This window comes from Bos javanicus, chromosome 15, assembly GCF_032452875.1.
Source record: "Bos javanicus breed banteng chromosome 15, ARS-OSU_banteng_1.0, whole genome shotgun sequence".
NCBI classification, from domain to species: Eukaryota; Metazoa; Chordata; class Mammalia; order Artiodactyla; family Bovidae; genus Bos; species Bos javanicus.
The window spans coordinates 25,783,842-26,360,557 of NC_083882.1; the positions used below are offsets into that span (position 1 = coordinate 25,783,842).

The window sequence follows — 576,716 nt, forward strand, 5'->3', positions numbered from 1 at the left end:
CGTCTTCCTCCAAGGAGGTGCAACTGGACATCACATTCCCGAGCTGCACTAGCAGAGCTGGGCTGAATCTCTGTCCACACATACCTGCTCAGTCTGACACTCTGGTCAAGGGAATGATCTATGCCACTGTGTCTGGGAGCCTGAGCATGCGCACACACATGTGGACCTGACACCCTCTCCCTGCCCAGGGAATTCACTTCCCAGAGTGGGGACTGGAAACCTCTGTAACTTTAACCTGCTTCATCCCTCCTTCCCCACAGGCTTTCTAACTGAATCTCTTCTAAGAGGGCTGGGTGTCTGTGCTGGGAGCTGCGGGGAGAATACAATCCGCAAGGTCAGGGAGAAGCAGAGCCGGAAGCAGCGATGCTGTGTGTGACTTTAAGGATGGATAACAAAGGAGATAGTGCAGAGAGGCGCAGTCAAGGGCAGACAAGGCTTTCTAGGGGCCCCCTCCCCCATCAAACTGTTAACACGAAATACAAAGCTCAAGTCTTTATTACAAAAAAAAAAAAAAAGAAAAGCAAAAGGTAGCAGCAGCTGAAGAGTGCAAGCCAGAGAGAGGGGAGAGCCACAGTGAAATCAATACTGGCCAGGACAAGCATTATCCCATGTGGAACACCTCAAGCCTCTGCCTAGAAAATTTGATTGGATCTTCAGAAAAACCTATTAGTGTGTTGTCAGGACCTTCTGGTGATAACTGACCAGCTCTCTCCAATCGATGCTCTTCACTTGTGAAGCTCCTGATTTTTTAACAGCATAATTGTTTTTTTAATAACCGGCTGGCTCACCCACTCCAGCAAGCGGGGAGTCGAAGTCAGACTCCCAACTTAAAATATAGAGAAACGTGATGCCCCAGCCACTTCTTCCTAATTGCACAATTACTTTATGGAGCACGGGGGACCGAAGGCGGGAGGGTGAGGCTTTTTTTTTTCGGCTAAGCCAAGTTGTTAAGAAAAGTCACAGAAGTAATTACACAAGTCAAAATTATTTACTAAATGAAATCCATTCTTCGCAAAGGAACCTTTATTTATTTTTAAAGACAAACGGCCAAAAGGGGGATGGTTTCAGCATGGCAAGAATACCATAAAGCAACAGTAGAATCAGTCATCAATTATTACAGCATTTTCATTTTCAACTCAAGAACCGATAACACATTTTACTGGGGATTTTAAATGCACTGTAACGACAGCAGTATTTTTTTTTTTTTTTTTTTTGCCGTGCTTTGGATCTGAGATGTCAAAGTACTTCACAAACAAATAACTGGAAACAGTTTGGGGTGAAGGCTCTTTATAACTGAGAGCAGGGCCCACAGAGGAAGCGATTTGCCCAAGGTCATGGGCTGAATCGGAGGGACAGCTGGAAAGAGCAGGCATGAATACTGGCTCCCACAGTCAGAGCTCATCACCACTAGTCTGCGCCTTCCCACACATGCCAAAACAAGCCCCCAAAGTCGGGAGACAGCAGCAGACCAGAGAAGTCACGTGCCCTCCAATGCCTAAGTTGTCCATGCTGACAATTTGCTGTACAGAATGGAAGCTGGGTGTGCAGGTCAGAGGTCTTTACAGACTGCTGTTGGGCTAAAACCAGGAAAAGCAGTTGCTAGTGAAAATGTAGAGGGTTCTATGCTTGTTTGGGGCAGCCTGGCTTTCCACCTGAGCTCCTGAGTGTATTCATCAGATTCTTCAAGGTGTCAGCCTTCCAGGAGGGCCTGATGGCTCACACAACAGTTGTTCTCAGCCCACCTGGCAGGTCTCACCTTTCTCTGGTCGGTTCCCTCCAGAGCCTGGTCTGTGTACCCAGGGTTGGCAGGGGAGATTCAGAGGAGGAGGGGAGACAGAGCATGGGAGAGGGTGAAAGAGAGAGAGGAAAAGAAGAAAGTGGAAAAGAAAAAATAAAAATAGAGAGGTGGGCCCGTTTTAAAACATTTGCAGGCCCTAGGACCTCTTTGTAAGGAGGCTTTGTCCCACAAATATATTACAATCCAAATATATTACAATCCCACACTGAATACAATTTATTCATGATTATTTACCAGTTGAGTTTGGTTGAAGTTTGCTGGCTGATAATGTTATGGCTTTGTAGATATTTAATTAAACACTTAATAATTTTGATTTTACACTTTGCTTCTCTGCCTTTTAGAGCTCATATTTTTTTCTTTCCAGGCCCTTGAAATGTTTATAAGACATAGGCACTATATGTATTGACCTTAAAACAGCCCAGAGGGCTAGAAGAAGGGAGAGATGGGGGGGGGGTGGGGAAACAAAGTTGATTAAGACAGCAAGAAACAGACTCGAAACCACATGGGGACAAATTTCACAAAGCAGACAGAGGGAGCCCTCAAAACTACAGAATTGTTGGTTAGAAAAAAGAAAGAAAGCAGGCTTTACCAGGATAGTTCCAGGAAGAAAAAGAAGAATAGATGAAAGACCAATCCAACCACGGATGAGAAAAAAAAAAATCTCTCTCTGATTATTCAATAATTTATTGAACACAGGGCCAGATACTGTGCTTGGCTTCTGAGATACCCAGTCAGATCAGATACAGCCTCTACTCTCAAGGAATTTACTGTTTTATTGAGGGAGACAGAAAGGTAAACAGTTCAGATATGTGATAAGGACACAAATTGAAGTAAGCATGAGAGGTTGGGGAAGCACAGAGAAGTCACCTAAGGCAGGCAGATGCTCCTGGAAGGTTCAAAGGCACCGAGGTGTGAGCAGGAACGAGATGGAACTGGATGGGAAGTCAGGTGTGGTGTGGGGGGTAGGGGGGCCAGGAGGAAAGTGGGTATGAGAGGAGATGGAGGGTCACGGGTCGGACTGAAAAGGGTCACGCTAAACCGAAAGCAGATCATGAGCACTTTGACTTACTCTGCCGTCTAAGGTCAGCCAAGAATGGTTTCCAAGCAGCGGAGGGACCACATGCACTCTAGTTAGGGCTGATTTGGGCTGAGGCACTGGAGATCCAGGGAAGAGGCCATTGCATTCCTGCCATTGAAGGAAAGGGCCTGGAGCCAGCCAGTGCCGTGGAGATGGTGAGGTGGGTCACTCGGAGACGTATTTAGGGGACAGTGGGCGGGGTTGGTAACCAGTTGGAAGTGGGAGATGAGTGCAAGAGAGGACTCAAGGATGACTCCCAGGTTTCTGGTTATTCGTTGAGAAAGGGGATGTAAGAGAAGGAACAGGTTTGGAGGAGAGACTTTTCATTTGCTCCAAACCTGATGATCCTCAGGCTGGTGCCGTGCCCCAGTAGGGCCCTTGGAAAGTGGTCAGGAAAACCCAGCAAAACTCTTTAAGAGGTGTGGCAAGTAGGGATGCAGAGTCACTAGTAGATTATGAGTTTGTCTATGGGGATTCTTGGCCAAGACAGAAACATGGCCCAGAGACCAAATACTAGAGATCTTTCCATTTGGCCTCAGAAGAAATGTGCAGGGATGAAGAAGGAACTTGATGGGCACCTCTAAGACTGCTGAACGCTGGACTGGGGCTCCAGCTGTGATTCATAATTGCAAAGGGAGTTTATTGGATGTTAGCTCATGAAAGCTCCAAACTATATCTAGAAGTCTGTATTCTCCCAGACTAGCAACGGAACCTACGTAACAGCATGTTGAATTGAGACACAGACATCTATCAATCGCACCAAAATTCATTGGCTTAAACTCCATCACCCAGAGCTGACCCTTTGCTACCGCAGGAAGTAATGGGCTAGAAATAAGTGCCATCAGAAGCTGAGTCTAAGTAGATCTGTGATCATGGACATTTTGAGACACGGATTCGGTGTGGGCTTTCAAACAGATGGATCTGCTAGCATGAAATTGCCAAGAGTAAAAAGAGAACGCTAGTTTAATACACGCGGCTGGGGAAGAGGCCGGGACCGGATTCCCCAGTCCTGGCCCAGGACTTGCTCAGCATTCACAGCAAGTATGCAGCCCCAGAGCAAAGCAACCACGTTTCTTTCCCTGGTTTTTGATGTTGGCAAAGGGAAGACAAATGAGGGTTCTCTGGTTTGGGGATGGCGTGAATGAACCACACGTGTCCATAAATAAACCAAGAGCCCTCCAAACACACTGCTCATTTGTTCGCACAAAAGCCAGGCTGGCAGCCCTCTCACCGAGCCATGTTCACAGTTGGATCCTTAATGCATTGCGAGCGTTCAATCAAACTTTTAGTGGTGAAACTCTGGGAGCAGAAAGCCAGCTAAGCCCAAATGGTCCCTTGGCTTTTCCATCTTTTGTGGCTGCCTGGCTGTGCTCTTATGGGTTTTGTTGTCAACAAACTCCTGGCTTGCCTTTGAGCACTCCAAATTATTGAAAATGACTACAGCTTAAGACTGGCAGGATGATTGTTAAAAAACAGCCCTGGCATTAATCATAGCTTAAGAGCTTTTGGAAAATGATTCTAATTCAGAAGGGGTGGCTTACAAAGAGGCTTGTCGAAAGCGAAGCAGGCATCAAATTCTGAAAGGCAAAAAAAAAAACCTCCTTGGTACCCACACCTGGCTTCTTCCCGAAACCCAGCTGGCAGGAGCGTGGGGGGCGCAGTTCACCCCATCAGCTCATCCTATCTGAGGCCACCTTGGGCCTGCCACAAGACCCACAGCATGCCACCCCCCGGATCCAGGGCTGTTGAGATCGGAAAGACTTCTGGGAGCGCCCACAGTCACAAATTTACTAGTGGTCCTCAGAATAAGGAAGAAGTGGCTGGGCGCCTCATATTCTGTCAACAGTTGGATGCCTTAGAACCAGCGCTAAAATAAGCTGTGTGCACAGAGGCAGCTGCGTGGGCAAACACACGGTCAGCATTTGCAAGGAGCCAGGCAGGGCAACGAGCTAATCCTTCTGCCTCTTGCCTGCTTGGCACAACAAAGGAGAATGATTTTTGCCATCAGCATTCTCCCTATCACGGAATCATTGCACAATTTAGTATGATTAATGGTTTCCATTTAGGAGAAGCTGAGAATGAAAACAGTGGGAGAGAGGCGGCAACCCGGCTGGGGGTGTTTGTGGCTGCACCTCGGGCGGAAGGGTGGGGGAGATCTGGCCAATGGCCTCTACCTTTCCTGCAGGCACGACTGGGGAGGCACTCTGGGGCGAAGAGACACATGGCTTTGGACATGCATTTGCAGGAACAGTCTGAAAGCTGCAAGCTTGTGATGCAGTGTTTGCTGTTTCCTCCTTGCAGCCTTCCAAATGTTTGCGTAGGAGAAGCTACTCCCTCTTGACCAGCCCAAGGAAGGGCTTTTCCTCCCAGAGGTTCCTAACTAAGGACTGGCTCTGGGAGGCAGCGTGGTGACGGGGCTGGATGGCTGAAATTCGCAGAACTACCTATGCCACTTCTTGGCATTCCTGATGGCCACGTGGGGGTGCCATGCAGGGAAGGACCCCCACCTTTGCACTAGGACGGTAGCCGTGACCTTCAACATGGCCACCTCAGTCTCTGGAGCTCTGCGGGTGCACCTAGACTCAGCTCTGAGCGGCTGGCTCCCCCGGGAGTTCTTCTCTGCTCTGCAGCGTCCTTCCCTTTCCGCGTCTGCAGGCTCTGCTTCTGGTCAGATTTCACGGCTGCTGGAGGTGAGTGGTGAGACAGAGGCCACTGTAGCCAGAGACTTGTGGGTGCTGATAGAAACCAACCAGGAAAACAGAGGATTCGAGAGGGCCTGATTTTTTTTTTTTTTTTTTTAAGCAATAGCCACTGTTACTGAAGCCAGAGAGGGAGAAAATTGGTGATCTTGGCTGGGTCTAGCGTGACTCAGAACCCTTCTTGATGCATTGGTGTCTCTGCAAGGAAATCTATTATTTTCCATAAACTGTCTTAAGCATCTCCCGGGCTACATTTCTGGCTGTGTTAAGAATCAAGCCATCAAGAACAGCTGTGAATGTTACACACTTTCAGCAGCAGCAATGGGCTTTGGCAGGGAAGTAGGAGCAAAAAAACCCAAGTAGGACATTTCAGTTGACAGTAATGGCATTTTCCCTTCCTTGTCCAAACGATAAAAGATTCATGCTCCTAATTGCAACACTATAGCTGCCCCCATCACTTTATTCTGGGAGAGGAGGTTAGAGAAAACAGGCCTAGAGAGAGGGAGAGAAAGAGAGAGAGAGAGAGAGATGGATAGTAATTTCATCACTAGCTAACAGAGACTGATTAGTGCAGAAGGCTTCCTTCCATAGCAATACTTTTTAATCAGGGCTGCTGTGTCTGGGCAAACAGCTTTTGTGGATTAGCTAGACTGGAGCCTGCCAGCATCCGTTGCAAGTTTAAACGATGAAATACACAACTACAGAGAAAACAAACCAAAAAGAGTAATAAAGTCACACATTTCAATATTCAGTAACCATTAAGGGATTTAAATATTTGCTTGCTATTAAAGGCTTGCATTAGGCTCTTCCAACACCAGCTCTGGAAGACTGAAATATCAATTACGGATCAATTTTCCCCCTAAGTAAACACTAATGCAGGATAAACAGTATTAGAAGATGCAATCGTAACATTGCTGACTTCAGGATGGACTTCCTGCTGGTAACAGCAAGTTTAAGCCTGGTGATTAATTAACCTGAGAAGATAGCACTTAAGGAAGATTTAAGACGATCATGTCTGAAATATGATTGTGAGCAGTGCGCGTCTAGAGGGCAGCTGAAGTCCTGCGTTGATTTCACCCTCAGTGACAGTCTTCATTTTCCCCGGAATCACCACCCACAGCTCAACACCTCCAAGGATTAGGAGGGAGTAAAATGGGAATTGAGGGTGGGTGTGTACGTGCGTGAAGAGAAAAATCAGTAGATTTTAAGTTCCTTGCTGGAATTAATTCCGTATTTCAATACGCAAGGTTCCAGTTGCATTTCCTGCACTGACCACCAGGGGCAGTAGACATTCTACGTCCACTTTGGAAAGAAAAATAAAAACACACAAAAAACAGATTTTGCCTGGAAACTGAGGGTTGAAAGACTTTAAAATGATTCTTGATTTCAAGTCTCAGTTTTGGGGTGCTCACATTATTCTTGTGCCTATTACCCTCTTGCCAGCCCGTGGTGTGTGTTGGGGGGTTTGGTGCAGAGGTAGGTGGAGGGGTTGGGGGGTTGGCATGGGGATATTGAATACTGTGGCTCTTACCGGAGGCATATGTCGCAGTTTTGAGATGAGCTCAAGGCAGAGATTATGGTGTGTATTTTTCCAACATGGCATACCTCATTCTAAAGGCTCCTTACAATATATGTGGGCAAGGGTGAGGGTTTGCTTAGCTGTTCCCAAAAATGTCATCCCTCACTGGGAAGGACGGATGTGCTGTTCCAGTAGGTCCTTGAGAATGATGGGTTGAATAGGGCCAGCTGGCTCATTACTGCAAGTCCAATCTGAAAGCTGCTATATGGAGGATGGACTTATGAATGTCATGATCGAAATGCAGAATTGGTGACCTGTTCAGACTAAGTGGAAAGTGAGATTCGGGCAGTCGGATGCCTGGCTGTCTCCCTGTCATGATCTACTGCTTGCTGAGTGCCCACTACGTGCCTACGACTGACTTCAATTTATCGGCCCACAGGTTCTTTCGGACCACGGCCGAGTCGCTTTCCCTTCTCTTGTACGGTGTGTCAGGACGTCTAAGTGCTTCATTCTCGAAATATTTCCCAACTATGTATGTGCGGCTGTGGCCACAAATTTCACCCCGAATTTGGCTGCCAGTTCTTCATGACTAAGGGTCATGTACTTAGTATCCTGAGAAAAGGATGTGAGTGTAAAAAAGGTTTTAGGTAGGCATGATTTTATAATAAAACCAAAATGCCTTTGCTTTAGCAGGGTCCTTCCACCTGTAGCATGGTGACTGCCTGGTTGTTTAAAGGCTCTGGATGGCAGAATCAAAGGAACATTTTCCCATGGAGTTAAGTCCACAGCAGTGCAAGAATTACATTGCATGTAGACAGAGGACAGTGAAAGATTGCAATTAACACCCACATAGCACCTTGGGGTTCCAGTTGATGTATTTGGAGAACGCAAGCTGGCCAAAACATTTGTGAAAACTCTGGAGGAACTGAGGACCGTTTCACTCCTACACCAAAGGAAGGACCAGGCCGCCTATCAAGCTCCTGCTGACATGGGTTGCTTCGGGCACCTTCTTTGCATACCCTGTGGAACTCAATCACCACCTCACATTTGCCTCAGTTCAGTTAAGGTCTTTCTTGGGTCCCCCTTCTCTGCAGGTCACAGCTGCATCTGGAGTCTCATGTGACAGACAAGGGGAGTGGGTGTGGGACTCTAAACATCCCATATGCCATGTGGCCTGGAATAACTACGCTAGTGAGTGGTGAGGACAAGGGATCCTTGGACGTTCTAAGACCAGCTTCACAAGGGCACGGGGTATCCAGATGCATAGGAGCCCAGATAGCTCCCTCCACTTGAGTCTTAACTGCATCTTGGTAGCCTTGGGTAACCTTCTATCTTTAACCACCATTTGCGTCTATCCTGTATTATGACTAACATGTAATGGGTGCTTAGTCCACATCTGGCATATTATTTGCTAAGCACTTCCAGCCAATCTGACTTCTCTCTCTTAACATGGTGACCCCTCCCTTACAGAGCAGGAAAACAAGGCCAGGTAGGTGGGGGGAACTCGCCCAAGGCTTCACAGCTAACAAATGATGGGGTGGGGATAGGGACCAAGGCAGTCTCTTAGATCTCTCCAGTCTCCCTTCATCTCTAGGCTTCCTCACTACAGGTCTTTTTACAGAATCTGATGATAGTACTCCCCACTGCTCCCTACCCTGGGGCAGAGGTTGGGAGAGGCCTCTGGAATCTTAACTCCTGTCTGGACTTTGAGAACACCCACAAGACTGATCCCACCCTCCATGCCTTCCTTGATTTTGCTTTATTCTTCCCATGCACATCAGCATGGCTGGGCTTAATGCTGTCTGTACTTTGGACACACTTCTCTTTCCACTAAACTTTCCTTAAAGGTTCAGCTGGAGTCCCAGCTCCTCCAGGATGCTGTCTTGAGTCTCCAGCCTCCTCTGAGTTCCCTTCTCCAAGAAATTCCCCTGGCACTCTCTGGGCTCCTTATATTTGGGATACCTCCCCCATGGCTGGGGACCGTTTCATGTTTTCCTGTGGGTGTCACTGATGCCCCGGTTAGTCTCCAGGGACGACCTTACAGTTCCCCGTGTTTCTCACAAGGCTGAACATGCAGCAGGAGCTCCATAACCACGTGTCTGATTTGCTGATTTTTACAGAGACAGGTGAGAGGCCAGGCCGGGATGGGAGAGACTGAAATGAGGCCCACAGCCTCATTTGGATTTTCTGGAGCTTACCTTTTCTCCCACTGCCGAGCTCTCCCCGTCACCTGCCTGAAGAGAGAAAAAGGGGACGGACTCAGCCACAGCTGGGTGAGCGGTGGGAAAGGGCCGTCTGGGGCCGCTCACGTGTGATCTGAGCATTTGCGAGATCGGTCACTGTACAGTGCGGTCACTGCTCGCCCGGGCCTGCAAGGCAAGGGGGAAGGTGACAGACCGAATCAGGCGGTCCACCCGGCCAGGAAGCCCCGGCAGCCTAGACAGTAACTGAGAACGATCTCCCGCAGGCAGCCAGGCTCGTCCTCTGCAGATCTTGTCTTTTTGTTAAAGGAGAGAGTACTTGAAATGAAGAAGGAAGGATGATTGTGAAGACACGAAATCCCAAAGGAAGAGACAGGTGGAGCAGCCAACACAGGGGAGTGGGTGGGGTGGTGGGTGGAAACAGGGGAGTGGGGGCAGGAGACGGATCCACCGGAGGGGCCGTTTCCCGCTGGCCTGCCACTGCAGCCGGCGCGCCTGCACAAATCACTGGGTCCCCGCGTGATGCCAGACACCTGGCCCACCTGGCCGCTAAGAGGGGAGGAGAGAACAAGAACAGGAAGGATGAGCAGAGGAAGAGAAGGCGCTTCCAAGAAGCCCGGCCACCAGCACCTCCGAGCATCTGCTGCCCGTGTTTCCGGCCCTGCGCACAGTCCTAAGGTGGACGTTGGACCAGGGGCCCAACTTCTCCCAGGCTGAGGCGTCCGTAAGAAGTCCATAATGAGATGAAAGGATCACTTTGTAACATTAATTTTTTTTTTATTAAGAAGACAGATATTTTATAGTACTTCTTTTTTTTTTCTTTTTTTTTTGTAAAAATGGTATACATGAACCAATACAAAATGCGAATGGAACATATGGATATGGAATTTCTTACACCGTCACATCGTTCATGTACACCTTAAAAACAGAACTGGCCTAAAGGGAAAAGTCAGACGTCGGTGTGACTAAAGAACAAGCTTATTTGGCATCAATTATACATCCTTCATTATTTTATATTCCTTTAAAAAACACAAAAAAACAAGTTTGTTCTTTCTTCACTCTAAAAAAAGTGATCAACCTGTACAAAGTAATACTCAACAATACATTTCAAACAGTGCACTGTATACTTAAGAAAAAAATACATAAACCAATATACAACTAAAATCCATAATTTCCTGTTTTTGCTTTGTTTTATTATTATTATTATTTTTCCAATGCGTGGGGCCTACACTTTGCAATCTACCTGAGACGGAAAACACCAATCAAAACACGTGAACCTGAGACATGTCGACACTGTAAGCCATAGAGTCACGTCGGGGCACTGCACTACTGTACACGCGTCGGAACAGAAAGACGGGCGGTCCCCAGAGGTGAGATGCCAATTCGATGAGCAATGGTGGGGTTTTTTTTTTTTCCTTTTTTTTTTGTTGTTGTTTTTGTTTTTTTTTTCCTAAAAAGAACAGCTGAAAAAAACCTTTCAACGACATGCTAAATGGTTCTCACCCTTTGATACGATTATACTATGGTCGGAATGGGCGCTAAGGGCTCGGAATAGAGCTGCACATTATAAAATTCGTTGAAAAAGGGATGTTCATTGTGGCTTTTTGTCTTGGTTAAGTGCCTAGGGATAGGAGAGGGGGAAAACAAAATGCTGCTCGATATGGATTTTCTTTTACATACCAGTCCGTTCCCAAAAGGCCCCCATATTGCAATGGTTCTATCAAAGGTTAAAATAAAGACAAGAAAAATAAACACGCTTTCAAATAACAAAGAGTTGACACTTTTTCCCCTTAAATAAATCAGCGTTAAGTTTTCCACATAATGTAACAATAGTAAAAATGCACCTTGCAAAATCCAAAATTACTCACTGAAAATGTTATATAATATATATTTATATATATATAGATCTATCTTTTTTTTTTTTTTTTTTTTTGATGCCATCTTTCCATAGGGACTGTAGTCTGGAGTCTGGAGCCTTACCAAAGCACATGGTAAGAGTTTAGTTTTCATCTGTTAGGACTACTTCTAGATTTCCTAGACGTTTCAATGAAAATCCCATTTCTTTAAAAAAATGTCAATGGTAACTGGACTCCTCTTCCTTTTCCCAAGGCTCCCCATCTAAGATATGTTCAAGGTAACTTATTTTAGTAGCTATGCACTATGGCTGCCATCATGCGAGGATCAGTAATTTTTTGGCAGATGGTTCTTAAGGCTGAGGAAAGAGGCCAAGGCTAGTGTATGAAAGGTAAAAAGATAAAAACACTCACATCTGAGTTTTGATTAAGTAACTGAAAAACCCCTACATGCTGTTTTTCCACCTCTGCTCTGACCTTTCGAGAACTGAGATGGACGGCGGGCCGGCCTGAGAACAATACCGACCCTTCTTTTGTGCCTCCTGCCTTTGTCAAGCCAAATCGTAAGGAATGAAAGTTTCACACGGATTCGAGTTGGAAATCCCAGCATGACAAATATCTGTAATATACAGTACATGCAGGCCACATCCCACTGCCTTCCTAACTAAGCACAAAGAAAAAAAAAAAAAGAAAGAAAAAAAAAACCTGTCCCATTCAGTCATTCAGACACCACATGGACTTGCTTTTTCCTACAAATTAGTGAGAAGTAAGGCCGATTGGGAAAGGTGGATGGAATCATTTGGAACAGAAATAACCGGAGCAGAACTATCTTTCCCCCCTCCCTACTTCCCCTCCTGTGGCAACTCAAATTCGTCCACTTATATAAAAGGAACAGACCTCACCTGTCAGGTCTGTTTAGGGCACTGAAAAAGGAGGAGCCCTTTCTGCCCCAAACCTTTCTGGACAGCGTGGGGTATTATCTATACTGAGCCGTCTACAGATACAGAATTAAAGACAGTTTCAATCTCATTGTGACACACCTCACTTGCAGATAACCCTGTACAGTAATGTGGTTCCACAGCAAACAGAACAGTTTCTGAATCACAGTCTAAGTTTCTAGTCTTCACTGCTCTAAAGTATTTGAAACATGGGCAGCAGCAAAGAGTTCTCATGGTTTGTTCACCCAAATCTTTACGACAACAGAGAAGAATGCATTATGGATACACTAAATTCTGAACTATGAAATCTAAACTGTGCTGGTTCTCCTTTTATGAAACTGAATTTTGAACAGAAAGCTTCAAAAATAAACAAAGGAAAGGAACAACAATAATAAAATAAGGAGGGTCAAAAGGTTCTAAGGAATCCCAGCAGGCAAATTCCAAAACGGGAGATTTTTTTGGGGGAAAAAAAAAATCCAAAACTTTTTTGGGAAAAATAAATTCACACAAAGGAGGGAGGGAAAAGAAAAAAAGGAACGCAACCAACAAACGAAAAACAAGGCACAGAATTTTCTGCAATCTATCCAAACTAAATCCAAGCGTCCAAGTTTGACTTGGTAGGAAGAAATAAAAATTGAAAAACCAAACAATCAGAAAAAGAGGTGTCAAACAGCAGAGTGTACTTTTCAAAGAACATTTCTTTTCGTTTTTTTTTTTTTTAACACAGCAAATCCCAAGCCTTCCCAGTCTCACACCTTTCCACCCATTCATAAAAAAACACACGAATTTCTCGCAAGTTCCAATATCACTGTCTCTTTATCATCTAAATAGGGCCAGTTGGACACCTCATTGAAACAAAAGGGCTGATCTAGATGAAGTACTCTTTCTTTTCTTCAGAGTTGTTCTGTCCTCCTTCTGCATTGATTATAGCTGTGTCTGCGTCTGCTGCGTCATCGGCTCCTTTGGCTTCATGAGTGAAGTATGTACCTGAAAGATGAAGGGGTAAAGCACCGTGACTGTCTGATGGCCGCTGTGTAAAGTGGTACACAGATGGCAACTTGCTTTATGGCCATCATCAGCCGAAGTGGTGTGCAGGCAGCAGAGGGGAAAAAACAATCGGAAGAAGAGAGCGAGGTGGGTGAGACAAATGGGGATCCGGGGGTTCCAAAGGCACCACTCCAACTGAACCGCTGCGATATAATTCAGCAAATGAGACATTAGAGCCGTGATTATGACCAGAGGATGTCAGCAGAAGAAGACGTGAGTGGGAGCTAAAAATGCAGGAAGCTGGAGAGCTGCTGACAGTAAACGCCCAGGACCAATGGCCAGATATGTGCACGTACATGGTTAAAGACCAAAGCAAGGAAGAGCAATTAGCCAATAAATGAATTAGGGCCCTGCTGATTTCCTACCGTCATCTCACATGGTTTATTTGAACCCTTGCCTCCTGTCTTCAGGAAGCACTGCGCCTGTCCATTAGTGAGCATGTGCTTGAACCTGCACAAGTAGGTTTGATTTTTCTTCTGCCTCCCATTGCAGAGTGGGGTTCCAGATCGAGAAACAATTTGATGTTGTAGTAGCTGGAAGCAAGGCATGGGATCTGCCTTAAGAAACAAGTGATTCTTGTTTCTGATGTCACTCTAGCTGGGACCCAGATTCATGGATTTGCTAATTGGCACAGCCACTTTATAATGACAATAGACAGAACATTAACGGAGTTGGTGATACTCTTTATCAGCAAGTCCCAACGGTTTACATGGAGAAAGACAAGGGTTGCACCTCTGTATGAAATACAGGTAGAGCTGGCACTGCCCATCATAATCAAATCCCCCTCCTCCCGTTAGGTATTGTACTCGCAAAGATTCTTAAGTAAGAAAAGGCTGTTGAACTTTCACGTTTTCAGAGTGACAGATCCGAGAAGGCAGGCGTTCGGATGGCCCTCCCACGTCCCTCTTTCCTCTGTAGAGTACACCCTCCTCCCAGCAACTCGCAGTATTGTGCAGACTTCAGCCCTGCTTTCTCGCCTGACCTTCCTGGCTCTATCAAGCTTAACACCAAGAGGCTGGGAGTTCTCTGCCAAACAGACTGCCTCTTGGGAGTGGGCAGAGTGTATACAGAGCCCTGGGTGTGGGCAGAAGGACCCCCAGTACGGAGGGCCCCGAACTGTTTTACATTCGAGATGGGCACTTTGGATTCTAAAGGTGATTGTCAAGCACCTTGGACCTCCACTGCTGTGCTCAGGGGACCCACCCTGAACCCAAGGTCTACCATCCGGCAGTCTGCCAGCACCTCGAGTTTATACTACAGGAAAGGCCCGGAAGCCCACTGCACAGTGCTTGAGAAAAATACCCGAGAAAGACCAGGGCCAAAAAAGAAAAGGAAGAATAAATTACCGAGAGGGAGAAGAGGCTCAGAGCAGCGTGGGGTAGAGAGGAGCGCTCGCAAAGATGATTGCCCATCCAGACTGCACGGTTGATAAGTGTGATGATTAATGGCAATTTAAATCAATTGCACTGATAATTTTAAAAATACATATTTATGTGGCTTTTAAGGCACATCAAACCAAGGAAGTATTCCAGCCGCTGTGACCAGCTTACCCAGCGTTGGGGGCCGGGGCACAGGGCTAGCCCACATGTTTCCCGCAAAGCAGAAGGTCACGGGGGTGCTTTTTCCCTGTTTATCATTTTGGGGTTCATGCCACACCTCACACATCAGCCCCTTCGACTTTTTACTCTATCCCTGATGATGGATTGTAGAATAATAAACCTATAAAGCTTTTTATTTAAAAAAAAATCCAAATCAAGGAGTGCTACTCATCAACTCTCAGAGTCCTTCCTAATCAGTGGCTGCTAAGATTTTTGTTTTTTTCTTTCCCAGTTCCAAGAATCAAAGAGGCTGTGTGGCCCCAGAAACCAAACTGCCTATTCAAGGACAAGCTTGCCAAGTCCCACAAAGGCAGCGGCCATGGTGACACGAGGCCTCCTGGCTGCCCAAGCTTACAGGAGGCCCCCTGGCTTACCTTTATGTCTGGCAAAATAGCGCCCCAGAATGATGAGCAAACACAGCATGGCAAACACCACCACAGCCACGACGCCGCCAATCACGGCGTGATCCACCGCCCTGATCGCGCCTTCTTCACCTGCTCGAGAATCTGTTGAGATCAGAAGAGGAATAGGGATGTAGAGTCTATTAGGAGACACCAGAAACCCTGGAGACACTGCCTCCAGGATCAGAGGTCACCTTCTTTCTTAATGGAGGAGTCAGGATAGTCGAGATGGATCGAGTGCCACCGAGGGGACCTGTCCAGTGCTGAATTGACCTGTTCTCCCCTCCAGGCAATTTCATTCTAAGCGGCATCGGATGCTAACACGTGTGAACACGCTTAGGGAGCAGAGAGAGAAGAAATAGAGTCTGTCCAATCCTGGCCTGGTCTTGGCGTTCACCCTCTCTGCAACCAGCTGCAGATCCTATGCAGGAGGCTGACCTAACTATTTAAGGGAGTTCGGAAAGGTACCTTCAGGCAGTAACAGGAGCTGTGGAAGGGTGGCTGGAGCATCTTTCTAGAGATGCCCTGCAACTTACTCCCCACTAGGCATTTGCATGGGAAAAGCAAGGAGCTCAAAAGCCCCAGCTGCCTAGAGATAAAACAAGGATTAGGGGACTAGAGACAAGTGACATGCCTGCTACATTTAGGATGTATGAGGGAGTAAGCCTCTGTTTAAAAACCTAAAAACCTATTTCAAAAAAAGACAGCAAGGAATAATTGTCCATTGCCACAGACGGTTTTTCTTTTATTTATTTAACACTCCACGATGCAATTAATTTTCCTTTATAAGCATCACTCCCTTAGGGATGTCTTCTTTCGACTGAGGAACGACATGTTTGGCTGGGGAACAACTCCAAAATGAACCCCGAATGAGCTATGGCCATGCAGAATGGATGTATGGCAGTGTAAACAATTTTAATTTAGGAATGTGGCTACATCACCCCTTGCTGAAATTCTAATGGCACCCGAGATTTATAATGTAGTAAAAAACAATTATTCTCCCGTTGATTAATACATTAACATTTTCGAGTGGAAGCTAAACCATTGTCTTTTTTTTTATTGAGTCAAGTACGACACCTCCATTAAAATGATTTACTAGCTGTACCTTACAATTTAAGCACAGCAGCAACAGAAACGGTAAAAATCTTTTAACTTTACATGATTTGTGAAGTCATATGTGAAGGATTTACCATTTAAATCTTTCAGTACAAGAAGCACATGGCCTATAAATCTGTCCCCGTAGCAGTTGCTGGACGCCTAAGAGAAATGCATTTCACCAGGAAGACGGAGAGTGCAAATTCGAGTCAATTTTTAAGAAAGATTTATCTCTGTCTCTCTCCAAAGAACAGAGCAAATCTCTGAAGCCTCCACCTCTAATAATATTTGAAGTTTATCGATCAAGTGTACAGATCCGTGACAGCTAAAGGTAATGGTGCTCTTTTGAGCCGAAACCTGATACAACGCTTTCAGCAGGAGGGCATGATTTACACTTTCTATCGATATTTCCAATTCTGCTCTGAGATTAAGTACTGAAGGATGTGGGGAAATAACTCGTGACTGAGGGTTCCATGAAAAGTGTTTTAATTAAAAGAGTTTAAATTAAAAAATGGAGTATTTAAAGTGTTTCATTAAGTTACCATTGGAAGGACGACCAAAAAAAAAGAAAAAAAATATCCCCACTCCAAACCCAAACAGAAATGTGGATGGAATCGGAGGCAGCAGCGGGTCGCCCAGGACAACAGGATGATGGGAATTTAATTGGAGAATGGAGATGGGTTGGAGGCAGAGTGCACTGCAGCCAATTAGCCAGATCTGTGACGCACGGGCCCCTCCAGCCACACGTCTAATAAGCTCGCCTTGAAATGTGGCAGAGAGGAGTCTCCCCTTGTATCCCAAAGTGCTGCCTACTGCAGAGGCGGCAGCCTCCGTGTCTTGAAAGTCATTTCAACAAGGCAGAACTCAGCTACGGAAACTTTTTTTCTTTTCTTCTTTTAAGACAACAGGGCTTGTTGAAGGGGCGCGCTCCCAGGAGGACATACCACGACACACGGTACCTGCTGGAGGGTAATGCTTTACACACCAGAGACTCTCACCCCAACTGCACAGGTTCAAAATTGCTCACAGGGAGACCAAAGTCATGGATAAGCCAGAAAGCTGTGCTTCCCTTAGGGAGCTGTCAAAACAGGGGCTCTTGTGGGAATGAGAATTAACTCCTCTCCAATGGCCACAAGCTTCAGACCTATTGAAATATGAGGCTCTTTCAACTAACTGCCTGTGTCTTAGAATGGGGTAAGAAAAACAAAGTGATTCCAGCTACTGAGCAGCGGGGAAAGCTGGGTTCGAGAGGTGAGAGGTGAAGAGAGGTCTGGTCCCAGGAAGATGGAGCAGAGAGAAGCTGCCCCTTCTAGACTTAACCCACTGAGGGAAGCACTCTTGTGCTTTCTGTTCCAAGACTGCCTCCTCCATGCCGAGGCGCAGGACCATCCTAGAAGCCTAGGGAAAGAAAGCCAGAGAGAGAGAAGTGGGGAGGGAGGGAAGAGAGATGAAGAAGGAGGGGGAAGCTCTGATAAGAGAAACCAACCAACCAACATCATAGGGTACACAGCTATGGGATTAATTTATCTAGCCCAAAATCATTCATTTGACCTTTGCTTTCCAGGAACTCAGAGCTGAAGAGGCTCATTTCTCCTTGTCCTGTGCCCACATTAAATACCTGGGTTCTAGTTATCTTTCCCATCCTCAGGGACATACATATTTTATAGATACTTATTTATATGGGTAATCTCTCCAGCTATCTTCCAAAACTCACTTTGATCAGAAAGTTTACTACCACCACTTAATCACTGAGACATCTCCCCTGCCTTCAATTATTGTGGACGGACACAGAAGGTAAGTGGTGTTGAATGTACAGGGAACAGAGTGGGCTGCAGCTCTGCCCCACCTCTTTCCATCCCCGGCCTGCCCCGGAGTTTACTGCGGGAGGCCCTGATACAGTCCTGGCCGTCCTCCAGCGTCTGGTGTGGCCTGGCATCCTCTATGAAGAGTGGCGCTGTCTCCAGACTTGTCTCATTCCTTTCTGTGTGTCCACCTGTGGGCTGAGTGGGGAGTTTTTCTAGTGTCGTTGATTGGTCCAAGGTTAGGTAACTCAGTTAGTAAAGAATCTGCCTGCAATACAGGAGACCCTGCTTCCATTCCTGGGTCAGGAGGATTCACTGGAGAAGGGACAGGCTACCCACTCCAGTATTCTGGCCTAGAGAATTCCATGGACACAGGAGCCTAGCAGGTTATAATTCATGGGATCTCAAACAGTCAAACGTGACTGAGCGACTTTCACTTTTTGGGTAGGGGGCCCAGGTGAAGGCTGGTTCCCTACCCCTGGATGCAGTGGGCTGGTGCCTCACTCACAGCCCTAAGCAGTTACACAGGATGCCATACAGACAGGAGCCAGGCTACAGGAGTAGAGTGCAAACTGGAGCCCAGAACAGTGTTGCCAACCAATACAGCATAGGTTCCCACAAGGTCCACTGGCCAAGTGACCTTCCTTGTCCTGCTCACAACTGTTCATTGAGCAATTACCTCACAGAGAAAACTGTGGAAATGCCCCTGCCTTTCACCATTGCCCACACATCCTTCTCCTTGCGGGGTTCAGAGCCTTTCCCTAGAGTCCCATCAGCTTCCCTGGGGAACATCCTCTCCAGATTTTAGGCTCGCTTTTTGAATCAGGCAGAGAAGGAAACTGACAGATTCTACAGCCACCCTCACTTCTACACTGTTGTTGTTCAGTCGCTAAGTCGTATCTGACTCTTTGTGACCCCACAGACTGTAGCCTGTCAGGCTCCTCTGTCCATGGGATTTCCCAGGCAAGAACACTGGAGGGGGTTGCTATTTCCTTCTCCAGGGGATCTTCCTGACCCAGGGATTGAACGCATGTCCCATGCATTGGCAGGGGGATTCTTTATCGCTGAGCCACCAAGGAAGCCCTAGCTTCTACATTACCTAATGTATAATCTAGCTAGCTGCTGGGAAATTGCTGTATAGCACAGGGAGCTCAACCCAGTGCTGTGATGATCTAGAGGGGTGGGGAGTGGGTGAGAGGAAGGCTCAAGAGGGAGGGAAATATATGTATATTTACGGCTGATCCACATTGTTGTACTGCAGAAACCAACACAACATTGTAAAGCAATTATCCTCCAATTAAAAATTTAAAAATTACTTATTAAAAAAAGTATGTGGGCATTAAAGCAGTAGTAAAGCATTAAAGTGCATTAAAGCACTGATCCTCAGGCAGTGGGCAGCTCTTGGTTTAGAAGGGGGTGTTTTCCTATCTTTAAGAGACATGATTGTCCCTCTCAGTACAGGTGTAAGTGTTCACTTCTGCTGAGAGTTCCTCATCCATCACTTCTCACGGGACTTCAGGTAACTCAGGCCCCATCCTTCCATGAGCCGGATTTTCAGGGGCACTATGTAGCTGCTGGGAAGTGTCAACTCAGAGATGGGGCACAATGCTTCCCGCATCGTCCCGTGCTGCAGGCCCTGCAGGTGCTCAGCGTGACATGAGACTCTTTAAGGACAGATCAATCATGGACTGTTTAGTATTCGTGAGTTAGCTTTTCTTTGGGCCAAAAGCTGGGACAACTTGACTCCAGGTGAGGGTTTATGAGCAGCTTACAGAATACTAAGTTGGCTACCACTGCTTGTTTCAACTACCCGGTCACAGTTTCAACTACCAGGGGTTCCCATCAGCATCTTAGAAACTGCAAGGACAAAAAATTTCAAAGACTGTCCCAAAAATGATGCCAGGACCTGCTCAGTTTTCTTTACTTTGGGCCGGGTGACCTGGCTTGATCCTTTTCTCATGGGCAGTGTGCAGGGGGTAAATTCTAAAGGCACTTGTTCCCTAGGGCCCGACAAGAAAGTGACTGCTAGGGAACTTCGGTCTCCTTCTTCTCTCTCTGGGGGCCTCCACTTTCTCTACTTGCTCTTATTCCCCAAATGTCTTGCCAGGGTCTCCTAAGCGCCGGGCTCTGGCAGTCACACTGCCTGTGTTAAAACGGGGTACTTTAACAGATCCCGGTTTCTATGGCTACTTTACCACCTGGCACGGGACGCCTGACATCAACTGCTGTGTGAATGCCTTAATCATGGATCTGTGAAAAGCCTAGAAGCCTCCTCTGCCAGAGGCAGAGATCCATGGATAGCCACGAAATGGCCAGGATGTCCTAGACAAGCTCCTGGCAGACAGGGACCTTGGCAGGGGGGTCGCTGAGCCAAGTGCCCACTGCAGCTGTAGCCGGGCTACCTTTGGCCCAGGCCACACGGACAGGACACTAAGATTGTCACCTTGGAGGAGCCCAAGTGTGATATAGTCATACAGTTCAAACACACGGACGACCACCCTACCTTGGCTTCCTTCACATTTCTCCCCTCCCTTGGCCTTGGCTAGAAGGCATACTCAAAAACTTGGGGAGAGCTAATACTCCCCTTAAATGCACATACTATTTTTTAACAAAGGTTATAAACTACCCGAGGTCTCATCTTTAAAATTAATACCGAAGACATGGGGGAGGTTCTAAGGAGATGGGTCTTCCTGCCTGTGCTTATTGGACTATCCTGTATTTAACCTTCTGCCATTTCTCTATGAATGACCGTTGCCTGTTGACCTTCGGGAAAAGGGAAACTGTTGACTTTTCACAACAGTTCTGTCTGTCACTCGCTTTCGTTCTATTCTTTTTTCCTGGGCTGAGGTCTGATTGGACAAGTGAGTTTAATTAGAAACTTCGAGAAGCAGTATTCATAGCGGAAATGCTGCCCCCTGGGCTACAGGGATTACTCGATCTCAGAAGTTGCTTAATGACTATGACGTCATTTGCTGCTTTTTACCAGAAAGAAAGAAAAAGCTTGACAGTGGATTTTTCATATCCGGGATGAAACCAGAATCTGACCTCAAAGATAAAACCAGTCCCCAAACCTGGCACCATCTGAGAACTGCAGCTTCTCATTCTCATCACCTACTGTAGCTCCCATCACGACAACAAAAATAAGTGTGCATTTTAAAAAGCACAACTTTATTACTGAAGGGGAACAAACTGAATGGCATGCGCTGACAAAATGCCACATTATTTGCTAATCCTAATATGTTATTCTTCTTTAAGATTTGCTTTTCTCAGCACCAATTCAATTATAGATGCTACAAATCCTTCTGACATTTAATTCCCTCTTGTCAGAGAGTAGTAAATGTACACAGTACATGCACAGCTTTCCCATTAAGATGTTAATACATATTGGAGCACACCGGCCTCCATGCAGCATAACCTTTCTTTTCTGTCTTCTGAGAGAGTGGAAGGGAAGGAATAAATGTAAGGCAAGAAAATCATGAAGGTTCTCAAACAGCATCCCAGGCATCTAAGACTATCCCTCGGCTGCATCTCATTCTAGCAATGTAGCTCCAGCTATGCTAACATTTCAAAAGAAGTATGTTAAGCTACTTAAAGAAAAACTGCAGTCATCATCATCACCATCATCCTGCCGCCCAGAGCTCCGTAGGCATTCACTGACATCAGAAGCACTGCTCACGGGCTCTGGTTGTATAATGATCAGGACCGTGCTCTTAGGCAGTTACTACTTTTTCCTCCAGAAAGAGGCCCGAACAGCAGATGCCAGAAGAGGTAGGAGCTCACCTTCTGTGTGGCCTGCTGGAAAGTGCACTGGACTTGCCCACAGCCTTCTAGACCAGGCTAGAAGCTGGGCTTCGCTGCTTTTCTGTGTGACTTCAGGCAGGTCAGTGAGCCACTCTCAGCCACTGAGCAGAGACATACAATTCAGAGGACTGTTTTGAGGAACCAGTGTGTTGCTGAATATGAAGGGGCCTCTCTGGGCTGGGGCTTGGCATGTCACAGCCACTCAACAGGTGTCTGTCAAATTGAAATCCACTGTCATAAAGCCCAAGGCAGGCTTTATTCCAGTTCTAATCACTGATTCCAGGCAAATACTACAGCACTTTGGAGTAAGGGCTGTACTGCACACAGTGCTGTTCTCAGAGGCTAAGATGCCCCAGAGACATTAGCTGAGGTGAAATCACCAAGCCCCTTCTTTTCGTTTATGCAGAACGGCACACAGTGTGACTGGTGGTCCGGGGTGGTGGTCAAGGCTGTGGGCCTGCCGAAGGCCACCCCGTCCAAGTCCCAACTCAGGTGTACCATTTAAGCATCAGGATATTAAGCTCTTGTTGTCAGCTAAGTATGAGAACAAGATTTTTTTTTCCCCAAATGCTGATTTCTCTCCCTTCTCAAGTGACTTGATTTTGTTAATTTAACCAACAGTGGAAATGACTTGATGCAACAGGATGCAGATGCTCCCAAGGCATTAAGCATCACCAGAGAGACTACAAGGCACACTCCTGAGTCCTCTCTACTCATCTCATGATGAGGGCTTAGAAGTGTGCTCGCCCTTTCCATTTTAAGCAACAGGAAGGCACTGACGATGAGACTGGAGTTTCCCTTAAAGGAGCAGACATCTGATAAAGAGGGCAAACTTGTGAAGTATTTCCAAACATACATTTCCCACTCGAATCTCTCTCTGGAGAAAGATGCGTCAGTGGACCTCAGGCATTTGGGGGTGTGAGGATGGATTAATGAATATGGTGAAGTCACCCCAAAGCAGTGTCCAACCTGTAGAACTGGAATTCACATTTTGTGTTGGAGCCCGCCAACTTATCAATTTGGAAGGAAAAGTTCCTATTTGATGGTCTCCTTCCTCCCCATGGGGGACACAGTAGCATGTTGGATTATGGGAAGATCAGCAACATCACGAAATTCAAACTCACGTTGTGGTAAAGTCATGGGCGAGCTGGCACGGACCCAGTATGATTTGCCAGTCTACTGCCTTATATTAAATGGGATTTTGAAATAAGGGAATCTACATGTTTTAATCCTCTGCAACCCAACACCTTCCCATGGCATTTAGGACCGGCTCAGGGGGCAATCCATCCCACAATTTAGGAGATCAATGGGATAATGGTACTGAAAGCAACTTAGCAGTTTAAGGTCGCCACTGGATGGGAAAGAGCTTGATTCAATGCTGGAAGACATCTTTCCTGGTTGTCAGCAATATGCCTGATGGGCTCTGGAGAAACCAACTTCCCCTGCCTCTTTCTTTCCAAGCACAGACTGAATCAAAAAGGGCCCAAGAGGAAAGGATTCTCAAGATCCCAGAACAAAGGGAAGTGTGGATTTCACAGGGGAAGGATAGTCACTTTTTAAACCAAAGTCTCTGTATCCTAAAAAGGCAGGAAATTCTATGTTTAAATTCTGATTCTGTCTCTTGAGTAAATCATTTAATCTCAGGAGCCCCAGCATCTTCATTTGTAAACAGCCCTTCCTCAGTGATCTCACAGGATTTTCGGGACAAGCCTCCCACACTGGCTCACGCTCGTCTCTTGGTCTTCCTGTCCCACTGGCCTCCCCTGGTGCGCACTGGTGCCCTCCACCTCTTCCCAGGAAAGTTATTTGCTTTCATTTTACCCAGCTGTATTTTTCTGACATTTCACTGTGCTTTGAGCCTGTCTCCTGGACAAGAGCGTAACTGTGTAAGGGCAGGGTCCTGGCGTGTGAAATCTGGGGCAGCTCCAGCCCCTGGTTGGTTTTGTTCACTGCTGCATCCCTGGTGCCCAGAGCAGGGCCTAGCACATAGGAGCTCAAACAACTGCTGAACGGATGCAGATCACTGGGACTACATGTGTGCATGAGCTAAGTGCTCAAGCACTATACAAATACAAGCTAAAGAAAACCTCACTTGAAATTTAGGGGCCATATCTTAAATTTGTCTACATAGTCCAGCTGGGTTTTGATGTTTTTCTTTATCATCATTATTATTACTAGTCTAACAACAACAACAAAAAATGCAATTGCCTGTTTGCAAATCTAGGCCATACTTTATGTGGGAGCCAGTAAGGAAAGAGTCCCCCCAAATACTAGGTCTACTGACAGTTCCTTACACATATTTTAAGCAAGTTAAGTCAGACTTTGAGGACACCCACCAGACAGATGGCCGTATATTCCACCCCAGAACTGACAATCTGGATCTGAAGGCCTTTCAGGGCTTCCATTAAAGGAAGTGTTAGTTGCTCAGTTGTGTCCAACTCCTTGCGACCCCAAGGACTGTAGCCTGCCAGGCTCTTCTGTCCATGGAGTTCTCCGGGCAAGAATACTGGAGTGGGTTGCCATTTCCTTCTCCAGGGAATCTTCCCGACCCAGGGATCAAACCCAGGTTTCCTGCACTGCAGGTGGATTCTTTCCGTCTGAGTCACCAGGGAAGCTCCATTAACTAAACCATGACCATAGTTTAAGCCTGTGTTTTCTCTGTAATCCATTTAAGGGACTAGAGCTAGCTCACCTAGATCCTTCCTTAACAACTAACATGAATTATCAGGGCCACTTAGAATGTGCCTTCCATCCACACTTTCCTATGGATTGTGAGGGAGAAGTTTTTTCTTCCAGATCACTTTCTTGTATTAGGGCCGGAACTGAAAACATGTCTTTGGGAAGCATGAGAGCTCTGAAAGTTCTTGTTGGTGCCTTTGCTTCAAAAGCAGAACCCTGATGGATTGCTCTGATTGTGCTGGAGGGCTATTCTCTGGCACGCTGTATATTTACCACCGTACTCCACTAAACAGTCCCCAAAGGCCCTTCCATCGCTGAAGGGAGCAAGGCAGTTGGAGACATTTTTTAAAAAGTTTTAAAATAAAATAGAAGGATAAATAGGCTTGAAGCCATTCTATTCCACATGGGTGGCAATAACCACCAGCTGTCACAGGGAAACAGCAGATGTAATTGATAAAACAATTGAAAACTCTTGTGGATCCATCATCAATAAAGTTAACACCCAAAAAGTCAATGAAAGGGTTCAAAGTAGAACTGGAGAAGCTCCCCAGGCCCACCAATAATTAAATCACTGAACTACACACAAGCATAATTTTTTAATGCAGATTAAAGAGGAGGATCAGCTGGGCAACGTGCTTTGCTGGGTGAGGCTGGGGCACCATATGGTGCTTATGAAACTGTCATTAGCCGAGGTGGCAGTGGTGAATGGGGGAGGAGAGGGGCAGGGGCGAGCAGAACACAGACCAGCGTTATTCTGAAGGAAAAAGCAGGATGTACCATTTATCCATAACAAGGAAAGAATGAAATTTCTACCCAGATGGAGCAGGGAATGGATGGTAATATTATTCATTACCACAGTTTAGCATTAAATGTGCAACACCTCCTCTAATTTATTGATGGACTGTTTAAGACGGGTGTTAACCTGTTTGTCTTGTCTTATAATTGAATTCAGTCTCCAGGCTACAGAAATTTGAGAAGTTCATCCTTTCTCAATCAATATGCTCCCCTTCAGTGACCCATTTCAAGACAGCTTCATAAAAAATAATGTATTTTGTTTTAATAAATTTAAACACTATGACAGCTGCTCAATTTTTATTGGGTGTTTTTTTTTTTTTCCCTTCAGACGTCTCTTTGCTGCCGAGTGAAGCCATGCTCACAATCAATAGTAATTGATTAATCAGCATCCCCTTTGAACAAAGGTGCTAATCAGTTTTTGATTAGTTCATCAAACCAGATGCAAAGGCAGCCCAGCCCCTGCCTGATGGATCATCAGGGTTCTACTTGACTTATGGCTTCCGTGCAATGTGTGACTGCAGTGTTCCTGGATAGGGAGGGGGGAACAACGTAATTATTAATTTAACCGAATTATTATGAACACAAACAGTTGTTGGTTTATTGCTCCCGACTCAGGGGTGATTGATAGAGCTGCAGCAAGGCTGCATCTGACTTGGTGCAGAGCTGAGAGACCCAGAGTAGTCTTTAATTGATGATGCTGGAGGAAGGGGTAATGGCTGCTTTAGTCCCATTTTCCTAAGGAGGAGAAAAATGACTTCTGCGTATCTGAGTGATCCTTGTCTGGCTGATATGCCAAGAGGGATCAGGGCCAAGGAGAACTCAGTCCCTTCTTAGGATCCTTGAGACGATCCAATTGCCACTGTGTCACAGGGCTGTTTTATTTAGGGTCAGGGTCAGAAATGAGTGGACTACTTACACTCAGCATGATATTCTAAGCAGGGAGAGGACTCATCTACTCTCACTTCAAAAAAAAAAGATCAGGCTAACGTTTTTGCAACTTCTCTAAATCCATCACAAATGGGAGGCAAAAATAAAACACTGCTTTGATGGCCAGCTATCTTTCTAATCTTCTATTTATTTATCTATCTAAATTCCTTGGGATTTGGAATTTATTTATTCACCCAACAAGCATCAGTTGAGAGCTTACATAGTCTACACCCTGACAACAGGTGTACAGCAGTGAACGAAACTGATATGGCCTCCTAGAGCTTCCACTCTGTGGGAAAATCCAACAGTTCAAGTTCAAACTGGGACACGCTACATAGCAGAAAAATAAAGGCATCCTTGAGGCTTCACAGCACAGAGGAGGCAATATATCCATTGACTGTGAAAGACCGTGGTACTATCTCATTCTCTCACTGGATAAGTAAGACCTGTAGTTAAAGCCACATCTCAACAACCAACTATTCCAGGGAGCTGCAGTGAAATCTCTCCAAGAAGGGCAACATGGAACCCTTGTTTCCAAATGGCTAGAGTCAGCATCTACGGTCCTATGCCTTGGTTTCTCCTAATGAGGAAGGGCCCTTCCTTACAGACTTATTAAGAAGCAACTGATCAAAATGTTTCAGAAGCTGTAGCTGGTTGGCAGTGAAGTACCAGGACATCATGGGAGATCATATAATTGTTTAGCTCTGACCATTTTAAATCTCCTTCCCCTCCTTTTTAGGATATGCTTCTTCTTCTGGATTAGTAACACCTAAATCCTAGAATCAAGCATGAAACCTACTTTTGCAAGAGCTCAGTGTGCTGTGAAAAAGGTCTGAGGTGGATAATTAGTTTACATCATGGTGTGTGACAAAACAATTACCCCCCTCCCTTCCTTTCTTCCCCTCCCTGCCCCCTCCTAAGATTAACTATGACCTGGCTTTTCTAGTATATTCCACAGAAGGGGATGATCAATATGAGCTTTTTTTTTTTTTTAAATAAAGATCTTGTCTCATAATCCAACATCCTTAAAAAGCTTTGAAATGCAACAAATTTTCATGAACCATTATATACTTAGAACATAAAAACTATTTTAAGCCACTGAACACAGTGGCTTTAGCGCAATCCCAAAGATGATTTGACCTCTACTGCTTTACAGAGTCAGCCCCCAATCTGAAATATACATGCAATATACAATCAGAGAAATACACAGGGAAGAGAGGTGGGTGGGGAGGAAGAAAGTGTTAATAAAAATCTGTTCTTTCTTTAGTCTCAAAACCCACAGTTTTGAATTAACTGCTCAGTGATCCAAATGGCCATGTTGTGGAAATGGACGGAGGGCCCACAGGTTGGACACTGCAGAGCCTTTTACCTAATAACTAGCCCTTACCTGAGAGGTCCTCACTGTCCAGTTCTTCTGCGGAATTGGGCAACTGAGTAAGGCCTTACAAGTAAAAACAAATCGTTTTTCTTTTCATTCCTCAAGGGACATAAACAAAACACTTAAAAACTGAGGATGAATTTCTTAAAAAATTAAAAAAAAAAAAAAACATGAGCCAAATCTCTTGCCATCTCTCTCTCTTTTGGAGAGCTTAAATGTATTAATCCATAAGTACATTTCTCCAATCATTTCATTTTGTTATGGATACGCAATCGAGGCAGAAAGATTCCTCAGTCTCCACTTTCAAAGCACATGAAACATGAAGGTGAATGTTTCAAATCACTCATTCATAACAGCATGCAGAAAGAAAAAAAATAAAGCCTGATTGTTCGCTGTCGATGCTCTGATAGAGCTCTTAAATACAAATATATTTAGATGTTACATACTGATGTATGTAAGTTTTAGTTCACATTTTACTATAAATTGAAATTCCTGGCCAAGACTGACAAACACAGTTCATTATCAGTTGATGATGATCTTGGATCATTTATTTCAAAATGGTGCGGCATCTGCTAACTGCAGATTGCAGGTTATGCTTTCATCAGAAAATCTGATTTGCAAAATATTTTTCAAAAAGAGATTTAAAAAACCAGTGGTATTCCTGGAACAAAAAAAAAGTAACCCTCAAAGCTGAAAAAGCAGTTAGGTCAGGAGATAATCAACTGGAGCCTGAAATGCCTGTATCTGAGTTAGCACCAATGCTGGCCAGCTGGGACAGCTCTCAGCTAGCTGTGTTTGGAAGGGAAAGAGGTGAAGGTAGAAACAGATAAACCATAGGGGGCTTAGCGAGTAGATGGCCTCCCTTTCCTCTTGCTGTATTTGCCGGCTACTCCCTTTAATGAAGTTAAAAGCACCACAAAATATTAGGCAATCAAGGGGGCCTTTACTTGTTTCTCCCTGTTTAGCTCAAAGTCATGTCTGGTTTGAGCAGACCTGCTCCAGGTCCCCTTGTCTGCACAATAATTGGCTAATATTTCTCCAATGAGATTTGTCACTTTTGAAGATACCTGTGGACCTGTTAAACTGGAATGAGGGGCGTGCTTTTTTTTTTTTTCCCCCATCTTTCTCTTTTCTTATGGTCAAGCACAAAATATACTCAGTAAGTATTTGCTGAATTAATGATTTGGGAGTAATGCTCAGTGAACTGCCAGCAAGAGCATAATAGCAACTAAAACAAATGCTCTAGAAATAAGCAATGTCAAACTGATCACATGATTCAAAAGGTCCCAAATCAACAGAAACACTTATGTAGAAATGGACAGTAAAAGCTTGGATTTTGTAAGTTGTTTTATAAAGAAACCAAATGAATATTGATAGCTCAGTCATGTCTGACTCCTTGCGACCCCATGGACTATATAGTCCATGCAATTCTCCAGGCCAGAATACTGGAGTGGGTTGCTGTAGATCCAGGGGATCTTCCCAATCCAGGGATTGAACCAGGGTCTACTGCATGCAGGCAGATTCTTTACCAACTGAGCTATCAGGGAAGCCCCTTTATAAAGAAGCCAAATGAAAATTGATAGTTAGGTTGGTGCTGTGAAAGAGTCACATGAGCTCCTGAAGAATTTCTATCATGACCCTTGGGTGCCAATATTCAAGGACATGTGCCAATTAAACATGGGAGGATTCAAAATTCATGGATGTTCCCAAACTATGCATTTAGGCAACCATGGGAAAGCAATGAGTAATGCAATAAATTACAGAGGCAACTGAGTAGGGATGTTATGCACTGGTTCTGAAATCTGATTGGTTGAAAGTGTTCCCATTTCTAATTGGCTTTATTCATTGTATAAAGACGGATGAACACAATTATTTGAATAATTGTTATAAATGGGCAACATAAAGAACTTCTTTGTAGTTAATTATGAATTTGCAGTTCTCAGGAGGCTAATCCCTCACTTTTACGTGGCCCAATGAATATCAAAGCATTCTACATACGTGCCTGGCACCCACTGAACCATATTAAACGAGGATGTTTCAAGTAGGCAGCTCGACTGCTGAAGGCTTGTTTCCCTGGGGAGGGCATTAGAAAGCTAATTTTACAAAATAAAGACAAATATGTTTATGAAATATCATTGATATGCAAAGTTTCCCATTAAAAAGTGACAGACAGTTTATACACACCTCATTAAAGATGAAACTGTCATTTTTAATGGCATAAACTTTAAAATATACCAAATCATCTGGAATCTACTGCTCATATTACATCTGAAAGTGGGAAGCCATTTAGGTTACTGGTGTTAAATTTATTTTTGCACGACTATTGTTCATTTTATGAAACTATAGTGCTCCTCCATAGCTGGCTAATTTCAGAATAAATATAATTAGGAAGAGTTTACTGAAGCACTGAGTGTACACGTAAAGACAAGCAAAATTTACCTCCTAAAATTGCTTTGGCTTAGGTAGTTTTCTTTCATGATAAAAATTATACAGCTCTCATTTTCTCAAAGAAAAAGACAAAGATGCATTTTATGAGGCAGAGAATAGTCTTCAAAAGGAAACTCCGCCATTTAACAATAAGTGGGAAATTACTTCTGAGTTTTGCTCTTATCACTTGTTGAAACCTTTCCTCGTCACTTCAATTAAAATGTATTCAACACATTTCTCTAAACTTCGTTAAACAAATGAAAGTTTACTTTTGGTCCACATGGAATTTTCTTTTGAGCAATTAATAAAATCCTGAGGTGCAAACATGATGATTTAATGCATGAGACTCATCTCCTCCACAGACAGGAATCTCACTTCTTTGTGATGCGATTATGGGCTGCCTGTCCCATGCTTTTCTGCAGACACTGCTTCTGCTATTGGGATAGCTCCTCCTCCTTTCTAGCAGAAATCACTGGCTTCTAAAACTGGTATGAATGGCATGGCAATTTTAAACCAGGTTAAGGAAAACTTCAAAAATTAGAAACAGCAAGAAATCCTAGAGATATTTAAATAAATTCAAGGTCAAGTGAAATCTGAATCTTTGGGGTTGAGCTCATCAGGGTTTCCCCCCTTTTTTTTCCTGAAACTTCCAAAACAGAATGATCAAATAAAACCTCTAGGAAACAAACAACTTCCCACTGGCCCTAGTATTATTCCCATTATGAAAAAGTAGGCGATGGTCTCTCTCTTACCTAAGCAGCACACATCTGATCACTTGGCCATATTATGGAATCTGTTACTTCCATCACCAGCCATTAAGAGTTCAGACGCCCCCGGTTGTTTTATTCTAAAAGCTCAGTCAGTCATCCTGTTCTTCCTGCTTTGTCAGCTTTTCTGGAGAGTTTTCCCCTTCATCCCATTAGCAGAAATTTGGTTCACGCCGTTAAACAGTAGCATATTGTTTGCAAACTGCATAGCAAGGCTGAAACACAATCTTCAGGTCCTGCAGCCATTCGTAAATCGTTAGCTTGGTTCTTGAGTAGAACACACATGTCTGCAGAGTCCCTTGACTGAATGACAGCCTTCGAATGCCATTGTTGTGCACTCAAACAGAGAGATGTGCAGAGGGGTGCATACACAGGTGGCGGACATAGAGGTTGTAATAATGCGCACTGCTGGCTATTGCTCCTTAAAAACGGGCTTCAGAATTTCCCCACAATTGAACAGAAAGATAAGAAATTTCATGTGATTTTAGACTTCCATCACGGCTTGCGCTACTTATAAAATAAGTCAGAGAAAGAGAGATTTGTGGGGTAGTTACCTAAGGGCAGTGGTCTAGGAGAAGAGCATGGATCTGGCACAGGGCAAACATTTTGGAACCAAAACTGAAAATGAAAAATTATGTCAGAGGGGTTCCCGGTGTGAGTCTCGCTACACTTGCAAACTGAATTAAAAAACTAGTTACCTCCTTTGGGGTTATAAATCATGAGACCATCAGCCTCTCATGTATTAAGAGGTGGAAAGCAAAAGGACAGGTAGCCTTGAAAAAAAAAAAAAACAGCAGGGGGGTAGAGAGAGAAAGAGAAAGACAGAGAGAGAACCCCACACCCAGAGGAAGCCAGCTGACCGCAGTGCAGCAAGAGCACAAGCGCTATTCCAGACCGTGGGCATGCTGTCACCCGGAGCCTCACAAGAGGGAGGCGGGTGGGGAGAGGGGCACACAGGGCGCACACAACAAGGCACAAGACACTTAGGGAGCAGCGCCCACGGGGGACACACAGACAGAGACCATCACACACCCCCGCACGGCAAGGGCCAGAGGAACGACGACACCGTCCGTGCTCACATCACTCATGCATTTCTGCCATCAATTTCAGACCATACGCTACCAGGATTTGGCAGAGTGTTTTTTTTTTTTTTTTGGCATTGCTCAACATGCACACATGACACAGGATTCTTCCTGTCCAGGCCTTAAGGATGAGCTCCAAAAACACAAATGCTCAAGATCCTTCTTCAAAGAAGATCCCTTCAGTCACCCTAGGCTAGGAATCCCATTCTTACACTCACATTTATCTTTACTATCAATTAGATCCTTAAAGAAACACTGTGGCCGATTGTTGTTTGGTTTCTTTTTGGAGAAAATCCATTTGCTTTTGAATCATGCCCATGCACTTCTAACCTTCCAATACATGCTTATTTCAATCAGATATTGGTAAGAACAAAAGGTCAACATACATCAACAACTGATATACTTCATACGTACTCTAGCAACACAAGCTTGAATAAAACATTTTAATGAGTCTTCAAAGGGAAAGTATTTTGTAAAAAAAATTTTTTTTTCCTTTTTAGAAAGGAGAAATATGGAAGGAAATCCACTATGAAAACTTTAGGACCAGTACAATGGTCACAACTGGCTGATCTAATATGTCTTGTCATTTAAGTTGCCAAGTTATCAAACCACATTTTTCTAGGCCCAGATTCCCAACACAAACACCTCAAGATAAGTCTCGAGTGAATCTTAGTCACATGGGCTTACCGATAAATCACTTCAATAAAACCAGTTCTATATCCTCATCTCCTTGGAAATCTGGTCCCTTGCTTTGTAACTTCATCACATTCTATTACCTTTTCTATCCTGGCAACTGACCTGGAAGACTTTTTTCCCCTCTGTCAAGTCAAATTCTAGATACTACTTTGGCTTTCATTTAAGCTTTCTGCTGTGGGCTGGAGAGTATGCTGTGTAAAAGTGGTAGGATCCCTTTGTGAGGATGCTATGAGGGTTTTAGATAAGTTGGGGCATGTATTTATAAATGCGTTTTATAGGAATCAACCTGGATTTTCACGTCTCTCCTCTTGCTGTTAAGGAATCATATATGTACATATATATAGATATATATACACACATATTCTTCTTATTTCCTTTTTTTCTCCCCGAATTTCTTGGCTCAAGGTATGCTTCTCATGCACTGCTGGTCAACAGCATACTGCCTGAGATATTGCTGGCTTGAACACTATCCCTGAACTAGTAAGAAAGTGCTTGCTTCTCACGGTACACAGGCATCTCTTGTTTCCTGTCACAGGAATGTGAGTTCTATTCCAAGTGTCTCTTTATTATACCCTCAAAAGAGATCACCTTCACTTTCTCTTTCTCCATAGAGAAATATATGATCATATGGAGAAAGAAAAAGTGAAGGTGATCTTTTTTTGATCCTATTAGTATCCTAAAATCAGGACTGGCCTCAAAGTTAATTTCTCATTTTTCAGGTCAAGGGACATATTTTTTACCTTGATTATCCCACCCAACTCCAGGACCTAAAACTATTTGAGTCATATAAGTACACAAATTTTATTAAAGGGACCTAGAAAACAGAACTCTGGAGTCTTAGGAGATAAATGATCAATATTTCTTCAAAAGAACTCACAGACTTCAGGAATCTTATGGTTACATTTGACCCTGGAGTTAATTATTGAAAGCTCAGAACTTAAAGCATCCTAAAAAGAATAGAATAAAATCTCTTGAACTACATTAAAATAGCCTTAAAGCTCTGAGAATAATCGATACAAGTCAGGAAGTGCTCAATTAATGATGAAACCTACAAATAACCAAGCTTAATGGAGTGCGATGCCTAAGATGTAGCAGGCACTATGGGGCATTACCTTGGAAAGTGGAAGTTTTATACCTAATTGATTTCTCATGATTGTTGGTGTTTCTGGCCCTTTAACTAATTTTATGAACTTTTGCCTATATGCCAATAACAGAAAAGGGTGGGGAGAGGTGGATTAGGGCCTGAAAGGGTATTACCCCATACCCACCTTTGTTCTGCTTTCTTAGAATTTCTAATCAGAAGGTCCAGGTATGGAGGTGGTCTGCCAAGTGCCAAGCCCTGACCTTCAAGGCCCGCTTACACAGGTTTTGCCGTGTAAGGTCTAACCGGTAAGGTCTAAATGTAGGTCTATTTAAGAAGGTCAGTCGTGCTTGGAAGAGCTGTTTCTCTAAAAGTTGAATGAACAACATAGGCTTGGCTGATCACTTTTTGTCATTTAAATGATAGATTTCAACTCTGCCACAGTATGCAAAGTGATTTAAGTAGGCCCTTTACCAAATAATTCCCTTGGATTCAGTTATTAAAATTCAGCCTACTTTTGACTAACATATCTTTCTCCAAAGCACAATATCAGCAGGGTGAGATTTGAGCTAAGTAATAAAGCAATATACAGATGAAACACGATTCTCATTTTTGAAAAGGAGAGACATAGAAAAGTGAATAGACCGCTTTCAACCTAGGAAGTCAGAGGAGAAATTGGGGAAAGGATTCCCTGATACCTGCTCCTGAGCTTCACTTACTCGATTTTAATCCACTTTTGGCTGAAATCATAATGAGTTTGTTCTTTTAGTATTCTGTCTACAAGATACCTCCCCACAAATATCTTTTTCAAGTCTCAGTTAATGCTGTTGAAATGTATGTATGGTATCTTTCTTAGTCTGGAGATGTTTTCTGCCAAATGTATAAACTTATATGCACACATGGAGATTAAGCGCAAGTGGTCATGGAGGTAAATACAATTGGGAGTATAATTAAAGAACAAAGTTCTTCCTCATTCCTATGTCATGCATTGAAACAGTAATCTTTTGCCCTGATCTGTCCTACAAATGACTCCTCTTCAAGATGTACCTGGGACTCTCTAGCCTATAAATGAAGAAAGCAACTGGGCCTTTAATTCAGATGCTGTGATTTTAAGGCAAATATTAGTTCTTTTTCTGGAGTCCCTTATGTTTCAGGGTCTGGTGGCATTGTAGAAATAAGGGCTGCATGCAGCTAAAACTTCCTCTAACCCAGCTAGCCAGCGTGGAGGTGGCCTCATCTCAGACTGTAACCATTGGCCGCTGAACTTTCAACAGAAATGACAAGACTTGACATCCTTTCAAGCCTCACAAATTAGAGTACATTTATGAGATCAGTCTACTCGGAACACAGTTTCCCTTGAAGACTACATTGCTCTTTTTCCCAGGCTTGCCTTGCCGCTCAGCAGTGCTGAGAAAGTAGATAAACAGTAATGTGGTACCAACCGTGAACTGCTGGTTCTGTCGTCGCCGTGGTGTCTACAGACGGGAACAGAGGATTGGAGGAAGGGAAGAAACAGGAGGAACGGCATGCAAAAAAAGGGAAAATGGAAAAAAATGGAACAGATAATATATGAGCAAGCTTTCAAAGAACATCGCGTGACAAGCAATAATAAATGAAAAGCCAAAAGCATTTGAAGTGAGTTGCACTGTTTTAAGACATGCCTTCAGCTCAAAGCTGCGAGCCAGTGAGGATAACAGTAAATTCTTTGGTTTTGGGGGCTTGCCAGGACACATCTATTTGCTAGTCAAGAGTCAGGGGAACATGCAAAGTGATGAGAAACACCAGTGCAAACTCAGTGACTGGTGGATGGCTCTGAACGTATCAAGGCTCAGGACTGCGACACAAATGCTCAGTTGAGAGGCTGGCTAAACAACAGATTCATACATTCAAACATTGCCTTTGTTTTAACCCAACCCACCCGGGCACTTGGGCTTTACAACTCCCAATCAGGCGTCACTGAGTCGATTCCATGTTTACGATCCTTTTACAACTCATAGGCAGATGCCTGCAGATGAATACAGGGGTTCAAGTTTTTCATCCAGTGTGTTACTTCAGCAGAGTTCAGCTGGAAAGTTCAGTTAACTTGGAGGCCATGGGGATGAACATGTTAGAGGTTTTCGGACTGGTGTTTATACACACACACACACACACACACATACACACACAGAGACACTCACCACTCACCCAGCCTTCACTCTGCAGATCTTACTGTGTTACACTCTTAAGAGCAGAAGTCTGGTATGGAAACAACCAGGTCCACATAACTTGTGAAACGCCACTTCTCATCATGTGACATTCCCAAAGTGAAAGCATCCAGTCGTCCAGACCCATGATCCAGAACCACTTTCACTGCTGTGAGCTGCCAGGAGTCCTGCCTCCAGGGTGAATTAGGAGATGGCACGTGATGCTTTTTCACTGCCAGACGCACTTGCTGTGGGAGAGACCGTGGTCTGTCTCTTTCTTCTTCTATTTCTAATGCTGTTCAAGCTTTCTCCTTCAAAACCTTTCAGGCTTCCAAATCAGGCCTGCTGTATTGGCTCCTCTTCATGGAAAATTCCCCAAGGGGCTCCAGAAATTTCCTTTCTCATTTTGGCTACAGGGGAAGTGGGATAAATATCTAACAAAATGCATGGTGACATTCTTTTTCCAAAGTCATGTTAACACCACTCTTCTAGCCAACTTCATTCCACCGTCAACCCGTCTGCCTGGGTTTTAACGTTCAGTTCCACCTCTCAAGGGGTCTCCCTCCATGGTTCCCTTCTGGCCAGACCAGTGGTGACACCCACACACAGGCTGGTCATGTTGAGGGGAAGTGGGATTTGGGGTTAACACTGTTGAGTAGTTATCTGTACTTTTTTTTTTTTTTAAATCATGCAGCTGGTAATTATTTTCATGAGTTTAAGAGACTCCAAAAGACTCTTTCGGACTTGACACAGGCAATGTTTAAATGCACCATAATGCCAAATATGACTTTGTTTTTGGTCCAAGGAGCCTGGTGCTTCTGATTTATAAATATGACACATGAATTCACACTGGTGTTCCCCTTCATTGGCATGCCCTCCTCAGAATCCTAAACCATCAAAAAATTAGAGCCCTTCTAAGGAGTCAGAATTAACTACACGTCTGAGAGGCCATTGCAGCTTAATATAACTTATAGCTGAGTTTCTGAAGATCAGATGAAGGAAAGAAAAACATAAACCACATCAGAACGCAATACTTACTGACAAGTCTGTATGCATAAAATAGCAGTTAAAAAACAATCCTGAAAATTGTACAGTTGAAACATCTCTACATCAGATGCTCACGACACATCTCCTTACTTGAAACATCCAAATCAACGTTAGTTTGCGGTGCTTTTAAAGGAGGGGCAAAATCAAATGCACATTTGCATAGAAACTCTTAAATGCAAGTTTACACATTTTATGGCTAGACACTGGTTCTCTTCCAAAATTTTTTTTAAAAAAGCAATAAACATTTTGGTTCACTATTTTTGTAGCAGCATTCTAATATGCTTTATTTTCACCAGTTAAATCATCACTATAAAATGAAAGAAAGGGATTGGGGTAAAACCTAAGGGTCCTCAAAAATGACGTTTTAGCATTAACAGATGACTTGTAGGAAGACAAGTGACTGTCTTCCTACATCACAACATCATGTTGGCTTTATGACAAGATCAAATGAACAGAAGCTGGTTGTACACTACTCTGTGGGTACCAGAGGATAAACAAAAGAAGTTCACAGTGCCGCTTGCCTCCCTGGTCTGGGGATGCAAAATCCATCAATTGCACCCAACAGGGAAGAGAAAGGGAAGTTGAGAAGGAAAACACACAGTTCTAATACAGTTAAAAGCAAGCACGTGTTCAAGTAAACAACACAGTTACTGCAGCTGGGAGTGGCAGAAACCAGGGATCAGCAACGGAGCAGAGACCGCAGCAGACACACAGGCTGGCTACAAAGTTGAGACCGAGATGGAGGGTATACTGCGGGAGTTGCTGATTCCATTTCTCTAAGAGCATCTGGTGTGGTATCTGAACAGAGGCTATTTCAAGTAAAGAACGAAAAAAAAAAAAAACCCTTTAGAAGTGACTTTGTGCTCTCCACAGGACAGCACTGTGACAGAATCTAATTCTCCTTCATAATTGCATTACGACTTCACGCAGAAACCACAGACACCCTGGCTCTGAAGTGAGTGTGGCTCTGTGCAGTAGGATTTATTAAGGTATTGTAATCAGAAGGCTGGAGAGATGTGCTAGCCCACCCCTGTGAATCAACTTGTGGGGTCACTATATTGTTTTACAACATTCTAAGCATACAGGCAAGACGCAAACAGTAACTTTCCAGTAGAAGATAACATAGGCTGTAATTAACTTGAAAAATGAGAGTGCCTAATTGCCCTAACGGAGGCTTTCTTCAAACTTCATTCTGTGGCTGTCTTTAAAAAATAATCTTTGCACTAAGCCTAGGAGAAAAATAGGTCACAGAAAGTTGAGGTGGACTTAATGGTGGTACAGGGCTATGAAATTAAAAAGGCCTTGTTGAGCTATTGTCTCTATTTTAATTTTAATTACAATGAGGGAGAAATTTATTGTACATTTATTTTATATGGTCAAGAAAAGACAATCCCACATTCTTGCAAAGCCAGTAAGTGTGTATGGTCTTAATAGTCACTCCCTAGCTGTTTTATGAGTATAATTAAACAAGGTAACCAAGGGCAGGGCCTGGATTGCTGTTTGAAAGATGAACATTTCGCTAAATATCGACTTTCAGTCTCCCAGCCATACAAACAGTTTATGGAACTCTACCTTGAATAAATTAAACATCACCTATATTTCACGTGACAGTATATTTTCAAAAATCAAAAGGCTCGGACGATATGTCAGATTAGAGACTCTAGCTGTTTAACCAAGAAGCAAAAAAAAAAAAAAAAAAAATCCCCAAAACAAAACCCACCAAAAAATGTGTGTGAGGCAGCTGGACACTATTTAGTTGAAACAGTCATGTGTAAGCTCCACTGTGGCACATTCTAATCCTTTCATATGGATTCTCTCCAACTTAGAATTGTTCATTGAGTGTGACAGACTGGGGGTTTAAAACTAATCCATAAATTAGTCTGTGGTCTCAAACACAACGGGTGCCATAAATGAAAATGAAAATCCAAGAACAAAATTAAATTTACAACCTTAAATACTTTTTCTTCTCCAATTGCTCTGTGGTGCTCCTGCTTTACAATACCCAGATTCACTGCAAGGCTGACTTTTGGGGGGGGGCAGGGAGGGGTGGGTGCAGGGTATGCATTAAAAAATGCACAGGGTAATAACCCAGAGAACCCAATCTGCTCGAAAGCAGAGCTTAATTGTAAAGAATTTAAATTCTGCCATTTTGATTGTCATAAGCTTAGATGAAAGCATGCTAAGCAGTCCAGACATATTTTAATACACTTTCCCTTGGTTTATTTTCTTAACTAAAGTCAATAAGGAGCCAGTGGGTTTTCTTAATTGAATTCCCCTTCGGTTTGTGTTATGGAACTGCTTTAAATCTAGATGCCGGGGCAGGCGAGGAATTCCCCTGACAATTTTATTCTCACAGTTGTGCCGCACTAGCCAATATATATTATACTTTTTTTCCCCCTTTTCTTTCTTTTTGACATACTTGAAATCTATTGAAAGCAAACATATATGCTGAAAAATTAAACTTTGAAATTTATTTTCTACCCATTTCTCAGTTAATTTTCTTCCCATCTATGTTAAGTTTTAATTAAACTCCCATTTCTCAGGGATGGGCGAAGCAGATAGGAATGAAGCTAACAGTCCCGAGTATGAGACTCATGAGAAGCTCCCTTCCATCTTCACGTTGCCTCTCCTCTGAGGGGAGAGACTGACCCACAAGAAGCTCCCTTCCGTCTTCACGTCGCCTCTCCTCTGAGGGGAGAGACTGTGCACCAAGGATCTGAAAGAAGGGGACTAGGTTTGGTTTTTCCTTTGGTTAATTTCAAGTTTTGTGAAAACCTTCTTCAGAATTGTTCACACGTGCTGCTATGCCCCTGAGATCTTTGCACTGGCAAACCAGATGTTCTGAAAACAATAGGAATCTGTACCGTGGTTTCACTTAACAAGGAGAACAATTCCTCTCCCACGGTGTATGTCAGTGCTGGGTGGGAGGAGTGGCAGACAGGGGTGAGGCACGGTGACAGGAGAAGAGAGGGACATAGGAGGCTGAGGGTGGACAGTGGGGAGCAGCTCCAGAAGTAGCAGCTGATACTCCTCTCCGGGTAGATACTCCCAGGGCTGGGTCCTTCCTGCCAAGTCCTACATTTCCCAACACTGAGATAACTCCAACTTTCTAATTCTAAGTAACCTGTATTTAAAGTGAGATGATTTTTTTTTTGCACTGTTGTGCATCAGTCTGCAGTATGAAAACATGTCACCTCCTTCTCTCTTGGATTCTTTTTCAACAAGGAACATAAGAGTATGGATGATGACAGAAATGATGATTAGAAGCATTAGAAAAATTCTCACTTCCTATCCCTCATCCCCTTTAAAAAAAAAAAAATGCAGAATCCGGTGCCCTTCACCACTAATCTCTTCCATTCTCTCGTAAGTCAATATGGGTCAAAACCAGTTGGCTATTGACGGTATCTGTAATAAGCTTATCAGCAGCAGTAAAATAAAAATGGGCACACTTGAGACAGTATGGAAAAACAATGGTCAATGCACTTAGGGGGCAAAAACCTAAAAAGGGAGCTCATTGCAACAAAGATGGCTCCTGAGTGTCGGCTAGTGCCCTAGTAATAGTCTTGTCACCAGACATACTGGCACATATATCAATAACATTTGATAAGTATTCAGTAAATGATGAATGAAAAACAGTCTTAATGGAGTAGATACAAACTCAAGAAAAAAGGCAATTTAGTAAACATTCTAGGATGAGAGATGAGTATCTCCTAGCAACAATGGTTTAGTATATACCCAGGATATAAACACACACGAGACATGCACACATGCTGAAGATAGATGCTTGACGTAAAGTTAGGTCTTCATGCTTAATTTCCAAAATGCCATCCTTTCGTATCCACTTTCTATCCATTCCCTGATGGCACAGACCGAATTCTACTTCTGTGATGATCTTGTCAATCTTCTGCATCAGCCCTAAGCGCACAGTATCTCTTGCTATTGAGTTCCAGTGGGTATAATCTATTCCCTCAGCTATATATATTTCAAGGGGTTCCAGGAATTTACTGTCTCCATGGGTGTTAGCACACCGCTATACATATTATGGGTCCTTGATATTTGGTGACTGAATGCCTTATGAGCATTACCCTTGACATCACGCAAATGTCAACAGCAGAGTGTAGGGATCATGAAGGTAGGATCCTGGAGAACACACAGCTCAATGTGGAGCAAAGCTCTGTAGTCAGTCTTAAGACAGGTGTACTTCTTTCCTTTGCATTTAGGAAGCTAAAAACATGTGCCAGGGTGTTGAGTTTCCCCAATTTGGCATCTTCTACAAATATCCCCAAAGGATAAAGGCTGCTCTCACCTCCTTTATTTATGTGATCTGACCCACAATACACACAGAAAAGCTTACGAACAGGAGACTATGAAAGCCAAAATAATAGTGCGAGCCTGGGGGACATACTTTCTCCAAGGTATATTGAATACTGGGTGCTCAGATGCCAATAAGAAAATCCGTGCTGTTTTCTTTTCCAAGAAATACAAAATATTTAATTGGATATGTACTTTCAAAAAGAGAAAAACTCATTTAGAAATGACCTACTTCATTCTTATGAAGGATTTTTAAATGTGTTTCAGATTTTGGCCCTATAGCTATTCATTTCTTATTCTAAGGTGATTTTAATTTTTTAATTTATGACAGTTGCATGTAGAAGTGTGACCTACAGGTTGAACTCCTCCCAGCCTGAATTTTATATTTAGGCTGCTAAGGGTGTTTAAAACTGAGTGCTGACTATTTTCTATGGTACTTTTCTCATCAAGCATCTAACCCAGGGCACAACCAAGCAGATCCAATACAATATCCACATTAACTATGGAAGGAAACACAGAATATTTCCCTAAGGTGACTGACCCAACTGGCAGACAGGGGCAGAACTATACCCAAACACAAAACAGGTATTTTTATGTACGTTTGATATACAAAATCAGCCAATTTCAAAGAAAGCTCAAAACAAAACAAAACAATGCTCCCGCCTCTATGGTGATAGATTTTTCTTTGACTCTGGTTTCTGAAAGGAATCTCCATGGAGGACTGTTAGCATGGGTAATGGTTGGCTGTCTCTGTATTTTAGAAGAGGATGCCAGGGACAATTTAAATTATGCAGTTTGCACTTTTATATTATAGCGTGTATCTTCCATGAATGAAACCACACAGACTTGATGTAAAAAGAAAAAAAAAAAAAAAAAATAAGTGGGGGCCTGCCAGTAGCAATAGTCAAAACAGAAATATGTGGTTAGAAGATCAATATACACGAAAGAGAACAGAGACACCAGAGAATCTTATGGGACATCACAGGAGGCTCTGTGTGGCTCCCATCCCAACTCCATCCCTCAAATGGCTTCTTATTTAGAAAAAGATTCTAACGGTGGGTGAATAGTTACAAAGCCACAACAATGCTCATATGGCTAACTGACATCAAGTCATCCTTTCAGGACTCTAGAGCCTTCAAAGATCTTCCAAAGATGAGGCTACCTTTAGATGTGGCCTTTGCATGTAAGTCGGGAGAGCTTCCCCACGCAGAATGCATGTGAGGCAGGGATGCCCTGCTCCTCCACCCACCTATGATTCTGGGTGGGGAGCAGCAAGTTAGGCTGTCGTTGCTGAATAGCTAAGTCATATCTGTCTCTTTCGCGATCCCATGGACTGTAGCTTACCAGGCTCCTCTGTCCATGGGATTGCCCATGGCAAGAATACTGGGGTGGGTTGCCATTTCCTTCTCTAGGGGATCTTCCTGACCCAAGGATCGAACTTGTTTCTCTTGTATTGGCAGGTGGGTTCTTTACCACCAAGCCATATGGGAAGCCCCAGGTTGGGCTCACAATTCCTCTTTTACCAGGACCTCCAGAATGAAGTGCTAACATGTTTTGAGGGAGTCAGGTGACTGAGAACTCATGAAGGCCTGCCTCCCTAACAAGGGGAACAATTCGATTATTCCGGTTGTGGAAGATAAAAGACAATGCTGGAACACTTCCTTTCAGAGACATCAGAAATCATCTATGACCTTTCGAGTTTAAAAACATTTTTTCGACTGCATTTGTACAATTTGGTTGTAATGAAACTCTGACCTAGGGAATGTGTTTCAGTCATTGCATTTGCCTGGGAGAAAAGAAATAAGATGCCTGTTGGCTTCCTCTTCCTTTTTTTTTTTTTTAAGCCAACGCTTTATGTTACTGTCACTAGATTTAGCTGTTGAAGCTTTTAAGGCTAATGGTTAGCTGTAATGTACCAAATAGTACAAGAAAGAAGAGGAGTAGAAATTAATTTAGCTCTCCATTTGTCAAGATTCAGTCTGGAAGATTTTTTAGGAACCAATCTAAATCTAGGGGATGGCCTGGACCTTTAAAATGGGACATGGAATCATTCGGCTCTGTAACCTTTAATCTGTTTGAAGAAAGGAGCAAATGTTAAATTCCACAAGTACACTTTCTGGGTAAGATAAATATATATAACACTGCTTGTTAAGACATAGCAAGCCTGTGAGATCACATCCATTAAGGCAACGGATTCTCCAGTGTTGTTTTAGAGGCAATTTTACTTTAACGACTCTTGGGTGTGCCACTGAGAAATCAGGGCATTCATCACCACAAGTGCATTTTGTGTGTAGAGAGGGTTCAGCTAGGAACATCAAGAGGCCAAAAGTGCATCTATATCATCTTTCGTGACCTTGAGCTGAGAGGCCAGGAGACGAGAAGGAGGAGCAGAGAAGTCCCTATAAAGGTACCTGTGATGTGGCCAGAAACATAGCATTGCTTGTTTTTAAAATTTCCTCTTAAATGGAGTCTCTGTGGTTGGAACTGTGATAACAGCGAGTTGTAGCTGTTTCAGGACCGGCGATGAGCTTCAGTCTGGACTGAAGGATTAGGAGTGTGATTGAAGCGCCTCTGCCGAGTTGCTGAAATTGACGGTGAGAGGGGAGGAGGTGAGGGGCTGTTAAGAAGGGTCTTTAAAACAAATAAAAATAGGCTAAGCTAGTGAGAGGCCACCCACAAATGAAAAGTACTGGCTCCACACTAAGGAGAAATGTGGCGCTTATGCTGTAAACTTGACTGGTTACCTAGATGGAACCTTCTACAAGGAGAGGTAATCAAGGTGGGCTCATACCTGGGCAACTTCTGTAAAGAAAAAAGACCATCGATGGGTTTTCCCAGTGGATTCACACAGGCAGGGCAGTGGCGAGTGGGCTGATGTAATTTACAATGACATTCAAAGGATCATTCATAGGAAAATTCATGAAAACCTGGGAACAGGAGCTAAAGCTTGATTGGCTCACTACTGGGATGAGAGGTAAGAAATCATGAAAGGCAAACACCTGGTCCATCGCATGGAGAGACGTTAGCATGGTTGCTCTAGAAATCAGAGTCAGGAAGGAGTGTCTTTGCTGTCCTTATTAACGATACAGAAAGTGGGAGGAATCTATTTGCTCTACTGATAAACAGAGTTTACTTAAGAAGCAGAAGAAACTAACAGAAAGCTAAAAAGGGAAATACACACAGATAAGAATTTAGGAAGCAGCCTGGCTGGAGCTGAGTTTAGAGCGAGACACAAACACCAATTGATGGATTTTCAGAAGCTTTTCAATTAAGGGCACACACTGATGTTTTCACAGACACCATTCGGAACCATCCTCACTAGCGGCTTATTTCAAAGTTCTCTGTTCCACTGTAATACTTAAGAAAGGTGAAGAAAACTGAAATTAGACCATCTACTGTTATATTTCATAAACTGATGAGGCCTCCTCTTTCACTGACCACTTAGAATTTTCATTTTGTCTATCTCACCGAGTCCTCTGAAAACTGAAAACATCTCCAGAAAGTTAATGTGAAGGATGTTTGTCATATCTAGGGTGGTAAGGAGGCTAAAGATGAGTATACTATTCAGCGATTTTAAAGAAGTCCAGTGATAGGATTGTACACCAGAGCACATGGTTCAAAGATGGAGTGCAAAAGTTAATTTTTAAAGAGATTTTTTTTTTTTTTTGGGTCTCATAGAATAATTACTTTTCCGTGTTTCTGGGGCAGGTACCTGTCGACAGCAGGTAGGTGCAGCCTTATGTAAGGAAATCTTGCAAAACTAGCTGACATGGTAAGGCTATAACCTTTCCCACTCTGGTTGGCAGAGAAAACTCCAAGCCTCCCAGACAAGCAACATCAAGCATTGAGAGCAGCTAAGGACCAGGAAAAAGGGACTGGAAGGCACACCTCCCCTCTCAGTGATGGTCAGAAATAGGAGACAGTGTAACTTTTTGAATAAGTTTCAGAGAGTCCAAAGAGCTAAACCACAGAGTGATAACTGCTGTGGCTGCCTCTCGCACTCCTCCAGTGTTTAACAGAGGGCAGTGAAGGGTACAGGAGTGCCCAGCGGGGAAAGGACGGTGGGTCCCCAGGCGACACAGTCTCAGCAGGTATTCTCTGGGACAAAAAGGATGATGCATTTAGGAACATGGCCCACACGGGCATGGTAAAGGGTGGGTATTTTCTTTCACGTGGATTAAGATGAAATTAAGACGAGGAGAGGATCCAAAGCCAGGATACTTACCATTTTGCCAACCGTGGCTAAACACAAGCTATCCAGCCTCTAAGAGCTAGGCTGCCATTTTCCCTAGCATTTTGCTTTGCATGGTGATGCTTAAAAGAGAATTCTGCAAAATAGCTGATCCTACTGTTAAATTGCTTGGATGTTAAAGATTTTTCTGAGGTCCTTAAGATTCAACTTGAGAACATAGTATGTAATGTCTTTCAAATTACCAAATGAAGGAATACTTCAATTCCAAGGATCCAAAGAGACCTTTTAAGGCTTCTTTTTTTTATACATACCAGAAAGACAATATACATTCAGGACATTTTCAATGGCAATGAAGGTACCGTACCTGTGATGATGGTGAGGATGGTGGTGGTGGTGGTGGTGGTGGTGGAGGTTGTTGTGGGAGGAGGGATAGTTGTGGGGGGATCTGGATAAAAAAAAAAGGAAAATCAAACCCACAATGCTGAACACAACAATGACCAGTAACGACAAAACAAAGGCATGAAGACACTGAGGTGTTTGTTTGATGACTTTCCTCTTTAAAACTCAAAATCCCCATCCCCCCACAAAGATTTATGTCTTCTACTCATATCCCAAAGCCTTATCCGGAAGAGCTAAGAAAAGAAGAAAAGAAAATTTGTACTAATGAAGTGAACTAGGGATGAGAAGACGAGGAGTAGGAAAGGGAGGAAAAAATAAAAACATACGACACCCTCCCATCCGACTTCAAAGGGTGGGGTTAGACCGACTCAGGCCCCGAGAGGGTACAGTGTTTGCAATTTCTTTTATACTTTTACCGGTGGGAGAAAGGAGGAGATGGCGCTGCTCTATCTAAAGGGCTCCTATCGGCCAAGGAACAGTGCTCGCCTGCCTCTTGCTCTCTGACTGTTAACTTCATTATTCTCCATCAACACATCCCAGCAGGAAGTAAAACTACTTCTATACTTGTAATAAATACAAAGAAGAGAGAATGTCACCACTAAATATCAAGTTCCAGGCATGTGAGATTTTACTGAGATTTTATTTCTTAAAAGTCAATAAATTTTACAACTTATAAATATTAATGAGTTCGTCGCCTTTGCTTAAGCCTGACCTACGTGGGCGACAGTGATAAACACTGAAGAACATTTCCATCTTGTAAACAAGAGAGCTAAATATAAACAAGACTTGACCCTCAAAACCAGGAAATCTGATAGGGAATTCTCTGTCAGGTGTTTGATATACTGTATATTCTTCTATAATCTCAAAAATTATTTGGAGGGGAAAAAAGGGAAGGCAAATATGAAAGAGAAAAAAATTTTCGACCCAAATGATCAAACTGAATGTGTTAAATTGTCAGCAAGACTTTGAACTAAAGCAATCATTCTGCTATAATAGAGCATTAGATGACTTGAAGGCTTTTGATTTTAAATTTTATCTAAAGCCCATCAACTTTTTCTCCTTGACACATCTGGTGTCCTTTCATCTCCAAGGGAGCTCCCCGACTGTCTAATTAATACATCTGAACTTTAATTATATAATGTACCTTTATTGTTGGCACAACTTCCTGGAAGTTTACAAAAACATTATCTTGGTGTTTGGTTAGATGGTCTGCTTAAAAGATTCTACCATTGATCAATAATCCGAGGTTTTCATTTTTCTCACAAACTTCTCTCACACATACACAAATGCACAAATTTGACAGGGAAGAACCAACAGCAGACGGGTCTGTTCTAGGAGAGACTCTGTTGATTTAAGCTGAGGGTGCCAGCAAACTACTAGTGAAAGCAGCCTCACACAAGCGCCAAAAGGAACCCGTTAAAAAAAAAATTCATTCTCCTCCAAGAAGCAGAAATGATTAAATTAATCATTTCAAACGGCCTTTTTAGAAGAACAGACAGTACGTGCAGTCGAGCTTTGTGGATACTTGCTTATGGAGGCCACAGGCGGGGAAGCATTTTGTGACCCGGCGGACCACAGGATGCACGCACGCCCTGTGGCAGATGCAGGTGAGGTGGGGACGCAAGGTGAACGAGGGCACGGGTCCCTCAAGACATCCTGCTCTGCCCACGCCCCAGCTCAGCTGCACCCAGAGACGTGTCTTCTTTGTTCTGATTCAGTGACGATATTTATCACTCAAAAGGAACATCTGTAGCTGGGAGACCTCCCCTGATATACTATAAAGCTATTTCTGTTCCTATTTCTAAATGCATTGGCACAAAATGTGTGATGTCCACCACACAATCAAAGTGCACCTGGAGGTGATTTGAAACTACGATTACGGACACGGAGAGGTACAGAGACTAACGAGGGCAGAGATTTCAGAAAAAAAGGTCACCAGTCCCTTTCAGTTTGTGAAAATCACACACTTTCAATTATTTTTACCACTACTGGGGTAATTTGTCCTTCACATGTGGCTCAAGTGACCTAAATGAATTAGATTCTGTTACCAGGTATAATGCTTAGATCACTTCTAGTGTTAAGAGCAATGTGAGGTCACTATTTAAGAAAATACAGAGTGGAGCTAATAAGCTATTTGACACATAGAGGCTAAAAGAACAAAACCAATTGGGGCTGAGGCACTAACTAGATAGATTCTCCAAGTAAAGAAGTTATTTCCAGAGAATTAAACATTTTAAAGGCATGTTAACTCTGAGTTTGTAAAGAACTTTGAAAGTTACTGTAGTAGTGCAATCAATTGGCTTTGAAAAGAAAACCTACTTACCATCTTCTCAAATTGCTAGAATATTTTATCACTAGAGCAGCAACAAGTGGAGTGCGCATTCTAGCCTGCATCCAAGTGTTACTGCCAGCACAGGTTACAGAGGGAGGTAGCACACTGAGGACCTAGCAAATTGCCTAGACCAGGCAAAGCGCCCCATGCTGGGCTGGGGAGACAGGTGGGTACAGATGCCCTTGCCTAAATGGATGCGTCTGTGTTTCTTGTCTTTTAAATAATGCACTCTGGCCCAGATAGTTCATTCCCAGAGAGCAATCTTGTCCTACCAGGAAGCAGAGAGAAAAAGAGGAACTACAAAGAAAGACACACATTTCACTACAGACTTTGGAGTCCAAGTATAGTGACTCTAAAACACACTTAGTAAGCTTGTGCTGGGGCAACTTATGTGACCCTTCGTAGCTTCATTTTATCATCTGTAAAACGGGAGGATGATGCCATTACCTGGTCATCCTGTTACTATGGAGATTAGAGGTGATCATGCACGTCAGACTGTCATCTTAGCACATGGAAGGAAGTGAGAGAGCCCTCAATAAACGCTAAGCCAGAAGCTGGGATCCAAAATTATTCAAAACTACCTGTCCATCAAATCCACAAAATGTTTCTCATCTTGAGATGTTGGAATGGTGGGTACAATAAATCAAAGTTGTTTTTCCACATAACTTAAGTCTTCTGAATCAAGGAAGCATATAATAGACTGGTGAAAATTTGTATCTGCTTTTTTAACATCTGCTGTTTTTAAAGAGTTGAAAGAGAGTCTGTAAACCTGTATAACAGCAAGGTTGGGGCCTTGCATGAGGCTCAAACCCTGATGTTAAGGGGCGGGGGTGGGGGGGCGGTTCATAGAAGTAAAAAGGGGGGTGGCTGAAAATGGGGGCACACAGAACCTCTTTGCACCTACATGGAGAGCCATTCCTTCCACTCTGATCTCCTTAACTACTGGGGAGAATTAATGCTATAATGTGTGGACAACAGGCCACATGGGTTGTGTGTAAAGAAAACACACCTCAAAAGTCTACATATAAAGTGATTAGATGTGAGCTTTTAATTCTGCTTTATGCTAAGGGAAAAAAAACCTCCGGTATAGTTAAGGATAATATTTTAATATCCATGTAAACATGGGGTAAATCATTTCATTAAATGATTTTTCTAGTTCATCAGAAAGATTGTTCTATTTTCTTCACAGGGAAAGTGGTCAGGTTCTAAGATGTTACGGAGTAGATTTCCCATATGTAGATTTGTGTGTGTATATATCACATACACTTATTCTTGGATTATTTACATGGCTCACTTGAGAGAAATGCACATTCCTGTTCATATATTCATACGACACTGAAATTGTCATGTGTATGGCTATTCATTCTGTGTCAAGTCAGCTCATGACTATTCTTCCTGGTGTAAAACTAACTGAGAGATTCAATTGGACAGGAGAGACTCAATTTGTCATCATAAGACTAGACAAGCAGTGCACTCCTCAGCTAAATAGAGAATATTCACTAGACACAAAATTGACCGTAAGCTGTAAATGGGAAATAAGTTTAAAATGGCTGGTACAAGTAGATGCACAATACATATTTGTTGACTAGAGAGTGAAATTCCTGATCACGTGCTTTAATAATCCTGCAAAAAGATATTAAGAAAACAGACAAAGAAGAAAAAAAAAAAAACATTTGTGTCTAAGGCAGTGGCTATAGTGGTTAACGGAGCTACCAGGGACCTTCTATTTTTTTTCCAAGTATTTACTGGCTTGCGACATCTGGGATGTAATAGCTTCATGCTGAAAATAGGATAGTTCTGCTCATCAAAGCAGGAGAAAGGCTAGCCCAGGTATCATCAGAAAATACCACTGGGAATAGACTTTCTGAGCTGAAGAGCCATTAATTGGTAAGGCTGAATTTCGCAGTCATTATTTCTAACATAATCTCCATAGCTTGTGCCTGAGGACACAGCTTTCCTACTCAGCATGACCAGAGTCTGTGATCAAGTGGGAAACCCCACGGTTAGAGAAGGAAAAGAAAAGGCGCTGTCCTCCCAGTGGAGGCACCGGGGTCCACCTCGGGCCAGGCTTCTTTAGTTCTTGAAGGAAACAAGCTGGCGTTTTGGCTTGCAACTTGACCAAAAGCTTTAGGAGTGAATTACAAGCAGCAGCTACACAGTAAATGAGTCAAATGGAAGAGGGCTTCATCTTCTCACGTACCGTATACATACAGCATATAATCCGAATGAGCTTTCCCCACTATGTTGGAAGCCTCACAGCGGTATGTACCATTATCTGTTTTGTTTAGGTTATTGATGAACAGGTTGGGCCCCGACAGCACGGCGTGTTGAGGCATTTCATCATCGACTCTCACCCAAGTCACCATCACAGGCCTGCAGAAGGAAGGGAGAGAGACAGGTTGCATTATGACTTCCCACCAAGATGTCTGCATCAAACTTCTCAGCCACGCAGTAAATGAATCCCATGCAGGGTGACACAATTAAAGAGGACCTACTGGAGATAATTTTAAGTTCACAGAATTACAGCTGTGAAGTCTCCACAAATCTGTTTGGAATATAATTCTCTTAAAAATATTATCAGATGTTGAAAAACTTTCAACAGGCCGCAAGCAGGAGTCTCATTATTTCCAATCCATCTTCAACAAACCAGCAAATAAACCATGTGCCCTATTTTTATGCCCTGCTGTGTGGTTTCACACCAATTCAGATAGGACAGAGCTCACCCATTGCTAATCATCTCATTAATTAGGGGGAAAAAATCAAATCCTGGGCTAGTGATACATGCATTAATCTCATGGTTACTAACACACAGAGATACTTGGCTTAGGAAGTTGTGATACGTAAGTGGATTTCTTGTTTCGCAGAAAGGAATGGACTTTTACCTCTGAATAGTGCTTTCTTTGGCCTCTGCTCTTTGAAAAAGAAAAAAAAATCACCTCTTCTCATTCTGGAAAGATGCAGTCACTTCCTGTCCCCTTATTCCCTACCCTTAACCTACCCTCCACCAACCCAAGATGCCACCACACCCTCCTGGGCCAAATTCCACCGATCTACATGTTCCTTGGCAAAGTGCGTGCCCTCCGTGGCCCTCCAAGGCCCCCAGTGCTGCTCCCCTTGCCCAGCGTGTTCACCTGCAGGGACCGGGGACAGGCTCCCAGATCAATGGCTGTGGAGTGATGACACCTCCATGTGGACCCCTGGGGGCCTCCAGTACTGGCTCATCACAGGCAAGTTTGTTTTCATGATTAGAGACCACATTTGTATCCATCAGGAAAAGCAAATTTCACAAGGTACTCCGGAGCCCCAGTTGCACACACACACAGAGTCTCTTTCAAACTCACTGAATTTATGATCCTTCAAGGCAACCCCTATGAAATCGAGGCCACATCTAGGACCGGGTCTGAAAGCTGCCACTTTCCAGGCAGGGTCACAGGGATCCGAGCATGGAAGCAGCTTCCTTTCATTTCACGCACCACCTCCAGGAGCAGCATCAGGACCAAAGACCCGTGCTTTGTAATGAACGGACACTCAAGTGGGCCCTGCCAAGCAGCATTCCGGTTTTCCAGGGGGATGCAAAGTCATGATTTTTCTTTAATTACATGTGGGTTTGTCATCGCCACCCAGTAAATTATTTAAAAATGAGCCTTGCATATGTCTTCCTCGCAGGCAATGGCGAATGGGTCTGCCTGGCAATCAGACCTACTGCCCGCTGCTTGACAGCTGAAACCATCAGTAGGGGTAAGCGCCGAGAACATTCACAACATTTAATGGCAAGTTAAATTACCATTTTTATTGTATGCAATTTCTTGAGAAAATAAATAGGTAATATGCTAGGAGGGCCAGCAGCGAGTAACGCGTGCTTGCTCAGAAAACCGTGCACCCAGGCCGATTGGAGAGGAACAAACAAATACCCTCTCTGGCATCAATGTCCCGAAGGAAACATGTAATTTACTGTCCCCGTGGCACATTCAATTGAACACAGTACCTTCTTCAGAGGAAAAAAAAAATACAGAAACAAAATATAGGTTAGCAAGCCATAGTCTGTAAATGTGGTTAATGTGGCTGGTACTATGTGCGGCAAGAGGCAGAGGAGAATTTATTTTTTTCCGCCACTGGATGGTTTTGGAGGGGAGGTAAGCTGCTAACGGGGACCTAATTCAAACAGTTTACACAAAGAAACAGCTGAAGCTTTTGCAGTGCTCAAAGGAGAAGAAGACTGCTCTGGTAAAGCTGGAAGCACTTAAAATCAAATAACTTCGAAACACCTGAGGAAAAGGAAAGCAAAAGGAAGACCACCTCCTTCCTAAAGGTCATTTTTACAGCTCCAAACGGTGAGTACAGAGAGAAGCAAATTCTCGGCCCTGGAGAGGTACGCATTAAATAGGCAGGGTTGACGTGGGAAGAGGGCCCACAGGCCCCCTCTGGCTCTCTGTTCTCTCAGAGTTCATCGCTCAGCTGTCACGGGAAGAATTCTTTCCAAAGACTTGGGGGAAGCTTTGTGAAGATGTGAAGATGCGCGGAGGTCCTTGTATGAAAACTGTGATAAAGATGCTGGTTAGCAAAACTCTGAGAGGGGGAGATAACCACAGCGTGGGGACAGCAGAGGGAGCTCAATGCTGTTTTTTGTTGGGGATGAAAAAAAAACCTGAGTACTCTGGATCCCCTCACTGACCTGTGGCTCCACACGGTGAGTCCACACAGCGTCTTTGCCCTCAGTTTGTTTATTCCCAGGTAAAAACCATCTTTTTCTGTCTTAGAAAGATGAAAAGACACCTCTTCCTCCCCAAATGAAACCAAGAGCTAAAGTGGTACCACCACATGGCTTTTGCTGTATCAGTGGTAATATATGTGGTTTCTCTAATTCACTTTCACTCATTTATTTAGCAGGGGCAAATGAAGTAGCTTTTTATTCTTTTATACTTTTCAATAAAATAAAAGAGTAAAAGTCAGTTCTTCTCCCTTCTGCAATTATATATATATATATATATATATACACATTCCTTGAGAAAAATTCCCAAACCACTCCTTACTAACAAAAATATTTCTAGGAGTCACTTTTCCTTGAGGGAAAAAGCAAAATGAAAAGTAAGGCACATTTGCCTACAGCTGGCCCTAAACACAGCAGCTTAATTTAAGTCTGAAAACCATCTTTCCAGCAGCTTAAGACATTAGCACAGAAGGTAGCAGATATATCATTAGATTGTGGGCACACTAAAAATTTATTAGGATTATTTTATGTGGGTAAGAGAAAATAGTTCTGACAATCATGCTGATGATAATAAAATAGAATTAGCTGAGATTTCAATCTTAGCTGGCATTTCATTTTTCTCCCCATCCTCACCCTTAAGAACCACAGATATTTATTCCACTATTCACTGAATATTCTTTTATTTCCTGAGAAAGATCTTGCATCCTTTACAGCAGGAGACAGGTGACAGGCCGAGGAGTTGTGAAGGCACATGTCCGTGTTATGACATTTACTGCTCATGACCCTCTGCCAACCTTGGCCTTCAGAACTTACTGGGGCTTCCCGATGGCTTCACATGTTAACTCAAGCGCGTCCCCTTCCCGGGTTAGGCCTTGTAGAGGGTAAGTCATCTGAATATGCACTTGAGGCTTATCTGTATGACAACAACACAAAGTATAATGTTTAGCAAATGATATCATCAGGCAGAACCAGACTTGCATGCTGTCACAGACCCCATTCTACCAGCACTCACACACTCCCCATCCTCATGCTTTCAGTAACATCCTTCTAATTAGTGAGTAATCCTGGCATTTGCTCAAATTAAATTGCCTAATAACTCTAAGGAGTGAACCACAAATAGATAAGAGATTCATAAGCCAACTGTGCCACATCAAACATTTCCTGTGAAACACATTTTGTTACATTGAAGTTTATCTCCAGACTCACTCAAGCTAAAGGAAACTCATTTGCCTTCATGCTGAGGTGAAGCCACAGATATTTGTGGTGCTCAGAATTGATACATTTTATCATAGATCATATATTACTATGTGACAATATGTTGTGACACTGCATATTAATAAGTTTGCCTCTTGTTTTCAAATAGGAAAGGCAAAACTTCTGAATTCCATTCGAGTGGCTCCAAGAATAAAGAACTGGGAGGTTTTGCTGGCCCCTAAAGAAACTCTATGACATCTCAAGGTAAACACATCAGACGTAAGATGACTGACAGTTACTGAGGGTCTACTAAGGGAGGACCCACCCCTGGTGATGGAAAATGCCCTTTTAGGGATGAGAACACTGGTAGGTACCTAGAGAATGATGTAGGTCGTCCAAGGTCATAGAGATAACATAATGAGACAGTCCCAAGAAATGTATGTTTATAGGAATTCAAACCACATTTCCCAATGGCAATCCATAATTAAAGCCAAGTGTATCGAGTAGAGCTTCCTAATGCAGTCAAGTACTTAGGTATTCTGAAGTGACACTCTCCTAAGGGAGAGAACTTTCACGATGTCAAAGTTTCACGATGAATAGGTATTCTTACTTCCACTACCTATTTAGAAACTGTGAGTTTGTGGGGGTGTGGGAATGAGCGAGGAATGCTAGGAGGTACAGGTACTAGGGAAGGAAGGGGAGGGGTCAGAATTAATTTGGATACACACACAAATGTATTTACAAATAAAACCTGAATGGGTTTGGGAGGGTTTTTGTCCCCCTATACTGAACTAACAAGCTAGTGATCCCTAAATCAGTTTTCTCATTTAATTCTGTGGCTCCATAAATGTATATTTTTGGAAATGTACCGAAGAGGTAATACATGTGAGAGGGCAAGACATCAGTTGGCTGAAAGGTCAAGCCAATTTCCATAACTTTACTTTCTTGGACAATCACATCATTCAAACAACAGCCCCTTGGCCTTTTATAAGCAGTGGTTCGCTCATTATCATTCGCCCTGTGGAATGAGGGCGCAATGAGAAATACGGTGGGGTTCAACCGTCTCAACCTGCACACAGCCAAACAAGCCACATGAGGTCTTCTCTAGGGATGGCGGCGTTGCAGATGCATTTTTACAGTCGTGTTCCTAGCACTGGATCTTTCTGACTCTTGAAAACCATGTGGCATTGAAAAACCTTTTGAGAGTGGCTTCCTGTGCATCGGTGTGCACTGTGTGCTGAACTGGTAACGCTTTCCGAGGAGCTAAGTCACTTGCCAGAGAACATAAGTTAACAGGACTGAAAGCTCCAGCTGACTCCTGCAAGCAACACGATTCTATTCTTGGACTTGTTGGCAAAGGAAAATGGCATAGAGGTCTCCAGATACTGATAACTGGGTGGGGATGCTAGTCATTAAGGAAAGGCAGAAATCCTCATAAACAGGATGGCCCTGAATGAACACTGACTGCTGGTCAAGAGCTCCTGGACACCCTCCTTTGAAAGTTACAAATAATACTGTAGGCTATATGCAACCGGTGGGTGACATATGGGGGTCTGTTATTTTGGGTGGTATAATACATGTGCACACAGAACTGGGTGGTAAAATTTATTTTAAAAAACCCCACAAGATATCAAAGAAAAAAGGGGAAGAAGGTTATACCATTGAAAACACAGACAATAAAATCCTGGCTCCCTTACAATTCATACTCAGAAACAGCAGCACTTCTGGAGTTTCTGGTTAGGAAACCTCTGTCATCCTTACCCAGGAACTGTTCTGAGGAAAGCTAAATTCAAAGCCTCAAATTTGGGCTGAAATGTAATACTTGCTTATAGGTTAATCTCTGATCCAAGCAAGGTCTACATTTTCCATGCACCGATGACTTCGGTCCATTAATTAAGGAGAAGCAGAGTGCTTGCTGGCCGATGTGGAAGGCTTTTTTTTGGTCCTTTTTCTTCTTTGTGTAATTTACAAGCAAACAGAGAGAGCATATTTCTCAGCACAGTGCACTAAGGGTTTTACATGCTCAACTTCCATTAATAATAAAGACAGTGTTGAAAATCTATCCACCCTGCCTTTTCAGTACTACTGAGTTTGTTTTAGTTAAATGCCTTTTATGCTCCTAATGGCTATTTACCAGTTGTCAATGGCTCACATAAATTAGGAAGAACATGCTAAGGTCTTGCTATACCTGGGATTTACATTAAAAAAAATCATATACTAAGCCTTAGAAAATACACTTTCAATTTTGATAACTGATTTTCCCAATTTACTCTTTAGGTTTCTGGAGAAACATCTACCATCTTCTTATAGGTACAGCTGCCACAGTTACCTTAATAGCTGGCTAGAAAGGTGAACATTAATCTCACTTGTATTATACAGAAAAATGTCCTCCTCTGCTGACACACGTAGTATTTACAGGCATATTATTCGACCGTGGGCAGCTGAGCTATATTTACGCCCAACCTAGAAACCAAACAGAGGGTTTATGTGCCAAGATCCATCTCCGGGTGAAAGAAACTTAGAAAACAAATTTGATCTCCACTCCTTTGTCCTGAAAGAGGAACCTGAGTCTTCTCAACAGGTGGAATAGAAACCCTGGGGCTCTGCTGGCACCTCTAGAACCCAGGGCTGTTAGATTTCCCCAGGAAGATCCTGACTACAATCTGAGTGTGTCAAAATACTGAACAATCCAGATGGCTGATGGAATAGTCCAGAGCTCATCATTTATGCTTTAATTATGTTCATAAATCAAATGTTATAACCCACCAAATCTTTTTTGAAACAGAACCAGACTCCAAGATTTATTTTTAAGTAATGAGCTAAGTAAGGCCTGGTACATTTTCTGGGTGATCATTTTCTGCCTCAGTTGGTGTTGGAAGGCACAAGGCTAAAAGCCAGATGACACTTTCTGCCCAAGTGCAATAACTGTCCAGAAATGTATCGCTCAGAATGGCTTAATGTCATTATAAAATGGAACTGCTGTATAAAAATAAGAAAAATAGTTAGGTCTATGCACTCGTGGAACATTACAGTTACAGAGATGGCATCACCAACAGACAATCAATTAGGTCGAGGGATCTGAGGTTTTCATAATACACTGTAATTTTTAAAAACCCCTATAAAAGACACATTTAGCAAGACTGCTATAGCAGACAAAATTTGGCCATTAGTCAAAGTCGCACAGAGGGTTAAATACCAGGAGACTTTAGGTCACACTACAGTAGCAGCCAATTAAAAAAACAATATTAGAAAGACATTCTGATTTGATGAGACTTTCCTTAAATGGACTTTGCTCTCTATAAAGGGGGGGATATATATATATAAAAGGAAACTCTTAAAGAGGTTAGAATGGCTTGCTGGCAGATTACAATTGATTTCATGCCAGTTTGACCTTGCACTGTATTCTATGATCTTTTCAGAAGATGAAACTCAAGACTCTGGAACCTGTATTTCACTTTCCCATGTAAATGAAAAGTCACAGTCTCCTTCTCTCTAGATTACTGCGCTAATGTATCAGGTCTTTACAATTTCTTATTTTTAAAAAGAGAACACTGTGGTTTCCTTTTGCCTGGGATATTATCCTTCCCAGGTACCAGAGAGGAGCATTGCTGAAATAAGACAGCACGGTGGGAGAAGACCTGTTAGCCCAGGGGCTCCTGACACTTTCTCTGCCTGAGAATTTAAGTCAGAGGACGTGGACCTCACATATTTGCTGATGCGCTGACTGCAAAGCAGATCTAGAAACACGAGCCCCAGTGTGCTTCTCCAGGCTCTTCGTGTGACTGAGATTTCCTCCAACATTCTGAAACACCTGTTAGAGTGAGACTGGAGGCCTCTGGACCAAGTGTTCATTTTTTGGGCAAAGAAAAGGGCAGGGTGGGGGCCCAGATGAATCAGACTGGCGGGTGGCAGTGTGGGTCTGTGCCTGTGCATTCAGGTGGGGAAGCTTTACCTGAGGGTCTTTGTCAATCATGGAGGATTACTGCAGTTCAGAGGAGCATGGGGATGCCAAGATGAACCTGAGATTTGGTGAGGGCTTAGAGGTAAGAACTGACCCCTATAACACGGCTGCCTAAACTGTTGGGCAAGGCCGGTTTTGCTCTGAAGGAGGGCGATGTCTAGTGACACAAGGAGGTTGGGACTAGTCAGAGAACAGAGTCACAGCAAGCTCTCCGAGGAGTTAAAGAGAACATCTTGCAAAAGGCTTGCTTTCCATTGTCATCATACATTTATGAATAATTTTCACTGCCGTTTATTTTGTTTGTTTGCAAGGTGAAGGCCCTCCTGCTGTTACATCTGCTGTATGAATCGGAGCACTTAAACGGCACTTCTTCGAAGAGGGCTGAGCTATGATGAGTGGGATGAGTCAGGCCTTGGAGGACGGATGTGGGACCGAAGAGCATGTGCCACATCACACAGTAAAATACAATTTCCTCTTGTTGCAACTTGTAAGTAGCTTTGTGGATACTGAAATGACTGTTTACTCAACAAAATCAAATTTTATTCTGTGATGTTGTGGCAGAGAGTTGCTCCCAGTGCCTTTGAAGTGGGGTGCACACTCACCCACACAGCACTCTTCCAGATCTATGAGAAATCTTCAAAATTTGAAAGTGAACACTGGGTGAGAAAACCCTCACAGTAAGAGTGTCCGCACAAGAATGTAAGCTCTGTGACAAGAAAGGTTTTCGTTTTTTGTATCCCTGGTGCCTAGAATAATGTCAGTGACTGGAACATGGTAGGCATTTAGTATGTATTCACCAAGCAGATGAATGAATGAAAAAGTTGGGAGATGTTGGGGAATGGAAGTCTAGCTCTGCTACTGGTTAAAGGAAAACTAGGAGACCATGAATTCATCTTAGCCCTGTTCTAAGACAGACAAGTCACATTAAAATTTTCAAGTGTTTCTTTGAGCAGACATCCAGTTCAACAGGGCAGTCCAACTGAAAATAATTCAAAAGGAGCTGGGGGAAAGGTTTCTATAAAGATGACATGGAAGAAAAGCAAGGGAATTATTTGATTGGCTAGAGCTAAGCAGTTGCCTTCAGAGAAGGCAATGGCACCCCACTCCAGTACTTTTGCCTGGAGAATCCCAGGGACGGGGGAGCCTGGTAGGCTGCAGTCCATGGGGTCTCGAAGAGTCGGACACAAGTGAGCATTTTAACTTTCACTTTTCACTTTCATGCATTGGAGAAGGAGATGGCAACCCACTCCAGTGTTCTTGCCTGGAGAATCCCAGGGACAGGGGCGCCTGGTGGGCTGCCGTCTATGGGGTCGCACAGAGTCGGACACGACTGAAGCGACTTAGCAGCAGCAGCAGCAGCAAGCAGTTGCCTTATTTGGGAAGCCTGGTTAGCTACCTGTGACTGGCTGGGTTTTATAGTCCTGGAGTACATTGAGTTTGGTTTAGGTTTTGATTTGCTTATGTAAGTTACCAAGGTATTAGAATCACCTAATTAGATTGGTCTAATGGCCTCCTTTTTAGTCACTTTTAACAGCTCTTATTGCAAAACAATCTAGCTCCCCAAATTTGAGGTTCAACCCATGTGTTCTGATTTACATACTTTCATTTTCTTACACATTTCTTTAGCATTTTGGGTATTATTCCAAGGTGGTATCTTAGGGGAAATCATAAACAATGGTGTTGAGCCATTCTTTTTATTTACTTTTTTGTTAATCACCTTAAGTATAGGAAGTTTTCTTTGGTTGTTCAATATTTTTTAAAACTTTTTTTTTTAATTGAAGTATAGTTAATTTACAATGTTGTGTTAGTTTCAAGTGTACACCAAAGTGGTTCAGTTTTATATATACACACACATTTATATATATATATATATATATATATATATATATATATTCTTTTTCAGATTCTTTTCCATTATAGATTATTACAAAATACTGAATATAGTTCCTTGTGCTACACAGTAGGTCCTTGTTGTTTACCTAGACCATATATACTAGCATGCATATATTAATCCCAATGTCTTAATTTATCTCTCCCACCCCTTATCCCCTATGATCCCCTTTGGAGCATTCTTTTTAGATTTTGAGATGTTAACTCTACAACCATTTAAACTTCCACAGACTCAAAATCTGACCTTGAGTTAAAACCATTGAGAGTGCACATTAGAAGATGAGTTTCACTACATGGTATTCAACGTTCACAGCCTCAGAGACTCATCTTTCCTAAATACATCAGGTCAGACATTGGGTGAGATGTGGGGAGACAAGCCTCTTTCTACAGGGTGTGCCTGCAGGAGGCAGGGGTGACGGCAAAGGCTTTCTTCCCTGGGAGTCATGTCATTCAAGTCTTGCTCACAATGGATTTGGCCCAATGTTTTCTCTTTGATTTTTCAGTATCGGTGACTCAAGCCTCTCGCCCCTTTGGGCACTGCAAAACGCCTTGCTAACACGCCAAAGAGTTAATAGCATCGGAAAACTGGACCTGCCTCTACTCTGTGTTAACACAAAAAACAACAGTTTAAAACATTAGTTTCAATCAGGGGGTCCCCCATGCCTTCATTAATTTTCAGAAGGAATAGTAAATACTGAAATAACTTCCCTGAAACTCAATTCATCACTTTAAAAAAAAATAAAAGAAGGGGACAGTGGGAGGAAGAATATATATTCTATTAAAAAAGAGAGAGAGAGAAAGATCAGAGGAACAGGCCAAATCTGAAAACGCCAGCTATTATGCTTTGAAGAATACAACCGGGGAATAGAATTGATGGGGGAGAGGATGGGACACGGGAGCTGCCGTGGCAAACAGTGTCTTATCCTCCACTCCAAAGAGGAAAGATTTTCCTATTTCCAGGCTTTTCTCCCTCCTTCACTGGAGGGCTCATCAATACAGGAGAAACATTTATTTTGGCCCAGATAAAGAACAGGTTTTGATCATCTCCTCAATGCCTAATTTTCCCCTAATTGAGGGAGGGAAAGAAAAAAAAAATCTAGCCTTTGGTGGACCCTGGATGAACAAGAATATGGATTTACAAAATACCTGGCTATATCAAGTCAATAAAACTCATTTTGAAAATGATGCCCATGAACACGATTAACTGGCAGATGATAATCAGAGCAGGGAAGGCGTTCAAAACACCCATTTTTAGAGGCTTTGTCTTCACTCGCCCTTTCAAAACTCATCTCTTAAATTTTTTTTTCAGATACGTGCACACACAAACCCCTCACTTAGATGAGGGTTTCTGCAAAACATTTTAAAGAGCAAGGCTACGATGGGAGAAAGCAAAAGACACACAACAGTGATTCCAGAGCTTCGGATTCACCTCGGTCCAGAGTAAGGCTCCCCCCCTTGCACAGCAATGTGAATTCCACACTGAGGGTCACAGCTTCTCTTTGAATTCCCAGCTTATGTCTCTTTGTGTTGCCACCTTGATGCTATTTAGACAGTTTTCTTTTAATGCTCAGACAGTGAACTGTTCTCCTTTAAACAGGCTTTTATTTGACAAGAGTGTTGGCTCAGATCTGAGGCTCCACTAACCGCGCTACAATTCTACCACGTTCTGCTATAATCAACCCTGTTGTAAATTTCAGCAACGCTATACACACAGACACGGGAGAGAAAGAAAAAAAAACACCGCACAGAAAGAGTTTAGGGTCATACATTTCAGAACATTAAAGAGCAAAACTGTTCTCTGCCTGACATCTAAGGCAAGAGAGCTTTGAATTCCAGCTCGCGAGCATAATTATTTTCTGTTTTAAACATTTAACTGCGTGCTGCTGCCGTATCCTTGCTGAGTCTCAGAATGAAAGCTGGAAAACTAAGAGCCCTACTGTACGTTCTTCCTTCCCGGCAACGGTCCTATGAGAAAACCTTATTAATGAGCTTGCAAACGAGCACCCAACAGGGAAATGTCACAAACAAGAGCGGCTAATGCCCCAGAAAATCAAATAACTGAACACTTGGCTGATTGTGGTGCTTTTCATATTTATAATAAAAAAAGGGAGGGGGGACTTTAATTCACTAATTCTGAGAGGTCAACACCTTGCTGAACAAAACAACTCATTTATTTATGTTCAGAAATCTCCAGATGATAAATTACATCTATGTTAATCACTTCAATGCATACTACACAATTAATAGCTGTGCTCACCAAAAACGTAAGGATTATTAAAAGTATGACAGCATACACATCTGGCTGATTTTTCACGTAATTGGGCACAACAAAATTCTCCTGGTACCACAAATAAGTGTCCTAACAAACAAACACTGCAAAATTCTGTGTTCAATTAATTAGGTCTTAAATCCACAAGAGCAAAGGATTTCCAAGTTGGAGCTCAAGCCTTGTCTTCCAGGCAACATGGTGGCACTCTGTGTCCAGGGGGTGGGCAACCCTTCCCTTCATTTTATCCCTCCTCCTTGCCCCTGTTATTTAAAAAGTAAGACATTCAATGGCATACAGTGTAGGTTTTCATTATTTCATTTCCTTTTTAGAAATAGTATTTTCTAAAAGGACATAATTTATACAGTATTCAAAGCCATTATGTGTCATTTTACACTGTTCTTATCCTGATTAATATCTATCCATCTTAGAAGAGGCACAGAGAGGCTTCCATAAAATTTCTTGCAGCAAAAAGGCCACGGTTGAACTCAGTATCTTTAATACCAATCCTATCAGGTCATATTTGCCTTGAAGGTAGTCTCATTTACCCAGGGTAGAGTAATTCTTAGTCTGAGGTCCATGGACCAGCTCAGGATGTCCTGGTGATAAACTAATGTTTATCACCGATGGTATAAGAAATCTTTTTATGTGGCAAAGGGAAGGAAATTCAAAAATAATAGTTGTATGCTTATTTTACTGTTTACTAGATAGAATACACCTAGCAAGTAAAACTCATAATTTTATAGGTGTTTTTGCACAGGTCTTGGTTAGGTTAAAGTAATAAAATGAAAAATTCTACATGAGATAAGGACACAGATGACCTGTGGATTTGCTAAAGCTTGTGATGAAATTGGCCCTCGAATAACTAAACTTAGTAAAATTGTATAGGATAAATAGATTCCTTATACTGGAAGCAAAACGTGGTGAATGTTCATCATTTCCAGCTCTATAGCTGGAAAAGGATTTAATTTTTAAAGGGGTCAATGATCCACAAAAGGTTAAGAACTGCTGATGCCAGGGTTTGGGCCAATTAAAAAAATAATGGTCTATTGTAAATAGTGCTGCAGTGAAATAGAGAACTAATAAAGACCTAATATATTGCACAGGAACTCTACTCAATACTCTGTAATGGCCTATATGGGAAAAGAACCTAAAACAGAGTAGAGAGAGATATGTATGTACGTATGTATGACTGATTCACTTTGGTATACGCCTGAAACTAATACAACCTTGTAAATGAACAACTGCTGTTGTTGTTTTCGTTCAGTTGTGTCTGACTCTTTTGCTACCCCCTGGACTATATCCTGCCAGGCTCCTCTGTCCATGGGATTTCCCAGGCAAGAATACCAGGGTTGCCATTTCCTTCTCCAGAGGACCTTCCTGACCCAGGGATCAAATCAGAGTCTCCTGCTTGATAGGCAGATTCTTTACCACTGAGCCATCTGGGAAATCCATGAACTCCAATTAAAAAAAATAACGGTCTAATGTTACTCCTCACAGAGTATTTGGACTAATTCACCACCCAAGAAGACTGGCTACTGAATCTTATGCATTCAAGTATCTCTTCTTTTCTCAAGCCATCCAGATATGGTGTGGCTTGTCTGTAGAGTGGGGGCGACCATGAGAGGAATGGAGTTGAACCCCCAACACTACTGGCCAAGGTATGAGAAAGTTCTAGCACACAGTGACTGAATGCTTTAGGTATCTGAACCATGAGGCTTCGTGTTATCCATAGCTGCTGGTGTTCAAGCAGAGTAAAGCTGGTAGGTAATGAAGTACAGAATTCTGATCATGTCTGAAGATGCTACTTAAGGAATTTCTGGCTGACTGGGCAGATTTTTCAGTAGTGCTCTAGGAAGGCAGGTAAAGAACGGCCAGGTGACCTTCTTGAGAACAGAGCATCTTATTTAAGGTGCCAAACCAGACTATGAATTCCATTCAGATTAACGTAACACTTTGTAATTCTTAACCCTCTTTTACACAAAAAGACATGACATTTTCCCTCACATACATTCCAAGAAGCAGAATATCAAGGATAAGATGTGTACATGGCTTATGCCGAGTAAAAGAATGCAGGCTCCCATAAAAAGGTGCCATGTTAGAGCTAAAAAGGATCCAAAGACGTGTCTTCGATTTGAGGAAGGCATTACAGTCACTTTCCTGCAGTTAAGGGCTAGCAAGACTTTGTAAGATTGAAGTCAAATGGATTCAGATATGCAGCTTTATTCCTTTTCTTAGAAGGACCAATCTCACTTGAATCTTCAAAAGAAAAGGCTTTATAAAGATCATTAGCAAGTCTTCCAAGGGGTAGGAGGTGTAGTGCTTGAAATATTTTGCATTCGGGAGAGAGTATAACTTTTTAGGTGGGTGGGGCTATATTCTATTTAGAAGACGCCCTGGGAAAGTAAGAGTTTAGGGGTGGGAACTGGGTGAATAGCTACTCAAGTCTCACAAAAGAGCTAATGCATTATTAAAGCTAATGGGCCCCTACAAGGAAAGTTAATGGATGTTAAGTTTGCTTAAATGAATTACATATTAACCAAGTCACAAGAAATCTACTATCTGCCAATTTAGGTAATATCTGATCGTTTCTGTTTTCCCATTATAGGGACATTACACCACAATAGTTTTAGTGATATAAAAATTATAAGCATGATGCCCATAATGAAGGTACATAATGAAGTAGATGAAATGAGTTAACAAGAAAAACCTGCATTATGTAATGTTAAATTGAGCCAGGCTCATAGGGTAGCTTGCAGTGGGATAGCCTGGTAGAAGCAACTTTTTATAATTTTCCCCATTCCCTGTTTTGCAACTTAAATAAATGATAAAAATTGTAGGGGGTGTGAATGATGGCCCCTCAAATATAGGCCCACTTCCTAATGTCTGGAACCTGTGGCTGTGACCTTATTTGGAAGTGCGATCTTTGCAGATGTAATTAAACTAAGGATATTGAATTGAGACTATTCTGGGTTATCTGGGTGGGCCCTAAGTCCAATAATTGTCCTTATAAGAGACACATAGAGAAGAGAAGACGGCTAGATCAATATGCAGACAGAGACTAGAGTGATGTGGCCACAAGCCAAGGAACACCTGGAGTCACCAGAAGCTACAGAAGGAAAGGAAAGATCCTTTCCTAGAGCCTTTGGAGGGAGTCTGCCCTGCCAACACCTTTATTTCAGACTTCTGTCCTCTGGAACGGTGAGGGAATAAATGTCTGTCGTTTATTAAGCCACTGAATTTGAGGTAATCTGTTATGGCAGGCCTAGAAGATTAATAAAATAATCATAGAGAGTAAGGCTTTTCCTTTATTCAATGCTCTGTCACTGTCATCCAATCAAACTCTTGTAACATTTCACTAAGCACACTCAAAGAGCACCTGGATCTGCAGAGGTCAAGTTACAGAAGCGTTTTGATAAAAAGTTGAGAAGTTGACTACTTAGCCACAACCTCAGTGCAAGAAGAACTGTGTGCAGAAAACACCTTATTCTTATCCACAAGTAGGAGAGTCCAGAGGAGAAGATGAGGAGACAGGGCTCAGAGAGGAGAGACCTCACTTATCATGATCCAGCTTTTATTGATGAAGCCATCAAAACTGTGGCACCCATCCCAAAGAGTTCCAGTTTTAAACTCGTCAGTATAATTTAAGCTAAAATGGAAGAGAATGTGCAATTTAAAACAAGATGCTGATGTTCATTGGGAATAAAATCCCTTCTATAAAAAAATCCAGCACTTATGATAGGGTTAATAAAGCCAGGGGGTGGAAATTACCCTAGATTTTGAAGTTGGCATAGAAATGATTACAGTCAATATTCACAAAATTTAATTAATTAAGTCATGCGCTAGAGCAGATTGGAAATATTTTCAAGTTTTACATTTGGGTTAAATGTAGCATTTTCAAAATCCTCATTGGCATTCTGTAATATGGCAGTGTTTCAGTAAAATAATCCTTTGATTATTTTTCTACGAAGACAACAAGATAAAAATTCTATCTAAACTATATAAAAACATATGTATTTAATAAGTGGCTTCTGAAGTGTGTTTTTTTTTTTTTTAAACTGCTACTCTATATCCTCAGAATAAAATACTTGGGTAATGCTATGGTTTTAGTATTTGTGTCCCACCAAATCTTGTATGTTGAAATCCTGATCCCCAGTGTGATGGTAGAGCCTTGGGGAGGTGATTAGGTCAGGAGGGTGGGACCCTCACGAGTGGGACTAGTGCCCTTATGAAGGTGGTTCCAGGGAGATCTCTAGCCCTGCCACCATGCAAGGACACAGCCAGAAGGCACAAGCCAGGAACCAGGAAGAGGGATCTCACTGGGACGAGATCATGGTGTTAACTTGACCTTAGACTCCCCAGCCTCCAGAACTGGGAGCAATACATTTCTGTTGTTTATGAGCCACCAGCCTGTGGCTGCTTGTCACCGCAGCTAGAGGACTGGGACAGCTACTCACACTGTACTTCCAGGTACCGCTGGGTCTGCAGGTTTCCGGTGACAGCAGGGTGCTCCACCTGACAGATGACTGGAACCCCGTCATCCTCCTTGTGCACCTTCAGCATCAGCTGACTTGTCACAGTGTACATGTCTGACCACTCCTCCACCTCTGACTTGCCTGGGGGGCGGGGGTAGACAGGAAACATACCAGGAAACCAGAGCTGAGTCAATTTCACTCTTTTCTTAAATATCCCCCCCTCCCTCCGTGGGCCCACTATTTTAACAAACACACATAATGGGAGTCACTTGGGATAAGGGTAATCTGGGGGTACATAACTGATAAAAAGATAATTTCCTACTTTTCAGCCTCATGGGAAAGTATTTAAGATAAAATCACCTCCACATACTATTGACTATTATTTCTATTTTTGGCTGTGCTGCATCTTCATTTACGTGCCCCCGCTTTCTCCAGTTGTGGTGAGCAGGGGCTGCTTTCTCGATGTGATGTGTGGGCTTCTCGTCGTGGAGCACAGGCTTTAGAGTGCTGACTCAGTAGTTGTGGTGCGTGGGCTCAGCTGCCCCACAGCATGTGGGATCTTTCCAGGGCTTGACCAGGGATTGAACCAGTGTCCCTTGCATTGCAAGGTGGATTCTTATCTCCTGGGCCACCAGGGAAGCCTACTATTTACTGTTTTTATTTAAATACATGCTGCTTCTATCTTAAAAATCTCCCACGAAAAGGCAGCTGCAAGTTGACCCATTTTGACATCTGACTGCTCAAGGCATTTGGGAGGAGGGAAAGAGAAGCACTTCTTTTCCCTGACAACCATCTGAACTTAGCATAGCTACTAGGCTGTCGTGCAGTTTAAAAATTCCAGGACATCATCCACATCCTTAAATAATTCAATTGGAGTAGAGATATAAACAACCCCCTTCACCCACCCCCATCAGCAACAATTAAGAGGGAAAGTAGCTAGATGGATTGGCATAATTGAAACTGTAATTGAAATGTTTAAACTCGGAGACTTTTGGAAGAACACAAGTGCAGTGGCAGTGGGCAGAGCAAAGTGAGATACAGGCTTCAGGCCAGAAGGGGGCCACGTCCAAGAACACCCGAAAAAGGAGGGAGGAGGCTTCCGGATCGGATGAATAGGCCAAGGAGGCCCTTTTCCTGAACTCAGCACTCCCTGGGACATGGCGCACCATTAACTTTCTTTTAATGTTTTGTACTTATCGGTACACATTTAATGGCTCAGTTCACTTAGACAGAAAAGCAGAGGGGAAATGAGAAACGCCTTCCTTCCAAAAACCATACCTAGGAAACAGGAGATTAAAACAGAGCAAGCTTTTTGAAACTTAAGCCGTTATATATAGATTTTTCTGTTTCTAGATATAGATTTTTATATCCCCTTTCTAAAAGGACTTCTTTTCTTCCTGGTACTCTTTATTTATTTAACAAGCACATAGAGAGCACTTTACCTCAGCTTAGACATCAGCTCTGTGTTTTACAAATATTCACTCATTTCATCTTTATAAGAATAACACAAGGTATGTAAACATTAATATCTCCACTGTAGAGGAAACTGAGGCACACAGCAAGCATTCCTGTCAAATGACCAGGCAGGGGTGTTCAGCCCCTGAGTCCTCTGTTCTGGGTACTACTTGCAAGACAATCTTTTGCAAAGAAAGGAATCAGACTGCAGACATGCATGAGAAACTTAGGATAACTGACCAAAAAAAAGGATCAAGAGGGGACTAGCTGTATCCTTCAGCCAATGCAGTGCCTAAGAGGGCAGGTATCCAAGGATCCAGGAAGCAGATCTGGATGGCCCAGTGCCGAGGGAGAGACAACGGAAGCAGGGTTAATGGAGCCGCCTCTGTTGCCAGCACAAAATCAGAACCTTGCAAAAGAACCGGATGCTGACATGGGCAAGTGAATTACAGATTTCATAAGAACGGTGGTGCCTCCAAGTTTACAGTTAAGATAAATTCTTCATCCACTTAGCACAACCACCGTTGCAGGAAAGGAGGTTGTCAAAACAGCCAACAGATACTACAATGACTTGGTATTCGCTATGGCCAAAAGTGCTATGCATTGTTTTTTCCCCAATGTACAACACAAGTTTGGGGTCCTGATCTACTCTGGGTCATAGGGTAAAAGCAAGGAGAACTAAGGGTACAGTCAGGGCCAGTCTGATTTCAGAGGGTAACTCAGTGATTCTAACTGGTCTAGAGAGTGCTGTTGGGTTGGCCAGAAAGTTTGTTCGGATTTTCCCATAACATCTCATTCACGGAAAACCTCAAATGAACTTCATGGCCAACCCAATAGTTTATGGGTCTGGTTCTCTCTAAGCCTTTCAGTAAGCATCTAGCAACGTAGATGCTTATTATCACCAAGCATCATATCACCATGAACCCTCAAAACAACAGAATAAGGATATGAATAGAACAATAAAATGCCGTTACACTCTGGCCTCAGACACACTTAGTAACTGATGACCAACCGTACATAGATTTTTGTTTTGGGATGTGTTTTGTGTTTGCTTTTAAGTCCACAAAGATGTACTCCTTCTGGGACCAAGCGGGGACTGGCTTCCTCGGTCCTGGGCAATCCACGTCTTACCTTTGAGCTCCTTGCTCCCTTTGAACCACCGGATGGTCGTGGCTGGCTTGCTGGCCATGGCGGTGCAGTTGACTTCAATCTCCTCACCTTCCACCGCAGTGTCTTTCTGGATGTCGATCATCAGATTACGTGGTGGGACTACAAATTAAACATATCCTTTTTAAACACAGAATCTATTTCTGGGCATATTCTTCTATTCATTAGAAATTAGGACCATTGCTCTTAAGAAAAAGAGATAAATAATAGACATTCTTGCTGGGAATTTAAAACGAACTGCCACTGCAGGGAACAGAAGAAAGACAAAGTCATCATCAAATAAAGTTATGTAAAATCGCTTAAGTTAGCATTTGTGTCTAAAGTTATCTGATAAAACGACGAGTCTTCCACTCCTAAGTTATGCGTGACCAAGCTATAACAATATAGGCACTAGTGAAAGTGTTAGTCACTCAGTCGTGTCTGACTCTTTGCGACCCCATGGACTGTATAGCCCCCCAGGCTCCCCTGTCCATGGAATTCTCCAGGCAAGAACAATGGAGTGAGTAGCCATTCCCTTCTCCAGGGCATCTTCCTGACCCAGGAATCAAACCCAGGTCTCCAAACCATCTAAGCTACCAGGGAAGCCTCTATAGACACTTGTTTAGTTATCAATCAGTCATTAGAAAATTGACCAGGGGAAGTAGATTAAAAAAATAAGAGGAAATCACACTACTGACATCCTCTTTATCTAGAAGTCTCTGAAAAGAATATTTCTCCTTGAATTCAACCCTTAGATTTCACTCTTCATATGAAAGATTCTGCAGTCAACCAGCAAAGATCTAAAACAAGGAGTCCCTTAAAAGAATCATTCACCATAGACATCCATAGAAAAACTGTGCTTCATAACCAGTTACATTCAATTAAAATTATTCGTAAAATCCAGAATATGATCATGACCTCTGATGGGTGGTGTAGTAATAAAATCTGTTAGCTATGAAGATGCAGTAATATAGGAAATGCCAGTTAATTTGCAATGATTTTCCATATGCTGAAAGCCAAAGCTCCAGATTTTAGGAAACCAAAGGTGAAAAGGATTATTGAGTTTGTAAGTAAATTTCATCTTCAGAATGAAAACCACCCTTCTCTAAGCCTATTAAACATATATGTAATAAAATGATTAGAACAAAATATTGGGGCTTAAAAGGCTGAATGAAGTATGCAGGATGATGGTAATGATGAAGAAAGCATGTTTTCTTTTCTGAAAGTGAGGTGACAGGGAAGCTTCACATACGGTGCAACCTTACCTTACAACTGAGCTTCTAGAAATAAAAATCAGTGAGAATACTGTATTCAGCGGATTGAATCTAAGAATCTGTGCCCTGACCACCACGAATAAGCTAAGATGGTTCTAAGACTTATGATTAATAAGTTTCTCAACTCTGAAGAGAAACAAGAAATTAAATATGTATAAACATGCCATCCTGATGATCAAGTTGAATAATAAATCTCTGATACAGCTTCAATAAATTATGGGATTAAACCATGTATTTGGGATTTCCAACTGTTCTAGTCCAATGTGAAAATTCTACCCACAGGAAGAATTTTACACTGAATTGAAGCAGTTGAAAATTCCTATAGCGAATGATGGAAAAGGAAAAGGAAAATGATTTGTTGTATATGTTTCCCAGCAAGATAGATGCGGGGCAGGGGGGAGTATAACCATCGGAGCAAAAGCAAGCCTCTCCTTTGTTTCCTTTGTAACAGGAAACTAACACAGTTGCTCAACTGGATGTGTTGCTAAAGTGACATTGCCCCAGTGAGTAGTTAAACATGGCAAAGAACTACCCTAGTTTACATTTTAAGAAAAAATAAGCATAAAGAGACACAGTCAAAGATCCAATTTGGAGCTGCATGTCTGCCAGTATTCTAAGAGACAGAAGGTGAATGGGGTGGCCTCAGCTAGTTATTTCCTCAATGCACTTTACTCTTCCTAGATGACAATCAGGTAGGTTATAGATTTTCATTACACATACCTAGATGGTTGATGTGGAGTACACAAGAGATGTATCGAGAGACTAGATGTGTAGGGCCAACAAATACTACTAAATTCTGAGTGAAGTATAATGGGAATATTGAAAAAAATGTTATTGTTAGAGCAAATGTCAGACAAAAAGATTGTCTGAGATTAAAGAAAATAAGGTCTCAGTGAGCTGTGAGGAAGAGAATAAGAGGCTTAGACAAAAAGGGACTAAGTAAGGAGTAAAAGAGTTAGGAATGTCTTCTCAACAAATGTAGGGATGAAAGTCAAACAGTATTAGTTCTTTTCAAGGTCCAGGCAGAAATAAAATAGAGGGATGAAAACAATTCCAGTGTGCATGGATAACTTTGGGGGAAATACCTAGATAGTCATTCTGGTAATCTTCCCGAGGGGAACAGATCCAGGAGTTGTTGAAAGGTTCCAGCAAGTATCAACCATCGGGTCTTGATGGCATTAACGTTCAAACACAGTCTTGGTCAGCTATCTGTCTTCTCTGTGTTCCTGGGTATCTTCCCGTCATCTTCTTTTTTGTGATCCTGAAGGCTCCTCCTCACAGGCTCCTTCTAACCGCCACTGACAATTCATCTTCAGCAGTGTTTCTTAGTGAAAGCAGGACTTAATTCTCTCCATCAGCTGGAGATCGGCACAAGGATGAGTGTGTGTTCTTTCCCATTACCAGTAACGTCCAGGGACTCAAAGCAAGGACGTGGTGACGGGCAGGTATAAATCAGGGCTTCCCTGGTGGCTCAGTGGTAGAGAATCTGCCTGCCAGTGCAGGAGACATGGGTTCAGTCCCTGAGTCAGGAGGATCCCCTGGAGGAGGAAATGACAACCCACTCCAGTATTCTTGCCTGAGAAATCCCATGGACAAGAGGAGCCCGGCAGGCTGCAGTTCATGGGGTCACACAAGGAATCAGACATGACTTAGTGACTAAAGTACAACAAAAACATATAAATTAGGCCAGAGGAAAATTTACCAATGTCTCTTAGATTTTGTTTAGGGGCTGAGAATGTGACTGGCAGCATCCTTATCTGGATCACCCATTGTTTGGTATTACTTCCTCTACCGCAGCAGGTACAATCTACAGTTCCCTAACCCTTCCTGGTAATTCCTGTACCAATGCTAGCTGCTTCTGCAAAGTTGACATCACCTTTTCCTTGACAGGTGAGGTAAACATATGGAAAACTTCAAAAGTATTGGAAAATATGACCAGTGTAGAAAAATAAAGGACTTGTTTATTGTTGAGAAGAGCGTCCTGAGAAACGGCTGAATGAGTGTTTCCAAGTCCATAAACAGTTTTCTCAAGATTGTGAGCAGTATTTCTGATTTTTACTTAGTTTAGAAGAATAAACAGTTAAGTATAGTAGGGGTTGTTTGGTATACAAATACAAAATAAAATCCAATAATGTGAGTCAGAATGGTTCATTGACATCAGTTATGAAGTTGACTTCTTTCAGATTTTTTTAAAGCAAGAAAGCGTTAGAAAATATGAGGTGATTTAAGTGTATCTTTTGAGGGAAAAAGGGGGTTTGGACAAGAAAATCTTAAAGTTTATTTTGGTCTATTCATTCTCCCGTTTTCCCTTTAACTTCATAATGTCTATTCAAATATGAAAGAGGTTAGTAAAGTATAAAAATCCATTTATAAGGAAAAAGGAATTAAAACTGCTACTAACCAGAGAATACACTTATACATGGTACACTAAACAGACACATTTAGTAAAAACTGCAGCCATTAATGAAAATAACCAAAGATATATGTAAGGAGATGCATAGAGATGGAAATACAAATAAAAGTCACAGAGAGGGAAATACTAGAAAATAGCAGAGAAATGCCGAGGTTCTTCTTAGCTAACCTCAAATCTGAGTGCTAATTATAAACATTACACCTACAACATAAAAAAAAAATCAGCAATATCAAGATGAGCCACATTAATTACAACAAAGAGGAGCCTTAAAGCTGATCAGTATGTGGAATCTCACTCTAAGACCCTTTAAAATAATTAGATTCTCCTGTTCCTGGAATCTTAAGAGTGAACACTAATCTTAGAAGGACAGGACTGTAATAATATTAGTGATTATTATCAGTAACTATATTAATCATAAAGCAGTATATTCTCTCTCTTGTTCATCTCCTCTTATGAATAGTAGTATGAAGAGAGTCCTACACAACGATGCCTTTGGATTCTCAGGTGGCTCAGCAGTAAAGAATCCGCCTGCCAAACAGGAGACATGGGTTCAATCCCTGAGTCAGGAGGACACCCTGGAGAAGGAATTGGTGGCTCCAGTATTCTTGCCTGGGAAATCCCACTGACAGAGGAGCCTGGTGGGTTACAGTCCATGGAATTCCAAGAGTCAGACATGACTAAGCAACAACACTATGATCTGGAGACAGGAACAAACTCATCACAAGTGGAGGGAGTGGATGAATATCCTAAAAGGCACCAAAATGCATGTAAAATATCATAGAAGAGTTTTAAGTTTTTACAGGGATAAGATAATAAACATAATAGTAACTAACAAATCCCCATCTCTATGTCTTATAATTATGCTGAAAGCTTTAAGCGACTAATAAAGATGCGTGTACTAAAATGAGCATCTTCAACCGATCAAGAAGTTTGACAGCTGTGTAAGTACAAATGGGGTCCTTTTCAGAGAACCACAGATAGAAATGAAGATGATGCTAATAGATCATTCTTCATTCATTATAATATCTGAAAATGCTAAACCTTAGAAGGAAGCTTTGAATACATGAGTATCAGTGGAAATTGTCAGATTTTGGAATATGAAAGACTCAAGCACTGATGATAACAATTTGACTCCATCAAGGAATCCTAGAATAAATTCAGTGGAAGGAATATTAAACGAACACATTATGTGTGCAAAAGGAACATCTACCAGTATTGCCTTCAAGTACCTTTAAGTTAATGCTTCTAAACAATACAAGCAAGAAATGTATTACTTCTAGGATAAGCAGACCTCCAAAAGCATTACAGACATGAAGTGAAGTCGCTCAGTCGTGTCCGACTCTTTGCGACTCCATGGACTGTAGCCTACCAGGCTTCTCAGTCAATGGGATTTTCCAGGCAATAGTAATGGAGTGGTAATAGTAATTACAGACATAATGCCTCTCAAAAGTCTAGTGCTGGGTGTATTCAGTCCAACTGGACCGATCCAGTGGGTCTGGGAACAAATGTACCAAGTACTGAAAACTGACAGGCAGGAACTGCTTGCCAAGACCAGATACACTCCTGCAAACAAAATATGTTACCTTCAGAGGGAAAATCTTGAAACAGCAACATTCAGGATTTTATTGAAAACAACCTAGACGAGAAGACCCAGAGCTATGAGCCAGAAGAGTAAGGTCTGTTTCAAACTCTAAAATTCTTGATTCTCATCATGTGCTTTGTCCTAGGCAAGATGGCTAATATCTATTGTTATCTCTTTCTTTGAAATAAAGACATTCATACTTAAAGGTATATGAAACAAAACATTCTGAAAATTCAAAATGCCTTAAGTATATTTCATCTAGCTTTCTTCTGTGGGCATGCCATAGACAATGGTGGGTCAAAGGGAATATAGTCAATTTGAAGGTTAGGCAGCTAATGACCTACTCCAAAATCACTGCAGATGGTGACTGCAGCCATGAAATTAAAAGATGCTTACTCCTTGGAAGAAAAGTTATGATCAACCTAGATAGCATATTCAAAAGCAGAGACATTACTTTGCCAACAAAGGTCCGTCTAGTCAAGGCTATGGTTTTTCCAGTGGTCATGTATGGATGTGAGAGTTGGACTGTGAAGAAAGCGGAGTGCTGAAGAATTGATGCTTTTGAACTGTGGTGTTGGAAAAGACTCTTGAGAATCCCTTGGACTGCATGGAGATCCAACCAGTCCATTCTAAAGGAGATCAGCCCTGGGTGTTCTTTGGAAGGACTGATGCTAAAGCTGAAACTCCAATACTTTGGCCACCTCATGTGAAGAGTTGACTCATTGGAAAAGACTCTGATGCTGGGAGGGATTGGGGGCAGGAGGAGAAGGGGACGACAGAGGATGAGATGGCTGGATGGCATCACTGACTCGATGGACGTGAGTCTGAGTGAACTCCGGGAGTTGGTGATGGACAGGGAGGCCTGGCGTGCTGCGATTCATGGGGTCGCAAAGAGTTGGACACGACTGAGCTACTGAACTGAACTGAACTGACTTACTCTAATAAGCAAACAAAGACATCTACTGAAAACTTTTGGTGCATCTGCCAAATACCAAAATAGTCATCCCAGCCAAACCTTCCACACTTACTATTTCTGTCTGTCTAAAAGGGATCAAAGGTGCAATTAGAGATAAATATATATATACCATCAAACACAGACCACGGAGGAAGCAGAATGGCTGGACATAAAACATGACTTTCTAAAATCAGTGTTCCTCTTATCAATAACATATATGTAAGCATTAGGGATACGTTTTAGTTCAATGAATTAAAAAAATGTTCCCTATTACAGCTGTGTTTAAATAAAGCAATGAGGCAGCAGCTTAATACGTACATCCATAAATACATACATGTTCACACACACTAAGCAAAAACGTCCTTCATATTTATCTTTCCCCTTTAATCTTCATATCATTACACTGAAAAGCTGCAGTCTGCTGCCTCAAATAGACTTTGATTCATCATCTTCCCAAAGGTGTAAATCAGAGATCTTGCCTCTTGTTATATGTACGTCCTTGAAAACTCAGTTTCAAAAACAGCTGGTGTTATGTACTGGAGCATATATTTGTCTAAAAGGTGACTAATTCAGACCACCTTTACCACAGGAATATCTGCTCATTCTGTCAAAACACACACATGGAAACCTGGCTACCGGGATTCTGCTGAAAGTCACAACCTAGTGATCATACATGAAGATGGGGTCCCCAGTCTCAGGGCCGTGGACTGGTACGTCCTGTCAGATCAGTGGCAGCATTAGATCAGAAATAAAGTGCACGATAAATGCGATGTGCTTGAATCATCCCCAAACCATCCCCCTCCACCCTCAGTTCATGGAAAAATTGTCTTCTCCGAAATCAGTCCCTGGTGCCAAAAAGGTTGGGGGCCATTGAATGAAGACACTCAACTTGTTAGAGGAAGAAGTGTACCCGACAGCCAGTCCACAGTCCTTGCTTAGTATCAGCCTTCTCTCCCTAGAAGCTCTTCATTCTTTTCTGTCCAATGGTTGCAATTTGTGGCAAAGTATGTGTTCATGGGGTATGATTTTTACAGCATCATCTTGAGTATGAGCAATAAACAAGGCAATAAGTCAAGCCGAAGAAAAGGAGATCAACAATATTAAACGAGATGTAACTCAGAAGGAAAAATCATTAAGCGGATTTCATCACAGAGCTCTGCCACAGGGTGCAGATGTAGGAGCCCATCACCCCCTCTTCTGCACAGAAGGAAAAAAAATCCTGGAAGTTAGAAGCAATGACATTGCATGTGGTGAGTGATTCATTTGAGGGCTCTAAATTCTCTTGATCTTTGCTTCTGAAGCTTGAGGGTTGAAACCCAAGAGCAGGTGGAATCTATAAAGCCTGCTGATTGCCATTCCTTAGAGTGTTTGGTAAAATAGGCTATTTTTAAAATTCAGCAAGATGGGCGGTGAGTCTTCCTAAAACAGTAAAATTTACCATTAACCTTTTCCTAGCTGCTGGAAGCCACCTGGCAGTAAGTGCTACCCCTCTCATCTCCGAGGACAAGCCCTGATGCATTCCTTACCCAGGACTGTGATTGTGGTGTAACTTTCCTGCGGGGGGTCAGTGTAGAGCTGGCAGAAGTATCTTCCTTCATCAGAAATGGAGACATTTGTCAGCGACACTTTCAGTTCACTGCTCGAAAAATTCAGCAGCTGGAACCTGCTGTCCTTCAGAGCTGGGAAACAAAACACAGAGTTAGTGAATATGAGAAAGACGATCGTCTATTTGCCTTCTGGAGGGGAGGAAAAAGCCAGGGGACTAGAAAGCCAGCTACAGAGTAGACACACGGATTAAGTCGTTCTGCACCTGGTGGGTACTACTTTGTCCTTCTTGAGTTCTTATTTAGGGCTTCTGCATTATCTGCATGTAGACAAATGTCCCTGCTGGAAAAGGAAACTCACATACGTGGCTGTGTGTTTCTGTACACACACACACACTCTCGCACACACACCTCTTGCTGTCAGTTTTGAGCACTGATTCATAAATTGTTTCAAATCTTCTATCAGAGATAGGCAGAATGAAAACAGGAAGAAAGGGCAGGCCAGGAGGCCCCTTTGGGCACTGAAATTTCAGGGAGTAGAACCCACGGGCTTTTAAATTGTCTCTAAAAATCTAAGGCTTTAAAAGAAATAGAGGTTCTAATGTTATGAGAAAAAAATTTTTTTAAATCATTAGTAATTTCAAAAGCAAAATAAAAATCATTAAAAAAAAAAAAAACAAAAAAAACTTTATAGCAAAACAATCCGATTTAACCGGGATGCATCTTTGCGTTTGATGTGATTTGAGGTGGAGCTGCCAAACGTCTGTGACCTGGGGCTCAGGGGGCCCTGAGCTCTGACCCTGTTTCTATCTGTATTCAGCTTCATGGTATGAAACCGATTAGGCATAAAGTAGGAATTCAGAGTCATCACAAAAATAACATATGTGGGCTTTTTACTGATTTCTAATATCCATTTAAAATCCTTTTATTAATTTGATAAAGGTTAGATCAGTATATACTAATGATAAAAATTCATTCTCAGAATGAGAAGCTGGCTTCTCTCCTCTTACCCTCCTTCATCCCCTTAATGTTCCTTAGGTTTGTCGACTCTTTCCACAGGCCATGAATGTTCTGAGGTGTCGGGGATAATGGAGAAAAGCAGGTAGGAAGCGACATGTCTGAACCCGCTTTGTAGGCAGCAGTGCTCTCAACAGCAATCTTTCGAAAGACCTAACTCTTGCTCTTGCCAAGCCCTGGCACCCATATGACCACTGCTATAGTATACAATTAAGTTTCCATTATTGGCTTTTGTGGTCTTACATTTGGAAGGATTTCAGCACATGGGCACCTCCATCTTCCACAGGCTAAGATGACAGGAGATTTGGTTTTGTCTTTATGGGCACAGATTGCCTTGAAAACTTCAATCTTCAGACCAAACAGATTACCTTTGAGAATGCTATATTTTCCTTGCCTAACCCTATTTGAGTTGTTTGTATCAGCTAAGTATTTGGGACTCAATTGCAATTCACCTTGAATTACTACAATCAATTCCTATTGCAAAGGAAGACTGCCTTACTTTTAAAAAGGACCATTCAAGCTTTCTATTAAGTAGGAAGATTATGATTGCATGTCTCTTCTTCCCTCTGAAGAATTGATTAAACTTTAAGCATCTAACATTAAATTAAAAGAAAAAAAAAAAAGGCCTTGGCAATCTCTTTATCAAGACAACATGTAGGGAAAAAAAATTGTCATCTAATGCTATAGAGATGGAAACTTACGCCGGAAGTCCCTGAAATAAATGGTCTGTCTGTTGGGATTCAGTAGTTGAATAACAGAGTCGTCACTCTTATTGACTTGGCAGCTGATGGTGGCAACTTCTCCTTCAATCACTGTCACGTCTTTCGTAAACAAATTCTGTCCATCACCTTTGAAAAAAGGAGAAAAAAAAATTCCATCAATTAAAACTTAGTTAATAGGATCAGTTAAAATTAGAAACAAGAAGCAAATTAGAAAATAGACACAATGGGAATTTCCTGGTGGTCCAGTGGTTAGGACTTCATGCTTTCATTGTCAAGGGCTAGGGTTCAATCCCTGGTCAGGGAACCAAGATCCCGCAAGCCACATGACCAAAAAAGAAGATAGACATAAGCAGCAACATTTGCCAAGGCTTGTACACCTTTCTCCATAGTCCACAAAAAGAGTGCATTAAGCTGAGCTAGATCTAGGGGCAAAAGGCAACGAAGCCTGGAATCAGTGTGCTCCCAGAAGCTATGATGCCCTTACTCCAGCCTCTGGTGTCTTTACTTGAGGTGTGTATGCTGGAAAGGTAAGGAAAGCAGAGTATTCGCTGTCATGAGGGACGGCACCTCTCAAAAAGGGAGTAAGGGAAATACACAGATACCAGCCTTCCTTATCTGAGAGTTGGGCATCTGTAAATCAACCAAGCACAGATAGAAAATACTAAAGAAAACAAAAAATTCCAGAAAGTTCTCCAAAGCTTGATTTTGAAACACGCCAGCAACTATTTATATAGTACTTACATGTATTTACCATTATTTACAAAGGTCAGTTTTCATTCCAATCCCAAAGAAAGGCAATGCCAAAGAATGCTCAAACTACTGCACAATTGCACTCATCTCACACGCTAGTAAAGTAGTACTCAAAATTCTCCAAGCCAGGCTTCAGCAATACATGAACCGTGAACTTCCAGTTGTTCAAGCTGGTTTTAGAAAAGGCAGAGGAACCAGAGATCAAATTGCCAACATTCACTGGATCGTGGAACAAGCAAGAGAGTTCCAGAAAAACATCTATTTCTGCTTTATTGACTATGCCAAAGCCTTTGACTGTGTGGATCACAATAAACTGTGGAAAATTCTGAAAGAGATGGGAATACCAGACCACCTGATCTGCCTCTTGAGAAACCTGTATGCAGGTCAGGAAGCAACAGTTAGAACTGGACATGGAACAACAGACTGGTTCCAAATAGGAAGAGGAGTACGTCAAGGCTGTATATTGTCACCCTGCTTATTTAACTTCTATGCAGAGTACATCTTGAGAAACGCTGGACTGGATGAAACACAAGTTGGAATCAAGATTGCTGGGAGAAATATCAATCACCTCAGATATGCAGATGACACCACCCTTGTGGCAGAAAGTGAAGAGGAACTAAAAAGCCTCTTGATGAAAGTGAAAGAGGAGAGTGAAAAAGTTGGCTTAACACTCAACATTCAGAAAATGAAGATCATGGCGTCCGGTCCCATCACTTCCTGGCAAATAGATGGGGAAACAGTGTCAGACTTTATTTTTGGGGGCTCCAAAATCACTGCAGATGGTGATTGCAGCCATGAAATTAAAAGACACTTACTCCTTGGAAGGAAAGTTATGATCAACCTAGATAGCATATTCAAAAGCAGAGACATTACTTTGCCAACAAAGGTCCGTCTAGTCAAGGCTATGGTTTTTTCTGTGGTCATGTATGGATGTGAGAGTTGGACTGTGAAGAAGGCTGAGCGCCGAAGAATTGATGCTTTTGAACTGTGGTGTTGGAGAAGACTCTTGAGAGTCCCTTGGACTGCATGGAGATCCAACCAGTCCATCCTAAAGGAGATCAGCCCTGGGTGTTCTTTGGAAGGACTGATGCTAAAGCTGAAACTCCAATAGTTGGCCACCTCATGTGAAGAGTTGACTCATTGGAAAAGACTCTGATGCTGGGAGGGACTGGGGGCAGGAGGAGAAGGGGACGACAGAGGATGAGATGGCTGGATGGCATCACTGACTCAATGGACGTGAGTCTGAGTGAACTCCAGGACTTGGTGATGGACAGGGAGGCCTGGTGTGCTGCGATTCATGGGATCGCACAGAGTTGGACACGACTGAGCGACTGAACTGAATTGAAGTGACATAACATTTACATTGCACTGGGTATTGTAAGTCACCAAGAGATGACTTAAAGTAAACATTTCAAAGGACTTGAGCATCTTGAGATTTTGGTGTCTATGGGGAACCTGGAACCAATTCCCCGTGGATATGAAGGAATGACTGTACTCAACCTCCTCACATCCTTTAGCTATTTGGTCACCTCACAGAAAACTCAAGGGGCCACTTAATAAAAGTAGGAGGGAGGGTTCAGTAAACAATCTCACCTTGTTAGTGGATGTCAAGATTCTTGGAATATAGGCAGCTCTGTTATTCATTGTGTAGGGGTGGAGAACTGACTATGACTGGAATCTCAATAAAATCCTAGGAAGGCTTACACTTCAGTTTGTTATCCTGTTCTTCATGACTCACCCAAAGCCCCAGGCAACCCTGAAACACGCCCTCTCTAAAGACTACCTTCTTCTAGCCAGTTAGAAAATCTCTTTGTTGTTGTTTAGTGGCTAAGTCCTGTGCAACTCTTTGCAACCCCATGGTCTCTGGCCTGCAAGGTTCCTCTGTCATGGTGTTTTCCAGGCAACAGTACTGGAGTGGGTTGCCATTTCCTACTCCAGGAGATCTTCCCAACTCACAGATCGAACCCGTGCCTTTTGGGTAACCTGCATTGGCAGGTGGCTTCTTTACCACCTGGGAAACCCCAGAAAATCTGCAAAAGTCTAGGCTTTCAGTCCACTGATACCTGGATTATCTCCAGATCTGTTCTAGTTTGTTGCTTCTAAGACAAGTGAAGCAGCCAGGGCCCCTCAGAAATGTCCTAAATGATCCACAGCACAGGTAGGAGGAGAGGAGACTTCAAAAGCAAAAGATGAAATAATGTTGAATGTCCAACTCTACACCTGGCATAGCAGGGGATACAGAAGTACATGACATCGTCCTAGCCTGTAAGAAGCTGCAGTATTGGTGAAAACTGACCTCTAATCCCCACTTACAGAACAAAAGGTAGAGTACAGGCAATACATATGATGGCCAATCAGGAAGGGGATGGGAGAGATTGCTTTTCAGCTGTAAGATCTTAGGTAAACCATTTCAAGTCCCTGAGACAGTGTCTCATCTGCAAAATGGGGACAGTAATGAAAAGCTATCTCACAGGGCTGCTGGGAGGATTAAGAAAGATAATAAATGTAAAGCATTTGGCCCTGTGTCTGGTGTCTCATAAAACTGAATAAATGGGAGCTGTTATCATCACCATCATCACTTCTCTAGATGTCAGATCCCAACTAAGCAACTATACGTGTTGGGAGTAGTGTGAATACAAGAATGAAATCATGATCCCTGCACTCAAGGAACTCTCTAGGTAATTACATATCAACTCAGGGTGGCTTATTCACTCTCTAAAAAAAACTTTGTCACATTAAGAAACAAAGGTCAAAGATAAATACTATTCTAAAAAAGAAGTGAGACCGCATAAATAGAGGTGCAATTAGAGTAAATGGAGGATTTCCACCTGCTATCATATTTCTGCTGAAGGATCCTTTTTTGGCAGGACACAGTGGGGAAGTATGAGAAAGGGTGTCTCAGATGGCTTTAAGCCAAATCCAACTAGAAACAGACCAGCCTCTGGGAGAGGATTAGAAAAGAGGAAACTAGAGGGATAAGGGAAAAAAAATTATTAGAGCCACAGATAAACAAAAATTCCTGATGCTTGAGGAGCAAACCAAAATGAAACCCAACCTTGAGGCCTCTGATCCAGGGAATTAACCTGAGTGTGAGAACGAGGCCCACAGGGCTTGTAACGAGTAAAAAGGTAAATTTTCCCCAGCTTGATTCAGCAGTGAAAGCTTAGTGGGCTGAAGAGTGTGAGAGAATAACAACAAAGAGGAAGAGTGATCAGAGGAAAAGGAGAGACGTTTATTTTTCCCTCGGTGGATTACTGTGACAAACACAGAATTTAGAACCCAGCTGGAGGGAGCAGCTTATTCCCAGATCTGAGAACAGAACAAGGGACAGGGAATTCCTGCCAATCAAGCGTGCTTTTCATGGTGGTTTCGCTGGCCCTTGAGAAGGTCTGTACAGAAAGGACCATACCCTATTTCCTCTGGTAACCCAATTTAGTACAAAAATTAAGGAAACATTAAACTGCATGATTCCAATGCTATACAGTAGCAAGTCATGGGACTTGCCTTGAGGAGATCAGAATACCAAACTGGTCCGCTGGATTGTGGAGATTTCTTCTACTTCAAGGAAGTTTATTAGCACCAAATAAGAATCTTCAGCTTATAAAAGGAACACATGGAAAGGCTATCCAGCAAAAGGCCTTAATCCCTTTGGCCTTATAGATCCTGACTACATCCTGCAGGAGGCTTTTCCAGGTGGCTCAGTGGTAAAGAATCCACCTGCCAATGCAGGAGATGCCTTCGATCCCTGGGTTGGGAAGATCCTCTGGAGTAGGAAATGGCCCACTCCAGTATTCTTGCCTGGAAAATTCCATGGACAGAGGAGCCTGGTGGGCTACCGTCCATGGGGTTGCAAAGAGTCAGATACGACCGAGCACCCACACACACACCATTGCAGATACTAGGACTTGAAGCCAACTGCAATTCAATTATGCTCTAATGGGATGGTTTCTGTGGAAATAACTATCCACTCTTAATTTTAGTCTTTACTCAGAACCCTAGTATATTTGGTCTGTATTCATAGTAAGGTTATGAAACATCTGCAAAGGAGATGGGAGCAGAGGAGTTGACCGTGATTTTGTATTTTAAGCAAGATAAGTATTACAACAGAACCAGAGAAGTTTACGTTTCTTTGTTCATTTCTTAAAAAGTCTCAGCATTCTTATTTATTACTTACAATTAAGTAATATAAGATCAGATCCCTTTAATATGTCATTACTGCATAAATCATTGAGGTAAAATGTTTGCCATCTGCAAATGTTTGCCCTGGCTGTGCTCTGGCACATAATATGCTCTGCAAATCCATGGTGGTATCATCGTCATTACTGTATTTTTTTTATGAAATTGCTAAGGCCAACCTAAAGTCCACTGTCTCAGGAAATGACAGTTCCTAGCTATGTCAACATGGTTTCAATACTAATGCTAAAAAGTTAGAAGTGCTGGAAGATATCAAAGTGCCTTGATGGATGGTGGTGGCCCAAGGGTATCGGTCTGTAAAAATCACCAATAAATTATACGGGTCAGTTGGACAGTAGTTCTATGAAACAGAGCTCCATATTTGGAGCATCAGAAGATGGCTGCAATGGAATAATAATGACCTATTTATTGGAGGCAAAGGAAGTGAATGACAGTGATGAAAATACGATATGTATGTCAGGCCTCTTAACCGCCTGAAGCCTTTATGTAAAAATAATTTCTGCTCACATCCTCAAATATTTCTTCCAAACAGAAGGGTGTACTGTGACTCGATAAATTTCCCCTTGACATAGATATCATGACAATTAGGTTGTTACAAAACACAATTTGATGTGTAGCAGAAGGATACAAACAGGCAACTCCAGTGCCTTTCTTAAATAATCCATTTAAAAAACCTTTCTGATTTTCTAAAACTCAATTAGCAGATATACTGTCAAGGTAGAAAATAGCACATGTTCTGGGCAAAAGAAATCAAGGAGGCTTCAAGCAGGTACGATATAACCGTAGCCATTAAATAAGGCTGTTAGCAGCAAGGTAATTTATTTTAAGTGTGGAACAATGTCTGACACATACAGACATTTTTGACTGCTAACTGGTATATGTGGGTGAGGTTTAAGAGACAGAACCAAACTAGGTTTTAATTTATACCAGCAACTGAATTCCCTATAACATGCCTACTTGCCCCACAAATTCTAAAAACAAAACTTCAGCATTAGAGAGGCCCATTCACTCACAAGCAAGTCTCCCATAGTACTCTAGAAGTTGCCAAGATATTCATGACAAGAATGAAAAAGCATCTTATCTAAAGCAGAAAAAAAGCTAAAATTTATTCTGATGATCACTAAAGACCGTTTCAGCTGAGGTGGTTCGGGCTGGAGTGGATGCGGTGGACACATAAATCCCCTATTAATTCAATCATCAATTCCTGGATTCCTTCCTGAAACCTCATTTAGTTACAAACACCATGTAAATGGCATCTCAGAGAACGCTAGCCTGGGCTGGAATCTATCTGACCAACAAGGGAACTGCCTGGACTGGGGGATGACGCAAATCCTCAAACAAGGAGCTGAAAGAGGAAGCGGCATTCTCAGGCACAGGGGCGTGGGGGAAGGAAACGTGTGTTGATCTGATGCTAGGCGCTTTCTTAGTGGCTTTGAATGTTTTTTCTTCTCAAACTCTTGGAGTTTTCAACATCCGCACTTTAAGGACCTGAGACACGAAGAAGCTGAAATAAGCTGTCTAATGTAACCCAGCAAAGTGGCCGAGCTGGTGTTAGAATCCAGTTCTGTCGGTTCCTCCCGCCCAAACAGCTTGTACTTTTCAACCAGCCAACCCCAGGGTCTGTTGCCAAGGTTCTACTGTCTCTGCCTTGGAAAATTTACTTGTTTTTAAAGAGGGTGATTTCCCTATGAGCAACTTCTGATTTTTTTTTTTATTTCCATAATTTATCCAGAACACAATTACACACTTCAAGATGAGAGAGAATCTGTCCTGAATGTAAAACACCTTGTTTACTACTGCTTCCTGCTTTTAGCACTCGGCACACTTTGCCCCTGGAGAATGCTTTTATTACCACGGCATGGCCGGCATTTGCCAGCACCGAGTGCTCTGGCCTCCGCCGCCTGGCTGTTAATAAATAAAGCACTTCATTTACACCGGGGGAGTCTCTCCAGTCAAGTCTATAATAAAAGGGCAAGTCACAGTTAGAATAGGATTCAGCTTATACTATGGCAGCTATGTAAACTCTTACTGACTTCAAGAAGCACCAATGACTCTTCACTGCGAACAGTTTGCCCACAGAAAGAGCAAATAAAGTCCCTTGACCTATTCCTTTAGTAGCAAAATCATATTAGGGAAACCTTTTTTTTTTTACCCTCTGCTGTATGGAAGACTGAACCTAACATTAAATCAGCACAGTCAGGTTGTCTGAATAGACAAAAGTGAACCATCAGTACAGGCTGCCCCCAAAAAACCAACCAAACAAAAAAACCATCTTACTAATGATCATGGTAGTTACCAATTTTAAAAAGCCACCAAAGTTCTTGAAATTTCACACCAATTCAAGGTTTGGGATTATCAATTCTTTCCCTTTAAGAGGCATCTGAGTTCAGATTCTCCGGAGTCAAAAAAACGTGCATGATTTTGGAGCCCTTCTTTCCTGTGGTATGTGAGCTCTGTGTCTTGAAACTTCACATGTTTTCTCCCCCATTCTCATTTCTGTTGGATCCCATTTTTACAACCATGTCAGTTACGTACTCAACTTGAAAGACAAATGCCTTTACCCCAACCCAAATACAACCATCACCCGTACAGGCACTGCGATTCCTGCTAACTTTTCTGAGAGCTTGCACTCGAACTGAGTACGTTTCAGGAAGAGAGAGAGAAAAAAAGAGAAGATTCTGCTGAAATCCAGAGGGAAAAATCTTTCTAACTGCTTATGTTCCCCCAAGTCAACGTAAACACAGTGTTCACTACAAATCATTAACAAAGCCATTAAGATGTGATTTCTATCTAAGCAATTATTGTCAGCATGTTTTGTACATTTCCTTTAAAAGACTCAACCCTATCTTTCATTTCATTAAACTGTTCCTTGAATTTACAGAGTTTTATATCAAATCAGAAACCTATTTGAATTAATAAGAATTACAGTAAAAGTAATTTGAAAATAAATTATATGAAGTTCAAGCCATGAAAGCTTTTGATGAAAGAATTTAGTCCCCTTTCAATATTACAGTAACATTTTCGGTCACCCAGCGTGCAAATAAAAGGCAGTGAGAACCAGTGTCGAAAAAGATGGGCCCATCAACCATGGATTAAGGTGAAGGGTGCGCACACTTCAACATAAATACAACTCTTTATTTCAAAGAGAGGCAATACTTCAACATTTGTGAATACGTGAATATTTATTTAAAATCAAAAGCATTCAATCTGTCTGCTGTTTACAAAGCTACTTTTAACCTTTTTGATCCTCACCCATGTTTTGCCATCCCAAACAGTAAAGTAGAATCTGTTGGTTGTCTGCTCCAAGGACTGTCTACTCAATGGTCAAAATAATTATGAATGCGAACCATACAGTTCATAAACTTAAAAGTTAAACTAAACCAATTCAATAAATAACTGAGTGGGCAATAGTATGTGGCATGGACCAAAACATTTCCTTTATGTCATCTTCTTTCTCATGGAACCCTTGTGGAATCAAAGCAAGCCAACTAAAAGGAATCTGCCGATCAATTCTCTCATTTACAGATGAAGACACTGAGACCCAGGGAGGAGATCATGTGGCAAGTGTGAGGCCACAGTTCCTAATGGCTCATCAAGGTATTTGTATTCTTGGCTATTTCTAAATAACATTTATTGATTTGTTTCTAATTACAAAAGTAATACATGTTCAAGGTTTGTTTATATGTTTATTAAAGGCTTGTTTCAAGTGTAGTATTCATAACACTTTATCCTATGGCATGGAGATAGTCAGGATCGCCTAAGAATCTCATGTAATGTAGTAACTGTTATATCACTGGCGCTTATGGAGGGAAAAAAACATTGAATTTAATCTAATCTCCTCTTATAATCAGTAAAAGGTGAGGCAAATTTTTGAACAGCAAGTTAAAGAGTAATCTTCCTTCAGTGCTGGTTTTTTCTTCAATTAAAATTGTTGATTTCCCCTGAATACAAAACAAAAAATATCATCTGACACAACATTAAGCTATTCATGAATATTCTGTATACACATTCTTGTTTAGTTGACTAATGGCAAATTAACGCTCTCTATTTTAGCTTAAACACATACTATAGGTATGTTTGATTAGCATTGAATTCCAAAAGCTGATTACTATGCATGCTTTGATTATGTAATTACATAATAGAGTATAATGGCTCCTTTGGAGTCATTATGATCTATATGGCAAATATGTTTCAGTTTTGCTATAGTTTAAATACACGTTGAGATGACAGCTCATAACAAGGCTCCACTTTTAAGTCTTATCAGCTAAATGGGCATTTCCTCATTCATCCCAACATCTCCTTGACACCAATTAAGGCCTATTGTGTCAAGCTGCATATACTTCTGAGAAATTCCCTTTGTTTTCTTGGCATTCAAGAAAGGACATTAATTTTAAAAGCTGTATGATGCAAAAGCCCTGTGGTTTTTTGTTTTGTTTTGTTTTTTTCAAAAAAGAGGCTGAAATTCCATCCTTCATCCACCCCTTGAAAAGTCTGCAAGGAATCATATCGAGTTCATTAATCACTGTTCAGGCAACCACAAGGGGGTTAAAGATGGAATTTCACCTTTAACTCCAAAATGCACACGAAGGAGGGACAGCTAAGAATATTAACGCTCATAGTGGTGACTTCCCACAGCACATTCGGCCACATCAACTACACAAAGGTCTGGTTCTGCAAATCTCATGTCTTGTCATAATATCCTTTTTAGAAGGGGTAGCTCTGAGACAGCAAGGCCAGATTTTGCCTTCAAATTTCCAAACCCAAGATTTTGATGGTTCCAAGGCCAAAAAGTCTACCTAACGAATACATTTTTATAATTCCACCATCAACTTACAAACTGGAAAGTGGCTGGGATTGAAAACAGGACAAATGTTATTGTACAGGATGATGTCAAGATTCTCTTGTCCCCATGAAATCCTTTAATCTTGCGCTATTTCATTTGTAAGAAGAGCTGTTTCTGCTTTTCTCTGCCAAGAGAATGAGCCCTTATACCATGCCAAACCCAAGGTGACCCGAATCTTAACTTTAAAGGCTAATAAGCATCAAGCTGTTTTTTACCTTTGGGTCTATTGGTTTTCAGCATTAAAGCTGAAGAACTGCGGTCAAGCACTGTCCAACTGATATTTACATATAGGATGAGAATCTCTTTGGTGAAAGGAAACATTGATTAGATGTGCGAAAACTCTTTTCCAGGAAGACTGTGACAAAAGAAAGTAGTTACAGCATCTTCGCCTATGCTATTTCAATTTTAACCATCACATTAGCTGCCTTCCTCTTAAAAGACTCTGAGCTCAATAGGACTTTTTAATCAGAGCCCACAGCACTAAGGGGGCCAAGCAATTACGATGCTTATGATCTGAGCTGCCTGATTCCATAAAGTGGAGAGGTGCAATGCCCTCTATACAATGTTTGTGGGGAGTGATACCCATCCACAAAACGTGAAGATCTGAATTAGCTTTTCCATTAAAATCCACTTATCCAAGAAGTGAAAGGCAATCAAAGAAAGAGAATAAAGAATAAACCATGCAAGATAATAATAATCACTGAATCCTTTTGCTCCTCACACAGAAATGTTTTTTCTCCTCTTACTCCTTTTCATGGCTGGATGGGTTTCATGGTCTTTTTGTTCATCAAAAAGATAGCATCTTTTTTGGAGAGAAGATATCCTCACCCTGAAGAAAAAAACTCCCTCCAGTGGACAGGATTTTGGAGAATTAAAAGAGAGGGGGAAAAATTGAGCCAATAAAGTAGGAAAGTCACTGTTTTCTTTGCTTGTAAGATGGCATTGAAATCACCTTGTGGAAGAGTCATTTTAAGCCTGCTAAATCTGCTTAGAGGCTCTTGGGAGAAAAGGGGCTCTTAAAAAAATATTAATTAAAAAATAACCACAGCCATCCAACTTGGATTTTGGAGGAGAACAATCTGAAGACAGAGGCTTCTTAGAAAACTAATTGTGTTGGCAAAGCAAGGAATTTCTTCTCAATGGATTTGATTCTGTGATGCTCGTTTATGGCAAAAGAAGAATAAAAGAGCAGTTTTATATTGGGCTGCTTCAGTAGCAATTCAAAGCTGGGGAGTGTTCCAGCATTTCAAAATACGTTGTCTCTTTCAGATGAAACAGTGCTGAAGCCCAACTGTTGATCTTCTGCAAAAACCACTTTGCTAATGAACCGATAATACAATACTCTATTCCCTGGGGTGTATTAAATGGTTACTTTGAGAGTGAAAACTAGTTGTACAATCCTGCTGTCCATGAGCATGGACTACTGGGAAAGAAAATCACATTCTAAAAGGGATGATCTCTGTAGGAAGAAGAAGCTGGTAACTAACGGAGCACAGACCTTCACAGCATCCAGTGAGGTGGTCACTGATCCCAAAGTTAGTTGACAGCTGAGGTAATGGGAATGGATGATTTTAATTCACATATAGAACTATCTGCATTTCTCAAATCACAAGCTATTCATAACTAAAACAAAAGGTTTACATGATGAAAATGCAAAATACATATTAAAATATTTGAAAACCACAAACAACAATACACATATTAGGCTCTATTATTCCTCTAAAGATTTAAGGGAACTGGGACTTCTTCCATACCCCAGAAGAGATATTGGTAGCCAAGCCAATATACACGCTGAAGCAGTCTCTGATGAACTATACACTATACTATACACGCTGAAGCAGTCTCTGATGAACCCTCACTCTGTAAGAAAGTATAATGTTGCCTTTTTTCTAACCATATGAAAAGAAATTTAGGATTTCAAAGCTACGGACACAGCCAACTCTACTATGCTCACTTCTTAACTGCTACTTCTCAATTTCCTTGTGTTCTAAGCATATTAGAGATGGAGATTGTTTGCAATACTTGCTGTTAAGTAACTGTCCCTCTAGAAAGTGCTTTATACTGAATTTCCTTAGAACCTCAATGGAGACGGCACCTGTAGCTCCCTTAATTTTTTATATCCGGCTTTTAAGCAGCTAATTTAATATCACCTTTCCCATTGATAAGAGATACCATTATTGAACCAGATCACTTGCTTCAACTTAATAAAAGCTATTTTTTTTTTCTTTACATTTGCCTTCAGGGTATTAAAAGACTAACAATTAGTGTAAGATACTTAAAATCACAACACAATCACGTATAACAATAAGTACTACACAGAAAGGAAAAGGGAAATGACTACTTTTCTCCATGTGTGGAGGCAAGAGAGACAAATTATTTCTTTTCTATAGGGTTCATTATTATTTTAATTTTTTTAATATCATGAAAACACCCATTATTTCTGCAGGGGGCATTATTTTAATTGTGTGCATGACAACAATAGCTAATATACTTTTAAAATGTTTTCTATGTCCCAGGCATTGTTTTTTCATATTATCTTATATTACCATTTTATGTTATCTTATTTAATTCTCACAACAGTCCTATGTGGTTCAATATCTTATCATTATCCCCATTATACAGATGAGGAAACTGAGATTTAGAGAGATCAAGTAAGTGGTTGGAACCAATATCTAAACCTCCCTCTACTTAACTCTGGTATTATTCACAATTACAGTATGTTAATGAGGCTTTAATTTATGATGCTAAAAGAGTGGTGGGGAACTAATGAAAGAATCTACTGTATCTCATTTATATGATTTAGGAATAAAACTAAAATAATATTTTCAGCATAGAAGGAATTTGAAGCCTATCAGCAATCAGCATGTTACAATATGCTCCAGCGATTGAATTAGCCCTATAACCGGAGTCTAACTACTGGGCCGTTGGTATTTAGAGAGAGGGAGTCTGTTCTGCCGAATGATTCTGACTCATAAGGCAGTTCAGCTCCAACTTCAGGCATTTACAGTATCCGCTTCAAGGGCATTCATTAGTCTTGACAATCCATGTGACTGAAATTTGGCTGTAACAGCAGTCTCTCTCTGCATCTCCTGGTTCATTTTTTCCTTCCAACAAGAGCCATTGAAAACCTTCCAAATTTAAAGCTCAGCGCCAACAGGACAAGCAAGTAAGGATATCAGTTGGAACACATCAGATATGGACTCAGAGTGAATGTCAGCTTCAACTGACATGACTACAGAAACAGAAAATGGGGAAATGGGAGGGGACGGACGTTTCACATTCTTATTCTAGAGAGTATGCCGAGTGAGTGTAATATGGTTTGTTCAAGAAACACCTGTAAAGCCGTGATAATCATCATGCTGGATAGTGTGGCAACATTCAACTCACTCACATCTCCTATCAGGAATTCAAGCAGCTTTGGACTACTTTATGAAATGACAATTTCTTAGCTGGAAAGTTGGGTTCTGTGACTAAGGCCCTTATTATTACTAAGGCGAGTGGCTTTTTATTTATTTATTTTTTAAACCTCTGGGCTCTTGAGTTGCTGGTCCCAGTGAGTCTGGGAAGAAACATACAGGTTAGAAGGTGATTCTTTAGCCAGGGTTTGATGAAGAGATTGCATATGGACAGCGGTCAAAGGAGATTCCAGATTCTACTTTCCTGACTTGTACCAAGTCCCCAGTGCAAAGCCAATGTCAGTCAGACGTGCACTGCAGCTATCCGAAGTGGTGTTATTATGAAAATAACTTGATTAGTATCATCTGAATGTGGGCTGCTGATTAATCATCATTGAAATTAGAGCTATGTGATAAGGACATCACTTGTGCCTTATTTTTACTTGTTAAGAGGGTGTCTAAGGAAAATGAGACCATATGACTTGAAAAACAGGAATAAGTGCTGTAGTTCTGAGCTTACTGGTGATGAAACTGGGAAAAACTCCGAATTTGTTTTCACATTTTACAAAGGGTAAATGGTGTCTCTCCTCCCAGAGGATTATGAGAATCGAGTCAGAATATGTGTGTAAAATTATTTTTCAAGCTCTATGAATGCTAACTAAAGGATACAATCTTCCCCTTCTCCAACTTCTTCATTAGCATCATCACTATCTCCATGCAGTCTCTGTCTATATGGCTTCTTAGGAGCTTCCATAATGTGCTGGAATTATTTTTTCAATTTCAGAGCTTTAGCTATTATTCTTTTCATTCTAAGGCTAACTTTAAGAAGCACAGAGTAAATTAAAACATCTCTATCACTGATGTTAAATTGCAAACTAAAACCATTCTCAGTAAGAAAAGTATAAGGTAAATAGCAGATGTTGGCAGAGGACTGGACATTTGAAATTAGGTTCAATCTATGATTTATCTTCTGGTTTCTCTCCTTTAATTATATGGCCATAGTGAGTTCAATGAACACTCTCCCTGCTCTAAGGTTGCATTAAGTTAGTCATGTAATACAGGACATCCTTGCTGGAAAACTTCAACCATCAACACCTCAGATACCTAGCTACCAAATATGCTGTTCCACAAATGTGAGCTTTCCATATCATTGAATCTTTCTCTGAAGGCCAAAATTAAAACGAAATGAAACGAAACAAAAACAATTTTCACAAAGCTTGCTGACTTGCCACTTTCTTTGTCCTATGCTTCTATCTAGAGAAGATGCCATGAGTTAATGACATATGTAGGACTATGTGGCCCTTCTGGACACAATCGCATCCTGTTAGGCTTGTGTATGTCCTTGCTGCTCCCTTCCAATGCTGCCTGTCACTTCTGGAAGATAATTCCGTCCTTGATTACTAGTGCAAGAGTTTTGAGAAAGCTACTGGTGCTAAGACATTTCCTGCTTACTAATCTGGGATGTCTGAGGTCTCTAGAAACCTAATCTTCGTACTGTGGCATGAAGTGGGGTGTCGCTTTCCCCCTTCATTTAACACTGGAAGAAAGAAAAGTGTGAAGACAAAATTTAATTAACAATAATAGTTGGCTTAGTTTGATAATTATACTTTGACACTAATAGACATTCTTAGGGGAAAATATAGTTTGAATGCAGGAGGCAAAGCAATAAAAATTGGTAACTGACACTACTTTGTTCCTGACAGTATTTTCTAATATTCGTGCTATTTGATCCAATCCATCTAAGCTGCGTCTAAAGGCAGGTAAACTGACCACGGAGGATGCTGCACGATTCCACTGGAAGTCATTCGCTTTCCCTGTGAAGCTCTGATACCTCCCCAAGTTCCTAGACTTCTGGCTCACAGTGCATTGTAATTGTCAGCCTTGGTGCTTATGACCCTGAACAGTTCTTTGATCATTCTTTACAGGCTGGTTTCCTTTTCTTAAAAATCCTGATCTAGATGCAACTGCTAGCACTGCCAGTTATTAGCTAAGTCTTGAAAAAGTTACTTAAGCTCTCGCAGCCTCAGGTTTTACACATATAAAATGGGTCTAAAAATTATTATTTTAGCTCCTTGAGAATAGTTATACTATCTATATCTTTGTATTCTCAAAGCATAATACAGGGTCAGTTTATAGAGCAAGTATTCAATCAATGCTTGTTGAATGGAGTTACTAATGAAGGGCTTTTAAGACCTTTATGCTGAGGCACTCTCATTTGTGGAGACAAATCTCTTAACATCAAACAATAAGTTGCACCTGTGTGTGTGTGTGTGTGTGTGTGTGTGTGTGCGTTCGCACGTGTGCGTGCATGTGTTCAGTTAAGTTTAGTTCAGTCGCTCAGTCATGTCCGACTCTTTGTGACCCCATAAGCTGCAGCACGCCAGGCCTCCCTGTCCAACACCATCTCCCGAAGCCTACCCAAACTCATGTCCATTGAATCAGTGATGCCACCCAACCATCTCATCCTTTGTCGTCCCCTTCTCCTCCTGCCCTCAATCTTTCCCAGCATCAGGGTCTTCTCAAATGAGTCAGCTCTTCGCATCAGGTGGCCAAAGTATTGGAGTTTCAGCTTCAACATCAGACCTTCCAATGCACACCCAGGACTGATCTCCTTTAGAATGGTCTGGTTGGATCTCCTTGCAGTCCAAGGGACTCTCAAAAGTCTTCTCCAACACCACAGTTCAAAACGATCAATTCTTTGGTGCTCAGCTTTCTTTAGAGTCCAACTCTCAAATCCATACATGACCACTGGAAAAACCATAGCCTTGACTAGACGGACCTTTGTTGGCAAAGTAACATCTCTGCTTTTGAATATGCTATCTAGGTTGGTCATAACTTTCCTTCCAAGGAGTAAGCATCTTTTAATTTCATGGCTGCAATCACTGTCTGCAGTGATTTTGGAGCCCATAAAAATAAAGTCTTTCACTGTTTCCACTGTTTCCCCATCTATTTCCCATGAAGTGATGGGACCGGATGCCATGATTTTTGTTTTCTGAATGCTGAACTTTAAGCCAACTTTTTCACTCTCCTCTTTCACTTTCATCAAGAGGCTTTTTAGTTCCTCTTCACTTACTGCCATAAGGGTGGCATCATCTGCATATCTGAGGTGATTGATATTTCTCCCAGCAATCTTGATTCCAGCTTGTGTTTCATCCAGTCCAGCATTTCTAATGATGTACTCTGCATAGAAGTTAAATAAGCAGGGTGACAATATACAGCCTTGATGTACTCCGTTTCCTATTTGGAACCAGTCTGTTGTTCCATGTCCAGTTCTAACTGTTGCTTCCTGACCTGCATACAGATTTCTCAAGAGGCAGATCAGGTGGCCTGGTATTCCCATCTCTTTCAGAATTTTCCACAGTTTATTGTGATCCACACAGTCAAAGGCTTTGGCATAGTCAATAAAGCAGAAATAGGTGTTTTTCTGGAACTCTCTTGCTTGTTCCATGATCCAGTGAATGTTGGCAATTTGATCTCTGGTTCCTCTGCCTTTTCTAAAACCAGCTTGAACATCTGGAAGTTCATGGTTCACATACTGTTGAAGCCTGGCTTGGAGAATTTTGATCATTATTTTGCTAGCGTGAGAGATGAGTGCAATTGTGCAGTAGTTTGAGCATTCTTTGGCATTGCCTTTCTTTGGGATTGGAATGAAAACTGACCTTTTCCAGTCCTATGGCCACTGCTGAGTTTTCCAAATTTGCTGGCATATGGAGTGCAGCACTTTCACAGCATCATCTTTTAGGATTTGAAATAGCTCAACTGGAATTCCATCACCTCCACTAGCTTTGTTTGTAGTGATGCTTCCTAAAGCCCACTTGACTTCACATTCCAGGTGTCTGGCTCTAGGTGAGTGATCACATCATCGTAATTAAATGTGCTCAGTGGTATCCAACTCTTTGTGACCGCATTGATTGTAGCCTGCCAGGCTCCTCTCTTTATGGACTTTTCCAAGCAAGAATAATGGAGCAGGTTACCATTTCCTACTCCAGGTGATCTTCCCGATCCAGGGATCGAACCTGAGTCTCTTGCATCTCCTATATTGACAGATGGGTTCTTTGCTACTGAGCCACCTGGGAAGCCCTGTACCCATATCTCACATTAAATAAAATTGTGAGTAAGAATTAAAAATATCAAGAATTTTCATAATTTTGCTTTTGAAATGATTAATTCCAATCATCTGTTGTATTCTGAAGCTAATCATTTTCTTTTCCATGGCTTGACCATGTTCATAAGGCTCTTGAAAAGAAAAAGGCCTTAATAATGTGCCTCCAGTGGTCAACAAAGCAACCAGCCCTGCTTCCAGAAGTTCCTGACATTCTGAGAAAGACATAGGTATGTACAAGGACAGCACAGTGTGGTGAAAACTGTGAATCACAGGATGCTAATGAACTATGGGAACTTGAAGGAGGCGGTAATGACCCTATTGGGACGGGGGTGCATATTCCAGAGAGGATGAAGAGGAGACCTTGGAAAGAAGGATCGTGGCATGTTTAGAACAAAGGGAAGAGTGTGATATGCTCTGAAGAGGCACAGGAAGGGGCTCTTTCTAGAAAGGTCATTAGGTCCAGATATTGAAGGACACTGTATGCCAGGCTAAGGAATTTGCACTTTATCTTGTAATTAATAGGGAGCCATTAAGTGATTTTAATCCAGGGAGTGATATGATCACACCTGTGTTTTGAAAGATAACGTCTGTGCAGAGAGGGAGGGAAGACAGGAGGTGGGAAAAGGCTGGAGCCAAGAAGATCAGTTAAGAGACTTCAGTCACTGAGTACTTGCAGCTGATAAGAGCCAAGTAAGGGAATCCGGAGGGGGATGGCAGAGCTCAGGGTGGGAGGAGGGAGAGATTAGGAGGGATGGGAAGCCCTTCCAGGTGAGGCACTTCAGTGGGCTTTCAGCTTCTTCAAGGGGGCCCTAAATACTCCTCAGTCATCTCTGCTTAACGCCAGCTAGTGTTTAGTGACCTTCTAAGAAAAGATCAGGAGTTGGAAGGCAGATTACACACCCGTTCTCATCACTGATCACCAATGTTCACCACTGAGAGGGGTTTTTGTAGCCTCACTTGTACCAGAAAGAGAATCAAGAAACCTGGTTGTCCCACCCCCACCCCAACCCTCATCTCCAACGTGTGTATGCGTGTGTGCTGAGTTGTGTCAGTCATGTCCGACTCTGTGTGCCTCTATGGACTGTAGCCCTTGGGGGTTCCTCTGTCCACAGGATTCTCCAAGCAAGAATCCTGGAGTTGGTTACCATGCCCTCCTTCAGGGGCTCTTCCCGACCCAGGGATCAAACCCATATCTCATTATGTCTCTTGTGGTAGCAGGTGGGTTCTTTATCACTGGTGCCACCTGGGAAGCCCTCATCCCCAATAGAGCCTTGCTATTCAGTGTGGTCGACCAGCAGTTCTGAAAATCCCTGTGAGATGACTGAAAATACAGACTCTTAAATCATATCAGACCGACTGAGTCAGACTTTGTAATTTAACTAGAGACCTGGATCATTCCTACGGACATTACAATTGGAGGAGCTCTGGCCTAGAGTACAGTATTCTGTCATGATCATAAACATTGAGACTGATGGCTTAAACAAGGAAGATCACAGAAAGAAGTGTGTTGTTCCTGGACAATAGTTTTCAAGGAAACTAGTAATCAGTGAGTCATGGGATGAAGAAGAACGTGAATCTCCATGGCCAAGTGAGGCCCACCTCCAGGGATAAACACAGCTTCAGCGACTTCTCTGTATATAAACACTGACTTAAAAATTCAAGTTTGCATCACGGTAATAAATTGACATGGGTGCTCATAAAGTCAACAGGAACTGGAACCTCGGGTTCTTCTCAAGTGTCACAGAACAACCACCACATAAATGAAACATCCTCTCTCAAAGCAGCTGGCTGACTGCAACCAAAGCAAATAGATTATTCTGCATTCAGTTGCAAAAAACCCCTGACTTTTCCCAGTCGGTGCTCTCACACTCAGTGGGTTTGTCACGTTGCAAGCTGCACCCTGGTTAATTTTTGCTTCTTCAGTTTTATTGTTACTGTGTTTTGTGCTCGTGTGCGTTGAGCCAGTGAAGACAAAACAACAAACAGGAAAATAAAACAAGCAGTCCAAAATGGAAACTGAAAAGAGGCTGCCTAGGTTTGTTACGAAAGTGATGAGATTCAATTATATGATCTGAAGGGAGGGGGGAAAACAGCTACACTATCCCATTAGAGCAGGCCTTTTCACTCTCTGTCCAGGAGATAAAATTTGCTGCAAAAATACAGGTAATGACATAAACAGACATTTAAGGGAAATAATAAGGGTCTTAAGCTGCAGGCAGAAAAAAGCGGGCACAGAAAGAGCCTCGTAGAATGCTCAGGGGAAGAAAAGGTAAACAGGAGATTCACTTTTCCACAGCCTCTTAATGAACATCCATGGATCAACCTGGACCGGCTGCTGGAGCGAATGTGCCTTGCTTTCCGGATGCAGGCTAACAGCATCCTTAGCAGCTGCTCACTGGAAGAAATGACACTTACCTTGAAAGCAAAGAACAAAGCCTTCACCTAAAGCCTAAGAACCTCAGCTTGGAAAGGTTCTCTCCTATCACTCTGAAACTTTATATACTTAGAATTTTTACCATATCCATCCCAAACTCCCCAACTACACCTTTCCCCACCCCAGCAACCACAAGTTTATTCACTGCTATGTTTAAAATGGATAGCCGATAAAGACCTACTGTATAGCACATGGAACTCTGCTCAATGTTATACGGCAGCCTGGATGGGAAAGGAGTTTGGGGGAGAATGGATACATATATACGTATGGCTGGGTCTTTTTGCGGTTCACCTTAAACTGTCACAACATTGTTAACGAGTTATGCCACAATACAAAATAAAAAGTTAAAATGCCTAAAACATAAAAATAAGAATTTTGACCACTATGTAAGTTTCTTAGCAAACTTTTATAATTTTTTTTAATGGGAGGGAAGAGAGGATGGGCCAGCACAATAGTCATTGCCACCACTGAGTTTCTGTTCTTCTGGTCGCTTAATACAGGGTGATTGCAATCGGTTCTCACTTTATCCCCCTAACTTGTGTGCTACATGAAAGCGTTCAGGATTCTGACTGCTGGCACACCCAGATGCCTTTCTTGCAGTGGGAGCAGATCTCTGAAGGGTTTTCTGTGGGGTTACCAAAGTGCAGTTTCAGAGAGAATGCTGTTCTGAATTTCAGTCTCTTAAAAAAAGTCGTTAGGTTTACGGCCAGTCACGCTTGTCACATTTAGTGTGTGAATTACGGACTTTGGTGGAAAACAGTTAAAACTCCACAGTTGTGCACAGCCATAATTTCTGCAGAGAAAAGACCAACAATTGTGGAAGTTTATTACTACTACTTTTCATGTATAAGATGCAAAAATCAACTCTTCCGACATTATAAGGTATTCCTTTTAAAAAAAAATACAGAAAAAGAAAAAAGAAAACCTCTAATGGGCTACTTGCTGTTCTATTCACTTTTTAGATTTGTCAATTTTTGAGTGACTGCCAGCACCAGGGACTCTTTGTAACACCTTGTACTTGGGGTATAATAAAAACATGAAATGATTAAAAATACTGTGAGTGTAGCCACAGAAGGGACTATATATTCTGGGCCCTAAGGAAGGACGTTTCTTTGCAGAATCAGACAGACTCCATTTATGTTATTAAATTGTTGCACCATTCACTATCCAGGCTGGAAGCTTCCTGACATGTCAAAAGCACTAATATGTCCAAAGCACACACTAGAACATTAACCTTTAGGATGCCGGTGTCCTTTAGCCTTGTAATTCAGACTGCTGGGATTAGACATCCAGTTCTATGGCACTGCTTACATGTCCCCAATGTCGATATGTCAGAAAATATTTCATTTTCCTAATTCATCTGTGAGTCAACAAAAGTATGATGACTGTAGAGTTTGTAAGCAGAATACATTATTAATATAAATGGTAAGGCTAAATAATAACAATAAACGTCAACTAAACGCTGCTTCTCTGAACCATAGCTCCGTGCCAGGCACTATGTTGATCCTTCTGCCACACCTAATGGTTCTGAACATGTTCTGGCATGCATGAGAATCGTGGGCCCCACTCTGGGGTTTTAAATTTGGCAGGTCGGGGCCCAAGGATTGGCATTCCTGGTAAATGCCCAGGCGATGTGATGCTGCTACCCTAGGGACCATAGTTTGAGAACTGGCATGCATCATCTTACTGAATCCTTCACTGCGTCCATTTTACAGATGAGGAAACTGAGGCTCTGAGAAGAGCTCTGATACTTCATAGCTGTCTACATCAAGATACTTAACTTCTCCAGGTGTCCGTGAGGGTGACCATTCCCATTAGGAGTTTACTCATGGCCAAGTCTTGTCCTTTCTCTCTAAACGTCCCCCTGACTTTATCCGAATGTTAATCCGTGTCCCTTTTCTACCACCCATTACTATAATACCATATCAGTGCAGATTTATGATCTGCCAGCAGTGTTGTGATTAGATGTCATCCCTGTCTTTCTATTACTCCGATATTGATAGATAAAATTCTGTGGTGATGCATCGCCTGCCCTTTCAAAGGTTACTGCCAGCAGATGCTAGGAATCAATACAGTTCTTATCTGTCACAAACCACAAGAAAACCATGGTAAACAAGGCTCAATGAAAGGCCTGTGAATAGGTCAAAGGGAGAATTCCAGAGGCACGGTGTCACCATGGTGTCCCTACCTAACCGAGAACCTGCTTTGGAGCTCAACTATCTGTTGAGGATTTGGGCCATATAATATAGTGGGGCTCGGAACTAGGCCCTGGGTCCAACACGACCTCTGGGGACCCTTTGTCATGGGAGCTAAGGTCAAAAGAGGTTAAAAATCTACTTTTATTATAACATGCGGCCAAGATCGATAAGATCATTTGAGCTCTTTGAAGGCAAAGGCTAAATAAATCTAAGGAGATACGGTAGGTTTACATACCTGCTGTTTTCTCCATCCATCTTTCAATAGGAAGAGTCTTAGTTTAGGCAAAAATGAAGATAAAAAGCACAATATTTTCATTTTTTAAATGCTTGTAACTCAATTTACATTAAGAAAACCAAATGGTAGTTATAGATACCCTAGAAAAACTTTTGTTTGTTTGTTTTAATGAGGGCAAGTCAACTTTCTAACTTGATTTTTTTTTCCAAAGGGAAAAGTTGCTTCATCTACAGAAAAAAGCACGCCTAGGGTCCCGCTGAGCCTTCCTCGGCGATCAATGCAAAGAAATAGAGGAAAACAATAGAATGGGAAAGACTAGAGATCTCTTTAAGAAAATTAGAGATACCAAGGGAACATTTCATGCAAAGATGGGCTTAATAAAGGACAGAAATGGTATGGACCTAACAGAAGCAGAAGATATTAGGAAGAGATGACAAGAATACACAGAAGAATTATACAAAAAAGATCTTCATAACCCAGATAATCACGACGGTGTGATCACTCACCTAGAGCCAGAAATCCTGGAACGTGAAGTCAAGTGGGCTTTAGGAAGCATCACTACGAACAAAGCTAGTGTAGGTGATGAAATTACAGTAGAGCTATTTCAAATCTTAAAAGATGATGCTGTGAAAGTACTGCACTCAATATGTCAGCAAATTTGGAAAATTCAGCAGTGGCCACAGGACTGGAAAAGGTCAGTTTTCACTCCAATCCCAAAGAAAAGCAATGCCAAAGAATGCTCAAAGTACCGCACAAAGGCACTCATCTCATACGCTAGTAAAGTGATGTTTAAAATTCTCCAAGCCAGGCTTCAGCAATACATGGACCATGAACTTCCAAATGTTCAAGCTGGTTTTAGAAAAGGCAGAGGAACCAGAGATCAAATTGCCAACATCCGCTGGATCATTGAAAAAGCAAGAGAGTTCCAGAAAAACATCTATTTCTGCTTTATTGACTATGCCAAAGCCTTTGACCATATGGATCACAACAAACTGTGGAAAATTCCTAAAGAGACGGGAATACCAGGCCACCTGACCTGCCTCTTGAGAAACCTGTATGCAGGTCAGGAAGCAACAGTTAGAACTGGACATGGAACAGACTGGTTCCAAATAGGAAGAGGAGTACATCAAGGCTATATATTGTCACTCTGCTTATTTAACTTCTATGCAGAGTACATCATGAGAAATGCTGGGCTGGATGAAACACAAGCTGGAATCAAGATTGCCGGGAGAAATATCAATAACCTCAGATATGCAGATGACACCATCCTTATGGCAGATAGTGAAGAGGAACTAAAAAGCCTCTTGATGAAAGTGAAAGAGGAGAGTGAAAAAGTTGGCTTAAAGCTCAACATTCAGAAAACGAAGATCATGGCATCTGGTCCCATCATTTCATGGCAAATAGATGGGGAAACAGTGGCTGACTTTATTTTCCTGGGCTCCAAAATCACTGCAGATGGTGATTGCAGCCACGAAATTAAAAGATGCTTACTCTTTGGAAGGAAAGTTATAACTAACCTAGACAGCATATTCAAAAGCAGAGACATTACTTTGCCAACAAAGGTCTGTCTAGTCAAGGCTATGGTTTTTCCAGTGGTCATGTATAGATGTGAGAGTTGGACTATAAAGAAAGCTGAGTGCCAAAGAACTGATGCTTTTGAACTGTGGTGTTGGAGAAGACTCTTGAGAGTCCCTTGGACTGCAAGGAGATCCAACCAGTCCATCCTAAAGAAGATCAGTCCTGGGTGTTCATTGGAAGGACTGATGTTGAAGCTGAAACTCCAATACTTTGGCCACCTGATGTGAAGAGCATTTGAAAAGACCCTGATGCTGGGAAAGATTCAGGGCAGGAGGAGAAGGGGACGGCAGAGGATGAGATGGTTGGATGGCATCACTGACTCAATGGACATGGGTTTGGGTGGACTCCGGGAGATGGTGATGGACAGGGAGGCCTGGCGTGCTGTGGTTCATGGGGTCACAAAGACTTGGACACGACTGAGCGACTCAACTGAACTGAACTGAAGCGTCCCCATGTGCCTCTTAAAAGTCTACACCTTCAAGTCTGAGTACAGCCCAAATGGAGGTAAAGTAAAGTTTCCTCAAAAGACTACGATCGTGTCAGAAATCATGTCATCCAAAGAGCTCTTGGACTCTTCTGCATCCTTGCCTGTCTGCACACCTCTCCTCCACTTTTCACCTTGGTGTCTCAAGACCTGGTGCCTTTATCAACTGACTTGCTTCTCCATCATCTACTCCATTTTCAAGATGGCAGCTCTTCTACAACCTCTTGTTTGCATGTGCTTGGTAAGGCCTGTCTGGCTTGGTCTTAAAACAGCCTCTAATGATCTAGGGACATAGAATAAGTCCGGGCAAGCAGGGCTCAGCATTTTAAGAACTGGTCCCTTCCTTGGTTTGAAACCTAAGCATATTGTTATCAGGAAGGTCCCAGTGTGGCCAGTGGACCTCTGTCTTTGTGCCTGATGGCCTGAGTGGCCTAGGTCAGACCTAGGCTTTTGGAATAATGATGGCCACAGTTGCTGACAACAGGTGAAATGGCCACATGAGAATGACTGACACCGAAAGATGAGGCATCATGCTTATTTACCAGGTTATAATCGATTTTCAGAAAAGATTTCCAAATGCTTTTAATGATACTATCAGTCCATTCTGAAGGAGATCAGCCCTGGGATTTCTTTGGAAGGAATGATGCTAAAGCTGAAACTGCAGTACTTTGACCACCTCATGCGAAGAATTGACTCACTGGAAAAGACTCTGATGCTGGGAGGGATTGGGGGCAGGAGGAGAAGGGGACGACAGAGGATGAGATGGCTGGATGGCATCACTGACTCGATGGATGTGAATCTGAGTGAACTCCGCGAGTTGGTGATGGACAGGGAGGCCTGGCATGCTGCGATTCATGGGGTCGCAAAGACTCGGACATGACTGAGCGACTGAACTGAACTGAACTGATCGGCACCTTTTAGGAATTTGCAATGTAAAATTCACTCACTTGTTGCACAGGCCAAATACTTTTCAATGCTTGAGACTTACAAGCCATGAGACAGGACCCATGAGGTGGGCTAAGCATCCTGAGAGTGTACCTCAGGACTGAAGCAATTACCGAAGTACTGCCGAAGCAATGTTTTTTTTCCCTGCATGAAACTATCAAAGACGTTATTTAAAAACATACTGAGAAAAGGTACACAAAAATGAAGCTAATATGAGCTTATTATTCATGCCACACAAGACAACTGAGGCTAACTTTCCTAAGAATTTTCTGGGAAGGATTCTCCTCTTGTGTGGTTAGTTGATCAGTCGTGTACAACTCTTTGCGACTCCATGGACTATAGCCCATCAGGCTCCACTATCCATGGAATTCTCCAGGCAAAAATACTGGAGTGGGTAGCCATTCCCTTCTCCTGGAGATCTTCCTGACCCAGGGGCCAAACCCAGGTCTCCCACACTGCAGGCAGATTCTTTACCATCTGAGCCACCAGGGAAGCCCCATCTTACTGAAGGCATTTGTTATTAAACCCCTGCATTAGGAGTCCTGAGACCCCTACATGACCACTTTTAAGAACTAATATTCTTCTCAAAAATTTATTCTAATTATAAAAATCATGCATATTCTGAGTAAAATAAAGTATAAACAAAAAATCCCACAGTTCTGAAGTAATCATTATTAATATTTTAGTGTAGTTCTTTACATAAATGGGGTGTACATGTGAATCTGTGTATGTGCCTGCCTGTGTGTGTATAAAATTCTTAATTACTAAATTATGATATATCATAAAAGTATACCAGAAAAGTAATTTTGATATCCTGCTCTTGTTATAAATTTAGATTGCTTCTAAATTTTATGATTCTAACAACTGCTACAAAGAAAATCCTTTTGCAAATATATTTGTTCTGATTTCAGTGTATATCAAGAACATCTTTTTAACATCAAAAATTTCATGGACTCCAATGTAGTTTTACTACTCAATTTTTTAAAAATCACAGCAGCGTCTATATAGCTTATATTACATATTTTTACATATAGCTTATTATTGCATATTTTGAGTTGTAATAATAATAATGATTCTAACCCACAGGGATTTGAAGATGCTTCAGTCTCATACAAAGACTATGTAGTGGGACTTCTCTGGTGGTTAAGAACCCACCCTGAAAATGGGTTCAATGGCTGGTTGCGGAACTAAGATCTCACATGCTGCAGAGCAGCTCAGCCCAGGCAGTCACAACTACTGAGATCACGCATCACAGAGAGCTCGTGCACCGCAATGAAAGATGCCGCATAACGCAACACAGGTCCCACACGCCGCCTCTAAGACTCGAAGCAGACAAGTAAATTAACTAAAAAACAAACAAACAAAAAACCATGTCGCATTCCTCTGGATCTGAGGAACACAAAAACAATTATGATACTACTCTTATTTTAAAGGCATTCAGAAATTAAAAGGATGAAATCAACTTCTAAATTTAGGTCATAAGTATGTTGTTCCTATAGAAAACACTGAAAACCCTTTAACTGAAAGACTAAACAATGAATTTACTCATATTGCAAGGGGTGACCAGGGAACCCTTCTAGTCTTTCACAGCTGGGTTAAGTGCCACTCTTACGTGCTCCCATAAGCACACCACTTGTCCTATTTCAGCACCTGTTTAAAGCCCTACATGCCCCACGGAACTGTGATACTAACAGAAACAAGGGATGACCAAATATTTCCTCTGACCCAAGCACTGTTCATTTAGTCAAGGCTATGGTTTTTCCAGTGGTCATGTATGGATGTGAGAGTTGGACTATAAGGAAAGCTGAGCACTGAAGAATTGATGCTTTTGAATTGTGGTGTTGGAGAAGACCCTTGAGAGTAACTTGGACTGCAAGAAGATCCAACCTGTCAATCCCAAAGGAAATCAGTCCTGAATATTCATTGGAAGGACTGATGCTGAAGCTGACACTCCCATACTTTGGCCACCTGATGCCAAGAACTGACTCACTGGAAAAGACCCTGATGCTGGAAAAGACTGAGGGCAGGAGAAGGGGATGACAGAGGGTGAGATGGTTGGATGGCATCACTGACTCAAGGGACATGAGTTTGAGTAAACTCCGGGAGTTGGTGATGGACAGGGAAGCCTGGCGTGCTGCAGTCCATGGGGTCGCAAAGAGTAGGACACAACTGAGCAACTGAGCTGAACTGAAGCACTGTCCCAAGCTCTGCAAAGGAAGAGCACGTGTGTATCTTCTATACCACCACCATATCCTCAGGATTCCATACAGTGTCTGGCAGCAAATATTTGCTGAATGAATGAAAAAATAAATGAGTGAATAAAAGAGAATTCAACTGACCTTTTTTTTTTCAACCTTAAATTTTCTATGCCCTTGAGGTGTCATATTCTTAATATTTTCTTTGGAAATGCTTTAAGGCTTATAGAAAAGTTGTAAAAATAGTAGAGTTCTTATAACCTCCTTTCTCCTAATGTGAACATCTTATTTAAACAGGGCACAATGATCAAAACTGTGAAATTAACATTGTAAATGCCACTGCATATCACCTGGACAGTTTAAAGAGTACTGGTCAGCTATTTTGTAACACGTCCCTCCACTTAGGTTTCATTGATGTTTTCACATAAATTGATTGAGGTCATGGATCTGGGGCAAGAATACCACAGAGGTCATGTGCCCTTCTCACAACATTTTGCATGCGTGCATGCTCAGTCATGTCCGACTCTTTGTGATCCCACAGACTGTGGCCCACCAGGCTCCTCTGTCTGTGGGATTTTCCAGGCAAGAATACTGGAACAGGTTGCCATTCCCTCCTCCAGGGGATCTTCCCAACCCAGGAATCAAGCCCACATCTCTTGCATCTCCTGCACTGGCAGACAGGTCTTTACCACTTGCCACAGGGGAAGCCCTCCTCACATCATGTCAGCCTAGACACGATACCAGTTCCTACTGGTGATTTAACCTTGGCCACTTGGTTATGCTGATGTATGCCAGGTTTCACCTTGGAAAATAACTATTTGTCCCTCTCTGGTAGAATTAGAGTCACTAAATTTCTGTCCATGAGAGGACAGAACCTCTGGGTCCACCTCCTAGAGGCAGAAATCTAAAGAATTTGTGGATATATATATACATGTTGAAATCACTAGAATAATTAATAAATATTTGGGGGAGATACTTTGAGGCCATGCAACTCTCCTGTTTCTCCATCAACTTTTACTCATTAATTTTAGCATTCATGGATGGATCTCCCCTGTAGCAATCACTACTATGGTGTTCAAGTGGTAATTTTCTGTTTCTCCCACTCCTTTAATTGAATTTTTCTTCCATATTAGACTTTTCCCTTTCTTCCTAACCATTTATTTATTCAGATATTTATTTATATTAGTATGGACTCAAATGGATGTTTATTCTTTGATTTTAATCCAATACTATCATGATTAATATTATTGAGCAAATTGTTCCATCTTGGCCAGGGGGTGCTCTTTCTATTACAGCTGGCCCAACAAAATTAGGGAGAGCTTAAAACTAAGTTAGCAGGAACCAGTGAAAACAGGCAAACAGTGGGGGAAAAAAAAAAAGCCAATCGAACATCATTTTTGAAACAGATTTTAGAAAAAGATAAAGAGAGGAAAAGTGCATCATTGCTTCAAAATAAGAACAATAATAACAAAAGATTTGGGAATCTGGCTTAATACTATATTTACAGAAACCTTTTCTAATTCCAATGAAAAGGACCGTTTACATTCTTATAAGGCAGCTGGGAGGTAAGAACACACTAATAAGAGGAGGAAGATGAGATAGAGAGTCAAATTCTGAGAGACTCAGATGCTCCCTGCAGACTGCAGCCTCCACTCTGTATGTTTAAATATTACTCAATTAGAATCAACATTCATTTTTTATTAATGTTCTTCTGAGACAATGGTTCTTTTATCTGTGTTTTATCTTCCAGCTACATTAAGACCAAGGACACTTTTGCAGAAGATCTAAAGGAGGAGACCCTGATGAATTGGGAGTTTAAAATACAAATGGAACTTCCTTTGTCTGTCTTGACTTGTTTTATTAACATCTGAAGGTTGATTTATAGCAGATTAGCAGGCAGGAGAGGACTGTTTGTCCAATCACTTTACTTAACACACACAATTAGAAAAAACAAACATTAAAAAACCGGCTCCCTTCTATGGGCTAATAGGTGGCACATTCAGTTCTAAAATAGTCACTTCCATCCCCAGTACCTACTGCAGTGACCAAGGACAGGTGCACCCTATCTCAAAACCACAGAAAAGCACTGTGTACAAAACACTGGTTTAAGAGACCTAGTTTTTCCATAAACACAATGAAAGCTCCTGTCCAAGGATGTCTGTGGTGGAAACGGTGAAGTCAGATGGATCCAGGATCAAATCCTGTTTCCACATGAAGCTCTGTGACCTTGAGGAAGTAATTTCACCTAAGCCTCAATTTTGTCACCTACAGAAATGGAACTTTTGAAAGAAATATTGTAATGATATCGCTATATGTGGAATTTAAAAAAAAATAAATAACAGAAATGAATTTACATAGAAAACAGTAGTAGACCCAAAGATATAGATAACAAACTTGTGTTAAATGAAGGGATGACTGTGCCCAGGGCCTGACAATACAAGGGTTCAATAAACACTGGGACTGTACGATAATAATGATGATTTCTCTTAAGATCCTCATTTCCTAAAACACGAGGATAAGCTGTAAGTGGGGTGACTTCAGTTACCAAATAGGAATGCCATGAAGTAAGCAGATGGTTGCACTTCTCTATCTCTTAGGAAGGAAATGGATATATGCAAAACCATTACATCCATTAGTAATGAAAAGCTGGTCAGAATGAAGAAAACTTATGGCATGAAGTAGACTTGTATTTGCACTTGAAATGAAGTAGGTTAGACTGCCTCGGGTTTATCTGCAGCACAATGGTCTGATAATTTTTAAAATCAAGGAATGCTAACATCCGTCCACTTGTTTTTAGGAATCCAATAAAAGTGAGTCTAACCTCTGTGAGGGGAGGAACTTGTATGGTTTGTCCTTGGTTCCTTCTCCAGCACCTAGAAGGATGCCTGGCTCTTTTTAAAAAAAATTTATTTTCTGAAAGTATAGTTGATTTACAATGTTGTGTTAATTTCTGCTGTATAGCAAAGTGATTCAGTTATACGGATTTATGCATTTTTTAAAGATTCTTTTCCATGATGGTTTATCACAGGATATTAAATATAGTTCCCTGTGCTACACAGTAGGACCTTGTTGTTTATCCTTCTTATATGTAACAGTTTGCCTCCACTAATCCCAAACTCCCAATTCATCCCTCCCGCACCCCACTCCCCCTTGGCAATAGCAAGTCTTTTCTCTATGTCTGCGGGTCTGTTTCTGTTTTCTAGATAACTCATTTGTGTCATATTGTATCTTAAGATTGCACATAGAAATGATGCCGTAGGATATCCGTCTTCTCTTTCTGACTTGCTTCACTTAGTATGATCCTCTCTGGGTCCAGCCATGTTGCTGCAAATGAGAAGAATGCCTGGTTTTAATCGTCCCCGGCCTCTGTGTCTTATGCCAAAATCTGGGCCCTGCGGCTGCTGCATGCCTACTGTTGTTGTGTTTTTAAGTTCCTGCAGTTTTATCCCTCCTAAAAGCAGCCACTGCCCTGTTTCCCTCCAAAAAGAAAATGCTTTTCTGCATATATGTCTTATGTTCTTAAAGGCCCCAGCTCACTGATCCCTCATAATATTGTGGCAAAGACTTCCTCCTCTCCGCCACTGACAATCCCTTCCTGTGGCTAAACACAGATGCTCCTCCTACAGTACAGAACATTTTATCAGATGTTTTGGGGGCCATCAGTCCATTGGTCAAAAACATGGCATCATGAGAAAGCACAGAAAATAATACACGTTGTAAATATTTTAATTTAAAAGTAATTAGCCTCCAATTAAAATAAATAAATTAAAAATAACCATAGAGCTGTACTTTTACTGACCAACCTCTTATGTAAAACCCAAGCCTTTTCTTTCAAGTGCTTTGAGAATCAGTGAGGTTGCTTCTTAGTGAGCATATAACTCAACTAGCAGGAGACCATCCTTAAACTATGGTTCCTGGACCACAGTCTCACAGTATAAGGAAAACCTGTTAAAAATCAAATTCTCAGGCTCCCATCAAGATCTACTGAGTCAGTAACTCTCAGTGTGAGGCCCGGCCATCTGTTTCAATAAACTTCCAGGTGAGTCTGATGACTCCTGAAGTTTGAGCAGCACTGTGGTGACAGATGAGATGTACAAGTGTAGATGGGTGGCCTCTACCTGCCAACATCCGGTGCACCGTGGGCATCAACCAAGGATGTGCAGAGTGTCTGGGTGCACCAGTCACTCCAGTGAAACAGGTACTTACATTAAGATAAACAGCATTATCAGCCGTGCCTTAATATCAGGCAACTGTCCTTTAGAGTGTCTTTGACAGATGCTGTTCATAACCACAAGATGCATCTTTTCTGAGCCATACCTAACATTCACAACTCCTAGTTATTCTGGTTCTCAGCTGGGATCTCTGAACAAGGCTTACTGTGCTACCCTACTCTGCCCGTGGCCTCCTGTTAGGAGAGATGAGAGAAGCATCCATCAGCCAGTGGGGGTGGTGGGCTCATACCTCCAGCCACGCACAACTGGACCACAGAGGAGGTTGGGTACCTCGTCATGAAGCGAACCACGACATACATGGTGTGTTATTTTCCATATTTACCAACTTAATACCTGCTCTGTGCAAACCAAAGAACAGCACTCTTTTCTTCTACTACTCGCTAATTTATAGCCACATGAGTATAAACATTTTCCTGGGTTCTTTCATCATTCATAACTTTGTTCTGTCAGTAATATCTGTCATCCTTTGTAGTTCACTAAGCTCTTTCAAACCTGAAATAACTTTATTTCTAAATGGAATCTGAGATGAATTTTGATAAACATGCATTTTGTAGCTTAATAAAAAAGGGATTTTCCCCCTTAACTACCTGAATACATAAATGTTTAAAAAGTTTCTGAAACCTGCCTTTGCATCAGACATTGAAAATTCAATGTCAAAATAATATTAAAAATACACAAAACTGCAGGAAATTGTTTTAACCATGATGTGATAAATAATAAATCAGAATACAAGTCACTCTGCGATTATAGGTTTTCTCCATTCTTGAAGCTTCTCACCTGTTCCACATCAGTGGATCGACAACCCTTTAGTTTAACAATTATGCACAGAGGCGATCTTGTTAGGACTTGATAAAACACCGTCACTGTCTTTGTTCCTGCCATGCAAAGATGCTACAGCAAAAGCTAGAATGGATCGAGCTGCCTCCACTAAGGCGATGTGCCCAAACAAGAAAGTTAAAGCAGAGCTCCAATGGACTGAACGTAAGTTGAAGGACTTGAGGGCACATTAGGTGACATCACTCAAGTATGATTTTGTTTGTAGGTGACTCTCTAATTACAGCTCAGACTAACCGTTAGCTGGTTGGGCTGGCTGGTCCACCTTGCCCCCTTTTGGAAGCTAACACGTTTCAGGTGTGCAGCCTTTTCCCAAGAGCTGAGAGCTGCATTTTGAGCAGTGTGTTCTCAGGCGAGGCCAGACAGTCTGCTATCTCCTTGAAGGATATTTACCTACATATTCAGTTCAAATTTACAGTGCCTGGCTTGCGAATGAAATGCCACTTAAGAAGAGAATGCCATACCATTGTGGGAGATAAATCAAACAAGCACTTCTTATTTTAGCCCACGCTGGAAATCACACATTGCTAAAGCTGTATGTAGGTTATCGGCCCAACAGAAACACGTGCCACCCCTTTCAGCGCATTTCCCCAGCTACTACACAAACGAACCTAAAATTGCTTTCTTCCGCAGAAGTCTCCTCCCTGAAGAAACCAATTAACCCCTTTGATTCCTTTAAAGAATATGGTGACTGAAAGGCAATCGAATTGGGTGGAAAGTGTAACCTTTGAGAAGAACACTTTCAAAAGAAGGAAGATTTAAGAACAGCACCCCCCTCCACCCCGCCCCCTGGAGGTCAGAACTGTGTTTATGATACAGTCACGGGGCTGAATTTAAACCTCAGGGGAACAAGACTCAGTAACTAAGGTTGGTCTTCTGAGCAGAAGGGTTATTTACTTTTAGACTATATCGTTAACACATATCAAACTCGGAGGAGTGGTGATGTCACATAGCAGCTCCCTTCTGCCGAGGGTTTCACGGAATCATCTTGCAGTGAGTCTTTACTAAGAATTGTTTTGCCGGTGGTGTTGATGGCTTTGCTCTGAATCGCTCACACCGCTGGCCTTGCAGGCGACAGCCCACACATTTAGGGGGCAGCTAGCTGAGGGTAGGAGGCTGGTGCCTAGGATTCTCAGCTGTGGATATCTACTCACAATATAGAGATGCTCCGTGTCCTTTCTTTCTTTCTTTTTTGCTTTCTAAAACTTTATTGCAACATAACTATGCTTACAGAAATATACTCATATGGGTTAATAGAATGCAACTTAATTTATCCTATACCGTTTGGACCAAAAACCTGGTACATCAGTTCAGTTCAGTTCAGTTCAGTCGCTCAGTCGTGTCCAACTCTTTGCAACCCCGTGAATCGCAGCACGCCAGGCCTCCCTGTCCATCATCAACTCCCGGAGTTCACCCAGACCCACGTCCATCGAGTCAGTGATGCCATCCAGCCATCTCATCCTCTGTTGTCCCCTTCTCCTCCTGCCCCCAATCCCTCCCAGCATCAGAGTCTTTTCCAATGAGTCAACTCTTTGCATGAGGTGGCCAAAGTACTGGAGTTTCAGCTTCAGCATCACTCCCTCCAAAGAAATCCCAGGGCTGATCTCCTTCAGAATGCACTGGTTGGATCTCCTTGCAGTCCAAGGGACTCTCAAGAGTCTTCTCCAACACCACAGTTCAAAAGCATCAATTCTTGGGCACTCAGCCTTCTTCACAGTCCAACTCTCACATCCATACATGACCACAGGAAAAACCATAGCCTTGACTAGACGGACCTTTGTTGGCAAAGTAATGTCTCTGCTTTTGAACATGCTATCTAGGTTGGTCATAACTTTTCTTCCAAGGAGTAAGCGTCTTTTAATTTCATGGCTGCAGTCACCATCTGCAGTGATTTTGGAGCCCAAAAAAATAAAGTCTGACACTGTTTCCACTGTTTCCCCATCTATTTGCCATGAAATGATGGGACCGGATGCCATGATCTTCGTTTTCTGAATGTGTTAACCTGGTACATGGTTTGCTTCAAAAAACACAAAGCGTTTACAATCTGGTTTTTCATCTATTACAAATGTATATAAAAGAGTCTTCATCAAATGCTGCTAAAGCAAACAGCTAGAACCTTGAGGAATTAACCTTTGGTTTGCCTCTGGAAACTAACATGTATTGCACTGTAAAAGTTTATAAAACTGGTGCAATAAAACACTGCTGTCATGCTTCAAAGCCAGTTTACAAAGTTCAATAACTAATGGATATTGGTTGAAAAGGGTGGGAAGAGCCTATGTATACTTGTGGAAACATAAAAGGTATCCAGTCTAGTTAACATTACATGTAGATTCCAAATTACTTGAACCAAGATTCAGATAAATTTTAAAATCTGAATGAACACTACCAGTCCATTGCATCTGCTGAAGTCAACAAGCAAACTCTGCATAGTAGGTGTTTTTCTGATTTATGCAAAAAGGAAAACTTTCTTCCCCATAAAGACAATCTTGATTTTTACATTTGAGCTTTGGGTCCATTTGATTTGGCCACTGTCCTAAAATATTCGCAGACCTGAGGATATGTAGTTCAGCTTGGGAGGTGGAAAAGATGCTGAAAAAATGATGGAGGAGCCTGGTAGGCTGCAGTCCATGGGGTCGCGAAGAGTCGGACACGACTGAGAGACTTCACTTTCACTTTCATTCTGAGACCATCCTTTTCATGCAAAGAAAAAAGAAAAAACCTCTCACCATCACAACAAAACCAGTTTCCCTTCCTCTCCCCAGTCACTCTTAGAGTACCTATTGGTGCCAGGGAAGTGTTAGTCACTCAGTTGTGTCTGGCTCTTTGCAACCCTCATGGACTGCAGCCTGCTAGGCTCCTCAGTCCAAGGGATTTCCCAGGCAAAAACAGTGGAGTGGGTTGCCATTCCCTTCTCCAGGGGATCTTCCCGATGCAGGGATCGAACCCGGGTCTCCTGCATTGCAAGTAGATTCTTTATCATCTGAGGCACCAGGGAAGGCCAGGAAAGGGGCCACCAAAAACCTCTGGCTCTGTGCTCAGTAAAAAAGCCCCAGATGTGGGAGGAACAAAGGATCGCTGGCCCCCCGGCTCAGGGCCCTGCAAGCAGTAATGAGAGGACCCAGAGCCAGGCCCAGAACTGCGTCTGTTTATTGTCTGCACGTTTTCTTCTTTGCTTTCTTGATGAAACTGTCAATCTTCATAATGGTGTTAGCAATCACAGGGATGTGCTGTGAAGCGGTTTTAAAGGCATCCGATAAAGAGAAAACCTGTGCTCTCCCGGTCCTGAGCCCCTCTTTAGAGTCAGTTACCGGTGATAAGGTTGGGCATTCTGACTTGTTCGGAGGACGAGAAATTTGACTTGGCAAGTCAAACTGCCAAGGTGGCCCCTGAGCTGGCCTCCTTTTAGTCCCTCACACAGGTGAAGCTGACATCACATCACTGCCCTGTTCTGGTTAGCTGCACTGACCAGAAGGGGGTGAAAATCCTTGGGCATCACATGGGGACCGGTATGTTTGGATGCCCTGATCTGAAGTCTCTCTCTTGGCTCCTAGACTGGTGTTCCAAGAATAACTTGTTCCTTGTGGGAATTCCATGGTGGTCCAATGGTTAGAACTCTGTGTTTTCACTGCCATGGCCTGGGTTCAATCCCTGGTCGGGGAACTAAGATTCTGCAAGCTATGAGGCATGAACACACACACACACACACACACAAGAGAGAGAGAGAGAAGGCAAACAGAATATCCCCACACATGACTGAGCATCATGGTGTGACGTCAGCAGGCCGACTAAGCACCTTCAACATGCTGGCACGCAAGCAAATCCAAACTAACCTGGTGCCCACGCTGTGCTCCTGGATGGCAGGACAGGGACCCCGAGTGGTCAATGAGAACGGCCCAGCTCCCTAAATTCCCCCTAGCCACTGTCAGAAACAACCCGCAGACCTGAGCGCCTGGCGCTCCTTCCCAGAGCAACTCTGTACCAGCAGCCTCCTCCGGCCAAGTGGGCAAGCCATCAGACTGCAGCCCGCTTCAATGCCTCCTTTGTCGACCCTCCATTTCCGTTACTCAGGTCTCCTAAACTGCAAACCATTCAAGGGCACAGTGAGGTTGGTGCTCCCAATTAGTTATTCTTGAAAACCAGGAGCAGTATTGCACATTCAAAAAGGAAAACTGCTTAGTACATACTCTGTGGGGGCCTCCGAACGGCAGGTGATTCCACACACCATATGCGATGCAACATCTACAGGCGCTGGGGGGAGCAGGGAGCAGAGCTAGAGCCTCCACTCTGCCTCCCAACCACAGAAGCCAAGAAATGCAGGTTCAGAATTGCAAAGTAGTGTGAATTTCACACACAATAATACCCATCGAGTCACGTGACTGAAAGCATCTGTCACCTGCCCGGCCCGCTTGCCCTCTGCGCGGTGGAAGTGCGCACACTCGCTGACACAGCTGGATAGGGGCCCCCGGAAGGGAAGCTGGGTCCCTCTGGATTTTATGAGGCTTTTAAGGAATAACTTCTCTGCTCGAGTATCTTAGAAAGAGTTGACTGCACCAAAATAGGCCATTTGTCAGGCAGTTATGTGCTGTATTTTTCCTGCTGGAAATTATGCCTTCTGCGAGGAAGGTTTAGGTGACGAAGGATTTGTGTAAAACTGTGCAATAGTCAGCTCCCACAATTTCCTTCTCAAATACATCCCAAAAGGGACATGCATTTAAGCAGCACAGCAGGCCAGTGTGACCAAAATGACAGTGCTCTTTCCAATTTATACTTCTAGAAGAGAATAAGCAGACACACAATAACAAAAGCCTTTAGTCTAGATTTCATATCAGACACTTTGATGAATAGTAGCCTAAAGGGCAACATATTTATAAGTTTTAAGTCTCTCTTGCAACACAAACTGTCCTGATTTATCCCTATGATAAAGGCAGTTCTGAGAGCTACTTTACTGTATTTATTATTTTACAGAGGGGGGGAAATGTTGATTCAGCCCTCAATCTGCCACTGTTGGTGTTATAAATGTTGGTAAGAGACCAGCGCTGATGTCTATAAATATTAATCTCTTCTCCATAAGTTCTCGGCAGCCCCCTCCCCTTTTCTTCCAGAACGTTTCCCCTTATTCTCGCTGCATCTACAGGATTTGCTTTATTGGCTTAAACCTTAAAAGGACTGGAAAGGGTAGCCTCTTTAAAGCCCATTACTGACTGGGTAGGTGATGGCCCCGTACAGCTCCAATTCAATGTTTATTTAAAAGAAAGCTCTGTGGACAAATATCGATAACTCTTTTATGAACTGATAAACAGGCACTCTTATCTGTCTGTATATCCTTCCGACTCTCACCTCTACTCCCAATAAAAACTTCAATATGGAGTACAATCTAAGATGATTAAGTTCCTTTATTTAAGATAGAATCCTCCTTACTCTGATCCTAGAACTGAAAACACACACACACACACACACAAAACACTCCCACTCTCTCTAAAATCCATTTTCTTGGTTTAAGGCAGTTAATAAATCATTTTGGGGACACACCTCAAGTCGTGGCTTCCTTCAGCTACCTGTGAACCATGGGGAGTTTATTCATTAGCAGGTACAAAAAACATCTGAATACGACTGACAGCCTGTGTTTTTCTACAGTGTCAAAGTGAACTGTCCATTAGCATTTGTGAGAAACGACCAAGTCACCAAAGGGTATTAAGCCAACCGAGATGAGGGACAGAGGCTTAGGGACTGATGTGTTAATTCCCTGTCCTGGATTACACACCAGAGACAGGTCCTTAACACAGCTTCATCTTTACTGGGCTAAGCACCAGGTTAGAAATGGATGCCTTCCCAGGAAGTAAAGGGCCAAGATATATAATTATAGCTATTGCCAAATTATTAAATTGAAGCTCTTCTACATATAAGATCTAGGGCTAGCTACAGTCAACTACTTACTCTACACTGCTGTATATTTGTACCCATTATAGGTGAACACGAGTTATAAATTATTTCTATTCAAAGAAGTACTTCTTGGAGATGGAGACTCTTAAAAGAGAAGACTCTACAATACAAAGACTAAGGATTTTCAAGGCAGTTTTCAGAAGTTTCACTAATACCATTCTTGGCTAAATTAGAAAAATGCTTGGCATAAACACTCTATGTGCTGGTTGAATTGGCTGCCAAAGATCCACTGAGATGTGGTATTCCATGTGGATATGCATCTTTAATTAGTCTCAATAGATTTTATATGTATTCAACATTAATCTATACCACCTGTCCCAGACTAAAGGCATGAAAATGGTTCTTCCTAACCACTCTTCCACAAAAAATTATTCTGTTCCTTTTTCCAATAACTTCTGAAGCCTCTCTGGAAGGTCTTAAATGTTGGTTTAACATTACATCTTCTATTATAGTTTTTTTTTTGGAAATTGCAAAGACTATTGCCCTATGATTTTGTTAAAGGCAAAGGAAAGCAGTTCAGAGATGTGTTATTAAAATCCTGACCTGAGACAATAGTCTCACACCTGCATTTTAATTGTAGTCAGTGCATTTCTCATTTCTATTAAGCCTCCTAGCCAAGGGATTATAGTCAGCTGCAACATGTCTTCAACTGTTCTATCTCAGCTCAGAAATCAGTTTATTTGAGCTCAAGCGCTATAAACAGAATTTTTGTCTCCTGTCAAACAGTTCACTAGGGTTTCAGGTTTAGTCAGGTGTACATAAATAGCTGGTGCTCCTATTTTAACATGCAAAAAACAAAAACAAGCAATTAATTTAAAAGTCACTAAGAACTACTGGATTGTCCAAAAAAGTTCCTTTGGGTTTTCCCTGTAAGCCATGGAAAAACAAAAATGAATTTTTTGGCCAACTCAATAAATGAAATTTATTAACTAGATTGTGATGAACGTAACCTCAAAAGAAGAAAATCTTAACCCCTTCAGAATTCCACGGAGTTTAAGCTTTCAACAGGATCCGACATGAACTGTTTCAGGGGGACAGATTCCACAATATTCAGGAATCATTCAGTAACTGTTTTTCAGAAGAGACTCAAAACAAGAATATTCCTATGACCAAACACTTTAGAAGCCACCTACTCTGACTGAGCTTTACTTCTGGGAGAAAGAAAAAACCATCACAAAGTTTATACAATGGAAAAGCATACAGAGAAGACAACTTTAACTTCTGCTCATTGCTAAGCAGGTCAGAGGCCTTCATTTCAGGGCAGTAGGGTCACGACAGCACTGGAAAGATAAACCACTACTATACTAGCCTGTTTCCTTGAAAAGTGCTCAGCTGTCCCCTTGTGAACACACAGTAGATATCCTGGCCAGATACTGGAAGCTGTATTTCCGGTTTGACATGAAGGCCAGAGAAGGAAACTGTTTTGTTGTAGTAAGTCACCTCCTTTATGACCATAAGTGGTCCCCAGACTTTTGGGCACCAGGGGCTGGTTTTGTGGAAGACAACTTTTCCACACACCACGGGTGGGGGGATGGTTTCAGGATAATTTACGCACATTACACTTACCGTGCATTTTATTTCCGGTATTATTACGTTATGATATATAATGAAATAATTTATACAGTTCACCATAATGCAGAATCAGATCATCAGACATTAGATTCTCCTAAGGAGCCCACAGCCTAGATCCTTCACATGCACAGTTGACAGTAGGGCTCAGGCTGCTATGAGAATCTAATGCTGCTGCTGATCTGACAGGTAATGGGAGCGATGGGGAGTGGCTGTAAATACAGACGGAGCTTTGCTCACTCCTCTGCCACTCACCTCCTCCTGTGTGGCCCTGTTCCTAATAGCCACAGATCTGTAGCGGTCTGTGGCCCAGGGGTTGGAGACCTCTGCTCTAAAAGGTCCAAACGGCTCTCTCCAGGCTAGATGTCAGCACATGTGCATGTGTGCTCAGCTGCTCAGCTGCATCCGGCTCTTTGCGACCCCACGGACTGTAGCCCTCCAGGCGCCTATGTCCACGGGACTTCCCAGGCAAGAATACTGGAGTGGGTTGCCATTTCCTCCTCCAGGGGATCTTCCTGACCCAGGGATGGAACCCATGTCACCTACATTTCAGGCCGATTCTTTACTGCTTTACTAGCCACCAGGGAAGGCCTAGATGTCAGAATACAGAAAATATCAAATCAAAAAGTAAAAGCCCACAAACCTTGGCCTGACCACAACCAGCAGGCTTGAAACATCATCGCTGTCTGTCTATACCTCCACGCTGGTTTATCATTTTGCTATCACATTAATTTTAGAAACTCCTCTTAAATGTTCCTCATTAACTGAACACATTATTCAATTCTGTGCTAAATTTCAAAATAGCTCTTTTAACTAGAAATGAGAAACAAGAAGTCATAGCAGATATCAGCTTGATAATTAAATGAGTTCACCCATGTTTCAAAGAGAGAGGAGAAAAACACAAAACCCACTGATCTTTGTTACTAGAAGCATCCTGATTATCACAGATTTAACCAAAGAACTAGGTACCTTAAATGCCAGATACAAAAATAAATTGTGTTGGGTTTTTAATTAAGTCTTTATCTTTGTGTTAAAAAAAAAAAAAATTCAGGCCTGAGGCTTTAGATTGTCATTTTACACAGAAGTAAATGGTAAATGCCTTTCTACATGTGAAGCCATTAGATGTAATTATGCAATGGGTAAAGCATGTATCACGCTATAAATGTCATTTGGTTTTACAGTTATAAACTCATCAACATTTATCAAAACATCGCCTGGAGAAAGAAGGAGATGGCTAGAGCTAGTGACAAATTTAATGCCATCTTTGAAAGTATATGACAAAGAAGTGTCACTGAAAAACATACAGCTGACGTACTGAAGTGGTGATCTTCATACCCATTTAATAGAAATTCTGCTCTCTCCAGAACAGTCTCCTGATCACAGTACATTTCAGTGGGGTTTCAAGGTCTATTTTCCTCCCTGGAAGATCATTCCCCCTGCCCCACGCTCCTAAACATTGCCATCGGATGTATGCAACCCCGGCCAACTTCTGCAGGTAGAGGAACGTGTGAGTTCATCTCAGTGAGCTTGCGGGTTTGATTTCAATCGGTTATTCAACCACGAACCTTAGTGCTTCTTAGTTAGTAATCTCTTAATGGAGTTGTGTTCAGACAGAAACCCAGGGACTATTCCTGCCAAGTTCTCTGTAGACGGCGGGGGCTCGTTTCCTATTTCTTGCTCTGAATCACGCAACAGCCCAGGTGCTTAAGCACGGGCACCAGCTCGGCTCGCACACTGGGTTAACAGTTCTCCTTTCTGAGTGCCATTTCACTCTCCCCATCAATCTGGTAGTTATCACCCAGGGAGATTTGTCCCTTGAAAAACAAAATGGCTGGGCTTAAAAGAGTCTCCTTCTCCCCTTGTCCCCATTTCCATTTCACACAAACTTGTTAATATGAAATCTTGACAATGGGCCAGGGTAATAATGCTACTGGCAATGTTTCTGTCCTTTATAGCTCAGTGCCTGAAAACTGGGGGGTGGCTGGGTGGTGGATGACAACAGAGCAACAAAAGCTGGGGGAACAATAACTAGCTCTGGGAGTGGTACAGAAAGGAAGTGAGCAGATCCCTCTGAAGAGATGTTGATGTGTACAGTCCTCACGCTGTTAATAACTTCATTTTATCTTTCCTCACCAGCTGACGGCTTCAGGGATTCCCAGGGTGGGGTGGCAGTCCACTTCCCAGGGGCCCAGCAGCTGCGGCGGGAGTGCAGACCCCGTGTCCTCTCCCCAGCCTGGACTTGCGGCACCACGAGCGCTTCTCCTTCTGTCCCTGTCCTGACTCCTCTCGCAGGGACTGGTTCCTCTTCAAACCCCCTTCCCAGGAGCTTGATTCAGGACCCCTTCCATCCCCACCACAGCCCCTTTCAGCAGAGGCATGTGAGGTCTTTCTTCCCCATCAATCAAGATTACCCATTTGGGGACTCGCCCTGGTGGTCCAGTGGCTGAGATTCTGTACTCTCAATGTAGGGGGCCTGGGTTTGGTCCCTCATCAGGGAACTAGATCCCACATGTGCAAGAGTTCACATGCTTCATCTAAGACCCAGCAAAGCCATATATATATTATATATATATATTAAAAAAATAATATATATATATATAAGGTTACTCATTTCAACCACTCTAAAGGGTCCATTCTCTCAGCCACCTGGAGATGGAGAATCATCAAAAAACACTTGAGAAAACCCAGCTCCTTTCACTCCACAAGTAAGCCTTTCCTGTGCTGCCTCATTGCTCAGAATCAGGTCCTCTTACAGCATCACAATGCCCCTTCAGCTTCGCCATGGTTGCAGGGACTCGGCTATTTCTGTGTGTTCCAAAAGCAACGTGCTCTCTCCCTACTTCCTTCTCAGCCTTTTGCTCATTTTGCAGACTTTGGCTCAGACACCATTCTCTTCATGAGACATGACCAGACTCCATCCTCCCCAGACAGGCTCAGGGTCCCTAGAGGGCAGGCCCCACGGCACCCTGTGTTTCCCTGTCCTGGGACTTACAAGCTGTTTAATCACTTCATAACATGACCTTAGGAGACAGATGCTTTAGTGCTTCCCATCTACAAGATAGAGAGAAAAATCTGTCAATTAAATTTGCGTGGCAAATAAGATTGAAGATAAAAGGTATCTACAGTTCTTTGATAGCAAAGAAACATAAAAATTCAAAATATTATTATTATTTGCTCCTCTTGTATTTTGTAAGTCCCTTATTAAATAATAAGTGAAGCATAACTAAAAATAAAGGTATTTTTAAAGGGATTTTAGCGGGGGTTGGAGGGGAAGGAATAGAAATGTATTATAGTTAAAGATTCATTTTAACTATTGTAAGAGGACTCAGTAAGCCTTAATAAGGAGACAAATAAGAATTCATTAGAGGATAATGGTGCATTTGCTAGTTAAGGTTCTACATTTCTTGTTTTCCATGAAGAGAAATGTATTTTTTCTTCAAATTCAAGCTGATCCCATTAGCAGCAATTTTCAATTTTCTAGTCTTTTCAAATAGCCACAGACCATCTAGAAAACACAGGAAAGTGTCTATTCCATGACTAAGGTTAGCAGAAGCTTAGTTATTACCATTACTTGTATTTAATTTCAAGCTTGCCAACTCATAGCTTTGGAAAGAGGGAAGGAGAAAACAGGTTATTTAAAATTGATGTGTTTTATCATGACCCATCATTAAAAAATGATGCTGTTGTACCATTTCAGAAGTAGTAGGCAGTGAATATTTAATGCTTATGCTAGTATTTATTAATTTCACATTTCTACAGTTCTTTATAGAAGGACTATTTTAAATGACTATGATTTTTATTTCTTAGAGATTTTCTGGCATTTAACTTCTATTCGCAAAGCATTTGTATCTGTGCTTAAGAAGCTACCCAGTCACACCTATAAATCGAGGAACTGTTTGAAACAACAGGCACCATCAGGATTAGGAGGGAAGAAAGTCACATGTGTGGACATTTGTTAAAGAGGCAGCATATGGGAGAAGAAAGAGGAGGTGCAGCACGCCACTCACAACTCTCTCTGTAGAATACATTAGACCAACATAACAGAGCCAAGGCAGCAGACAAAACTAGGTGGAGACCAATCGGGACGTGCATCTGAGAGTAGGCGGATACATCCTCACAATGAAAAACAGAACATTATATATGAAGATGTGTATGTGTCCGCCGTATCACTTGGAGGGTTATCAACACACACATTAGTTTTGTGTTCTCATTATATATATATATCTAGAGGGCAAAAGCTGTCACTCACATGTACGGTAAATTTACTGTTCAGGTATCTAGAAACTAAGTTACTCCAGTTTTATTGACAAGTACATTTCCTTGTGATTAGTCATTGATCAGAATGCCCCCAAAAGCCCCGTGGGTGCCAACGAGCCGCCTCTACACGGTGTGCTCAGGCCGTCTCTGTGTGAAGCTGGGAGTCCGGTTCCGAGCACCGGAAAACTCCCGTTCTCCTGTGCCCTTACTGTCACCTGTCCTGTCTCCTCCCCACACTGAAGCATCTTACCAGTCCTGCGGAAGCGGGCACAGAAAAGTCGATCTGTGCCGAACACTAATAAAGACCACATTTTCTCAACAAGATTGCATCCAGTAAATTGCGAGCCTGAGGGCAGAGTACAGAGTCGGGGAGGCTTGTCAGCACGGGAGCATCTCACAGCTGGCAGCCAATAGTCAGCCTGAGTAGACAAGAACATATTGCTGACCGGCAATACCATGCCTACCACAAAGTCGGCCCCAGAACTCTCTTGTGCTGTGACGAGTTTTTGCTTTGTTTTCTCTTACCTATTAGTACCATTATGCGGCATGGGTACCCTGAAAGCAGGCGTTCAGTCACCCGCTCTAATGGTGCTACAGAGACTTGATGAAAGCACAGCCTCACGAAATACACAGGGCGCACAGCTCTCTGAAATGCGGGCTAGAAGAGTAAGGTACGCTTTCTTCTTCAATTTAGTAGCACAGAATTGCAGGACACCATCATTAATATCAACGACAAAACAGTCCGCTGAAATCATGGTGACCATTCCACTGGATGTCAAGATGAAACCAGAACTTAACTAGCAGGAGTGCTAGTTATAATCACCCCAATCCATCCCTTCTGATAACAGAGGTTACAGCACTACGAGTGCAGTCAAACTGGTGAAAAGGGAAAACTGAGAAGCCCTTCTGCACTCTGTAAAGTCCCTCCTCCAAACAGGGTTTCCACACTCTTCTGCCTGCTTCACAGGAAGGAGGCTTCTATTAACAAAGGGAAGGCTGCCTGTTATGATAGTTTAATTTTTTGCACCACGGACATCATTAGACGACACTGATTGTGCATGTACTACAGAATGAATGAATGCTAAAACTACAAAAATGAATCAGCTATGTTTCCCTTCCTGCAGGACCTCAGGGCTAGGGGTAGAGACAGGATACACAAGCAAAAAGGAGCAGAAGAATACAAAACCCGTTGTGCTAAGTCCTGAGTGAGTGCTGTGGGCACAGAGCTCTGTGGGATTCCTTTCCCAGCTGTTTGCCAAGGTGCGGTATTTTCCATCGGCACCTTCTTCCACCCCTGACACCATACTTACAGTCCCATGTATTTCTCCACCTACTCTGCAACTCTTGCCTCCTCTCTGATCATGTTATCAGGCCCCTGTTTCATGGCTGCCCATCTGCACAATAAACTTCCCTACCGTACCCTATGGATTATCACGAAGCCTTGCCTGACTATGTTGCAGAGAAGTGATCTTGTCTGCCTCTTTGAATTCCATGTGCACTGTTATAAAAGGAAATAACAATAATAATACCTTTTCATGAACTAAAATAAGAAAAAAAAGTACGTAAAGCACTTTGAATAGTACTGTAATCAGCACATAGTTAATGCTCAGTGAATGTCAGCTGTATTTATTATTGACCTGTTGATTACATGGTAGCTATGACACGTGATAGATATAAGTAAACTAAAGAAAAAGAATTTGCTCTCCAGGCACTCAAGATTTAGTAGGATAGACAAGATGGGTCTTCAGAGAATTAGGATAAAAGATAGGGTGTGATAAAGATCCTGTGAATATTTTAGAGGAGAGAAGGCCTTAAGATGGGCGAAGCAAGGCCTTACTTGGAGATTACTATGGAGGCGTCTGAACATTTGGGACAAAATAGAGACTGTAACCTTTGGATGCTGCAGAGGGAGAGGAGGTAGTTAAGCTTACGAGTGTGGATGGAATGGAGTAAGAGGTATAATAACCACACCATACTCAAGAAGAGGGATTCTACAGAGGTAAGATGGACAGAACGTTGTATGTGTGTGATAAACATAGTAAGCAGGGGACCACGGACACGAGAGACTTTGCTGAGAAGTTACTAGAGCACCACCAGGCAGGCCGAGGCTGGCCTGAACAAGGGTGGGAGGAGCAGCAGTCGTAAATAGGAAAGATCAGATCCTAGAATCACAAAGGAGAAGCTGTACAACCTGGTCCATCTCTGAACCATAGTGTGGGAGAAGCATGGTGACGGTGGAGGTAAATGCCAAGAGTGAGTCTGAAGGGCAAGGACTCCTCCGTGAAGACGGGAGGCCTGGGGGGACACGGGCAGTGGGGAACAGATGAGTGATGTGCAGCTCTACATTTTCACAGGACGAAGAAAGATGCAGACTTGGGCATCAGGTATATCAACTTCACAGTTGAATCAGGCCCTCAGAGGTCACCGGAGAGCAGGCAAACAGGATCAGACAAGACAGTCACTAAAAATGTCACCCCTTCCAAGCTCGCCTCCCACTGCGCCCTTCGGCAACAGACCTTATAACAACCCACAAATCAGAAAATTAGATGCACTAGCACTTATTTCTAATTACAGTATCATCAGAGAGATGTTTCAAGGTTACAAGAATGGCATTTGGGTGCGATCAATGCCTATCAATGGGCTCTCAAGTGAAATTGGCCAAACTTAACATTTTTGACCCCTTAAGTCAAAATATTTCACAAAGGACATTTAACAGAAAAGTGTCAGGCTAAGAAGACGAAAATCCTGTGTTCAGCTTTGACCTTCTCTTGAATATTCAAGATCTACTTCATCCTAAAGTTGCTTTTCTTTTCTAAATGAAAACATGTTAGAGCCCACAGATCTGTACATGGGATTCTGTATCAGATAATGCATAAAAAAATAATGCTCTTTTGTTTTCCACCTTAGAGGAGAAGCCTGAACTCATATTCCCTATTCATTCAAAGAAGAGAAACATTTCGGAGCTAGGGTAACTGTCACGAGTTTCTAGATTTTATTATGCTGTCTGGTAACAATAATGAAATAATTCTTCTATGGCAATTCTCCAGGCCAGAATACCGGAGTGGGTAGCCTTTCCCTTCTCCAAGGGATCTTCCCAACCCAGGGATCAAACTCAGCTCTCCCTCATTGCAGGCAGATTCTTTACCAGCTGAGCCACAAGGGAAGCCCAAGAATACTGGAGTGGGTAGCCTATCCCTTCACCAGGGGATCTTCCCTGACCCAGGTATCAAACAGGGATCTCCTGCATTATAGGCAGATTCTTTACCAACTGAGCTATCGGGGAAGCCCTCTGCATTAGATAATGGAGAAAAAATAACTCTTTTGTTTTCCACCTTATAGAAGAAGTCTAAACTCATATTCCCTATTCATCCAAAGAAGAGAAACATTTCAGGGCCAGGGTAACTGTTACGACTTTCCAGATTTTATTATGCTGTCCCGTGTCAGTAACGAAATAATTCTTCTGTGCAAACAATATTCAAAACAAAAGCCCTTCAGCAAGGATGAGAGAGGGGAAAAAAACCAGTTTATGAAAATACATGTAATTTTTCACACATACCCCAATATATTAAGCACATACTTTGCCACAGGCACTAGATTCAGTTTAATTAGAACAATATTCCTTCCTCCATCTGAAATATTTAGTTCCTACCCAGCTTGCCATGCTGCAATGTTCCCTGGTCCCCAAATGAAATTACAGCAAAACCAGCATCCTAGGACGATATGAGACTTGCATACTGCAGGGTGGTACAAAGCTGAGCCCTTCCCATCAAAGTACAATGGACTTCACCACACTGTATGCTAACATCAAACCACTGCATTTAACCCAGTTAAATACAAGCCTCAATTAGTAAGACATCTGCTATGCAGTTAAGAATGTGAATCTCAAGTTAATACCTTCTACAGACTATCTTATTTCTGTTTTAAAAACTATAAACAAGGGAAGGAGAACAGACAGTCGGGTATGTGCAGAAAATGCACTGGTAGTAGAAATATCTCAAACAGATTCACCATCTCTTCTGGGTCACTCTCAGAAGACCAGACACTTGTTCCAGTCGCAGCTGGCTGTCCTATGTGTCCAGCACGTGGTCTGAGCAGTACATATAAATGCGGCCACATAATGGAATGCCTTTTTTCACTAAAATGGAATCTGTGCAGTTTTCTTTCTAGAGGGGTTATAAAAATAAGGTTTTTATTGCTTGCATCTCCCAAATTGCTTTATTTGGCATAGTGATGAAAAATGCTAGAATTTATATATAATGTAGCCACCAGACAAGAAAGCAGAAAAGAGAAAAAGAACAGGGGATTAATTATCAGTCCGACAGAATGAACTTTACCCTGATATGGTAATATAGTTCCTGTAGGCGGAGAAGATGAAAAAATTACGGCATGCCTAATACACAGACAGTTATTCATATTGTATACAAATCAAAGCGGGCCTCGCCCAGCAGCGATGACTCAGATCTTCACAGATCCACAGTGCATCACCATCATCAGGACGGAATGAGGCAGCCGGCTCAGGGTGTGCGGCAGCACTGCAGACCAGGCCGGCAGACAGGAGGGTGTCAAAAAGGTACATTTTCTATCAAGATGTGGCTTTATCAACAAGGTTACCGATTTACCTAGGAATGTGGTCCCCCTGTGATTAATGATGAGCAATTCCACCATGACAAGTGACTCATCCTTAATGCGTCCTGCTCAGAAACAGGCAGCAAAGAGCCAGGCAGCTCTGCAGATACTTTGTCAATTTCAGCTTCTCAACGGAACAGAAGTAAGAACTCACTAATGACAACTGCGGGGACCATGGCCCTCTGGCCATGACCTAATGCTGGCTATTAATGGATTGGACTCCCAGTAGACCGGGAAACCCACCCAAGTACCGAGCAGAATCTACTTCCCTCATGGAAAAGGACTGAAAAAGAACAGGGCTGTGTCTTTCTGCCTGAGCCCTCCTAAAGCCACGGCTCATGGAAGACCCTTGACCACAGTTATGTCAAGCCATTCTGAGCTACCAAACTTCTCTACAGCATAGAAGGTGGGCTCTTTTGAAATACAGGGAAGGCCACAGAACCCTCAATGAAAATAAATAATAAACAATGGGAGTATTAATTTCATCAAATCAAGAGATTGGCTCTGGGAAAGTTGTCCCCCTCAAGACTCGAGCTTAAAGAGAATATCAAGATAAATGTTAATTTTACCTTTGGCAGGGGGAATGGGCTTTTTAAAAAGGGGGACATTTTCAAAACAATTCTTCAATATTTTTTAGACACTATCCTATTATTACTAATGCATAAAATTATTTCAAAGTTGCTGAGGTTTAAAAATTCATTGCTCTCCACCTTATGATTCTGAATAGCCACTGCCAGTCTCATGGACCAAATAGTAAAACTTGTTCTTCAAGGAAATCACTTAGTTCTATGAGAGTCTGAAATGAGTCTGCTAAAAAAAGATGGATCTTCAGATTCAGGGCAAATATGCAGTACAAAGTACACCTTAAGTGGAAATACATGAGCTGTCTATAACTACAATGAAAGAAAAGCTTAGTTCCTAGGACAAAAAAAAAGTTTCCTTTTCAGCTAAACAACTGATGTGCAAGGAGTAAAAGTCATATTACTTCATTTAATGGCTAACTGAAGAAAGACACAAAACACCATGCCGTCGACATTTAATCATGGAGTTAAATAACGAGTTCATTTTTCAGGTGGACTTCTATCTACACCATGTTCTGAACTGGCTTCATCAAGAACAGCATGGATCAAAGACATACAAGTCATCCCTCTTGGAGTTTCACTGAAACTCCCGAGTTTATCTGAATTTGGTAAGTCCCTTCTGAGTTCCTCTCCTTCTAATAGCTATGCCTAAAATAAGTGCCAATAAACAAGTATTGGTGATTATTGTATGCCAAGCACTACTGTGATTTTTATGTGGATTATGTCATGCTTTCTGCACAGAAATCTCATGGGACAGGTTCAGCGATTAACCTCATTTTGCACGTGAGAAACAGCGAGGTTAAGTAACCTGTCGAAGGTACACAGCCAAATAAATGTGTACACCAGGATTCCAGCCCAGGTTCATCTACTTTGTGGCCTAAACCCTTAACTTCCAGAATATTATCACATACGTACTTTCTTAAGTGTGATGACCTAGATAACGTGATCATGAAGAAACATAAAAGGTCAGACACAGGATCTATCCTCGGGGTTCAGATACGAATCACAATACAAGAGGTATCTTAAGTTTTACTGAGGACACTAGGGTTAGCAACCTGGGTTAACAGTCAACACTGAGGTTCTACTATGGACAGCGTTCTTTCATTCATTTCCAGGAAAATGTTGGAGAAGTGTGAGGGGAGGACCACAGGTTCTCCCAGGGATTGTCAGAGCTGATAAATGACCCAAGTGATTCTCCATGAGGCTGCACTCTGGGTTTCTAGCCAATGCATCGTCACATACCAACCTCAACAGCTGAAGACAGCAGATATTAGAAGGGCCATGGATGAGGGCACAGTCAGGGTCCTGGCAATAATTTATAGGGGAAAGAGGAGGTCTATAAATGAGGACACATTGATATTAAAATGGAAAGGGAAACTCAGTGGGATTAAGAAAGAGCTCAGAGTTTACAGCAAAATAGGGTCTTCCACAGAGCTTAGAAATTACTGGCCTTTGCTGTAGACCAAGGCAAATGGCCCCATGAATCCATCTTTTGCCTTCTCTGTGGGCTGAATTATACTCCACGTGATATACTAAAGACAACCATGAACAGTTTTTATAGCTTTGAGGAATGGCTTTTTAGTTTAGGTTGCATTATGAGAACAAAACAAGTGGTCGTGAATCATAACATTTTATGGGTGTACTGCTTCATATAGTTTTCTAAAATTAAGCCCTTAAATTATACTCTACCCTCATTAGGAAAACAGTCCCAGAAAGAGGACACCATTTTAGAGGCTATGCAAAAGAGGGCATGGTAGATCTGTGCCTGGAGAGCCTGAAGTATAATTAAATTGATGGGCCCCAGTACAGAGTCTGCCTGCAAAGCAGGAGACGTGGGTTCGATCCCTGGGTTGGAAAGATTCCATGGAGAAGGGAATGGCTACTACTCCAGTATTCTTGCCTGGGGAATTCCATGGACAGAGACACCTGGAGGGCTGCAGTCCATGGGGTTGCAAGAGTTGGACATGGCTGAGCGTCTAACACTTTTACTTTTTCTCTTTCATGAGGACAGATGGATGTAGTAGCAGAAAAAATTCACATGTCTGCCTGGGAACCAACCTGCTGGAGCTCACTGGCCAGAAGCAAACAAGGGTCAGAAAACAACCATTTTCAAAATATGGGCTCATGCAGGAATGCAGCCAAGGGAAGCATTCCTGGGCAAGTCAGAAGAGAAGGAGGCAAGCGAAGAGGTGCTAAGTAAATCTGTGTTTACTGTGTATTTTCCATCCACTAGTGTTAAAAATCTTCATAAAAATTAAAATAAGGCCATTACCCTCAAAGGAGTTACCATTCAGCTGGGGAGATAGCACACAAGAAAGAGAGCAATGCAAGACAGCATCAAATTAAATGCCAGTTCCCCGGAAGTTCTAGAGCTACTCTAGATGTTCAGCGCAAGGTGAGATCTGTGGGAAGACTGGGCAAGGTCTGGACAAGGCGCCCCGTCTGAGTTCCCCCAGCACCCTGTACCCCGTGTCTCAGCACCTGCCATGCTGGTGCAAAGCCTGACCTCACCCACCTCTCCCCTGCCCTGAGGTCTCTGAGAGCAGAGGCTAGGCCCACTTTGCTCAGTGTGGGAACTCCAGGGCCTCTCACACTCAAGAAATACATCTAGAATTGGACTGAACACAATCTAGGGAGGAAGAATACGGAGAAGCTCTTAAGGGGATTTGGCCTTGGACTAGCTCCTAGAGATGACAGAATTACTGAGGCTGAAGGAGGCATTCAGGGCAGGGGGACATTCAGGAACCAGGGCAGAGGCTCTTGAGCACAGGCTCTGTGTGTGCGCGTGCGTGAGCGCACGTGTGCCTGGGGAAGAAAAGGCAAGGCATATAGACTAGGGCTAGACAGAGAAGTACTTTCAGTGTGAAGACTTTCTGCTCCTAAAATGGGTCACTCATCTCAAGGCCTAGAGATGATGTATCATTGTATTATTATTAACAGAAATAGATTGCAATATTTTAATACTACTACTGCCGATGTTGCCTGTTGCCAGAAGAAATCATTCCCACTCAGAAGGAAATGGGGGATAACAGGCTGGCCGGCCCTTTACTAGAATAAAGCTCCCTCCTTCTAGTCTGTTCATTAGATTTTAATGTCAGTTTCAGTGCTTCAGTTTACCAATTATTTAAAGGTTATAGTCAGTCAGACAAGGTTGTGGTTTTTTTTTTTTTTTTTTTTAAGGAAAAACACAGGGGAAGATAGTCATCAAGAAAGAATAAAGCACATTCCCGTAAGTTTGGAATCTGTCACCAGTCACAATGCCAATGGCTCAGTTTCTTCTTTCCCATTTTCTCCTCACCACCACTCTACCCCAGCATCCAATAAACAGTCACTTTGATGAATTACAAAAGAAAGACAAGGAACAAATTTTTTCTAATGCCTTAAAGGTACAATTTAGGTTGTATGTTAAAGTCAAAGGTTACATATTCCTTCATGCCTTAGTATTCTCCTAAGCTCAGTAACATTCTCCTATTTCCAACATGCCCAAATGGTTAACACAGGGTTTTCTGACTTCTTTCCTATTAAATGAACTGACCAAAGTCTTTACTTCCTAGTTAAATGGACTCTATCCAAGAATGCCATGGAAGACAAAGAATCCAACTGGTTCAGTGACTCAATCCAATGAAGCGTTCACCCTCGGCCTCTGACAGCTCAATATCAATGCTTCCTGACAGTATGAAGGATTGCTAATTTCTTACGCTCTCACTGGTGGTTCTTAAATGCTCACCAATGAACCAAATGTTGATCAGTCAATGCCAAGGAATCAGAAACCAAATTGCCAACCCTGTGATTTATACAGTCCAAAGACTCAGGCTTAAAATAAGCTCAGACACATCAGAACTGACTAAAATGTTTTAATAGATGCACAGTAAAAATATTTCTGAATTCAATTTATAAAGGAGAAAAATATTATCGCTCATCTTATTCAGTAACGTCTTGAGCACGTACTCTGATAGGAGCTATTCAAAGTACGTCAGTTGCATTAACTTGTATATCCTCAGCAAAAACCCAATGAAGTAGTGCTCTTATCCCCATTGTACAGATAAGGACACTGAGGCACAACTTGTTCAAGGTCACCAGCTCGTAAGTGTTGAAGCCTGGAAACTTAGAAGGAGGTTTATACGTGTGGTATCTGTGATGCAAAGTGGGGTTACCAGGGGAAACATTAGACTTGGGATAGAAATATAAGAAAAAAATGAACTTTTGCTTAATGATTATTAAATGTTTTCACTTACTTCATTTAATCCTAGAACAAAGACAAAGTGGGTATCAGTAGCCTCATTCTGATAGATGAAGAAACAGAGGAATTAAGTCATTTGTATGAGAGCCCACAGGTGATGATGGCTGGGACCAGAACTCATGGCCTCTGATGAAGCCACCGCAGGTCCCATCCTGCAGGACAGAACTTGGCTCTTGGAGACCATGAGTCCTCTGAGCCCAGCCAAAAAGGTTTCAAAAACTGAAACCTTGACACTCAGTATTTGCTTTTACCTGGTGATGTTAACTCTTCTGAGCCTCAGCATTTTTCATCTATAAAATTATCATAGACGTGGCTGTTGTGAGAGGAAATAATTTTTCCACCCAGCTTTTGTTGTTGAGTCACTAAGTGGTGTCTGACTCTTTGTGACTCCATGGACTATGGTACTCCATGGACTGGACTGTGGCATGTCAGGCTTCCCTGTCCTCCACTATTTCCCAGAGCTTGCTCAAACTCATGTCCATTGACTTGGTGATGCCATCCAACCATCTCATCCTCTGTTGCCTGCTTCTCCTCCTGCTCTCAATCTTTCCCAGCATCAGGGTCTTTTCCAAAGAGTCAGATCTTCGCATCAGGTGGCTTGGAAGTATTGGAGCTTCAGCTTCAGCATCAGTCCTTCCAGTGAAAATTCAGGTTTGATTTCCTTTATTGGAGCATAACTGATGGATATATATTGCATATATTTAGGCTGTATGTATGCTTGGTCACTTGGTCATGTCCAACTCTTTGGGACCCTATGGACTGTAGCCTGCCAGGCTCCTCTGTCCATGGGATTTTCCAGGTAATAATACTAGAGTGGGTTGACATTTCTTCCAACAGGATCTTCCCAGGCCAGGGATCAAACCTGCGACTCTTGTATCTCCTGCATTGCAGGTGGATTCTTTATGGCTGAGCCATCGGGGAACCCCCATATATTTAGGTTATACAACATAATTTTCTTTAAAGGTGTACAACACGATAGTTTAATGCAGTATACATTGCCACTGTAGACGTATAAATTAGCATTATATCCATATAAATTAGCCATTGTCATTGTATACATATAAATGAGCAATCCTCAAGAAGCACTGAGACACATGTACACATACTACAATCAAAGTGAGTAACACATCCATCACCTCTCTTAGATCCTGCAGTAATTTCTCAGAAAGCATCATGGACCCTCTAAAGTCAAAGACATGGGTAAACTGTAAAAGTATAAAGAATAATAAGCATAATGAGTTTTTAGCTTTTCTGTTTTTCTTCTGAAGGGAGTGATATTTTAGAGGTGTATAACTAATTCTTTTTATTCTAAAAATCAGAGAACTTAAAATTGTTACTAGGCCTATGCCCATTGAGGTTCATTTTGTATGCTGAGCAAACAACGCATCACTCACTGAAATATTCAGCGAGGGGTAATATAATACTACATTATAATATCTTTTTCCATACACATAGACACACAAACAAATAAACAAAAAAGGACATCAAAGGGGGTTTTCTTTTTCTCAGGCCATGGAAACACCTATTAGTCATTTTGTTAAGGTTCAGGGCATTCAGCTTATATACAAAACTCATTACTGTCTGCATTTTAAGGGAAATTTAAATGCAGTGACCTGACCATGGACACAATAATGAAACAAGATTCTCATTACCGTGCTCTAAATAATAATCTAAAAAAATTAAACCTCGGTAATATTTTAACGTTCAGATAAATGCCTGCTTTAAACCCAGTCCATGGATGCTCGTGATTTCTAGTTGAAACAAAACCTGACTCGGGTAAAACATACACTCTGGTAGTTCGATTTGTTATGCTCTGGATAGCGCCTGTCTTTAAAGAACTACCTTTCCCTCCAATTAAGGAACAATTTTGCCAATCAGTTTTCCTGGCAACTCAGCCTCACAAAAGAGAGAGGGAAGGGGAGAAGCAGGGGGTGTCAGGAAGGTGGCTGCACCTCCTGACACACTGCGACTGATTAAAGAGGCTCTGAAAGAACAGAAGGAAAGTGCATCTCAAGAACAACAGAACTTTCAGTGAAAGTACATTCACCTAATTGAAAAGCGGCTCGAAGCTGTTATTTTTGTACCCCAAAATGCGGAATTATTCTTCAAACAATTTCACAAAATCAATAAAAGAGAAGTAGTGCTCTCCCGACTCCTCATCCTAACAGTTGCCGGTCTGAGATATCGCCTCTCCTTTTCTCTATTTAGATTTAGGCCCAAGTATCTAAAGAGAGGCAAGAGCAAACTGTGGTCTCTCACTTAAGGAAGACACCATGAAAGAAAACAGCCATGTATGTCTTGCACCAAAGTTTTTCTTCTAATGTTTCTACATCGATAATCTACAACACCAATAACAAGGTTCTCCGGGATGTGACTTGAACACGAGACTTGATAGGGATTGTTTTACTATTAGCGTCATTATTCTGTTGAAAAGTATGATGGGAGGAAGAAAGGGGGGGAGGGGAAAGAGGCAAGCCCGGACCGTCTGGCTTAAAATCAGAGCCACAGGGTGGTCCTGTGACAGTTCCATGATCTGGCCACACATTGCCAGCACTCCAGTCACGTGCCATTGTTCAAACGCAGCAAACTGTACTTGAAGGCGCCATCCTAGAGTCCACCTTGGTGTCTGACGGGGCAGTACAGGCCATCAGCTTTGCCAAATGGTTACTTGGTGCAGTGAAAATGGGAGCAGACTCTGATCTGGTTATAGGGAATCACTGAATCATAAAAGGGAAATATCAGCTATCTTTTCAGAAGCTATAAACAACAATCAAAAGGATAGTTTAAGAAAGTTGGAATTGATAATAAATATCAAGATAGAATTTATTCACTCACCATGTATTTATTGAGACCTACTCTATGCCAGGTGCTCTAGTGAGTGCTGAGCATATGATACTGAACAAATCTGAGCGCTGTCTTCGTGATGCTCATGTTCTCAAGATGGGAGTCAGACCACGAAGAGATAGTAACACATAATACTCCAGGTGACGATCAGTGCTTTGTAAATACAGCAGGTTAAGGGGCGGTGGGCAGTACCACGGGTGGGAGGCCAATATTTACGTAGGCCTCATATCCCTCCTCGTATATTATTAATAGAGAGGCCGTTATATAGGCAAGGCCTGTGAGATGAAGGAACATTTGCGCAGAATCTGGAGGACAGGTGGGAGACAGTAAAATGGATATCTGAGAGGAAGCATGTTTTAGTTCCAGGCAAACGGAGCAATAAAGCAAGGGCCCTACGGGGAGAGTGGCCTTCGTGTGTTCCAGAAACAGCAAGGAGGCCAGCACGGCCAAGAGTAAGAGATGGCAACAGAGAGGAAAACGGCTCATCTGCTAGGAACTCACACCTAGAACAAAATAAAATAATACTCCCTGTCCAGAACACCAGCAGCAGTTACATTTTACAGCAAATATTTCAAATGAACTACTGAACTTTGCTACTTGAAGAATTTTATGATGGCTTATTTTATTATAATTGACAATCACCAAGCCCTGTCTCTACAGAGCCTAGAGTTTTAAACTAGCTTATGCTGAAGAAGGGCACACTGAACACAAACCCCAGGGACGCACAGACCAACACCCTCCCCGAGGGGCCTCCCCCGGCTTCTTGCCCTCTTCCCACGTGCCCGGAAGGCGGGGTCAAGGCCCTAAGAGACTTTCATGCGCTCCTGCACCATGGCAGCCACCACTGTGTCCTGTCACTGTTTAACACCTGCCTCCTTCCACTAGATACAAGGGTTTTACTTCCTTCACTGCAATGGCCTCTCAATGCTTAAGAAAAGTTTGTGGAAGAGATGGATGAAAAGTTGCATAGGGCTCAGCCTTCCCATCTTAACCTTGCTCACTCCACCAGGAGAGGGTGATTCAGACAGCTCACAGGCAGCTTCGGCTCTCTTGGGCCTCCTCCCCTCCTGGTCCCGGGCCAGTCCACCTCACCCTGCCCCCAGATTACGACGAGCCCCATGTTGATTTTGCTTACAAATGGTGTTTCAGGATGACTCTTCAAGAAGAATTGAGAAACCCAAAGAAGCTTAAACATTTCTGGAGGTCAAAGATTACGAGTGTTATTTATTTACATATTTGCCTCTTTGATCATCATGTGTCTATAAGAAATGGGGATGTTCCAGAGCAGCCCAGATGGTAGAACTTCCTGTGATAACTGGAAGTTATCCTGTTCTCCACCTGTACCATCCAACAGTGTAGCCCCCGGACGCCTGAGGTACTTGGAGTGTGGCTAGAGTGCACTACGAACTGAATTTTAATTGTATTCGTTTTGCTCGACTTAAATTCAAATACCCATATGGGACTGAGTGGCTTCTGTGAGGCACAGCACAGTTCTAGAACTTTCTATCATGATGTCCTCTCCTTCAGACAGGTCCAGATTGATTGGGATGCAAGTTCCACGAGGACCAGAGCCTTGTTTTTCGTGCTCACAGCCCATGTCGGGGAGGTTCTCAGCGGGTGTCTAAGGAATCACGTGTGCACCCGTGCACCGTGAAGAGCGGGAGGATAAAGGCGAGGACTGCGTCTGCAGAGGCCCTGCTGCGCTGACTGCGGACACAGTGACGTTTTCTACTCCAATGGGGCCATTTTTCTACACGGACTCTACAACACACAACTGTGTTTGTCTTTTTAAACAATATCTTTAAATGAAAGAAAATTTTCTTATATGAAAGCTGACTCTAACTGCTGACCAACCTCGCTATTATTGGCTGCTGCAAGGAGGCTGGCAGGACACAAGTCACTAGGTTCCCTGCTCTCTAAACATTTCAAAAGTTGGATACACAGAGCAGGAGAGCATGCATTTTTTTAACCTCATTTGTGATTTTGAGTAGGAAATTAAAACCTGTACACAGGAAAAGAAAGAAGATCCAATGTATCTGATCAGGGGTGCTTTATGAAGAATTTATTATCAGGGAGGAATATCAAACGAGGAGCAGAAACAGCACAGAAGCCCAATAAAACACCAGCATTTGACAAAATAAAACAGATGCTGATGGGCTGGAACTGTTGATGGCTGAGGGGATAAGGGAAGGAAAAAGAGGAAATTAGAACAAATAAGATGAATGATGTAATTAAGAACTGAAAACAAGTAGAGAGGATGAGAAATTTGAGCTGGTTGGCCATAGGAAGTAAGCTATTTCAACCTTTTTAAATACAAAGGGGGGCAGGTTTAGAGTCTACCTACATCATAAAAAAATCTGCTTTAAATATCCAAACATCAAATTGGGCCCAGGGTGGGTTGAAGGTTTGTACTGACCACCATCTGGTCTTCAGCAAACCAAAACATCTCCAGATATAATACTGCAGCTCCCCTCCGGCCGCCTGACATTAACTCTGCATTGCTCCCTACTCCTTGTTCTCCTCTGATTGCCTTCAAGATAGTGCAGGGCCCAACATGAAAGGATTACTATAGCAACCCGGGAAGCTCTTTTATCGGCCTGGAGGAGGTTGTGCAGAGTGGAGCCGGATGGAAGATCTGGAGGGGAGAGCCCTGACGACTGCCCACTGTCAAACCTTCCTGGAGATGCTTAGCATGAGGATGTGTGTTCCAGAAAATGATTAATGCTTTGAGGGGGAAAAAATGTTCTAATTGAACATACAGTAATTCTGAATTTTCTTTTTGTGTGACAGATAAGATATAATCATTGAATTTCTTTCTCCAGAGGCTTTGGAGGGAAAAAAAAGGAAAAGGAAAAAAAAAAAAAAACCCTTTGTGGAAGCAGTATCTTCAGTGTCTGAAAGATAGTCTTTTTATATGAAACAAATTCTGCATTGGGTTACTAAAAGCATCCACCTGCTTATCAATCTAAAAGCTGCATCTTTAAAGGTCACAAGTGAAGGAAAATCAGATAGACTCATTCTAATTCCTAGCAAACGGGAGCTCATTTCTCACCAATCCACCCTGCAGCGCTCAGTAGCATGACCTTTCACTTACAAAGAGAACAGCAGATTTCTGTCTCTCATGTGCTACCCTTCCTTCCTCTTCACGAATTAAATGCGGTTTTGATATTATCATTACACCCTTCCAGAATATTCCACTGAAAGGACCTACGAATTAGCATTACTTTGCCAAAATGGCCAGCCAAATCTCACAATCATTTGACCCTGAAAAGCAACATTAATGAACAGTAATAATAATAAACAGAGTTGACTGCTACAGAGTCAGAGAAGTCTTATAAAATCTGTGATCTGGAGCAGTTAAGTGAATTTAAAAAAATAAATAAAAATGGGTATCTAACTACATGTTGCTCTTTTAAATTTGGCCCAACAAATTCAGCCAGGAAAATAATTCTGAGAGATTACAGAAGGCACTTCTGAGAATATGGGTGTCTGAGTGACATTAGCAAGTAATCTGTATGTTGGGAACCTATGGAAAACACACTGGGAGAATTTCAAGCCTGAGAGTCATGATGACTGGGGGCTTGTCTTGGTTTCTTACCGCCCACTGAAACGACAGCTGGAGGGGTCAGTGACCTAGCGTGATGGCAAAAACACTCATTTCTGAACAGTCACTGCCAACCTTGTTCAAGTCTGAAGTTCAGGGACTCCAAATACATCTATGCACAGCCAGATGGGAGAGCTGAGCAGAATGCAAGCCGTCCTGCTTACGTTAAAATGGCAGGCATTTGTAAGACTATCGTTTAACTTTCAGAAGAAATTCTTTGTTGTAGCTTCATGCAGCAATTTCAGGCAAGCTGAATTTGATTTCTACTAAGTGTATTAAGTTCATTAACAATAGGCAAAAGAAAACGATTCAAACGAAACAGAAAAAAGCAGTCGATTTTATTTCTATGTGCCTCAGTTTCTCTAACATGAGAGAGTGGAAATCCATCACAGCCTTATCCAAGGCCAATGTAAATTCTTTGTGGAAGCCAGAACAAATCAGACACTTTATACATTTTAAATGAGTGATAATTAAGAATTCATAGATGACAAAGTTTCTTCTGAAAAGTAACAATCTACACTTGTCTGGTATATTACGGAGTACTAGGAATGTCATCACATTTGATCCTTCCAGGAACCTGTATTGGGCAGGACAGACAGCAAACAACTGTTCCGTGGATGAGGAAAATGACACGAGAGGTGGCAGCTCGGCTAATACTTCCCAGACGATCACTCGCTGGGGCAGTTAGAACTCAAACCCTGATCAAATCTGGACATCCAGATTTCACTATCCTGAGACGGGATTAACATTTGGTCAAAAATATTGTTTTCTTTTTGCACATGTTGAATCAATATTGATATTCTAATTTAGGAGACAAGGACGCCCCTTGCTATTTGCATATTGTAATAGCCTTCAGGATAATTACCGGACAGATCTTCTGAAAAAGGAAGCCACATGTTTACACTACTTCACTGCTTTTAGAAAAGTAGGGTACATGACATTTACCAAATGCTGCAGCACGGTTAGCTGTCATTTAAACTACTGTGAAGAAAACACATGAAAAAAGGGAAATAAGCAGAAAAATCAAAATTTTCAATGCTTTTTTTTAATAGCTAAAAGATTAAGTATAACTCTTCTGTTCTACAGAGATCCCACAAAACCCATTAAAGATCTCAGGGGTTCTTATCCTTTATTCTACTACATGAACAACAAAAGCTAACTTGTACCTAAAGTTTCTACATGACAGTCTCTTCTAACTCAAAAGCATTACTTTGAAGCAAACAAATAAATGCTATACTGTACTGCTCTGCAGTTAATATTGCTGATGAAATAAACAGTACTTTTTGTCTGATCATCATTTAATACTATTTATTATTATCGGCTATAATTAGTTCTGATATTATTATGCTGCTTAAGTTTAAAAACAGCCCTGAATTTTTTTCTAATTTCGATTAGTAATCAACATTATCTAATTTAAATCCTCATTTCAGGCCTACGAACAGAACAGAAAGCAAATCTTTTTTCTTCTAAACCATTAGGCTGGTTATACCCCATAAACAACCTTTTGGATCGGGCTCTATAATTAAGAGAAGTAAATAAGAAAATCAAGACAACACATCTTAAGTTATTTCACAAGCACAAAGAAGAGAGCCAAGTTCTGAGATATGGCTTCCCACAGGCTGCCGTGGTACAGTTTAGAGCACCAGGTGGAGAGATGCATCTTGGCAGAACAGGTACCAACCAGGACAGGGCTCGTATGGTTACTGGCAAGGAAACGTAATCAGAGCCAGTCTGCCTCTTCAGATGCTGCCTCTAGCAGGCCCTACCATGGGCCCCTGAAGACTCCTCATGGAGAATCTCGAGTCATAGACATCCGCAAGGAGAGGAGGCTGAGGCTTGTACCCCACAAAAATCTAGCCTGCTCTCCATTTGTGTCTATACTCATGGCTTCTACTTCCTCACCAAACACTCCTTCCTCAGTTTCTACATTTTTCTTTAAAATTGATGTACAGTTGATTTACGACATTGCCTTAGTTTCAGGGAATACAGCAAAGTGACTCAGTTTTTTACACACACACACACACACACACACACAAAATACACATTTATATGTATATGGGCTTCCCAGGTGGCCTAATGGGTAAAGAACCCGCCTGCAATGCAGGAGATGCAGGAGATATGGGTTTGATTCCTGGGTTGGGAAGATCCCGTGGAGGAGGGCATGGCAACCCACTCCAGTGTTCTTCCCTGGAGAATCCCATGGACAGAGGAGCCTGGCAGGCAACAGTTCATAGGTCATAAAGAATTGGACACAACTGAAGTCACTGAGCACACATGCATATATGTGCATACAAATATACACACACACATATATATGTATATACTTGAATATATATATAGATAGATACACATGTATTCTTTTTCATATTCCTTTCCATTTTAGGTTATTATAAGGTACCGAGTATAGTTTCCCATGCTATACAGTAAGTCCTTGTTATCTATTTTATATACAGCAGTGTGTATATGTTAATCCCAAACTGCGAATTTATCCCTCCTCCCTTCCCTCTTTGGTAACTGTATGTTTGCTTTCTATGTCTGTGAGTCTGTTTATGGTTCATAAACAAGTTCATTTGTCTCATTTTTTAGATTCCACATGTAAGTGATATCATATGATTATTTCTTTCTCTAACTTACTTCACTTAGTATGATAATCTCTGCGTTCATCCATGGTGCTGCAAATGACATTATTTCATCCTTTTTCATGGTTAAGTAGTATTCCATCATACATATGTACCACATCTTTATCCCTTCATCTGTTGGTGGACACCTAGGTTGCTTTCATGTCTTGGCGATAGTAAATAGTGTTGATATGAACACTGGAGTACACGTATCTTTTCAAATGAAGGGTTTTCACCTTTTCCTGATATATGGCCAGGAGTGGGATTGCTGGATCATATAGTAACTCTATTTTGAGTTTTTGAAGGAACCTCCATTCTGTTCTCCATAGTTGCTGCCAGTTCTTACAACTGCAAACAAAACACAGAACCTACCCTCTTGAAACAACATCCTTCCAGAACACTACATCCAACAGACTGTTCTCATCCACCTTAATATCGTCCAGTATTTAACCCTGCACTGACCCACTCCCATCTCAAGACTCCCCCTCCCCTCAAATTCGGTAGTCCCCTTCCTGCCAACTTTTCTGGTTTTTGTTCCTTCCTCCTCAACTCACCTCCTCTTCCTGTCTACTAAATGTATCAACATTTATTCCCAAGGATCCTGATAAGCAATATAAAAAGAGGAATCTCAGATAATTGTCCAATTTTCAAAACGTATTTGTGATAAAGCTCCTAACTCTTGCATAGCATTTATCAGCTCAATGAGACACAATGTTTATTACTTAATAAATATAGTTTCCATAGGCAAATTTTATCAAAAATTTCCTATCAATTCAATTATTAATTGCATATAGAAGACTCTCAAATCCCTCCCCATCAGCCTAACGAACTTCATCCACTCCCATGTCCATAATGACAACAGGGTCTGGGACATTTCCACCTGGGTCAATGAGTGCTCAGTAATTCAACAACAAAGACCATCACATCCATCCATAGAGCTGGCCCTCTTCCTGGCCCCCGTTAAGGGCATCCTCTCAAGTCAACTGACCCCTCACATTGCCCTGAATTTGCGCATTCTACACCCTGGAGGTCATATCTGTCCTTCACTGCGTTGGCCCTGGTTAAAGCTCTCACTACTCCCTGGCTGGACCACCATGATCCTTCAGCCTTCAGTTGGTCCCTTCTGCAAGTCACAGGTACTTCCACTATTTCCCCTTCTTAAACGTCTTCAACAACTTCTTGGTTTCTACTGAGGAAAATCCAGAGTTGCTAACATAATACTGAACTCTTTAAAGGATCCTCTGTAATCCCCCTTTCCTGCATTATTTCCCCTGATTAGTTACCCCAGGTTTCAGATAAACTAGCCTATAACACACCATCCTCCCAACATGAGCTGGGATTTTCTGCTTCCATGCTTTATCTCATGCTGGTCCCTCTACTTAGAGTATCTTCAACTAATTGTAATCTTACATGTTACAATCTTCCCCATTTGTCAATGTCAAACTTCAGGGTTTCTTCTTTTATGAAGCTGTTTTTGACCCACTCAACTAGAAGTGAGTTCTTTCTCCACTGAATTTCAGACCACTTTATGAGTACTTTTCTATCAAAATCAACATATAACATTTCTCTTATAATTAATCTATACATAGCTCATCTCTTTTTAGAATGGGTGCAGTATCTCACTTATGAATGAGGCACACAGTCCTACACATAATGGGCTTGTCTTAATAAGTGTTTAACAAATGAACAAATCGAGTGAATTAAATTCCTGCCTTTCTACTGTCATTATTTTAAACGAATCAGTATCTAGTAGGTTGCTGCATCTGAGAATGAGCTCCTTTTGTATCCAATAAACATAATGCTTCAAGTACTCCTAAACCACACTCCCCTCCTTGCTATACACTATTTGGCTTTGAAGGATAAATTAGCACAAGGGCCTCACTGGATCTGCAATAGAAAATTAACTTCTCCTAAGATGGTTTGGTTCATGTTTATTAGAAAGTTTTCGGTTTTACTGGTTTGCTTTGCAGAAAATTTTGTGTTAACTATGATCAGAAATGGTAGAAAGCTGAGCTGCATTGACAGAGCCGTTGAGGATCAGAGAGACGGGGATGATGCAATTAAAAGGTGGACAGACAGGTAGACAGATGCTCAGCTGCATGATCAGGAACAAGACAGTGTAAAAAGGCTTCTTTGATCATTAGAGATACTGCGGTAATGAAGCCCTGGATACCTACTCGGTGTTTCTGCCGGCTCTCATCTCCACCAGGCGTCTTATAGAGAAAATAAGGCAAACACAAACAGATCCACCGCCAGCTAGTCAAAGCCGCTTGGCATTTTTTCCTGTTGATTAAGCCACAAATAAAATCATACATGTTGTGCTTCTGACACAGGCAGAGTATGCAGTTCGTGAATCTTTACAAAATACATCTTTCTGAAATATTTCAGCATCCATTACTCTGCTGAGATCAAGAAACTAATATATATTCAATAGTGTATCCTATGTGATCTGAAACATTCCCAGGGGCCAAGAACACGACACAAACTGTAAGTGCCAAAGTGGATTTAAAAGCCAAGCAAACTACAGGATGGCAAATTTGGAAAATGAAGGTAAACTGTGAGCCAGTAGGCAGGATATGGAGGCTTAAGAAGGACTACCTCTTGATTATTTAGAAGAAAGGAGAGCTGCGCTAATGGGGGCCAGTCAAAATGGCAGCGCTTAATATCATTCCTATTTGGCTCTGGTATGCACGTCCCTTGTGGCTCAGACGGTAAAGCGTCTGTGTACAATGCGGGAGACCTGGGTTCGATCCCTGGGTCAGGGAAGATTCCCTGGGGAAGGAAATAGCAACCCACTCCAGTACTCTTGCCTAGAAAATCCCATGGACAGAGGAGCCTGGTGCAAGCTACTGTTCACGGGGTCGCAAAGAGTCAAATACGACTGAGCAATTTCACTTTCACTTTTCATGCACTGCATGGTCCCTTAGAAGTAATGCTGGCTTCTCATTTCATTTCTGCATAGTTTAAAATGAGAGCAGACTCCCTGATCACACACCAACTGACAGGGATGTAGGTGGTAATTAGGGATTCTTTGGGGAATCATAGTGGCTGTGAGTAATCCACACGGAAGAGACTTGAGCATGACTCTCAGCACTTCAGCGCTGTTACCGACACCCTTCTGTGTTAGGCGTCCCAATTCATCTCCTTGTCTTGGGCTCCTCCTCTGACACACAGAGACAACTGTAACACTTGCTATCTCTCTGGGAGGGATTTTAGGGATGTAAGTAAGGTGCCGGTATATTGCATCCCACTCTTTAGAAGAAGCTATATGACTCACGACAGCATCATTTCTCACAGAATCTGTTGACTTCTGGCTGTAAGGTTAGGTTGAGGAGGGCAAGGAGAAAGGGAAGAAGGCAGAGACAGAGAGAGAGATCCAGTCACTAGGACTATTTTTATGGCTTGGGGCAGAGGTGAATGCCCCAGTAAATCATACTTTCAAAGACAGATGGCCTCTTTAACAACAATCTCTCCTTCTAGAGTCATCACTTTATCTTGTAAAAGACTTTAGCTCCATATGTTCATGAATCACTGATCCTGTGACAACTGTAAGGGCACGGCTCTGAGAGGTCTGATTTCATTACACCAGCGCGGGGTGGGGTGGGAGTGGGGCTCTTTGATGAGAAAATGGAGAGAAACAACATCTTCATGTACAGGATGGAAAATCAGCTAAGGCACCTCGATGTTTTCCCCTTTCCTTCTCTCCACTTTACGGCTTCCAAGCCCATTCCCAACACACTTTAATCAGCCACTCAATATCACACAGCTTTTGCTAAATATAAAAGTATGTCACAGAGCACGAGCCAAGAGAAAAGCATGGCTCTCTTCTTTAGTCACTGTACTGAGGAGATTTCCACGAGCAGCCCTTTGCACCACCACTTGAAATCTCAATATGATGGCCCAATCTGTGATGTTACCTGAACGCCGTCAGGTCAGACTCTCTCGGAATACTAATGCTAAGAAGATCACCATGACATCTGCCTACTGTAGGCAACAATGACCAACCACAAAGGTAATCTTAAATTAGGTTCTCTTTCAAGATATCAGTAACTCAAATTGCTTTTGTCATAGTTCTTTTCAAAAAAGAATATTTTCAATTTAGAACTGGAGGGAAACATGAAAGAGTAGGCCTGAATGCCCATGAAGTTCACTGCTATTGCAGTGCTAAGTGGGCACAGGCTGGGAAGACAAATGAAATAAGACAAATGCACTCTCGCTTATGCTCAAGTACGGTATTTAATACAGTTGAACACTGCATTTATTTTTATCTTTGACAGGTCCAGAAATGGCCACTTACTTTATCTGCAGCTGGGATAGTCTCAAAAATATGTTTTCTTGCCCTACAGGAGAATAATTTATTTTTTCCAGAGTTCATTAGCAGCAAAAATTGGCGAACACTGAATATGGACTTTTTCCCCCCTTCAACCATCATTAAAGATTAAACATCAGTAACTTTTTAGAAACAAGAGCTAAAAATGAGTGAGACGGCAGCCTAGACACCAATATGTATCATCGTGCAAAAGCCGTTTAACAGGTATTTCCTCTCAGTTAAGAGATATTTATACAGCATATAGAATCTCAAAGTTGGACTGCTTTATTATTTTGAAATTCATTCTTCCATTCCTGCAGAGTTTTGCAGTCTGACCTATTTGTCTTAAGGTTGGATGGCATTATACATTCTTAAGAAGCAGGAGCAAGTTGGAGATGGCCTTGAAAATCACCATCAACATTGTAATCAGTCTCTTTGATAGAGGTGATATAGAGCACTGACACTTTAGCAGCCATTTTCCCTTAAAATGGTATTCTCATTCATTTGAAGACAGAAGCAGAGGCCCCTATCCTGAATTTGCAATGTTTAAAAATGGGAGAAACATACTGTTGGATTCAATGTTCAAACATTAGCTAAGAGCACTCAAGGAATCTAAATCAGAAAAAAAGGAAAGCAAACTTAGTTTGTAGTAATCTTTCCATAAAGACATTCAATATTCCTTTCTGATTGAAAAGTGTGATTTCAGATTAGCTAGTCTAAATGCATTATAAAAAGCAAATGCAACAGACTTTTCAGCTGATCCAGCCTAAATGAGGCTACAAATAGGGAAGTAAAATAGTAAAATAATGAAAAATAACCCATACTTGCCTAAATAGACCCATAAAACGCACAGTACTATTAGCTGCTCAATGATAATCGTGAATAACATTACTAGGGACAAGTTAGTGCAAGATAAGAATTTTCAGGGGGCTCCTTCAGCTAAATTATGGCAATAATTCCTACCCTCTTCATCATGAATAGTTTTACAAACAGAAGAAACTCTTTTTCTGGTTTTAGACTTTTAATACTCACATCCTCACTTTAAAAACAGACCTTGTCATCTGTCTATTCCAACAGGAGGGAAGGTCTACGATGCTGCTTTGAGAAGGATCACATTAAGGGATCAAAGAATCTAAAAAAAAGATTTCATGTTAATATCAGGCATCTTTCCTTTTTTTCTTACTAATATGAGGTGGATCTTATTTCTTAATCACATATATGTATATCACACAAAGGAAGTACTAACCAAGTTCTGTCCTGAAGAAGAACTCGAAACAAAATTTCGGGAGGAATATTCCTGAACTTGTAAAGGGGATGCTCATATTTTTTATTTGCAATGTATCTTAGCCTAGATCTATTATGATTGTATTAAAACTAAAACTAGAAGGAAACAAGAAAATGAGAATATGTGGTTTCTCCATGATTACCAGCAATTGCGGCCACCCTAAAGAGGTAAATACTGTTTAGTGTGCACGTACGCTCTGGTCATAATCACGTTTATCCTCCTCAAGCTCAATTTAAGATGGCACTCTACACTAGGAAAGTTTTGAGAAGGGAGCTTCTCTGACCATCTACGAAGCACTCGCCTATCCCTGAACAAAGCATTTTGCCCCCTAATTTTTCTCCAAATACAACTTTACTACTTCCTTTATTGCTCATAGTTTCTTTTGCACTTCAGGGGATTTATACTGAATGATGACAGAAGAATCCCTAGTCTGAAGCAAAATTCTGTATTGATATTTAGGATGATTCGGGCATCAGCACATCAGAGTGAAAGCGTGGATGAAAGATTCTAGTTATTATTCCTAAAGCTGACTCACCCTCACAGAAGAGCCCACAGCTACGGAAAAAGGTTTTATTTTTGAAAAGAGAGATAGGACAGTGTGAGCTGACCGTGGCTAATGGAAAAGCCCAGCTCTGGTTTCTGTGTAGCTTGGGTGACGCAGCCTTGGGCAGAAGGGCAGCATGACAGGAATGAGACACAGGTGTTGGGCAGTTTGGTCTGGTCTAGAAAGCATTCATGGTTTCTAGGTGAACCAAGAAGATGTTCAATTCAGTCCTCTTACGCGACCCCGTGGATTGTGGCCTACCAGGCTCCTCCATCCATGGGATTCTCCAGGCAAGAACACTGGAGTGGGTTGCCATTTCCTTCTCCAGGGGATCTTCCCAAGGGATCGAACCTGGATCTCCCACGTTGGAGGCAGACACTTTAACCTCTGAGCCACCAGGGAAGCCTCTTACCAGTCTTACCTGAAGTCAAAACAAAGGAAGGAGGTCCCAGAGGGAGGGGATATATGTACACATGTGGCTGATTCACTTAGTTGTATAGCAGCAACTAGCACAACATTGTAAAGCAATTATACGCCAATAAAAAAATAAAGATAAAAAATAAACACATGAAGCCCTAGTCTACTAGGGTCTTTGGAGAGTGCGTCACATAAAAATATCCATGATCCTTTACAAGATGCAACATCATTTAAAACTCATATGAAGACCTTAGAATATGACCCCAAGCTGCTTTTTGTAATTGGTAATAGGAAACAGTGCCTGAGAGCTGCAGTTCTAGACTTTAGACAACCTGGGTCTCAAGTTCCAGGTTTGGGTTCCAATCCTGGCTTTATTCTTTATTAGGTGTACAACCTTGACTCAGTTGCTTCATTTCTCTGATGCTTGTTTTCCTCATAAAAAAAAAATTAAGAAGAGATATAATGGTACTACCCCATAACATCATGAGGATAAAACACATTCAAAATGTTTATCATGTAACATGATAAACTTTGGGGTGACAGAAATGTTCTGAAGCTTGAATGCATGAACATTTATTAAAACTTACAGAACTGGACACAAAAAAGGAAAAAAATGGAAATCTTATCGTATGATAATTTAAAATGAAAATTTAAACATATGTGTGTGTGTCTGTGTGTATGTATATACACACACATACACAACCTTGGGTAAAGCATTCAATAAACACAAATAAACAGCACAGAACTGATCACAGTTCCTGGCATACACTTGGCACTTAAAAGTGCCCATTACCAATGGGGCCTTTGCTGCTGAGGGTGTTGCTGTGATTGTTATTAGCAAGTCAGAAGAATATGAGTAACAAGGGGGAGAAAAATAAAGGAGGCAACTGGTAGACCCAGGTAAAGCTCACCGATGAAAGGGGATGGAATGGAAAGGGAAACGGAGCTGAACCAACTGCCACTGGGCTCCAGCTGGAAGCCGGGCTGTGTGTGAGTGGGAGAGTGCAGTTGTCTCTGTGCTGCTCCCAGGTTAGGAAGAAGACACATTACCAGTCGCAATTACAAGATGCCAGGAGAAAAGGGAAAAAAAGGGAAGAAAAAGAGCAGCTATTTCTGCTGCTAGACATGAAAACAAACCAGCTGAGAAAAGTGCTTTGATGAGCAGAGTATATGCTGCTGGGTGTGTGGGCTGGGTTCTCCCTCATCCTCCAAAAGGGAGGGGACGAATCATCCTGCAGGTTCAGACTCAGATGGGTGCGGTACAGAAAAGCCAGCCAAGTATACACTCTGTTCTTAATAACATTAAATTCTGCTCTTTTTGGTGTAAAGGTTCAGCATACAAAGTTGGAAAGAGGAACCTTTTTTTTTTAAGGAGGCAAAGGATATGGGAAAAAATTTCAACACCAGATTCCAGTATACATGTAATCACTGAGATTTTCTAATGCCTGCATTTAAAAAAAAAAAAATATGATGTTTCTTGCTCAAGAGCCAGTAAGCCATTGGCTGCCACAGACCATATAATGTGTTGACGCTCCCCGAAGGGCAAGCAGACGACAGGAAAGCACTTATCTGGTTGTAAAAATATGTTCCCTCTCAATATGCAAGTCTATTTTTCTTCCTGCAATAAACTACATTTGTTTGATGCTGTATCTGATAGTTTTATAGTATTTGTTCACATACTCACTAATTTGCAAGACTGGGTAATTTGCAATGGGTCTCATAGGTCATTAGTACAAATTAACAGCATTCTGTAAAAGATAAAGAAAGAAAAGCAGATACTTTGTCATACTACATGGTTAAGCATCATATTTCAATTTAGAGATCTGATGCCTTGTAGTCATTCTTCCATAGTAGAAAAAAATGCATTTCACCACCACCATGTCCTGGAAGGGAGCAGGGAAGCATTAATGAAAGAGATTGTAACCCACCTCTTAACTCTCCAGGTTGTGATATATTTTGAAAATATACAACTGTATTAACATCCCTTCCTGGCATTGGTCCACCCTAAACAGTTTATTTATATTTGAACCTGAAAAGAAGGCACAAAGGCCTTCTTTCCACACAATCCCCTAGGCCTTCTTTTTGGCATGGAACACACACACATTTCTGCAAAATTACTCAATGTATACAGCTGCCTTCTACAGTCTTCATTAAGAATTCAAGAGACGAAAACTGTTGGCTTCCATAGGAAGGTGACCAAATCTACAGGGATATTAAGTACAAATAGTCTGGTTAGAATAGTAAAATGCTGCATGTGCTTTATAATGTTAGACATGTGCAACATGGATTCCTTTGTGATCTGAGTCTCAGATTTTTAAAAACGGATCCTTACTTGCCTTGAGATAAACTTAAGTAAATAATGTTTGCCATCAACTCTAAATGAAGAATGACAGTTAAATTTTATAATCATCTTCACAGCTTCAGGACTTACTTTATATTTTCTCAGGCTCATGACCCAAAGGTTGCCATAGCAACTAGGAAATCCTACCTTATCAAGCGCTTACATTTACATTCCTTGCAGCAGCTTCCCTTTATGAATTAAATCCATCATGGTTTTCTATTCTCAAAATAAAAAGTTCTTAGGATTATCTTGCAGAAACAAGGATCAAATGCTTTGATAGAAATACACTATGCAAAAGTTAATTCAATGGTGGTTTTCTTTAGGAAGAGATACAACTATGGCATAATAAACAGCTTATGCCCAAACTTCCTAGCTTCAAAGGAAACTTAAATAGAGACATTGTGCTAAAAATGACACATCCACTGCCTATGCATTTCATCTTGGAATTATCAAAGAAATAATCTTATTGGATAGCATACTTCAAACAGGTATACAGACATACAAAGAATTAAAAACTGCCTACAATAAAGCCCTATTACACACACACATAAATATTGATAAAATGGGTAACAAATATATTTCAATTCACAACTCACATAAGGAAAACAAAACAAATGACAAGCTTCACTTTATTAAGTCCTCATGTATATAGAGCCAATTTTTGTCCTTGTTTTTGGACTAGTTAAGTTACCTGGTAATATGCAATTACTGCCTTGTGTCCAAAGTTTTGCACAATAATTATGCAGACAGGGGGAAAACCTATCAACCTGCCATCTCTGATGATAGATGGAGAGTGAAGGAATGACTACTCTTGATCATGGGTACAGCAGTCCAAGATGGCGAAGATCGTCTCACCAGGGAAGAAACGGAACCTTAGGGGGCAGGCGCAGAAGCTCAGACAGTGAAATGAAGACTCACTCAACCAAGTGTGAAACCAACTTCTGAGGGTTACGCTAGAATCCAAGTCACTTGGAGCCCTCAAGTCACTGCGTGACAGGTGCTTAATGGAGATGATGTCAAAGACAGAAAAAAATTAGATTCTCGCCTCACCTGCCATCCAACTCCCAGAAGGCCGCAAGATTTATCTAGTCTCCCATTCATGGGCTTCTTCCAGCTCAGACAAGTCGCTGATTGTGTACACAGAGCTCAACCCAGTTTGCATTATCCGAAAGAACTTTCTTCTCTTTCTGGTTTCAACATGCGTCCACCCAATCCTGTCTTTGAAATGCCCCTCCCTTTCTGTGTTGGCAGTCCTCGGCTTCCTCTAGTCAGTTTTTGCTTTTTTGTCCTTTTGGTCTCTGCTTCTTATCCACACTTTGATTCACAAGCTTTTCTCTCCCCTCTAGCTTGGAGAGTCACAGCACAATGAGATAAAGGATAAATAGAGCATTGGCTGGCCACAGTGAAAGAGGGATTCTTTAAAGTTCTATTAAAACCTAGTTCCTTCCACCATCACTATCTCCCTCACTGCTGTATTTTTGGAGCCAATAGGTAACTGGCATCTTGATTTCAAATTTGGGGGGATGGGCTAAAGCATTCAAAGGGGTGAAGCGCCAAGAGTGCACTCAATGTTTTATCTGTGACTCGTGTTAAAGAGAGAAACACTATTCATTATTCATTTTAGGATGTTTAGTTCTGAAACAATTCTGTTTCAAATGAAACTGAAGAATATGCAATGCAAACTTTCAGGTGGTGTAATATCCTATTTCTAGTATATTCAGTTTCAACACATTTTTCTAAGCATCAAATCACTTTAAATAATAAGTATTATGTAACTTCAAAATTTTATTTAAGGTATACTTGTGGGAGAAATACACAGATATGCACACACAGCACACACACAGACACACACACGTCACCTACTAAGACTACTAGTCATCCATTCACTTTAGCAATGCACCGTTTAAAAGATTCCCACATATAGACCATCAATATAGACCAAAATCTGAGGAAACGTTTATTTGTGTACCGAATACAGCTCAAGAGAAAATGCCTGTAACTTTTTTTTTTTAGAATTCCAAGTCACTGATACTTAGAACTGTCTTACATAAATTGGTGAGCAAGATGAACTGTCACAGAATTAGCGCCCCCTAACCAATTTCGAAGTAAACCAGAACTTTAATACAAGGGAAAGTTCTGGGAAGCTCTTTGATGAACATGATTCCACTCTACAGTAATGAAATTCACAGTCACATCAATAGCCAATATATAGACAGGCAAGAGTTTTAATTTGGCTAATGCACTTTTTATTCATTATTGGGCTTCAGTAAAAACCTGATTTCCAACTTATGGATGCATCATTTAATTACTCATGCTTCACTTTTCAAAATGAGAAAGATTTAACTTGCCCATGAATAATCGATCGGGTGAGCAAGCAAGGGGTGCAGAGTCAGAATGTCAGAGCTAGCATCATGCTGTTGCAGTAAAACAAAGAAAGTATTTCAGACCCGTCACTTGCTTGTTACAAGATATATATAACATATATTTTACATGTTTTCATATCTGTTGATCTGGATTTCCATACTTAAGGGCAGATTTAATTTCCCACATTGTAGAGATATTTGTTATGGATTCTCCCCCAACCCATTGAAAGTATTTGTTGGTCTTGCTTTCTTGATAAAAACTTCAAGCAGATGTAAGCATGTATGATCACAAGAGCCTAAATAATTTTTTGACGACATAGTTTTCCTTTGCAAGAAGCAACTTGGAAAGGTAAAATGCCCTTGGTGGCCATATTCTGCAAATGTGAAATTCAGAAATATGTTCTGAAAAAAGCCTTACCTTCCATCAGTAGGAAGAGGACCAAAGAGCACTTACTGTTTCCAATGAGATGAGAAGGCAAAAAATATAAACACCAAAAACAAGGTCAGAAGGAGATTTTTAAATGGATTTTCAACTACTTAAGCCAGAAAAACAATATATGCTGTGGCCCAATTACTAGTGTCATCTAATGCCAAGGCTGATATTGAACCTTACGTTCACCTTCACGTCTTTCAGACCAACCAGGTCCTAAGTGGGCTTCCCAGGTGGTTCGGTGGTAAAGAATCTGCCTGCCAATGCAGGAGACATGGGTCTGATCCCCGGGCCGGGAGATCCCCTGGAGAAAGAAATGGGAACCCACTGCAACATTCTTGCCTGGAAAATCCCATGGACAGAGGAACCTAGCAGGCTATAGTCCATGGGGTCACAAACAGTCAGACATGACTGAGCAATGAAACGACAGGTCCTAAGGACCTAGGTTCTTCTCGCCCTAGTGCTGCACACCACTGTTCAAGGCTTTATAGGGTGAGGCTTTAATTAATGAGGTTAAAACATTCAAGAAAAATCACTGGACTTTATAGATTTAAAAATTTAAATGCATATTGTCCTTAAAATTGTATTACTATTATTGGCTTTATTTTATGCCTGGAAAGGCCATCTGCGTACCCAGTTTATGCTGCCATGACCCCCACAAAGCTGAACTACTCTTTTATCTTCTCGTCCACGAGAGTCAACATGACACACTTGTATCCTAGCGTCTCAGGGCTACCCCTGGCCATTTATTCTGAAAAAAGCCACAGCTACAATGCCCACCTCAAGGCATGATTTCAAGTGACTTTGGGCTGCTTCCAAATATATTAATTTTCCCCAAAGGATAAAGATCTGCTACTGCTGAGACTATTCGAATAATCTAAAATAAAAAGCATAAAGGGAAGTAAAAAAAAAAGGTTTTGCTCAATGACAGCCTCAATGAAATATCACTATGTGACTTTCTAAAATGACAACTGTAAAAAAGACAAAGTATATTATGTATTTTTTTTTAACCTACAACAAGATTTTTGTCCTTAACTGGAGAAAGTTTTAAACATCACAACAGAAAACTTCCACACTCTGGAGCAAAACATTCTACCATCAGCTAAATAAATAAATCCAACTCTGTTTTGTAGAAGTAATTTTGGGGCAACCCATGGTTGAAGTTCAGACTTAAGAAGAGTAAGTCATAGACAGCAGTAAATGTATTTAGATATATAGAACCTGTAACCATTATTTATTCTAAATCTGAGTTTTCAATCACTAAATATATTAGAAAGCGTTTAAAAGTCCAGGAGAGAGAACTTCCACTTAGTACAAAGCTGACCTTTGAGGTCTCTTTGGAAAATATTAGAATCTTAAGAGTGAATTCTTTAACAAAGCAACATATTTTTTTTAAAAAAGCAACATATTCCATTTTTCGTACTTGGGTTTTCTTGTAGCAAGGTATAGGTATCAATGACACAAAAGACTTTTTTCTAGTTTTTATCACTAACTTTTGTAAATTATAACTGTTACACATAGCCTAAATGCTAATATATCAATTTTTACTTTTTGAATGAAATTTGTTCATTCATTCTTCTATTGATTGAGGCACTGTGCTGAATATATTTATGGATGGTGATTTACCTCTTTTCACTTTAAATTATCTATATAGACAATGAGCACTGAATTATGCTACATTTTACACAAAAGGTAGGGATTTGCTTCCACAACCTGGCAGGAAACCTTTAAGCAGGGCATAAACGGTATTCACAGTTTTGAATTAAATCAGAAATGCTCTGCTGAAACCAATAATTTGGGGTTTCATTTTTCTTTTTATCTTCTTTATTCTTATTCCAGCTATAAATCATATCACTACCCATTCATTCTTCTAAGACATGGGAACATTTAAGTGAAGGTTCTGTTTATTCTTTCCCCAAACCAGTGACTAAATTTAAATAAAATGTTCTTGAGGTTGAAGGAACATGCCATTTCTTTTAAAGTTGTCAACCCTCTAAAAAAAAGTTTCAAAAAGGAAAGCCAAAAGGAGTGTCAATGTATAATTTTAAACACACAGATTAGCTGTAACTCATGGGCTTTTCAGTGTATAACCCAAGAATTCTGCCAAAGTAAAGAAAAGAAAAGAAAAGAGTAGTTGAGTGGGGCAGGGGGTGGGGGGGTTGGTTTAAGCATGAAATCTCAGAGGTCTCAAAATAGTTCATTTTCTGAGCTAGGCAGCTATGCCAATTCAATCAACCAGAGAAGTTTAATAATGGATTTCAATCAGTCTTTTTTTTTTTCTTTTTGTCAATTAAGAAACAGGAACTCAGTTCTTCTAAGTTATGAAGAATTGAAATGGCAAGTCCAGGAACACTAAGCTTCTCTTGAAGTTGAGCAGTGAGCATAGCAGCTAATATAATACAGCCTTGGCAACAGGGACTACTGCCCATGCTTGCTGTGGCTGTACCCTCTGGCTGTGTGACGCGAGGCAAACCACTCTGTCTCTCTGAACTTCCAAATCTTCATCTGTAAATGGGGATAAAAACAGTTTCTATCTCAAACAATTGTTGCTGCAAGGATTACTGAGCACTGTCTCTGTGTGGCATGGTGCTAGATTCTGGTGATGCTCTGTAGAATAATCCCTTGCCTCAAGTTTCTAATTGTAGTTACGGAGGGGAAGTAGACATTAACACAGTGCTTTTTTGTGGGTTTTGGTTATTGTTCTGTATTTGGGGTGAGAGTGTTAATGCAGGATGGGATGCTTAACACTAAAAAAATCAAACTTTGACAAATTCAAATATTCGAGACACCTTAAGTTTCTCTATAGCTATCTTACCTGTTTTAAAAATACCTGTTTTAAATCCTTTAAGGGGAAAACTAAGGTTGAGGAGAATCATATATGAACAATGGGGAAAAGCAAAAGAGGAAACTTACTCGAAAATAAAAAACCAAGATTTATGCCTCAGGAATGCCATGCTATTAATAGCAGAAAATGCCACAGAGAAAGGAGAATTCTTGATTCATCTGGAATCGTCATGAAGTGTTCCATAAAATCAGTTTCTTTCTTATTTAAACTATATTGAGGACAATGTTCTACAAGTTTATATAATACCTATCATTTTAAATGAGCAAAATAAAAAGAATTTCACTCTCGCAGCTGGTTTAGGTCACATAGGCATCTGGCCCAGCATTATCAGTGAACTTCTCCTACTTGAGGCTACTAGAATCTAGCAACATCCCCCTATCCTGTACCTCTCAAATCTCCCATCTTCTGACTCCAATGTATGGACACTGGAGGAAAAAAAAATAACAAGATAGATAAGATTTTGTACAAGTTCTATAGGATTGTAAAATTCAGAAATAATTTGGTCTTGGTGAAACCCTGGGGTTCTTTCTTTGAGTGATTTGCATACATTTTAATACAAAAGACTTTGTGACATTTTTTCTGGCAGGCAGTTCAAGAGGCTTTTCTGGTTTACTCAGGGCCCAGCCGCTGTGTTCCAGATAGCCGAGGTCATCTGATATCAAGACCTCCAGATAAGCGAGGAGGCACTGCACCGCATCACTAGAGCCTAAACAGAATAGAAAATTCCTTAACACAACTGTCGACCTAGAAATCTGTTCTTTAAAACGAAGGAAAAAAAGAGTAATATTTGTCGGTAACACAAAAGTCTGTGGCATCTTATCTTTTCACTGGGCTTTGAGCAAGCTTACAGAACCATCTGACAGGAAGAGATTCTATTCCTTACAGGCAGTATATGTTGAAAAAACAAACAACTGCCACTTTACATAGTTCATCCGACGCATGATCTGACACCTCTATAAAGCGGGGAGAAAGGTGATCTTATTACATCCTGCTTTTCGTGAACGAAGAGAACCAGCTTCACCTAACTTTCCCTAAGCCCTGCTCCTAGGTATGCAGGATGCCACTTGATTTCTAGGGAAACAGTTCTGTTTAAGAGCATAATAAAGGAAAACAACCACAAATAAGTCATAGACCTTGTAAATATTTAAACAAGGAAGACTTCTGAGGAAAAGAACAAATCATAATTATCCTCGTTATCTTTATAACTAATGCATGCTGGAAGCTTAGTACCTGTGAGCCCCTGGACTAAAGTGTCTCCTTCGGTTCACACAGAGCCTGGTGAGGTTGTCAGTTTCACAGGGGAGTAAATAGGCTCAGGGTGGGCATCAAGCTTGCAGGGCAGGGGGTGGGTCAGACACTTGTCACAGGAGAAAATCCCCCCTCCCCAAAAGCTTCTGCTTTTACAACGAGGAGACTAAAAACATCAGATTCATCATTTTAGACCAATCTACCTGGTGTGTATTTTTTCTTAATTTTTAAAGAAAAGATTAAGTAATCAGATGGGCAGATGAGCAGAGATGGACAACGAAAGATTCTCAGTGTCCAGAAAACGTATATAACATTTTTTTCCCCAGACTCTGAGGGTCTTTAGATTAGTTTCCAACAACTGACATAAGGACAAGATTTTCCTGCTTGAAGATACTTATCCCTCCTTTAGTTCATTCGTCACCCATTTATTGAGTAGATGTGCCATGCAAACTTGAAATGAACATGTCGCCTCCTTCCAAGAAGCTCACAGTCTGGTACGGAAGACGGAAATATAAACACAGAGTTACAGAATGATGTGACAGAGGAGTGACAGTCACACGAGATGCTGCAATAAGTGAGCAAGGCAAGGTGGCAACTGGTTAAATATCAGGGGGGGAAAATGATCTGTTTTTTGCTCCAATGCTACTTTATTTACATTTCAAGAACTTTATTTTTGGATAAGTCCTATTTTAATAATGTCCATATCCTAGACATTAAGCCCATTCACAAGACACCGAAGATAGATTAATATCACCACTGGAAGAGTGTACTTTCTGCCCATCACCTTCAGCAAGCTCTTCTACACTGAAGCATCTCATGGTTTGATCACTGGAGGGTAGGAAGCTATATGAATACACTGCAGATATGTACTCATTCATTAATAGTAGCTTCAATATAGCTGAAATCACAGAACTGTGACCTTATAATGAATCATACTCAGAAAGCACTTCACAAAACAGCAACTCCTACTTTATGCACTATCTACAGTGGAACAACAAGATGTATCAAAATATTGTGTATTTAAAATGAAACTATCCCCTACATCAAATAAAGAACATCTACTGACCATGGCTTAGAATATACCTAACTTATTTCTTGGTCCTCTCTCACCAAAAATAAAACAAAACTCAAGGTGATTTGTGTCTGCATAAAACCAAAACTGTCTAGTTGAGCTAAGACTTAAAAAGTCAGATGACTATCATTTAAATCCTCTCTTTAAAAATAACATTTCTTGCACAGCAAGAACTGACAACCCCTCGTTTGTGGTAAAGTAGCAAAGGATACTAAGCCAATCTCAACACAGGTTTAAATGCCTTAAAGATCTTGACATATTCCATCCTAAAGCATCAGGAGATGACTTGGAGTATAATTTCTCTGAACGGTGTGAGCAGAGAATCAGACATTGTCTCTAAAATCTAATCAAAGTAGGCGAAAGTCTGTTGTCGATCCTTGGAGAAAATATACTAGAAAAGTCAAAACTGATAATACTGGCAACAATTTCTCATGTCAACTCAAGAACTGTTTCTGAACAAAGATCCTGAATAGAAACCTAATTTTACATTAGGCAGTGACCATCTGTATGTACTAGACAATAATATTTGCAGACAACAGTATTGATGCTGTCCAAGTTTTCCTGAATAACGATGAACATACCGACGGTATGTACAATATCTTCCCAGATGAAGAAAAACGGATTACAAATCTACCAAAACGTCTCTATACTACCATGCTTCCCAAAGACAAAAAAGTGGAGGGAAATTACACAAGCATTCCAATGTGATACAAGGGGCAGACAAGCTGGTCAGAGGATTGACGTTGCTTTCAAAGTGTTAAAAAAAATACATACGTGCACTGATATTAACCAGAAGGACATAAGATAGCTGCTCGACCAGGATGTACATCATCATCTTCATAAACAGCTTGACCCCAAGAAACGAAAGGGGGGAGTAATCAGACAATGTAAAGTCTATGGTAAACGATGGAATTTTGCAAGACCAAGCAAGCCTGTGGCCCAGAGCCTGCTGTCTGTTACTCACCCACTCTCACCTTCATCCAGGCAGCCCGGCACAAGAGTGGCTGTTACTCTGCATTTCCCAGCCATCCCCGCAGCTAGGCTGGTCGGGTGACTATGTCCTGCCGGAGTGAGCAGAAAGGATGTGTGTCCAAAGAACAGACTGCTCCCCTCCCGTTTCCCTTTCTCTCTTACAAGAGGCTAAAAGGGTGTGACTGGAATGACTCCAGAATCTCCTTGTAGAAGGCGGCAGAGCCACTGTTAGCCTTGGTCACTGAATGGCTGGGTAGAGCTAGACTATCCATAGAACCAGAGCATCCACCTCAAACTATTAAGCAAAGGAAACTTAATTTCTAAATATCCAACTCACTGCAAAATTTGCAGCTTTCTAACTTCACTAATAGGTTCTCAGAGAATTGCTATTGGAGATGCAAGAGTATCCATGACAAAATGATGAATAATGCTCTCAACCGACTTGTCAGGAGCAACCTGCTAATCATCAAGGTCAACAGAGTGAGTCCATGCAGCACTAGCGCCTCAGGACACCCCTGTACAAACAGCACTGTGAGCCTCAGTTGGGTGTGGACCCGCGAGCACAGGGAAGGGCAGGGGTGGAAGCCACTCTGCTCGGCATTCTCTAATCCAAGTCCACGGGTAAATACTGCATAAGGGTAAGAGGGTGATCACAGGGGAGAAAAGCATTGTCAGGGACCACTAAGTAATTAAGTTAACGAGCTCCGGTCCCTGTTATGCATCAAGAGTCACTTTTCCTTCTCATTCCCAGTAAATTATTTCTTCTGTGAATGTAAAAAGTTCACATACACACAATAATTGCCCCTGTCCTTCAACTTCAAAGGACATACCTCACTATAATTGATACAAGTGAGCCTTCCTAATTCCTAAGAAACACAAGGGTAGACAAGCGGGCCCTCGGAGTCAAGAGTCTAAGACGACCATGTGATCATGTAGAAAACGCTCATTCTTCATTCATTTAGTGCCTCCCAGATATTACGCTGGGTGCCCTGGATACAGCTGCCAACAGAGTACATGCAATTCCTGTGCTCAGGAACTATCACCAACCAGCAGAATTCCTGGTGCCAGATTGCATGATAGACACAGCACCAGGGGGAAGATGAATAGTAACAAAAACACCCACCAAACCATCATCCACCAACCCTGCCAGGAGAAATACAGACTGCAGACAGCATTTCGTTTCATAGGCAAAGTGACTGTACGAAAACAAATAACTCTAAAGCTCAATCGATTCTGACCATGACATATTGGCATCTAGAACAAATGGTCACTTTGAGTGAGAACTCGTTTCGTAAATTAGGGGAGGAAGTTCATGAAATGCTAGAAATTCCAACCAAGCCACTGGATGTAAATTGTGATCCGATTCAGAGCTGACACGTTCAACAGTTTAATTTAGGTACAGCTCTCAGCTGCGCTGGGCACATGCAAGAGAAACAGATGCTTTGAATCATTTCAACGTACATTCCTGTCAGAAATGTCCTCTGTGACACTAAAATCAATTTCCTACGCCTTTAACTAACTGTTCTACCAAAAGAAAAAGGGGGGAGGAGGAGAGGAAAAAAAGATTCTTTTAATCGAAAGCCTTCCCACTGAAGCAAAATTAAACCCAAACCTATTAAACAGTACAAATTTATGTTCAATTTTTATAATTAGTGTTGCTTTCATAGAAAGGATGGTGATAGGACAGAATGGGACACGATCCGTTATCACCGTGGTGACCAATGGAAATTTTTGACTTGTCCTGCAGAAATGAGGTAAATTTGACAGAGCTGTTATGTGAAAAAGGCAGACTCCGATTCTTGTCCAAACTAGCCCAGAAAACTGCAGGAGAACAGACTTGGTTTTGCTTGGGAATTTCAACTACTGATCCAAACTCAGAACCTGTCCTCCTGCCCCCTACAGATTCTTAAATTCGCATGGCTGCCTCTCTTAAAACTCTGTAAAGCATCTTTAAATATACTTTATGAGGGCGCCTGCAGAGTTGGCTTGGAAATTCAATTAAACTCATGTCTCATATGTTTAGCCAGAAAAAAAAAATCAAAACGTCATCAAACCAAACAAAAATGGGAACACACACTGAGTATCTAAACACTGCAGCGTGTCACATCTCTCCTGGAGGAGGAGGACGTTCCCCAGTACCCCCACCTCAAGCCACACCAATTAAAGACACAATCGTTTTTTCCTTTTCTATTGCAGTTATCTTGTCCTATATGGATGTGAGAGTTGGACTATAAAGAAAGCTGAGTGCTGAAGATTCATGCTTTTGAACTGTGGTGCTGGAGAAGATTCTTGAGAGTCCCTTGGACTGCAAGGAGATCCAACCAGTCCATCCTAAAGGAGATCAGTCCTGGGTGTTCACTGGAAGGACTGATACTGAAGCTGAAACACCAATACTTTGGCCACCTGATGCGAAGAACTGACTTACTAGAAAAGACCCTGATGCTGGGAAAGATTGAGGGCAGGAGGAGAAGGGGACAACAGAGGATGAGATGGTTAGATGGCATCACCGACTCAATGGACATGAGTTTTGAGTAAGCTCCGGGAGTTGGTGATGGACAGGGAAGCCTGGCATGCTGCAGTCAAGGGGGTTGCAAAGAGTCAGACAGGACTGAGCTACTGAAGTGAACTGAACTGAACTGACCTACCACAAAAGCCCATACTCTAGCTAAAAGCAGAAGCGCAGTTTTCCTGAGGCCTGGAAGGTGTTTTCTAGCACATGTCCTCTCTGCCTGCTTTCCGCTGTTCATTTAAGGCAAAGCCTGCTGCCAGCTCCCCCTGCACTGTGAAGATAGTGCCTGCAAAGTCACATTCCACCAGAACCCAAATCACTTTGCCAGCTGTGACCATGCCTCAGAATACCCTTCAGGAGTTGTCATTTATTGGACTGAGATATACATGTGTGTGTGTGTGTGCATGCACACACACATATATGTATATATGTGTATATATATATATATAAACACACAAATCTGTTTTTAAATGTTCAAAATGCGAGGTTTTTCAAGTTATTTGACTTTTAGGCACTCACCATTTGGGACCAGCAAGCTAACCTGTATCTGAGAATATCTGATCACAATGAAGTTGGCTACAAGAATCTCTAGAGTCACTTATCGACAAATGATGAGAAAAGGAGTAAGGAGTTCATCTGAAGTAGAGAGTCAGATGACTCAGTAGCCAGCATTTCAACATCAGAACAGGGCTCTGTTCATACCTGAACTTGCTGACATTTTTCATTCTCTGTGACAGCCAATGAAGGCAAAATGAAGAGGCAGAGGTTTGAGCCACAGTATGTGTGTGTGTGTGTGTGTGAGAGAGAGAGAGAGAGAGAATTCTCATCCCTTCCATCCAACACCTCTTGCTAAAGCCAAGAGGAGACCCAGGCATCAAAGAGAGCATTCGGCAAGTGCAAGAAACCCCCCAACACAAGGAGCAAGAAACCCATCCTTCTTACGCACAGTGTCACCATGAACAGTCATTGTGAACTCAAACCCAGAAACCTGTTGACGTCCCCTGTTTAAGGGTAGGTGATTGACTCGGATGTAATGACACAAACTCCAGGGATCCCTCCTTAGGGCCCCAAAAAGAAGATTTAGTACCCTGGGCATCAAGAGAAGTTGTGCTTAAGTTACTTGGAAGTGTTCAATGAACATCTCTTACAAGGAATAAAACTGACTAGATAGCAAGATAAAGCAAGAGAAAATGCACAGCGTAATACTGACTTTCCAGTCAGCAAAAGTTAATGAGTTGCAGATCACGAGCATCTCAATGTAAAACCACCGTGTGTGCATGTTATGAAATTACTCTACAAAAGATTGCTTAAGCAAATTTACAATGAAAAACAACATCAAAACACCAAGGAAGTGGAATGAATATAAATAGGAAGCACACTTAGACACCTAGGGTGTCTTATTTTAAGGAGGGAAAAAAAAAAAAAGGATCCTCAACCTTCAACAAGGACTTTTTAAACTACAAAGCAAGATCAGACAAGCATCCAGGTCATCTTCATAACAACATAAATTTTACACAAGCAAATAAACCCAACTACAGAAAATTGATCTTTCATTGGCCCTGCAGCCACACAAGCAACGTGCAAAAATCCATCCACGGGCACTCTTCAAAGGGCCGAACTGAATCTACAACACCTGGAGATGAACAAGAAAAATTTAAATGGGGCCTGTGGGTCTCTAAAGAGCAGTTTTTAACTGGCCCATAAGCTAATAAGAGCGGTTATAAACTGTGAACAACCAATGCCCTACCAGGAGGAACATTTATCACACTAACATGCCTGGAAAAGTGGAGAGGGTTCATCTACACTCTCTCTGCAGCTTCTATTAGAATGTTAATTGTTCAAACTGAAGAAAAGGAGACAGAAGGAATGGCTTTTACCATCATGTGTTAAGTTTATTTTTGTTCATCTGACCAGTTCCCAAGGGGCAGGAGGCTAATGACGGTTCTTCATCATCAACTGCAAAGGATATTTACATCCATCCCGTAACCATGACAGCTGTGTCACTAATTCCCTAACTGCCTCCACCACATGAACCAATCATCTGGCATGAAGCTGCAAGATGGAGTGCCCTGCAGTCATTATTCACCAAGCACTTTCATTAACAAACTGCCCTTAATTACAGCGGTAATTGCAAAATTATTTCATAGCAGCAATTATTTTTCTCAGCCAATCCAGGCTATTTAAGTAGGACATTGCCTACGAGAATGGCAAAAGGCCAAGTAATCTATGACCAAAGATATGTTTTAATTGTACTACAAACTTAGTTTTCCAAATATTGCATCAGAGGGCTTTGAAATTACATTATACATCCCGTTAGGCACTCCACACACAGAGACACACACAACCTCAATAGAGCTAACCTTCTCTACTTCATTTCAATTTGAAAGCAAAATGCATCCATAGCATTCACATTAAGTACCTAAACTAATGCTATTGTCTAGCAAAGTAAAAATAATGAGTTTCAAGATCTAAACCAATACTTTGAAAATTGCTGAACATGCTCACCTATCCATTTGAGAGACATCAACTCCCCTCCCCCCAAACGCACTCCTTTCACTCAAGAGCCCTTTGTTCTTTTATCCTTACACACTTAGGTACCTTGTTATGATAAGGAGTGCCATGCCGGTGTACCTATCTATCCGCTGGCCTCATAAACAAAATCCCAAAGTAGTTGCCAGAAAGCAAATCTAGATATTCAAAATTACTGACTGAAATGCATCTGTGCTTAGTTTCTTCATGTTTCAACTTGAGAATTCTTCAACAGCTATCCTGGAGATGAAATGAGAGTCACAATGCCCCATCTGGATAAGAGGGAGTTTTCAGTGGAGCCAGAGAACAAGAAAGGTGTGATCTGGAAAAACTCGGAGGGAGCAGTTGAATCAAGGCAATGCCAGTATTGCAGTCAGATTACACGGATTATACGAAGACTTCGACTACTGTCCTCAGGAGTTTGGATGTTACCTGGTAGATAGTGAAGACCTGTGGAAAGCGAGGGATGAAGACAGCTTGAATTCCGATAGTGGTAATGGACACGGAGGGACAGGGTGGAGAAATCCATGAACAATTTTGCAGGCAGAATTATACTTGGTGACTGCTGAGTACAAATGGGAACAGAGAGCTATTCAGAGACTGTTCTGTGGTTTCTAGCTTGTAAGACTAGATAGATGGTGAGCAAGGGAAGGCAATAAGCATCTGTAATACATTTGAACATTTCAAGTTTGCAATATCTATGTGATATTAACCTAGAGATATTAAGGAAATAGCTAGAAAGAATAATAACACTTATGGCTTATTTATTATATGTCAGGCATTGTGTTAAAGGCATTAGATGTATGAACTCACTTGATACTTGAAATATTAGGGTCTATGAATTAGATTCTATTTTCACAACCATTTTTAAGGACAAGGAAGCTGGGGCTCAATTACTCAAGGTCACTATGGCAGAGGATGTTAGTTGCTTAGCAAATATCTATTCTTCCCTGCTGCCGCTGCTGCTGCTGCTGCTAAGTCGGTTCAGTAGTGTCCGACTCTCTGCGACCCCATAGACGGCAGCCCACCAGGCTCCCCCGTCCCCGGGATTCTCCAGGCAAGAACACTGGAATGGGTTGCCATTTCCTTCTCCAATGAATGAAAATGAAAAGCGAAAGTGAAGTCGCTCAGTCGTGTCCGACTCTTAGCGACCCCATGGACTGCAGCCTACCAGGCTCCTCTGTCCATGGGATTTTCCAGGCAAGAGTACTGCAGTGGGGTGCCATTGCCTTCTCCGATTCTTCCCTTAAGTGCTCGGTTAACAGAAGCCTTCTTCTTTGGCTGGCTGCGGTGAAGATAGCATTTCCTACCTCCCTCACGGGTCGGTCAGGGACTGTCAGTGCAAGGGTTGTGTGGGATGGGAAAAGAAGTCGGTTCTGCCTGGAGTATTCTTCATTGTCTTTCCTTCTGCCTAAGGGGCAGCAGCTCTACCTGCAGCCCCCGCAGTCATCCTGGACTAGAAGGTACCACCTGGGGACTATGAAGTAGAAAGGAGGAGGCTGAGTTCCTGCAGACTGAGTGGGGGCCCTGAACTGCCCCCCTTCCAGACTATCGTTAGGTGACAAAATAACCTAGTATTTAAGCCATCATTTGGGGGGGTCTACTGCAGAGCCAAAAGGAATTCCTAAACGATATAGTAGCACAGCCAGGATCTGAAGGCAAGTCTAATTCTAAGTCCAATGCTCTCAACAAAACGGTCAGACCACTCAGGAGAGAATCAAGCGATATGTGCAGATTGTCAATTACTGGTATATGCACATCTTGATAGACTTCATTACTTCCTCTAATACAAAAATAATGCAAACTATTCAGCATCATCATAAAAGGGAAGTATTATCGTTAGATAAACAATCTGGATGCTAGAGAATTAACATATTACTGATTTTAGAGAATGAAAATAAATAATTCTAACGTTCCTAAAATTATCAGGCATGATTTTATCTTCCTGGTAAGGTCTTCTTTTGGAGTCCTGTAGAATATTACCAAAAAAAAAAAAAAAATGAAAGGATTTCCTTTGCGTTTTAAGGGTGTTGTCACCACAAAAGCCAAAAAACTATATCCTTCCAGATAATCTTCGAGGAAACCTTTTAAAATTAATTAAATGAAGCATTTCTTGAGAGTCCCTTGGGTAGCAAGGAGATCAAACCAGTCAATCCTATAGAAAATCAACCCTGAATATTCATTGGAAGGACTGATGTTAAAGCTGAAGCTCCAATATTTTGGCCACTTGATGCAAAGAGTTGACTCACTGGAAAAGACCCTGATGCTGGGAAGAGGAGTCAAGAGGAGAAGAAGACAACAGAGGATGAGATGGTTGGATGGCATCACTGATTCAATGGATATGAGTTTGGGCAAACTCCAGGAGATAGTGAAGAACAGGGAAGCCTGGCATGCTGTAGTCCTTTGGGTTGCAAAGAGTTGGACACGACTGAGCAACTGAACAACAAGAATATATATACTAAGCAGAACTACAAAAGAACTGGCAAGATACTTATATACCAAGTAAACGGGAAATGATCTAGTCTCTTCTTTTCTAAATTTTAGTTGGATAAATAAAAATCCAGTTCTGTAAAGAAATGAAATACTACTGATTTTGCAATGAAGTATGTTTCCATAACAAAATAATTTGTAATTTCTCATATCAAAATCATTAATAATTTACAGGCTAAAATAAGTTATTACATTGGATTTCCTATGCAGTTAGGTGTTTATAGATATTTCCCTGTACTACACACTGGTGAATTTTAACTAAAAGGTTAAAAATCTTGTATTCCTACAAGAAAAATTGCAAGATTAGTGTGTACACCTTCAATTTCGTAACTTCAATGCCAGAATATGCTGGAGTTGGTGGGAATCCAGAAAAGAAATGCTTCATTTTATTAATTTTAAAAGGGCTTCTAGAAGATTATCTGGAAGGATGATGTAGTTTTGGCTTTTGTGGTGACAACAACCTTAAAAAGCAAAAGAAATCCTTTCTTTATAATTAAAAAGAAAAATCAGTATAAAACATGGGTTTTCCCAAAGAGAAATTATATCCTCTTTGTTAAAATATTACTTTTGAAGTTCATGATTTAACTAGAATCCCAGTCTTTGTAGCTAAGAAACAAGACAAATGCTTTCTTCTACCTAAAGCAATGATAGCTATATTTTAGAATATCCACATATTCATACTTTTAACAACATTATAGCCAGTAAGTGATTGTATTTCATTTTGATGATTTCATATATTTTATTAATGAGGAAAATCGAGGTATATTATCTTAGGATCTAAAACATTGTGTAATTACAAGTTTTATACCAGCTTTCAAGTAATTCCATTTTTCAAAGACAGTAAAGGGAAATGAATCTGAACCAGACAGATATTCTCTCTTAACAATAAAGAGAAAGTAATTCAACTTAACATTTCAGTTTTCTCCCCAAAGAGCCGCATGATCAGTGAGAAGAACTGGATTAATCCCATATTCTCCCTGCTTATGTATGTTTTTAAACATCCTCTGGAGTGAATATGCTAGCAGTAAGCACACAGTATTTGGGGAGAAAAAAATGCATATTGTGGGACACTCTCTGGGCTCTCCTAGTGACTAAAAGCAAACATAATAAAACAACCTGCCATAAATTCAACGCTTCCCCATTTACCTATTCTTCTCTGAGCACTTTAAAACATGTAAATCGTATTCCAATGCATTCTTAATGTTTGACCCAGATTACATAAAAGAATAGCAGGGTAATAAAAGTCTTCCAATGCTCTACTTGCAAATATTGGAGAATAAAGATAGGCAGTAAACTACTACAACCATGTCACGAGACGGATTCCTCTTTGGAACACTCTAGTTCCAGTCGCTGCTAACTAGCAGAACTTTCTGCGGTGGTCAGATCTTGTTGCAAAATGTTCCCTAAGATTTTCTAACTATGTTAATGCCACTTGTTTGTCTTCCAAGTCATTTTGCATCAGTGGTGTGACACTCTAGGCAATGCATCCCATGGGGTTAGAGCCCTGCTTGAGGGAACCAGAGGAATGCAGTCATCACCCACAAACACACCATCTGCTCCGTCTTACTGCTTAATTAAACTAAAACTGGTAGGTTCTTAATTCTCACAGCTCATAAAAATAAAGGTCACAACAGAGTCTGAGCATCGTGCATCATCTGCATAACATACAGTTGCTACAGTATATTTTGTCAAGCTATCACTCAAAGGAAAAAAGGAAGACACCAACTAGCTGACATCAAGGTATCACATGATTCTATCAGTCCTGGTCGCAGATCAATGACAGGACAGCTGAACTGTCAGCCTGAGTGACCAGAAGGTTCCATTCTTGGCCGTTGTCTTTACCTCTTTCCTGTAGTACTTGCCAAAAAAATTCTTCCACATATTATAAGTTGTTGTTGCTGTTCAGTCACTCAGTCATGTCCGGCTCTCTGCAATCCTATTGACTGCAGCATGCCAGGCTCCTCTGTCCTTCACTGTCTCCTGGAGTTTGCTAGTGCACATTATAAGACTACTCATAATTTTGTTATTTCATTAACTCATTCATTCATTCATTTTTCAACCATTTATCTAAGGCTTCCTTTTGCAAGGCATTGTTTAGTACTTTAGAAGATACAAGGATGAATCAGATGCAGACTCTAAGCATGCACAGCTATTAATGAGATATATGTGTGTATACATATATGCTCATAAGTATGTACACACGTCTTTATGTGTGTATTATATGAGCTTTAATTAAATACAATTCATAAGCATACAATTTATTCAAAGTATACAATTCAATTGTTGTTCGTATATTCACAGAATTGTGCAACTATCCCTCTTAATTTCAGAAGATTATCTTCATTTCAAAACTAATTTTACTCTCAGTAGCAGTGACTTCTGTTCTCTTCCTCCAGCCCCTAGCAGACCACTGATCTATGTTCTGTCTCTATAGACTTTTTATTCTATATATTTTATATAAATGGAATCACTTAATAAGTGACCTTTGGGCTTTTTTCACTCTGCATGATGTTTCCAAGGTTCAGCCATGTTATAGCATGTGTCAGAACCGTGTTCCTTCTTGCTGCTCAATAATATTCCAGTGTGTTTGTGTGTGCATACATTCTGTTTATTCATTCATTGGCTGCTGGACATTTGGGTGCTTCCCACCTTTTTGGTTATTATAAATAATACTGCTATAAACATTCATGTACTTGTTTTTGTGTGGACATATGTTTTAGTTCTCTAGGGTATGCAGTTAGGAGTGTAATTGCTGGGTCATATGGTAACTCTATGTTTAACTTTTTGAGGAACTGCCAAGCTGTTTCCCAAATTAGCTATTTTACATTATCACTAGCAAAGCATGAAAATTCCAATTTCCCCACATCCTTGCCAACACTTATTATTGGCTGTCTTTTTTTAGTTTAGTCATCCTTGTGGATGTGAAATAGTATCTCATTTTGGTTTTGATTTGCATTTCTCTAGTGACTAATAATGTTGAGCTTCTGTGTTTATTGGCCAACTATATATCTTCTTTCGAGAGATGTGTTATATATTTTGTGCAACTTTTAATCAACCATTCGGTAGAAATATATGAAGCATTATATTTGTGATATTCCAGCACCAATGTGTGACATTTTCCATCAAACCACGAATATATCTTCTTACCCTAAAGTTCCTTTTGATGTTTAAATGAAAACACTAACATATACATCCAAATTAAAAAAAAATGTCTTAAAATTCTGTAGCATAATTTAATGTGGGTTGGGGAGTAAGAATGGGTGAGTGAAATTTCACTTGACTAGTATGTTCTTTCTAGCCAATGGCTCATTTTCCAAATCTAGTAAAAGTCAACTAATAAGAATTTCTAAAGAAGATAAGTGCCTTGGAAGTGGCTGAATTAAAATTCAGTAAGAGGAAATGAGAAGAAGGAAATGGCAGCCCACTCTAGTATTCTTGCCTGGAGAATCCCATGGACTGAGGAGCCTCGCAGGCTGCAGTCTATGGGGTTGTAAACAGTCGGACACAACTGAGTGACTAGGCAAGAGGAAATGATGGTGAAGAAAATGAAGGACAAATTCAGCTTCAGAACAAAGAAATCCAAGAAATGTTAGAGAGGTAAAACAACAGCTCTGGACAGTAGTGTGGAGAGATTTTGTAGATAACTAAGAGTTATATCCTGGGGTTTCCCAGGTGGCTCAGGGGTAAAGAATCTGCCTGTCAATGCAGGAGACCTGGGCTCGATCCCTGGGTCAGGATGATCCCCTGGAGAAGGAAATCACAACCCACTCCATTATTCTTGCCTTGAAGATCCCATGGACAGAAGAGCCTGAAGGGTTACAGTCTATGGGGTCACAAAAGAGTCAGACATGACTTAATGACTAAACAAGGATGACAGCAACAACAGAGAGTCATTTCCTAGGAAAGTGGATGAATTATGGTGTCACTAGCCCAGAAGAGGAAGGATCAGGAGCGGGAGGAGAGGAGCAAACCAAAAAGCAGATCCACTCAAGAAGGACCAGTTATATGGTAATGGATTTTGTTGCTCTTTTAAAGAAAGGGATATGAAAAAGGAAAATAAATGGGATTAATCCAATTTGGGCCACAGTGGATTTGGTCTGTTATTTGTGAAGTGCTGTTCCAGGGTAGGAGAGGGGAGAGCCATGTAAAAAGCCCTGCAAGACAGTGCTCAGGAGAAGGTGTGGGAAAAGAAAGAACCGCAGTCTCTTCACACAACAGAGAAAAGCCCAACATTGTTCTTAACTCCTTTCAAACCAAATCATTCTCGTTGAAAACAATGGAGTAGTTGATTCAGTGATATAGTTATGAGATACTGATGAATGAAACTATGCTCCGCATTGTGCCTGTAAAAGTGATCACGTGTCTCCCTTTAGACATCTCTGAACTGACTCATGCACCTTCAACTTCTTCTCTGTGTAGGTTTTTTAAGCTTCGTAACATTTCTCTCCAAATAAGACAAATTAAAAAAAAACAAACAAACAAATGAACGGCATCAACAATAAGCATGATGATTTGGATGCCACGTTCTCTATAAGAAATGGGGGGGGAAAAAAAGCAAAATTGTAAAGGAGTCAGCAGTCAGACGATATACTCCAGGCTCCTAATCCATCTCTGTTCTCTCCCGTTGGAGTGTCAGTGGATATGGTGCATGACAGCAGAAACAGAGACCTTAAAAAGCAATTAAGGGTGAGCAATCTCCTGCTAAACTGCTAGCACAGATGTAACCTTTTTTTCCACTGAGCTTAGCTTCATTCCATGGTCAAGAAGCAGCTTGATAAATACTATATGATGAGCAAGTGATCAAATTTATAAAAACTAAAAATGAGGAATGACCAATGGGAGAACCCCAGGTGCTACGTAGAGTGGCTGCACTGATTTCTGTGCTTCCTGCTGCCGGTAGGTGGCGCCAAACTCCTTGAAGAGGAAACGCAGAGAGCCAAGTTAAAGGGCGGGTGTGTGTCTAGAGGGAAGCGCTGAAGGATTTGCTTGTTAGTTGACAATTTCTCTTTCAGGGCAGCTTTTCTTCACTTGTATCGGCAAGCTTTAAATTTCAGAAGTGATTCACCCACATCACGTTATTTATGCACTTCTTTTTTCCCCTCTAATGTGAAGTGCCTAGCTTCACATTAACAGTGTGACCATATTCACTGCACACAGCTCAGCTGTGTCCATCAGATAAATGGAAGGTTCCTTACAGCATCTATTAAAAGGGTTTTCAAAGGGAAAATAGCATTTTAAAGCAATTTGGATCCCGGAAGTTAAAATCTACAGGAAGAAATGTTACAAAACTGCTACTTACAACCACCAACGGGAAAGAAGAACAACAAAAAACTGTTTCTGGTCCCCACCATAGCCGCAGGTAATCAACAATAAGGTAAATCAACCCTCTGGATTACCTTCTCCGAGGGTTCTCATGCCCTTAGAAGCTCCAAGTCTTTCATGCCTTGAGGTGAAAGAGCGTCAACTTCCAAAAATACACTTCAGACATGCATCTCCTGGTGGCCCTATTCTGGGAGGCAGCCACGGGTCAGATCTCAATGGCACCTCAAACAAGCAGTAGTGATGAGCTGGGGGTTGAGTGGGGATGGGATAGGAGGTTTGGTCAAGTTGGGATAAAAGGAGGATGAAGAGAAGGGCGTGTCTCTGAGGACCGAAGCTAGCAAGTTCTTGCTGCTAGAGTTAGATATTTTGTCCCAGGTTTTCACTACCCTTCCTCTAGATCCAATTTTTATAACAAACAAACATTTCCTGCCAACCTCCTAAAAATTTTAAACAGCAGCCAAGGCTGACTTCTATTCGGTACAATTACATAAGACCAAGCAGTGCACTGCTCTCATTTTTGGAGCTTTGTTTTAAGCTCCCTCATTAATCTTTCAGTCTTTTGCCATCTCTGCTTGACTATAACTGCCCTGAATTTATCCAAGCCTGCAGCATGCCAGGCTCACTGGTGTCTAAATCACCGGGAGCCGAATACACATGCTACTCATGGGACTCTACACTTCCATCAGAAAGAACCAATCACAGCTCAGGAGAGGTAAACCTCTTTTTAATTGTATTCTATGATACTAACAGGCATTCATTACACATGGACCTTAAAACAAGATTTGCTCTTGGCTGCTCATAATTGTATTTCTACAGCAGTTTAAACCGTTGGCACCTGCAGTTGCTAGCAGGCCTAAGCTAAGAATTTCTATTATCCCGGTTTCAAGGGTTACATTTAAAATAAAACTCAGAGGGGCAAAACATTACATACACACATATTTACACAAATTAAATACTATGCACAAGTCAATACCTTCTGCACACAAAACTACATTAAACTCAATTAGCCCTAAGCAAAACTACAGGAAGCAGGTTTTCTGTGAACCAACGTAGGAGCTGTTCTGTATAATGAAGAATATAAAAGCAGCGAGATTACAGACTTCTGCAGAATTGTCAATAAATGCTTTTAAAAAATCATTACCAAGACTGATTTCTAAATTAATTAACGTAAATGAAATTAACATAAAACAGTCCAAGCCAAGGAATTTATACACAAATAACCTCCGACTTCTGGATTCTAAGAAAGAAGGGCTTTTGAAGTGTGTTTCTGTTGTCCGAGGTTTTTCAGGCTATTCCAAATACTGAGGCACAAAATAGTCCCCAGACTTGTCCTGGTTACTGTTTCCTACTTGATTATGACCAAAATTAAATTATACAAATATTTCACTAAATATCTTCTCAACCTTATAAATATTAATATGAACTCAATCTCCTATGTGCCCAGCATTTAAAAATCCATTTAAAAATCTTGGAAACTAATTTAAGATTTCCATCTAGAATACAAATCAGTACGTCCTCTTCCTCGCTCTGTTTTGCTCGGCACCCATATCTGCACATTTAGTGCTGAATGTCAGTTGGTAGCACTTAAAGATGATGAATATTAAAAGCATGCTTCTGCCTGCTAGCATATTAGAGCCTAGCAACCAGTGAATTTGTCATAAGCTACGTTTTCGGTGAACAAACTACTGCCTTGAAAGCACCACAGTGTTCTGTTAATTGCCAAATTGTGAAGAAGCTACACCGAGGGTGAAATTTTACATCAGGTGAGAGCATTGCAGGAAACCAAAATCTTTTTAATTTTTAATCTTTGAAAACTTACCACCTTACAGCACCGCTTGGCTGTATTTTCTAAAGTATTTCCCTGAGGACTACATTTGAACAATGCACACTAACACCACCAACTGCTAAGAACTGAACAGCTGTTATGTGCTGGACACTGAGCATTTTACCTACATGTATATGTGCATGGTTTTGAGGTATACATGGTACCTTATCTACATGCCGTCTTCACATGTAAACTACCCTGTGCTGGGCTGTGTTCAGTCGCGCCCAACTCTTTGCAACCCTATGGACTGTAGCCCGCCAGACTCCTCTGTCCATAGGATTCTCTAGGCAAGAATACTGGAGTGGGTTGCCACACCCTCCTCCAGGGGATCTTCCTGACCCAGGGATGGAACTCTGCATCTCCTGCATTGCTGGTGGATTCTTTACCACTAAGCCACCACAGAAGCCCTATAAATTACCTTATTTGCATATAGTCATTGGAGAAGGCAATGGCACCCCACTCCAGTACTTTTGCCTAGAAAATCCCATGGACGGAGGAGCCTGGTAGGCTGTAGTCCATGGGGTCACTACAGTCGGACACGACTGAGCGACTTCACTCTCACTTTACACTTTCATGCATTGGAGAAGGAAATGGCAGCCCACTCCAGTGTTCCTGCCTGGAGAATCCCAGGGACGGGAAGCCTGGTGGGCTGCCGTCTATGGGGTCGCACAGAGTCGGACACGACTGAAGCAACTTAGCAGCAGCAGCATATATTCATGCTATCTTTACATATACATCACAATATGAAATTTCCTATGCCATAAGCTAAGCTACTGCTTTCCTTGGAGAGGTCAGATGACTTATTTGAGGTCATGAGCAAATGAAAGGTAGAGCAGAATTCTGCTCTAGCAGAGCAGGGTCTAGCTCTCCAATCCCCTATATGTTACTATGCAGCCAATTTTCTGTCATATAAAACCTCCTGAAGGGCTGACACTTGCTGGATACGCTTACTCTGTTGAGTCCTAAAGTTTAATGTCTATTTCTTTTACATTTGCATTAAGTAAGTCTTCTAGTATACAGATCTTTTTTTTCTGTAAGGATTCATTCATCCAGAAGACTGAACAAAAATGCAACTTTGATGGGACCACAGAAGAGATTATTATTACTATTATTTTTTACTCAATTATAAGTGGATTGCTGAGATCACCTATTTAGCATATGGAAGAGCAGCTGGTTTACTCTCTCAAATCTCTGCACAATATACCTCTTCCATATACCCAACTCTGTGCCATATGATCCAGCACTCCCACTGCTGAGCATATACTCAGATAAAACTATAATTTGAAAAGATACATACTGACAGCAGCACCGTTTACAATAGCCAAGACCTGCAAACAACCTAAATGCCCATCGACAGATGAACGGATAAAGAAGATGTTCCAAGTATCTGGGGGAATACCACTCAGTCATCAAAAAGAATGAAATAATGCCATTTGTGGCAACGTGGGTGGACCCAGAGATTATCACACTGGGTTGGCCAAAAAGTTCATTTGAGTTTTCCTAGAAGTTCCAAAAAGCTCCAAATGAACTTTTTGGTCAACCCAATACTAAGAGAAGTAAGTCAGACAGAAAAAGACAAGTATCATATGATATCACTGATACACGAATCTAAAGTATGGCACAAATGAACATATTTATGAAACAGACAGACTCACAGACATAGTGAACAGACCTGCAGCTGCCAAGGGGGAGGGCAAGATCAGGAGTCTGGGATTAGCAGAGGCAAAGTATTACATACAGGATGGATACACAGCGAGGCCCTACGCTATAGCACAGGGAACTAGAGTCAACACCCCGTGATAAACCGTAACGGAAAAGAATATGAAAAAGAATATATATATGTATATAACTTAGTCATTTTGCAGTCAGCATAAATACAACATTGTAAATCAGCTATACTTCAATCCATTTTTTAAAATATACCCAACTCTGTCAAGTTTCTGCAAATTGTATCTGTTCCATATATCAACAATATACCCAACTGCCTAGCTTGGAAGGAAGAAGTGTATGGTAATTGGGATTTGGCTATGTGACAGGAGCTGAAAAATAGGTGCTATTTCCTACCAGCCATGTGACCAAGCCCCAACATGAACATTTAACAAAGGAGGCAATTAATATCTAGTTTATAGATTACTGAGGAGGTTAAATGAAGTCATGCATATAGGATACCAGACACACAGCAAGTGCTCAATAAATGTTAGCTGTTGTCTTCCTTTGGGGTACCAGATTTTATCAAATCATCTTTACTACTTTCCTTGGATGCTATATGGTTCTTTAATTTGTCTATTAAGAACTGTCTTACACTCAATAAGTATTTTTTCTAAATCAATTTTATGCTATCAGCTCTACAGCTCTCCAAATCATTCTAAATTATCCTTCTGTTTCTCTAGGCTTAGAGAGATTCAAATTCTTTTTCCAAATTACAGACTAAGATCTTCTTTTTGAGCCTGATTTTTCTAGTTGCTTAATCATTTCTGTTGACCTCTGATTTCCTACCAGATTGGCCAAATCTTTCTGATATGATGACATCCAGAACAATCTCAATTAACCTTTTGAGAGCCTGAAAATTAAGACTTATTTAAATTCTGATTTCTGCCTTCCCCAGCACTTACCAACATGTTCATCACTGCATGCTAATCTCCATATCTCCTCCATGTCTTACCTCAGGACAGATGTTTCGTCCAGATTTCAGAGTAAAAAAAAATTTTTATCTCTCTTATAATGCAAGAGTAACAGAGCAATTACTTATAAAGTTGTTGTTTGTAGATGAAATTACATTTTCCAAGAATATAGTTAGTTAGTTTATATATGTCTTTGTGCATTTCTTTAACTAATACCATAGTAGTTGGATCACATACTTTTGAAATGAAAAGATGAAGGTTTAGGCACTAAATTCTGTTGTCTGCCTTGATCACACAAGTTGTATGAAAAGAATATTTAAAACTTTTAAGTGTCAAATTAATTATTCATGTATTATCTAAAAGTATATATGCATATTATATTTATATTTCAAAATTCGATCTCTCTTTGAAAATGAGATATAAAAGTGAGTCTGCTAATAAATAAAAGAAAGAAATATAAAACTATTCTGGTTTTCTATAACTATTCTGTTTTTCTATCCCTAGATGGGATTATCGTGTTCATTTGATTCTATTTTCTGTACTGAGTTTTATAGGCATCCTGTTTTTTTACTTAATTATAAAAACTTTTAATAAGTCTTAAAACATTATGTGGTCTTCACATTCAAAAAACTAAGATCATGGCATACGGTCCCATCACTTCATGGCAAATAGATGGGGAAACAATGGAAACAGTGAGACTTGATTTTCTTGGGCTCCAAAATCACTCCAGATGGTGACTGAAGCCATGAAATTAAAAGATGCTTGCTCCCTGGAAGAAAAGTTATGACCAACCTAGACAGCATATTAAAAAGCAGAGACATTACTTTGCCGACAAACTTCCGTCTAGTCAAAGCTATGGTTTTTCCAGTGGTCATGTATGGATGTCAGAGTTGGGCCATAAAGAAAGTTGAGCACCGAAGAATTGATGCTTTTGAACTGTGGTGTTGGAGAAGACTCTTGAGAGTTCCTTGGACTACAAGAAGATCAAACCAGTTAATCCTAAAGGAAATCAGTCCTGAATATTCATTGGAAGGACTGATGTTGAATCTGAAACTCCAATACTTTGGCCACCTGATGCGAAGAACTGACTCATTTGAAAAGATCCTAATGCTGGGAAAGACTGAAGGCAGGAGGAGAAAGGGACAACAGAGGATGAGATGGTTGGATGGCATCACCGACTCAATGGACATGAGTTTGAGCAAGCTCTGGGAGCTGGTGATGGACAGGGAGGCCTGCCATGCTGCGGTCCATGAGATCGCAAAGAGTCGGACACGACTTAGCGACTGAACTGAACTGAAAACATTGTCTCTACTCTCAACATAACCTCAAAAGATCACACTAATCTTTTAATGGAAGACTCATAATTTAGCACTGTTATTTCCCTTACTCTGTCTACTAGCTTTCCACTTAAAAAAGAAAAAGTCATCAGAATATTCTTGTGTTGATCTGAAATTAGAAACTCCACCTGGAATGTAGGATCAATACCTAAGATCAAGGTAGATCTGAAAAATGTCCCTCCAATAATTATCACAGTTGATACATTGGCATTGCACTGTCTTTCTCAATACCCCTGCCATTTCTAGGATGGAGCTGTATCTTTCTGGCTTCTCTGTTGCATTCTGGGTGGTTTCATGAACTTTATTCTCCATCACTGACTGTGTTTTTCTTTTTTTAATTGGAGGATAGTGCTTTACAATGTTGTGTTAGTTTCTGCTGTACAACAACAAGAATCGGCTGTAAGTATACACATATCCCCTCCCTCTTAAGCATTCCTCCCCCCTCTCCAACCCACCCCTCCAGATCATCGCAGAGCACCAAGCTGAGCTCCCTGTGCTGGCTGCATTTTCCAAATGAAGTCTCCTTCTAATATTTAAAACGAAGATTTATTCTACCTATTACAGTTTTCGTTTCATTATACCCTTTCTAAAAATTCTAATTTACTAGATGCAACCTCTTTATGAATCTCATTGAATTTACACAGAAGAGCTTTTCTGACAGATTCTTGTTTCATAAAGCAAATCTGTTTCTGAAAGATTTTGCTGCAGATTCCTACAACCTCTTTGCTTTAGAGCTTTATTGCTTTTTGTTTTAATTAGTCATCTATAATATGTGCACTGCTTCTGTTTTTACATCATTAAGCTTGGTTTGTTGACCTTGGTCTTCAATGCTTACCCTATGTGAGGACTGTTTTAAAGCCCTTACCAATGACTGAGTTTCGTTAACGAATCTGACAATCTCTTCAATGATCACCTCGTACTAAGAGCTGAGCAAGCTGCAGGGGGTTCAACAAGAAAGGATCCACCGCCTCTCCAGCTTCCCTCCCAGCCCTTATGGAGCTTACCAACCCGGGAGATGAACAAAATGCACACTCCACGAAGGGAGACAAAGGATGACGGGTGGAAGGTGTGGCGGGTGCAAACGCTGGAGGACCGAAGGTCACAGACAAGCCAGAAACTGGATGGGCCCAGAGGCCATCTGCAGTGAAGTCAATCTGCATTCCCTTCCCTAAACCCCACGGAAAAGCTAAGTAGAAGGAGCAGGTAGCTGATGTTCACCAGCTCAGCTAAAGCAATGAGCGGCGCTGGAGATGAGCAAAAGGGAAAACAGGCCGGTACAGGTAGAGAGGCAGAAAAGGACGGGAGTGGGGGTTGCGGGGGCGGTGGGGGTCAGGCCAGGATGGGGGTCACTGAAGAAGGGGCATCTCTTCCTCTGTTTTCAACCACAAGGAAGAAGCAAAATTCCTCCCGGAAACTAGAATGGGCTCCATGCTTGATTCTCACTGTGGTCACTTTGGGGGACCTTTTTTTGTTTCGTTTTCAGACAATTTCATGGGAATTTGAAAGGAAATAAGGAAGACGTTATTCACAGCACTTCCACTCACTCTGCCATATTCTTGGAAGTCAGTGGTTAAATCTCAAAAGAAACTTACTCACTAACAACATGGTCCTTATTTCTGCACTGAAACAATGAGTGCTGTGGAGCAAAGATTTCCCGGCCCACCCAACCAAACAGAAGAGTGTGCCCCACACTCAGACACACAATTCCAGCCTGCAGCCCTGCGGGCGTATCTGTGAAGCTCGCCATCATAAGACTCACTTAATTTTAAATTAAATTAAGGGCCCAGTAGGTAAGCACATAGTTCGGGTTATTCCAACTAATGTCCTAAACTTACAATTTCAATGATTCTCCATCCAATTGATGACTCCTGCTATAATAAAGAATTCATGAACCATGGAGTCGACTGACAAAAATAAAATAAATAAGTATCGCTCAGACTTTAGAAATAAGAAAAAGCATCTGCAAAGTCCCATTCCTAACTGGAAAAGGGTAAGTATCTGGGGGAAATTTTCACCTAGATTTTTATCCCATCTATACCTGTTGAGGAAAAAACATGAGAGTACAAAGGCTGATTTTCTAACAAAAACAAAGACCCTAAATTTTTGAGATATCAGTTGACACATACAATATATTTACGCACACACACACAATGATCAAATGAACTAAAATGAAATACAGATCTATTTTCTTCAGCACAGCTCTATCGTTCCCTTCTCCCTGAGTGTGTGTGTGTGTGTTGCAAGCAAGGGGGGGATGTTGATAGATTCCTTTATTCACCATACATTTATTGATCCAATTGCCCCAGTTTTTGTGAGGTTTTCTAACAATACCCCATTGCCAGAGAGTAGGAGGGGAAAAACAAACCAAAAAAAAGCAGGTGATAGGAAGGAATCTGAGCTGGAAATTCTCAAAGCACACTGTGTGAGGGGATACACAGCACAATCGTGCCAACCATCTGATTATTTCTGAGCTGGACACAGCTGAAGGGAGTAACCCGCCTCCTCTTGCCCCACGTCCACCCCACCATCCAAAAACAAAGAAGAAAGGATGAGGGCAGGGACAGGGAGGAGGAGAGAAAACTGCAAACTCAGGAGCAAAAGTGGGGGCGGGGTGTGGGCAGATGGAAGTAAGGAGGCTTTTTCCAAGAGGAGCCTAATGGAGTTTGAAATATTGAAAGTGGAGCTGGTCTATTAGGTGTGGCGTGTGTGTGCACAGCTGAAGTGGACTGCAGATGAAGGTCACTTCAGCGGAGGCAGGAGAACTATGAGATCTGGGTATCAGCAGAGTCATCAAAAGGAATGCTATACACACTTAGTGAGGAGCCTGCCTTAAAAATCACTGAAGAAACTGAGACTCTCTCGAAGCGATTGTGGTTCTGGAACTGCTACTGGGAAGGTGAGGGGCCGATGGGGAGTGGGGAGGTGTTTAAAATTGGATTGGTATGATATTACATATGGTCGATGCAGTGTCAATATCCACATCTAAGAATATGCACGTGTGCTCAGTCGCTTCCGTCGTGTCCGACTCTTTGAGACCTATGGACTGTAGCCCACCAGGCTCCTCTGTCCATAGGGTTCTCCAGGCAAGAATACTGGAGTGGGCTGCCATTTCCTCCTCCAGAGGATCTTCCCAACCCACGGATCAAACCCGTATCTTTGGCATCTCCTGCATTGCAGGCAGGTACTTTACCCACTGAGCCACCTGGGAGTCCTGTCAACACAGCCTTGGCTTGATGTCTCCACTGACGTGAAGACAGATTACAGGGATATCAGATTTATGGAAATTTTACTAACGCGTATATACGGAATTAATAAAGATGGTAACGATGACCCTATATGCAAGATAGCAAAAGAGACACAGATGTAAAGAACACTCTTTTGGACTCTGTGGGAGAAGGCGAGGGTGGGATGATTTGAGAGGGTATCGTTGAAACGTGTATATTACTATATGTGAAGCAGATCACTGGTCCAGGTTCGATGCATAAGACAGGGTGCTCAGGGCTGGTGCACTGGGATGACCCAGAGGGATGGGATGGGGAGGGAGGTGGGAGGGGGGTTCAGGAAGGGGAACATGTGTACACCCATGGCTGATTCAAGTTGATGTATGGCAAAAACCACTACAATATTGTAAAGTAATTAGCCTCCAATTAAAATAAATTAATTAATTTTTTAAAAAGTAATCTGGTAGTAAATAAAGAGAGTCAAGAAGAATCTTTAATTCCTACGTCTCTACTCGGGACTAGAGGGAAAAAATGAAATTATGGTCCTCTTGGATTTCCCGGGGGCTTCCCTGGAATATCACTGGTCGGTATCTTCTCACAGTTCTGTCCCTGGCACCTTTCCCTGCTTCGCCTACACACTCAAAGCAGTGTCAACCTCACCTCACCAGTCCCAGCCCAGCACTCGAAATTGATCGCTCATCTTTCTCTCTGGCTGTCCATCAGTTCTTCAAATCAGCATGATTAAAACTAAGTTTATAACCCTCCTGCTCTCCCCTTATCAACCCTGCTTGTGTTTACTTCATCAAGACAGAAAGTCATCCTCAAAAACTTTTGCCTCCCCCTTACACTCCCCATCCCTACAAAACCAGTAAGCGAAAGTCACTCAGTCATGTTTGGATTCTCCAGGCCAGAATACTGACATGTAGCCATTTCCTTCTCCAGGGGATCTTCCCAATTCAGGGATCGAACTCAGGTCTCCCTACAAAACCAATGGGTAAATAAATCCCAAGGATTTCAATGATTTTGAAAATTCATCATGTTTTCAAATCTGACTACCACAAACTTAGGGTCAATCATCTTTTCTCACCTGATCCTCTAAATGACCTTCTAGCCAGCTTTTTACTCTTCAGAAACATCCTCTACACCCTCAACAGGGCATTCTCTCTAAACAATGATCTGATCAGATCATTTTCACACTTAAAACTTCCAATGGCTCCCCACGCCTACAGGAGGAAACTCAAATCTACCAAAGCTCCCAGTCATGTTCTCCTTTAAGGGGAGAGAGAGAAAAAGAGAGAGAATTCCTGCCACGTCTCCCTCAGAACCGTTGGGAGAATCAAATAAAAATGTATGTAGAAGCACTTTCAAGGCTATAAAACATTATCCAGTGGTTCTTAGCCTTCTATGGGGTCACAATCCCTTGGACGAGTCTGATAAAAGCTCTGGGGTTTTCTCCAAAACATAAATATCACCATCTACCTGCATGTACAACTTGGCATCCAGTTTCAGGGCATCTGTGGATGTTCAAAGACAATCCCGATTAAGAATTTACTTAGGTATTTATTATCTTCACGTTGGTACCCAGAATTAGAGTCAGCAGCATCTCGATGGCATTTCCAGCCTCATAAACAAGCAAGTGGCTCTCCTGTGGGCAGTCTGATTATTCATGCAGATGTCTAAAATATTCATCAGCAGGGTCAGTGCGTACATAGTGAATATAGGCAGAAAATTAGTACAGTAGTTAGAGGGTAGGGCTCACAGTCATTTCATCGGAGTGCAGCTGTCCCTAAACACACAACTGTTTGAAAAGAACAGGTTATTTTGAAAACAATCAGCTGAATTGAGTCAAAAAAAAAAGTGGCCAGTGGGCCTTCCTCTAACTGAATGAAAATGAAGCGAGGTTCCTTCCATTTCACATAGCTCATCGATGCAAAAACAGGCACACTGAAGCTATTCCATAGCATAAATGTTCATTATTCATGAGCCGGTTTCTTGCAGCTGCATCTTCCGCAATGTGGTTTTGACTCTATCTGTCTGTATGTCCTGCAACATGTCTGTGCATACTTCCACGGTATATTTTAGTCCTCAGAAACCAGAGGCAAGGAACAATGCCTACACTGCATGTCTGTCCAGGACTCATCACCTGGAGCTGCCAGGACGTATCCAACGGCAGCAAATCCAAATTTCACGACAAGTGCGGGCCTAAATTCCTCATCACAAAAAATTGGTCACATCCTCCTTCAGAAGACTGTGGTCATCAAAGTTGTGTTATTGACCAAGGACTTAATCTTAAATCAATCACAGATGACGATGCCACCAAAATGAAATACCGCCCAATCAGTAAATTTCAAACAGTAGATAACATGTTTCATAGCCTATAACACCATATATGAGGCAGCTCCTATACACTATGAAATATACCTATTGAATACAGAAACTAAGTATGTTCTTATTTAAGACTGGCCTAAAACCAATGTTGCTGCTGCTGCTGCTGCTAAGTCACTTCAGTCGTGTCCGACTCTGTGTGACCCCATGGACGGCAGCCCACCAGGCTCCCCTGTCCCTGGGATTCTCCAGGCAAGAACACTGGATAACCATTTAATTACCTGTTCTTTGCTTGACTTCTGAAAATTAATATTTTGGGCACATATATCTCAAGACATGTCCCAGCGAAATATGAACTCTTGTTTTTTTTTTTATTTTTCTCTTGATTAATTTCCAAGAAGCAGTCATTCAAAAACGTTAAAAGAGCCTTACTGCTGAGTGCTTTTAAAAGCCTGCATTTCCCTATTTTGTCACGAGATGGCGATATCATGCATTAGTAAATGGTAAAAATCATTAAGTCTTAATTTCTCTTTAGAAATGGGGTTCTCAAACTTCAGGATGTCAGGGCCCTTCAAAACTCTTCAAAATCATTGAGGACCCCAAAGAGTCCTGTTTATGTGGGTGTGTGCTCAGCTGTTTCAGTCGTGGCTGACTTGGTGCGACCCTATGGACTGCAGCCTGCCAGGCTCCTCTGTCCATGGAATTCTCCAAGGCAAGAATACTGGAGTGGGCTGCCATGCCCTTCTCCAGGGGATCTTCTCAACCCAGGGATCGAACCCATGATGTCTCCTGCGTCTTCTGCATCGCAGGAGAATTACTGCTGAGCCACCTGGGAAGCCCTTATGTGGGTTATATCTATCAATTTTACCACATTATTTAAAACCAAAAGTTTACATATTTCTATCAATGAAATTACTGCTACTGCTACTGCTAAGTCACTTCAGTCATGTCCGACTCTGTGCGACCCCATAGACGGCAGCCCACCAGGCTCCCCTGTCCCTGGGATTCTCCAGGCAAGAACACTGGAGTGGGTTGCCATTGCCTTCTCCAATGCATGAGAGTGAAAAGTGAAAGTGAAGTCACTCAGTCGTGTCTGACTCTTCGCGACCCCATGGACTGCAGCCTACCAGGCTCCTCCGTCCATGGGATTTTCCAGGCAAGAGTACTGGAGGGGGTAGCCATTGCCTTAAATACCAATAAATCCATTACATGCTAACATAAATAATATATTTTTTGTGTGTGAAAATAACTATATTGTCCAAAGCAAAAAGAATATGGAGAGATTTTTGCAAATCTCTTTAATGTATGCCTAGCATAAGAGACCTGGATTCTTACATCTGCCTCTTTATTCAATCTGTTGTGATATATTGTTTTGATTGAAGTAAATGAAGAAAACTCAACCTCATGCAGATATGTAGATGAAAAGGGAAAATATTTTAATAGTCTTTTCAGATAATTCTGAATATTCTTCTTTGATACTATGCCAAAACTCAACAAGGGGTAGTTGCTTAATGCTCATTTAGAATGTAGAATCAGAAACCCTATCGTAAGAACTTTCCTGTGCTGCTACATTAAAATCCATTGGTCTATCTTGCATTTTGAATGGATCTTCTACCCATGCTTAGGTTTTCTTGGCATCATGCATTGGCCCTTTGAGAAATACTAGTTCACTAAGTTACATGGATCTTCCAAACGTTGACATATTTCATTATTATTTTAAAAAATTACATACATTTATCACCACCAAGCTTATCAGAAAAGTCTTTAAGTACTGGAAAGCTGTCAAATTCACAGTCAGATTCAAGTTTTCTAAAATTCTTGTTTTCATTCGAAAGCTTGAATTTTACTACAGACAACAAACACTGGCCGTTGTTTCCCTTAAAATGACAGGTTCACTTGACTTTCAAGGAAATACCATGTGTGACACCCAATTTTGAATACCCGTGGTTTGTTAATTGTTCCTTTGAGTAAAACGGCGCTCCATGAAACATTCAGCTAGTTCAGCTTGTAACTCAATCTCAGGAATATTCTTCCTTAGACGAGCATCATACTGACAGAGGCAGAAGTACTTCATCTGTACCTGCCCTTTCATCACATGGACTATTAAAAAGATGTATACTCAAGGTCAGGATTTGATAAGAAGTTCTACTGCTTCACCAGGACATTCTTTTTTACTGAGAGTGGAATGTGTAGAGGTGAAGAATATAATTACTTCTAGGGTACTTTGGTTGCCACTGACTTCATTCTGGTTAAGGTGCCAGTAATTTTACCCACCACAGCTTTTGTGCCATCAGTGTAAATATCAACAAGTCAAAAAAGACAAATGATATCTTTGTACTGTAAGAATAGTTTCTATCTTATGGATCCCCAAAAGGATCTCAGAGATTCCCAGGTATCCATGGGTCACATTTTGAAAACCACACTTGAGTTTATAAAAGATATAAAACATAGATTCAATATGTGCTATGTCATGTGCTAAGTCCATTTAGTCGTGTCTGACTCTGTGTGACCCCGTGGACTGTAGCCCGCCATGCTCCTCTGTCCATGGGATTCTCCAGGCAAGAATACTGGAGTGGGTTGCCATGCCCTCCTCCAGGGGATGTTCCAAACCCAGGGATCGAATCTGCATCTCCTGCATTGGCAGGTGCGTTCTTTACCTTTAGTGCCACCTGGGAAGCCTCCTATTACGTATATAATATATATATATATATTCAAATATATTATTCTAGTCCATCCTAAATACTTTGTGAAATACGTAGGTTAAGTATCTTGACCATCCTCATTTTATAGAAGGTGAGACTCAAGTTTATGAAATCTTTAAAAAAGCTTAAAAACGGCTCAGAGGAAATTTAACTTAGGGTTTTGTTCAGTCTGTATTCTTTTCACTTTATTACACTGCATAGAAAATTAAAGTGGACTTATGATGATATTTAAAAACAAACTGAGTGACAAATCTAGGGAGAAATAAGAAGGAAGAATTCACAGTACAGAAAAATCTCTCTATTACAAAAACACTGGGTAAAGGGAAACTCGTATTTAATTTTATCCTTAACTCTTTCATCACACCTGCTCTTTTGATGCCTACTCTTCTTAAAAAGTTAAAATATTTTAATTGGGACCAAAACATGAACTCAGTAAAATATCAAATTTAAGTCCTTTCCTGAAGTGTTTGTTCACAACTTAGTTCTTTTAAAAGCATTACTGTATCTCATAGCCATAACTGGAAGCATTTATCATTTCACAGCAGTAAGGCTAAAAAGTAAGTGTATACCAGGAGTGTCGTTCCAACTTTTTCTTAAGAAGTGGAACACTAAATAGTTAACACTTTACATGGCATCTCAATATGGGGGGGAAAAAATGAATCACAGTTATTCTCTCTGGTGGAAACATACTGTGTTGCTGTTATTAGAAGGTACCCTTAATTAAGTACTCACCATATATGTTTGAATTTGTAAGAGGTTTACATATATTATCCACCTCATTTAATCTTTAGATTTCAGAGTTGCCACTTTCCTTTAATATTACCACCATTTTACAGATGAGGCAATTGAGGTTCAGAGAATTAACTGTTTAGTAATGCAAGTGGCTAGTAGCCAGGCTGAATTTAAAACCAGTCTAAGAACATGGAAGCAACCTAGATATCTTCTGACAGATGAACAGATGAAGCAGCTGTGGTTTATATACACAATGGAATATTACTCAGCCATAAAAAGGAACACATTTGTGTCAACTCTAATGAGGTGGATGAACCTAGAGCTATTATACAGAGTGAAATAAGTCAGAAAGAGAAAAACAAGTATTGCATATCAACGCATATATATGGAATCTATAAAGACGGTGCCCATGAGCCTATCTGCAGGGTAGCAGTGGAGACGCAGACATAGAGAAGAGACTTGTGGAGGGTGGGCGGAGGAGCCGGGGAGGGTGGGAGCAGTAGATACAGGAGCATTGAAACATGTACATCATGCAAAAACAGATAGCTAGCGGAAGTCTGCTGTATGATGCCGGGAGCTCAAATCCGATGCTCTGTGATGCTCGCTGACAACCTAGAGGGGTGGGGTGGGGTAGGAGGCGGGAAGGAGGTTCAAGAGGGAGGGGACATATGTATAGCTATGGCTGATTCATGTTGATATATGGCAGAAGCCAGCACGATACTGTAAAGCAATTATCTTCCAATTAAAAATAAATAATTAACAAAAATAAATAAATAAAGCCAGCCTATCTAAGCTTGACTGACTCCAAAGATGAACCTATTAGTTCCTGCCTCTGTTCAGGGGTTCCTGGGCTAGCAGCTCTCATGGGTACCTGTGACTAGATCCCTGATGCTCTCCAGTGAGCTAGCTTCCTATGGAGATGTAGTTGGTGGAGTCAGTGCTAAATACATGTGTTAATTTGATGTTCTATACACATTGTCTCATAATCAACACAAATTTCATTCTTTCCACATACTGTATATTTTCACAGCTTACCAACTTGCTATTCAATTATTCCTCAATATAAACTCTCTTTTCCAGTTAAAACTAGGTGGCTCGTGATTTCTTCAGTCACACCACAGTCTTCCTCTACCATTCAGTCTGCACCCCTTGATTTTGCCTGTTGAAATCCTGCCTTTTATACCTCTGTGAAGTCTTACCCAAGACAGAACGTAGGTATTCTGTCTCCTTACTATCTACCCCCTCACTCTTTATCTTTCTTTTCTTTTTTTAATTTATTTGGCTGCATCGGGTCTTAGTCTTGGCATGTAGGATCCTCGTTGCATCGTGCAGAAACTTTTGTTGAGGCGCACAGACTCTCTAGCTGTGGCACACAGGCTTAGTAGCAACTTCATGGCATGTGGGATCTTAGTTGCCGGACCAGGGATCAAACTCACATCCCCTGCCTTGCAAGGTGGATTCCTAACCGCCAGACCACCAGGGAAGTCTGTCTTTATCTTTCTTAATGCTACTTAACCTTCCATATGCACTTGCTGTATCTCTGCAGTGAAGCTGTAATTGTTTTTGCCCTCTTTATATTTCCTACAACTTCTATCACAACAGTATATATAAACTAGAGGCCTGCAAATGTTGTTGAATTAATACTCTATGGAGTTGTGATAAAGATTTATTAAAAATCCATTTCTTAAGGAACTTGTATTAGATAAACATGTTTTAAGAGGGTCACACTGGTGCTTCTAGTAATAAATCACTTCCAAGATAACCAGAGAAAAGCAACTACCATTACTGAACTAAGACTGAATTTGTAAGACTTGCCTCCAAGAGATTAGTTGGGAATAAGCACAAAGCTGGTGACATACTGACTGGTCCTAAGTGGACTATAATTATTTTGGGATATAAAATACTAGTCTGGAAGCTTGGTTCTCCTAAAGCAGGGAATGACTGAATTAGGAGAAAGCTCACAGTTCTATGAGTTTCCCTGGTGGCTCAGATGGTAAAGAATCTGTCTGCAAGGCAGGAGACCTGGGTTTGATCCCTGGGTCAGGAAGATCCCCTGGAGAAGAGAATGGCTACCCACTCCAGTATTCTTGCCTGGTGAATTCCATGGACAGAGGAGCCTGGGGGGCTACAGTCCATGGGGTCACAAAGAGTTGGATATGACTGAGCAACTAACACTTTCACACTTCTATATATACTAGAGGAAGAAGGAGGAAGAGGAGAATACCATCACCCTCATTCTCATCGTCACCACCATCACGGCTAACATATTCTAGTGCTACTCTTAGCCGGACACTATTCTAAGCACCTGACATGTTCACTCACTTAATACTCACAAAACTCTGAGAATTTGTAATTGGATTTTATAGATGAGAAAACTAAGTCACACTCAAAAAAATATACAAGTGCCTAAGGTTACACAGCTATTAAGTAGTAGAGCTGGGATGCAATAAATTCTCTTAAATGGTCAAAATATTTGTCCAGTACTAAATTACCTAGGGTTTTTGTCTCAAATTTTAGAGAAATTATCATTTGGAGAAAGATTTAAAGGACTACTAATATCTAGAGCACACACCAGTGCACTCTCCCCATAACCTTGACGTTGCTGTCTTTTGAAGAATATTAGAAATCCGTGAACCCAACATGGCTTTCAAGTATGATAATCACTTAAGCCCTCTGAAGGCTCCTGGTGACCCATGGCAGATGCCCACACACAGAAGCCACACTGTGCAGGAAGCACTGTCTCTGCCTGCTGCCATAATTGGTCACAGCATCCCTACTCTGGTCTCTGCCACGGCTCAACTCTCCTTAAATACTGGGCAATTACATCTCACTCTGTGTTCTCTCCAAATATCCAGATTCCTCAGTCCTTCCTGGCATAGAGCTGTTAAGGAAAGGGAAGAAGACTGCAAGTCCTCTACATTTTATGAGATCCGATACCTTGGTATTAAAGAGGTTTGTTCCATCTTTTTTACCATTTAATGATGTAATTTAAAAAGCAAACACATCTAAGTTTCATGGAGCTTTGGTCACATCTGCTGTATAGAAGCTGCCCTTATCTTTTGCCTCTTCACTCATTTTACTTAGTTCAGAATTTAGTTTTCATTTTTAAGTTCTCCATTCAATGATTAATGACCATACAAATAGATACCTAATATCAGAATATAGGGAATGCAGAAGAGAGTATTAGCTCCAAAATTAATTACCAGTTGGGGAACTTAAGTTTTGCCAAATCTCTTAACCATCAAATAAGAGAACAAATTTCCTTTCAATCTACAACATAGAATAAGAGCATCAAAGCTTTTACCAGAGAGTTTAGGCATGAACCCTCTTCAATCTCCATTTCATAAGCCCAGCTGAGATTCATAATGTTTTAGCTGAAAAGAGGTAGAGGAAAAACGTATTGATCTCTCTAGGTATTCTAAATTTTGTCTGTTTTGCCAATAAGATCACCAAATTACCTGGGATCAAATTTAAAGTAAGTTTATTTTACAAAATAAATTTATTTGACATGTGAGCTTCACTACCCTAATGACAGCATCTGAATTATAAGGATAGGATTCCAAATTGCCCAGCGTGCATACTGAACCCTGGCTGACTTCATACATGGTTATTTCCGAGTCCACTCTGATCATGTCTTTCTCCCTCAATGACTGAAAGGTTGTTTTGAGAATGCTGCTAAGTCGCTTCAGTCTGACTCTGTGGGACCCCAGAGATGGCAGCCCACCACGCTCCCCTGTCCCTGGGATTCTCCAGGCAAGAACACTGGAGTGGGTTGCCATTTCTTTCTCCAATGCATGAAAGTGAAAGGTGAAAGTGAAGTCTCTCAGTCGTGTCCGACTCTTCGCGACCCCATGGACTGCAGCCTACCAGCCTCCTCCGTCCATGGGATTTTCTAGGCAAGTTTTGAGAATAGTGACTACTTAAAGAGATTCCTATCTAACATACCTAAGTGGTTTATTAAATAAAAAGAAAGCGAAAGTAACATGTAGCTTTATGGCTGCATTTTTGCTTTTATGGCATTTGGGTCACAACTACAATTATCTTAGTTGTATCTTTGGCTGCAAATGCAAGCTCTATTGTTCCTGTGAGGAGATACAAAACCCTTTAGGACAATTTCTTTTATGATGTGTCTTTCTAGGAACTCTCTGACAAACAGCTAGAATTGGCTATACTGAAAAGAGTTTTAAATAATGAGGCTTATGCAGTAGCCAAAATGTACTAGAATTTTAGGGTGGAGCTGCAGAAAGAAAAAAAAAAGTCAGAGCATAATCCATGTGAGATAATGAGATGTATTTAAAATCAGATTTCCCATAGTCTAAGAGTTACAAAACAAAATAAACTTTCAATCCATGCAGATGGAAGAAAATACTGGTATGAAGTCCTAAAAGGAAATATATTTCAAAAATAACATGAAGAGGAGCTCCCGTACGTAGTTAAGAACTGGTGACATATCCTACCTGAAAAAAAATTAAATTCATACTCACTCAAATAGAAAAAGGAAATGCCCAAAGTTACTAGCTCTCAGACTGATGGACAGGTCTGCATATTCTAAACTACTTTTCTAGGTTTACATCCTCCTAAGTCAGAAATGTAATCTGTTTACTCATTCAACATTTCTTGAGTATTTTCTGTGGCCAGGCACTGGGTATATTTTAGTGAGCTGAACGGGCTTATATTCTGATCAATTTAAATAGCCTCCTGCTGGGCTATAACAAAGCAAAAATAAATAAAAGTGAGTAAACAATCAGTAATGACTACTAACTAGTTCAATTAACAAGATTTGAAACCCTTAAATAGGATATTTATTCCACCTGCTGAAAATTTAGACTTAAGTAGAACAGAAAATAAGCCACTAGATAACCTCTGTATAAACAAAGCTCTCCATGGAGGAATGTGAGAACTAGAAAATTCTTTGTTTTGCAGTTTCAGTTTAAGTAAGATAAGAAAGTTTACAAAGAAGCAGTGTGTTTTGCTCAGTAGATAAAACATTAATCTAACTGTTGGCCTAGAAATAACATATAAAACTATAAATTTGTCACATGAAAGCTTTAAGGAAACAAGCAGCTCACAACATTGGTTATTGGTGGATTCGGTTAGACTGTGGATTTACCAGTATGTGGCAGAGAATTTTATAAGGATCCTTTTTTCACTGTTTTGAACAGAAATTAAGTAGCAGAACTTCTCCTTTACCTTCTGGAATTTAAGTCTAACGCATGCTGAAATGACTGTCAGCTCTTATACATGTAGCTCAAGTCTCACAGCAATGCAAAATTACCCATACAAATATGGTGCAATGGGCTGCACATGATTATACACACTGGATCAGAAAACAATTTACTTCTTGCTTGTCAACACAAAAGCTTTAGCATCTAATCTGAAATTTTATGAATTCATAAAAAAACGCACACCTGATATAGAAGATCCCCAGTTAGACCCATCTACAAAGCAAAAATAAATTATGCCAGCCATTTTTCACAACTGTCACTGAAAAAAATAACAACTGCAAAGCTTTAACTTAAGAATTTTGACTACATTAAAATACTTCCATTTGCAAAGTCTCAGCATAACACTATAACAAGAGATTCACTTTTCTTCAGAGAAATCAGAGGCAAAAATCATAGAGAACCTAGAAATGAATTTCAGTTTGAGGAACTCAAGAGTCACATGTGTAGTCCAGCCTGAATAAGACTTGAGTGACACATGGCGTGGGCTTCCCAGATGATGCTGGTGGGGAAGAACCTGCCTGTCAAAGCAGGAGACATAAGAGACATGGGTTCAATCCCTAGATTGGGAAGATCGCCTGCAGGAGGGCATGGCAACCCACTCCAGTATTCTTGCCTGGAGAATCCCATGGACAGAGCAGCCTGGTGGGCTACAGTCCATAGGGTCGCCAAGAGCCAGACAGGGCTGAAGTGACTTAGCACACTTGCAACATATGATGTAGTATCACGTTTCTAAGAGAAACTAGGAAACCCAATAACTGCCTGTGTTCTGAAGGAGATGCAGAGAAGATAAAGAGAATCTAAGTGGAGGAACAGTGAGTGAGTGGAGAAGATATGCTTCTTACCAGTTTTCAAGTCTCCAAGGCAATGGCTAGTATATGTGTTTAAACCCCAGGGCCTCAATGACAGAAACAGCCATATGGCAAGTCTTGCTCTGTCAAGAGTAACCTTTCTGCTCTCCATCTATCAAAAGACTAAGTGCCACCAATATTCAATTCTGTCATCTCTTTCATGAAGCCTTTCTTAATTTTCTCCAGGCAAAAAGTAGTCTCTCCAATTGATGTTCCTCCATAGAAACTTCTTCCTGTTCAATGACAAGTGTTATGTTGCACATTTTATCACAGCTAGTTTAATCTCTTAACTGTCACGAGTGTGTGTACGAGTGTGTGCGCGCGTGTGTGTGTGTGCGCGTGTGCATGCTCAGTCGTGTCCAACTCTTTGCAACCCTATGGACTGTAGCCCACCAGGCTCCTCTGTCTGTGCTATTTTGCCAGGGAAGAATACTGGAGTGAGTTGCCATGCCCTCATCCAGGGGATCGTCCCAACCCAGGGATCAAATCCATGTCTCTTGCATCTCCTGCATTGGCAGGCAGATTCTTTATCCCGAGCACCATCTGCGAAGCCCACGTTAGATTATAAGGTCATTATAATAAGTAAATGTTTATTCTTTAATAACTTACTATGCCTAGATCAGTAAATTGCACACACTACATGCTCAATAGAAATTTACCATTTGTGAAAACATATGAAGGTTTGTTAAGGACATTTTAAAAAGTCAAGAGGAGCACAGCAATTCTACTTCTAAGAATTTACCCTAAGGAAACATTCACAAAGACATACAAAGGCTTATGTGTGCAGAGGTTCATTACAACATTATTCATAACTATAATGATTATGATGGCAATAATAAAAACAATTACCATGTATTGTGTCCTTATTTTAAGTCAAGCACTGTGAAAGCACTTTATCTATATTACCTCACTTAATTCTCATAGCTGCCCTATAAGAAAAATATTATTATATAAGCTCAGAGAAGTTTAAGGTAACTGTCCAAGGTCAAACAACTGGTATAAGATGGAGCTAGAATTTGAACCCAAAAGGTCTGACTCCAAAGTCTATATTCTTACTACATGTGTGGGTGCATGTCAAGTAGTTTCAGTCATGTCCAACTCTTTGTGACCCCAAGCACTGTAGCCCCAGGCTTCTCTGTCCACGGGATTCTCCAGGCAAGATTACTACAGTGGGTTGCCATGCTCTCTCCCAGGGGATCTGCCCGACCCAGGAACAGAACCATGTCTCCCGTATCTCCTGCACTGGCAGAAGGGTTCTATACCACTACCACCACCTGGGAATTATATAGAGCTTGCCAAGCACCAAAGATTGTCCTAAATACTTCACACATCCATCCTCATTTAACGCTCATAAGAACCCTCTAAGGTCAGCAGCATTACTGTCCCCATCCTACAGATAAGGGAACTGGGACACGAAGGTTAAGAAACGGATCAGAGATCACGTAGACAAGAAACGGTGAGCCCTGTGTTTAATCCCAGACAGTCTAGCTCTCTTTTCCTATTTAAAAGAGCAAATGACCAGAACCTACCTACTCAAAGACTGGCTTAAATATAAATATTTATGAATGTATGAATGAAGAAGCAAAATGTAAAGGGCAAAAAGGCAGGGACTGCCAGTATCTCCATTTCTCCAAATTATTCCATCAGAATATACACATCATTTATCCTTTATTTTCACACATAAGGTTTATTTCTGTATCATATACATTCTAGAAAAGCTAGCATGGAATAAGAGAAAAAGCACATGGAAGGAGAATCAGAAGACCCGGGTTTCAGATCCAAGCTACCGCCTATTATCTTGGTGACATTAGTCAAAATCTTAACCTCTCTGAGCCCTTGTTTTTTCTTCTATAGTAAGAGTTCAGATAGAGTTTCTTCTTGGCATCAATATTCTATATAATCTCATGATAGTAGAGAAGATAACTTTTGTTCAAGTCAACACTTAAATTGCCCAATTAATATACAGTTAGGTAACAGCTTAAAAAAAAAAAAAACTTCAATGGAGTTTTAACAAAATTTATATGTTGTCCAGATAAAGTACCCTAAACATCTACTTCCAAATGTTTACTACACCAGCATTAATTATAAGATTATTCTTGATATGCTTGCAATATGACTGGAGATGTAAAAGTATCCACATGCAGAGTTCAGCACCAATATGGACATAACAACTTGAGTTGTCTCTACTAATTTATCCCTAGCCTTCTGCTCCCCACCCCCAATCAAACTGTAAGAGCAAAATAAATTTCACATCTCTACAAACTATCTCCAGTCTAAGTCTCTGGCACTGATTTCTGTCCCAAACTTTAATATTGTAGCTCTATTTACTGGATTTTTCTCCTTTAATTGGCATTTTTCTAAGTCAGGTCCAGGCACAGTTTATTACTCCAACATCCTGATTCTCTACTTCAGGCTGTCACTAATTCCTAATCTTTCTTCTATTGGATTGTGGGTTATATTTAGCAGGGGCAACATATGCACACAATACGTGTACCATCCCCTAATCTTTCACCCATGACAGACATCACTAACAGATCACAGAACTCCCTCGACTGAGCCCAGACACGGCTCTACGATCCATACTATCGTAGCACTCCAAGGAGCCATAGCCATTGGCTGGAGCTGGGATATAAGATGAAACCCAGTTCTCATCCCTGGTCTCCATACTGTTAACCATGACGAGTCCTGTCTCTTTTCTACGAGCCTTTTATCATGGCACGACTGCACTACCGCAATAGTCCTCTAACCAGACTCTCCAGTTTATCCTTGCATCATCTCTCTCCAGCCCAGTCGTCCTCAGTGGCTCCCCATTATCTGTCTGCAGGGAAAATAAAAACGTGTTCACCTCTGTCAGATGTTCAGGAGCCTCTACAATTTGGCCCAATCTTCCTTTCTAGGCCTGTCTCTCATAAGTCCCCAATATCAGGCCTTTTCAAATATTTCTCAGTTTCTAAACTCTTCCATCAAATGAAATCTTGGGCAAAAAAACCAGTAAGTTCAAATGACAAAAACATCACTGCCTGGGCCGAAACAGACGTAATGGTCCAGCAGCAGCATGCTACTCGGGGGGCCCTCTGGCTGCTCAGAAGGGGCTGAGGCTCTTCTGTAACCCACCACAAAGAACCAACCGCAGCCATGCTGGCCAGAGAACACGAGAATCCAAATTAAACTCCTAACCAGCACTTATTTATAACCTCTTCTCAGATGACAAAACAAACCCAGGACGGAACTAATCAAAAGAGCCCAAACACTTAAGACCAGAGTCTAGCAAAACACACAGACACCCCCCCTCCCCATATATAAATTTAACATGATTTTCTTCTGCTCTGAAAATGTCAGTGCTCAGCAAGGGACAGGACAAGGTTAAGAGAATCTGACAGGAAGGATTGGATGGAGTTGAAAGCTGAAGTCCTGCAAGTTTATCTACACAAGCAGCACCAGTTCCCCTGGCATATTCCCAACTCAGCCCAACGCCCCGCAGCAACATAAGAGCAATAATTTTTTTAAACACCCTCATTCTGTCCTACCACATCTCGTAATGTGTAAAGCCCAGCTGGATGGTGTGTAGGATTTTGTCAAGCTGTCTTCAATCTTTAGCTTTACCTCCATTCCTAACAACCGAGCTGGCGAGCACTGAAGTTGCTGATGTTTATTTACATCCTGTTTTTTTAATATTCTTTCCAAGAAGCGCTTCTTGTTGACAGGGCCAGGGGCAGGGATGCCATTTGTCAGAGTTTCTTTCACCACGGTGCTCCTCACCCTACCAGAAGCTAAGAACAAGGGACCCTCTTGCTTTATCTCCCAGATGCTCAAGTATTTCTTTACTCAGTTATTTTTGGTTGCACTTCCATTTTATTTATTTATATTTGGAATTCTAAATTTACAAAGAAAATGTATATGCGTCTAACTGATTTCTCTGAAAATATAATCTGAAATTTTCTTCATTAGATTTTGTGGATGTCCTTTCTTTTTATCCCACATTCAGTACAGTATCTGTTGGTTATCACCACTGAAAGCAGACATCACCTCTGATGAATCCTTTTGCTCATATGAATCGTATTATTCTAAAAAGTTCCTCTTCCTAGAAATCCTCAGTTTGCAAGCTAGACAGGGACACAGAAAACACAGTCCCCTCTCCAGTATCCACGTGCAGTTTAGCATTATCCCAGATAGCCTTATTAGCCCCACACTGATGCACTGGGTTTCCCAGGTGGTAAAGAGTCCTTCTGCAATGCAGGTGACTTGGGAGACTCAGGTTTGACCCCCGAGTCAGGAAGATCCCTCGCAGAAGGAGACAGCAACTTACTCCAGTATTCTTGCCGGGGAAATCCCATGGACAGAGAAACCTGGTGGGCTACAGTCCACGGGGTTGCAAAGAGTCAGACACAACTGAGCATGAGCGTGCATGTGGCAGGACTTGTCTTCAGAAGTTTGGGGTTTGGGGACTGTACATGAATGCCAATGTGAGAATAAGCAAGATGGGTAAATTTTACAATACATCACAAAAATCAACTCTAAATAATTTTAGGAACCCACTGTCAAAAGACATTCCACAAAGATTCATTTCTGTTGGGGTGAATAATGAGCTGACCAGCATTCTTTTCGGAACTCCACTTTTCCCTGGCTTCTTTGGGATGAATAGAAGCTGCCAGGGAGAGGCCTAGATTGGGCCAGATGGGGAGATGGACTCCCCTCTGGAGTCCTCCAGAATCCATCATGTTTCATGAGGACTTTTATATTTTGTTTGTCATTAAATTGCTCTGGTTTGGGGTGTTCCTGGCGTCTAGTGGTTAAGAGTTTGCCTTCCAATGCAGGGAATGTGGGTGTGATCCCTGGTCGGGGAACTAAGATCCTTCTTGTCTTGCAGCTAAAAAACCAAAACATAAAATAGAAGCAATATTGTAACGAATTCTAAAAAAATTGTTCAGGTTTGGGTTAATGACCATTACTAGAAACAACTGCTAGCAAACTCTTCAAAGTAATTCCTTCTATCTGATTAGATTATGTACAGCCCTATATATCCCCTACCTCGTCAGGGGAAAATACCTATGCTATGCTATGCTATGCTATGCTAAGTCACTTCAGTCATGTCTGACTCTGTGCGACCCCACAGACAGCAGCCCACCAGGCTCCCCGTCCCTGGGATTCTCCAGGCAAGAACACTGGAGTGGGTTGCCATTTCCTTCTCCAATGCACGAAAGTGAAAAGTGAAAGTGAAGTCGCTCAGTCGTGTCTGACTCTTAGAGACCCCATGGACTGTAGCCTACCTCGCTCCTCTGTCCATGGGATTTTCCAGGCAAGAGTACTGGAGTGGGTTGCCATTTCCTTCTCCAGAGGATCTTCCCGACCCACGGATCGAACCTGGGTTTCCCGCATTGTAGGCAGATACTTTATCGTCTGAGCCACCAGGGAAGTCATAGAAGTATACATTTTCAATGCAACACCAACCTGAGCCAGGGGTATGAATAAGTAAAACTATACTCACTGCCAATACATCTATCCATGATAGACTGCTATTAACAATCCAAACTTCTAAGCAAAAGACACCTAGCTTACTCGTAATGTTGCAGCGCATCAGCCCCTCTCAGAGCTTCTTCCCAGCATATGTCTCACTCCCCTCCTTCACCATTACACTCACCCATTCAATAACCTAACGAGACTGACATAAAGCAGAGAGCAGGTGTGTGCAATATGTTGTTTGCGTCTCCCTACTTGGAGTTATTAGCACCTCCCATCACTCAATTTGGCAGGTCCATTTTAATATTAGCATCACACACAAGCTGCATCCTTGAGAAAGGAGGCCGTTTCAGACTTTTCTGGTGAACTATTACTCAGATAATAGAACAGTTATTTCATGTCATTATAAAATTAAACTTTACCTTTGGGTCTTGAAAAGGCTAACAGTTCAACTTCCCTTTTTGACATGCAGGACGATAAGATTCTTCTGACATGAAAATAGGAAAGGGCATTTGTAAGCACACTGACAGTTTTACTAGGCCGCTCAGGGCAGTGTATTATTTTCTTCAACTGTAACAGCATATGTACACTAATATACTTTTAGACACTGTACCGTATTACCCTCGTGAAGCAAGCTGAACTCCCTTTCTTTGCCATGCTACAATAGTTTCACATCTCAGTTATGTACCTCCAAAGTAGGTTTCAGAATCATTCACAATGTCAACTGCATATTATGGCTGAGCTTTCAACAACAGTTTTGTCCATCACACACAACTACAACCCGTTTTAAAAGAAAGACATCCGACAAAGTGGGGCATGAAAAATAAAATTAATATAATGCTCTGCTTCCTTTTATACAACATTATGTATTTTGAGGGAGTTCTTCAGAAACGTATTCAAAAGAAGGGAGCATTCATTTCTGGAAGTTAATTACATTTTATTAAGTTTCAAGTTTCACGGGAATTCAGTTTGAGTGGTTAGGCTGTGCTTGAGGACTGAAAAGAGAAATCACACCCAGAATTATTTGTTAAAGGTGAGGTGGGTTCATAACACCTCTGATATTTCTAGATAAACTTTACCAGAACAAAGTTGCTGTGAGTAAAAAGATCACTATTAGAAGTTTTCTAAGTTTGCTAATAAAGATGGCAAATTACCAGGCTGAAATCTGTCATTTGTTAATCAAATTGAATAGTAATTCCTTCCTGCAGACACACGGAGAAGACAAATTATCAATTTCTGTAAATCATAATTAGTTCAGAGGCAGATTCCAATTCTCTAAAAGATTAGCTCAGTGTAGTTTAAATGAAAGGCACTCAGTTACCATACACATTGTAGAAAACCTGAGCCTTCAACTGAGGTACTTGAATCTTGGATTATGACCACTTGAAGGTTTGCAGTAATAATTCAAAACGCTTTTACTTTGTTCTCTTCGCTGAGGCCAATTTTCACTAAGTGTGCAGGCAAGGGACTAGGGAGACAAGTGTTCACCGCAGTTCTCCTCTGTGCTGTTTGTGCCCCAGCCTGGATGGATGGCTTGGCTGCCACTGAGGCTCCGGGCCCTTTCCAACCTTTAATTTTCTTTAAGAGTGGATAAGCGTCCTGAGCAAAACGGCTCACCACTGCACTTGAGGTGCTTACTTAAAAAGAAATAAAACATGATTAATTTCAAGGGCTTTACAATTAAAAATATATGACAGGAGGGTTGTCTGGGCAATTTAACTACATCGGGAAGGGTCACAGGGCTACGAAGTTTGAGAAACTCTCAGCGAGCCTCAGCGCGTGGATTCGCTATCACTGGTAGCATCTTAGATTATTAAAAGGGACATGCTAATGTGACATTTTACTATTACAAAGGAAACTCAGTACTAAAATTAGAGCATAAATCAGGCAGATATGCTTCCAGACATGCAATCAACTCTGTCTTCCACTCATTTTCTTCTATGCATCAAGAAGTTATATTAAATTTCATTTTGTATTTATTTATTAACTATGTGTGGCACTCCTTCCTAAGTTCAATGTGAGGAACAAAAATTTAGCTACATTCTCGTAAAACATCCCAGGAAAGATGAAGTTTAATGCAGACAAAGGTGGACGATTATGGTGTCACTAAAATATACTTTCCAAATCAAGACTAAAATATAAACCTATTAGTTTTGAATATTTATCCAGATTGCATTTCATATGCAAGAAAGCTCTCCTTTTTATGGCAAGAAAGTATCTACACCCATAAAACAGTAAGATTTGTCTTGGAAAAAGAGCCTGACAGCCCAACCAATTCTGTTCTCAAAACAATGGCTAGTTTGCGGGTATAAATGGCAGACAACATAAAGTAAATCACTGTCATGAAATAATAATTAGCATTGTAAAAATAACCTCCACTGCCTCAGCTGACTAATGCACAATCCCTGCTCAAGCCCATATTTCAAGTCTGAAAGTCACCAAATGAAATTAGCACTTTGGTTCCAAAGGCGGATTCTGTTGGTATTTTTGCCTGGAAGGAAAGGGAAACCATTTCAGACCTTCTCACTAATCCAAAATAGCAAAAACTTGTCATCTTTGTGGCTTAAAGGGAAAGCTGTTCCAGGGCTTGGCAGAGAAGATCATAGTTCAGTCCAACAACATTCTCCTCCCTCTCGTCCCCATCCCACTGGTCTAGGTCCTCCCATCAGCAGAGGGATTAATGATGCATTTCTCACTCAGACGGTACATGTCCACAGAACTGTGAGGTTGGGCAGTTCGGTGACAGAGTCCTTAATTACAAGGTCAAAATCATGGGCGTGACACCCACGTGGACCAATTTGTTTTCATCTGTTTCACTGCCTTACCATCTTTAGTGCTAGCCATCCAATCACAGTCGCATGCTGTTGGTCAAAAGGTGATTCAGGAAGTGCATGAAAATGCACTTCAGTGGATCCCAGTCACCAAAGGGAGGGAAGAAGGAAGATGGAAGGGAGGAACGGAAGAACCACAGAGAGAAGGACCCTGCAAAATCTTAAAAGCACTCTGCCTTCCTGTCTCAGAGCCTATGACCACTATCTTTCTATTTAAAAGGACAACATATTCAGGCCATATGTATTTAAACATCAAACAGGGATACACAGTGATAACAAAAATGGCTAGCTAGCTAATTTATTCTGAGTTTGCCCTATACTAACTTTCAAAAAATTAACTAAATCTATACAAAATTAAACAATGCTTATGAATTAAACACTATACTTCATGCCTTAAAAGAACTCAGCACATTAGCAATTAGCATTTTCTTTGTTTTGAATTCATTGAATTTATATCACCCTTCCACACTGTTTAGCTAAAGCAAACAAAAACAAGAAAATCACATTATTCTTTCTAAGCCATATAAAAGTGATCTGGAAAGTCACGTTTAAAATCGCTATCATGGATTAGCTTAAGGCAATTATTTCACTTGCTGCATTCTTTTACGAGAAGTTTAAAAAAAAAAAAATCAAGCTTCTTGCCTAACAAGAAAAATGAAATCCCATTAGTTGTGTCTCCAGTGTATATTAACATTCCTTTTGTTTAGAAAGGTTAATATCCCCCAAATAAAGGAGCATACAGTGCCTGTTAAAATAATTACATCATGACATTTTAGAAAGGTTGGCAGACGTGGTTCCAAGCAAAGAAACAAACAAAAGTAAAAGCGAGTACTTTTTAAAATATCCATGACTTCAAAAAATGGAAAGCACTGGAAATTCCACCATGTTTACAATTTCCTGCCAGCTTGTCTGAGGTCTGGTATTTGGCTTTTCTCCCTCATCCTCAATATCTTTCTGTCATAGGAAGGTGTATCTTCATGCTCTAAATCAGATGCTCTATTATCTGAAAAGGAAACTACAAATCTGACAACAAAAGAATTTCACAACAGATAGGTGGCTGAAGCATGAGGTACCAACATAAGCCCAAGTATTTCATGGCCACTTGGGAGTCCCGAAGGACAGTATTTAATGTCCTTAAAGGAAAAATAGCTTTTCTATTCTAGGCAAGTTGATCTGAAGGCCCAGCATCAGTAAGACTGAAGCCAGTGAACAATTTAAGTCTCCAAACTCACTCCTCTAAGACCTAAAAGAAAGTACTTTAAATTGTATGCAAATAGAATGTAGTACTCTGATTCTGATGCCTGAGGCAGAAAGACACAAGTCTCCACATAAGTAAAACAAATTATTAATCTCTCAAACCTCTGGATTTAGCAAACATTTTTTAAATCAAAAATAGGCACAACAGTAATATAAAACCTAACTGGCTCTCCCTCTCTAGGGCATGAAAGCCCCTCTGGAGCTCTAGAATAGGGTGCCCTCTTCTTCCACTGCTCCCAGGGAGACAGTCAGTAAAACAGGCAAGACAAAGGTGAGGAGAAAAACAATGGTTTTCCCCACCAGCACTTAAACCATAGAAAGCTGCCTCAGTTAATGATGCCTCAGCCTCTGGACAGCAGGTCAGTGAATCTAATTGAACAAGTGCTTTAAGAGGCTTATTAATATTCCCAAAAGTCACAGAATGTTTAACAACGGAAATTCCCAATAACACCCGTAACAAATTGTACATGTGCAGTGGTGAAAAGGATTCTGCCTAAAGAATCCAGGGGGGGAAAAAAAAAACTCATAAAAAAAAAAAAAATTACAGGGCCCCAAGTTACCATAACAAAAATTCCCAAATAGTATAAGTCTACAGAAGGGAATTCAGTGCAGCATCTCAGCCGAGAGTCTCACAACAGACCTTAAAGGAAAGTCTATCTCAGCTTCGTACAAAGGGTAGATATCCCTTCGGCAGAGGGCTTTTCAGCATTGAATGATGCCACTGCATCCAAGCTCATGCAAATGCAGCGCCCTGCGTGCAAGAAGCAATCCTTGCACACTTGTTGAATGAACGAATGCACGAACAATTTATACGGAATAGTCTTCCAAAACAGCCTCTAGCACCTCTAAATTGACACAGGCTATGTAGAGTGCTGGCTGAAATAGATGGATTACTTTTTTTTCCCCCAGAAGCCAGATAAGAGCACATCTCCAGGAGAGAAAAAGAAAAAAAAACAAAAAACAAAAAACTAGACAGTGAGCAAAGTAAACTCATTTCTCTTCCATATTCAAGGAGCATGTTTTTCTTAATAAGAAGAGAGAAAATGATGATGATGATGGTGGTGGTGGTGGTGGTGGTGGTGGTGGTGGTGGTGACGGGAAACACATAGCATTTGTTTGGTGCTGGGCACTGTTTGAAGTATCTTATACGAATTAACTAGTTTCACCCACTCAGTTGCCTGTGGACAGCAAGGAGATCAAACCACTCAATCAACTCTGAATATTCATTGGAAGGAAAGATTGAAAGCAGGAGGAAAAGGGGGCAACAGAGGATGAGATGGTAGGATGGCGTCACTGACTCAATGGACATGACTTTGAGCAAACTGAGATAGACGTTGAAGGACAGGGAAGCCTGGTGTGCTGCAGTCCACGGGGTCGCATTGAGTAGGACACGACTTAGCGACTGACCAACAACAACTGCCTGTGAAATTGGAATTAGTATGCCCATCTTTCAGCTGAGTTGAGACAGAACTAAGTTTCGTTCAACTAGTGCCTGGCACAGCCAGACTGCAAGGCCAGACGGTTAGCGCCAGAGCGTGTTACACTATTTGTAACAGCACTGGTTCAATAGAACTTTCTGTGATGATGGGAATGTCGACATCTGCACTGTCCAATACAAAAACCACTAGCCATGTGTAGCTACTGAGCCTTTGGGTGTCACAAGAGCAACTGGGGAACTGAAGTTTTCATTTTTACTTAAGTCTAAGTGTAAATAGCCACATGCTGCTACTTACACTTCAGTTTCATTCTATGACATAGACAATGTTCAGCTAATGAAATATAAGATGCTGTAGATGTCACCCTTTGTGAAATCATCTCTTAGCAATTTTCTGCCTCTGAGTTCACAAGTCAAAGTTCAATAACTACTCATTTTGCCATAGAAGTGATAAAAGTATTCTGACATACATAGATAATTGATAATTTGTGTCATATTATCTATATTTCCTACAAGCATATCTGTTTGTTGGTGGGGGGTGATGGAGTCAACAGAAATTATTTTCATTCTAAGTAGTATTTCTCAAACAATCTTCCAGGAATCTTTCATCTAATTCATTCAAAAATATTACCGGGCAACTACTATAGGCTATGACAAGGATAAACACAAAATATTACAAAAGCACATTGTTATTACTGTTCAGTCACCAAGTCGTGTCCAACTCTTTGTGACCCTATGGACTGTAGCATACCAGGCTTCCTTCATTATCTCCCAGGGTTTGCTCAGATTCATGTCCATTGGGTCGGTGATACCATCCAAACATCTCATCCTCTGCCGCCCTCTTCACCTTTTGCCTTCAATCTTTCCCAGTGTCAGGGTCTTTTTCAATGAGTTGGCTCTTCTTATCAGAAGCAAAGATGTACAGAAGCTATACTCACATACTACATACACATTTTCTTTTTGGTCCAAAATTTGACACATAGTATATATCCAGTAAATGCCTCATTTCATTTGGATCTTTGTGATGGTCTCTGTCCTGGGCTTCCTTCCTCTAGTATTGCCCCTTTAAAATCCATCTTTCACAAAACTCTTAGAATGAATTTCCTAAAATGTAGATCTGACCTGGGTACACTTCCGGTTAAAATCCTTCAGTGAGTTCTCACTCTTATAAAATCCAAGCTCCTTAGTATGGTACCTCCTGGACACAGTAACTTAGCCAGGGATGATCTTTCTAGCCTCATCACTCACTTCAATCTTTTGGGGAATTAATAAACATCTTGCAAAATTCTGTTTATATGTTTGTAGACCTTAATTTTTTCAAGGAACCCTACATTGTATATCTCCAGAATTGAGCACAATAGTTCTCAGGCAGTAGGCATGAAGAGACACTTATTGAACTAAATAAAATATAAGAAAAATGATAAGGACAGATGGAAGTTATATTTGCCATAATGGATACAAAGAACTTGTAGACTGCTCTGGGCTGACAGGAAAAGGAATAAAGAATAAATCGGAAAGACATTCTAAGGGGCACGTGAGCTACAGTAAATTTTAAGCAAAGGGAATATCACAAACATTATCAATTATCAGCTCATGTCATATAACAGGAGTCAAGAGAATAAAACATGTATCCCATTTTTTTCCATACCATCCACTTTTACCCACTGCCTTTCTAGATACCATCCAGCTCATCTCCAAGAAAGCAGGATTTTTTCCACCTATAATGAGAGCACAGAGTCTACAGCACTGAGGTTCCAAGTGGATAGGCACTGGGTGTTAAAGGTTCGGCACCTGTTTTGAATACTCCCTTTAACCTCTTGCTTCGTGGCTTCATGTAGTAAGCAGAGGTAGAAAAGGCTCCATCTCTTGAGGCAGACTGGCTGTCCTATTTGTACTCACTTTGACTTCAGAGCTCTAGCTGTTCCTTCTCTCTTCTCAGTCTCAGTTTGTCTTTAGTGTGGTTGCCAAAAAGCAGTAAGATTCCAAGATTAAGACTTGGAACAGACAGAGGGGTTGAAGGCATCCCTTGCGTTCAAGCCTAAACCACCGATCCTATCTAGCTTCTATCAGAGCTCTGTACTGCAGTCTCGGATACTAGTACTTAAGATTCCCATCCTGTACCTTCTTGCTCTGGAAAGAGAGGGTAGTAAGTGGATGAGCTGATTGACAGGACAGGGTCTGAACCTACCTGGGTCCCTGGATATCTCATCCCAATCCCTAACAACTAGAAAGAACTGAGGGTTCAATTTGTAAGGATTGTAGAGTGAAGGCAAATAGAAGATGAGGCTGGATAACTAGATTTGGTTCAGACTGACTACCAACCTAAGTAAATTTTAGTCTCTAGGTCAAAGCAGTGAAGCTTTGTTTATTTAGAATCATGAACTGGACAGAAAAAGCCTAGTGCATATCATATAGTCAATAATTAATAAATATTTAATCTGGCAGCTACACCTAACCTGACCTGAAAGCAGAAGAGACTGAAAACATCAAGGAAAACACTTACAAGGCTATTATACTCTGGTGTGAAGAAAGATTTTTTAAATTATTGAAGAGGGTTAACTGTTATATAAAATGAAACTATCATTTACTGAGGACCCACTATGTGCAACCATTATGCTGATCATTATTTTTCTTAGCCTTCACAAGTCTACAAACTAAGCATGATGATTCATGCTTTCAAATTAAAAAAATGAAGGCCCTGACAATGTGTAACTTACCCAAGGTCTCACAGCTGATAGGAGATAAGCAAGCTTAGATCTGTCTGCAGTCTCGAACCAAGGACTCTTAAGTACCTACGCAATCCTGATTCTCAAGTCTTGGGAATCAACTGCTCAAAGCAGGACAAGGGGGAGGAACAAGAAATACTACTGAGGTTTCTGAGCATTTTCTGATGGACCTTTCAGTTAAGTGAGCCAACAGTTTCTAAAGCTGACTGTATAAAGGGCCTTGATCAAAGTCCTGGAGACACAAACTTTAATGTGACATAATCTCGGCCTTTAAGGGATTTGCAAGTGGCCAGATAATTACAATTTAAGATAAACTAAACCCTAAATAGCAACAGGGAGGTCATGAGAAAAAGCAAGTTTATGTGCATAAAAAATTTCCCTGGAAACTATAGCACTATGGTAACTAGAATTTTTCAAAAATACTGAAATTAAGGATAAACACCTCAGAGTCTCCAGAGTGTTTCTCGATATCATTAAAACGAAGGACTCTCTACAAATTAGTGATCATTAACTTAATTATAACATATTATGCATTCATTTTACTCACCGCCGATACACTGCAGAAAGGATTTCCCTAAACATCTCTAATGTATCCACCTATGTCAGTTAAAAGGAATCGTGTCCCAATTTCCCTTCTACTTGAACAAAAACACTTCTATGCATCTTGGAGAAGTATAATTTGGAGAAATGACACTAATTGAAATTATCAAACCCCCAAACTTTCAGCATTTTCCATCCAGAACAGAAAGATAAGGAAATAATTAATTCAAAGGTCATCTCAAGAGAAACCAAGAGAAACCATTTCTAGGCAAACTACCTAGAAATCAAAAACTAAACCGACTTAATTCAGCTTCAGATCTCATGCTTGCACACACACACACACACACATACAGTCACATGCACAAACTCAGAAATTGGGTTAATCACTAAATTATTCTCTTATACCTTGTGAATTTTTACAACTCTTTTCCTGAAGTACGTTATTCGTTATATAACTCACATGGGAGAAGCAGTTACTATGCCCATTTTATAAAATAAGAAATGAGGGCAGTAAGGCCAAGCAACTTGACCTAAATAACCTGTGATTTTGGCAGAGCTGACAAGTCAATATAAAAGGATTAACAATTCTGATGCTTCTAATATCTCCAAAAGCAAAACTACAGGCAGAAAGGACAAATTCCCTCCATGAAAGCAGAAGGCATTTATGAATGTACCATATATTAGCCATACTTAACACCGACCCTGGCAAGGAATGTGGCCTTGATAAATAATTTCTGAATGAATAGATGGACAAATAAGAAAATGTCAATGAATGATGCATCTAATGAATGGTACATTATACTTTTTTTAAAAAATGGAGCTATAAAGCATAGTTTTGTTTTTTTTTTTTAAGTAGCACTTAAAGAAAAAATAGCAGTCCACATAAAATCCCAAAGTGACCACCTACCTAGTAGTATATAAGAAATGACACCACTGTTCAGGAACTACTCCTTTCAAACTCAAAAAATGTTGGCAGCTTTTGTAACTTTAATGTACTACCATTAAAGACACATACACACAAACCGGAGATAAATGGATGTTATAACAGGCTTAAAAAAAAAAAAACATAATTACCTAAAAAAGAAAAAAAAGTATGTATTTTCAGCAATGTATCCATTCTTTGTATTCTACAATTCAAACAGGATGGGTATTATAACCAAAAGGGGAAAAGAATGTATTCCAACCATGTTATAATAGTACAATGCAAACATTTTTGTAATCCCTTTTTGGAATTCTAATGTTAGCTTACAAAAATCCACTGGCTTTTAGAAGACCCTTACAAATAACACAACTGTGAAGGAAATTTAATGTACGCTTTCTTCTCCCCTCCTGGCACAAACTCACAACACAACAAGGGAGAGGACCTGCTCAGGAGCCCCCCACTGGAGGTGTGGGCAAAAGCCCACCTGGAAGGATTTCCTCTGCTTGCCTGGCCCCGCACCTCATTCAGGTTTCACGTAGTACAAACAGAGCGACATGTAACATGTCAACTTTGCTCTATTAATACTGGGAAAATAAACAAAAGGAAAAGGGTTTTCCTGGAAGAAGACCTTTCAGCACCAGGTTCATTCATTCATTTTTAAATGTTTACTGAGTGCCTATTGTGTGGAAGGTGAAGTGCCAGGAACTGAGTCTTACATTCTTGCAAATTTCCCTGTCATAGCTTCATAAAAATCCACATAAGCCATAAAGAAATGCCACAGAGTTCAAGGGCAAAGGTTATCACAGACTAACTCAGACAGCTTGCCCTTAGCTGCCCCTCCACCCTCAAGCCAGTGATGTCCATCCAGCATGTTACCTAACTATTCCGAGCACTGTTATCCTTTCTGTTAAATGGGGCCCAAAAGATTGTCTATCTCAAAAAGTACGTTGAGAAGCTTAATAAAATATCTTAGCAAAGTACCTGGCACATAGCCAGTGATCTGTGCATGAGGGCTGGCTGTGTGTCACGGGACATGAGTGCCATGTCCCTTCAGGCACTCACCACACTGAGATGAGTCCTTAGTAGGTTCCACTCACAGGAAACACTGAGGACACAGAAACAAAATAGCAAAAGCCTACCTTCCTGGAGCTTACAGTCTGGTATAAGAGAAAGATACTGAAGAAATTAGTGGATTATAAGTAATAGCCATAAGAATGCATTTTCCCTAGCAACTTTATTAAGGTGTAACTGACACACAGTCGACTCCATATATGTAATGTACATGGAGTAACATACACAGCACAGCTGTGAAACCATCACCACTATCCAGATAATGAATTGACGCGCCGGCCCCTGAATGTCCTTGTACACACTCGGAATCCCTCCTTCTGGGACCGCCACCTCCCCATCACCTCTCAGTCATTAAACCATTTTTTTTTTCCTCACTGTAGTTTCTTTTGCATTTTTCTAGAATTCTACATAACAAGAATCATAGAATACGTACTCTTTTTACCTGGCTTATTTCACTCAGAGCAATTACACTGAGATTCATTCATGACGTTGTTTATTCGCTAAGCCGTGTCTCTTTCGCTACCCCATGGACTGTAGCCCACCAGGCTCTTCTGTCCATGGGATTTCCTAGGCAAGAATACTGGAGTGGGTTGCATTTCCTTCTGCAGGGGATCTTCCCCTCCCAGAGATCAAACCCACATCTTCTGCTTGGATTCCTTACCCACTGAGCCACCTGGGAAATTCTCATTCATATTTCATCAGTAATTTTAAAACACACTAGACAAGAGGGTCATTTCATCTACTCCACCACACACAAAACTGTACCTTTTGCTTCAAATTTCATCTCTCCCACTAAATTCACCCCTTTAAACCCCGAAGAGTACAAATCAATCTAGAATTAACCACTTTTCAAAAGGGTTGCCTCCCAAATACAACATGCTGAATACTTTCTCCCCATTATTCAGTGTTTCACATCCCCTTTGAGAATTTCACACGGACCACTCTTTTTACTGTCAGAGCAGAAGGAGAAATGTTTTTTGTTTCTCACATCAAGTAGGCAAAACTAAGATGAGTAATCTTGAATCAATCATCAAAGCAGACTCTCAGAATAGCTCTGTATACATATATGCATTACCATTTAAAAAAATATTACAAAATAAGAGACAATCTGTATGGTTTATCATAAAATGGTGGGGATTTTTGAGAAACTATTCCATCAGTGTTCTAGGATCTAAAATGTTATTCCTATGAAGACTGACTATTTTCTAGCTGAGTGCTCAAGTACACTGCTCAAAGGCATGGGCTTCCAATAGACAACTAGGTAATGTCAGGATATAAAATCTGGATTAAAAATTATCTTTCAACATGAAATTTCTTATAGTTCTAACTAGTGTCATATACCAAGGTGAGACGATACATTTCAAGAACTAAGTACAATGGTTGGTACATGATAAGTACCTCCATAGAAGATCAGCCCAAAGTAAAGGTAAGACATAGTCACACTGCAAGCCTCCTTAGAGATATGGGTCCTTTTCTTGATTACAATGAATCCTACATTTTCATTGACTGTCTTTTTTCTGCCCCCACTGTGGTGGGATGCAGACCTTTCCCAACCAGGGATTGAATCTATGTCCTACAGCTGAAGCGTGGAGTCTTAACCACTGGACCACCAGGGAAGTCTGTGGATCCTACATTGCAGTCATTCTAAAAAATTGCACGTCCCCCATGTATTCAGTCCTGAGCTAGATGGCCAATAAATAATTTACTGAGGGCTTCCTGTGCCTAGCACTGAATAAGGCTCTTTTACACACTGCTGCTGCTGCCAAGTCACTTCAGTCGTGTCCGACTCTGTGCGACCCCATAGACGGCAGCCCACCAGGCTCCCCCGTCCCTGGGATTCTCCAGGCAAGAACACTGGAGTGGTTGCCATTTCCTTCTCCAATGCATGAAAGTGGAAAGTGAAAGTGAAGTCGCTCAGTCTTGTCCGACTCCTAGTGACCCCATGGACTCCAGGTGGTGAAGTGGTAAAGAATCCACATGCTGTGCAAGAGATGGAAGAGATTTGGGTTCAATCCCTGGGTGAGAAAATCCCCCAGAGAAGGAAATGGCTCCAGTATTCTCACCAGGAAAATTCCAAGGACAGAGGAGTCTGATGGGGTTGCAAAGAGTTGAACACATCTGAGCACACATACACACAAGACAAAATGATCCTGACTCAAACTTTGTTGAATGCTCCAAATTTCTTTAGTTTAAATACACACACACACACACACACACACACACACAGGCTTTGTACTGTTCCAAACACAATTCTTCTAGTAGGGTTAAGTTTGAAACTCTCGAAAATAAGTCATACACTAAAAAGTGTACCGGGATCTTTCAGTTCCTTGGTCTCTTTCACTCAAACTTATTTTGAGAGGCTTGAATTACAATCACATTAACGGCTGGATCTACTGTTGTTCGTTGGGTACCTACTACATGCCCAGCACTGCTATGTCAGCTGGCTAAGAAGATTAATCACACAGAGAAGGGCATACATAAGCCTTTCTTTGGCAACAAAATAATACACCTGTTATTTTGACTTTTTGCTTAAAGCCCATAGAAAAAGCTGACAGTGATGTTGCACTTGAAATTGAAGACTCACAAAGCAGCCAAACTGTATAAACACAACTACAATACAAATGAGCTACTTGAAAACAACGAGCTTTTTGCTGACTTTGTGGCTGCATCCTAACCAAAAATATACGGTGAAATTAAATTATCTTGCTGATCAAACTTTTCCATTCTTAGGCATAGATGAAATTCAGGAGCATTTGCCAAAACCTGCTAACACTGCTTACGTGATTATGAATGGTAACGGGGACTGCACATGAACTCCATCCAATGAGTAACTGGAGAGAGAAAACCACACACACACACACACACACATTCCAGATGAAATCCTAGAATGAAATGCTGACACCCAAAAGCCGTGCAGGTTCAGTGACTGCAGCAGACGAAAATATTTCAAAGCTAGATACATTTCCTGTTGCAAATTCCTTACATTCCATGACAGAATCCTAAAGGCCTAGAGCAGCCTGGCAGTCTCGGGTTGTGCTGATGCACAGAAAGGGAACTCTAAGTGTGTGGTCGAGCTGTCAGCAGAGCCCCTAGACCAAACACCGCTGAAAGCAAAAACAAGTGTCTGGGAGGCACTTCACAGGTTTTCAAAGAAAGACTGATGACTGTGACCTTGAGCCCCTTCTAAAAGATATTCTTTCTTTAAAGTCTTACTGGGCCCCTGCAGCCTACTCGTAAGATTCAACAAGAATTTATTTTTTTGAGATTTTCATTTGACAGTAAGATGAAGCTGCCTGGGTACATTTGTGGTCCTCCTGGCGATCACTAATATTTACCAAGTAGAAATGGACTTGGCCTTCAAAGTACTCAAGCTATATTTTAACCTATAATTTACATTTTGACTAAGAATCTCTAAAAGACTGTGTCCAAATGTAATTGGGAATGCTCTGCTTCTTGGATTTCAAATTCTGCTAAAATGACAAAAGGCTGAGGGGCATGGGGTGGGGTTGGGGGGACTTCACTAAAAAATGAAAAATAAAACAGCACCCAAGCAAGTAAAACACCATTCATATAGCATAAGACACTGAATCCCCCTCCATATCTACTATTTGTCTCTGAAATATCATTAAACTGGTGCTACGACAGTCTTCCACACATGCAAAGCTGGGTATGCTGGTAATTCTCTTACCAGAGAGAAATCAGTAGGATTATAATGAAGTAGCAGTCAGTGATGTAGTTAACCTCCAGCTCATAAAGGAAATCAGACTGTATAACTCAGATTCTACCTATGACTAGCCAGGACTCATTGGAAACATTTTAAGAGTCCCAGAGTAGATTCAGCACTGGAGTCTCTGAATGTCTTGAGTGACCTGTGTCTTGTTGAAGGTGACCCTGAATCGTGTATACAGCCATTATTTATGACTGCTTATAGTTCACCATATTTTGCATCTGAGTGAGAAGGAAGCAATTCTAAGAACTGAATTTATGCCAAGAAAAATCCATACCGTATCTTCAGATTGTGCATGCCTTGGGGCACATGTGCACCCATGCCCACACGCACCTGCACACACACACACACACACACACACACACACAAGCAAGCAACACTGTCCCAAATCACATACTCAAACCTGATCCTTCCACGTCCAAAACAGGCTTAAACTCTGTTGGTTCAGTATGGGTATAGCGTGGTGCAGTATGTCTCATTTACATGACGGAGTAATATTATTCAAAAACAAGTTCTAACAATAGCTTGTAATAAACTCTTCACTGAGGTTAATGATGCCTACCCCTATGGAATACTGATGAGGCAGAAATGCCTAAGAAGCACTTGGTATAAAATAAAATGAAATCAGATGCCAAAACATGGTCAGCCCCCTTTGCCCCCATCTTGTACCACTGAGAATTAACTAGATTAGCCATTTGGAATGTTGATTCTCAAAATAATATACCTCAATACCAGAAAACTGACAGTTTTGTGTTTTACCTTTTAAACCTGACAAGGTTTTCTTACTATCTTAACTTCAAGAGAAAAAAGAGCAAAAGGCAATTCCCACAGGCCTCAAGAGTACTGAGACCTAGTCAACAAAAATAGTTTTAATTACAGATAAATTTGTGGTTTAGCTGGTAGGAAATTTACTGAAAATTGTTCTAGGGAAATGCTTGGAGAATAACAGTATAAACCGATTATTAGAGTTTGTCTTTTTTTTTTATTTTTAAAGTATCTCTATAATACAGTCTTCCATATCTAGGCAGATCTTGTCAGAGACAGATGGCCTAAGCCTGTATTTAACAATGAATGATTAAAAGCAAAGTAAAAGAGGCTAGATACTATTTAATCCTTCTTCACAAATAAGCATCAATAAAGCTATGAGGTCATTGAGTATTTTTATGCTTATAACCTCAAAAGAAGTACACCTTATTGCTTATCCATAGTTCCATCATCACTCTTGCAAATCCCATACAGGAATTCATTTTATTAGACATCGACACAAGGGGTCTTATCCAGAAAGTGCAGTGCCACTGATCTTTCATTCAATAATCAAGCACCTACTACGTGCCAGGGGAAAGGAACACAGAGAAAGCTGCCATTATCTGCTAAAGGATCTGAATTTAATGTTTATCTCATTCAATCATCTCTTCAAGTCTCTGCCAACAGAGAAATCATACAGACATGCCCAATCCAGATAAATCTTCCCATAAGGATCAATGGTACAAGCTGAGAGCTCAGCTTCCTTTGCCTCTTGTCGCTACAAAGTTCCTTTGGCCGCAACACTACACCTGGCACCAGTTTCACAATCAGCGGGACATGGCATAACTGGTGCCAAAGTACCGCATGCATTCAAGCACCAGTGACCTTAAATGGAGGTCATTATTACCATCTCCTACCGCTTTTTGACAGTTGGCCGCTGTTCTCTGAATGTCAGAACCCTCTAAATTCTACCGAATCACTGAACTTGTGGACCAAGGTTGATGAGGGGTGTTCCAGGTAATGGCTTTTCAGTATTAAAGAAAACAGTTCCTTCTCTTCTTATAAGAAATATGTTAAAAAAGATTCAGAAACCCCAGACAGTGATAGATCTGTTTATTTGCCAAGTCCATTTTAAGGTAATTTCCCTTTTTAAACAGCAATCTGGATGACTAAGTTAAGAATAATGGAAAGAATAAGATGAATGCATGCAAAAACACAATAGGGGAGGTTTAAGATAAACAGAAATTTGTTTCCTTAGATTCAAGGTCCACTGATCAGTTCATCAGTTCAACTAGGAAAAGCTGAAGAATGTACTTTGCTCTTTAATAGGAAAGGCTAAGATTCTTGGATTATTGCAGGGCTTTCACTGGGGCCTGAATCAAATGATCTTGGGACTGTTTCTTCTGGTAATTTTCAATACACGTGTGATCCCTCTCAGTGAAATCTAAGCTATGTTCATTCTTATTCTGGCATCAAGTGTCTCTCATTTTCAAAACCTATTTCAGTTCCTGAAATACGTGCTTCTATAAACTCTAAGGCCAAGTTTTCCTTTCCAAAGTGTTCCTAACATTTACATTTAGACCCACCATTAAGTCTCTTTTATACATGAAACCCTCCCAATCAACACTCTCTTATATCTTTCTTTCATTCCTCCTTTTTAAGGAGGTATTTGTTTAAATCAATTCCTTCCTTCCATTTCTAATGAAAACACCTGGACTTGGCCTGGTAGAAGCACACATGTATTATGACCAGAAATACCACCATTTTAAAAGTGCCCCATGCATTTTCTCTAGCAGAGTAAGTTATAAGGCAAGAGGAGAAGAAGAAGGAGGAAACGAGGACGGGGAGGAGGAGGTTATTTATTTAACTTGTTTGGTAAGGATCAGATACACTCTGGCAACATCATATTTCTGACAGAGTATATAAATATCCATGACACTTCCAGAATGTCACAATCAGTCCTATACTTAAGTCATTGGCTATTTCACCTCTCATACTCTATTATGCATTTGGCAAGCTATCACTCTGTACTCTTAAATTTTTTAAAATAGCATCACAAATCTGGTAATTAATATACTATATATAATAAATGCTCAAAGTAGTAAAATTACCAATTCAGAACTTATAATATCAATGTTGACATGTATCTCATTTAATAATGGTTTCCTTAATATCTACATCACTATATCTGGCTTTTAATTTGAAAAACAGAAAGGAAAACAATGGTAAAAATTAAATTTTTTTATCGGTTTTCAGCTGTAGCTCTTTGTAGGTGTTTATAGAAAACCTTAATAATTGATTAAACAATGCTCCCTATCTCCCTGTAGAACATCCTAACCGAAGCCAGGGTATTCTGCAGAGTCATACGTGTGGGATTCTCTACCAGCTGAGTTGCACAGTTACCATGCATTCACTGGGTCTGCTCCCAAACCTTTTTATTCTAGTTCTCTTTGTTAATGTAATTTCAAAGTCTAATTAAATCGTATGTGAACAGATGATACCATATAAATCAATGAAATATGAGTGTAAAAAGAGAGTGATTTGCTGTTTCTACCAAAATTAAGCAGAATATTTGAAAGAATTTCATACAGATGAGTCATTTAACAATTATCACTGACTACATGGAGGTTAGATAAAAGTTTCAGGGGAAATTTAATAAAAGTCTAGAAGGATTCTGCATGTAGGTATTTCACAGCATTTTTAAGCAACGTGCTTGATTCAGATAAATATGGATTGGAAATCAGAGGGACTGCACTGTGGGTGTGGTTTACACAAGAAAGACATAGGGAAGTCCACCCAGCAAAGAAAGTGCTTTGTTTAGTTGATGTAGATGTTTAGTGGCTGAGTTGTGTCTGACTCTTGACTTAACATCAAATACTGGCAAATACAAAATGAAAATATTTATGTGCATCATAAATATAACTATGAATGTTAAAAAGCTGAAAGTTATGTATTTATAATTTTTAGATTGGTCAGAATCTAAAAAATATGTTAGAATTTTTTTGATTGGTCAACTACTGGAATCAACCAAACTGGACAAGAAAACTTCTACTGTAACTTCTTAATGACTTCATACAATAGATAGCTCAGGTGTCCCTAATGCAGCAAAAAAAATTGGAGGGGGGACACAAATTTGTATTTTCAAAGTATCAAACTCAAAATGCTAAAATGATCACTCTGCTAATCTTGATTAAACCAGGAAGCAATTTTCAGGATCAGAACATTTAGAAATTCAATCTTGATAATATGGGAGGATTTTATCCAAGTGCCTCTGCCCTCCACCCCTCCCCCACCCCCCCCAACCATCACAGTTAACATGGTTTAGCCATCTAGTGACCTGGCAACTTGTGTGAGCATGGAGTAGGTTTTCTGCATAAGGGCTGCAGCCATGAAAGGGCCAGGATTAATCGACACCTGTGTGGTAATATTTTCATCTAGATTAATGGCTCCTTTTTTGCCAGCGCCCAGTGATTTCTGTCACTAGGGTCACATGTTATCATACAGCCTTCCACAGATAGCGCTGGCATGCTCTAGACTCTGCTCTGATCATATAATGCATGCGCATTTGGAATCATCAGAAGCAAACATCACACTTCTCTGCGGCACAAAAACAGGCGAACAAAAAGACTTGCTAAGCAAATTGCCTGTCTCCGTGCCTCCTTGATAGGAAAAGTCAGGAACCTACTTAAATATTTATTTTTAATTCCTCTGGCTAAGATTCTGACATGCAAAAAATCCAAAATGCATAGCTTTTTAGTGTCAAGTGATGTCCAAAGCAACAGGCAGCATATTTTACATGCAGGTCATCTGTACTGCATTCTTGTAAGGCTGTAAAGAGAGTTAGTCTTGTAGGACCTTGAGTCCACATCCCCTGGGATACCTTAAAAAAGTCTCCTTCGAAATGAGGCAAGTTTCTAATCTTTTTCTTTTACTCCTCACAACATGCAGAGCAGTAAGTCTTTTTGTTACTGAGTTTGTGTGATGTAACAAGTGGCACTACAGAAGAAAAGAAGAGAAATTGCATACCAAGAAGAGATGTGTTCAAATTTCTTAGAACATGCATTTCTTCCAAGTAGGTCAAATTATTTTACCAAAAAAGAAAAAAAAGCTTCCTTAAGAAATCAAATGAAGAATATAATACAGAGGAAAAGAGAAATATATAATTTGACTTACTCAAGGTCATAGTGTAAGTCCATGCCAAAAAAAAAGTAGTAGTTCTAAATTACCTTCACCTCAGAAGTAATCTTTCTACATTATTTCACCAGGAATTAATGTGAAATGGTCTGAAAAGAGCTGAACACTTTGAAACTACATGCAGTCAGTCCTTCCCCCTAGTATCCTAGCATCATGGCAGTGGGAATGTAGAATATTTTGGACCTTGGATGGGTCATGCCCTCATATATATTGAGGAAACCAAAAGTCTCAATGATTTACATAAAAATTGTCAAGAATTACTTTTCACATGACATTCTGAGTACTGTTAAAGATGAAAACAAACAATAGGAACTGGCTGGACAGTATGTTTTCTTTTAGAAAAGTGTGCAGTGCCCACTTGGAACCAGTCTTTATTCAAAGAAGCTCCTTCCCACTTACTTGAACTAACGTACAAAGTATGGACTCATAAATCAATAGCTCACTTTAATATGTTCTTTTTTAAGTGATAATTTAAGTTTTCTTTTTATTATAAGATGAATTCATATTCATCATAGAAAATGAGACGAAAAAATAAAGGAGCAAAGCGAGATCACAGGAATCTCACCACTCAGAGTCAACCTCTGTTAGCATTTTGTTTTACTCTAGGTTTTTAACATTTTGTGCATTTTTAGCACATTAATATATGCATCAATTTTATAAATTTTAACAGCATTTTAAGAGGATTATTCAGTTGTCTTCTGATTTTATTTTCATTGGTTTAATAAATTTGAGACGATTCTCCTCTGTGAACAAAAGAGTTTCTTAGAAAAAAAATTCAGTGAGATCTCTAGAAGTAGACATTAAATAGGTCCAAATTTAAGTGAATCTTAAAGGTAAGAAAATTTCCCTTTTTTTTCATATGAGATGATCCCCTCAAAACATGAAGTTTTGTTTCATTTTGTTTTTAACTTGACTATAGCATACCTTTTAGGTCTGAGATTGAGATGGCTAAATGTCTAGGTATATTTCCTCCTATAGTTTTATGTACATGTTCAAAATCACATGGAATATTGCAGACTATATTTAGGAAAGTGCTTTGCTGTTTTATCCTTTCACATTTCATGAAGAACTCCTCAGGAACAAAATTGTCTTACCATCCCTAGAGCTACTTTTTTTTAGGGACACCATCCTGAGCAAATCATTTCTCCTTAGAGGGTGTTTTAGACACAGCACTTGTAAAACGCACGTATGACACAGCTGCCACAAGCACCAAGTCACTCAACAGTGGCACAGTTGCTCACACATCTTTCAGGCACACAATTGAGATCTTCCTGCAAAGACATTTGCAATACTTTTATCTGTTCTTTAAACGACTTGGTTAATAGAGTTGCCATATGATCTCATCATCCCACTCCTGGTCATATATCTGGACAAAACTATAATTCAAAAAGATACATATACTCCTATGTTCATAGCAGCACTGCTCACAACAGCCAAGACATGGAAACAACCTATATATCCATTGACAGATGAGTGGATAAAGAGGACGTGGTGACACACAGTGAAAGTGTCAGTTACTCGGTCACGTCTGACTCAGTGCAACCGCACAGCCCGGCAGGCTCCTCTGTCTATGGAATTCTCTAGGCAAGAATACTGGAGTGGGTAGCCATTCCCTTCTCCAGGCGATCTTTCTGACCCAGGGACTGAACCTGGGTCTCCTGCATTGCAGGCAGATTCTTTACTATCGGAGTCACCAGGGAAGCCCGGTGGAATACTACTCAGCCATAAAAAGAATGAAATAATGCCATTTTGCAGCAACATGGATAGACATATAGTTTATCATGCTAAGGAAGTAAGTCAAAAAGACAAATACCATGTCATGTCACTTATATGTGAAATCTAAACTGTGATACAAATGAACTTAACTATGAAACAGACTCACAGAGAGAGAGAATAGACTTGTGGTTGCCAAGGGGGAGGAGGAGTGGAGATGGAGCTTGACTAGCAAATGCAAACTAGTGCATACAGAACGGATAAACAACAAGGACCTACTGTATAGCACAGCAAATGATATTCAGTATCCTGTGATAAACCATAATGGAAAAGAACGTAAAAAAGAATGTATATGTGTATAACTGAGTCACTGTGCTGTACAGCAGAAATCAACACAACATTGTAAATCAAGTTTTCTTCAATAAAAAAATTTTAAGGGATTGAAAAAGGCTTGTTTACAATAATATCCAATATGTCATCTAGAGGTCATACCTAAATCATTAAGCTTGTGCTAAATTTCTATCTCTCTTTTTGAATCTGACTCTGCATATTCAGCAAGCATTCATGAAGGCTGATTTGATGTTCAAAGTAATTGAGAGACTGATCTACAATATGAGAGACTTTTAATAAACTTGAATATATATAATGACTTCTCTCTTGGAGGAATAATATTTGGGGGGAAGAATCCTAATGTTAGCAGCACGTATAGTGACAAGAACACATCAATAGCCCATGGTAATTTTCCTTGTAGCATGTTTTTGGGTTTTGTTTTCCTGTCTCTCTTCTGGTTACTGTGATTCTAAGACTGAAAACAGCACTACAACAACCACATTTGGGGATAAATGAATTAGTATAATAACCTCTTGTGCAGTGCTATCCAAGAGGACTTTCTGCCACGAGAGAAAGGTTCTTATCTACACTGTCCAACATGGTGGCCAATAACCACATGTAGCTATCAAGCACTTGTCAAGGAGCTAATGCGACTGAGGAAATGAACTTTAGTTTTAAATTTCAATAGCCACAGGTGGCTACTGGCTATCCAGCTTGATAGTGCAGCTCTAGGGCAAAGAAATGTGTCAGTCCTTCCGACAGCTTCCTCCCCTCACTGTTCAGCAGAGCGAGAGGGATCTTGTTCTTGCTTTATCTTGCAATAATAATTTTTTAGATGAATCCTAAGAAGAAAGGCCTCTTTTTCTTAATAAGGGCATGTGGAATCACTGAAAGGAGCAGAACAACCCAGTCTCATTGCAGAGCAGCCCCTGAAACAAAAACAAATTCCACAATCCAAAATTATTTCTTATGGTACCTTCTTTGCAACCCGTCGGCAAACCTTCAAAACATTGGAGAGACAGTTATTTTTAAACTATCTAGGATTCTATGGGCATGGTTAATCATTTGTTCAGAGAAAGAAATATAAACTGGACATGCAAGATTTTATAATCCCATTTGCTAGAAGAAGCTGGCAGAAGATGCATTAGCTAACAAAACATAGTCATCATTTTATTTTTCAATTAATTGTTAGAACTGCAAAGAAAACTCTCAGACTTCTCAGACTTGCAAAGGAAAGACAGCTAACAAGCTAAAGAGTAAATTAAAATATAAAATTCTGATGCCACAAAAAATTCCAAACAAAGCTAAGCGCATACTGGCTTCCCAGAATCTCTGTAACAAAACAAGTATATTTGCATTCACAACATTAACAACTGAAATAAAATTCAGCCACCTCACTCACAGATGATTTTTTATTTTATTAATATCCTCACAGATTTCACCTGTCCACAAGCATTGATTAGAAAGAAAAAAACAGCACCATGTCTGATCAGGCTTCTGACTCTAATATTAACTGAAGGGAGAAGCACAAGCAAAAATCGAGCTACAATACATTATTCTGAAATGCTGCCACAGGAAAAAAGACACAGCACTGATTCCATCCACTTCCATTTTCTTTGCAACAAATCTGTCACTTAAGACTAAGATGTTAAGATATGACTTATCCTTGCAGAAGCCATCTTCTTATAAATGCAGATCTCCCAACAGGCTTCATAGCCCTGATCTCTTCCCACAAGTTGCTCCTGATTCAAGCAGATAATTTTGCTCTCTTTAATCCAGTGGAAGTGAGTTCTTGGCACTTTAAAGAGAATTATGAGAACAAAAAAATCTCTTGCCAGAAAAGCACAGGTAAGGCTCTAGTCCCTTGATGGGTAAGTGTTCTTTATTTTGCCACAGAGCCTGCTAGAGCAGTAAGAGAGATCAGAACAGATGTGTGGTTCAGGGGGCCTTAATGATATTCAAGTTACACAGAGAAAGATTCAGGTTCATAGGACAACACTACACTTCCCTTGGATTCCCTTGTGGATCAGCTGGGAAAGAATCCACCTGCAATGTGGGAGACCTGGGTTCGATCCTGGGTTGGGAAGATCCCCTGGAGAAGGGAAAGGCTACCCACTCCAGTATTCTGGCCTGGAGAATTCCACGGACTCGATAGTCCATGGGGTTGCAAAGAGTCAGACCATGACTGAGCAACTTTCACACTCATACTTCCCTTATGGCTGCTGTTGTGAACTGAATGCTTGTATCCCCATAAAATTCATATGCTGAAGTCCTAACCACAACCCCCAAATGATGATGTTTAGAGATGGGATCTGTAGGAGGTAACAAGGGTTTGATGGGGGTCATCAGTGTGGAGTTCCCACATGGAATTCCTGCCTTTATAAGAAGAGACACCAAAGGGCTTCCTCTCCCTCTTTGTGCACAAAGAGGTCATGTGAGCACACAGCAAGAAAGCATCTAGCCACAGCACTGGTTGTGCATGTGCCTATTCCCACCAGGCAGCCAAAGGAAAGGGTCTCAGAATTCAAGCTGACTATCACACATGTGTAACGAACTATCTGGGGCTACAGGGAAGCTACCTGAAATGTTAGAGGGAACGGTGAGCAACAGGCTGGAAGTAGTGCCTATTCCCACCAGACAGCCAAAGGAAAAGGTCTCAGAATTCAAGCTGACTATCGCAGCTGCACCCTTAATTTGGATTTAAAGTTGGTCTCCCTGATTCCTACGTACCCACCTCTGAAGGAAGAGTTAGAAGAATCCCATGGTGAATACCCAGTACCATCACAACTCCGCTATTAAAGAAGTCAGCATTAAGTATTGGCTACTTAACCTACATTTAAAACTAACTAAGACTTCTGCTTCCTGCCAATACGGAGTCACAGGAACCAGGCTGACCCTCCTACCTGAAACAACAACAAAGTGAGTGAAAAAACAATGGTTTTCAAGACACTGGACACGAGAAAACAAAGGACACTGGTTCCTGAGAGACAGGAATCAAATGATGTGAGCCTTACTGCTGTCCCAATCTTACTTCCTAGAAGAGTTTCCTGGACACAGCCTAGGGAAGGCAAACTGAGGTGAAGTTCAGAGAGACAAAGGCAGCTAGACTGTGCAGGACCAAGTACTGAGGAGGAAAGAACAGCCTAGCGAGGGAACCCCAGAGCTCTGTAGAGGGTCCCTCTCAAGTACTCAGCAGAACACTAATCAGGGCATAAGTGTGATTAACTACCTGGAGCTGGAGAAAAAAAACTATCTGAGATGTTAGAGGGAATGGTGAGCAACACACAGCAAGCTGGGAATAGTGCTCTTTCCCATCTGACAGAATAAAAACCCTAGAAAGGTATTGCCTCAGTAGTGGTAATAATTGGTCATAGATTAAACACTGCTCCAGTTCCACCTAACAAACCTTAAAAGCAGAACCAAAAGGATCAAACTATTTCCAAGTAACATAACTCCATACCAAAACCAAGCTCAAGAGTACACACAAAAATATCCAGCACCAAACAGGAATATCACAATGTCTAGCAACTAATCAAAGATTAGCAGGCATGCAAAGAAGCAGGAAAATAAACCCATGTAGAGAAAAAAAAAAATCAACCAAAACTGACACAGATTGACACAAACAATAGAATTAGCAAAGATATCAAAAGACACAATATAACTGCACTAGGTGAGTTCAAAATAGAGACAAAGATTAAAAAAAAAAAAAAAAACAAAACCTCAAATAGGGAATTTCCTGGCTGTCCAGTGGTTAGGACTCTACACTTCCAATGCTGGGGCCCAGGTTCAATCCCTGGTCAGGAAAATAAGATCCTGCAAGGCACACAGTGTAGCCACAATAAATAAATAAAATACAAGCTCAAATAAAACATCTAGAAATAGACTTCAAGAGGTGAAATGAAAAATACACTGGAATTAACAGCTCATTAGACATTCAGAAGAAAAAAAAAGTTTTGAAAATAAAGCAATAGAAACTTTCCAAAATGAAATAGAGACAAATAAAGAAAAAACAAAGGAAGAAATCAGAACAAAATAAAACAAAACAAAAATAATCATTAAGCTGTGGGACAACCACAGACATAATAAGTTCAATGAGCTTCAAGCACAGAAACAAGATGAAAATTACACCCAATCATGTCACTCTAAAATTGCTCAAAATCAGTGATAAAGAAAACGACATGCTATTTATATAAAAAGGAAGATAAAGATAACATCAAATTTATCATTAGGATCATGTAATCAAAAAGACAGTAGAACAATATCCTTAAAGCATATAAAGAAAGGAAATCTGTCAACCTAGAATTAAATATCCAGTCAATTGCTCTTCTGAAAACAAAACAAGAGGTTTTTAGAAATACAAAAGTTGAAACAAGTAATCATCAGTAGATCTGAATTACAAGAAATGTAAAGGAAAGTTGATAAGGCAAAAGGAAGATTATTATCACCTGGATATAACTCTACAAAGAGGAATAAAGTATACCAAAAATAATAAATGGATAAATGAATAGGAATGTTCTATTACTATTTAAAAGATACTTTAAAATATTTATTTTAAAGCAAACTAGTAGACTATTTACACAAAATAATAATGTGCTGTGAAGTTTCTAGCATATGTTATAAAAGTAAAATGTATGGTCAAAATAGCATATAAGCTGGGAAAGAAAATTAGAAGTCTAGGATTTAAGGTCCTTGTACATGAAGGATTTAAGGTTCTTGTACATGAAGGGTTATTATATCACTTGCAGATGGATTTAATAAGTTAAAGATGTATACTATAAACCCTGAAATAACCACAAATATTTCTAAAAGCAATTATAGCTATAAGCCAACAGAGGAGATAACTGGCATCATAATAAGTACTCACTTAACATAAAAGGCAGAAAAAGAAGAAAAGGAGAAGAAAGTACAGATGAGACAAATAAAAACAAATAGCAAAATGAATTAATCTAACTATATCAATAATCACATTAACAGTAAATGATCTAAATACTTCAATTAAAAGGCAGAGATTGAAAAATAAAAAATAAAAGGCAGAGATTGTCAGACTGCATGCTTCTCAAAAAGCAAGCCTCAGCTATATACTTACTACATGAAAAATACTTTACATATAAAGACACAAATAGGTTAAAAATAAAAAAGATGGAAAAAGGCTTCTCATGTCAACACTAAAAGCTAGCATAAATGCTTTCCATAAGCACTGTATTTCTAGTGTGTAATATACCTCACACATAAAACTCTATCAAAGAATTCACATAATAGTGGTTAAGAGAAGTATGAAAGTAGCTCTTTTGAATTTATTTTTATATCATTTACAAAATCATCTGGGGAGGTATAATTCACTGTAACAAACAAAATATATATAGAGAAACATATATTCAATTTATATTCTCCTTACATAATTCAGTGCCTGAAAAATGTCTGGATTCCATGTGAATTCATCTGCTTTCTTTAATCGTAAGTACTATAGGAGCCAAAGTCTTCCTTTTATGTCTTGGCTAACAATCAGACAGCCAAAGCTCAATTTAGTGCCAAAGCCTAAAATTAAATTCACTCCCCCGCACTTAGGCTTATTTTCACTCTCTCCTTCTAATTGGTTGTTGAAGTCTCCTAAAATCATCTTGCTTGCACTATAACACTGGAAACTACTTTGGATTCTTTACAAGTCACATTTTACAATAGAAAGAATATCAGGATATAAGATATGAGTAAATTTGTTCCACCCAAAGCTCTGAAGTTTCATTCTGCACCATAAAGTGAGAGTAACAGTGGCCACTTTGTCTCTCCCTCAAGAACATTAATAAAATGTGAATGTTTACAAATGCAAAACAAAGCTAAACTAATATTAAATGAAGCTAAAGGATGATCAACATTGCAGTTAGATTTTTAAACTGAAATCTGATCTTAAGAAGCAGTCATTTCCAGATTAACTCTTTTTCCCCCGTTTTTAATATTAATTCAAAACTGGAGGGACCCCTGGAAAACTAGAGCATGTTCTAAGACAGGAGTAATAAAATGACCAGACAGTCAGTTTCAGAACTCTGAATGCAGAAAAAAGAACAAGGAAAACACCAGCACTCTCGGGTGAGCATGGATGAAAGAAAGCTTAACCCAAACTAGGACTGGATCTGCAGAAGTATTAAAGATAGGCCCCCAAAGACTTGTGAATTCAGGTATGCACTTGTTACTCCTTTGATTGTCAATTAACATTTCTGCATAAGAGGAAAGGAAGGGAACAAGGGTACAAGGACATAAATTGCTCTGATATTTTATCAAATGAAGAACTGCCCTTAAGCAAATCTACTCCAGTACCAGGCACTCTGCTCTAAGCAGTGAGAATTCTCCCTCTGGCCTCAGGCACAGTCTTAGTTGTGAGGTTCACCTGTATTTTAGCATTCCGAGTGGTCAAATATAACAGCAGCCTAGCTTTTATGGGAGTGCAATACTAATAACTGTAGTCTTTTCTAGTAGATGTATAGAGCAATGAGTTAAACAAGAAAAGAGACTTCAGATGGTACACAGGTGACTCATCAAAAATACAGCCAATCAAAAAAGAAAAAGGGCGGGGCAAGAAAAGGGAACGTCTCAGAAGATAATTGGAGGCATAATTAAATATCTATACCGTAAAAGGATTTTATAAAATAGTTCTGCAGTTCTTACATGTTGGTATTAGAATCACCTATGGAAATTTAAAATGCAGATGCCAAACTTTATCCACCAGAGGTTACATCAGTGTGTGTCTGATACTGAGAACCCCTAATGTTAATCTCATTAGGAACCAGGATTTGAGGTATAAACAAATAAATAAAAACACAAATGCACGCTTTACAGGGCAGCATGCATAAGCCACTTCCAGCCTTGCAGCACTGTTCAAGGAGAAATCAGAAATGGCCACAGAGCTGGTAGATGGGGGAAAAATATGTGATTTAAGTAAATGTGTGATTTTTAAGTAAAATCTGTGTAGTCCTGAACTAGAAGAGACAAGATGAAGTCATCATGCATTTTATCCTTACGACAATAACAACAATGCCTCCCCCAGCTCTGTACACTAAAAAGATCTAAACACAATGATCTACTTGGAAGCAATAAGCATCCCCTAGTGACCAGATTATAGTTTCTAAATAATATTTCCCACCAAAAGGAACAAGTCCCTAGAAGAAATAACTGATTCCAGGTGTGAGGGGGAAACAAAAACAAAAATAAACCTTATAAAACAAACCTGGAGTATATCATCATATCAGGAAAAGTGACATTAACAAAGAATCTAGAGTCGTGTTAAAAGGTCTCAGGAACCAACATGAAGAGGCAAAAACAGGATAATGTGAGCATCAACAGAATAATAATTGCAATAGATGAAAGTATGTTTCAAGCTATGAGTTCAAAATACTAAAACAAAACAAACTCCCCATGATTATCTTTAAAGGACACCAGAGAACCAACTAATTATTTGGAAAATTAAATGATCAATGATTTATTTGTCCTTCCCATACGCAGCACCTTAGGGTAATAAAAGGAAGTTTCTCCTTATGAAGTAGGGATAACAAAGTAAGATTACCACTATCTTGTAGGTTCTATTGAAAGAATCTAAACACTGATCTTCAAATAGTTACCAACATCATACACTCCACAAAAGGTACATTTATGATGTGCCTATTTATGGAGTATTCTTGCCCTTCATATACCCCACCCACCACCAAAAGAGAAAGAAAGCCAAACCCAAATCAGATATACTTCAACAATGATTTATGGGAAATTAAGAAAGAACAAATATGCTGAAGTTGAAACTCTAATACTTTGGCCATTTGATGTGAAGAGCCAACTCACTGGAAAAGACCCTGATGCTAGGAAAGACTGAGGGCGGGAGGAGAAGTGGGCAACAGAGGAAGAGGTGGTTGGATGGCACCACTGACTGAATGGACATGAGCTTGAGCAAACTCTGGCAGACGCTGAAGGACAGGGAAGGCTGCTGTGCTGCAGTGCTGTAGTTCATGGGGTTGCAAAGAGTCAGACACAACTCAGCAACCAAACAACAAGAGACAGATACACTAAACAACATCATGAGGACATAAAAACCAAAATCTGATTGTAGGAAATGCTATAGATCAAACAGTCTAGTTTCTTCAACAAATACACTTCAAGGGGGAAAAAAGGATGAGGGAGAAGCTATAGGTTAAAAGAGACAACATTAAAATGATTCGGCAGTGTGAAAGCATAGAAATGGGTGAGATTATTAATGAAATAATGTTGGCCTTGAGTTAATAACTGATGAAGTTAAGTGATGGGAACATAAGGGGGTTCAATACACTATTACCTCTACTTCTGTATGTTTGACATTTTTCAATAGTAAGAAGTTTAAAAATGTCAAAATCAAAAACTAAGAAAACTATGAACTATGGCATTAAAGTTATCTTTGAGGAGAAGAAAAGAGTAGTAATTTTGAGAGGGCATGAAGGGAGACTTCTGGAGTATAGGCTAAAGTCTAATTCTTGAGCTGAGTAACAGTTACTCAGTGCTTATTTTGTGGTATTACTGAGCATTTATACTTTGTGCAACTTTCTGTTGTTGTACATCAACCAAAATTAGTTAAGACTAGCATGCAGAATGTAGGTTACTATCCATCAATATAATTAATCAATAAGATGGGGATACTTAGTATTCCATAATGCATAATATTTCCATGGTGTTTAAGAAATTTATGGATGTTCATCAAAAGGAAAAAAGACAGTGTGTTGTGAATGCTATATTGCAGCCTTTAATCTCATAGGAACTAACCATAAGATAGAATCAGGACATATTAAATACAAGGAATACACTAAAAATAATAGGAAATACCTATCATGAATTGAGTTAAAAGACGGTTATATATTTTTTAACTATTCTTGTAGATAAAGTATAAATACTCAACTTTGACTTATAATTTTTTTTTGCTGGTATACTAACCAGTCTACAATTATTTACTGTATATTATACAAAGGTAAAACTAATAAAACTATTGTACTGCACAAAGATGAAAGCACAACAAACACATAACCTATTTTGAAAAAGCCAAAGTGAGTTGAAAGTCATGTTGCTAAATGGCTACAAGCAAGATTCTTGGTGTTACTCAGTCTTAGACAGGAATCCTCACTCATCTACAAGTTCTGAGACATCAACCAAGTACTTAATCTATTTGTGCCTTTGTTTCCACATTTGTAAATGGAGTGATATCGTCCTGTCTAGTTACTATGAGAATTAAATGAGACAGAAGTCTTAGCTCAGTGCCTGGCATACAGCACCTGCTCATTAAATGCTAATTACCCTGTATTTATTACTGTTGCAATTATAAAAGGATACCCCTCTGCAATATCTCCCTTGGTAGTTTCAAAATATTCCTCTCAAAGAAATATGATGAAGAAAATTACAAATATGTTTATACATCATGGGCTCTGCAAAAAGGAGAGAATCCTTTACTTCAAATCAGAGGGGGGAAAAACATAGACAAAAATAAGGGGGGCTAGGACACAGCACAAGTAGATGGCCAAAAATGTAAAAGCAAGATATCAGAAAAGCTAGGATCAAAACATAATCACTGGTTTTAGGCTGAAAAAACAAAACTGCAAGGCAGATTTAGAAGAAATTATTCCATAGTCATAAACCACTAGTCAACAGAATCAGGTTATGCGGTACAAAACCCTTGGGAAACCCCCCTGAACCAGAGAGCCATGAAAAGTATATTAGCTCTTGACTGAAGCAGGTACCACTTACCTGAGTATGAAGACATAATGCCAGTCACTGGGAATCCGTCAGGTAATTCCGGAGGACAGTGGTGGCCCTGGTCTCTCTCTGAGGCTCCACAGCCTCTCAGAGCCCACAGGACTTTTAAGGTACTTTTAAATATGTGGTATATTTTGACAACAGCATGTTTTATAAGTCATTTGTCATCAGCAAACTTTAGACAAGGTTAATGAAAGTTCTGTCACTTTAATGTCTAGCCGGCTTTAAATTACAAATGTCATGCACCATGACTAAAGAAAGGGCACTGCAATAATACCATAAACCATCATCTCCAGGGACATACAGGTAATTGCATAGCTCATTAAAAAACTGTTTTAATTATTAATTGACCGTGTCAGAGTTGTCCTTTGAAGTCAATTTTAATTTTTTTTTTCCTTGCAAGCATTATGATTTCAAGCTGACCTAGAGAACTTTGTGTACCACCTAAAAACTACCAGCACTGGTTACCAAGAACGCTCTCCAATACTTGGGAGTTACTTTCAAGTCATTTGCAAATAATTTGCTTATGGATGGGGGAAGGAAATGGTAGAACTTTTCTGAAGAAGTCAGCTATGTTTAATCACCTTACAGAGACCACAGAAAAAGAAAAGTGAACCAAAATAAAATGCCAGGAGTTAGAGCAAGCACTCATCTTTTTGTTGATTTTTCTTCCATGATGATGTAAAACAAGGAATAAAAGTTTTTGCAGGAAAAATACAAGTTTTGCAGTCCTTCTGATCAGGAAGGACTTAGCTAAACTTACAAAAGAGAGAGCTAGATAAATGTTTTAATAAACAATTCTAGAAATAGGCTAGTTGCAATTACCAAAGTTGAATAGTCATCATTCAAAAATGTCAGTAGTAATAATTCATACACTTAAAGACAACAGAGGATGAGATGGTTGGATAGCATCACTGATTCGATGGACATGAGTTTGAGCAAGTTCTGGGAGTTGGTGATGGACAGGGAAGCCTGGCATGCTGTGGTCCACAGAGTCACAAAGAGTCAGACACAACTGAGCGACTGAACTGGAATGAAAGGTATATTTAAGTTCCACCAACCAAGAGAAAAACTAGTAGACTTGCTTTTTTTTTGAGTAAATCTAGAAGGTATCTTCGGAGAAGGCAATGGCACCCCACTCCAGTACTCTTGCCTGGAAAATTCCATGGACGGAGGAGCCTGGTAGGGTGCAGTCCATAGGGTCGCAAAGAGTCGGACACGACTGAGCGACTTCACTTTCACTTTTCACTTTCATGCATTGGAGAAGGAAATGGCAACCCACTCCAGTGTTCTTGCCTGGAGAATCCCAGGGACGGGGGAGCCTGGTGGGCTGCCGTCTATGGGGTCGCAGAGAGTCGGACACGACTGAAGCGACTTAGCAGCAGCAGCAGCAGAAGGTATCTTGGAGTTTCCATGGTGGCTCAGATGGTAAAGAATTCACCTGCAAATGCAGGAGATGAGTTCAATCCCTGTGTCAGGAAGATCCCCTGAGAAGGGAATAGCAACCCACTCCAGTATTCTTGCCTGGAGAATTCCATGAACAGAGGAGCCTAGCGGTCAATAGTTCATGGGGTTGCAAAGAGTCAGACATAACTGAGAGACTAACACTTCCATTTTTTTTTCAGAGGTATCTTTTAGAAAGACAAGAGCATGTCCACTCTTGCAAAAGATGCCAGTGGCAAGCTTAAATGACTAATTCTATATTTATAAAGAGACAAGCATCCATAATGTCAAACGACAGAGTTTTCACTGATTTACTGGCAAATTGAACTTTCACTATAAGAGAAAATAATTTCTCAAAATCTGGATCTTATAAATTAATCCAGTCCTTCTTGAAAACCATTTTAAAAAGACAATGCCAACCTTAAGTTTCAATGATTCATTGCCTCGTAAAAATTTGAGGTGAATATGTCTGATAGCAAATTTCCGGAACAAGAACCCTATTACAACACAACCTAAAAATCCACTGTCGTGGGCACTAAACAGTTAGGCTGCTGTCGGGAAGCCGCGCTCAGAGTATCCATCAACACAAATACTGACAGCAGAGTCTGCCCACCAAGCTTACAGGGCCAACAACTTACAACTCAAATCTGGGACCAATTTATGGTCTCCGCTGTTGTTAATGACCACACAGGGTGAGGAACCCTGGAAAAATGACGGCATTCTCAGGACTAACATATCATCTCTCAGAATGTGAAAATGAGATAAGTCAATTCTGCTGCATTGTCTGCAGCTTGAGAATTAAACAGCAACTACCAACTGATAACAGAAATTACTCTGATGGCTCAACACCGGATTCTCCTTTCCCCCATCAAGAGGAGACTGGCAGATAATGGGATGACAGGAAAAAGTCAGTCGGCCCCCATTTCCTGCATTGTGGAAAGTGTACGAGCAGAGATACAGAGCAAATCACCGAAATCAGTCAGTAAATATACAAATACATAAAATAAAAATAATGCCTGGGTCGGAAAGATCCCCTGGAGAAGGGAATGGCAACCCACTCCAGTACTCTTGCCTGGAGAATCCCATGGACAGAGGAGCCTGGCGGGCTACATGTCCATGGGGTCGCAAAGAGTCAGATTTGACTGAGCAACTAACACGCTAATGTTATCTGCAGCTACAAGGACGGACCTGGAGATTATCATACTAAATGAAGTCAGACAGAGAAAGACAAACGTTATCACTTATATTCAGAATCTAAAAAAAAAGTTGATACAACAGAAACAGACTTTATAGGCTTAGTGAATGAACCAGAGAGGAGGAGTGGTAGGAAGGATAGCTTGGGAGTTTGGGATTGATATGTACACACTCCTATATTTAAAATAGAACCTATTGTATAATACAAGTATTGTAAACAAGAACCTATTGTATAGTACAAGGGACTCTGCTCAATACTCTATAATAACCTAAATGGGAAAATAATCTTAAAAAGGATGGATATATCTGCATGTTTAATAAATAGCTAGATAGGTAGGTAGATAGATAGAATAAGAAACAGGACCCGACAGCTCAGGCGTCAATAACTAAGGCTCAGGAACCAAATCCGGCCTGCTGGCTTGTTTTTGTAGAGCCCGTGCATTAAGAATAGTTGTTACAGTTTTAATTGTTAAAAAAATTTTTTTAGGAATAAAGCTAAAATCACAACAAGAAAATTACATGAAGTCCACATTTCAGTGTCCATAAATAAAGTTTTGCAGGGACATATCCATGCTCATTGGCTCCAGGAGTGTAACACATTTACTGGCTTGCCCTTGACAGAAAAAGTTTGCCAACCTCGGCTATAATGTCGTGGTACCTGAACTCCGTGCCTTGGACGGCATATCAAGTGAGACAGTCTCATCTTCATACCTTCAAGCAATCTTGATTATTTAATAATTTAAAGACTCCCCCAACCTTAAAGAGGAGAGTTTACAATAAATGATAAAATTCTCTAGCTGCAGGGTACAGCATGAATGTTTCCAAATTGATGATCAAATTCTGTCTCTGGTATACACATATAAGTACAATACAATGTACAATATTCTAATTAAATTGAAAAATGGCTGCACAAGCCCTGTTTCTATTAACCAGGTCTTATTTGATTTAGCAGTAGTAATGAATGCTGAATCAGGTCAGGGTTGTTAAGCTTATCTGGCTTTGCCAATCTACTGAAATTAGGATAATAAAACTGAAGATATATAATATGGAAGACATTTAAAAAGAAAACTCGTTTATCTTCAATTAAAATATCCACAATACTGACAATAAACTTATTATTCCTCCCTATAGAAAGGTTAGGTTGAGGAAAACAGCACATTAAAAAGAATTCAGTCCAGCATGGGGACCATGGAATCACATTTTAGAAGACCAAAAATAGCTTGGTTTTCTTGTGATACCAACATTTCACACATTTGTAGGGGGGGAAAAAAACAACAGGCAAAACACGGAAGCTCAAAATATTCCTCTGACAAAAAGCTGCACTAGATTTTTGGCTTCAATAAAGCTAAAATTCTCTACGTGGAATAGGGAAGGAGCCGTGAACCAGTTTCTTGAAATGAGCAGTGTTCTAGGTGGGCATGTTGAATCATCTGCTTGTTTGAGTCATTGGGGGAACTAGGTAGTCACCACCTCTGATTCACTTTACCTTTTCAGACTAAAAACGAAATTCTGGCTCGTTTCATTTTCTAGATTTTATGTATTTATTGACATAAACACACAGAACATAAAACTCCATACTGAAACTGTATCAGTCATCTTGGTATGTTATAAAATAAAGTATCTTTAATAATATTTGTTTTAGGAACCAATTAATTTTATGAGGGAATAATAAAACAGCAGCTTCTTCCTCCCTCTACAGTATAAACTATATAATAATATCAACAGATGTAGGCCAAATCAATGGCGTGAAAACAACCTATTTGACATTGGCTATGAAGATGCACTAATTCCAACTGTCATGAGACACTGACTCCTAGGACCCAGTACCTCCATCCCACTCAAAACCAGAGCAGCTAAAATCTATAATCAAAAAGCAAGATATGCAGTTCCTCTATTTCCCCATTTCCCATAATTTAGAAAATATAAAATGAATACAGTAAGGAAGCCACGCAGGAAAATCAAGAAGGATACAATCTGGGAAAAAAAATAAAGAAATATAAAGTCCTCTGGGTCAGAAGCTGAAGAGAAGTTCCACAAAAGTGCACTTACACGAGCTGAGATGTCCAACTCAAGCAATTCACATCCCTCACATACCAGTCCTGATCATTCTCTTAGAAATGCTATTGTGTGCTATATTCAAAATACTAAACCATCATCAATGTAAGTGATCCCATTAAACAATCTCTGGATATGCCATCCAGCTGAATGTAAAGGAAACTCTAATAATGATTTGAAATGGGAACCAAATAATTTAAAGGGAAATAGAAAGTGGTTTTTTTTTAATTTATCAAAAGACAAATAGTAATTTTAAAACCTTTTTCTATTTTCTACCACCAAAATAAATAAGTTGAGTAAGCAAGCATTAGGCTAACAACTCTTAAATATTAGGAAATTTGTCTTGAAGTACTAAGTTTCAGTTCAGTTCAGTCGCTCAGTTGTGTCCGACTCTCTGCGACCCCATGAATCACAGCATGCCAGGCCTCCCTGTCCATCACCAACTCGCAGAGTTCACTCAGACTCACATCCATCGAGTCGGTGATGCCATCCAGCCATCTCATCCTCTGTCGTCCCCTTCTCCTCCTGCCCCCAATCCCTCCCAGCATCAGAGTCTTTTCCAATGAGTCAACTCTTCGCATAAGGTGGCCAAAGTACTGGGTTTAGGGTCACCTAAACCCTCTATCAGTTTTCACTAACAGAGTAGACAGTGAGACTCCATAACTGGAGGTAATCAAGCAAAGGATCATGCATGTGTGCTGAAAAGGGATTCAACACTCATTTTAAATATGGCTGGTGAATTGGATCAGATCATCTCCAAGCTTCATCTCCAAAGTATAACATGATTGAAGCCACATAAAATGAAAACTACAGAGATGACATTCACTTAAATAAGGAGCTTAATATTTGTTTTCAAGTCTTAATTAGTGATACTTTTAAAAAATAAAAAATGAGCAGATTTCCTCAGAAGTGCTGAGAGGCTCCCTTTCACACAAGACCTAAAAGGAAGGTGATAACAACAACTTTCAAGATCATGTAAAATGCAATTCCAGAGGAAAATCACAAACTATAAATACCACTCAGAGGAAACTATTTCAATCACAAAGGAGTAACAATGGGTAAAACCAACCATTATATTAATGCATGCATAAGGTTAACTCATTAATCTTATTAGCCAACAGGGAGTCAGCAACATGTAGCAAAAATAGCATAGAATTTGGAATCCAGTGGCCTTGGGTTCATATCTCAGTTCTAATTTGTATTCAGCTACTTAACCTTAGGAATGTCACTTAAACTTTCGGAGCCTCGGGTTTCTTATTTGTAAAATGGTAATATCTTCTTTATTGGGATTATTAAAAGGATTAAATGAGAAAACATCAAACTATTGAAAACAGTATTTGACACAGTAAGTACACCATAAATCAATTCCCCGCCTCAGTTCAGTTCAGTCGCTCAGTCATGTCCAACTCTTTGCGACCCCATGGCCTGCAGCACGACAGGCTTTCCTGTCCATCACCAACTCCTGGAGCTTACTCAAACTGAAGTCAATCACATCGGTGATGCCATCGAACCATCTCATCCTCTGTCATCCCCTTCTCCTCCCGCCTTCAATCTTTCCCAGCATCTGGGTCTTTTCCAATGAGTCAGTTCTTTGTATCAGGTGACCAAAGTATTGGAGCTTCAGCTTCAGCATCAGTCCTTCCAATGAATATTCAGGACTGACTTCCTTTAGGATTGACTGGTTGGATTCCCCACCTACACTAAAAAAATATTTGCTCAATGTGTAAGGCTAGGACACAGTTTCTCAAATGGGAATCATGAAATAATTTTAAATGGAATCTAAAACTTCTAAAGTTTTAGTATTTGAGATTTTAATTTAAACATGTATGAAAATACAGCTCCCCCCAAAACCCTGTAATTTCATGGCAAATATTTATTTGGATAAGGGTGAGTAAAAAGATAAATCAACTTAAAGGGAAATAGTACATAAATAATAATATTGGCAATATAAAGTTAAGGCAAAAAATACAGGAAAGGAATACTACGTTAAATATATAAATATATACATAATACACACACATATATATACATATATATGAATACACACACACAAGAGGGTTTCTGTCATTGAAAAGTTTAGTCTAAGGACTGTGCGGATGACAAATGAGCAAACAAATGAAATGCGCCATATATTTCAAGTTCAGAGTCATATTCAGAAGAATGGTGTTAAAGTCCCCCTCTTCTTGGCTCTTTTAACATGTATCACATATAAAAGCTCTTTTAAAATAAATGAGTTTAACAATTGTCATGCTGAGTTGTAACATAAGCTGATTTGGAAGTTCCTGTATAGTATAGCATGTTAGGGATTTGTATGTTAAATCTTCTCTTTGAATTATCCAGGAAATCATTCCTTTCTCACCTTTATTTTCTTTATGGGAAACCAAAAAAACAAAGTTTCTGCTGGTTTAACACCCAAATCACTCAAGACACTTGGAACAAAACAAGGAGCAATCTACTTAAAACTGTAAGATCCAAGAATGTGAAATGGTTTTAGATTTCAGCAAGTCTCATCCTTAGAGACTCTACATGCCATAAGAATAAGCTGAATTTGCATTTGAAAATCTAGTAAAACAAACTAAGTGTCCTTTTTCAAGGGAAATGAATAGCAAAATAAGAGAAAAGCACTTCATATGTATTCCCAAGGAAAGTCACAGACTCCTTAAAAGCACTCAAAACAGACAGCACCTTCTTGAAACTTGTACCTATCTTAAAAACAAAACAAATGTCCTCTTATCATATAATTCATGCAATATATTAACTTTTGCTCTTTAATCTCTCTTGAAGTTGTCTTCCTGCATGGTTCCTCTACAACATTTTCATAGTAACCCTCCATCACGTCAAAATTCATCTATACACAGTATTAGTTTAAAATATTCTTTGATAAAAAAATAAATAAAAAGCTATATACAGACAACTGAAACCATGCTGAAAGAGATTTAATGCCCAGGGAGCACAGAGTTCTATAGCCAAAACATACAAAAGGGGAACATTCTGTGCAAAAGGTAATATATAAAACAGAATCAGTAAAAAGATAGCTAGCAGTGACATTCTCTGAAACACAAGCTATGCCTCTATAGTTTGGACCATACAAGGTGAAAGCAAGTTAATGGCTAATTAGAATCCTGTATTAGCTAATAGGAAAGAAGAATAAAGCTTCAGCATACCACAAAATCACTGTCATATTGACATTCATTCCAAATGTCGCTAGCACATTGATTTTCTTAGAAGCTTCATGATTCAGCTGCCTCTGAGCCACAGTCAGAGCAGTGCCCACCTGCATCGCTGGCTAAATACAGCTTTAGAAGAGAAATGGATGGAGGTGGCAGAATTAATAAATTATCATTTTTCTTCACAACTTGCTAGGAAATACGCACAGTGAGAAAAATCTGTAAAAATAGGCTTTGGATTGAACAGAGTTTCTAAAAGAATTTCTTAGACAGGAATTTTTGAAATATATTTTTAAAAATCCAGTTTTCTTTAAAAGCAATATTTTAGTCCAAACAGCTGATCTTTATTTTGGTTCCTCTGTTTTCTGGCTTTCTTCATCAATCATTTTTAATTATCTTTTGTATCAAGAACCAACAGAAAGGAACTGGGGAAAAAAAAAAGATGTCAACTCAGGAGACCACAAAAATTCCCTATGAGTGCCTAAAAAAAAAAAAAATAGCCACTGATTTTCAACTGTGTAGAGAAATACAAACCCCAGGGTCATTGCCACTAAATCGGCAGACCAACATGATGAGTGCTGCTGTCAACGTGGCCAGTCTACCTTGACTTTTGAATGTCAAAAATAATATGGACGGAATTGACTAAGCAGTCTCCGAGGTACTGCCTTTAAAATTTTTAACTTTATGGCCATTAAATATTGAACAGATAATTGGATTTATCCCCTTCAGTGCTTTACGGATGTACAAAGTACCTACCTTCTCCTGTTTTATTCAAATTAATGGTGCTCTTTTAAAGTGTCTGCCCTGAGCACACACTATAGCCGACTCATTAAAAGGATGCTTCCTCTTCTGCTTACCAACTCTTTTCTCCATTTGTAATAAGAGGCCAAAAACCACACTAAAAACCCACAAGTACAGTTAAGGGCAAATCTATTGTGAGTCACCCTGAAAACGAGAATTTTCCCTCCCTCAACTCACATACATGGTGTGAATTTGGCAGTTGATTAGCTGTTATCTTGGAAAACCACAATAGTGAATCCATTTTTTGTTTTTAATTAAAATATTTATAAATGCTTCTTTGCAACTGGATGGCTTACTGCTACATTCTGAAATCAAGTCTGGAGAACATAAGGATGCCAGTATCTCTCTAGAGGATTAGCCAAATGAAACCTTGGATTGTGAATTGGCCAGGGGAAAAAAATATACCCATGGACAGGCTGTGCAATTCACACTAGCGATAAGGTATTTCTATCAAGTATGACTAACACCTACAAAAGTACCATCTGAAAATAACTCCGGTGGAGATGTGAGTGGAAAGGGGTTAATGGAAATAATGTTTTCATTTTAAACAATATAAATCCACAACTGGCATCCCACTGGCCCGTGACCTCCCCATACCCAATCCTTGTTCAAGTCATTTGCTAGTGTAATTGAAACCTTCTTTGAGAGTCTTTAGATTTCATTTCATGTTTGGGGGACAATACAGCTAAAAGACATTTACCATCCATCTTTCTTAACATTCCTAATCTAAATAGAAGACCCAAATCCAAGACTGTGCTTTTGATGGATCGCTCGCCTTCCTATACAGTAGAGCTTAAAGAGATCCCATTATTGCTTTCAGAAAACCTTTACAGAAAACATATATTCATATTCATTTTAGTTTTTACCATACAGCTTAACAATATATATTTATTTTTAATGGATTTTTTAAAGAAACAGATAAGTCTGCAATTAAAATATTCAAAAGAACAAGATAAAAACAAACACATTAAATGTAGGTGAAAAAAAAAAAGGCTCAGCAACATGACATGTTAAAAAAATATAGAAATGTAGAAACAAGATTTGCTGCTCCTGAGTAAAATGCTAAAGAAACGTCAACACTTTTCCTATATGTGAGTACTTTTCAGTCCAGGTTTCCATCTACTCATTTCTCATAGTTGAAACAGGCTATAAAGAAATGCTTCCTTCTGGTTGCCCAGTGTTATTAACACACCATTACCAGGGGACAGACTTTTGATGATCACTTCAGTTATTTTCTTAGACATGCATTCAAAATAATGGGTTTTATTTTAAATTTGTCTTGGAATATATATGAGGGCTATCAATATGAAGACAAATTTTTAACTGCTATAGCTAGGAAAATTTGAAAGATTGCAGGAAAAAAAAAAAAAAAACAAGCCACCCACCTCAGTTAGGTACATTTTAGTCTGGTGGCTAACTTAAGAAAATTTCACAATCTGTCAGAAAACCCTCACATATAAAGCCATAACTTCAACATTCAAATAGGCTCCTCAGAATAGCTAATGGGCTGCACAAACACAGCCTCCTTTCATATCCATTTCTAATTATTTGACTTACAAGCATCACAACTGTATCAAAAATACAAATAAAGCTGGCTGACAGCCCCTCAGACACTAATTCTGAAGTGTCTTTGCTGTACAAGCTGCTTTATTGCTTTCTGTGCACTGGGATTTTTCCTATATAAGAAAAGGACAAAATTGGACACATTCTAATATTAAGATTACATAGGTTACCTCTAACAAAATTACCTGCCGGACCTAAAGGAGCAACTGTGAAGTTCATTTCTACAAATCAAGCCTGTCCTGGAACACTACTTCACCTGAAGCTATCTGGCAGTTCATTTAGGCATTTAGGATTAACTGTTGTGAGTCTATCAATCCACAAACCCCAATTGTAATTTTGAACAAAAAGAAGATAAAAGAATATCTTGTGGCTAAGTTCACAAACTCCAAATATTTAATAAAGAAAAACTATACTTTTCACCTTGACCCAAAATGGGAGAACATATTCATATTCCATGTGGAACTAGAGTATATGTCAGTCTTTTCACATTAAACATACTCTAAACTTTGCTGTTGGAAAAAAAAAAAGATATTTAAATAAGGAGCTTAACGCCTGAAAAATGCACACATTTGATATGCCCACCTCTAAAAGTTGTATTTTTTGAAACTAGAAGGGTGGAAATTAGTAAAATGCATCATTGGTAAGCTTATAAAGGAGTCAGACAAAGAAAAAAGTCAAACAGGTAACAATAGTATATAGAATCAGGGAACTTGGTCCCCAAGACACACAGACAAATGGGCTAAGAAAGGGCATGTCACAAATGCCCAGGTACTGGCCCCACTGTTAACCAAATGCTTCTGATTATCTTCTCTACCAAAAACTTAAGAGTGGTGCAAGAATCGATAGGTTCTTGTTCCCTTTAATTCCCAAGAAATAGCCTTGATTATGAAAAAAAAATTAGAATAATAAAATAAGAGGACGATTTTAAACTTCAAGAGAATGAGCCGCACTTCCTTAAAATAAATGACCAACTTCATACAGTGACATATGTCTCAGTATGCTGCTGCTGCTGCTGCTGCTGCTAAGTCGCTTCAGTCGTGTCCAACTCTGTGGACCCCACAGACGGCAGCCCACCAGGCTCCCCCGTCCCCGGGATTCTCCAGGCAAGAACACTGGAGTGACTTGCCATTTCCTTCTCCAATGCATGAAAGTGAAAAGTGAAAGTGAAGTCACTCAGTCATGTCCGACTCTTAGCGACCCCATGGACTGCAGCCACCAGGCTCCTCCGTCCATGGGATTTTCCAGGCAAGAGTACTGGAGTAGGTTGCCATTAGAGTGTGGAATTTGGGAAACATGTTAATAATATTTTACATATTGCAGCACTATTTACAACAGCCAGGACGTGGAAGCAATCTAGATGTCTAGATGTCCGTTAACAGATGAATAGATAAAGAAGTTGTGGTACATATACACAAAAGGATATTACTCAGCCACAAAAAGGAATGAATGAGTCAGTTCTAGTGAGGTGGATAAACCTATGGCCTGTTATACAGAGTGAAGTAAATCAGAAGGAGAAAAATAACATGCATTAATGCATATATTTAGAATCTAGAAAAATGCTACTGATGAACCTATTTGCAAGGCAGGAACAAAGATGCAGACATAGAGAACAGACTTACGGACAGAGCAGGGGCAGAAGAGGGTGGGACAAATTGAGAAAGTAGCATTGAAATACATAATTACCGTATGTGGAACAGATAACTAATGGGCAATTGCTGCATAACATAGAGAGCTCAACCTGGCACTCTGTGATAACCGAGGGGGTGGGAAGGGGTGGGAGGTGGGATGGAGGCTCAGGAGGGCAGGAACATATGTATACCTGTGGCTGATTCAGATTGATATATGGCAGAAACCAACACAACATTGTAAAGCAATTATCCTCCAATTAAAAATAAATACATTTAAAAATAAATGGAATCTTGAATTGATGTTAAAATAAACAAAAAATAAATTTAAAAAAACCTAAAACTGAAAGCACAGTGAACCAAACGACACAAATGTCCCTCAAATTAATGACATAACCACTAGGAAGGGAGAGGAGAAAAGATACAAGTATGACCTCAGTATTTTACTATATTCTCCATGCTGAGGAGGCATGGAGGGAAAACAGCAGACACGTCCTGAATGCTTGTCTTTAGTAGTTTTCTGTAGTGGCAAGAGTGAAGCAGTTTTGAAAATATTTTTAGACATACTATAAAACTGAGTAAATGAGTATCTGTGTTAGGAGCCAGGATTTTCATTGTGGAAGAAGGAGAATCAAATATATTGATAGAATGGAGGTAGGCATCCTCCTTGGAAACGGTCTGGACTTAGAAGTACTGTAAAGCGTGGGGCAGGCAAGAGCTATAGCAGCCCTGCTCAGCCTTTGGTTGGCACTCAGTGGGCCTCTCCCCCAAGCAAGAGACTGTGAGGGAGCAACTGTCAACCAGTGACCGTTAGTGGTCCTGCTCAGTGATTGGTTGGTGCCACAGTGGGCCCCTCCCCCTTTTCTGTATAAAAGAAGCCTGAATTGGGACTATGGGGAGATGGTTTTTGAGATGATACTCTGCCATCTCTCTATCCACTAGCTTTCCAATTAAAATTGTTATTCCTTGTTATAACAACTCGTCTCCCAATTTATTGGCCTGTTGTGGGGCAAGCAGGATAAGCTTGGGCTCAGTAACAATACTAGTTCAAACGCATGATTTCTAAACTATGTACATGTGTGCAAGCATGCATGTACGTATTTCTCCTCACTGACTCCTAAAGATGGCCTAGAAAAAATGGCTCCATTAGTAAGGAGCACACCCAGCACTGAAACATCAGTTTCTAAGACCACTTTCCTCAAAACGGACCCAGAAACCTGCACAGACATGGCTGACTATAGGGCTATGGTAGAGAAGGTACAAGATGAGCCTACAGCATCTTATATCAGAAAGTTAGTGCTCAAAAAAAAAAAAAAAAAAAAAGGAGGCATGTCAAAGGAACACAGAACACAGGTGATGCAATCTGATTACTCTCATTGATTAAATCTAGAATTCGAGCATAAATATATTTAAGAAAAGTAATAAGTAATAAACCATTAAAATAGAGAGTCTAAGAGTCAACAGCAATAACAGAAGAGAGAATGGATGGATGGATGATGGATGGGTAGGTGGGTGGGTGGAAGGATTTCTCTTTGAAAGAGAATTCAGACTGCTAACTGGTAAATGCTGATGCTCTAATTCCAAATCATCATAGGAAAGACTAGTTCATGCAAGACTCATCAAGAGAAGTTACATCTAAAGGGAAATTTTGGAAGAGGAATAAGATATTTGCATGTTGCCACAGATTGCTTATTAGTATCAAGGGAAAGTATAGTATCTATACAGTGGAAAAAACATATAATCCTTTGAGCAGATAATCAAATTTAATATCAATGAAGGGAAGAACACTGGGTTCCTCTTGATGTAATGCTCCAATAAGGACATGTCACTTAATTATTTCAGCTGGGAATGTATGGTCTTAATTTTACCATGAGGAAACATTAGACAAACCCAAATGAGCACATTTTTATTAAAAAAAGAGTCCTATATATTTTTTCATGTCAATGTCATAACAAAGAAAGCCCCATTAAATGAGATATAACAACTAAATGCAATGTGTGATCCTGGAATGGACCTAGTACTATAGGAGGAAAAATGCCAGAAAGGATATCATTAGCTCAATTGACCAATCTGAAATATGAACACAAGATTATAGTGTATCAATATTAAGTTTCCTGGAGTTAGTAAGTATACTGCAGCTAGACCAAAAATATTCTCCTTCTTTGGAAATACACTCCTAAGTATTTGGAAGCCAAGGGACATGATTATGCAGCATACTCTCAAAAGGTTTAGGAAAAAACTGAATAGAGAAAGATGGGGAAAGAAAACAGAGAAAAGTGTTTAAACACACAATCCATAAAGTATACAGAGTTCAAGGACAGCAAGAGACAAATATGTGTAAAGGGAATATGGGTGTCTTTTGGTACTATTCCTGCAACTTTTCAGTAAGTTTCAAACTATTTCCCCAAAAAGTTAAAAAAAAACCAACTCCTCCCCCAAATGACCCAGAGAATTTAAAATGACTAATGTAGTGTTCCTAATCTCATACTTTATTTCTGTTAAGGTCACTTAAATGTGAAGAAAGTGTTACACACAAAGATGCTGGTCACAGTATTTATAACTGCAAAAAACTGACATAATGTATTTACAAAAAATGGGATAATAAAATTATGCTACATAAACTCAACACAATGCAGCCTTTAAATCTGCATACAAAAGTATATAACAATTGGAAATATATAATGAAAAACAGGAGGATTAAGGATGATATATAGTATAATCTCATGTAGGTAAAGCAAAGAGAAAAAAAAAATTAGAGAAAAGATTAAAAAAAAAAAGAACATGCCAACACTGGTTCTCTCTCCCAGAGATGGTTTATGGATGACTTTTTTCCCTTCTGCTTTCTTTATATTTCAAATATGTAATGCTTGTGTCATAATGCTATGATAAAAATAAGGTTTATTCTTAGAATAAATAACACAGTAGAAGTAAACAGAAATAAGTTTAAGTTCCTCATATACCTACTGTATACTTAAGGTGGATGTTCAACCATCCAAATTTAATTTGACCTACTTCTGGTCTCAAAGATGGGAAATAGAATAGAGTCATGCTAGGAGACAGTCTCTAGTAGAATTTATTTAAGGTGGTGAATCTGTACATTCATGAGCCACAGATGCCTCCTTTCTCCTTATTCTGAGCCATGGGAAGATGGTGAGATCACTTTACACCACTGCAACCCCCACACACACGCCTGCCCGTAAAGAAGGGGAAAAGAGAAGCAGAGCACCAACAGGGGCTGGCACGTGATGGGGGCCTCCATCCACTACACTGTACCTGGCTAAGCTCAACAGTACACTTCTCATCACTCCTGCTCAGATGCTGGAGAGCATACACTGTGGCTGAAATCCTTCAATTCAGTCGTAGTCAACAGCTTTGGTGCTCCGCGGGGAAATGGTCCAGCCCAATGATTCTGTGCAGAGAACTTGCCTCTGCATATAGGGTTCTCTGAGGTAGTCATCGGGGGTGGCGGAAGGTAGAGAAAGGAGGGATGTGTCCATGTGTGTATGTTGCGGGGGGAAGGGAGGGAAAAGGGGTGGATAGTAAGGGAAGAAGGAACAGGAGTGGGTAGAAAACATCAGAGCTTTTCAGAAGCAGGTGGGACTTCCTGGAGGTCCAGTCATTAAGATTCTGGGCTTCCACTTCAGAGGGTATGGGTTAGATCCCTGGTCAGGGATCTAATATCCCACAAGCCACACAGCATGGCCAAAAAGTGAAAAAAGTAGATGAAGATGATGAGATGTAAATGTTTGGTTAACTGAAAGGCTGAAAGGAAAACTGAAACACATCACCATTCATTTTCTAACAGCCCAAGAGTCTCCCACAGTCATTGCCAAAAAGTCAGGTTATTAAAAGGGTTGCTTTTTTTTTTTTTTAAGAGAATTACAGTAAACAAAAGAGGAAGCTTCTAGATTAAACAATTATTAGAGCTCAGTTCCTGTTTAAGATACACATATTTGGAAGCATTTAATTATATGTATTTCTTAATATACTCTGGTGTGAGCAATCTTGAACTTTGAATCTCATAACTCAGCCAATGAAATAATTAACATTCTTTTGCCAACCTGATTTGGATGAAAAAGTCAAACACTTCATTTAAAATTTATGTGAGGTACATTCATAAGAATACACTAATTTCTCATTCAGATTTCAATTGAATCAATTTAATGACTGCCGATAGCAAAGCAATAGGAATGCAAAGAAGAAAAATAGTCAGACAATTGACAATTACCCAAAGTTCCTGTCATGTTTTATGAATCAACAATTGTCTCCAAACTTGTGAAAGAAATCAATGTGCATTAATTTCTAGAATCTTATAACCTATCTGCACTTAACTATAAAAAATGAAGACAATTAGACATACAATTTAAAGAACTCATCGATTTGAATGAACAGAAATAAAGAGCGCCTCTACAATCCCATGTTCCCTTTCAAGGCAGCACAACTTACAGGGCTGTCTGGTTTACCACTGTTTCTTCTTCGCATTTCCTGTTCTTTATCAGCAGAATGGTTACAATGGCCTTTCAGACTTGAGTGATGCATGACAGAACAACACAGTTCCATTCTCAAATATGAATAGCCTGGGAACACAGCTCCAAGAGGCAACCGCAATGGTTAAGCCAGAGAATAAATAACACGGAGCAACATTATCACATTCTAAAATTAAGCACAAAAGGGGGGTAGAAATAAAAGGAGGAAGAAAAGGCCAAAAAAAAAAAAAAAAGAGGGGGGAACCCCTGCAATTTCAACACATGAAGGGAAAACTCACTGCCATCACTGTTCTTCCTGTTTTCCTCTGAAACAGAACATTAACACTAGGACTTACTGTGGGATAGATTAGATTTTTTTCTTTCCAAGTGGTGAATAAATCTCTAGTTTTACCACTTCCACTTGCTTCCCCACGCTCCACATTTATGAAACTTCTTTGAAGCCATACATAGAGAGGCCACAAAGCCATCACTCTGATGCTGCAGCTAGTAGGGCCCCAAAAGCATAGTGTCCAAGGATGAAGGCATTCAGACAAAAAGACCTACTTCAAAAACCCTCCAGCAATGTGTAAGGTTCTAGACCAAGGTGATGGATTTCTGTCAGCCATCCTAAAAAAGAGATAACCTGCATAGCCGAGACTTAAACCCAATTAAACCTGGATTGTTCCTGGCCTACAGGTACAATCACACCAGGAAGGATACAGTTCTATAGAAGTAAAAACAATAAATTCACATCTTGCTCAGCTGTCATATATTCTCATTATGCCCAATGCAGATCAACCCATCTAAAACTGTAACCACTCCCCTCCCATTCCGTGCTCTCTTTTTTCCATAGTTGTTCCCACACTCAAAACACTGTAAGATTTGTTCATTTATTACATTAATTGCTTATTTCTCACTCCCCCCATCCTCTGCCCTCCTGGATTGTGAGTTCTAGAGGGTGGAATATTTGTTCAGTCCACTAATCTATCTCAGCACATAACAGACACTCAGTAAATATCATACAAATGAATGAATCATTCATCAAATTAAATGATTTCTTAAAGCTCTTCCTATTCAAGTAGAAAAGGCAAGAATTAGGCAAGGAACCTTATAGAGTTATAATAGGACAGATAAAGGGTTCAATCCCTGGGTTGGGAAGATCCCTTGGAGAAGAGAATGGCAACCCACTCCAGTATTCTTGCCTGGAGAACCCCAGAGGACAGAGGAGCCTGGCAGGCTAAAATCCATTGGGTTGCAAAGAGTCAGACATGACTGAAGCAACTTAGCAGCAGGAAAGGGTTATTATCTTTACTACAAAAAGCCTATTTACATTGATTAAAGACCTCTCTCTAAAACACTGATCCAGAAATGAGTAAAGACCCTAAACAACAGCTGTTTAAAAAAAAATGGTTTAACCATTTTTAACCAAGTGGTTAAAAATATTTGAAGAAAAATAAACTCACTAATATCAAACACTAAAACAAAACATTTTTTTTTCTCCTCTGAGTAATTAGCAAAGATTTTTAAAACTAAACATTCCTATCACAATGACAGTGAAGTAAGATGATCCTTCTTAGACAGTGGACATTAAAACAACCATTCTAGAGAATAATTTGGAAATAAGAATTTAGAGCTAAATAGGTCCATATCTCTAACCCAGGAATTTCATTTTGTGAACACTTATTGTAAAGAAATACTTTGAAATATAGACAAAGATCAAATACAAAGATGCTCATCAACGTATTATTTACAATAGCAAAATTCTGTAAACAATCTAGGTAATTAACAATAGAGAAATGGCTCAGTCAATTATGGTCTAGCCACTAAATTCAATATTATATAGTCTTTAAAAAGGGCTTCCCTGGTAGCTCAGCTGGTAAAGAATCTGCCTGCAATGCAGGAGACCCCAGTTCAATCCCTGCTTAAAGAACTTTCAAAAGGACAAGAATGTGAATAATACAATGTCAAATACAGTAAGTTTCCTACATATGAACAAGTTCTGTTCCAAGAGCATATTTGTAAGTCCAACAAAGTTAGACTAAGTTACGTACCCAACTAACACAATCAGCTATGCACTACTGCACTGTAATAGGTTTCTAATACTTAACACACAAATAATGCATAAAAAAACAAACACAAAAATAAAACGTTTTTAATCTTACAGTACAATACCTTGGAAAGTACAGTAGTACAGTGTAACAGCTGATGTACAGGGTCTAGCATCAAGTGAACAGAGCTCCTGACTGGAGGAGGGAGAGGAGGTGGGAGATAGAGATGGATAGTCAGCAACGGAGATGGAGGGGAAGCCGCAATTTCACTCACACCTGACACTGATGGCCCAGGTTCTGGTTCTCTGCTGTATTCAACTCTATCTACCCTCTTGAAAAAACGATCCAGTGATGTCTGGGTAGTAGCTCTTTTTCTCTCGTCATAAATGACACGGGAGCATTGGACTGCATTCTGAGCAGCCGCTATAACCTTCAGGTACCATTCTACACGCAGGTCCTGTGCCTCGAAAGCTAACAGTGCCTCCTCAAATAACAAAAATCCCCCTGCCAGCTTCCTGAGTCATGAATCTCTTCAGTTCTTCAGTTACTTCTTCCTCCTGTAGTTCCACTGAATTATTTTCACCTTTGTTTCTATCATTACTGCTTGGTGCATCTTAGCAGTACCAGTTGCATCACAGGGGCTTTTACGCTTGCTTCTGGATATCCTTGGCTTGAAATAAAGACACTGTACTTTGTGTGTACAGCACACAAAGGCACAACCTGTGGAGGATGCACGCACGTGACGGTGTATACCAGGCACGTGAACTAACTTACACGACTGCACATACAAACACACGTTCACACCTTTGAAAGTTCACAACTTGGAAGATTCATACGTAAGGGACTTACTGTAAATGAAAGCAAGTCAATCTGTTCTGAACCATGTAGGGTGATATGCAAGGAAGGCAGAAATATCTAGAGTATTTATCTGAGTGGTAGGCCTATAGATGAATTTTATTCTCTATATGCTCATGGGTTTTCTTATTTATTTTAAACATGTTCTACCTTTATAATAGAAAGAAAATTTAAATGAAAGAAAGATTTCATAGAAGAGTTGAGACAAAATATGCTTTTATGAGTTGTCCATATTAGCAAGGAGAATAAAATCTTGAAAAGTCTTGGAAAAAAAAAAAAGTAAATGTTAGAAGAGCATCTGCAAAAACACAGGAGTAGCATTCTTAAGAAAGAGAACACCCTTAATCTCCTTTAAATAAAAAGCAGCAATTAAGAAACCACAGCCCTGAATAACCTCTATAAGTCCTTTCATTCCAAGAGCATATTCTTAGAATTTTTCTTTTAAAGTTCAATATGAAATTTGACAGGGAATCGTTTTATTTCCTAACTCACGTAGCTATGAAAGAGGAACAAATCTTTAAAAAATAAAAAAAAAAGGAGAAAAAATACAAAACGTTTATGGCATGTGTCCTTTGCCATAAACAAATTATTGACAATAAATGGACTTTTCGATACATCAGCCAAATATAGAGTCACTGATCACAGCTATAAATCATCTGCTAGAAAAAGGCTGAATTTATAAAAACAAAACAAAAAAAGCTCTATATCAGATGGTCAGAAGAAAAACTATCTAAACTCTTAAGAAAGCCTTTTTTCCCCCTAAATATCTGTACAGGCAGAATAATCATTTAAACAATTCTAAAACAAATTTAAACATTCAACACAAAACGTTTGTGCCTACAGATAGAGACCTACCAACGTAATATCTGCACATGCTCTTTGGAAAGGAAATCTACAGAACTGTGTCAATAAATATAAACATGCTTTGCCGTCATCTGACAGCACTGCTTCATGAAATTACATCAGATCTCTATCTAAACCAAGTTTTAGGGCTATCCATAGAGGCAGTAAAAGCGAATGTGAAGAAAGGTAAGAAAATTCAAGCAAACGTATTACTTTTCTTTTAAGCTCAAATCTATTTCTTAAGGCTAAACATCAGAAGCAAGATGCTCAAATACCAAGACTTTCCTTCATAACCTTTGCTTTGAATCTAGCTCCACAGGGAGAAAAGCATGTTTACAAGAACCATGAGACGTGTGAAAAGCAATAACCAAGGTAAATGAAAAAAGTACCAGGTTAAGTTTTAGTTAGAACTTTATTGCAAAAATACTTTGTTTTATGAAATGAAGAAATCTACTTTTCCTCTTCTCCTCTAGCGTTACATATTGAAAAACGAAAACATGATTAAACTATTCTTTTAATGTCATCTCATCATTTATAAAGAGCTTAAAGAAAACAATTTGCATGCAGGCTGAGCACGATGGTGCATCGTGTGGAACCCAATGTCAAAAACTCAAGTTCAATTTCCAGTGCTAATCAAGTTTCTAAAACAGGAACTCTGTTCTTTTCCCTTCTAGCTGCGTGCTTTGATTTTCTTTTGCAGTCTTAATTCAAAATGTTCTAAAATTTTGGAGTCAATTTTTTTAACAGACAAATGTAGCATGTCAAAGAAAACATCAGAGGTAATTACTTCTCACCCACTGTTCTCATTCCAGAAGAAAAGACAAAAATAGAAGGGTCAGAACTTTTGGATTATTTTAATGGTGTGTGTTTATGAAAGAGAAAGTGAGAGAGTATCAGGGAAATTCATTCAGCTAAAGTAAGGAGTGACAAAGCAGATTTATAGAAATCGTAATACATCTGTGATACTTCAAAACTTGTCCTTGATATTTCAATTTCTGGCCATTACTACATATAAAACTGAGGATTGCCAAATTTGTCTGGATGTTAGAATCATCTAGAGAGCTCTTAAAAATTCCAAAGCCCAGGTCTGACTTCCAAATAAACTACAATCCTTTTTAAAAAAAACATGCATCAACACATCCAGAATTAATTGTAACATTTTGTTCCTCTTACTTTTAGCTCTTTTCTCCCCTCTTTTTTTTTAATTGAAGTATAGTTTATTTACAAATGATGTTGTATTAGTTTCAGGTGTACAACACAGTGATACCGTTTCACTTGTTCACAAGAATAGAGATATACTTTTTCAGATTATTTTCCTTTTTATATGATTACAAGATATTGAGTATAGTTGCTTGTGCAACTACCATAGGTCCCTGGTGGTTATCTGGGTCCTTGGTAGTTGTCTATTACATATAGATACATATTTGTCTCTATGTATATATATATACTTGTCTACATGATTGTCTACATTACTATATATATAGTAAGGTAGACCACAGTCTTTGAAGAATGAAATTAGGCATCAGAGTTTCTGAAGCTCCCCAGGTTTAGGAACCACTGACACAGAGTACAGAAACCAAATAAATTATCTCTCCTCTGAGATTTACCATAGCTGTTATTCCAGGGAATTTAAAAAGAAAAGAAAGAAAAATCACTCAACCAATGCATTAATCTATACCTGTTTTTAAAGAAAATCATTTACACATACACTCACTGCTGTTACTGAAGCTGGCTCAACAAAATGCTGGAAAAAATCATTATCAGAGCACACGGCATATTATGCTGACATGAGTTTATACTGCACAGCATCATTCCTTTGAGAAGGATGCTGATTTGGGTGAAGGAGCAGAAGGGAGAGTGTCCTATTATAAACTCAAAATGAGGTGATGTAGATTCCAAGGTGACTATCACAGCTTTCCAGAGACAAACTGGCAGCAATTAGAGATGTTTGAAGCACATCAACTTGCTTAGCCTCCTACCTTAGTTTTTATTCTAACAAGGGAAAGGACATTAAAACCTTCTGTTAAGTATAAATATGCAGAAGGAGAGAGGGAAGAAAATCCCAAAGCCTTAATTCCATTTAAAAAAAGGATTCATTGCAGCTAATTTTCTGAATGTTCATAATACTTAAAGATGTCCAGAAAGATCTTATTCATTAAATATCATTGTCTTTACCTCTTGTTCCTTCTATCCCCTGCGTCTCTATAAAAAAAATGAGTAAGGTACATGTGTTCTGTTTGTACTGCTGGTTCATGACATTCAAAGAGTTCATCATGTACAGAGCACCACCTGTGTACTGAGCTTCAATCTGCAGAAATCTTTCATCCCTAGGAAAGAGTATAGATTATTTTTATGCTATCCAAATGGGAGAATGTCCCAGATACCAGATGATGAAGGGGCCCCAGAGGGACCATAATGCTAACATGCTTATGAGTACTATAAAATTTGGCTTCAAAGACACTCTGAGTTTGGCAGTGCTTCCACAGATCTCCGTGAATAGTAAAGACATAGTTGTTATTGGTGGTGGAAGCAAAGGGCAGGAGGCAAGAAGCATGCCCTTGTGCGTGCAATCACACTCCATTTAAGACACAAGGAATTCTCTTAGAGAAAACCAGGAGAATCGCTGCATCAATTTATGTGCTACAAACATGGTTTGCTTCATTACTGTAGCATAGAATTAAACACATAAATCTGGACCACTCTTCAAAGACCTAAGGTCAAGCTGCAAAACATTTTCCTCCGTGCTGGCTTTTGGCATTCTGGTGATTTCAACGCCATTTATGCCAGACCAACCTTCGACAAAGCACCGTTTAACTTTCTTTTTTTTTAATAGCAGATGAAGGTGAAGGGAATACTTCTTGGCAGAACAGGTATGCTAGAAATTTAGAGTTGTTCTCTTTTGTCCTAAATTTTCTTCTGCCTCAATCCTGCAGTGAAGTCACGATACATCTGTGACAGAATAAGTCCCATGGCAGCAGACTGACATCATAAACACCAGATTAAGACTTGGCTGCAAAGCCAAAGGAGATGATGGGCTGGGAAGGAAGAGGCTATAATTCAAACAAATCTCTTCCATAATAGCTGTGGGAATACTAAACATTACTGGCCGAGTAAATTGCTTTTTGTATAAGTGTTCTCTTTTTTGAAGTTTGCCCCAGAGTGAAAGTTTCTCTGTTAAGTCAGAACCTTAGCATTATTTTAATGTACTGTTCTGTATTTAATAATTGTATGCTTTAGACATTAGTCTGTTACCATGGGAATGACAGCAGCACAAATACAGGATTACGGCTATCAAGCAAGAGAAAAGAAATTATGAATAAGTCTCGTTATGTTCAATAATTAGCAACTACATGGAAAAAAACAAAACCATGAATTTAGGTTGATGCATTTATCTCAGTGTTTGAATACAACTCTGAGTATGTTATTGCTTTAAAATGAGACTCTAGCAAACTGCCAAAAAAAAAAAAAAAACTTGACTAGCAGTTGCTACTCAGTGCTATGATCTGAAAACTCATCCTGTCCAGCTCTTTCCTCCTGTTTTAATTCTTCCCTTGCAAAAGGGAACTAAAGGATACAACATTCAAGATGGATTCTGATCATTCAAACCAACACTTTGGGGTTAAAAGTAAGGAAATATTGAATAGAACTGGCTCCTCTACCTTCATCACAAAATGAACAGCTTCCAGAAAAATGATGCTGCCTTCTCCCCACAATGAAAACTCTATTATTAAATATGGGATGGTAGGTACAGAAATGGACTGCTAGGCATGAGACATAAAAGTCCAACTAGGATAATGTAAAATCCATATACGCCTCTGTTGCTTCTGAAGTTACAATAAAGAAAATTGTACTCCAGGACATTCACCTTGATGACTAAGGAAGAGTTCCATGCATTTAGTGCAAGGCCTGCAGTTGCACTAATTGCAGCAAAGATAACCAAAACGGTGGACAAACATTTTGAGATGACCAAAGACTGCTAAAGAAGTAAGTACTTCTCTAAACCAAAGTCCACCCCCAAGTATGAAAGGGCAAAGTCATAGTACCCAGTCTTTCCCAAGTACGTGGGGAAGCAGGCACATTGCCAGATCTCTGGCATCCTGTGGATTCATTGCCTTACTCTACAAAAGCAGCAATGTTAACATGATCCATTCTAAAACAGGGCAAGAATCAAATTTTAATCTCTCAAACAGGTAAACAGTTAATGAAGATTGACAGCTCCTTAGGACTTTCGAACGTTCCTACTTCCTCTTCCATGAGGTTTTCTGCATTCTAAGGCAACGGCACAACACATCATTGGAGGAAAGTAATTTTAGAAAGTGCCATCCAAATTATCTGGTCGTGAATAGGCTCTGATTAAAATATAAAGAGCTTTTAAAATAATTTAAAATGATTCACTGGAACTAATTTGGAGATATTTTAATCTCTGAATGTGCAATGAACTGTAGTCTCCCTTGGCCCCAGCCTCTCCTTAGAGAGGGACGTTTCTAGTTAGGCCTTTTGCCATTGGTAAGAGGCATCAGTCATATCAACTCAGATGTACTTCACCTGTGCAGTTCCCTCCACCTTTTATGATTTGTGTCTTTCCAACTGGCACAGTTCCCTTCTACTTTCCAAACTTAGAGATACTTCCCCTTCTCGATGAATATCAGTCTTCTGTTTACTAAAGGCAGATAGCTAGATAATTCTGAACACAACAATGTGACAATTTAAAGAATCACATGAGATCAAAAGACCTCAGCTTACATTCTGTAGTCATTTGTTTGAATTCCATCTTGGATTAAACAAAGGAATGTTTTCCCAACATAATGTTCCAGCATATTCTCAGAGACTCCACTAAGGCCCACTGTGAATCAACACCTAAGCCGCTCTTAACTAGGCTTTTCTAGTGTGACACAAAGTTCAAGGAGATGTTTGCTGCTTTGCAACTCCTTCACAAAATCCTTTGGTGCTCGGTGTGCAAGATTCCCTAACTCTCAGCCAAAGACACTTCAGATAAGAGGAAGACAGCTGATCTCTATTTTCTTGCATTCTAGACCTTTCAGTTTCTTTCTGAGACTCTGGATAAAGAGCTAAAGTTGAGAAGAAGAAATGAGGGACAAGTCTACATATTGGAATAGTGTGATAAACACAACTATCCCCTGATCTAATCTTCCCAGCAGTCTAAGGAAGCAGGTATTTTTATATGTTATTCATAAATGAAGATCTTGAGGAAGAAGATACCCAATAATTAGTAATGGAAGAGTGAAATTCAAACTGAACACAATTCCAAAACTCAAATTCTTTTGGCTATATCCTTACTGAAATCCAGGCTTCTTGAAAGCAGGAACCCTGGCTTTTAATTTTTCTATGTCATCTTGAGAGACTACATGTACAAACAGTTCTTAACAAACATGTACAACAAGTAAGAGGCAAAAGGATTTAAAGGAAACTGTGTAGTTTCTTTTGTCAAGGCAACCCCATTGCCCACAGCAGATCGGAGCATGTCAACCAAAACTTACTACCACGGCATCGAGACAGCAGACGGAGCCCTCAAACCTCCACCCACTCTGAAGTTGATGCATCCGAGCAGAAGACAGCCACTTACCTAAAAGAAAGATGAGAGAAAACACCATTATTGTTAATAGGGAACACTGACCTCCTAGAACCTAGATCAACAGAAATGTAAAAATTTACTTTCATTTTACAGTTAATGGATCCTGAGCACAGTAAGCATAAAGAAGAGCTAGTTCTTCATATCTCTCAGTTCTTCAAAAGCCAGCTCTCATTCTTCATTACTGTGTATTTAAATTCATTCACCTTAACTTTGAATAGTTTTGAAGTAGAGTTGATTTATAATGCTGTGTTAGTTTCAGATGTATATAACAAAATGATTCAGTTTTATGTATTTTTTTTCCTTTTTCAGATTTTCCCCCCTTATAGGTTATTACAAAATATACAGCATGGTTCTCTGTGTTATACAGGAGGCCTTTGTTAGATATTTTATATTTAATACAGTGTATTTGTTAATGTCAGACTCATTTTGGAAGTCCCAGCCATAGCAATCAGAGAAAAAATAGAATCCAAACTGGAAGAGAAGTAAAACTGTCATTACAGTGATATGATACTATCCATACAGTATGCTACCATATGCTAAAGATGCTACCGGAAAGGTACTAGAGCTCATCAGTGAGTTTGGGAAAGTTGCAGGATACAAAATTAATACACACACAGAAATCTGTTGCATTTCTATACACCATCAACAAAAGATAAGAGAAATTAAAGAAATAATCCCATTTACCGTCACAGTCTTAATTTTTTGAGATGTCAGAAGACTGATGAATCCTCTCTCCATAAAATTACACAGAGACATCTCCTTCATATAGCTTCAGTGGATTCACAGCCCTCCTGCACCCACTGACCCTATTATTAATATCTGATGTGAGACTGGGATGCAGGATACCTCTGAAGCTTAAACATGCTTTCAATTGCTTCAGAACCCACATAAATTTTAAATTCTTAAAAATGTTAGCAATATATGTGCAAAAGCTTGTACCCAGCAAATAGATAAACGACATTTGAAAAATTGGTCAGTACTAAGATGGCAAAGAAAGTCTCTGGTAATAGCAAAAAAACTACTTGGATATCAACTAGAGCTGTTGGCAATTAAGTCCAAAATTTAAATAAGTTAAAAGCAAACAAACCCAACAAAGAAGTATCAAGAAAATCTGAGAAAGAAAAGCTGTGTGTGTGTGTGTGTGTGTGTCCTGTATGTTGAGGTGGAGAAGGAACAACATATGAGAAAGCTTCTATAAGTAAAATAGTGTGGTTTTGTTCCATAAGAAAATAGACCAATAGAACAAAACAAAAAGCTCAGAAACTGACTCAAGTATACACGGAAAATTAGTATATGATAAGATACCAACTCAAATCAATGGAGGAAAAAATGGACTTTTTAATAGTGTTTGGACAACTGCATAGTCACTGGAATAAAATTAATTACATCTGTATCTCACATCATATATCAGAGAACATTCCAAATGAATCACATATCTAAACTTAAAAGTAAAATCACACAATTATTGAAAGAAAACTTGAATGAACTCCATTATAAACTGAGTGAGAAAAGGAAGCTCCATAGATAACAAAAGATTATAAAAAGTATTGACTCACTATGTTGTACACCTGCACTAATACTATAAATCAACTATACCTCAATGAAATATAACTAAAAATAAAACAAATATAATAAAAGATATCATTAGAAAAGACCCTGATGCTAGGAAAGACTGAAGGCAGGAGAAGGGGACAGCAGAGGATGTGATGGTTAGATGGCATCACCAACTGGACAGACATGAGTTTGAGCTCTGGGAGTTGGTGATGGACAGGGAAACCTGGTGTGCTGCAGTCTATGGGGTCACAAAGAGTAGGACATGACTGAGCAACTGAATTGAATATATAAATATGTCTACATAAAAATGTATTTAAAATTAAAATATTTTGCATAGCAAAAAAATGCCACTAGCCACAAGAGAAATCATATACTTGAAAAGAATATTGGCAACTTACAAAGGGATAATATCTGTCACATACAAGACTCCTTAAAAAATCTAAAAGAAAAATACCAACATCCTCCCTGCCCCCAAAATAAATAAGCAATATAAACAGGGAGTATACAGAAGAGTAAGTGAAAATGGCCCAAAACGTATGAACAGATGCTCAATGTTACTCATAATAAGAGACATGTATTCATTTTTCACTGTTAGATTGGCAAAAATCCAAAAGTTTGACAACATACTTTGTGAGACAAAGGGGAAACAGCACCTTTGTATACTGCTGGTGAGAAGGCAAAATGGAACAAACTCCTGAAGTACGGGACTTGGCAGATTACAGCAGAAATGTAGATTTCTAAGTCGGTTTGGAGGTAAAAGGAAAGACAGTGAAGAAAAAACAGACTCTTCAATAAATGGTGCCAATATAATTCCAATAAACAAATGAAGAATTATGGAAATAAAGAAACATTTGGCAACCACTGCAAGCAAGAATAGATACTAAAATGGCAATGATAAAAACTATAACTTGTGGGAAAGTGTGGCTGATGCCCCTAAGCCCACTTTGGTTATATAAGATGTTAATAACTGGGGAAGCTGGATGAAGGTCTATGGTATTTGTTGCATGATTTTTGAAACTTTTTGCAAGTCTGAAGTTGTTTTTATGTTAATGTTTTTACTTAAAAAATAAAAACAGCTTCTTAAAAAAAAAAAGTAACTCAAAAAAAGGCACTGAGACAATCAGACATTCACATGGAAAAATTAAAATTAGATCCTTACTTCATGCCATACACAAAAATTTCTCATCAGTAAACTGAAAGTAGAAAACAACGCTGAAATTCTTAGAAAAAAGAGAGAGGATATTCTCATGACCTTGAGTTTGCCTACATTAAAATTAAACTTTGTACAATAAAAAATAGCATGAAGAAAGTAAAAAGGCAAGCCACACTTGAAATGCATATAACCGACAATGGATTAGTATTCAGAACATAAAGAATTTCTACATATCAAACAGAAAGACAAAACAATCCAATAGAAAAACAGAAAAGATCTGATCAGGCAACTGACAGGAGAGAAAACCCAAACGACCAATAAATATGAAATGATACTCAACCTCACGAGGCAGAAAAATGCAAATTAAACCGAGAAGATATCTTTTCACTGCCATCAAATTGTCAAAAAAAATGTTATCTGGCACTACCGGGATGGAGAAGAAGGGGAGCAACAGCAGCTCTCACACAGTGCCTGTGAGAGGACCAGTGAGCACAATTACATTGGAAAGATATCGATTGATTTATCTAGAAAAGTGAGGGGTGTCCCAAGAAACTCCACTCTGGGTAGTAGCCTAGAGAAATTCCCACACATGTTCAAAAGTAGAAGACTTGTACAGGGTGCTCCATATAAGAACATTCATCCTATTTCTGGGGATAAGAGTCAAAAACTGGAAACAAGCAAGAAGGTCATCAAAAGGTAAATAAATAGTGGTATATTCACAAAATGACGTATCATACAGCAGTGAGAATGAATAAACTAGGCCACATGCATCAGAAGGCTTCCCTGGTGATTCAGGCGGTAAAGAATTCGCCTGCAATGCAGGAGACCCAGGTTTGATCCCTGGGTCAGGAAGATCCCCTGGAGAAGGAAGTGGCACCCACTCCAGTATTCCTGCCTGCAGAAGTACATGGACAGAGGAGCCTGGGGACTACAGTCCATGGGGCTGTAAAGAGTCAGACACAACTGCTGCTGCTGCTGCTGCTGCTAAGTCGCTTTAGTCGTGTCTGACTTGACTCTGCAACCCCATAGACGGCAGCCCACCAGGCTCCGCTGTCCCTGGGATTCTCCAGGCAAGAACACTGAGGGACTAACAATTTCACTTTCGCATGCATCAAAATGAATAAATTTTACATATAAAGGGTAAAGGTAACAAACAATTTTCAGAATCTGACAGCATGATGTTTATATTATTTTTAACACTTTATTAAAAACATGCAAAAATTACTGCATACTATATATGGACACCGGAGAAGGCAATGGCATCTCACTCCAGTACTCTTGCCTGGAAAACCCCTTGGACGGAGGAGCCTGGTGGGCTGCAGTCCATGGGGTGGTAAAGAGTCAGACACGACTGAGCGACTTCACTTTCACTTTTCACTTTCATGCGTTGGAGAAGGAAATGGCAACTCACTCCAGTATTCTTGCCTGGAGAATCCCAGGGACGGTGGAGTCCGGTGGGCTGCCGTCTATGGGGTCGCACAGAGTCGGACACAACTGAAGCGACTTAGCAGCAGCAGCAGCATACATGGACACATGTTTTCAGGAAAATGACTTAAAAAGATATCGGAGTAAAAAACACTAAATTCAGCATTATAGTTTAACCCTTGGAAAGAGGTGAGGGAAAGGCAAATGCAAAAGAGATTTTTTTTGCACACGTGGGAAAGTGTTAAGAGGTGACAAAGCTAGATGTACATCTGTGAGTATATTACTATAAGTACTGTAAGTATTAATATAAGTACTATAAGTATTTCCTATATTACTTTCCACAAGCTTTTTAAATAAATGCAAAATATATCATTTCAAAAAGAATATGCATAATAACGTATCAGTTAGTTCAGTCACTCAGTCGTGTCTGATTCTTTGTGACCCCATGAATTGCAGCACGCCAGGCCTCCCTGTACATCACCAACTCCTGGAGTTCACTCAAACTCACATCCATCAAGTCAGTGATGCCATCCAGCCATCTCATCCTCTGTTGTCCCCTTTTCCTCCTGCCCCCAGTCCCTCCCAGCATCAGAGTCTTTTCCAATGAGTCAACTCTTCACATGAGGTGGCCAAAGTACTGGAGTTTCAGCTTTAGCATCATTCCTTCCAAAGAGCACCCAGGGCTGATCTCTTTTAGAATGGACTGGTTGGATCTCCTTGCAGTCCAAGGGACTCTCAAGAGTCTATGGGCCTTTATTATTCAATGACTCTTCAATTGGATTTTGCTTACCTATGATGGGGTTTTGCAATTTTTTAAGGTTATTTCCTTTTTCTTGATTTTTATATTGGTTATATTGGAATAAAAACATACAGGGCATCTTTAGACTCCATATTCTAAAAATAAAGCTGCTTTTTGTTTCCTTAAAAGTACTCAAATACTTCCTCCCTCATTATTCATATTATTCAGTTGCTTCAGAAAAAAATTTAACCAAATCCCTCTGGAGTATGTTAGACCCCAGAATATAATCAGAATGTTAAGATGTTTTAAAGAAATTTGATTTTAAAAAAATCAGCTCATTTACAATGCCTTTAGTAGAGATTAAATAACCAAATAAAATTGCATTTTCCATAATGAATGTCAGGTTATACACTACTGTACAATTTGAATGTTGAAAAGTAATATACAATTGTGAAATACCCAATGGTTGAGGAAGCATGATAAAAATTTAATAATCTAGCATAGAGTATATATACAAAAGAAGTAGTTTTCCATATCACACTGTTATACACTATTGTTGCTGACTTTCACTATACTGATTCAACACCTAGAAGGTCAACACATTCTAGCCTTAGAAGTGCTACAAAGTTTTAGGTGAAGGCTAATAAGATCCCCTTTAGCTTTTCACTACACTTTTCTAATACTATGAGCTCTATGGGTTAATAACGTTAACTAAATTTGAGACAGGGAACCTAGGTCCATTTCTCCCACATATTAATTTCACACAGGAAAAAAAAATTCAGGGCTATGGTTTCCTACCCCTGGCTTACTGTCTTTCAAGTTGAACCACTAGACAGTTCACTGCAAGTCCACCACCACCATAACGGAAAAGAAGCGAAGCACTGGTATGGAGGCTGGACCAGCGGCATCTCAGTGGAGAAAGGATAGAGCTGCTCAAACAGCTAGATATGCACCAAAAATCTGATAGTCGATGTCAAGAATGTTTCCAAAACCCACGCCAAGAGGACGGCTTTTATTTCAACATTCACTTTGAAATAACAAGCTGTTTTCTAAAGCTGGAGTTTGTTCTTGTATATTGAATAAGGATAAGCAATTTTAAATAGCAAATAAGCCCCTTAGCTACCAAATTTCTAAAAAGTGTTCTCCTTGCTCTAAAGGTAGGAGGGGGAATAATTTGCCCATGGGCCCAGAAACTGAATGACAAGTTTTGGTCCTAAGCAAATTTTCAGTCAACAGAGTCCTTTAAAAAACTAGAAGGAGGAGGTGGTAAATGTTGGTATTGGCAACAGCTTAAACAAAAGCCACACTTTTTTTTTTTTTTCATGTGAACACTGGGAATAAGAAGGAAGCAATGATGTTCTCCTTAAAAAAAAATAGCAATCCAATGTATTAACTTCCCTCTGCCTAAAGAAAATGTGTCAATCTTAGTTTCTCAAACAACATATTTTCCCCAACACAATAGGTCATTTCTTTATACTACAGCTAGTTGGCCATCCCCGATCAGCTGAAATCACTGCACAGCTCAAGATCTGGGACTGAAACCAAAAGGAATAAATCAGTGAAGGCCTGAATTTCTATCCCACCAAGCAGGCCAGACTCTCCTAAGATGAGGAGCAGCCAAAAGCAGCAGGGGAGTTCACAACTGTGCTGGTCAGTGATCTAAAATTACATGACATGGGAAAGGTACGTGCCCATCAAAATCCCGGGAAATCTCCTTTAATCTTCCCTTTACTACGCTATATTGCATCGCAAAGGTTCTATGTAGCTCCTCCTCCTAGCACTTTTGCAGAACCAAATCTACTCTAAGAAAATTAGCGAAGACATCACTCTTATGTGGAAGGGCTTTCTAAGTAATCAAAGTCCTGCAATAAAGGAAGTCAGCATTATTTCACTGCACAGAAGCTGGGGGCAGGGGGAGATGTTGGCCAGAAAATACTTCACTCCAAACAGAAAAGTTAAGTTTTGAAATTGTTCCAAGAAGAGGATATTGGCAGGAACTTCAAGATTTTGTGCTTTTTGCTGCTACTAAAATGAAATAGATTTGAATTCTAATCCAGTAATATGAGACAAACCAAAAGCAGACAGACTGGCAAATACTAACTCTAGCTGCCCAATGTCACACATCAGTTCAAAGAGGTCAGAAAAGAAGCCCAGGCAGTTATAAAGAAATATATGAAGAAATGAACAGTGCACTTTTTTTTTAATCCTGATCTAGTGAGAAGGTATAAAGGAGTCCACCTGAGCAGAAGACTTCAAAAGCTGGATAAGGGAGGACAAAGAAAGAGGCTTAAATGGAAAACTCATCAACAAGCCAAGAATATAATAAAGCAAAACTAAACTTCAATTTTTGCAAGAATACAGGCGTTTCAGCACTCAAACGAGACGCTGTCGCTACACCTCTCCGTATACAAAGGAAATGTGAAATCCTGAAATCCCTGTAGCATGTAGTCACTGAAGCAACTGCCAGGTAGAGCTAATCCCCAAACAAGATTTCTTAAGAAATCGCACTCTCTACTTTATCCCTTTTTTGTTTTTTGGCTTTTCATTTTGTTTTGTTTTCTCTTTCTCTTCTTTCATTGTTAAATATTAGCATATTAAAGAAAGGAATCTTGAAAAAAGAATCTTCACTCACTCAAGGGGCTAAATAAAGTCCTCTTCAACCCATGGGGCCCACCAAGATAAAGGGCACTGGAATGATAAGTTTTTAATGAAGCAAGAACTGAGTAAGTAATAGGGAGGGGGTTGGTGCTGAAATCTGACCTAGTGGCCAAGAGGTAAAGTCAACATAAGCCCATGGAGAAAGCGTGCAGTTTAAGGAATCTGGGCTCTTTACCCTCAATACAGTCTTATTCAGGGAATGCTTCCACATGCTTAAAAAAAATCCACTTTGCCTGCTCCCAGATATATAGCATTAGGGCAGGGATAAATTTCAAGCTGGCAATAGTCCAAATCCAACAGTTGCAGCTGTAGTAGCTGCCTTGTTTACAAAGCAATTGAGGAAGCTTTTAGAGGGCAGAGTGCACCAGACAGAAGGGGGTCTGTAAGCAAAACACGGATGGATCCCGATGCATTCAGAGCAGACAACACATCTGTTCCCAGGTCCCCCTTGGAGACATGCCGACTACAGATCCAAGTCAACCTTTAATGCTCATGTTTTTTCAGGAGAGCATATCTACATAAGCACTGAAATCAAAATTATATGCTGGTAGTTATTGGGCCCTTGGGTCATCTCCCACATTCTAACCAAAACTGAGAACATTCCACACGAGGTTTTGAGCAGACTGCAATCAACTATGACCTGAACTGCTTTGCTCAGTAAGAACACCAACTGTAAGGATGCCTTCAATTGCTATTTTCTGCCTCTTATCAACTACATTGCTAGCTTCCAGCTGACCATGCCTCTGGCCAGCATAATTACATATGATGAACCAGAAACAACTCCGGCTCCCCTTGCTACTTTCTCACATCCAGTAGATTTCAATAATCTCACTAGATTCTATTCCCTGTTAGTCCTTTCTAATCCTGTCTCTGCCATTCTTCTACTCTTGGCATAGTTTAAGTCAGAATTCCTCTCTTAAAAACAAATGAAATACACAGTCAAGGGAGGGAAGGGGACGGATGGGGAAAGAGCAATAGAATAAATGCTGAAAAGGAAACAGAGTACCTTCTGCCTGTTTACAGAGCTTCAAAAAAATGTGCAATGATGCTGACATGAGTGAGAGTATGATGGGCACAGATGGGTATAATTAAAACAGAAAGGCGCTCTCAAGATGCTTAAAAAGGGGGTAGTTCAGCTCCCTTACTCAAAGTAACCAAACATATTTAAAAGACAGTTACGTGTACTTGGATGACAATGAATATTTGAATTCACAGGGTTTAAAATTCATGCTATCTGTCTATCCATCCGATCTCCCAGACAGTGGGCCATAGTTTCTACCCACTGCAACTTGATATTTTTATTCCTGTGAGGCAAAACATCATAAATCAGGCCTACTTACTATACGGACTCTGCCAGATTCTTATCCTTCTTTAAGAAAGCCCTCTGTAATCCTGATCTATAAAAGTTTCTGTTCCTCAGTGATTTAGTAAATAACTGATGAAAAGATTTTCTGCTAACACATCTGATTGCAAAAAAAAAAAAAAGAAATTTAATATGGAGTTAAAATTTTTCATCAATTAATTAAAATTAAAGATTATAGAGTAGGTATGGAGAAAAAGGAACCCTCTTATACTTCTGATGGGAATGTAAATTGGTGCAGCCACTACAGAAAACAGCACAGAGGTTCCTCAAAAAACTAAAAAATAGACTTGACATATGATCCAACAATCCCACTCCTGGAGGACAAACTAATATGGAAACCATAACGCCCCCCTCTGTTCACAGGAGCACTATTACAATAGCCAAGAGATGGAAACGACCCAAATGTCCACCGACAGAGGAATGGACGAAGAAGACGTGGCACACACATACAGTGGAATATTATTCAGATATAAAAAATGAGCAAAATAATGCCACTCGTAGAAGCATGGATGGATGGACCTAGAGATAAACATACTAAGTAAAGTAAGTCACAAAAAGACAAATACCATATGATATCACTTACATGTGAAACCTAAAATATGATGCAAGTGAAGTTCATCTATGCAACAGAAACAGACTCAGAGACAGAGAGAACTGGGGCTGCCAAGTGCGATGGTGGGTGGACGGGGATGGACTGGGAGTTTGGGGTTAGCAGATGCAAACGATTATATACAGAATGGGTGAACAACAAGATCTTACTGTACAGCACAGGGAACTGTATAAACATCCTGTGATAAACCATAATGGAAAAGAATATGAAAAGGAATGTGTTTATATATATGTATACATATATATATAAATATGTATATAAGACTGAATCATGTTGCTCCACAGCAGGAATTAACACAACACTGCAAATCAACTATACTTGAGTAAAATAAAATTTGCGAAAATAAAAAATCTGTATATTCTCAAGTTGGGCTAAGCCTAGCACAGGGTTCACACACTCAGGAAGGACCATAACATCATGCCAAACCTTTCTTCCGTGGGCTCCCTGGGTAGAATATTTGACAGAGCCACAGTAAAAGACAATCATGACCCAGTCACTCCCAAGCCCATAAAAGTGCTTCTCCTGCATTCAAATGAAAGAGCATGTGCCCCAACGACAAACCACTGCTGATTTACTGTGGGAGTAAACACTGAGCATAACGTTCTAACCATGTCTTTGTGCATGCAGCATTTATACAGTAAATCAGCATAGAGCCCAGCACAGTATACCTCTCACTATGTAATTACACATATTAATTACAAGTTTAATCACATATATTAATAACACCTAGCCCACAACTGCAATGTATTCATGTAAACCTAATCAAGGAAAACTAGAATTATTTGCATAAAATTTACAATGAAAACTATAACGACTATACTAACAAGATAGGGATAGGAACGCATATCTGTGACAAACTGTTTGTGTCAAGAAGAATAGAAAGTGATTCTCTTTCCTGAACATTATTTCAGGCCCATTTAACACAATCTGTATCACTCAATGAATGTGCAGTGTCCTACACACATCAAATCAGATTTGGATAATGTTCCTGACTTCAGATAAAATTTCATTACTATAGTTATGGAATGATAGGAAGTGCTTACATTTTTAAGCTTTAATAAAAAGTGAGATAGGCTAAGAATTAGGAGAGCCTGACTCCAATCTGCCATTGATATTTAAACAACAAAACAAGTCTACCCACTGGTGACCTCTTACAGCCTCTGACTTAATTCCACCCTTAAACAGTTTAAAAAGTGTGGTCAAAGGAAGTGGAAGACAATGGAAATCCTGTTTAGAAGACTTTCACAAAACCAAAGGCAATCATCAGTCATTTGTTGCATGTCAATGCATTTTAAAAAAAAAACTTATTTTGTATTAGGTTATATCCAATTAACAACGCTGTGATAGTTTCAGGTGAACAACGAAGGGACTCAGCCATCATATGTACGTGCACCCATGGCGTTTCATACACCCTCTTGGGCAAGTTGGCATTTCTGGGAGACAGTGAAGGACAGGGAAGCCTGATGTGCTGCAGTCCATGGGGTCGCAAAGAGTCAGACACGACCGAGCGACTGAACAACAACACTGGCAAAGTGGTACTTCTTGTGTTTCTGAAGTTTCATTTCTCCAAACAAAACCAGAATTTAATAACAGAACAAACAGTCAATTAAAACACTACAAATGCTTTGAAAGCAAATAATAACTTAAGACTATAATTAAGTCTCTTCATTCTAATTGTTGTCTGATTTTTATGAAGCACTTCCTTACCAGACTAAAAACAAAAATGTTTACAAAACCCAACATGATAGACTTCAAGATTTTTTTCTTCATGTAACGTCTGGAAATATTCTAGTTTCACTTTTAGTAATATATGCCTTTTGTTTGTTTGTTTATGACTAATCAAGTTGAGGTGACAAAGTATAAAACAGGCATATGAAACAGAAGCGATTTACAAAATGAATTCTAAATCTGCTCTTATAAACAGCCTTATGAAGCAAAGTTCAGTATTTTTAAAAGATCTATTGAATCTGCGTTTCAAAAATGATTCACAATTTCATGTCTATATGAGGGAGAAAGATAGAGTCTCCCAATTGACACTAAAGTAGGGGACCAGGGAGGCAGCGAGCACTTCAGTAACACAGCCCTCCTGTGAGTCATTATCCTTCCGGCAAAAAGAGAAGCAAAGTCTTGTTGCTGAAATTTGTTTTGCACTCAGTCTGTCCTTTAGGACCACCAGCATCTACTTCCACAACATCACTTACCATTAACATATTCCAAGCCAGTTCAAAACTACAGATGTTTTACAAGCAGCAAGAGCTCTTACCCGTTAAAAATAGCTAATAAATGGCCACACACCCTGATGGAAGAATGTAATATTTTCCACAAGAAATGATATCATTTATCTTTTCCAAAATTTTATTCACACCTCAATTACTATTCATCTGTCATCATCACTCCTAAAACCCAAAGTAATCAACTGAAAGATAAATTCTCACTGAACTCCCACCGTGTTTACACACAAATTTTAAAACTACTATTTCCTTCAGCCATTAAGTTAGTCACCTTAAGGTTTCTTGGTAAAAACTTAAAGAAATGCCTGGTTTTATTTACCCATGGAGGGGAATTGAGAGAAGGTACATTTATACATTTAAATATTTAGAAGATCTCAAAATATGTGCTCAAAAGTGCGATGAGCTCTCATATGTCATTCAATATATAGCAAATCAATAATGATTTATAAATTATACTTTTTTCTTTCAACAATATTATTTTGTGGACAACAAAAACAAAAGGTAGGCCAATATTCTCAGGCCAATTTAAACCAGTTTTCTTCAGGGATCCTCTTTGGGCAAAACCTCGAAATTATTCATAATAATCTAAAACAATGAATCACAACTGCTAATATTTATCGAGTGCTTACTACACGTCAGGCCCCATTCTAGATGCTTGGCAGATATTACTTAGTTCTCAAAACAGGTCTGGGAGGATGACTGTTTAAGTATTTCCACAGTCAGCAGGGAGACTGGCACAACGAGACCGCACGACTTGAACGCGAGCACACAGTTAATAAACGGCAGAGGCAGGACTGGCTCCAGGATTCAGCGCCCAGGAGCTACAATTATGTTCCCTGGTTCGGGAAGATCCACAGAAAACTGTAGCTCTTATCAAAGACCCAGAATTTCATGAAATCAATGAAAATGATAATAAAGACTGTTTGGATCACAAGCAAGATTCTAACCAGTCAAAGAGCATCTGGCAAAGTTAAACCAAATAAAACCAGGAGGTTTTGGAAAGTTGGAAAGGATAAAAACAGGCTAAACACTTGGAGATAGGAAGGATATTCAGTCGTCCAATCTATCAGGAAAATTGCAAGGCAAAAACAGTTAACACTTGATCCTTTGCTCATTCTAAGAATTACAGACTTGCAATTATATTTTAAATGTTGTTAAACATAAGATAAAATAACATTCCTCACTTTACCTTCACTGTCCACGATAAAGTTCAATCAAATCTCTTTAACTCTGTTTACTATGAAATTCTGGTACCTGCTTTAAGTGACTTCACTTCAGTGACCTTTTCCAGGCATCAATTATCCTCAAGTAAGGAGGATCTCCTGTACCCAACCTGCATTTTAAAAGGGATTCACAACTTCAGAGTGGTTTGACAGAGAACTAGGATACCTCCTAGCAAAGCAGTCTAATATGGGAAGAGTCTGGAGTCTGAAAAACTGGTTTCTAATCCCTGCTGAACTGCACAATAACCACCGTGAGTTTGGGACAATCTCTTAACCTGTCTCAGTTTGCATACTTAGAAATGGAATATTCCCTACTTCACGGTGCTCATTTGGGGAGACAATGAGATAGCACACATATCTGTGAATGGCTAGTGAAATGCTGGTTATTCTGAAACACTCAACTGCCATCTCCATGAGTTGACAGTCAATTTCACCAAGCATTCATCATTCATATATTACATATTGATTGGCTTTTAGTTGTATACCTTAGAGGCTGAGGGAAGTAACCAAAAACTAAAACAAAATATCTGTTCTTAAAAGTCTGCTTGAGTTGTGAGTTTTCAAAGTGCATAAAAAAAGGTTTTGCTTTAAAAATTTAGCACATGAGGCAAATAAGTAATATGATATTAAAGCTGTAAAAACAGGAAATAGTGGAACACCTAAGAAATAGTTTGATTCCAACTAGGATAATCAAGGTAGACTTCCTGAAAGAAGCTGCACGAAAGAAAGATTAAATCAGAGTGGTTTAAATCGAAAGACCTTACATCCACTTCACTATATGCTTGTTCATCCTGCCCCCTTTCTGGCCCTGTAAAAGGAGTCCCCAAAACGCAAATGGTGACAAAGCAATAAGGGGCTTGTGAAGACATCCAATTCATTATTATCTACCATGCCACCTGCCATATCTGGCACGCAGTGTAAATACTGTAGTGGCATAGCTCATCTACTGATAATGCCAAGTCAAGTCATTAATATACAACTCCACTGAAGACAGTGACAGAAAATTTTAGCTTCACATCATGCATTTATGAAGAGATAATCAAAGGCATATTTCTGTGAAAAGCAGGAATCATATTCAAAAGCTGTGCATCTTTGGCCAATCGTTCCCTGCTTTCCTGTATTATCTCTGCAGAGTGGAAAAAATACAAAACAATATATTTCTATTTTGGCCCATCAGAATCACTAAACCCTGATATGAAGCGAACTGCTCAGATTGTAAACATGGAAAGAAGGAATAAATCTGCTGGGTAACAGTAAACTCAAGTAGCACAAATCACATCAAGTATTCTTGTAGACCTCCTTATCAGTATTTAAGCAGCAGAGACAGTTAGAACCAACAACCACAGATAAAGCACACCACACTATTTAAATTCATCTACTGTTCTGGTGTCCTAGTCGTCTGTCCTGTACAAACCGAGATGGCTTATTCTCGGATTCAACACACAATCACCATGCTAAGTTGCTGGGTCTACTATCTGAGACTGTAGCCACTGACCCCCTTCATGCTGGTTAATTGCAAGGATTACAGACGCACAAGCACAAACTGGCTGATTTTGTACTCAGTCTAAAAACTCAGGCAAGCAACAAGATGTGATCAGCTAGTCAAGAAATAAAATTAGAAAATGTTCTATACGCTCTTCTGGCTCTTTTAAACTATTCAAATAATTACTGTTTGGACTCAATCTTACCAGCCACAGGGCATTCGATTTAACATAGAGATGAGAAAGGGGGAAAAATCTGTAAAACAATATAGCAAAAGCAGTTTCAATGAATTGAGTGTTGTCTGAGATGGACATTTATTAACTATAAACAGACGTTTAAGTAATTTTAATATATAAGTGTAGGTGCGGTTACAGAAACACATTAGAGGGGAAATGTTTAGGTGAAAATGTGGTCCAATACATGTCTTTCTTTCACCATTCAGGGAAAAATAGATTTCAACTCACTTGAAAACTGGCTGGCTGGAGACTACACAATTTCCCCCTGTAGCTCATTAAACTGTTATATCACCTTGACAGTCAATTCCTGCAAAGTTAAATGTAAATCGAAACATTTTTAATTGAATCATGCAATACATGACTAAGGCAGCTCACTGTTTAGAGGAAATTTGTGAAGTAATTCATTACTGCACTAAGGTAACTATATCACCCCAGACAGAAATAACTCAGATTTTAACATATCAACTAAAAGCCAAGGATACCTGCAGTGAAAAGATGCTGTGTTTCTACTTATCTACCTCAAGGTCTATAGTGCTGACTCTCTGACACCTTATTCAGCAGTGGATAAGAAGCAGTACCAGTGGGACTTCCCTGGTGGTCCAGCGGTTAAGACTTTGCCTTCCAATGCAGGGGCTGGTCAGGGGGTCCTACATGACTTGCATCCAAAAAACACAAAACAGAAAACAGAAACTATACTGCATCAAATTCAGTACAGACCTCAAACAAGTTTTAAACACAATAAAAACAAAAGAAGCAATATTGGTGAGTAGGAAAGGGCTTTAACTTGACAAGAAAAAAACCTGCTCCCCCACCCCTCTCTCAGTCTTCACACATAAAAACAAGTCTTTCTTCAACAAAGATTTAACAAAGACACTAAGAGAGAAACCTTTGCCTGACTCATTCTGGAACACAAAGGTTACCTGTGGCTCTATGGTGATGCTCTGTATATTTTGAAAATGCACACACAAAAAGGAAAATTCTTTAATAACACAGCCCAAGGGTGTAAGGAAGTGGACCACTCAAGCGGTTTATACGATTAGCTTAACCAAGAAGGGACATCCACTCTTCTACTGCTTCATGTGATCTATTTACAGTCAAGATGGCTATATTTAGAAAATTCCTAGAGTACATGAGAACTGAGAGATAAATATCAAACTACTACCCTTCCAGGCTGCCCTAAAATTTCTATTAGCCTCAGGAAAGCATGAGCCATTGGGGGTTTGCTTCAGCAGAATCTGAACCAGAACTATTACTCTATATTATACTTTAAAAAAAAAAGCGCTGCTGCAAACTGTATTCAGCGCAACACTTTAAATCGCTCCATATTTGAGATCAGAGTTTATACATATTAATGTGAAAGAGCCTATAGCCCAAACTCTACTGTTTATCACTACCTGAAAAATTAAATTAAACATACCACATTAAGCAACCAACCAAATTTGATCTCCATTAAACCCAAGCCAAGAGTGAGGCCTTGACAATAGGATTGAAGAGATTTGGGCTTAATTTAAACAGAGTGACTGCAATAAAACAATTCAAATGTGTGAGATTTTATAGGAGCAAGTACTTAAAGCACCTGAAGACAAATATTTACATAAACTATCAGATCAGATCAGATCAGTCGCTCAGTCATGTCCGACTCTTCGCGATCCCATGAATCACAGCACGCCAGGCCTCCCTGTCCATCACCAACTCCCGGAGTTCACTCAGACTCACGTTCATCGAGTCTGTGATGCCATCCAGCCATCTCATCCTCTGTCGTCCCCTTCTCCTCCTGCCCCCAATCCCTCCCAGCATCAGAGTCTTTTCCAATGAGTCAACTCTTCACATGAGGTGGCCAAAGTACTGGAGTTTCAGCTTTAGCATCATTCCTTCCAAAGAGCACCCAGGGCTGATCTCCTTCACAATGGACTGGTTGGATCTCCTTGCAGTCCAAGGGACTCTCAAGAGTCTTCTCCAACACCACAGTTTAAAAGCATCAATTCTTCGGCGCTCAGCCTTCCTCACAGTCCAACTCTCACATCCATACATGACCACTGGAAAAACCATAGCCTTGACTAGACAGACCTTTGTTGGCAAAGTAATGTCTCTGCTTTTGAATATGCTATCTAGGTTGGTCGTAACTTTCCTTCCAAGGAGTAAGCGTCTTTTAATTTCATGGCTGCAGTCACCATCTGCAGTGATTTTGGAGCCCAGAAAAATAAAGTCTGACACTGTTTCCACTGTTTCCCCATCTATTTCCCATGAAGTGATAGGACCGGATGCCATGATCTTAGTTTTCTGAATGTTGAGCGTTAAGCCAATTTTTTCACTCTCCACTTTCACTTTCATCAAGAGACTTTTTAGTTCCTCTTCACTTTCTATAAACTATACACTTTCACATAAACCATATAACATCATAATCTACTAAAGATAAAAAATTCAGAAACCTATTAAATCATAATTTAGAATACAAATATTACCAGAAGGAAGAAAAGGAGACCGCACCACTAACTGGGTCCTATAAATGAATGTGCAGTGAAGGTTCTTTTGAAGGCAAGAGACAAGATTAATCAGGGGTGAAAATATAAATGTATTAACACAAAGCAAAATGCGATTCTTATTTTGCTATGGTCTGCTACTGACAGCGTATTGTACTTTCTAGACAGACACCTTTGAAGTTTTTTATCCTTAAGAATCCCCTTCCCATTTCATTCCACCCTTATATGTCATGATCACATACCTTTATCTTTTCTCCAGTTCAAGAATTTCCCATCATTTGCCTCTTCCAACATAGGCTACCCCTTTGCTCTGATCTCCTAACCACTCTTTTCTCACAATCCCCTAGAAACACTCTTAAACACTCCAGAAATTTGAAACATTTCTACCCTTTGCCCTCTTTTCCCAATCCCAAGGTTAAAAAAAAAAAAAAAAGGCTGGTTGCTCCCTCTGACGCCCATCCCCTGCCTTTAAGAAACACACCATAGGGACTTCTCTGGTGGTCTAGTGGTTAAAAAAAAGTCGCTCAGTTGTGTCCGACTCTTTGTGACCCCATGGACTACATAGTCCATGGAATTCTCCAGGCCAGAATACTGGAGTGGGTAGCCCTTCCCTTCTCCAGAGGGATCTTCCCAACTCAAGGATCGAACCCAGGTCTCCTGCATTGCAGGCGGATTCTTTACCAGCTGAGCCACAAGGGAAGCTCCCAGTGGTAAAGACTTTACCTTCCAATGCAGGGGGTGTGGCTTCCATCCCAGGTTGGGGATCCCACATGCCTTGTGGCCAAAAAAACAAAAAATAAACCAGAAGCAATACTGTAACAAATTCAATAGAGACTTCAAAAATGGTCCACATTAACAAAAAAAAAAAAAAAAAAAAACTTAGAAAAAAAACCCTATAAATAGATACATACATTACTTTAAAAATTTTCTGTAACTCCCAACTACTCCTAATAATCATTAAAAATTACTATCACCAGGGATTCCCAGTTTGCAAAAATCTCCCAGTTAATGAAAGCTATGTTTTCAGGTTCATAAAGCCAATACCCCATCTGGTCTTTTAAAGTAGGAAATTAACTGAATCCTCTAGAGAACTAAGAAATCTCTGACCATGAACCTGAAAATGAGCCCCTGAGAGTCAGTAATCTGATTAGTTAAACTGGGTGAACACAACAACAGAATGGACCTTACATGGGGGAGATCCAGAGCTGGGAACAGATGCTAGAATCAGGAAGTGGCTTCCATCCAAGCCCAAAGTCAGTCCCGTGGCTCTTCTACAGAGATGAGTCACGGGAACACATTTCTGTCCTTAGCTTCTTTCATATCAATTGTGCCCAAGACCCAGATGATATTTCTCTGCATAATGAGTTGATTTCTTGATCAATGGATTCAGTGTGAGGCTTCCCAAGACCTGGTCCAAAGCCTCTTATACTCTCCATGCTTCCTTGGAGACACTCAGGAGAATATTTCTCAACTGGTGCAAATGTCAGAATTACCTAGGGGTCTCTTAAAGAAGAAATGCACACGCCCAGGGTCCCCTACCAGAACTACTGAATCAGATGCTCCAGGAAGAAGCCCCGAGATGGGTATATATAGTTTTTAAGCTCCTTAAACATCTCTGAAACACAGCACTGCTTGAGCACCACTAACTTAGGATGGAGACAATGGGTACAGTGTAGCAAGCAAAGGCCCACAGGATCACCCCATAGGAAGGAGACAGTCAGGAGCAGAGAATTTCAGGCTGACCTCCTCCTGATGGTGAGCATCCTCTCCTCCTCTGCTGGTTGAAGTGTCAGCCAGGCTCTGCCCCCTGGGCAAAGGAAGCATCCAGTAGCCTTGGCACTCGTCTGAAATATCCAACAGGTTGCTCCAGGGGGTATGGACTTTGAAAGTCGCCATTATACCACTAGAGCTGGCATCCTGGAGTGTCACAGGTGTATTGATAATTGACTCAGTCTGTTTTGTTTACAATTTCCTGCCCAACAAATTGCATGTTTCTGCAGATGTCTAACAAATTCAGGACATTTAATTCCTCAGCTGCCACCATCCTGCTGTTTCCGCCCTCCTCATCCATTGGTTATGATGGTGTCCAAAGACACATTCACCGGCATTAGCAAAGGTCATTAAAAAGCTCTTACAGCCATCTGTACCCAGATGGACAGGTCTCCAGCCAAAATAAGAGAGGTTCCCCCTCAAAGGAGGCCCAGAGGACCTGACTCTAAGCAGCACCACAGTTGGTTTTTTTAATTATTGTTTGTGGGCCCTGAATTATTTACATTTCAGCTGTAAATCTTAATGACCCATGCCATGTTCTTCTTGGCTTACTGATGGTAAGCAAAGCCAAACAGTTTCATTTACCTGATTCAACGCTGCTGTAGGATGGGGGCCAAAGAAAAGTGTATCTTCCTAAATTGTCTTACACAGGTCCTTGGAGCAAATCATTCTTGCTTGAATCCTTGGCTGGGTCATTCGCCACACACTTACCAGGTAATTCCCTGACCCAGTCACCCTCCTTAACATCCAGTGGTACATCTCTATGCAAATGACTCATTTGCGTAGGGTTCTGAATTTTCAAATTTCTTGTTCTTTGAATTCTGCATCCCACACACAAAAAAATCTGACTTTATGTGAAATCAAACCACAACATTTTTTTTTAGTGTTCCTATAACGTGTTACAGATACTTAATATGTTGGCACCAGTTTCCAGAACAAAAGTTTAAAAATCATAATGCACCCTGTCAAAGTTTGATAAGATCTTCATAACAAAAACCAAATGCCTAGAAAGACGGGGTCAAAGGCTTTCCTAGAACACCCTGCACCCTGCCCAGAGAAATCAAATAAATCTGGAGTTTCAGCTAACCTTGATCAAATGAATGAGGGAAGAAAGGATTCTACTGCTCACATCTACCTGATAAAACCAGAGATCTCTTTTCTAAGTACTGACCTCCAAAGCACTAGGAAAAGTGAATCCTGAATTCCTGGCCTCCAGCCTCTGAGAGGAGGCTCTCAGCCACCGTCAGCCATACCTTTTTCCCATAGCTACACTGCTTTTCCACGCTCTTTCTGCCTGCCCTTCAGAACTCAAAGCAGACGTGCTCATCAACGGAGCCAAATTGTTAGACTCATCAAGTTTATGAACACTGCATACAAAATGCAAACATTTCCTTCCATTTGGGCAAACATTGGCACGGGAAACTTTCTTTCCAATGTTAACAGCAGGGAGCTTAAATAAAAGTTCAGTTTCTAGAAGGGTGGGGGAAGAGAAAAAGCTAATTCTAAAAATATGTCATCAGCAGCATGCCATTGCCAGAGAAAATGGTACATGTTTCCCTCAAGCACAGTTCACTCAAATGAACTTGACAGCTTCAGAGATCACTTAAAAGAAAGAAAATTTGTTGCACAAGTCCTGCCAGATACTAAAGAGATCACGTCTCAACAGATAAGACTTGATAGATCCTCATCTTAAATATTTCTGTACGAAGATTATGTGAACTCAGAACTAGCACTTTGTCACATATCTGCACACAGACGTATGCCCTAAGGGTATTCTTCCAGTCCATTCATGGGAATCCTTACTGGAACCTGGCAATTAACTTTAACATCTTGCTACTGTTATCAATTCCCCTGAAAATAAATTAAAGGCCATCTGGGCATACAAGTAAAAATTACACAGCTAAACTTTAAATAAGCAGCTCTCCCCTTGTCCACAAGTGTGTCCAGACAAGCTAAACAATTTTAACTGGGTTACAAATTATAGGTGTCGGTGCCTTCTCTCAAATCCACCAAATGCTGGAAAATGCTGCTCTCCCGGCAGACCATTTCCTAAAAGGGGACTATCCAGAATAGTTTCCCATTTAAACATAATACTCAAGTTACTGAAAATTCTGTAAAAATCAGGTGTGATATGCTCGTTTGACCTGAAGCTGCAGCTCTCAAACATCTGATTAAAAGGAAAAGCAGGCAGGCATTACAACTCCCCAGAAAGCCACAAAAATAAAAGCCTCCATCTTCGAGAAGATGATCTCCAATTACAGCACAGTGCTGGTCCGAAGAAACGCCCAGTGTACTGCTGGGTGGAAACGTACCAGGCAAAAGGCTTCCCCATCTCAACAGGGGCAGCATGGTGGCTGAGCGGTCAAGCCCCTAGTGCAGAGCCTGAAGAGCTCTTATTTGTTTTCTCACCCTCCTAACCATAAACCTAGACTTCTGGATCCCGGTTGAAACTGGATAGGCACTTTCACAAGTGCAGCTCCCTAGAAGGGCATCGATGGTTAACTTTGCCCTTGGAGAAGATGAGAGAAGAACTATAAGCTGATCTCTAATATTAAATATTTAATGTGTTTTTAACACATCAGCCCTTTAGATTTAATTCCAGGCTTAATGCACCTGTCATGATACTGACTGTGATGGTATTATTGCAACCATATATTTTTCTGGCATTCAGAAAAAGATTTTCAAAAGATTGGCATCCCAGAAAATTCCAAGTAAAGTTCAATTTAACTGTTTTTAAAACACACTTGGAAAAAAGAAACATTTTCTCTACAGAAAACATTTTTTCTCCACCCTTAAAAAAAAAAAAAGATAGCATGTTACTAAGTACAGTAAAATATAGACCTAGAAAATGCTGCAGGCATTGCTTTTTCTAAACACTGCATTTTTAAGATGGCAAAGACAAAAGCTGAGCCTTAGTGACAACAAGGTAAAGCTTAAATATGTTCTAATTTATGTAGCAACCCACCTCCAACATCCAAGGGACCCCTATGTAGGACAACTGTTAACATTAGTTTGATGCTGGAAGTTCTATAAATTCCATTAGGTGATGAAATGGCAGAATATGCATAAATGATGTGACCATACTTAGAAATATCAGTGGTTGGTTTTTTTTTTTTCCTCAAAAGAAAATCTTCAATGGTATGCTTTTTCACTCATCTGTATGGATTGTACTAGCACCAGGATAAACTTAAAATACCCATCACTATGAGGCAGGGGACATGGGGCAGAGAAGACACAAAATTTAGATTAATACATTATGAGCATTTCCAGGAGGGACAACAAAGTTTTACACACATAGCAATTGATCCCTTCTTTTTAATTAGAAAGAGAATGTGGTATGTTCTCTAGCCTTGCACCATGGCCCCTCTCCTCTCCAAGAGTATGACGACAAGCTCACTTTGAACATTATTAACTAATATTGATTTAAGTGGAGAGGGAACTCTTGAAGTTTTTCACTCATCTGAAATGCAGAACACATACATATTTTACCAAAAGGTTTACTATGCATATTAATCTTTTACGCATTTTACTCCTCTAAGCGTGAAAAGAAACAAGTTGAAGTAATAGAGGTTGCCAGGTGTTGGTGGCACCCATTCCACTGTAATGACAGCCATGACTTAAGGTTTTGCCTCGCTCTACACTTCCTATGAATTGCAAATCTTCAGGTTGCCACAGCAACTCTATACACTGACAGGTATGCTTCCAGGAAGCATCCTGGTCACCCTTCCTATCTTGTTTGCTGGGCCTCAGAGCACTGCAAAACATCAGGGGATGGATCCCCTTACAGAGTTACTCCAGCGCACTGTCCGGTCACCGCGATTCATCATTCCTATTTCTTGAGCTGACAAGCTGAGGTGGGGAAATGACTTCCTAAATGAGCGGAGCTGATTACCTGGGAAAGCAATTCTTCAAGATAGCACAGCTAACTAATAGCTCCATCTGCTACACATAAACACCTTCCAGAGCCCCCAGAAGTCATGTCAGAATACGACTAACAGAGCTGAGTCCTGGATGCCAGATTTCTTGTGTCATCACAGGTGTCTGACGAGCACAGAAAGCACTTGAACTTTTCTTCCTCTGTGGGGTAACTGGTGCTATATCATCTTCGGATCACAGGCTCCCCACAGAAGAAGATATTTCAGTAGGTGTTCCCAGTTCGATTTTTTTTTTTTTTAAATAAACGTGAGACGTGCTCGCTTCGGCAGCACATACACTAAAAAATAAATGTGAGATAAAACTTCAGTACGAAGCCATCTGAAGTATACACAAAAAAGCGGTCGGACAGGCCTGGGGCAAAACACACTTCTCTGAAACCCAAATGACAGCAAAGCTCCAGGATAACCCAAAGACGAGAAGCTTTTCCATTGCCCGAAATAGATACTGGTATATACTGTGAAAGATTTGCAGCTTGTTTTAAAATGATCAAATAAAAATAGAAGCTTTAAAAATGGTGACAGTGCATCCTGGTTTTGTAACTTAAACTTAGGAAGGCTGTGTGGTTAGGATGCATCGATAAGCTCAGCAGACAGTTAAATACAATTTGGCGAGGAGAAGCGGAGCTGTACCAAGCTATTATTACAGATACAGACGAAACTATAAATGGCTCTCAGGATTTTTTTTTTTCTTTAGAAATCTAAACAACCAGCCACTTCCTCAGTACCCTAAGGGTTCTGTCTGCTTTTATTATTAATAAACCTTTGATAATATAAATCAAATCCTAACATCTCAATATTGGGTGTTTAAGGAGGCTGCACATGTCTACTCTCCTGACCAAAGTCTTGGCATTTTACAGTAGCTGCATTTAACACTGCTTCTGTATCAAATGGGAACAGGCTCCAGCTCTTTCCACATTAGCTATGATTTTAATAATACGCCAAGCAAAACAGGCTAGCGTAATAAGTTTCATTGCACCCACTCCAACAACAGATAAGCAGCGCATTTTCATACAGTTTCCACTTGTTGCTAGGTAACCACACCGTAACGAGACATCTCCCAGCATTATGCATCCTCTTCGCCCAAATTTGATGTGCTTTGGGCATTAAATACTGTTATTTTAACCATATCTATCTCTCAAAACAGTTTAAAGCTTTGGTTTTGATTGCGACATAGGTTTTGAGGATGGTTGCTTCTGAGGGGATTTTTTTATGTGCAGAGATTCTAAAAGATACACTACAATAACATCTTTCTCTCTTCCCCAGAGCAAACCCACTGCGTCATCCAATGAATTGATAGCCTGACACTTCACAGAGAAAGTAAACCCTCTCGAAAGATGTCCACACTCTGCCCTCTTAACAGTAGACAATGTCAATTAAAAACTTCCTTACTGCTTTACGTGACCATGAAGGGAACTGTGTAAGCAGGGGTCTGTGTGGAGTTGGGCTTCACCTGCGGGCTTCAAACAGAAACCCTTTAACTAGGAGCATCCAGGCCAAAGCGGGAACCCCATCTGTCAGCCAAACAAACCAGCTTTCTGCTGGAGAAAGGAAAAGCTCTGCGGGAACAGATGCAGCCCGACCTGAGATACTGAAGGACTCGGGCAACGGGGAGGCAGGAGGGGTACCTGCAGGAAAGGCAACAGACACTGACATTTTAAAAAGAAAATAAATCTTAGCAAGAGGCACGAGGCATCTCCCAAACATGAATTTTCTTTTGAGCTTCAGGAATATTTTATCCTACATGATTAGGGGATGCCAAAAAATGTTTTATCACCTCAGATTGTCAATGGGACTAAATGTCTCTCTCACAGATGATATAGAATTGAAGGGAACTAATCAATGGGGCTGAATGATCTCTCTCACATAGGATATGAAATTGAAGGATATTAATCACACTCCAGAGTAGGATGCAGACAGGGCACCAGATTCCGAGCCTCAGCCTCTTGTGAACCCAGAGCCTGTTTCCTGTCCTTCCAGTGCCCCTGAAGGTACAGCTGCCTGCTCTCTTCAGAGGCAGAGAGGAGTGGGAGTCCCAGGCCAGCTTCAGTCCCTACCTGACGTCTTGGCTTGCTGAGCAATCCTTCCCCCTCTTAGGTGCACCCCTGTGGTCAGAGAAGCAGTTCAAAGGGTTTTGCCTCCAGGCGCCCCTGGATACACCTGGAGTAGGGGCACCAGGCTGGAGAAGCGCCTCCACTCCCTCGGGGGGAAGGTCTCTGGGGGTCTGCTGCAGCGCACTGGGTGTCACCCAGGAAGCTCTTCTTCCATTCACCATCCCTTCCTTTGCTTCCTCTGGGTCTTTCCACAGCTTAGACGGTTTGACCTATTTTAGTTCTTTTTAAAACCTGGATAATTTTAGGTGGAAAGGCAGGGCTGGATCTCTACCATTCACGAGGACAGACTAAGATGAAACAGAGAGAGTGGACGGATAAGGCAAGAGCCAGGAAAACACTGCCATGTCTCCCAAGGCATGTATATTAACGAACTCCACTTAATTTTTCAAAATTCGAAGAATGCTACAGATCCAAAGGGTGGGGGAACTCGGGAGGGATTAATAAATTCATCTTTCTTTCTGCTCCATATGAGAACATCACTTGGTCTATTCTGTTAACTCAAACCCACCTAGTTACTGACAGAAAGCTTAAAATGACCAACAGTCAGACGAAGAAGATGAATGAAGTTCTCCATGGGCAGACTCTGCGGTCCAGCAACGCTCTCTGTTGGCGGGTATCCTCGGCGCACGTGCACAAGGAGACACGTACACGAACCTTCACTGACGTAAGAAAAGTCTGCAGACAGCCCATGTGCCTATCAACAGGGGGACGGCTGAATAACAGGTATATGTGTGCTTTGGGGTACAAGGTAGCGGCTAAGTGGAACAAGCAAAACCTGCATGCAACAACACGGACGGGCTTCTGGGCACCGCCGCGGAAGGGACTAAGCTGCAGAATGATGTGTGCGGTATGCTAGCACATACGCCATCCCACAGCATTCCCACGAACTATATGTTTACATCTCTATCTGGACGGACAGACACAGATACACACAGACAGACAGGTAGGTAGACAGAGACATGAGCAAATACAGAGGAAAACAAGTTAGCGGACCCCACTAGGCATCCATCAATGAGGACTTCAGCCTTTTCTAAAATACTTTTAAAGGGAAATATATTCATATATTTCTTGACTAATTAGAAGTTAAAGAAAAAATATATTTATAATAAACTGGGAGGTAACTGAAGGGGACAACATCAAGAACTAAAGGAAATACATCTGAGTCTTTCAAGTTCTATCAAATGACTAGCAGATGAACTGATTCTACCTCCTCTAAAAGTGTTACTTTTGAAAAGCATTTCAAGACAAGGATACAAATATCTAGAATATTTGTATCTAGTTTTGGTGGATTGTGAATTTATGTAAGTTTAAAATATCTAGACATTTATTTTAAACATCTAAATATTTATGGGCTCCTTTAGAAAAGAGCCAACTTTATCAATATAACTACCTTACTACAGCATGGCAATACATCCATTAAATGGAAAAAAATAATAAAATATTAATTCTTATAACACCTTCAGGATAACTGGCCATGGAAGAAAATATATAAATGGGACTCATTTATATAAAAGTGAATCCATTAAGAATGGCAAGAGTCCTTGCATGTGGTGAATTTCTTGTGTTTGGAAATGTGCCTAGAAGTCATCAGATTTGTTGTTAGTGAACCCCCATCTGTCATAGCTCGTATCTGAACTATGGATAGCTCTTAGTCCCCAAATCAATATGCTGTGCATTCGTGTCATCTAGCATCCAGTCTAGAAGCTCTGCAATTGTCTATGAGCTCCTCGATTCTTATTTTCACAACCCTGTGCTTTGTTATAATTCTTGGCATCCAACTGACAAAATATAGAAATATCATTTTAAAGACTTCACTCAAGAAAGCTTGGCTGTGGAGAAAAGGCTACTTCTGTGTGTGTGTGTCTGTCTGTCTGTCTCCACCCACACATGGAAACTCAAGAGAGGATAAAATTATAAAACATTATACTTCATTATGGTTAAGAGGTTATCACCTCAAAGGACTGGAACGTGTCTCAGGCAAGATACTTTTAGCAGTGTCTCATCTATGAGGCCAGGTATCCAGCAAGTCCAGCTTCCCAGAGCATCAGAGGGGAGTGTCAGAGCTCCATGGCGGGCACTAAGTCACACCAACGCCACAGGCCTACTTAAGCCCTAAGCAAGTCATGGACAAGATTTTACTCAATGGAAGATGATGGGCCTTCACCATTTACTCTATTAACATACTTTTCATATACATCTGGTAGTCTTAGTTATCCAGTTTTCCAACTTATAACAAAATAAAAACAAATTTAAAAAAAAAGAAAAAGCTGAGGGCAAAAGAAGAGGTAAGAAAAACCATTTTTAAAAATTACTGAGAACTAAGAAAAGCCTAGCCATCTCTCTGAGTGCAGAATGGACAAAACAACCAATCCATATGAATGGACTCGAATAAGTTGATTAGCATTCTACAAGATCCTGGGTTATTCACACAAAACAAAATTCAATCTCCTATGTTTTTTAAAAGGCATAGAATTGTGTATGCCATTTTGGGACAATTTTCATCAAACAGCAGGCATTAAGTTTCTCTGGTGAGCTCTACTGAGTTGTCAATGCCATGACATTACCAAAGAAAAAAGAAAAAAATGGATAAGGTGATTTTCAGTTCAGTTCAGTCGCTCAGTCATGTCCGAGGTGATTTTAGGTGGTACGAATAATGTGTGTGTGTGTGCTAAGTTGCTTCGGTCATGTCCAACTCTTTGTGACCCTAAGGACTGTAACCCATCAGGCTCCTCTGCCCATGGGATTCTCCAGCAAGAATACTGGAGTGGGTTGCCATGCCCTCCTCCAGGGGATCTTCCTGACCCAGGGATTGAAAGTGAGTCTCTATGTCTCCTGCATTGGCAGGCGGGGTCTAATAACAATAGTGTCCAAAAGAAAGATGTCCATGAGGGCAAAGACTTAGTGTAGCTTGTTACCTGCTTAGTTTCCATGCGTAGAGCAGTGACTGGAACTCAACGCTTCTAGAGGGCATGAATGTATAAATGAAATAAATGAGAGGCTGAAGAAATGTATGAATCAGCAGATTGAAAACAAATGGACTCAGGATCCCTCCAAACTCTACAAACCTAGAGTTTGAATGAAATATTAAAAACTTTAATATTTCAGGTTCACCTTTGGAAAAACAACTTGTAAGTAATACCATAAATGAAAAGGTATGAGGAAGAGAAGGCAACGTGAAACACATTTACAAAGAGGAGAGGAAGGAAAAAGTTGATGTCTTTAATTGCCTACCTTGTTTCTAAGACTCAAGAGCTCTTGCATTTTCTCCTTTCACCACCTCATCCCCTCCAGCTGAAGGGTGGACATGCATGGCACAGGTCCACAGTTCTATAGAGATCTCTAAAATTGGGTGTGGAGAGAACCTGACAGCCTTTGTTTACTTAAGATTTACCTCAAAAGTTCATTTTTTACTTTGAAAGGCTTTCGTCCTATAATGTGTTTCAAAAATAAATTCCATCAACATTAAATCACATCTTCATGAATTATAAACCTATCAAGCGGAAGGAATTAGCCTTAAGCTGCCAACATCAAAGCAAAGGAGTCCGGCCTTCGGTGAGAACCGCCTACCTGATTGATGGCTCTGTCCCTGCATTCAGAGTCATGCTAAGTAGAAAACAAAGAGGTTATCAAATTTCAGTAATTAATATGAGTAAACATGAGTTGAGCTAACAAAAGCAATTACTTGGAATTTTAGTGCCATTATCTCAACATTTCATGTTTTGCCTATTTCAATGGAAAGCGGAGATTAAAATGAATGCCTCAAGACTGGAGATTTGGTCATTTCAATTCCAAAGTTACCATCCACCTGTGTAGCACAGTTGACAGCTAATTTAATACTCTCCTCCAGATAAAATAAATTACTCTGACTTCAGTTTATAAAGAATAAAAAGACTCCCTAGTATTTTCACTCATTTTTGATATGAGAAAAATCATTTCAATTTTCTGAATTAAAATCGGCAGGACAGGTGGGAGGGAGCACATGTTTGTTTCTGATGATATTTTTACATTTTGCTGACATTAGTGGAAATATTTCACTTTGATATTATCTTCTGGCTTGGGTCTGCATCTTTTTGCACTTCTTTCTGGAGTCACAACTGAGCACTTCTACAGCCTTAATTATACTAAAAGGAAGAGGAGGGGTAAGGATTGTGATTTCCTTTCTTAAAGATACAAAAAAAGTCCCAGAAAACTGGAAAACAGATTGACAACTTCTATTAGAAATACTCCCAGTATAATCTCGGAGCAGTAAAATATGAATTATTCCGGATTATTTAAGTGTCAGAATAAAGTGTCACTAAACGACCCTGACTCTATCATCCTGGGACCGTCCACCTCCCTCATAAGACCATATTCAGTCCATCACCAAGCTTGCAGATATGGCCCCTAAATACTGCTCAGCTTCACCCACTTCTCTCCTTGCCCCTACACCACCACCCTAACACAAGCCACTGCCACCTCTTGTCCAGACAGTAGCCTCCTAAGCTATGGGGCCCCATCAGCATCCACTCATACCCCTTCACACTGGAGCCCGAGTGCTCTTTCTCAGGAAACGACTAGGATCATGTTACCCCTTCCTAATTTCTTAAACCCTCTCAAAGCCTTTCCATGTTTCTTAGAATAAAGCCCCCAATTTTTCCCAGAGCCTACAGGGCCCTGAGCGGCCTGACCACTGCCCACCTCTCCACTTGCCCTCTGACTCCAGCCACAATGGCCTTCTTTCAATCCCTTTAACGCACTTGGTTCCTTCTGGAAAGCACTTCCGACAATTTATGGCCTGGTTAACTCACACAGGCCCTTCAGTCACAGGTCAGTCATCACTTTTCTGTGGTTCCCACTCTGGCCATCCAGACCACACCAAGTTCTCTTAGTTTATGATTTCATTGAGCTATAGGTTTCTCCTCCATGACACTTGGACCACTTAATAACTGTACATTTGTGCGACGTTCGCTTAATAAATAATTATATTAAGTATATTTAATAATTGCTCCTTGACTGCAAGGCGCATGAGGGCAGAGGCCAAATCTGCTTTTGCTTACCACTGGCTTCTTCCACTCAGCACCTAGCACATACTCATTAAATAAAAACATCCTAAATTAATTGTTGCATGCGTTGCAATTATCCATCTGGGATCTGCCTTCCTTGATGAGCTATGAGGTCAGAGATTATGCCTTTCTCCCCCTTGGCCTCCTCATCATCCAGCCTAGAGCCTGGCCCATGGTAGACTGTTGATCAATAAGTGCTTAATGAATGCCTGAGCAGAGTAAACAAATGTTTTTTTAAAAATATAAAAGCAGTAGCTCTGACCATCTCTTGGAATGATTAAGCATCCCAATATTTGTATTGCTCAGGAGAATCAATTATCCAAACTTCCTGCAATGTTGTTATATGAGAAGAGATTTGTGGAAATAAGGTGGCTCTGATAGCCGGAGGGTCTGACACATCCACCCACTTAAAACTGCTCCCTTTAGACCAACATGCCCAGTTCACACATGACAAACAAAAATCTGTCCACACACATTTTCATTTGAACAGGAGTCTATCTGTGCAGAAGGAGAAAGAAATTAATTTCTGTGCACTTCTGAGAGTTTGACATCCTACCTAGATTCGTACAGCACACTCAGATGATCAAAGCCTAGCTTCCTGGTTAAAATCAGGTGAACAACAACAAAAACACTAATGTTTAAACAACATTCCAAATTATGGCATGTTCAAGGTTCAACTTGTCAAGTTCAAGGTCCCTTTAAGGGCTTTTGTATGTCTAATGAGGGAATCCAAACGATGAAGCCATATATCTGCACCGGCGTTTGGCGGGGAGAGATGCACAGCCCCCAAAGCATTACAACATCATGAGACTTAATGTGTTGACTGTTGTACGGGGCCTTTTCTTCTTCTGCAGAGCCATGTAGATAATATTTCAACAATAACCACACATTTCTCCCTGCGGTATAGACACATACAAAATGCATTAGGAAAGATGCCAATAACTGAAATGCTTTTCTCCATAGCTCTATTCAACTGAGTGTCTCCCAGGTGCCACAGAAGTGCACAGCTTTCTGAATCTGGTTCCAAAGGGAGCTCAGAGTCAATAAGCCTCCTCAGCTATCATCCAGCATGACTAAATCACTCCAAGGGCAAACCTTTCTGAGTTATGTGACCATTTCTTTTGCAGAGTTTTACCGAAAATGGCATGCCATAAACCAATTTATCTCAAGGTAACCCACACTGCTGGATGAAAAGGAGCCCCAGAAACGAACAGAAGGAAGACAATGCTAACGTTTCAAGTTCCACAGGATCTTCGATCACACAGAGAAATGAGCATAAATGAAGAAACCAAGAAGGTTTCCAGAACCTACAAGGGATCATTCCAAATAGCAATAGAATCCCCCTATCCCAGGATTAGAATAAACCTGTCACTACGGTGGGGCTTTGCCTTTTAAAGGGGTGCAGCAAGGAAATTCTCTGCTGATGAGAAGCAAGCTGTGCAAACACATCAGTGGGTTCAATGATGTTCAAAGGACATTCTGGGATGCCTTTTATGTTGTTCTCTTGCGAGCCTTGGACAGGAAGACGAGGGAATTCTCCACTCAAAAAATACTCCATTATTTTAATAGGATTACATTTTAGATTGACAATGTTTAAAATAGCCCCCTGAATTTATCAGCCTGCCAGCACTTCAAGTAAGTAATTTTAATGCAAAGATCTTTTAAGTTTAAGTAAATGACTGGCAATGAGTCAAAAAATTCCCTCTAGCTTTCTAAAACACGACACTCCAGCCATCAAATGGGAGTTCATGAACTCAGGAGTAAGGACCTTCACACTGGGTTCTCTGCATCTATGATTTGCCACATTTTTAAATACATGAGTTTCTCTGAACTTTTATTTTTTATGACTCCTCTTTGGTTTCCAAAAGCATATTTTGGCTTGACAAGATACAGGCTGACTGCAAGGTTCAACTGAATCTCTGACAAAGGTATCGTATTCTTTAGTCTCTAAAGCCTCATTATTCCTTCCTTCATCACCCGTCCCTTCTCCTTTGCAACAGACAAATCAATAATATTAATACATACCCAGGACCGACCATATGCCAGGCCCCAGCTAAGTGCTCTAAATCAGCCAAGTGATTTTTGTTTCCTGCTCCAACTACCCCCCTTGCGTCAGAGATCCTGGGTTAGAAACCAGGCTCTGCCATTTACTATCTTCAAGTTTCCTAGCTCTATATGCCTTGTTTCCTTATCTGTACAATGGGTTGAAAATAGTTCTCCCCTCAGGCAAATCTCATGAGGATTAAATGAGGTCATCTGAGCACAGCAAAAGCACAGTGTGGGCGGGAGGCAAGGACCCTGTCACTGGCTGGCTTTCACCTCTCCTCCCTACTCTTCAAGCCACTGGCCTGAAATCAAATGGAACAAACAACACTCTTTGCATGAGATTTTCTGAAAAGCTGAGTTCCGATTAGAGGATCAGTTCTCTGAGGACTGTGATGACTGTTTCGCTTTCTCGCATAGTTGCTACCACATTCCATTATAAAATGATAAAGCTTCAGATTACCTAATAGCATGGGTTGGGAAAAATAAACAGTAGACGGTCTGGGGTAGGCGTTGGCAAACTACCATTTGCGGGCCAAACCCACACAAAGCTAAGAGTGATTTTTATGCTGTTTAACGGTTGACAAGATCAAAAGAGGAATAACATCTCATGACACATGAAAATTGCATGAAATCCAGATTGCCAGTATCCATAATAAAGTTTTATTGGCACACAGCCACACTCATATGCATTTCCTATGGCTGTTTTCATATTACAACAGCAGAGTGAACTCAGTGACAGAAATCTGTGGTCCAAAAGGCCTCATATATTTACAGAAAGCATTTTCCAATTCCTGGTATAGACCAGTATTTTCTGGTTTAGAAAAAGCTTAGTAAACGATGGTGAACATTTAAGAAATCTACAAACCCCTCTGAGAAACCACAAATGGTACTGCTTCAGTATTTCTTGGTCGCAAAGAGTCGGACACGACTAAGCGACTTCACTTTCACTTTCAGTGTCTCTACAAAGACACTAGGCAACAGGGTTTGGGCTAAAAATAGATATCACGGTGATGGGGGCTCTGAATATGAAAAAGTTAACTATCTTCTGCTCTTCGTTTTATGCACTAACCCACTTCACTCAATAAAATAAATTAGGAAAAAAGTACCATATACACACACATACATCTCATACAAAACCAACAAACAAGGAGCTACTGTAGAGTACAGGGAACGATACCTGTTCTGTATTACAAGGTATCTTGTAATACCTTATAATGGAAAAGAATTTGAAAAAGTATATATACGTATATGTATATATACATTATCTATAGATTATGTGTATAGACAGATAGATTCAGGCTTCCCAGGTGGCGTTAGTGGTAAAGAATCCACTTCTCAATGCAGGAGACATGAAAGACATGGGTTCGATCCCTGGGTAGGGAATATCCCCTGGAGGAGGGCATGGCAACGCACTCCAGTATTCTTGCCTAGAGAATCCCATGGACAGAGGAGCCTGGTGGGCTACATCCATGGGGTTGCAAGGAGACGGACACGGCTGAAGTGACTTAGCATGCATATAAGTGAATCACTTTGCCATACACTTGGAACTAACACAATACTGTAAATCAACTAGACTTCAATTTTTTAAAAAATTCTTATTTTATGTCTATCATATGACACAAAGGGTCAAGATGGTCACATATCTTCTTTTTTTTCCAATTCTGAAATCTTTTATATTCTTTAATGTGAATAAATATTGTTACAGCTTTTTCCAAATGTATTCCTGGAAACATGAGTCACCTACTGAGTGTCTTTGCTGCTTTGCTCTCAGTTAATAAGTGTGCTTCTCAAATTCAACTCCCACCTATTTACTGAATTTTGTTGGGGTGGGGAGCCCACCTGGCATTCTCTTCTCGACTCTTCTATGTCTCAAGTTCCTTTGTCATGCACTTTGACTCCTTTGGATTTATATACATCTGAGGTCATAACAATGACAATAAGTGTAATTGGTAAGCTCTGGCCCATGAGTCCAAGTCTTGAACTTAATTCTCAGTGGATCATTTAGCTGCTCTGTCCTGTAATTCAGTAATTCATGCACTTAGTTTTCAGGAGAAACAACTAAGAGAATGAGGATAAATGAAAGCAAACCCACTGTCCCCAACACCCCAGCAGGACAGCAGTGTCCCAAGTATGACGTGCTTGTTTCTGAAACGAGAGGGACTGACTTACTGATCATGCCATCCCCTCTACTTCTAACAGAGTCTGGAATGCAGCAACAGCACACTTAATTTTTGCTTTAAAAAGGTCCTCTTTCAGTGGTCAGTCAATAAACCAAAGAGCTTATAAAAGGTGCCTGAGTCTGAATTGAACTTTGTTCTCCTAACTCCTAGCAGCTTCAGAGCTCTAGATAGCACTGGCAATAAATATGAAAGAACAATAGAATCCAAGTAATCCTTCTTGTGAGTAAAATGTCTGCTGGAGAAGTCTGTGGGGCAGCACCAAGAATTACATGTACTCACAGACAACAATGGACATGAGTTTGAGCAAACTCCGGGAGATAGTGAAGGACAAGGAAGCCTGGTGTGCTGCAGTCCATGGGGTCCCAAAGAGTTGGACACGACTGTGACTGAACAACAACAGACAACAAAATCTGGTGGAGTATTCAGCTCTCAGAGTACTTACATCCTTGGATGGAATATTTCTTCCCACTTAGAGATATTTCTACTCCCAGAAAATTCAATAATGGTAAGAAATGCAAGAATAGCCCAAAGGTAGAATGGAAAGTTCTATCACTTTATTTGTTTGCCTCATCATGCAGCATGTGGGATCCAGTTCCCCAGCCAGGGATCAAACCCACACCCTCCACATCAGAAGCACAGAGAATAATCTCAAACACTGGACCACCAGGGAAGTCCCTCCATCACATTATTGAACAAATAATTCTCAGCTTGTTCAGTTCTTTCATGATCTGAAAAAGAAAGCCTTTCCCTTTTTCTTTTCCTGATTTGAGGGAAAGGGAAGAAAAAAGCTAGGCCCAGATTTATAAGACATAAGGACAAGACCAAACGGACTTAAGAAACTAACACCATTTTAAATTACATTGACAAAACATGTACCCAAATTTGCCAGTTGTTGCCACCTGATTCATCTTGAGTATAATAACAAATAAGCACAAGAAGAAGTGTTCATGACTACAGAATGCTGTCCTAATCCTACCCAAAAGCTGGTGGATAGTCAGCAACTTCACTAAAGAGAGGAGAGGAAAAAAGAGGAATGCCCCCAAAGCAAGAGGCTAGTAATATCCCTGAAGTTCCTCTCATCCCAAAATGTTGAACTCCCCAGTCCAAATCAGACTGAAATGACAACTTCAAAATCGGATGAGAGAGGAACTACACAGAGTACATGCTTCTTGCTGGCTGGCTTTCCTTCGGAACCACTTTCCTACTGCAGATTTTTTTATTTATTGCCATGAAAATGATACCTGTCACCAGAAGTTACAGTATAGACAGCACCTAACTCATTATCAGGGTGGATAAAAAGGGAGAGTTTGAGGAGGTTTCTCTCCTCTCAATCAAAAGAAGTGTGTACTAGAGAAAGGAAAACAAATACAGGAGAATCTTTGCTAACAACGCCTAGCTTTAAGGCTCCACATGAATAAAAAAAATTTAACAAAAAACAAAGCAGAACTAGGGGAGTATTGTGAAATGCCTGATTGCTGAGCGAGCGTATTTTAGCATACTAGTTGTCAGAGCAAGTCAGTGGGATTTGAGAGCACATTTCTGTTTTGACATCTGGCCCATAACAAAATTACTATTGATCTGTTGTGAGCTTCCAGCAAAAACAGTATCACCTAGTCTTAGAACAAAGAATCATACACTAAATAACAGGCAATAATCATCCTGTATTTGTGCCTTCGGCCCCAAAATCACATCTCTGCTGGTGTTCTGCTTGGTCCATTTTGGGATGAACGTCCTATTCCTGAATCGAGGTGTCCAGATGGTTTTTAAAAGTGATTTTTACCACAATAGGATCAAGCCCATCCTTCCGGTAGCCTGGTGGCAGCGGTAGTGCAATGCTGGCACCCACCTTGAACACACACTTTGGTTTGCTACTGATTCTGGAAACTGACAGGACAAGCATTATTTTCCAACAGATGTTCTAGAGGCAGTGGAAGGAAACAATGAAACAAATCCGACAGTCAAAACTGTTCATGAAGGTTTGGAAGAGGCAAAAATAAATAAAAGAAGAAAGTAGAACCATCAGCCTTGTTTCTAATTTGTTTTCACAGCTCTAAAAATAAGTATAGGCAAGTACCACTCACAAATGATGCAACTTTCATTAAAATGATCATTTATGATTTTTAGTGAGCTATATATTTGTCAATGACAGTAATAATGTATTAGAGAACTCTGACATAACATTGTGTGTGCCAAAGAACCAGGTTCCTCCTGTAGCATTGTTTAGCTGGATATTGCCTATTTATTGTCCAGACTAGTAAATATCTTCTTTGTTTCAGGCCTTGGCATATGCACCCCCAAATACATCACAGCCTGCTTTTCAGACCAAAGCTGTATTAACCAAGAAGCTATCAAGTTTTTTTTTTTTTTTTTTGGTCTGCATCAGTCAAAAGAAGACAAACAATATAGATCAAGTGCATCTGCGCTCCACTCCATTGATTTGTTGCATGTGTGGTTAAATCCTGTCAAGCAGTATTAAAGGTGACACATTATCATCAGAGCACCCACTCCGAGAGAGGCTCAGTGAGTCATCAGAGAGGCTTCTTCCTGCCATGCAAAGCAGTTACAAAACTTACTCCAACTCAAAGGACTTTTCAAACATGCAACCTATAACCCTCCAGCAGTACTTCAGCAAGGAGCTCTGAGTGCAACGATTTTATAATGAAAGGTTAACCACTACCACCTTGGAGTGGAGGGAGAGATGATATGAGGGGCACAAGGAAGACCATATACTCAAAAATTTGGTGCCATGGCATCTTAAAAGGAGCCTAGTGTGTGCTAAGTTGCTTCAATCATGTCTGACTCTTTGTGACCCTATGGATTGTAGCCTGCCAGGCTCCCCTGTCCATGGGATTCTCCAGGCAAGAATACTGTAGTGGGTTACCATGCCTTCCTCCAGAGGATCTTCTCAACCTAAGGATCAAACCTGTATCTCCTATGTCTCCTGCATTGGCAGGTGGGTTCTTTACCTCCAGCACCACCCAGCAAGTCCATCCATCTTAGATGATTTAGGTGTAACCTTGACTGCAGGGGCTTCCCTTGGTGGCTCAGAAGTTAAAGCGTCTGCCTAGAATGTGGGAGACCTGGGTTCAATCCCTGGATCGGGAAGATCCCCTAGAGAAGGAAATGGCAACCCACTCCAGTACTCTTGCCTGCAGAATCCCATGGAGGAAGGAGCCTGGTAGGCTACAGTCCATGGGGTCGCAGAGAGTCGAACACGACTGAAAGACTTCACTTTAACTTTCACTTGACTGCAGGTAAGAGTAGACCAGATAGATGCTATTGTCTAGAACCCATTCATGACTTTAAACATGTTTCCCTTCTAGTTCTTTCACCAGAGACTAGAGACAAGAGACCACTCCTGGTGGTCTGTGGTTCACTGATTGCTGTGGATTAATACACTGAGTCCCTTGAACTGCAAGGAGATCAAACCAGCCAATCCTAAAGGAGATCAATCCTGAATATTCACTAGAAGGAGTGATGCTGAAGCTGAAGCGCCAATACTTTGGCCACCTGATGTGAAGAGTCGATTCATTAGAAAAGACCCTGATGCTGGGAAAGATTGAGAGCAGAAGGAGGAGGGGACAACAGAGGATGAGATGGTTGGATGGCATCACCGACTCAATGGACATGAGTTTGAGCAAGATCCAGGAGATGGAGAAGGACAGGAAAGCCTGGCATGCTGCAGTCCATGGAGTCACAGTCAGACACAACTGAGCAACTGAATAACAACAACAAACACTGAAGCACTGCACGTTTCTCTTCATGGCCTCAAAGGATGTGTTCTGCTGACAGACTGCAGCTTAGGAGAACCAATTCTTTAATTAACGTTTTGCAGAGATGTCCACATGCTGACCTCAGCAATATTAAAGGCATACAATTCTTATGCAAAGTCACGAATGCAAACTCATTTCAAAGTTATCTATGAGAAATTGTCAGATCAACTCTAATGACAAAGCACAGCCAAGTGGTGCTCTGAGAGAGGGAATCCATTACACTGCAGTAGCACAGAAGGTCTTTTCATAATATCTGCACGAAGAACATGAACAATTGCTCGCTTTTTTCTAGTTTATTTTTTCCCATCAAAACATTGGAATACGGTTCAGAATTTCTAAAGTAAATCATATTTTTAATAAACTCTGTTATGTTTTTATTATACACTTGTAAATTTTTTTTTAAATCTGTTCCCTGTATTAACAGCTCTACAAGTGGCAGAAATCAGAACAGCAAACATTTATCCTGAATTTGCCAAGGCAGCACTGATTTCAAATATTCTACCCCCTTAGTACTTGTTTGTGTGTTAGTTGCTCAGTCATGTTTGACTCTTTGCAGCCCAGTGAACTGTAGCCCGCCAGACTCGTCTGTCCATGGAATTCTCCAGGCAAGAATACCAGAGTGGGTAGCCATTCCCTTCTCCAGGGGATCTTACTGACCCAGGGATAGAACCCAGGTCTCCTGCATTGCAGGCAGATTTTTTACCGTCTGAGCCCACCAGGGTGATTGAAATGTCCCAGAAATGCATTTAATTCAATGTCCAAACTATATTTTCAGTATCTCCATCCACATGTGATTTTGGCAGGAAAAAAAAATTATTTGGCATAATCTTCTTCATTTCTCATAATCTTTTGTGGGGTTTTGGTTCAGAATATATCATCACTGCATCAATATTGCAAACAGCACACATTTCATCCCCTGACAGAGATTTTCCCTATACTTATCACACATAATATGCGGTAACTATTTCAGCGCCTTATTCTTACTAGACTCTGAGCTCTTGGAGGAAAGGCATCCTATCTGCTTGTTAACCAGTATCCCAATATCCAGCATGGTGCCTGGCACACGATGGGTGCTCAGCAAATACGTGCTGAATTCTGGAGTGAAACATAAAGCAAATACAAAGACAGAAATGACACACTCCACCCAGGAAAATCCCTAAGGAATCAACTAAATGCAAGAGGGTGCTTTACTACTTCAGAGAGACGTGAACTGTTCCTCCTCATAGTTCATGTGTGTATGAACTCCATAAAGGCAGCAAAGGTGAATCTGGGGCAAAGACCACTACTCCATGGAGTGAGCTGCTAGGTCAAATGGGACCATAAGACCACCGTTTGAATAATGAGCCAATGAACTCTGCTTACTGAAGTTTTCCTTCGGAGCTTCTGAGAAAACTGGATACTCAGTGGCCCTTTGGCTTTCATTTTTCAAGGACAATAATCTAAGTTTGGGCTTCCCTGGTGGCTCAGTTGGTAAAGAATCCACCTGCAATGCAGGAAATCCCAGTTTGATTTCTGGGTCAAGAAGATCCCCTGAAGAAGGTATAGGCTACCCACTCCAACATTCATGGGTTTCCCTTGTGGCTCAGCTGGTAAAGAACCCACCTGCAATGCAGGAGACCTGGGTTCGATCCCTGGGTTGGGAAGATTCCCTGAAGAAGGTAACGGCTACCCACTCCAGTATGCTGGCTAGTCCATGGGGTCACAGCAAGTCAGACACAACTGAGCCATTTCACTTTCAATCTAAGTTTAGTTCAAAATTTTAGCAATCACGACTCTTAGAAATAGGGAATAGAAATGTGTCTTTTTCCTGGGGGGGAAAAAAAAAATACCGTAAAACAGTGAAGTCCCTGCCTTCTCAGGCCTGCCCCTGGAGGTGTTGGTTGAGGGTCTCTCCCCTTACGTGAATAGACGGCGATATGCACCAGGAAGGGTGGAACTCAACAATGAAGAGAACGCCTTGAAGGTCTGAGCATTCGAATAAAAAATGGAACTTACAGAGAGACTTAGTATGCTATGCTAAGTCACTTCAGTCGTGTCCGACTCTGTGCGACCCCATAGACGGCAGCCCACCAGGCTCCCCCGTCCCTGGGATTCTCCAGGCAAGAACACTGGAGTGGGTTGCCATTTCCTTCTCCAATGCATGAACCTGAAAAGTGAAAGTGAAGTTGCTCAGTTGTATCTGACTCTTAGCGACCCCATGGACTGCAGCCTACCAGGTTCCTCCATCCATGGGATTTTCCAGGCAGGAGTACTGGAGTGGGGTGCCATTGCCTTCTCCGAAATCAGAAACGGACAAAACATTGTAAATCAACTATTCTTCAATTTAAAAACAATAAAATCTAAAAAATAATCTGATATATAAGGGAATTTAAGACTGTGCACAGTCAAGGATGTCACACTAAATGGACAATTGACAAGAAAGGATTAGACTCTAGGAAAGGGAAAGGGACAGAGGAGTGGATGTTACAGGGGATAAAATGGCAACCCACTCCAGTACTCTTGCCTGGAAAATCCCATGGACAGAGGAGTATGGTAGGCTACAGTCCATGGGGTCGCAAAGAGTCGGACACGACTGAACGACTTCACTTTCACTTTCATAATATATGTAAGACCATTCTAATATGGCTATCCAAACATGAAAAGGCCTACTTTAAAAAAAAAAAAAAAACTGTATTGGCGTATAGTTGATTCGCAATGTTGTGTTAGTTTCTGCTGTACAACAACAAGGGAATCAGTTGTACATATACATGTCCATTCTCTTTTAGATTCTTTTCCCAGATAGGCCATTACAGCGTATGCATTGAGTAGACCTCCCTATGCTATACAGTAAGTAGGTCCTTGTTAGTTATTTTATATATAGTGTGTATATGTCAATCCCAATCTCCCAATTTATCCCTCACCTCCTTCCCCCCAGGTAACCATAGCTTGTTTTCTACATCTGTGACTCTATGAAAAGGCCACTTCTAAGCTTTATGCTGAGTACAGTCTCTAAGGTCTTCTCCAGCTCTGCAAGAAAAGTTCTCATTTGTAACACAAGAGAACAGACAGGATATTACGTTCTCTCCATCAGTGCAGGTACATTAGCCAAATCCAAAAGTTCTTCCTCCCATCAGAAGACCTAATGTAGCCTTAAAAATAGATACCTAACACAAGCAATGATTTATGACAGATCAGCAATCATGCACATTTATTTCCCAAACTGCTAAGTTTTTTGCTCTTTGCCAAGCTAATATCAGGCTGTTAATATTCCCAATAAACAGCTTGTCTAAAAGAAACTTTGTACTATAGCAACTCTTACAACAGGCCATTTGCATCTTCAGAAGCAGAAGTCTGCAGGCATTAATAAGGATAAGTGCAGCTATTTAGCCCAGAACCCCTGAGGACAAGATACATGATCTAACACCTTTTACTTAACAAGTTTCCAAGCCATGAGTCCTCTCATCAGCATGTTTATAAGCTTACTCGCATATTCTAATGGTAAGAGTACCAGATGACAGATCTGTACGTAGGTACAAGAGGGTATCATTTCTCCTCCAAGCATATGCCAAGGCACAGAGCTGAAGAAAATGCTGCGTATTGTTCACAATACATTCCAGGACCTCTTCTATTGAAAACTAAATTTAACTGTTTTGATGCTAACATCAAGCAGACAAACATTCTCCAGCTCTGAGCCAAAGATTAGTAAATCCCAGGATTTACTAATTAGGTGAATGAAGGGAAAAAGATTTGAACCAAGAAAAAAAAAAAAATCCACATGTAGATAAACATAGTTAATAGGCCCCATCCATTAACCAGCTTCTATAAAAGCCAAACAACCTGGTTTTCAAACCATCACTGTGACCACCACTTTATACATTAATTATGCATCAAAATACATCACTGGTATTTTTGATAATACAAGTAATGGTAGAGTGTACAATCTGAGCACAAAGTCCCAAAGCAGTGTAACTTGGAGTTTTTTCCAAAATTCTTTTGTTATGGAAGCCAGAAGTCAATGGTTCTAATCCCAGCGATGCCTCTCTCCAGAGTTTTAAGTATAGTTGGAATTACAATGTCATGTTAATTACTGATACATAAGAAAATGACTCAGTTATACGTATATATGCATTCTTCTTCATATTCTTTTCCATTATGGTTTATCACAGGATATTGAACATCGTTCCCCATGCTATACAATACGATCTTTTTCTTTTAACCATTTATACCAGTATGCATCTGCTAATCCCAAACTTCCAATCCTTCCCTCACCCATCCCTCAACCAGTCTAATTTCTATGTCCATGTTTCTGTCTCATAGATAGGTTCCTTTGTGTCATATTTTAGATTTCACACATAGTGCTATCGCTGGAGTTTTTAATAGCTGGCTAATCATTAGTAACCTGTAATCTCAATTTCTTTCACCTTTAAAATTCAAAGACTACTTGTAATGTGCAAAATTTTTCTAGATGGAATAAAAATGATTAAATACATGGTTATAAAGGATTTTAATGTCCTCAGAAGATGCTGGATCTCAATATTGTTGAAGAACTTTTAATTATAAATATCTCCCAAAGAAGAAATAGAAAGCATTGAATCAGGCTTCCAGGAAAATATTTTTTGTCTGTCTAACATGTACCTGGCATTCTGCTGTGTTTGTGGATGCAAGGATAAAACAGCCAAATTGTAAGGCTGCCCATAGCCCTGAAATTTCAGAATACTTGGGAACAGAATATCAGATATAATAGTATAACATGACATGTGAAGTGCTACAATAGAAGAAAAGACAAAATGCTACAGGAGCACAGAAGGGAGTACCCACGTTTTTTCAAGTCAAAGTAAAAGATGAGAGGTGAGTGGGTGAGTTTTATATATGTACTATATTTCTAATCAGTTCTGAAATCCAGATGAACACAGTCTGTAGCCAGCATTAGGACAATTAGCCTAACTCTAGCTGAAATTAAGAAAAACACTGCTCCATGCAATTCTAGCAATCGAAGAACATAAAAGATGAAAATAGCTGCCAGTCAAAATCAAAAGTAAATCCCAACCAACACTCAGTGATAAAGAGAAAATTCATTTGGAAAAACACATTCCAGAAGAAATCAGTAAAGAGTTAATAAAGCTTTCTACAAACTTAAGAGAAAAATATCTCTATAAAAACGTACATGTAATAAGGCTACAGATCATTGGTTAGCTGCCAGAAAAATGATGGAATATGGCATAGTTTACTTATTTCTTTTTAATGGCTCCAACATTCCACCTGAAAAATTGGTCCCGGAGCTGTATAATTGGGGATAAAAATTAAATGACAGTTTCCATTTGTCATGATGAAAGCTGATCACTTGTGTTTTTTCATTTATCCACACTGACTAAAGTGGTTCCTGAAGTCTACCAAGCCAATCTTTTCCCTAACAGTGCAAATCATGCTGGTACTAAAATAAAGGGAGAAACAGAATAAGCTTGTTGGCATCGGAACACATACTTCATTCAGGTTCCTGAGTTCCTGGGTCTCTATCTCCAAATTGTCTAGAGGCGGGAGCCAGAAGACAACTTTTGGGGCTTCATTAATGTAATATGAGAATAAGCCACTGGTCCCTTTTTTTTTTTTAATTCATCAATATTGTGAAACTAAATTACTAATATTTCACATTATCAGTAGGAAATCAAATCCTCTTTATCATCGTCATATTTAAAAGACTACTCACACAGCAAAGAGAATGTCAGTAAACAGATTTAGGACACTACAGGGAGAAACTAACCTAGACCCCACACAGGGAAGACGGAAGTGCACAGAGCTTGAGGCTGTTACTGCTGTTCTGTTTTCAGGGACGGGGATGTGGAGAGGAGAGGGGCGGCTAAGTGTGAGGGATGCAAAAAAACCAAAAACTACTGCAAGAGACCCTGGCGTCAGACAGTTCTAATATTAAAACATAACAGGTACACGTGGGCTTTTGCTCATCCTGATCCCAGAAGGTATTTGGAAAGAGGAAGGCAATCCCCCAGAAATATATTTAAAGGCTTAAAAACAGATTTTGTCAAGCTGCTTTGAAGTATACACCTTCCCTTTCTAGACTGGGCTGATTTGAATTTGATTGGATTTTCATCAGTGACCTCTGATGAAGTGTTTCAAAACTCAAGCTGAACTAGGTAATTCAATATCAGAGTGAAGAACAGAGACTCAGAAGTCAGATGGCTGCTCCCCCTGATGCTAGCTGCATGATCTGAGGCAAGCTGTTCAACCTGTGGGTACCTCAGTTTCCTGTTTAGAAGGTGAAGATTAAAAGAAGGGTGTAAGTATTAAAGGATTAGTGCATGTAAATTGCCTGGACTAATGACTAAAATATAGTGAATCCTTAATAATGTTATTATTGTTACTATTATGCCATATAAGAGTGGTTTTTTAAAAAAATCATGTCATCAGACTGAAAACTACTGACAAGAAATTTAATAAAATTATACAGATGTACTGTTTAAAGATACAATAATATGTACAATCAAGCTTATAAAACAGATATAATATATATATTATATATAATAATAATAATCCAAGGCGATTATTCCTACAAAAAGTGTTTACCTGACAAAGATACTCAGCTTGGAAAGGACTCTCCTAGTGGATCTAAGCATCTTAGTTCAAAGTAAGGATGGTACTGAGTGCACATAAGCAATTCAAGGATGACCAGGAGTCCCTTGGACTGCAAGGAGATCTAACCAGTCAATTCTAAAGGAAATCAACCCTGAACACTCAACGGGAAGGGCTAATGCTGACTGAAGTTGAAGCTCCAATACTTTGGCCGCCTGATGCAAAGAGCTGACTCACTGGAAAAGACCCTGATGCTGGGAAAGATTGAGGACAGAAGGAGCAGGGGATGACAGAGGATGAGATGGTTGGATAACATCATTGATTCAATGGACATGAGTGTGAGCAAACTCCGGGAGATGGTGAACGACAGGGAAGCCTGGCAGCGTGCTGCAGTTTGGGGGTTGCAAAGAGTTGGCCACGACTGGGCGACTGAACTGTAATAACAAGATGGGACCCTGGCCTTAAGGAACTTATACCTCCCATGTGCCAGTAGCTATATGAAGAGCTTTAATTATATCATTTCTCTTTCTTCACATGAATAAAATGAGCAAGGCATTGCTGTGGCTATGAAACAAAGTAACAGTCTAGGATACAGAAAAATAAAGTACTGGCCAAGGCCTTGTAACAGTGAAGTTTTAGTACTAAGATTTCTACCCCGGTGGATCTGACTTCAAAGCCACGTTCTCACCAGTACATCACACTGTTTTCTATTTATTTGTAATTCATTAACTACTTGCCAGGGACAGGATCAGGCAACCAAAAGCTCACGTGTTTGGAACTGCTGCCAAAAGATGTTAAACTAGAAACAGCCACTGAGTGTTTTTAAGATGAGAGGAGCGTTAGAAAGGCCACCCTCTTTACAGACTTAAGAATGGATGAAAGAAAAGAACTAAGCCCCAGAGAGGTTAAGTAATTCACCTAAAGTCAAAAGATAAAGCAGCTGTAAAAATTACAGTGTAACAGTATGAAAATAACACTTCTTTTACAAAAATCTTAGGTATAAATCTGTTATCCCAAATGAGATGAAAGAAAGAAGCTTAACAGGACCAGAGAGGTTCCAGAAGAACAGGGTTACAAATTCAACCTCAACCAGCAAACAAACAAGAGCAGAGTATCCTGGAAAGGCAGTCTTGGGGAGAGAGGCTGGGGTGATAAAAAGTAACATTTTAAATAAAAAACCAAGATTTGCCACCATCTTCCCCTACCCTCCAGAGAGCCCAGGTTGAGACCCTGGGAGCTATCAACTGGCCAAACAGGTATGGAGCCTGAACTCGACTACAATACGCTTAATAAGAGGCTTCCAGACGCCACTGAAATATGTACAACCTATCACTTTAAAACCTAAAATATGATCTGCTGCTACTGCCACTGCTACTGCTAAGTCACTTCAGTCGTGTCCGACTCTGTGCGACCCCATAGACGGCAGCCCACCAGGCTCCCCCGTCCCTGGGATTCTCCAGGCAAGAACACCGGAGTGGGTTGCCATTTCCTTCTAATGATTCTCCACATCATCCGTCTTGTCCGTAGGTCCAGTGGGACCTGAACTATATGATGAACTAAGTATATAATCTCTGATATATTACCTAGATAAGGGTATTTGGTACAATTATCAGCTTCCACTGTAAACATCTGCACTTCAAAGAGGCCAGTAGAAAGAACATAGGCCTTAAAAGTTATAAATCTGAGTTTGAAGTTGTGGCTCTGCCATTTATTAGCTATATGGCCCTAAATACATCATTTAATCTCTTTGAGCTTAAATCAATTTCTTCTCCTGTTGAAGAGGAATAAACAATAGCTAGTTCTAGTCTCTTTAGGATTAAATGAGAAGAAGCATAGATGTCCTTGCTGGTTATTGGCTTGTGGTTGTTCAGTTGCTAAGTTGTGTTTGACTCTTTGTAACCCCATGGACTGCAGCATACCAGGCTTCCCTGTCCTTCACTAGCTCCTGGATTTGCTTAAATTCAAGTCCATTGAGTCAGTGATTCTACCTAAGCATCTCATCCTCTGTTGCCCCCTTCTCTTGCCCTCAATCTTTCGCAGCATCAGGGTCCCTTCCAATGAGTTGGCTCTCCACCTTAGGTGGCCAAAGTATTGCAGCTTCAGCATCAGTCCTTCCAATGAATATTCATAGTTTATTTCCTTAGGATTGACTGGTTAGATCACCCTGTGGTCCAAAGGACTCTCAAGAGTCTTTATTGGTTTATTGCCTCTCAACTTCAAATTCACCCTTTTTTGCCTGCTCTGAGAAGACGGATCTGAGCCTTTTAAATGTTCTTCCTTTACCCACTGACACACTGTTAGGTTTGTCAGTAGAGGACGCTGGAGGGACACTGTGGAAGGAACTAGGTTTCGGTATCCAGCTCGTGAGGTGCTCACGGATTCCTCAGGTCCAACAGAGCTAACTGACCAAGCATATCCAGAGCCTTGCAGCTTCCCCAGCAGGCTCTTTAGGAGAGGCTTGCAGCTTCCCCAGCATGCTCTTTAGGTGAGGCTTGCAGCTTCCCCAGCATGCTCTTTAGGCAAATCCTGTATCAAAGTGCCTCCTAAGAGACACGGTCTACTGAACAGTTTCCCCCAGCATCCTAGAGAACAAATTTCCAGCAAGTTCCATAGCAGCACAGCAACCTCCCTGCCACAGCGTGCCACAGCTGTGCCCACTGCAGTACCACCTGTAGGAGGCTGGAGCTCTTCCTAGGGTTCTCTATCCCAACCTCAGCACAGTGGCTGCTCTCTTATCTGCTATTCCTATACTCTAGAATTCTCTTTAAATCGTACTAGCAAATCCCTCATTATACAATGCCCTGTTCAAGTGAACGAGTCTTTACCTCTTGAAATAACTGTGTGCTTTCTCTCTCTTAATTGGACCCAGATTAATACAGTTTCACAGACTAGTGCCTGATGTTTACAGTTTATGTTCAATAAACAGCACATCCCTGGTGGCTCAAGTTGGTAAAGAGTCTGCATGCAATGCAGGAGACCCAGGTTTGATCCCTGGGTCAGGAAGATCCCCTGGAGAAGGGAACGGCAAACCACTCCGGTATTTTTGCCTTGGAGAATCCAATGAACAGAGGAGCCTAGCAGTAGAGTCCATGGGGCTGCAAGAGTTGGACATGACTCAGTGACTAGACCTGTAACAACCATATATGTTGGAGTTTCTCTCATCCCTATTCCTAAAACGCACACACTCCTTTCCCTTTTTCATTCTACTGACCAGAACATGAATTTATTTCTACTACAAAAATCCCTACATGGTGTCAGTGGAGTAATGAATAAGTAGAAAAAGAATGCCCCATAAGTTTCTGTCCAATATATGAACAGAATAAAAAAGAACACTGCCTTCCAACTAACTGACCCTTATTCAGCATGCAGCTTAGAAAATGCTTTTTGCAACTACCTTGGTTGACCTAAGACAATGTGACAAAGTGTGAAAATGCCTTGTTTTTCATGCCAAGGATATTTCCAAAATGACCTAAAGAACCAAATTCATTAGTATGTTAAAAAATTTAAACAGGAATCATTTTATTTCCTCTTGCCTCAATTCATGGTAATAATAAACTACAATATTTTGAAAAACCATAGAAAATATAGAACATTACCTGTCCTAGAATAACTGATGAATTTGTGTTAGAGGATGGGGTTGAGAGCACCACGTCCAGGGCAAGAAACAGTGGGTTTAGCAGCAATATTACAAAGCCAACATGTATTTCCTCATCTTGCAAATGTACCAGCTTAATTCTTGGGTAAAGGAGTGTAAAAATACATTATTCAAGGTGTCATATATTGTTGGCACATATTTTGAAATGAAATTACTATAAAAATAGAAAATCTCAAATGTATTAAGTTTCTGTCTTCAAATTCTTTATTTCTAATCCTCAGAATTATTCTTCCTCTGAAAGAAAAGCTATCTCGCCTTTGACACAATCCCATGTCATCTGTATTTTTACTTGTGTCTAAAAGTCTCAATTATCTATTTAACAGGAGCAGAGACTGGATGGGGGTGGGGGGAACCTCATCATCTTTTAGGCAGGCACCTTGTCCGATTTCAAGAGCTAACCCCCACATTAAAACACCCCAAAATAGATATTGTGAGCCACCGCAGGACCCCAACATAAAGCAAGGCTCCTCATTAAAAGTTGGAATGGACCCTGCCAGCGATGCCTGCAGGGATGCTCAACAATAGCAATTCCACCCCATGCCTTTTCCGACCTAGATTAAATTACTGACAAAACGGACAGACTACCCAAAACTGTGAGCAACACATTTTGCCAATGAAAATAATGATCACGCTGGTATAGCGCACATGCTTTCTGTTCAGCTTGTCAGTGTTTCCAGTTAAGGGGCTCAACAGTCTTACCAGCCAACCCTTCCCCTGCCAAAACCAATAAGCTACCTTCATTTCTTAAGCCCCCTCAGGGCTTTGAATTACTGTCCATTCTGCACTGAGGTCAGTCCTGTAAAACTGTGTTATCCCCCGAGAAGAGCCAGAAGCAGAAGCAGCCCCTACTGAAAACTCAGATGGAGAAAATGTGAGAGTATGTGAGCTTCCTGTAATTTTCGACTGTCAGTGCTGCACGTCTGCATTCTTAAAAGTTGCATCTACTGCTTGAGATGCAAGGTGAGCTTCCCAGCAGCGGCATCCCTTAACGCTCACGGTGTTTTATATGAACACATGTATTTCTCTACACCAGTGTGTAACAGGGTAAGATTTCAAAACGGCCTAACTTTATAGTTCCAAGCATTCTAGTGAGTTCAACAGTCTCTTATACAATATAGTGAAACAAACACATACAAACACAAACACACCCCTTAAAAGTATGCATTCTTGTTGGATTTTTCATTTTATACCAGAGAAAACAAGATCATGCCAGATCTCTTGACAGCAAACAAAACCTGTTTAGGAAAAAACAAACCTTGCCATTTATTTTTTTTTTATTTGTTCATTCAGTCATTCAATTCATTTATCTATGGAATAACTTCTCACTAAAAATCTGTTAGAATTTTTTTGGATAGAAAGAAAGCTCCTTTCATCCACCCTATGCTTTTCCATACTACGTGAGAATCGGATACAGTCACTCTGTTTGACCTGGCAAGCTAAACTGCTGAAAACAAGATCCTTTCCCCTAAGGAGGGGTCTAACCGATGCCAGTTTCAAAATATGACTTCAAGGCTTCAATAGAAGATGTGACAAGAGCACCATTCTTATAAAATACTAGTCCCCAAAGGCCCATCTTTCGGTCCATTTCTTTCCACCTGCATCCAAGTTTGGCTTTCCAGGCACAGTCACTGCTACTTACTTTTTACCTCCAGGCGTCCCACGATTCTCAACTTCATTCACAGCTTTTATTCTTGGTCCTAAATTATGCCTCTACTCTGGTAATAAGGGAGGAGGAAACCTGCTAAATGCATCCTTGATGCTGATGTGATCTTTCCAGTTATTGAATGTTTCATTGAATTTTACACTATACAACTTCAAATGTAGAAAGCCGCCGATTCATTTTGTTAACTGTTGTTCAGTATAGATAGCCAGCTCCATAACTATACACTTTGATTTGGTACATGAGAAAACGTATTTTTCATTACAGCCCTTATCCTCCTAATGACATTTCCAAACAGGATTTTAAGAACTGTGAAGCAGAAATAAAATTATGCTCAAGTTCCAAATTGATCTCATGGAATGGAAAATGGATATCATTGCCAGTGAGTATTAACAGGACTCTAAGCAGGCAAGTTAAAAGTTCAGAAACATTTCTCAAAGAAGGATCATCTTTCAAATGCCCCTTACATTAGCAATCACAACAGAGATTCTTTGAAAGAACTGAAGAGTCTCTGATGAGATCCAAGCCCCAACCCCTAGGTCCTTTATACTGTACTTGGACTTCACCATCTGCTTTGGTGTTCCTCCTTCCTTTTCAATAATGAATCAGGGCTAACATTTCAGTTATCTGGATTTGCACAAAAACCTAAAGGAGCCATGAAATTGCTTCTGTAAACCACATTCTGTGGTGACTTTTAAATAGCTTTAAGAATAATTTGGAAATAAAAATACCACTGTAGCAAGTTTTATGTCTTCTACACACATATGCTAGAGCAATTTCTTTCTCCCGGAGAGAGAAGGGAGGGATATGTCTAAACTTCGTAACACGCAGCCAATTATGGCCCACTGTCATCGTGACTGCATTAATTATCTGCCTTCCCTAAGTTATCAAGACCTGAGAGAAGCCCACTTATTTCACGTGGCCGTGGTTCCACTATGGAAAGTGCTGTAATTTATCTCAAGGTCTTTCTGCGTTTACACCCGTATGTGTACACTCAGCACAATATCAGAGTTTTACTTGCAGCCTTTGGAGGATGTCAGTTACCCCCAGCCACGAGGCGCGTGCCACCTCCCCTCCCCATTACCCTGTACTGGCTGAGGGCTCTCAGGAGATGCAACACAAAAAGGGATTAGATGGTGATCTGCAGCCCAGCCCTACACTTCAATGAGTTATATGAAACAAAAACAGGATTATTCACAAAACAGCAGCAACTATTATTATTTATGCAAATGTCCTTCATAGACCACTTCAAGTTATAGACTATTCATAGACTTCGGCATAAGGCCCGCATCATCCCAACAAAGAGGCTTCTCTTGAAGTGGAGATACCATGACCTTGGAAGTGTGGGAAACACTTGTCCTTGATAATGTAGGCATTAGATGGAGTTCCTAATTGAGTTGGGCCTCTTTCCTAACTACAGGGAAACTATCAGAGGGGTAAATGTGGATAAAAGACCAGTACACAAATTAGGATTATGCTCTGGAAAACACTAAAAGCCACTCTCCTAAGAGGGTCCTGGGTAGAGACAGCAGTGTATCCAGTGCCAGGAGAGACCAGAAAGGTTGTCAGAATAGTTTTAAGGCAAGTGTGAACGGCTTGAAGCTGACTGTGAAGGATAAGCAATGGAGGGAGAATAAGGAGGGAAATGTGTTAACTTTCTTCACTATGTTAATTTCTTATTTAACTTGCTTAACATCAGAGATTTGGGGAGGATCACCTGCAGAGACAAACTGATTTACGCACAGAATAAAGCCAAAATCTCTGTTTTGGATGCTCTCTCTCGTCCAAATGACCCAAGGTTTACTCTGATTATGTGAACTAGATTTCGGTATCAATCCCTTTGGCCAAAAGCTATGAAATCCATCTGAACTACAGCTCACCAACTGCACTTTCACCTGGAAACTAGAGGTGAAAGTCAAGTGCTTTATCTGCTCAGACAAGCGGCTCCTTTCCAGATCAGGAGTATTTTAATGAAATGAGACTTAAGTGAATTGTTGACACTGGCATTAAATGTTGTCATTTAATATCAACAGTGTGTTTGATTTGTAAACAGTTATGAAATGTCATTCGGACCAGAGAGTTATATTGAGGTTTACCACATTATAGGAATGGATTTCCAGAGGGAAGTGAACTGATCTGTCTCAAAATAAAATGTATTTACATTAACACTTGGGGGAAGCAGACAGCCCTGCAAACATAGATGGAGAGATAAAAATAAGACCAGAACAAAACTCAACTTGGAAGAATAATAGAGTAAAATACAATTTTGGGGTTCCGTGTATATGTAATATTTCACTGTATATTTGTTCTTTGTCTTTTAAAAAAGAAAAAATATAAGTATGAAATACATGGGAAAGAAATATCACTACTGGGAATTACCTATTATAATTTAGTCTCCAAAATAATTTTTAAGGGGGGAAGTTGGGAGTGATTAACATTTAGATGAAAGAAATGATTCAGAGGTAGACTCACTTCCTTAGAGGGGAAAAACCAAAACTGTAAACACCTAACATTTGCAAGGAAAATTATATTAGTTTAGTTAGATTAATTTTATCTAATCTAATTTCCTAGAAAAAATTACGTTAGTTGTCTAGTTAGTCTAGTTGTCACGTAAATACACTGGTCACATGAAATGAAAGACACTCATCACAGGGCAAGTGTCTTTAACTTTCATCCCAGAGGTGGTTGCAAAGTATTATTACACCGAAAACATACATTCTGATCACAATTCCAAATCAAAGAGGCAAGGCTTCATGAATGTTTTCCCCCAACACACAGCAGCCTAAAAAAGTTGAAACACTATTAATTCCTTAGTCCCAAGATTAGCCTTGAGCTAAAAAAATACTGGTGAATTCCAAAATCAATCAACATATAAGAAATAGCCACTTAGATCTGGAAGGCACTTTCACTCACTTTTTTTTTTTTAATGTCTGTGTATAATCTATCGTTAGGTGGCTCAGATGGGAAAGAATCCACCTGCAATTCAAAAGACCCAAGTTTGATCCCTGTGTCGGGAAGATCCTTTGGAGAAGGGAATGGCAACCCACTCCAGTATTCTTGCCTGGAGAATCCCATGAATAGAGGAGCCTGGCGGGCTACAGTTGATGGGGTCACAAAGAGCTGGAAACGATTGAGCGACTAAGCACACGTAACATGAGAACAGGGATGGAACAGTAGCAGTCACTGCTGCTAGAATATTCTTTAAAAAAAAAAAAAAAAGCCCTTACTTCTCCAAGGATTTGGAAGCAAAATTGACAAAGGCCTCTCTTCTAGAAAGTCTAACTCCTCTAGGTTCTAGGCAATTAAAGTTGACTCAAAGGAAAACCTGAAGGAAGCTCTAACAGCAGAAAAACAATACTGTGATGAGCCTTTGTTTATAAGAGATCTTAATTCTTTATCCTTCACTTGAGAGAGCTGTAAGGTCTTTGGCACCCGGCTAAAAATAGCAGAAGTAAAGCAGGTGACAAAGATGAATGGCTCCCAGAGACACAATTCAAAGTACAGGAATTTAAGAAAAACTTCAGTAGAGCCTGCAAAAGATACTCTCCTGCCAGGTAAATCAAGGAGGAAGTAAACTGCTCCTCTTGGAGCAGAATCACCATCTGCCAGGCAGACATTTCTCTTTCAGGGTTTCATATTCACTTTTGTGCTATGTTTTAAAAATATCTTCAAACCCTAAGAAGCTGGTTTTGCCAGGGGGTCAAGGAAAAGAGTTTCAATGTAACCTCATAAAATGCAATGACACTGGATCATATCACGTTTCAAATTCCTTGAAAGCTCCTGGCAAAATGACAAATCAAAAAGCCCATTAAATTCCAGCAGGAGATGGGACGTAAGGTACATGCCTGCCCTTCCAATGGAGGCCAGGATCCACCCACCTGCTGTCAAGGTCCCACCTCCTCTCTGTGAAACCAAGACTCTGAGTCTTTTCAAGAGCTCATTTCAGGATACCATGAGAGAGGATCACAGACCATTTCTTTGGGCAAATTTCATCCTAAAGGGTGTGTCGTTTACTGTTGCTTTTCTGTCTATCTTCTATCTTAAGGGACAAGTCTTGCACCCCATCTTCTGATATTTTAGAAAGAAACCATTTCCTTGCCCCTTTCCCAGTTTTCTTGTCAGTATATACAATCAGAAGGCTTATAAAATAAAAACTCTTGATCTCTTGGAAGGACTGGAGAAGAAGTTTCAGACCTTCCTTCCATCCAGAGATGGCAGAGGGACTTCCCTAACAAGAGAAACAGGAAAAGGCCTCAAAGGAGTGGCAGTCATTCTTTCTGGGCTCTCTTTTCCAGGTTCTTTTTATCAATATGGCAACTCCTTCTTGGATTGCACCAGCTCCTAGCTTTAGGCCCTTCCATTTTTTCATAATTGTAAAGTCAAAATAAACTCAAAAAGCCTCATACATGAAACCCAAAAAAACTCATGAGAAACCCCCACTGAAAAGTTCAATAATCATTTCTTTGCAAATCCTCAATGCATTTAGAGGGGGAAAAAAAGGCCTATATGGCAAGGGAGCAGGAGTACCTCTAAGAACAGAAGTACATTAAAGGAAAAAAAAAAAAAAAGGTAAAAAATACAGATAAAAGACACTGAGGACGTGTCTGGTGAAAAATCGCCAGATGTACTCTAAATAAAAATGTGCTAAGAGTTCCAAATGTGTCAGGAACTACATTCAATATCTTATAATAATCCACAGTGGGAAATAACCTGAATAAATACATATGTAAATACATATATGTTAACTGACTCACTTTGATGTACATCTGAAACAAATACAATATTGTAAATCAACTATACTTCAATTTAAAAAACTAAATAAATTTCAGAAGTAGACAACTAACCCATGGTCTTAGAATTCCTGGTTTCACTAGAATCTAGGTTCACTAGAAGCAAGATTGCCAGGAGAAATATCAACTACCTTAAATATACAGATGAAAACCACTTAAATGGCAGAAAGTGAAGAGGAACTAAAGAACCTCTTGATGAAGGTGAAAGAGGCGAGTGAAAAAGCTAGTTTAAAACAACAGTCAAAAAACTAAGATCGTGACATCCGATCCCATCACTTCATGGCAAATAGATGGGGAAAATGTGGAAACAGTGTCAGATTTCATTTAGGGGGGCTCCAAAATCAATGTGGATGGTGACTGTAGCCACGAAATTAAAAGACACTTGCTCCTTGGAAGAATAGCTATGCTAAACCTAGACAGTGTTTTAAAAAGCAGAGACATCACTTTGCTGACAAAGGTCCATATAGTCAAAGCTATGGTTTTCCCAGGAGCCATGTATGGATGTGAGAGTTGGACCATAAAGAAGGCCGAGCACTGAAGAACTGACGCTTTCAAACTGTGGTGCTGGAGAAGACTCTTGAGACAAGGAGATCAAACAAGTCAATCCTAAAGGAAATCAGTCCTGAAAATTCATTGGAAGGACTGATGCTGAAGCTGAAGCTCCAATACTTTGGCCACCTCATGCAAAGAGCCGACTCACTGGAAAAGACCCTGATGCTGAGAAAGATTGAGGGCAAGAGGAGAAGGAGGCGACAGAGGATGAGATGGCTGGATGGCATCACTGACTCAGTGGACACGAATATGGGCAAACTCAGGGAGATAGTGATGGACAGAGAAGCCTGGCATGCTGCAGTTCGTGGGGTTGCAAAGAGTCAGACAGAACTTAGTGACTGAACTACAAGTTTCACTAGTAATTCACTTTGTAATACTTTGAGACATGCATGAATAATATGTACCTTTTCTATATAGTTCAATAAAATTTTTAACTCTCACTTTTATCATTTAATAGTTATGCAACTTTAAGTTATAAATTTTCTAAGTTATACTTTACTTATCTATAAAATGGGAATCATATTACGATGATCAAATCTAACGAAGTACTAAGACAAGTGTTTAATACCCGTGAATGTTAAATATTTCCCTCTTCTAAAAAAAAAAAAAATTCAAAATGTGAACAAAGCCTCTGGAATATTCAATGACTCTCTCAACTGTGGAAAAGGTTCCAACAAAGTCAAGTCCCTGAAGAAATCTTTCAGTATTCCAAGAAGGCCACACAAGTTCTGTGACCAGCACAGCCAACCCACATACCTGAGCCACCTCTTTGCTAACTGAAAGGAACAACTGTAAATTATCTTCCCTGCAAACCCTGAAGCAGCCAGTTCTTGCAAACTCTTTTCCTCAGCAAAGGAAAGAACCTGTTAATTTGCTGTGTGCGCAACAAGGTAAAGTATTTCACAGATTGCTGGCACATTAGCATTGCCATCCATTCACAGCAACTTCGTATTCAAAGATCAAGTTGACAGCACTGGCATGTTCTGCATTCTCATTGGGGAATGCCAATAACTGGCAGGATCCAAAAGCAACCCCAGGTTCAAGTAAGTACTCTCTAAGAAGTGGGGCCATACTTCTCCCTTGCGTACTGAGCATCCTATAATTGGCGCGGTGGCACAGTTCCTGGAGAGCAAAGAGAATGCAAGTGGTTGGGGGTGGGATGGGTTGTGGAGGTGGTTAGTTTCTTGTCCATGCATTTACTTTTAAAAATCAATGATGGTACAAGAGCTATAATCTTAAAAATTTCAACAAAAATCCAATGGGTTTGCATCAAGTATAGTGAAACAAAAGTGGGCCTTTAAAGGGAGTATCTCCCCTAAAATATGTACTCTTGTCGTTAATGGAGAAGAACAGTCAGAACAGGCTATTAATTGTATACTCAGCAAATCTGAATGTCTAACTAGTGATATGTCCATTCAGTAAGAAAACATAAAACATATTAATACAAAAAGGAACCTACACTCTAAGTAAAATTTAAGGGTGAGATTTTGACTCTGCATTACTCTGGTGAGAGGGAAAGTGAAAGGGAAGTCGCTCAGTCATTGTCTGACTCTTTGTGACCCCATGGACTGTAGCCTACCAGGCTCCTCCTCCATGGGATTTTCCAGGCAAGAGTACTGGAAAGGGTTACCACTTCTTCTCCAGGGGATCTTCCTGACTCAGGGATCGAACCCAGGTCTCCGGAACTGTAGGCAGACGCTTTACCATCTGAGCCACCAGGGAAGTCCAAACTAAACTTTATTTATTTATTTTCTTTTTAATTACAAGGTCGCAAGTGACCTACATACAGAGACTAACGTAAAACCTCAATTTGATTTTGTATAATTTTATCTTAAGTCAGATGAACTTGAGTAAAAACAAATTTGAGTTTAGAAAAAAAAAAAAAAAGAACATCCTTAAAATCTCATTAAATTATCATTAAAGGCTTAGCATCTGTGTATATAGATGATCTACACCACTAGTCGAATGATACAGTGGAAAGAGCACTGGACAGGAAATGCAAAAACCCAGACTTTGATCCTGGCTCTTCCATTACCTATATGAATGTGGGTAAATCACTCAAATCCCTTATAAAATAGAGATGGTAATCCCTTTCTCCGGGAGTTGGTGATGGACAGGGAGGCCTGGCGTGCTGCGATTCATGGGGTCGCAAAGAGTCGGACACAACTGAGCTGAACTGAATCCCTTTCTGCCAAACAGAGGTTTTGCAAGGATCAAATGAAATAATATATGTCATGTGTATTATACACCTCAAAAACACCACATCAATTTAATATTTCCAATTATATTGATGTTAAGATTAAACACACTGCAACATTAACAGTTCACCAAATAACTAACTTTCATGGTTCCAAACCTACCTCTGCTCAGACTAGTCCTGCTTGAAATTTCCTCTGCTTCGCCACTGCCAGACTACCACCAGCTCAGTAAAGATAGGAATCTCTCTGTCTTAACCACCTCAGAATTCCTAAAAGTTGGCAGAGTGCCTGGCATAGAATTCATAGGTACTGCATATTGAGTGTCTACTAAACACTAGATACCATCAGACTTTGCTATACGGTTCCTTAACCCCCACGCCTCAACCCTATTAGATGGGTAACAGAAGAGGAAGCTGACGCTCAGACAGTTTAAATAACTCTGCAAAGGTGATAAAGCTCCACTAGCGCCAAGGTTAGGCCCCAAACCCAGGTCTTTCACACTCCAAAACTGTATCCTTCCCACTCTGCTACTCCCCCTTTCACACTGCAGATGCCCTAGGAGTTGTATTTGATTCAAGTTGTATTTGATTCGTTTTAACCATGTTACATAATAAGACATAACTTAAAAGCAAGCATTTTGACAATAAACTAAAATTGCAAACTGAAATTTTAAAATCCATGGGCTTAAGCCTGGGTAAGATTTCCCCCAAATGCACCTAGATTCACAGATAAAGCAAAAGCAAAACACGAGTGAAAACTTCATTCTTCGTTGGCCAACACAAAATGGGACGGCAAATACTGAGTGAGGGGTAGGAGAGAAAGGGGTCTTCTGTCTTGCCAGAAAACCCTTAAATAATTCAGCTCCCGTTTATTTAAATAATTGAGCAATTGCAACTTTATTTAAAGAGCACTTACATGAATCTAAATGCTTAGGCTGCCAAGAAAAGTAGAACAGACTTTAACACCTCCCCCCAAACCTCTTTGCTGAGAGGAAAACCAGCCTAAGGAGTTTCAGTCTGATAGGTAATTGTTTTGTAAAATTAAAAGCCACAGAAAATTGGAGTTTCGAATGGAAAATGTCATCTCAACCGTAACACTAATAAAAACAGCTAATGAATAAGTGCATTCTGGCAAGAATATATAAAAACTGCAAAGCCTGATGTGGACAGTACAGAATACAGAAGGAACTCATGTGAGTAAACATCAAATGAAAGATTATCCTTATTTGTGAAGAATCCATTCCAGCAAGAAATTGAACTAGAGGCCTTTTGCATCCAGAGCAGCGGGACTACCTGTGGCACCCACAGAAAACAGTTCTGGGTGAAGCAACGACCTCATGTTCCAGGGGTGCTAAGATGCCTCCCAAATCTCCACAGAGACGCTTCAACCACATCAAGCTCTGATTCGCTCTCAGATGTAGAAATACTTAAAAGTAGTGAGGAACAACATGACCAAAACAATAAAGGCTTTAAAACAATGAGCTATGCTTTGCCAGCCTGTGCTATAGCAGAGCAAGTGGAATCAAGAACCCCTCTCTTCGTTAACTCTGTGATCTTCAGACAGGAAAATGAAATAATCTATCCAAGGCTCAGTTTCCTCATCAGTAAAATGGGGACAACAGTAGACACCAGAATAGCTGTGATAATTCAGTGAAACAATGAAGGTAGAATGCTTTAGGACGGTGCTTTGCAGGCAGCAGGGCTCCCAGGTGTCACAATGATAAAGAATCCACCTGCCAAAGCAGTAAACACAAGAGAGGTGGGTTCAATCCCTGAGTAGGGAAGATCCTCTGGAGTAGGAACAGGCAACCCAGTACTCCGATATTCATGACTGGAAAACTCCATGGACAGAGGAGCCTGGTGGGATACAGTGTGTGCTTGTAAATATTAGTTGTAATAACTCTAACAATAACAATTATGTTACGCCCTGCCCCAGTCTGTACCTTCATTTCATCTCGCAAGTTAGGGGGAAAAGTCTCCAGTCTTTACCAACAAGTCCTATATAAGGTCCCTTTTCTCTCCATTCACATTTAGCACCATCTCATTTATAGGGGTTCAGTCACCACACATCTCTTGAAGGATTCTTGAATTTACACATTACTTCTGCAACTTGAAATCCCACTGCACACACCAATAACAAGTTAGCAGGCAGAATTTCCTTGAACAGGGCCTCTGGAATCAGATAAAAGACTAGAAAGTGTTAGTCACTCTGTCATGTCTGACTCTTTGTGACCCCATGGACTGTAGCCTGTCAGGCTCCTCTGTCTATGGAATTCTCCAGGCAAGATTACTGGAGTGGGTAGCCATTACTTTCTCCAGGGACCTTCCCAACCCAGGAATCGAACCCAGGTCTCCTTCACTGCAGGCAGATTCTTTACCATCTTAGCCACATGGAAAGCCCCATAAAAGTCTAGTCCCGATATCAAACTCAACCAATACTTCCATTTACATATTTCTAAGTTAAGGCGTACATACTTACAAAGATCTAATAGACTTTTTTTTTAATTAATCAAATCAAATTAATCAGCAAAGTTAGAGCATGGCAGATACCCCCTTTTCTCTTCATTTTCGTGGATGATGCCTAGCAAGGCTCCACAATTCAGTTAATCACACATCATGGAAACAAAGAAACCTCTCCAGAGCAGACGAGCAGCATGTGCACGGATCGCTGATGCAGAAGCGTTTTTTCAACAGGAACAATGCAATCTATTCAGTAGAGAAGAGTACACCGTGCCAATTAAATATGTTGGGTTCCATAATTATAACTGCAATAATGAATGGAAAGAAGTGTTATTGCCACACAATGCCCTTCTGTATCCCGCTCAGTGATTCGTCTCCCGGGTCTGCATCCTCTAGATTCTTCCTCTGATTAGATCTTCCTGCAGACTCCACTCTATCACAAATATACTAACTGCACCTACTTCCCGCATCCAACCAAAGGCCTAACTCTAAAACTTGACCAAAACCATGTCTAGTCTCTTGACAGTGTTTTATGTTTTTAAAACATAAAATTTCTAAATCCAATGTCACAATTTTCCTCCGAGAGACCAAAAGCTTTGAATAAAATTTCATTCAGACCTGCCTTGCTCTCCAGAAAAGAAATGCAGAGATCTCCTCCCCCATGCCACCCCATTTCCATTCCTAAAAGAGAGAGCAGAGCAGCCCAGAGTCATGACGAGAAGGGTCCCATTTCCCTCCTGCAAGTCCCCCTAACCAGATCAATGCCTCATTACTTGTCTCTCCACCACTAGAGAACCTGAAGAGGCCAAATCAGAAGGACTTTCACACACCAAGTTCATTCAAAATGGCTTAGTCATTGATTGCAACCATCTTAGAAATCTGAAAATTTTTATTCTGGGCCATATGTGCATATGGCTTCTCTTATCCTCAACACTTATGCTTCAGTGGGTTTAATAAATTTTAAAAATAAATTACCTCCTAGTACTTCACCAGAACATTTGGACTTCCCGGCCTCTCCACACTTAGGCCAGACTATTTCTGTGTGTATATGTATAATTTGTTTAAACTTCTATTAAACCCTCTACTGATTTCCCACAAATAGGATTTAAATTTTGGAGCTGGACATGTACTGAGGGGCTTTGGTAGCTGCAAAGCAGCCCCTGAACACCTGGCACCTTTTCTCTCCAGTTGGCAGGTAGGCTCACGAGAGATTTCTGTTTCTAGAGGAGCTCTCATCAATGCTGAGGCTCTCCTAGGCTTCCCAATCTTATCTTCTGGCCACAAATGCAGCAGTACAGCAGTCCACAGGGGGTTAAGGAAGCCACACACCCTCCCTTGTCATTTAAGTTGACTCCCAGTGCAAACCTTTCCCTTTGGCCTTGGGTACTGGCTTGCCACAGTTGTAAACAGCTCTTCGGATCAGTCCCAAAGGTCAGGCTTTTCCAGGTGCTGGAAGTGTGTCACACAAAATATTATTTACAAATAGCCCGAAACAATACACCTTAGTTACACATAGTGTTACTGGTAAATCTGACAAAAATTCTCCCTCACCAGTAACAAAATGTTGTAGAAAAATGTCTAAGGGCCTAAGAAGCATGCATTAACCTTTTATGACTCGGTTTTCATTATTCCCTCTGAAGATCTTTAAATGCACTGTACGCAGTATTTTTTTTAAATGACAATACATGGTGAAATACAGTGGCAACAATAGTAATAATAATGAAGTTATTTGTTGAGTGATTAACATGGTCAGGGCCTCTGTATTTTCCTTCTTACATGGATCTCATTCTCCCATGTCTCAGCTCTTTTAACCATATGTGGTTCTGGTCTGGGTCACTGGATGTAAAAGCCACCTTATTCTACCCATGCGCCAGAAAACAGAAAAAGATCATATCACTTATATCAACTACTGGTCACTGGTTCTCTGTTCCCCATTTTTCTTTTACTAAAATCCTTTTGCAGTCATAGCCTGGTTTCTTTCAAGTATAGATTAATTTACTTCAGTTTCTGAGTCTATGAACCCATGCTAATTTGTATGGCCAAGTAGAAAGACTCCAAAAACAATTAGTCAAGAAATCTTTAGTAGGAAGAGGTCTTCAGTAACTTTGGGTTAGACTGCCAACATAAAGCAGAATTTCAGTGTGGGAGTTCATTAACTCTTTCAATAAATATTTATTGGACTCCCTAACATGTAGACAGTACTGTATTAGGCAGCATGTGTGTGTGTGTGTGTGTGTGTGTATAAAATAGATAAATCTCCTAGTCTGTCAGAATTTATAGAAAAGAACCTGCCCGCCAGTGCAGGAGCTGTAACAGATCAGGGTTTAATCCCTGGGTCAAGAAGATTCCCCTAGAGGAGGGCATGTCAACCCACTTCAGTATTCTTGCCTGGTGGGCTACGGTCCATAGAATCGCACAAGAGTCTGACACGACTGAAGCGACTTAGCACAGAAGAGGATGATAAAATGAAAACACATATAACTCTAAACAAACTTGAATAGTACAGATCTCATAAAAGAGTGAGGATAGTAGTTCTGATAAAGCCAAGGCAATCAGGGAAGGCTCCATCTTCATACAGAAATATAAAATGAAAAAAGATGAATAGTATCTCAATGCAAGCACATGAAAGAAGATAAAAAAAATTTTGTAAGGTGAGAAGTTACAAACTATGGATGATGGCAAGTTGGGTCAACATGATAACCACCAGTTCTTGGGTTTCTCCAATCAACAGAAACTGACTGGAGGCCAGACAAGAAATTCAGGCAATGCTTTACTGGGGACCCTGCTTTAGCAGGAAGCAGAACAAACAACAGGTTCCCTTGCTCATTCCCCAAGGCGGGGTGAGCTCGTTCCCCAAAATATGGGTGAGGGCAGGGGTGAGCCCAGGGGTGGAGCTGGAGGGGTGGCTTAGGTGGTTTGTCCGTCCCTTTGTGGTGCTAAGTGCAGAAGGGCATATACAGTACCCTGCTTTGGGGTCACACACCCAGTATTTTTGCTCCAGGCTCTTCAGAAATGGCAGTTGGCTGGGGTTTTTTTTTTCCTTTGTATTTTTTGGTCCAGAATTTGCCCCAACTGCACGTGCACACAGTTATTTCTAGTCCCATATAATTTCTTTGTATCTTGTAGCTCGAGGAGAGGTGTGTCCCAGTGCAGCACAGGGTCCCAGGTCCCAGCTCCCAGCCTGTCTCAAACGGACTGGCACAGGGAAGAATCTGGTGAGTCCAGCAGGTTAAAGAATTCTGCTTTTAAAACAAGGAAGCTTTGGAACCAGGGAGTGATCAGAAGAGGATTTCAGGTAAATGAACCCATCCACAGTCCACGGGATGGACGGGGTCTGTAAGGACAAAAGCCACAAGGGAATAAATAGCTGACAGTGAGCCATCGCAATGCGAAGTGAGAGGTGAGAAAGGTTTTATTAGAAAGGTCCAGAGAACCTGGTTCCTGAACATACACTAAGTGCAGAAGGAAGACAAAGATGTCTGCAGACTTAGGCCTGGGGCTGCCTGGACAAAGGGTGGTGAGTGATGAAAGGAAAAGGGAAACACACAATGACCTGGGTAGCAGGTGCCTGCTTCTGGAGGGAGTTGCAGGGACAGTCTTTCCAACTGGGGGTTTTGTCTTTGGTGGATGTATTTGTATATTTTTGTGTGATCCAAGACAAGGAACAGGTGTGGATAAACTGTTAGAAATCAGAGTTTGAGGGGCAATGGGACTCCCAGGGTTCCAGGGTGACAAGAACAGCAGGAAGTTGACAATGCAGTGCATTGTCAGTGCAGGGATTAAATGCAGTACAGGGATTAAAATAACAAAATCAGGCTGGGGAGAAAAGCCACACTTGAATGTATGGGAGTGAATGAATATAGAATGAGATCCAAAACACCAAAGAGGGCCTCTGGAAAACAAAACCACTGAGGACAAAACACTGGGTAAAAAAACGCAGCTGGGAGAAGAAAAGGGATCCACACAAGTGTCACCAAAAGCGCCAACCTAAAAGGCGGTGCTGCAGCAGAGACGGTGGCATTTTTCAAAGGAAATGGAAGTTAACACTGCCAAGTACTTCAGGCAGGCAAAGAAGATGAGGCCTAACTAAGGACCTCTGGTGCTTGCTGACCTTCTAAAGTATCATTTCAGGACCATGGAGGGGGCAGAAGTTAAACTCCGAGACCCAGCTCAGAAGGCTGAGTGCTTCGGCTGGACACAAGGATGGCGGGAGAAGAGCAGAGAAGGCAACAGTTAAATTGGAAAGAGGGAGTCTGGCATCTCACCTGCAGAACAGCCCGAGGCACCTCAGGTTACCAGAAGTCCTCCCACTCCGCAGCATGAAGCTCCTCTGCGGATCCACCCAATTTAGGTCTGCTGGCCACGGTGACCTGTGCTCCATTAGGGGGTCCGACATCATCAGTGGCCCCTGCTGACAAGTGCCTCATCTCATCTCATACAGAATGAAAACAGCTAACGCTGGTGCAGAGCCCCATGAACCCATTAAATATGCTACACGTAATTTCTTTTTGATGTGGAGGAGTTGGACGGAGGAGAGAAAGGGAAGTCAGAAAACCATCATTACACTGGAAAGTATCTGAGTAGCCGTGAGCTAAGGGGTGTAATCAAACAAGTCAATTTCCTTGATTTGAAGGCAAGGATAGTTTAAGAAAGACCCCTGAAGTTTGTGTGTCAGTCAATCTGGCAAGCACCCAGATCATCCTTTTTTAAAAGTGTGCACAAATAAGGGAAACAGCGGTGTAAAGGATAAAGGAGGAGAAAGAAGGGAAGGGGATAGCAGGGGGCGGGGGCGGACATAGGTGTGCTCAGCCGGAGGACAGTGACTGGTAAGGGAAAGAACGCAACACACAAACCTCATGTCAACCTGTAAAATAGGCACTTAAGACAGCTGGCAGGAGTGGCTTAACCTCAGTATATTTATTTATTGAAACATAGATCCTTTCAGAAAAACACACACCAAACATGGCGTGTAATTTAGGCAACTCAAGAGACCTGCTGAAGGCCATGCATGTATCTCCTGAGGGATTTCATGGACCCCACACGGGAGCCCAATGCTTGATGCCACCAAACTGATTCTTTCCAGCACCTACACTTCTGACCACAACCACAGAAACAAGTGTATCCCTGCCTCAGTTTCTAACATCACTCATCCAGAAAAATAGAAGAGTTCGGACTAACTCCTAAGACCAACATTTGCGTCAACATTTATATTTCCTGGTTCTAAGTAATTTCTTACCGTGCCATTAGACTTCTTGGATTTAAAAAAAAAAAAAATCAATTCAAAGCCAAAACTGATATCACTGTCACAACTGCTTACCACCTATACACAGCAACCAACAAAACACCTTCAAGAAAGAATGAAGCCTATATGTGCATTCATATTTCAGAATCACATTATAGGAAACTTAATGCAGGCCTACCTCCCTAGCCTTTGTAAAATCCCGGTACCTGACATTTCACTGCCATCGGGTACTCTCTGAAAGGTTATGTTTTTATAATGGAAAAATTCTCTCTGACCCACTGGGGTTTCTGCTTCCTCACTCATCAATTAAAATCATCAGCAAATTTCAGCTTGCTTTAGTGAAGTAGAGGTAAGTGTTTTAATGCTCCCAACATGCAAAAAAGATGACACTGCTGGAAGTCTACATCACCTGCCATCTCCCAATCTATATCTGAAGCCTGAAAACAAAAGGCTCTGAGGGAGGAAAAAAAAAAAGCGGAATTAGAGTCAAATTCTCTGTAGAAAACAGTTACTTGGTTTTCCAGCTCCCAGGTGGAAGTTAATCTTTTCCCCATTTCAGCCCCATCACCACCTGCACGAAATGCTATATTATCCAGAGGCCGACAGCCTAGGAGATGAATCATCTTCAGTTCAGACTTTCCGCAGCCTTGTTTGCTCAAGTCCGCTGACAGGGACGTGGGGCATTCTGCCTCTCTTCCCTTTCCCTTTACATTGAATCAATTAGCAATGTTAAATATTTAACACATTAGTCTTATTTCACTGAACAAAACAATTCACAAGCAGCCTGGGGAGTGGCCGTGGGAGATAGGGAATGGACCAGACGTGGAGAAAATTGAATGAAGGGAAAAGCAGGTTTTAGGTGAATGTGTATTTTTATAAAAACCTATTCACAATTCACTGAAGATGGATCGCTTGTTTCTTTCCTTCTCCTGACAGGTCCTGAATCTTTATAGAGAACGTTAAATTAAAGCACATAATGGGTTTATGTAGCAGAGTGCACAAGGCAGACATTAGTCACGTCCCTTAAGCATTTTTCTCATTTTCTAAGCCTGACTTAGGCCCCATTTCCCCATTGATGAGGGAAGTCTGTACTAACCCACAAACCACATCTACAGTCTGGTGGGCCATTTTTCACACTTGGTGTTGTCAACAGGGGCTGTGTCCTGCACTCAAAAGCAGGATTATTACATTTCCAGCATAGTTTATAGGAAATAGTGAAAAGCTGAGAGGTCATTCAAGGGAGAATTTTTGTTTTGTTTTTCCCTCTCTCCGCTTTAAAACTTACAGTGGCATCAAGGAGGAGGGAAAAACCATCTCCCCACCCTGCAGAACCCTGGATGGATGAGCTGAACAATTTTTACTCAAGCACACAACCCAAATTCACATGTAACACAGTCAGAAGCTCAGAATCAACAACCATAGCCCACTTAGGGATATTGTTTGCATGGTCCAGAACAGGCTCAATGGTAAAGCACCCACCTGCTAATGCAGGAGACCTAGGTTCAATCCCTGGGTCAAGAAGATTCTCTGGAAAAGGAAATGGCCACCCACTCCAGTGTTCTTGCCTGGGAAATCCAATGGATAGAGGAGCCTGGTGAGCTACAGTCCAAGGGATCTCAACAGAGTGGGACACAACTGAGCGAGAGTGACTAAACAACAACAAATCAGCAAACTTTATCAATCTCCTAATCTGGTCTGATACTGTAAAGAGATTACGAGGAGGCTCTCCTGACTGCCGAGCACAGAGCTTCCCAAGTTGCAACTAGGCTGACCCCCACGACTGCTCTTCAGAAGATACCCCAACTGTACAGCTGTTTAGCAGTGCAAATCTGATGTTAATGAAGAAACTGAAAAGAACAAGGTGCTTGCCACATAGCTAGATTTCATTAGCATCAGGCAAATTCCTGCGTCATACTATTTTTACTGGGAAATAATTAGAGCCCTTGATCTCCGCCTGGGAGCACTACTCCCTCAGCACACTGTGTCAGTGACGGAAGGAAAAGAGGCATTTCGATGGGATTCAAAAAGAAAAATAAGATGACTGCAGCAAGCTTCCCCCACAACCTGCTCCATGAATCTGGGGATAGTCTCATCACAGCCAATACCGTATCCTCATCAGGAACTTCTCAGTTGTTTTAGACAGCTGCGTTCCAAATGACAGAAGAGGTTTTCATAAAACTTAGTCAATAAAAATAAGATGACTGGTTAATGCCTTGGCATTTGAAGCCCAGTGCCTTTCCATAGGTATCTGAAAGAGGAAATAAATTTACTTTGGTTACAGTAACTGACATTGATGGAGCCCTTACCAAGTGCCTTGTACTTTGATAAGCATTTTATAGACAGAAATATAAATACTGACACAGATACACAGATATTCCCATAACCTCACAAAGGAGATATTATCCCCATTCTACAGATCAGAAAACTAGGTCACAGACAGTTTAAGTTACTTGCACAAATATACACAACTGGAATGGGGAAAGTGAGATCTGAATTCTGAAAAGTCTTATTCCCGAGTCTGCCTTCTTCATTGATATACTTACTCCTTGTATTTGATATCCTTCGATTCTTTTCTCCCCAAATGGTCAGTTTTGATCAAAAAGCCTCTGCTGCTCTTTCTAAGAATGACAAGTAGAACCACTGCTGTAAGTTTTAACCTGGGAATTTAGAATGCATTTGCCTAGGTTTTTCTTGATGTTTTGATGAGCACATTAGCATTAATTCTAGAATACATTTCTGCTGGAATGGGTACCAAGTAATTTACTGCCTTGCAGGTCAGAGTGGGCAACAAATATGATTTCCATGTATCCAATCCATAATGCATTATGGGATCCAGCAGTAAAACCATGATTTTCAAAGAATGTTCATTTAACCATACAGGTAATTAATAATTGATATGTTATTTACTTTAAGAGTCAAAATGCTATGAGAAAGCCTCTATCACTTCTCTCAACCTGGATCACCCTAAAACCAGGACCGTGAGGGCGTGTAGCACCTTGAGTTTACAAGGGTCCTGGCCCACCAGAGTGAACGAAGGCAGAACTGGTTTGACATTTCCTGCTGACTGTGATTAGAACATCTTTTAATGAAGCTCACTTCAAATCATTTTAAATCCATTTGCTCATGTCAACATCAATGTACTCAGCATTATCTACCAATTAGTAAACCGGAAAATATTCTTTAGATAATCTGAAATCTCAGTAAAATATTCAGCATGCCATTCATTTACTATAAACTGCCCTGTAAAAACAAATTAGCAAAACCAGCTGTCACAGGACAACATAAACATCCATTAATACAGCCCAACTACTTCAGTCTCTGGCGAGATGTTTCAGGAAGGAGAAAATGCAGTAGAAATACAAATCAACAAGAACTTCAATGTGCTGCACAACATTAAAGCATCCATTTACCTTCCCCGTGTGTGAGCCCAAACTGGGACTGGGACGACAGGGGTTAAATGAGACCCTCTTGACAATTCTTTCAGTGATGGATCTCCAGTCTTTGTGCTGCAGTGAGTCTAGAAGACCAAGAGAGTTCTAACACATGTCATACTTTGGAAAGATCAGAAATGTCAAGGAGCATGAAAGCTGGCCAAATAGGAATCTGATTATAAATATGCAAGGGAGCAATCAATTCAATTGCAAGACCCAGATTTTGCACGACTCTCTTATACACTGCAGAAAGCACCTTCCAAACTTACAGGAAGCCAGTGAGTACATCACTTACCAGCCAACATTGACTCGTCCTTTCCACAAATCAGCCTGACAAAATTCTATAATTTAAATACGGCAATATTTCAATAGCCGCCTTCCACTTAGGACCCTTTCACTATTTTTCATTTTAATGCATTGGTTATAAATAAACTGCAGCAGCACCTGTTAAGAGGGATTAAAAAATGCTTTTATATTATGAGAGACCGGGTGAGAGCTTGTTCTCTGATGAACACACTCATGATATGCAGAAGACGTCTGTAGTGGAGGAGCAGTATTCTTCAACAATGATTTCGATTTAAGAATCTAAATTAGGCTTCAGTCACTGATGACTACTTCGACCTTCTAAACGATATGGAACACTTCAGAGTGGGTGCCTAACACAAAGGCTGCCAGTCACAAGATGGAATATGCTCCAATATGCACACCCAACCGATTGAAGGTAGAAAGTCTTGAGCGGGTGGGGCAAGCTCACTCTTTCCTTAGAAGACCCATGATCCCCCCAGTGATGGACAGAAGCACCAGAACCAGCACCAAAGGTGCCCACAAACAGCTTCACATAGGGTTTCCGAAATGCTGGTGGGGCCACCCAAGCAGCTTGATTTCTAGGACATTTCCATTTTGAGTTTTGCTAGGTATTTCAAGACATTAAGAAATATACATGCTGAGCTGAGCATGGAAAAGAGAGGACCCATACAGAGCAGGGACCACAGACCAACACCATTGCAAGCATACAATTTCTTTAAAGAAGGAAAGAAATCTAAAGCATTCTCATCCTTTAGGTGAACGAGTTTATAGGCACACTGGGGTTGGCTCCTAATTCTACAGCAAGTCAATGCTGAAGCGTAAGGACCTCCAAACCAAAGGGGAAAAAAAAATCAAATGAACTGAAAAAAAAAAATTGTTTTAATCAACTCAGTCAACTCAGTCACATCCTCTGGAGAGAAGTCATAAACTTGCCTTAAGTTTACACTTGTCTTCTTGACATTAATTATTAAGAAAAGCTTTTCATCTTGATTATAGCCATTAATAAATCAAAAGTGAATACATTTCTGTAAGTATTTCATTTCATAACCAGGTGCGACACTCAGCCTGTGACTTTTATATACAAAGAGACTTAATTTAATGCAAAAGCATCCTGTATATAATATCTATAAGAAAGGTAAGTATAAACTTTAAGAATAATTTGCAATTTTGCAAATGTTAATTCTCTACTTTCAACATTTACCAGAATTTTCACATTTAAATGAGTTTTCCACCTTGTATAAAACAAATACATGTTCACTGAAAAAAGATTCCAGCCACATAGAAAATTGCCAAAAAGAAAGGCTGTAAGTACTGTAATGTCAGTCTTGTACTCCTTGGCACTACATTATACGAGATGAGACAGGAGGACTGGGAAGAAAAAAGCTTGAAGACAGCCAGATCTGGAGCGTCTCTACAATAATGAAGGCTCTCCTGGAACAAGTGATTTGCCAAATCCAGGAGAAAAGAACAGACAAAACTTCATGAATAGGATATTTGTTTCACTTGCAAAAATCCTAAAAGAAAGACTACAATTTCTAAAGAAACCAATTAACAACTTAGTTATCATGGAAATGGCTAATGTACCTTATTTCTATCTTATGCTGTGTGTGTGTGTGTGTGTGTGTGTGTGTGTGTGTATACGGCATCCATGTGGGTGGTGTGAGTGTGTTTCTTTCAGAAGGTAAAAGAGTCTGCTGGTATGGGGGCAGGGGTGCACCTTATTGTATTTCTTATATGGGTTGAGTTTTTAGAAACAAAAATCAGGTACTCCAAATTTTCATTTATCCCACAGCAGTAAATGAACTAATTCTATATGAAAATTCAGATGGGAAATGACACCTGCCTAAAATGTATATATTCTACAATAACAGAGGCTGGCTTACAAATTACACAATTCTGTCAAAATAAACTCTTACAGAAGGAAGTCTTGATTTCCACTTCTATAATTTTAGTTATGTCTAAGGACAATCACTTACCTTTCAAGCAAGGCACTTCAGCCTCTCCACTATAATATTAAAAATAATAGTTAACACTCATATAGTATGTACTATGTCCCAGGGATAGTTCTAATAGTTTTATACTTATTAATTTTAACACAACAGTTCTATGCAGTAGATACAAGTATCCTCCCTATTTGACAAATGAGGAAACTGAGGTGCAGGGAGGTTCAATGACTTGCCTAAGGTCACACAGAAAGGAGGCAGCAGCACCAGGATTTGAACCCCATGTGGTCTGACTCCTGTGTCACATAAATAAATTGTGAGGGACAGTGCTTTTTGGATGGCATGAAACTGTACTTCATCTCTATGTCTAACCCCATGAGGAAGTGGTACTGCTAATCATAACCATATGACTTTTAATTTCTGGTTCTGAGATCTTAGATGAGTCATTAATCTGAACATCATCTCTGTAACCAGCAAAATAAGAAAACAACCATGCCCACTTCAAATGATGGTGAGATATGACACAATGAATGTTAAAGTACTTTGTAAACTACAACATTTGTCTGAAATGTTAGTTGTCATTTTATTTGTTGTTTTTCAGTCGCTAAGTCGTGTCCAACTCTTTGCAACCCCATGGACTACAGCACGCCAGGCTTCCCTGTCCTTCACTATCCTACCGAGTTTGCTCAAATTCATGTCCACTGAGTCAGTGATGCCAGCCAAACTTCTTATAATGCCACCTTCTCTTCTTCTTCATGTTAGACCACTGGACAGTTCCATTAATTAGATATGGTAGGAAAAAGAATTAGAACTAAATAAAGAACCAAGTACCCAGCGTAGTTTGAAACTGTCTTCAAATAACACTGATTAAACTAGCCATTGACTATGAAACAACATTCGTGGTAGGGCACTGTGTCAAAAAAAAAAAAAAACATTTAGCTAGCTTAATTTATTCTACTAGAAAAAAACATAAAAGCCTTTCAGATACTATTAGAAAGTAAGCTATCATTCATTAAAACTAAAGTTGAATGGAAAATTTTTAAGAAATGCAATAGATTTGTCAAGAAGTAATATTTCTTACTATTCATTAACAATTATAAAGCACTAAAAATTCAAAGCTCTGTGCACTCAGGATTCCTGCGTACAGCAGGACCACAAAGTGCCATATATACCAGCCAATACATTTACTAAGTGCCTACTATGCAGAGAACAGAACTGCTTCTGTGGATTGACGTTTTCTTTAAAAATACCCTGTTCTAGTGGAGTTAGTAATAAAAGGTACCATTTATAAACCCCCTAATGTAGGACAGGGATTGTACGGGACATTACCTATGAAATCGCACTTAATCCCCACAATACAACAATCACATTTAGTGGGCTGCATTATCCTGATCTTTCAAATGAGGAAACTAAAGCCAAACATGTACGTCAATTACCGTAAGTAGTGAAGGACCCAGAAGCCACGACTAGGCCCACTGTCTGCAGGTGCCTTTCCCCTTACCTCACGTCATCCAAAGTGCCCTGGCCTTTTTATCCAGGATACCTCAAGCATCATAGGAGAGGGAATTAATGACTCCAAGCAGCTTAAGACATAGCCAAATGTTACCTGAATACAGATATCACTTACCTTGAAAAATCACCTTATGTTTTGCATTCTATATGGTAATACACAGGGCTTCCCTGGGGGCTACGACGGTTAAGAATCCACCTATAATGCAGAAGACCCAGTTTCGATCCCTGGGTCAGGAAGATCCCCTGGAGAAGGAAATGGCAACCCACTCCAGTATTCTTGCCTGGAGAATTCCACGAACAGAGAAGCCTGACGGACCACAGTCCATGGGGTCACAAACATTCAGACACAACTGAGCAACACACTTTTCACCTTCATTTTTTTATGATAATATGTATTCACTGATTTTATATTTAACATATTATTTTCTCAAATATTCCAGAGAAATTGATGTATCACAAATATGTGCCAAATATATTCTATGCCAGTTTAAGGAAACATCTCACATCATCCTCCCTGTTGAAAAAATGGAGCACACCTATAGCAATCAACCAAAGCCATTGCAAAAGAGCAGGCTCAAGGAGAAATGAGAACAGCACAACCGAACACCTATTACTCAGAGGGTAAGCCGAGCCTTCCTCATGGAAGAGAATTTTCAGCCTGATATTTTACATGAGGAACTACAAGTGGTTGCAAAAGAGAGAAGAGGGTATTCAAAATGAAAGAGCTGACAGATGCTAAGAAATGGACGTGACCTAACAAGTACAGTGATACGATGCAGCATTTTGGACTGAGCATAGAGAGGGCTGTAGTTATCAACTGAGTGAGCATCAAGGAGTGGCTTTTTAAATGGAGATTGCTAGCCGAGGCCCTTCCCATCCCGGCATCAAGTTCCTCTCAGGCTGGAGTTTTGCATTTCTTACAAGTTTTCAGGCAGTGCTGCCACTGCTGCTGCTGCTGCTAGCTGAAGCACCTCGCTGACAGAGCTTCCAGGATCAGAGGAGGAAGGGAGCATGCCCACTGGAGAGGACCGGAGGGTTTCAAAGATGAATGGGTAGCTGAGTTATGCCCTCGTTTTCAATCTGCAGAAGGGAAGTGTTCTGGGTGGAATGAGTAGCATGAAAATTGGCTAAAAAAGAGAGAGAGAGAGAGACATCTGGCTTGGAACGCATGGGGTGCTTGCATGGGGTGCTAGTAAAGCACTGAAGTAAGCTGACGGCCATGAATCAAGGGAGGAGAAAGAGGCAAGGGGCCCCAGAAGGAACGGTTAGAAGTAAGAGGAGCCGGGTCCAAACCAACCTGTGCAGAAACAATGAACAGGAAATGGCTACAGACTTAACCATACCAGGGCTGGAAAGAGAGAGGTCCAACTGATTCTGAGGTTTCAAAGAGTAAGACCATCTTACAAAAAATAAAGGGAAAACTGAGAATGGTTGCTAATTTGTGCCCGGGGGGAGGGGGGGAATAAAACTCAGTTTTGTGTGTAAGTTTCCAGTGTCAAAAGGTCATCCGAACAGTTGTATCCTCTCCTCAATTAGCTATCAGAGGCTGGAGAGCAAAAGCAAGATTAAAAAAGGGATGTAGATACCGGTTTTGGAGTCATTAGTCTTAGGAAGCAAGTGAATAAATGGGTTCTCACAAGGAGGAGCATATTTAAGAACAGTGAAGTGAAAGTGTCAGTAGCTCAGTCGTGTCCAATCCTCTGTGATTTCATGGACTGTAGCCCGCGGGGCTCCTCTGTCCATGGGCTTTCCCAGGCAAGAATATTGGAGTGAGTTGCCATTGCTTTCTTCAGGGAATCTTCCTGACCCAGGAATCTAACTCAGGTCTCCTACAATGCACGCGGATTCTTTACCAGCTCAGCTACAAGGGAAGCCATTTAAGAACAGAGTGCCATGTTATAAAAGTACTGAACACAAGAAAAAAAAGAGAAAAACTGCTCTAACTATGTTGGTGATGGATATTAACTAGACTTACTATGGTGACCATTTTGCAATGTGTATGAATATCAAATCATGTTGTACACCTGAAATTAATATATTATGTAACAATTACATCTCAGTTTTTAAAAACAAGAAAAATCACAGAGTGCCTAGACTGAAGTCATTAAAGATAATTCTCAAAAACTACACATTTATAGGTGTGTGTGTGTATGTGCACGCATGCACATGCACGTATGCACACACTCCCAGGTATTAACCTATCAATGTACAGCTTGGTTTTTAAAAATCAGAAGTTAACTAAATATGACATTCTTCAAAATTCCCCAGTTTGCCAATATTGAAATGCCAATTTATTATTCACTGCCACATTAGCATCACTCTCACCTCTTACTAAGTTCCTTGCATAAACCATCTGGATTAAGTCACTCTCACCCATCTGTGTTCTCACATTCACAAATCCTAAACATTCTTTTCTTGCCATACAAGAAACATGTATTTCTATTGCTCTCTTTAAAATAAAGGAAAATGACATACTGTTACCCTGGATTTAGGAAAGAAGGTTATACCTTGTCAAAGGTATTGATAACTAATTATAGTCTGGTAATTAATAGCCTCGTAAGCAGAAAAAAACTTTTGATTTCACATTTTAGATAATTCAGTGTAATCTACTTCTCACATTGAGCCTTTCAGAAGCATACTGCACAAACAGTTCCTTAGAAGCAAAAATTTAAACCAGGAGCAAAATAACTAAGATGGCAAAACAACTTCTCAATATAACATGGGTTTTGATGCCAGACAAACCAATCTGAGCACTGGTTCAACCATTGGCAAGGCATTTAATTTTACTGAAATTCAGTTTCCTCATTAGTAATCTGAAGTTTAAAAAGTATTTACCACAACTGGCAAAAAGATACTCATATTACTCAATTAAACCAAAAGAAGGTCCAAAAATAGAACCACACAAATATGGCCAAGTGATTTTTGACAAACGTACAAAGACAATTCAAAGGAAAGGATTCTCTTTTCAACAAATGGTTCAGAAACAAGTGAACATTCATATGCAAAAAGATAAATTTCAATCCATACTTACTATATTATACAAAAAAAACTTAAAATGAATCACAGACCTAAACATAAAATGTAAAACTATAAAACTTTTACAAGTAAACTGGACAGAATCCTCATGACCTTGGATTAAGCAGTAAGTTCTTAGTTACTTCATCAAAGGCACAATCCATAAAAGACAAAACTGATAAACTAGACTTCATAAAAACTAAAAACTCAGTAAAAAGACACTATTAAGAGAATAAAAAGACAAGCTACAAACTGTGACAAAATAAATGCAAATCGCACATCTGACAAAGGGCTTATATCCAGTACTCTCAATATTCAACAGTAAAAAAAAAAAAAACAAAAAACAATTTTTTAAAAATGGACAAAATATCTGAATAGACAACATTTCACCAAAGAAGAAATACAGATGGCAAATAAGCACATGAAAAGATGCTCAACAACAGCAGTCATTAGAGAAAGATAAAATAAAACCATAATGGGATGCCACTGTATATCTATCACAGTGACTAAAATTAACACACACACACACACACGCATGCACACACACACACACGCACACACACACTGATATTGTTAAGTGCTGATGAGGATGCACAGCAAATGAAATCTTTATGCACTCTGGTAGGAATGAAAAATGGTACAGCCACTCTGGAAATCAGTTTGGGCAGTTCTTATTAAAGTTAAATCTATTAGAAGTTATACTTACTATACGGCCTGGTCATCTCTCCTGTAGGCATATAACCAAGAGAAATGAAAACTTATATCCACAAAAAAAGCTGTACACAAATATTTATAGTTGCATTACTGAGATTGCCAAAACTGGAAACAGCCTAAATGTCTGTTGATAGATGAATGGATAACCCACAGTACATCCATACAATGGAATATAACAGCAATATAAAGGAATGAACTGCTGATTGATAACAAACAGCACTGATGACTTTCAGATGCAAAAGGTTAAGTGAAAGAAGACTGAATCAAATGGTTGCATCCAGTATGATTCCACTTAGATGCTGTTGCTGCTGCTGCTGTTTAATTACTAAGTTGCGTCCAACTCTGCGACCCCAAGGACTATAGCCCACCAGGCTCCTCTTGTCCATGAGATTCTCCAGGCAAGAATACTGGAGTGGGTTGCCATTTCCTTCTGCAGGGGATCTTCCTGACCCAGAGATAGAACAGGCGTCACCTGCTTGGCAGGTGGTTCTTTACCACAGAGCCCCTTTGGAAGCCCTCCACTTGGATGGCATGCTAGAAAACACACAAAACTATAGGAATGGAGAACAGGTCGGTGGCTACTTATTTCAGAGCTTAATGAATTAAAGTTAGGTGGACTAAAGTGCATTCTTTAAATGTATACTAAAGGGCTGAGATTAGTAACTTTAACATTAAAGGAAGCAGACTTTCTACCCTCTTGAGAAGAGATGCAGATATGCATACATCATGATTAATCACAGTACTCCAAGTATCAATTCAAAAGATGTCAAAGAATGGGGTTTTTTTTAATTTTTTTCTTCATGGTAGTCTTGGCAAATTTAGTAAACCCTCTGCATAAAGAACAAAATAAAGGTAAAGTATATGAATATTTTTTAATGTCTTTTCGGATATGTCTTCTGAATTTAAAAATGTGAATTTTTACTGATTCCTTTATATTTTCACTTTGCACCACTGCAAAATTTTATTGACTTACATTCAAAATGAAAGGTTTATTTTACAAATTATTTCATTAAAATACTATACATGTCTTTTTAAAATCAAATTAAACCACAAATTCTTTTAAAAGGGTGGGGGAAAGGCTTGACTGCCAAGGGACAGCACAAGGGGGTGTGGGTAAGTGAGGGAGCAGAGTCCTGACTGTGGTAGTCATAGTGAAACGATTCTGTGCATTTGCCAACATTTACAGAACAGCAGGCTTCCCTGGTGGCTCAGCTGGTAAAGAATCCACCTGCAATGTGGGAGACCTGGGTTCGATCCCTGGGTTAGGAAGATCCTCTGGAGAAGGGAACAGCTACCCACTCCAGTATTCCGGCCTGGCACTCTCAAAAAAAAAAAAAAAGAAAAAAAATTAGTTTATGTAAATATTTTTTAAATTCCCACAAGTATCAATTAAACAAAGTTATCACTAGAAAAAGAACCTCCTTGAGCAGTTGTGAGAACACAACAAGATGAATATGTACTAAGAGTAAGCACTCCATAAACTTTAAAATTCTTATAGTATTAGCAAGTCTCAGGATTTAATATGCAATCACATTCAAATCAAATCAATACACTATCAAGGATCGATTATGTTCTGACACAGAGCTGGCTTCTACAGTAAATAAAAGATATACAGAGTGTCTGTACTCTATCCAGTGTCTCAAGAATATACGTTCTGATTCTATAACCTAAAAACTAAAAATTCAGCTATAGACTTGTTCAGGAGCAAAGTCAACACTAAATTATCACTAATAAAAGAAGACTGAGGCCAGATAATCCAAGGTCATCTCCATGTGGCTTTCAAGTATACTGGGGGGGGACTGGGGATTTGCTTGTTTGCTTTTTTTTTCCCCCCTCAGAAGCATATTTACCTCACTTTTGAGGCTTAGGCCCAGAGGCTTAGTCCAACATGACAATGGATTTCTATTCTCTATGCAGATTAGTAGATGGCAGCAAGAGGAGACCAGAAACATGCTGGGTGGTAGGGGAAACCGATCCTAGAGTTAAACACTCTGTAGTGCATCACCCACACTGAGAAAATGCAGACTTTATTAGCATCATTACCTACTTGGACTGCTCAACATTTACATGATAAGAGCCTCCGGATGATAAAGATGTCCTGGTTAAAAACTTTCCCAGAAGAAAGATGGCTTAGAGCAACAATTACATATCTCAAAATGAGGTGGCTTAATGTTTGCATCCCACTACACTCTCAATCAAGCCAAGGGAGCAAACCATAACTGACTTCCACAGGAAATGGCAGACAACACTCAAGAAATAAATACAACATCCAAGCCCTTTGGCAATTTCATTTACTGCAATTTATCATCCTTCCCATCAATGATTTTCAAATGGTGGGCCTTAAATTGAATGGGTCCCACCCAGCATTTGTTTAAATGAAATAGACTAGAAATGGATGGGGAGAAGAGAGAAGGGTACAGCAGGGTAAGACAGGATACAAAAAATGAATGGGGAGATTACAGTGGACAAGATACAGAGATAGGTTAGGACTGACAGAAAAGGGAAAAGAAAAACACGAAAGTACACTTAAAAAGCAAGACACACTAAACATAGTAATTTATTGTGCATGTGACTGCATGGGTTGTGGTCTAAATTTTTTTTAAAAAAGCACTGCCTTAAATCTTAACCCTTGGTAAAATAATCGCTTGTTTTAAAACTTTTTCAAAAGCATGTTTTCACACTCTTCCCAAGGACAAGAATCCAATGGATTTTTTTTTTTTTTAAAGGAATTACCTATCTAGCTTTATGTACCCAAGGCAGAAGGGGAGAAAATAAAAAATGTAAAGCTGAATTTGTATTATGTCACCGGATCCATAAAACATACCCACGGTGTCAGCAATGTGACCTAAGATCTTCCTCAGAGTGCAGCTTTATCCTCACAGACATCATCACTGTACTGCAACAGCCTCACTCACAGCAAGGGTCTTTTCTGCTCCACTCTGTGTGCTAACACACTGAACTTATGTGTTGAAAATGGCAATAAAGGGCTGGCCCATGCATAGTTTCTTCCTAATCCTATTTGCATTGATGACTCCTCTCCAAAAAACACAAACTGATTGTACTACACAACCTCTTCTCCAGACTGCTGATGCAGTTGGGGTCCAGGCAGAGACTAGGATCAAACAAACAGACACACACAGACACACACACACACACACAAAGAAACCTAGACATTTGGTGCAGCAGAGTCAGGAGCTAGCAAATCACAAGCAGATGAAATCCTGAAGACCACAAATTCTATTCCTGAATTCCATGGTTTACAGAGTTTATATAACTTTAAAATAAAAGAATGCCAGTATTTGGGCCATGAAAAAAATTCTTTTAACAAAAAAAGCAAGACATCAAAGCATAAATGATAGCAACGAAATAATAGAAATAAAAAAGGCTGCCTTGTAAAGTGATAATCTACGGAGAAAGGTACACTGGAATGTAAATGAAACATGAGAAAATAAAACAGCTGGTAGATATCTAGGAAGGAGTTAAATATCAGTCAGTATAAAGGGTTGTTGTTCAGTTGCCCAGTCATGTCCAACTTTTTGCAACCCCTGGACTGCAGCATGCCAGGCCTCTCTTTCCCTCACCATCTCCCAAAGTTTGCCAACTTCATGTCCAAGCGTAAAGGGTAGAGAGACATAAACATAATGCTTCTTCAAAGTCCAAGGTATCTAGACAAAAACAAACCATAAATATAAAGCCTACTATATTTACATGCAGTGTCCATTTCAACAGATTTTTTTTAGACCTTTTAAACAGCAGGCTTTGCATCTTTTAATTACAAAGGTATGCCATATTCATTATAGAAATTTCAAACAACATGCAAATATAACTTAGAAAGTAAAAGTCCTTCATAATCCCACTCTCCAGACATACCTTTTTTTAACAGCTTTATGTTTGTTCTTCAAATTTTAAATGAATATACTAATTAGCTAGTATGCATTATAGATTATACACAAAATGTAAGTTTTTAAGAAAAATAGGATCATTCTACATATGTAGTGTTCTGCAAGGTGCTTTTTTGCAACCTACTGATATACATCTTGAAAATCTTTTCTTATCAGTAGACATAGATCAACATCACTCCTTTTAGTGGCTGTACAGTATTCTATTATATGGACAGACCATAATTTACTTAACCAGTCTCTTACTGATGGACATTTGGGGTTTTATTTCCAATTTTTTTGCCATTAAAAACAACGTAGCAGTTACATCCTACTGTGTTTGTATTTAAACTATTTCTGTAAGCTGAATTCCTTGAAGTAGGTTTTTGTTTGGGGTCACAGAATATGCTAAAGTTTTTTTTTTTTTAATTATCCACTTAACTTTAATTCATACTACCAAAAATCTTCAAGGTAGCAATTGCTTTAATTGCTTAATGATTTTGATTTTCATCTTTAATACTTTTTTAAGAATAATTTATTCTACTCAAAATTAATTGCATAGGAATTAAATCAAAGGTATGTTTTAACACATTCCTGATCATTTATTAGAAAATACACTTTGTATAATTTTACAGAAAAATATTCCAGTTTTAAGAAATTTCATGTACCCTCCCCAAATTATTCAAGTCCTCCTAAGTCCCACATAGACTTGGTAGTTCTTTTTGACTCAAGTAGATTCACTGTAATCAGTTTCCTGTTCGTTTACCAAAAAAAGAAAAATATACATACACAAGGATCCCAGCACACACACAGCTTTAAAATCCAACCCCCAAAAAATCCTACAAAACTGTCACTCCTAAATGAGCGCGTAAGAAACTCAAATGCAAAAAGTCATGACATTCAGAGTCTGATTTCCAGTAAATCACCCAGGACATATTTCACGGCAAACAAAATACTTGCTGAGAAATACAGTTACCAGGGCAACCATAGCTGACCTTTTTATGTTTTATTTATCAATCATATTGCTGAATAATTCTTATTCTTGGAAACAAAGGAAGAAAATGTATTATAAACAATGGTAATTAATTAAAGGTCCCCTGCTCCACACTAAATAACTCCTGCCAAATCTGTGTTTAACTAAAAGACATGCTACTTATCTGCTTCTTAGTTCTTGCCTAGGCCAAGGCTGGAGGTGGCAGATCCCAAGGAGGCATTCACAAGTTACTGATATTAAACTTGATATCCTAGATGGAGAGGGTATAATAGGAGAGCGAACTCTCAACAGACATTCGGACAGATATGGGAACTCACGCTACTACATCCTCACAATGCCTGGCATCTAGCAGGCACTTACTCTGGAAATATGGAATAATTGAAACTTAGAATGAATATATGCATGAATGAATAAATCCATCTATCTTTCAAATTAGATAGTTTCTAAGACTAGAACTTTCAAACATTTCACCATTTAAGCTCTACCTTTTTACAAGTCCCAAATAATATTCTCATCTAATCAAACATCAGCTCCACTTAGGAAAAAATAGATAAGCCTACTTATTTTCAGCAGCTGAGAGTATGGTTATAACTGCTTGAACCTGGCAGAGAGGAGGGGGAAAAAAGTTGGAAGAAAAAGAAAATGGATTCAGTGTTCATAATAGGATGTGTGTGTGATGTGTGCTCAGTCGCTCAGTTGTGTCCGACTCTTTGCGATCCCATGGACTGCAGCCCACCAGACTCCTCTGTCCATGGGATCCTCCAGGCAAGAATACTGGAGTGGGTTGCCACACCCTCCTCCAGGGGGTCTTTCTGACCCAAGGATCGAACCCAGGTCTCCCGCATTGCAGGCGGATTCTTTACCAACTGAGCCACCAGGGAAGCCCAAGAATACTCAAGTGGGTAACCTATCCCTTCTCCAGAAGATCTTCCCAATCCAGGAATCAAACTAGGGGCTCCTGCATTGCAGGTGGATTCTTTACCAACTGAGCTACCAAGGAAGCCCTCATAACACGATATTAAGGGCATTTACAATGCATGGAATTTATTCATAATCCTTATCAAGGAGGCAGCAAGGGTACAGAAAAGAGCCCCATGCTGCAGGTCAGAGCCTGGGGCTCAGTCCTGGCCTTAGACTTGAGCAAATCACTTCATTTTTCTGAGCCTTAATTTCCTGACTTATAAGATGGGAAGGCTAGTCTGTATGGCCTCTGAAGTCCCTTTGGCTCTAAATGATCATGATATAATGATTCACCACCCCTCTAAAGAGAAGTAGGATCAAGGACTCCTTGGGAGCAAAGTATCCATCTGGGAAAGAGGAGTGTTCAGTCTGCTGCCTAGGAGAGGCCAGGTGGACTGTGGCCAGGTCACTGCAATGTGAGGTTGCCACCCACAGTTGGGTGTTCCCCATAAGCTTCTGAGCAGCCCCCACCTCACCCCGGGAGGGGCTTTCAAACCTTCCCATGTCTCCCTCCAGCTCCATCTGAGGCAGGCTAGAACCTAGGACCTGGAACCCTTTGCTGCTGTGCTTGCACCTGGACAAACATCTCCTTGAGCAACAGAATACAATGAAACTGTCAGGGTCTAAAAATGACTGCACACCTGTGCAGGTAGGGCAAATTCTGGGCAAAGAGATACAAAAAGGCCAAAAACCCAACCACTCCTACTGAAGAACTGGAGCAAAAACAGGATACTACACATGCCACCCGCATCCACATCACCAAAGGAGTGGGCCCCTCTGGCCTAACCACTGGACATACCCCTACCAGCACCCCATATTAGGAACGAGCTCACCCCACTTTGAGGAGCAACAAAGGGAACCCATTTTGCTCCCTCCTGCAGCCTCAGGAGCCCCAGTAAAGCCTTGCCTGAATTTCTTGCCCGGCCTCTAGCCCAATTTCTATTGTTTCGGGGAAGGCCAAGAACCCTGGTCAGTGTCACATCCAACGTCAGCAGGCTTACACAACATGGACTCCAACTTTCCCAAAGAGAACAACCTCCGACTCTTGGGTCCTCAGCTCCTTCACATACAATCCAGCCTATACCCACACTTCTTCTCAAGGCTTTCTCATTACCTCCATCCCAAGACAAATGCTCTCTCTCCATCCTCCTCTCCAAATCAAGCCCCACCCCCATCCCATCCTGGCCTTCATCATGGCCCTCCTTCCTTCAGTAATCACTACCACTTCATCTTCTCTAACCCTCTGGTTTTTATATAAACCTTCTCAAGTCTTCCCAATTAAAAAAAAATATATATATATATACATATAATATACATATACTTAAGTTTCCCTCAACCCCACATCTCCTTATTTCCCCTTCCTCCTCTCTCACCCTAGCCTCACCAGCTGCATCTCTTGAAACACATATCTATTCTCCTATTCTGTACTCCTGTTCCGCACTCCTCATTTGCCTCACCTACTGCCACCTGGTTTCCACACTCACTCAGCGCTGAAATTGTTAGACTGAGCTTCCCTGTACAAACTTACGTGCTGTGTCCATGAACAGCCTCCTTTACGCAATCTGACCCCCTTGTAGCATTTGAGAGTGCTTCTCTTTCTTTCTTAGAACTCCCTTCCCCCTTGGATCCTCAAAGTCTTAGCTGGTTTTCCTCAAAACTTGACAGTTCCTTCTTCCTTCCTGCCCCTGGTACATCATCTTCTGTCACCTTTAACTGTTGATGTTCCCTCAGGTTCTGGCCTCGTCTCTCCTTATCCAATCTTAGGAGAGCTCATCACAGCCACGGCTCCAAACAAGCACAGGAGAAGTCTCCACCTGGACACGCCATGGCTGCCTCCAAAGCTAAGCACAGCATCTTCAACTCCCAACCCTGTCCACCTTCTAAACTTCCTATCTTGGGTAGTGTATCTATCACCCATCTAAGTGGCCACCCCAGCACTTGATCATTCGTCTAGACTCCCCCTCTTCTCACTCCTCGTTCAGTCGTGAAATTGTACGCTCTTCAAAATATCCTCAAACCAATTCCTCCCAAACTACCCAGCAGACACCTTAGCTAAAGCCCTCATAATCCCAGCTGCCCTCTTCCCTACCTGCTCTACCACCTCTGGTTTCTAATCCCCAATCCATTCCATGCGTAGCCAATCAGATTCTCTGCACCCCCACTGACACCCTCCCTGGGATGAAGCCTTGACTCCTCATTATCACCAAGTTGACCCTTTAGGATCTGATTCCCCTGTGCCTTCTCCAGCTTCACTTTTTGCTGTACCCTCGAAGGCTTTTTACCCAGACCACGCCAAACCATCTGCAGTTCCCAGAATACCCCGTATCTTTATGCCACCACATCTGTCCACATGTCATCTCTCTACCTGGAAAAATTCCTAATACCACCCACATGGCTCTCTCTTACTGTTCCTTCAAGATCCAACTCAAGGACCTCTCAAACTCCTTCCTGACTCCAAGTCTCCAAACTGAGTTTAAGAATTCCTCTTTCATACTTACGCAGTACTCCCAAACTATGTCTGTTACGGTTCTAAGCACACAGCATTGTTAGTTTTACTATCTCCTGTGCGAGAATCTGAAATATAAGTCTCTGAAAGAAAGAAGCCCTATATAATTTATCCTTCTAAATCTAGTAGTTATATCAGAGTCCAGCACATAGTAGGGGATACACATACCCACACCCATACCCACAACCCACACAGATATGCATGCAGTATTTACTTAAAAGGCTAAGGACAAAATTTAAAGTCACATTAATTTTAACTCTTAGAAAAACATCACACCCTGAAGCTTCTCTATACTCACTATAGCACACAGCCTTCTTGAGTTGAGTCGTGGAGTAGGTTCCATTTGTCATGGGAAGTAAAGGTGGGAAACTTATGATTCTGTTTCTCCTATAAAATGGTCAATTTCACTTGAGAAATATAGCTGTGCACTAGACATCACAGATTCTCCTAAAGAGTTCACTCCTTTCAGGAGTTTAGAGTCTCAGAATCTGTAGAATATATTTCAAGAAAAAATTTGTGGTGAGTTTTTGGTATATATGCATTTCTGTGCATCAGTATTCTTTAAAATGTCATAAAATGAATGGGACCACATGTGAAAATTCTGTTTCCAAATGGAATATTCATTTTTAATGTTAAGTTTTGAAAGTTAACTCCAATGTCCTTCTGCTAATCTCTCAGTTTGGTTCGTTATTAGACTTCAAATCACTGTCACTGGGCAAGCAGTGAACATGGAATAATTATTTCATATTTTTCTTTCTCCCTCTCTATCATCTTTAAATCCACAATATCTCAATCCAACTGATGTCCGTAAATCCAGGCTGTCGCAACTTTTCTCTAAAACTCTTAAAACTATTTGAATGAGGTGTTGAGCAGCTGTCAGTTATGGATTTGAAAATAAAAAGAGCCTGAAAATTGTACGTTCAGTATAAAAAGATTAGGTGAAGCAATTCAGAATGTTTAAGAACTTTAAATCAAGTTAAAAGCAGTTACTATGGCCAGATCTCATGAAGCTCTGCTTAAGAGCCACATTAACCTGGCAGTCAAAACTATTTAAAATGAATAATGTTTTTTTCACATTTCACTCACTTTTGGCATCATCCAAAAAAAAGAAGAAAAGATAACAATGTGAATTGGCATATGGCAGTACAGTCGTGTAACAGTAACCTTCAAGATTTTGCTTTCTAAGGACAAAAAGCTAGAGCTATTAATCTGGGAACCAGATAAGCTATACCTCTCTAAGGCCAAAAGGGATAATTCTTCAGATGAAAAAAGGACAATTGAGATATTCCAGAAGCTCTTAGGTATGAAAAGCAAGAGAAGAGTAGAGGAAATGCACAATTTGGAGACCCACAGCAGCCGAATCCATGATTCAATATGAATCTACTCAATTTGGCGTGAATGTTAATACCCTCACCCAACCTCTGTACAGTAACAGTAAGCATGAGAATTTGGCTTCTTACTTTTGGTCTAGAGCTATGCTGTCCAATATGGGAGCCACTAGCCATATGGGGCTATTTAAATGCAAATTACTTAAAATTAAAAAGAATTATAAAAATGCAGCTCCTCAGTTACACGAACTACATTTCAAGTGCTCAATGGTCACAGATGGCTAGTGGCTACGCCACTGGGCAGCACAGATTAAAGAATCCTTCCATCATCATAGAAAGTTCTACTGAAAAGCGCTGGAGACACATGGCTGGAAAAAAAAAGCTAAAGTTGCTACAGCAGAGATCCTTTCTGATCCTTCTTCCTATAGAAGGAGACCTATCATGCCCTAAAGGTAATATGCAAAAATTCCACAAGGATTTCTCTTTTACACGGAAGAGTTAAGGAAATGCAGACGACAACTCAGCAGGCTGCCATATTAGGCCTGAGCTACACTCTCACTAGTCAACTGTAAATCAAAATGCTTCCACACATCAATTTAATTCGTGACCCCCTACTGACTAATAAGCGCTAAGGAACCATGTCCAGTCTTTCTGGACTTAACGCAGCATGTTGAAAGCCAGGGTAGCAAACATCCATCTACCTAAAGAATAGGAGTTGCCTATTCTAGTTGCTGACCTAGATTCTTCCTGCCATCCTGAAAGTGCTCCCTGTGCTACACTAGGATTTGTTTTGTTCTCTGGTGGTGGTTGTTAAAGAAGCACACTACCAGGAAAACAGCTTCTGTCTATTCTGCCTCCTTGCTTAAACCTGCCAAAGTTGTCATTCGTTACGTGAAATACAACGACAACCATGAGGTTCATTAACGTGCTTTTTATTCAACATCACAACCTCCAGAATCATAATTAAGCCCTTCGAGTTCTATGGACAGACTGGGCAGGCTCTCACAGCCCCCCATACCATGGTAAAGGCAGAGTGGTGGGCTGCTGCACGACACTGAGCCCCGCCCTCACTGGAGTACACGCCAGTCCAAAAATCTGGATCAGGAATCAGTGTTTCCACATCTCAGCTACTCTCCTTCTTATGCCACCCTCTCCCCAGAGTTCATTCACTTCCAAGAAGATCCTGCCTCCTTCAAGTCTCTTCAGCAACTTCATTAACAAACTTTCATCAACACTGCCTACAGGTCCCTTCTCCTTTCACAGCATTAACCTGACTAGCTCATTACAGTTCCTTATCCTCTTCCTTTCGCCTAAAAACAGGCCCTCCTCAAGGTTTCACCTCCATGATCCTCTTCAGGATCACGCATACACTCCTCTCCAGCCCCTAACGCAAAGGCACACATCGGGCATTTGGGTACACGTCTCTCAAAGAAATCATATAGAATTCAGCTATGGACTCTTTACAGGTGACTTTCAAATCTGTTACCTCTTCGTTCCACTCTCAACTTCTCTCCTAAACTCAAGTACCATATTTGAAATGACTTTCTAGAATCTTTACTATGTTCTAATGCTAGCTCAAGTTTAACATGTCCACAACCAAGTTCATTGTCTTCCCTTACAAAACCCTGCCATAAGACTCTTATTTCTGTTGATTGGAAGAGCCATTCTTCTAAGCCAATCAAGTTCAAAATCAAAACATGCCTCTTCATTTCTAGTCTTCATTTCCCCTCAAGTCCCATTCTCCAGTCAATTCCACCTCCATTTTTCCTCCAGTGCCCTAATGCAAGTTTTCATAAAGTCATACTTGAACTATTATACCCCTAACCAATCTCTCATTTCTAATCTAATCACAAACCATTGCCAGATTCATAGTCCTAAAGCACCAATCTGACATTACTTCCCTGTTCAAAATCCCTTCAATAGTTCCCAGTGACCTCCAGAATTAAATCTAAATTTGGCATTCAAAGGTTTTCCACAATCTGGCCCCCAGCTATCTTTTGCTAATTCCACCTCTCACATGCCATTTTAGCTCTCCTAACCGTAAGCCTATATTCACAGGGTTCTCCCTCAACCTGGAATGTACTCTCCTTACCTCTTTCTGGGTGGAAGTCCTCCCTGTGCTTCCAAGACTTTATTTAAATGAAAAGACAAAAACACCCCAACTCCATGTTAGCTCCCTTCCTTATAGCCCTCTGAAGTTATGACAGAGATGAGTGACCTGCAATCTCAGCTTCTTATCCAGTCTTCTCCTGTGGCCACAGTCATACCTTCAGGGGCCCCCAAAGAGAATATGAGGAAAGGAAAAATGAGGTGGATGAGCAGTCCTTGTTTCTGTCTATGGCCTGCTTGTAATCTCAGGATCTGGGGTGTCATTCTCTCCAGCCTTGTTGTTTTGAATCTGAAGGACTCATTTTGTTTAGATCTTGATGTTTTCATACCTTTTTTAAAAGAGTGAAGCACTTTCTCAAAGGGACTCCTATAGAGATCCAACATATAAACGTGGGGCTTCTCTTACTGAAACGGTAGAGTGCTCTGCGAACTAGCACCAGATAAATGTTATAAAATGAATTTAACTCTCATCAGTTATTCCATTATAAGTAGATTATATATTCATCTTTTTTTTCAGTCGATCCTTTTCTTGCTCCTTTAGTTCATGAAAAGTTCAGGTCAAAATCTTCAAGGTGATGACCTCATTTAAAAAAAAAATACTAAGACCTTGAAAAATATTCTATTAAAGCATAACTGTAGTACTCATCTTATGAAACAGGGATAAAGGGATGTAATCATGGCTAAATTAATATGAAAATGAGACATCATTTTTGGTTTAAAAAAAATAAAGGTGAAGAAAAGTTCTGTTACTATGTTAGCCTAAACTTCTAACTTTCCAGACCATATTCATGCTATTGCATGAATGGAATACAATCCTGGAGGAATAACATTTCAAGAGGAAAAGAAGACTGAAGGTGGTGGTTATTTAAAGAATCATCAACTGGTTTTCATGCAAATGACCAGAATAACGAAAAAAGCAATCCTGCCAACAGGACCTAGAAGCAATTGTTTTTAAATAGGGTGCTTGAAACATTAGCTAGAAGAAACTGATTTACTAATCTTTTCTTTTTCTTGGGTAATACCAATCATACACTATACATTAACACACTGACAAATGTGTATTTCAAAGATACAATTTTTCATGAACACCGCTATCACATCATTATTAACTTGACAGTAGGTCACAGTGATAAAGATATATTTACCAAGATTTAGAGTGGGAAGGAAGGGTTTAATGCCTCTACCTTGAAGGATTTCTTAAGAAGGCAATCCCTGAAAAAATGTCTACTACGAAAAGAAAAATGGCAAATGGCACAAAATCAAGGAAGATGTGTCATTCCATTCAAAACCTCAACTAATTGCAATAATCCATGCACAATGCCTAAGAAATGCAAGCTGTGTAACCTAAGACAATACAGAGCTAGACAGCTACAAGGGAAGTATCAATAAAATGCTACGATTCTCCATAATTCAAAGCATTTAAAGCACCAAACACAGACGAGGCTCGATGCAAGCCCTAGGCAGGGAGAAGACATGTCTAAATGGATGGATGTGAATATGAAGGAAACACTTTAGAAATAGGCCATAAAAACAAGTTACGATAGGTCCTCCTCCCCTCCCAATACTGTCAGGAAGTTAGAGTTATTGAGCAGACATCACTTATGACAGTGAGAAAAAGGCTAGCCACCCCCTCCCCTTCAAAAACGCCTCGACAAGGTCACAGATATATCAGTGTCACAAATGCATTTAAAAAATATTACAGCAATAAACTCTGGTTAGAGTGGGTTCCACCTCTATATTCACAGTAAAGAACAAACTCCAAACTTCTCCTAAATTAAAAGGTTATGTTAGGAAACTCCCTCCCCCTCTGCCTGTATTGAAATCTCTCCCATCTTCCATGGAAGAACAACATGAAATCTTTCTGTCTAAAACTAGAGCAGTTGAAGGCAATTAACTTTATTATAAATTTAATTTTGCCAGTCTTATTTAGCATCAACTATACAGTAACACAAATAATGGAAATATCGCTACAAAACAGACTGCCTTACCCATCTCATTTTTTTAAAAAACACAGCAACAAGCCATTTCTCATGTTTGATCCAATGACTGTGATCCATCTTTTGATCCTGAAGTCACGGACTCCGCATATATCTTTATTATGGTACAAGAAAAACTGTTACCCTGAGGTTTGAATTTCCCTATGTGCACCATGCCTCTCCTGAGAATGTGCCTGTTAAGACAAGACTCTCACGAAAACTGAGGGGCAGAGGGGTAGGTAGATGGCCTCAGAGAGCAGTTTCCTGGTTTGTTGCTTCAACTCTAATGTGCCATTATGACATGAAGTCCAGCCACACCAGGACTATACAGTGATTCATAAATGGAAAGAGGCTCTCTTACTTGAGCGGCTATCTGACTGTCTCCAATGACCACCCAACAACTAAGGATGAACAAACACACCAGAAGTCAGTCCTTCAGGCTATGAAAACATCAGACTGTGACAGCCTTTCATCCATTATGAGAGAACAACTTCTACCAAGAATTATAGTTCTAAAAACTGATCATTAGACATACACTACATTAAATTCATACACAAAGGCCTAGTGCAAATTCTAAACCCCAACTACCAGTATTCATGACAAATGAGAAAAGACAGGCTGCATACATACTGGAAATCAGATTGTATAACAGGAAAACCACAAACTCCAGGAGATAGTGAAGCCACAGGGAAGCCTGGCATGCTGCAATCTATGGCATTGCAAAGACTCTGACAAGACTAAGCAACTGAACAACAAGAGGAAAACAGTGGGTAAATAAACCACCTTTGAAGTGATGCATCTTTACATTGGTCTTTAAGACTGAATTATTATCACCACATTCTCTGTTCACATTTATACTAACTGCAGGGCTAGATACGACTTCATGGCTAACGGATACCTAATTTCCAATTCATTCATAGCTTTCAAAGTGTTAGTTGTTCAGTCGTGTCTGACTCTTTGTGACCCCATGGACTATAGCCTGCCAGGCTCCTCTGTCCGTGAGATTTGCCAGGCAAATACTGGCAAATCCTAATACTGGATTAGGTTGCCATTCACTTCTCCAGGGGATCTTCCCGACCCAGGGATTGAACCCAAGTCTCCAGCATGGCAGGCAGATTCTTTACCATCTTGAGCCCTCTATTCATTCATAGCTTTAACAAATGTTTATTGAGCACATACTGTTTCTAGGGCATTCACTCTATGCTGTTATGAATAAGAAATAGTCCCTCCTATAGAAAGGCTAGGAAACACATATCTATGGACACATGTCAACATATAATAATGTGCGTGTGTGCTAAGTCACTTCAGTACCGTCCAAATCTTTGCAAACCACTGGACGGTAACCCGCCAGGCTCCTCTGTCCATGGGATTCTCCAGGCAAGAATACTGGAGCGGGTTGCCACACCCTCCTCCAGGGGATCTTCCCAACCCAGGGATGGAACCCACGTCTCTTAAGTCTCCTGAATTGGCAGGCATGTTCTTTACCACTAGCACTACCTAGGAAGCATAATGATATAAAAGATGTTTAATATCATGAGATGGCTAGAGAAATTGTAACAGAAGTTGAATGAAAATATTGCTTTCAGGCTGGAAAGCACATTAAGATTTGAAAAAGCAGCACTGCACCTGGGTTTTATGTATACACAGGATTGAAACCTGGTGACCTGGAAGACCAGAGGGAGGGGCGTGCTGGTGAAAACAAGTTGGACAAGCATGAAACACACTGGTATAGAGATGGAACCTGGGGTGATTTGGAAAGGAATGCTTGACAGGAAGAAAGAAGGTAAGACTGGGAAAGCCCTTAAGGAAGTAGAGAAGAGGGCCACAGAGAAAACGCACCTAACCCACCTGAGAGGTCCTATAAGTTTCCTTGAGAAACTGGAAGCTTGATCTTGAAAGTTATGTAGGAATCAGCCGTCTGGATAAGGGTGCTTGAGGAGGAGGAGGTGACATATAAAAAGCCTGAGCGAGCATGGCGTATCTAGGACACATTTGCTTTGGTTAAGTAAAGAGCACAGTGTGTAGCTCCTAAAGCAAATCCTAAAGGGAGAACATCGTGTGCACAGCTGGCAAGAGGTGTGCCTGAGAGGAAGACACAAGAGATGAAGGGCGTCGAGGGCCAGGCAGGAGAGCAGAAGGCCCTCTGCAACATGCCAAGAAAACATTCAGGATTGTATGCAAGAAAGTGACCATCTAATGTGTGTTTTAGAAAGATCTTCCCAGAAGCAGTGAAAAGGATGCATTAGAGAGGATTAGACTGCAGGTAAACGGAACAATTAAGGGATTGTTGTCGTTTAGCCACTAATTCATACCTGATTCTTTTTGCGACTCTATGGACTGTAGCCCGCCAGGCTCTTCTGTCCACGGGATTTCCCAGGCAAGAATACTGGAGTGGGTTGCCATTTCCTTCTCTAGGAGATCTTCCCAACCCAGGGATCGTACCGGTGTCTCCTTCACTGGCAGGTAGATTCTTTCTCACTAGCCATCTGGGAGCCCCTAAGGGACTGTTAGATCAATTTAAATCTACTTTCCTCATCTGTGGAATGAGGATATGGGTAGTTAAGACAGTGGTGGTGAAACTGACAAGAGTGAATGCAAGAGATAAGCCAGACTTAGTTACGAACAGAGAGGGAAAGGGCAGCGAAGGAGGAAGTACTCTAAGATGTCTCACAGCTTCATTTAACTCATTGGGTAGACAGTGATAATCTCCATCAGGATAGAAAATATAGGACAGCGGGAGGTTTGGGGAGTAAAAACGCTAAGTTCAGTTTTAGACATCTTGAGCTTTAGGAAAATGTAGTTGAATGTTTAAAATGATGGGTTTTGAAGACAGACCTGGTTCTATCCCTTATTATCTGTGCCTCTTGGACAAGAAACCTATTATTATCCTCTCAGCTTCCTCATCTGTAAAATGAAGCAAGAGAGATTAACTACTTCCAGGGTGACAGTAGGGATTAAATTTCATGAATAAAGTTACTAAATAGTAGTTGCTCTTTTGTCATTAATATTACTTGAGATAAATGTGGAATATCAGATTGAGATGTTCAGTGGGCAGCTTTGGATCATGATCTAAAGGTTTAGATGCAACAGGTTATACACTTCATAGGAAGTAAAGTGTTTAGTGTTTAGTGTTTCCTATGAGGTAGGAAGAATTACTGGAGAAGGCAATGGCACCCCACTCCAGTACTCTTGCCTGGAAACTCCCATTGACGGAGGAGCCTGGTAGGCTGCAGTCCATGGGGTCGCGAAGAGTCGGACACGACTGAACGACTTCACTTTCACTTTTCACTTTCATGCATTGGAGAAGGAAATGGCAACCCACTCCAGTGTTCTTGCCTGGAGAATCTCAGGGACAGGGGAGCCTGGTGGGCTGCCGTCTATGGGGTCACACAGAGTCGGACACCACTGAAGCGACTTAGCAGCAGCAGCAGGAAGAATTACTGGGAAATCCCATGGACAGAGGGGTACTGGGACTTGAGGCATAGATTTGCCAGTTTATTGGATGAGAAGGGTAAATGATGACTGCTGAGAAGCAAAGCAGACACAGTTATCAAACATAAGACACATATTGTATTATATAAAAAGGGGCAGTCCCTATTTTCTTACAAGCAATTTGGTGAATTAATTGAAAAAAAACAGATACAGAATTCTTCTGACTACTCGAAAAGAACTAATACTCTAGAAGGAAGAAATGAAAAGATATAAATATAGTAAAAAAAAAAAAAATGGTTTCCAAAGTAAAATAAAGCCAAATGGGAGTAAATCATCAAATTAATAACAGAAGCCAGGATGTGTCAAATAAGAAGATATTATAGGCAGACATTAACATGGTTCATGAAAAAGTATGAAAACAAAGAACAGCACTACTTATTATTTTTTCAAAAGGAAAAATACATGAGAAAAGAATGAAATTGGCTACTATTGGAAGCTGAGTGGGAATGGGCCAGAAAGTACAGGGGAAGGAGCAACACTTCTTTATACAGTCTTGATTTTCAAGCCACGGTAATAATTTATATATTCAACATAAACAACGAAATCAAAAGGATAGGTAAAACACTAAAATTGAACAGAAACAGAAACTAATGCTCCTAAGTACACATTTCATTGATCTCACGCACATGCGTGATACACGTGCACACGCACACACACGTAGAAGGAACTAATTTGTGAACTTGTGAACATAGTACTCTGATCACCAGCCTTCAAAGATGGAAAGAATCTATTTTAAAGGAAAAAGAATGGCAAAAATCTTCAGCTTCATTTGGTAGTTTTGTTGTTTACCTTGTTCTCTGTGGAGTAATTCCAAAACTATTTTTGCATTAATTTTAAGACACTGATACGACTAGGAACCAAGGTTCACACCACGGGGAAAAATACAAATAAGGAATGAGAGAAAGGAAGAAAAAATCCTAGTCTTACACTAGAATTGAAGACATCAGTATGAACTCATCATTTAATTAATAAGTATAAATTAAAAATGTTTTCATATAGATACGTAAATTTATTCATATAATAATAAATATACATGTAATCTCCTAATAAATATACATGTAATGTCCACTGAAACAAGTCAACTGCAATGAAAACAACTCTGTGGTATCTAAATACCATTTCTCCACTAAAAGGAGGGGCTTCCCTCATGGCTCATTTGCTTGCAATGAAGGAGACCCGGGTTCAATCCCTGGATGGGGGAGAGCCCTTGGAGATGGGAACAGCTGCCCAATCCAGTATTCTTGCCTGGAGAATTCCATGGACAAAGGAGCTTGGTTGGCTACAGTTTCACTTTTTCACACACTCACTAAAAGGACCCATGACTTCTCGGGTAAATAGCTGATTCCAGATCCGGAACAGGGAAAAGACAAGGTGAGCTTGGACATCTTCTTGTGAGCTAAAATAAGAAAGAACTTAAAAATCAACAGACATAAGTCATAAGGATACAAGAGTCAGAATGAAGGGGTTCTCTCTGGCCGAATTTGATGGTAAAGAAATATTATCACATTAATTTTTTTATTTATGAGTCTGTTCCGATTTAAAAAAAAAAAGAGAGAGAGAGAGTGGGGGTAAGGCAAGCTCTTCTTTACTCAAGAAGGCCTCTACCCAATGCAGGGGAACAACAATTAGAAAAAGTACAATTTTGTAAACACTGGTGCAATACTTGATTAAGACAAGGCTTATCAATGCTGCTAAAACCACCAGACGAACTGTTTGAGAACAGGATCTTCAATCTCAAACTATCCCACAAATTACTTATTAATGACAAAGGGACAAAAGTGGAAAATTCTGTAAATCCACTTCTACCAAGTGATTAAACATACAGTTAGCCAAGGGATCAAACCTGTCAGCACGAAAATCAGGACAAACTGCAACTATGTCCCTTTTGATGTGATGTTAAAAAGTGGCAACACCAGCCATGCAGTGTTCTTGCTTATGGTTACAGTCTGAACCAAACTATGAGGAAACAAGAAAACAATCCATAGAAACATGGGACATTCTACAAAACAGCAGATCTGGACTTAACAAAATGTCAAGGCCATGAAAGACATCCCCGCCACACACACTCCTTCAAAGAATCTTAACCAAAAAAAAAAAATTGCAAGGCAAGAAATGGTTCTAGATTAAAAGAAAAAGAGACATGAAAACCATATCCAATATGTGATCTCTGATGGAGTCTGGATCATGAAGGACAAAGAAACATAAAGAATATTAATGGGACAACTGGGGAAGATTGAATATGGACTAGACATTAAATAATAATGCTAGCTTGTGCTGTGCTTAGTTGCTTAGTTATGTCTGACTCTTTGTGACCACATGGGCTGTAGCCCGTCAGGCTCCTCTGTCCATGGGCCAGAATACTGGAGTGGGTTGTCATTTCCTTCTCTAGGAAATCTTCCTGACCTAGGGATTGAACCTGGGTCTCCTGCAATACAGGCTGACTCTTTACCGTCTGAGCCATCAGGGAAGCACAAATAACAACGGTGAATATTAAATGTCTTGAATGTAATGAGGTTGAGAAGGAAAATGTTCCTATTCTCAGGAATCTCATGCTGAAGTATTCAAGATGACATGTTACTATGCCTGCAACTTGCTTTCACATGGTTCAGAAAAAAAAAAAAAAACAAAAAAAGATATGTGGATACATTATTTAGAGAGCTAGAGATAAAACAAATGAGCAAAATGTTGACAGTTGATGAACTAAGCAAGGAGTGTACAAGCATTCCTTATACTTTCTACTTTCCTGTGGTTTTGACAGTTTTCAAAATAAAAATTGAGAATAAAATGCAACCATATCCGTCAGGAGTCAGCGTACCCCACGATGACTGCATCAAAGACAATGCCTGGTATAAAAACTTGATTTCACAATAATTTTTAAATTCTCACTTTTCTACCAAGTGACTTGTGGGTTAGCTACAGAAATACAAGTTCTTGATTCAAATATAATATATAAAATACAGGGAGTAAGTAAAATCACAGTCTCGTCTGTGTTAAAAGTCCCCAAAACTTGAGATTACAATCACTGTCTATTTCTCCAAGGTGACTGGATAATTCTATTTATTTCCAAAAAGCATTCAACTCTGGGTGGGATCTTAATCTTACTGCCACCTTATTCTTCAGTTTCACCTTAGAGACAGTTGACTACATCCTGAATTAATCCTTTCAGCACAGAATTTTTCAATAGTCTCAAATGTGTGAGGGATTTACAAATGTGATTAGTAGTAATAGTAGCCAGAAACATAATGCCCATCAGTAAACCATGGCTGTTTTAATAAAAGCCATATACATAAAATACTTCCTTGTCAAGAACATTTACATCTGCGATCTTATTTTATTTGTAACACCCTGTAAGACAGGCTGTTTTTAGCCCATAAGCAAAGCACCAGGTTTATACTGTTCTGTAACCTAAACTGGGTATTCTTCTTGCCAACCTGGCCCAGAGATAGAGAGATTTGCTTCAGGAAAAGGAAACAAACAGCAACTAACATTCATGTGATTACTAACAAAACTGAAAGAAAGGTCTCTTCACAATGATGCGCACAAGATATGCACAAGGAAAAGTGAAGTTCAGTGTCATTTAAGCTAATCTCTATTCAAACCTCAGAGATAAAACCATTTGAGCAGTAATTTAGGACTGAATTAACTTGTTTTTTCCCTCCCTATCTTTGAAGCTTTCGTTATTTAAGTGTTTCTGCAAGAAGCAAGGTTCCCTTCTATTCAGAAGCTGATGGTGTGTAGTAACCTCTGCACGGCTCGGCTTATCCCAGGCTGATAATCAACAAACAGCCAAATACATACCACATCTGACATACAACCTTTTCCCCCAAGACTGTCCCCAAATACTCCATGATAATCAAGTGTTCGTATCACTGAATTCTCGTGCTACAAAGCCTTCCAGTAGCAAAAACTGAACTCTGCAGAGGCAGGACACCAGCCGAGGGAAAAAAAAATAAGAGAAGAACCGTGGCAGATATTCGTATCAGATAAAAGCTTTGAAAAGATCCTTCAGATAACAAGTTTAGCAGTTAGACTGAGAAACAAAGATTTCATTTTTTTAAAGGCAAGTCGCTCAGTCGTGTCCGACTCTTTGCGACCCCATGGACTGTAGCCCACCAGGCTCCTCCATCCATGGGATTCTCCAGGAAAAAGTACTGGAGTAGGTTCCCATTTCCTTCTCCAGGAAATCTTCTTTCTTTTTTTTCTTAAGCCAGTAACAATTCACCCCAGATGTAATCAACTAAAATGCGATCAGCCATGATAGAGGGAGAAGCCTGTGTTTAGAAACGCAGTGCTGCTCCCAAAGTCAACACTAATGTTAGCTAATAAAGACCCGGGCTTCCCTGGTAGCTCAGCTGGTAAAGAATCCGCCTGCAATACAGGAAACCCTGGTTCAATTTCTGAGTCCGGAAGATCCCCTGGAGAAGGGGTAGGCTACCCACTCCAGTATTCTTGGGCTTCCCTGGTGACTCAGCTGGTAAAGAATCTGCCTGTAATGAGGGGGACCTGGGCTCAATCCCTGGCTTGGGAAGATCCCCTGGAGAAAGGAACTGCTACCCACTCCAGTAATCTGGCCTGGAGAATTCCATGGACTGTATAGTCCATGGGACTGCAAAGACCTGGGTTTTAGTGCACTTCCTCCTGGCTCCCCGGGGTAGGAACTTCTTAATAACTGACACAGCACCAGCAGCATGAGCATCAGTTGCTCCTCTAAGGCTGCGTCTTTTGGAATCTTCAGAGAGGCTAATCTCATGTGGGCCAAGTCAGCAGTTCCAGATGAAGCCCCCTAACTCTGACTCTTCCAAAGTCTTCAACTCCTCAAGGCTTAACATTTTGCCCGAAAATCTTAACTTAGCCAGCTTTTAATTTTTTAATTCAATTACGCTGTTTTCAAGCTATAGTAAATGTCAGTATTCCAACACGCACTGCCAAACAGGCATAATACATTTTCAGCATTCTAAGGTTTAAATTTTTCATTAAAATATTGGTGATAATATCTACACACTGTGGCTTACTGGAACGAAATAAGAGTCATGTCTATACCTGTAAAGCAGAAAAAGAAACGTCTGTGTCGGCATACATTTTAGATAAGCATGTATTAGTTAAACTGGAAGATGCAAAGAAAAGAGATTTATTCTCAAGGTGGGCAAGGGGATTCAGCCGTCCTACAATTATAATCCAAAAGAGTTAAGAGAAAAACTGAACAGAGAGCAGATTTATGCAAAGGCAACCAGCTGAAGGCTGATCAGTGGAACCACTTTCTTCCTCAGTTTCACTGGAGAATCACCAGTCTTCCAGTCTCATCAGGGTTGGGCTGAAAAGTAATAAGAAACGAGGGCAGTTAGAGAAGGAGTGAAAGAGCAATTGAGGAAGGAACAACCTAAAGACAAAACTGTGGATTCTGAATCTGGTGCGAGGAGCAAGAACTTGAGATTAGGTTTTCTGCTAGGGCAGTGTCATGATCCCGTCCAGGAAAAAATTACAGCTGCGGTTGTTGTTGTTTAGTCGCTAAGTTGTGTACAACCCTTTTGCAATCCTGTGGACTGTAGCCCGCCAGGCTCCTCTGTCCATGCAATTTCCCAGGCAAGAATACTGGAGTAGACTGCCATTTCCTTCTCCAGGGATCTTCCCGACCCAGGGGTTGAACCCAAGCCTCCTGCATTGGCAGGCTGATTCTTAACCACTGAGCCACCAGGGAACCCCACAGCTGTGGAAGGTGGACTTAAATTCTGACTCACAGAGGCTGGGAGTAGGGAAATCAGTAGGGAGCTTCTGCTAGTAAAACATGGTTTGGAGAGGATGTTGAGGCGTCCCGAAAATATAGTAGAGGAATAATCAGCCCCATTTTATCCCATATTGTTTCTGTCCAAGGGTGAAAGCTAAGGAAGAGAAAAAAAAGACTCCAAATTTCAGGGCCTTGGAGACCAGGATGACAATGGTGTCATTCATTGGCAGTAATAGAGACTCTGAGGAAAGTTGAGACCTAGGATGAAAGGTTCAATTTCTAACATGTTAACTTCTAGACTATTGCTAGCCAAGTGGAGATGTGGTACAGACAAAAGGAGAGATGGGGCCTGGGAACCTTTTGTTTTTAGGCAGATTCCTCCCTGCCCCCTTGGGGGACCTCATAACTTAATTCTAACTTGATGTCGCCGTCTAGTGCGGGATGGCTCAAGAGGATTTAGAGTGCCTGCCTACCTTACCACGGAAGACTGCCAAGAGCAAGCTACTTACTTTAAGCATTTTTAAAAGTCCATGTCACTAGAATATCAACTTCAAACACTGAGTAGCATTTAAATATATATCAGAGCACTTTCATTTCAAGCCTATTTAACATTTCTGAAATATCTAGATCAAAATGTTGGGTCAAATGACTGTATTCCAGTAAAACATCTACTAAAAGAAAAATTTTCACCATCCCACATCTCTCGTAAGATAATCACCCCATTCAAGACACCTGTCAGTCATAATAGATTTTCCTTCCTGCTTGTCTTTCCTGAAACCTTACCGTCAAGTTCCTCTTTTGAGTAATAATAAAGGCCACATGTCACTTGTGCTGTGCATGTATATAAATACCTCCATCTCCCTTTCTTCTAACCCTAGTTCAAGGCCAACTGCTCCAAAGCTTTTGAGAACCAGCACTGGAAGATCTTCAAAGAGAAAGTGCCCATTAACCACAACAGCAGCTGCTGGCTAGAACCTGCAATTTAAATCTCTGAAAAAGAAACTGTGGCTTCTGAAATTTAAACAAGGAGGTGCCACTTGTAATTACAAACATTCCAGTGGGTTCCTTCGTTCATTGATGGTTTCCAAACAAAGGCTTTTTATTCGATTTTGGTGGCGCTCCCCAAACCCTGAATGTAGGCATTCCTTTGTGCTTTTCTGGTGCCCAGGCCAACTCAGAAAAGGGTACAGGAGGTGGGTTTTACCTGGCCAAGACTGCTCCAACCGCCGCCCCCTCACGCCCCCGCCAACTATCTCATGTGTAATTCTTGTTTGGCTGGAAACCAAAAACCCAAATGCTTCAGATTTATAGTCTACATTAAAAACATTTAAGTAAGAAGCTCTTAAAAGACACACACACACTGCGTATGATAACTAGTGAGAATCTACTCATTAGTTAGCACAGGGAACTCTACTTTAATGCTCTGCGGTGATTTAAATGGGAAGGAAATCCAAAAAAAAAAGAGCAGATATACGTATAGCTGATTCGCTTTGCTGTAAAGCAGAAAATAACACATTATAAAGCAACAATACTCCAATAAAAAATAATTTTTAAAACTAAATTAAATAAAAGACACACACACACACCCTCACATTTCAAGAACTTTGGAAAATGGAACCAACCTGTTTTCCGAGAAACCAAAAAAGTTCTGAAATTAACCCCGAAATATTCAAACATTTCTAGCTGAAATTTTTAATTTACATTTTAAATTAATGGACAAATACTGAGAAGTAAAAACAGTTAACATTTTCTCTTCCTACCACCCAGTACCCTCTTTCTACAAAAACAAAGCCCAAATACTTACAGCTCCAAATGGGTTTCCCACACCAAAGAAGGCATTTTGTGATCATTTCAGTTACAGAATACAAGCTGAAATTACCACTTAGCTAATCCAAAAAAAATTTTTTTTTTTTCTTTTAAGCCATATATTCACAAAACACCAAGGCATTTATACCACGGAGACATTTAAAGAAAAATATACTGAATGAGGGTATCTCACAGCCATCGAACTAAAATAGCTTTTCCTACAGAAGTCTTCCAATGCAAAGTATTCATTATGAGAAAGTCTAGAAATGGCCAATCTAGCCAAGGGTGATTTCCATAGCTTGCCACAGTTGAGGGATTAGCTACAATTACTGCATATTTACACAACCGTATTTACACAACAATAAAACTCATCTTATCCGATCCAAACAAAACCTTGCTCAAAATAAACCAAACCACACGAAAAGGTCTCTTCAGTGCAGGCGGTAATCACGTAATCACCCTCTGGCTTCTCTACTGCCTGCCTCAGCTCCTACCCACTGTATCAAACCTTCACTCCACTTTCCGGGGTGCAGCAAGACTAGGGCGACAATTCTACCAGTGGAGAAAATGTACATTCAGCTAATGATACTGTGCTTTCAGGTGTACAAGAAGAGCCGTATCTTAAAGAGATTCGTTCTAAAGTAATTTATGGAAGAACTGGTAGGATACGCAGGATTTGTTAAAAATTACCTGGGACAAGGAGGGGGTATACGGAAGGTTGATGGACCATGGATAAATAATTATCAAACCATATGATTTGCACAGAAGGTTAATATGGCATTCTTTCTCCTTTTGTGCATCATTGAAATTTTCCATAATAAACTGAAAAAATAAAAGAAAATACAATCAACATAAAAAAGGTCATCTTGCAACAATAACATAATTTTTGTCTTTAAGAAATTCTCAGCTTTGTCCCAGGCTTAATGCAAAGGACAAGTACCTGGTAAGAAAATCAAAGATGCCTTTTTTGTTCTTAAGGGCCATTTCTTTATTCTTTAGTTACACGGAACCAGTTCAACTGTTAACATTACTCCTTGAAATGACAAAACAGAGGCTTAAAAGTCTAAAGCTGAAGCTTCTGTGAAGCCTAGTTTTCACGCATCTGACTTAGGACCGCAATACAAATCCAGAGCTCTCCCCTCTGCAGGTGCTTTGAACAACATTCACGTGGTGGCTGCTAGATAAAGTCCACAGGCTTCAAATTCACTTGTCAACACCACAGACAACCTTACCAAAAACTGGTCCTTTCTGCCCAGAGATTACACCTCTGATCCATTAGTTTATTACCGAGAACAACAATTATTCCTGTGGCCTTCAGAATACGAACTCTTCCTACCAACGACGATGGCTAACCCACGATGCAAATCCCTTACTGGACATCCTCGCTGGGAGATGGGAGAGACAGTTCACAGGCTGGACATCAGGAGACCAGCTCCTCATCCAGGAAGCATAGCTAACTGAGCCTCAGTTCAGTCATCCTTCCTTCTTTGGGCTTTGGCTCCCACACTGCAAAATAATGAGATTTTACCGATGATTTCTAATTCCTTTCCAAAATTCCATGACTGTAAGACACTGTGATTCCTCAACAGGTGATATGAAGAAAAAGAACCTTGCAATAAAATGTTACAAGTTTCTATTAAATAATTTTAAATATGACTGACTATGAATACTGGGTGAACTTCTGTATAAGTGCATATATACACACATATGCATGTGGCTGTATACATATTTGTGTGAGTACACACAAACACATGCACACACAGGCTAACTGATATCATCAGGTCCTTATATGGGACTAATTGCTTACAACTCAAAGCAGCAAATTTTCAATACTGCAACAGATGTCGCTGTGTGATTTCTCCTTTCTGTCCTGGATTTTCTGTTAAAAATGCCCAGCGTGATGGTCAGTACTATTCTTCCCAAGAAAGAGATACAATATTTGAATCCTTTGGATTTATTTCTCATAAAATTTCTTCATATGCTGGTAAATTTCCATTCAAATCATAGCATTGATTCGTTTGGCCCAATTTAAGAGATTCCCCTGAATAAAAATGGGCCTTTTGTTAACACGCAGGCACAAAACCATTTTTAAAATGTAAATTCTAAGTGGCCAGTTAAGCATCAAAATATCACATACAGAAACCGAGAGATTGCGTTTATATTCACAGCAATATTATAAAGTTTTTAAAGCCGGAAAATCACTTAGCAATATAGGCCAAGGAATAATTTTAAAAAAAAACAAAAAACCTCACTTATGTTTAAGGCCAAAACGTACCAGGTGTGGGCAAAAGGCACTGAAAACTCCAAAAGCACCTTTCATGATCATGAAAATTTTGGATTTTAGTTTTCAAAGCATTTCTTTAAAAATAAATAATAAGGCTAATACTATTATTGCAAGACCTCTTACCCGTTTGACAGTCACTATCAACCACTTTCTGACACATGTCATAGAAAAGTGATATCTCTTTCCATTCAACCAATATATCCAGCAACAACCATCCATCTCAACAGGTAGCTTCCACTTTCTTCCGCTTAAATTCAGAGCTGGGAGAAAGTATTTCAAAATCTCCCTTTTAGACCCAGGAAACCATTACCTTTGGGGGTTTTAGAGGGAACCAAGCGAGCTGAGCAGAGCAGGCAGGGAGTCCAGGGAGCCGAGTCCCAAGTCGGATAAGAATATGAAGTCAGGAAACCAGAGAGGAAGCGCCAGTGTCCTGCCTTGGCTCTTCCCTGTCCCACTCCCCTTTCCCAGGAGGGCCATTGGGGAAAACTGGATAAAGCATGTACAACATCCATATGAATAAAGCTCTTTGTTCCGGAGCACTGCCTGCTCTTTTCTTCCCCCCTTTTTCCGTATTTGTTCATTTCAAAAGATTGCTCAATGGGTCTCTTGTTCCACCAAAATGTCCCAGGCAAATAATGCAAGCTTGTCTCGTCACACAAGTCACTAAATGAAGCCTTGTGCGTCTCCAGTGACACACTGTAAATATAAAGTGGCATTAATGAGGGATATTTTATCAAAGCTATCACAGACAAGTGTGAGTCCCTCCCGTGGCTACTGGATCTGATGCAGGGAAAGGCGACAATTGCAGGGCGGCACTTTTGTAAAGTCTCTAACCTTCCCCCGTACACAAGCCCCAACAGGCTGCGACAAGCAGAAACTCAGCCCCTGGGCTCCCCAGCAGGCTACCCACCCCCACCCACTGGCCATCCTTTCTACTGCTGAAAAAGGGAAAAGGAGGGTGACCAACCAAGGGTTCACTGAGGGTCAAAAACAACAGCATGCCCGCATCCCAAACCTAACGGTCATGATTTACACTGAATGAGCTTTGATGATCCCATTTTAGCTGCATTCCATTAACATCCATTTCTTCCAAACACCACAAGAAGGATGGGAGATTTTCTCCAGGGGATAGATGGGTTCAGTTACAGGGGAAGAGAGAACCTGGACCCCACTGCACAATAGCCCTAGATGGCTACCCTAGTGAGGCTGTGAATGAAACAAGCCTAATGAAGTTCAAAGGCAATGCCAACAGGTTTCTCTAACCCTGGAGTAGGAACTGGAGACTTCAGAGAAAGCTTAAAATAAGAAGAGTAAGGAAGAGAAGTCCCTGGGTCCCCACCTGAAATCTACTTTCCGGGTCTAGGACCTGGGGTTAGGCCAAAATCCCTTCTCAAACGGAGCACCAAAATACACATTAAAAGCAAAGAAAAAAGATTTAAAGAAAGTTGTCTCGTCCCCTCACTACAAATCAAACCCAATTACTTTCTAATTTGAACACAATCTGATAACCAGCGTACAAACAGGGATGTACACAAGAGCAAGAAGCTGCTTCCATGGTAACTGGCAACAGAATTTTCTTGTAGCTTTGACATGCACGGTTGAGCTCCAGACCGCTCCTTTCCAAGTCAGCATACAGCCCTCGCTGCGGAAGGCAACTTCTTACCGCGAGATACTTACAAATAGAGTACTGCCGCTACTACTCCGAGCCTTCAATGAGCAGGCTGGACAGAGGAGGTATAATCTGATCCTGTTCTGCTGCCAAGCGGCATTGCACGGCTCCCATTTTTACTCCAAAAGCAATATCCGTGGCCAGCGCTCCCCCACCCAGCCCTTTTTTTTTTTTTTTGCAGCCAATACAAGTCTATTGTTGCCTTTATTATGCGCCAGTTACTGAGCCTGTACTCACGCTCACGTTTAAACAGCCCTGGCGCTTTTTACAATGCAGCAGCAGAGGGATCTCGTTCAGAAACATTTTATTGAACCCATCCAGTCAGAGACATCACCCGAAATGAAGTTGTAACCACAACGGCATTGGCTGAACCCAATTATCTCGTAACTCATAAATTAAGAATTCACAGTGGAAAAACACATAAACAACATCCGGAGACAGTGACAGGGACGAAAAGATCCTCAGCTCTGGAACTGAAGCTGCCGCCAGATTTCCACCCCAATGGATCCCCGATAGGTTTCCCAAGCCGAGTTCCCTTGCAGACCTGTCCGGGGAGTGGGGTGAGCAAGCACCCCAGCATTCCCCCAAATCCAGAGCTAGCGCTCCGCAGATCTCCCCATTTCCTACGGCGTGTCTCCTGCGGTGTTTACGTAACTGTGTGTCCTCTAGCGTGTAAACAAAAGGCACAGCCCAAGTGGAGAAGCGCCCCGGGAGCCGCACCGTGGCCCCAAGAGCTGCGCCCGCCCGGGTCGGGGGTTCCGCAGGTGGGGGCTGAGCTCTCGGTGTCCTCCGCCACTTGTTGCTCGCGGGTCCTGCGGCTTCCGAGCTTTGAGGAGGGGCTTTGCAGGCGCCGAGCCCTGCTGCAGCCCCTCCAGCATCTCCCCGCCCCCACGGCCCTGAGCCTGGGAGTCCTGGCTTCTAGCTCCCGGCCCGCGGCGGGCGGCCAGGGGCGCGGGGACGCCGCGCGGCCGCGGAGCGCGGCGGTGGCGGGAAGGGGAGGCAGGGTGCAGCACGGCTCGGCTCTCCGCTGGGGAAGAGCTCCGGCTCCCTTTTGTTAGCAAAAGCAAACACTGCCCTCTTCTTTCCCGACCGCGCCAACGCGCCGCGCACACGGGCAGCCACACAGCGTGCTCCTTGCCGAGTGCTCGGCGTCTTTAGGGAAGGAGCCGGGCGTGCAGAGCCGCCCCTGGGCAAATTCCCAAGACGGCTCGGCACACAGAGGGCGCCGGGAGGCCCGCAGGGTGCCCGACTGGCCGCAGAGGCCGAGAACGCTCCCTCCACCACCCCCGAGCTGCCGAAAATGACAGGCGGGCTGGAAATCCGGTGTCCCTGCTAGCGGCGGAGGACGCCGTGGGGCAGGCGGGTTGCGGACTCCCGCTTCTGCCCGCAGAGGCGGCGACAGCAACCGCCCCCCGCCCCCCCGCCCATGGGGCCGGGCCCGGGGAACTTTCCCTGCCTGGAGCCCGGCCAAGGAAGCCCGCAGCCGGGCAGAGGGGGCGGGGGGGCCGCGATCCGGCTGGAGGGAGACACGAGGGGCGAGCGGTTGGGGACAGGGGAGGAAAGGCAAAGCGCGGGGAAAGCGGGAGCGATCAGACCAGACGAGTCGGGATGTCCTGTGGACCAGTGAGGAATCGCGCAGGAGGCGGCCGCTAGTCAGCCATGGGGAGGTTACGGGGATGGGGAATGGGGGGCCCGCTGGAAAGGTGGGGGCGAATGGGCAGCCCTGGGAGGCGGAAAGACCTGCAAGTTACGCGGACGGCAGCGAGTTTGGGAGGGTCTGGAAGGTTTGCGGGGGGGTGCCTTCGATCCATCCCCTTCCCCTATATTCTCTAGCCCCCGGGGCCCCTCATTCTCACTGCACTCCGCACCAAGCAGGGGAGAAAAGGTGTGGGTGCAGCCATCCCCAAGGGCTCTAATTCGCACAGAGCTGGGCAAGGAAGAAGGGATTTACCGACCCCCTCAATCCTTTCCATCTCAGCCCTTGAGTTTTCTCTTCACATTCCCTCCGATTTGGATTTAGGAAGTGGGGGAAGGTTGTCATGGAAACGTTTCCCCCCTCCATGGCTACGGTCACTGGAGCGCCTTAAGAGATTTAGGGGGCCAACGGGCCGGTGCCCACACCTACCTGTGGGGATCAGTGCCGCGGCAGAAAGGAGCAACAGCAGAAGCCGAAGCCGGAGCCCGGGAGGCGCCGCCGCCGCCGCCGCCGCCGCCGCCGCCGCACACTGGGGTCCGCTCGGCAGCACAGCACTCGCCATGTCGGGCACCTGCCTCAGACTGGCGGCGGTGGCTTCCTCCGGAGCCTGAGCGAACCGCTAATGAGATGCTAATGACATGCTCTGGAGGCGGAGTCCCGACCGACCAATCACGTCGCCGCGAGCCGAACCCGGCTCTCGGAGGACTCGCCCCCTCCCCCACCCCTCCCCCTGGTGCTGGCGTTCGGCGGCGCGCCCGCGCCACCTAGGGGCGGGGCCAGGGGGAGGGGCGTATGCAAATATGTTTATGTTAAAACTCGTTTTCGCTTCCCTCGGATCCAGGAAAAAGTGTTCTCCTGGGCCCCAGGCGTGTAAGGGGCTTCAGCTCCGGGGGCGTGGTCTAGCTTCCTGTACACCTTTATTAGGAATGTTTACAGCCATCGCTCCAGGAGACCGACGACGAGAATCTCCCCGGGAGGCTCCCGTGCCCGGTACACCGGGTGCAACCGGCCAGGAAACCAAACGTTGCAAATTTCCGTCACTCACCTTGCACCGAAGGAATAGATCTTTGGGAATCGGGGGCTGTTCGAGAGTTGAGAGTGAGAAGGCAGGTCCCCGGATTGACAAAACAATCTGGGAGAAGTGCATGCGTGCTTTGCACGTCCGGCGGAGCGGGAGAGCCCGCTCAACAACCTAGCGGTAGACTTGGGCATAGTTGGGAGAAAGGAGCCGGAATCCGGCTCTCGGATTTTCGAGTCGGTGTCTTTGCGGTAGATTCTCGGGAAAGGTAGATCGAGGAGGGTTGACCCAGGATCCCCCCAGCATGCTGAAGGCCTCCTACCTGGCTTTAATATATATGTCACAGATGTGTATTTACATGATGCACATGTGTTATTAGATATTTACGATTACACACACTCAACAGAAAATCTTTTCTGTGAAGACTTCGGGGTGGAGGGCGGAGGCATGGGATGTGAAGAGAGGGTCTGCCATCGTCTTCCTTCAGGACTCGAACCCACTCCCCTTGCCGCCCCTTTGCCCCTACTCGCGCCTCAGATGGCTGGGGACCAACAGGTGTTCTGAGCTTCCCGCTTCTCTGGGAGAAAGAAGCTCTAGGCTGAAGCGACTCGCTTCTCCGGACTCGCTCTCCCTCCCAGAAATTGCCTTTGCTTTCTTCTCAACCAGGCAGCCGGCTCTCTTGTTTGTCTGCTTTTTAATTACTTATTTTCTTCCTCTCTAGAAGATCGTGTGCGCTCTGACCCTCTGTTGCTCAAGCATCAAATTGAAGGACGAGCCATATTAAGTGTAAAGGTTTATAATAATTTAAGTATTCATAGAATGCAGAACAATAAGATGTAGGAAATACAATTTGCATAATAAATATCAATATCACAACAGCTAAAACAAACCATGACAAATTATCTGTGGCTAAATGACCAAGAGATTACTGAATGTAAATTGCTGTCTTGAGCTATAGTCTAGAGGAGCCCTCTGTCCTCATCTTGCTAAAAAAAAACATAATAAATAAATAAATAAATGTTACATATCAAAAAGGAAATCAAGATCTGCCAACCCACCAGATGAGTTACACTTAAAAACAGCCTCCTATTATCCATTATGCATAAACTAATTTCAAGACTGCCCTGTCTTCACAGCCCTGGATATTCTGCTCTGTAATTACAGGCCCTAATACATGAACTGCAGGCAGTCCTCCAGAAGTCAAAAAGCTCCAGCAGGCAGATAGCACTACAGGAGGCTGGAAACCATCACCACATGGTCACTGGGATAATGTCCAGTCGGCAAAGTCCGACCTATTCTTATCACCCCCGGAAGGAAAGCTACCTGGATCAGATTAAATGCAAAGCAGTGTCCCACCATGATCAGGAGAAAAACACTGACACCACACGTATGCTGAAAGACTTGGCTCAGATGGTTAAGAATCTGCCTGCAATGCAGGAGACCAGGGTTTGATCCCTGGGTGGGGAAGATGACCTGGAGAAGAGAATGGCAACCCACTCCAGAATTCTTGCCTGGAGAATTCCATGGACAGAGGAGCCTGGCAGGCTATAGTCCATGGCGTTGCAAAGAGTCGGATACAACTGAGCAACTTAGTTTCAGGTTTTCAAGGTCCTATATCCCAGTAAACCTAGACCCCTCAGTTCAGTTCAGTTCAGTCGCTCAGTCGTGTCAGACTCTTTGCGACCCCATGAATCGCAGCATGCCAGGCCTCCCTGTCCATCACCAACTCCCGGAGTTCAGTCAAACTCATGTCCATCGAGTCGGTGATGCCATCCAGCCATCTCATCCTCTGTCGTCCCCTTCTCCTCCTGCCCCCAATCCCTCCCAGCATCAGAGTATTTTCCAATGAGTCAACTCTTCGCATGAAGTGGCCAAAGTGTTGGAGTTTCAGCTTCAGTATCAGTCAGCCAAAGTATTGGAGTTTCAGCTTCAGCATCAGTCAGTATAAATGTATATTTACTATTATTATTATTACTACTTTGCACTTATAGAGTTCTAAGTGTTTTGGATGTGTAGTCTCATTTAATCCTTAGAACAATCCTCATGGCATAGTATTCTCCCCCATCTTGTATTTTTTAAATGAAGAAAGATTAAGTGATTGCCCCAAGGTCAAAGTTTGTAAGGTGCAGGCAAAGCTTATGCAATTAACCACTGTATTATACTGGGCATCAATAAATATTTGTTAAATGAATGAATAAATTTCACATTACAAGGCATGAATAATAAGCTACATTTTTAACATAAGGTGAAAATGTGCCAGCAACTCAGAAACGTGGTTTTTAAAATAAATAAATAAATAAATAACAGGAGTGCATTATACTCCTAAGGAAAAGCATTCCTCATGAGGCTGTAACTCCAAGAAAATCCAGTCAGGCCCCAGCCCTCCCACACGAGGAACACAGAATGGGGACATTGGAAGATGCGGAGTGTTTTCATATCCCTTCATTCTCTTGGCACATCAAATGAACACCTACGCAGATTTCCAGTTGGCAATGAACAACACGGGACGTTTCTGTAGGAAATGCTAATGCTGTATGACTTACCTCCCCAGAAGAGTACAAATAGCTTTAGAAACTTCCACCAGAAAATGACACCCTTGCCATAAGTTTGAGGAACTTGCACATCAGATTTCCCAGGTCATGGGACATCTTGAGTGCTAGGTCTTCATGGAAAGAACCAGAACTGAAAATTTAGGATGAAGCTGTTGCAACCCTATCCACTAGCCACACTCCTCTGCCACCCTCAGCTCTTTCACACTGAAGATCTCGCCAAACGATTTAACATATGGAACATGTGAAGAACGTATCAAAATTCCTGCAGCCGCTAAATACAAGTTATGACTACTCTGGATTTCTCATAGTAAAGCTCGTCATTTTCTGCTTCGTGGACTAGAACTCCTCGCCAGCAACAAGTTCCAACATTTTTCCCCCAGCTACGTGAATTTAACCAGTTTTGAAAACCAGATGGTGTTTTTGCTATTTATAACTGATAATCAATTGTTTTGTGAATTTAATTTTTTAAGAAAGAGCTGAAATAGTTATCAGAATTACAATCTGGGTGCTGCTTGTATTAGAATAAAATTACCAGAAGCACCAAAAGCCTGGCTCTTTTCTTATTTACATAAGAAAACGTGGCAGAGCAAGAGAGAGAGACCCTCCATTATTTGCCTTCTCTAAAACAGTGGAGAAACAAGGGTAAACATAAATGAAAAATAAACATGAAAGCAAGATTCGTGTTTGGGGAACACATCAGAGACAATCAATAAGAACTAGTGACATTTTTTTTTAATGCTAATTATTTGAGTGTCTATGTATTGTTGTTGAGTCGCTGAGTCGAGTCCAACTTTTTGCAACCCCATGGACTACAGCACACCAGGCTTCCCTGTCCTTCACTATCTCCTGGACTTTGCTCAAACTTATGTGCATTGAGTTGGTGATGCCATCCAACCATCTTATCCTCTGTCACCGCCTTCTCTTCCTGCCTTCAGTCTTTCCCAGCATCAGGGGTTTTTCCAATGAGTCATCGGCTCTTCACATCAGGTGGCCAAAGTGTTAGAGCTTTACCTTCAGCATCAGTCCTTCCAATGAGTATTCAGGATTGATTTCCTTTAGGATTGACTAGTTTGATCTTGCTGTCCAGGGGACTCTCAAGAGTCTTCTCCAGCACCATAATTCAAAAGCATCAGTTCTTTGATACTCAGCCTTCTTCATGGTCCAACTCTTACATCCATACATGACTACTGGAAATCATGTATTGAAACAACACAAATTATTAGGGAAAAGAAAACAATATTTGGCATCAGCTTTGGCCTTGCTCCAGGATTATTTGAGTACCCATTAAAGTGGTTTAATCAGTTTACAGACTAAATGCTTTTGTACCCCCACCCCCAAATTCATATGTTGAAGCTCTAACCCCAATGTGGTGATATTTGGAGGCAGGACCTTTGGGAGTTATTTAGGTTTAGATGAGGTCATGATGGTGGAGCACCCCTGATGAGGTTAATGCCCCAGGAAGAGACATCAAGGTTCTCTCTCCAACATGCAGGCCTGAGGAAAAGTCATTTGAGTACAGCTGGAAGGCAGCCATCCCAAGCCAGGAAGAGGGCTCTCACCAGAATCCAACCACACTGGCACCCTGATCTCAGACTTCCAATCTCCGGAACTGTGAGGAAAGAAATGTCTGTTATTGAAGCCTCTCAGCTTATGGCATTTTGTTATAGCAGCCCAAGCAGCCTAAAATAATCCCTAGGCCTCAGCTTCCATTGTCAAAAGGTGTATTAAAATTATAACAAATGTCAGATTTTTGTGGAAAGTCTTCCATAAATTAAATTAGCTGTATGTTAGATATTGGACTGGAGAGACTCCTGGTCTACCTAGTAGACATCTCACCTATACTTAGATTATTAAGACCAAGCAATTCATCTTTGGGAGCATGAGTCTGTGAATCTTTGTGAAAAATAAAGCCAGGTAAATACATATTATTATCATTACTACTATTATTATTTTGTCTGTGCTGGATCTTTGTTGTGGCATATGGGCTCTTCATTGGAGTATCATGGGCTTAGGTGCCCCACAGCATGTGGGATCTTAGTTTCCTAATCAGGGATGGAACCCACATCCCCTGTGTTGGAAAGCAGATTCTTAACCACTAAATCCGCAGATTAGTCCCCTAGAACCAAATCTTTAAGTTAAACACTTTACCCACAAGTTTATTCTTCTAGAATCATAAAGTTAACAATAAACCCTTGAATATCAAGAGCTGAATATCAGTGTGAAGGAAAAGGAGGTTCCAGAGTAGGTTGCAGAAACTACTACACAAACACCAAGTCAAGAAGCAGCCCCGATGGCCATGGAAGGGTAATTTGTCATAGAGACTCATGTCATAGTTTGTTCCATCATATCTAGGAATATGTAAACATGGCTGATCCAAATTTATATTCAGTAAAAGGGAAAAAACATATAGCACACCTCAGTGGAACAGTCACAGTTAAGTTATGGAAATACAAAGATGAATAAGAAACTACTGTCAAGGAACTTAAGAGGATAGTTGGGGAGACAGATGAATAGCACAGTTTTTATATATGATAAGTGTTTTTATCATATGTGCACAGAACTATGTGAACCATAACTATACCCAAGAGGCAAGTGTGAATGTCTGTGTATCAGGGGAAAATTCACACAGAATATTCATAAGCTGAGTGCTGGACATTGAAAAAGACACCACAGAGTGGACAAGGATAGTGGGAGAAGATGTGACTAAGGAGGTCATTTACAAGGCCCCAGATCTTAGGAAAATATGGATCTCTTAGGAAAGTTTAGGATCATAGGTTACCAGAGGATAGATGCCAAGAGAAGAAGCCAAGGAAAATATACAGGCACCAGGGAATGCCTTGACTGATATGCTAAGAAGTTTTAATTGTTGATGATAGGTAATGGGAAACCACTGAATAAAGAGAATTTCATGGTCAGATTTATATTCTGGAAAAATTATGCTAGTGCTAGTATTATTCACTCAGTTGTATCCGACTATTTGCGACCCCATGGGCTATAGCCCACCAGGCTCCTCTGCCCGAGGAATTCTCCAGGCAAGAATACTGGAGTGGATAGCCATTCCCTTCTCCAGGGTATCCTCCTGACCCAGGATCAAACCCGAGTCTCCTGCACTGAAGGCAAATTCTTTACCGACTGAGCCACCAGGGAAGCCCATGCTAGTGGTATCATGCTTTTTGTTTGTCTGTTTGTTTTAATCCTTAAAATGAAGCTTGACTTGTATTTTCAGCATTTTAGTAAATATTGGTACTCAAGACAAGTACAAGGATATGGAACGAGTCCGTGTGATCGCGTCTTCTTTGTTTAGGGGAAGGACAGCAGAAAGAAGATGATTATTTCACTTTGGGACAAATTGGCTTCAAGGTGTCTTTGAAGTATTTAGCCAGGCAATAAGTCTGAAACACTGTTCTAGAACTCAGAAAATTGACTGAGCTGGGAGTCAAGGACATGTAGGCAGAGGCTGAGCCATGGACTTGAGTAGGGGGTGGGGAGAAGGGGAAGAGGAAGTCACCTAGGGAGAATATATCAAAGGACATTTGAAAAATGAGTTAGATGTACCACTCTGATGAAAACCAGTTATTTAAGGAGTGGATGGAGCTTGAGAAAGAGAAACGTGGGAATGGAGTAAAAATAAAAAGAGAGCTAAATAAGGAAGAGGCAGTGATTAACCATGTTAATTTGTTGCTACAAACAAGTAAAAAAGTACATTCACAAGAATGATCAAGAGCTGACAACAGAGATGAAATGCTAAGGTCCAGTATGTGACCAATCTCACCTTCCATCTAAACAGTTTGATTCAAGTTTGACAGAACAAGGGGAGAGATATGTGCTAACTTTACTTATCTTGCCAGTAGAGGAGGAAGATGTGATTTGCTAGTGATTTTCTAATATGGAGGAAACAGCTTTAGAGTTTTCTCAATTTGACATTCAATTTCATTGACACTGACAGACAGCCTTGGGTGGGATAGAGGGAGCCTTGCAACTGAGGTAACTCAACTAATTATCACATGTAACTTTAGTTTTTATTTTCAAACTAAAATATGATTGGTCATGAGGCTGTAAAAGTTTTTCCCAACACTTTTAAAAGTCACATTACCCTGATATGATATCATAATTGTCAGATCTAGCTTTGTGATAATTTCATAGCAGTACAGCGTAACTTCCCCGGCAGCAGGATTTCAGCAAGATCCATTAAAGACAGATATTGATATCTATAGATTTTCATAAAGCTGCAAATATAAAATAGCCATATTATGAATATGAGATTGTATCACTCATGCTGCTAAAAGATGACAATGGTAATATAACTTTTGTAATGTGAGTTGTAAACAGGACAAGTTCTGAATAGAAATTGTCTTGATCATTTATCTTGCAGTCCCAAACAGGAAAAGCTTTTAGGAAAATGATCTCACAAACCCATCCTTGGGGGTCTTATGATGGCCCTGTCCAGGTTTTCATGTTTGACCTTCTAATCTCAAATGACATGTAAATCCTTCAACTACATTTTTAATCGATATTATATTACATTCTTCTTCTTCCTGGTTATCCCTGCCTGACTAGTGGGTTACTTTGAGATTTTGAGTTTTGCACCGAAGTGCCCATGTTTATTCATTCTTCAAACTGTTGAGTTAAACCAAAGCATCATCGGACTTACAACTAAACCCACAATTTCCAAAGGACGACACGTAATGTAGCCATGTAGCGTACATTAAAGCCGGTGCCTGCCTAAGTCCCATGTAACTTTTTGAAACTGTAGGGGCTTGTCCAAAGGGTTCCAGAAGGAGAATACTCATTTTACTCTTTTGCAGATTTAAGTAGCACTTTTCCCCCTTTTTTATAAGTTATTTCAGCTCTCCAAAGATATCCTTCTATCAGCTAGCAGGAACCCCACGTGGTGCTTTGAATATTGCCTTTTACCTGTCCCCCAAGTGAAGAACTAAAGTTCGGTTTGTTTAAAGACCGTGTTTTGAAGAAAAGCAAGGCTTAATTTCAACCTTTCATGTTCATTGACAGCATTGTCGCTTCCTAAGCTATTTCTCTAAAACTTTCGTTACAGTACTAATATCTCTCTATATATTTTGTTTATGTGGCTTGGTCTGTGATGAATAACACATTTATGCAAAACTCTCAATATATCTACAAGATGTCAATAGACAGAATAGACATGCTCTCATATGCTGCAGTTAATAAAATGCAGTAAAAAGCATATAGTTTCAGAGGCAATTAGTACAGTTCATGACTTCAATTACCAAAAAAAAAAAAAAGTCTTCATGATTTCTAATAATTGTTATTTATCTTTCATCTAAAGTGTTCCTCTGGTCTGTGTCAGCTTTGGCCCAGAAATAGCATTGCCGCTGGGGAAAGCATAGAGCTGCCGCTTACCACACTAGGATAAAGAAGAGAAATTGAGGATCAGGCCCCTAGAAACTCCTACAGTCTGCCCTTGGTATTCACAGATTCGGAGGGTTGCAGATTCAACCAAATTCGGATAAAAAATATTCAGGAAAAAAAAATTCCACAAAGCTCCAAAAAACAAAACCTGAATTTGCCATGTGCCAGTAACAATTTACATAGTATTCACATTTTATTAGGTATTATAAGGAATCTAAGAGTGATTTTTCTGGCAGAATCCCATGGACAGAGGAGCCTGGCAGGCCACAGTCCATAGGGTGTCAAAGAATCAGACACGACTAAGCATACACACATACACAGAAGTGATTTAAAGTAGGCAGGAGATTACATGCAAATACTACGCTGTTTCATGCAAAGGATCTTGGTACCTAACTGGGTCCTGGAACCAGTCCCCCATGGATCCCGAGGGATGACTATACTTCTCTTAGAGAGCTACTCCAAGGGAAAGTCAATTACCAGGCTTCTCAGTTCATACTGCCAGCCTGAGGACTATGTTTTGCTTGCTAATGCAAAGGATGAAAAAAATCTCATGAAGTTAATTCAAACTTAGGAAAGGTTAGCAATTCCAAGTTGATAAGGTCTCTGGCATATTAGTCTCCTAAAGATGCACTTTGTAAAGCAAGGTCATCTTAATATCAGATACCACCAACTCCCTCCATCTGACTCCATTCCTGTTTGAGAGTGAAACAAGCCCAAAGAGGAGGTTCTCAGTCAGTCACTTGTCCAGCCTTCCATCTCCAAGCAATGCCTGTGGGATTTTTCCTTCTCCTAAAGGATCTTCCAGGGAGGCTGAAATCACAGAGAACCTAGGAGTCTCATACTTGATGTTTAAATTGTTCTGTTCCCTCTTCTCAAACTTACAAAGCATCCACCACACTTGTATTCAGCATCACAATGTTATGCTGGTAAATTACATATGTTCAGTGTCTACTGCAAATAGAATTTCTGATTTACAATTTACAAAATTATGTCTTCCACCCTCTGGGTTTGCATTGTGGCTCATCCAGGGGCTTTTACTCAATATGTGTTTTGTTATGAAAATGAAAAAGAAAAAAGAAAAAGCCCTCTCCTTCCTTTCCCCCCTCCTGCATCGTAAGTGCTAATAAAACAAGTCTTTTGATTTAAAAGAAATCCTATTGAGGACCTAAAGGCGTGTCATCATGGGAGCATCACTTCTTCATTATCTGATACTTTTCCCAATTGGAAGTGCTTTGCAAAAAGCCATATTCTTTCGAAACCAGTGATAAAGAGGTATTTGGAATAAATAAAAGAGCCCCTGTCATGAATCCCTCAGACTGTTAGGGATGGTGACTTTTAATGCCAGTTCCTAGGAACTCAGTCTTTTTATCTTCTAATGTTCAAAATTAATTTGCCAAGCCATACAGATGGGTTCTCTCCCCTCGCCACAATCGTCTTTAAAATCACTGAAGTTTAGACTTCGCTTTCCATATGGAAACAGAGGGGACAGTATTTCTAGTGTTTCTTCTTTAAAAAAAAAAAAAAAAAACAGTATCATTGATTTATTTAGCTTGAATAATTGAGAAAAGAGATCTGTTTTTGCAGAGGGCAAGAGGGCTGCAGCTAAAGCATAAATATCTAGTACACAGCTGTAGCTCTACTCAATTATCTGGGGTCTGGGGAGACTCCAACCTGCCCATTTCTGTCTAACCGAGGCAGGCTAAAAACCACCCCATATGGAACTGGTTTGCTGAATCAGGTTACAATGGTCAATTCTATATTCTCATCATTTTCAAAAGATTGCTCCTCTACTTTTGAAAGGCACTGCAAATAAATAAGATGAAGAAAAGGAAAAACCTATTTTCTCCCTTGAAAGACCCAACTAAAGAGAGCTTAGTATTCTTTTTTTATTAATTTTTATTGGAGTATAGTTGCTTTACAATGTTGTGTTATTTTCTCCTATATAGCAGACTGAATCAGCCATATGTATACATTTATCCCCTCTTTTATTTTTATTTCCTTTCCATTTAGGTCACCACAGAGCATTGATTAGAGTTCCTTGTGCCATATAGTAGGTTCTTACCAGTTATCTGTTCTATACATAGCAGTGTGTGTATGTCAATCTCAATCACCCAATTCATCCCACTCCCCACTTCTTGCCTTGGTATCCATACGTTTGTTCTCTACATCTGTGTCTCTATTTCTGATTTGCAAATAATCTCATCCGTACCATTTTTCTAGATTCCACATATAAGTGATATGATGCCACGTTTGTTTTGCTTTTTCTCTTTCTGAATTACTTCACTATTTCATTCTGTATGACAGTCTGTAGGTCCATCCACATCTCTGCAAATAACAGTTTTGTTCTTTTTATGGCTAATATTCCACTGTATATGTACACGTCTTCTTTATCCAAGAGAGCTTGTACTCTTGATTCTGGTATTCCCACAAAGCTCCCCAGTTCAAAATCACTGAAAGGACACCAGGAGAACAACCCAGAAGTCACCTTAGAAGGATGGTCACCATAGCCCCTGTGTGTGTGTGTCTGTGTGTTCAGTTGCTCAGTGGTGTCTGGCTCTTTGTGGCCCCATGGACTGTACTGCACCAGGCTCTTCTGTCCATGGAATTTCCAGGCAAGAGTACTGGAATGGGTTGCCATTTCCTACCCCAGGGAATCTTCCCAACCCAGGGATCAAAACCCCATCTCTTCTATCTCCTGCATTGGCAGGTGGATTCTTTACCACTGTGCCACCTGGGAATCCCACCGTAGTACCCTCGTCATTACTAAATAGTCTTTTTTGTTTCAGAGTATTTACAGGATGTCTTTTTAGGTCTCCCAGTTGCGATAAAACGCATCATTTTCGACACTTTGCATTTCAGTTAAACCTTTGACTCTAGAAGGAGTTATGATTTTTCTGAAGGTTAGTTGCTCATTACGTTGACTTTTAAATTTGTTTATTAGGGTGAAAATGCAGGACAACAGGAAGAAACTGATATTTTAGAATACAATGTGCCAGACTACGTGCTTGTTTGCCTTACGTGAGTCATGCACTCTCTTTTGAAAGCTCTCCACTGATAAGCGTATCACACAAAGGTCCCTTCTGGTAGAAAAATTTGAAATAGGCTCATTCTGATCCTAAAAAAAAAAAATGGTGAATGGAATGTTATTTGAAATTTTGTTGAGGGGATTCAGATTGTCAAACTGCTTCACTGGATTTATCACTGGATATACGGATATAAGAGAAAATCTGTATTCAAATGCTTTAGAACTATTTTTCTTTGGTTAGCTTGAAATTCATTTTGACAGAGGTATACACGTTTTAATCAAAGCTGAGACACATGGACTAAGAGAGAGAAGCATCAATATTTCCCTTAAGGGTTAAGGTACTTTTTCCTAATATCTCTTTCCATGAAGCTCAAAAGTTAAATGGTTCTGCCTTCATCTTCCTTTACAATTGCTTTCCTGGGTATTTTAAAATTAATCAATCAAGCAAATATTTATTGATGAATATACCAGTTCTGGCACTAAGAACGATATGAAGTGTACAAGACATGATATCTTATCTTGAAGAATTTATAATTGAATTAAAGAGGCAAGATCTGTGGAAAGTTAAGTAACTGCTTCAGGCAGTATATGAAAAACATCTGATATGTAAAAGGGGAAAAGCTAGGCAAATATATTAGAATCCAGTTAAATGATTTCTTATCATACAGATATAGTTACTTCAAGAAACTGCTTATGTCTCTTATATAAATAAAATGAAAACTTTTATATAATGTAATTGACCATAAATACAATCAAATTTCAAAAAACATTACTATAATTGTACATTCAAATCATATATCTACTCATGAGCATGCATGCATGCTAAGTGTTTGACTCTTTGCAACCCCATGGACTGTGGCCCTCCAGTCTCCTCTGTCCATGGGATTCTCCCAGCAAGAATACTGGAGTGGGTTGCCATGCCCTCCTACAGGGGATCTTCCCGGCTGAGGAATCAAACCTGCGTCTCTTATGTCCCACTTTGTCAGGCAAGTTCTTTACCACTAGCGCCACCTGGGAAGCCCGTATCTACTCATATTGATACCTTATTATTCTGAATGGCCAACTTGAGAAAAAAAAATCAGAACAGGATGCTAAGTTTACATATAGTTTCATTTCACAGGAAAAGACATCCTCTCCTTTTCTACTCTTTTCTCACTCCTTTCCTGCCATTCAAAAGCCTGAAAGACATTGTAGGAGGCTGATGAATGCCCCCCTAGAATTTCCAGCTCCTAATTCTTGGAAATTGTGAACGTTCCTTCACAAGCAACTTTCATATCATATGGAAAAGTGATCTTTGCAGATGTGATTAAGGTAAGGATCATGAGATGGGGAGATTATCCACATACGCCCTAAATGCAATTACAGTTATCTTTATAAAAGGGAGGCAGAAAGAGATGAAACATCCACACAGAGGAGGAGATGCAAAAAGAAGCAGAAACTGAAAACTGAAGTCACTCAGTCTTGTCCAACTCTCTGTGGCCCCATGGACTGTAGCCTACGAGACTTCTCCATCCATGGAATTTTCCAGGCAAGAGTACTGGAGTGGGTTGCCATTTCCCTCCCCAGGGGATCTTCCCGACCCAGGGATCTTCCCGACCCAGGGTCGGAACCCGGGTCTCTCGCATTGAAAGCAGATGCTTTTACCGTCTGAGCCACCAGAGAAGCTCACTGTATATAGAAGGAGCGAAGGGAGATTGAAAGATGCTGATCTTGCAGACTGGAGTGATGCTGTCTCAAACCAAGAAATCAGGGGTCCCCAGTTGTTAGGAAGCGGGCCGCCAAGCAGGAGGTGAGCAGCGAGCCAATGAAGCTTCATTTGTGTTTACAGCTGCTCACTTTACCCACAGCTCTCATTACCATCTGAGCTCCACCTCTATCAGATCAGCAGTGGCATTAGATTTTTGTAGGAGCAGGAAGCTTACTGTGTACAAGATTATACAATCCTTATGAGAATCATCCAGAAAACATCTTTTTTGCCATGATCTGTGAAAAAATTATCTTCCACAAAACTGGACCCTAGTGCCAAAAATGTTGAAGACCACTGCAAAAAAAATAATAGTAGCACCCAGAGGCTGGAAGAGGCAAGGAACAGATTCTTCCCTGGAGTTTCTGGAGACTGTGCAGCCTGGCCAGCACCTTGCTTTTGGCAGTGGTACTCACTTCAGTATCTAACTGATGCTGAAGCTAGAGCTCCAATACTTTGGCCACCTGATGCAAAGGGCTGACTCACTGGAAAAGACCCTGATGCTGGAAAAGATTAAGGGCAAAAGGAGAAGAAGGCAGTAGAGGATTAGACAGTTGGATAGCATCACCAGCTCAACAGACATGAATTTGAGCAAGCTTTGGGAGATAGTGAACGACAGGGAAGCCTGGTATGCCACAGCCCATGGGGTTGCAAAAAGTTGGACACGACTTAGTGACTTAACAGCAACAACAACACGCTTCAGACTTTTGGCCCCTAGAACTGTGAGAAAAATACATTTCTCTTTTTCTAAGCTGCCAAGTTTGTGGTGATTTGATGCAGCAGCCTCAAGAAACTAATACAGACACTAATGTTTATTGAATGTTCGCTACGAGTCTGTTACTCTCTATAAAACATCTCATTTAATTCTTGCAACAACTGAGTTGTAGTATTATTATGTGGATGAGAAAATTGCAGCTCAGAAAGGTTAAACAACTTGCACAGATCTATCTGAGTTCACAAGCCCATGCTCTTCATATAAGGTCATATTTTCTCGGTGCTTTTCGTTCCTGTTGATTGGCAGTCATGCTTGTGTCAGGGGAGGATAACCCAGCCCGAGGTGGAACGTAACCAGCTTCAACACATACATGTGTAGATTTCTTTCCCTTTGTCTGCTTCACAGGTTCTATTCTAGACCAACACATACACTCAGATCCTGACAAAACAAAACACCCTTGCCTTCTTGCTGTGGAAACTGACAATGATTTGGGGCTGAAGGTCCCCTTTGGGACAAGCGCTATGGCTTAACCCTTACCTGGCTGCAGGAGTTGTATCTTGGCCCCAAACTCCAAATTTCCTCCTGCACTGCTGCTGCAAATCTCACGTATCTGATGGTGACAGTGTGCGTTGCTAGTTAACATTTTGGCAAAGGAGGATTTCTAATAGAGCAGGGAGGCTGAGATGGGGGGAGAGAGTTAATTTCATCTCTGTTTTCTTCCTCCCTTTGATGGCTGCCCTGGCCTTTGAAGTTGGGTAAATACACAGCATGGTGGGAGGGGATGCCAGCTGCCCAGAAACCACTGGCAGAATATAGAAGGGCTGTTGCCTTCCCTCCCCAGCCTGGGAGGTGTGCCCTGTGGCAACACGTCTTCCCTGGGGTAATTCACATGGGGAGCTGTCATATAACAAGTCCCAACTGGTACGCTGCCTGTGAGGCCCTAAACAGGGATCGGCTTTGGATGAGGGTTTTCTGACTCCAGCATTGTCTTCTCAGATGATATTCCACTCTTGAAGTCATTACCTGTGGAGGCAGGAAAAAGAGGAAAAGCCCCTCATCTCTTTCCTTTTGTGCCTTTACCCCCACTTCTCCCCACCACCCTCCTTCCCAATCCTTTTGCAGTTTCGGGGGCTGAGCTCCCTAGGTCTCCTTCTTTCTTTTCTATTAAACTGTAAACTGCTACATGGCCTATTCAAGCCACAAGCATTCATCAAGCTCCTACAGTATAGAATACCATGTGTTAAGGTTTGTACTGTCCGAAGGCTTAGCTTGGTGCCAAAGAAGAGAGCCACAGTGGCTGTGAGTGGAAGGGGCTATAAGGAGCAAAGGGCTGTGAATAGGATCCAACCTAGCTTTTCTTGTAGGAAAAAGAAAAAAACCTTTCAGAGGACAGCTTCCTACTAAAGGAGACACACCTAGATACCAAAGATTGCAATTGCAAAAAAAAAAAAAGTCCACAAGAGACAGTTGGACCATACTGACAAGATAATTGGAAACAACCAAAGCAGGGGATCAAAGAGTGGAAGAAGAGCAAAATCAAATGCAAGAGGGGAAACTTTTGAAAGGAAGAAAGAGATACAGCCTGCAGTGAATCTAGTAAAGACTCTGTGAAAGGCTGAGGAGAACGGCCCATGCTTAGCAATCCACAGATTAGGAGAAAATGATGATTGAAAAGCCAGTGTTCTCACAAAGGAGACCGGCATCAGCCATGAACAAGCTCAGGTAGAAACTTCTGGGGCCCTGTCACTGGCTTCTCTTCAGTACCACCCTTTTTCCTTGGAGATTCAACTCAAACTTCATCTTTTCCAAGAAACCTTTCTAATTTTAGGAACAATATTAATGTTGCTACTAGCTCAGCTAGTATAGAATCCGCCTGCAATGAGAGAGGCCTGGGTTCGATCCCTGGGTTGGGAAGATCCCCTGGAGAAGGAAAAGGCTACCCACTCCAGTATTCTGGCCTGGAGAATTCCATGGACTAGATAGCCCATGGGGTTGCAAAGAGTTGGACACGACTGAGTGACTTTCACTTTCACTATATCTATTAAGAAGAATGATGAAAATGTGTTGAACACTTGCCACGTACACACCAGGGTTTATCTATCATATCTAATATTATGTTTTATTGTGAAACACTATTCTTATCCACATTTCCTTAACCACAGATAAAGAAACTGTGGGTTGATAATACTAAGTAGTTTACTTAAGATAACCATTAGTAAGTGGTGGAACCAGTTAGGAATTTGAACTTTAGTGTGTCGAATTCTGAAATTCATTCTTTATTGTCAGATATATGGTAAATAGTATGGATGTACAGCCCACATAAGAGAGTTCCAGAAAAACATCTATTTCTGCTTTATTGACTATGCCAGAGCTTTTGACTGTGTGGATCACAATAAACTGTGGAAAATTCTGAAAGAGATGGGAATATCAGATCACCTGACCTGCCTCTTGAGAAACCTATATGCAGGTCAGGAAGCAACAGTTAGAACTGGACATGGAACAACAGACTGGTTCCAAATAGGAAAAAAGAGTACATCAAGGCTGTATATTGTCACCCTGCTTATTTAACTTCTATGCAGAGTACATCATAAGAAATGCTGGGCTGGAGGAAGCACAAGCTGGAATCAAGATTGCTGGGAGAAGTATCAATAACCTCAGATATGCAGATGACACCACCCTTATGGCAGAAAGTGAAGAAGAACTAAAGAGCCTCTTGATGAAAGTGAAAGAGGAGAGTGAAAAAGTTGGCTTAAAGCTCAACATTCAGAAAATGAAGATCATGGCATCTGGTCCCATCACTTCATGGCAGATAGATGGGGAAACAGTGGACACAGTGGCTGACTTTATTTTTCTGGGCTCCAAAATCACTGCAGATGGTGATTACAGCCATGAAATTAAAAGACGCTTACTCCTTGGAAGGAAAGTTATGACCAACCTAGACAGCATATTAAAAAGCAGAGACATTACTTTGCCAACAAAGGTCTGTCTAGTCAAGGCTATGGTTTTTCCTGTGGTCATGTATGGATGTGAGAGTTGGACTATAAAGAAGGCTGAGCACCAAAGAATTGATGCTTTTGAACTGTGGTGTTGGAGAAGACTCTTAAGAGTCCCCTGGACTGCAAGGAAATCCAACCAGTCCATCCTAAAGGGAATCAGTCCTGAGTGTTGGTTGGAGGGACTGATGTTAAAGCTAAAACTCCAATACTTTGGCCACCTGATGTGAAGAGCTGACTCATTTGAAAAGACCCTGATGCTGGGAGGGATTGGGGGCAGGAGGAGAAGGGGACCACAGAGGATGAGATGGCTGGATGGCATCACCGACTCGATGGACATGGGTTTGGGTGGACTCCAGGAGTTGGTGATGGACAGGGAGGACTGGTGTGCTGCAGTTCATGGGGTCGCAGAGAGTCGGACACGACTGAGCGACTGAACTGACCTGACCTGAACAGCACACATACACACCCAGACACATATGTACTCTCTTCACCATCATCTTTATGGAGATGGTTCTCTACAATAGCTCTTTGCTTCTCACCAGATCCTCGGATGTCATGACAAGCCTTCAACCAGTTTCTTCCTGCCACTCTTTCTAGAAATGTTGGTCAATTGTCCCAGGATACAGTAATGTATTACCATGGTCTCCGTAATATAAAAAAATGTACCCATCTGTAATTCTGTTTCATGGATCATTTATTTTAACACAACTTGATCCTCCATGAAGTTTTTAACACTCAGCAAAATAATCATTCTCTTTTTTTCCAAGGTAAATTCAGTACTATTACATGCACAATTTTTTCTTGGTCATTTAGGTTCAAAACAAGAATACAAATAAATGGCAAGAAGACAAGCCTTTGTTTCCTCTATAGGACAGCAGAGAGCTCAGTGGATAAGCACATCGCAGTCTGGTGTCTTTATAGTCATTGGCTGAGAACAGACCCTCGCCATGTTCGCTTAATGGTACTCAGTGGCTCTAAGACTGAAATAGACATCCGATTCACCCGGATGACTTGTTAAACACAGATTGCTGGGTGCCACCTCCAGAGTTTCTGATTGTGTAGCCTGGGGTGGGGGCTCTAGGATTTGCATCTCGGACAGGTTCCCAGATGCTGCTGAGCTGGATCCCACATTTTGAAAAGCACTGGTGTCAAGAAATGGATTTATATGCCTATCTTAGAACAAAATAACATAACCAACCTGGGCTGCATGGGACAGTGTTAAATGAATATGTATGTATACACACACACACACACTTTCTCTCTGTGACCCTATGAACTGTAACCCACCAAGTTCCTCTGTTCCTAGATTCTCTAGGCAAGAATACTGAAGAATGCTATGCCCTCTTTCAGGGGATCTTCCCGACCCAGGGATCAAACCTGTGTCTCTTATGTCTCCTGATTGGTAGGCAGGTTCTTTACCACAGTTCCACCCAGGAAGCCTATGCACACACACATATGTAAATAATGTATAGCATGTATATGTATATATGTATGTGTATCGCAATATGTGAGCATGTATGTATTAATATGACTGCCCAAACATGTTAGCTCAGATCACTTCTTTTTATCCTCATAACTTCCCTGTGAAGTAGTATCATAACATTGTGTATCTAAGGCAATGGACTCTAGGGTCAGACAGACTTACGTTCTCAAACCCAGTCTTCCCATTTCTAGTTCCTTTGAACAACTCAGTTAGACTTATTTCCTCATTTCTAAAATTGAAAAATGTGAGTGTGTACTTCGTCACATTGGTATGGGGATTAATTGAGATAAAGCAGGGAAAATACTTCCCACATTGATGTTTGATAACTATTCCATGAACACAGGTCCCATCTTTCTCATCCTAAAAGAATAAGGGACTTGCTCAATTGCTCAAGGACCCTAACCTGATGGGGGCAGAGCTGAGCTTCTTGAATTCCAAGCCCCGATTCCCGTCTGGGTGATTTCAGCACGTGGCAGATTCTATAGGCAGCTTTGGGGATGGTGGTACCTCGGTTAATGAAGCCTTGGGGAATGGAGCTCTTTTATTTCACATTTTAAAAGCAAACAAAAAACCCTTCATAAATCATGTGAAGAAAAGCTGCATATATTCACAGCTGCCCATGACAAAAATACCTTTGAGCACAGCTTCTATTTGTCCCTTCCCAGGTGAATGTAAATAGGGCTCATCCTAGGCAAATCTGTTGACGACGTGGAAGATTCCTTTATTCCACCTTGGTAGCAAATGCCAGGCTTGCTCTTTCCTCCCTCTGCCTTTCAAAATAAGAAAGTGTCTGCTATCCATCATTTACTCTTATCGGTAGATTGACTTTAGTGTGAATGAGTTGCAATATATAATCACATTTGTATTTTAAGGCTTTCATATTTAATTAGGAGAACCAAAACTTTTTCTTCATTAACATAAATTTCAGGCATTAGCTGGCAGACAGAGAGAAATGAGGGAAGTTAAGAGAACCCTGAGCTATCTTTTCTGTCTCCCTGAGACATTAAGAGAAGGCGCTAGGAACTGTCAAGTTCTTTCCTCCAAACCAATGACTTGCTGGGGAGTTGGATAAGATGAAGTGGGAGAATTTTTTTCCCAAAATTTCCATAACTCATTCCCCTGTCAAGTTCCCCAAGTAAACAGAGAGGTAAAAGTCAGTGCTTTGCATGGCCAACAGAGTTTTGGGGCTAGTCTGCAAACCCCACTCAGATTGTCATTGTACATCCTTTGTTTATAGAAATTCTGAAACGGTCAATGTTACAGACCCTCTCTCTGCCCCTCTTCCCCGATCCCTTAGATTTGACTCCTTTTTCCAGTTTAGGATGTGAACGTGAACAAATTACTGGGCTGGCCAAAAAGTGCATTCAGAAACCAAACAAACGTTTTGGCCAACGGTGAGCAGACACTTGTTCTCCCCACAGCATGTATGGTCTAGTGCAGTGGTTTCAAGGTGGCTCTAAACACATCAGAGCCTCTGTGGAGGGGGCTTCTCCTGAACCCCACCCCAAACCTCCTGACTTGGAGTCTTTGGGAAGGAAACTGATTTATCAAAAGCTCCTCTGATGATTCTGGTGAGCAGCCAACACAGAATCATCCTGGGGGTTCAATCTCTCCTCTTCCTTTCTCCTGCTCCCCCCACAACATTAAATGTGCTCTCCCCCATCCTTCCCTCTATCCAGGGAGACAGCACAGTTTAGGTATTCTGATCCATCCTTTGTGATTTTAGTTACCATTTTAGATTTTAGTTAGTATTTAATATTGTTTTGGTCATAATCTTTGTGGTCTAGTATCTTGGCACCCACACTTCTCCTGTCTCTATATTTCTATGTCAGGTAACAATGTTTATGACAGACAGCTCTGTCATTGAGCTGCGTCTTTGTTGTTAATAACAGTTCTACCTGTAGACTGAACCATGTTGTCTGGGTTAGAGCTACTGTTTTCTGAGAGCACCAGGATTCCTTCCCGGCCCTCTGCCCTCCAGCTTCAGGTCTGATCAAAGCACCTGGCTTCCTTTGTTTCATATTAAATACTGTAACAAATTGTGGTAGTTTGGAGGTCAAGTTTCTCATCTGTATAAGGAGAGTTACTGATTGGTAAACGAGATCTGTGGAGAAGGTGATAGCACCCCACTCCAGTACTCTTGCCTGGAAAATCCCATGGACGGAGGAGCCTGGAAGGCTGCAGTCCATGGGGTCACTGAGGGTCGGACACGACTGAGCGACTTCACTTTCACTTTTCACCTTCATGCATTGGAGAAGGAAATGGCAACCCACTCCAGTGTTCTTGCCTGGAGAATCCCAGGGACGGGGGAGCCTGGTGGGCTGCCGTCTATGGGGTCGCACCGAGTCAGACATGACTGAAGCGACTTAGCATGGCATGGCAAACGAGATCTGAGTGCCAGAGGCCTTATGGTTACTAAGTTCATACCAAGTGTTGTAATTATTGTGATGATTTATCACTCAAAAAACCCTTGATCGTACAACCAAGTCCTTCAAACATCCATCCAATTTACCTCCGAATCAATACCAAATGTTATCCAAAAGTCAAGTTCTGTTATAAGACACTAGACCCAGGACTGATCAATAGACAGATAGACAGATATGCAGGCTATAGGCTGGTCAGTTATAATTCTAAACTGCCAGTTTAAAAAAAAATTTTTTTTTAAGGAAAAGAAAGGAAGAAAAAGGTTAAAATCCCTAGATTGGATAGAATGAGCTGAAGTGTTTTCAAATGGATTTGAGAAACTGAACTGTTCCCAGGCGGAAAGATAAAATGTGAAGCTACAGTCAGTCTGGCTTTCTGGCTCTCCTAACCTTTTTACTGCTGGATAATGAGGAATCAGCTATAATTTAGACATAGTATTCTTTTCACAGATTATATTGAGGTTTGTGGGGTGGGGAGAGAGAGGGGAAGGGAGAGAGTTTCACTTTGTAGTCTGGCATCATCTTTCTCCAGCAGAAGAGACAAGCACGCCCCCCTGAGAGCCACCTCAGGGATACGCGGCCCTTTGCATGCTGTTGTGCAGGCTTCCAAGTCAAGAGGGTGCGCCAATTGGATTTATTACAATTGGAAGAAAAGAAATTGTAATCTTTAAAAGCCAACGACATGGCGCCTTATAATAAGAGAATGAAGGATCATTTCACATTTAAAGCAAATTAGATTACTGGGGTCAAATCCTTCAGCAAAGACATCATGTCTTCTGATTGATGCTTGTATATTTGACATCCTTCCCTCTTCTCCAAGTTTTGTGTTCACATTTGAGTTTTTTTTTTTTTAAACATATTTATGGAGTGAAATAAAAAGGCCAGATAATGAATGGAAGGGAAAAGGTGAAGCGCTGATCCATGGGGTGAACCAAGGCTTACCTAATTGCTTCTACACCTGAAAGTCACCTCACAAGATTGTCTGGTCAAGTACCAAGTGTCTAGGTAGGAGCAAACCCAAGCCACTCAGGAAAGGGTGTCACATTTCCAAATGATCATGGAAGGAGATTTTCTAGCTTTTGCAGTTGCTTGTTCTGATTTGGTCTGTAAGTAACACCAGGAGATTCTGTCTATTTGAACTCTTGCCTTACAATTTAAGATTTTGCCGCCAATCTTTCCTTTTCATTTCTCTCAACTTCCTCCAAAACACCCACCAGCCACATTGTTCTGATCTAGGATATTGCCTGTAATTAAGCTTCACTCCCATCCAAAGATCTTCCTCATAATATCATTGAACTTTTAAGGAAATATATAAATTGACATCCATATATGATAAATGCAATACATATTCATCTTGCTATAGGTCTGTTCTTTCTGTTTCTCACCAAACCAGGAGCCCGTAGGGTCTCTCTCCTTCAACCCCAAGGCTAATTCTGCACCCCTGTCCCCTATTCTTGGTCATGATCCCAAGCTTCTAAGGGGTCTATCTACTTCTTTTCCACTTTTGATTCCTTATGTCTCTCAAGAAATGGCAAAGTAATAAGAAAAAGATTCTAGTTCTAATCCAGCCCTGGTCTGTGATCCATTGAAAACTAAAATAAAGAATTCTAATCCAATTCTGGTCAGGGGTTAGCTGGATTTGGGAGTGCAAGGATGAAAATGAATAGATGACATTTTCCATTCTCCTACAGTTAGAACAACGGATGGCTGGAAGTTCAAAGTGTTTTCTCTTCAAGCTCTGTCAAGGTCTGTGAGTTTTTATAAACAATACTGTCTGTCTTCTATCTAATGGTTTCAACATACCTAGTTAACACGTCTCAATAATTACCCCATTGCAGAGGCAGAGAGTGAAAGATGGTAATTAGGAGTTGGGCCAAACTGTTCTCAGCAGTGGTGATCAGAATTAGAGTCAAGGCTGCCTACTCCCTGGTCTATTTACTTTCCAGCCAATTCATTCCAAATGGCCCTCCCTTGCCCCTTTCACCAGCATCTCCCTTGAAACACAAATGGGCTGAGAAGACCCACAGTCACCTCTGGAATAGTAATTTCTCTGCTCCTAAGAAAGGTCTCTCTGGAGATCCTTTGTGCCAAGCGGAGGTTTAGATGATCCAAACATTTAAATGCATATTGATTGCAGTCGGATACTGTACCCTGACCTATGTCTCAAGCTCTGGACTGTATTTCTCTGGAATACCAGCTTTTTATGTATTAACCTTCTAGCAGCTCCTCATGGAACAGAGCAGAGGCCAAAATTAAAGGCCTGGACAGGGGTCAAAGTTTTACCTATTAAGCTGTGCTGGAATTTGACCTTGAGAACTGAGTTTTGCATTAACTTAATATTGCTACAGATTCTTTAAAGAGTCTAAATAATTGGGCAACCAGTCTGCTTAATTCACTCTTGTTTTGTCATTCTTCTTTTTGAAAACAAGACTAAGAAAAAAAAAGACAACAGAAGCACAGATCTCTCTCTCTCTCTTCAAATTATGAGGTTACAGTTTATTCACATCCAACTCTGATTGTGGGAAGCGTCAGGATCCCCAAGGAATGTTGACTTTACAGACACAAGGGAGAAAGGAGTTTCAGGATGGACAGGTGCTATGTCATAGAACCATGAATCCTTGAGCTGTAAGATACATTAAAAAAAAATCATCTGGTTCAGCCACCTGCATTCAGACAAGGAAAGACCATCAGAATTACCTTTTCTCTGGGAGAAACTGGGATCCAGAAGAGGTGACTGGTCAAGTGATTTATCCAAGGTCAGAAGTGGCCTCCTGCCACTGCCTCCAACTACAGCGCTGGCAAAGGAGAGCTCAACTCGTCCACAGAAGGGCTATAAATGTCTATTCCTCCGGCAGAAACCAACTACCTTCAGGCCAGATGGCTAGAGTGATAAAACTATTATTAATTTTTTCCAAAAAGTGCTTTTTAGAATGAAGAATGGAGCCGTGCAATTGAAAGCTCTATCCGAGAAACATGAGAGGCACGCAGGATGGGCTGCTGTCAAGGACAGGCTGGCACCAGGCCCTCAGGAAGCTTCATGGACTTCAAACCAAATTATTATAGTGATTTCAATCAGCAGATGGGATTCCACAAACAATAACATTTACAAGATAATCTCCATTCTAAGTAATTGCTATTTCCCAAGAGCCGGATGGTGGGAAAGAGTATAGCCATTCCAAGGAAGATACACCTGCTTCCGAATATTTTTCCCCCCTTCAATTAGCTCTCGGTTCAACATACATATAACACATTTTTGTGCTTACCTACACATGCACATGACCATACATACACACAGGGCCCCTGAAAAGCCCACAGGGCAGCTCAATGGTAGGATCTTAATCATCGCACATGTAAGTTTCAGACTGGCTCTCCACTAGTAAAGAGCAAAACAGAGCTGGGCAGCAGTGTTCTCGTATCAAAGAACAAAGTTGAAACTCCCATACAATTATGTTTGATCACAGTAGAAGGTGAAATCATTAGATATTAGCGAGGTGCAGTGGAATAAAAATGATGTGTTAGCGGGGGTTCATTACACTGTATTTTCAGAGCCAGGAAGATCAATGCGTTCATGCATCATGAATTAGGCTCCGGCTTTAGCCTTCCCTGCTCTCCGGAAACCCAACATGATCTATCACCAGCCATACATCACTGTTTCAGGATTGCACATTAACGAGAAAGCTGCAGTTTCCGCCTGTCAAGCTGACCAGCTGCCTCTTTCTCTGCAGAAGGGGGAATATTTCTGGTTCAGGATTTTACTTTTAAAACAAAAAGGGGGCACAAGAGGTCAGTATCCACTGGACAGTCACACAGTCTGATCTTTATGCTGCCCCAGTGCTCCAACTAGTGATCCTGTCCTTCCTGGTTGCTGACCATCCTGAACCCTGGCTGGCAGGAATTCACCTTTATGGCTTTAGATGTTGCATAAGGACACAGTCCACGTGACACATCTAGGGTCTCCTGGGGCATGCACTCTATCCCCTTAGGGTTGGCTTAACATCATTGGGTATATTTAGAAGTCTCCAAGGGACATCCAGGTGTTAAGGGTCCCCTCTTCTAGGTCCAGTGCTCTGCTATGCTCCCCACCCCCTCCTTTGCCCTTAATAGAGGCTCTCACCACCCAGCAGTTTGCTGCTACACTTTCCCTTCATTTATTCTCAGTCCACCTCACCTCCCCTCTGCCTGACCCCACACCTGCCAGCACGGCCCCTCTTCCCTGCTGGTGTTCAGATACCCGCAGACAGTTCTGATCGCTGCTTTTAATCGGCGTTTAGCCAGTCTGTCCATATTTAGTTCCTTTAATCTCTCCTCATCATTCAATCCCTCCAGCCTCTTCATCATCTTTTTTTTTTTTTTTTGGTGTGTTGCTCTTTCCTGAGTTTTATCTAATTTGTCTACATCATCCTTCTGGCTGTGACATGCCCACCAGCCCTGAACTCCATCGCTTTAGGAAGAGAGGCTGGGAAGGCCTCAGTCCACACTTCTCTTCTCCTCCAGCCTCTTCTCAGGTCTATTCTTCACCAACAGAAGAATCGTGAGAAGTTTGGGGGTGAATATGGGCTGGGTAGGGCTCCCCAGTGGTAAAGAAACCTCCTGCTAATGCAGGAGATGCAAGAGATGCGGGGTTGATCCCTGGATCAGAAAGATGCCCTGGAGGAGGGCATGGCAACCCACTCTAGCATTCTTGCCTGGGAAATCCCATGGACAGAGGAGTCTGGCGGGCAGCAGTCCATGGGGTCACAGAGAGTCGGACATGACTGAGCAACTGAGTACACACACACACTGGGCTGGGCAAGACCTGCCCCTTCCCTGTCTAGCTCATTGCTGAGACAGGTAAAGGCAATAGAAGAGGGGATGTCTGAAGAAAAGAGACTGGAGTTAAGTACATAGAAAACTTCCCAAGGTCATTCCTTGGGAACAGAAGAGACTGTGGCCTCATCAGCCTGGACTCTGGGAGAAGGAGGCTGTCAGAGGAGGTATCGCTGTGCCCTCATTCCCTCGTTTCTAGCCAACAGGGCTGACAATGAGCATCAAGGCTGACGGCTTGAGGACTGTGATCAGCTCTGTTAATCTGGGGGAACCATCCTTCCCTGATAACATACGACATGTAAGGAGTCTGAGCACTTGGAAAGGGGTTTCCAGCTCCATCTATGAAAAAGAGTTAGAGCTGGCTTGAAGCCTTAAGAGCATCAGTTTGGAAGGTCACAACTCTCTAAGAAAATTTGAACTCAGAGCAGGAATTAGAGACTGTAGATGATGGGTAGATGGAGATATTCACTGAAGGATGCATGGAGCTGATCCCAGACTTAGGAGGCTTATATCCCCAAACCATTGGAATGCACTTTGTGGGGAGAAGACTTGGGGTTGGGGCTGGTTGGAGGAGGGCAGATTTTCTTATTTGCATGGGTAAAAGGAAGCATCATATGTTGGTGAGAGGCTTTCTATGTATTGGGAATTTGGATCTATTATTTCAATCAGGTCTTTTCTTAAATATCACTTCCTTAGAGAAAGCTTCCTTGAAAACACCATCTAAAATGGAACTCTACTTTGTCCTCTGTCCATTTTGCTGCAAATATCCAATGTTCTATTGGTTTATCACTTTATTATTCAATTTCCCACCAGACTATAAGCTCCCCGAGAGCAGGGGTTTCCTCAAAGCAACAACGGCCGTATCAGACACTGGCTCCAATGGTTGTCTGCGCACCAGCTAACTGCTATCTTGTTTGGGTAATTTTACCTCATGGATCCCAGTTCAAACTGACAGGATCTGGTGTCTGGATGGGCTGGCATGGTCTGAGCCAGTCTGGTTCTCCTGGGATCTCCAATCAAAGCCCTGCTGAGTTCAGGGGAGGGAGAATGAGCTGAAGAAACCTGCCCCTTCCTTATTGTTTCCTTCTTAACAGCTTGAAATGGAAGAAAAAGAAAGTGTCAGTTGTGGAATGAAGGAAGCGGAAGGCTCAGTCCCCCTCTGCCTTCCACAGGCTGCCATCAAACCTGTTTATCCTGTTTCGTTGATTTTTTTTTTTTAAGCCCTATACCAAGGAGAGCTCTGTCATTGGCTCTTTCTCCCTTGAAAACACAGCTGCTGTGTCTTCCAACTACCACCCTTGTTTTATGAATGACTTAAAGCTCAGGAAGACACAGGAACACGAATTTGAGCAAACTCAGGAAGAGTAGAAGACAGAGGAGCCTGGCATGCTGCAGTCCATGGGGTCACAAAGAATCAGACACAGCTTTGCGACTGACCAACAACAATAAGACACAGGGAAAGAGTTTCTGACTCTCTAAAGGAAGATGTTCCTACTTCACACTTAAATCCAAAGTCAGTGGGATCCTGGTTGGTCTCCACTGAGATACCTCCATCCCCAATGCCAGTCATCCACCAGTATGTTCTGATAACCTAAATCTAGGGTACCTGAGACTTGTGTATGTATTTTTCAAATCCACTTTATATAGTGTACAGTTACTCTATCTCTATCTATTGTTTTTATTAGTCGCTAAGTCTGACTCTTTAGCGACCCCATGGACTATAGCTGGCCAGGCTCCTTTGTCCATGGGATTTCCTAGGCAAGAAAAAATTGGAGTGGGTTGCCATTTCCTTCTCCAGGGGATCTCCCTGACCCAGGGATCAAACCCAAGTCTCCTGCATTTTTTACCACTGAGTCACCTGGGAAGCCTTATTTCTATCTATACTTTTCTCTAATTTTAAATTTTTTAATTATACTTTCCCCCCCCTCATTCCCCACCAAACACTGAAAATTCCAGAAGAATAGGAAACTTTACTGATTAGTTCACTGTATCTTTAGACTCTAGGCCTGGTACATAGTAGATGTTCAATAAGCACTTGTTAAGTGAATAAATATATTTGTATATCATCTGGTCCTTTGAGATTTGTAGCTTTTAACCTGAGATACCCTAAAGTCCCCTGAGGCACTTATAAAACATTCCCATACCCGGACCCCATCCAAGACCATTTAAGTCAGCATTTCTGAGGATAAGGTCTAGCTGTTGTTGTGGACTGCAGCACACCAGGCTTGCCTGTCTTTTACCATCTCCCAGAGTTTGCTCAAACTCATGTCCATTGAATCGGTGATGCCATCCAACCATCTCATCCAACTGTTGTCCCCTTCTCCTCCTGCCTTTAATCTTTCCCATCATCAGGGTTTTTTCTAATAAGTCAGCTCTTCACATCAACAGGCCAAAGTGTTGGAGTTTCAGCTTCAGCATTGGTCCTTCCAATGAGTATTCAGAGTTGATTCCCTTTAGGATTGAATCAGTATAGTCAGTATGTGTGTGTGTGTGTGTGTGTGTATATATATATATATGATTGGCTCATATGATTATGGAATCTGGCAAATCCAAAATCTTCTGTGAAGGCTAGAAGGCGAGAGACCCAGGAGAGTACAAAGTGCAAATGAAGTCTTGAAGACTGTCTGCTCCCTGGAATCAGCATTTTTGAACAGTCTCAGGTGATTCTAATCTGAGCAAGGATTGGGAGCTACCACTCTAGATGCATCAGTGTGTTTGTAAGGAATCTCTAAGCTTCAGATATAGCACTGGACACAATTGCCATATCTTGAGATTCTGTGGCCATGGTTCAGTACACAGAGTGGGTCAAGAGGGATGAGATTCTACCAAGACCTACTCTTTGGGACATGTGATGGGGGAGTAACTTGTTTACAAGAAAGACTGAAAAACAGTCCTTCTAATAGCATGGCAGATGCTGAGTCAATAACAGAGGGTCCATGGGAAAGGTGCAAAGTTACCTGTCAAAGGAAAAGAATATGGTAAAAACAAGATGGTGAACTGGAGTTGAGTGTTAAAAATCAGACAGATGGGCATCAGTAAGGTTTCTCTACAGGATCTGGGGACCCAGACAGTGGATGAAGTTTAAGATAGAACTACTGTAATTGGGTGGTTAGAAAGGGACTTATTAATAGTCTTCTAGGGCAACTCCACTGCTGCTGCTGCTGCTGCTAAGTCACTTCAGTAGTGGCCAACTCTGTATGACCCCATAGACAGCAGCCCATCAGGCTCCCCTGTCCCTGGGATTCTCCAGGCAAGAACACTGGAGTGGGTTGCCATTGCCTTCTCCAATGCATGAAAGTGAAAATTGAAAGTGAAGTTGCTCAGTCCTGTCCGACTCCTAGCGACCCCAAGGACTGCCGCCCACCAGGCTCCTCCATCCATGGGATTTTCCAGGCAAGAGTACTGGAGTGGGGTGCCATTACTGGATCATCAAAAAAGCAAGAGAGTTCCAGAAAAACATCTACTTCTGCTTTACTGACTATGCCAAAGCCTTTGACTGTGTGGATCACAATAAACTGCGGAAAATTCTGAAAGAGATGGGAATACCAGACCACCTGACCTGCCTCTTGAGAAACCTATATGCAGTTCAGGAAGCAACAGTTAGAACTGGACATGGAACAACAGACTGGTTCCAAATAGGAAAAGGAGTACATCAAGGCTGTATATTGTCACCCTGCTTATTTAACTTCTATGCAGAGTACATCATGAGAAACGCTGGACTGGAAGAAGCACAAGCTGGAATCAAGATTGCCAGAAGAAATCTCAATAACCTCAGATATGCAGATGACACCACCCTTATGGCAGAAAGTGAAGAGGAACTAAAAAGCCTCTTGATGAAAGTGAAAGAGGAGAGTGAAAAAGTTGGCTTAAAGCTCAACATTCAGAAAACAAAGATCATGGCATCTGGTCCCATCACTTCATGGCAGATAGATGGGGAAACAGCGGAAACAGTGTCAGACTTTATTTTTTTGGGCTCCAAAATCACTGCAGAATGTGATTGCAGCCATGAAATTAAAAGACGCTTACTCCTTGAAAGGAAAGTTATGACCCAACCTAGATAGCATATTGAAAAACAGAGATAATACTTTGCCAACAAAGGTGTGTCTAGTCAAGGCTATGGTTTTACCAGTGGTCATGTATGGATGTGAGAGTTGGACTGAGAAGAAAGCTGAGCACCGAAGAATTGATCCTTTTGAACTGTGGTGTTGGACAAGACTCTTGAGAGTGCCTTGGACTGCAAGGAGATCCAACCAGTCCATTCTAAAGGAGATCAGTCCTGGGTGTTCTTTGGAAGGAATGATGCTAAAGCTGAAACTCCAAAATTTTGGCCACCTCATGCGAAGAGTTGACTCATTGGAAAAGACTCTGATGCTGGGAGGGATTGGGGGCAGGAGGAGAAGGGGACGACAGAGGAAGAGATGGCTGGATGGCATCACCGACTTGATGGCCATGAATTTGAGTGGACTCCAGGAGTTGTGATGGACAGGGAGGCCTGGCATGCTGCAATTCATGGGGTCGAAAAGAGTCGGACACGACTGAGGGACTGAACTGAACTGAACTGAGGGCAACTGGAGATTGGTCAGGTAGTGGAATAGGAACTCAGGGTGGAGGTGAAGAGACCTCTGTACCAGAATAAGGGGCTGCCAGTGAGCTGAAACTCAGAAATAAAGCTGGGAGTATATAATTATGCTGTTGGGTAGCTCAGCTGGTAAATAATCTACCTGCAATGCGGGAGACCTGGGTTCGATCCATGGGTTGCAAAGATCCCCTGGAGAAGGGAAAGGCTACCCACTCCGGTATTCTGACCTGGAGAATTCCATGGACTGTGTAGTCCATGGGGTCGCAAAGAGTCAGACGTGACTGAGCGACTTTCACATTAGGAAAGTAAAGTGAAAGTGAAGTCACTCAATCGTGTCCGATTCTTTGTGACCCCATGGACTGTAGCCCGCCATGCTCCTCAGTCCATGGGATTTTCCAGGCAAGAGTACTGGAGTGGGGTGCCATTTAAACCTGAGTATTAATGTAAAAGGATACTCAATACTAAAACCATCAGATAGTTAGAAGAAGGAGATGTAAGCTACTTAAACAATTCTCGCTGTGTCTGTTCTGTTCATCCATGTGTAGCGGAGTACCTGGCAGATAAAAAGTTCTCATTGAATGAGGAAGGAAGAAGCTGGAAGAGGCTTGAATCTGCCTGCAGCTGAGGGTCATTAGTAGATTTCTTTTCTTAAAAATAGCTTTATTGATATGTAATTCACTATACCATAGAACTCATCTATTTAAAGTATAGGATCCAATGGGTATGCTTCAATCTATTACCTTATTAATTTTTTTAATTGTAAGATAGAGATAGCATAAGACGTGTCATTTTAACCATTTTCATGGATACAATTCAGTGACACTAATTATGCTCACAATGTAGAATCATCATGTGCATTTCCAAAACGTCATCAACCCAAACAGAAGCTCTGTAACGTTAAGCAATCACCCACAGGCCCCCCAGGAACCTCTAAACTATGTCTGTCTCTATGAATGTGCCTATTTTAGATATTTTATGTAAGTGAAATCACACACTATTTGTCCTTTTGTGTCTGGCTTATTTTGCTTAGAATACATAGTTGTGAGGTGTCCGGAAGGCTGGCGGTATGGTAGGACTTTGAAGTTGACAAGTCCATTTTTTCATACTGGCTGTAGTTTTGATCTTATTGCTGAATCTGCTAAGATCTTGTTTTGTTCTACTAATGCTCTGAGGGTTAGCATCAGTCCCTTCCAACCTCCCCTACCCACCACCCCAGTCACCTTGGACTGGATTTTCTCCTCAGAGTTCCTTTTCAAGCCAGTAATAGAGGAAGTATTAAGAAGCTGCTGCAGCCTCCCAATTAATACACATCTCCATAATAATTAGTTGAAGGAATCCTTTGAAGTCCTGGAATAGAGTGTTGAAATCGTTCTCTTTCTGAAGGAAGGGATAGGGCTTCCTCTGCATTATCAACCCAGAGGGAGAGTTACTCTCAGCTCATCGCAGCCTGCTTCTTCTGGAAGGTTCTATCACAAGGACCCCTTCCCTCGAGTCTACCTCCCAACCTTCTGCCTGCTGCTTTCTCCTGCCCCTCCGGCTCTTTCTGTCTCTTAGGATAGCAGCCAAATTCCCTTAGGTCTGCTGAGGGCCCAGCTGAGCCGCTGGTATTCATCCTGGGTCCTTTGATGCAGAGTTGTTCTCACAGCAGTTGCTGAGGCCTTAACGGGCAGGAGGGGCCATCATGGATAGTTGTCAATTACAGCAGAAGGTCACGGTCCTTTGTGGCAGGAAGATGTTCCCATTTAGTCAAGTACACTGGGACATTCAATGTGAAATAGACTAGGAGTCCAGGGTCATCCTTTCTAGAATCTCTAGACAAGGAAAGTCAAGGACTTGGGCTGGAGAAGAAGATGGGAAAGTGAGAGGGAGTCTGAAAGATGGGGATTATTTGGGGAGAGAAAGGAGAACAAGGTAAGAAAAATGAGAATTGATAGATGGCTTTGTTGGAATCTAGGTAACACTTCCTAATCTTACTGCCCAAGTCACATTTATGGCTGGGACATTTAACTGGACATTCTACAAAGGCTATTTGTGGGGTAAGAGCTTTGATAATCTAGAGATTTTTTTTAAGAAATTATATAATATGTGCAGCATACTAACAGAATAAAACCTGGTAGTATTCTCATTCTTTTAGAGTGCTATGGGGTTGTACACCCCACTGTGGGACACAGGAAACCTGATTGCAATTTTCAGCCGGGTCTACGGGTTCAGGCATGCATCTTGAATGATACCTGATCAAATTAACTGTAAACATACCTCAAGCAGGATGTCATGTTTAATGTGGTTCTAACTCCAGTTCCCTTTTCAGGAGGAAATTTTAAAAAATCTTTAGCCAAGCAAATCCTGTTTTGGTTTGATTTTTTTGTCTTCTTTTGTTCTGGATCTTTGACTATATTCTGTGCTATTATAGAGAGTCCACCTAATTTTGAATGGTTGTTCCCTTTTATACTAATTGTAAAAAATTCTCAGTCTCTCTGGCAGCAACTTCTTAGTTTTCTCTGCAAGTACAGAATCTGCATTCACTGTATTTCTGTAGGTCTAGCTACTGCTGTTTATAATAGCCACTGTGTTGATCCATGCAGTACAGAGCCATTTCTATAATCATTCTATGAGTTTTCTATGAAATTACCTAAAACCCCAAGAATATTACCTTTTTACAGACCACAGCTGAACGCTGTGCTTTGTGTGCTCTGTGAGCTAATGTGAGGAGCACTGGGGAGAGATGATGGCCTCTGACTTATTTAGGGACAGGGGAGTTGGTCAGAAGCGAATCTCTGCTCAGTTTAGCTGTAGCTAGACAAGTTTCCGCTGACATCTAGAACTCACTGACTCTATATTATGTCTCCTGTTAGTCTGCTGTTGTTCAGTCACTAAATCCAACTCTTAGTCGCTAAGTCCATGGGCTGTAGCATGCCAGGTTCCTGATCCTTTACCATCTCCTGGAGTTTGCTCAAATTCATGTGCATTAAGTTGGTGATGCCATATTCTGCTGCCCCCTTCACCTTTTGCCTTTACTCTTTTCCAGTGTCAGGGTCTTTTCCCATGAGTCAACTCTATGAATCATGTGGCCAAAATATTGGAGCTTTAGCTTCAGCATCAGTCCTTCCAATGAATATTCAACGTTGATCTCCTTTAAGATTGACTGATTTGATCTCCTTAACAGTCCAAGGGACTCTCAAGAGTCTTCTCTCATTAGTTACTTCATCGCTAGATGGTTTTTCCTGAACAATTTCATGGTCACATTCATGTGAACATTTATGTGCAGCAAAAACATAGAATTAAATGACTTGTTTTAGTTGCTTATTTCTGTTTAGAGATTTTATTTGTAATCCCATCAACTGGGCATCAGAACAGGAAATCCAAAATATTCCAGAAGAGATATTGAGGCTCTTCTAAGTTTGAGAGGGAGTGGTGGAATCTGTGGAAACTTCCAATGGGAGAATGTTTTTCAGGGAGAGAAATGGGCATTTTATGCACTGTGGTGCTTCTTCTCATCTGAAATTAGACAGCCTAGCATAGAGTAAGACTCTTCTTGGGGCTTTTTGGAGTGAATTTGGTGAGGCAATCTATGTATGAGTTGGGATAAGGAGGGCTGGCTGCTGTAACAGATAACCCCCCATATCTCAGTAGTTTAACCATGGAAGTTCATTCCTCACTCACACTATATGTCAGTGAAGCTTCTAGTCTAGGTGATCATGAAGGGACTAAGGCTCCTTCCCTCTTATGGAAGGAGAACTTCAAAATCCTCTTCATGAAACTGGAAAAAGGAATTGGAAACAGTGGATTACAGGAGAAGAGGTCTATGGGTCAGATCTGTAAGTGGAAAACGTCTTCTCTGTCCACATTTCAGTGCTGGGAATTCAGTCGTATGGTAGTACCTCTCTCTAAGGAGCTGGGGAAAATCTGCCTAGGAGGAAAAGGAAACAAGATTTGTGAGTATAGACAGGCTTTCCCACCCCATTTATAATTTACACATACAAAGGAAATCAATGAATTGCCATCACTAACCCCGATCGTCTGTTTTGTCATTGTTGTTGCTTTTTTGTTTTTGTTTTCCTTGAAACATTTCACTTCAAGTGGTGCCCCTCCTTCCCTCCAGCCCAGAGTCACCTGGCAGGATGAACGATGAACTGCTCTTGGACCTGTCACTCAGAATTCTGCACGCTGGCACGTGCCACGCATTGACTGGCCATGGAGGGTAATGAAAAGCCAGTCCTTCCCAGCTGGTCAGCACTTCTTTCTCTGCAGCTGCTCCACATTCTCACAAACACATCCAGATGGCTTATACCTGAGAGGGAGGAGGCAGCCTTGGACACGTGCATATGGAGCCTGATTCTGGATCTGGGCTTTGCTGCCCTCACTTCATATGAGGAGGAAGGTGGCTCCATTACAGAGATCAGCACTCCTAGACCTGCTAGGCTGGTCCAGGTACATCCAGGCACTCCAGAAAACATGAACATGGCAGAAGGTTTTCTTCATGAATCCTGAGAAGCAGTCTACATAATGACTGTAGAACTATAAGTTTCTTCTTTCTTTCCTTCCTTCCTTCCTTCAGCAAATCCTTATTATGCCTAACTATTATAGACATCTGGAGAAGGCAATGACACCCCACTCCAGTATTCTTGCCTGGAAAATCCCATGGACGGAGGAGCCTGGTGGGCTGCAGTCCATGGGGTCACGAAGAGTCGGACACGACTAAGCGACTTCACTTTGACTTTTCACTTTCATGCACTGGAGAAGGCAATGGCAACCCACTCCAATGTTCTTGCCTGGAGAATCCCGGGGATGGGGGAGCCTGGTGGGCTGCTGTCCACTGGGTCGCACAGAGTCAGACACAACTGAAGCGACTTAGCAGCAGCAGCATTATAGACATCAAGGTTACAGAAATCAAGGCAGTCCAAACCCTTGCCATCTTCTAGTGGGAAAAAGAGAAGCTGAGCAAGTGCACAGAAAAGAAAAATAAGAAACCACATATAAAAAGATTTCAGCAAATGAGAAATCCTTTCTCAGTCTTGATGGGGAAGTCACATTCTTCCCACAGATGGAGGACTTATCCTCTTCTGGGTCTGAATCACAGATGTCTCAGATGATAGGGCCCTCTCAGCCCCTCAGGACATCTAGGCACTCTGACAAACCCACATTCACTTCCCCCTCTCCTACTTCCTGGCCGGAAGCAGCTACCTTCCAAAGCCCAAATCAGCTCACTCCTCATCCTTCCTGAACCCATGAGCAAGAAGTCAGGCTATCAGAAAGAGCTGGGGCAGAACTGGCATTCTTTGGGTCCCATCAGGCCTTACCTGGTACCCAGACTTGGTGCACCTCTCCTCCCAATGTTGAATCCACTTGGCTGCCACGTCTGCAGCCTCAGCTCTACCCAGGTTCCAGGAGTAATTCTGACTTCAGGCTGGGAGAATTCAAGCTGCTGTCATCCAACAATGTCAATTTGCTCTTGTCACCCTGGCTACTTTCTTGTTTTCCCACATCTTATGACTCATTCTGACAAGTGTATAGTCTGACATATACCTCTGTCCCCAAGTCACTGCCTTGGTTATTTTCTTGGTTCTCAGGGCCTCAGAGGCTGAGGACATTCGTTCCTTGCTTGAGTGTCCTGCTGTGGTCTCCAGTCCTCTTGGGGTCAGCATCTTGCCCTTTTGCCCTTGTGCCTGCAAACAGACATCCCTGGAGATGGCTTCCCGCCTCTTGGGACTCCTGAGTGCTGTCCTTATTTGATTTATTCCTCAGGTGCATCGCTGTGCCCATCCACCCAGGAGGTGGCCCCCAATATTTCCCAAGGAAGCCCCACAGCTAGCTTCCTATTCCCACTGGCATGTGGCCTGTTACTGCATCTGTCAAACTGTGCATTCTGTGTCCCCCGCACTGGGCTGGTCATTCTGCTCTCGCATCAGTGTTTGCCCCACCTGAGTAGATGCACGTAATTCCAGATCTCAGCACGCTTGCTGTCTTCCCTGTCCTAATGCAGTTAATCAGTCCATGCTCAGCTGTGTCCTCAGATATGACTCTGCCTCTCCCTTGGGACTCACCATCCTTCTTCTATCTTTTAAGTTCCCACAGAGGTCTCAGTTGGGTAATCAAGAGGTACTTAGGGCATCAGATATCCGAGATACAGAGAGAGGAGCTGACACAGTTCCTTTAGCTCTAGTTGGAAAAAAAAGTCAACAGAAGGCTAGGGCAGCTGTAAGCGAGACATGGCAGCCTTGCTAAGTAGGGATCTCAAATCCCTGTGGTGTGAAGACAGATGTCCCATAAACCCGCATGCAGCCTAATTTATATTGGATGGTTAGTTCTTCCATGGGAAGGTTATCTGGCCTGGGCTGGAAGCAAGGGTGTCCAGTGGGAGCCCTCCTCTCTAAAGCTTGCCCCGTGCCAAGAAGGGAGCACCAAACTTTCCCTCCAAGGGATACTATTGCAATCCGGTATTTGCAGGCTTTGTCCTAACAGCCCTAGCCTGATAGCCTTTGTTCCTTCTTTATGTGATGTGTGTCTGACCCCAGGCTTTGCCCTTCTGGTTTCCTGTTAGCTCCAGCCAAGACTCCAGCTTTGGTGCCTCAGTTTGCCTGCTTCTTTTGCTTCCAGCTGCTGCTTCCTCCTCCCCACACCCCTGACTCATGGTATTCATTCATTTATTCAATCAAGATTTCTCCTCTCCAGGAGAAGAAAATGATACAACTGGTTACTGGGTATGATTGTGATAAACATTACATGGGGAAATTTGAAGCTATTATGGAGAGATGATCAACTTTATCTGGCGGATCAAGAATGCTTTGAGGAGGAAGGGATTTAGGAAGCAAGGTGAAGGGACTCTGGGTGCTGGTGTGGGAGACAGGAGGGCATGACAGTGTTTTAGGCTCAGGGGAACAGCATGGGCAATTGTCCTGGGGCAGGTCAGTCCTCATCCACATCTTTCCTCCAGACTCGGCATTACTCACACTCTCTGCCCGGTAGCTGACCACTCAGATTCTTTGGCCCAAGAACCTTCCTTTTTGCATTCTGTTGCAGAAGTTCCATGGGTACACTCTGGTTTTCCCAGGGTGCATCATGGTCTTGACTTTGGCTCTTAGGGGTTGAAGTGAAGGTTTATGGCCTCAGGAAGTTCACCTAAGACTCTGACTTTCTTTCCTCCCCCTCAATCTGACTGCAGTAGTCATGTACAGATGTGAGAGTTGGACCATAAAGAAGACTGAGCACCGAAGAAATGATGCTTTCAAATTGTGGTGATGGAGAAGACTCTTGAGAGTCCCTTGGACAGCAAGGAGATCGAACCGGTCAATCCTGAAGGAAATCAACCCTGAATATTCATTGGAAGGACTGATACTGAAGCTGAAGTTTAAGTACTTTGACCACCTGATGCAAAGAACTGACTCATTGGAAAAGACCCTGATGATGGGAAAGATTGAAGGCAGGAGGAGAAGGGGATGACAGAGGATGAGATGGTTGGATGGCATCACTGACTCAATGGACATGAGTTTGAGCAAACTCCAGGAGATGGTGAAGGACAGGGAAGCCTGGTGTGCTGCAGTCCATGGAGTCCCAAAGAGTTGGACAAGACTCAGCGACTGAATAGCAACAACAACCTGATTGCAGGGGCTCCCTCTTCTCTCTGCATCTAGTGCATCGCCTGGCTCACAGCAAACACTCCAGGAATGCTGGCTGATTTGATTAGCTTTGATCTGAGTCCATGTAAATAGGTACAGGAGGAGAAACAGAAGCGAGAATCAAAGGATGATGACTATAAGGGGAGCAGTGATGTAATTTTAACCTGAAAATTATCTGTGAATAGACTGCACAGTGTATTCAAACTTCAGTCTTTCATAATCTAATTGTATGCAAATACCTCATGTGGTCTTCCTTACAAGCTTGTGTACCTGGATAGAGCATTTTGGAGAATCCAAGTGGAGCTCCTTGGGGTAAGAAAAATTTAAAAACAGGGATTTGGAATCTTTGAATTGAAAGGTAGCAGCAGCCATTTAATATGAAGCAGTGCCACCCCCACCCCCCACCCCCGCCAAGACAGTGGAGTCGCCTTCTTCAAACATCCCCTAATCCTTTCACTTGAATCACACACGCTGCTTGACTCCATTTTTGGAAATCTCTAATTGGTAGAAATGCCTCATCATGGGGTAAAGTCGTCATTTCTCTTGTTGGTCTGAGTCTGGCCTTTCAAACCCCCCTGGAATAAATCCGATTCTTTTTCCATATGATTTCCATCCAAATGTTTGTATTTCCCACTGTGTTGGGGAGCCCTGTACTGCCAATTCAGCTCTGTTCAGGGGCTGGACTGCAGGAAGGAGCTCGGAGGGTCCCTGAACTGCAGGTCCCAATTCCTGCACTGCCCTTGCAGCCCCATCACTAGGTCATGTCTGCTCATGATGAGGTCCAGCTCCTGTGCCTAAAGCCATATTCATTCTCTCGTGCCTAGATGCTTGCTTCAGCTCCCTGCCTGGGACTCCCCACCTTGGATTGGATCTTCCCTCACAAAGCCTTCCTAGAACTGGAATCAAACCCCATCCCTGTGGCTGAGTCCCAGTGTTTGATGCCAAGTTTTTCTCCTTTGTCCCTTACCTGCTGCCAGACTCCGCTGATCCTTTCTGGGCCAGCTGTTGACATCAACTTCCTACTTGACCTCTGATTCCCTATTTCTAGCCCATACATAGAATGCATTTGAGTGTATCAGTGTTATAAAAACTAGCCATGACTTAGAAACAGCTGAGGGAAACTTTATGCATGTATGTGTTAGTTGCTCAGTCATGTCCAACTATTTGCGACCCTATGGACTGTAGCTGGAGAAGGCAATGGCACCCCATTCCAGTACTCTTGCCTGGAAAACCCCATGGACGGAGGAGCCTGGTAGGCTGCAGTCCATGGGGTCGCTAAGAGTCAGACATGACTGAGCGACTTCACTTTCACTTTTCACTTTCATGCATTGGAGAAGGAAATGGCAACCCACTCCAGTGTTCTTGCCTAGAGAATCCCAGGGACGGGGGAGCCTGGTGGGCTGCCGTCTATGGGGTCGCACAGAACTGGACACGACTGAAGCGACTTAGCAACAGCATGGACTGTAGCCCTCTAAGCTCCTCTGTCCATGGGATTCTCCAGGCAAGAATACTGGAGTGGGTAGCCATTCCCTTCTCCAGGGGATCTTCCTGACCCAGACATTGAACCCAGGTCTCCAGCATTGCAGGCGGACTCTTTACTATCTGAGCCACCAGGAAAGCCACGACTTAGAAACAGCTGAGGGAAACTTTACAGAGTACCAGTTCCCATGACAGGGACTAGGATGAGGTGAATCAGGCCCTTAGGATAATAGGGCATCACTCTTGGGGCCCACCTCTCACTTGTATGACCCCAAGAATGATATTTCCTTACATTTTGTGCCACAGGAGTCTGGCTTGCCTCATCCTCGTCCCAATTCTGCCAGGAGCAAGGCCAACACCCAGAGATTCTAATGAATTTGGTTCAGGAAGATGCCCAGATACCAGTATTTTTAAAAATATGATGCAGGGGGTTAATATGTGCAACCAGAGTTGAGAATCACTGGACCAAATGACCTCTCTGGGGTCTCTTCCCCAGAAGTATCAGCACTGTGGAGATCTAAAGTGCCCTTCCCAACCCATGTTTCACCTTGGGACTTTCCTAATCACTCGTGATGCTCCACAGTTTCCTGGTGGGTCTCTCTCACTTGCGGATCCCAGCCAGGCTCAGTCTAGCCCATCCTCCTACTACCAGGGCTTTGCTCTGACCAATCTTCTCTTCTCCAGGCAAAGCCTCCATTGGATAAGCAAGTTTCCAAATTAACACCCTGTTAGCTCTCCTTTGGAAATGCACCAGGTGTCTGTATGCCTTCTCCACAATGTGATCTGGAGAGTGTGTGATCCTGTTGCTCTCTGGTATGTTCTTTTTCATTCATTCAATAAATATGCACTGAGGACTTGCTTTGCACCCTGCCCTGTGTTATTTGATGAGGAGGACAAAGATATATAGGATACAGTTCAAGCCTAGTGTAGTTTAGGGTAGATCTGTCTTTCCCAAAGCCTACTCTGGTTGTTAATAGATGTCATACAAAAAACTATGGTTTTTCCAGTAGTCATGTACAGATGTGAGAACTGAACCATAAAGATGGCTGAGCACTGAAGAAGTGATGCTTTTGAATTGTGGTCTTGGAGAAGACTCTTGAAAGTCCCTTGTACTGCAAGGAAATCAAGCCAGTCAATCTTAAAGGAAATCAATCCTGAATATTCATTGGAAGGACTGATGCTGAAGCTGAAACTCTAATACTTTGGCTACTTGATGTGAAGAACCGACTCATTGGAAAAGACCCTGATGCTGGGAAAGATTGAGGGCAGGAGGAGAAGGGGGAGACAGAGGGTGAGATGGTTGGATGGCATCACCAACTCAATCGACATGAGTTCCAGCAAACTCCAGGAGATGGTGAAGGACAGGGAAGCCTGGTGTGCTGCAGTCCATGGAGTGGCAAAGAGTTAGACAGGACTTAGAGACTGAACAACAACACAAAAAACAAAACAAAAACCAAATAGCCATTTCCTGGCAAAATAATTTAGGAAGGCCTTTATTACAGCACTTGTCACCACCTTTAAGATGCTAATAAACTCTGTGCATCTCCTAAAGGGGAACCCAGAAAAAGTGATTCTCAAAATATGTAACCATCAAACTCCCATGTAACCATCAAACTTCCATGTAACATGGAATATTCCAGAAGACTTTGGAAAATGTTGTCATGGATCATAAAATGCTATATCCGGAATCAAGATTAAATCTGGAGAGAAGAACTCTATTAATGGGACTCAAGATTGCGTTAGCTTTTCAAGCATCTACACAGTTCTGTGGACTCATCATGAGCTTCAGGCTGGCGAAATTCCTTGGGTCTTTTTTCACATAGCCATCCTTAAGCAGGTCTTTTTCTTTGAGAATCTGAGCTGTAGATATTTTTGGAACCTGAGCAGAGTGCCTATCAAGTTTAACTTCATTGGTTTTTGTCCATAAAATCTGTTGAGATCTTTTGATTTGAATTCTACCCTCCAACATATGAGCGAGGTTTCCCAGCTATCTGTTGCCTGGAACTTAAGTACGTAAGTCTTTCTCCAAGGAAGGTCTTCATCTGAGCCTCTGAAGAACATGCTGAATGAGTCAGATCCCTCTATCAAACCACTGGAGACTTTCCTTGGCTTAGATCTTTTAATCAATACTATTTAGATTTAGTCATTTAACAAATCTACCCAGGGAAGCCATCACTGAGTCCATAACTCTCCATCTAGGTCAAAGGATAATAGGGGAGGTTTTGAGAAACACTTCATGGAAATCCACATTCCCCTGGTTTAGTAGTAAAGTGATCTTCTTGTTGTTTAGTCTCTAATTTGTGTCTGACTCTTTGTGACCCCATGGACTGTAGCCTGCCAGGCTCCTCTGTCCATGGGTGTTCCCAGGTAAGAATCCTGGAGTTGGTTGCCATTTTCTTCTACAGGGGATCTTCCCAACTCAGGGATCAAACCCATGTCAACTGCATTGGCAGGCAGATTCTTTTACCACTGAGATGCCAGGGAAGCCCACAATAATACTTATAAAAAGAATAAAATGAAGCCAGTTTGTTATGACTCTTTCAAAGAGGATAGTATTTTTTATTTCTGTGGTTACAAAAGCAACCTAGGCTTATTATAGAAGATATGGAAAATAGAGAGAAAAAAAATCTAGTATTAAGAAGAAAATTAAAACCAACCAAGCTCTAACCACCCAGGGATAATCTCAATTAACTGTTGCTATGTCTCTTTCCAGTATTTTATTATGCACATAAATTGAGTTATTCAAAAATATTTATTGAGTACCTTCTATACTCCAAGCATTGGTTTTAGGTGTAGTAATGAACAAAACAGGATCCCCCCACCCCACAAAAAAAATCCCTGCCCCCAAGAAGCTTACATTCTAGTAGAAGTTTGTTAATGAATGAATAGTATTTTAAATGTAATCTTTAGTAAAGACACTTTAAAAAGCATCCTGCTTGTTTGCCCCAACTTGACATACTATCAGAACAACCATCCCTGGAATGACTTTGTGTTAATGGCCCCAGGCCAGCGTCTGAAGCTTCTTGTTTTCCTTACTAACTGTTCCCAATCTTCTCTTTAATCCTGCAATCTAGAAATTTGTGAGGAGTTGGTTATGAAGCTCAGCAGCTTATGGTTTCCAGCATGCAGCTTTTCCCTCGCTTTGAAAATTGGGACAAATGTGCTTATTGCCAGTCACTTGGCACCTCTTCCTTTAGACTATTTCTCTAAGATTACAGCTTGTAGTTTCCCTAACCCCTTCTGTCTGGGAGGCAATTTTTCTAGGCTTGAAGACTTGAACTCTTTTACTGCCTCCTTGCCCATTGTAGGTTTCAGGCTGTTTCTACTTGAGTTCATCCTACCCTTCCCAGATCTAGATTAGTCTCTGTGGAAGAAGAGAAGGTGGAAATAAAAGGAACTGAGAGGTTCTGCTCTCTCTCTGCTGTCAATTGACACGATGTCACTTGCTCCTCTTCTCCTTTTCTTCCTACACTGAATTCGAAGATAAAAGATTATGGAGGAGACCCAAGAAAAAGCTTTTTAATTTTCATTAGTCTCAAATGACTCTCTTTCCCAAAAAATTCCTAATCATGTTCTTGTTGGGCTGAGTGATTAGTGTTTTCCTTTTGGATTTGCCCACTCTGTCATTTTATAAATAAGGAAACTAAAGCTTATATTTATAAATCTGATCCCAAACTGGAATTATAATATCCATTTGAGTCAACCTTGCAGTAGTTGAGGAAAAAAAAAAGTCTTGTGAAAAACCAGATCACTAGGGGAGAAAAGGGACCACAGGAGAAATTTGACTGAGAACCCCTATCATGGGGAAAGGGCAGTGAATTTCACCAAATGAGCCCCAGATTGTAGCAAGTTTTCCCTGGTTGTAGAGGTCCCATGGGGCCCATTCTGGTCCATTCTGCTTGGGGGAACGGCAAAGCCCAACCCCTTTGCCTTCAGCTTTGGTGTCCCACCTGGGAGACCAAACAGCTGGTTCTTCCCCACAAGTGGGCTCCCCAGCCTTACTCTCTGCATTAGCTGAAGCCCTTCTTCAGGGGAGCTGCTGACAGCTCCCTTGGATTGGCTATTGACAATCATGCTGGGGCTCCTAAGCAGCTCCTTGTTAACCTTGAAAGATGACTATTTTCAGTTTTTTCTGTATTGGAGTCTCTGTCATAACCTGCAGATGGAAGCAAATAATTTAAGAGGTGAGTAAGTAGGAATTCTGTGACCTTTAAACAGAGAACCCTAGAATCAGTGGACACAGCTGAATTGCTACCTGACTTGCCTGTCTATATGCCCTGGCTCTATCCCCAGTTCATTGTGTTAGATAAGAGGTTTTCTGTTACCCTCCGAAGGGCTGAAATTACCAGGCAAGCTCAGGAGACATCTACAACACCATTCTCTGTAAACATCGTTTGCAAGTGCTGTGTTAGTACCAGACCTGGGCAGATGCCATCTTGGCATTGACAGTGCCATCATTTAGGGCAAAGGGTGGGAGGGGTAGGAACCCAAAACATAAAAGTCGAGTTAATTTAGTCTAGTTAAATGTATCAATAAATAAAGCGGCTTCGCTTGTGTATTTTCTAAACCAAGACCAGGAAACATAAAATTCTCTGTAATAAATAATAAGAGAAAAATGTTGGTTTAGTTTTATAGCCAGAAGAGTCAGAAGAAAGCCAAGAAGAGGAGAAAAGATGGGGGTAGGGAGGAAAGGGAAGGAGATTGGAGACTGCGTGGGACAGGAAGACGGATGCTACCTTTTTAATCTTCTGTCTTGGAGATTATATCCGTCAGCTGTTAACACTTGAAAGGTTTTCCCCCCAAACTCTAAATTCTTCAGGAGCAGAAACAAGGAGCATCAGTTCAGACTCTACTTTGTGGAAAGAATAATATGGTTTATTTCCAAGTAACAGCTCTACCTAGTACACCATAGAACTCTGGTTCCATCCTATGCCTGATACCCCCAGACACCTGGTCCTGATGCTCCCTAAGTTGTATTCTGCTGGATTGGCCCTGGCCACAAGTCCCCTTCTGCATCCCCAGCCAGTGGAATTTGGACCCATCCCTTCCTTGCAGCAGAGTTGATAGACCAACTGCAGAACTGTAGTCAGCTTCTAACTGTTCACTCCAGAGTATACAGATGCCTGAATTTCTTCCACTTTAGCTATTTCTGCTCCTGTTTGCTAGTGCACATATTCATGCAAATGCAGGAATTTCAGGAGGTGCAATTGTCTTCCAACCTAAACTTGTTCCATGAATGCCTTCTGCAACAAAATGCTTCTGCGAAATGTCTGTGAATGTCTTCCCCAGCTGTTGAAGAAGGGATTTTATCATCTTCTGTGGGTTTAGACAGGAGAAGAGTTAACTTTGGGGTGAAGAGCTGCCTGAAAGACTCCCCCTTTTATCAGTAACAGTTTCCATCCCCAAGAAGGTTGGATCCTGTGTCCAATCATTGAATGGACCTCAGACACAGCCCCTGCGGCTAAAGGTTGTTTTGTTTTAATTAACTATCTCCTCCCCATTATTTGTAGCCTATTCTTTTATGCTTTCCCCTGATTCCTTATCTTGTTTGCCACCCTTCATCGTTGGTTCTATCAGGCATTCCATCCTTCCCATCTTGATGGCATCCACCTTTGATACAAACCTCAAGACCTCAGTTTCTTTTCCACTGGGAGCCTCAAGTCTCCATCCAGCTCTCATTAATACTCTGAGGCTAGGGTCTTCCCTCTGCTCCAGGTTTCAGGACTTTAGCCAACAGCCCCTGCCCCCAACCACATTAAACAAGCAGTTGGCTCTCGCAAGATCTCTTCACTCCCTTCCTCGCACTTAATTCCAGACTGCAGCCAGCCCAGTATCCCCATGAACAGCAAGTACGAGGGACTGGGTTAATGCCATGGACAAACCCCTCCTCTTTCTTTCTGCCTCCCACCCTCCTTTGTAAAAGCCAACTGCTGAACATTTACCAACGTCGTTCGCAGCTGTGCTTCTTTCGAGCAGCTGAGGATGAAAGTTTCTTACAGAGTAGAGATAGGTGCACATGCAATCATATTGCTCTTAATCTCCATGAGGTTGTCAGGGGCAGGAAGCAGAGAGAGAACAGATATATTTAGCAACACTTAGAGGGGTTCTAGGGGCAATGAGATCTGGAGGATCCTGAGCTTTGACTAAATAATCTGACTCCTTCGGGCGATGCTTCTCCAACATTCACATGCAGATAAATCACTTGGAGATTTGCTAACATGCAGATTCTGATTAACAAGGTCTATGGGAAGAAGTTTTGATGTGATGACAATATCAGAGGTCCCACCAGCCTGTGGACGAGGCGTTCAATAATAAGGGGCTACATCTCCTACCCCACTCAGTTCTCAACTTGTTGCCATTGCTGGTTCCTCTTACCTGCCCGAAATTCATGATTTGTAAAACGAGAGTATAGATCTGCCTGGTCTCTCAGATCTATGAATATGAAATGTTTGATATAATGTGTTATAGTTTGGTCAGCTCACGTGTCACTTCTCTAACATCTTTCCGAATTCTCCAGTGGAAGTTCTCACTCTGAGCTCCCTTCATGCTTCAGTTCAATTCAGTTTAGAATAGTTCAATTCAATATAACTCAGAAGCCTTCACTGAACATGTCAGGTTGTAAGTTTCTTTCTTTGAGCCTGAAGAGATGATGATGCCATTTACAGAAGTGGAAGATTTGGTTATACAAATGGAAGAGGAGACTCGGGGAGAAGATAACCAAGTTTCTTTTTTTCCCCACACATATTTATGTTATTTCAGTCCATAAATTTTCTTGATAACCAATTTATACTTGCCTAATATATGTCATATTCCTGTAATATGTAGAGGTGGAGAGGCAGCTTGGCATGACACCCTCTAGAGCCAGACCACACATGTTTGGAACTCAGCCTCGGTGCTCCCTAGCTGTGTGATCTTGGACAAGTTACCTAACTTTTCTGTCCCTTAATTTCCTTGTCTTTAAGACGAGGATAATAATAGCACCCACCTCATAGGGTTGTTATGTTGTTAGAGTTGACATTTGTAAAGCACTTAGAATATTACTGATATTGGTATTTTAAAGAAATGTTTGTTCAAAAAATATATGTCCTGGAGGTGTCACCCAAGAAAAGTGAGGGTAGGAGATGTGGATTTGGGAACTGTCAGTATATACATGTTGTCAGGACTTAGGAGCAAAACATATTTTCCAGGGAGAATGTCAGCTGCAGAATGAATGGTAAAGAGAGAAAATGGAGTGTTTAGGGAATACTGATGTTTAGGGGGTCAGCAGAGGGAGAAGATTCAATAAAGGAGACTTAGGAGTGGTCTCAGAAGTAAAGATAACCCAGGAGAAAGTGAAATCAGAAACTAAGTAGGTAGAGAATTTCAAGAAATGGGCTGCGGTCAACAGTGACAAACGCCATGGCAACATCCAATAAGATAAGGAACAAAGCAGAGCCAGTTGTTCATACGGCTAATAAAGCGTGTTTCAGGCTACGTATAATTCCTCTTTCTGCCTGTCTTCACCCACTAAGCTTTGAGTCCTCAACGTAAAGGTTCGAGTTTATTATTCAGCCCCGTACACCCAGGGGCTTGCACATGCCTGCAGCACAGCAGGCTTGCTCTGTGCTGCTGAAATCTTATTTTCGTAGCTAGACTTTCTAATGACACTGGTTCCTTAGTAGCCCACGTCACCCTGCTTCTCTACTGAACAATGGGACAATAAACAAAGTGGAGAGAATTTCAATTCTTTCTTCTTGAGGTCTGCAAGAACAGTCGTGCTCAGTACTGGGTATCTTTCCACTGAGCTTGGACCACTGCAGAAATTGAGATGAGGTCTTAGGAGGTCTGGGGTGGGGAAGAACTGGCGGGGAAAATCTCAGACAAGGCCATCTTAATTGCATTCCTAGCATCTCCATGCAGTAATGGCAGCTCTCCCTACTCGCCCCGTGTGCACCAGCGTGTTCTCACAGCTTGTGTGCAAGTCTGGACCTGAAAGTCTGTGTGCTTCCAATGGCTTTCTGATGACTGCCATCTTTGCCCCATAGGAGACCAACTGACCACATACGGGTAGTGCTGACGTTTAAGGCCCCATCCAAACTCAAGATTCTGGCCTGGACGGCTCCTGAAGGGGATAGTGGAGCAGAGCCCAAGAGCTTCTCTAGGTGGAGTCCAATGACGGCTAAGGGGGAACTTCTGGGCGTGCAGCTCTGAGCTGGGTGTTTCAGCTTCTGCAGGGTTGTAGGATTAATTGAGACAGGCAGGGAGGGAGGCTGGAGAGCTGAAAGAGGGCGGTGGGGTGTGTGTGTGTGGGTTGTAGGACTGCAGAGCCCCCTGCTGAGAAATTGTAAGGAATGGGGGTGTGGGCTGGGATGTGTGGGGAGCTCTGATTCACGCAAGTGTTGACAAATAGGCTAGATTCCTTTAACGCCGCTGGACTTTGCTCTTTCGGGATGTACAGCCAGCGTCAGCACACTGCTAATGGGGCTTTGAGAGTCTCCTTTTGATGAGCGCGTCCCAGAAAGCAGGTATTAGCCATTTCTGCTGGGGAGGCAATGAAGGCATTTGCAGCTGAAATCGGCTTTCCTGGATGCCCTAATAAAGCAGAGACTTTCAAAGCCCCATTAGCGGTGTGCTGACTGCAGCTTTACATCTGTACTAGCCCAGTTCAAGAGCGGAGTGTTGGACACTCACATCCCAAACCCCAAGGAATGAACTACCTTCAGACAGAAGTCAGCTTCTTTTCTATCAGTAGTCTGTGAGCTCCTTGGGAGAGAGACTTTGTCTCCCTATCTTGGGGGATGCTAGTTTGGTACCTAGCCCAAAATAGACTCTTAATAAACGCTGACAGAATTGGCAAACGTCTTTGGAAGGTGGGGAGTCTTCTGTTCAGGGGAGTTGGAGCATCATGTTATGAACAGTTCCTAGCATGGTGTTGGCCCTTGGTAAGCACTCAGTATGTGCTTATGAGATGAGTGAATGCAGGGAGGGCTAAAGGGGAAGGGGAGGGCAGAGATGGGGACTGATAAGGAAAAGTAGCCTTTTCCTCGGCCTTCCATCTGCCAGTGCGTCGCTGCGTGCTCAGTCGCTTCAGTCATGTCTGACTCTTTGAGATTCCACGGATTGTAGCTCTCCAGGACCCTCTGTCCATGGGATTTTCCAGGCAAGAATACTGGAGTGGGTTGCCATGCCCTCCTCCAGGGGATCTTCCCAACCCAGGGATCCAACCTGTGTGTCTTAATGTCTCCTGCATTGGCAGGGAGATTCTTTACCGCTAGTGCCACCTGGGAAGCCCCGCACCTGCAAGTAGGAAGACTATTTCTCCCTTAGCCAGAAATAGCTAAGCTTCTCTACTAAGTAGCAGACCCCATGGTCTCCCGGTCTCCCTGTCTCCCTGGAGTGAATGAAGGCAGTGGACCTTTCTCTTTTTAAGTCCTGAATGTGGGGAGTGGCATTCGGACAGGGAGGCCCTTGTTGTTGGGCTCTTTACAAATTGTGTATGCCAAGGAATTAACGGAGATGGGGTGATAGTCCTTCTGGATGAGATAACTAAGCCTCTCAGAAGCAATGTGCCTTGTCCAGATTAACACAGATGTAAATGATGGCGCCAGAATTGAAATCCAAGTCGGTCTGCCTTCCAAGCTCCCATCTCTCTAACCACCTCCCACTTTCCCTCTGACCACAGATCCCTCTGAGGCTGTCACTCTGAATGTCAACTGTTTCTAAACAGATGACCTTCTCTACCTGCCTGACTCATGGGCACATGCCCTTAGTTAGGTAGTGGTCTAGAGGGGTATCCTCATCTCAGGTATCCATCAACTTATTCCCCTTCCATGATCCAAAGCAAATTCCTGGGGGCGGGGGTGACAGATGGACCAGTGCAGCAGGCCTTCTAGTCATCGGTTTCCAGGGACCAGACAGTATTTCTCCAGGTGGATATGCCCTCCTCACCTCTCATCTCTTCTTTCTGAATGCATGCAGTTCCAGACAAGGCTTTCCAAGAAGTTCTGGAGAGGAAAATAAATAATAAACAAACAAATGGACTGAAATAGATAAATACATAAACACCTACCAGCTTGCCCTTGCACGCTCATTCTTGGTTTGACTCGGAATGTGCCGGGTCCCCGAAAGGTCTTTCTTGGGTCTGCCTCTGGTGTGTGACTGCGGCTCTGGGCCCCATCACTCTGCCACTTGAATATTTCCAGTCAGGATTTAGTCACTGCACATCTTTGAGAGTCCCCTAATCAGAGAAATTAACTCTCATCAGACACAGGAATTAATCTTTGTTAGTGTTGTTGTCAGTCTAACTTTGCCTTCCTTGGTGCCAGAAGAGAGGGATGCCCTAGGAGGGAGCCTCTGCCACCACCACCAAGGGCCTCACTGGGGACATCTGGGGCTTCACCCAGAGAATAGAGACTGGCCCCTCCTCCTGCACACAGGGTATGTGGTTCCCTGAGGAGTTCTGTCCTGGGGTTGAGCCCTGAGCAGTGCTGTGTTGAGGGACTACAATATGCGAGTTATGTAATGGTGGCTGAAAGAGAACTGGGGCTTTGGGAAGGATGTTTCCAAAGCAAAATGGCAACCAGCGAGGACTCTTAAATGATGATCCACAATGGAGGGAATTTACTGTTTACCAGTTTGCCAAACTATAGACCCGTCTTTTGAAGCCAGCCTTCAATGGATGTGTGTGTATATGGTGGGGACAGACCCTCGGTTGCATTTGTGAAAAGTCTGGAGCCAGCTTTGGGTTTCTCAGCATCATACCATCTCCAGGCACAGAGAAGGCACAATGCAAAGAATATCAGGTTGCTACAGCATAAACAAACATGACATTAACACAGTCTCCCGCAATATCTATTTCCTATCGTCTCATTTGCTTATGAAAAGTGTATTATGGAGAATCGTCTGTTAGCATCACACTTATTCACACCTCAACACTTGGTTTTGTCAGTGTCAAGCTATCTGCAGACGCCTCAGTAGTCACCAGTTGTCATCAGTGTTCTAGAGCAGATTTCCATTTTAAATTACAACATTCTCCTGCTTAAATGCTTCTTTTCTCAGGCTTAGAAAATCTCAGGGTCTTTGTTTCTGAGTGGGGATGCTAAGGAAAGCACTGGGAATCAGAAAAGAGGACATTCATCTTGGTTTGTAACCGTGTATTTTGTGACCTGGGTAAAGTCCCTTCTTTTTCTCTGGTCCTCAGCTTCTGCATTCATAAAATGTGGTTATTTGATGAGATTTGCAGCTACTGAGAAAGCAGAGCAGGGGAATGGCTTTAACTATTTGTGATGGGGAAAGAAAGGGGTCATAACTTTTTTATAATTTGGGGCACAGTGACTGGAACTTATGCCACTTCCAAGGGCACATATCATAGCCACGGGAGTATCCCACCTGGATAGGGCTCTCTGTTTCACACTCTCCATTTCTTGGATGATTGCTTTCTCTGCTTCTGGGATTTAAAAAAAAAAAGAAAAGAAAAAAATTCTCAAGATAAGTCACTTTCTCATTGGCCTGTGACATGCTACATGAACCATCTATATTACGGATGCAACCATGGATGCCGCCAACGTTGATTCATACCTTAGAGACCTCGTGGATCACTGACAGCCATGCCACCTGGCAGGCTGCCTGGAATTCACCAGGGCCTGTCAGAAGCCCCAGCTGTACCTCCATTTTTGCGACCACAGGCCGGGTGGCCACCCTTGAGTTTCAAGCCTACCTACCATTGTCAGTCTGAGGAACAATCACATCCTCAAATCAAAAGTCAGTAATTCTAAGAGGAGCATTGCTGCTCATGGAACTGAGTGGCAACTTGCAGAAGTACAATGAGATAACAAAGTCTCTTTCAGACATCTTTTCATAATTCAAAGCCCCAGGTAGCCGATAAACAATGCACCGCCAGCCTGCCGGAGTTCTTGCTATCTTGTTGACTGAAGCATTCATTGTGAGGCTTCCCAGGTATCTTATTATGGGGGAGAGGAGGACTCTGACCACTTCTGCATAGTGTAGATTAATCTGCAGACGGCACGACATCTTTACTTTGTGGTCTTTGTCTCATCGGGTGTCATGAGGGAGGGTGAGCAGCTTTCTCTGGTTTTGAACACTTGCTTTTTAATCTTTTTTGCTGCCTTTGATTTTTACTTTCAGCTCCAGGGAAGACAGGTTGTCATGGATAGAGCCTCGTGCCCAGTGTAGCACGCTGTGTGCTGGAGGAGCATCCCTCTGAACACTCACCAGTGGGTTCAGTGCCAAGGTTACCGAATCTCCTTCCTTGGCCTTCGTGCTCAAATGATCTCATCAGATCAAACAAGGAACACGGCTACAGACCCACCCAAAACAACCACCTCTGCCACAAGTGCAATCCTGAAACTCCTCCCGCACGTCGAGTTTCAGGCAATGGAAGAAGGATCAAAGGCTGAGTGATAACAGATCGTTGTCATTTTCTGAGAACATGGGTACCATTGGCAGTAGAAAAAGTCACTATTTCCCAAACTTACAAACTGACCCCTTATTTAGGATCTGGGTCTTAAATAATGCTACAGATGTAAAATATAATAGCAATGGGACTAACATCAGTTTGAAATAAGCTTTCCCTTTTTGTTCTTTTTCTGTGATTTTTGAGAATCAGCAAGCAATGCTATAGAGGAAAACAGTGGTTTTGAAATCAGAGTGAAAACTGAGTTTCTACCATCTCTGTGTCCTCATTTACAAATCTGTAAAGTGGGGATAGTAATGCCTTCTTTTCTCTTGTTTAGAGGTTAAAGTGTATGTAAAGAGTCAAGCACATAGTAGGTGCTCAGTAAATGGAAGTGCTACTTATACGGGAGCACAATGAGAATATTTGATTCCAAGATGTTCTGTTGCTTTTTTGGTTCAGATTTGCCAAAAGCTACCAGTATAGGTTTAGTAATATATTTTGTCTGTGAGTAGCAAAGTGGGAAGATTTCTCTGCCTGGGGGCTCCCTGTGATTTTTCAGGAAGATGCAACCAGTACAGAAATCCTTACTATTTTTCTAGGTCGGAAAGACTATTGCTGGTGTGGGTCCTGCATTGTGAGATTTGTCTGACTTGAAAAAGAATATTGGCCACAATCCGTTATCAAACCCCCATGGGGCCAGATGTGTTTCAGAATTTAGAATTCTTTAGATTTTTGAAAAGTAATATGCTACAGATCTTAGATGTTACATAAAATCTGCAGCAAAGTCAGGAGCAGCAACTTGGTAAAACCATGCCGATTTCTGCAGCAAATATTCATCTGAAGCAGAATAAATGAGGTCTACAAAGAAACCCAGGTCAGTTTGGGTCAGGTTTATTGCCAAATGAGTTACAGGGGATCTTTCAATATTCAGTGCTTTTGGGTTTCAAAATTGCAGATCAGTGGTATATAATAATACTAGAGATGATGATGAATAATAGCAACAGTTGCATGTAATAAGTATTCTTCTGGTACCAGAGATTCTAAGTGCCTTACATATATTTTCTTATTTACTTTTCAACAACAGTCCTGGCAGTTGGTATTATTACCTTTCTTTTAGTGAGAAAGCAAATCAACTCAGAGATATTAAGAAACTTGACCAGGGTCACACAGACAGTCAATGGCAGCCTTAGGATTTGAACTTAGATCCAACTGATTGCAAAGTCAGTGCTGGTAGAAATACAGATTAATGCTTTTCTCTGCATGGTGGGAGGCTGTCTCACACTGGAGTGCAGAGAATTCATCTTGTGGATGATGGAATATTTGCAGGGCTATTTTAGCTCTGTGATTTGAGCCAGGCTGGAAGTGTCTTAAAGATGCTAGTGTGTGTGTGTGTGTGTGTGTGTGCGCACGCATGTGCACTCAGTCACTCAGTTGTGTCCAACTCTTTGCAACTCCACGGACTATGTAGTCCGTCAGGTTCCTCTGTCCATGTGATTCTCCAGGTAAGAATACTAGAGTGGGGTACCATTTTCTCCTCCAGGGGATCTTCCTGACCCAGGGATCGAATATGCATCTCCTGAATTAGCAGGTGGATTCTTCACCACTGAGCCACTAGGAAAGACCTAAAGAGGCTAGTATCTGAGAGGAATAAAGGGAAAAGAGGTAAGTGGGGCATAGGTGACCTAAACCTGGCTGTTGCAATACTGGAAGCCAACTATGCAAGCCCATCCCAGACAGCTTTTGACCTTGGTCTGATTTCCTACCCTTAAAGAAAAGCTTCCTTCAGTATCAAGTGGCCTTCCTGGTAACTCAGCTGTTCAGAAAGGCTAAGTGACCCACCTCAGCCTCAGCCCTGTGTGTGACCTCTATTGTGTGGGTTGAGTACTACAGAGGAAAAAAAATCCTAATAAGCCTTAATGGGGGAGGAAATGGCCATCCTAAAAATAACGGTCGGCCCTGTGGAGTAATGACATCATTAGCCAACCCCAGCCTTGACGGATTCTAAGCACTTTTGACCAGACATTTTATTTTAGCACAAGATGTATCAAGCAGCTCTATTATGCTTGTCAGCCCAAGCAAGGGTGGCGAGGCAAGAATTAAGTGAAAGGCGCCTGAGAAGGGCCGTGACACTTGCTTTAATCACATTTTACATAATTGGGAGAGTTGCTATTTCCGAATCTTTGGCCGGTAGATCTTCATGACCACAACAAAATAGATATGGGAAGAGAAGAAATTCCAACCTCTGGAGAGGAGTTGGTGTTCTGATTTAATTCTAGGTCTTGGGGAGGAGAAGGGGCCTGGAGAACTGGGTTAACCAGGAGCTGCCGAGACAGTAGTGGGTGTCATGTTGATTTCCTCCTCCCCAGGGTTATCCTTCTCTCTTTTTAAAAATTTTTAAAAAGATTTATTTATTTGTGACTGTGCTGAGTCTTTGTTGCTGTAGACGGGCTTTCTTTAGTTGAAGTAAGTGGGGGCTACTCTCTCTAGATGTGATCCTCAGATTTCTCATTCCAGTGGCTTCTCTTGTTGCAGATCACTGGCTCTAGGCACACCGGCCTCAGGAATTGCAGCATGCAGGTTCAGTTGCTCCATGGCACGTGGAATTTTCCCAGACAAGGATCAAACCCATGTCCCTGCATTGGCAGGCGGATTCTTAACCACTGGACCACCAGGGAAGCCTTCCATCTTTCTTTAGCTAAGAAGGTATAAGCGTCTTCCTATGGTCCAAGCCCTAGTAGAGCTCTTAGGACTGTGCATGAAATAACAGTTCGTAATTTCATCTGTCCTCCATGAGATCACAAACTCCATGAGGGCAAGATTGGATTCATCCAGACCTTCATTCCAGCACTCAGCAAAATGCCTGGCAAATAGCAGGATGCTCACCAAAAATATTCTCATTTAGATCAGTGACTATGAATTCTTTAATATTAATAAATGGTGATGGGTGATGCTGGACATCTGTTTGTTCACCTATAAGGATGGAAGAGGAAGCCAGCCCTTCTCCAAGATGGTAGAGCAGTGACATATCCCCTGGGCTGGGAGCAAAGAGCCTGGATCCTGTGGTTTTAGTCAAGTGGTTCTGGCAACTCAGGCTACCTTTATGTAAGTAGTGATAAAACCCTTTGTGTCTCCCAGCTTCACAGAGGGTCTGGAGGAATAAATGACATTCAACCTAATTATGGTTTCGAGACAAATCAACCTACTATCAAATCTCAGATCTAAAGGATCTTCCCTTTTCCATCGGCAAGCATGGCCGTGGGATTCTTACGGGTTCACAGCCCCGAGGAGGCAGGGAAGGTGAGGAGTGGCCACTCTTTGTGTCTTCTAGCCACGTCCTGTTCTTCTCCCCAGAACAAAACGACAGCTTCAGCGCCTCCCTCTCTCCCCGCTTCCTCTGCCCTCCTTTCCCACTCGCAGTCCTCACTCAGCCTTCCCCTCTCTTCGCTCTGGCCCCCTGGGGCCTGTCATAATTAGAAAAGGAGGAAGGAGGGGAGCCATCCTAGCCCACCCGGGCTTCCGAGGGAGTTAGGGCTGCGTGCTGGGGACATGGGGCTGCCAAGGTGTCCGTGTCTTTCTTCTCTTCCAGGCATGGTGCCTCCCAACACGGGCAGACCCTGTCCTCAAGTCAAGGAGGATCCAAGGCCAGGAACACATGGCTTTGCATGTAGATGTGTATAGAGAAATGTGTGTGTGTTAAGATGTATTACAACTGCGGGTGTGAATGTATGATGTGTCGTGCCATTGGGGAGCCATGTAGCAAAGGTTGTTTTTATCCGGTAACTTTAATCTATGTCAACTTTGGGAGTTAAGATTCTCTAGGGAATCTCTATGGACCATCCCCTTTTTCAGCTCTCTCACTGCTCCCCTAGATCCTCCCTTCTCCGTTAATAATAAAGGAAGCAGTAGTTAGAGTTGATGCTCAGAACCACTCTAAATCTTTTCTCCCTTCTCCCATGACTATGTGTTGGCCTGAGCTGAGTACATCAGGCTCAGTGAGTCACACGCAGGACTGGGATGCAGGCTGTTTCAGCTTCCGCTGGACCAGTGTCTCACTCCTGGGCTGGCATTTTGCTGGGGGTGCTAAAAGGATCATTAATCTGTCTCCTTGCTATTTTTCTGCCCCAGCCAAGGGAATGACTCTGGCCTATAAATCAGCTCAGTACCGAGTGAGAAACTCAAGGAGGGATCCAGTAAGAAGGAAAATAACCACTTAGGAAGGATATAGACCTGAGGTATGGGACCCGGAAAATCAGAGGAAGGAAGAAGAGTGATCTTTTGAGGAAATAACAAGAAGAGAAAAAATTGTACCAATCCAGCAGGGCCAGATCTGGGACAAAGGAGATCTAGATTCTGGTCTTCAAGATGTTATTCTAAGCTTCTTGTTTCAGCTAATCTCGCTGGGCTACAACTAGGCCATCTGTTCAGGTGGGCTCTCTCCAGGTCTTGCTCAGCCTTGTGCCTTCCTGGGAACTAGAAACAAAACAAATTCGTACACGCAAATGACTCCAAGCCTACATATTTACTCCTGCAAGTTAATTAATCAAAAGTACCCATGGTAAAGACTTCTAAGGTGCACTGGGAATGCTGGGGGGCAGTGTGGCCAGTGGAATGGGTCTGGAATCAGATGTGTTCTTAGTTTTCTCTGGATTTCTGGATCTGTTGTTGTTCAGTCACCAAGTCGTGTCTGACTCTTTGTGCTGCAGCATGCCAGGCTTTCCTGTCCCTCACCATCTCCTGGAGTTTGTCCAAGTTCATGTCCACTGAATCAGTGATTGCATCTCATTCTCTGTTGCCCTCTTCTCCTCCTTCCATCAATCTTTCCCAGCATCAGGGTCTTTTCCAGTCCATTAACCCTTGGCCAGCACCTCAGTTTCCTCATACTTTAAGGTCAGTTTGAACTCCAGACTTCTGTGATGATGACTTGTCTCCACAGTGATATGAAGCACTCACATCTCTCAGTGACTCTCCAACATCTTGGCTGTCACTGACAGGAGCCACAGCTAGAAGGGAGAAGGGGAGGCCTTAATGGGTCCAACACTCCACATCCCACTCAAGCTTATTGCTCTCCAGGCTGTATGGGCTGGAGCACTCCCTCCTGGGACTAAGTCTGCTCTAGGGGCTGTTATCTTCTGAGAGTCAGCTTGGTAGTTTCAAGAGCTCAGGCTCTAGAAAGAGATGTATTTGGGTTTTAAAGTCACTCAAGAATTATGTGGCCCCTGGGGAGATCCTAAGCATGCCTGAGGTCCTGTAACCACATCTGTAAATTCAAAGTGTTAGTCATTCAGTCATGTCTGACTCTTTGTGGCCCTATAGACTGTAGCCTGCCAGGCTCCTCTGTCCATGGGATTCTCCAGGCAAGGATACTGGAGTGGGTTGCCATTTCCTTCACCAGGGGATCTTTCCAACCCAGGAATTGAACCTAGGTCTCCTGCATTTCAGGTGAAAAGGATCACAATACCTACCTTGTTGGTTTCTTGTGTTAGAGAGAAAGTATCAGATCAGATCAGATCAGTGACTCAGTTGTGTCCGACTCTTTGCGACCCCATGAATCGCAGCATGCCAGGCCTCCCTGTCCATCACCAACTCCCAGAGTTCACTGAGACTCACATCCATCGAGTCAGTGATGCCATCCAGCCATCTCATCCTCTGTCGTCCCCTTCTCCTCCTGCCCCCAATCCCTCCCAGCATCAGAGTCTTTTCCAATGAGTCAACTCTTCGCATGAGGTGGCCAAAGAACTGGAGTTTCAGCTTTAGCATCATTCCTTCCAAAGAAATCCCAGGGCTGATCTCCTTCACAATGGACTGGTTGGATCTCCTTGCAGTCCAAGGAACTAAGAGTCTTCTCCAACACCACAGTTCAAAAGCATCAATTCTTCGGCGCTCAGCCTTCATCACAGTCCAACTGTCACATCCATACATGACCACAGGAGAAACCATAGCCTTGACTAGACGGACCTTTGTTGGCAAAGTAATGTCTCTGCTTTTCAATATGCTATCTAGGTTGGTCATAACTTTCCTTCCAAGGAGTAAGCGTCTTTTAATTTCATGGCTGCAGTCACCATCTGTAGTGATTTTGGAGCCCAGAAAAATAAAGTCTGACACTGTTTCCACTGTTTCCCCATCTATTTCCCATGAAGTGGTGGGACTGGATGCCATGATCTTAGTTTTCCGAATGTTGAGCTTTAAGCCCAGCAGAGTGGCTGGAACACGGAGGCACTCGATGAACAATTATTATTACTATCATGGGAGCAGTGGAGTTGAAACTGGGAAAGAGAGAGGAATAATAGGAATGAAGGTCCCCTTCGGGCAGCTATGTCATAGACCAAGTAGTGTGTTCACATATCTGTGCTTGCCCATAGGTCTGACTGTGTGTGTAATTGTGTGTGACAGTGAGTGCATATGTGTGTGAAAGAATGTGTAAGAACAACGCATACATGTGCAGGGAGCTTAACTCGTGCTCTGTGATGACCTAGAGGGGTGGGATGAGGGGGGAGGGAGGCTCAAGCAGGAGGGGACATATGTATACACATAGCTGATTTACTTCCTTGTACAGCAAACACTAACACAACATTGTAAAGCAATTGTACTCCAATAAAGAATATGTGTATGTGTGCATACATACATGAATGTGTGAACACACACTTGTCTGTGTGTGAGCATGTGAGTGTGTCTGTGTGTGTGCTGGGGCTGAGATACTTCCTAGTTCTCCAAATGGACCTCACCTTTTACTCACCTCTCCTTCTACTTTGAAGGAGGGCGCTTTACTCCCCACCCTTCTACTAATTTATCGAGATTCAACTCAGGCCGCCTCTTTGTAGCCATCTCTGAACTCTTTGGGAAAAGTTGCTCATTCTTTCTTCTGTTTTCCTCTTCCTTTACCTAGGGAAGCAGCAGCAGGTAGAGGAGTTGATGGTATAGGCTCCAGGCTTCCCTTATAGCTCAGTTGGTAAAGAATCTGCCTGCAATATAGGAGACCTGAGTTCGATTCCTGGGTTGGGAAGATCCCCTGGAGAAGGAAATGGCAACCCACTCCAGTATTCTTGCCTAGAGAATCCCATGGACAGAGGAGCCTGGCAGGCTACTGTCCATGGGGTTGCAAGAGCCAGACACAACTTAGCGACTAAGCCACCACCAGGCGCGCAAATCATGGGTTTGAGTTTTAGCGCTTCAACTTGTAGCAAAGTGATGGCAGGCGAACGAGTTCCCTGACCTGGACCTGTGGAAGCCACAACATCTGTATCTGCAACATGGAAATAATAATGTTGTCTTCCTCATGAGGCTGGTAGGAAGGTTAAAGAACTGGTACATTTCCTCTGAGAGCAGAGGTTTTTCCTGTAGCATCCGTGCTGTGCTTAGTCGCTCAGTCATGTCTGACTCTTTGCTACCCCATGGAATGCAGTCTGCCAGGCTCCTCTGTTGATAGGGATTCTCCAGGCAAGAATACTGGAATGGGTTGCCATGCCCTCCTCCAGAGGATCTCCCCAATCCAGGGATTGAACCCAGGTCTCCCGCATTGCAGGTAGATTCTTTACCAGCTGAACCACAAGGGAAGCCAAGCTAGCATCGACCTGGTAGCTTTAGATCCAGGAGTAATGGAACAGAAATTGAAAGAAAAGGAAACATTACTTATTTTTTCTCGTCCCTAGTTCTTAATTTTCCTTCCCAGGCCTCTCCTTTTTGTGCTGCTCTCAGAAGGCAGAGTGGAGCCTGGAGTGCAGCTCACCCCCATAAAAGACGTCCTCAACACATAAAGATCCCCGCTGTGTCTATACTTAGCATTCGGCGCCCACATTTATTACCTCACCAAGGCTATTTTTTCCTGATGTTGTCTTCAATGGACTCAATTGAAATAAGAGAAAGCCCCTCCTGGCCCATCCATGGGTCTAAGGCCAAAACTTCTGGCAGGACAACACCCTTCTGTTGCTGCCCATAGAAAGTGCCCTGAGGCACCCTGGGCGACTCATTCCTCAAACATGTGACACTCAACCAAACTGCACACAGGGGGAGAGAAGGCCAGCTCACCACAGAGAGCTGACCCCCACACGCCACAGTGCAGAACGCAGACAAGTCACCCATTGTAGAGCACATGGGCTCTCAGTCTCCCTAACTTGTTATCCTGTCTTAGTTCTCTCCCATCCCTCCATCTTCTAAAAGGGATTGCAGCCGAGCCTCCCTAGCTTCTAAGGCAATCTTCACTGATGCAATGGCAGCAGTCCGACCATCTGCTGAGATTGCTACTGATTTGTGTTCCCTTCAATGAGTCCTGGGTGCCCAGAAGCCTGCTAGTCAGAGCATGTCCTTATGTGTCTGCTATTACTCAGTCCATTGTCTAGGATGTCTGCTCTAATGCCACCCTTTGGCATTTTCTCTTCTGGACTCCTTGTCTGGAAAGACCAAGCTTTCTCCAACTGGGACTGCTGCCCTGAAACTCATCCATGTTGGGGTCTAAAAGTTCTTGTTTGTGTTCTTTCCTGGGGTGGATTCCATCTCTTTGCATCCCTCTGCCCATTACTATAGTCTTGCCACATGTGGCTAGATTATCAGTTGCTGTATCCCTTCCTTTTGGCCTTGCTGGTCTCTGATCTTTGGGAGGTGTCATCCCAGTTTTGTGTGAGCAGACATATACACACTTTTGGGGTCCATCTTAAATTTCCAGCCAGCAAAGTTTGTCCAGCTGCTCTCAGAGCTCTGGGGATTACGTGAAGCAGTGTGACAACTGTGTGGCTATTGATTTTCTTTCTCCACCCTTCCCCTGTTTAATGGTAGCTGATGGTGTCATTCCTGAGCATGAGGTTTGGCTGATGTGTTTGGCTGATGTGTGTGTGTGTACATGCATGTACATGAGTGTGAAGAGAGCAAAAGAGGACTTCAGTTTGAGATGTAGTCAAAGTGAGGTTCTTCTAGAACATTCACATAGAGATCACTCAGTAGATGATTTGATATACGAGGGCAGGACTCAAAGCAGAAGTCTGGACTACGGCCTCAGACCTAGTCGTCATCAAGGCATGGAAGAGTGTTGAAACCGGGTGTCTGTTTGGGAGGACCACATAGAAAGAGAAGAGGCGACATCTGAGGCCTGACTCTTGAAGTTTCCCAGCACTTATGGGATGTGGGGTGGGAAAGGAGTTGCCATGGGATCTGAGAAGTAACTGGAGAAGTTGAAGTAGAATTGGAAAAGAATGGCTGCCCTAAATCCTTGGGGAAAAAGAATTTCCAGAAAGAGGAATGGTAAGTAACGTAAGGGCTGAAGAGTGGCTGCTGGATTTAGTCATATGACATCACTGGTGACTTTGGAAAGAGTTGTTTCAGTGGTCGAGGGGCAAAAGCCTACCTGAAGTCAGCCGTGGAGTCAGTGTAAGAAGAGAGGGTGCTTTGGGAAAAGCTGACTGAGAAAGGAAGGGATGTTGGGATTAGTGGCTAAAGAGGAGTTTAAACTACAAAGAGGGCTGGTTTAATTGTTTTGATTTTAATGGAAGGGATTGGTATATTTTTGAGCTCTGAAGGAAGTTCAGTTCAGTCACTCAGTCGTGTTCAACTCTTGAGACCCTACGGACTACAGCATGTCAGGCTTCCCTGTTCATCACCAATTCCTGGAGCTTACTCAAACTCATGTCCATTGAGTCGGTGCCATCCAACCATCTCATCCTCTGTCATCCCCTTCCCCTGCCTTCAATCTTTCCGAGCGTCAGGGTCCTTTCCAAGGAGTCTGTTCTTCACATCAGGGGCCTAAGTATTGGAGCTTCAGCTTCAGCATCAGTCTTTCCAATGAATATTCAGGGCGGATTTCCTTTAGGATTGACTGGTTTGATCTCCTTGCAGTCCAAGGAATCTCAAGAGTTTTCTCCAACACCACAGTTCAAAAGCATCAATTCTTTGGTGCTCAGCTTTCTTTATAGTCCAACTCTCACATCCATACATGACCACTGGAAAAACCATAGCTTTGACTATAGGGACTTTCGTTGGTAAAGTAACATCTCTGCTTTTTAATATGTTGTCTAGGTTTGTTGTAGCTTTTCTTCCGAGGAGCAAGGATCTTTTAATTTCATGGCTGTAGTCACAATCTGCAGTGATTTTTGAAGCCCAAGAAAATAAAGTCTGTCACTGTTTCCATTGTTTCTCCATCTATTTGCCATGAAGTGATGGGACTGGATGCCATAATCTTAGTTTTTTGAAAGTTGAGTTTTAAGCCAACTTTTCACTGTCCTCTTTCACTTTCATCAAGAGGCTCTTAGTTACTCTTTGTTTTCTGCCATAAGGGTGGTATCTTTTGAGGAAAATAGAGAGTTCAGAGAAGGCAATGGCACCCCATTCCAGTACTCTTGCCTGGAAAATCCCATGGACAGAGGAGCCTGGTGGGCTGCAGTCCATGGGGTCGCTGAGAGTCGACACGACTGAGCGACTTCACTTTCACTTTTCACTTTCATGCATTTGAGAAGGCAATGGCAACCCACTCCAGTGTTCTGGCCTGGAGAATCCCAGGGACGCGGGAACCTGGTGGGCTGCCGTCTCTGGGGTTGCACAGAGTTGGACACAACTGAAGCAACTTAGCAGCAGCAGCAGCAGCAGAGAATTAAATATAATGGTTATGAGACAGGCTGGAACCTGGGGCCTGGGGCCTTTGCTGCAGTGCTTGCACCTGCAAGATAAATGTCTCCTTGAACAACAGAATACAAAGAAACTATAAGAGACTAAAAATAACTGCATGCATGCTCAGTTGAGGCAAATTGTGTACAACAAGATACAAAAAGACCAAAAACCCAACTGCCACCTCTGAAGAGCCCGAGGCAAAAGCAGGGTGTTGAAAGCAAAAGCAGGGTGCTGGGCATGAACCCTTCATACAACACCACCAGAGAGGTGAGCAAACCTCGGAAACCACTCCTCCAACCCAACCTCTGGACACACCCCGCCCCCCACCCTGTACAAGGAACAATGTCGCTTGCCCCACCTCTTAGGGAACAAGCAAGGGAATCTGTTACTTATTTTCACTCCTTCCTGCTGCAGCAGGAGCCCTAATAAAGCCTTGCCTGAATTTCTTGTCTGGCCTTTTATCAATTTCTATTGATTAAGGAAGGCCAGGAGCCCTGGTCGGTAACAGTTAAAGAGAGCATGACTGATGGAGAGAAATGGTTGGTGCAGCAGCAGGCCTGGGAGGATGCCGAGCACAGGTGGTGAGCTACGCCTTCACCAGGAGAGGGCCACCTCCTTGCCTCTGGACTCGATCTAGCAACCACTGGACGAGGCGAGCGACCAGAGGATGTCAGGTGCCCGATCAGTGGCCTACCGTTTGGCAGAGAGAATGCACAACAGACAGATAAGCGTGGCCTGAACTTGAAATACCTAAAAGAATGAAACTCTCCAAGTAGCACATCAAGGACTCTGACCCACATTCACAGTGACCCATGCGGGACAGGAGAGGTGGCAGGTGACCTGGAAGTGCTCCACGGGGCACTTTGCCTGATGCTAATGGGAGACGTCAGTCTCGCCAGGAGTTGAGGGTCACCGTGGGTGGCACAGCTCCCCCGAGGGAGGTGCTGGCCAGGAGGCTCCCCCTTGGGGACTGATTGCAAGGCTCCTCCATGGGGCCCTTCTTTGCACGCCACCATTTTTCTTCATTATTTCTGCTATGTCAGCCGTCATGTTGTCAGTTTCCTCTCAGAGCGGCGATAAATGGCGCCTCTCATGTTGTGTCCTTAGGGGACACCTGTTATTTATTTCGATGATGGGCAAGATGCCATAGCTAATTAAGAAAAATTGTGGGCTGCCCACAGCCAAGCCACAGATTCATGTCAGTTCAGTCCCACAGTCCTTCACCCCACGTTGGAGCCATTTTCCCCTAGAGCTGGTGTGGGCAGGGGACCGGGGTGGGAGCATCACTGCCTCCCTGTATCCCTGAAAAGAGCCCCACACCCCTCTTCCTGCTGAAGGACACGGGACATTATGGGCCCCAGCTGGACTCCTAAGTCTCGGGCCTCTATGGGGGGAGTCATTCAAGTCCTTCCCTTCTGTCCCCCAAGAGGAACCTGGAGACTCAGCCAGTGGAGTGCTTTCTCCTTCATGACTTGGCAGGGCAGGAAAGGCAGCTTCTGTGACCAGGGTCGCTCGGACACGGTGACCCAGATAACTGAATTGACACCTGGCTCATGCCCCTGTTACCTCAGTCAGCCTAGTCTGAGCCTCGCAAAACAACGGATGCTGCTGGCCCTACCCATATGTGGCTAGTTTCTTCTGAATTTCCCAGATTTCTGGGCCATGTTACAGGTGGTGCAAACTTTTGTGTATATGGGTGGAGACGTTCTTTCTCACGAGATGCTCTCTGAGATCAGCACAGTAGGGAGGGGGCTCAGGGTGAAGGGAGAAGGGGAGGTGCTTATGTGGAGGTCGGGAGGTGCTAGCATGGGGTACAGAGGGGAGTGGATGAATCTTTGTGTAAAGTTTAACAAGAAATCATATCCCCAAGGTGTGATTTTTTTTCGAATATTTATTCATTTATGTGGCTGCTCGGGTCTTAGAGGCGCCCTGAGGGATCTTCGTTGCCCCCTCTTTCATTGCGGCACATGGACTTTCCAGTTGTGGCATGGGAGATCAGTTGCTTCGAGGCATGTGGAATCTTAGTTCAGCCCCACAGTCCTTCACTCCACGTTGGAGCCATTTCCCCCTAGAGCTTGTGGCGGGCAGGGGACCAGAGGTGTGAGTATCCCTCCCTCCCTCTGTCCCTGAAAAAAGCCCCACCAGGGATCGAACCCGTGTCCCCCGCATTGCAAGGCGGATTCTTAACCCCTGGACCACCAGGGAAGTCTCCCCAAGGGTTTTAGAGGAAGGTACCACAAGGACCTGTGAGTTACCCGAATACTTCCTGTGTTCCCTGATCCCTGGATCTTTTGGAATTCTTGGCAGAAATTTTCTTCTAACTTCAGGTGACCACATCATCTCTGTGTCTGGAGGACTCTTTACAGTCCCGACCAAAGCGGCAAAGTATGGCTGGGATTCAAGAGCAGGCAAGGGGGAAGCAGGCGTGGCTGGACTTAGAGGAGGTTTGCTGGAGACTGAGTCCAAGCCCAGCAGGAAGGCGCCAGCGGTCTTTGTGCCCCAAGAGGGATCCAAGAGGAACCTGAGCCCAGGGCTGGGGATGGCAACATCAGGCCCACTGTACCCTGTCCCTCAGTCAGGGTGCCTGGCATCCAGCCCTTCCTGCTGGTCAGGCTATCAGAGCCCTGCCCAAGAAGAAATTACATTGTATTTGGAGCCCCGATAACTTCAGAACAGGCTGTTTTCTTCACACTGGGATGCAACACAGCTTAGCCTTTTATCTCTTCTTTGATGTCACATTTGTACTCACTTTAATGCAGAGTCCAAGGGACAAAAGGTCCCTATGTGTGACTCCCTCCCCCATCTGGCCCTGACACACTCCTGGCTGACCAGAGACATGCGATCTGGGGCTGGCTTTCCAAGGACCCATGGCGTCAGGAATTGCAAATGTCTTGGATTAAAACCAGTAGGGCTAATCTGAATGCAAGTTGCTACAATACTGAAGAAAATAACAATTTTCACCTGACTCCCCACTTCCGGGAAAGAAAACATTCACAAGGAGAAAAGGAACAAAGAAGAAAAGGGAAAGGAAAACACACAGGGATGCGTGGCTTTGGACCCCATTTTGCCCAGACCGGCTGTGTTGCACTCTGTAGGATCAATGCTTATTCCTGGTCTTACCTCCACCAGCTTCCTGGTCAGATGCAACCGCTGGAGATCACTGGGATCACCCAGGGGATCCTTACTGTTCTAGATCCCTGAGATTATATCAGTCCAAATCTAACTGGATCAGGATCAAGCTGCTGATCTTGATCTAGTTAGATCAGACTTGATCTCCTGATCAGAGCTGATCAGGCTTGATCTCCCGAGTCCAGATCAGCTATGGATCAAGAATCCCCCTAGCAGGGAGAAATGGTTCCGCAGTTATGGAATAAGATTTGTTGTTGAGTTTGTAAGTCCTGTCCGACTCTTTTGTGACCCCATGGACTGTGGTCTGCCAGGCTCCTGTCTGTGGGATTTTCTCAGCAACAATACTGGAGTGGGTTGCTGTTTCCTACTCGAGGGACTCTTCTTTACCCAGGGATTGACCCTGCATCTCCTGCATTGGCAGGCATATTCTCCATCACTGAGTCACCAGGGAAGCCATGGAATAAGATAGGACTTCCTTATTACCCCTGGAGGTACACATACTTTGAAACTTTCAGTCACTGTGTTTTGTTGCTTTTTTAAGCAACTTTGCCTCTGATTATTGACCATTTCTCGGAAGGTCAACTGTTAAGCTGAACAGGGTCAGCAGAAAACAAAGGAAAGGGAGTAACTAAAGAAAGAACATCAATACAGAAATCCAGTGTCCCTTGGAAACTCTAGGAACCCGAAACTGATCTGGCAGACTTGAGATTTTTGACTCTCGTGGAGATGAGTGTTTTTCAGAGCTAGTGGGAGATTCTGGGGATGGGCTGGGGGTGGTAGCAGAATTCACCCACCAAGCTCTCCTGGGACCAGAGTCAGCTCTACAGTGTAGCTGTAGTTTTGCTGTCTCTGCCATTGCGCAAGATCTCAGAACACCAGCTGCTCTTCCAGCCATGTTCCAGCTCTCCATGTATAAATGTAGAGTCCAGTTTGGCAGAATTTTTCTGAATCCCCATGATTCCAGAAACATTTCTCCAAAAATTAGGATTTTTCCATCCAAGTCCTTCATTACTTTCCTCTTCAAGCAAGAATTCTGTATTATTTCCTTAATTCATTTCATTTAGAAAGAACTGGCCTGAACACATGTCTAAGAGTTCACCGGACAGATGGTATTATTTTCTACCATTCATTCAGCAGGCATTTATGCCTGATTCAGAATGCCATGTGCTCTGCAGGTATTGGGTTTACAAAGATGAGGTCACTGACTTCAAGGAAGATACAGTTTAATGGAGGAGACAAACCTAGAAATAATTAACTATGATAGAAGGCTGGATGGAATAAAGGCTAAATAGGAGCATTTGAAATGATTTCTGCCTGGAGATTCAATCTGCTGCTATCTGAGTCTGGGCTGAGCGGCTGGCGACCTGAGGAGTGTGGTCATTTTCCTCTAGTTCTGAATTCACTCAACAGCCCTCAACATTTAATTCCTTCCTCTGAGTGTCTGTCTTATTTCTTCTGCCGAGATTGTCTTGATGCGGTATTTCAACCGAATGACAACAATGACCATTTCTGAACGCCCAGTGCCTCACAAATATCTTTAGACCTTGGAGAAATCATTGTGCAGGAGACACAAGAGAGGTGGGTTCGAACCCTGGGTGGGGAAGATCCTGGAGAAGGAAATGGCAACACACTTCAGTATTCTTGCCTGGAGAACCCCATGGACAGAGGAGCCAGGTGGGCTGCAGTCCATGGGGTTGCAAAGAGTCAGACACAACTGAAGCAACTTAGCATGAATACACACACACACACACACACGCACATATACATCTACCATTCAATCAGCATTTATGCCTGATTGGGAGAAGGCAATGGCACCCCACTCCAGTAGTCTTGCCTGGAAAATCCCATGGACAGAGGAGCCTGGTAGGCTGCAGTCCATGGAATCGCTAAGAGCCAGACACAACTGAGCGACTTCACTTTCACTTTTCACTTTCATGCATTGGAGAAGGAAATGGCAACCCACTCCAGTGTTCTTGCCTGAAGAATCCCAGGGACGGGGGAACCTGGTGGGCTGCGGTCTATGGGGTTGCACAGGGTCAGACACGACTTAGCAGCAGCAGCAGCAGGAATGCCATGTGCATATATTCTTTTTCAGATTCTTTTGTGTTATAGGCTATTACAAGATATTGAATATAGCTCTCTGTGCTATACAGTAGTCCTTGTTGATATATTTTATATATAATAGTGTGTATCTCTTAATCCCAAATTCCTAATTTATCCCTCCCCCACTTCCCCTTTGGTAACCATAAGTTTCTTTTCTATGTGAGTCTATTTCTGTCTAGTAAATTTATTTGTATCATTTTTTTAAGATCCCACATATAAGTAAATGATATCATATGATATTTGCCTTTGTCTGACCCACTTCACTTGGTATGATAACCTCTAGGTCCATCCAGGTTGCGGCAAATGGCATTATTTCATTCTTTTTATGGCTGAATAATATTCCATTGTATATAGGGGTAGATGTCATTTTAAATCTCTAATTCTTGTAATGATGTATATAGGGGTAGATGTAATTTTAAATCTCTAATTCTTGTAATGAGATCTAACTCTTAGGATTTAGATCCTGATGTATGCGTTCCTGGAAGTACAGAGAGGCATTGTGATAGTAATACTGGAAAATTCGCTAGTGCTTTGAAGTTTTCAAAGAACTTGCATTCATATTTTACCATTTCATCCAATTAACTGCTTACCTGTACAGTCAGATGGCAGAAACATTAGTTGCCCCAAATATATCATCTGTCTGAGTGACACTGAGTAATGGCTCCCCCTAATTCATGAGAGTCTCTTTCCTAAGTGTTTTACATATATTAACTTATGAGACCCTATAGGGAATAATAATGGTGATTACTATTTCAAAGATGAGGAAACTAAGACACAGAAAGATGAAGTAACTTGCCCTGGATCAGTACAATGCAGAGCTGGGGTTTGAACTCAGGCAGTTTGTTGCTTAGATACTGTGCTGTGCCGAGGATAACGCCTTCAGCTGTTTTGAGTCAAGTTTGCAGCTCTAAGGGGTCAGGTTTTATCCCAGTTCCCAGTTAGCTAGAGATCCAAAGTCTGTATGTGTTTGACTTATTTCTTAGGGGTTTCCAGGGGCAAGATGTGCTGTCTTGAATCGTGACCAGATGGCTTCAGGCAAAAATGCTTAGACATGAAGTTGTATAAAAGCATGACATTTGGAGGGAACAGTATTTAGTAGGACTGGCTGTGGGTGCAAAGGCTAGAAGAGTGTAGAAGAATGTGAAAGTAACTGGGAACAGCATTGCACAGGGCCTCATGTGCAGTGCTAAGGATGGTCATATTACATGGGAGGTGATGGAGAGACATTGCAGGACTTTGAGGGGGTCGACACCACTATATTTGTTTTTCCTACTCTGTATCAGGATAGAAAAATATTCTTGAGTCAGAATGGAGGGTAAAACAGAGGAGGCTACAGCTGGCTACCATTAGGAGGCTTTTGCAGGGGTTCGAGCAAGAGATGAGATTAACATGTGATGACTGCCAGGCTAAAGAAGTGGCAGGGAGAATAGGAGAGATGGGAGAGACCTGAGGACTCTTTGAGAACAAATGGACAAGACTTTGCACCTGGATTAGAAGAGGCGGGGGAGGAGATATGCTTCTTTCTATTTGGCTGACTTGGCAGATAGTGATGCTTTTAACAGAGAGAGAGGGGAAGCAGGGCTAACTGGTCTTTATGGAAGAGACGATCAATTTGGCTGTGGAAATTTTGGTCTGAGAGTGGTCTGGGGAAACCTAGTTATTGCCAACTTGTAAGTACTTAAAAAGAATAGGTGTTTCATATAGATCCATAAATAAAAGAACATCTATAGAATAAGATCGGAGAAGGCAATGGCACCCCACTCCAGTACTCTTGCCTGGAAAATCCCATGGACGGAGGAGCCTGGTAGGCTGCAGTCCGTGGGGTCGCTAAGAGTCGGACACGACTGAGCGACTTCACTTTCACTTTTCACTTTCATGCATTGGAGAAGGAAATGGCAACCCACTCCAATATTCTTGCCTGGAGAATCCCAGGGATGGGGGAGCCTGGTGGGCTGCCCGTCTATGGAGTCGCACAGAGTCGGACACTACTGAATCGACTTAGCAGCAACAGAATAAGATGGACAAAGAAAACAGAGAGGCAATTTTTAAAGAAAAATATACAAATGGACAACAAATAGGAAAAATTAAGAAATACTATTGAAATAATGAGAAACATATATAGATAAGATTAAAACCAATACTGTTATCTATTCTTGGTAAGGTTTTGGGAAAACTTGTACTCTTACTCACTGCTGCTGGTATATATATTGATACAATCTTATTTGAGGGTAATTTGACAATATCTATAGATGATCTTAAAAATATTTGTATGACTGCTCCCAGAAATTCAGTCACAAGGATGGTTACTCTGTGTTGTTTATAGTAGTGGAAAATGTTGAAATGAGGTTAATGTATAAAAATTGGAAGAAAAATTTAAAAGAATTTTGATACAGTTGTACCTTGGAATGCTGTACAGTCTTTAAAATGATGTTGTAGAATTATATTTAGTAATTGAAAGACAAAAATAAAATTAAAAAATTGCCAAGTCATATATAAAGTATGACCAAAATTTTTTAAAATGAGAAAATTTTATGCCCCAAATTTAATATTTTGCACAGAAAAGTCCATAAAGTTAGGTATGGACTAACAGTTGTATTTGATACATCAGAATATCATAGCGCTTATCTCTGGAAGTTTGAATTTCAGTTTTTTGCATTTTATATTCTTTTGGCTTTCCTACATGTCCCAATCTTTGGTAGAAACCAAGTGTTACTGATGTTATTTTAAAAAAATGGCTTAAAATCTAAAGCATTGAATAATCAAGACTATTTTTTACAAAATGAACAGATCTGAGTCTTAGGAAGAAATGGGCACTGAAGACAAAGAGTTGGGAGTCATTGACTTACAGGTGAAGGTGGATGAAATCGACCAGGAAGAGCAGAGAGGAGCAAAACTGAGTCCTGCAGAATATCAACCTTTGTAGAGTTAATAAAGGGGAGTCAGTGAAGAAGCCTGAGAAGGAACAGTGGAGAAATGATGGTAGGACAAGAGCAAAAGTGTACTGTGACAAAGAATAAAAGCAGGAGAGGTGTCTTTTTTGAAAAATTATTTTATTGAAGTGGAGTTGATTTATAGTTATGTGTTAATTGCTATACAGCAAAGTGATTTTGTTGCACACACATTGTTTTTCACATTCCATTATGGTTTATCACTGGATATTGAATATAGTTCCTTGTGCTATAGAGTAGGACCTTGTTTTTCATCCGTTCTATATATAATAGTTTGCATATGTTAATCCCAAACTCCAAATCCATCTCTTCTTCACTCCTCATCTCCCTTGGCAAACACAAATCTTAGGAAAGGAGTCTTAAATAAAGAGGTAATCGATTCTACTGTGTACAGCAAGGAAGTCAGGGAAGTTGGAAGAGCAGTTCCTGGACATAAAAATGAGCTGATAACTTTAGTGAGTAAAGATTCAGGAGAGTTCAGGAGGCAGAAGCCACATGACTACAAGTTGGGTGGTAAACGCATTGTGAGGAATTGGAGATCACACGTGGGAACTACTCTTTGAAGGATGGTTGTGGGCAGAACGATGAAAGGTCATTAGTGTTAAAGTGGAGATGAATAATGGGACGTTTTTAATGAGAGGAAATTTGAGACCAGTAGGACATCCCCCATATCCACAAATTCAGCCAACTCAAATCATTCATTTATTTACAAAATATTTTAATTTCAGAAAATTCCAAAAAACAAAACTTGAGTGCGCCATTCACCTGGCAACTATCTATGTAGCATTTACATTGTATTAGGTATTGTGACTAATCTAGAGATGATTTAAAGTACACAGAAGGATGGGAGGATTGGAGGATGTGTGTAGGTTATATGCAAATGCTGCATCATTTACACAAGGGACTTGAACATTTATAGATTTTGGTATCTACAAGGGTCCTGGAACCAGACCCTGTGGATATTAAGGGGTGCCCTGAGATTTCTTTGGAAGGAATGATGCTAAAGCTGAAACTCCAGTACTTTGGCCACCTCATGTGATGAGTTGACTCATTGGAAAAGACTCTGATGCTGGGAAGGATTGGGGGCAGGAGGAGAAGGGGATGACAGAGGATGAGATAGCTGGATGGCATCACTGACTCGATGGATGTAAGTTTGGGTGAACTTGGGGAGTTGGTGATGGACAGGGAGGCCTGGCGTGCTGCGATTCATGGGGCCACAAAGAGTCGGACACGACTGAGTGACTGAACTGAACTGAACTGAGGCTTTTAGGGTGAGTGAAAGGAGCTGTTATGGGAAAAGAGATTGAAGAGATAAGGAAAAATGGGGACAATTAATTGGAGAAGATTTGAGGGAAGTGGAGGAGGACGGGCATCTCTCTCAGGGGGGTTGGGGTTGGGGTGGGGTGTCTTGGATGCTAGGTTGTGCTGCCCACAGCTGCCCTTCAGGACTGCATCATTTATCTTTTCCGTGGCTGGGCATTCCCAGCTTCTTTGAGAATTGCCTCAGTTGAAAGGAGTCACTTCAAGCAAGCCCAGCCCTGTTCTGGGGCATCCTGCACCCATTGATGGTTGACAGCTTCATCCTTCTAACCCAGACAATTCTAAGGACCATGCCAGCTCCAGAGCCTCCGAGGGATTGGCTGAGACCACACAATCATGGCGCCACAGTCTGGTTTCTCCCTCTGCCCAGTCTTGACTGCTTCCCTCCCCACACAGGTGTTGCCTCTGAAACCAACTTCCTCTAAAAAATCTCCTGAATATTAAGTTCCTTCTCAGAGTCTGCTTCCCAGTGAGCCCAGCCAGTGACAGAAAGAATTCACTTAGATGGAAATGTATCTACATTTGGGAAAGAAGGATTTCGTTCATGTAATGTTCCATTTTCTTCTGTGAAATTGAAGGCAAGTTCATCTCATAAGGGATGCATGCCTTCCCTTGCAGTGCTGTAGTGTTAAAAGAAAAAGTAAAAATAACTTAAATAGATAGCAATAGGTAAATGGCTGAGAAAATTCTGGTATATCATTGGGACAAAATATGCGGTAATTAAGAAAAAAATGTATCAACACAGAACAAGTGTGGTTTAGTAGCAAAGAGGCAACTCAAATCTAGAGAATAGGTCTGAAAACTGGTTTAGGATCGCCACCATGGAAACAGCAAAGGGAGCTTGCTGGAGTCTGATAAATGGAATGCCAAGTAGCCTAATGGTCCCAAACAACTAGTGATATGATTATTCCCAATAATTTTGACAGAGAAGCAGTGATGAGCAGGACAAAGCTAAATTAATACTGTAAGAAAAGTGATATAATTGAGAGAGTGTGTAGCTATATAGTGCTTCAGAGCCTAGGCTCTGGACTTAGGGTTCAGATCCTGACTTGCTTGCGTGAGTGCTAAGTTGCTTCAGTTGTGTATGCGACCCCTATGGACTGTAGCCCGCTAGACTCCTCTGTCCATGGGATTCTCCAGGCAAGAATACTGGAGTGCGTTGCCATTTCCTTCTCCAGGGGATCTTCCTCACCCAGGGATCGAACCTGCATCTCTTACATCTCCTGCATTTACCACGAGCCCCACCTGTTAAATCCTGATACCACCACTTAATTAAGGACAGTGCTGGTTTGTTGGGTGCAAAAAGTGCCATTGAAAGGGTCCTGCTCTCCGAAAGGTCCTGCACTTGGTTAAAAACCCTGCTGACATTGTCTTGAAATTCTTAATAATTATGTCTTTGAACTTGTATTTTGTTAAGGTGGATGGGACCCCAGAGTGTGCATATGAGCAGAGGAAATAGCACATGTGCACGGCCCTGGTTACTTGCTGTCTCGCTTGCAGGTAGCATTCCAGATGTCCTGCAGCTTCCATAACATAGATTTCTAATCACTGAGTCTTGCTGAATTCACATGCATTGCGGGTCCACTGAATTGTATTCTTATGCTCCATACCAACAAATCTAGAACTGAGCAAATGGGGCACTGACAGCCCCAACCAGGTGTGGCTTTCCTATCAACCAGAACTTGCTGGGAACACAAAAGCAATGGCGTTTTTCCAAACAACGGAGCAGCCCACTCACATCCTTTCTTACTTGCATCACATTCCTGCATTAGCCAGTCACTTACACTGAAAATCATGACCTATGAGGAAAAGGTAGAGTTACTTGTAGTTTTAAGTCTTTCCAGTTGAAGATAAGAAGTGTTGATAGAATGTGTGCATATCAAGAAGTGAAATAAAAATAGCTAGTTTTGTGCAGCGTTTTCACTACTCTGATAAGAGTGAAATACAAATGCATGCACAAGCTGCATGAGAGTTAAACACTCTATTTGCATTTAAAATTGGCATCACACAATATAAACAGTAAAACTTATGCTAATAATTTAAACTTCTTACCTTATTTAGAATGATGACTTATCTCATTATGTTTTGTAAGTCATAAAGTCTTTCAAAGGAAAAAATCTTATATATTAGTATTTTAGGGGCTCTTTCTCCCTCTGATTTTTGAAAGGGGACCTGTATTTTCATTTTTCACTGGACCTTACACATTATGTAGCTATCTCTGGCTGGGGCCTTGGGCAAGTTACTCAAGTTCATTTTCTTCATTTGTAAGTTGATGAAAAAGATGAGGGAAGTTAATATACAGAAAGGGCGCTCACTAGGCTTAGCCACAAATAATGCCATGCATTTGTCACTCTTTTTAGACAAATGGCTATGTGGCTGCACTGGAGCTAAAGGAAGGGAAATCAGAAAGACCAGCCAAGAGAAGATGGAAGAATTTAAGAGATTGGCGGTCTTGGGGTCTTGGTATAAACCAAACTGATCAAAAAGAGAGCCTGCTCTTATTGGCTTTGTTGATATGTAATCCTGTGTTTTTAAACATTTTGAATCCTGATTCTATTAACGTAGTTAAAAATACCTTTCCTAAGCTCACTGTCTTGTTTTCTTCTGGAAGGTTGATCCCCTGTTCCTGCCCTCATCAGTGGATTTCTGATGTTGTTTTTCTTAAGCGTCAGGTTGAAACAGAAACATGGGGTCAAGGCTCCCTGGAGTAATGCCTTTGGCCAAAGATTTGGTCAGATCTTTGTTCTGATCTCTAGGTGACTGTCTGGGGAATGCGGTCAAGGTTTCTTCCAACAACCAGTCACAGATTCCATTATCTGAGTTGGTTAAAGAATCTTTTTGGAACTCCTGTGAATCTATCAGTTTCCTGGGGAAAAAAAAATTTTACATTTGATCCACAGACACACAATCAATAAATAAAGTTTTTTAAAAGGATGAACATTTCTAAAAGAGTCATACATGAAACGATAAGAGGTTGGGTTTGGAGAGAGGGCTTTTTGAACTTAGGAGTTGGGGAATGGAACAATTTTAGGTGATGACAAGTTCAAGGGTGCTGCTATAAAAGTGGATCACTTAAATGGAATGGAGGCTAAATTTGTCGAAGTAAAAGAAGTCAAGAAACTTCAGAGTTATTAGATGAGTCATTCACTTGAGGACTGAAGCCATGGGGATGATGACAGAGGTCCAGGTGGGAGGAAGACAGAGGTCAAAGATCTACAGAAATCTCTGAGAGTGACTGAGGTCAGCAGATGGCCACTGTGGGTCCCGGAAGTATGCTTAAAGGCTCCAGAGAGGAGGAAAGCTGAACACAGATATTTGTTCCAATGTGAAGCTAGGCTCCCAAGGCTGACAAACAAGAGTAGCTAAAATTTAATATAAGAAGGACCCAAAGCATATATTGAATCCTAAAGGCAAGTAGGCTGAAGTCAGAGACTAATGGGGATACATGAAGATCTAATTGGGAGGTAATAGGATCATAGACACAAAGATCAGAGAATAACACAGACCAGAAAGCAACAGGGCACAGAGAGGAAATAAAGATGGCGAAGTCCAGTAATCTGATGAGCAGCATCAGACTAACAAGGAATCCAGTTAAATGCCTGCTGGCTCCAGCTGCAGACGTCCTGAAGCAGCTCCTGGGAACCTGCGTGACTGTTGGAGGTAACCACTGCTGCTGGGTCTCCAGAGACAAGCACCAACCCCCTAACTCCCTGGCTTTGCGGTGGGTGAGCATGTAATACAAACAAGCCCAGAACAAACTCCCAGGCTGCCAATGTCTTTATGTTTTTAGGGCATCCTCCCATTTAGTAAAAATGTAGGTGGGCTTCTCAGCTGTCAGAAGGTCGAGGTGAGGTATCCTTGGTCGGAAGTCCTTCGTCTTTGGAGTCACATTGATCTTGAGTAACTTCAGCTTGCAATGGTTTGGAGCGGGGCTTGGTTCCTGGCCAGAGACTGAGGCTGGGACACGGTGGTGGAAGCACCAGATCCTAGCCACTAGACCAGCGGTCAGTGACAAGGGCCCTGGCCTTCAACTTTGCAGAAAAGAATTCCCACAAAGATGGAAAGCAGGGGAACAAGTATTTTTTTTTTTCCAAATTGGAAGATAACTGCTTTACAACACTGTGTTGGCATCTGCCATACATCAACATGAATCAACCACAAGTATACATATGTACCTTCTTTTGTGAACTTCCCTCCCATTTCTTACTCCATCCCACCCCTCTAGGTCATCACAGAGCACTGGGTTGAAGTCCCTGTGTCACATAGCAAATTCCTGATTGCTGTCTATTTTCCATATGGTAATGTATAAGTTTCTGTACTATTCTCTCAATTCATCCCACCCTCTCCTTTCCCTACTGTGTACAGAAATTGTGGTAAATATACACAATGGAATATTACTCAGCTATGAACAAGAATGGATTTAAGTCAGTCCTAATGAGGTGAATGAACCTAGAGCCTATTACAAGAGTGAAGTAAGTCAGAAAACGCAAATATTGTATATTAGCGCATGTGTACAGAATCTAGGAAGATGGCATTGATGAACGTATTTGCAGGGCTGCAAAGGAGACAAAGAGAAGAAACTTGTTGACACAGTAAAGCATTTATTAAGAGGGGAAAACGTGCTGCACTTAATATGCCAGCAAATTTGGAAAACTCAGCAGTGGCCACAGTACTGGAAAAGGTCATTTTTCATCCCTATCCCAAAGAAGGGCAATGCCAAAGAATGTTCAAACTACCACACGATTGTCCTCATTTCACGTGCAAGCAAAGTAATGCTCAAAATTCTCCAAGTTAGGCTTCAACAGTATGTGAACCAAGAATTCCTAGATGTTCAAGCTGGATTTAGAAAATGCAAGAGAAACCAGAGATCAAATTTCCAACATCCATTGGATCATAGAAAAAACAAGAGAATTCCAGAAAAACATCTACTTCTGCTTCATTGACTACATTAAAGCCTTTGACTGTGTAGATTACAACAAACTGGAAAATTCTTAAAGAGATGGGAATACCAGACCACCTGACCTGCCTCCTAAGAAACATCATGCAGGTCAAGAAGCAACAGTTAGAACCAAATATGGAACACTGGACTGGTTCCAAATTGGGAAAGGAGTACATCAAGGCTGTATATTGTCACCCTGCTTATTTAACTTCTATGCAGAGTACATCATAGGATATGCTGGGCTGGATGAAGCACAAGCTGGAATCAAGGTTGCCAGGAGAAATATCAACAACCTTAGATATACAGATGACATCGGCCTTGTGGCAGAAAGCAAAGAGGAACCAAAGAGCCTTTTGATGAAGGTGAAAGATAGAGTGAAAAAGCTGGCTTAACACTCAACATTGAAAAAATGAAGACCATGGCATCTGGCCCAGTCACTTTATGGCAAATAGATGGGAAGGCAATGAAAACAGTGACAAGCTTTATCTTCTTGGGCTCGAAAATCACTGCAGATGGTGACTGTAGCCATGAAATTAAAAGATGCTTGCTCCTTGGGAGAAAAGCTATGACCAACTTAGACAGCATATTACAAAGCAGAGACATTAATTTGCCAACAAAGTTTCGTACAGTCAAAGCTATGGTTTTTCCAGTAGTCATGTATGGATGAGAGGCTGAGCACTTCAGAATTGATGCTTTTGAACTGTGGTGTTGGAGAAGACTCTTGAGAGTCCCTTGGACTGCAAAGAGATCAAACCAGTCAATCCCAAAGGAGATCAGTCCTGAATATACATTTGAAGGACTGATGCTGAAGCTGAAGCTCCTATACTTTGGCCACCTGATGTGAAGAACTGACTCCTTGGAAAAGACCCTGATGCTGGGAAAGACTTAAGGCAGGAGAAGAAGGGGACAACAGAGGACGAGATGGCTGGATGGCATTAGCGACTCAATGGACATGAGTGTGCTCAAGCTCCCAGATATCGTGAAGGACAGGGAAGCCTGGCATGCTGCAGTCCATGGGACACGACTGAGCAAATAAATAACAACAATAAAAGGGAAAAAAAGTACAGTACATATGGACAGACCCACTCAGAGGGCAAGTCTCTTAGTTGTGCCCTCATCAGTTCAGTTCAGTCACTCAGTTGTGTCCAACTTTGCGGCCCCATGGACTGCAGCACCCCAAGCTTCCCTGTCCATCACCAACTCCTGGAGCCTATTCAAACTCATGTCCATTGAGTCGGTGATGCCATCCAACCATCTCATCCCATGTGCTCGCATGGCAGCTTGAATTACTTTTTTGGGATATTTCTTCAGATTTCCTTTGGCCAATCATTTTGACTTGCCTGATTCACAGTTTATGTTTGGTATATCTCAGGATCCTCCCATGTGTGCGCACACATCTCTTAGCCAAACTGGATTCTACCAAAGAGACCTGTGGGTAGCCTGGCATTAGTTAGCATCATTCCCCTTTGACCTCCAAGGAGCTCTTCTGTGCCTATGTGGTTGGGGAGGTCTCCTGACTTTGAGAATGAGAACTGTGTAGTCTGGACAGGATCCAGCCTTTCCCCTTACTTGTCCTGCTATTCTTGTCTTGGAGTCTCAGTCCGTAGTGAATGAATCTCCAATCGCTTTACCCTGGGAGGGGGGCCGATCCACCTGCTGCCTCATGGTGGTTGTGCTCCTTGTCCAGACCCACACAGGTGAACGGATGCAGAAGTGCTAGCTCAGCCATGGGGGGCCCTTCATGAAGGTTCCCAAGGACACGGCCAGGGTGCTTGGTCCTCACAGGCACCCAGGCAGCTCTCCTGCTCTGACTCCTCCCTACCCAGAGGTCTGTGTTCCCTGGGCCTCAGGTCTCTGCTTCTCTGGAAGCTGTTGGCCTTCTCCTTCTTCTCCTCCCCGCTCCTGAGCATCAGTCATCCTCCCTAGGGTCAGTGACAGGCCCTTCTCCACCAGACCTTTTTTTTCAAAACCCTGAACTTGGAAGCCACCAGGCTTGTCCCCTGGAGGACAAATCCCATTTAATCACTAGATTGTCCGTGAGTTTTAACAAACATAATAGCCCCTGGCAACTCCTCCTTTGTGCTACAAAACAGAGGTAAATGTTATTAACCAAGTGAAGAAATTCAGACCTCAAGGACACAAAAGCCTGGGGAGGGGCTGGAAGGAGGGGTGGGAGGAGGGAAGCAAATACCTTTCATGCCTTTGCGTTGGGCCCACTGAAGAGAAAAACAAGACTCAGGTAATTCTGGAATCAGTTATTCTGCTTTGTTAAAGTCTCAATAAATTGCCTGCTCTCTGCAAATTCCTTGGTAGGTGAGGTGGTCTTTGGCAGATTCCAGATTCCAGACTTACCAGGAGGGGAGCAGGCTGGAGATGTAGAACTGGTTAGGTGCCCTGGAGGCCTGTCACTGGGGCTGGGAGGAGGCGGCTGAGCCTGAGACAGGAACTGGCCAGGCCTTGGGCATCGAATCCCCCAGAGGGGCCAGGTTCGCCCTGCGCCCAGTCACCTTCCGCTTCCTGCTGTTACCCAGAAAATGACATTAAACCCAATTGCTCCGTGTGTTCAGGCATATAAATGGATAGCAGAAAGCATTTGCCTGAGGTTGGGGGTGATAAAGGGAATGTATTTCTGAGCCAAATACAATAAGCAAAGTGCACAAACCTTCTCAGGATTACTTATTAGCCAAGGGAAAAGGGAGTTGGGGGAGGGGGAGGGCCAAGAGCCGAGGCCAGGAGTCTTGCAGCCACGGAATCCAAGCAGAATGTGGGTTTTCTCTTCATTTCTGATAACAAGAGGGAAAAGTTACAACACTGTTTTTGGTTTTGTTTGTTTTTAATTTTATGGAAAAACAACCCTCTTGGGTCACTCATTCCCAGTCAACACTCACCACACCACCTGAGCTCTTAATTCAGTGCCAGGGTCAGGGAGAGACTTAGAAAATAATAGCAGCTGCTGTGTTTTGCTAGAAACCACATTGTTTTTTCTCTGTGTTTTCCTTATTTGCACCTCATTCATTTCCAGAAGTGGTAGCAGGCCCATGTTTTTTGTTTTCTGCGGCAATGTGTGTGTGTGTGTTCCTTAGATCCCTGGCAATGAACATTAGTAAGGAAGTCGATATTTTTTTCAAATGTGAAATTTACAGGAAGGACTTGGGGGAGGAGAGAGAAGTTGAGGCAGAGAGCTGGAATGCTCTGGAAGAGAGCCTTCTTGGAGAATGGCCAGCCAGTGGAGGAAGAAAGTCACCCTGGGGCGCAGAGCTGCTCCTCTGGTTGGCCAGACAGCAGGCCCTAAACAAAAATGGCCCCTTGAAGGCCCGATGCACAGGAAGGGCAGCTGTGGATGAGGCTGGCAGGTGGACCGGGCAGTCCTGAAGGGTTTCCTCTAGAGCAGTGATGGGTGTAGGAATCCTAAGCCCACACCCCTAGGGGTGAAGTCAGATTAGTGCCACATTGGGCCTTTCACCCACAGCTGGACGATGTAGACAGTGGAGATTCCGGACATGAGTCAGAAGATAGAACTTAGCCTCTGGCAGGCCTCTGGAGTCTGACACACAGCCCTCTGCAGTAGCTTAGAAACAGGAGTGGGCACAGTCCTTAGGCAGGAGCCAGGAAACTAGCAGAGCTGGGTAAGATGGTGGAACCTTGGCCAAGTGGGGAAGGGGTCAGTGTCATTCTCCAGCCCCAGACTCAGGCAGGAAATAGGAATAGGAACCCACTGTATTGCCCAGGCCAGCACGGGTAGGGCCTGCTGAAGCTCAGGGAGAACATGGGGAACCTAAGCCCCCAAGACACTGGGTTTAGGATGGTAAAATCCAGGCCATTCCTCTGGGTGCGGGTCGAGTTCTCATGTGCCCCTGGGTGAAGTCAGCTTCTACCCAGAAGAGTAGAGTAGAAGAGTCTGGGCCTGCAGAGTAAAGGTCCTCAGGGCATACATCTGAATGGAATGGAGACCCTGCGGGGACTGAGAGACGCAGCAGAAGGCGAGGACTGAGGAAAATCGGCCTTGGTGGTTCTCTGGACGAGGCAGTGGCAGGAGCCCAGCCTGCCTCTGCAGGTACAGAAGGATGTAAAGAAAAGAAGCAGCCATCCAGGCTTGACCACTGGTTGTGGGTCTTCAGCAAGTGGACCTCGGTTTCCTAATCTCAGGGAAATCATATTTCACAGATAGGAATCTTATCTGCAGTTTAGGATTATAAGACATATTCTAAAAATTTCTTTAAATCAACTTGAATCCAAATCTGAGTTCCCATTCTTCTGAGCAAGTTGGATATTTAGTCTTAGTCATCAATGAGACTCCCCATCCCAGGATGATGCAGAAACCCTGAGGTCTCATGCATTGGGCCAACGCATTGGGACATTGTTTCATTTATTGAACAGACACTTTCTAACTCTTACTTGAGCCATGTACTGTTCCAGGCACAAGATCTATGAGCAAAAGAAAATTCCTGCTATCAAGGAATTATTTTTCTGTAGAGGATGGTAGAAGAGGGAGGTGTTTATGTGTGTGTGTGTGTTGGTGGAGCGGGGAGCGTGTGAATGAAAACAATAGATGTATAAACAAATGAATCAACCAATAAATATGATGATTTCAGGAAGAGGGAAATATTGTGGTTTAGTGGAGCCCATTAATGACAGAGCTGTTCCCAGACCAAGTTCTGAACCACTGGAGAGACAGACACATGAGTCAGAGGAGACACAAACAGCAGCTTTATGGCTCATCAAAGCTAGGCTGGAGGATGAGGCCCCGGAGTGCAGTAGCGATGGGCTGACATCATGGTGCTGACCCTGGAATCAGAGAGACTTGTAATCCAGTCCCAGGCAGAGATGGTCAGTCACACGCATTCCTCCAAGGGGCAGAACCTTTACCATGAAGCCTACTTCTTGGTCCAGGGCAGAGCAGTGCTCACGCCCTCTGAGTGCAGCAGATCCTAGAAAGAGAGGGCCACACCAGATGGTCCCAGCAGCTTCTCCAAGCTCACCAGTCAGGTAAGACACTTGCCCCGTGGAGAAGTGAATAAAAGCTAGGGAGAGAGATGAGTAGTGCTACCCTGTCTAATGCAAGGACCCCCCCCCCCTACATGTAAGGAAACATCAGTGATGTTCCCTCCTAAATCTGTGAAGAAATAATACAAAATCAGAGGCTAGAAAATAACAAGTGGGCATGGGAACATTGGGCTTATTTTAGCTAAAGTGGTTAGGCTCCTGAGAAGGTGCCTTTTGATCAGAAACCCAAATAATGGGCTAGAGCCACCCCTCGAATATTTGGGGAAAAACTCTCAAGACAGGAGTCAACCAGGGTGAAGGCTCTACATAGCGACTAAGCTTGGTGTCTTCAAGGAATAGAAAGAAAGCCAATGTTGCTGGAGTGAGCAGCAAAGCAGGGAGTGATGGAAGACATAATCAGAAAGATAAGCAGGGTCTAGGTCATGAGGACCCTTTGTGGGTCCAGGCGAAGAGACTAGGTGTCATGCTAATGGCAAACAGAATCTCTGGAGTGCTGTAAATGTGGAAGGATGCAAGAGCAAGGGAATGGGCCAACCTGGGGGAGAGGACACCTCTTGATGCTTCATCTGATGTTCTTCCTCCTACTCTGTGCTGCCTCTGCCCAAAAAGGGAGGGGCCTACGATCCCGTGGAAAGGCAATGCCTGTGACAGTGCTTTGGAAGGTAGCAAGCTCTGTTTACAAATACGGGTATCAGCTATTGCCTCGTGGTCCTTGTCCAGCTGCTGCAGACTCTGGCCAGACCTTGTGGCCAAGTGAAGTCAGGGCTGAGAAGCTTGGGAGGTTGAAAAAAGAGGAGATAGAGATTGAAGAATTGAAAGGTGCCCCCTGAAATGGTAGAACTTAACTATCCCATCTTCAGATGAACCTGCTCCAGCCAGGTAAGGCAGCAGGTCAGGGAGTGCAAAAGTGGGGGTATCCCCCAGGATTCGGGTTCCCAGTCTAGAGTTCTTCCATTGTGCTGTTAAGGTAATGATCTCATTTCTTAACACAGTTCATCTTCTGCAAGACAAATGATGAGTGAAGCTCAAGCATTCATGGAGCATCTGTTGTAGTCAAAGAATTTCTACTTGCTTGACATTCACTTCATTTTCCTTTTCTCTTCCCTCTGTTTCTCCTTTTCTTTGTCTTCTAAGTATTTCTTCTGAACCAACTTGGTGCTGAGCTCACTTTGGGATCTGGAGTCTCCCCAATAGTTGGTTCCCCATCTATCCACAGGCCAGTTGTGACCACCTCACTGTGTTGCTGGGTGGTTGTGAGAATTAAATGAAGTTTAATAGGTGCAGAACACTTTGCAACCTATAAGGTTTGGCTCAGCTGTAAGGAGACGCATTTTTTATCATTAGTTGATTTGGTGGTGGTGTTCAGTCGCTCAGTCGTGTCTGACTCTTTGTGACCCCATGGACTGCAGTACGCCAGGCTCCTTTGTCCTTCACCAACTCCCAGAGTTTGCTCAAACCCATGTCCATCGAGTCGGTGATGTCATCCAACCATCTCATCCTCTGTCGTCCCCTTCTCCTGACCTTAGTCTCTCCCAGCATCAGGGTCATTTCCAAAGAGTCGGCTCTTTGCATCAGGTGGCCAGACTATTGGAGCTTCAGCTTCAGCATCAGTCCTTCAGATGAATATTAGCTGATGAGAAACCTTCAGGCGTCCCATAATGTCGCAAGCTCATCCACACTCCCTCCCTGGACTTCTCCCCCTCCCTGCTCTCCTGCCTGTTTTCTTTTCTGCCCTCTGCCCTCACTCCCTCAGGGGAAACTCAGCCAGGACACAGCAGCTGGTAGTCAGCCAAGTGCCTGTTTTTCTAACCTGATTATCTGAATGGGCTTGCCTGGGGCCTGGAAGGTCAGGGCATGAACAAGAGGTCATGCCACAAACCTCCAGGTTCCCCGGGAGTAGGTGTTCCCTTGGCCATCTCCCAGTGCTCTGCCCCATCCCAGCTACACAGGATTTCAAACCTAGGCAAGCCAAGAGGAGAAAATAACAATAGAGGAGTAAGTGTGTAGCAGGTTTCCTTGACTTACTCTAAATTGGGCCAGATAATTCTGTGTTTTGGAGACAAGGTTGTCCCAAGCACTGTAGCAATACCCCTGACCACTGAATGCCACAAGCACTTCCTGCAGTTGTGACAACCGCAAATGTCCCCAGACGTTGCCACATGACCCTGGTGGTGGAGGTAATTGTCTTGGATCCACTGGTCTAGAGTATTACAGATTCAACTGTAATAAACAGCGAAGTAAACAACAGCTCAACTTTATTTATTTATTTAACATTAACCTATGGCTCTATTTTTAAACTTGGCTCTTAGAAGGTACTCTATGTGCGTGTGTGTGGGTGGGTGCAATAGTAAATGCCTGGAAGAGTCTTCTCTGATTAAAGGTGGATTTATTCCAGTGTGATTGGTATTTTAGTGAACAATTTCAGCATCATGCAACATTTGCATTGCTTATGTGTAATTTCATCCTCCAAAACACTGGTTGAACACGGAAAATGGAACTCAGCTGAACTGAGCTGCATGCATAGGAATCCACAAACTACATGCCAAGTGCATCAAACACCAACAGAGAGAGAGATGGGCAGGGGCAATGGAGGAAAGCAGTGCTTCCCATGTTGGCATTACAGATATCATGTTCTTTTTATAATCAGCCTTCTGCCCTTTTCCTTTCTTTGTCCAACAGATGGGGGCAAAGAGGATAAAAGCTGATTTGAGGCAGGGAGAGGCTGGGTGGAGTGCAATCTGAGGGCGGAGAATGTCTCTGAGGGGTTAGGGAACTAGACGAAAGCAATGGAGGAGAGCAGTAGGAAGCGGGAATAGAGGACGTCAACCAATGGGTGGAAATGACAGTCAAAGCAGCTTGAGAAGATTTTTCTAACAATCAGGGCCAACAATGGAATGGGCCACTTGAGATGGAGTGAGTTTCTGGGTGAGTTTACTCATTTCTGGGTAAATTCCAGAGGGGGCTGCCTTGTAGAGAGAAGGACGGTGATGACGGGCAGGAGTTTAGACTCAAAGACCCACATGGTTTTCCCTGTTTGTAGGATTCCATAGTTTTGAGCAAGCTGCTGTAATGAGAGGGTGTGAGTTCCTGGAGCTGGTAGATTAGGAGGATTAATTTGGAAGGTCTGAGGAACAGTTTCTTTAGGAGAGTAAGATGTTGTGGGAAAATGTGCAGAGGAAAGATCTCAATTGCAGAGACCTCATCATAAGGTACTGAGGGCCTAAATTCATGTGCCACAGTGAAGAGGAAGAAAGGATGGGTACAAGGGATGTTAAGGAAGAGGCACCGCCAGGTTTAGGGGATTGATCAGATTTGGGGCAAGAAGCAACAGACCAAAAAACAAAACAAAGCAAAACCAAAAAAAACACTCTTTTTTTTTTTTTTAATTGGTGTTGTTTTTAAAACTTCATGTTATAAACACGGATGACTGAAATGATGGTCAGCCATGGGGGAAGATGATGAAGCTGGTTTTATATGATGCTATTTTTGAGATGGCACACACTGTAATCTGCTTGATGATAGGTTTTATATAGCAGTCACCATTGTATCTCAAGATGTATCTAGCACAATACCAGGCATGCAGTAGGTACCAAATGATTTCTTGACGATTTGTTGATGGAGTCCTGGTACAAAATACAGGCCCTGATATCTCAGGCAAGATATAGATATGGATAGGGATATGGATATCGACATAGATACAGGTATAGGTGGCACTAGTGGTAAAGAACCCCCCTACTAATGCAGAAGACATAGGGACACAGGTTTGATCCCTGGTTGGGAAGATCCCCTGGAGGAGAGCATGGAAACTCACTCAGTATTCTTGTCTGGAGAATCCCACAGACAGAGAAGCCTGGCAGGGTAAGTCCATAGGGTCTTAAAGAGTCAGACATAACTAAAGAGATTAGCACATAGCACATAGATACAGATGGGCTGCCCTGGTAGCTTAGCTGGTAAAGAATCCACCTGCAAAGCAGAAGACCCTGGTTCAATTCCTGGGTTGGGAAGATACACTGCAGGAGACCCTTGTTCAATTCCTGGGTTGGGAAGATATCCTGCAGAAAAGATGGGCTAACCACTCCAGTATTCTTGGCTTCCCTGGTAGCTCAGACGGTAAAGAATCCACCTGCAATGCAGGAGACTTGGGTTTGATCCCTGGGTTTGGAAGATCCCCTGGAGGAGGGCATGGCAACCCATTCCAGTATTCTTGTCTGGAGAATTCCCATGAACAGAGGAGCCTGATGGGCCACAGTCCATGGAGTCACAAAGAGTTGGACATGACTGAGTGACTGAACTGAACTGATAGATATAGATAAAGATATAGATATATAGATGGGCTTCTCTGGTGACTCAGATGGTAAAGAATCTTCATGCAATGAAAGAGACCTGGATTTGATCACTGGGTCAGGAAGATCCCCTGATAAAGGGAATGGTCACCCACTCCAATATTCTTGTCTGGAGAATTTCAAGGACAGAAGAGCCTTGTGGGCCATAGTCCATGAAGTCACAAAGAGCTGGACGCGACTGACTGACTAACACTTGATATAGATCTAGGTATAGGTATAGATATATTATATCAAGACAGATCTAGATCTAGATAGATAGATATTAAGACAGATCTAGATAGGTCTAGATATCTTCTTGAAAAAGTGAACATTCTCATCTCAGCTGACTCATTTGGTAGCATAAAGAAGTTAATGTGTTGGTTTAATAGAGACCAGGTTAGTGTGTGAAGAAAGCTGAGTGCCGAAGAATTGATGCTTTTGAACTGTTGTGTTGGAGAAGACTCTTGAGAGTCCCTTGGACTGCAAGGAGATCCAACCAGTCCATTCTAAAGGAGATCAGTCCTGGGTGTTCTTTGGAAGGAATGATGCTAAAGCTGAAACTCCAATACTTTGGCCACCTCATACAAAGAGTTGACTCATTGGAAAAGACTCTGATGCTGGGAGGGATTGGGGGCAGGAGGAGAAGGGGACGACAGAGGATGAGATGGCTGGATGGCATCACCGACTCGATGGACATGAGTTTGAGTGAACTCTGGGAGTTGGTGATGGACTGGGAGGCCTGGTGTGCTGCAATTCTTGGGGTCGCAAAGAGTCAGACACGACTGAGTGACTGAACTGAACTGAACTGAGTGTGGACTAATGAAAAATGAGAGAGGTGTTTTATATTTTCTCAAGATATTTACAGATCTTATTATACAAAAGTAGCACTCACAGGGTCCAGAAAGATTGAATGCTAAGTGACAGTGAGGTATCTGAATAGAATGTCCAGAAGGCAGTTGGAGAATGCTCAACTGGAGATAACGAAGGAAGACAGGGCTGGAGCCTGAGGTACAGAAGATATTGCACTTCAAGGCAGAGAGTGTGCAGACTGGAGGGTCTAGGACTACATACCTGAGCCTCGGGCAGGCCCAGGGAAGTGAAGGAGTGCAGGAATGGGGAGGGAGGGCCAGTGGAGGAGGGATGTCGGATGAGGGGGGTAGAGGGAGGGGTCCAGGAGACAGAGTTGGGGCTCTCATGTGTCAAGTGCTGAGACAAGCAGGCAGCAGCACCCTGGAGGATGTGTCAGATTGCCTCCGAGGATGGCACTGAGGCGGGGCTGCAGCTGACATCACGGAATGTAGTTCTAACGGGATGATGAAGAATACAATCATTGGCTGGCAGGGTGCCAGCCAATCAGTGGGCAGTCAGGAGATGGAAGTAGATATATAAATCGACAATTTTGTCTATGGATGGAAGAAGAAATTTACAGGCTGTGGTTAAAAGTGATTCCAAGTGTAAGGCCTTGAAGAATACAGGAGTGTTTAAGAAGATGTCTACAAGGAGACTGCGTTTGAGTTGGGTCTTCAAAGTCAATGAGGCCTGGCTGGGCAGAGAGCAGGGCAGGCAGATTGACATTGTACTTGGCCTCGGGGTAAAGTCTGGAAGACCTGGGCTGGTTAACCAATGTTCACTTGGAACCGAATCCAGTCCAAGTCAGGAAGCTGTTCTTAGGATGGTATCCAGTGCTTTTTACTACTAGGATCCTCTGAAAGTAGAATAATCAGTAGCCTCTAGCAGTTTATACATGCAAATTGTCAAGGTGTTTAAAAACTCTGGCTTTAGGGGCCAGAAACAGACCTCTGAATGCCTTGAGCTCTCCCACCTGTGAAATGGGCACAACAACCTTCAAAGGTTTTTTGCAGGGATTAATGTAGACTCCTTTAACTCGAGTGACCAACACAGGGTGACCACTCAGCTACTGTTACTATGTGTGATCATCAGACCACCCAGCTATGTATTATCTTTTGTGACAGAAAATGGAAGTTGTCAACCAAGGTAACTCAGTCTGAACAAGTGGATGAGATGCAAATCCTATTTCTCTGTGCCAATGTCTGTCTCCTTCACTTGCTTTCCCTTCCCCCTCCCTTAACATTGGGAATATTTAATGCTTCCTCTTAAGTGAAGGGATCAAGAGGTAAGACTACTAGGTATAAAATAAGTAAGTTACAAGGATGTAATGTACAACACAGGGAATGTAGCCAAGGCTTTATAATAACTTTTTATGGAGTTTAATATATAAAAACATCGAATTACTATGCTGTACACTTGAAACTAACATCATACTGTAAGTCAATGTACTTCAATTACAGAAAAAGAAAAAAGTTTCCTCTTACATTTGTTAACTACTTATGGGTTGAATGGTAGCTGTGCAAGGTCCTAACTCTTTTTCTCTCTCTCTTTGTGCACTTGTTTATCGATATGTGGTGGGAGTGGGGCAGAGAGGAGGATACGAAGATAAACAAGGCAAAGATTCTGTCCTTGAAGTGCCCACGGTTCAGGCTAGTGGGGAAGGCATTATGTAGACAGCTAATTAAAATAAAATGTGATAAGCACCAGAACAGACCATAAAGCATATTGTGGCAGCCCCGAAGTGAGAGAAGCTATCCCTGGCAAAGCTGGGAAAGGCTTCCCAGAAGAGGTGATGTTCATCTCGGATCCTGAAGAATAAAGCAGCATCTGTCAGGTGCAGACTGGGGAAAGGCAGTCCACGTTGCAATTGCTCAAGGTGAAAGTGCGTGTTCTCAGGACACCACCAGCACTTTCTGTTCCAGGACAAAAGAGGCCTGGGGTTTGGGTACTTGTCAAGTAGAGTGGAAGATGAGGCTGGAAAATAGGGTAGAGCCAAACTGTTAAGGGACTTTTTTGGTGGCAGGCCAAGGAGCTTTTTTTTTTAATATTTATTTTTATTTATTTGGCTGCACTGTGTCTTAGTCGTGGCAGGTCGGATCTTTTAGTTGCAGCATGTAAAGTCCTAGTTTGGCGAAGGAAATGGCAACCCACTCCAGTAATCTTGCCTGGAAAATTCCATGGACAGAGGAGCCTGGTGGGCCACAGTCCACGGGATCGCAAGAGTCAGCCATGACTTAGCAACTAAACTGCCACAACCAAATTCCTTGTTTCCCAACCAACCAGGGATTGAACCCAGTGCCCCCTGCATTGGGAGCCCAGAGTGTTAGCCACTGAGCCACAAGAGAAACCCCCAGAAGCTTGGGTTTTATGTTTGGGTGATGGGAAGTCAGGAAAGTCTTCAGCAGGGATATGAGGAGATTTAACTTTTTTACCTCTATTTTTTTTTGGTAACGGTTATATTGAGATACTGCTCCTTGGAAGAAAAGCCATGACCTAGACAGCATATTAAAAAACAGAGATACCCCTTTGCTAACAAAGATTTGTCTAGTCAAAGCTATGGCTTTCCAGGAGTCATGTATGGATGTGAGAGTTGGACCATAAAGAAGGCTGAGTGCCACAGAATTGATGCTTTTGAACTGTGGTGTTGGAGAAGACTCTTGAGAGTCCCTTGGACTGCAAGGAAATCAAACCAGTCAATCCTGAAGGAAATCAACCCTGCATATTCATTGGAAGGACTGATGCTGAAGCTCCAATACTTTGACCACCTGATGCAAAGAACGGACTTATTAGAAAAGACCCTGATGCTGGGAAAGATTGAAGGCAAAAGGAGAAGGGAATGACAGAGGATGAGATGGTTGGATGGCATCACTGATTCAATGTGACATGAGTTTGAGCAATCTTCAGGGAGAGAGGGTGAATGACAGGAAAGCCTGGTGTGCTGCAGTCCATGGGGTTGAAAAGTGTCGGACACCACTGAGAGACTGAACAACAACAATATTGAGATACATTTGCACACCATACAATTCACCTATTATGCAATGTTTTTTGTGTGTGTGTAGTCAACCACTAATCTACTTTTGGTCTTTATAGCTTTGCCCTCTCTGGACATTTCATATAAATGGACTCACATGATATGTAGCCTTTTGTGACTGATTTTTTTCATCAGCATATTGCTTTCAAGATTCCTTCATACTGCTGAGTAATATTCTATTGATGGATATACCACATTAAAAAAAAAAAAAGAAAACCTTTGGCTGCATTGGGTCTTTGTTAAGGCATCCAGGCTTTCCCTAGCTGTGATGCACAGGCTTCACACTGAGATGTCTTCTCTTCATGCTGAGCTCAGGCTCTAGACCACGGGCTCAGTATTTGTGGCACACAGGCTTAGCTGCCCCATGGCGTGTGGAATCCTCCCAGACCAGGATCAAACTCCTGTCCCCTGCATTAGCAGGAGGATTGTTAACCAATGGACCACCAGGGAAGTCCTATACCACATTTTATTTATCCATTCATCAGTTGACAAATGTTGTTTTTTTTCCTTCTTCTGTCTGTTGTGAACAATGCTGTTGTCAACATTCATGTACAAATTCTAATGTATGAGATGAGATGGTTAGATAGCTTCAACAACTCAATGGACATGAATTTGAGCAAACTCGGAGATACTGGAGGACAGAGGAGCCTGGCATGCAGCAGTCCATGGGGTTGCAGAGTCAGACATGACTTAGTGACTGAACAACAACATTTTCATTTCTCTTAGCTAGGAAGAGAAACGCTGGACTGGAAGAAACACAAGCTGGAATCAAGATTGCCAGGAGAAATATCAATAACCTCAGATATGCAGATGACACCACCCTTATGGCAGAAAGTGAAGAGGAAATAAAAAGCCTCTTGATGAACGTGAAAGTGGAGAGTGAAAAAGTTGGCTTAAAGCTCAACATTCAAAAAACAAAGATCATGGCATCTGGTCCCATCACTTCATGGGAAATAGATGGGGAAACAGTGGAAACAGCGTCAGACTTTATTTTTTTGGGCTCCAAAATCACTGCAGAATGTGATTGCAGCCATGAAATTAAAAGACGCTTACTCCTTGGAAGGAAAGTTATGACCAACCTAGATAGCATATTCAAAAGCAGAGACATTACTTTGCCAACAAAGGTCTGTCTAGTCAAGGTTATGGTTTTTCCTGTGGTCATGTATGGATGTGAGAGTTGGACTGTGAAGAAGGCTGACCACTGAAGAATTGATGCTTTTGAACTGTGGTGTTGGAGAAGACTCTTGAGAGTTCCTTGGACTGGAAGGAGATCCAACCAGTGCATTCTGAAGGAGATCAGCCCTAGGCTTTCTTTGGAAGGAATGATGCTGAAACTCCAGTTCTTTGGCCACCTCATGTGAAGAGTTGACTCATTGGAAAAGACCCTGATGCTGGGAGGGATTGGGGACAGGAGGAGAAGGGGACGACAGAGGATGAGATGGCTGGATGGCATCACAGACTCGATGGACGTGAGTCTGGGTGAACTCCGGGAGTTGGTGATGGACAGGGAGGCCTGGCGTGCTGCGATTCATGGGGTCGCAGAGTTGGACCCGACTGAGCGACTGAACTGAACTGAACTAGCTAGGAAGTAGTGGAATGTTGGGTCATATGGTAACTTTGTTTCACCTTCCAAACTTTTTCCAAAACAGCTGTACCATTCCCACTGGCAATGCATAAGGGTTCCAGTTTCTCATGTCCTTGCCAACACTTGTTATTATCTGCCAGACTTGTTTCTCAGTAATATTACAGGGCAGCAGTTTGAAACATAGACAGGCACAGGGGGAGTCCCATTAGGAGGTCTTTGCCATGGTTTATGTGAGTGATGATGGCAGAATGGCTGCTTATGTGACTCAAGTTATTACTGACTGAAGAAACTTCTTGACTTAATCTCTAAGCAATTTACAATTGGTGAGGTGAGTGTTCTACCATGACAATGAAGTTTCTACTTTTATGTGGGTGGCAGCATGTGCCTTCAGGGTCCCTTTTAAGCCAGCAGGAAGGGCTTTTAATCAAAGAAGAAACATCTTTCTGGGTTTACTATTGACAGATTCAGGGGTCAGATGGTGGTTGTGAACTTCCTTAGTTCAGCTTTGTGACCAGGGATTAAGGTGGCAGGACTTGTCTTCACATGGAGGGGCTCAAACAGGCAGCAGACTTCTTTGGATGGAGAATGAGATGCAATAAATCATCAGCACGTTGGAGAGCAGGATGTTGAGTTCCTTCTGACTGGATGGAATCCAACAGATAAAATTGCCTAAACCAGCCTCAACGATCCTCCCCATCAGCATCACCTTCCAACACGTAGCATTTGCTTCCTAAAGTGCTGACCTGGTTGAGAGAATGTCACATTCTATTAAGTCCTTGCTGCCTTGCCTCCAAGGCTCTGGGTTAGCTGCTGCCTCACCAGTATCCCCCCTCAATGCAGTGGCCACATGATGGTTTTCTCTTTTCCTCTGAGGACAAAAGCTCACCTACAGATCCATCTCTCCTGGCATAGCAGAGGCTCAGAGGAGATATTTAGAAACATCATTAAGGTTCAGCTGGGCAGTCATCCATTCAAGCAACTACCCTGTGCTGAGCTCTGTGATATGTATTTGGGAGACCCTGAGCAAGACCAAGATCCTACCTTCAGGGACCGCTCAGTTCAGATAAAACCACTTTAAATGGAGTGTATGTGTATGTGTGTGTGCGGATATGTGGATGCAGACTTTGAATGCGGTGTAGTCACTTGCCCTTGAGTTGGTTAGAATTGTACCCTTGCTATACAGTAGTCTTATCAACACCAAAGGGCTACGGTGTAGCGCTGACTTTCTTCTCCAGAAACAAAACCTAAAGATGTGTGGGTGTGTTTCCTCCCAACATGAAAATCGAGAGTCTAAAGCCCCCTCCCCTCAGTCTCCAATTCCCCACCCCAAACAAAATACCCAGTCGACTGCAGGACAAAGGGAGAGGAAATTGTGGGTCAGCAAAACCCGAAGTTTATACAAATACAGCACACACCGATGCCACAAAGCGTGTAAGACAAAGGCTTCCCTTTAAGAGCGGGAGCTCTGAAGTGCAGGGGATCACACAAAAAAACAAGGAAGCAGTACTTCTCGCCCAATTATTGTGCACTCTCAGCTGTATTTTGTTGACCTCGCTGATTTCAATCAGCTTTCAGCACATCCAGCCTTCACCTGCTATGAATCAAAACCTGGAGGGCTCTCTGTTCTTCGTGCTCAGAAAAAAACCCTTTGATAAGGTTGTTATGGATGCAAGGCAGAGCAGGTTGGGCTGGGTTCTTCCTTCGACTGGCATTATACATTTATGATGCAAACCATTGGAGAAGACAGGGCTCCAGAACAGGGGCTGAGAGGGGCCAAGTCAGAGACTCTGGAGGGCGGAATTTGACTTGGGGGAATTGGAATTTCCTTACCCTGTTGGAACAAAAGGCTGGTGAGGGAAGGGCAGCTCTGAGAGTATGTGGCAACAGGCGCCGTATGGAGAGCTTAGCACCTAAAGCTCCAGCACTATCTCTGGACTCCTTGGTGGACTGACTTTTCTTGGATGAAGGTAAGTGGGCTGATGGTCCCCAGTGCTATAATCCTCTTTGGTAGAACATAATCTCCATGAAGGCAGGGTCTTTTTTTTTTTTTCTTTGTTCACTGGTCTGTTCTGGTACCTAAAAATGTGCCTGGTATATGGCAGAGATTCAACAAATATTTGTAGCACGAATGAATGCTGGGCACCCTCTTTTTTAAAATTTATTTTATTGAAGTACAGTTAATTTACAATGCTGTATTAGTTTCTGGTACACAGCAAAGTGATTCAGTTACATATGTACACATATATTCATATCTGTTCAGTTCAGTCGCTCAGTCATGTCCGACTCTTTGAGACCCCATGAATCGCAGCATGCCAGGCCTCCCTGTCCATCACCAACTCCCAGAGTTCACTGAGACTCACATCCATCGAGTCAGTGATGCCATCCAGCCATCTCATCCTCTGTCGTCCCCTTCTCCTCCTGCCCCCAATCCCTCCCAGCATCAGAGTCTTTTCCAATGAGTCAACTCTTCCCATGAGGTGGCCAAAGTACTGGAGTTTCAGCTTTAGCATCATTCCTTCCAAAGAAATCCCAGGGCTGATCTCCTTCACAATGGACTGGTTGGATCTCCTTGCAGTCCAAGGGACTCTCAAGAATCTTCTCCAACACCACAGTTCAAAAGCATCAATTCTTCGGTGCTCAGCTTTCTTCACAGTCCAACTCTCGTATCCATACATGACCACTGGAAAAACCATAGCCTTAACTAGATGGACCTTTGTTGGCAAAGTAATGTCTCTGCTTTTCAATATGCTATCTAGGTTGGCCATAACTTTTATTCCAAGGAATAAACGTCTTTTAATTTCATGGCTGCAGTCACCATCTGCAGTGATTTTGGAGCCCCAAAAAATAAAGTCTGACACTGTTTCTACTGTTTCCCCATCTATTTCCTATGAAGTGATGGGACCAGATGCCATGATCTTCGTTTTCTGAATGTTGAGCTTTAAGCCAGTCTTTTCACTCTTCTCTTTCACTTTCATCAAGAGACTTTTTAGTTCCTCTTCACTTTCTGCCATAAGGATGGTGTCATCGCATATCTGAGGTTATTGATATTTCTCCCAGCAATCTTGATTCCAGCTTGTGCTTCTTCCAGCCCAGCGTTTCTCATGATTTACTCTGCATAGAAGTTAAATAAGCAGGGTGACAGTATACAGCCTTGACGTACTCCTTTTCCTATTTGGAACCAGTCTGTTGTTCCATGTCCAGTTCTAACTGTTGCTTCCTGACCTGCATATAGGTTTTGCAGGAGGCAGGTCAGGTGGTCTGGTATTCCCATGTCTTTCAGAATTTTCCACAGTTTATTGTGATATATATACTCTTTTTCATTATGATTTATCATAGGATATTGAATATAGTTCCTTGTGCTATACAGTAGGATCTTGTTGTTTATCCATCCTACATATATATACTGGTTTGCATCTGCAAATCCCCAAAGCCCAGTGCATTTCTCCCCCACTGCCCATCTCTCTTGCAACCACAAGTCTGTTGTCTATGTCTATGAGTCTATTTCTGTTCCGTAGATAAGTTCATTTGTGGGCACACTCTTATAGAAGCACCCAGTTGTGGGTGCAGAGAGTGCAAAACTTTTTCTTGGCTCTGGTGAGATTAGGAGCTATTGTGGGCTCTGGGCTACTATAGTGATGGGCTGCTGAGGGGGTAGGTAGGAGGAAGATTGTGCGTCTGGCACACAGATGGTGGAGGAGAATCAGGGCATTCAGTTAGCTTGTACTAAAAAATACAGGTGCTCAAGTACCTGTCACCCTCCCATAACCCTCTCTGGCTTCCAGGGGAAAGGAAAAAACCCTCTGTCCTTACTTTTTCCTATGTTTAAGGTCCTAAGTATGATTTAAAAAAAATTCTTTTTCTTCTTCAAGGCTACCCATAACATTTATTTATTCCTATTTGGATGCTGAACTCTTTGCGTAACCTTGGTTTTAACCTCTAATATATCAGTTTCCTCATTTGCAAAACGGTGTTCATAAACCCGATCTCGTAAAGCGGGTGAGGAGAATGAACGAGTCTGTGTAAATAGTTACTAACACATAAGAAGTTCCCTGTGAATGCTGACTGTTACTACTACCATTGCTGCGAGTAAAGCTGATGAAGGCTTCTAGATACACCTGTGCAGTTAGGACCACCCTTTGTGATTCAGGCCTGAGGCCCCAAGAGGAAAGGAGAAGATAGTCATTGCTCGGGGCCGGGACCAGGGCATTTCCTGAGCTGAGCAGGCACCCTCCTGAGAACAGAGACACTCCCCTACAATTCCTCCTCTAGGCCCAGAATCAGTAGGAGCCACCCTTGAAAAAAAGAAAAGCGAACTATTAGTCGTTCAGTCATGTCTGACTCTTTGCAACCCTATGGACTGTAGCCCACCAGGCTCCTCTGTCCGTGGAATTCTCCAGGTAAGAATATGGGAATGTGTTGCCATTCCCTCCTCCAGGGGATCTTCCTGACCCAGGGATCAAACCCAGGTCTCCCACACTGCAGGCAAATTCTTTATCATCTGAATTACCAGGGAAGCCCAGGAGCCACCCTTGGGTCTTCCCAAATGGTGGTGCCCATAGCCTAAGCTGGTCTCAGTATTCTCTAGGGAAACAGTTTGCATCTACTTGGAAAGCAGCCCTCACTCTTTTAATATTTCTTCAACTTTTGGAGGCTTCCCCTTGTCCTTGGAGCCGCACAGGATCCCTTTGCCCCTTTTTTTGCACATAGGGTGGTCAGATTTTATAAATTAGAAGCTGGAGCATATGATCTTTCAGGGGGAAAAGTCCATCTAAGAGCCTTATGGAGAAAAAGCAGAGTGAGGGGGTTAGGAATGCAGGCTGTACCGGGTGGGGATCTAGGGGGCAGGTGGCAGTTAGATTACCTGGGGTCACATCTCACGCAGCCCTCATCTGTCGTGTGATGCTGGGCATGCTATGAAATCTTTCTGGGGTCTAGTCTAGAAAACAGGGGTGATGTTCATTTAACAATATTTTTTGATCGCTTCCATGAGCTAGGTACTTTTAATAATAATGTCTGCATCACAAGTAGTTGCACGGATTAGATGAGATAGTGAATAAATTGCACAGAACCTGCCCACAGAGAGCCTAGAACAGATATTAGCTGTTGTTATTTTTTCATAAGATTCAGACGCTTGATTGTGGACCTTCCAGTGCCTGTCATTGGTTCCCTTCCATTAAAGAGAATATTTAGAATTGGAATTGTCTGGAAAAACCTAAGCAATGTGGTCCATGGATCTACCTACCACATGATTTAAAAGTAATTTTTTTTCTTTAGCACCTCGTACCTTAAAGACACTGAGTAATCACTTGTGGCTTGAGTCTCCCATTATTTCTGGAGTAGGAAATGGCAACCCACTCCAGTATTTTATCCTGGAAAATCCCATGGACAGGACTCTGGCAGGCTACAGTCCAGGGGGTCACAAAGAGTACCTTAAAGACAGTCGGTAATTACTTGTGGCTTGAGTCTTCCACCTCTTCATGGGAAATAGATGGGGAAACAGTGGAAACAGTGTCAGACTTTATTTTTCTGGGCTCCAAAATCACTACAGATGGTGACTGCAGCCATGAAATTAAAAGACGCTTACTCCTTGGAAGGAAAGTTATGACCAACCTAGATAGCATATTCAAAAGCAGAGACATTACTTTGCCAACAAAGGTTCGTCTAGTCAAGGCTATGGTTTTTCCTGTGGTCATGTATGGATGTGAGAGTTGGACTGTGAAGAAGGCTAAGTGCCGAAGAATTGATGCTTTTGAACTGTGGTGTTGGAGAAGACTCTTGAGAGTCCCTTGGACTGCAAGGAGATCCAACCAGTGCATTCTGAAGGAGATCAGTCCTGAGTGTTCATTGGAAGGAATGATGCTAAAGCTGAAACTCCAGTACTTTGGCCACCTCATGTGAAGAGTTGACTCATTGGAAAAGACTCTGATGCTGGGAGGGATTGGGGGCAGAAGGAGAAGGGGACGACAGAGGATGAGATGGCTGGATGGCATCACCGACTCGATGGACGTGAGTCTGGGTGAACTCCGGGAGTTGGTGATGGACAGGGAGGCCTGGCGTGCTGCAATTCATGGGGTCACAAAGAGTCAGACACGACTGAGCGACTGATCTGATCTGATCTGAGTCTTCCATTGTTTCATCTCTAACATATTCCTAACTTCTCCCCACCAAGTCATCATCTACATTTTTCGGTGAAACCTCATTACTGTCATTGCAGCAATGATAACACCACCTTGTGAGTATGCTGCATTGAAATCTCACCATTTTCAAAACGCTTTTGAGACACAGAACCTCATTTGTTTTAGTTGGAGTTGGGGGAGCCTGTACCTGCTGGAGTTTGTGTAAAGATGATGGTACAACTCTGTGACTTTGCATAACCATGCTCTGGCTCAAGTTTGGGAGGGTGCTGATCAATCCCGTGTCACTGCCTGTAGTATCTGGGCTCTTCACTGAGAAGAGCTGTCAAGAATTGTACCTACCACCCACTCTAAACAGAAACATTGTAGTGAACTGTGAATGACTTTGAGGATCAAACAGACAAGGGTTCAATGCCAGGTCTCCTCGTTAATACGGAAAAGGCCAAGTAGATTCCTGACCTCAGTTTTCTGAGAGAAAATGGGGCACCAAATACATTCCAAGGAGATATATGAGTATTATTACGTAAGAATCTAGCAGAATATGTGTACACCTCAATAAATATGACTTCACTTCCCCTCTCACCTCCGCCGTCCCTGAAACTCTGCCTTCCCTGTTTCCCTGTGTGTCCCCTGATGTTCTCTGGGTTTGGTCCTTATTCTCTCACCTCCACCACGCCCTGATTTGCTGTGGATTGTGTGTGTGTCTGTGTGTGCACATGCGTGTGTGCATGGAAGGCAGCAGGCAGGGACGACATGGAGCCTGGCTCCTTCTCTGATATGTCCTGCGGGAGGAACCTAGCCCAGCAGCCCCACGTGGCTCCCATAATACCATAAGTTTAAAACACAAACAAAGCAGAGGTTGTTCTGCTTGTCAGCCTCCGAGACCATATGGAGCTGAGACAAGATTGTATTACCTCTGCTAGACTGCAGTCGAGCTAAACAGAAAAGCCATTATAAACTATTCTGGGGAGGTTCCCGAGCTCCGTGCACAGAGCACAAACAGATAGACAAGAGGGTGACTGAAAATTTTTTAAAGAAAGGAGAACCAGAGAAAAACAGGGGAAGAGAGTAAGGAAAAATGAAGGGGGAAGAGAAGGGACAAAAGAGAACGTAGGAGAGAGTGCTATGGAGCTAGAGTAGTGGAAATGCATCAGTGCACATTTGCTTCCAAAAGAATTTATACCCCGTGGGGACTCTGTGGTGTCATCTAGGTAGATGGTAAGATCTGATTGTAATTTTGGCTTCTCCATGGTTTCTGGTCTAGGTTTGTGTGGAGTTGGAAGTATCGAAGAGAAGATGCAGAGTGGCGTTTAGGAATATTTGCAGCAACTTTAAATCCCCTCTTAGTTTCTTTCTCTTCTTCCTCCTTGAGTCCCTCACTCTCATGATTGCAGTCCAAACAGGTTGATAAGACTCCTGTCTTCTGACACTGACCAGACCCTTATTTTGTGTTCAACAGAACTGGGGTTGAGTGCCCAGGAGTCTGTGTATTTGTGAGAGTGCACAGTGAGAGGGGGTAGGTAGGGAGAGGTATACGTGATTCAGATAGAAGCTACATTGCCTCTCTGCTTGGGCAGACTGTATGCCCACTGGAAATCTTCCTAGACCTCAGGGAAAAGGTAGAGAAAATAAATAAATCAGGGAGGAAAAAACACCCCACAGCCACCAGATGTTGCTTCTGAACAAAGCCTTACAGTAAGAAAGAAGGATTCCCAAAGTGGTAACAAACTCACATGGAAATGTCTGCAAGGTTAAAAAAAAATCCCCTGTTTGCATGCTGTTTATTCCAGGTGTGAAGAGCAAATCCCAACACTTTGAGAACTGTCATCTGTTTTGAAAGTTTGTGCAAGTGTAGAGTTCAGAAGCAACACAATCACCAACAGTAACTATTTCCATATAGTAGTTGCCTCCAGCTCAAACTTTATAGCCACTCTTTAGAAGGCTTGAATTATAGAAGCCATATAGCATGGTAGCTATGGGGGTGGGATTTTGATGTAGCCACACTTAGGTTCAAATCTAAGGTCTAACACTTACCTGCTTGTGGGGCCTTTGGGTATCTAGTATAGGAAGATGGTAAGAGCCAAGTCCTGGGGCAACAGTCCTGCACCTACCTCAAGAGGAAAAGTTTGGGTTGGAATGGGAGAATGGAGGACCATGGGGAGAAAAGAAATTGGTGGATATAAATATTTTGAAAATTATTGCTAGGTGATTGATCAGTTGGAACATTTGGAAGAAAGAGCAGGATAACTGGTTCACATAAAGCAGCAATTTTTTTTTTTTAAAAAGTAGGCAATTAGAAACTCCAGGAAAAACAATCTATGAGAAATGACACATAATTATGGTAAGCTATCTGGCTCAACAGTGAATAATACTCATGCAGTCAGGATGGTATAAAAACAGGCTACTAATTTAACCCCAAACTGTTACCTAGTTACACTAGAAGGATAGAGGAGAGACAATAGAAAGAAGATGGTAGTGTCTGAGAGAGTGAAATCCTCAACTGTGATGATAGGAATTTAGTAGAAATTGTACGAATCTGAGAACTCAAGAAATAGCAGTGTAAGCATGTTATTTAAAATTGGAGGTAAAGGCCAGTAGAAAGTACTGAGTTGAGAGAGATTAATTCTGTGGGACAGAGGAGATGAGGAGGGGTAGAAGAGATGACTACTGTTGTTTGACTCTTTTATTTATTAAAAAAAAATCATATATGTTCTTTAAAGACTTTTTTGATGTGGACCATTTTTATTTTTAAAGTGTTTATTGAATTTGTTACAATATTGCTTCTGTTTTATGTTTTTTGGCCCCAAGGCATATGAGGTCTTATCTCCCCAATCAGGGATCCAACCTGTACCCCTGCATTGGAAGGTGAAGTCTTAACTACTAAATCACCAGGGAAGTCCCTGATTGAGTTTCTTAGCACTATTTATTGTTTTAGACTTTGATAAGGTTACTTTGTATGCAGATTACTTTGATAAATAGCTTCAAAAGCCATAAGATGCTTAGCATGGTACTTGGCACATTATAAATGCTTCATAAGTGTTAGCCATCATTCTAGAACTGGAATGGATGTAAAGTTTTCTTTCATCTATTCTCTTGCCTCTATCCAGTACAATACCTAAACTCCACTACAGGGCTGACCATACCATGGGGTAAATCCAGTGAATCTGTCAGCATCCGCTGGTTATGTGCCACTGGCCAAGACACTCTCCCATAATCCATGGTGACCTCAGTGATGTAGAGCATCAGGGTCAATCCTGATTCAACTGTTAAACGGGCAAAGTTGCTGTAATAGTCAATCTGTTCCTGTGGAAGGCTGAATGATGCCCAACCCCACCCCCCACCATGCGTCCATATCCGAATCCCTAGAAACCGGTAACGTGACTTTATACGGCAAACAGACTTTGCAGATATTACAACGTTAAGAACTTTGAGATGATCACCATGGGCAGGATGTAATCACAGGAGTCCTGAGAGAGAAAGAGGAGGAATCTGAGTCACAGATAGGAGATGTGATGACAGAAGGAAAGGACTGGGGTGATGAACTCCGAGGATGGAGAAAGGAGCCACCAGCCAAGGAATACAGGCAGCCACCGAAACTGGAGGATGTCAAGGAAAAGATTCTCCCCTCAGAGGCTGCAGACTGAGTCAGCCCTGCTGACATCTTGACTTTAGCCCAGTTAAATGACTTTAGCCCAGTGAAACTGATTTCAGACTCAGGCCTCCAGGACTGTAAGAGACTAAACAACATGTTTTAAGTCCCTAAATTTGTGGTAATTTGTTACAGCAGCCATAGGAAACCAGTAGAATTCTAACCCCCCAAAATTCCTCTCCCTTTCTATTCAGCCTCTATCCTTTTCAGCAATATACACCATGTCTGGTAACCAAGGCCTCTCTGGGAAATGTAACAGAGTATTTGCATTCAAGTGTTGTGAGTTGTTGTGTATCTTTCAAAGACATTTTACTTCTTGCAAAAAGATTCCAGGAAGAAAGTCTCAAAGGCAGAGAATTATTTTTTACTCATATTTGTATTTCTAGCATCTGGTTAATAAATGATTGCTGAAGAATGAATAAGTAGCTAAACACATAAACAAATAATAAATAACTAAATAGGCCTCTAGACTCAGAGAAGACTCCATCACCCCTCACTAGTTAAAGATATTTTAAAAAGTCTTCTTGCTGCCTAATTGAAATCCCCCACGTTGAATTTTAAGTGCTGTCTTTTTTATCCTCAGTGGGTTTAGTGAACAGCTGGTCATCAACCAACATTTATTAAGTCCCTCTTAGCTTTCGTTTTTCAGGCTAAATAATCCCGATTCAATGAACTATTCATTCCAATCTTCTCTTTGTTGTGATCCAAGCAGGCTAGTTTCCATGTTGGGTTTCCTTTGGGCTCCAACCAAATGGAACTGTGATGGGGTGAGGTTTCTAGTATATTCTCAGTCTCTAAACTCTGCACACATTTGATTACGGACAATGAAGGAGGGATTTCTCTGTCTTCGTTGCCAGCGGCATGCTTCGGAAAAGTGGAAGAATCAGAGTCCCTCAGGGATGGGCCTGTATCAGTGGTATATCTCTGTAACCTGTGGACGCAACCCAGTAAATGGCTAAAAGCACAAATCTTATCCTCTGATCAAACAAGTTCCAGGCCTGGTTCTCTCACTCACGATTTGTATGACCTTGGACAGGTCACAAAACCTCTCTAAACATTTCATATTGTAATCTCTTAACACAATGGGCCTTATAATCTTGGGAGGGTTAAATGAGATGATATAAACAGCACTCTTCAATGTGCCCAGTACAAGCTTGTGCTTCCTAAATGTGAGCTATTACGGTGAAAGCACAGGGAAAGGACTTGGCAAAACTTGTTTTTCTCCTTCCATAACATTCTGGGCCGTTTCTGCCATGGGGTTGGGGGTGTTCAGATCAGGCCACGTTGGGCAAGGAGGATCAGAATTCATTTATTCAGCCTACAGGCATTTGTTTTGTTCTCTAAAGGGATTCTCAGTGTAGTGGAGAAACACACAGATAAATTCAACATTGCAAAGCAATGTGATAAGGAGTTGTAGAGTGGCTTGGAGAGGAGACACATCTGAATGAGCCTTGGAAGATGAATAGCTGCCTTCTGGGAGGAGATAATGGCATTCCAAACAGAAGAAACAGAACATACAAAGCCACTGAATGTGAAACAGCGTGATGGGCCCAGTGAAGAGGGCAGCCGTGGTACTTATTTATCCCGTTTCCAGTTCTGCACTTTCTAAACGTGGTGGACTGCACGTCTTGACCTTACAGTTGGGTTCGGATGTTTGACCAGGTGACAATGAATTGTGAGCAGAAGTCACGAGTGTCACTCCAGGCCAGAGCATGTTATTGCTGATGCAAGATCTTCCCAAACTGGCTTTTCTTTCACCGCACTGACTGGTAATATTTGCAGTGATGACTGTCCTGGAGTGAGGATATGAAGAACGAAGTCCCCAGCTCTGTTCTACATTTTATGATATTGCTTACAAAATAATACCCTTTGTTGTTCCAGGTTGGTAAGACTTTGTGTTTATTTGTTGCTTCAGCATAACCTAACCTATTCTAACTGGTGGAGTAAAAGCAGTTGGCGAAATAATGACATGTTTTATTTTCTCTCCTCTCCTAAGACCGCCCTACTCCTAACCCCAAGACACAGCAGAGACAGAGTTAAATAAATGTGAAGGACAACTTTAAATGGAAGAGATAAAAAGCAAAGCCTATCCCCGTATGTATTCACCAACTCTTTGCCTTTGAGGAAGAAAGGCATTGTTCAGGGATTGGCTGTAAGTATGGGCACCTTCATTTCCCCTGGTCCCTACTCCCTGCCTGAGTCATTGCCCAGTAGTCTGGGTTCTTAGAACGGAGGCCCAAATAATTCCTTATAATAATGATGACTTACTGCTCTTTTGCATGTTTCTGCCCACGATGATGTGCTTTCACAAATTTTATTTCTTTGACACATCACAACAGGCTAGGGAAGCTGGTATTATGATTAGTCCCATTTTACAAATGGGGAAATGAGAGGTCAAAAAGATTTCATGACTTGTGCAAGATCACACAATTAGTAAATTGAAAAGACAGATTTCAGTTTGAGGTCTGTTGACACCAACTTATGAATTCTTTCTGCTCCACTGCCTCCACTTTTCTTACCCTGAGGTTGTTCAACCTGCCTTTCTAAATACGCTCAGAAACACAGGATTTTTCAACTCAGAGTTGTGGTAATTTCAGGGACAGAGTGTTAAAAAATATCAGCCTGTAGGAAGTTTTCCCAAGCTATTGACTTTTTTTTTCCCATGAGAAGGAATGTGAGGAGGATTATTATGACCATCAAAATGCTTCTATTAATATGCCAATGTCTATTGCTTCATACTTACATGGATCTAGATGTTAGCATTGCGGAGCTTAGTCTTTTTTTTATCCCAGAGCTTTGGCTCATTTTGCAATACCCTGGACTGAAGTGTTCTTTCTGCATATCTCTGGTCCAGCTCAGAGGCCTCCTTTTCCATGGACCCTTCCCTTCTTACCCAGAATCTCCATGTTCCTGTGGCACACACTCCTGGTTTGATTATTATTTGAAAACACGTTCTCTAATGGTTAGTTGTGAATATGCTGGACTCTGTCACTAAAACATAAGCTCTTGGATAAAAGAGAATGAGCCATTCGTTTTTGAGGGGGACAGTATAGCACAGTGAAAGACTCTGGGACCTAGCCTGAGCTCTCTTGTTAGCTAAACTCTATAGCTTTGGCTAAATCACGTCAATTCTCTCTTCTATCTATGAGAGTTGAGATATAGGCATCAAAGTTATATGACCCCCCAATTATACACAAACATATATATCTGTATGCAATTTCTTTAGAGATGATCCAAAATATTCACTACATTTTAAAAGAGGTCTTATTCAAGAAATTTTTACAAACCAATAAAGACTTTCAACCTCTTCTGCAAGCTCCAACATTCTAAGGATTTGTTCTTAAAAATCCATCAACCAGTAGAGCAAAAATGAGAGCCCAGAAATAGGCATATAGAGACTTTTGATTTTTGACAAAAGTGTAAAAGCTGTCTGGCAAAGAATTGGTATCCATAATACAAAAGGACTACTACCACTCAACGATGAAAAGATAGAAAATATAATTAAAAAAATAGATTTTAAGGAAAGTTTGCAGTTGACCAACAAGCCCATGAAAAAGTGCTCAACTTCTACATATCTATTGGAGTGACTAAAATTAGAAAGACTAACAACATCAAATGTTGGCAAAGAAACTGGAGTGTCAGTGATTCTCAGATACTGTGGATGGCAGTACACAACTACTTTGAAAAAGATTTGGGAGTTTTTTCCTAAAACCAAACATACTCCTATCTTATGGTCAGTAATATGACTCAGTGACTTATCCTAGAGAAACAAAAATGTGTATTTACAAAGAGATTTGTAGGAGAATGTTCATAACAATGTTACTGACTATATATCCCCAACCTGGAAATAGCTCAGGTGTCCATCAATGGGAGCACAGATACATGCAAAGGAATGCCACACAGCAATAAAAAGGAACAAGCTGCTGACATATACATCATCAGGCATAATGATGATGTACATAAGAGTGTACATAATGTGTACATAAGAGTACACAGTGTCCTATTCTACTTACCTGAAGTTCTCCAAAAGGCAAAATTAATATACAGTGAAAAAAGTCACAACAGGTGATTGTCTCTGTAGGAAGGAAAGGGGGATGAGAAGGGCCATGATCATCACTTCCTGGGGTGATGGTCGTGTTCTGTAATTTCATAGGGTTTTGGATTACACAGGTGGATGCACTTATCAAAACTCATTGAATGATACACATAAGACCTATTCATTTTGTGGTATATACATTTTACTTTCAACAACAACAAAAAAGGAACAGCCATAAACAAATATTGAACTCTAATGATATGCATGTTAAAGTACTTAAGGGTGAAGTGTACTCATGTCTGCAGTTTACCTTGAAATGCATTAAAAAACATAAGATAGATTGATTGGAAATGGCTAGATGGACAGTTATATAACAAACAAATACATCAACACATTAATTGCAGAATCTAATTTGTGGGTGTATGGGCGTCACCACACAATTCTTCCAACTTTTCTGCTATGTTTGAAAATGTTCATAATTAAATGTTGGGGGAAGAATATCTGTCAACTAAAAAGCCACCAAGCAACCAACCAACAAATCAATTAGTAAATCAGCTAATACGGTGGTTCCCAAACTTGATTCTTTTGGATTCTTCTTGTAGTAATTTACTTGAACTTGACTCATCTTTAGAACTTATGGTCTACATTTGCCTCATCCTGAATAATAATACCTGTGAAGTTTTGCATGATTTTGAAGTGATAGTCGCTCAGTTGTATCTGACTCTTTGTGACCCCATGGACTGTCGCCTACCAGACACCTCTGTCCATGGGATTTCCCAGGCAAGAATACTGGAGTGGGTTGCCATTCCCTTCTGCAGGTGATCTTTCTGACCCAGGGATCGAACCTGAGTCTCCTGCATTGCAGGCAGATTCTTTCTTGTCTGAGCCACCAGGGAAGCTTTTGTGACTATATATGTGTGTGTGCTGCTGCTGCTGCTGCTAAGTTGCTTCAGTTGTGCCCAACTCTGTGCGACCCTATGGACTGCAGCCTACCAGGCTTCTCCGTCCATGGTATTCTCCAGGCAAGAACACTAGAGTGGGTTGCCATTTCCTTCTCCAATGCATGAAAGTGGAAAGTGAAAGTGAAGTCGCTCAGTCATGTCAGACTCTTAGTGACCCCATGGACTGCAGCCTACCAGGCTCCTCCATCCATGGGATTTTCCAGGCGACCGTACTGGAGTGGGATGCCATTGCCTCCTCCCATATGTGTTTGTATGTGTGTGCAGTTATATATATACATATATATTTAACACAATAAGCTATAATTATATGTAGTTTTTTAAAAAACTTGAGATGTTTTTAATTCAGATTTCTCAAAAGAAGTAAAACAGGAAAAGCTAATGATCTGGTCAGATGTACAGTTCAAAACTGCTTTTGGGGGTTAACAACCAGTTCTAGGAAAGAAAACTGTAGGACAAATAGATGACCACTGGCAAATCTGTGGTACTAGGTTTATACACAATTAATATTAAGATATATATCTAAATGTTAACTTAAAGGGGGTGCTCTTGGCCAGGAGTGTGCCTCCTGTCATCCTCTAGAAGTTCTGGTCTCTGCTGTGTGGTGGGGGGATTAGAAGTGGGGCATGTGGTCTCTGGCCTCAAAGAGCTTTAGTGGGAACCCCATGAATCTGCAGACAACTGGGAGAACAGGCTCTGTGCCCCTGGGGGCAGCAGCCTGGGCTGGACATGAGTTCCCTGGGGAATGCCTGCAGCAGGCCTCACCCACAGGAGATGAGGACAGAGACCACTGGTGACGTGGGTCACCAGCATGGGTCAATGGCCTGTCTCCTTGCTCAAGACAAGTGGAGAAAAGACTCTCTTAAGCCTTGGGAGCAAACACTCCATGGGGCAGACCTTCAGATTTGAAGCTGGGCCACAGCTTTGAAGAGAAGGAGAAAACACACAATCCAGCCACCTAATCAGAGGGTGCCCCTGTGGCTGCCACCACCCTCCGCCTATTCCACTCCTCTCGATTGTCAATTAAAATAAACAGCCTTGTATTCCGAGGCCTGGCTTCAATCTATCTCGCCCGGGAGGGTATGCACAGATTTGTGGCAGTGCCCGAAAGTCCTTGCTCAACCTTTTTAATATCTGAACAAAGCAATCAAACCCGATAAGATCTAGCGAAGGCGAGATCACTCTCCTGTCCCTGGGATGGAAGCTTATTAGTCTGTGGCCCACATCATCAGAGTTATTGTGCCATGTTAAATTTATTGGTACTATCTCACCTCATTAAATACTTAAATAGACCTGACAGGACAGAAAAACGGGCTTTTTAATTTTTTTCCCCTATCCAAAGGGAGCCGGTGTTTCCCCTGTCCCAGTTCACCTCTGTTACAGCTGTTGGCAAAGAAATAAGACAGCAGAGCACAGGATGGAAGGCTCAGGCTGGCTGTTTAGAGGCTCCTGGGGTCTTCTCAACGCCAGACTGAGCTGGGCAAGAGGTGACAAACACGCCCCTGAAGTGTGTGTGTGTTTCAGTGGGAGTGGGGTGAAAAAGAGGCAGAGGAAACCGTGGTGTTCCCTCCCTCTGCTGCCTTCCCCAAATCTGTCTGATCTGCCTTGTCTGGAAGGAATTGACAAAGACCAGAAATAAAGGTCATGGTGCTCAAGAGTGTGCGGGACATCTGTATGCTTATAGCTGATTTGCGCTGTTGTGCAGCAGAAACAAACGCAACATGTAAAATGATTATCCTCCAAATAAAAATAAACGAAAAAAAAAAACCCAAAATCATACTGTTTAGCACAGGGAACTATATTCAATATCTTGTAGCAATCTATAACAGAAAAGAATCTGAAAATGAATATATATATATATATATATATAAAATGATTATATATAATAATATATATATGGGCTTCTTGGGAGGTGCTAGTGGTAAAGAACCTGCCTGCCAATGCAGGAGACATAAGACATGTGGGTTCAATCCTTGGGTCAGAAAGATCCCCTGGAGGAGGGCATGGCAACCCACTCCAGTATTCTTGCCTGGAGAATCCCATGGACAGGGGAGCCTGGTGGGATATAGTCCATAGAGTCTCAAAGAGTCAGACACGACTGAGTGACTTAGCATAATGTGCATATATATATATATATACACATATATATAACTGAAATATATATATATTTGCTATACACCTAAAACTAACACAAAATTGTACATTGACTCTACCTCAATAAAAGAAAAAGGTCAGGATGAGTGAGGGATGAGTGAGAAGAGGCAATTGGGGTGTATGGGAATGGGGACAGGCATGGCAAGTGAGCAGCAAGCAGGCAGCCCTCAGCCCCTCCTCCAGTGCTGGGACCTGTGGTCTTTATTTAGCAAATAGCCCCAGTATCCACGGCTGGCTGGTGGCCAAGGGCAGGATTTCCCCAGATTCAGAGCTAGAGAACTTGGCAGGCTGGTGAAGGCTTGCAGGGCCTCAAGGCCCTCAGCAAGTTGCAGATGATGTTAGGGGGAGTGTCAAAGAATGCAGACTTGATCCTCTGCCTAAGCCTCTCCCCAGCACCTCGCTGTGTATCCGTGAGTGCTGGGGTGAGGAGTTGTGGGCAGAGTGGAAATTCAGGACCTGGAGAAAATATGCAACCTGGAAAATGTTCCTTAAAGGCTTCCATCTGGAGCCCGATGCCTTTTCTTCATTTATCAAGCCCATTTCCTTCTCAGCCAAGGTGATCTGGGACACAGCCTCCCTGCATCTCCTTCCTCCCCTCACATCTCTACCTGCAGAGAAGGTCCCTTTTCTCCAGTTGCCCCCTCTCCCAGCATAGGGCCTTGTTTGCACCTTTTTAATAAGGTGGGCACGGGGCCAGGAAGCAGCTCCCGAGCGCCTTCCGTTCCTAATGCCCTAAATGGCCATGACACCGCACTTAATTTCCGTTTTACTGCAATTGCTGGCAGGACATAGGCGGGCCGAGACCCGGGTCCTTCAGCTGTGGCCATCAGCCTCCCAGTAATTGGATGCCACTGGGAGCCCGCCATCCTGCAGTGCCAAACTCAGTGGACTTATATAATGGTCCCCCTGTTCAGAGCACAGGGCTCTTTACAAGCTCCGAGTCTCCCAGTGTTAAAACAGCCATAATCCCTTGCCCACCCTGGGAGGGAAGGCAGGCCATGGCCAGATGGGTTATCACTGTTATCAGCTTAGAATACTGTGGGGCACGTAAAACCCAGGGCTTGTGCAGAGAACCTGTGTGGTTGACATTTACTAACCGGAAAGCATTGCTCTTGGATTTTCTAGAAGTTCCACAGTAGACTTTGGGAAGTGAGATGATCAGAAAGCATGGTGGGGGCTTCTGCTCCTGCACATGTTATGTGGGGAGCACTGTGAGTTTTAAGTGAGGAGCATGGAGGATGAGTGGTGGTGGTAATCAAAGTCTGTCAACCATGTCAAAGTTTGGGAGAGAACTGGAAGTCTGTGGATACAAGAGCCCAGTTTGGTATCAACCAAATGCCAGCTGTGGGAAGGGAGGTGGGGGAGGGTAGAGGAGATGATTAATTACTGCACGGGTGGCAGTATGTCTTCATTTACAAGCTGCATCCTCAATTATCTTTAATTACTTCCCCATGGCCTTAAATCAAAGGCTAATCCAAAATGGGGGTCAGTTGCTGAAATTTGTGTTTTGGGTGGGGCTGGCGAAAGGTGGACTGTTGGGTGCAGAGTCACTTTGGAGAAGTTTTGGTGCTGTCTCAGGTTAGCCTTCCCTCAAGGAATGAATGATAAAACTGACGATAATTGACCTTGGAATCAATAATACGCAGGTATGCAGAGCATCTTCAGAGCAGCCCAGAGACTTGTTTTGATCCATCGATTGTGTTTGTTTTTACCCACTCATGGGGCAGGACCCGCGGTATGGATGGACAATTGAAATTAGCCCCATCTATCCACAAACATGGTTTCATACACCTGCTCTCCTCTAGGACAGAGTTCCCAAACTCAGTGGATGGAAATCACAAAATGTGCTGGTGAAAACTATAGAACTCCATGCTAGGTGTACGGAGTCAGTTTTCAGGGGTATGGCAAGGTTTTCTGCATTTTTTAAGTAACATTTTTAACTAACAAAGTTTATTTGGCTGTGTTGGGTCTTAGTTGTATCACGTGGGATCTTTGTTGCCTCCTGTGGGATCTTTAGTTGCAGTGTGCAGAATCTAGTTCCCTGACCAAGGCACAAACCCAGGACCCTGAACAGGGAGCACGTGCGTGCATGCTAAGTCGTTTCAGTCATGTCTGGCTCTGCCCTATCCTATAGACAGGATTTTCTGTCCATGAGATCCTCCAGGCAAGAATACTGGAGTGAGTTGCCATTTCCTACTCCAGGGAATCTTCCCGACCCAGGGATCGAACTCACGTCTCTTATGTCTACTGCATTGGTGGGCAGGTTCTTTACCACTAGCGCCATCTGGGAAGCCCTTATGCTCGGGAGTGCAGAGTCTTAAGTACTGGACCATCCAGGAAGCCCCTTCTGCATTTTTAATAGGCTTTCCAACTACTTCCCAGGTGACTGGTGTTTGGGAACCCTACACCCTTGCTGTCCCTCTTACTTTCTTGATAGAGAAGGACTCACAGGGACCACTTTCAAACTTGTCAGGGCTGGAGACTATATTCAAAATCCAGGACTCCTTTGAAAGGCAGTAGGGAAAAAAAATGTGACCGGAGATGTGGTCTGCTCTCCAGAAGCATCAATCTCCTCCTCTGATTGAGAATGGGCATGGTGGGGAGGACCTTGGAGAGGCCATGAAGGGGGAGGTGATTTTAGGTGGAGCAATTCACTGTCCCCTCTCTGAGCTTGAGCCTCCGCATCTGTAAGGTAAAGGAACTGGTAGATGATCACTTGGGGCTCTTTACTTGACACTCTGGGAGTCTCTAGTCTTCAGGCCAAATGTCTCCACCCCTGCATGGCCTAACATCAAGGAAGGCAGTCATTTCTGCTTCTAGATAAGGAAAAGGAATTGGGGTACCCTAAGTGTCACTCCCACATAGCCTGTTGCCTCTCTCCCATCTTTTTCTTCCGCTCCGTCTCCCTCCCTTTTCCCCATTAAACACAGGTGAAACCTTAAAGCAAGTCACTCTATCCTCTGCCCCCCAAATCCACAAATGTGATCTTCCCTGGGCTGTTCAGGACCTCCAGCTCACTTTCTGATTTCAGGGAGTTCCTCCCAGACTGGAGAATTTCTTTTGGCACCTTCCTTGGTATTTGACCTCCAGGTGGTCCTTCTCAGTTTATTGAATATAAATTTTGCTCTCAGAGACAAATAGTTTTTCCTTTCTTGCTCTGTGTATGGTCTATTGTCCTCAGATAAAAGTTCAAGGCACTCTCTTCATGGGATCTTAGGTATCCAAGTTCTCAGCTATCTCAAGTTAGGAAGAGTTAATTAGCGAGTTTCTGTGTCTCTCAGGCTAGTTCCCCCGAGCCTGTGGAATTTATGGATTATATCCTAGGGAGAAGTCAAGTATGACTCCAGGGTATTTGGCCTTTGAAAAACAAAGTTGCTATTTACAATTGACCATCGATTGACATCTGCTGAAGCTTAATGAAGAATGGTCTTTGGGAGAAAAGCTGGAACTCTGGACATCACTACGCTCAGTTCAAGAGGCAGCTACCAATGGCCTTGGAACCATCAGTGGGCACGGGAGATGCTGGGCAACACCAGGAGGAGGAAGACACAGACTTGTTCCCAGAGGAGCTCGTGAAGAAAGGGAATACTGATCACACCAGTCAGAACTGGTCACCTGGAAGATGGTTATAGCTGAAACACACTGGGGAGGGAAGCACAGTTGGAGGGGCCTTCATGAGTGGCAATGCTCTGAAATTTAACCCTGCCCAGTGATTAAGTTAGGCTGCAAACGTGCAGTGTCTGATTTGAACTCAGTACAGTGGAAAATATTTGCTTCTCTTGCTTTAAAACTTTTGTTTCTAATAGCTAGTACTTATGTACAAAGGGTAGAGCTTTTTCCAGTATGTTTATGAGGCCATAGCTGGACATAGGCCTTTGATGGTGATAAATTCCAAGGGGGTTTTGTTTTGAGAATGTCAACTTTGTCAATAGACAAAGATAAAGAGGTCTGTGTTCAGGAGCAGGAGGTTAAGAAATTGGAGAGTTTATGCCAGATTCACTTATTCTGTAATTCATTCCCCAATTCAAGTATTGGTTCTTTGCTATAGTGGCTGATAGGCTAATGATTCATTCATTTATTTATTAGGTAAACACTCATGGGTTTCCTTATCTAAGTTCTTATGCAAGAAAATCAAGCTGAACATTATTCCTCCTTCTAGTTTCTCTTTTCTTGGTTTCCTTCCAAGGCGATTAAGAGGAGGTAGAGGGCAACAGGGGGTGAGATGTTGAATTTGGCTCCTCTGGGAGCCAAATCTGCCCCTTTGCAACGGCAGGGCCTGGAGAAGGAGAGAGCTTTGAATGTAGAGGAAGATGACGGTGTCTTGCTGGACTCTGACTTCCTCTCCCTCTTTGTCTTCTTCTCTAGTCCTTTTGGTCTTTCCTTGTTTCTTTGTTCCCGGAGGTTCTTCACTTTGGTGGGATCAACTGCTCCAGATACCTGTGGGTTCCCTAGCTCTGCTATTCTGCCTCCTCCTGCAACAATCTAGGGAGTAGGCAGCATCTGGTGTGCCTGTCTTCTGAGAGCCTTTTTAATATTATTTCATTTCTTTTAACCTTTATTAAGACAAACACTGAGCTGAGAAGAGTCTATACTCCCACCAGAGACACTCTCCATTTCGATATTAAAAACAAAACGAAACCAAACCTAAACACTCCCAACCTGAGGCCCGGAGGAGAGAGAGAGGAGAGAAAAAGGAAAAAAAAGAAAAAGAATATCCTAGAGATATTTTTACCTTCAAAGATCCATCACTCATTACTGCATATCACAGACACATCCTCAATCTCATCTTCTTACAATTCTCCGTGAAATAAGTGTAAATGGAAAATAATACCCCATTTTGAAAGTTCAACAAAATGTCTTTATCCACCAAATGTAGCCCCAGCTGTCTCATTTTCAGAAACAAAGCCTGATTTTAAATAGCAACTCACCACCCAAATAAACACCGGCAGCTCCCTCCAGCTCTGCACACCAGGGGCTGCTGCGGTACCCCGCAATCGCCCACCTCTCAGTCAACATGGGATGGACTTCTGGGAGGCCAAACACCCAGCTCTAGTGGGTTCAGGAGTCCCTCCCTCTGAGGAGGGAGAAACGGTAGAATACTGTAAACATTTAGAGCTGGCTCTCCCTCACCACCCGAGGAGATGGTTACCTGGGTTACCCGTCTCCACAAGTGCCCTCATCCCTCCCCAGACCACCAAGGGCACACACCATCACCCCAGCCCAGGAAGAGGAGGAAGGAGAAGCTTTCACTAGCACCTGACTTCCACTTTGACAAACAAACGATGCACCACAGTAGACTTGCAAGTGGAAAGGTGCTCAGAAGCACGAAGAGGGGGAAAAGCTCATACTCGAAGGCTTAACCCCCTTTCACTAACCAGTTCTTTGACATGGAGCAAATATTCCAGACTCTCAGGTCCTCTGTTTCTTTTAAGCTCATATCTCCCACTACTAAGATGTCTGACAGGGATTCCAATCAGAGCATCCCAAACTCCTGCTCTTTCCCTTCCTCCATTTTCTCTGCTTTAATTTAAAGCAACTCTATCTGTCCAGTTGATCAAGTTAAAAAACAACAGCAGCAATATGACTCTGCTCGCGCATCTGATCTGACAGCAAAACGTGTTGATTCTACCTTCAAATACAGCCCGCCATTCTCTCCACCAGCATCCCCGTGGTGGAGACCACTGGCATTGCTAACTGTCTCCCCCCTCGGTGTGCTTTGGCAGCAGGGTAGGATGTGGACGACACTGAATCTGCAGCCACCTTTCTCAGACTTCATCCCTGGCTCAGTCACTGACTAGCTGTGTGGCCAAAGGTAAAAAGAAAACATTAAGAGTTAGTCGCTCAGTCATGCCAGACTCTTTGTGACCCCATAGACTGTAGCCCGCCAGGCTCCTCTGTCCATGGGATTCTCTAGGCAAGATTACTGGAGTCGGTTGCCATGCCCTCCTCCAGGGGATCTTCCCAACCCAGAGGTCAAACCTGTGTGTCCTGCATTGCAGGCAGATTCTTTGCCATCTGAAGTCAGGGAAATCTGTGCTGTGGGGCCAGGTTCTCGATAATCTCTCCATGCTTGTCTTTTCTCATCTATAAACTGGGAGTCACAATAGACTCTACCTAATATGGTTGTTGTGAGGATTGACTTAGAAAAAACAGTGGCTGGTGCATAAGAAGTGCTATGTAAGTATTAGCTGTTATTATTGATTTATATTAGTCTCAACACAGCACCAGAATGATCCTGTTAAAATACGTCAGGACTTTACTGGTGGTCCACTGGTTAAGAATCCGCCTGCCAATGCAGGGGACTCAGGTTCAATCCCTGGTCCAGGAAGATCCCATGGACTGCAGGGGAACCAAGACTGTTTACCACAGCTGCTAACCCCGTGTGCCTAGAGCTGTGCTCTGCAACAAAAGAAGCCACCACAATGAGAAGCCTGTGCATTGGAACCGGGGAGTAGCCCTTGCTCACTACAGCTACAGAAAGCCCCCGTGAAGCAATGAAGAGCCAGTGCAGCCAAAAATAATATACGTATAAATCAGACCCTGTCACTTCTCTGTTCAGAATCTTCAGTATCTCCTTCAGGATAAAACCCGAAGTCCTTTTCCTCCAAAGCCGCGTGAGTGCTGATCACCTGTACCTCTCCTGTGTGCATTCTGTTCCAGTCACTTGGAGCTTGCGTTTCCTGGCACCCACGGTGATCTTTCCTCTGGCTGTTGCTTCTGCCACATGGAGTGCTCCTTTCTCTGAGAGCCACGTGACCTTTTTCCCTCCCTTCATTCAAAGATCACCTTCTCCGTTGAGGTCTTCTCCGACGACTCTATTTAAAATTAAATCCAAATGCTCTCCATTCCTTTTTTTTCTGCTTTATTTTTCTCCTTAGCACGTATCACTACCTAATATACTATGTATTGTACTTATTTATTTCACTTACTATCTGTCTCTTTCCATTAGACTGTAAGCCCCATGAGTGTAGGATTTTCTCATCTGTTTCTTCACTGATATATTCCCAACACTAAAATAGTACCTGATGCAAAATGGACACTCAATAAATATTTGTTCAATGGATGAATATAAACACACTTAAACCTGACATTCCTGAAGATCTCCCCTTTTAGGTTAACGTCCTGGGATTGCATAATGTATCTTATCTGTAGAGCAGAAGTGTCTGCACTTATACGTTCTAAAAGAGGGGCTTCTCAGGTGGCACTAGTGGTAAAGAATCTGCCTGCCAATGTAGCAGATGCAAGAGACGTGGGTTCGATCCCTGGGTCAGGAAGATCCCCTGGAGAAGGAAATGACAACCCACTTCAGTATTCTTGCCTGGGAAATCCCAAGGACAGAGGAGCCTGGCAGGCTATACAACTGAGCCCATACACATCTAAAAGAGGTTAAATGACTTTTCAAGAGCCTCTGGAGCCCAGATCTTGTGACAGACTTCAGCTCTCTTCCCTCCCCTCTGAGCCTCCTGATAACATTGCTCTTTCCTAGACACATTTGCTAAATGGATGGATGGATGGGTGGATAGGTGCATGCATGCAGAAAAGAATCCCCCTCCTCCTTGGCATACAGGCAAAAGATGGTAAAACTAGCCTGAGGAGAAGGCTGGAGTTCGCTTTGACAGCGTGAGGCTGACACAGAGCCCAGCCAGGAGGGAAGGGTCCCTCAGTGCTCATGCCTGGCCATGAATCATCCCTGGTGATTCAGGAGCTGGGAGGCCTGTCAGGGAAACCTCAGATGGAATTGATGTATCAAGGTGTCACTCTCTCCAAGTTGTTTATCAGAAGTGACACCGTGGGAGATTGACAGGTAGTCACTGGACAAATAGACAGATCACAGGCTCATAGGAGATGCCTAGAAGGCCTGATGCTTGGGAAACTTGAGGCCAGGCTCTGGAGGGTGGGGGTTCCACAGAACTCTGCCAGCATTGTGACAGGTGGGCAGGAGGCATGCTGGGTGGAGCAGTAGTCACCAACATGGGTTCCTGTCCCAAGGACCTCATGGGTCTCTTAGGGTCAGGGATGTTCTTCTTTCTTTCTTTCTTTTTTGCCAGCTTTATTTCTTTTTGCTTTTTTCTTTTCTTTTTCAGAGAGCTAACCACCTCACATCAACCCTACAATGTCCACATGAAAGGGGCCCCTGAGATGTACAGAAAGTATAGGTTGACCAAAACACAGCCTGCCTCTGGGCCCCACATGTGGGGCCGTTACACCTTCTCAGATCTGCATCAACCTGCTGTCCACCTCTGTTTAACACGAGAACTATGGCTAATGCCATGCTATGCCCTTAGCACACCTTGTTTTACCTCACAACAGCCAGATACGGTAGTTATTGTATTCCCCATTGGAGAAGGAAATGGCAACCCACTCCAGTATTCTTGCCTAGAGAATCCCGTGGACAGAGGAACCTGGTGGGCTGCTGTCCACAGGGTTAAACAGAGTTGGACAAGACTGAAGTGACTTTCATGTATGCATGCATTGGAGAAGGAAATGGCAACCCACTCCAGTGTTCTTGCCTGGAGAATCCCAGGGACAGAGGAGCCTGGTGGGCTGCTGTTGATGGGGTCACACAGAGTCAGACACGACTGAAGCGACTTAGCAGCAGCAGCAGTGTTCCTCATATTATAGTAGAAGAAATGAGACTCTAAAGGTTAAATTACTTGTTTGGACCATAGGGCTAGACAGTGGCTGAACCAGGATTGCAATCCAGGTCTGTGTAACTCACCACCTCCTTCTTAACTACTCAGCATCACTCCACAGACTATCAGAACCTGACTTTCATCCCACCCCTTGGCCAGGTCCTCAAAGCCCATCACTGCCAGGCACTTCCAATGACATACCATTCTTCCAACACATATGTTCTGCTTAAGCCAGACTCATACTTCTTCCAACTCCCATTCTTTTGTGAGTTTCTCAAAGGTCTTGTTGTCTTTGTACCTCGGAGCTGAGTGAGCGTAGTGCCTGGCTTACAATTAGGGTTAAACAAATGTTTGTTGAATAAAGGAACGACTTGTTTAGATCGCATCTCTGTGCCCTGTAGCTGCCAAATTTGTCTCCATGCCTAGTGTCCAGTCCATATCTCTCCATACCCTCAAAGCCTAAGTTAAAACTCGATATTTTTCTGTTGGTTAGAAGTGATCTTGGTGTAAAATTTAAACTATATATTATATTATATACCAAAATTTGACAAAGCATAATAAACACCTTGCATGTGTGCTAAATCGCTTCAGTTGTATTTGACTGGTTGTGACTCTATGGACTGTAGCCCACCAGGCTCCTCTGTCCATGGGATTTCCAGGCAAGAATACTGGAGTGGGTTGCCATGCTCTCCTCCAGGGGATCTTCCCAGCCTTCATCTCTTATGTCTCTTGCATTGGCAGAAGGGTTCTTTACCACTAGCACCACCTGGGAACCCCAATAAGCACCTTGAAGTGAAGTGAAGTTGCTCAGTCGTGTCCGACTCCTTGTGACCCTGTGGACTGTAGCCCACCAGGCTCCTCCATCCATGGGATTCTCCAGGCAAGAATACTGGAGTGGATTGCCATTTCCTTCTCCAGGGGATCTTCCCGACCCAGGGATCGAACCCAGGTCTCCCACATTGCAGGCAGATGCTTTAACCTCTGAGCCACCAGGGAAGCCCAATAAGCACCTTAGAAATACATTAATCCTTGCCTCAGTGATTTATTTCTAGGAGTTTATTCTAAAGAAAAATAACAAAACACACATAAACAGGAAGAGGTAAGTGCCAAGATGTTCACTGCCGCATTGTTTAAGATGACACAAAACAAGAAATCCCTGGAATGTCCAATAAGAGAGGATTGGTTAAAGAAATTACATTCTCTTTTATAGTCACACAATAGAATACTTAGTAGTCATTAAAAATAATGAAGATATATATATCTATTGACATAGGAAATTAAGTGAAAAAAGTAGGTTATAAAATAGTACACCCAGAATAATTCGATTTTTATTAAAATTGTATGAATATAAATATATGCATCAAAAAATGTCTAAGAAAACATATATCAACTTGTAGACAATGGTTATCTTCAGGTAGGGATTAAGGGTAATTTTTTTCTTCTTTTTACTTATTCATTTTCTCATTTTCTGCAAAGTACATGTTCAAAAAGAAAGATAAATGGACATTTTCTAAGAAATATTCCCTAATTACTCTTACCTCTCATGCATGTGTGCTCAGTCGTGTCCAACTCTTGTGACCCCCTGGACTGTAGCCTCCCGGGCTCCTCTGTCCATGGGGTTCTCCAGGCAAGAATACTGGAGTGGGTTGCCATTTCCTCCTCCAAGGGATCTTTCCAACCCAGGGATCGAGCCCACGTCTCCCGCATTGCAGGTGGGTTCTTTCCTCCCTTATCCTCCCCGGATCAGAAGGCCCCCAGTGCTTGGTACTGTTTCAGCACAGGTGCTGGGTTGGTTTGATTGCAAGAGTCTAGCATGGTTCCCATGGGTGATTATTTTCACTCCCCTTATAAACTCTTGGATGGCTGGTGTCCCTTCAATCTGTTGTTGCTGTTTTCTTTTAAACTGCAGAATTCGATATAGTATATGAGAGCGCTAACATTTTTTCTTTCTCCCCACTGTTTATTCCTATGAGATAGAACATAAAGAGAGGAATTCCCTGAGCTCATGGGGAGAAAAGGGGATGAAGCCATTTCCCCAGGGCTTCAGACCCAAATTAGCCTATGACGCCAAAGGTAATAAATAATCCAGCAACCTCTGAGGTCAGGGCCCTGGCCTCCTCCGCAGCTGCCCTGCCCTGCACAATAGGGCACAGGCACAGATGATTCATGGAGATGCTGGCTGGGCTCCTGCCAGACTGGCCTGAAGAGGCTCCACAGTTGGAAGTAGATAGGCCTGAAAATACGGTCCCCCTGGGACCGCCGGGGCCATGCTCTGGGGAGCTGGGCTGGTCGGGGCCTGGAGGGGTTTCTGAGACTCGGGGCTGGAGGCACACGGCTGCCTCGGCCTTCTTCTATCTGTGCAGCTGGAGCCCCAGGGAGAAATCTACAGCCATTACCCAAGCAGACAGAGCAAAAAGAAATGAGTTTAAAGCACCAGAAGGAGGACTTAGATAATAATAATGTAGTGAGTGGTTTGGGTAGCAACTGTTGTGATAATATTTCCTCCCATTTGTACAGAGCTTGACTGTGCACAAAATGCTTTCACATATATTATCCTATTTGACCCTCACAACAACCCTGTGAAATAGTCAGTCTTCACCAGATTTTCCATCTGCTGACTTCACTCTGCTAAAAGGAGGTCTACCTGAGTGGGAGGAAAGAGACACAGGTCAGTGCTAAAGGAATTTCATGGGCACGTTTCAAGAACAGGGGCCTCCTTCCTGTATTCAGATGAATTTGAGAGAGAGATTCTGGCTGGGGGTGGGGGAATGAAATGACCCCTGAAGGCCCCACATTCATGCCAGGGTAGCTGGGCAGGCAGGAAGGCCATAGCCACAGACATAGAAGTGTGACTGCCATGGCTTCAAACACATGCCTCGTGGCCCAGTGAGGACAGAGATTTGCTCCTTTTGCAGAGACCAATGGACGAAGATGTTGGAGTCCGCAATGGGATTCTCTGCCCAGGCTTCGGACAAGACTCCGTGGTGCCATGTGTGAGCTCATGAGGGTAACGAGCGGGGATAGAGGAGGAGCAAGGGTCTAGGGAGAGCAGGTCTGTCCTTGAGAAGGCTCTGGAAATTAGAAAGAAAATTGTCTCTGAGTTTGTCCTGTAGGTGCCACAGGCAGGTGGCAGGAGACTCAGGCAGGGAAAGCTGGGTAGGAAGACAGCAGCTTTGCCTCATTGCACAAGTGGATAGATGTGGTCCGGGGTCCATCTCGCTCTCAGAGGGGTTCCCAGGGTGGATTTGCCCCGCCTCATCTTACAGGTGCAGCCATTCTTTCATTTCCTTCCAAGCCTCTCGGCCATCAAATTGGTGCACTTACCCCTGTCCCTGTCCCCCCCCCCCCCCCCCCCGCCGCCCCGCCGCCCCACCACCGCACCCTGGCCGAATTCCTCTCTGATTTGGCTCTGTGGGCCTCTCCGTCTGGGTTTTGTGAGCTTCAAAGATGCAGCCCAGCCACTCCCAAGCATCAGTCTGCATTATCTTTGCTTCAGGGACGAGGAAGAATGGTACCTTTTGTGCTCAGAATAATGTTGCTTCAAGGAGTTTATATTGTTGGGGTCTGGTTAGGAAGATGGAAACCAAGCCAGGCATTTTAACAGAAAGGATTTGACACAGGGGATTGATTTAACAGACGCAGACAGTTTTTACCTAGGTCTGGGTGAGAAGAGCTTGGGGCTGTCTCAACCCAGAAGCTCCTGGGAGGGCCCCTGCACAGCTGGGATCTAGACCTTAACGGGGGTTGGGGGTAGGGGGTGCAAACAGGCTTCTGATGCACTAGACCCTGAAGGAGGGCCCCAGGGCTGCCTGTGTCTCAGGAGTTAAGAGGAGAGGCTCTGCAGAGCTGGGACTCCATCTGCTGAGAAGGGGAACTCCCTGGCTGGTGCTGGGACCTCTGAGGGGATGTGCAGTGAGCCCAGGACTGGGACAGCCTGGAAACACTACCGCCTCTGGGCAAAGGGCTCCTATGCTGGGGAAGAAGCAGCAAGTGAACAGGAAAGAGCTATCTCCCTGCCTCAGCGTTCCAGTCTCCCTCTAGCTCCCTCTATTGGCAACCAAACAAGAGCTAGGGGGGTGGGGGGGTGGGGTGGGGTGGCAGGAGAAAATCAATGTGCAGAGTCCCAGCCCAGGACAGAGTCCCAGTCCCAGCATCACAAAGCAAAACACAGAAAGGTGGGTTTGCAGCTTCATGACTGGCCTGGAGCCTTATTTCCAGAAGATGGATTAATGGGGGGACATTTTCCAGACAGACGTAAGGAACTTCAGAAGGTAGTTGGACTCTGTTATAGCCCATGCACTCGGGTGCTCCTTGAGTCACCACGTCTGCTCTCCCAGTTCTTCACTTTTGATAGGTCTTAGGGCTTTTGCACATTGCATTAAAAAAAAATGTAGGGTGGGCATGTCTCCATCTTATCCCCTTTGGGATCATCTTGATCCTTTGACCCTTGCCCTAGACTGAACAAGGCCCACTTCCAAGTCATAGGAAAAATAGAGCTTCAAGTGTCAAACAATAATAGCAAGATATTATCAATGTAGGCCTGTGATTGTGTCGTATAAAAAATAAAACACACACCAGTTAATCAAAGCACTACAGACACTTTTAAGTAATCCCACTTTGGCTTTGCATAACTCCATATACTGCCAGCAGCGCTCTTGTCTACCACCAGAGACCGTAATATACATCAAAAATTCTCCTTTAAATTTATTTTCAGTAAAGATTGGTCTTTTGAACTGCGGCAGTGGAGGCTTAAGGGTACAAAATCTCTCTCGCCTTTTTCTCTTTCTTTTGCTGGCTCCCCTGTCTTTCTCTTTGGTGGGGCGGGGACTCGGGCGGGGGATAAGAGCAGCAGTAGGTTCCACACATCTTGTCGAACCTTCTGTCCTTTGCATGGATCAGTTCCTCTCATCTGCCACTTGATTAAGACATTAAAGCAGGAAGGTGAAGGAAGGTTGAGCTGCAGTGAGAGGGAGTGGGAACAATTCCCTTCCATTCGCCTTGGAGAAAGGCTCCGATTGCTGGGCTCAGGATGGTACTGGGCTTTCCCAGCTATGATGGTGCAGCTGTGGTGCTTTCTCAGAACCCCAGATTGTGTGGGATGCGCAGGGGTACCCAGGACACGCCCACCCTGATGCTGAACCCTGCCTTACTCCCTCACCGACAGGACAGCAAACAGGATAGCCTTCCCAACTTCCCAACAAAGGGGCTGTGGCAGGTCACTTCGTTATGAGAGTACATTTTAGTGGCTAAAGCTAGTCCTAGTGTGAAGCAATCAGAATTAATGACTCGATAGCTGTTTGACCTGATGCCAGTGTTTATTATGGTAAAATATACATAGCATAACAGTTGCCATTTTAAGTGTACAGTTCAGGGGCATCAGATTCTTTCACCCTGTTGTGCTACCATCACCACCATCCATCTTGAGAACTATTTTATGCTCCCAAACTAAAACTCTATACCTTTTAAATCAGGGGTCCCCAGCTCCCGCCACGTAAGCAGGAAGTGAGTGGTGGGGGAGGGCGTGAAGCTTCATCCGCATTTACAGCCTCTCCCCATCGCTTGCATTTCTGCCTGAGCTCCGCCTCCTGCCACGGTAATTCAGTGGTGTCACAATACATGTCGTGTGTTTGAATCATTCTGAAACCAACCCACCGGTTCGTGGAAAAATGTCTTCCATGAGACCCATCCCTGATGCTGAAAAGGTTGGGGGATCATGGTTTTAAATAATAACCCCCCAACCCCACCCCAGCCTCCAGCCACCACTGTTCTGCCTTCTGTTTCTATGAATCTGACACTCTGGGTATCTCATGCAAGTGAAATCATACTGTATTTCTCTACTGTGACTGGTTTAATTCTCTTAGCACGATGTCCTCACGATTTATCCATGTTACAAGATGTACCCCCTAATGTCAGTTTTTTCCTCTTAATAAACAGAGGGTTGCCAGCTTATGCACTGTTTTTTGCCCTGCCTCAAATGAAGAGTGGGTTAAGGGAAACTTAGAGTGGGGGGAGAGGAGGATGTCTCTACAGACCCTTAGAGCCAGAAGGGGGCTTAAATGTCACCTGACTCTGCCTCCTGACATCAGAGGACACCCTTACTTCTACCTCTGAGCGGAAGGGTGGGCTGATAAGAGTATTTTTTTTTAAAGCAATTTATCATTTTCCCCTCAGAGTTTGTATCTATTATCTCACATGATCAAAACAATCATCCGAAGGTAGGTCCAGGCAGGTCTTATTTTCCTCAGTTTACTGAGAGTGACATCAACACCAAGAGAGGAGAGATGAATTTGCTCTGATCTATCGACCTCTTGCTTCCAGTCTCCATCCTCTCTACAACACCACGCTGCCTCCACACTAACACAGGTGTGTAACACTGATTGTATTGGGTTGGCCAAAATACTCATTCAGGTTTTTCCATAATGTCTTATGGAGAAATTAGAACAAATTTTTTTGGCCAACCAAATATTTCATTTCTTATCCCAGAATCACTTACCTCTTTTCTATCTTCTTGGAGTTTCTGCCTCAGAGTCCCAAGTCAGTTATCTGAACCTCTTAGATCATGTTCCAGAAAAGGAAAGGGGCCAGTTAGTCACTATCAGATATGAGCTGGGGTGAAGATAGGAGCTCAGAGCAAAGGGACCAATTACACCTGAAATTGCAATTCCATAGCTTCATCCAGGAACCATCTTACGAGTGGGGAGATTCCTTCTAGCATCTGACCCAAGTCTCTTCCACAATCATAACAATTTTCTTCCCCCTTGTCCTGAGCTCTGTGGGAACAGAGGGGCTGCCACTGTCATTTACGCTGTAAGAGGCAGACCTCTCCCTCAGCCTCCTTGGCTCTTGGCTGAATTTCTCAGTCCTGAGCTTCCATGGGGAAGAGAGGAATTGACCAGTGGAGATTCTCCTTGTCGCCGATCCTGACAGCTGCAGCTGCGTTGTAAGCACTCCGGGTGCCATGAGGGTCATCCCAAGGGCTTTCTCCCCAGGGTCTCCCAAGTCTCAGGTGACATTTAAGAAGCACAAGCTGCCTTCCATCTGTCCACTCTAGGGGTCAGGTGCCCCCAAATGGTACAGGACAGGGGACAAAGGGCAAAGAGAAGTATGTCGATCAGAACATCAGAAGAGGATAAATAAGGACTGTCCTATTGGCTGTCCAGGCCTTCCTTTTGATCTTCTGAAAGGAACACAACTCTCCAATAAATTCTGCAGCCTTATGTAAATAAGCACTGGCCTTTGACCTTCTCTTTAGCCAGTGCCCTGGATTCCTAAGAATGAACACACAGGTACGTGCCCTAGGAGGCTGTAGCAGCTGGGCTGGGAACCATGAAAGACATCCCGCAGAGAAGGTGGCGAGACAGTGGGGCCAAGTGGTGACATGCAAAAGCGGATAAATGCTATGGAATCTATTTCTCTGGGAATGGGGTGGCTTAGAGGGGCTTCCCTGGGTGGCTTGGTGGTGAAGAATTTGTCTGCACTGCATGAGCTGCAGGAGATGCAGGTTCGATTCCTGGGTTGGGATGATCTCCTGGAGAAGGAAATGGAAACCCACTCTAGTATTCTTGCCTGGGAAATCCCAGGGAGAGAGGAGCCTAGCAGGCTACAGTCCATGGGGTCAGAAAGAGTCGGATATGGCTAAGTACATATGCACAGAGAGGCTGAAAGGTGCTGGCTCCCAAGTAGCCTAGGTGGGAACAGACAAAACAATCTTGGCTGGGCTTGAGCAGCCAAAAGACTCCAGAATCGCAGGTCTGAGCCTCTGGAGTTTTCTTTTCAGCTGCTCCAGCTGCAGTTCCTGAAAGGCTGGCACTTGTGTGAAGCATTCCCAACTCAGACATGAGTCACGCCAGCTTATTTTAAGGCCTGACCTCTTCCTGGGGAAGGGACTCCAGCCTGGAAAGCCACGTGCTGGAAGGCGACCATGGCCCCAGGCCAAGGGAAACAGAGGCCCCTGCAGCTCCCTGCCAGCCTCCTCCTTGCTAAGCCCAGTGTCAGCCGAGGCGGCAACATCTGACACCAAGCCCACTCCCTCCCTGGGGCAGGGGTACTTCGACAAGCAGCGCCAGCAGCTCTGGGCCCATGGAGAGCCCAATGAAGGCTGGGGTGGGGCAGCAGGGCAGGGACAGGAGGCCCTGTTTTTTCCCTCTTTCTGGAGGCGCTGGCCTTGTTTCTAAGTCCACACCAAATCTCCCTGTTAGGTCACTGTACTCTTTAGGGGATAAATGGACAAAAGGGAGTCTGAAATCTCATGCTTACTCGACCCAGGGTATTTAAGTCTTTCTATGATTCACAGCCCATTTCCATATTCAGGCCCACTTACAGAGAAGGTCCCAGGGAAACCTCAAAGCTGTTCTGATTGCACGGGCTCATCCTGTGTCTTCCTGAAAGGTTCTCGACTGGCCTCTCAGAGTCGACAGCATCAACGCTTATGAAGAAAAACTAATAGTTCCAGCTGCTAGTCATTGAAAAGTCACTTAATATTTCTCAGTGCAAGGAGCTACACTTAATGGGACACAATGTTTTTTCCCTAAGCAGTTCGAAAAAAACCCTTGACATCCTATTAATAATGTCAAGTTTTATTGGCTCTCTCATTTGACATGATATTAAACTTTTCAGACTCTATCTCGACTGAGGTACAAGGTTGTTAAAATGCGGATGGATTGGAGCATTACAAAACGCAGCATGGAAATGATGCCTCTCCTGGTGAGCACAGAGAGATGGGAAGGGGTGAGACGGAGGGCTCAAGAGACAAATCCTACCTTGTGGAAGACCTCTGAGAACGCTGCCCCTTCCCTTGCTGTTTTTCTCTAACACCAATGGGGCTTCAAAGCTCCATGGCCCTGGGCCACTCATTGTTCTCTGCAAGTTTACTTCCCTTCATAAAATGAAGTGAAAACATCAAAGTCAAGACAATTGACAGAGTCTGTGGAAATCCAAGCAAAGCTTTGTTCCATGGCACTTCCCTGGGCCAGGAAATACCTGGCTTACTAACAAAAACAACACACAACAAGAATGGCTAAGGTTACTAGGAAGCTTCCATAAGCCTCTCATCCTTCTCCATCAGCGGACACACAGAATGAAAACCACAATCACAGAAAACTAACCAAACTGATCACATGGACCACAGCCTTGTCTGCTGCTGCTAAGTCACTTCAGTCGTGTCCGACCCTATGTGATCCCATAGACAGCAGCCCACCAGGCTCCGCTGTCCCTGGGATTCTCCAGGCAAGAACACTGGAGTGTGTTGCCATTTCCTTCTCCAATGCATGAAAGTGAAAAGTGAAAGTGAAGTCGCTCAGTCCTGTCTGACTCTTTGCGACCCCATGGACTGCAGCCTACCAGGCTCCTCTGTCCATGGGATTTTCTAGGCAAGAGTACCGGAGTGGGGTGCCATTGTCTAACTCAATGCAACTATGAGCCAAGCCATGTAGGGCCACCCAAGATGGATGGGTAATGATGGAGAGTTCTGACAAAACATGGTCCACTGGAGTCACTTCAGAACCACTTCAGAATTCTTGCCTTGAGAACCCCATGAATAGCATGAAAAGGTAAAGATAGGACACTGACAGATGAACTCTGCAGGTCAGTGGGTGCCCAATATGCTACTAGAGAAGAGCAGAGAAATAGCTCCAGGAGGAATGAAGAGGCTGAGTCAAAGTAGAAACAACACCCAGTTGTGGATGTGACTGGTGATGGAAGTAAAGTCCAATGCTGTAAACAGAAATACTGCATAGGAACCTGGAATGTTAGGTCCATGAATCAAGGGACATTGGAAGTGGTCAAACAGGAGATGGCAAGAGTGAACATCAACATTTTAGGAATCAGTGAATTAAAAAGGACTGGAATTGGTGAATTTAGCTCAGATGACCATTATATCTACTTCTGTGGGCAAGAATCCCTTAGAAGAAATGGAGTAGCCCTCATAGTCAACAAAAGAGTCCAAAATGCAGTACTTGGGTGCAATCTCAAAAATGACAGATAGATCTCTGTTCATTTCCAAGGCAAACCATTCAATATCACAGTAATCCAAGCCTATGCCCCAACCAGTAATGCTGAAGAAGCTGAAGTTGAATGGTTCTATGAAGACCTATAAGACCTTTTAGAACTAACACCCAAAAAAGATGTCCTTTTCATTACAGGGGACTGAAATGCAAAAGTAGGAAGTCAAGAAACACCTGGAGTAACAGACAAATTTGGCCTTGGAGTACAAAACAAAGCAGGTCAAAGGCTAATAGAGTTTTGCCAAGAGAATGCACTGGTCATAGCAAACACCCTCTTCCAACAACACAAGAGAAGAGTTGATACATGGACATCACCAGATGGTCAGTACGGAAATCAGATTGAGTATATTCTTTGTAGGCAAAGATGGAAAAACTCTATACAGTCAGCAAAAACAAGACCGGAGCTGACTGGCTCAGATCATGAACTCCTTATTGCCAAATTCAGACTTAAATTGAAGAAAGTAGGGAAAATCACTAGACCATTCAGGTATAACCGAAATCAGATCCCTTATGATTATACAGTGGAAATAACTAATAGATTCAAGGGATTAGATCTGATAGACAGAGTGCCTGAAGATCTATGGATGGAGGTTTGTGACATTGTACAAGAGGCAGTGATCAAGACCATCTGCAAGAAAAAGAAATGCAAAAAGGCAAAATGGTTGTCTGAGGAGGTCTTAAAAATAGCTGTGAAAAGAAGAGAGGTAAAGGCAAAGGAGAAAAGGAAAGATATACCCATTTGAATGCAGAGTTCCAAAGAATAGCAAGGAGAGATAAGAAAGCCTTCCTCAGTGATCGATGCAAAGAAATAGAGGAAAACAGTAGAATGGGAAAGACCAGAGATCTCTTCAAGAAAATTAGAGATACCAAGGGAACATTTCATGCAATAATGGGCTCAATAAAGGACAGAAATGGTATGGACCTAACAGAAGTAGAAGATATTAAGAAGAGGTAGCAAGAATACACAGAAGAACTATACAAAAATTATCTTCATGACCCAGATACAAGATGGTGTGATCACTCACCTAGAGCCAGACATCCTGGAATGTGAAGTCAAGTGTGCCTTAGGAAGCATCACTACAAACAAAGCTAGTGGAGGTGATGGAATTCTAGTTGAGTTATTTAAAATCCTAAAAGATGATGCTGTAAAAGTGCTGCACTCATTATACCAGAAAATTTGGAAAACTCAGCAGGGGCCACGGGACTGGAAAAGGTCACTATTCATTCCAGTCCTAAAGAAATCCTAAAGAAAGGCAATGCCAAAGAATGCTCAAACTACTGCACAATTGCACTCATCTCACATGCTCGCAAAGTAATACTCAAAATTCTCCAAGCAGGCTTCAACAATATGTGAACCATAAACTTCCAGATGTTCAAGCTGGTTTTAGAAAAGGCAGAGGAACCAGAGATCAAATTGCCAACATTCGCTGGATCATGGAAAAAGCAAGAGAGTTCCATGGATCATGGAAAAAGCAAGAGAGAAGTAGAAAAACATCTACTTCTGCTCTATTGACTACACCAAAGCTTTTGACTGTGTGGATCACAATAAACCATGGAAAATCCTCCAAGAGATGGGAATACCAGACCAACTGACCTGCCTCCTGAGAAATCTGTATGCAGGTCAAGAAGCAACAGTTAGAACTGTACACAGAACAACAGATTGATTCCAAATAGAGAAAGGAGTATATCAAGGCTGTATATTGTCACCCTGCTTATTTAACTTGTATGCAGAGTACATCATGCTAAATGCTGGGCTGGATGAAGCACAAGCTGGAATTAAGATTGCTGGGAGAAATATCAATAACCTCAGATATGCAGATGACACTACCCTTATGGCAGAAAGTGAAGAGGAAGTAAAGAGCCTCTTGACGAAAGAGAAGAGTGAAAAAGTTGTCTTAAAATTCAATGTTCAGAAAATGAAGATCATGGCATCTGGTCCCATCACTTCATGGCAAATGGATGGAGAAACAATGGAAACAGTGAGAGATTTTATTTTCTTGGGCTCCAAAAATCACTGCAGGTGTTGACTACAGCCATGAAAGTAAAAGATGCTTACTCCTTGGAAGAAAAGCTATGACCAACCTAAATAGCATATTAAAAAGCGGAGACATTACTTGCCAACAAAGGTTCATCTAGTCAAAGCTATGGTTTTTCTAGTAGTTATATATGGATTTCTTTCTTATAAAGAAAGCTGAGTGCTGAAGAATTGATGCTTTTGAACTGTGGTGTTGGGGAAGATGTTTGAGAGTCCCTTGGACTACAAGGAGATCCAACCAGTCCCTCCTAAAGGAAATATGTCCTGACTATTCATTGGAAGGACTGATGCTAAAGCTGAAACTCCAATACTTTGGCAACCTGATGCGAAGAGCTGACTCATTTAAAAAGACCCTGATGCTGAGAAAGACTGAGGGCAGGAGGAGAAGGGGACAACAGAGGATAAGATGGTTGGATGGCATCCCTGACTTGATGGACATGAGTTTGAGTAAGCTCCAGGAGCTGGTGATGGACAGGGAGGCCTGGTGTGCTGCAGTCCATGGGGTCGCAGAGTCAGACACGACTGAGTGACTGAACTAAACTGAACCCAACTAAAGGTTACTAGTGCCAACACATGGCTGACTTTGTTCTCGGTGCTTTACCGTATTAACTCCACTTGGCTCCTTATGACAACTGCATGTTGCTGTTTAGTCGTAAAGTTGTGTCCCAGTCTTTGTAACCCAGGGACAACTGGATTAATTACCTGCTATTGCAGTCCTCATTGGGCTTCTCAGGTGGCCTTAGAGGTAAATAACCTGCCTGCCAATGCAGGAGATGTGGGTTCAATTCTTGGGTTGGGAAGATCCCCTGGAGAAGGAAATGGCAACCCACTCCAGTATTGTTGCCTGGAGAATCCCATGGAGAGTCCACAGGGTCACAAAGAGTTGGACACAACTGAAGTAACTTAGCACTCACGCACACACACTGTCCTCATTGTCCCCATTTTGAAGGTTCAAAACTGAAAGAAAAATTTGCCCAAATCTCAGAGCTAGTAAGTAACACACCTGGGAATCCTATCCTAGCAGGATGTAGGTTGCCACTAAAGACTTAACCATTCTTCCACTCACTGGGACCCAGTTTGGAAATGGAGTGTCCCAGCTGCAGAGGTTAGGGACCCCAGCCTGGTCCTTACACCTCTTGCCATTCCTGCCATCTCTCCCTGTTTCACTGTGGGGACCTGACGTGAAGTAAGCAAGAGGTTTCTTGCAGACAAGCATTGACTCTGCCTGTCAGGCACAAAACCATAAATAACATATATTAAGCAAAGAATACACCAGCAACCCAATAATGCTTGTCTAAAGCCATTTTGATGTTGGAGAGCTACAGTAATACTTTTATGCTTTGTTTAAAGAAATTGTTTCCAGCATATTTGTAGTGAAATCACTCCAAAGAGTTTATTTTGGATGATTGATTTATAGGAATCTGGCTTACACGCCCAGAGGATGACACTTAAATCATATCTTCTTTTCATTTATAATAAGGAACAAAATGATCATATTTTGACAAGTCTGATCATTTGGGGGGTTGAGCAGGTTCCCTCGGTGGGCTCAGTCTATAGCTCACAGAACTGAGAGAATATTATTACATCTCATTAAAATCAGCTGCAGCTGCTTCATCTGGCTGCCCCAAGAAAAGAAAGCGATGGGCGGTTTACCCTGGAGTAGGCTGCCTACTGATTTTTAAGAACGGGACAACAGGAAGTACCTTCAGTTGTGACTGTCAAACCCCGCTGCCTTGGGTTTGAATTTACAGCACCTCCTTAAAGAAGACCCCCTCTGTCCCCCACAAAGGAGTGACTCGACTCACAAGGCTTTCTGCGCCCTCCCCTTGATGCTGTTGTGGGCTCTGACCTTCTGACCCTCTGACCCCACAGAGGCCTCATCACGTTCCCAGGCCTGGTGGGAATCTTAGCAAGGGTGACATTTGCTGCTTTAGTGCCTGTCTTCTCATTAGACCCAAAACGTCAGACTGTAGCCCTTGCTTGTTTTCAGATTTGCAGCTAGAACAGACGCTACCTGCATCCCATCCCCAGACCCATGCTGCTGCTCCTGTATTTGTACACAGCTGCTGGGCTGGGCTTTGGGTCAGTCCTGTCCTGCCAGAAGGGTCTTCTTTCTCCTCTCCTTCCCTTGCACACCACGGCAGGCATTCTCCTCTGATCTCCGTCTCTGGCAGCAGCCCGGCCCTCCACTCCTCCCGCTTCTTGGGAAGATGAGAGTTCAGTCTGTGACAACCACACAGTGAGAAGACCAGGAAAGTTCTCCTGGAACAAAACCTCCCCAAGTTCTCGGGGGCCGTGGAGGTCTGCGTAAGAGGAGTCCAGCGAAAGATCTTCCTTCTCTCATCTCCCTCTTTCATCTTCCGTAATCCCCTCCCCTCGACTTATCTTTCTTTTTCTCTCTGTCCCCAGCGCCCCGCCCCCCCTTTCTATTCACCATCAAGAACAGCCAATTTAGCGGGCAGCCGGACGGCTCCAGCGAAGCCCCCGGGATCAGTGGCTGTAGGGAATGGCGCAGCCAGAAGGGAAAATCAAAGATGAAATGAGCATTTGGATTGTACTGAAACTGAAGCTTAGCACCTTCTATGCATTATTCATGTGTGACATTGTCACCCCCTCGGCACACTCTCCACTGAGCTACAACAGAGCCCAGAATCCTAGTGGCTTTGAACTACTTTGCTCTGTGACACTTATCTCTCCGCAGGCCTGCAAATGGCCCTGACAAAGCTGCGTTCTGGTCTGACTGGTACAGCTGCAGGTCCAGTGAACGGGAAATCTCTGTCACACCAGAGGGCCAGACCTTCAAGGAGTGGGTCACAATGCTCGTTTGGTGTTGAACGCTCAATGCCTGAACCAAATATTCAAAATCTTACGCAAGCTTCTGGCATCTATTTGATTGTTTTAAAATGTGAATTATGGACCTTTGGGGCAAGTCATTAGATATCTCTGAGCCTCAGTGTTCCATACGTAAAACTTAGAGCCATCATGACTTTCTTCCGGGGATGAAGTGAGAACTACATTAGTTAATACATGTAAAAGTGTTTAGTAAACTGTAAAATACTGAATGATTATAATAGCAGTTAAGGAAGGCTGAAATGTATTGGGCATTCACGATGTGCTGGCCATTATGTTCTGTGCACGTGCTCATTTAAGCCTCTCAAAACTCCCTGTGAGGTTGGTACCATATTATCCCCTTGTTTACAGATGAGAATCAGAGAAGTGAAGGCAAGTTCACAGCCTGGGAGGGGCCCAGCTGGGATTTCAACTCAGAACTGTCTCCCAAGACCCCATTCTTACTGTGGCAGCAGGGTATGATTATTGTCATTATCACTATCATCATGATCAATGAAGAGCAGTTTACTCTCTCAGTTTTGCACACAAACACAAATATTGATTTACTACCATATCACAGATTTTCCCTTCCTCAGAATGCCCTGGACTGGGGACATCCCTGTTTGTCCACTGGTTAAGACTCTGAGCTTCCAACGCAGAGGACATGGGTTAGATCCCTGGTCAGGGAATTAAGATCCTACATGCCGAGGGGCAACTAAGCCTCAACTAGAGAGAAGCCTGTGGGCCCCACAAAGAAGAAGCCACATGCTGCAATTAAGATCTGATGCAGCCAGAAATTAAAAATAAAGAAGAAGAAGAATGTCCTGGACTGGAGGCAGTCAGATATCCTGATTCAGTTTGTACCAGTTTTCCCTGGACCTGAAGGAGTGGGCCAGAGGCTATTTATTTGTAAGGCTGGCTGGGAAGGGTTGACTCCAGCTTGAGACTTCTGGAACGGGAGGTACTTTGGAGGTCCAACCCTGCCCCCTGTGGATCCCCAGAAGCAAGCTTTCACCCATTTTCTTTGAAACCCATCTATGGAGAAAATCAGGGGTGAGCTACTTTCTCCAGGAACTGCCACAGAAATTCGGGAGAGCTGTATGTAGAGAAGAGGCCGTGTGCAGCCCCTTTGATGGTGCCAATGGCAGATCTTTCCAGAGGATTACGGTGACATGACACTGAGCCCTCCTCACGGGCAGAATTTGGAATAATTACCCAGGGCAGACTCACTCAAAGAGGCAGTAAGCTGGCTAAGGCTCTTAGAAGGCAGGCCTGATGACATTGTTATGTATCCGTCCCAAGGCTCAGGACGCCGCGGGGTCGGGTATTAGCTGATTATCTGATTCTGTCAGCAGAGAGCTTTCAGCGAGTCCAAGGAGCCAGCCCCCAGATTTGCTCCAGGAGACGCTAAGCTCAGACACCTGCAGAGGGTCCTTGTGTGAGTCTTGCCTCTGGGAAGCATCCTGGGCATGCATCACCAGGTCCTGTGTAGAAGTGGAGGCGGAAGCAGTGACCATCTTCCAGGGGTTCTGGGATTTTTGGGGCAGGTTAGTGGGCAGGTCTGTGCTTCCCTCCGTCCTAAACCCGATCTATTGGCTCTCTCTCCTGTAAAGACTTTAACACCACTAGACATTTGGTTTCAGTGGTCAAAAAGTTTTCCACCTGCAGCCTTGCTGGGGTTTTGAAGGTGATGTCGGAGTGGGTGGACAGGAGGATGTGAGGAAGAGCCCTTTTCGGGACAGACAGAGCTCGAGGTCCAAGGCAGGAAGCTGTGTAGGTGGGCATATTTCAATCAGGAGAGGCTCAAATGGCAGCAAGAGGGATGAAGTTTAGACACAAAGAACTTAGACTTTGAAAGTAAGCCAGAATGCCTTTAGAAATTGTTATAATAACTATATTTTATTGTATAGTGTATTTGCTATTCTAAGAACTTTCTTTTATGGCATCGTTTAATCCCACCAATGACATTATGGAAGAGATATGCCCATTAGATTTCCATTTTATAGCTAGGAAAGCTGAGGTTCAGATGAGTTGAATAACTTATCCAAGGCCAACAGCTAGAAAGGGACAGAACCAGAATTTAGATCCAGGCAATCTGATGCCGGAGCCTGGGCTCCTAACTGCTGCCTTCCACTGTGTCTCTAGACAGAGTAGAGAAATAGGGAAGATAGTTCTGTCTGGCCCGGCTGGGTATACAGCCAGCAGACAAAGAGACGTGTGTTAAGGACTTTGTCAGTTAGTGAGTCTCTAAAGAGTGTGGGATTCTCTTAGACTGTGAGCTTGGCCTTCTCACTGATATGGCTCCCTCCCTTTCTTCCTTTCCATACACTTTCTCCAAACTGCACCCATCCACAAGCTACAGGGAGTACAGAAATGAGGAGGAGGGATGCCTCTGCCCTGGATACTTCTGTCCACGTCTGCTTTGCTCAGGGTACAGTTGCCTGACCCACACCTGTTATGTTGGGTCACCAACTGCCAAGTAGGGTGAAGGGGTCAGTCACCTTTTCCATCCATCCTCCATCCAGATCTGAGTTATCTCGCACAAGTGGTGCCCTCTGACCCCACAGCTCTGGTTCTCCTGGTCTCCTTTTTAGTCTAGCTGGTTTTTATCTGGCTCAGGAATCCTTGTCAGTTTCAAGAGTCCCCCTCCCCTGACCTGTTAATAAACATTTCCTGTGTTATCAGAATATTCCCTAATTCATTCCCTTCTGTCCCTGAAAATCTAAATCCTATTTCAGTTAATGTCCTTCATTTTCATTTATAAAGACAGATACAAAATAATTATATCCTATCTCTGTGGTTTCCTTATCTCTTGTCCTAATAATGCCTTCGGCAGACGAACATTTCCCGTCAGTTGAAACAGCATGTTTGTTTTTTGTTCTTTAAAGAAGAAAAATAAAATGCTTTCTTGGGCTTTGTCTCATCTCTTTCTTTTCAGCCCTTCTTGGCCCCCTTCCTCTCTTCTTCTCTGTCTCTTCCTGGGTACCTCTCTCTCTATCTCCGAATCCCCTCCCCCACTGCCCGGACCCTTGCCCAGCCACACTGGGCTCCCCCACTCTCCTGTTATTGTTGAAGTCTCTCTGCAGCCTCACATCTGAATTTCATCAGCCCCTGAGCCTGCCTGTGAGCTCAGGTCCCCTAGCTAGTAAAATTGGTTTGGATGAGCAGATGCAGTTTCAAAAAGAAACATTCTTTGGTTTCGTCTCATGAAAACTAGTGAGCAGAGAATTCACAGTTCTCTTCTCCGGGCTCCTCTTTGAAGTGTTTGATTGAAAGAAGAAGGGATGAAAAGGGATGCGGGGTGGGGATAGTGGTGGGCATACGGATTCCAGATTTAAGTAGCAACTCTGAAACCTGGACCCAGACTTCCAGGGACCCTCTCTGTTCCCTGCCATTTGAGTTGGAGCAACACTGTATTTTTTTTTTGTCAGTGTTAAAGAAAGAAACGCTCCTTATTTTTACATTATGAGAATAAATAAAATAAAGTGATAGACATCCTTTAATTTATATGTTTTTTGTCCACGACACATGGCATGTGGGATCTTAGTTGCCCAACCAGGGATCGAACCTGTCCCTTGCACTGGGAGTGGAGAGTTCTAACCACTAGGTCACCAGGGAAGCCCCAACACTGTTATTTTTGTTCTCTATTTGATCCAGTCTTTCCCCCTTCTCTCTTTTATTTTGGGATAAAACTCAATACAGATTTTAAGTCTGGGTTTTGGGAGAATGTCTTTAACCAAAGCAGACTGATTTTACGGGGATCAGTTCTGTTCTCGGCAGAGTTGTTCAAATCCAACAGTTGGCACCAGCCAAGCACCTTCCATGTATCAGCTACATAAGTGATCTCATTTACAGTCACAGCCACTCTGTTTCTAGGTGCCTTTTTTTCCTTATTTCACTCACGAGGAAACTGAGGCCCACAGAGACTAAGTAACTTGCTCCCAGCACTCGACCAGCAATGATATAGCTGGGCTCAGAGCCCAGGTCTGCCTGACCCCACAGCCTGTCCTCCCAACTAGGGTAATTTCTTCCTTCATGCCCTCTGTTCTCTAACACCTGGGCCTTCAAGAGGGAAAAAAAAAATGCTGTCACTCTTTCAGCTTTAAAGTCTTTGTCAAGGCCAAGAAGCAACTCTGAAGAGCTCTTTGTCAAGATATCTAATGGATGGACCCGGAGCGCTTTTATCATTCATGGGGAATGCGATTACGAGACACAGAAAGGAAACCGCAAGAGAAAAATGTTTGAAAGCCTGGTGATAGGGAGAGGTCAAGGACTGCTGGATGGGCACCCAAGATGCTCTCTAAACCAAATCCCTTCATTTTAAAGTCAAGGAAACAGGCCTGGGAGGGGTGGGTCTCATCCCTGCCTTCACTTGGCAGCTGAAACACGCTGATACAGCCGCAGCCCCCAGACAGCTCCACTTCACCTTCTGGAAACTGCATGAGAACTGGCTGGGGGAGGCCAGGAATAAGACACCTTCCCCTGTCAGACCCAGACTTGGGATAAAAAGAGGTTTAAGGAGGCCAGCACTGGCCAGATGGTTAAGGAGCAATCATGAGACTAACACTCCCCTAGATGACCAAGCTCTGAAAGGGGACAGGTGTCCTTGAGGCCCCAACTCCAAATGAGGCATCCTTTGCTAGTCAGTGGATTGGGCTGGTCAACCAGTGCTGTCTTTCTTCTGGCTCCCTGGAAGGTCCTGGCCTGGAGGGTCAGTGACCTGGTTGCCCCTGTACTTGGATTCAATGCTGCTGCTGCTGCTGCTAAGTCGCTTCAGTCGTGTCTGACTCTGTGCGACCCCATGGACTGTAGCCCACCAGGCTCCCCCATCCCTGGGATTCTCCAGGCAAGAACACTGGAGTGGGTTGCCATTGCCTTCTCCAATGCATGAAAGTGAAAAGTGAAAGTGAAGTCGCTCAGTCGTGTCTGACTCTTTGCCACCCCATGGACTGCAGCCTACCAGGCTCCTCCATCCATGGGATTTTCCAGGCAAGAGTACTGGAGTGGGGTGCCATTGCCTTCTCTGTGGATTCAATGAGATGTACGTAAACCTTACAAAATGTCATCAATACAGTCTGTGCAGTTCAAACCAGAGGGCAAGAAGGATTACGCCAGCAAGAAGGGTCCCCTAGCTGGAAACTATCTGAAAAGCAGTGTTAAGCAACTGTTTCATAGAATGGGTCACCCAAACCCCAAACCTAGCCAGTTGAGATAGCATCATCCAGTTGACATAACCAGCAAGTATTAGTTGCTCAGTTGTGTCCAACTCTTTGCGACCCCATGGACTGTAGCCCGCCAGGCTCCTCTGTCCATGGAATTCTCCAGGCAAGAATTCTGGAGTGAGTAGCCATTCATGTCTCCAGGGGATCTTACCAACCCAAGGATCAAACCCAGGTCTCCTGCACTGCAGGTGGATTCTTTACTACTGAGCCACCTGGGAAGCAGCACATTAAACTATTGGTATTTAGTATAGCCACTAGGGAGAAGGCAATGGTACCCCACTCCAGTACTCTTGCCTGGAAAATCCCATGGACGGAGGGCCTGGTGGGCTGTAGTCCATGGGGTCGCTAAGAGTCGGACACGACTGAGCGACTTCACTTTCACTTTTGCATTGGAGAAGGAAATGGCAACCCACTCCAGTGTTCTTGCCTGGAGAATCCCAGGGACGGCGGAGCCTCATGGGCTGCCGTCTATGGGGTCGCACAGAGTCAGACATGACTGAAGTGACTTAGCAGCAGCAGCATAACCACTAGGGAGAACAGTATGGAGGTTCCTTAAAAAACTAAAAATAGAGTTATGATAGGGTTCAGGGGTCCCATTCCTAGTTATATGTTCAGAAAAGGATGAAAACTCGAGTTTGAAAAGATACATGCACCCCAATGCTCATAGCAGTATTATTTTAAAAAGACCTAAATGTCCACGAACAGATGAATGGATACAGGAGATGTGGTATATATATATGTGTGTATAAGATGGTGGATTTTGAAATGATCTGAACATATGTTAATTCACTGGGGGATCAGAACCTTGGAGGATGGGGAAAAGAGTGAGCAAAGACTGAGAAAGGGAGGGGCAATCCTGAAATGTGGCTTCCTAGACACCGAAGAAACTCTGCCAACCTCACATTGTTACTGACAGCTGTTCCAGGGTGAAGGGAGATGTTACAGGGTCTAGAGGAGAGGAAGCCTGGTCTGACAATTCCCAGAGCTGAATTCTGGTCCCGTAGCTGCCTCTCTGGGCTTCATTTCTGGTCCCAAAAGATGAGGGTATGTGGCTATCAGTATTTTCCAAACTTCAATTTATTCAAGTAGTATTTTTATGAGTTTTGTCAGAACTTTAAGTATGTTTTTTTCAGTTGGCTTAGTTAAAAATTTTGTGCTCGCTCTAAACATGCTATGCAACATACCCAGGTTTGGTGTGCAAGTCATTTTTTTTTTCTAACGTGGATTAAAGAAGCTTAATTATTAATTTTCTTCAAGGCTCATCTGTGTATCACCTAAGTTATCTTTGGCCCCACCTTCTGAGGAACTCTGAGTTGAGCGATGGCAAGCCCCCTCCATCTCTGTGATTCTGTGACGCATTGCACAGGGAGGACAAGATTTGCAGAAGCTCTGAGTCCCTATTGGGAAAAAGAAAAGCATACGCATGTTTCACGGATGCTGAAGCCAGATTCTGGGAGGAATGACAAAGTCATTTGCTAATTGCAGCCAATTATTCTATCGGGTGGTACTGGTAAGGAAAATGACTTCAAGTCTAGAGTTGTCTTGGAAAGAATTACCATACTGGTAAATAATTTTGACTCGAGTAATTTTTAATGCTAAAATTTGCTACAAGTATTTAGAGAATTTTTTAAAAATGCCTCCATTAGAGCTTATGAAAGCAGTTTTATAATTAATGACCCACCAGTCATACCTGTAATGTGGGGTGTAAAGAAGAAACAGTAACTATATGTTTTTTTTTTTTTTCCTTTTTCTGAAGAGCAGATTTATTTTCTCTCAGCCCCCTCAGGGCCTGAGAGCACCCACAGGAAGGTGTCCTAGGTTATTATTCATCCTTCATTCTAAAGAAACAAACTTCATCATGGTAGACTATGCACTGTGTATTTCCAACTGGGTCTCTCATTCCTCCTGTGTCTTTTCCTGGCCATGGGAGGGTGGCTGGTTTCTTCCCTTTCCTCTGTGATTCAGTTGCATTACCTAGAAAATGAATATAAGGTGACATGGGCTGAGGACTGTTATTCTTAGTCACTATGAGTGTGTGTGAATGTACCTATACATACGTACACATATATATTGTATATTTATACACACACATATATTATAATAAAGAGATGTTGCATCTTTAAGCAAATGCTTACACTAGACTATGTGGAATAATTTTATTATTTTATCATTTTATTTATTCTCATTTCGGAGAAAGTGATGGCACCCCACTCCAGTACTCTTGCCTGGAAAATCCCATGGACAGAGGAGCCTGGTGGGCTGCAGTCCATGGGGTCGCTAAGAGTCGGACACGACTGAGCGACTTCCTTTTACTTTTCACTTTCATGCATTGGAGAAGGAAATGGCAACCCACTCCAGTGTTCTTGCCTGGAGAATCCCAGGGACGGGGGAGCCTGGTGGGCTGCCGTCTATGGGGTCACACAGAGTCGGACACGACTGAAGTGATTTAGCAGACTTAGCAGTATTCTCATTTATTAACTACCTTTAAAATATTTCTATTCATCCTTAGTCCATTCATCCATCTGCCCATTGAGCTACATTTTCGACAAATATCCATCAAGTATCACTTACATGCTTTACCATGAAGGGAGATACAAAAGAGGTGTGAGAGAGAGTTCCTTCCTTTTAAGACCTTGGAATCTGTTCATCAAAAAGATGTGTTCAGGGACCTCCCTGGTGGCACAGTGGATAAGAATCCTCCTGTCAACTCAGGAATCTCCCTGGTCTAGGAGATTCCACATCCCATGGAGCAACTAAGCCTGTGTACCCCAGCTACTGAAGCCTACATGTTGCAACTACTGAAGTCCAAACCCCCAGAGCCTGTGCTCCACAGCAGGAGAAGCCGCCACAGTGAGAAGCCTGTGCACCACAGCTACAACTAGAATAGCCCTGCCCACTGCCCCTGCCACTGTTTGCTGCAACTAGATAAAGCCTGTACACAGCAATGAAGACCCAGACCCAAAATAAATTTTGAAAAAAGATATGGACAGATGATTATTCACTCATCACATGGCCTAGTGGGAACCAACGATCCCAGGAATGATGCTGCGGGCTGACGTTCTAAAGTGAAAGCGAAAGTCGTTCGGTCGTGTCTGACTCTTTGTGACCCCATGGACTATAGGCTCCTCTGTCCATGGAATTCTCCAAGCAAGAATACTGGAGTGGGTAGCTGTTCCCTTCTCCAGGGATCTTCCCAACCCAGGGATCAAACCCAGGTCTCACGAATTGTAAGTGAATTTTTTACCATCTGAGCCACCAGATAAGCCCAAGTATACTGGAGTGGGTAGCCTATCCCTTCTCCAGAGGATCTTCCCGAACCAGGAATTGAACTGGGGTTTTCTACATTGCAGGCAGATTCTTTACTAGCTTCGCTACCAGGGAAGCCCCTAAACATTCTGTTTTAAGAATTTAAGAAATAACTGTTTTAAGAATTCAGAGAAGAGGGGAGAGATATTTGTAGGGTGCTGGGTTCAAAACGTATTTAAGGAGGAGGGGAGACTTGAGCAGGTTATTAAATGATGGGTTGCATTTCTCTTGGTAGAGAAGATAGCAAAGGGTAATAATCAGACATTTAAGATAATCAGTTCTGCCATCCACTTGCTGTGGGCCTTTTGGCAAATCTCTTAACCTCTCTGGCCCTCAGCGTTTTCCTCTGTAAAATGGATTGGATGGATTGCTTCAAAATTTTATGACCCAATGAAAATCTAGACAGGGGAAGAGTTTGAATGATTTTGGTAACCAGGCAGGGCAAAGGCTTAATGATCTTTGGAAGACCTTATCTGATTTTCCCAAAGTGACTGTTCTGCATCAGAAAGAGTGGGCTGTCTTTGAACTGGGGGCCATAGCCTGGGGGTCTGATCTGAATTCCTTTTCCCGGGACTGGAAGAAACACAGCCTCACTATCTTTGCCAACAATTGCCTGTGGCAAATTCAGTACCCTCCTTGATGTAGCATTTGGAGGAAATTTTTCCATGAAAACAAAACTTTTTGCTTAATTATTCAGCACACTCATGCATTTAAAAATACTGTCCACTCTCTAACTAGCTGTCTTTTAAACAAAGCTTTTTGGTTCCCAAGGAACTGGGCTTCCATTGTCTACGGTTTCCTTATAAAGAACTTTGGGCCAGGGATAATCCCAGATGTCCCCAGGCTTAGAGACAAGCTTCCCCAGGCAGAAAGAGGTGTCTAAACTGTCTCTCTGCAGAGATGTGAGGAAGGCACAGCCAAGTTCCCTGGTGGCTGATACAGGCAGAGCGTGGATGGGCTTAGAGGATAAGACAAGGTCATTTGCCCAAATGTGGATGGTGTTTTAGAAGATCAGAGAAGACTTTCTCTACACTGTCTCTTGATTCAGTTGTATTTATCCATTCACCTAAGATCCATTCATCTAGCCATTCATAACATATATGCATTGCCTACTCTGTGTCCCAACCTGTTCTAGCTCCTGAGACCCCACGCATGGAGAAGAATCAGTATAGGACAATTTTCAGGGGAAAATGGAAATTTTCCAATGGCCTAGAGGAAGCCTCATAATTTTTGCTCTACCCCCAATTTAATATCTTTGATTTCTTTCACGCTTTGTAGTTGCAATGCATTTAGGGTGTTTGTGTCAACTGATGGAGTTTTCCATCTTGAGGGGTCAGACCTCAACTCCCAGAGGACAGAACAGTATCTGTATCACTCACTTCATACATAGTTCAGCCCAACCTTAGATCAACAGAAGCCCAATGATGGAAAGATTCAGAAAATGAAATTCTATTTATCAAAACAGCAGTCCACTTTGATGCCAAATTTACAGCATTTAATGCAGTCACCAGCCTACGTGTGTCCCCTTAATATTCCAGCCTGCTTCCCCAGCCTCTTTGCTGAAGATGCCAGGAATGGCAAGATCAAAAGAAAGAGAGGATGACTGAAGTTGGAATCATGAGTCATTGTAGAAAGAAGCCACAGAGTCACAAGGGATTGGCACTTTGCTGGTGACCCTGCCAGAGGGTCTTTCCACCACCACTCACTCACTTTCTCTGGGGAGCTGCCTTCCTTCCAGTGGAGATAGAGGAGTGGGTTTGAATGTTGGGGGATGGAGCAGGGTTTGAGGAATGAGATTTGCAACCATCTCCAACCTTGTGTCACCAAGATAGTTTAAGCTTACCATCTGATTTCTATAAATAGAACAGAAGGTGATGAGCAGAAAGCATCATTAAGAAAGCATTTAGGTAGATATCTGGTCGAACTGCCTATGTTACAGTCCCCAAAGAGACTGAGGAATTATTAAATTAGCCATGACCTTTGGTTTCTTCTTCTGTGAAGTCTGGATAAGATTACCTATCTTGAAGGCATTTGTGAAGATGAGATTTTTCTCTCTTTTTTTATTAAATTTATTCACAAATATGGATCTATATTTGAATTGGCCATTCTATTCCACTGGTTGTCAGTCATTCCTGTGTCTAAACCATACTATATTATTAGAGCTTCCCAGTTTTATTTATTTATTTATGGCTGTGCTGGGTCCTTGTTGCTGCATGTGGGTTTTCTCTAGTTGTGGCAATCAGGGGCTACTCCCTAGGTGTGGTGCACAGGTTTCTCACTGTGGGAGCTTCTTTTGTTGCAGAGCATTGGCTCTAGGTGAGTGGGCTTCAGTAACTAGGGCACATGGGCTTACTTGCTCCTTGGTATGTGGGATCTTCCTGGACCAGGGATTGAACCCGTGTCATCTGCATTGGCAGATTCTTAACCACTGGACCACCAGGGAAGTCCCCTGTGATGATTAGCTTTTTTTTTTTTTTAAATGAAAGATAATGTATGTGAAGTCACCTAAAAGATAATGTATGTGAAGGCACCTAACACAGTGGTGGTTGGTACAAAACACAACTAATATTTGTTACTTGAATCTGGATCTGAATCCTAGAGAAAGGAGGAAGGTTTCTCAAAGAAAATGGTCTCTAAGCTGGACCCGGTCAACTGCTAAGAACATTTTGGCCAATAAGATGCTGCCTTCCAGTGACCTCCTTCATGGACAGTCTATCTTGCAAATGGCTCTTCTGACATTGACTTTAAAAACAAAATGATTACCCTGAGCTCCTTTTGGAAACATAAAGAACATAGTGCAAAGAGATCACAGCCCTCCTTGGATTCCATGATTTGCCCATGCTAAGAGCCAGGAGGTCTCTGGGACCCTTGGCATTGAGCCCTTGACATAAGCTATGATTTCTGGGCAGGCAGGAGAAAATAAAAGCCCAGTGTTTTGTCAATAAGTGTCTCAACTCTGTATTGCTAAGTGTATTCTTTCCAATTCCCCATTCCTTTCTTACATTAAAAGGTGAAAGGGCAGAGATTCTCCATCTCCTCTAAGGACAAAATAGCAGAGAATAGGCTAACACTATGAACATGAGGATATAAGGTAGACATTGGCAAGAACTTCTAAACAGAAAGGAAAGGATTAAAATTGGCATGGATAGCCAGGACTGGCCCTAGACTGTTTTTCAAGCACCTTTAAGAAAGGGAGGGGCTACCAACTACTGTCTACCTGAGGCATCATAAGATCACCTTGTAAGTTTTCTTCCAGATTCCCCAGAGACTAGCAGTAGGGAAGCAGCTGTCACACTGAGCTTAAGAAGCTGCTGAGTGTGGTCAGGGTCAGAGGCAGTCCCTTAAAAGGGTACGTTTCATCTCTGCTGCCATTTGGTAAAGGAAGGCACTGGGCTGGGAGATTCATTTGACAAGCGGGGTCAGGAAAATGGCAGCTGTTGATCCCAGGTGGCCAGAAAGCCTCCCAGTGAAGGTAAACAGAAGTGGAGATAGATCAGGGGTGAGAGGTCACTCCATTAGGAGGTTGATGAGGCCATTTATCTTCTGGGGTGTCTGGAGGGAGGGATGCTGGTGCGATTGGCCTCAGGGGTGAGGGGGTGAAGGACCAGAGCAGGAGGAGGGAGGAAGGAGACCTCAGCAGACTAGACACTATTTCTGCTTGAAGCACAGATAGTGCTAGCTTTGGGCAGGTATGCCTCGTGCTGCAATTGTGCCAAATGGAGTTGAGTGGTTGGCTAAAAAAACCCCTCCACTTACTCATTTGCATGTTGTTTTGCATCTCATTTGCATACTATTCACTTAATGTCATATGCACACAACTTCCTACCTCCTGCTTGTTCCCCTCCCCAAGCCCTATGAAGTGCCTTCATCGCCTTCCTTTCTCAACACCTCTGCTCCTGTTTTTCTTTCCAATCTGTACCCTTCTTCCTTCAGAGTAGTAAACAGAACACAGGCTTTGGTAGACCTAACCTCTAACATGGCATCCTCAATTAGCTATCTTTTGAGCTTTAGCAAATCTATAGTCTCTCCTATTCTCATCTGTAAAATGGGAACAACAATACCTACATTTCAGAGTTGTTGCGAAGAATGAAGTAAAGTCAGCAAAAAAAGGACCTGGCCTCACAGTAAAAACCCAGTTCTTTCTTGACGCTCTTCACATCAAGTAAGGAAATTTTTGAGTCTCTGGGGTCCCTACTTGGTGTTTTCCTTGGAATTTATGGATAAGCTGGTTTCTTCTTCAAATACTCCTCTTTCTTGGTCACGTGTCCAACCTGCATTTAGAGCTAGGCAAGGAGAAGAGAAACAGTGTCAGCACCAGTGTCTCTTCTGGTATTTTCCAGGCTCCCCTAACTGAGGACTTTTCTTATTTGTCTTTCCCAATACCCAAAGCCTGACAATGCCCAGGTTGCTAATCCTGGGGCAGGGTTGCTTCCTCTGCAGCCGCTCTCCAAGCCTCATATTAGCCTGATCCCCAAAGCCAGAGGGCACATCCCCAAATCCCGGGCTCTACTGGTGTCCCTGATTAGGTCACCTGTCGCAGCCTGCCAAAGATGCCTGGGTCAGCTTCTGAGAACCTCTCACCTCTTTATCCAAACAGCATCCTGGCTTCTCTCCAGGCGTTAGATTCTGAGTTTATATTTTGAGTGATACATAGTGAAGAGAAAACGCTTCAATCACCCCTCTGCGTCCTGAGGAGTCACTTCTGTGAAACTCCCTCCATCTTCTCATTACTTTCAATTCTGTTTCTTCTTTTTCTCCAAAGAGAGGGTGAAGGGGTCTATTGTAAAACAATAAGAAGAGCTAACACTGGAGTAGCATTTACTATGTGCCCAGCGCTGTTCTAAGTGCTGGATATTGTCTCATTTAATCTCATGACATGACATATCCCTCATGACAACCCTATGGAATCACATCATTGTTACCTCCATTCTACAGATGAGATGAAATTAACTTGTTCTGCAAGGGAGGGTGGAGCCAGGATCCGATTATCTGGCCACCCAGCTCCAAAGTCCATTCTCTTGACTATCACAGTGGATCAACACATGGGAGATATATGTAGGACAGAAAGCAATTCTTCTTGATCCTTCTGCAAAATTTGGAATCAGAAAGAACAGACTTTTGTCATAGTAAGTGGGATTAGGTGAGCCCCCAGGTAGAACTACCTATTTCAAAGAATTAACAGTAGGGTCAACAGCATCATATATGTGGGCTATGTGGTACCAGACAGTGGCTGTCTTGGAGTCTGTGAAAACCTTGTGTCTGTAAGCGTGGGGGAGGGCTGGGATCTACTGAGAGAGCTGTTGGGTTTGGGGAGAAGATTAAGGACTGCTGAAAGGTGACCAGAGAATCAATCAGTCAGCCATTTAGTGGATTAATCAATATTCATCGAGTATTCAGTAGAAGGTGCTTTAGTAGAAACTTGCTGAGAGTCGCTTCTGTGCAAAGTCCTGTGTTAGGCACAGAGGGCGGATAGGCCAGGTCACTCAATGGGTCCTTTCTGGGTTCAAAAGACCATAAAGCCTCATTGTTTGGGCACAGAGGGAAGACTCCACTGCCTTTACCTCGTCCTCTGGTTTATGCCATCACGGGGTCCAGATTGGTGTCCACATCTACTCAGGACCGAGAGCCCCTGGGCTGGGCAGCCCACATGCTCTGCACCCTCTCCCAATCTGCTCCCAGAACTCCTCCCCAGAGGGTTTGTTCTGAGCCACATCCCTGATTAGCTGCCCTGTGAAGACTTCTTCCTCTGAGGGCAACTCTGAACCCCATCCAGTCGGTTCCTAGGCGGATGGATTGTCAGTTTTTTCTGATCCTATCTTCTGATCATAAGTTTGCAGGGGAGTCACTTGGTCATTGAGTCACATATTCTACAAACAGTTATTAATAGTCTTGTATGAGACAAGCCCTGAGCTGGAGCCCAGGGATGTAGGGATCAAAGAGTTCTGTCTGTTCCTGCTCCCCGGGGCTTACTGAGGGAGCCAGGGAGACAGACAACTTCAGAACAGGTTGTGCCACATCCCCGGGATCCATCCTGGCTTAGGGGGACAAGTTCAAAAATCTGTCCCTTGATCAAGGTCCCTCACCGATCCTGTATTTTTAGTATGGCTGCATTTGCCATTCATCATATCAATTAATTAATTAATTGCATTTTATTTTATATTCTGGGAGTTTGGGCGTTTTGAAGGCAAAAATGCAAATGCATGCAAATCAGCATACAAATTTATGCAAAGACAACATGGAAATGTGTCCCCAGATTTCCTGGGAAAAAAATCTGGAGGCCTCAGCCAGTCCCTCAGCAGGCTGCCTGTCCCCAGGCCTGTCCTATCTTCCCTTTTGTTTGGATTCTTAATCTGCGCTGGGCTCCCCGCGGCCACTCTGAGGTCAGTAATGCAGGTGGGCAGGCGGCAGCCCGGCCATCCATTATCTGGAACCTCTCAGCTTCCTGAGCCACCAAGAAACTCCCTTGCTCCCTGTAATCGGCTTTCATTTGAAACAATCAAGAGATTTCCTACCACTTTCCCCCCTGACCAGGTCTCGTAAACCACCCAGATGCCGAGTTTCGGGCTTGGAGCTTGGTTTGACTGGGGCACTTAATGGAGGCGGTTGGCAATGCCTGCTTGCTGTTATTGAAAAATAAATCCAAACCATTTTATTGACTATCTTCTGTGCTCAGAGATTGGGCTCCCCACCCCCGGGAGCCAGAAGAGGATGATGGTCGGGGCTGGGGGAGGTGAGGGTCGGGAGGATTGAAGAGATGCTCTGGCTCTGTGAGGTAAGGCTGACCAGCGGGTGTCCCAGTGATAAACAGCCTGTCTCCTGCTCAGAACAGGAAACCTCATGGAAGCAGCGTGGGGGGAGGAGAGGCGGTGAGGACAGAGGCTGATGGGGACAGCACCAGAGGAGGATCGGCCTCATCAACCTGCACAGCATCATCAGGTAGTCTGGCTTGCAGAGCCAGATTGCGAGGGCAGCCCGACAGAGCAGCTCAGGACAGCCAGGGTGGTCAGAAAGGACAGCGAGAGGAAGGCTGGCCTGAGAGATGAGCGGGTTACCCCCTTATGAGCCCCCCTCCTACCAGGAGAGGGAGGACGTGGCACTGGGGACAGGTCTCTGCTTGGGCACAGGTAATCTTAGAGTGCCATCAACAGATTAAGGGTGGCCAGACCCTTGTGAAAATGTGTTAGCTGAAGGCTGCTGGAGGACTCAGCATGTGAAGAAGTTCCAGAGGGTGGGTGTTCTCAGACGCTTGGAACAGGTGACTAAGAGAGGATGTGAAATCTCCTCTTCTTGGAGAGGCTTTGAAACAAACTCAAAACCCATTGTTGTGTGGGAGAGGAGGCATCGTTCTGTCTGGAGGCAGGGGGATGGACTAGAAGACTTCTGGCAGTCCAAGGAGGCTAAGAATAGGTCTACCCCAGCACACACACGTCCACATCAACTTGCTGCCCAGGTGTGGCCATTGCCAGTGATGCAGAATTTTATCTCTCTCCTTCTCTTTCCCTCCCTCCTTCCTACAATTGTCTTGACAGCTCTGTGGGTCCAACTGTCCCCTCCAGCACAAATTGAAGCTCTGTTTCATCTGCTCACTCCTGCCCTCTCCCTTCCATGTGTGCAGAGCTTCTCCTGTCTCTAGGGGAGCTCCCCTCCAGACCAGCCATGCTGGGCAGCCTCGTTGCCTTTCCGGCCGGAGCCTGGAGCTCAGCCCTCCGGAGGGGCATAGGGCAGCATTCTGGCAAGCAAGCATGTCAGAGCAGCTCTGGCGTCTCCCAAGAACAATTCAGATTGCTTTTTTTACACCTCACTGCACTATGCCAACCCTGATTCACATTATTTGTGCACTCGCTAAGTGTACATTATCTGATCCGTCACCCTGTAAAACGCTGCAAGAGGAATCCATGGCTCCTGTCTGCTGCTGACTGTGGGTCGGGCACAGGAGTCTCTGTACACATATTTTTGCAGAATGGGAAGGAAGGAATAAACCCAATGCCACCACCAACTGTAGCCCGACAGAGCCGGAGAGCCAGGAGAGAAAGTCCATGCCTGCTGCCCTGGTAACTTGGAGGCTCCTGGAAGAGACGGTACAACCCCAAAGCCCCAGCACCTTTCCTTCTCGTGGCCTCCTTTCTGTGTCACATTATTTAATAGGAAGAGACAAGCAGGAGGGGAAATAAAACTTTGAACCCAGCTGTGCAGATTTCCTCTGACTGGAGCTAACGGGTCAGAGAGGGCCGGAGGCAAGACGTGTAGTGAGAGTGGGTGTGTGAGGGTGAGTCAGGGAGACCACTTCCTGTCCACACTGCCTCAGCTCCCTTCATGGGTGAATAGGGCTCCCTGTCCTGCTCAGCCCAAGGGACTCTGGAAATTCATCAAAGACCCCAGAATCCTTTCATTCTGGGTCAGTTAGGAGCTTTGCTAACTGGCTGCCAGGTTCTCCTACCAAGCCTTCAAGATAGCTTATCTCTAGGAAGCCCTAGCCTTCTAGTGTTATTTAAAAAAAAAAAAATGAATGGATTCCCTAGGACACAAATGAACGTATCTACAGAGCAGAAGCAGACTTGTAGATACAGAGAACAGACTTGCGGTTGACCAAATAGGAGGGGGTTGGGCTGGGCTTGGGGTGGAGTGGGAACTTGGGGTTAGCAGAGGTAAGCTATTATATATGGAACAGTCAACAGCGAGGTCCTATTGTATAGCACAGGGAACTGTATTCAATATCCTGTGAGAAACCATAATGGAAAAGAATATAAAAAGGAATGTCTATATATGTATAACTGAATCACTTAGCTGTACAGCAGACGCTAAAACAACATTGTAAATCAGCTATACTTCAATAAACACACACATACACACCCGGACACAAAGAAAATGGATGGATTCCTACTTTTGACCAGGTATCATTGCATTTTTCTGCTCATTTCCCTTACAATCTGGATAAATGGGCACTTTTTGGTTCCTAGAGATCTTAGTCTGTCCCAAATGATCACTGGAATGTTGGCAGCCCATCCCATTTAAAGACCAGGTTCTGATTTCTGAATGGGAACGGCTAGGATCTTTCATGGACTGGCTGAGAGTCCCAATTCACATTTGAACGTCGCTCCTTCTCTCGGTGGGGAGAACTTGAGGATCATCTTCACATTCAAGACAGTGACTCTCTCTGCAAGAGTCTGGGTTTCCTGCACCATCTCAGCCCTGAATTTAATTCACTGCTTGCCTATGGAGAACACACAGGTACCTGAGCCCATCCCAAGGGCCCGTGAGATGGAGGAGGCAGAACAAGAAAAAGACCTGGTTCCTGCCCTGGGGTTGCTTGTGATCTGGTTGGATTGACAAATAGCTACCTTCCCCAGCTGTTCCTGATTTGGCTCCAGCCCCAGGGCTCCTGAAGGGCATTTTGCAGCAGTGAAGCCCAGGGGTTGCCCAGCTGAGATCCACATTTTCTTCCTTTTGGCAGGAGCCAGCAGCTTCCACATGGGAGCTCACATCTCAGTGAAAACAAGAAATCTGATGCCTCACTGACAACTCATTTTCTCAACCTTCATTCTGGGGAGAGGCGACTTTGTGTTCCAGCTGCCATATTGTAGCCGCAACCCCTGATGCACCATCAATTAAAAACGGCAATAATTATGCATGGGAAAAAAGCCACAGATAATAGGCTTCCATTAGATTAAGTAGTTATATGAATAAAAAAAAATAAAACCTATACTTCGGCTAATTAAACCCACTCACCATCTGATTAAGATGTGTTGTGAGACCGTGGAAAAGTACCAACCACTAACTGTAAGTAATCCGGCACAGATGGGAATTAATAGTATAGTCCCTGGCATGGAGATAATGGATCTCCAAGGAGGGTAATCAGAGCCATTAATAAGAATGGACAGTCCCAAACAGCTGGCTACTTATGTTGGGGTCAGGGCAGGCCGTGCTCTTAGTAAAAATGGCTTCTCAATTCCCTTCCACCTACTGAGATATACCTGCTGAGAAGGGGTAGGCATGCTGACCTCTTGAGATGCCATCACATTGAAAGTTTCACTACAGTTCTAGACCTGCTGTCTGGACCCAAGTGAGCTGAAGGTCACCCAACTGTGACCCAAGAGTATAGAGTTCAGATCAGCTGTCCTACCTCAGACCAGAGCACCTCAAGGCTAGCTAGAAACCAAAGCAGTAAGTGCCCTGGGAAAATAGATGTCCACTTCAGGGAGCTGCACTCTTCTGGGGGTGGGGCTTTGGTTACCATGGGAACCAGGCCTAAACCCAGGTACAGGCCCAGAGGGGGCCCTGGTTGACACAGCCCAAGGTTGCTTCTTGGGGACTGAGGATTCAGGGCAAGCTCCAGAAATAACCTGGGAGAAGCAGTTGTGGGGAGAAAGATGAGGGTGTCCTCTGGCTGGGGAGCGAGGCAGGGCTGATGGGCCAGGAGCGGGCTGGTTAGAGCTCCTGCAGACAGAGTGTGTCCACTGGCCATTTAGCAGCTACTCTGGAGCCGTCTCTGCCCTTCGGAGCAGCTGCGAGGAGCGCGCCCGGGGCCTTGCCTTCTAATTACCACTAATTGGGTAAATGCTGAGATGATCTTTCTCTCCCTTCCCCTTCACTCCCTCCCCCCAACAAAGGCAACCGAGAGATACAGAGAGGTCAAAAAGAGACTTTTCCAAATGGAGACGGGCAAGGAAGACATGGCGTGAATACCAAGCAGCCACTGCCCCAGGGAAGGGAAGAGGACCGGCTTCTAGGAGGTGCTGGGAGAGGAGAAGGGGCGTGGGTTGGGGGTGGGGGCTGAGGTTTGGGGGCTCAAGCCACTTCCCCAGCCTGGCTTCCTCTCTCCTCTCTGGAGCAGCAGAGATGCTGCTCCATCTTTAGATGCTTTAGGTGGGAGGTGATGCAGTTGGTCTTTGGGGCTCGCTCCCTTGGGATCCTTGAACTGGCTCTGTGAGTAGGGGGTGGGTTCCTCTGGCAATCTGCATGGGAGGGAAGGGCCCTGGCCTGCTCAGGGGCTGTGTGCAGGGTCAGAGGCACTGTGAACACCATTGCTGAGCCCCAGTTTAGGAATAATAGTGCATTTTCTTTCCCTCAGGCTCTGGGTGGGAGCTGTGCTTGTATCTGGACAGGCCTAGAATCTCACAGATTTTTGGTTAGAGGTAATCAAGTTACTTTTGAAAAAGATTTTTGAGCTTGTCTTCATGTTAATTTGCACTTGGGATCATATCTTTATCTTCCCCTTAGCCTTAGAAAGCTGAGTGGTGACAAGGGGATGGCTGTTCCATTTCAGAGATGGAAAAAACTGAGGCCACAAGTTCATTTCTACTTCAGAACCGGGACACGCATTCGAATTGTCTGAAGTTCTAAGCAATCTACTAACAATCCATAATGTCCAGAAAAATATGGCTTTGGTTTTAAGTTAGGCGGGGAAAACATGCTTGTTTCAAAAAAAATGTATTCGAGTGGTGCAGAGGGTTCAAGTAAAATGTAAAAGTCCTCAAGCCCATTCTCATCGCTGAGGTCCCACTTGTTATCCTTTGAGAAATTTCCCATTTCTGTATAAACATGCATGTTTATCTCTGCATTTCCCTTTTCTCCATAAATTAAAAGGGACTTCCAAGATGGCGCTAGTGGTAAAGAACCCACCTGCCAATGCAGGAGACATAAGAGACTCGGGTTTGATCCCTGGGTTGGGAAGATTCTCTGGAAGAGGAAACGGCAACCCACTCCAGGATTCTTGCCTGGGAACATCCCATGGACAGAAGAGCCTGGCAGGCTACAGTCCATAGTGTCTCAAAGAGTTGGACATGACTGAAATGACTTAGCACACATGCACAAATTAAAAAGATACTTTAACACTGAAATACAACTTGATTTTTCATTTGTCTATTATAATTTTCTTTTTCTTTACAGTTTATAAACTCAAAGTACTTTCATTCTCACTTTAAGCCATCAAGGTAAGGGGTGAACATTATCATCCCTGGTTTTCAGACAAGAAAATGGATTCAGATAAGCTGTGACCTGCTTACTGTTAGGGGAGCCATTGATTGTTGGAGCCAGAACTCAAACCTGGGTTTTCCGAATTCAGGTCCATTGCTCTTGCTCCAAACAACAGCGGCAAAGATGGATATAGGACTTCATAATCATGATAGCAAACACTCACGGAGCCCTTACAGAGAACGGACTTTACCACGTGCTCTGTAGCTATTTTCTCATTGAATTTCCACAACTCTGCGAGATGAGCACTGTTATTACCATCCTCAGCTCACAGACGAGGAAACCAAGTCACGGGAGCTTAAATAATGTGTTCACACCCCTAGCAACTAGTGACACTGTAGCTCAAACCCAGGGTTTGCTTCCAGAATCCAGTCTGCACATCTACACCATCTGGCACTTCCTCTGTGTCTGACACTGCTAGACACTCTTTACACAAGGTAGCTCATTCCATCCTCATCAGGATCCTATACTGGTACTAATTAATGTTGGACCACGGGGCATCTTCACCAATGTCTTATGCTCAGAAATATGGAATCTCCCAAAAGTACTGGGAAACTTCTAGGGCTACAAGGCCTACCTGGATACCAGATACATCAATCAGGGGCCAGAAAAGAACACCCAAGCATATTTTAGGGATACCAATAACAATAGCAACTCTCATTCACCGAGTGCTTACTCCTTCCCAGGTCTGAGGCTTTCCATACACCTCTTTATTTTGTAACAACTCCTGGGATGGAAGGGTTGTCATCCTCACATTACAGATGGAGAACTTAAGGCTCAGAGAGGTTCCTTCCCAAGACCACACAATTAGCAAGTAGAACAGCCAAGACTGAAGGCAGGTCTACCTGATCCTGAAGACTGGCTTTGTTCCTGCCCAGCCTAAATCTTGTTTTCCAAACTGGCTGGGTCATCATTATCTTCTTTCCTTCATATTCCAAGGCTTGGAAAAACCCAGCTGCCTGCTTGGGGAGGAGTAGTCAGATAAGGCCTCTTCTATTCCAGAAGAATAATGGATCCTGCCAGTGTTTCAGTGCTCTCCCTGCTCTCCTGGAAAGGCAGCCCCTCAGGCTAATTGTATTTATAGGCTGACTTGGCTTGGAGACCTTGCCAGGATTTGAGCAACCGACTCCCACTTTGAATCCTTTGAGCCCAATGTTTGAAATTCACCTCTTGACACTGTAACTGACCCTGTATTACAACCAGTTGGGTCCTTGGTATCTGCCTTTCTAGACTATAGGTACACCTCAGTTCAGGGCATTTGAAATGATAGGTTCTCAATAAACGAGCCCTCCAGTACCACGTTGACTTTTCAGGATCAGAGTTTCCTGGCAGGAGCTCCATGTGTGACAGGTTCTTCCCGAGCAGTTTGTATTTGAGGTTCCAGCCCTAACTATCTTTCCTCCTCATGGCCTGTTCAGGAGAGGGGAAGATGCGGGCCAGCCTCCCTTGCTGTCCCTGAGGAGAGGCTCACCTGGATCCCATCACTTTGCTGCCAGCACCCGGCCATCCATGGCGGAGGGCTGCAGAGCTGCACATGAGGAAAACCTGGTAAGAGTTCAAGGCTTCAGGCCAAGGACACTACTGTTGTGTGGGTTTTCCATCATTCTCAAGGGCTAAATGGTGTGAGGCAAGCAAAGCAAGACAGCCCAGAAATGCAAAGCCTGCCAGTTGAGGACCAGCTGTACTTTAGTGCAAATCAAGGAAGAGAAATGGATGTGTTTATATCTATATCTGCTGAACACTGGTTTTCAAGGCAGAGGTCAGATGCAGTTTTTCACTGGTTACTCTGAGGAAGGGGAGGGCTAGCATAGAGCTTAATCCCACATGGGCATGCTCAATGTTATGGGATGTTCTGTGGTTGTGGAGGAGGGGCAGACTGCTACACTACCATGGAGGGCTTTGAGGGAATACCCGAAGGCTCCCATCTAATGTCCTTCCCTCCAGGGAGACTTCTTGACCACTCCACCTGCACCCCCAGCTCCTGGCAGCTGTCATTCTACTGTCTGTCTCTGAATTCGACTACTCCGAGTGCCTCACATAAGTGGGCTCATTTTTCAGTAGTATTTGTCTTTTTGTGTCTGGCTTATTTCACTTAGCACAATGTCCTCAAGGTTCATCCAGGCTGTAACACAAGTCAGAATTCCCATCATTTTCAAGACTGAGTAATACCTCATTGTATGTATAGATCATATTTTGTTTCAGTTCACCAATCAATGGACACGCAGATGAAGATTTAAATTCCCTGATGGCATAGTTTCTTCTCGTTCCACATGCAGGTAGCCGTGGACGTCCATTCACGTGTGTGTTTCTGTACTCTGCGAGTGCCCGTAGAACATCTCCCATGTACCAGGTTCTCTGATAAGATTACGAGAGAAATCAAACAGCATCCCTGCTCTCCAAGTGTTCCCAGACCCTGGCAGGGAGCTAGTTCCCTCACTGGAGCACAGTGAGGGCTGCACACACGAAGGGTGGTGGATTTCTCTGGCTGGAGAGACGGGGGTGTGGATCAGGAAAGCCTTCACAGAGGAGGCAATCTTTGAGCTGTCTCTTGACAGATGAGTAGGTGATTGGCAGGCAAAGGAGACAGGGAGGGTACCCAGGCAGGAGGGCTACATAGATGTGAGGGGGCAGCAGGGGCTGGAGGGTGGGGCAGCAAGAGGCCCCTGAGAGGCTGCAGGCAGTGCTAGTGACAGGGAAGTTGGGGGGCAGAGGAGAGAGGGGGAGAAAAGCATAGCCGGGGCTTCAGGGACATCAGGGGCCCAGAATAGTGTGAGGTCCTGTTCACCATACTTCAGGGGGTGTCAAGGGGCCATGCCCCGAAAAGCCTCCTTGAGAAGCTCCCACGGAAGAGGCGTTTAACCATGCCAGATGACTGAGCCAATGATTTTCACAGTTATGACACCTCTTGAATTTAGTAATCCAAAGGAAGGAGGATTAACTGGGCCCCTAGCTCAGGCCACGCCGTGAGGAGGTCTTCGCCATGGCAATTGTGTTCAGTGGGGCCTGGGTTGGCACCTGATACCTAAGGAAGACAACCCACCTACTGGAAAAACCACAAGCTAAAATACGCCCAGACACACGGGGTCAAAGTAACCAAGAAATCCGGCCCTAGCTCGCAACTGAGGAGGAAGTAAAACGCCCACTGAATCCGAAATATCACCGCACTAAACAGCTAGGAGTAACCTGAGACTCTCAGAAACTTACCCAGGAGAAAGGAGGGGACCTGGACTTGAGTCAGGATGCCTGATTTAGATCCTGGTTTTCTCGATCACCAGGTGTGTAACTTGGGGAAAATTGCTTGACCTCTCTGAACCTGTATCCTCATCTGTCAAAGAGGCATGACAAGACCCGCTTTATTTATTTTTCATTAGAAATTCAGGAATGATCCAAATAAATCAGAGAATGGAGGTGATTACATCTGTGAGACATTGCCATCTCCCTGAGCCCCCCGCATCTGATGCTGCCATGAGCTGTGCATCGGAAATGACAAGATGGGGTGGCTTGCAAAATAGAAGTGGAGCAGTAGTCTGGAGGGAGGTGGAGGAGTCGAGCTAGAGCTCCGGGGTCATAGACATGGGTAAGAGGTTCCCCAAGACTTGGATGTTAGTAGCAGAAATTTACTCAAGAGCTGCTCTGGGATGTCCTAGTGATGGAATCTGGACCGAGATTGTATAAGAGGTGACTACCTGGGCCTGTACTCTGTGGGCAGAAACAGCTGAAGTCATTGAGAGTTAGTGCCGTGCCAGGGGTCCCAGAAGCACAGCAACAGATCTGAATTCAGGAAGGAAAGTTGGAGTCTCTGCAACCTCTCTGCAGGGTTCCCTCATCTGTGAATCTGAAATAGTACCTGCTTTGCCTGGTGGCATTAAACGTCAAAGTGTTCTTTAAACAATAGAGAGCCAGAGATAAGTTTGTTTCTTATATTGCCCTTCCCCATTTGGGCACTAAAAGATGGTGCTGTCTTCACAAAAAACCTGCAGCTGTTCTCACCAGTGCTGGGCTCATGGGGTCCACTCATCTGCCCAAGACACTTGCTGTTCGCCTGCCTTGGCCGCCCAGTCCGCCTGTAAAAGCTAAGAATATGTCATAAAACTGCTGTAAGGTTTTATGAGCCCTTTTTCCTTCCCAGGGACCGATCTTGGTGCTGTGAATCATATCAGCGCTGGTATGTGGGGCTCAGAGTGTGGAGCCAGGAGGAGGTGAGCAGATGGGTTTGAGAGAGGGGGCTTCGTGCGGGTGCTTGGAGAAGGAGGGTTGTGCTGCTTGAGAAGGGTTTTAATCTGGGTGACCTTGGCTGCCACCTTGGTTGGGCCATTTAGTCTGACCCAACAGACAGGAAGGTAAAGAAAAAAGGGGAAAAAAGGATGTTGTTGTGCAATATACAAGTTTGGAGTCAAACAGACCTTGGTCCAGGTCTCCCCTCTGCCATTTTCTAGCTGTGGGACTAGGCAGGTCGCTTAACCTCTCTGAGCCTTAATTTATCATCTATTAAATGGGGATAATGATAGTACTAAGCTTATAGGCTTGTTCGAACAAGATAATGGAATAAAGGGATTGATACGTGTCTCACATTACAATTATGTTTTGCACAGTGTTTAGAAAGCAGTAAATGTCCAATGAATATGTATAAATGAAAAAACAAAAGCATGGAATGAACTAGTTGAAGAAACAGTAAAAGAAGAAGATGGGAAAGAAGGTCTATCTCACATGTCACCTCCTCCAGGTTGTTGCTGTTCAGTGGCTCAGTCGTGTCTGACTCTTTGTGACCCCATGGACTGCAGCACGCTGGGCTTCCCTGTCCACCATCTCCCGGAGCTTGCTCAAACTCACGTCCATTGAGTCAGTGATGCCATCCAACCATCTCATCCTCTGTCGCCCCCTTCTCCTCCTGCCCTCAGTCTTTCCCAACATCAGGATCCCTTCTAGTGTGTCGGCTCTCCAACCTCAGGTGGCCAAAGTATTGGAGCTTCAGCTTCAGCATTAGTTCTTCCAGTAAATATTCAGGCTTTATCTACTTTAAGATTGACTGGTTGGATCTCCTAGCTGTCCAAGGGGCTCTCAAGAGTCTTCTCCCAGCACCACAGTCCAAAGACATCAGTTCTTTGGCACTCAGCCTCTTTTATTGTCCAGCTCTCACATCTGTACATGACTGCTGGAAAAACCATAGCTTTGACTATACAGACCTTTGTAGGCAAAGTGATGTCTCTGCTTTTTAATATGCTGTCTAGGTCTGTCATTGCTTTTCTTCCAAGGAGCAAGCATCTTATAATTGCATGGCTGCAGTGACCATTCACAGTGATTTTGAAGCCCAAGAAAATAAAGTCTGTCACTGTTTTCATTGTTTCCCCCATCTATATGCCATAAAGTAATGGGACCAGATGCCATGATTTTCGTTTTTTGAATGCTGAGTTTTAAGTCAGCTTTTTCACTCTCCTCTTTCACCTTCATCAAGAAACTCATTAATTCCTCTTCCCTTTCTGCCATAAGGGTGGTGTCACCTGAGTATCTGAGGTTATTATATTTCTCCCAGCAATCTTGATTCCAGCTTGTGATTCATCCAGCCCAGCATTTTGCATGATGTACTCGGCATATAAGTTAGCTAAGCAGGGTGTCAGTATACAACCTTGACGTACTCCTTTCCTCCTTTCCCAATTTTGAACCAATCCATTGTTCCATGGAGAATCCCAGGGACGGGGGAGCCTGGTGGGCTGCCGTCTATGGGGTCGCACACAGTCGGACACGACTGAGCGACTTCACTTTCACTTTTCACTTTCATGCATTGGAGAAGGAAATGGCAACCCACTCCAGTGTTCTTGCCTGGAGAATCCCAGGGACGGGAGAGCCTGGTGGGCTGCCGTCTATGGGGTCACACAGAGTCAGACACGACTGAAGCGACTTAGCAGCAGTACCAGCAGTGTTCCATGTCCAGTTCACCTCCTCCAGGAGTCTTTCTCTCACCCTCTCCAGCTTCCGTTTTCCTCATCCACAATTTGAGGTTTTGCGATTAGCTTATTTTCAAGGTCTTTCCCAGCTCTCATATTTGAAGACTCTTGATTCATTACTTCATTCATTCCTTTATCTTTATTTACTGAGCATCTACTATTTGCTAGGTGTTCTAACTACTGTAAACAAAACACAGGAACTCCTTGCCCTCTTGATATTTGCTTTCTAGGGGTGGCAGAAGTGGGACATACACAAAACATGACAAACGAATGCATTATATAATAAGTTAGAAGTCGTCAGGTGCTTCGGAGAACTGGAAAGCAGGGTGAAGATGCTGAACACTGGGAGAAGGGTATTTCAGTTTTAAGTAGGGAGGTCAAGGGAGGTTTCCTTCAACAGGCTGCCTTTGGGGCAAAGACTTAAAGGAGGTCAAGGAGTAAGTTGTGCTGATAGCTGGGAAAGTCTAGATAGAGGGAACAGCCAGAGCAAAGGCCCTGAGGCTGGAGCCAGGCTGGCATGGCGTTTCCAAGCCCATTCTCACTGAAAAAGAGAGCATGATACAAAAATGCATTCCCCTTGGGTGACCAGGAGAGGACTCCTGCTGAGGTCCATCACCCCTCTATGGACCTGTGTCCCCAGTCTTCCTGTGTCTTATCTTGGCCAAGCTCTCCTGCCTGAGAATAGAGTGTTGAGGAAATTTCCTTTTAAATGGAATAATTTAAATGTTATCAAATCCTTTGCTGGGCAGGAAGGATTGAGGAGCAACTGCTAATTATGCATCTTCACCCAGGAGCAAGCAGCAGGTGAGGAAAGTGGCAGGAGCGGGCAAAAGCAAAGCAAGTGCAGTACCGCCTCCCACTCGGCTCCGCCTTGTGGTGGGAGGAGGACTGGACAGGGATCAGGACACCTGATTCTCACCGAGACCCCGCTGCCAGCTGGGAAACCTGGCTCAAAGCATTTCACTCCTAACTTCTGTTTCGTCCTCTCAATGACTTGAGGTATCTGATATTCTCCAAGTCTAGCAGCCATGTGCCTGCCTTTCCCACAAGACTCTAGACTCTAAGAAGGGCAAGTCTGATTCATCTTTAATCCTCAGCATCTATATCGTGGGGACCACGTTTAATACACAGATGGAGGGCTTGGTCTTAAAGGAAAAGGCCTGTCTAGAACCTGGGGCCTTTGTCAAGCAGGCCTTTATTGGGAAACAGGCCCAAGCTCAAGCCCTCTGCCTGCTCTGGCTTTAGACAGCCTGCCTGACTGCCCGTTGACCCTTTCTGCCACAGGATCTTCTAGCCAAGGGTAGCTGATGGGAAAAATCAGTTTGTTTACTTTTCATTAACTTCCCTCCAGTGGTCTGTGTAGGGGGAGAGGAGGATGCCTCGAGCTGGTTAGACAGGGAGATGGGGTGCGGCAAGGGGAGGCAAGCCTGGGGTCAGCCTCTTCCTCTGAGAGGCCCTCTTAGGCCAGTTCACCCCCTCATTCTCCTCACTCCTCTTGAGTTCAAAGCTCTTCCTGGGAAGATGCCTCCCAGCCCCCAGTCGTGGGTGTCTTCAGTCTTGCTCTGGTGTCACTCTGAGACTGGCCGCCCTAATGAAGGGAACCTCTGCTCCTGCATGCACCCCATGCTCCTCCAGAGGGAGGCCTGGCCGGCTGCATGCAAGGCCCGTAATTGCCCTGCTATTGATCTGTGGATGGTGATTCTGAAGCCACCATGGCTACTCCATAGGGAGGCGGGGGTGGGATATGGTTCTTCTGGAGGAGTGGCTTTGACTGCCGAGGAGCCTCTGGGAAGTTGCAGTGGCCCTCATGTCTGCATGGCTCTGACAGGGCTCTTGGGGCTTAAGCCTGTTCACCTGCTGCTCCCCAGTTTGTGGTAGCCAAGAGGGTGGGGAATTGGGGGAAGGGTCTCATTCCTCATTCTGACTGGCTGGCAAAATGGGAGGGGGTGAACAGGAAGCAAACTCTTCAACCAGGACCTGCTCCGCCTTTTCTCATCAAAGAGCCGAGGTATCGTTGGTGACCCGGAGGTGACATTTCAGGCTGGTGTCTCAACTGAGGTCCTTTCCCATGGGAAAAAAGGCTCCAGACGATGGGGCCACATCCAAGTGGAGATCCAAGCAGAGAGTGCCTGGGCCACTGACTTAAAAAAAAATAATGAAGGTAAAGAAGATAATAAAGCCTAACTTCAGCACCTTATTTACGTGGCCTCAGTCCCACGCAGAGAAATCCTCTTAAGCCCTCACTTGTCTCCCCAAGACAAGGCTCTGAGATTCAGGGTAAAGATACGGGGCCTGGAGCTTTAGGTGTTACAATGACAACTCATGAGACCTCTGGGGAGTTCTTCACATCATCTGGGTCTCTGTTAGTGCGTTTGAAAATGGGGATTCCGACAGAACAGGGTAGGTGAGAGAATTATGTGAGAAAGCAGATGGGGAAACGTTTTATAAACCATAGAGCCTGAACAAAAGTTGGCTATTATTATTTTGTTCGTTTTTAGCAGCTCCCAATAAGCAGCCTTTCAAATCAGGATTTGTAATATGAATAAGGTTTTTGTACCAGGGTTGCAGAAGCCCACCATAATAATCTCTGCCCCCAAAAGGCAATGAGAGTTTAGAAGGTTTCAACAGCTTCCTCAACGCCCCACCCAACACCAGCTCACATTCAGGCCCCTATGCCTTGCAGAGAGCTCCAAAAACCGTGAGCAAGCGACCTGACCTCCATGGGTCTCACCAAATTGAAGCCCTGTGAGCTCTGACATATACTTCACTGGAAGATGCGTTTCTATTATCTTTGCCACTTCTCTTCCCCCGCTCCAGTTCAGTTCAGTTCAGTTCAGTCGCTCAGTCGTGTCCGACTCTTTGCAACCCCATGAATCGCAGCACACCAGGCCTCCCTGTCCATCACCAACTCCAGGAGTTCACCCAGACTCACGTCCATCGAGTCAGTGATGCCATCCAGCCATCTCATCTTCTCTCGTCCCCTTCTCCTCCTGCCCCCAATCCCTCCCAGCATCAGAGTCTTTTCCAATGAGTCAACTCTTCGCATGAGGGGGCCAAAGTACTGGAGTTTCAGCTTTAGCATCATTCCTTCCAAAGAAATCCCAGGGCTGATCTCCTTCAGAAAGGACTGGTTGGATCTCCTTGCAGTCCAAGGCACTCTCAAGAGTCTTCTCCAACACCATAGTTCAAAAGCATCAATTCTTCGGCGCTCAGCCTTCTTCACAGTCCAACTCTCACATCCATACATGACCACAGGAAAAACCATAGCCTTGACTAGACGGACCTTTGTTGGCAAAGTAATGTCTCTGCTTTTCAATATGCTATCTAGGTTGGTCATAACTTTCCTTCTAAGGAGTAAGCGTCTTTTAATTTCGTGGCTGCAGTCACCATCTGCAGTGATTTTGGAGCCCCAAAAAATAAAGTCTGACACTGTTTCCACTGTTTCCCCATCTATTTCCCATGAAGTGATGGGACCGGATGCCATGATCTTCGTTTTCTGAATGTTGAGCCCCTGCTCCTACTCTTCCCCAATTCAGAACCTTTCCTTCTCCTCTCTGGGGGTCTACCCTGGCCCCGCTGAAGCTTCCCTTTGCTATCCTCACCCACAAGCCCCCTTTCTGCATATTCTTTGGTGTTTGTGCCAAAGAGATTGGTGTCCTTTCCCCAGAGATGTCCCTGAGACTTCTTAAAGTGGCTGGGAAGGGGGAAAAGATCTCATGTATTTTTGGTACCAGAGATAATCAGGTAATTGTGCAATTAGCAGTAATTTGATCTCTCCTGTAATTTCCTTTTAACAAGAGCCCCCTTTTAAAAAAATAAGAGGGATTACTTCTTTTTTCCTTGTTGTTGTTTTGTCTGGAGTGTCTGTCATCAGGAATTTGGTCTGACTCCCACGCACTCTGCGAGGCAGCGAGGGAGAAGGGAAAGATGCGGGAGGCAGAACTCCTCAGGGAGACGATGTGCCTGGCGGCCCCGGCTCCCCGCCTAGCGCAGGCGGCGGGAGGGACCGCGGAAGGAGGCTACTCAGGTATCCAGAGATTGACTCCCGCTGCCTTTCACCCCACCCCCTCCACCCGTGCCCCTAGGTCGCTGGGAAGGGACCCTCAGCAAAGACACCAGAGGTTGGGAGGGTGCAGCCGGGCTCACGCGGGCTTGGTGAGGAGGCCTTTCTATTCTACGTCGCGGCCAGGGTGCAGGGGCCAGCGCTCCAGGGTCAATCTCTGGCCAGGGCTCAGCACCACTCGCCCCTCACTCCGTCCCCAACCCTGCCCCGTGGGCTGTGGCACAGAGGTGACAAACACCCCAAGGCCTTGTGCCCGGTAATTACCAAGCAAATTCCCGGCGACTTCCTCTTCCCACCCCCGGCAGCGCCCGCCGCGTGTTCCCTGATTCGGGTCCTGCTGTACATTTAGCGCCCGGGGCATCTGCGGGGACCCGTAATTGCTCTGGATTTGCCCGGGACTTTGCAAGGTAAGCACGCGCCCTGCTGCTCCTCGGCCTGGGGCGCGCTGATCGCTTGGCGCCCGCCCTGCCTCCCCGGGAGGATGCGGTGACCGGAGGCTGCGGAGGCTGCGGCGGCTGCGCGGAGCCAGGTGGGCGAGCTCCGTTTCCGCCAAGCTGAGCCGGCTGCCACGCGCTAATGGGGCCGGGATGCGGGAAGCCGGTGGGGACTGGGTGCCCTGCGGCGGGAGAGGGGCCACCTGGTCACGTCCCCCGGGGAAGATGGTCTTGGGGTACCTGGGCTCCTCCTTGTCCCTTTCCTCCGGTGGAGAGGCGCCTCATTGATGAGGCTTGTCATCATCCTTCAAGTGTAATTTTTTTAAATTGCAAAAATCTTACAGAGCTATTAACCTCAAAAGAGTTTAACATATGGCAGACCGAGTCTCCCTCTTACCCTAATTATAAGGCTTGCAGTAATGGGGCTGTCTTTTAAGTTACAGCTGCTGCGCTTTTGGCTTTTGCTAACATTACATCCTATTAAAGAGCTACATTAAATGCATGCAAATTGCCAGAGCGACCGCGCTCTCCCGACCAATGAGGGGGACGGATTGCAGCCGAGGCGGCGATATCGAGGGTCAGACTCACCCTGCTGCGAGCGCCATATGATCTATCAATCAAACTCCTCTCATTAATTAACTAATTCATTAAATATCTTTATATATGAAGGCCCGGCCAGGCGGAACATTGTGTTGACAGGGACGTCCCGTCAGCACTTAGCCCTGCGCGCTCCCCTCCCCTCCCGCACAAATAACCCCATGACTCAGAGAGGTCAATTTCCCAGTGTCTGCAGGGACAGACGCAACCGCTGTGCCGGGGCCCACCCCTGGAGGCGCCCTCTTTGGCCCACCCTGCTACTGACCCTGTTATGAGCCCTCCCTGCCCTCTCCCTGCAGGGTTGTGATGAGCTGTATTTATGGGCCTGCTGTGTTGGCTTCCCTGGCACCCTGGAGGGCTGGGAGTGGACCAGATATGGTTCATCTTGGAGCCCCAGTGCCTAGCAGAGGACCTAACATCTGGAAGATGCTCTAAATATTTGTGGAGGGAAGCCATGCTGTATCAGAGCGCTTTCCTCTCTCCAATAGTGCTGGAGAGGCACTGCTGAGCATTAAGGAGGCTGACAAGCTCTCTGACCAGTTCAGAGCTGGTCATCCACCTAGTCACAATCTCAGACACTGAGGCAAACACTTGCAAGAAGAATGAAGCAATGTCATTCTGTTAACAAGAGAGAGATGTTTTCGAATGGAGGGTGGGCTTCCTTAGTTGTTCATGAATGTACATACATACATATTTTGGAGCAAACTATATGGTCACTCCTTTCCTATATTATCTCACTTAATATTGACATCCACTTTACCGGGTGGTTATTTTTTACTTCCTAGGTTAGGGAAGAAGAAACAGAGACTCAGAAAGAGTAAGTAACTTGTCCAAGGTCAAGCGGCAGAGCCAGAATTCATTCCCGGGCTCGCTGGATCCAAGACCAGCGCCTACTGCTCTGTCACCGGCATGTGAAAAATAACGCTTGAGAGATCAGTGGATGTGCTGCTCTCCTCGGTCGCCCGCTGTTCCCGCTTTGTTCCCACAGTTGTCTTTCTCTCCTTGCTTTGCAGCAGTCACTGTCACCGCTGCCTTCTCTGCTGAACTGGTGGGTCTTTGCTCTGTGTTTGGGGAGATGGAGGTCACAGCACACCCCATGATCAAGGCAGCTGGCTCTTGACTGTGCTTAGAATGGCTTGGAGTGGTTTTCCATATACAGCACCAGGGCAGACAAAGCCTTAGAGCTGTGTTATCTGGCAAAGACCTGGGCCCTGAGCAGCTGGGTGCAAGGAATGGGGGGAGGGGATGGCCGCCCCCAAACCAGTTCCTGGAGAACACTTCCCTCTGAGGCACTGGCCTCTATTAGAGAGCGGAGTCACAGGTGAGAGCTGCAGATCGAAATCCAGAGGATCTCTGCAGATTTTAGACTTGGTTCCTGCTCTTCGGCTCATGTAAGTTCCCAAGCCACCCAAATGAAGTGAGCTGTGCCAGGAAACTCCCAAAGCCTAGGAATTCCTGGGAAAGCTCATGCCCAGATTCTTCTCTGCTCCCTCTCGCTCGCCTCTCCCCATCTCATGCACTCTCTTGCCCTCCTGAGGATGGGCTAATGGACTTTGGCTGTTAGCACCCGGGATGTTGGGCACCAACCTCGCTGTGGGTCTCTTGAGCTTCCTCTGGCCCCCTTGGTTCCCAAGAATAGTTTTGGAATGGGGCGTGCTGTGCTAATGGGGGTTAATGGTAACCTCGGAATCAATTTTCCCTCCCAGAAGAAAATTCTCCGGGCTTAGGTGGCACAGACTGTAATAGTGAAAATGGCTCTAGATTTTAAAAATTGGCACGTTGTAGTCCAACAAGGCAATTTTTGAATTGTTCCATGCAGCTGTGTGCCTCTGGATGCTACGCTGCTGGCGTCCTAAAGCTACGGGATAGAGAGCAACTTTCCAGCCAAAAACAGCTCTGATGCGTTTTTTTTCTTTTCTCACCCCAGCCTGAATTCACTGTATTGTTCGCCTGCCCCCAGTCCTTGGAACTTTGGTGTCTGCCTTAGCAGCTGCCAGGGCTATTGGGTGAGAGAGAGAGACATGGCCTTCTGTAGAACCTCTCTCCTCAGGGCAATGGCCTTGGGAAGAGGGTTTCCTGAAGACCAGAGAACTGTGCACAGGCTGTGAGAAGAAGCCTGGACATTCAGAGCCACAGCTCCCAAGCAGCCTTTCCTCGACCTTGTCAAAGCTGGGTCTCTTGGACCCAGAAGTGGAAATGTCTGCTGTGCATGATACTTGATCTTGATGTGCTGTGTTTCCTGTATTATAGCATGCAAACCATTTTGCCTTGTTTTTATAAACATTAAAATGCAAAGCAAGCCTTCTTAGAATAAAAATATATGATCTATATTTCGAGTAATAGAACAGCAGAATGGGAGAACTGCAAAGCAGCTTACCACTTACTTAGTGAATGTCCTCATTATACAGATGGGGAAATGGAGGTGTCCTAAAGTCACGTATCTGGTTGGTGGTGAAGAACTTGCTCTCATTGTTGGATGCTCCAGGCTTTGGATTATGGTCCAAGTGGCCAGGGAAACCTGTTGTTGTTTGATTTCTCTCTTCCTGGGGCCAGAGCTGTCTACTTTCAGCTTATTCCCCTTCCCATGAGTTCTCCTATTGGTGGGCCTTGTTTGGTGACTCAAGATTAGAACCACATAATGGCTGAAGGCCTTCCCAGGTGGCAGTAGTGGCGAAGGAAACCCGTTTGCCAACGCAGAAGACATATGCGATGCGGATTTCATCCCTGGGTTGGGAAGACCCCCAGAGGAGGGAATGGCAACCCACTCCAGTAGTCTTGCCTGGAGGATCCCATGGACAGAGGAGCCTGGTGGGCTGTAGTCCATGGGGTCTCAAAGAGTCAGACGTGACTGAAGTGACTTAGCATGCTTGCAGGCACGCAGTGGGTTGAAATGAAACTCAGAACGAGTGCTAAACTGGGCCTTGACCTGCTAAGTGGTCTCCTTGCACTGCTCCTCCCATACCCACCCACCACCACCCCTCAAGCCCACTTCCCCTGTGACCTCTGCATGCCTGTGGATCCTGTGATCCCCTGACTCCTCCAGCCCAGGCTCCTTCCTATGGCTTCTTGTGCCTGCGTCTCCAGTCTCACATCTCACAACCATTGGCCTTCCTCCTTGTACCACCCTGTCTTCACCCCATCCGTTGCAGGAAGGGGGACCCCTTCTACGGCCTGAGAGCGAGCTCTTGTCTGACACTTGGAGATGAATTGTCCGAGGAAACCCACGTGCAGACAAAGTAAGAGACTTTATTGGGAAGGGGCACCTGGGTGGAGAGCAGCAGGGTAAGGGAACCCAGGAGAACTACTCTGCCATGTGGCACTTAGTCTCGGGTTTTATGTTGATGGGGTTGGTTTCTGGGTTTTCTTTGGTCAATTACTCTAGGGTCTTTCCTGGTGGTGAATGCATTGCTCAACCAAGATGGATGCCAGCAAGAAGGATTCTGGGAAGTGGTAGGACACGTGGCTTCTCCTTTTGACCTTTCCCGAATTTTTCTGGTTGGTGGTGGCTTATTACTTCCGTGTTCCTTACTGGGACATCCTGTCATAAAATAACTCATGCAAATGGTTACTATGGTTGCCTGACCAGGGTGGGCAGTTTCAGTCGGTGTGCTTCCCCTAATACATCCAAGTCTGAGATGTTGCATCTTCCCCGCGTGCACCTTTACATTCCTTATTTGCCTTCGCACATTCAGTTACAACTCAGTTATACCCTCCTCCTAGAAGTCTCTGTTTTCCCCAACCTGTCTCTCTCCTTCCCACCTGCCTTCACCTGGCTAGATCCAACTCCTCCTTCCCTCTCAGCCGAGACACCAGATTCTCTTCCCAAGCCTGCATCGGGAGCTCTCCCTGTGCACCCCGAAGGCATCCTTTCCTTCCCCTGTGCTGTCGCTCTCCACTGTACACCACTATACGCTATATAATTGTCTGAGCCTTTTCAATGTGAATCTTCCATGAGAGTAGGAGCTCCAGAAGGGCAGGGCTGTGTTCTGTTTACTGTTTGTGCTCAGCACCCTAAGACTGTCTGTCTCATGATAAGCCCTCCTTGAGTAGTTGAGCGATGTATAAAAATGCTGCTACTACTACAACGAATAACAACCAATGTTTATCGAGCACTTTTTCCTGTGCCGGAAACTATGCAAAGTGCCTTATGTGCATCGCCTAATTTATATTAGTTCTTGTATGAATTGGACGAGGCGAGAAACAAGAGATTGTAATCCTGGCTTTGTCTCCAGCTGCCTATGTGATTTTCAAAAATCCCCATGGTTTCCTCATCTTCAGAATGAAGGCGAGAGAAGGGGGCAGGCAGGCTTCATTTCTCAGTTCTTTTTCCTAGGCAAAAAGGGAATTAAGAGTCAGTCTACGTGGGCCTGGGGGAATCAACACTCAGGATTCAGAGAGCCGGCAGACACAGAGGGTCAACTTTCTAGTGCGGGAGCAGGAGAGTGATCTGGCCGCGAGGCTGGGAAGGGCAGCGGGTTGCTCTGCCATGCTGCGGTAGAGCTTCCACATAGAGAAGCCCGCTGCTAGCTGAGTCATTAACGCTGGTCTCCTCGCCGTCACCTCGGGCATTGTCTGATTTAAGTGTAATAGCTTGTTTGGTGGATTTCGCCTTCTATAGAAATCCCCCCAAGAGTGAAGTGCGCATTCAGCCGGGAGAGCACAGGCCTTTGTGCGCTGATGGCCGGGCCGCGACTCAATGTGTTTGGAGTTGGTTATCAAAGGGGAGGATAAATTAGAGCGCAGGGCTGAGAAGAGAGGAAGAGGGGGCCCTTTCATGAGCGGGGCTGAGCACTTAGGCAGCTGACTTGGGGCTGGGCAGCCCCCGAGGCTGGCCCTCTCGCCTTTTGGCAGTGGCGGTGCTACAGGCAGGCCTGGCTGTACCCTGGAGGAGCCTAAATTCTGGTATCTCACCAAGCCTTGGGCGGTGGGGTGGGAGCCGGGCAGGAGGGGGCTGAGAGTGGTGCTGTTACCAGAACAGGCTCCAGGGCTTGGAGGAGGGTTTCTGGGGAGCTGGTGAGCCCAGCACCTTCCCTCCTTGCCCCACTTTCTGCCCCCTGCCTCGCCTCCTCCCTGGATTTATTGAAATCATGTTCTGATGGTACTGAAAACTCCAAAGGGCCTCTTAGTCTTGCAGATGCTGCTTAGGGACTCCACCATCATCTGCCTCCCTCCGGTCCCCAACACACACTTCCTAGCTGGCTCTCAGGACAGTTTTACGGAGTGCAGTGGCCAGCCAGAGCTATGGAGTTCCCAAAATAGGAGATCCTGGGCACTTGACCCTCTCTCTGGTCATGGCTTCTGATGTCCAGATTTGGAGGCCGAGCTGGGCACAGCTGTCAGCTGAGCCACAGGCAGGGCTGCCGAAATAGTAAATTACACCGGGGCCCTGTTTTTGCCTGTGAGAATGCTTCCCTCTGTTCTTCAGTGGGCCTTCCCTCATTAGTGTCCCTGAACCCCTCACTGACAGCTTGTTGCCGTGTGGGATCTTGATCAACAAGCTCACTGCTCAAGGAAGCAGAGAACTTTTGTTTGCCCCTGAGCTCCTAAACCTCAGCAACATCTTAGGTACACATCATTTTCTGGTTGGAAGGAACCCATGACATAAGGTGTAGATGTATTATGAGAACCTGTTTAGAGTTGCAGATATTTTAAAGAATTGTCTGAAACTGACCCCTCGGGCTTCTCTGGTGGCTCAGCTGGTTAAGAATCCACCTACAGTACAGGACACCAGGGTTTGATCCCTGGGTTGGGGAGATTCCCCTGGAGAAGGGAACAGCTACCCACTCCAGTATTCTGGCCTAGAGAATTCCACGGACCGTATAGTCCATGAGGTCGCAGAGTCGGACATGACTAAGTGACTTTTACTATGATGTCTTACCCCAGAAACACACACCTATTCTCACGAATACACAAGTTTAGCTGCCATTTATAGGGGTTACATCCTCTGAATTGATGTATACACCCCACCCTGGCTGCACATTTGAATCCTCTGGGAGCTTTTATAAAATTCTGAGGCCTGGGCCTTACACATAGAGACTCTGATTTACATGGTCCAGGGTGGGATCTGGGCATCTGTTTTTTCTACAACACGTTAGGAGATTCTAATGCAGTCAGGATTGAGAATCATTGCCCTAGGGCCTCTTAGACTGTCCTCCTCCCTCTGATTAAGAGCCCCAGCTGTGGACAGTCAGAGTCTGTACAGAGAGACACGTCGGAAGACACATGCTGGGGTGCTTGTAGGGATGGGTTAGATGCCATGAACGGATTTATTATTTTGCCCACTGCGTTTAAAATCCTTTCCTTCTTTCCTCACCCCTTGAGGGGTGCTTCCTTGGTGTTCATTTAAAATAATTTTAGCACACCACAGTGGGAAGGGAGCCTGGTTGCCTTGATGTGCTTCTGTCATTTCAAGGAGCTCAATAAAAATTTCGTTTCGGTGTTCATTCAAGGCAACTTCCACATAGAGGTCTTATGTTGCAAACCAGAGTTCTCTTTTCATCTGGTCACCCCTGGGGGAAATTGTGTATTTGAAATTCAAACAATATTTGGGCAAAAAGCAGTTTTCATTATATGCGGTGGAGAAGGCCAATGAGAGGAAAGCACGGGGAAATGATTGAGTGACATTTCTATTTGCTGGTTTGACTTTTCCACCAGGGGCCGCCGTGCTTTGGGCCGCAGGAGAACTTCAGCTTCCTGGTATGGACTGGAAATGCCAGACCCCTGGAAAAAAGAATTTGGAGGAGAAAAAGTGTGAGTGGGCTGGAAATGGATTTGAGGAGTCAATATGACCTCATGCTGATGTCTTGATGAGATAGGGAGAGAATTGTGTTTTGCACAAATTCTCTTTAGAAAGAGATTGTTGAAGAGAGCTCAGAGATCATCTGGATCTATCTCCTTTGGTAGGTGGGTCCCCTTTCTAACATTTAAATTGACCCTGGTCAAGCATTTAGATGAATTCGTACCTTTATTCGTTCATTGATGGAGCACCAGCAATGTTGGGCACTTGGCAAGTAGTGCAGGAGAATGCAGAGACCGATGGGTTATCCTTGCCCTTAGATAACTTACAGTTTCCTGAGAATTTGAACAGCTGAAATGCCAGGGAGACATGATGAAAGCTGTGAGGGCAAGAAGCTGGGAGGGTAGGGGGTGGATGTTAACCTTTACTGAGGGTCCGCTAGGAGCCAGACACTCTCCCCAAATCACTTCCTTTAGCTATTGCAACTCTGGAAAATAAAATAACTCTTATCACTCCCATTTTATAGACAAGGAAACTGACACTCAGAGAGGTGAATTTGCTTTCTTAAGGTGACGGAACCATTAAGGAGATTAAGTATTTTAACCTGGTAGGCCCCAGGCCAATCCTCTTGCCATTGTAACCACCTAAGAAGAGTTCAAAAAGGGCAAAGCCTGACTTTTGGCTGGGCTGGAGGATGAGAAGGGAGGGATTTGGGCACGCAGAAACGGAGTGATAGAAGGCACACTGAGAACAGGTTTCCCAGGCTCAACAGCACCTGGGGAAGAAGATGCAGCAGCTTGGGCTGGAATCTGGGGGTGAAGAATGAGAGTAGGAAGGTAGGTTAGGACAGGGTTTTGAAGGCGTAGAAGCTAAGGAGATGGATTTGGGGTGAGAAGGCAATGGCACCCCACTCCAGTACTCTTGCCTGGAAAATCCCATGGACGGAGGAGCCTGGTAGGCTGTAGTTCATGGGGTCGCTAAGAGTCGGACACGACTGAGTGACTTCCCTTTCACTTTTCACTTTCATGCATTGGAGAAGGAAATGGCAACCCACTCCAGTGTTCTTGTCTGGAGAATCCCAGGGACGGGGGAGCCTGGTGGGCTGCCGTCTATGGGGTCGCACAGAGTCGGACACGACTGAAGCGACTTAGCAGCAGCAGTAGCAGCAGCAGAGAGTGAGAAAACCCTGAAAGTTTGCTGAGTAAAAAGAGAGTGTAATGTGACCATTGCTACTCTTAGGAGAAAGAGTGGAGATTTTGATTCCTGGCTGTATCGTTGCTTAGCTTAACTATGCACCTTTGGGCAGGTTATTTAATCTCTCCGTGCCTCAGTTCCTTCATCTGTAAAATGAGAATGATAAACAGTACTTACCTCCATGAAGTTGTTGTAAGGATCAAATAAATCATTTCTGTGGAGTGCTTAGAATAATGCCTGGCACATGGTCAGCTCTTTGTAAATGTTGAGTATATAATAACTTTACCCTTTGTGAATTTAATTCTGATAATGGTATAGGTAGAAGAGGGTGAAGTGGGGGAGAGCTAGAAGTCCCAGAGGTGAGCAAGGGGGCCTTTGTAACAGTCTGGGCAAGATGGTCTAAGGGCTTCTCCTTGACTGGTACCCATGGAACGTAGGGAGACATGGGGAAGGGGAATCAGTGTTACTCAGCTTCTGATTGACTGTGAGGGCGAATCAGGAGTCTCTCAGCTGGAAGAATGCCAGTGTCAGTCCTAGACCTCAAGGCACCGGGAGAAGCTACAGGTGAGCAGAGGAAGATGAGAATGTTGATTTAAACCCGTATAAACCTAGAGTGGAAAGCAACCCCAGAGCCAATAGAGGAGCTGGAGTGGGGGGTGGGTAGCCTAGCCCTGCCCCTGCCTTATTTTACATGGCTGCTCTGCCTCTTTGTCCCCCACCTGGGTCCTAGGAAGCTCCGCCCTCATGCCAGCCTTGGTTCTGGTGTTGTCGTCTCCTCTGGGCCTTTCCTGAGCCCCCCACGTGAACCTCTCCAGCTACTTCTCCAAATGGTCAGGCATGGTGATCCCAAGATCACCTGTTAGGCAGACCATGTTTCCTGCTGTTGCCTTGGGAGACCAAATCTGAGGGTTGGGTGGGCAGAATGCCCAGGCTATGCAAACCAGGAGGAAAAAGGAAGGATTTGGGGGATGGTGGTAAGTAGCAGCAGAAAATATGTATTTAACCCCAGGAGGAGGACATTGATGAGTGACCAGCTCTGGGGGCTTTCAAGGGCTCCCTGCTGCTGCAAGAACCGCTTGATGGGAACCCAGTGCCCTTCTGAATCCCCGGCACCTGTCTTGCTGCTGGGAGGGGTGTGGGTACCGGCTCAACACCTGGAAAGGATGCTGAAGGAGGCTGGAGGGCCTCTGGTGGGTGTGGGGGCTCACACCTCTCACCCCTGAGCCCCCCCATCCTCCATTCAGTTCCATCCTGCCTGTGGGCACAGGAATTCAGACAAAAGGAGGCTTGCAAACAGAAGGGGGGAGTCTTATAACAAAATTACCAGCCTGCTGTCAGCCAGGCACTCCGCCTCGCAGAACAGACTCCAGACAGGCTGCAGCGTATCAGGCCTTGGCCTGCCTGGGCCTGGCAGGGGGTCCTGTGGGCAGACAGAGTCAATTACCCAGAAAGGTTCCACTTAACTTCCCCTGCTGTTTGCACACCCTGCCCCAGCCTCTGTGGCCTCACTGGCCTCGGCCAAAGCCCCATCGGCCTGCTCTGGAGCCGGCTGCCCGCCAGCTTTGTCCTCGGACGTGTCCGGGGACCACCCATCCAGGAGTCCAGGCTCCTGCCCTCTTTGGTCCTAGGGCTGCCTGCTCTGGCCCTGGGCCAGTGGATTTCCCTTTGTCCCCCTGCAGACCCCGCCCGAGCCTCAGGTGGGAGGGGCATCGAGGAGCTGCCTCCTCTCCCGTCCCTCTGCAGAGGCTCAGCACTCCACCTGCCCTCCCACTCAGTCACCTGTCCGAGTTCAGTGGGTGGCGACCGTCTGCCTTCTGGAGTCGGACTGACATGGGTTTGTGGCTGGGATCAGCACCCGCTGTATTGGGACCTGGCGTGTTGATTTAACTTCTTTAAACTACAGTTCCACCATCCGTGAAACGAAAATAGTAATAATAATCTATATCTCGTAGGATTACTATGAGGATCAAAGAAGACAGTGGGTGTCAAGTGCCTGAGATGCTGGCCCAGGATAAATGCTCACTGAGTTTCTTTCCTCCCCCCAGCCCCCGCCTCTTCATCCCCCTCTCACCATTCCCTTCCTCCTCCTCCTCATCTTCTTCCTATTTTTCATTGAAGAGTCTCACTTAACAGGAAGTTTGTTATTTTGGTTCCTCCTCTCTGCTACAGAATCCCAAACTGGGAGAAAAAATCCAGCTTTTAGTCCAGGCTTAGCTATCAATTTCCATCATACACAATCAAGTCTATAACACCAAAATACATCATGAAATTACAGTATGTTTTTTTCCCAGTGCCATTTAACCAAGGTCAAGGACTTTGGGTTAAATTCTAACCATCCCTGGCTTTTGCCCGAAGTTTTGTATTTCACAGACATTTCCTTTCTGTGCAACCCCTCGACCAACCCAATCATCTTCCACATGTTTAGCATTAGTTAGAAATGCCCACTGGAGAAGGCAATGGCAACCCACTCCAGTGTTCTTGCCTGGAGAATCCCAGGGACAGAGGAGCCTGTTGGGCTGCGGTCTATGGAATCGCACAGAGTCGGACACGACTGACGAGACTTAGCAGCAGCAGCAGCAGCAGAAATGCCCATATGATGCGGTTTAGAGCTCCTGCCGGTATGAGATTTCAGCTTCCAACATGTGCCCAATGGATGGAAGGCAGAACACTGTCATTTGGTCATTAAGTCATTCAACAAATATTCACAGACAGCCTACTATGTGCCTGGGAACTAAGGGCAAAGAGACAAGGTAAAAGCAAATAGACAGTCCGGCCCTTCAACAAGTGAGCAGGCTGCTGGGGAGGTGGGTGAGCAAACAGATATGTAGAATCAAATGTACTGGGTGCTAAGACAGGAGTAGGGCAATGTGACGGAAGATGGGTTGGAGAGGTTTCTGGGAGGAAGTGGGAGCTACTTTCTGCAGCACAACTAGGACTGAAATGGAAACGTGGACACCTATACTGGCCTCTCCAGCTCTCAGGAGGACAGCAGTGTTTCAGGATGAAAGTGACCGCTTCCCGTGGGCCCCACTCCAGCTGCCAGCCATCTTTCTCGAGTTGCACTCTTGTGTTGCAATCTGCTCACAAGGCCCTCTGTCTTGAGGGGCCGAGGCTGGAACTGAGGTCCAGCGCCCCCCATCCATCCCCTCTGCCACACAGGTGGGTGGGTGAGGTGGGTCTGACGGATTCTGTGAGCAGTGACTACACCCTGGCACTGCCCTAATTGTGCTAGACAGGACTGTTTAAATACCACCAGACAGAATATTACTCAAATTAAAAATGAGGCCTTAAATGTCATTATTTGTGTCATTATTAATAGCCCCTAATTGTGTTCTCTAATCATCATGAAATTATGTTAGTATTAATATTCACGTCAAAGCTGCCTAGGGAACTCGGAAGATTTTAAAAAAAATTATACCATATGTCAGTTCCCATGAATGTGAAGCAGAGGCTGGTTTTAGTGCTTTAGTTACTGGAGTGGAGATGGTGGTCTCCACGGCCAGGGGGTAGCCCCCAACTGTAAGGGCCTCCTTACTTTCCACCCCCTGAGTCACTGAATCCTGGACTCCTCTGCCTGGCAAGACCCTTAGAGGTGTGAGTGGGACCTGTCCTCAAGGAATACTCTGCGGGTCTCCTGCCAGCTGCCCTCGCTGGTGAGGGGATTGGAGTCTGCTCTCACTGGGAAGTGTTTGGTGCTCTGGGACATGACAGGTCTTGTCTCCTGCAGCCTCGAGACCTGCCTGTGTCTAGACACCATAATAAGAAACACGAGGCAGGCCCGCCTGTCTTCACTCTCCATCTCGGAGACGCCACCTCCGTGCATTTGGGATTCCGCCCAAACTGCCCTTCCTGGCTCAGGGAAGTGATGCCAAAAAAACCCCCAAAACCCAAAGTTGGAGTCTCCCAGAGAAATGTGTTGTGTAATGTAACACACAAGGAACTTTTGGAAAATATACTTAGGGATTCGGAATTTAAAAGTACCTATGGGGTGTCCATACAATCTGGAAACAGGTGAATTTAGGTCTTCAGGGATATCTTTGTCTTGGAAGGTAGCTGTATTTCTACAGTTTTTGGACTGTCCTGGATTTTGCCTTGTGGTGGTGGCGCCAGTGGTAAAGAACCCGCCAGCCAATGCAGGAGACGTAAGAGACTCAGGTTCGATCCTTGGGTTGGGAAGATCCCCTGGGGGATGGCAACCTCCACTCCAGTATTCTTGCCTGGAGAATCCCATGGACGTAGGAGCCTGACGGGCTATAGACAATAGGGTCACACAGAGTTGGACACGACTGAAGTGACTGAGCACACACAAACAACCTTGCTGGGGCTTCTTTGGGGGGAAGCATTGACCCCCCCAGGATGAGGATGGGTCCCCTCTGGATGTTTCCGTTTCTTATCAGAGGCATCAGGAATGAGAGCCTCCATGGCTGATGAGCTGAGCGTGCTGCTCACGTCACCTGGGACTTGATTCTGCCTCCCCCTCAGACTGACATCAGCTGTAAGAGGTGGGGTGGTTGACAAGGCAGGCGCTATTGCCAATTAAGAGATTCCCTCCCTGTAGGGATGTGTGGGGCGAGTGCCCTGGGACCCCCAGAGGCATCAGCCTCCTGCTGACATCACTCACTGACTCCTCTTCATCGTTTCTACAACATTCCTTTAGGCTGCCTGCTCACTGCCTCAGTCATCCGCTAATGGAGTCCACGTGACCGCGATGTGTCAGACAAATCTGGGGCAGCCGCCTCACTCTCTTCCCGGAGCCCTTGGAATTCTCTGGAACCGAGAATATTCAAATGCCTTTCTTGGTGAAACAGCAGGCTTCCAACCGCACACCCCCCCTCCAAATATTATGACTTGAGTTAAATATAACCCAGAGCATGAAAATAACGGCACAACACGGGGATCGGAGAAGCCGTGGAGTGAGCATCTCACAGTCACACTGTCACCCTGGGGGTGGCGGGGCGTCTGCAGACCCCATGGCCACTCAGGCAGAAAGCCCACAGAACCATGCAGGGGTCTGGTCCCTCCTGGGCCGGTAAGTAGCTATGTTGGCCTGAGTGGGCCTTCATGCTGCTGGTTTCTGCACACATTCTCTTTTTTCCTAATCAGATGTGGTGTGACTTCAAGGGTTGGGGAGGATCTGTCTTAACTGATGTGTGGAAAGGGAGACTTGCCTGCTTTTTCAGACGTGAAGGGAGGATCAAGGTAGGAGGGGGACCCACAGGCGGCGGCAGTTGTGGCTGGCATGCTGATGTGGATATCCAAGGGACACACACGCGCCCCTACTCACTGGCACGTGCACGCTCAGTCATGTCCAACTCTGAGACCCCATGGATTGTACCCCACCAGGCCCCTCCGTCCATGGGATTTTCCAGGCAGGAATACTGGAGTGGGGTGCTGTTTCCTTCTCCAGGGAATCTTCCCAGGCCAGGGATCAAACCTGTGTCTCCTGCATTGCAGGCGGATCCTTTGTCACTCAGCCACCTGGGAAGTCACTGGACCACCTTTTACAATAATTGAGAAGGAGAAGCTTGATCTGCGGAGGGGAGGGAGGGTTAGATGCACATTTGGGCCCATGAACCAGGTTCTCCAGACTCCCTCATAACCTCATGCATGAGTGTATGGTGAAAATTCCGTGGGTTGTAGATAAGCCAAACGTCTTCTGAAAGTTAGACTCTCTGAATTCCAAGCCCAATGATTACCATAGTGGTTGGGCTAGGACTGGATTCAAACTAGTGAACCTAGAGCTAGTTGAATAGGCCTTCTCTCAGAGCCCTTCTGCCACCGAGTTAACCAGCAACCACCACGTGGCTGCCCCTCTCTTTTCTGCTTTGGGTCAAACAGTAAATAGCTCAGGTCAGACCAGAAAAGCAGATACATGGGCATCTTTGCATTACAATGCTTTATACATGTAGGAGAACTTACAGTGTTTGTAATGTGCTTCTACTTAAACTGCCTTTGGGATTTGCTAATTTGGGGAGGGTCTGGGAGAATGAGGAGCAGAAAGCGGTGTTCTTTGATTCCCATAAGGTAAGTAGGACAGCTGTAATTACCCCCAACTTTACAAATGAGAAAACTGAGCCTCAGTGCAGATATCGGCCAAAAGCTACATGGCTTACAAGTGATGGTGGGGTTGATTCCAAGCCTTCTGGTTGTCAGGGCTACAGAAGAATAGGCCCCTCCCCTCGAATACACCACTCTCTGCCCCCCGCCCTCTCAGGCAGCTTGGAAATTGTGAGAAAAATCAAGGGGCTAGCTAGACCATGAGTTCTATAAAGACAGCAGCAACAATATTATTGAGTTCTCTGCCCTTCCCCAAATCTTTTCTTTTTTTCAGCTGTATCTCATGTATGTGTGAGATGGGGTCCAGAGAGATGCGTGGGAAGGTGTGAAAGGAAGGCAGTGAGAAAGATTTTACCCTCTCAGAGTCTTTGCTTCTTCTCTGTGGTCCTTCCTCGAAGATGAGTCAGTGGAATGAGCCCCCAGTCCTCCCGGATCTGAAAACAAAACCACAGAATGCCTCCTACTCATTCTCCCAGACCCTCCCCAAATTAGCAAATCCCAGATGCCTTCTTTGAGAGCTTGGGTTGAGGAAGGGGGTTCCAACTTCACTTGATGCTTCATGTGAGGGTCTTAGGAAGATATAAGAGCCATATTGACACCTACTCTGGACTCCTACCCTAGCTGCCTACCTGCTTCTGCTTGAAGAAAAGAGGCATAAAGCCTTGTTGGCGGGACTCTCAATTCTGCACCCTCTTCCATCTTGAGAGCCACTGTCCAGCTTTCCACTTCTGTGCCCTCTGATCCTTCTTCCACCCCCACCTTCCGCTCTACAAAGCCCCCGCTAGAAGTTGACAAAGCTGACTGGCTGCTTAATGTGCTACAGGTGTTGTTGCTAGGCAACCACCCCACTCTGCGGCTCAGGCTCTGTCAGCCCAGCTCAAACCCCTGGTAGCACTTAACCCTATAACTGCTTGCCACCAACGCTAATTACCCAGGCCCACCGAACAGCACATTCATACCCTGTGATCAAGGAGTGGAAGGACTGATTCTTAGCACCTTAGGCCTTCAACCAACATGGCTCACCAGGTCGGGCTGCCCCAAACATGATGCGGAGGTCTTTTGTCTGTAAGTGTCCATTCCTCCTTTCTGGTCACATGCAGTGGATGCTGAATGTAGTGTTGGCCATTTCTCTTCATTGGATGGGCTTCTCCCAAAGTCAGCCAAACACCTTGACTGCCCTCGGTCTCCAGGAAAGAGATGGCAGACTTGTTTCTGCACTTTAAGCTATGTTCAGGTTGACATTTTTGACCCCAAACCTCACAGTGATGAATGACATTCATTCTTTGATGTCTGTACCCAGATGAACCGGGGATGATGAAAAATTCTGGACAATTCTTCCAACTCTCGAGTATTGCATCCTGTTCTTGGCCTTTGCCTCCCTAAATGGACTAACTCATAGTCCTTTAGGTTGATCAGGAGTTACAGGAAGCTTTAAACATGCGTAGATGGACACTTATATTAGCACATTAACCAAACTCCAGAACTGATCTGTTCCTGAGTTGGCCTTCCCCATTCCCACGTGGTCATACTGCTGGACTCATCAACTATCGGTGAACGCATGAACACACCACATTTATACGTCTCTTTTCTAAATCACAGAATGGGGTTGACAGTGATGGAGAGACCACTAAATACCAAAGCAAACTCTCCCTTCCTTTCTAGGAAATTCTAGCAAAGTTCTAGCAAATTCTCCCTTTCTTTTTTTCTCATGAGACTAACCTTGGCCTATGAGCCAGATTATAGGAGATTCCCACATGGGGTCGAATCTCCTTTCTCCTGGTGAGGTGCCTGATTGTGAAGGGCAGGTCTAGGCTTGCTGGGTCATGACAGTGGAGATTCTCACTCATTCCTGAAAGCCATCTCCTCCCAGGCGGTCTGGGCACCACCCCGCGATGCCAGAACCCTGGAAGGGGTTTCCAGGGGTTACTTCTGCTCTCTCTTCTGGGTGGGAAAAGCCCTTAACCCTTTCCCCCCCTGGCAGTTATGTAATTATTCACAGGTGTAGGAGCTGAGAGAACTTACTGCCATTGATCATTTACATTCATTGTGTATTTCGGAGCAAGTATTTCAACCCCAGGGCTCCACTGCAGATTGAATATCCTGCTGCCTGTGGATGGAATGCGTCAGGTGCTGGGACAGTGCTTCTGTGCACATTCTCATCTAACCTTCATCATAGCTCCAGCATATGGACAGAACTATTTCTATCCTATGTGCGAAAAGCTGAGGTTCAGAGAGGTGGAATAACTTTCTCAAGTTTGCACAATTAGTAAGTGGTCCAGCTGGCATTCTAAGCTATGCTGTATCCTGGGAGATTTGAAAACCATGGCTCCGAGAGGTTCGGCGACTTGCCTGAGATCCCACTGCCGGTTGTGGGTTTGGCATTCTCATTGATCTTTCTCTTAAGTCCTTTTCATGTTTGGTCCTCTACATCACACTGTTTTTTTTAGTCATTCCTCCAGTTTCTGTGTTGATGGTGCCTCCACAATGGCGAGAAATCTGTGTCCAGTATGGAGAAGAAGTGGGTTCTAGGGAACAGAAAAGACAGCATCATGAACAGGCAGTATTTTGAAATGAGAGTCCCTGTGTATCTATTTTTTGTTTCTTTGAAAGGACAACATTGGAGAGAGAGAGAGAGAAGGAGGAGGAGGATGGAGGGAGGGAGGAAAAGAGAGAGAGGAAGATAGAAAGACATATACCCAGAGACAAAGACAGAGAGAGGGAGATGGATAAAGAGAGAGAGACAGAGACACAGAGACAAAGAGAAAGGCGGGCGCGCGTGCACGCACACACACACACACACACACACACACACACACAGCCATCTTGCTCCTTCAGCCCCACGGCCCTCAGCTTCCCTCCTCATCCTGAGACAGTGATGGCTTGGCTTTGGGTTAAGCCACTTGTTGCCAGTTGGTGGCATCAAGAGTTGGGAGTGCTAGTCCGGTCACAGGTGACAGGATTCGGAACATCATCGTGGCCCTGGCTCCTTCCCAGTAGACCCAGTGGGTCATGGAAATGGGATTCCCCAGTTGGAGAATTGACTGGGGGTGAAAAGAGATGGCAGATGGTGGGTCCTAGTGGGGAGGGGAGGGGTGAAGGGCTCGCCCCATGAGTTTAACACTTTGATGCAAGTGGTTTCTCCATAAAGTATTAATAATGTTCCTATAATTGATACTTCAGGGCAATAACCTCTGACAAAATGGCCCTGATTAGCAGATAATTGACTGTGTTGGATTGTGTCCTGAGAGAACGGAGCGCCAGGCAAGGCCCATTAGCCCATCATAATGACCCCTTTTGTCAGGTATTAGTGTCATTAAGAGCCTGCTCTCTGAAATCAGTCCCTTTATTTAACTCTTTTCCCTAATTATATGGATCATTTTACAAATCAAAGCAAATGTTTGCATACAGCCCCATCGCGCAGTGGAGTGAGGAGCTCGAGGAGCAGGCTGGAGAGTTCTGAGTGGAGAGTCCTTGCTAAGGGAGGCACTTGTGGTCTCTGAGAGATGGGTCCCTGGGAAAGCGCTGGGCAAGAACGTGGTGTGCCCAGGTACCTGCCAGGGGAGCATCTTGATGCGGATGCCTCGTCACGAGAGCCCGAAGGCCACGCACAAGTCACCACCTGTGCCTCTGAACCCATCTTGGCAAAACATCTGGCCTCCTGGTCTCGGAGTAGTTGGATCCATGACACGGAGGATGCCAGCATGGAGCAGGTTGGCACCTGAGCCCAGCCGCAGAGCCTCAGAAGACACAGACCTCCTGGGCTCATCATCTGCGTTTTGCCCAGAGCTGACTCACATTTCTGTCAGGACACAGGGGCCTCTGGGAGTGGCTGCAGAGGCTAAGTAGGGCCTAAACACCCCAGGTCTGGGAAAAGGTAACCACCGTGGCTGCACATCCATACTTAGGGCTGGCAGCTAGGTAAGCAGCCAGGGCTGCTGGGACTCCAGGGGGCTTGGTGCCTGATCAGCCCCCAGGCCACACACACAGAAGTTGACACAACAGGAAGCTCAAGGGACAGAAGGCTGCTTCTGTCCTGTTCTCCCAAGCACCTTCTCACTCATTAAAAAGTAGAGACAGTGTCCCATTTCTTCGAATCCACTCGCTGCCTGACACCTCTTCCACCCTCCCAGCTCCGTACAAAGCCTTTTATTCCAGGGCAGGTTCTGTGTGGGTGAATCAGAAGGAGGCCTCAGTCTCTAGAATGAATTGCTTAGAGATGAGGGACTGATAGCTTGTTGGCAGCTACGAAGGGTATATTTTTATAGATACCAAAGATGAAGCTGAAAGGATATCATCTATTACAGGAAAGGCCCAGAGGTTGCTGAGCTGGGGATAATTTATTTATTTGGCAAAGTGATGGGTGAATTTCCCAAGAAGAGTTAGGACCTGCGCTGGGTCCTGGGGTGGAGTGGCTGGACCGTACCTCCTGTTCCTGCCCCATTTCTGCAAAGGGAATAAGGCCTCTTGACTCTGCTTTCCCTTGTTTGAATCATGGAGGAGTTGTGCTCCCGTGATTTGCGTTGGGCCTGGTGAATTTCCCAGCATTGGCCTTGGGTGGAGAGCTGCCAGCCGTGCAGAGAAACTGCCAGGGTTTCTGCCGAGGAAGCAGAATTTTGGTGGTAGAGTGTGACATTCTCTTCTCAAAAATAATACCTTTCATTTAAGGTAGGAGAGGAGGTTTGACATCCCGTGAAAATATGATTTTCAGCCCTGTTCTGCTTGGGGCAGACTTTTTCTGCAGGGCGTAGTTGCTGAAGCAGGGAAGCCCAGAGCTGCAGGTAGGAGCGATGGTCAGGAGAGCTGTGCCCTGAGGGTTCCTCTCAGGGTGGGGCCGGACAGGCGGGAAACTTTCTTTCAGGCTGCAGCTCCCTCGGGGATCCAGTTCTGTTCACTTGCCAAGGAATGCTGCTCCCAGGGAAAGAAGTGTTCACCTCACCTATTGGAATATGAATAGAGTAATATTATGCATGCTTAGGGGCTTCCCAAGTGGCCCTAGTGGTAGAGAACCCGCCTGCCAATACAGGAGACAAAGGAATATGGGTTCCATCCCTGGGTTGGGAAGATCCCCTGGAGGAGGGCATAGCAACCCACTCCAGTATTCTTGCCTGGAAAATCCCATGACAGAGGAGCCTGGTGGGCTACAGTCCGTGGGGTCACAGAGTCGGACATGACTGAAGCGACCTAACACACACATGTATGTTTAGACACAGAAATTAGCGAGCATTTTATGTTATGCTAATTTCTAATCAGTAACCTAGAATTCTGTTTGTTCAGTCAATAGACATTCTTTTTTAATATTTGTTTGTATTTATTTATTATTTGGCTGTGCTAGGTCTTGGGTGCAGAGCGTGGGATCTTAGACCTTTGTTGCGGCATGAGCGATCTTTAGTTGGAGCACGCGGGACCTTTTTAGTTGGGGCATGTGGATTCTAGTTCCCTGACCAGAGATGGAACCTGGACCCCCTGCATTGGGAGCACAGAGTCTTAGCCACTGGACCACCAGTATTGCCGAGGGCCTGGAGTGGGCACCGCGTATATGCCGATGAATGGGGCCTGGAATCTACTTTCAAGTAGCTCAGCCTCCTGCATTTGTGGTGGTGGTGGAGTGGGGTGTACACAGGCACTAAATCAGCCTAGTGTTCTGATGCTGTAACAGACACGCGGGCTGGGTGTTGTAGGAATACACAGGGGAAATAACTAACTACCTCTGGCTGGGAGACACAGAGAAGGCTTTCCTGAAGATGTAATACTTAAGCTGAGATTTGAGAGTTTGTTAGATAAAGGAATGAAATAAAGTGCCATCACAACAAAGAACAGCTACAATTTATTAGGGATTCTGGTGTAATAATCATAATACCCAATCTTATAGAGCAATTACTATATGCCAAAACACTTTGCATAATTTATCTCATTTGATCCTCACTGCACCCTCTAAGATAGGTATTGTTGATACCCTCTCTTTACAATTAAGGAAATAGAGGTTTCAAGGGAATTCACAGAGATTAAATACTCTGTTGGGGTCACATAAGTCTTAAGTGTTGGAAATCAAAATTGTAACCCAGACTTCTGAAGTCAGAGCATAAGCTTTTTTTTTTTAATTCACTGTCCTGACTTCCTAGGCAGTGTACAAATGTTAATACATTTAATCCTCACATGACCCAGAGAAGCAGGCATCTTTCTCCTCATTTTCAGGTGAGAAAATTGGAAGTGACACACAGTAGGAAGAGTTAAAAGAGGCAGAGGATATTAGAGAAATCTTCAGAGATAACATGTGATTTTCTGTAGATCCTCATTCCTGAAACCCTGGTTCTTCAGAACAATGGCTCAAAGTCTTGAATTCTTTGTGGTTAAAATGTAGACAGGACCCTACTCTGTGCTCTGTGGTGACCTAAATGGGAAGGAAATTTAAAAAAGGGAGTTCCATGTATACATATAGCTGATTTACTTTGCTATACAGTAGAAACTAACCCAACACTGTAAAGCAACTATAGTCCAATAAAAAAAAATTTTTTTTAATGTTGAGATTGGAATAAGAGGTAGAGGGAAGTGAGACTGATGGTAGGGAGAATAATGGTTCTCCAAGGGTACCATTGTCCTAGTCCCTAGAACCTGTGGATAAACTGGGTTATGTGCCAAAGGCATTGCAGATGGAGTTAAGGTTGCTAACTGGTTGACCTTGGGGTGGAAGATTATCCTGGCTTGTCTAGCAGGACCCAGTGAAATCACAAGGGTACCTATAAGTAGAAAGAGGAGACAGAAGAGAGAGAAGCAGAGAGAAGGCAGTATGAGAAGGACTTGACCACCAGGCTTTGACATGACCACATCGTCACATTGTCCTGGCTTTGATGGAAGAATGGGGCTTGACATGAAATATGCGAGTGGCCTCTAACAGCTGGAAAAGGCAAGGAGATAGAGTCTTCCCTTGGTCTTCAGAAGGGAATGTGGCCCTGCCAACATCTTGATTTTAGCCCAGTAAGATCCATTTTGGAATTCTGAACTCTGGAAACTGTGTGCTGTTCTTAGTCACTCAGTCGTGTCCGACTCTTTATGACCCCATGGACTGTAGCCCGCCAGGCTTCTCTGTCCATGGGGATTCTCCAGGCAAGAATACTGGAGTGGGTTGCCATGCCCTCCTCCAGGGGATTTTCCTGACTCAGGGATCGAACCCAGGTCTCCCTCATTGCAGGTGGATTCTTTACTGTCTGAACCAGCAGGGAAGCCCAAGAATACTGGAGTAGGTAGCCTATCCCTTATGCAGGGGATCTTCCCGACCCAGGAATCGAACTGGGGTCTCACATTACAGATGGATTCTTTACCATCTGAACTACCAGGGAAGCCCAGTGTTTCTAAGACAATCAATTATTTTAAGTCGCTACATTTGTAGCAACTGTTTATAGGAGCAGTGAAGTTGGAAAGCAGAATGGGTCAGCTTGTGAAAGACTTTACATATTCAACCGAATTTGCTTATTAATCAATTAAAAAAGTAATAAAAAGGCTGAAACCCTGCTGAGTCTGTCTGTGGCCCAGAGCAGGTCAGCCTTAGAGATGCTACCCAAACTCCCCCATGAGCCAGTCTCAGACAGCCCATTCTAGGTGGTCAAGACTTGCAAGTTCTTCTGAGAGTTCAGAAACAAAAGATCACTGTTACTTGGTCATAACCACATCGGATGGGAATGAAGGGATAGGGAGATGCTAAGCCAGTTTGCTGCAGGCTGCATCTGCTGATCATTGACGTTATATTCTGGGGAAAGTGGTTATTTTTTCATTGGATTGTTCATTTAACGATTATCCACAGTTGATGTATTATATGCCAGATGCTGTGTGCAGGAGATACAATGGTGAGTGGTTGTGTACTCCTCCATGGCTGTCATAGAGCTTATGGTTCTGTGGCAGTGAGATATTAAACAAAAGTCACAGTAGAAGTATATTTACAAGTTATAAGTGCTACAAAACAAAATAACAGAGTGTAATAAGATAATACAACAGGAGGACCTTAATTACATTGGAGGTTTCATGGAAGGTCCCTTGGGAGGTGACATTTAGGCTTGGACCCATGTGTAAGAAAGACTTTGCAGAGTAGAGTGTGAAAAGAACATTCCAAGTAATGGGAACATCACGTCGGAAGGCCTGCGTCTGGTTAAGAGAGTGGCACAGTCCAGGACCTCCGAGAACTGTGGGGCTGGAAAGTGGTGCGTGAGCAGGAGAGAGGCAGAGGATGCTGCTGGGGAGGTTGGCAAAGGCTAGCCTGCAGGGGGTGTTGTACACAACCCTGAGCTCTATGGGCATCCTTATGGAGAAAAAGGAGTGGCATGCCCAAATGGGACTTTGTGAAGATGTTCCAGAAGATAAGGAAAGAAATAAAGAGAACAGAAAGGAGGCCACGGGAGAAGTCTAGGCAAGAGACGACGGTGGCTTAGAGAAAAGTGACAGCATTGGTGATAACTGAGTAGATTTAACATTATCTTGAAAACAGACTCATCCAGACTTGACCATAGGTTGGATATGGGAAGCAAGGGAGGGAGCAGGAGTAATTTCTAGATTCCTGACAGAAGTGACAACATGGATGAAATGAGACAGGTTGGGGGAGGAGAGATAGGGTGGTGGGAGAAGAGCTCCAGGGGGTTTAAATTGAAGAAGCTTTAAAAATATATTTATTTTTTCAGTATATTTTTTTCTTAAGAATGTATGTGTGTGTGTACACACACACACATATATATAACTGAATCACTTTGCTGTATAGCAGAAATTAATACAAGTTTGCAAATCAACTGTAAATAAATGTTAAAAACATTTTTTTTGAATGAAAGATTCTTTAAATTCTACAGGGCTTCATACACACCTGATTTCGTATAACCCCATAATAAGCCCTTTTTAACGTCTCCTACGCCTATTTTGCCCCTCCCCCTCCCCCTCCCCCCGGCAGTCACGAGTTTGCTCTCTGTATCTGTGATTCTGCTTCTTTTTTGTTTTACTCACTAATTTGTAGTGTTTGTTTTGATACCACATGCAAGTGCTACCATACGGTGTTTGTCTTTCTCTGTTTGACTTATTTCACTTTGTATGATGCCCTCCAAGTCAGTCTATATTGCTACAAGTGGCAAAATTTCACTCTTTTAATGGCTGAGTAGTATTGTTCTGTATATATATATATATATATATATATATATATATATATATATGGAGAAGGAAATGGCACCCCTACTCCAGTACTCTTGCCTGGCAAATCCCATGGACAGAGGAGCCTGGTAGGCTGCAGTCCATGGGGTCCCTAAGAGTCGGACACGACTGAGCGACTTCACTTTCACTTTCCACTTTCATGCATTGGAGAAGGAAATGGCAACCCACTCCAGTGTTCTTGCCTGGGGAATCCCAGGGACGGGGGAGCCTGGTGGGCTGCCGTCCATGGGGTCACACAGAATCGGACACGACTGAAGCGACTTAGCAGCATATATACATATATATACCATATACATATATGTACACACCATATCTTCTTTATCCATTCATCCACTGATGGACATTTGGGTTGCTTCCATATCTTAGCTATTGTAAATTACACTACTGTGAACAATGGGGTGTGTGCACCTTCCTGAATTTCTGTTCTGGGTTTTTTTTGTTTGTTTGTTTATATATCCAGAAATGGAATTGCTGGGTCATATGGGAGAAGGCAATGGCACCCCACTCCAGTACTCTTGCCTGGAAAATCCCATGAACAGAGGAGCCTGGTAGGCTGAAGTCCATGGGGTTGCTAAGAATAGGACACGATTGAGTGACTTCACTTTCACTTTTCACTTTCCTGCATTGGAGAAGGAAATGTCAACCCACTCCAGTGTTCTTGCCTGGAGAATCCCAGGGACGGCGGGGCCTGGTGGGCTGCCGTCTATGGGGTCGCACAGAGTCGGACACGACTGAAGCGACTTAGCAGCTTAGCAGCATGGTACTTCTAGTTTTAGTTTTTTGAGAAATCTCCATACCATTTTCCACAGTGGCTGCACCAATTTACATTCCCACCAACAGTGCAGGAGAGTTCTCTTTTCTCCACATCCTTGACAACATGTGTTACTTGTGGTCTTTTTGATGATAGCCATTCTGACAGGTGTAAGGTGATATTTCATTGTGATTAATTTGTATTTCCTTAGAAGGCAATGGCACCCCACTCCAGTACTGTTGCCTGGAAAATCCCATGGATGGAGGAGCCTGGAGGGCTGCAGTCCGTGGGGTCGCTGGGGGTCAGACACGACTGAGCGACTTCACTTTCACATTCCACTTTCCACTTTCATGCATTGGAGAAGGAAATGTCAACCCACTCCAGTGTTCTTGCCTGGAGAATCCCAGGGACGGGGGAGCCTGTTGGGCTGCCGTCTATGGGGTCGCACAGAGTCGGACACGACTGAAGTGACTTAGCATAGCATAGCAATGATTAGTTGGCCATCTGCATTTCCTCTTTTTGAAGAAGATTTTGAGGTACAGTTTTAAACAATATCAAGTAAGCAGACAAGATTGTAGCTCAGAAATGAGGCTGGGGTCTGGGCTGAAACATCCATTTGGGAAGTCTCATATGGAGATAACCAAAGCCATGGGAACAGATGAGTACAGAGTGAAGAAAGATGAGGGCCTAAGACTGAGGCTGGAGAAGCTCCAACATTTAAAGTTTATGGTTGCAAGTAGACTTATCTCGGTAAATATGCCATTTGCTCCCCAGTATTCCCCATCCCCTCACAGTTAAGTGGGACCCTGTGACTGGTTCTATTTGAGGAAATATGAGTAGAAACGATGGAGAAAGCCCCAAATATGATTCCCCAGTCTTTTCCTTTCCTTCCTGAAGTTATAAGATGGCAGGACTTTTATTGCCAGGTCCTTGTGGCTGTGTGGAGAAGATCCTTCACAGATGTTTTGGATAAAAACCATGAGATGGAAATAAACTCTCATTCCATTAAGCTACTGAGATCTTGAGGTGGTTTATTGTTGCAGCCTATTCTATTCTGTCCTCATTAATATCATCTGTTAAAGAGACAGCACGATGTAGAGACCAGTAACATAAATCAGATCCTAACTGTCTGTTCAAACCTTGTCTTTTGCAATTCTAGCTAAGTAAGCTAGGGGAAAGTTTCTCTGTGTATCTTGGTTTTCTCATCTAGAAAACAGGGGAAAAACTATCCATCTCACAGTATTGATTGGAGGATTAAAGAAGTTAAAATATAAAGTGTTTGGAATTGTGTAAATAATAGGGAGTCATGTTCGTTCAAGAAAAGGAAGGCTGCAAAAAGCAACAGCATTAGGAGGAAATCAGGGGAATGAATGTGACATCATAGGAACTGAAAGCAGAGTGTTTCTAGAAGGAGGGAGGGATTCACTGGTTAGATGCTATTGAAGAGTCAAGAGAATGCAGATACCACAAACTGCATGGGATTCACCCACCTGGAGGTCACTAGTGGTGCTAGTGGTAAAGAAGCTGCCTGCCAACGCAGGAGACATAAGAGATGTGGGTTTGATCCCTGGGTTGGGAAGACTCTCTGGAGGAGAGCACAGCAATCTGCTTGATACTCTTGCCTGGAGAATCCCAGGGACAGAGGAGCCTGGCTGGTAACAGTCCATGGGGTCGCAGAGAGTCAGACATGACTGAAGCGACTCAACATGCAGCTCGCAGGTCACTGGAAGTCCTAGCAAAAGCAGTTTCCGAGGTATGTGTGTTGTGTGGTGTGTGGGGGAGAGAATGTGGAGGACGCAGTAGGACGGAGGGTGAAGTAAGACAGGGGGAGAAGCATCTGGATCTGAGGCTTTGGGGGCAGTTTGGCTGTGAAGGGAGTAAATACGGAGATAGGACGATAGAGGTGGATGTAGTGTCAATGAAGGATTTGATTTTTAAATGGGGGATTCTAGAGCATATTTGAATAGTGATGGGAAAGTTCGAGTAGGGAAGGGAAATCGACAATTAGAGGGTGAGAAAGCATAATCAGTGCAACAGGTCCCTCACTCAAAATCAGTGTTTTGAGTGAGATCTGAAACAGAGGGAGGGCTGGTCTCTACCTCCACTGGGATGGGAGGGAGGCAGGGAGGGTGCAGGTGCCAGGGAGCTGCTGGGCAGGAAGAAGGGGCAGGGCTCTACTGGAAGTGTGGAAATGTGGTGAATGGGAAAGCTTGCTCCTGCCATCCTTAGGTGCTGGGCATGAAGCTCCAGGGAAGGAGGAGGCAGGGAGATGGCCTCAAGATGGAGGCTGAACAAAGCCCTGCGGCCCAAGGACCGTGGGCAGCCACCTGGGGGGATCTGCCACTAATCCCCATCTGAGCCTCAAGGCTCAACTCAAACCCAAGGTCCCTTTGTCATTACTAGGAAGGTCAAGGACGCGGGTCTCTAATAGGACAGAGTTCAGCCTGGGGCTCTGTAGTGGTTGTTTGGCCCTCAGTTTACATTTGCAAACAGGTTTCCCATAATTCTTCTTTCCAGCCAAATGGTTCTTTTCAGTGGCTCTTGAACTCTTTCTGGGTTTTTCTGACCAGATCTCCTGTCTCAGGGGATTTTACTCACTGCAATGTCTTCTGCACCCATCTCCTTCCAATTCAACCAAATCATCCCAAATCAACCTTCTAAGCTGCACTCAAGCCCCACGGCTTTGGTGAAGGCTTTCCATCTCTTCACCCCACAGTCAGCCCCTCTTAATCTACAGCTCTTGGTGCTTCTCCTGTTGTGAGTAACACTGGCAGGGGCCATGGCCATGGGCATCACCCCCAGAACAGCTGTGCTGTGCTCCATGTGAATGGATCCCCCAGTTTGCACCCGTGTAGCCACCAGTGTCGGAGAAGGCAATGGCACCCCACTCCAGTACTCTTGCCTGGCAAATCCCATGGACGGAGGAGCCTGGTAGGCTGCAGTCCATGGTGTCGAGCCGAGTCGGACACGACTGAGAGTCTTCACTTTCACTTTTCACTTTCACGCATTGGAGAAGGAATGGCAACCCACTCCAGTGTTCTTGCCTGAAGAATCCCAGGGACAGGGGAGCCTGGTAGGCTGCCGTCTATGGGGTCGCACAGAGTCAGGACATGACTGGAGTGACTTAGCAGCGGCAGCAGCAGCAGCAGCCACCAGTGTGCCTTGGTTATATCTCCTCAAAAACAAAGTGTAAATTTCTTTAAGTGAGAAGGGCTGTCTCATCTTAGACATCTGTGAGTCTCTGGTGATGCCTCATTCATTTGTAATAGGTGCTTATTAAATACTAGTTGATGGATTTGCTGCAGTCAGTAGGTGTGAAAAAAGCTCAAAGATGAGGATGTCCAGACTCCACTTGGATTTATTCTCTCACTGCCAGCATTTTCCTTAAGCTCTGAGCCCTGGTTGCAACATCTTCTATTTGGGAGAGGAGCAACTCCATTCATACCTGCCCTGTCCAGAGGAGAGGGGCAGAAGAGGATCTTGCCTATGGGGCATATGGTGATCTTGGGCAGAAAGCCTGGGATGACGGAAGATGTTATCAGTCCTAATAAAGTTCCTGCGTGTTGGTCAGGGCTTACTAATTGCCAGCAAAGCATGGTAATGGGAAGACAGTTCCAGGCAGGAAAAAAAAAAAAAAACATGTTTGTTCAGGGTCAGGGGCAAGATGTGGGTCTCTCTGGCTGTCAGGCTGAAATCTTCGTCTCTCTGCTGGTCTCCCTGCCAAGATTCTCCTAGGAGCACTGCGTAGGCATGCAGTTTAAAATAACAGTGTGTTTGTTTGGCTTTGAAAGCAGTACCCTGGAGATGTGTGCCAAGCATGCCCACCTGGAGCTGGTCTGGAGCCTGGCATCATCTCCGGTTGACTGAGTACATGCAAGTGAGCTGGGGTGGCCATCCAGGTCTTCCAGAGCTTAGCCTTCACCTTCAGGGGTGCTTAAGGTCACCCAAAGCAGAAGAACCCTCAGAGACTGGCTAATGCTGGGGACAAAACTGATTCAGGCAAGAATCTGAGCACTGGTTAAGACATGGTGTCCATCACTCCTCTTCTTTGCTTCCATTTCTGCTCTTCCCTTTGCGTCCCCACCCACAGCCCCACTCCCACTTCACTCTCCAGAGCCATTGTTCTCCAGAAGTGGAACCCTATTGTGTGCGCATGTTAGTCACTAAGTTGTGTGCGACCTCATGGACTGTAGCCTCCTCCTGTGTCTGTGGAATTCTCCAGGCAAAAATACTAGAGTGTGTGGCCATGCCCTCCTCCAGGGAATCTTCCTGACCCAGGGATTGAACCTGGGTCTCCTGCATTGCAGGTAGATTCTTTACCATCTGAGCCACCAGGGAAGCCTGGAATCCTATTAAAAATGAAATAGACATTGTTCTAGCAAGGGAAGAGGTCCTTGGGGGTGGGGAAGAAGAAGAAAGCCCAGAGCAGTTGCCCCATGACTTTACTGAAATGAATTGAAAAAAGGCAGGAGCGCTGGGCCCCGGCATCAGAGGGGCACTGACTGGTTCCTTTAGTGGCTACTCTGCTTTCAGAAAGGAGTTCCTTAAGACGGAGATAAAAGGAATTGCTGATTGGGAGTTGTAAAACCTCTCTGTCAGTTCTTTTAAAAAGAGAATTTCTTTCTTCTACGGAGACCGCCACTTAGAGTGAGAAGGGCCAGTGTGCAAGGTGACTGGCTCTTTGGCCCTGGCCCTTCGCGCAATGATGACGTCATCGCCTGCTGCCACACGCTGCCTTCTAGCCATGCACGCGCCTCTCTCCCCTCGTGCTCCAGAAGGTCTGCAGGCTGTCTCTTACATTTTTGTCTGTTTCCGCTAACAGGTCTCTGACAGGCAGGGTCCTTCCTTTGCAGGAAGACTGCCGTGTCCACAGCGAGACTGCCTCGGATCTGCTTGGAGAGTCCTGAACTCACGAATTGGAGTCAGGTCTAAGGTTAATGTGACCACACCCCAGGGTCCAGCTGCTAGGGAACCTGCTCAGACTTGGAACAAACAATTTGGATCGCAGATGGAAATTACTTAACTTTCTCTTCTTCTTGATCCCTTGTGTGCATGCTCAGTTGCTTCAGTCATGTCTGACTCTTTGCAACCCTGTGGACTGTAGCCCGCCAGGTTCCTCTGTCTATAGGATTCTCCAGGAAGACTACTGGAGTAGGAGCCATACCCTCCTCCAGGGGATCTCCCTGACGCAGCGATGGAAGGTGAGTCTAGGTGAGTCTTCTGCACTTAAGGTGGAATCTTTACCTCTGAGCCACCGGGGAAGCCCTCTTGATCCCTTACTTACATGAAAGAAACAGTGAATTTGGAACTGGTCTTTCCTAAGAAGGTGAACTGGCTCCCAGACTGAGAACCAGAGTTCATTTGAAGCTTGGAATTCAATTGCCCCAACAGTGAGAGGCCTTGGGGGAAGGCTGGGGGAATTCTCTGGGGATTTGTAGCCAGTGCTTTTCCCTGACTTGCGGTCGCTGCCAATCTGGGAGTCTGAAATGTGTTTTGACAGCAGACATCCTGTGTGTCCTGACTATAAGTAGTGATTTGTGGGTCTCCTGACTTTGTCTCTTCCACTGGCAGCTCAAAGAGTGAAGCAGACAGCAGGAGACACGAGGGAAGGGAAGAAGGGGTTGATGGGTGTGTCAGAGTGAGGCCTGAAGTTCCTTTTTCCTCCGTTCCTCTTTCGATGACCTCATTTATTATGGAAAAGGTTTAACTGATATTGAGTCATAACTTGCAAGAAGGAGAAACAGGCCAATCGATACCTCTCAGAGCACCTGGGGAGGCGCATCACTGGAGGTATGGTGAGGAGGAAGCAGAGAGGGAGGAGAGGAGAGTAGTCAGAAGATGATCTGGCTTAAGAAGTGGCTCTGGACCGTCTGTGCTTTTGTTAACCATGGAACGTGCGCATCTAATCCCAATTAACTTCTGCCACCATCTCCAATCTCAGCTTCTCTGTTCACGCCAGTGACAAGAATTTAGCTGTGGGTTGAGAGTCTAGGAAGACCTCACATTACCTAGGTGGGAAGAACCAGATGGGCCCTGCCTGCTGGGGCACTGGTGGTGATGGAGACCAGGCAGAAGCAATCACTGGGTTCTCGCTAGTTCTCTGGTAAGAACCAGAAGAGAATCTTTTTCGCAATAGTTCTTAGGCCTTACAAAGGGCCTCTGTCAACATTCCCAGGAGTGAAACCCCCTGACAGGCATTCTGTTTATGTACCCAGAAATCTACACAGGATGGAGTCTTTTTTTTTTTTTTTTTTTGCCATAGCGCAAGGCATGTGGGATCTTAGTTCCCCAACCAGGGATGGAACCCACGCTCCTGCATTGGAAGTATGGGGTCTTAACCACTGCCAGGGAAGTCTCAGAAAGGAGTTTTAACACACTGCCTGTGAAGGCCATTGCATGAGCTTGGGTGATGTCCAAGGGCTACTTCTCTGGTCCTCGGTTTCCTCTGCTGGACCAAGAGAGAATTTGACTAGGTGGTCTACAACTGCACTGTCCAGTATGGTAGCCACTGGCGACGTGTGGCTATTTGAATTGAAATGAATGGATATTAAATACAAAATTCAGGTGCTCAGTCACAGAAGTCATTTCAAATTCTCAATAATAAGATGTGGCCACTGACTAGTGTATCAGGCAGTATAGATATGGAACATCTCTGTCACTGCTGAAAGTTCTACTCGGGTCTCTGGCAATTCTGCCATTCTGTTCTAGAATTCTCTGCTATCAAGAGTCCTGCAGCATTAGTTCCATTGGCCCCTTGGGTTTCCACCCCACTGGCTGCTGTCATCCGCCACCACTTACACTGCACACAACACATAGCAACGTGTGCACACAATACACAGCAATGTGCATACAGACTTGCACACCCAGGCCACACACCCCGGGCACATGGTGCTTTCTTCCATGAAGCAGTGCTGAGAAGTTTGATATCCTGACTTGAGAATAACTGATTAATCAGGTGCACTCCTGACTTCTCCTTACATTTCAGGGACTTTCTTTGTCATCTAATTATTCACTGCACATCGTTTCCTAGATGCCTACTACATGCTGGGTACTGTTCAAGAGTACCAGTGGAAGGTGGAGTTTGGGGATGATCCTTTATGACACCAAATTCTTTTGTGGTAGAGGAGGCATGACCACCATGAGCATCAGATGCTCTCTGTGTCCGCTCCTGGTTTTGCCCCTGAAGGGCTTGCATCACACAAACAGCCCTTGCTTTGTAGACACTTGATATAAGCAGATGGGGGCTGGGAGGAGGTAAGGAACATGCTTGTGATCAGTACTTGATCAGAGGCCTGGACAGCACATTATAGGGACAGAGGCGAGACAGTCACATCCCCCTGCCCCTGGGGCCTCGATTTCCCCAGGTGAACAGAGAGCAGGCCTGGCCCTCTCCAAGGTCTCCTCGTAGCCAATACCTTCTCTGCAGGAGTCGAGATCTCTGAGCGCTCTTTGAAGGAAAAGCCTCACTGGGTGAAAAATTCAGGTGGCACAGGTTTTTCTCGATTTCCCATCAGTGCTGCCCTTTATTCTTTTAAATCCTGAGGATGACTGAGGCGCCTTCCCTCCCCGCCACAGCCCTCCCTCCTTCCAGGCTGCACAACCCCAGCCCAGTTCTTGTCATATTTCCTACTGGATCGGGTGTTTAATTAAAATCATAATTAAAATTGATCTCCTCATTAGCATGCACCTGCTCTGCCTCTCACATCCTTGAGTTCCATTATCCACTGAAGATGTCAGGGCTGACAGGCGAGAGCCAGACCCCAGGCCGGCCCTGCCTGATGGGGTTGGCCGACGACAACATCTGGACAGTGAGGACTTTGGGGGAGAGGCTGCCTCAGCTGCAGAACAACAAACAATTAGTGGCAGGTGGGCTCTCTGGGGAGTGACCATGCTGCTGGAGGCCTGCGGGCAGCTGGCTACGTCTGTGGTCCTACTGGAAGGACCCCTCCCTCTTCTACCTTCCCACCCCTATGCTGTGTGTGTGTACACACATGCACATCCCTCGAGTGATTGTGATGAGCCAACAAACTCCTGGCTCCAAGAGTCTGGAGGGGTGAGAACAAGAAGGCCTCTGGTTTCCAGAGGTGAACTGGAGCTGTGCCTTCAAGGAGCCTCCAGTGGGGCTGTGATGACCACTATCCCCCAGGATAGTGGAGGTGATAACTGGCTGTGATAACTCTCCTCCAGGGGTTGCCAGTGAGAGTGAGCAAACAACAGGGGGTCAGGAGAGGAGCTGGCCTGACCCTTCCAGTTTGTTGAGACCTGGAGGCTCTAGTGGTAAAGAACTCACCTGCCAAAGCAGGAGACTTAAGAGACAAGGGTTCAATCCCTGGGTTGGGAAGATCCCCTGGAGGAGGGCATGGCAACCTGTTCTAGTATTCTTGCTGTGAGAATCCCATGGACAGAGGAGCCTGGTGAGCTACAGTCCATAAGGTGGCAAAGAGTTGGACACGACTGAAGTGGCTTAGCACGCGTGAACACAAAGAAAGTGGGGGTATCAAGTGTGAGTGTGCAGGGCAGGGCTATGAACCTTGGTGGCTGCTTAACTTCCTGCCTGACCCCTCCCACTCATGGAAGGGGAAAGGAAGGGAGAGGTCTGGGAGGAGAAAGTCAGCAGGGCATGCACTCAGTGCAGGAATGGAAGCTCCATGAGAGCGGGGGATTTCTTAAAAAAAATTTTTTTTTAAATTTTAAATTATGTAAAGGACACATAAAATTTACAGTTTTTACTGTCCTTAAGTGTACAGTTTAGTAGTGTCAAATATATTCACACTGCATCTTTAGAAGTTTTTCATCTGGTAAAATTGATGCTCTGGATCCATTAAGCAATAACTCTGCAGCCCTTCTCCCCCAGCCCCAGGCATCCATCATTCTATTTTCTGTCTCTATGAAGTTGATTACTCTAGGTGCCTCATGTAAGTATAATCATACAGTATTTGACTTTTTGTGACTTGCTTATTTCACTTAGCATAACATCCTCAAGGGTCATCCGTATTGTAGCATGAATCATAGTTTCCTTCCTTTTTAGGACTGAATAATATTCCATTGTATGTAAATTCCACACATTTTGTTTGTTTATAGTTGGATGGACACTTGGGTTGCCTCCACCTCTTGGCTCTTGTGAATAATACTTCCGTGAGCATGCGTATGCAAATATCTCTTTGAGATTCTGCTTTCAATTCTTTTAGATAAATACCCAGAAGTGGAATTGATGGATCATACGATAATTCTGTAACAGAACAAACCTGACTCCATGTTGGATATATTGCTTTAGCTCTAACCCTTGTGCTTTGTGGCCTGGGCTTAGTCATGCTGGCTCTGCACCTTTGTAAAAGAATGTTGCCTGTAGCCTGAAATATACAGGGCAGCCTATGCTCAGGGCTCTGACCTTGAAAGGTATAACCCTTTCTCATTCATACAGACACAAAAAGTTGCAGAATAGAGAATAACATTTGTCTTGATTGAGGAATGTTATGACCAGATCGACATGGATAGCTGCAAGAACAAAGGATTCTGGCACCAAGAAATTGTCACCCACCAACCACACCCTTGTAGTATAAAAGAAGCCTGAATTCTGACTCAGGTGAGATGGTGTTTGGGGATGCTAGTCCATCATCTTCTCTGTCTGCTGGATTTGCAAATAAAGTCGCTATTCCTCGCCCCCCTAAATGTATCTCTCAATTTATTGGCCGGTCCTGTGGCAAGTAGTACAGGCTTGGACTCAGTAACAATTCTATTTTTAATTTTTGAGGAACTGCCACACTGTGTTCTGTAGGGGTTGTACCAGTTTACATTCCCACCAGCAGGATGCAAGGGTTATAATTTCTCCACATCCTCATCTGTTTTTGTTTGTTGGTTGGTTTATTTGGTAATAGCCATCCTAATGGGCGTAAAGTGATTTCTCATTGTGGTTTTGATTTGCATTTCCCTGATGATTAGTGATGTGGAGCATCTTTTCATGTGCTTATTGGCCATTTGTATTTCCTCTTTGAAGAAATATCTATTCAAGTTCTTTGCCCATTTTTTAATCAGGTTATTTGTTTTGTTGTTGTTGAGAGAGTAGGGCATTTTATCTGTCTTGTTCACTGCTGTATTCCTGGCACCTACAGCAGAACCTGGCGTAGTGTATGCACTCAGTTTACTTACTGAACATTTGTTGCATTAGTGAGTACCTTTCACTTTCAGAAATCACTAAGTGAAATGGGATTCTTCCAAAGGGGTGGTGAGGCTATGGATGTGATATGAGATGTGATATCTCACTTGTCTCACATTTTTGTAAATCCTGTGTGAGTTCTATAATAGGAGGCTAGGTCAAGTCAGGGCTTTCTGGGTGGCTCAGTGGTAAAGAATCTGCCTGATGCAGGAGACCCAAGCCTGATCCTTGAGTCGGGAAGATCCCCTGGAGAAGGAAATGGCAACCCACTCCAGTATTCTTGCCTGGGAAATCTCATGGACAGAGCAGCGTAGTGGGCTATAGACCATGGGGTTGCAAAGACTCAGGCACAACTTAGTGACTAAACAACAACAAGGTCAAGTTGACCTCACGTCTAAGGGAGTTTTGACTAAGGTGGACATCCCATAGTGAAGGAAATTTAGGCTTTTGGGTTAGGCCTCAATTCATATCCCAGAACTTTGTTACTTACTGGCTATATGGCCCTGGGCAAATTACCTCTCTAAGCCTCAGTTTGCAAATACATCAAAGTGAAATTGAAAGTGAAAGTTGCTCAGTTGAGTCAGACTCTGCGACCCCATGGACTATACAGTCCAGGGAATTCTCCAGGCCAGGATACTGGAGTGGGTAGCTTTTCCCTTCTCCACGGGATCTTCCCAACCCAGGAATCTAATCCAGGTCTCCTGCATTGCAGGCGGATTCTTTGGCAGTTGAGCCACAGGGAAGCCTAAGAATACTGGAGTGGGTAGCCTATCCCTTCTCCAGCGGATCTTCCCGACCCAGGAATTGAACCAGAGTCTTCTGCATTGCAGGCAGATTCTTTACCAACTGACCTATCAAGGAAGCCCATCAATGGGAATAATAATGCCTACCCAATAGGGTGGTCACAACGAAGATGTGAGGTAATAAAGTCCTGTCACTGTTCGATCATTCCCTTTCTTGCTCTCCTTCCATGTGATTCTAAAACTCTATAACATCCTACAAATGACCAGAACACCAGGACTCACACTGACCCTCATATTAAGCACATGGTATCTGTTGATTACATTCTCTGTGTGTGATACTGCTCTTAGGAGGGAGGAGGCTCAGACATGTGTGGGGCATGGGTCCTACCCTGGGAACAAGGCTGGGGGGCAGATGAACTTGAGGCCAGAAGAACACTGGAGTGATCCTGAGCTGGCTCTGCAGGAATGGTGGGGATTAGATAGGCCAAAAGGGTGCCCTGAAGTGACAATGACAAGGGCATGGCTATATCAGATTTAAGTTCCTGCCTTTGGACTTCCTCTCACCCACTGGAGGCCACCCAGGAGGTCCGAGCAGGGGAAAAGCCAGGTGAAAACAGGTGAGGGCTGCTGGGCTGCAGAAAGAGGCATGGAAATTATCTAGGGATGCAAATCCTCCTCACAATGAGGAAGTCGTTCCCCTGGGTTACTTAAATGCCTTCTGCTGGAACTGAAGTTTGTTTTTCTCTTCTGCAGTCTTTGGGGGAAAGAGAGAATTGCTAATGACCTTCCTCCATTACCCAACATTGATCTGTGGGAGGGAGGGCCGTCGCCTGGTCTTCCTGCCTTTCCCTGTGTGTATCCCTCTGGATGTACTAACAAGGGCTTAACCAGAGATGAATAAGTGCCAAGGCATTTCCAGCTTACAGCACTTCTCCAGAATCCCTCCTCCCTCTCCTTCCTCTTTTCCCTTTCCTCGCCACCCCTCTATGTCCCCAGCCCTGGTCCTTGGGGGCTCCGGGCAAAAGTCATCCTCCTGGAGGAGATGATCCTGCAGTCCTGCCCAGGTGGGCTCACCTCTGCTCCTCCCTGGGAGCTGCCAGCAGGCAGTCTGGGAGCCCAGGGATGTCAGGTCAAACACAGACGATGTAGGAGCAGGAGCTGGGGGCAGCGAGGCGGGGTGTCCACCAGGGAGGTGATTAGCTTTGCAGCGTCTCTAATAATAATCTGTGAGGCTAACAAACAGCACTGCGGAGGCGGTGAGGGCAGGCTGCGCGCTGACTGTCTCTGTCCTTCTTAAGGTTAGACCAGGAGGGAGACCTTGTTAATTGCAGACTTATCCTGATTACTACCAGCTCTCAGCCAGTGAGTCACAGGAGGCAAAGCCAAGGCTTAGTGGAGACATTTGGAGCAGCTGGAGTCTGCTGGAGTAGGGTTTCCTCCTGACCCTGGGGACCCAACTTGCGAGAAAGCCCTGGGATTCAAAAACTCAGTTCATCTATCGGTCAGTATTGGCTGGCTGCTGTGCGTTCTACAGAACATTCAAAGGAGTCCTGAATTTCATTTTTGGAAAGATATGAGTTGAACCAACAAAGGTAAGTCTCCATCTATCCCCTCAGAGAATCCCTCAACACACACACACACACTCACTCACAGGTTCTGAGCCTTCTGGTGTTAGATGCTCTATAAATATCCATTGCATTGAATTAAACTTGAAATTGGACCCAGAGACTAGGGGTGTGGCTGATCTCCCTCTGGCTTCCTTGGCTTCTTTGCTGCTTGACCTTGTAGCTGCTTGGGAAAAAGGACAACATAGAGTGAGGTGGGGACACCTGCCTCGGCTAGGAGGTGGCTGGGGCCGTGAGGGGGCAGCAGCAAAGGCAGCGTAGGGGCCGGGCTGGCATCGGGCTGCGAAAGCAGACAGAGGACACTAAACCCAGCTGTCCAGCAAATGCAGGGTGGGACCGTGGCCACAGCAGGAGCCCTGGTTAGCAGAACACGCCCAGGCTGAGCCCCATGAACTGGAGCCAAGAGGACAGACAAGGGAGATGAGCCGTGGGCAGGCGGTTTGCCAAAGGTCAATACCAGAAAATCTTTAAAAATGCAGTTTTCTGAGGCTAGCCTTCTGTAAGAACAAGTGGCTCTTACCCCAAGACCACAAAGGAGCTCCTGGAAATAAGCTTTATGGAGGATGCTGGGCTTCTCTGGTGGCTCAGCTGGTAAAGAATCTGCCTGCAATGCAGGATACCTGGGTTCCATCCCTGGGTTGGGAAGATCCCCTGGAGAAGGACATGGCAAGCCACTCTAGTATTCTTGCCTGGAGGATCCCATGGACAGAGGAGCCTGGCAGGCCACAGTCTATAGAGTTGCAAAGAGTTGGACATGATTGAGCGACTAAGCACAGCACATGGAGGATGCTGGAAAGAAGAGGGTAGAATTTCCTCCCTATTGGGTGGAAGCTTGCCTTCTGCAGAGAGGTCCCAGTTGGTCTCTCATATCTGGGCAACCACATGGGGACAGCAACCCTGGTTCTGAACTGCCCCATCTTCCGCAACTGTTAGAATTTTCTTTACTCCTGTCTCTTCCTTGTTGCCCCCTCCATTTTCCTCTGAAGACCTCATGGCTATGTGCAGTGGCCTGGAACCCACCCCTTTCCAAGGCACCATCTCCTGACACCCCTCTAAGATCTGATCTACGGCGGCAGGACTAGTCATGGCACCATGAAATAATAACGATAATAATGAACGATAATAATGAAGGATAATAACACATGGCTGGCCATGTGTTAGGTTCTTTGATGCGCCAGGGCCCTGAGCTCAGTGCATTATTTCATGGAATCCTTTTGTCAACCTCATGAAAGATTGTTTAATCATTTTATAAGACCTGATTTATAAAAGAAGAAACTGAGGCTCAGAGAGGTCACACAACATGCCCAGGGTCACTCAGATAGCAAGCTGCTGTGGTGGGATTCAAACTCTGCAGGGGGTTGCTCTTTCTCCCCCAGAGAAGACTAGGGAGTGGGAAGAGCAAAGCCCGCAGCCCCTCCTTCCCCTGCTGCCACAGGGCTCAGGGTGTCCCGGCCCATCAGGCACCCCCTCCCCCACCTCTGTTCCATCTGAGATGGCCAGAAACAGGGTTTCATCCCCTTGGTGAACACCCAAAGGCCCATTGTTAGTTCTTAGACTTGGTCTTTGTCTGTTTTATGTGAAACAAACGAATAGAGACATTGAAGGAAGTCACTTTAATCCCTTGATCCCCTGTGTTGATGGGAAAAAAAGAAGAATCAACTCGGAAAGTGTTTCCTTCAAGGATGTCAGCGGGGCCCTGTGCTCTTTCCTAGTTTCTCTGGAGCATTCCGTCAGCAGGAAGTCCCTCCCACAGGGCACCATGGCAGTGCCCCTGGGGACCAGAGTCCCTTTCCAACTTTTTCCCAGCCTCCTGCCCTGCTGGTCTTGCCCCACCTCCTGAGTCCTCATCAGCTCAGAGCTGGTGGGGGTGGAAGGGGCACTTTCCCACAGCCCTTCTTCTCTGGGTTGGCTTCTATAGTTCCTGCTTATTAGCCCTTGGTGCTGTTCTGAATGCCTTATGGCTACCAATTCATTTCATCCTCCCAGCAATCTGGTAGGGTGTGCACCATTCCCATTTTACTGATGAGCAAACAGAGGCCGGACAAGATGAGTGACTTGTTCAGGGGCACAGCCTAAAAGTGCTGGAGACAGATGTGAACCTCCACAACCCGAGTCCATGGCTCAAACTCCTCCTCCTTGGTACAGGATGCTGGGGACACTTAACTGATTTTGTGTGTGTGTGTGGGCGGGGCGGAGGCTGGACTAGGAAACTTTCTACTGTGAATAACACTGCTTTACATGCCAAGTTCCAAACAGCTGACGTATTAATGAGCATAGCGGTGGCCTGGCTGGTCTTTCGTGTCCCCCTCAGAACTTGAACAAAAGGCACACTTGCCAGGCACTGGGTGGGTGGTTGATTGATTGGAGTTTCAGCCACAGGAAGCTCCACTGGCTTTCACAGTTGCTGGGGTTGCAGCAGGAAAGGAGGGAGGAGGAGCGGTGGTCCAAGGGAATGGGTCCCCCTGTGAGCTACTCAGTCCTGGGGTGCTTGCTGTGCCTCTTCCTTGGGTAGAGTACCAAGCAGACATGGTGGGTCCCCATGAAGGTGGCAAAGCAGATGTGTTCCCATCTCCCTCTCCTCCTAGAGGACTCTTCACCCCTCTTCTTCAGCCTGAGAAGTGGGGTGCCCCAGGAGCCTGCAGCGTGAGCTAAATTGGACTTTGCTTACAGGAGGATAATCTGTAGGCCCAGCTGTGCTTGCTTTTCTCAGGCTGCCTTGGGATGAAGGCATGGATCTCCCAGAGGAGGCTTGACTCCTGCCCCCAAACCTGGGAGGGAGGTCAGGCTGTACAGGGAGACACATAGGTTAGTTCTAGAAGGCATCTGCTTTTCGCCTTCAGCTCAGAGTGCCCACATCTGCTGCTACGTGTCCAGGTACCCCACCTGCTTGATCCCCACTGGGGGAGGCTTGGGACAGGAAGACTAGGGGAGAGCTGGTAGGAGGGGAAGAAGATGTAATGTACTGAGCTGAGACCACTCGGGGAAATAAAGGATCTATTTTTTTTCCGTTTGTTCTCAGCAAACATTTGTCATTTAATTTCTTCCTAATTGCACAATTACGTAATTATGTAGTATTAGTAAAATAAAGCCTAAAGACATTTGAGTAAAGAATTACTTAAGTAAATAATGTCTGACTAAAGTAATTATTTCCCGGGTTTTCTTTTTTAAAGTAGAATTGGATGAAATTAGTTCAGGCATTGTTGCGGAGCTGAGTGGGGGTGGGGGGGCTGCACAGGCAGGGGGCAGAGATAAGGGCCCCCCGGTCCCCCTGGGGTTCGGCTCCCAACATCTTGGAACTTTCCTGTCTCTGTGGATGAGTCTCTGATGGCAAATTCCAGCCCTGCTACTGGCTGGCGGCTTGGGCACTGCTTCTGTTTTGAGCTTCACCGGGTCCCTCAGAAAGGCTAGTTCTTACCTCAGTGGGAGGAGAGGAAGTTCAGCGCAGGGGAAGTACTTAGTTACTGAGGGCTGTGACTCGGTATCTCCAGGTTTGCGAAGAGGCAGCCAATCCTGAGACCACCAGGTCCATAAAGAACCCAGCCCTGAGGGCTTCCCTGGTGGCTCAGTGGTAGAAAGTCTGTCTGCCAGTGCAGATCCATGAAGATCCTACATGTCAAGGAGCAACTAAGCCCATGTGCCGCAACTACTGAGCCTGTGCGCTAGGGCTGCGGAGCAGCAACTACGGAAGCCGGAGTGCCCAGAGCCCATGCTCCGCAGCTAGAGAATCCACCACAACGAGAAGCCCACACACGGCAACTGGAGAGTAGCCCCCACTAGCTGCAACTAGAGAAAAGCCCCCTGCAGCAATGAAGACCCAGCATAGCCAAAGAATACATTAAAAAAAAAGAAAAAAGAAAGAAAGAAACCACTCCCCCACCCCAGCTGCAGGATGAGAGACTAGGTCCTATGAGAGATTGGGGGGGGGGGGGGATGGGGGCGGTTGATGTGATAAGCAGAGGTGGAGCGTGGGTCTCAGGGCTGCGGAGCCACCAGGAGACCTAATGTGGCAGGCCCCTGGGGTCAGGCGCAGCTCACTCTGGGAGTTTCCCTCTTGGCCTGAAAGGTTGCAGAGAGAGCAGGCTCCTTAAAGGTTGGCAGTCAGCTCCCCAAAGCCCTGGTGAACTTGGACCTGGCCGTGTGCTTGAGCGGGGAGGAAGTTGGCCTCCCAGAGGGGGCTGGCAGACCTGGGAGGAAGGGAACCCCTGGATGGGGCTGGTGGTGATGCTGCTGAGTGCCTCCTGGATGCCTGGGACCGTCAGCCCTTGATAAGACCAGAGGTCAGTTCTCCAGACACGAGCCCCTTTCCCCATGCTTCAGGGTTTAGGGACGGACTGACCCAGCAGCTTAGTACAGAAGGTGATTCCTGGGGGAGCAGGCTGCCCTGTGCTCCCTCCATCTCTCTTCTACTCCCATCCCCACAGTGCTTGTCCATCCTTCAGAAGAGAGTCACTTGTTCCTCTGATCTGGAGGACTTGTGACCCTCTGAGATCCCCCTACCACAACTAAGCCCCAGACAAGGTACATCCTTAAAGACTTTTTGACTCTCCTTAGGAGAGTAGAAGCAATATATTCCTCCCCTGGAGCTATTTTTGAGCTACCTGAGGACTCACAGCCCCTGCTGAGGTCCCGGGGAAGCCGAGGTACGTGTCGCTGATCTTCTGTACTCCTGGTGGTGGTGGGTGTCAGGCTGAGTTGCTTATCACGGCCCCCTGCCTGCTGCACATCTTCGAGAGCTCAAAAGTGACCCGCTTGAACATGAAGCGGGTAAGACTTCTTAGCCTTCTCATTGGGACCTGGCTTTGGGCCTTTGATTGACGGCTCACTGACACCAGCACTCTTTGAGAAAGGAACACAAAAGAGGTTTCTGGAAAGTTACCAGAGACACAGGAGAGTATTGGAAAGGAATGCTGACACCGTCGTTTTGGCCAAAAAACATAAGGTGGGTTAAAAACATTAGCTTTTCTTGAGTGGCTTATCTGTTGCCATTGAACTACAAATGTTTGGAAGTATTTAGTAAAGTTAAAGATACATCGCCCTACAGTTGGGCAACTGTACTGTAGGCATATGCTGTAGAGAAACATTCAGGTGCATAAAGAGACACGTACCAGAGACATCATAGCGCTGTTGTTTGTAATAGCAAAACAGGCAAACAAAAACACAAAAGATGGAGCAACCAAAATTTCTAACAACAGGACAATGAAATGAATAAGTTGAGTAAGTTGTGAAGTATTCATTCAATGGAGTTCTTCTCAGCAGTAAAAATGAATGAAGTGGAGTTACATGTATCAACATGGATGATTCTCTGAAACATCACAGAGCTAAGGAAGCATACTGCAGAAGAGTATATCCACTGTGATACCACTTATAAAAGCTGTAAGCTATGCAGAACCAAGCCAGGTACTGTTTATGAATAATGCATAGGAATACAGACACCAAATTCAAAGATGGCCAAACTCAAGAGCCTGGAAATAGGGAATGAGAGGGAGGGTGGGCAGGAATGGGAGGCAGTACAAGGGCATCCAGCCTTATTGGTCATGTTTTATTTATGACACTGGGATGTATGCATAAGGGTGCTTATCATATTATTCCTTAATTTTTTTTGAGTGGTTGAAATATTTTAAGAAATTTTTTATTAAGAAAGAAAAATGTAGAAATCCAAACAAAAATTAAAGGCCCCCTTGGTTTTTCATAGAAGTGCCAGAACATGGTATGCATGTGTGTGGGTGGGTGGGTGTGTGTCCATGAGTGTGTGTGAGTCTCAGATGGTGGAGGCAGGTGGTGAACAGTTGGGGTAGAGAGCGGTGGTGAAGACCTCGGATAGACTAGGTCATATAGCTGGCTCCTGGAAAGTTTTCTGGGTTGAATGCTTATTCAGGAAAGTTCCCCTCTTCACAAAATATTTGCCTATGTAAGAAGCTAAATATTCATTGAGTAATTAGCCAGTTCAAATGTGTGGTATGAAAAGACAATTCCTTCTAATTATAGGGATGTCAGTTAAAAGATGTCACGCTAGGATGCCATTCACTGCCAAGACAGCTTTAATAAAATTCTCGCTGTGATTTAGATTCAAAAAGGTAAAAAAAAAAAAAAAAGACACTATTATTTTTGATAATTAAATATTTACCAGAGTTGAGAAAATAAGTCACACTAATGTTTCAGGCTAATCAAAAGCTCTTTTTAAAAGTTCCAATAAAGATATTGTTGCTCTCACAGCTCTGCTGCCGGGTTCAAAGATTCTCTGGACTGACTCTACTGGAGCATCCCCAGGCCAGCTCTGACTATTCCTAACTTCACATGTGGGCATCCATTCCTCCTGGAGACATTATTTAACTTGTTGTTCAGTCAGTTAGTCATGTTGGACTCTTTGCGACCCCGTGGACTACAGCACGCTGGGCTTCCCTGTCCTTCAGTAATCTCCTGGAGTTTGCTCAGACTCATGTCCATTGAGTCGATGATGCCATCCAACCATCTCATCCTCTGTTACTCCTTCTCCTCCTGCCCTCAGTATTTCCTATCATCAGGTCTTTTCCAGTGAGTTGGCTCTTCACATCAAGTGGCCAAAGTATTGTCCCACTGCTGTCTGCTCCCTCCCTGCCGATTCCAAGTTCGATTCCAAGTGTCATGACTACAGAGCTGTGTCTTTTTTATGGGGTGGAGGTAGGGATGGGAGAGGAGATATGTCACCTCTAATTCAGTTTTCTCTATAATAAGGGAAGCTCAATAATGAATTGAGCTTGACAAAAAGTTAATGCAACAAAAATTGCACCCTGACTCGAAATTTAGCTCCGATACTCCCTGGTTATGTGTCATTGGGAAGTGACTTAATCTCCCTCAGTGTCAATTTTGCTTCTGTAAAATGGGGATATTACATAAATACCCTACAGGATTCTTTGTTGTTGTTGTTGCAGTATAATTGACTTACAATGTTCTGTTAATTTCTGCTATACAGCAAAGTGATTCAGTTATGTGTGTGTATATATATATACATTCTTTTTTTACGTTCTTTTCCATTATAGTTTACCTTAGGATATTGAATATAGTTCTCTGTGCTATACAGTAGGACCGTGTTGTTTATCCATTCTACATATAAAAGTTTACATCTGTTCAAGCTGGTTTTAGAAAAGGCAGAGGAACCAGAGATCAAATTGCCAACATCTGCTGGATCATCGAAAAAGCAAGAGAGTTCCAGAAAAGCATCTATTTCTGCTTTATTGACTATGCCAAAGCCTTTGACTGTGTGGATCACAATAAACTGTGGAAAATTCTGAAAGAGATGGGAATAGCAGACCACCTGACCTGCCTCTTGAGAAACCTATATGCAGGTCAGGAAGCAACAGTTAGAACTGGACATGGAACAACAGACTGGTTCCAGATAGGAAAAGGAGAACATCAAGGCTGTATATTGTCACCCTGCTTATTTAACTTCTATGCAGAGTACATCATGAGAAACGCTGGACTGGAAGAAGCACAAGCTGGAATCAAGATTGCTGGGAGAAATATCAATAACCTCAGATATGCAGATGACACTGCCCTTATGGCAGAAAGTGAAGAGGAACTCAAAAGCCTCTTGATGAAAGTGAAAGTGGAGAGTGACAAAGTTGGCTTAAAGCTCAACATTCAGAAAATGAAGATCATGGCATCTGGTCCCATCACTTCATGGCAAATAGATGGGGAAACAGTGGAAACAGTGTCAGACTTTATTTTGGGGGGCTCCAAAATCACTGCAGATGGTGACTGCAGCCACGAAATTAAAAGACGCTTACTCCTTGGAAGAAAAGTTATGACCAACCTAGATAGCATATTGAAAAGCAGAGACATTACTTTGCCAACAAAGGTCCGTCTAGTCAAGGCTATGGTTTTTCCAGTGGTCATGTATGGATGTGAAAGTTGGACTGTGAAGAAGGCTGAGCGCTGAAGAATTGATGCTTTTGAGCTGTGGTGTTGGAGAAGACTCTTGAGAGTCCCTTGGACTGCAAGGAGATCCAACCAGTCCGTTCTGAAGGAGATCAGCCCTGGGATTTCTTTGGAAGGAATGATGCTAAAGCTGAAACTCCAGTACTTTGGCCACCTCATGTGAAGAGTTGACTCATTGGTAAAGACCCTGATGCTGGGAGGGATTGGGGGCAGAAGGAGAAGGGGACGACAGAGGATGAGATGGCTGGATGGCATCAATGACTCGATGGACGTGAGTCTGAGTGAACTCCGGGAGTTGGTGATGGACAGGGAGGCCTGGCGTGCTGCGATTCATGGGGTCACAAAGAGTCGGACATGACTGAGCCACAGAACTTAACTGAACTGAACCCCAACTTCCCACTCAGTCCCTCCCCCAGTCCCTTCCCCCCCTTAGCAACCAGAATCTGTTCTCTGTGTCCATGAATCTGTTCCTGTTTCATAGACAAGTTCCTTTGTGTCATATTTTAGATTCCATATAGAAGTGATTTCATATAGTATTTGTCTTCCTCTTACTCGTTTACTCCACTTAGTATGATTATCTTAGTATGATTACCAAGATTAAGGTAATTTAAACCCAAGTCTTCTTATAGTAGACTTGCGGACATTGTCTACTTATTTCTGTCTTTACCTCTACGACCTGCTAGCCCTCCCTCTGTGGGCAAAGGTCAGCATGGGACCCATCTTGTCTCCCCCCAGCTCCTGGTTTTCTCAGAATATGCTCCCATGACCATAGCTGCTTGGTTGCAGGGATGGTATCTGACCCAGGTTGGACTGATCTGAGGACTTTCCAAGGATTTTCAATGAAGAGCTGAAAAAGCTAGTCAGACCATCTCTGCTTAAAGTGAGAAGTGAAAGCAAAATAGCTCAGTTGTGTCTTACTCTTTGCCACCCCATGGACTGTAGCCTACCACGCTCCTCTGTCCATGGGATTTTCCAGGCAAGAGTACTGGAGTGGGGTGCCATTTCCTTCTTCAGAGGATCTTCCCAACCCAGGGATCGAACCCGGTTCTCCCGCAGACACTTTACCGTTTGAGCCACCAGGGAAGATATCTCTGCTTAAAGATAATGTAAATAGGAAACACCCTAATTGTGGTATAACAGTTAAGATTGGATTTTTCTGCATTTAACTGAAACCTCCACCACCCATACCACACACACACAAAAACTAAACTAAACAAAAATAGTAATTAAATAAAATAGACATATATATTGCTCTTCTGCAAAAGCAGTGCAGAAGTAGATTGTGCAGGACCAACTGAGAGCTCCCAGGTCAGGCCCTGATCTTTCTGCTTCTCCATCCTCAGAGCAAATTCCAACCTCCAAGTTATCTCCTGTTCTATTAAGAGTGCAGGAACTTCAGTGACCTTATTTGAATACCATGCAGTTGGAAGGACAAAAGGGAGAAAAAGGCCCTCCTTTTTTAGAAGGCCTAACCCTTCTGCTTACATCTCATTGGCCTGAACCTAGTCACATGGCCAAACCTAACTGCAAAGATAGCTGGGAAATGTAGTCTTTTGGCTGGTAACCATGGCTGCCCAATGAAACCAGGATTCTGTCACTAAGGAAGAAAGGAAAAAAATGCACGTAGGACTAGGCTGTCAGTAATCTCTGCTCCGTGGAGTAATTCTGTCACATGGAGAAATCTGGTCTGTTATCACATCTCTATATTTCCCATGGCTTGGTTATTTAATCTTAGCTCTGATTATGGGAGATTCTTTTAATAAACTCCTTCTTTTCTCCCTTTCATTAGAAAAAATGTCAGTCACAGCCATGAGGATCCTACTATTCCTCTCCTTTAAGATGTCTTTACAGCTCCCTGTGACACTGGAGGACTCTAATAGCCCTTGCAGGTTTCGTGGTTACTTTAACTAGAGGCTCCCATGTGCATTCATTTGTGAAAATGTGGTGTTTTGCTTTCTCAGTTACTCTCTGCCTCTTTGGTCCTAAATCCGAGACTCTTGGGCTCTCTTCTGGGTTGTGGGTCCCAGAACATTACAGGGAACTTAGAGCTTTCTGCTTTCTTGTTTCTTCCAGTGTTGTCTGAAATTACTTTTGTTTCTCTTCTCCACTCAGAAGTACTGGAAGAGAATTTGAGCTCCAGTGACTCAAGCTATAAAACCGCTTCCTCTCCTCCTGCCTGGCAGGACCCCAGAAGAGATCTCCAAGACATTTGTCTGTCTGCCTGGCTTGTGCCAGGACTCAGCACACCCTCTTAGTTGGGCAGAGAGCAAGGTAGGAATTAGGAGAAGAGTCTACCCTTTGCCCTTCTCTGGAGAGTCACTTGTGCCATAATTCTGGTGACATCCAACCATGGGGTTTGGTTGACCTTGGGAGACCCTGGAGGTATATTTTAAGAGGAAGGCTAGGCATCCTGAAGATTATTTTTTGACAAACTCAGTAATTGCATAAAAACAGGAACCATTTCAGCCCACCCCCACGCCCTATCCCAGAGAGGCTGGAGGTGGAGCTCAGAGCTGATCATGGGATTTGCAAGGGCAGGTCATTGTGGTTAGTTGATGGGCATTTGAGAATGCATTTTGTGCTGAGTCTATGGGTAAAAAATACTCCTCTATGAGCTGATTTTATTGCTGCAATGAACCTCATCTCTGTGAGTCAGAAGGTCATCCTCTGAGCAACCATGTGACTGGGAGTCAGAGAAAAGAGGAATCAAAGGGCCTCCAGAAGTAATTTTATACACCTCTTGCCTCTATTCCATTAAATCCAATTGCCTAATAGCTAACAATGATTGAGCACTCATTATCTGTAAGTACCATGCTAAGAGTATGTATAATCTTATGTAATCGCCCCATAACCCTCTGAATTCAGTAATGTTAACACTCCAGTTTAGCAGATGGGAAAACTGAGGCTCAGAGTCATTCATAAAGTTGTCAGAGCTGGGATTTAAATTCAGGGATAGTTAGATTCACAAGCTTATCCTCCTACACACCACCCTTTACCACCTTCTGCAGCATTTACTGAAGGTCTCCACTGTGCCTAAGCTGGTTTCTAGGTGCCACGGGCAGGACCAGATCAAGATGGAGGCTCCCATTACCATCTCCTATTTCCTGCTTTCCTTTCCATTAAGTGCCCATCTGTCATCATCATGCGGAGCTACTGCTAAACAATTCAATGGAAATATATTGTGAGCCACGTATGTATTTTACGTGTTTTATGAGGTATATTAAATGAGATAAAAAGAAACAAATCACTGAAACTCATGCCATCTGTAAAAAGTAGTTTTAAAAAAATCACATTACAGTGGTATATCAGTGTGTAGAACACAAAATCCTTCCAACTAAATCATCCATTGACTCTGACAGCATTGTTTTTCTTTATTTATGTTTATCTGTATCTTCATTTTTCATTGAAGTATAGTTAATCTACAATATTGTGTTAGTTTCAGGTGTACAGCAAAGCGATTCAGTTATATACACATATGTATGTGTATAATATCTTATAAAAACCTATAAGGGAAAAGGATATGAAAAAGAATATGTATATGTATATATAGATATATCTATTTATATGTATATGGAGATATACATTACATATACATATATGTGTGTATATGGAAAATTGTGTATATATACATACAAATTATGTATATATATACATAATTTGAAAAAGAATATGTGTATATGATACACATATTCTTTTTCAAATTCTTTCCCATTATAAGTTATTATAAGATATTGAGTGTATTTCCCTGTGCTATACAGTAAGTCCTTGTTGTGTATCTAAGTTATATGTAGTAGTTTGTACATGTTAATCCCAAACTCCTAATTTATCCCTTCCCCTTTTGTGTTGTGTTTTTAATACTAGAAATGATACATGTTGCTGATCCATGTACTACAGTACAGCAATAATATGTTATGGAATATGATGGTTAAAGTGAAATGTGTTTCTACTAAACTTTACAATAAAGCTGTATCTAATGTCAAAATATTTTATACTAATGCTTCTGCCTTTTAATCTAAATCAAATTAAAAATTCAGTTTCTCAGTGGCTTTTGCCATATTTCAGTTGTTCAATAGCCATGTGTGGCTAGTGGCTACCATTTCAGGCAGTTTAGGTCTGGCATCTAATTGAAGTTTTTCGTGATGCAAATGCACTTAAAGCATCCTGGCCAGAGAGAAGACAAACCAGGCTGGAGCAGGCATCTGTAAGAGAAGCAGAGGATGAGGCTGGGATGCCATGTGGGTCCACGGGAAACAGAAACCACCATCAGTTTTTGAAACAGGATAATATAATGGGAATGGTGCTTTAAAAAGATTAGTCTGGATGCCCTGGACAGAATGGGGTGTGAGGACACAGATTAGAGGCAGGAAGATCACATTATGGGGAGGGGAGATGGCGGAGCTGTCAACTACATTGAAAGTTGCCAGGAAAGGAAAAGCTATCTCTGAGAAACATTATGAAGAGTTACTATGAAAAGACAGGCTCTTCAGTAAATAGTGCTGGGAAAACTGGGCAGCTACATGCAAAAGAGTCAAACTGGATTGCTTTCTCATAACATATATAAAAATAAACTCAAAATGGAATAAAAACGTAAATGTAAGACTTGAAAACATAAAAATTCTAGAAGAAAACACAAGCAATATGCTCATTGACAGTGATTTTAGCTGTTTTTTTTTTTTTCCCCCTAATTTGTCTTCTTAGGCGAGGAAAACAAAAGAAACAAATGGGATTATGTCAAACCAAAAGGCTTTTGCACAGTAGTGGAAGCTGTCAACAAAATGAAAAACAGCCTGCTAAGTGGGAAAAGATATTTGCAAACAATACACTTGATAAGGGGTTAATATCCAAAATATACAAAGAACCCATACAACCCAACATCGAAAAACCAAATAATCTGTTTAAAACATTGTCAGAGGACCCGAATAGAAAGTTTTCCAAAAACGACATACAGATGACCAATAGGCATCTGAAAAAAAGTTTAACATTACAAATTATCTGCAAATGTAAATCAAAACCACACTGAGATACCAATTCACATCTGTCAGAATGGCTATTATAAAAAATACAACACATCCAAGTGTTGGCAAGGATGTCTTCCCAGAAGAGAACCCTGGTGCACTATTGGTGGGATTGTAAATTGGTGTAGCCACTATGGAAAACAGTATGGAGTTTCCTAAAAACAGAAAAAATTAAAAAGTGGAATTACCCTACTCTGTCCATGCACAAGCAGCAAAGAAGGATCGCGACAGCACCCAGCAAGATCGCTAGCTGTCTGCAAGCCAGGAAGAGGGCCTTCAGCAGAAACCCAAACTGTCCACACCTTGCTCTTGGACTTTCCAGCCTCCAGAACTGTGAGAAATCAATGTCTGTTGTTTAAGGCACCCAGACTATGGGATTTTGTTACAGCAGCCTGAGCTGACTAAGACGTCCTATCACAGGGGTGCCTTGACTCTCTAACTCTTTCTGAAGGACTGGCTCTTCACAAAGTGGGTGGCTCCCCTGAAGCCTCTGGGAGGTTTTTCCTTCCACAAATGGGGCTGGGGACCAACGAAGGGCTGACTGCCTTCTTCCTCCTGGCCGGCAGAGTGAGAGGCCAGATGGAGGGTGCTCTCCTCCTGCACCTCTCCTCATTGTTAATTGAGCGACTGCTCCCAGGGATCTGTTTTTCTGCTCTGAATGTTGTGTTTTGATGGTGGTGTTCTAATATAGTTACCTACCTGCAAGTACATACCAGAAAAAAAGAAAGAGTGGGGGGCTTTCAAATGGAATAGGAGCCGGAGGAGGCCACGGAGGGGGAGGAGATGGGAAATATTGCCCTGCTCCTGTACAGCAGCTCAAGGGATTTACTCTAGGCTTTCAGAGCCAAGTGAATATTGCTTATTCATGTGCAATCTAATCCTCTATGCGGCCTGGGGCTGAGGGCAGCAGGGATGACCTGGTTACAGAGGGGCAAGGAGGGGCTAGAGTGCCCGTCTCTGGGCGTTGTGGGATGGACCAGGCATCCAGTGCACTGGGAGGGCTGGCATCGGGAGTAGGCCCTTGAATGGCTCTGATACAGGGGCAATGGCTGGGAGGAAGTGAGTACAGGCTGGAGGTGGGATTGGTGATCAGACTCAGGATCCCTTGGTGGATCCAAGGTACAGAGTGTGTGGCACAAATATTCAGGGATCAGAAATGCCTGGCACCCTCCGCCATGCCCCTTGGAAAGGACAGCTGAGCGGCAGATTGATGCACACTCCCGGGCAGAGGATATCTTAATCACCCACTCGGTGGCTGATGGATCATCAGAGGAGGAGCGGCAGAGCCGGGCCACCCTGAAGCTCTGACTTGATAACATGTGATAATTCACTTAGGGGCACAGGGAAGGAAAAGCTTTCCCAACTGTGGCTCACCAGCACCGAAGACCTGAAAACAGCCACTTGGGACGGCTTTTATGTTCAGCTGTCAGCTTAGAAGCAGATGTCTAAGCGAACCTGGACACGGATCAAACAAATATGCTGGGAGCCGCATGCAATGCACAGATCTGCTCTTATATCCTGCTGAGGGCCTGTGTGCCCGGCCTGCGCCACTCCAGCCACACAGAAGGGGAGACACAGGAGAAGGCAAGACCTCT

The 576,716-nt window shown here is 42.7% G+C and overlaps 1 protein-coding gene across 13 annotated transcripts; it reads right to left on the bottom strand.

The window, feature by feature from the left end:
• Positions 1-10,101: 10,101 nt before the first annotated feature.
• Positions 10,102-362,387, bottom strand: CADM1 (cell adhesion molecule 1). 13 transcript variants are annotated; one of them, XM_061440376.1, is made up of 13 exons: positions 362,190-362,362; positions 159,258-159,344; positions 78,708-78,854; positions 76,972-77,124; positions 69,207-69,344; positions 66,603-66,761; positions 53,648-53,747; positions 50,327-50,499; positions 45,760-45,840; positions 35,105-35,137; positions 27,619-27,672; positions 15,106-15,237; positions 10,102-13,073 (listed from the first exon to the last, which is right to left on the bottom strand). In XM_061440376.1, exons 1-13 carry the CDS (start codon positions 362,320-362,322, stop codon positions 12,955-12,957), a joined length of 1,509 nt encoding a protein of 502 aa, XP_061296360.1. In that variant the 5' UTR covers positions 362,323-362,362; the 3' UTR covers positions 10,102-12,954. The 13 variants fall into 13 exon arrangements, with proteins under 13 accessions (XP_061296360.1, XP_061296362.1, XP_061296361.1 ...); XM_061440378.1 differs by lacking the exon at positions 45,760-45,840 and having other exon boundaries at positions 362,190-362,366; XM_061440377.1 differs by lacking the exon at positions 27,619-27,672 and having other exon boundaries at positions 362,190-362,361.
• Positions 362,388-576,716: the final 214,329 nt, after the last annotated feature.

Excerpts from the sequence above, each read along its gene's own strand:
- CADM1 (XM_061440376.1), bottom strand. The coding sequence starts at position 362,322 with ATGGCGAGTGCTGTGCTGCCGAGCGGACCCCAGTGTGCGGCGGCGGCG. Across the intron at positions 78,855-159,257 it reads GCCGGGCTGCCTGGATGAAG|GTGATGGACAGAATTTGTTT; the intron begins GTGAGAGTGGGT and ends CTTTTTTCAAAG. Across the intron at positions 35,138-45,759 it reads CATCCTCACCATCATCACAG|ACACCACGGCGACGACAGAA; the intron begins GTACGGTACCTT and ends TCCCGTCTGTAG.